The following is a 576,716-nucleotide window of genomic DNA, read 5'->3' on the forward strand; positions in this document are numbered from 1 at the left end:
GCGGATTCTTCCGCCTTTAGGGGCAATTTCCCACCCCTAGGCCAAGAGAGTGCCCTGAACCTCTATCCGCTCCTCCGCCCTCTTTGACAAGGCCGTTGGCAGAATGAGGCTGACTTCTAATGCCGGAAGTCTTCGGCCGCCAATGCTGATAATTTTCAAAATGTAGGCAGTGGCGGGGATCGAACACGGGACGTTTGTGATTATGAATCAAAGACGCTACCCCTAGACCACGGGTTCTAGATTTTGCGAAACTAATGAAGAGAAAAGGTAGTGTGACCTCACTGTACGATACAGTGGAAGTTCGCTGATTTCTAAAAAGTGCTTAAATATGGCGAAAATTCCGCCAGAGTTACTGAATAAGCAAATATCCCAGTTACTGCATCGATGGAAAGGTGTCCCAAAAATCCCAATAGACAGTTGATCTCCTCTCTGTGTCCACTGCAATCTCTTATTCTGCATTTAAAATTACTCTCTGGAAACTATTCTGAATCAGCAATTACTCTTGTATGCCTTGTATGCATATTAAAGATACATTGGTCGTCTGTTTCACCAGCGCATGCTTGTAGAAATCGTCCCCAAATAACAGCAGTGTAGTAGTTGTATTGTAGTATTTAAGCCTCTTTCGACGTAAGATGCGATGCTAGGCTCTTGAGGTTTTCAGCACTTTGGTAGTACACACGTTTGGTTCAAAAATTGGTTCAAATGGCTCTAAGCACTATGGGACGCCTTGTGAACATAGTGAATATCCTTTTCTAAAAATCCCTGAATGTGTGATGAGCCTACATAGAAAAAAAATTCTTAAATACAAGCCGGCCGGTGTGGCCGAGCGGTTCTAGGCGCTTCAGTCTGGAACCGTGCGACCGCTACGGTCGCAGGTTCCAATCCTGCCTCGAGCATGGATGTGTGTGCTGTCCTTAGGCTAGTTAGGTGTAAGTAGTTCTAAGTTCTAGGGGACTGATGACCCCAGATGTTAAGTCCCATAGTGCTCAGAGCCATTTGAACCATCTTAAATACAAATTTTATCTAACTTCATTTGTTTGAAAGTGCACATTCAAAAACCTGCAGTCAATCTGCATTCGCTTTCATCGATGCATACGGCAACGACGTTAGCGGGTTAAGTTTACACATAATGTGGCAGTAAAAGAAATAGTTTTCATTATAGGTCCTCGCACTAAAACATTCAGTGATATGAAAAAGCGTAATGAGAACAGTTTGTGCTGCAAAAATGTGGCAGTGTTTCATGATGAAGTAATTAACTGCCACACAAGGATATAACTTGTCGTCATCACAGCATTTGGCTTTGAAAAACTTAATGTGCAGAAAAATGTGCTCGTAGACGGAAACGAACTCCTTTCACGGAGGTCGCAAGGAGGAAATTCCGTTGACGGAACCTAATCGTATTGTCCATAGATTAAAGCTGATTTCGATACGCAGAGCTGTAAAAAGGCTGCAGTTCTACAAAAACTTATTAATGCGGATTTACTTTTATTTAGAAAGTTCACATACAATTAAAATTTGCGAAGCTAATGAGTATGAAGTTTGTTATATTATCACCGATTACAGTTCTCTTTGGCAGACTAATTAAAACTGCTTTTAAAGAAAAAGATTCGTATTTCTTGATTTATTCTTCCGTGGAGATTAAAATAGAGCATCCTGTTTATTAGCACTGCTCATTTGCAACATATATGCTTACATGAAGGATTTAAAGGCTCAAACATCAAGCAACAAAACGAGTGGTGTGTTTCGCATATGGCAAATAAAGTTGGTTACCTGCGCCCTTCAAAGTGTTGACTATCAGCGTCAAAGTGCGGAAAGAACTTCACGGGGAAGGAGTCTGAAAATCCGAGACCAAGGAGATTTTATCATTCCCTTTGTTCCGCCGTACCTCCCACAGACGTCAGCAAAAACGCGGTATCACCTTGCAACTCTGAAGAAGGGACACCATGAAATATGGACCACTGTGCACACAAAATTACTTTTAAATCTCTGTGGGAATAAGGACAACAGATTCTCTTAGATCAGCCCGATTCGTTACTCCCTATTCCTTTTGTCGGGAAATCTAACCATCGGACAGTGTCACCCACGCAGTTTGAAATCTTCATTTGTTACTTGGTTAATGAGAAACTCTGTGCACTGTTCCTTCGAGACGCACTGTCTGCTTCACAAGAAATGATAGCAGAAGTTTCTCACTAACTGATAAATAGCGTTCAGTATTCAGTAATGGACTCTTTACTTATTAAGGACGCACAGTTTCACAGTGTAGGGATACAGTTATGGATGTTACTCTCCTCTAAACCATTGTTTTGGCGAGCATGATAAAATACATAAGACGTTGATTCTACGGACACATGGTCCGATTACAAGCGGTGCATGTGGCGGTTTTAATGCATCTTAAATTTTGAGGAGCCTTCATCTGCACAAAAAAAAAGAAAACACAAAGAAACTCATGTAACAGAGCGCGCTAGAGGGTACTTGTCAGAATTAATGTAACTCCCTTTCTTGCACCATTTGCTAAAGGAGTACGAAAAGAGGTGACTGGCTGTAAGTCTTCGGCCACGATTTAATCTACGTCTTTTTTTATCGTTTTTCGGCGAAACAAATGGTGAAAGCATTTTGAGGAGACATACTGTATCTGGAATATTGATTCACGAACCATTCATTGGATTAGTCCAAAAGAAATGTACGTGAAACGTCGCCTTCCTTCCGTGCTTATCCGTAAGATATCCTTAAACGAATTATATGATTTGGCTGGTTGCAAATATAACGACAACAAAGAACAAAACAAAATTAATTTCAAACGAAGGTATGTGGTCCTGAAATTATTAGGAAAGAAAACAGCGATCTTAACGTAATGCATTAAAGTTAAAAAAAGGTTATGCGAACAACTTTTGTGGAAGAGACAGAAATTTACATTAGATAATTAAATAATGACTAGTTTCGGTTTTTTATTACAACCATCTTCAGAACTCTGTAACAGGAAACGTTGGTGAATGTGCACTGAATAGTATCAATAGTGAACATCACCGAAAACATACATTCATATTAAGCAGAACAATCAGATTAAGACAATATTGATGTCAAAAGCATCATCAAGAGAAAATCAGTTCGTAACTAATAATCTTGCGAGACACAATTTAAAAAATTGGGGGGGGGGGGGGGGGGGGGGGAGGGGAGGGAGGCGAAGTTGAATAAGTAATATTTCAAGAGATCAATATTCTTCGAGAAATAAATATTATCGATGCTGATACTACTCGAGAGATCGATAACACTAGAGATCGATATTATTTGATAGATCGGTGTTACTCGTGAGATCGGTATTACTCGTGGGATCGATATTACTGGAGAGATCCACATTTTCCGAGAGATCCACATTTACCGAGAGATCCTCATATTCGGAGAGATCGATATATTTCGAGAGATGGACACTATTCGAGAGATAGAAATGTTTCTAGAGATCGATATTTTTCTAGCGTTTGGTATCTTTCAGAGTACGATATTTTTCGTTAGATAGATACTTTTCGAAATATAGATACTTTTTGAGAGTTAGATACTATACGAGTGATCGATACATTTTGATAGATCGATATTTTTGACACGTTTCTCTTGACAGAACAATAATTAAAAGATCGATTATTTCGAGAGATCGATTCATTTCTGGATACAAGTATCTTTCGATAGATACGTACGTTAGGAGTGATAGATACTTTTCGAGAGATAGATATTTCGCGAGAGTTCGTAATTTTTCGAGAGATCTAATTTTCCGAGAGGTCGAAGTTTTTCTACTTGTCGGCATTTATATAGAGGTTAATGTTCTTTGCGTAGTCGATATACTTCGAGAGATCGGCAATCATCGAGAGATCGTTATTCTTCCATTACCGATATTACTCGAGATCGATTAAACGTGAGAGATTGGAATTGCTCTGTTGATCGATGTTACTCGTGATATCGATATTACTCAAGAGATTCAAATTGTCCGAGAGATCCAAATTTTCCGATAGATCCAAATTTTCCGAGAGATCCGAATTTTCCGATAGGTCCAAAAACTTCCGAGAGATCCAAATTTTCTGAATGATCAAAATGATACCACTTGTAGTTACAGATAACAAACAGCCGTTAAACTGAACTTAATATTTACATTTGCATACAGCTAATTTTGGTATTTAACGTCACTAGTAACTAGAACTCTCTTTGTTACTGTCACTTCTGTTCTAAAATTTTTAAAAATTATTTAAAAAAATGAAAATGTGGAAGCCTTATATCAAAATTTCAGCGGCATTATTATATACTAAAATTCAAAAAGAATCCACCTGTAGGTAGAGCAAATTAATACACTAACATTTGCATGTTTATACACACAAAACTAACATCAGTACTAATATTAAAAACGAATTATTCATTATGGATACAAATCGCAGGCTGATTGCACATTTCTCTCTTCAAACATGGTTTACGTTATGAAAAGTAACTTACATGGTTGTCAGGTCTGAACCAGTGTAAAGTACATAATGACTCATAAAAACGTATCCCTGTCTATTATAGAAGCATATGTAATTTGGTTTAGTGTTAATAATAATACAGATGCATGCACTGTCATTGGGTACTGGAAAACAGGCATGGTTTATGAGATACTAACGTCGTTCTCACTTCATTAGCCATCACATAGCATAACATACAGCGATACTTAAGAGGTGTCGTGAGACCTCCATCGGACCTGTGAAAGCTCATTATGTTCGTTACTCATGTGACTTGCAAAAAGCACACACATTGTCACCCGCTGATTGAGCAAGATGTCATAAGGATATAACTGGTAACTAAATATCAACATTTCATCTAGAAGACGCGAAAATCTGCCGTTATCTGCTTTATGCAGCAGCTTCAGTAGCGAGGTCAGATCAGAACGACCATACCCTGTGTCAACATGGCGGGAAGAAATATTGGATTCTTTAATTTTAACCCTCTTCTCTAGCTCCACATGCTCACGAAATCTAATCTCACACCTCCTCTGAGTTTGTGCCATGTAACAGGCATTGCAATCAGGACATTGTAATTTGGATACGCCTGATTCATGGAGGAAATTAGTTTTATGTACTTTATTAACTAACACCCAACGAAGTTTACTTTAAGCTGAAAAAGAAACAACATATTGTTTTCGAAAAATAGGTGCAACCGTTGTACTAACAGTGCCACAATAGGATAATGTAATGAACTTCTTGTTGCCATTATCAACATTATTAGATACAACATTTGTTCTTTCTTGTTCTCTTGTCTTTGCTACTTTCTCGTAAATGTTATAGGTGGCGTTTTTAAAGTAAGAACCAATTTGTTATAGAAACTTTACTGATGAACGTAAATTGTATCACAAACTACATTATGCACATTTTTTCACTTCATCATGGTCACCATGAATATTTAAACATTCGTCAGGTCGTGACACCAGCTTTTGGTTACCAGCATCAAAGAACTCCCACACCTGACCGTCAAAGCAGTTGGTAACAGTTTCTTTCAACATGTCATTATTTTCCAAGAGCTTTCCACCAAGAAATTCCTTCAGTTTAGGAAACACATGAAAGTGGTGCTAAGTCAGGGTTGTAGGGTGGATGATCCCGTAATTCACGATGAAATTTGTCCAGCTACCTCTTTGTTCTCGTCGCAAAGTGAGACCGAGCATCGTCGTGAAGCAGAATGCCGCTAGAGGGCAATAGCGCGCCACAGCTTTAACAGTGTTACGCAGTACCTCTCAGCATTTATTGTCATTCCTCTTGGCAAGAAGTCTAACAGAAGAATGCCTTTCAGGTCCCAAAAAACCGGGGCCATGATTTTCAGTGTGTAAGTTCTTGTGTGAATTTTCGTGGGGAATTTCGTTGGGGAATTTGTCACTACCAACGTGATAAACTACTGATCCTCAAACTTGTGGAAATTTCTGATGCAGTTCTTTTACAGCGAAGCACCTGTTTTGGCGAATCGCCTCATCAGCTTTTTGTGTCAAGTCTTCATTCATGACAGCAGGCCGCCCAAATCTTTCATCGTCATGAATATTGTGATTCTTCAATTTCTCCAGGCGTATTTTATGACGAAATAAATCTCAGATGAACAGCCTGGTATGAGTGTGCATAGGACACAATATTTCGGCAATCGACCACGTTGCCATCATTAGGTGCGCTGATATACCGTGTTTCGGAGGAACGGTTACAAGGAAGGGCAAATCCGGAAGGCTGTACATCCCACACCTGCAGCACCGGCGGAAACTGAGGATGAACCTCAGGAGGAGGCGGCCTTGGCTATTATTCCCTTACGTAAACAGCAAGTGAAAACCATCTTCCGTCCTCCAAGCAAAACCAAGAGCCCTCTTGTTAGTGTCAAGGACAACTTTGGTCTACGTAAATCAGGGGTTTATCAGATGCCTTGCCAATGAGGTAGTATATACATAGGGCAGACCATTCGTACCATTGAGGACCGATGCCGAGAACATCAACGGCACACTAGACTGCAACAGCCCAGTAAGTCGGCAATCGCTGAGCATTGCCTGTCGGAACTCCACAGCATGCATTATGACCAAACCGAAGTCCTGACACAAACTTATAAATACTGGAACTGTGTCATCAAAGAAGCCATAGAGATCAGAGTAAGAGAGCCACAACTAAATTGTTACAGCGGTTACATCCTTAGCAAGGCGTGGGAACCCACTATCACCCGGATTAAGAAGAAAAAGGATTTTTCCCAGAGAGTAAGGACTTCGGGGAAGGAGGGAAGAATAACGATAGCGGTGCCGGCAGACCCTCCTGAACGAGAAGACGTAGGACGCAGCGCCCAGACGGCTGGAGAACGGACGCTGTAACTGGACCGCGCGCGGGGCGCGGACCGCGTATGGTTAAGATGAGCAGCGTGGGACGTGATGTCGCGAGAGGCGGCAACTCGGCGACAGAAGAAGCAGTTTCCCCCGCTCCCGCCCTGTACATCAAGTGCAGGGAGGTCGAGTGGGTGGAACTCTTCGATGAGATGGGGCAGAGCTGCGAGAAGGAGGTCGTCGTTGAGTCCATCGACTCCGACGCCACCATCAAGCTCCAGGCCGCTGACTGGAACGACTACCGGGCCCTGAGTGCCCTTGTGGCCGCTCACACGGTGGACGCCCCGGGAAGAGGTGCGATGGGTCCTAAGACTCGTCGCAAAGACGTCACCAAGGCGCTCCTGAGGGGACTGCCTTGGATCCTCTCGGAGAGGGCGGTGAAAGAAGGACTGCGCCGCCAAGGTTTTGTTGAGGCAACCGTCAGGTTGCACAACAAAACCAATAGGAAGAAACCGCCTCTGTTTATCGTCGCCACACCAGCGGCGGACAATGGCGGGGGCATTCTTGACATCCGGAAGCTCTTGGGCTTCCACGTGCAGCCGGAGATTCTCCCCCCCCCCCCCCCCCCACCTGGACACGAAGCCACAGTGCTTCAAGTGCCAGGAGGAAGGACATGTGGCAAGGCACTGCCGCAACGCCGCCAGGTGCGTCAAGTGCGGATGTCACCATGACACCCGCACTTGTACCAGCACCAGAGATGTCAAACCGACGTGCGCCCGATGCGGCGGTGAACACGTCGCCAACTGGCGCGGATGTCAGGCCTTCAACGGCCGAAATCCCGCCACTACAAAGGAGACGGCGCCCCAGGCAAAGAAGCGGCGCCGCAGGAGGAGAAGGCGACGACAACGTCCTGCAGCCGCGGCAAGCCGCGGAGGGACTGTGGAACCAGCGAGAGGAGGAGGCAACGCCGCGGGAACAACGGCGGCGACCGGAGGTGATTCGACGGCGGCCACCGCTCACGGGCGGCCGCCTTCCCCCGCCGCCTGAGGCAAGGGCGGAGGAGGGAGGCGGCGGCGCGACGCAGCGAGTGGGAAGACGGCGACGACAGCTGGTCCCGACATCGAGTCGGCCCTCCAGGAGGCGGAAACACGATTCCGCATGGTTCTCCATGCGGAGATGGAGGCCGCCTGCCTCACTCTACGTGAATCCCTTAGCCGCAACACCAACAAGAAGGAAGCGCAGCACCAAGACGACAGGCTGGCAACAACAGCAGCACAGCCCAGTCGCGACCAGGCCACACAAACGGCCTGGCCTAAGAAGATGACAATTAGTCGAGCCGCACAGGCCTCGTTAGAAGGCAAGGGAGAAGCGGTTGAACGTCAGGACTCAAGCGTCCAAACCAAGGAGTTCGTCAACCACCAGGCGGAACTGGTGGACAGCGAACGCCTGGACGACGCCAGCCCACGAGACGAGCACCAGATGAGCTTCCTGCAAAGCAGGGAGCTCAGAAGAAGAAAGGAGGAAGCCCTGAACGAGCAGTTCAGAAGACAGAGAGAGGAGCAAGAGGCGGAGCGTGACAGAAGACGCGAAGCCGCCCTTGTCCGCCGTGAACGCCAGCGCCAACACTGGCATCACGGAAAATAAAGAGAAGGCAAGACACAAGCAGTTCTGGCCGGGTTTTGCAGGTTTTCCTTGGCCGCTAAGGTAAATACCGGAACTGTCCCCTACAAACTCCTGCAAATAAATTCCCAATTGGGAGATATCCACCCCCTTCCCCGCACCCCAGCAACAAAAATAATAAACGGTGACAAAACAGAATAACTAAAACCCATGGCTGAAAAGAGTCCAACGCATGCTCTAAAACAGCCCGCCCTTCTCCATCCGAGAAGGGAATGAAAAGTGAAAAAAAAAAAAAAAAAAAAAAAAACCACCATCGCTCAGTACATCAGCGCACCTGATGATGGCAACGTGGTCGTTTACCGAAATATTGTGTCCTATGCACACTCATACCAGGCTGTTCACCCGAGATTTATTTCGTCATCATGAACATTTTTCCTTCCGTCATTAAACAGCCTACGCCATTTACGCACATTTCCGTCACTCATTACACCTAAACCATAAACCTTAGCAAACTGCTGCTGAATTTCACTTCAAAATCGAGGGCATTGCTGATTGACATGGCGACAAACGAAGCAGTGTAACCATACGACGTCTGCTCAACAATTCCGGAACATTCGTAATTTCGCAACTATGATGTTTGCCGCGGAATGCGCTTGGCATCCCTGCACACGCCTGTGTTTAGAGTGTAACTGCCGAAAGTTTCATTGTTGTATGTCTGTTAGTTACTGTTCGGTGCTGTATTGAGAAGAACGTTGTGTCGCAGAGTTTGCGAATTTGGAGACGGCATCCAAGCCGGAGACGATATTGGATGCCTCAGACCACAGAGTTTGGCCACTATTAACTGTGAGTTCTCCCCTTTTTAAGGATTCTGATCCAGAGTGAAGTGATCTGAGGAAGATATCAGGGAAGAGGAGACTGTTAGTTTGTATATTCTGAAGGGGAATTTTGTGTTGCACGCTCGTGCAAGCCATGGTCATATAATTGTCTTACACAAGGATTTGGTGCCTCTAGTCTTCAGTTATTACCATGAAACCGCTCTAGGTGGTCATCAGGAAGTTTTTAAGGCCAGGATGTATATAGGGGAGGACTTTTCTGGAATACCATAGGAAGACAGATTAGGTATCTCGTGTTGAACTGTAAGACACGTGCGATTAGTATGCCAGCATTGAATACTGATCAGGGCGTTCTGGCATCGGAGGTGGCTAACCAGTCAATGAAGAAGATTTATGTTGATTATGTGGGTACCTTCTCACGTTAGAGAGATGGGAACCGTTACACCGGTATAGGCTTATGTGGTTGATCCTACCGCATGGCACTACTTCCTACATTACGATAAAATAACATCTACTACATGTAACATTTGCAAGACGCTAGGCATACCTACACTCGTGCTAGCTCATGTCGATAGTGGTCCATATTTCAGCTTTAGAATAACACATTATGAAGTTAATCCGCATGTTAAAGTCCAAACAACTTAGTAACGTAAATTAAAAAACTATTCCCAACTTTAAGAAAATCTCAAAGTTAATCACTATGTCCAGATCCAAAACACAGAAGTTCACAGGCCTCTGCTATAATCAGTAGCAAAGGCAGGGCCAGACACCTAGTATAATACCAGAACCACTCTTTACAACAACTGATGAAGCTTGTCAACTCAAACAGGCTCGCCAGGATAAGTGTCGACAGCCACGGTTTGCAGAACCCAGAAACGTCGGAATGAAATATTGAGATACATGCTCACCACTTTTAATCCCCCTGCTGTTGGCAACTGGTGCTTTAGATGGTATCAGAAGCAACAACTATCTCAGTCCATCCAACCTTTGCTTGCTACCATTCAGTGCTCTCACAGTCCCACATACTTCGGCATAATAGTGTCGTGACAGCACACCTGCTTCCTCTTGAGTGTCTGCACTGGTCCGACACACGACACTCGGCAGGTGCTGTTGCCCATCCGCTCTAGTCCGAACCCCAAAACATAAATCAGTACAGCCTGCACCCTGTAAAACCCTCGTAAGTGGCCAGGTCACAGTATCTCATCAAATGCGACCGAATCCATTGCTGGGTAACTCCCACAGATAATTGTGGACAACCACTATCGACATGGGCTAGCACGAGTGTAGGTATGCCTAGCCTCTTGCATATGTTACATGTAATAGCTGTTCCACAGCAATGACTGCTATATAATACGCAGTCCATTGGGCTTGGGTTCTTCAACCACAGTTAAAAGAAAATTCTGTTTGATAACTCTTGATTGAAGCATTGCAGTCTTCTTGTTCTGAGTAAGTTCCTCTTGATGAGCAAGAAAAAGGTGGCAATACCTTAATCAAGGGTCACCAGGGTACTTATAGCGTAAACTCTCGGTCTGACTTTTGTTTTCATCTGTTGTAAGGAGCTTGGGAGCTTTGCTGACAAGAAACAGAACTGGACATTGACCCAATAGGAATCTGTTACTAAACAGCTTTGAAATTTAAAAGATTTTTTATGCATAGTGACGGAAAAACTCACATTCACTGAGGTCTTATTTATTTTAAGCTTGCCCAGATAGATTGCTACCTGTCAGAATTCAAATTTTTTAATTCTAATGTTGATGCACCTATAATCGTTTGGCAGATGTTGTAGTTTAAACAAAGATTAATAATTCTGTCATATATATGGATGCGCATACAAAAACAGGGACACTGCTGAACAAATAGTTCAAATGGTTCAAATGGCTCTGCCGGCCGGAGTGGCCGAGCGGTTAAAGGCACTACAGTCTGGAACCGCACGACCGCTACGGTCGCAGGTTCGATCCTGCCTCGGGCATGGATGTGTGTGATGTCCTTAGGTTAGTTAGGTTTAAGTAGTTCTAAGTTCTAGGGGACTTATGACCACACCAGTTGAGTCCCATAGTGCTCAGAGCCATTTGAACCATTTTGAACCATCAAATGGCTCTGAGCACTATGGGACTTAACATCTGTGGTCATCAGTCCCCGAGAACTTAGAACTACTTAAACCTAACTAACCTAAGGACATCACACACATCCATGCCCGAGGCAGGATTCGAACCTGCGACCGTAGCAGAACAAATAGTCCAGAGAGACATAGTAGTGGTAAAATTTCTGAAGTGTAAGCATTTCTTGGAGCAAAATATTCAGGAGTTGTTTAAGGCAATGCTGCAAGCTTGCTGCTTACAGTCTTGCCGTCGACACTTCATCACGAAGACAATTCAACTGGGTGTTTTGAGAGGCAACAATTAGTGTCAAGGGAAATTTTGTGCTGTAAGAGACAGAGAGGAGGCCCTGGGTCACGTACCTATTGTATTGTTGGGCTATGTTAAAGGCCCTCCACTGAGCCTAGCAGAACTCTAGTCTTAGCTGGTGGACGGAACGCGCTTTTAATATCAAATCTCTTTCGAAATTTTTCATATTTTTTTGAAGATCTGCTTCCCGCGAAAGGGAAGAATGCCACAGATTTGCTTGTATCTTTTGTTGGTTCCCGCGAAGTTCCGTTGGTACGATGGATGACAACCTGATGCGTGAAGATATCGGTCCGTATACATGGGCCTACAATAAACACTGTGTCCTAATGTCCCATCGTCTCTCCTGTAGACCGAAACATCTCAAATCAGAAGTTTTCCATGCTTTTAAAATTCCATCGTGAACTTAATATTGGCATGCAGACAATTAAAATGATGTAGGAAACGATCTAGAGCATCCCTCCCATATGGCCATACCATAAACGTATCGTCGATGTATCTCAAAAAAAAAAAAGTTTGTTTTAAGAACGTTGTCTTTAGTGCCGTGTCCTCAAAATATTCCATAAACAATTCGGCATGGGGGATAAGCCAGAAAAAGAGCTGCTTTCTTAAATTATTGCCTGTAACTGGTTAGCGAAGTACAAATATTATTAGTAGCAGTAGCATGTGTTAGACTCATTTTCCAACTACACTACTGGCCATTAAAATAGCTACACCACGAAGATGACGTGTTACAGACGCGAAATTTAACCGACAGGAAGAAGATCCTGTGATATGCAAATGATTATATTTTCATTCACGCAAGTTTGGCGCCGGTGGCGACACCTACAACCTGCTGACATGAGGAAAGTTTCCAACCGATTTCTCATACACAGACAGCAGTTGATCAGCGTTGACTGGTGAAACGTTGTTGTGATGCCTCGTGTAAGGAGGAGAAATGCGTACCATCACGTTATCGACTTTGATAAAGGTCAGATTGTAGCCTATCGCGATTGCGGTTTATCGTATCGCGACATTGCTGCTCGCGTTGGTCGAGATCAAATGACTGTTAGCAGAATATGGAATCGGTGGGTTCAGGAGGGTAATAAGGAACGCCGTGCTGGATCCCAACGGCCTCGTATCACTAGCAGTCGAGATGACAGGCATCTTATCCGAATGGCTGTAACGGATCGTGCAGCCACGTCTCGATCCCTGAGTCAACAGATGGGGACGTTTGGAGGACAACAAGCATCTGCACGAAAAGTTCGACGACGTTTGCAACAGCGTGGACTATTAGCTCAGAGACCATGGCTGCGGTTACCCTTGACGCTGCATCACAGACAGGAGCGCCTGCGATGGTGTACTCAACGACGATTTTGGGTGCACGAGTAGTAAAAGTCATTTTTTCGGATGAATCCAGGTTCTGTTTACAGCATCATTGTGGTCGCATCCGTGTTTGGCGACATCGCGGTGAACGCACATTGGAAGCGTGTATTCGCCATCGCCATACTGGCGTATCACCTGGCGTGAAGTAATGGGGTGCCGTTGGTTACACGTCTCGGCCACCTCTTGCTCGCATTGACTGCACTTTGAACAGTGGACGTTACATTTCAGATGTGTTACGACCCGTGGCTCTACCGTTCATTCGAACCCTACAAAACGCTACATTTCAGCAGGATAATGCACGACCGCATGTTGCAGGTCCTGTACGGGCCTTACTGGATACAGAAAATGTTCGACTGCTGCCCTGGAAAGCACATTATCCAGATCACTCACCAATTGAAACCGTCTGGTCAATGGCGGCCGAGCAACTGGCTCGTCACAATACACCAGTCACTACTCTTGATGAACAGTGGTATCGTGTTGAAGCTGCATGGGCAGCTGTACCTGTACACGCCATCCAAGCTCTTTTCGACTCAATGCCCAAGCGTATCAAGGCCGTTATTATGGCCAGAGGTGGTTGTTCTGGGTACTGATTTCTCAGGATCTATGAACCCAATTTGCGTGAAAATATAATCACATGTCAGTTCTAGTATAATATATTTGTCCAATGAATACACGTTTATCATTTGCATTTCTTCATGGTGTAGCAATTTTAATGGCCAGTAGTATAGTTCGATGAAGCAAATACAGATGATAACAGGAATATCAATGACTTACTTCTACTTGTAGTTCTTCCGCATTTATACATACTGGGATTGTACAAACATATGTAAATTCAGGCTTGAATATAAATATAGATCCTAGCCAAGCCTGCAAATAGCGCTTTTGTATTCCGACAATTAACGGGAGCTGTGCAATGATTCAACACGTTGCAAGTGTCAGTCATGGTCAGAACACTGTTTTGTGTAGTTCATTATGTCGGAGCTAAGTGAATCAGAACGTGGCAAATTATAGTTGTCATATGATAGGTGCTCCGGAACCAAGGCAGCCGAATTGTTAGAAGTTTCAAGTGGCACTTTATCGAAGATTTGTAGCGCATAAAGGGAAAGAGGAAAAGAGGAAAAAAGAAAGCCTTTGTTGTGTACTTCGTAGAGGAAGGTGTGTGATTGCTATACACCTGAACTTCGGACTGTTTTGCAGGAAGAATGATATAAGGCTGTGCATGTCCATCTTTTCAGAGATGGTTGCGGTACTCAGCTATTGTGTACAGGTTGTCAAATCAAACACCTTTCAGCCGTCTAATTTCCAAACTGTTTCGGCAATTTACTACGCCCTCTTCAGGCCCCATGAGCGACGTATAGTAAGATCCCAACATAGGTTCCGGTAAAAATAGGGGCCAGCATTCAAATATTGTTGTCTTGCTTGATACAACGATCGCTTCAACCGTCATGATGGTTATCAGTTCATGAAGACGTTGGTGCTGGCTGGTATGAAAGGTTTCGCCCTCCCGTTGCATTCCAGACACGCTCTGAGAGTGCAAATTAAGGGACCCTAAGGCCAGTCAAGGATATGAACATCCATTAAGGCGTATTTTATGTGAACTACAATGTGGGGTCTTACATTATCCTGGTGGAATGTGCCCCCTTTAGTACCCTGGTCGTGCCACATACGACAAGCATTCAGTCTTCCTTCAAGAATTGCCAAATTCGTCCTGATGTTACGACCAATACACTCCGATGACAAGAGTCATGGGATAGCGATATGCACATATAGAGATGGCGGTGGTATCCCGTACTCATGATATAAAAGGGCAGTGCATTGGCGGACTTGGCATTTGTACTCAAGTGATCCGGTGAAAAGGTTCCGACGTGATTATGGCCGCACGAAGGGAATTAATAGACTCTGAACGTGAAATCGTAGATGGTGCTAGACGCATGGGACATTTCATTTCGGAAATTGTCATGATACTGAATATTTCGGGCTAAAATATCACGAGTGCGCCATGAATACCAAATGTCAGGCAATACCTCTCACCACGGTCAACGCAGTCGCCGTCGGCCATCACTCAACGACCGAGAGCAACGGCGTTTGCGTAGAGTTAGCAGTGCTAACAGGCAAGCAATACTGTGTGAAACAGCCGCAGAAACCCACGTGGGACGTACGTCTAACGTATCCGATAGCACAGTGCGGCGAAGACTGACAGCAGACGACAGACGCGAGTGCCTTTTCTAACAGCACGAAATCGCCTGCAGCGTCTCTCCTAGCCTCGTGACCGTATTGATTTTTCCTAGACAATTGCTAAACTGTCGCCTGGTCAGATGAGCCGATTTCAGTTGGTAGGAGCTGATGATAGGGTTAGAATGTGACGCAGTCGCCATGATGGCAGGGACCCAAGTTACCAGCAGGACACTATGCAAGCTGGTGGTAGCTCCATAATGGTCTGGGCTATAAGTTTACGGAATGGACTGAGTCGTGGCCATGTTCGGCTACTTAGTGACAATTTGCAGCCATTCATGGACTTCATGTTCACAAACAACGGTGGAATTTTTATGGATAGTAATACGCCATGTCACCGGACCACAACTGTTCGCGATTGGTTTGAAGAACATTCTATTAAATTCGGTCAAATAATTTGGCCAACCAGATCATCCAACACGAATGCCGAACACTTATTGGACATAATAGATGGGTCACTTCGAGTACAAAATCCGGATCAGCAATACCTTCCAGTTAGCGACGGCTCAATATACCGGGTGATCAAAAACTCAGTATAAATTTGAAAACTGAATAAATCACACAATAATGTTGACAGAGAGGTACAAATTGACACACATGCTTGGAATGACATGGGGTTTTATTAGAACCAAAAAAATACAAAAGTTCAAAAAATGTCCGACAGATGGAGCTTCATCTGATCAGAATATCAGTAATTAGCCTAACAAAGTAAGACAAAGCAAAGATGATGTTCTTTACAAGAAATGCTCAATATGTCCACCATCATTCCTCATCAACAGCTGTAGTCGAGGAATAATGTTGTGAACAGCACTGTAAAGCATGTCCGGAGTTATGGTGAGGTATTCGCGTCGGATGTTGTCTTTCAGCATAGCTAGAGATGTCGGTCGATACACTTGCGACTTCAGGTAACCCCAAAGCCAATAATCGCACGGACCGAGGTCTGTGGACCTGGGGGGCCAAGCATAACGAAAGTGGCGGCTGAGCACACGATCATCACCAAACGACGCGCGCAAGATAACTTTCACGCGTCTAGCAATATGGAGTGGAGCGGCATCCTGCATAAATATCGTACGTTCCAGCAGGTGTTTATCAACCAGGCTGGGGATGATGCGATTCTGGAACATATCGGCGTACCTCTCACCCGTCACGGTAGCAGTTACAAAACCAGAATCACGCACTTCCTCGAAGAAAAAAGGCCCTATAACGGTAGATGTGGTAAATCCAACCCATACCATGACTTTCTCGTCGTGCAATGGAGTTCCCACGACAGTTCTAGGGTTTTCGGTAGCCCAAATTCTGCAGTTGTGGGCTTTGACTGACCCTTGGAGCGTGAAATGAGCTTCGTCGGTCCACAACACGTTACTCAACCAATCATCATCTTCCGCCATCTTTTGAAACGCCCACACCGCAAATTGTCTCCGCTTCACTAAATCTCCAGGTAACAGCTCATGATGCCGATGGATTTTGTACGGATAGCATCGGAGGGTACGCCTCAGTGCCAACCGAACAGTAGTGTATGGAATGCCAGTGCGTCGAGCGACTGCACGAGCGCTGTCTTCCCCGTGCATAGACGAACCCGCTACAGTCTCCATTTCTTCCTGAACTTTCTCAGCAGCATTACGCCTTGTGCTCGGTCGGCCACTATGGAGTCTATCGTCTAAACAACCCGTGGCTTCGAACTTCAAAATCATTTTCGCCACAGCTGCATTTGTCAACGGACCTTTACCCGTTCGAATCCCCTTCCTATGGCGTTAGGATCGTAACGCTGAACTAGCACATTCCCCATTCTGATAATACAGCTTACTAAAAGCTCATTTTCAGGTAACGTCAATATGCTGCGACTGCTGGGGCATCTGATTCTCTCTCTCATTATACACGATTGTCATGCGCAGTCACTGACGTTTTGCTGTCTAGCGCCGTCTGTCGGACATTTTGTGAACTTTGTTTTTTTTTGTTCTAATAAAACCCCATGTCATTCCAAGCATGTGTGTCAATTTTTATCTCTCTATCTACGTTATTCCGTGGTTCATTACGTTTTCAAATTTATACTGACTTTTTGATCACCCGGTATCTCCAGTGGACTTCCAGCGACTTGTTGAGTCCATACCACGTCGAGCTGCTGCACTACCGCTGGCAAAAGGAGGTCCGACACGATATTAGGTGATATCACATGACATTTGTCACACTAGCTCTAAGCACTACGATTGCAGTAGGTGGAGAAATTTGCTCTTGAAAAATTATTCTTCATGTGACCTTTCAGCAGATCGTCTACTCGTCTACGGATATGACGTCCTGGTCGCGCACGGGAGGATGTCGGTTGAAACCTGCATCCAGCCATCCTGATTAGGTTTTCTGTGATTTGCCTGAATCGCTTGCGGCATTTGCCGGGATGGTTCCACTGAAAGGACACGGTCGATTTCCTTTCGCATCCTTCCGTAATCCGAGCTTTTGCTCCGTCCCTAATGACCTCGTTGTGGAAGGGACATTAAACACCGATCTCCTCCTCCGTATTCCTCCCTCCTCCTCCTCCTCCTCCTCCTCTCTCCCTCGTTCTATCCGCCACAAACAGCACCGTGCCTCATCGTTAAACACAACAGAGATCACCTAATGTCCCAACTGAATCTCGCTTTATACCATGGAAGTGCATGTTGCCTGTAGTATAGTATCAACGGTAAACGGAGCATGGCATTTCGAGATTATCAAACCAGCTTCTACCAATCTGCTCGAGGCAGTTCATGGTGACACTCGGGCGTAACCTTTGAACGTGTTTCAGCAGTTGTCCTTCGTCAATCTATTATAGCTAGTCGAGCAAAACTTCGGCTTTTTCGATGCGTAGACCTTCTCGAGGGATCCACGCCTACTCTTCTTGTCGGGAAATTTCCCTTCTTTCCTAGGAAATTTCATCATCACTTCTGCAATCATTATATTGCAACCCTCTTTCTATGATACTTTGATATGATATCTCACATCCTTAATGTCAATCATTTGATCTCCTATGTAAATGCTGTGTTGTCATCTCCACCCAAAAATTTCCATCGACACCCAATATTTAACAAGTAGTATGCTAATCTTCGTCCACAGGGTTATACACTACTTGGCATTAAAATTGCTACACAACGAAGATGACGTGCTACAGACACGATATTTAACCGACAGGAAGAAGATGCTGTGATATGCAAATGATTAGCTTTTCGGACCATTCACACAAGGTTGGCGCAGGTGGCGACACCTACAACGTGCTGACATGAGGAAAGTTACCAACCGATTTCTCATACACAAACAGCAGCTGACTGGCGTTGCCTCGTGAAACGTTGTTGTGATGCCTCGTGTAAGGAGGAGAAATGCGTACCATCACGTTTCCGACTTTCATAAAGGTCGGAATGTAGCCTATTGCGATTGCGGTTTATCGTCTCGCGACATTGCTCCTCCCGTTGGTCGAGATCCAATGACTGTTAGCAGAATATGGAATCGGTGGGTTCAGGAGGGCAATACGGAACGCCGTGCTGGATGGCAACGGCCTCATATCACTAGCAGGCAAGATGATAGGCATCTTATCCGCATGGCTGTAACGGATCGTGCAGCCACGTCTCGATCCCTGAGTCAACAGAGGGGGACGTTTGCAAGACAACAACCATCTGCACGAACAGTTCGACGACGTTTGTAGCAGCATGGACAATCAGCTCGGAGACCATGGCTGCGGTTCCCCTGGATGTTGCATCACTGAGAGGAGCGCCTGCGATGGTGTACTCAACGACGAAACTGGGTGCACGAATAGCAAAACGTCATTTTTTCGGATGAATCCGGGTTCTGTTTACAGCATCACGATGGTCACATCCGTGTTTGGCGACATCGCAGTGAACGCACATTGGAAGCGTGTATTCGTCATCGGCATACTGGCGTATGACCCCGCGTGATGGTATGGGGTGCCATTGGTTACACGCCTCGGTCACCTCTTGTTCGCATTGACGGCACTTTGAACAGTGGACGTTACATTTCAGATGTGTTACGACCCGTGGCTCTACCCTTCATTCGATCCCTGCGAAACCCTATATTTCAGCAGGATAATGCACGACCGCATATTGCATGTCCTGTAGGGCATTTCTGGATACAGACAATGTTCGACTGCTGTCCTGGCCAGCACATTCTCCAGATCTCTCACCAACTGAAAACGTCTGGTCAATGGTGGCGGAGCAACTGGCTCGTCACAATACGCCAGACACTACTCTTGATGAACTGTGGTATCGTGTTGAAGCTGCATGGGCAGCTGTACCTGTACACGCCATCCAAGCTCTGTTTGACTCAATGACCAGGCGTATCAAGGCGTGCGTGAAAATGTAATCACATGTCAGTATTAGTATAATATATTTGTCCAATGAATATCCGTTTATCATCTGCATTTCTTCTCGGTGTAGCAATTTTAATGGGCAGTAGTGTATTTTTCCTGCTCTGAAAATATTGAAAATGAACCTGCTTAAGGGAAAGCAGCCCTAAGGTTGTCAGGATCGATCCGAACAGGGTGCGGTGAGGAAGAACCATTGATGCTCGGGAGCGTCATCAGAACATTATTCACAACAAAACATTTGCAAATCAGAAGTACAGGATTGTCTCCCTCAGGTGCTGGCACCTATGTCGGGACAGCTGAATGCGGATTCGACCAGCAGAAGCGAGCGCGCGTCGTCGGTAGTTCTCATGCGTCTCTGAAGGTTCGTGTGGAGGCTGTTGCGTCACAGTTCGGTCGATGGACGTCTGACGCTGCCGAGTGCGGCACTCTCTGGATCGCCGTGGACAGCAGCCTCTGCGGGCCGATCTCGCTCAGCCTAAAGTACTCGTTCCCGTTCAGAGCCTTACCCGCATACTCTAGTTAGGAGGAAGAGGCACGCATCATCAGTGCCGGCTGCAACAACGGGCTCCCCCTATCGATGGCGGATGGCGTGCAGCCTCCTGTCCCTGCTGGTCAAGACACCATAGGGGCAGCAGATTGATGGCGGTCTCTGTACCCCGTGAGTAATGACTCGGAAGTTGGCACTGCCATAGCCTCCCTCGTACCACAGGACTGTTGCAACGAAAAAAAAAAAAAGTCTTGTGGCTAGGGCCTCCCGTCGGGTAGACCGTTCGCCGGGTGCAATTCTTTCGATTTGACGCCACTTCGGCGACTTGCGCGACGATGGGGATAAAATGATGATGAGAGGAGACAATCTCCGATCCAGCCGGGAATCGAACCCGGGCCGTTAGGATTCAAATTCTGTCACGCTGACCACTTTTCCACTTTTTTTTTTCATTTTGTTCGTTATGGTTCGTTGTATTTCGTCGTAGCGGACGTCACATGACATCCCTTGAAGTTCGTTGTAGATCTTTTCACTCTTTTTTTTATTTTTTTTTATTACAGAGGCCAGCCAGCTCTCTGACCGAACACGCTGAGCTACCGTACCGGCGACCACTCAGCTACCGGTGGCGGACTACTGCTGCAACTGGGAGTGAAATTATCCACGACCCAGTCCCATGCTCTAGGGGTAGAGTCTTTCATTACTAATCAAAGCGTCCTCAGTCCTAGGTTCGAATGCCGCCACTATGTGGATTTTGAATAAAAATCATCAGAAATGACAGCCACAGACTTCTGACATAAGTCACCCCCATTCTGCCAACGGCCTTGTCAAAGAGGTCGGAGGAGCGGATGGAGGTACAGGGCACTCTCTTTCCCTTGGGGTGGGGAATCACTGTTGAAAGGGGGAACAATCAGCGGTGATCAAAGGTATGAGGATGCTGAATATGTATCCACGGAACATGTGCCCTGTAATTGAAATAGTTTCATGATTATCTCTCCATTGGCAAAAGAGTCCGGACTAGCTCTCATTCGGATCGCCAGAGGCGGACTACCAAGAAGGGAAGTAACCATGAGAAAAAGATTTAATAACCAGCGATAGGATAACGTTCTATGAAATGGGGCGGGGAATATCATGAGTTTGAACGTGGCGTGGAAGCTAGAAACTCTGGAAAGGGAAATGCTAACGCTCAGTCTAGATATATCGAGAGTCAGTGAAGTGAAATGGAAAGAAGGCAAGGATTTCTAGTCAGGAGAGTATAGGGTAACATCAATAGCGGCAGACAATGGTATAACGGGAGTGTGAGCCGTTACGAATAAGAACATAGGACAGAGAGAGAATTACTGTGAACAATTAAAAAAAATGGCTCTGAGAACTATGGGACTTAACATCGGAGCCATCAGTCCGCTAGAACTTAAAACTACTTCACCCTAACTAACCTAAGTGCATCACACACATTCATGCCCGAGGCAGGATTCGAACCAGACTGAAGCGCCTAGAACCGCTCGGCCACACCGGCCGGCTGAACAGTTCAGTGATAGGGTTGTTCTCATCTGAATCGACAGCAAACCAACACCGACAACAATAGTTCAGCTATACATGCCGACGTCACAAGCCAAAGGTGAATAAATAAAGTATATGAAGATACTGAACGGGTAATTCAGTACGTAAATGGCATTCGAATGCGGTTGTAGGGGAAGGAGTAGAAGAATGTATTTGGTAGTACGAGTGACGAAGGGGAGAGATTGTTCAAGAATCACAAGACGAGAAATTGTACGTGGAAGAGGAGGGGAGATACAAGAAGATTTCGGTGAGGTTACATCACTATCAAAAATGTTCAAATGTGTGTGAATTCCTAAGGGACGAAACTGCTGAGGTCATCGGTCCCTAGACTTACACACTACTTAAACTAACTTAAACTAACCTATGCTAAGAACAACACCCACGCCCGATGGAGGACTCCAACCTCTGGCGGGAGGGACCACGAGCCGGCCGTTGTGGCCGAGCGGTTCTATGCGCTTCAGTCCGGAACCGCGCGACCGCTACGTTCGCTACGGTCGCTTCGAATCCTGCCTCGGGCTTGGATGTGTGTGATTTCCTTAGGTTAGTTAGGTTTAAGTAGTTCTAAGTCTAGGGGACTGATGACCTCAGATGTTAAGTCCCATAGTTCTCAAAGTCATTTGAACCATATTTGAGGAGCCACGCAATCCGTGACATGGCGCCCGAGACCGCGCGGACACTCCGGGCGCACATCACTGTCAGACAGAAACTCGGAAAGCAGGTATTGGATTGCAACGCTTACCCAGCGGCTGGTACGGACTCAGACCACAATTCGGTAATGTTGAAGACTAGGCTGAAATGTAAGAGACTAGTTAGGAAAAATAAATTTACAAAGAAGTGGAATACGCAAGCACTATGGAATGATGAGATACGCTCGACGTTCTCTGAAACTATGGATACTGCGATAATGAATAGCTCAACAGGTAGTTCAGTTGAAGAGGAATGGGCATATCTCAGTAGGGGCAATCACAGAAGTTGGAGAGAAAACATTCATATGAGGACGCAAATTGCAAAGATGACGTGAGTAGCACAAGAAATACTTCAGCTGATCAACGAAAGAAGAACAAAAATGTTTAGGGAAATTCAGGAATACATAAATAAAGGTCACTTAGGAATGAAATAAATAACGAGTGGAAGGAAACTAAGGCGAAACTGCTGCATTAAAAATGTGAAGAAATAGAAAAAGAAATGGCTGTCGGAAGGACTGACACAGCGTACAGAAAACTCAAAACAATCTTTGGTAAAGTTAAAAGGAAGGCTGAGAACATTAAGAGTGTAATGGGAATTCCACTGTTAAATGCAAAGGAGAGATCGATGCCGACCGCGGTGGCCGAGTGGTTCTAGGCGCTCAGTCCGGAACCGCGCGACTGCTATAGTCGCAGGTTCGAATCCTGCCTCGGGCATGGATGTGTGTGATGTCCTTAGGTTAGTTAGGTTTAGGTAGTTCTAAGTTATAGGGTACTGATGACCACAGATGTCAAGTCCCATGGTGCTCAGAGCCATTTGACCCTTCTTTTTTTTTTTTTTGTGCGATCGAATGACTAGAAAGAGTACATCGAGGGCCTCTGTAAAAGGGAAGGTTTGTCTGATGACTTGTTAGAAGAAGAAACAGGGGTGGATAAGGAAGAGATAGGTGACTCAGTATTAGAATCAGAATTTAGAAAAAATGTGGAAGACTTGCAATCAAAGAAGGAAGAAGGGATGCATAACATTGTATCGGAATTTCTAAAATCGTTGGGGGTGGGGATGGGGGGTTGGGGGGGGGGGGAGGAGGGGAGTGACTTTGGCGTGTAGAAATTATGACACTGGCGGTATACCATCTTCCTACCGGAAAGTCATCCATACAAAAATGTCTCCCCATCCCAATTAGTACCTTTCTTCCTGATAACTTTTTCCACCGGAAGCTAGGTGTCTTTCCTGCTGTAGGAGGTCCTACAACTATATATGTTGTTTCATAGTACTTCTGTCAAAGTTATCTGTTTCAGTCACACGACACGATCTCTATTTTGACTTTTTAAGTGCCACGTAACAGTGTTCCCATCTGGATTGGCAGCCTCTTTATCATTTGTGACACTATTCAGCGCCACTGTAGAGATGTCGAATGCTTTTTCCACCCTGCGAATCACTTTACTCACTGATATCAAACGTCCATCATTGTCCCTTTCCCTTTCAAAATAAACACGTAGTCTGTAAATAAATTCTCGTGCTTGAAATTTCAGAGTAGTTTCTTTTCCAAAAGTCCTCTTCTCTGCACTGCAGGAAGCCATTTTCCACACACACGGCAAGAAACTCACCTAATTAGTGGACTGCACACGTATGTACACAAATATGAACGAAACACGCATCATCGCTGACTGAAAGCAGGGCTCGCCTAGCACCAAAGCAACACTGGGGCGTTGCTGCGGTGAAAGCAAAATCTCATGATGTGATTGGGTGACACGTGAGCCAACGCAACTTCAACTGACATTCCTATTCCTACGCCGTGCAGAGTATAGTTTCCTTGTGCGGTCAGCTCTGCTAGTGGCTTCAGACTTTCATAACTTCGTCTTTCAGACCCCCTTTTCTGCTGAATCAGTAGTTGAACAATTACATTTGCATTATAACTGAGCTTTCTTGTGTCACACAGCTCTGTCACCAGTATGGCGATATCTTTCTGTCACCAAAATCAGCTTGCTGATTGGGGCGCCTGGCCAGTCCCGCGTGTCGTAATCGCTTCTGTGTTCGCTTCGGTCTGCTCAGTATTTCGTCCTAGCTGCCAGATTGCCGGTCACTCACTTAGGCGGCTTGAATTCTAGCGTCCCAATGAAGGATTTCGACAAATTTTTAATGACAGCCTGCTATGATATTCCCAGATGCAGCACAGCTAAGGAAGCTCTATGAGCAGGGCAACTCAGGAATTCAAACAAGAAATGTATTGTGTAGCGAGAAGATTGAGAAATTGATACAGAAAAAGAAGAGTGCATAAAATCCGTGGTTAATGTCAATGACCAATGATGACTATGTAAAATATACAGGGTATTTCCGTAAGAGCGTGCAAAAATTCAGCAGGTCACAGATGATTCGCCATTGAGACATTTTGAGACAGGGAACCTGGTGTCGGAGAAGCCCGTTTAAGGAGATAATAGGAATAAAATCTACTGTATACATTTTTTATTTACATTAGCCACAGTTAACTGCAAATACCATCACTGACACAATGAACGTGTCATTTGTAATGTACCTTACAAAATATGCTGAAACTGACATCCATCAACATCAACGCAAGCATGACATCGTCCACCAAGATTCTTACGCACCCTGACAGGTGTCCCTGGTGTGTTTCGAATCACATCACAGGCAGCTACAATTCTGGCAACTTATTCCAAAATAGTAGTTGTTGTGGTCTTCGGTCCTGAGACTGGTTTGATGCAGCTCTCCATGCTACTCTACCCTGTGCAAGCTTCTTCATCTCCCAGTACCTACTGCAACCTACATCCTTCTGAATCTGCTTAGTGTATTCATCTCTTGGTCTCCCTCTACGATTTTTACCCTCCACGCTGCCCTCCAATTCTAAATTGGTGATCCCATGATGCCTCAGAACATGTCCTACCAACCGATCCCTTCTTCTGGTCAAGTTGTGCCACAAACTTCTCTTCTCCCCAATCCTATTCAATACTTCCACATCAATTATGTGATCTACCCATCTAATCTTCAGCATTCTTCTGTAGCACCACATTTCGAAAGCTTCTATTCTCTTCTTGTCCAAACTATTTATCGTCCATGTTTCACTTCCATACATGGCTACACTCCATACAAATACTTTCAGAAATGACTTCCTGACACTTAAATCTATACTCGATGTTAACAAATTTCTCTTCTTCAGAAACGCTTTCCTTGCCATTGCCAGTCTACATTTTATATCCTCTCTACTTCGACCATCATCAGTTATTTTGCTCCCCAAATAGCAAAACTCCTTTACTACTTTAAGTGTCTCATTTCCTAATCTAATTCTCTCAGCATCACCCGACTTAATTAGACTACATTTCATCATCCTTGTTTTGCTTTTGTTGATGTTCATCTTATATCCTCCTTTCAAGACACTGTCCATTCCATTCAACTGCTCTTCCAAGTCCTTTGCTGTCTCTGACAGAATTACAATGTCATCGGTGAACCTCAAAGTTTTTATTTCTTCTCCATGAATTTTAATACCTACTCCAAATTTTTCTTTTGTTTCCTTTACTGCTTGCTCAATATACAGATTGAACAACATCGGGGAGAGGCTACAACCCTGTCTTACTCCCTTCCCAACCACTGCTTCCCTTTCATGTCCCTCGACTCTTATAACTGCCATCTGGTTTCTGTACAAATTATAAATAGCCTTTCGCTCCCTGTATTTTACCCCTGCCACCTTTAGAATTTGAAAGAGAGTATTCCAGTCAGCATTGTCAAAAGACTACAAATGCTAGAAACGTAGGTTTGCCTTTCCTTAATCTTTCTTCTAAGATAAGTCGTAAGGTCAGTATTGCCTCACGTGTTCCATTGTTTCTACGGAATCCAAACTGATCTTCGCCGAGGTTGGCTTCTACTAGTTTTTCCATTCGTCTGTAAAGAACTCGTGTTAGTATTTTGCAGCTATGACTTATTAAACTGATTGTTCAGTAATTTTCACATTTGTCAACACCTGCTTTCTTTGGCATTGGAATTATTATATTCTTCTTGAAGTCTGAGGGTATACATCTTGCTCACCAGATGGTAGAGTTTTGTCAGGACTGGCTCTCCCAAGGCCATCAGTAGTTCCAATGGAATGTTGTCTACTCCGGGGGCCTTGTTTCGACTCAGGTCTTTGAGTGCTCTGTCAAACTCTTCACGCAGTATCATATCGCCCATTTCATCTTCATCTACATCCTCTTCCATTTCCATAATACTGTCCTCAAGTACATCGCCCTTGTATAGACACTCTATATTCTCCTTCCATCTTTCTGCTTTCCCTTCTTTGCTTAGAACTGGGTTTCCATCTGAGCTCTTGATATTCATACAAGTCGTTCTCTTATCTCCAAAGGTCTCTTTGATTTTCCTGTAGGCAGTACCTATCTTACCCCTAGTGAGATAAGCCTCTACATCCTTACATTTGTCCTCTAGCCATCCCTGCTTAGCCATTTTGCACTTCCTGTCGATCTCATTTTTGAGACGTTTGTATTCCTTTTTGCCTGCTTCATTTACTGCATTTTTATATTTTCTCCTTTCATCAAATAAATTCAATATTTCTTCTGTTACCCAAGGATTTCTACTAGCCTTCGTCTTTTTACCTACGTGATCCTCTGCTGCTTTCGCTACTTCATCCCTCAAAGCTACCCATTCTTCTTCTATTGTATTTCTTTCCCCCATTCCTGTCAATTGTTCCCTTATGCTCTCCCTGAAACTCTGTACAACCTCTGGTTCTTTCAGTTTATCCAGGTCCCATCTCCTTAAATTCCCACCTTTTTGTAGTTTCTTCAGTTTTAATCTACAGGTCATAACCAATAGATTGTGGTCAGAGTCCACATCTGCCCCTGGAAATGTCTTACAATTTAAAACCTGGTTCCTAAATCTCTGTCTTACCATTATATAATCTATCTGATACCATTTAGTATCTCCAGGGTTCTTCCATGTATACAACCTTCTTTCATGATTCTTAAACCACGTGTTAGCTATGATTATGTTGTGCTCCGTGCAAAATTCTACCAGGCGGCTTCCTCTTTAATTTCTTAGCCCCAATCCATATTCACCTACAACGTTTCCTTCTCTCCCTTTTCCTACTGTCGAATTCCAGTCACCCATGACTATTAAATTTTCGTCTCCCTTCACAATCTGAATAATTTCTTTTATTTCATCATACATTTCTTCAATTTCTTCGTCATCTGCAGAGCTAGTCGGCATATAAACTTGTACTACTGTAGTAGGTGTGGGCTTCGTATCTATCTTGGCCACAATAATGCGTTCACTATGCTGTTTGTAGTAGCTTACCCGCATTCCTATTTTCCTATTCATTATTAAACCTACTCCTGCATTACCCCTATTTGATTTTGTGTTTATAACCCTGTAGTCACCTGACCAGAAGTCTTGTTCCTCCTGCCACCGAACTTCACTAATTCCCACTATATCTAACTTCAACCTATCCATTTCCCTTTTTAAATTTTCTAACCTACCTGTCCGATTAAGGGATCTGACATTCCACGCTCCGATCCGTAGAACACCAGTTTTCTTTCTCCTGATAACGACATCCTCTTGAGTAGTCCCCGCCCGGAGATCCGAATGGGGGACTATTTTAGCTCCGGAATATTTTACCCAAGAGGACGCCATCATCATTTAATCAAACAGTAAAGCTGCATGCCCTCGGGAAAAATTACGGCTGTAGTTTCCTCTTGCTTTCAGCCGTTCGCAGTACCAGCACAGCAAGGCCGTTTTGGTTATTGTTACAAGGCCAGATCAGTGGTATCACGTAACATTCCGCCAGTGCGGACGGTATTTGCTACGTGATACATTACCCGTGTTAAAATGGACCTTTACCAATTGCGGAAAAGGTCGATATCGTATTGATGTATGGCTATTGTGATCAAAATTCCCAACGGGCGTGTGCTATGTATGCTGCTCCGTATGCTGAACGACGTCATCCAAGTGTGCGGACCGTTCGCCGGATAGTTATGTTATTTAAGGAAATAGGAAGTGTTCAGCCACATGTGAAACGTCAACCACGACCTGCAACAAATGATGATGCCCAAGTAGGTGTTTTAGCCGCTGTCGCGGATAATCGGCGCATCAGTAGCAGTCCAATTGCGCGAGAATCTGGAATCTCAAAATCGTGGGTTGCACCCGTACCATATTTCTATGCACCAGGAATTGCATGGCTACGACTTTGAACGTCGTGTACAGTTCCGCCACTGGGCACAAGAGAAATTACGCGTTCTATTTAGCGACGAAGCGTCATTCATCAACAGCGGTAACGTAAGCCGGCATAATGTGCACTATTGGGCATACGAAAATCCACGATGGCTGCGACAAGTGGAACATCAGCGACCTTGGCGGGTTAATGTATGGTGCAGCATTATGTGTGTGTGTGTGAAATCGTATGGGACTTAACTGCTAAGGTCATCAGTCCCTAAGCTTACACACTACTTAACGTAAATTATCCTAAAGACAAACACACACACCCATGCCCGAGGGAGGACTCGAATCTCCGCCGGGATCAGCCGCACAGTCCATGACTTCAGCGCCCTGAGACCGCTCGGCAAACCCCGCGCGGCTGCGGCATTATAGGAGGAAGGATAATTGATCCCCATTTTATCGATGGCAATCTAAATGGTGCAATGTATGCTGATTTCCTACGTAATGCTTACCGAAGGTACTACAAGATGATTCACTGCAAGACAGAATGGCGATGTACTTCCACCATGATGGATGTCCGGCACATAGATCGCGTGCGATTGAAGCGGTACTGAATAGCATATTTCATGACGTGGATTTGTCGTCGAAGCACCATACCATGGCCCGCACGTTCACCAGATCTGTCGTCCACGGATTTCTTTCTGTGGGGAAAGTTGAAAGATATTTGCTATCGTGATCTTCTGACAACGCCTCACAACATGCGTCAGCGCATAGTCAATGCATGTGTGAACATTACGGAAGGCGAACTACTCGCTGTTGAGAGGAATGTCGTTACACGTATTGCCAAATGCACTGAGATTGACGGATATAATTTTGAGCATTTATTCCATTAATGTGGTATTTACATGTAATCACGCTGTAACAGCATGCGTTCTCGGAAATGATAAGTTCACAAAGGTACATGTATCACATTGGAACAAACGAAATAAAATGTTCAAACGCTCCTACGTTCTGTGTTTTAAATTAAAAAACCTACCTGTCACCAACTGTTCGTCTAAAATTGTGAGCTATATGTTTGTGATTATTACAGCGCCATCTGTCACATAGCGAAAAAAGTGGTCCAACTAAAACATTCATATATCTTTACGTACTACACGAATATGTAATTAAAAATTGGGAGTTCCTTTTTAAAAAAAAACGCAGTTGATATCCGTTTGACCTATGGCAGCGCCATGTAGCGGCCCAACCATAGCGCCATCTGGTTTCCTGCTTCGAGCTAGACAAGTTTCGTTCTTTGTAGTTTTTTCTTTTGTCGCTTATTTCGTGAGATATTTGGTTTGGTCGCGATCAGTGGACCACGCTGTATATCTAACAGCTCTCATTACAGAAAAAGGAAGCTAAAGACGTACGTATATGACCTAAGACGAACTGAAACCTCAGCCGCAAACGGTCATTGAATTAAATCCAATAACGAGAACCGAAAATCTGTGCCGGGCCAGGACTCGAATTGGATTTCCCGCTTTACTCTAGCGCTCAGCTTAACCTCTTCGGCTATCCGAGCAACAACAGAAATTCTCAACTCGTAGAACACTACACATGTAGCTTCCAATGTCCATTATCCTCATTGCTCGCAGCTGCACTTGATTGCTGCAAGAGTTAGGATGTAGTGTACAACCAAGCTGAATGTATCATTAATGGACGCTATCAACTCCATTTCTACGAACGTGGAAATTCTGTGTTGTTATAAACTGTGCAGCGGTAAAGATGAGTTTTACACTTATGTCATAATAATTAATCTGATTACTGTAATTAAAAGTAAATACTGAAAAATAATCCACAACTAATTCGTTACTAAATTCCATTATTAATCGCAGTTTCATCGTCATAAAGCGACAGCATTGTCGGTTTATAACATTTGACTCTTTCACTGTGTTATTTGTGGAGTAACAGGAAAAAAAACTATATTTAACATTAAAACTTCCTGTCACACTGAGACAAGGATAATCCTACTCTTGCGTTCATTCTCTCCTCAAACGTGTCCTCCTGACGGAATGTTCGAATCAGTACTTCTCTAGGATTTCCTATAAAAGTTACTCCCAAAGTAGATACTAAATCTTACGTTGACGTTACCCCTTTGACAGAAATTATAAGAATATGTTTGATTGTGTATTTATTATAGGTTTAATGGATGTAAGTATGAGACTACTAAATTCCTAAAGGAATTCCAATGTGGAGCAATATTACATGTAATCAGGGACTGAGCCAACAACCTTTTGGTTCCAGACCTTTTATGTGTTCAACACTATTTTTAAACGGTCGCCAGTCTAACTAGGCACGAAGTTACCTTCATTGGATTGTTCTGAAGTTTAATTTTGCTATACTATCTTATTTATACCTTACTGTACTTAGCAAAGCAGAAGTTGTTTCTCATGTAGACCGCAACAGCTAACTTTCATTCTTACTTTGTCAACTTCAGAGGAATTATACTACAGCAGCCAGATACATTAACACTTTCTCTGTTCTTTGTGTAGATAATACTATTCAAGTGTAGGTAAAGTAAAATCGGCCATTAGGTGCTTTCATAATTGAGATTTGAAGAATCTGTTAATAATGAAAGTTAGTTAAGCAAAATCAATACGTGATACAACTGATACAATATTAACATATATTCTGATATTATCATTCTTTCATTCGTGGACCATCTCAAAAACTTACAAAACGGAGGTCCTTAAACTGTACTTTGTGAGAAAATGGTAAAAACTTTCAACTCCTGTGAAATCTTCACTAAACACAGTTCAAAAACTAAGACAAGTCTAACTGAGTAACTTCTATTTTGATTACAATACTGGATTTAAGCTGTTAAATCTTTTATGAAACAGTATAATATCTTTTACTATAAACACTTCCAGTATACCACTTTATTTTATGCGATCGGAATAGGCTACACTCAAAGTTATTTGTCAAAATAGAAAGATCTTTCGTTTTTAAATAATTACTTTTCTTTCTTATTTTTGTTCATAACTAAGAGGTGGAGTTCAGATAAACTTTAATTTCCAGAATACTTTAAACTGAATTCGCCACAAACAACATTTTCTGATTGTATAAAAACACACTTTCAAAATATTTTACTAGATTCAGTTTGAAAATTGTGGTATTTTTATAAATTTAGAATACTTCGAATCATTTTCACTAGGATAAGATCTTATCTAGGTATTTGTCTTAGGAAAATCGAGAGCTTGGAACCAGTGTATGACAGTAACAAATTATTATTTTTTAAAATTCACTGGTTCAAGCTGTTATTACAGTTCTAAATAAAGTTATTAACCTTTTCTGCAGGCGACGGGGTGACGTTTGAATGTGGTGGCTACACAACGCATATATTAGCAGCCATGGCTCTTGATGTTTTGGCCTTCATAATTTCTTCTTGGGGCCGATTTATGTATATAATATAGCCCAATTGTAAATGCTATGCTACAATAAAACAGCAATCTCCATAAGTGGCTATTTAAGCAGTGATTGATAAGTAAGCCACTCTTGGGCAGAGCCTAAGATGTTGCCTCTATTACTGCTACCTACAGACTAACTTCACTCTTATGTTCTAATTAGCTGCAGCGAGCCATATCATTCCACCTCTTCGTCTTCCCGCCTTTCCGTTCCGTCTGAGATGGGAACTACTATCTCTTTTCATTTCACCTATACAACTCTAGTGCCCTCAGCATGAAGTAGTTTTTAACTTGACAATACTTCTTTTGACACATGTATATTAATAATAAATAATTTTTTTTTTAAAAAAGTTGGACAAAAATCTTTTTCAAATTCATCTTATTACAATTTAGAAAGAAATGTGCTTTATAGTAGTCTCGGTACTCTAAAATTTCGTCCTTAAATAAGCATCATCCACATTCACAGCAGGGCTTACCTTTGACGGTACCTCATGTTGAATTGTTTGAGGCCTGTCTAGGTTAAAAGCCAGTGGATGTGCCATTCTGTGTCAAAGCGTATTCTACTGAAATTGCCGGCCGGGGTGGCCGAGCGGTTCTAGGCGCTACAGTCTGGAACCACGCGACCGCTACGGTCGCAGGTTCGAATCCTGCCTCGGGCATGGATGTGTGTGATGTCCTTAGGTTAGCTAGGTTCAAGTAGTTCTAAGTTCTAGGGGACTGATGACCTCAGAAGTTAAGTCCCATAGAGCTCAGAGCCATTTGAACCATCTACTGAAATTCTTGCCAGGAAACTTACTTGTGCTGCTGCTTCTTGCGTCCCTGCAAACAGTAGCAAATATGCAAAACGGCACTTCTAGAGGAAATCGCACGGTGACTTATGTTTCGGGAAATAGACTGGGATGCTATCAGAACTGGGGGATATGTGATTAACACTGGAATCACTCTGTTCTGCAACAGTACACTTAGTCATTGATATCGATATATTCCGATGATTGTGGTGTATGATCTTACAGTTAGCGGGTTCTATGAGAAGAATCATAATTCTCTCTATGTTTTATGACGTTTCTGCAGGCAAAGTTTATTGTTTGAGTCTTGTTATGTTCCACTCTTTCCTTGCAGGCAAAAGTTTTCCTTAAATGTGTTATCTTCCAGTCTGTTCTCATAATATTACCCTTTTCCCTCGTCTGTCATGACCAGACATCTGTTGAGTGGTGTTCACTCTGCTAGTCAGAAGAAGTTCTCAGCTTTCTACGTGCCAATACATTCTTCGGTGTGTTTTTATGTAAGAATGTTTCTGTTACTGGTTTTGCGTTTTATTTCAGTTACCTTCAAATACTGGCCAAACAGCTCGTATAAACATAACTGAAGAAGAGACGTGACTGCCGCGAAATAAGTGTGTGCGAAGGGATATCAGTATATTGTATACAAATATATCTGTCTGTCTCCTGAGAATAAATCAGAACAGTTTTGACATATAACTACAGTGTAAAATGTCTGAAATATTGTTGTAAATGTCTCTGTATCTTGACATGTTCAGTATCTTCCTAAAAGGATCCAAGGGTAAATAAATTTGCAATTATTAAAATTTTGAAGCCAACACATTTTCGTTAATCCTCCATTTCGTTGTTCAGCTATAGTTACTACTGCTAGTTTTCATTTAGTCCTCCGTACTGAGCGACTTCGTTGTTATTTATTTTCGAAATATTATGATTTTTACTAACTCCCTTTGTACATGAGCGACCTTGTAATGTAGCAATTATGCATCGCAGCTTTGTTATTGATTAAAATGTATTAAACAGATTGCAACTGATTTTGTAAGAAGTATTGGCAAGAACATGGAAGAAAGGCGGGATAGATGGAAAAAATCAACTCAGACGTAACATTGTTTTGCCTGGTATTGCCTGTGGCAGAGGCAGCTGGAGCTGGCAGTGGGAATTAATGGAGGTACGGGATTCAAGGGAATGGTCACGTGGTCACACCAGCCTGGCATGTTGTGGGTTCATAAGGCTACGGCTGAGACATCTCTCTTGATGCTGTTCCACGATCCCTTGGTCTCTACTACCAGGAATATACAACAGATCTCACTCGTCTGCATACACTGATAGGGCAAATCGTTACGAACATCTGTTTATTAGAGTTATGGTCCGACTATGCACGCAATAAAGCAGCAATTTTGCATCCCGTGGGTTCGTCAAGACCGTGTTAGATATACAGAGATAGGTGGCACCAGATATCTGCGTACAGGCCACGCAGTTCCTGCAGATTATGGATCGATGGTTTGTAGGCGCGGAGCAGGCGGTCTGTAGCATCCCAAATGTGTTCTAACGGTTTCAGCTCATGAGAATACGTAGGGCTAGACATCAGCGTGAGTTTACTAACAGGCTTCTCAAACAACTGTACCACGATACTGGTCTTGTGACATGGCCTTCCTGCTGGAAGATCTAAACTATGAATAGATATACACTACTGACCATTACAATTGATACACCACGAAGATACGCAGATGATAAAAGGGTATTCATTGGACAAATATATTATACTAGAACTGACATGTGATTACACTTTCACGCAATGTGGATGCATAGATCCTGAGAAATCAGTACCCAGAACAACCACCTCTGGCCGTAATAACGGCATTGATACGCCTGGGAATTGAGTCAAAGAGAGCTTGGATGACGTGTACAGGTACAGCTGCCCATGCAGCTTCAACACGATACCACAGTTCATCAAGAATACTGACTGGCGTATTGTGACGAGCCAGTTGCTCGGCCACCATTGACCGACGTTTTCAGTTGGTGAGAGATCTGGAGAATGTGCTGGCCAGGGCAGCAGTCGAACATTTTCTGTATCCAGAAAGGCCCGTACAGGACCTGCCACATGCGGTCGTGCATTATCCTGCTGAAGTGTAGGGTTTCGCTGAGATCGAATGAAGGGTAGAGCCACGGGTTGTAACACATCTGAAATTTAATGTGCACTGTTCAAAGTGCCGTCAATGTGAACAAGAAGTGACCGAGATGTGTAACCAATAGCACCCCATACCATGACGCCAGGTGATATGCCAGTATGGCGACGAAGAATACACGCTTCCGATGTGCGTTCAACGCGATGTCGCCAAACACGGATGCGACCATCATGATGCTGTTAACAGAACCTGGATTCATCCGAAAAAATGACGTTTTGCCATTCGTGCACCCAGGTTCGTCGTTGAGTACACCATCGCAGGCGCTCGTGTATGTGATGCAGTGTCAAGGGTAACCGCAGCCATGGTCTCCGAGCTGATTGTCCATGCTGCTGCAAACGTCGTCGAACTGTTCGTACAGATGGTTGTTGTCTTGCAAACGTCCCCATCTATTGACTCAGGGATTGAAACGTGGCTGCACGATCCGTTACAGTCATACCTGTTATCTCGGCTGCTAGTGATACGAGGCCGTTGGGATCCAGCACCGCGTTCCGTATTACCCTCCTGAAGCAAACTGATTACATATTCTGCTAACAGTCATTGGATCTCGACCAACGCGAGCAGCAATGTCGCGATACGATAAACCGCAATCGCGGTAGGCTACAATCCGACCTTTATCAAAGTCGGAAACGTTATGACATGTGATTACACTTTCTCCTCCTTACACGAGGCAACGCCGGTCAACTGCTGTTTGTGTATGAGAAATCGGCTGGAAACTTTCCTCATGTCAGCACGTTGTAGGTGTCGCCACCGATGCCAACCTTGTGTGAATGCTCTGAAAAGGTAATCATTTGCATATCACAGTATCTTCTTCCTGTCGATTAAATTTCGCGACTGTAGCACGTCATCTTCGTGGTGTGGCAATTTTAATTGCCAGTAGTTTATATATATGGCCCCAAATAACGTACACGTAGTTCACAGCTGTTATGGTGAACATCATTACTACTACACATCGCCAGCCGGTGTGGCCGAGCGGTTCTAGGCGCTTCAGTCTGCAACCGCGCGACCGGACCGTCGCAGGTTCGAATCCTGCTTCGGGCATGGATGTGTGTGCTGTCCTTAGGTTAGTTAGGTTTAAGTAGTTCTACGTTCTAGGGGACTGATGACCTCAGATGTTATGTCCCATAGTGCTCAGAGCCATTTGAACCATACTACACATCCCTTGGAATGTGAGATGAATGTCAGTGTCAAGGTTTACGTTTCGAGTAGCGTTTCGCCTGTACGAGTATCAAGGGTCTACCCAGACACGGCCATCGACATCGTGTCTCAAGGAACACGAATCACTTGACCAGGTGATACGATTTCATTGATAAATGTCGGAACTCGATGTCCTTGCTCAGTGTAATCGAAACTGATGAGGTCGTCAGGTGAACATGGGAACACATAGGAGTCATGTGTTGCAGAGCCGTGTGTTCAACAACGGGCGCTGACACTGTGCCCTGGAACACTTGTGCCTGCATCTGTATTGCACTGTGTCCTCGTATCTGCGGCAGGTCTCGAGGTATCCTGGTTTAGAGAGCGTGGACGTCCTGTATCTTGTCACCTGCTCGTTGTTTCAGCACTCTACAACAATTTGCCATATATACTCACGACGGTAGCACACGTAGGCCGACCAGGTTCGCTGTTTACCGAGATCCTCGTTCTCAGGCGCCTGGCCATAGCAAGCTGTCCTTTCTCAAAGCCTTAACGTCAGTATATTTTCTTATTCGCTGCCCGTATAATTGCTAGAATGATTCTCTATTCGTCTTTCCTAGCGGCGGCACATGCCCGTAGCGCCTCCAAGCGGTATTCAGGATCGCGGTGTACAGGGTGGTCCATTGATAGTGACCGGGCCAAATATCTCACGAAATAAGTGTCACACGAAAAAACTACAAAGAACGAAACTTTTCTGGCTTGAACGGGGAAACCAGATGACACTATGGTTGTCCCGCTAGATGGCGCTGCCATAGGTCAAACGGATATCAGCTGCGTTTCTTTTAAATAAGAAGCTCCATTTTTATTACATATTCGTGTAGTACGTAAAGAAATATGAATGTTTTATTTGGACCACATTTTTTCGCTTTGTTATAGATGGCGCTGTAATAGTCACAAACATATGGCTCACAATTTTAGACGAAGTGTTGGTAACAAGTACGTTTTTTAAATTAAAATACAGAACGTAGGTCGTTTGAAAATTTCGTTTCGGTTGTTCCAATGTGATACATGTACCTTTGTGAACTTATCATTTCCGAGAACGCATGCTGTTACAGCGTGATTACCTGTAAATACCACATTAATGCAATAAATGCTCAAAATGATGTCTGTCAACCCCAATGCATTTGGCAATACGTGTAACGACATTCCTCTCAACAGCGAGTAGTTCGCCGTCGGTGATGTTCGCACATGCATTGACAATGCGCTGACGCATGTAGTCAGGCGTTGTCAGAAGATCACAATAGCAAATATCTTTCAACTTTCCCCACAGAAAGAAATCCGTGGACGACAGATCTGGTGAACGTGCGGGCCATGGTATGGTGCTTCGACGTTCAATCCACCTGTCATGAAATATGCTGTCCAATACCGCTTCAACTGCACGCGATCTGTGTGCCGGACATCCATCATGTTGGAAGTACATCGCCATTCTGTCATGCAGTGAAACATCTTGTAGTAACATCGGTAGAACATTACATAGGGAATCAGCATACATTGCACCATTTAGATTGCCATCGATAAAATGGGGGCCAATTATCCTTCCTTACATAATGCCGCACCATACATTAACCTGCCAAGGTCGCTGATGAAATTTCTGTCTAAGGTCGCTGATGTTCCAGTTGTCGCAGCCATCGTGTATTTTCCGTTGCCAAATAGTGCATATTATGCCGGTTTACGTTATCGCTGTTGGTGAATGACGCTTCGTCGCTAAATAGAACGCGTGCAAAAAATCTGTCATCGTTCTGTAATTTCTCTTGTGCCCAGTGGCAGAACTGTACACGACGTTCAAAGTCGTCGCCATGCAATTTCTAGTGCATAGAAATATGGTACGGGTGCAATCGATGTTGATGTAGCATTCTCAACACCGACGGTTTTGAGATTACCAATTCTCGAGCAGTATTTCTGCTACTGATGTGCGGATTAGCCGCGACAGCAGGTGAAACACATACTTGGGAATCATTATTTGTTGCAGGTCGTGGCTGACGTTTCACTGTAACACTCCACCCGTCACTTATCTGGTTTTGGGCGCGTGTTCACCACAGCTAATCGACTAAGAGATCAACAGAGAGTGCAAAAACTCCTGCAATATCGGGTAACCCGAAGAAAGTAATATGGCCCTGTGACTCATTATTGAACTGCTGTGGCAGTGTTGACATTAACTCATTCAGAATTGATCCCTTTTAATTAAAAGGGGTGCACATTGATGATATATTCAGCTGTTGAACAGCAGATGCAAATGTTAAACATAAAATTAATTAAGAAAGTGACTTGGGATCTCAGCTACTTGATTGAGAACAGATGCAGTCGATTAGCACACATTTATTTTTAACTCACGACCTTCAATCATCACATTACATGAGTCTCCTAACAGGCAGCGGGAATAAATTGCGTTTACATGGAGTAAAGCGCTATAAATCAAAATTAATTTTTATCGACTGACCCAGGCATAATGCGAAGTGTGAGAAGAATTCTACAATACACAGCCCATGAAACCCTCGTGGAAACCTTACCGACGTGATCCAAAAAATTAATCAGTGCCGTAACTCAAGCCGGAGCGAGCGCAATATCACCGAATTCAGCGTGGCGGGGCGGCGTCATTGTGCGGACGTCGGCCAGCATCGTGGTGCTCCAAGGCTGCGCTCATCTATTCACTCCTAGCTATCTTGCTCAGTACATAGCTGAACGAAAACTTTTTCTCTTCAAGCTCAATCGTTCCGTTTCCTAAGTCATAAACTGCAGAGATGCTCACTCTCTCTCAGGCAAGCTGAGTAAAGAATGCCACGTCCATACTCTAGGCAAGCTGGGAACGGAAGACTACAGAGACTTCTTCTAGTCCACTCTTCGTCTCGGTTTCCCCTCCAGCAAAATCACTTACGCCAATTTCAGCGCAAATTGCGTTAATTATGCGTCGCTTCCCAGCGCCGACCAATGCCTGTTCTGGGAAGTGAACAAATTCCCACAAAATATCCCTTCCTCTCAACTTCTGCTATTTAGCTCCTCCCAGGCCAGCCATATAGGTTAGCATCTGCATAAAACACCAATTTTTTCGAAATTCTGACTCCCAGGAGTCAAATTCCTTGGTCCTACGTTCCCATCAGAGGCCTGCTTGTTTCATTCTGTAGCTTTTCACCTGATTTACTTCAGACTCTGCAGACCGTGAATTCAGCGTGAAGTTGCTATAGTCATGAACACGCATATTTCAGCCTCTGTTGACCGCTCCACCATAGCTTTGCGTGGCTTTCTCGCATGTTTCACAGAAAACGGGATGACGGACATTTATCAAGAGGCATACAAGTTCTCCGTCTGCTTCCCGTTACACCAGCATGGGGTCATAGAACCGCTCAGCCACTCTGGCCGGCAGCATGGGGTCAACCACCCCCTCACTGTCACTCATCTTGAGGCAGCTGGAGGCCGCGCCCCGTTACCGCTTTCTCAGAGTTTGAGCCCTCCTAAGCTGCCTATTGTCGCTTCCCTTCGGCGCACACCAGCCGAGCGTTGCCACCCGGCCACGGTGAACTCTGAATACTTCCCTGGGATAAACTAGCCTCCAGTAAGTCGACGCGTTTCCACAAAGTTTTCATGGCGCGTGAATTACTTTAAAACCATCACCCAACATTAATTATTCCAATAAGTCCATACTATACCCTCTAAAAGATACATTGTGCCTTGTCACTCATTTTTGTTCAGCCCTACTGTTCGCTCAACGTAAGTTCGGTGACCTTTAATGACTTCATGTAAGGGGCATAGTTCTTGCCATCTTACATCACATGTGGCTGAACACTTCCTGTTTCCTTAAATAACGTAACTATCCGGCGAACGGTCTGGACGCTTGGATGATGTCGTCCAGGATACCGAGCAGCACACATAGCACACGCCCGTTGGGCATTTAGATCAGAATACATCAACACGATTTCGACCTTTTCCTCTATTGATAAACGATCCATTTTAAGACGGGTGCTGTATCACAAAGCAAATACCGTCCGCACTGACGGAATGTTACGAGATGCCACATACTTATACGTTTGTGACTATTACAGCGCCATCTATCACAAAGCGAAAAAAGTGGTCCAATTAAAACATTAAAACATTCATATTTCATTACGTACTTCACGAATATGTAATAAAAATGCGGGTTCCTATTTAAAAGAAACGTAGTTGATATCCGTGTGGCCTATGGAAGCGCCATCTAGTGGGCCAACCATAGTGCCATCTGGTTTCCCTCTTCAAGCTAGACCAATTTCCTTCTTTGTAATTTTTTCGTTTGACGCTTATTTCGTCAGATATTTGGCCTGGTCACTATCATTGGATCACCCTGTATAACGTTCATAAAGTTTTAGCTCCTCAGTTTATGTTAGAGCTGTCTTTGTCGCTCCTGCTACAGTTGACAGGCGCTTTTCGTCAGCCATAGTAGTTATCACCAAAAAACATGAGTGTTTTTGTGAGTCGAATTACCCCTAAATGTTTCATAGGCGTGTGTAATAAATATGAGTATCTCACCTGCAGTAAAAAGTTTCATTTATAATTAATTGCAAATGATGTTCCAATATTGAAGTTTTTGTTATATGTTAAAGAAAATACCCCAAAGTAAAATTTAGGATGCAAATACTTTGAGATGATAAGTTTTTTTCTTAACAAAATTCTTTAAACAACAAAAGCCAAATTTTGCTTCTTGCTGTTTTCATCATTACTCACCTGTGTATGGAGTGTTACCAAAGATTTAGAACAGGTAATAGTTTTATGACCATATTAAGTCAGACATGAGAGAAAAATTGTAAATTATTGTGCATGCACAATCCCTACCAGTGCATTGTCATGTTTGTCTGCGATCTTAATTACACCATCTGAAGCAGATATCATGTTGTGTATGCCTTTCAGAGTAATTTAACCAAGTTTTTTAATTGCTATATAGTTCAAAACTACTTTTTTCTGTGGTAGGTGTATCTACCGTAGTTACTGGACCTTAGGTAAATAGTAGCTTTGTGTTGTCAAGTTGCTACGGTCTACAAATTTCCTAATTACGCTGGTGACCATACTGTATACTAAATTACTGTTTGGCAACTTTTGACGCTGCCTGATATTATCTGTTCTAATTTTATTGCGCTTTTAATTGATTCATATCCTGCTGCTTTTTTGCCATCTACTGATGTGAACTTCGGTGAACTTCTCGAACGTGGTGTTTATAATAACAGTCTCTTATTGCCTTCACTCCCACGGTCACTTAATAACCTCACTGGTGCCATTGCATTCGTAGCTGTATGGAGGGTTCTTCAATTGAAACTAAATGAGTTTAGAAAATTCTTGTAGTATGCTATTAAGTAGAATATTGATTCGCACTGATTACAGCTCAGAGAAGTGAATTAGTTCTCTGACAAGAGAGACATCGCTATGTGCCAGGGATATAATCTATCTTGTTTCCCTGTAAATAACAATAACAAATAATTAAGGCGAAACGACCAAAGATCTCTTCGGTGCATATGCCTACCAGTCTCGACCTCTTAGGGGAATCGGCGAGATGCTGCGAGTAATGAGGATAAACGACAAGGGACACTACATTAGTAAAGGTAGTGTATGGATAAGTTGAGAATTTGGGTGTGACGGGAGGCGTACTACGGTAGTCCGCGCAGCTGTAATGACCAACATGTCTCAGAGGTAGCTCATCGTGTTCGGTCAGAGGATTAGTTGCCCTCTGTAATAAACAGCCGAGTGAATGGATCAACGACGAACTTGAACAAGCTTCATGGGACGTCCGCCCCGAACAAATACGACGACCACTAACTAACAAAATGAGATTAAAAAGAACTGTGGTCAGAGTATCTGCCTAGGATGTGGGAGACCCGGATTCGAATGCCAGTCCGGCCCAAATTTTCAACTTTCCCCTTTGATTTTAATCAATGCTCGCTCGCAGCCAATGTCTGTAATTCATTTATGTCTTTATTTACTTTTATTTTTGTACTCCTATTAAAGAGGCAGACGTCCCCTTTCTGACTCCTGTTTAAAAACAGTACATGAAAAGTGTAGCTGAGAAAAAGATATGAATTTTGATGATTTACATTAGAACAAAATTATACTACCATATTTTAGTAATACTTAATAGGACAATAATACCAATAAATGTTAAAAATGTAGTTCTCATTACAAATAGATGCGTCATCAAACAAGCAGATAAATATAGTTCATTATAGGGTTAAAACAGGTGTGATACAGTTGAAGGCAGTAAAACTATCGAAAAGGAAAACTGATGATAAATTGTACTACCCAGATAAACACTGTTCATAGCAAGGCTTATCTTATGGACATCCGTTTGATCATAGAGTGCTTCTTATATTCTAGCGTAACATCAAGTATAATATGGGGTTCTATGGAAAGCAGGGTGGTTAACACATGTATATTCTCCAACGCAGCAATAAAAGCAGCACTACTCAATGATTGTGTGATACTTGCACATATTTCTGTTCATTACGTTATTAATGCGTGGACATTATGTGAAACTTTACACTACTTAGGGAGTTGTTAAGGTACTACCCAATACAGAACATGAAGATTTAAAAGTTCTGCCTAGTGCATGGACTCTTCAAAGGACGATGCGAGTGGAAGGTGGAGGAAAGAGTGACAGTGGTGAGTGTACAGACTCGTCTTACACTCCAAGTTATCTGCAAATGCCGTGCACGTCAAGTTTCACGGTGATGGAGCCTTCTGAATTGGTGTATTTTTTGTACTAAGAAGACATTTAGATACTATGATGGAAGTGGTTCGAGTGCTTGTGAAATCAGTGAAGTTCGAGAGAAACTTTATGATTCCTCAAGAACAGTAATATTCTAATAACACTTGTATCGTATTATTTTACTGCGGGCGGTGATTACCAAACTATCGTGATGCATACTGTTGCAGTTCCTTCAGTAGTTAATGTTATAACACATGGCCATAACTTGAATTTAATGAATTTGGATTCTGTTACTTATTTGGTGTTAACACAAGGAATATAAAGCATGCTGGAGAGAGATTTTAATTTAACATATCTTCAGTTGTATCATCTTCTTGGCTAAAAGAGTAAATATGAGCGACCACGAAGTGGTTGTTTTCTGTGTTCTCTGATTGTCTTTCCTCTAAAACTTGTGGAAGGTTTTACATAGCATTAATTTCCCATATTAAGTCCTTTTTTGTGACTTTAGGAATAGATGGTTCTCAATTGATGAATTTTGTTATTCACTAACAGCTTCTGACATCTGGTGTTAACTACGTACTATGTTACATAAAGTTATGTGTCGATGTGGGTGCTGACGCCGTTCACTTGTTGCTGATCTCCCTCAGTACCGCGAAGTATGACAATGAGGCGTTCATCAGCTGAAACCAAAACACACCAGAACCAACCATCATTTACATATGTGGGGTGCACAACACAAGTCACCAGTTTGAACATAAACCAAATTTTGTCACATTACGAAATTCAGCTGCAGTACATATTTTAATTCGACCTTTAAACATCTACATCACACAATGCATTGAAAAGTTACGTTTAATAATTTACCAATTGTTTCAGGGTACGGTATAAGTAATCTGATAAACAGTGTGTCTACTAATTCAAAAAACGTCTGTAAACTAGGCACAAATTATGTTTCTTGTTTTTGTTTATAAATCCAATCCAAGCTGACAGTACTGAGAAATTTCACCTGAGAATTTTAAATTTAATTTTGCAAATTCTTGACTTAGCAGTAAAAGATAGCAATATTTATCATTTGGATTTGCGACAACGGACATGAACCATTGTCTCTTGATCAATTTTCGTAATTATCCCACCTTTGATATTCTTGTGTCGGTGTTTTCTAGTAAAATTTCTCAACTGCTTTCAAAGTGGAGATGTAAGGCTCTTTATAAGCTGGATTTTTAAAATGTGAAAATAAAATATTGAAAGTCATAAGGAAAAAATAGCCACAAAATTAATTTTTAGAGACCATAAATAGAAAAATAAATAAGACAGTGAATGAAACAACACTAGAAAAGTGATCTTTACATACTGCTGCTTGATGCTAAACTAAGAATTATGTCGCCACCTATAACACAGAGTAGAAACTGTTGGACGTGAGAGCGTATAAGGCGTAGAACAAAACTATGAGATACAGGAAAATGAATAACGAAAGAGGAACGGAAAGGAGACGTAAGCATAAGGGAAAAACAGGAATGTCTTTTGCATGTGAATGGAAAGAAGATCATTTCTGTCCTATGCGGCAAAACAGCCCCTTACTTTAGCCTTGTACTTCTCTTTAAGTCTGCTGCAAGTGTTAAGTTTATCATCGCTTGTACTATAAATGGAATGGTAAAAATGTAGTTCACGCACGAAATAACGAGAGGTTCCATAGAAAATTTTGAAGACATTAAAAGCTGACTAAAATTCTTATGGACTGTGCAGAAATAACAGTAATCACAGGAAACATTTACATACAAATAAGTTAAACGTTGTTTCGGAGAATAAAAAATGTAAGTGTTGGACTGAAGACTATAGATGTGGGGCTTACATGAATTGCAGGAGAAACTACAGGATGGCGAAATAAGTTCGTTGTTTAACGTACAGCGGAGAAGAATTGTGATTGTAGAGTAGAAAGTGGAGGAGGAGGATGGTGTTGGTTGGATGAAACAAGTGATCCAATGATCAGCTCAGATTCGGACAAAACTCAGAGTGATCTGTCCCCACACAGTTAACACAACACACCTCGTTAGAGGGAACCGTTTATAATGTTATGCCAGCTCATGGCAAAAGGCTGAAAAATAGGAAACTTACCACCAAGTCTCCATGCAAGCGGAGCAAAGCACGGCTAAATGATTGTGAAAACTATTGAACACGCAGGAGTGTAATGTATATCGCTACGGTGGCATTCGAATAACAGTACGTGCCATCTGGTCTGTGCGGGAGCGCGAGTACCACAGGAACTTAGTTCTTCGTTGGTCCTTGCCTTGCTTAAGGTTCCTCTAGCTGCTCTTGGGAACACCATAAAGTACTTTTCAGCTAAAACGTTCCACCGTGATGTACAATGTATACCTGCGAGAGCAATAACACCTACTCACATACGTGGCTTAAGTAGTTCACCGCACGTTTAGCTCAGATAACAGTGTCGCTTACAACAGGACACACAGTGTGATGATTAAGAGAGGGAGAGGAAATTGCTTTTGGAAAGATGTCATCTTTTTATATACGTAAATAATTACAATATGCAGCAAATACACTAAAAACTGTCAGGCTCTTGAGAAATATCACACTACTATTAGAAACAACTACATCAAACAGAGCTACTACAGAAAGCGAATTGTGACAGAAACACACAACGCCTATAATTCTAGCAAAGGTCCTGTACAAGCCCTAATGATTGAAGAGAGCGGGAAGACGTTGGAAAGATGGACATTAATAACATATTGAAGACAATGAACAGCGACCACGAGAAGGCCACTGCATTTGTCCTAACCTTGTGTTCTTCAGCCTCGTTTCAGCGTACAATAAATGGATTCATCCACCTGAGAGTGAGCTCATATGTCGAATGCGACGTTTCAAGTACCACAACTATGGACAGATCACTGTAGCATGAGCTGTACGTGGTACCTGAGAAAATTTTGGGCATGGTGTACACGCAGTACCCTTTATTCAACTCCTCTGCTTTGCCTGACCTACAAAGGTAACCGTGGTACTTAGAGCAGTGACTGTCATGTTTTTATAGATGAAAGTAAAACTCTGGATATTAAAATCACAAGGTGAATCTCTTCTTGGAAGCCAAATAGTTGTGTATTTTTCAGAGAGTACCTAGATTTGTAACATAATTTTCGTCAGTAGCTAACACATCGCCGAAAAAAGAAATCAGGGTTTGTCAATGCAAACTATCAACTGAAGTGCAAGGATACCTTCAATGGTGGAATTACCCTAAACGCAGTTGTCTCCACCACTCCAGATAATTTATACATCAACGTATTTCACAGGCTGCAGATACATCCCTATAGGCTGGCTGATTTAATATCAGCAGTGTGTTCCCTGCGACAAAGTCACCACTGTCTCCAAGGAAGGGAAAGGCATTCTGAGGAGGCCGAGAGCTAAACTAAACAGCCGAGAGGCATCAAAAGGTGTTGCTCTAGTCTCGTGTAGCGAATCTGATGGAAGTGTCCTACGATGCAGATGTCTGCCAGAAGTAATCAACAAGCCGCTCTAAAAGCTCCCCGTTTGTCGAAATATCTTCTCTCCGACAGAAAAATAGTAGCAAAAAAATATGTAACCCTACAGATTAAATGGTTCCTGTTCTATAGTGCTGTACAAATGTACATGCAGAGACGAGCAATGATTACAGTTTCAGAAACATTGAATAATTGATTCAAGAGAAAATTTTCGCAAACTGAACAAATCCAAAACGCGTTGGTGCACCTCTGGCAGTTGTTCGGCTTGGCATTGACTGGCAGAATTGTTGGATGTCCTCCTGAGAGATATCGTACCAAATGCTGTCTTCGACCACGAATCTCACTGAATGGAGCTATCCTGGGCTTACTTTTCAGCAAAATAATGCCGTGCGCACACGGCGAGAGTTTTTACTGCTTTTCTTCGTGCTTGCCAAAACCCTTCCTTTGGAAGCAGGGTCGCCGGATCGCTTCCCAACTGAGAAAGTCTGGAGCCTTGTGGGCTGGGCCCTCCAACAGCTCGGGATTCCAGCTAACGTGCCGACTTGGCTGAATTTTCACGATATTCCTCAGGAGGAACTCAGACAATTCCATAAATCTATATCATGCCAAAGAACTGCAAGGTCAGAAGTGGTCCATCGCATAAATGACTTCAACAATTTGTGAAGCTCTTTCTCTTGAATAAATCATCCAGTGTTTCTAAACTTGTAATCATTTGTTTGTCTGCTCATGAACATCACATTTACTGACTTCTGTCCCATTCGGATAATTCCTTCCTGGTGCGTCTTTTTTTTAGTGCACCTGAGAACCATGCACTAAGGCTGTAGTCTTCACAGAAAATACGATCGAAGAAGGGTTATCTATCTTCTAGGCGAAGCGTTTCACTCCTTGCCTCTCCCTTTCAACCTAAGGTGGCTGTTACAGTACGTGAACAGAACAGAGTTACTGTATGTTACCTACACCTTCCCAACCCCGAACTCCCTCTTCTCACTCCCCTCACCGACAGTTTGTGTCAATTTTTGGCGTAGTACGGAGTTTCTCCCGCCTTCCCTACATCTAAGCCCCGTCAACCTTCTGTTCGCGGACATCACTAAATTCCTACCTTTCGGCTCGTTGTCTGCGATCCCTCAACACCCTCCGTGTCCTGAATGGTACCTCCTGGGGAGCGGACCGAGTGGTCCTTCTCCGCCTATATCGCACCTTAGTGCGCTCGAAATAGTCTATGGAAGCATAGTTTACTCCTCTGCCCGGCCGTCTATTCTTCGGCGTCTCTGTCCACCATCGTGGATTGCGTTTAGCGTCTGGAGCTTTTTACACCAGCCCTGTGGAAAGCCTTTATGCTGAGACTGCTGAACCTCCGCTGTCCAATCGGCGAGCTGTCCTTCTGAGTCGCTATGCTAGCCATCTGTCTTCCGTGCCTGCTAATCTGACCCATGACCATTTTTGCGACGCTTCTTTGGATTTAGGGTATGCAGGCCGCCCTCCCTCCCTACTACCACCGGGAGTCTGCTTCCGTCATCTGCTACGTTCTCTTTCCTTCCACTTTCCTAAGACTTTCTTGACAACTTGGGCTACTGCACCGCCTTGGCTCCGTCCCGGACCTGCCTGCTCCGTGACCTTTGTCAGTTTCCCAAGGATGGTACCCCTTCTCTCGTTTATCATCGGGCATTTGCTAATCAATGCGCACAAATGAAGGATGCCACATTTGTTTACAATGACGGCTCAAAAACAGCATTTGATGTTCGGAGTACCTATATTGTTGGCGACACTCCTAATCGATTTCGGCTTCCCGACCAGTGTTCGGTTTTTACTGCGGAGCTGTACGCTGTTCTCCAGGCTGTCCAATACATCCGTCGCCATCAGCGGATACAGTATGTTATCTGCTGAGATTCGCTCAGCTCTCTTGTCAGTCTCCAAGCTCTCTACCTCGTCCAGCCTATGGTCCACCGGAGGCAGGACTGCCTCCACTTCCTCCACTTGCAGGGCGTCTCTGTGGCGTTCCTCTGGATCCCAGGACACGTTGGTATCCGTGGAAACGAGGCGGCCGATATAGCGGCCAAGGCTGCAGTCTCTCTTCTCTTCTTCAGCCTGCTGTTCGCATGGTTACCTTCGCCGATCTACGGAGTGTTTTATGTCGTCGTGTTGCTCTTTTATGGCACGCGCATTGGTCTACACTTGCAATAATAAATTGCGAGACGTGAAGCTCTTCCCTGTGCTTGGGCCTCTTCCTCCCTAACTCGTCGTCGGGAGGAGGTAATTTTAACTAGACTCCGGATAGGGCACTGTCTTTTTAGTCATAGACATCTTTTAAGTGGCGATCCTCCCCCGCTTTGTCCCCACTGCTCTCAACTGTGGACGGTGAGACACCTTTTACTTGAGTGCCCCTGTTTTACTCCGTTACGTGCCCGTCTACAGCTGTCGCCTTATATATCTTCCATGTTAGCAGATGACATGCGCTCAGCCGATCGCGTTCTTGAATTTATTAGTGTGCGTGAGATGACGTCAGTCATTTGAAGATGTTTTTGGGGACAAACAACCCCCCCACCCCTTCTATAGTGGTTCTTTAAGCTTTCCTTCTGTTTTTTAGTTTCCCCACTTTTTTTTGAGTTTCGCTCTCATTGCTGCTGGTTTCCAGTTTGGTTTCCTTACCTGTTCCTAAGCCACAGACTGGGCGCTAATGACCGTAATAGTTTTGCGCCCGAAAACCATAACAAAAAATATCCCCTCCCCGAGCCACCCAGTGTGTTGACAAAGAGACTCACTAATCTTATTCCGCAACTTCGTCGTCCTCTCCTCCTCTATGGTGATTTTGGTAGATTTCTGCCGATGATATAGACCTGTTTACACCCTCCAGTTGTACCTTCACAGTAGTGGCTGCATCAGACAAGTAAGAAGACTGATTTCATGTTGTTCTTACAATGGACTGGTTGCGATGGTTCTGTTGCACTGACAGCCCGGTCACCGGGCACGACGCAAAATGGCCTCGTTTTCTGGGGTCATGTGAAGAGCCTTGTTTTGTTAGACTGCGGTCGACACTCAGACGAACTTCAAATGGCTCTGAGTACTATGGGACTCAACATCTTAGGTCATATGTCCCCTAGAACTAAGAACTACTTAAACCTAACTAACCTAAGAACATCACACACACCCATGTCCGAGGCAGGATTCGAACCTGCGACCGTAGCAGTCCCGCGGTTCCGGACTGCAGCGCCAGAACCGCACGGCCACCGCGGCCGGCTCAGACGAACTTCGCTGCTGCGATTGTCGCAGCCGCGGAAGCTGTCCGCCAAATTACGGCGATTCTTCATCGTGTAAAACAGTCGATCGTCCGTTGCTGTGCACTTTACGTGACCATGATGTAGGAAATTTTGATCAATACTTACAAGGAAACTGCTCCGCATTTGTTCGTACTAAACTTCACACAGACAGAACAGATTGAACAGAATGTTACAGAACTGTATGTACACTACTGGCCATTAAAATTGCTACACCAAGAAGAAATGCAGATGATAAACGAGTATTCATTGGACAAATGTATTATACTAGAACTGGCATGTGATTACATTTTCAGGCAATTTGGGTGCATAGATCCTGAGAACTCAGTACCCTGAGGCCGCAATAACGGTCTTGATAGGCCTGGGCATTGAGTCAGAGCTTGGATGGCGTGTACAGGTACAGCTGTCCAAGCAGCTTCAACACGATAGCACAGTTCATCAAGAATACTGACTGGCGTATTGTGAGGAGCCAGTTGCTCGGCCACCATTGACCAGACGTTTTCATTTGGTGAGAGATCTGGAGAATGTGCTGACCAGGGCAATAGTCGAACGTTTTCTGTATCCAGAAAGGCCCGTACAGGACATGCAACATGCGGTCGGGCACTATCCTGCTGAAATGTAGAGTTTCGCAGGGATCGAATGAAGGGTAGAGCCACGGGTCGAAACACATCTGAAATGTAACGTCCACTGTTCAAAGTACCGCCAGTGCGAACAAGAGGTGACCGAGACGTGTAACCAATGGTACCCCATACCATCACGCCAGGTGATACGCCAGTATGGCGATGACGAATGCACGATTCCAATGTACGTTCACCAGAGTCGGATGCGATCATCATGATCAGAACCTGGATTCATCCGAAAAAATGACGTTTTGCCATTCGTGCACCATAGATCGGCGTTGAGTACACCATCGCAGGCGCTCCTGTCTGTAATGCAGCGCCAAGGGTAACCGTAGCTGTGGTCACCGAGCTGATAGTGCATGCTGCTGCAAACCTCGTCGAACTGTTCGTGAAGATGGTTGTTGTCTTCCAAACGTCCCCATCTGTTGACTCAGGCATCGAGACGTGGCTGCACGATTCGTCACAGCCATGCGGATAAGATGCCTGTCACCTCGATCGCTAGTGATACGAGGCCGTTGGGATCCAGCCCGGCGTTCCGTATTACCCTCCTGAAGCAACCGATTCCATATTCTGCTAACAGTCATTGGATCTCGACCAACGCGAGCAGCAATGTCGCGATAGGAAAAAGCGCATTCGCGATAGGCTACAATCCGACCTTTATCAAAGTCGGAAACGTGACGGTACGCATTTCTCCTCCTTACAAGAGGCATCGTAACAACGTTTCACCAGGCAGCGCCGATCAACTGCTGTTTGTGTATGAGAAATCGGTTGGAAACTTTCCTCATGTCAGCACGTTGTACGTGTCGCCACCGCCCCACCCTTGTGTGAATGCTCTGAAAAGCTAATGATTTGCACATCACAGCATCTTCTTCCTGTAGGTTAAATTTCGCGTCTGTAGCACGTCATTTTCGTGGAGTAGCACTTTTAATGGCCAGTAGTGTATTTCATTCGGTGGTTCTTGATCTACCCTCTTTATTCTGTTACTCGTTTTTGTGACTGAACAGCCTTTTACACTGTTGTGAAGGTATTTTCATAGTGTCGAATCTAATTGGTGCAACAAACTAAATAAATTGCAATTACGTTTTTACTCTGTAACCAGGCACATAAGTACCAAGGGTCCCTTTTAACATAAATACTCAGAAAATATTCGTGAACTACCTCCAAATGTAATGGAGAAGTCACGAGACATTTCATAAAATAAAGAGAACCCACTGATGATGAAACATCACCGGAACACATCATCGTGTGTGGAAAATAATCCTTGCGAAATGTATTTATTCACAGAAAGCTGTAATCCATGAGTGCCCAGTTTCGGGTGACTTACCAGAAGGAAGGTGTCCCTGGAGATGGTGTAGAACTTGCTAGCGGTGAGTCGCAGGGGGCGGTGGGCGCGGCACAGGAAGATCCGCAGCTCCCTGCCAAAGCGCGGAGTCGCCACCACCCAGTCACTGCTGTACGCAGACATCTGCAGGCGCTCGCTCTGTAGTCAGGGAGACCATGAGCTGATCAAGCCGAGTAAAAGTTTTAGAAAAAGTAGTACAAGAGAAAGGAGCAACCAGGTCTCTCCATTCAACGACTGCAGCTTGAGAACACTTAACGAATTTAATCATACACGTGAAATTGTTTCTCTTATTAGTTTCGCCGTGTTCAGAATCTGTTGTTGTTCTGCAACTGTAAATTCAGTTAATTAAAGATCGTCCCAGTTGCTAATGTACTCTACTAGGCACTAAAATTGCTACGCCAGGAAGATGACGTGCTACAGACGCGAAATTTAACCGACAGGAAGAAGATGCTGTGATATGCAAATGATTAACTTTTCAGAGCATTCACACAAGGTTGGCGCCGGTGGCGACACCTACAACGTGCTGACATGAGGAAAGTTTCCAACCGATTTCTAATACACAAACAGCAGTTGACCGGTGTTGCCTGGTGAAACGTTGTTGTGATGCCCCGTGTAAGGAGGAGAAATGCGTACCATCACGTTTCCGACTTTGATAAAGGTCGGATTGAGCACATCGATTAAGGGTTATGTTCAAGACAGCTTCGAGCCTTCACACCCAGGCCATTTTTATGAGGATCTGGTTACCGTTAATGCACAGCATAGACTCAGCAATCTTCATTTAACACGTCACATATAAACTCAACGTTCACTGTTAAATATATTAGCACATGTCATTAATGCCGGACGAGGTGACCGAACTGTTCTAGGAGCTACAGTCTGGTACCGCGCGACTGCTACGGTCGCAGATTCGAATCCTGACTCGGGCATGGATGTGTGTGATGTCCTGAGTTAGTTAGGTTTAAGTAGTTCTAAGTTCTAGGGGACTGATGACCGTAGAAGTTAAGTCCCATAGTGCTCAGAGCCATTTGAACCATTTTTTGTCATTAATGCTCCGTAATACTTGTTCCTAAACTGCGGGAAACACAAAATTTACTACTCGGACTGTAAAGCTAGCCGCTGCTGACAAATAGAAAAGGATTTCCAAACGTGATACACAGAATCAACAGAATCAAAGAAAGAAAAGGAAGTACATTCATGTTCGCAGCTCAACTCATAAAGACAGACACGCGGTGCACATTATTGAAAGTAACCACGTAATTCTCCATACAATGAAGAAGGGATAGCTTAAGGACCTACATGAAGAAGTAGAAATTTACACCCACCTAAAGATGTCCTAGGAAAATACACTCAACAAGCAGTGAACACTAATAAACGCTAGTCTCTTGATCACATGCTGCCCCTTTATTCACAGCTTCCTTTGAAAGTATTCTACAGTTCGTAACTGTGTATTGTTGTTGTTGTGGTCTTGAGTCCTGAGACTGGTTTGATGCAGCTCTCCATGCTACTCCATGCTGTGCAAGCTTTTTGATCTCCGAGTACTTACTGCTACTTACATCCTTCTGAATCTGCTTAGTGTATTCATCTCTTGGTATCCCTCTACGGTTTTTACCCTCCACGCTGCCTTCAATGCTAAATTTGTGATTCCTTGGTGCCTCAAAACATGTCCCACCAACTGGTCCCTTCTTCTTGTCAAGTTGTGCCACAAACTCCTCTACTCCCCAATTCTGTTCAATACCTCCTCATTAGTTATGTGAGCTACCTATCTAATCTTCAGCATTCTTCTGTAGCACCACATTTCGAAAGCTTCTATTCTCTTCGTGTCCAAACTATTTATCGTCATGTTTCACTTCCATACATGGCTACACTCCATACAAATACTTTCAGAAAAGACTTCCTGACACTTAAATCTATACTCGATGTTAATAAATTTCTCTTCTTCAGAAACGCTTTCCTTGCCATTGCCAGTCTACATTTTATATCCTCTCTAATTCGACCATCATCAGTTATTATGCTCCGCAAATAGCAAAACTCCTTTACTACTTTAAGTGTCTCATTTCCTAATCTAATTTCCTCAGCATCACCCGACTTAATTCGACTACATTACATTATCCTCGTTTTGCTTTTGTTGATGTGTATAGATGTTAGTAAACATTTTACCTCCATGCATTTCACGCTGCGTCCAAGACACCCAGTGACCTCCACTACAGTTCCGTACGTCTCAACTTTTGTCTGGTCGCGCTAGACGGCATAATTGTACATTCAACTTGGATAAATGGTTCAAATGGCTCTGAGCACTATGGGACTTAAGATCTGAGGTCATCAGTCTCCTAGAACATAGAGCTACTTAAACGTAACTAACCTAAGGACATCACACACAACCATACCCGAGGCAGGATTCGAACCTGCGATCGTAGCGGTCGCGCGGTTCCGGACTGAAGCGCCTAGAACCGCTCGGCCACAACGGCTGGCCAACCTAGATATCACTGTAGAGCTAGAGCTCTTTCGAAATTGGCGAGGGGCGGGGGTCGCTTATGCTGAACTACTTGAAAAGTAGCACAAAAAATGTTGCTCGCAATTCCCTATGTCTTAACGTTTGCTCAGTTACGCTAGAGAGCGTAACTATATATTCAACCTGGACTCATTGTCCATCGTAATATTCGCTTAAATCTTGTCTTGGAGTTCTCCCGTCAGATGACATACGAAATAAATACACTCGAAGTGTACCGAATGAACTCGCAAATCAAAATGCTGATCATGTGCAATACCCTCTAATACATAAATCGCTTCAGTAAACCGATGCACCGCAGAATATGAAGAGTCATACATACCGCTGAATTCTGCCTTGTGTTATCTCCATTATGACATATTATCGGAACAAAGAACGAGCGGATCGCTTCATTTTACTTACGTAAGTTATGAGGGAATGCTGCTTTTGTAAACAGTTTCACTAAAATTTTGAACCTGGGAATAAAATGTATAATAAACTCTACGTAAAGTCTATGGCACAAGCCCGTGACCAGACTATCAATCTGATTGCAGGCACAGTGCAGCCCTTCTACCTGCCGTGGCACTAGCAGGGGAGGGGTCGCGGGTCCCTCGCACCAGCCGCCTTTTACCCGTGGGAGAGAATCCCACCACACAGTGCGACAGCAAGCTGAGTCGATGTGGGACAATCCTGGATGGAACGAGCACCCATCAGGGAGTGAACCGGAGCCTGCAGATAGTGCTCTTCTTGTTGCCAGTAAAGTATCTGCTGAAAAGCATCCACTTAATAAATGGGCGTTAATACGGGATATCTCCACTTTACACCTTCACAACGTGTAACGTCTCCTAACAAAACACATATTATATGTGATAAAAAAGGAGAAAAGAATAATTGAACTGGATGCTTGTAACTGCGTGGACAACGATTGTGTGAACTTTATGTAATGAAGAGAAACCATTATGTGCCATGTTTTATCCTTGTATAGAATTATGCATCGATTTTTTTTTACAGATAATATCTGTGTCGGCGAGTACTGAAACCGCCACAGGCGATACTTATTAAATATCAAACAAAGATGAGAATATGTCACAACGAGTATAAATAGTAGTGACCGAGCATTTATTTCTCTGTCGTCTTCTTGGAGTTACGTGAGAAGGAAGAGCCCGTGACGTTATATTGGATGCTTGTGTAGCATTCTTTTGTAAAGATTGAGAAAAGGACGCCATTAGGTACTGATTTGTAAAGGTGTGTAATCATTTAATCGGTCTAAATCTTTTGAATAGAGTTACTTAGTGAAAACCTGCATTATGCTTTGTATTAAGCTTGCCTGGTATTTTATCCCTTCCTTTTAAGACATTTTCAGCTATTCAAATATTATTCGTGGTGCAGAGCTGCGCTACGAACGAACGAGCCGCTGCCGCGGCGCATTCAAACTCCATTAAATGAAACCAATCATATCGCAAAGAAGCGGACATGTAATAGTGAACTAAAATTATATCTTTCAGCTTTCGGAGTTGCAGGGCAGAGCAGCAGATTTAATGATGTGTTTTACAGGTGGGAGCGGGCTGCGGATGATATATTATTAACAGTGCAAAAAGATAATTTACCTTCATAACATAAATCTTGCTATGCGTAGTTCTGGTCTGGCAAACATTATAGTAAAAACATATTTTTCTCTGACAATAGTCTCATGTTCTCGTGTTAGTCGTGGTACTTATTGGTGTTTTACTGTTAACAAAAATCCACTGCAAAATTTTGATGCTGAACAAACATTGCGTACTCTAACATCAGTATTGATAACGAAATAATTTTCAGTAACCTTTTCAATAACTGTAAAGTAAGGAAGATATGTTGAACTTTATAGCGAGTTACAGCAACGAAACAATGTTCCTTTAATAGAAAGCCTGATCCAGAATAATAGGAACATAATATATTTTGTTTTGTGGAAAATTAATGATCCGAAGAAAGTCACAGCACTGCATCCCTAAAAAGTATTTCAGGGCTCTTTTCATGGCAACATATTTCATCTCACATATTAGTTGTTACGCGAGCAATAACAAAGCAAAGAGAGCCAGCGAAAAACGGCTTCACTATTTATACATATCTGGCTTGAATATTGCTGAGGACACTTCAGTGAGTTGTCTGGAGGAACGATAACCTATTCGTCCGCAAGAGCTGAAACCAGACAAGACGGTAGTGTTGGGTGCTAGGTCCAGAGCGAAGTCGACATTCTAACTGATCCCAAGAGTGCTCGAGTGGGTTCATGTCCGGTTAATGCGAAGGCTAGTCCTTCTTAGGAATGTTATCGTCCAAAATCCGTTGTCTAACAGGTGAAACATCATCGTCTCCAAACTATTCTGCTACTGTACACATTACACAATTCTGTAAAATGTGTTCATATTCTTCCATACTTAACATCTTCTTAAGCGTAACGAGTGGACCGCGCCGTAATCGCGAAAAACTCCCCCGCACAATACCACCTCCCACTCCTTTCTTGACTGATAGCTCTACACGCGGAAGGTAACGTTCTCCGGCGTTCACCAAGCCAACTCTTTCCATCGATTTGCCAGAGGATACAGCGCGGCAAATCAATACAAATCACTCGTTTTCAGTCTTCCCCCGTCTGGTAATGTTGTTCTTTAGACCACCTCAAGCATCGCTTAGCATTTAGTACAGATACGTGTTGCTTATGAGAAGCTTGCAAGGGATCCGTGATCCCACGAACATAAATGTTAGTACCCGACAGCCAGCTCGATAGCAGACAGGAGTCGATTGTTGAGCGTTGCAGGAGGCAGTGAGACTAGTGTTGAGTGAGAAGCCGTACTGGAGAGACGGGCAAGAATGGTGGTCGAGTGAGTAGTAAACGGCAAATTCACCGGAGTATGACAAATTAGCGCGTACCCCTGATCGTCGTGGGGTTGACTCTCACCGATACCGATTCGCGAATGATATGAAACCAAAAGTGACAAGTGCCGGATTACGTGTTTCGCCTCAACCGCGTCGGCCAGCAACAGCCATGGAATGCAGTGAGGATTGTTGTGAGTGTTAACCATCATCACTGCATATGACGAAGTACTTGAAATCGGCAACCAATAAAAAGATGTAACCGTAATTAAACGTGTAAGGCGAAGGTAGCAACTGCCTCAGAATTTGTGTGTTAGTAGAAAATACATATCAGTTTATACATTGCAACCTTTGTGGTCCTTAATAATAGACAAACTTTCAATCATTCCACTATTCAGTCTCATAACAGCCGCACTCGGTTGAAATACCCCCGAAACCATAGCAGAAAAACCGATGGCCTCTCATGCATTAAGCACACGGTCATATAATTATAATAATTAACTGTTTGGCGGCTTCGGTAAATTACACAATAACCAATGTAAGCACAACAGGGGTGTCTCAAGCTGATCGACCATTTTAACCCATTCTTTCTGACTACCTACGCACATTGTTAGCTGGACCGTTGGTAGAACTTTGGAATTCACGAGTGACGTCTGTCTGGTCTTGGTTTTTCTTTGGTTGTTCCTTCGCTTTTCCGTTTCACAGTCATTCCACCTTCGACTTGGGCAGCATGGAGACGAATACGTCTAGTTTTGATAAAACTTAAGAAATGTTGAAACAACCCTGCTGGATTTACTACTCAGCTGACATACAATGACCAGTCCACGACACAAGTCATTGTGCCTTCCTGGCCGACTCATTCTCCTGTTACTGATTCTCTACCGACAACACAATAACGGCCGGCCGGTGTGGCCAAGCGGTTCTAGGCGCGTCAGTTTGGAACCGCGAGACCGCTACGGTCGCAGGTTCGAATCCTGCCTCGGGCATGGCTGTGTGTGATGTCCTTAGGTTAGTTAGGTTTAAGTGGTTCTAAGTTCTAGGGGACTGATGACCTCAGATGTTAAGTCCCATAGTGCTCAGAGCCATTTGAACCATTTTTTACCCACAATAACGCCACCTCCTTTTACACTGGAGTGTCCGTCTCTCGTGGTTTCTAGTGGTCATTTCCGCATTATAAGTGAAGCATCCTCAACTCTCTTGTGGTTCCCTTTTTAGGTACTCCACGTCGACGTCTGCTTGTAGGTACGTATCGTCGGTAGGTTTTCCGGCTTTATTTCCCGACGTGACAGCGACGACTCTCCGATGAGGTGCGAGCATTTTGTTTTGCTATTACTGCGAGTCTTGTAAATATCGCATTTATTTAGTAATTTGCCCGGCTAAAACGCTCCCCTTTTATGATTAAGACAGCCTGCGCCACCTTTCGGAGGGAGTGGGGACGTCAAAGAGTCACAAAAGTTCATATTAAGCAGTCCGTAAAACACGTAAACGTTCACTTCAGTTCGCGTGTTAGTTAATGCCTACGCTTTCCGCTAGATGGTTCTGACTTACTGCTGAATAGTTTTGGTTCCGTAGAACCTTCACTGATTAGTACTAGGTAAATGAAATAAGTACAACACTCTTGTATTTCACTTTCACTCTATATTCAAGGATCAAGATAGTGATGGATGATGACCTGTTTAAAAGGTTCCTAGCCTGGAGGAATCTAAATAGTCCGCAAAATGCCGATATGCAGGCGCTCTACGTCCAGATTCGCAGCTAACGGCACACGACACTTTCAAAATTCCACACGTCAATATCTGAATACCGGTGCCTCTGAATTCACTCGTATCAGCAGATAAATTGAGTTTCCGTCGTCTATATGTCCGTAAAGTTCCAATCTAGCACTAAAGTCCTAAAATCCCCTTAATACTCCGTTGCTACCAACAGTCAGAGATCGTACACTACATCACTTTTAATCTCCGTAATATTCTAACAGTTTATCGTGAATCTTAACACGATAAAGTCCAATCTAATTACTGTATCGCTGACTGACACGGGTTCCCCGCCCTTTAACGAAACAACCAAGGAAAAAAGTCGGCAATAATGAAGATCAGGCCTCTTTATAGGTTTTTCATCACAAGAGTTTAACGTCACTGCCTTCTCCATGACGGAGCTTCCGTGGCTTTGCTGTACTTAGACGTTAAACTACTTGCCGATATACTATAATTTTGATCTGCAGTTACCGAACTCTGATTCCCCTCTAAAAATTCTATTCTTAATTTTAAATTATTCTTTCTATAGCTTTTATCACTGTAAACTGAACCGAGGTGTTACATAAGGTATTACGTTTTATTTTTGACATAATCACTTTTTCACGGTACAATCATAGCCTGTTTCGGCATTCAAAGGCCATCTTCAGATGCTATGGGTGGCAGTTGATGAACAAGTGTTCATGCGTTGTCAAGTCCCACTCAGCATTTAAAGAAGGCCTTTGAAGGTCGTAATTGAAACCGGTCATGACTTTAACGTAAAAGTGATTGTGCCAAAAATTAAAAATAATACCTTACGATAAGTCAGTCACTGTCTCCGCAAACGAAATGTCATTTTTCCAAAGTTCCGCGTTATGTAGGAATGTCCGGATATGTTTGGACAGGTACTGTCAGCAATGATTTATCCTGTGTCAGACTGAACTAACTGATTCACCACATCTCATGGCGTCTGGTAAGGTGAATAATTAAACTATTAACTATTTGAGTATTCTCTTTATCACCATGCACATTTGTTAATCAAATAAGAAGTCTGATTCCTTGATGTAATTAACGTGATGGTTTAATAATTACCAGCCGATATATGTTATTCTTCTACATTTAGTCAATTAATTCGAATGACAGGAAAAATGTATAGAGATACTCGTATGCTTAGTCTCTCCTGGAGTCTCCGTAGTTCGCATTTTAAAGCTGAAGGGCTGGCCTGCATGTAATTTTTGTTTCAAATCTACACCTGAATACGTGAAAGTACAAAAATGTTTCTGTGACACAGAAATGTTGTTGGAATATGTAACGTCTTCGGCAGATGACAATTAAGAGCAAGCGATGTAGATGTGTGATTAATGTTTTGCTACTGGTGCAACGATATGTAATCCCACATAAGCGGCAAGAAATGAGGAATTAATAAGCACAAAAAATGCTCCTCACAGGATTCAACCAGAGTAAACTAGCGCGATTGCGGTCGTTGGAGCGGACGTTATAATTGTACAAGCTAGATCTTCCACGTCAGAGCGATAACACTAGAGACATGAAAATATGCTCTTATCTAACTATTAAAGTTATCAATAAAAGGAGGAAATTACATATTGTAATATTTTACGAGTCATATGCGACGCGAAGTTTTTTGAACGTGTTACAGCCTACATTCATCCTAACACTGAGCTCTCGCAACTCTTGCAGCCAGCAGATCAGTCTACAAGTGTCAAAACAGAGAGTACCTGCGTTATGATGTCTGTTCCAAACCAGCAGTACAGCAGCAGCTGCTGAATTACGGAAGATAGGTAGGACATGTACTTCACCAGCCAGTTGGAGTCTGCGTTCTGTAACACGTTAACATAATATGAAAGAAAATTACATGTTACGTACATCATGGACAAATGGTGTGTAGCATTTAAGAAATAAATTACGATTTTGTGGGCGCGCCTGCCCTCTATAAGATAATGGGCTGTACATACGACTACCACCGCAACTGATTTCATTATATAAATACATACGAAACATACATTTTAAGAAAGAATCTTTCCTAAACACGGTCATTACAGAGTTGCGTTCTGCGATCCAGGTATGAGCTCTGAACAAGGAAGGAAGATTAGGATCTAACGCTCTGTCAGTAATGGGGTCATTACTGAAACAGCACAAGCCCAGATTGGCGAAGGACTGGGAGGGAAATAAGCCGTGTCCTTTCGAAGAAACCATTCCGACTTTTGTTTTAAGGAACTTGGGAATCCACGGAAGCTCTAAATCTGGACGGCTGCACAGGGATTTGAAACACCCTCCGACCGAATCCGAACCTAGTATCTTTCTCCTGGCCGTCCAGTTGGCCGTCCGGTCTAACGCACGGCTTTCCGGGCGGGGAGGAGCGCCTGGTCCCCGGCACTAATCCGCCCAACGGATTTGTGTCGAGGTCCGGTGAACAGGCCAGTCTGTGGATGATTTTTAGGCGGTTTTCCTTCTGCCTCGGCGAATGCGGGTTGGTTCCCGTTAGTCCGCCTCAGTTATACTATGTCGGCGATTGCTGCCCAAACAAGTTCTCCACTTACGCGTACACCACCATTAGTCTAACACGCAAACATAGGGGTTACACTCGTCTGGTGTGAGACGTTCCCTGGGGGGTCCACCGGGGGCCGAACCGCACAATAACCTTGGGTTTGGTCTGGGTTGGCGGAGGGGTGGACTGCGGTAGTCGCCGTGGGGTTCTGGACCACTGCGGCTGCGACGGGGACGGAGCCTCTCTGTCGTTTAAGATACAATACAATACAATCTTTCTCCTGCTCCAGCTTCCTCATTGTCCATTTTCTCTACATTTATTTATTAGCTGCCTTCAGATGTTACTGCAGAAGACGACGTACGTGATTGCGTTCTGTTGTGCTTATTTAAAATGTGGCAGTTAATCGAAAATAAAATGAAAGTACGTACAGCTATTCGTTATATTATTCAAAAGACATGGAAGTAGTCAAAATTAAAAAGAGATATTAGTGAATTTTGTAAAGGAACCTGTGTTCTCTTGGCTGTCAATCAGAACGCTGGTTTGATACAGTTTTCCACAGTAGTTTGCCATGCACAAGACTCATCATCTCTGCATAACTTCTTCTATTTACATCCATTTTAAACTTGATCTCCTTCTACAATTTTAAATCCCACCCCCGCCCCTCCCCCTACATATTTCTTATAGTCATGTTGATAAATGACCTTTTCTACCCGGTTCCACCGTTCCCACTCTTTAGTTATCCAGTCTAACCTTCTAAGTTTCAGAAATCCCCCGTAGAACGAATAAGGGATCTGCTATTCTTCGTTTTCATTTGCCTTTTTCTAAAATTTCATTGATCAGCATCGTGCAATAGCGTTCTCAGGTGCAAACATGTACGCTTTCGAGCCTCTTACGCAACCCACAAAGGATTGGTGGGAGGGAGGGGGACTTCACTCGAAAATAATAAGAAGCCTGTAACTGGCAGAGTAGCACTTGCGCCCTACGTCCTCAAATATTTGTTGGCAGTATTCCAATCTCTGTCATCCCTTACAGTTTTTACCCTCGTCAGCTTCCTCCACTAGCATGCAAGTTTCTACTTGATGTCTTAACACATGTCCCATCAACAAGTCCCTTCTCTTTGTTAGTTCTCTCCTCATTTTCCTTTCGTCGCCGATTCTATGGTCAACCATCTCATTTCTATCCGTTCACCTAATTTTCAGTACCCTTCTATAGCACCACATCTCAAACGCTTCGTTGTGATTTTTTCCGATTTTCTCACTGTGCATAATTTACTTCCATACAATATGGTGGTCAAAAAGTACATCCTCTTCCTCCTTGGTTCAACTATCATGCATCACGTAGCTGCCAAAGTATCGGAAGTCCTCTACTTCATCTAGCGTTGATGTTAAATTTTTAGTTAATGTCATTTCTCGTACTCTTCATCACATTCGTATCTTTTTTGTGTAGCTTCAGTCCACATTCTGTCCTCATTAGAATACATACACAAATGAAAACTTTTGTAATTTTTTTCACCTTTAGCTAATCTTATCAGTGATAACCCTCCACACTGAAGTTTAATTCCACAATTGAAGTTTCCTTTTCTTTCCGCCATTGCTTCTTCAGTGTTTAGATTGAACTGTGCGGCAGAACAACGGAGAGAAAATCTGGAATACATTTCACATAAATTTTCTCAGCATGTTATAGTCTTAGGTGGAGATTTCAAATTACCAGATATAGACTGGGACGCTCAGATGTTTAGACCGGGTGGTACGGACAGAGCATTGAGTGACATTATACTGAGTGCACTATCCGAAAATTACCTGGAGCAATTAAACAGAGAACCGACTCGTGAAGGTAACAACTTGGACCTAGTGATAACAAACAGGCCCGAACTATTCGACTCTGTAAGCGTAGAACAGGGAATCAGTGATCATAAGGCGGTTGCAGCATCCCTGAATATGGAAGTAAATAGGAATATAAAAAAGGGAGGAAGGTTTATCTGTTTAGAAAGAGTAATAGAAGGCAGATTTCAGACTACCTAACAAATCAAAACGAAAATTTCTGTTCCGACACTGACAATGATGAGTGTTTATGGAAAAAATTCAAGGCAATCGTAAAATGCGTTTTAGACAGGTACGTGCCGAGTAAAACTGTGAGGGACTGGACAAACCCACCGTGGTTCAACAACAAAGTTAGGAAACTACTACTGCGAAAGCAAAGAGAGCTTCACTGCAAGTTTAAACGCAGCTAAAATCTCTCAGACAAACTGAAGCTAAACGATGTCAAAGTTAGCGTTGAGGGCTATGCATGAAGCGTTCAATGAATTAGAAAGTAAAATTCTATGTACCGACTTGACAGAAAATCCTAGGAAGTTCTGGTCTTACATTAAATCAGTAAGTGGCTCAAAACAGCATATCCAGACACTCTGGGATGATGATGGCATTGAAACAGAGGATGGCACGCGTAAAGCTGAAATACCAAACACTTTTTTCCAAAGCTATTTCACAGAGGAAGACCGCATAGCAGTTCTTTCTCTAAATCCTCCCACAAACGAAAAAATAGCTGACATCGAAATAAGTGTCCAAGGAATAGAGAAGCAACTGAAATCACTCAACAGAGGAAAGTCCACTGGACCTGACGGGATACCAATTCGATTCTACACAGAGTACGCGAAAGAAGTTGCCCCCCCCCCCCCCCCCTTCTAACAGCCGTGTACCGCAAGTCTCTAGAGGAACGGAAGGTTCCAAATGATTGGAAAAGAGCACAGGTAGTCCCAGTCTTCAAGAAGGGTCGTCGAGCCGGTGCGCAAAACTGTAGACCTATATCTCTAACATCGATCTGTTGTAGAATTTTAGAACATGTTTTTTGCTCGAGTATCATGTCATTTCTGGAAATCCAGAATCTACTCTGCAGGCTCCCAGGTAGATGCCATTTTCCTTGACTTCCGGAAGGCGATCGATACAGTTCCGCACTGTCGCCTGATAAACAAAGTGAGAGCCTACGGAATATCAAACCAGCTGTGTGGCTGGATTGAAGAGTTTTTAGCAAACGGAACATAGCATGTCGTTCTCAATGGAGAGACGTCTACAGACGTTAAAGTAACCTCTGGCGTGCCACAGGGGAGTGTTATGGGACCATTGATTTTCACAAAAATATATATAAAAGACTTAGTAGATAGTGTCGGAAGTTCCTTGCGGCTTTTCGCGGATGATGCTGTAGTATACAGAGAAGTTGCAGCATTAGAAAATTGCAACGAAATGCAGGAAGATCTGCAGCGGATAGGCACTTGGTGCATGGAGTGGCAACTGACCCTTAACATAGACAAATGTAATGTATTGCGAACACATAGCAAGAAGGATCCTTTATTGTATGATTATATGATAGCGGAACAAACACTGGTAGCAGTTACTTCTGGGAGTATGCGTGCGGAACAATTTGAAGTGGAATGATCATATAAAATTAATTGTTGGTAAGGCGGGTGACAGGTTGAGATTCGTTGGAGAGTCCTTAGAAAATGTAGTCCATCAACAAAGGGGGTGGCTTACAAAACACTCGTTCGACCTATACTTGAGTATTGCTCATCAGTGTGGGATCCGTACCAGGTCGGGTTGAGAGAAGAGATAGAGAAGAACCAAAGAAGAGCGGCGCGTTTCGTCACAGGGTTATTTGGTAAGCGTGATAGCGTTACGAAGATGTTTAGCAAATTCAAGTGTCAGACTCTGCAAGAGAGGCGCTCTGCATCGCTGTGTAGCTTGCTGTCCAGGTTTCGAGAGGGTGCGTTTCTGGATGAGGTATCGAATATATTGCTTCCTCCTGCTTATGCCTCCCGAGGAGATCACGAATGTAAAATTAGAGAGATTCGAGCGCGCACGGAGGCTTTCCGGCAGTCGTTCTTCCCGTGAACCATACGCGACTGGAACAGGAAAGGGAGATAATGACAGTGGCACGTAAAGTGCCCTCCGCCACACACCGTTGGGTGGCTTGCGGAGTATAAATGTAGATGTAGATCACAGAGTGAGTTTGTTCCCGATACCCTTTCGAATCTTTTTTTTTTTTGTTCTTATTGTTCCCTCATGATTTTTGTACACATTGTATATTAATTAACCTTTTCCCGGTGCCATCACCCACATACCTATTTGACACATATATTCCACACATCTTCTCCTTACCCCTCTCTCCGTCCATCTTTTTCCAGCCCATTTTCCTACCAACCTCCTCTTTCCTCTTCTTTCCCTCTCTCTGACCATCTCCACTTTCCCTTCTCTTTGTGGATCCTTTCTCCTCCTCTCTCTACTGTTCTCTTCCTTGTCCATCTCTCTGCCAATCTCCTTCACCCCCTCTCTCCATCCACCACCTCTTCCTCCTATTTCTTCAAACCTCCTCCTCTGCCATTTGTCTGTTCACTATTACAGCACCATCTATCAGAAAGCGAAAAATGTGGTCCAACTAAAACATTCATATTTCTTTACGTACTACATGAATCTGTAATAAAAAAATGGGGGTTCCTATTTTTAAAAAACGCAGTTGATATCCGTTTGACGTATGACAGCGCCATCTAGCGGGCCAACCATAGCGCCATCTGGTTTCCCTCTTCAAGCTAGACGAGTTTCGTTCTTTGTAGTTTTTTCGTTTGATGCTTATTTCGTGAGATATTTGACCTGGTCACTATCAATGGACCACCCTGTACAAAGCATGTAGGCACTAAGCGGAAAAAAGTGTTGTTGTAATGCGGAAACGGATCGATTTATCTGTCTCAATGGACATGACCATTGGCTTCGGGCCAAGGGTAGAAGCATTTCGGAAACGGCTAATTTTGTAAACTGTTCGCGTGCCTCCGTGGTTAAAGATGCCAAGGATAGCGGAATGGCGCTATCCAAAACAGACGCCGACACAACTGTCGTGCAGCACTGGTCATAGGAATCAGGGGTGAACGAAGACTGCGGACATCTGTATGGGCGGACAGAAGTGAAACTGTTGAGCAGCTGATCACCCATATGAACAAAGCGGCTACCAACAGAACCTTCTCAACGACCGTTGAGCGAAAGTTGGTGCGTACGAGGGCCTCTGCAGCAGGTACCTTTTCATGCACCCACGCTGACTGTTGTTCATAGGCGACGGAGGGTAGAATTTTCAAGCCGACACCGCAGGTAGACGCCCACTGAGCGCCGATAGGTGGCCTTTTCCGACGCACCATGGTTTTATGCTCCACCGGACGTAAAACTTCTGAAAGCAAATATCTTGCAACAGTCGTCAGCAGGGTAAGGCCCAAAGGAGGGAGCGTTGTGGTCTAGGCACTGTTCTTGTGGCGTTCCCTTGGTGATCTCGTCATTCTGGAAGACGCAGTGGATCAACACAAGTTGCATCTATCCTTGGCGATGTTGTCACCTCTACATGCAGATTGATTCTTCTCGACAAGATGACATCAGCAAGACAACGCATCGTGAGACACAGATCGTGGTACGTGCTATCCCTAGCGCTGGATTCTGATTGCCTCCACATCCCTGTCGGCACTTTCCAGAACCTTATTGACTCTTTTCCTGCACGTCTCTCAGAGGTTCACACTTCGGAAATTGGTTATTCAGGCTTTTGACAGGTTGTCCCATTACTGTGACTGGACTCTGTAAGTAGCACCAGAATGAACAGCAACCAAAACAACGGCCAATAAGGTTGCAATATCGATTGGATAGCTGTTATTAAGAACAGTTTACCATTTTTGTTAACACATAAATTTCAAGTAATCGTATTGTAACTCATATTGTCTTAGGTATATAAAAATCTCTTCATGCAGGGGTCACTAGCAACCCAAACACAGTTGAAAGAAGGAATGACACACAATTTTTTCCAAATCTGCAGTATCACTTTAAGACTCGGTTGGTTGGTTGGTTTGGGGAAGGCGACCAGACAGCGTGGTCATCGGTCTCATCGGATTAGGGAAGCATGGGGAAGGAAGTCGGCCGTGCCCTTTCAGAGGAACCATCCCGGCATTGGCCTGGAGTGATTTAGGGAAATCACGGAAAACCTAAATCAGGATGGCCGGACGCGGGATTGAACCGTCGTCCTCCCGAATGCGAGTCCAGTGTCTAACCACTGCGCCACCTCGCTCGGTCTTTAAGACTCGTTAGACATTACTGCAGCTACTTTCTTTAGAATGAAAACCAATAAACTACTTACGTTAGCTATGGCGACGAATGCGGTGGCACTGATGGTGACCATGTCCATGAGGAACTGTCCCAGAATGATTGGCCCCAGCAGGGAGCTCAGATGCTGCACGCAGCTGCAAGAACATATGTCGGCGTTGAGAAATTTCTGTTGTGATGAGTTAGCTTTTGAATGGAAAAGGAATCAAAATGGTTCAAATGGCTCTGAGCACTATGGGACTTAACATCTGAGGTCATCAGTTCCCTATAACTTAGAACTACTTAAACCTAACTAACCTAACGACATCACACACATCCGTGCCCGAGGCAGGATTCGAACCTGTGCCCGTAGCAGTCACGCGGTTCAGGACTGAAGCGCCTAGAAAAGGAATCAAAAATGTTCATGTAATAATGGTGACATTTCATCACAAACTAAACTTTACTGGTGCACCGAAGGATCTTCGTACATGCCTTGAGATTAAAGAGGATAAGACTTTGCGACGTTTTTAATGAGGTTTTGACATTCTGCAACAGCCTGTCTAAATCAGGGATGAGCAAACGAGATATTGCCGGCGCTGATACTCGCTGTTGGCCACATCACCTGCTCACGATACCTCCGCGCCCCCCTTACCGATTCTGACAGCGAGGAGTTACCCCAAAACTGTTCCAGCACTGTTCTTTACGAATTGACACTCTCACAGCAACACGACCTGTAGACCTGCGTCGTTAGCATTGTCTATTATAACGTCTCGTTTCTAGTAATACGATAGAATTAGTGAGAATAAAATGGATGCGGAAGGTTTAACATACTCAGGAACAAAATTTATTGACTCCTTAATGCTTCAACCCACAGTTAGGAGAAGATAAATTTTTTATTGAGACACAAAGCGGCCCTCACTGTTGATTTAAAATATAAAATTATCGTTGTTTTCTACATGTTTCATGAGAAATTAGTCGTCAATTTACTTAAAATCGAAAGCCGAAATTAAAGAGCTAAGACGGAAAACAGAGAGAGAGAGAGAGAGAGAGAGAAGATGGGTGATTTTTTCCACCGTGTACAAACTCTAAGGATTGATCGGTCTAATGAACTTATGTCCGGAAATAGGTTTCCATGCTAGAGAACATTTATTCAATCATACTTTGTTACAGAGACTGCGGTCTAATACCCGCTATACCATGCAGCCACAGTTACAGTATGCATACTTTCCTCCTAGTGTGTAGTACTTTTTCTCATATGTCATGTCCTAGCGCCCTCTGCTGCCATTTTAATTGGTGATTTTTCGTGCCGTTCACTTCTCTTGCTGATTTACGTTGTAGTGGGTGTGATACAATGTTGTACACAATGGTTCCGTATTCGAATCGAGAGCTTGCGGACATAATGTTTACTTACGTAAAGGCAAATGGCAACGGGCGGAGGGCAGCAAAGTTGTATCAGGACACCTATTCCACCCTCACCCCCCCCCCCCCCCCCTCCCCGACGGCAACCGCACAGCATTCCAAGTTTGCGACAGTGTTTCGCCGTTTGTCTGAAACAGGGTCGTTTCAGGAAGCAGGAAAACATTTAGGATGAACCAGAAATCTTCGGACACCAGACTTGGAGTGAAATGTGATTAACACTGTGGAAGGCGACCGCCGTGTCAGTACCAGGCAATTGACCCGCCGGTACCGGGTAAGCCAGACGACCATGGGAACTGTTACTACCCTTCTCACTTACAGCATATGCAGGGCTTACTAGCGACAGAATTTCCATATAGGGAGCAGTTTAGTCACTGGTTTCTTCACCAGGCAACGACAATTCTGGGACCTGTGTCATCCATCCTATTCACAGATGAAGCACCCATAACGCAGAGTGGTATCTTCAACTTCCATAACAGTCATCTGTGTGATATTATGCAAAACCCTCATGTAATCGTGAAAGCGAATTATCAGCGTCGATGCAACCGGAATGCGTGGGCCGGGATAAATGGCAACCGTATTTTAGGACCAGTCTTCATTCCACGTCGCCTAACAGACGGAACTATCAGCGTTTGTTATTGGTGACTTTGCCTTCCCTGCTAAAGAAGTGCCATTAATGACTGGAAGGGTTATGTGGCAGATACATGATGGTGCTCCAGCCCAGTTCGTCGTTAACGTCCACACGCATCACAACCGTGTCTTCCCTTGTTGATGGATAGGACGAAAGGATCCGATTGCATGGCCTGATCGTTCACCGGATCGCAACCCGTGCCATTTCCCGTTATGGGGCCATCTTAGAAGTATCGTGAATGCAGAGCTCATTCTAGACATGGAGACACTCGAGCCGCGTATTCATGCTACCTTTGACGCTGTTCCGTTACAGCCTGGCCGACTGGACGTGTGAGACAAAACACCCTACACGCATGCGTTGACGCACATGGAAACCATTTTCAGCACATACTGTAACTGTGGCTGCATGGTACAGCACGTATTATGCCAAGGCAAGATGTCGACACTGTACAGCATGTTGAGTTACAACAGCTATGTGAGGCGAGCATTATCCAATTTGAAAACACCCCCGGAATGCTGCTCCTGAATGACAACACAAGTCGAATCGCCATGTTCACGTACAAATTTGCAGTCAAGGGGCGTTGGATAGCCACGAGAGTGCTCTTGTTGTCAAACAAAGTCGCACCGCATACCATAGCTCTAAGTATAGGTGCTGTGTGTCCAGCACACAGACAGGTTGTATAACATCCACGATATATATATATACATATATATCTTTATTACGAGTGGAATATGAACGTGTGGAAATTTACGTAGCTCAATGACATTCATTCAGTTATGTAATTATTTCTTAAAAAGATGATAATTATGTAAAACAGTGATAATATTTGTCTCACATTCTTTGTTAATCTATGTCATTCTTTTCTATTGTTTTGTACCCTTTTGTCGTCTTCTTCTGATGTACGTCGCCGACGCAAGACGCGAATCGATTGGAGGTCTGTTGAATGAAAAACATTTAATGTAAAATTATTGTACTTTTATGTTCATTTGCTGGTAAAAACAAATAGATCCAAATGCGTTAAAACTATTTATGATTAATTATTGAAAAATCACTTCCTCTTTTAATTATAATTTGGTGTTAATTGTTTTATCATAGCTGCAAGAAGCGCAGCCATTGTGAGTTGCGATTATATAGCAACTTCGACTGTGCTTCTAGTTGAAAATAGCATGGGTTTGTGTTAGACTAATTTGCAAAACAATTTAAATTTTTTTTATTGGTGGCATCAATTTAAATGATTAATTATTTATTGAGCGAAGGAAAATCTTAATTAAAAAAGAAATCCTCTCTCTTTTGTTGGCCGCCATCTTAACTTTTATCACAGCGGCAAATTTAAATTACTTGAAACTGCAAACAATATTCCGATGTGTAAGAAATAAACGTGCACCGGTGGTACTGAACTCTATTCATAAAAAAAAAATTTAAGCGAGTCAGACTGCATTTCCTAAGAACAGTGCTGATGGTATTTATTGTTGAACAAGATCTCATTGCTGATGTATGAGGCCAAAATTAAACTACGCATGAATCACGGAGAAAAATATTTGTGGTAGCATACGTCAGTGTTGTGTGCGGGTGGTATCCTGTGGTTCTTTTTCATGATCAATTTGCTAAGAATAATTAAATCCATCGAAGACAAAAATTATAAAAGCTCTGATGTACGATCTGTAATTTTAGTGATATGAACACAATTTACAGTCAACATTATTACACTACGTCAGGTGGAATTCTTGTGCAGTTTGAACAAAATAATTATCCGGGAGAAGTTGTAGTATGAATAATGCATTATACATGTGTATAATATTGTCAGTACCATTTACAAAAACAAATCAATGCAACTGCTATATAAAAAAAAAACAGAGTGAATTCAAACCGCAGAATACCACAGAGTATCGTATCATCCATATTCACTGCACTTGTCCATGTTGATGATACGCAAAAAGCGCCACAGTTGGTTGCAGCCGTCAACCAACCTCCTCCTAACCAACAAACGGGCACCACTGGCATAAAGGTAGGACCGGATTTCATTAGAAATCATTAGAGATCTTCACCCTTCTCTCTAGTAAGCTCTGCCTTGATACCACTGAACTCGCGACTGGCGGCCGAGTGAGATCATTGGAAGGCAGAGCGTCTGACTTGGAGATGTCTTTGAAGTAATCGACCTGTGACTGTTCGTTGCGACCCTGCGATGCCAACTGCTGCTCAGATTGCTGCTGCAGATGCAGTACGGTGCACTAGAGCCATATGCCGAACACGGTGGTCTTCCCTCAGGGTAGTGCCAAGTGGCCATCCGGAGCCCGGTCTTCTTACGACCGCACATTCTCGTGACCACCGCAGCCAGCTATTACGTAAAGGCGTTCTTGAGTAACATCAACTCAACATGTGCAAACATGTGCAACCTCAAAGCTAACTAACGTTCATGACCGTTACAGCGTGATAAGCAAACCTGATTTGCATACTCGCAGTGGTGCTATCAGCGCCACTCTTATGCTACAGGTGCGAAATTTGATTGACATCATCTTTCAGATGTAGAAACACGCCTACCAACTTTCGTTTATGTAGCGCAATTCCTTCATGGTGTTGATTTTTTTGCATCAGTGTACTTTAACTCATCATTGATGTTCCTCTTTCCACAAACAACAAAATCAGTGAATATTATGACTATAACATTAGAACCAAAACACTCTTCCAAACATTTCACTGAGGTGACAAAAGTAATGGAATAGCGACATGCACATATACGGATGGCGACAGGATCGCGAACACAAGGTATGAAAGGGCAGTGCATTAGCGGAGTTGTCATTTGTACTCAGTTGATTCATGTGGAGAGGTTTCCAAAGTTTTTATGGACGCACGAAGGAAAGTAACAGACTTTGAACACGTAATGGTAATCGGAGCTCGACGCTTGGAACATTCAATTTCGGAAATCTACATCTACATCTACATCTACATCCATACTCCGCAAGCCACCTGACGATGTGTGGCGGAGGGTACCCTGAGTACCTCTATCGGTTCTCCCATCTATTCCAGTCTCGTATTGTTCGTGGAAAGAAGGATTGTCGGCATGCTTCTGTGTGGGCTCTAATCTCTCTGATTTTATCCACATGGTCTCTTCGCGAGATATACGTAGGAGGGAGCAATATACTGCTTGACTCTTCGGTGAAGGTATGTTCTCGAAACTTTAACAAAAGCCCGTACCGAGCTACTGAGCGTCTCTCCTGCAGAGTCTTCCACTGGAGTTTATCTATCATCTCCGTAACGCTTTCGCGATTACTAAATGATCCTGTAACGAAGCGTGCTGCTCTCCGTTGGATCTTCTCTATCTTTTCTATCAACCCTATCCGGCACGGATCCCACACTGCTGAGCAGTATTCAAGCAGTGGGCGAACAAGCGTACTGTAACCTACTTCCTTTGTTTTCGGATTGCATTTTCTTAGGATTCTTCCAATGAATGTCAGTCTGGCATCTGCTTTACCGACGATCAACTTTATATGATCATTCCATTTTAAATCACTCCTATTGCGTACTCCCAGATAATTTATGGAATTAACTGCTTTCAGTTGCTGACCTGCTATTTTTTAGCTAAATGATAAGGGAACTATCTTTCTATGTATTCGCAGCATATTACACTTGTCTACATTGAGATTCAATTGCCATTCCCTGCACCATGCGTCAATTCGCTGCAGATCCTCCTGCATTTCAGTACAATTTTCCATTGTTGCAACCTCTCGACACACCACAGCATCATCCGCAGAAAGCCTCAGTGAACTTCCGATGTCATCCACAAGGTCATTTATGTATATTGTGAATAGCAACGGTCCTACGACACTCCCCTGTGCCACACCTGAAATCACTCTTACTTCGGAAGACTTCCCTCCATTGAGAATGACATGCTGCGTTCTGCTATCTAGGAACTCTTCAATCCAATCACACAATTGGTCTGATAGTCCATATGCTCTTACTTTGTTCCTTAAACGACTATGGGGAACTGTGTCGAACGCCTTGGGGAAGTCAAGAAACACGGCATCTACCTGGGAACCCGTGTCTATGGCCCTCTGAGTCTGGTGGACGAATAGCGCGAGCTGGGTTTCACACGACCGTCTTTTTCGAAACCCCTGCTGATTCCTACACAGCAGATTTCTAGTCTCCAGAAAAGTCATTATACTCGAACATAGTACGTGTTCCAAAATTCTACAACTGATCGACGTTAGAGATATAGGTCTATAGTTCTGCACATCCGTTCGACGTCCCTTCTTGAAAACGGGGGTGACCTGTGCCCTTTTCCAATCCTTTGGAACGCTACGCTCTTCTACAGAACTACGGTACACCGCTGAAAGAAGGGGGGGGGGGGGGGGGCAAGTTCCTTCGCGTACTCTGTGTAAAATCGAACTGGTATCCCATCAGGTCCAGCGGCCTTTCCTCTTTTGAGCGATTTTAATTGTTTCTCTATCCCTCTGTCGTGTATTTCGATATCTACCATTTAGTCATATGTGCGACAATCGGTGGAGAGTTCGTTATTTCGAGGGTGTCAAGAGTGTACCGAGAATACCAAACTTTCAGGCATTACCTCTCACCACGGACAACACAATGGCTGGCATCATTCACTTAACGAGTGAGAGCGGCGACATTTGCGTAGAGTTTTCGGTGCTGACGAACAAATAACATTGCGTGAATTAATCGCAGAAACCAGTGTGGAACGTTGGACGAACGTATGCGTTAGTACAGTGCGGCGATATTTGGCTTTATTGGGCGATGACAGCAGACCACTGACAGAGTGCCTTTGCTAACACCACGACATCGCCTGCAGCGCCTCTCATCGGATTGTGACAATTTTTGTTGGGTCCTAGATCACTGGTAAACCGTGGGCTGATGAACTGAGTCCCGGTTTCAGTTGGCAAGGGCCCACGAAGCCATGGGCCTAAGTGGGCAACAAGGAACGGTGCAAGCTGGTGGTGGTTCTATAATGGTGTGAGCTGTGTTTACATAGAATGTATGAGCACTCTGGTCCAACTGAAACGATCATTGACTGGAAATGATTATCTTCCGCTGCTTGGAAATTATTTTCAGCCGAACGATGACTGAATTTTTATGGATGACAATGAGCCATGTCATTTGGCCACAATTCTTCATGAGTGGTTGGAAAAACATTCTGGATAATTTGAACTAACGATTTGGCCACCCAGATCGAGCGATGTGATTCCCATACAACATTAACGGGACATAATGAGAGATCAGTTCGTGCACAAAGTCCTGAGTAGTTCAGCACTGGTGTTTCAACGACTTGTTTAGTCCACTCCAAGTCGAGTTGCTGCACTAAGCCGGGCGAAACGAGGTCTGGCACTACAGTAGGAGATACCCACGACTTTTCACACCTCAGTGCAGTTGCACGGGTTCAAATGTCTTACAGAATCTACCAGAACATATTAAATATTTGATAGGCGTTATGATAGGCTTTAAGTATGAATTAGAGAATTTCTGTTGGGCAACTCCTTTCACTCCGTTGAAGAGCATCTTGATAAAATTCTAGTGTTTTAAATTGTTTTATAATCAGTGTTGATACTGTAATACAATAATATTTCTTGATGATAAGTCATTGCATAGTATAAACGTTTTCCGTGCGTCGCATCTTGCGGCTCTCAAATATTGAAGAAAATAGTTTTTTAAGTGGCTTCTTTGCCTTCTTTCTGCAAAGGATCCGTGAAATATTAGCAAACGAATGCAACTCATGTTACCTTTGCCCATTTAAAATATTGAAATTATGAATGTGGATGAACTGCTTTCCGTAAAAACGAAAGAATCTGAAAGACGTGCATCTATCTTGCACTTCTTTCACTTATTTACGATTTGCGATATTGTAGTCATATTATTATCATTACTAATACGGCAATGGCCTGCTGTTCTGCTGATTTTTTTCAGTATGACAGCGTAATGAAACTGGAGAGAGGATTGGAGCAAGCTACTTTTATTTTATTTCATATTGAGCAGTCTCCATCAGCTAGCCTTGTTGGCTTTCCTTTTCCCGCGCTGAACTTTTGACTTGGAAGCATGTGCCGGTAGCTTGAACGACTTGGAGAAGCCAAAGTAGTCCTTCTTCTTATTCTTCTAAGTAGTAGTACCAACCTGAAACTCAGTTTCCCCTACACGTTTGGCTCTGTAGTTAGGCCTCCCTGACTAAATTCTATCCAATCACGAATCATTCCGCAAAGTCAGGAATGTCTGCTTGAACGGCAGCTAGGTCGGCGACAGATCCGTACCCCCTGATTGGCCGCCGAAAAATGCGCCAATTCCCACCCCCACAAGGTCCGGCTCCGCTGGAGCAACGGCCAGTAGGCGGTTAGCAGTCGTGAGGTGTCGGTGGCGAGATCCAGCGGAAGACGATTGCAAGCTGGTAAGCATGCGCGCTCTTCCTAGGTTTAGAAGTGCATTGAGTCGCGAATGCATATTAAAGTGTTGGGTGATCTTTAATTTCGGGAGGATTTGCGCCTCATTGCTTTTATTTCGTCCTCATTTTGCTAGTTTGTTTTTGGATTTGGCGCCAGAGGCCTGGTCGGTTGCAGTATGCAAAACATACGTGGGACTCTCAGTCACCACTATCTGTATGATTCAACCACCCTCGTACCTACTTCGCCTTCAGAGAATGTCTTTCCTTCTCCAACACTCCGTGGTATTAGTGAACATTTCATAACGCCCTTTGCGTGTTAGGTTTTCCCTTCTTTGTCGCCCACGTGTGAACAAGTGGCGAGTAGTTCTGCGCAGGATATCTAAATTGAACCAGAAGTAGCATGGCCCGCGTTTCTTGTTATTCATATTCGTAAATCAAGGTGTTGCAGAATGAGTTTTACGAATTTTATTAGTTTACGAACGGAAGGCCGCTTTAATAACGTGCATCCACAAGTAGTTCATAGTTTGCCCTTTCAATATATTTACGTATTAGCTGTTGGATCCCGACTCTTACCTTTCACTAATTATTAGAGTAAATTCTTTTCTGAATGGTCAGCTCCCACCTTTCCTTGTCCATTTCGAACGCTAGTATTGTGGGTGACTGCTGAATTTAGGCCATATCCCCCTACGACCCTCAGTCTTGTATTAACGTGCATAGATAAAGGTATGTATACTCAATAATTATACTTCGTTTGGACAAGTGTAATTTCGATTTCTAATATATTGTGGAGCTTTTAATCCGACATTCAAAAAAAAAAAAAAAAAGGTTCAAATGGCTCTGAGCACTATGGGACTTACCTTCTAGGTTATCAGTCCGCTAGAACTTAGAACTACTTAAACCTAACTAACATAAGGACGTCACACACATCCATGACCGAGGCAGGATTCGAAACTGCGACCGTAGCGGTCGCGCGGCTCCAGCCTGTAGCGCCTAGAACCGCTCGGCCACCTCGGTCGGTTCCGACATTCAATGAAAAGTGTTAACCCCATTTATAGAGAGAGCAAGGAAATGCTAACATTGCAAGGCTCCCTACTGTAAGTGCTCCTTTTAAGATGATAAAATTGATTGTAAATCCAATGAGTAGTTTTTGTTTGATTGTGGTGGGTATTTTTTTATGCAGTCAGAGAGACGATCCTTGCGCCAGTCCCTGATCCTTTCTGATGCGCCGACGACTCTTGTATGTGGTGATCCGTATGAAATTCAACACCAGTCCTCCGTTCTAGGTAGGGGAAAGTCGCACTGATAGGGCAGTTGTGAGCAAAATCCACGTTATGCGGTGAAAGGGTAAGCCCTGCCATTCCCAACCCAATGGGCAAGACACCTCTTTTAAATCTTCAGAGGTTGAAGAAATGTATCCTACTTAATGCCTAAAGTGATAAATAACTCGATGTACAGTCGTGAGAGATCGAAGCCGAGACAGAACGACTTTTTCAAGCCATCATACGAGCTCTAATCTCCTTAATTTCATCTTAGTGGTTTTCCGACAAGATATGTGTAGAAGGGTGCAACGTGCTGACTGATAAGCGAACGTCCCAGGAATTTTAGCAGTAGTTTGCCGCAGGAATTATATGAGCATTTTCGCGCCTTCGAACTTACGAAACTAACTAGTGGCAAAACATACTGTTTTTTCGGATATTCTGTGTTGCCTCTATTAACACTACCTGGTAATAACTGTACATTGGCAAGCGATAATGAAGTGTCGGGCGAAGGAGGTTTGCGTAAACTTCCTCTGTCTTAAATGGATTACGATTCCTGAGGATTTATCCAGTGAATCTCAGTACGGCACCTACCTTTCCTTCGATTAGTTTTATGTGGTCGTTTTGTTCTAAATCACCCCTAAGCATACTCCCAGCTATTTGATGGACTGACAGAGATTTTTTTTTTTTTTTTTTTTTTTTTTTTTTTTTTTTTTTTTGCAGTCGCGTAATCAAACAATAATAGCTGTTAATGCCCACTATATAATACACTCCTGGAAATGGAAAAAAGAACACATTGACACCGGTGTGTCAGACCCACCATACTTGCTCCAGACACTGCGAGAGGGCTGTACAAGCAATGATCACACGCACGGCACAGCGGACACACCAGGAACCGCGGTGTTGGCCGTCGAATGGCGTTAGCTGCGCAGCATTTGTGCACCGCCGCCGTCAGTGTCGGCCAGTTTGCCGTGGCATACGGAGCTCCATCGCAGTCTTTAACACTGGTAGCATGCCGCGACAGCGTGGACGTGAACCGTATGTGCAGTTGACGGACTTTGAGCGAGGGCGTATAGTGGGCATGCGGGAGGCCGGGTGGACGTACCGCCGAATTGCTCAACACGTGGGGCGTGAGGTCTCCACAGTACATCGATGTTGTCGCCAGTGGTCGGCGGAAGGTGCACGTGCCCGTCGACCTGGGACCGGACCGCAGCGACGCACGGATGCTCGGCAAGACCGTAGGATCCTACGCAGTGCCGTAGGGGACCGCACCGCCACTTCCCAGCAAATTAGGGACACTGTTGCTCCTGGGGTATCGGCGAGGACCATTCGCAACCGTCTCCATGAAGCTGGGCTACGGTCCCGCACACCGTTAGGCCGTCTTCCGCTCACGCCCCAACATCGTGCAGCCCGCCTCCAGTGGTGTCGCGACAGGCGTGAATGGAGGGACGAATGGAGACGTGTCGTCTTCAGCAATGAGAGTCGCTTCTGCCTTGGTGCCAATGATGGTCGTATGCGTGTTTGGCCCCGTGCAGGTGAGCGCCACAATCAGGACTGCACACGACCGAGGCACACAGGGCCAACACCCGGCATCATGGTGTGGGGAGCGATCTCCTACACTGGCCGTACACCACTGGTGATCGTCGAGGGGACACTGAATAGTGCACGGTACATCCAAACCGTCATCGAACCCATCGTTCTACCATTCCTAGACCGGCAAGGGAACTTGCTGTTCCAACAGGACAATGCACGTCCGCATGTATCCCGTGCCACCCAACGTGCTCTATAAGGTGTAAGTCAACTACCCTGGCCAGCAAGATCTCCGGATCTGTCTGCGTGAAGGTCTTCTCTATACAGGGTGTTACTAGAAGGTACGGCCAAACTTTCAGGAAAAATTCCTCACACACAAATAAAAGAAAGATGTTATGTGGACATGTGTCCGGAAACGCTAAATTTCCATGTTAGAGCTCATTTTAGTTTCATCAGTATGTACTGTACTTCCTCGATTCACCGCCAATTGGCCCAATTGAAGGAAGGTAATGTTGACTTCGGTGCTTGTGTTGACATGCGACTCATTGCTCTACAGTACTAGCACCAAGCACATCTGTACGTAGCATCAACAGGTAAGTGTTCATCACGAACGTGGTTTTGCAGTCAGTGCAATGTTTACAAATGCGGAGCTGGCAGATGCCCATTTGATGTATGGATTAACCGGGGCAATAGCCGTGGCGCGGTACGTTTGTATCGAGACAGATTTCTATAACGAAGGTGTCCCGACAGGAAGACGTTCGAAGCAATTGGTCGGTGTCTTAGGGAGCACGGAACATTCCAGCCTATGACTCGCGACTGGGGAAGACCTAGAACGACGAGGACACCTGCAATGGACGAGGCAATTCTTCGTGCAGTTGACGATAACCCTAATGTCAGCGTCAGAGAAGTTGCTGCTGTACAAGGTAACGTTGACCACGTCACTGTGTGGAGAGTGCTAAGGTAGAACCAGATGTTTCCGTATCATGTACAGCGTGTGCAGGCACTATCAGCAGCTGATTGGCCTCCACGGTTACACTTCTGCGAATGGTTCATCCAACAATGTGTCAATCCTCATTTCAGTGCAAATGTTCTCTTTACGGATGAGTCTTCATTCCAACGTGATCAAATTGTAAATTTTCACAGTCAACATGTGTGGGCTGACGAGAATCCGCACGCAATTGTGCAACCACGTCATCAATATTTTCTGTCAACGTTTGGGCAGGCATTGTTGGTGATGTCTTGATTGGGCCCCATGTGCTTCCACCTACGCTCAATGGAGCACGTTATCATGATTTCATACGGGATACTCTACCTGTGCTGCTAGAACATGTGCCTTTACAAGTACGACACAACATGTGGTTCATGCACGATGGAGCTCCTGCACATTTCAGTCGAAGTGTTCGTACGCTTCTCAACAACAGATTCGGTGACCGATGGATTGGTAGAGGCGGACCAATTCCATGGCCTCCACGCTCTCCTGACCTCAACCCTTTTGACTTTCATGTATGGGGGCATTTGAAAGCTCTTGTCTGCGCAACCCCGGTACCAAATGTAGAGACTTTTCGTGCTCGTATTGTGGATGGCTGTGATACAATACGCCATTCTCCAGGGCTGCATCAGCGCATCAGGGATTCCATGCGACGGAGGTTGGATGCATGTATCCTCGCTAACGGAGAACATTTTGAACATTTGCTGTAGCAAAGTGTTTGAAGTCACGCTGGTACGTTCTGTTGCTGTGTGTTTCCATTCCATGATTAATGTGATTTGAAGAGAAGTAATAAAATGAGCTCTAACATGGAAAGTAAGGGTTTCCGGACACATGTCCACATAACATATTTTCTTTCTTTGTGTGTGAGGAATGTTTCCTGAAAGTTTGGCCGTACCTTTTTGTAACACCCTGTATAGAATAGCATCATCCACCAACAATCTTCACAAGCTTCAAATTTAGGTACATATATGCCACCATATTTTGAAATGGTTGCTTCCGCCTATGGCTGTAACTTTATTCAAGACATTTTGTGACTATAGAACACCATGTGTTTCTGATAGCACTCTAAGGTGTCTTTAGGCCAACGAAACAATCTTTGCTCTTTGACACCAAAGCTTGGACTTCAATAGATGTAGGAATATACTGGATTGAATAATTGCACGTTAGAACCTTTATTGTAATAAAAGTATAAATCAATACTTTCAGTAACTTGTAATAGTTTTTGGTGAGAATTTTACGAATAATTCCGCGTTACGCTCCCTGATCTCGTGAGATGTCTGAATTCTGTGGCATGTTGCCGAAACTGACTGCCAGGATTGCTGTGCAATTGTATGAGACTGAGATTAGGATCCCTGTTCTGGAAAAACTGTGTTCAAAGCTACGATCCAAAACGAGTTGCGGAATAACTCTCTCAGTGGAATGAGTTTGTTGATAGAGCGGTTAAACAGCTTCAATTATTACATCAGTAGATTTGAAAATTGCAGGATAGATAAGCACGAACAGTCAGCACATGTAAATGACGATTTCGGTTACGCGGAGGTCCTCCCACAGATAAAGAGAATTATTAAAAAGCACGTGTACGGCAGTTATTATCAAGAGGCCAAGAGAAAAATACGATAATTCTCTTTCTTCCTTATAACTGTCGACTCAGTCGTTTCGAGACTAGGGTTTGCCATCTCAAAATGGTTATCTGACACCCATGAAAGTTTATAATACCATTAGTGGAATGCCTTACACTGCCTGGCAAGAAAAGTGAAGCTTCTAGAAGAAGTAGTGGGAGGCCAATGTAACTCCATACACGTTTACACATCCGCAGGTATGTAAATGATTCGAGTTGCAGTTCTCTGTGACAAGTAGAACGTCTACCAGAGTGCAATACTGTTGTTAATCTCCAGTTTTGTTCCCAAGCCTGGTAGAGTATATAATGTATGGTCACCACATAGAGATATTACATATACCTGTCAGACAGCGTTATCAACATTTTAGCGGCCTCGTTGAGGACCACCATTTGGCCGGTTAGTCAAATCGTCCAATATCCAGATTGTTTGGTATTCGGATGTGACAGTGGCCAGATGCTGGACTGCATGCGAACGTGAAGACAGGCAGTTTCCATTTGACCACGTGTGACTACCAGAAAGTAAGATCTCCGTATTGTACACTTCAGTACATGCAACTCTTTCACATTCGAATCTGCCACGAAGAGAATGTACCTTCTCACAGGAGATGTTCAATATGCCCTCCGTGAGCATTGATACACGCATCAACCCGCTGTCGAAGTGAATCTCCGACGCGTTGATGTATCCCTGGAGTATTGCATATGTTTTCATAGCCATCCGAGAACAGGTAGTGGACTCCCTGCGATGTGTTACGTCTTCCCGTACCATTGGTCGGAGACTAACAGCAGACTTATTACGGAATTACCATCCCACGCGTACACTGCTGTTAGCACAGCTCGAACGGCTGCATTTGTAGCACAGCCGTGACTGTGAAGTATGGACTGCTGATGATTAGAGACGCATTTTGTCGAGCGATGAGTCTCGGTTCTGTACTATCCCAGATGACTGTCCTCGGTGACTAGGGCACAAACCTGTCGAAAAGTACCATTCATCTAATGTTTTGTAGAGACATGGAGGTGTTATTCCTAGCGTCATTGAGTGGGGTGGCATGGGGTACATCATCAGGTCATGACTGATAGTGATTGAGGGAACTCGAATGGCACAACAGTACAGCACAAACATCCTGCGTCGTCATGTGCTACTTCTCACACAACAACTGTTCAACAAACAATGCTCATCTACACATGAAAAGTGTTCCTATGAAGTGTCTGCTTGATGCTGACACACTAACATAGGAAGCCAGGAACCTATATCTGTCTTAGACAAAGCATGTGTGGGACCAGGTCGGTCATCAACTGCGTGACAGTGCCAATATGTGGGATATCAAGGACCATTTGCAACACTTGTGGGCCAGTTTGCCTCAGGCAAGATAACAATGGCTTTATGACACCCTTCAAAACCAAATCAGTGCATGTATTCATGTTGTAGGATGGGACTCACCGTCACACAGATAAATGGTTTATATTGTCTGGTTACTTGTAAATTTAACTCAGCTTCTAATCATCGAAATAACATCACGTATTGAGAGAGGACAAGTTACTCTCTCGCCTATTTATCATATATGGGAAACCATTAAAGATTTTGTTACAACCTGATATACCTTAAGTGAGACTCTAGAAAGTTAATGACCTGAGCAGACGTTAATGGAGCCTGGTAGGGCGCCAAAAGCATGAGATTTTTTAAGGTTCTTAGCCCACAGAAACGGCATGTTGGGAGTTGGAAGCAAAAGGCGCGAACCCATCCCTCAGTAAATCCTGCCGGACAGGCCCACAGCTGTACAGGGCAGACAGGGCAGCCCCTCACCTAGACAGGTCTCCAGCAGAACAATGCCACATTACCTGCCATGGTGCCAGGCAAAGTATGGGCTGGGGGCAATCGTCTGAAGGAATGTGTCTATACAGAGGAGTCATAAACCAGGCATTGTATGCAGAGCCTGTGTAATAAAAAATCACAAGTTTTCATGTTCACTGAAACTGGAAATAGACTTGTGGACCACTTACATCGGCTGCCTCTGCATTTGAAAAACTTTAAAAATAAAATCTTTACTACACCTCATAGCTAGGATAAACAAGCTCCAAGGCACAAGTGATTTAGATAAAGATCTTTAAGTTTGTACCTGTTCGCTTGTTGCCATGGGAAGTGACACAACTTTGGGAAAATAACCTTCCCCCTCTGTGAAAACTTAAGAAAAGGACAGTAATTGGCGGTTTCTTTTTTTTTCCAGAGACACAGGTTCCTTAACTCTTGTCCTGGTTCGACATGAGTTTCTGCTGTCGTGTGGGAGGGGAGATTTAGGGTCTCTGGAGCCCTATGATTGCCTCAAGACAGGGTGAAGGTAGTGTCGTTCATGCACTTTGTGGGAAAATGGATTTTATTTCTAGAGAGGTGCATAGCACTCAGGTGTGGGACTTTGATCCGGAATCACTTCTAGTCGAGGCTCTCACATGTGTTGTTGGTACTTGGGACTCGTCTTGAGACTGACTTCACTTGCAAGTAGTTTCGACTGGGGAGCCTGTGATGAAGTTCTTACCGTACCGACAGTGTGACTTCAAACGTGTTGGACTGCTCGTTTGCCAATGGCACACTTATTCGTTTTTAGATTACAACTCTTGACGTTTGCTGTCCTTGTGTGCTCTGGCATATAAGTGAACCAAACTGGTCCTTGGTATGACCAGCGAATGGGTGTGTCACACACTGAAATCTACCATGATTTTGGGGCTCTGGTAGACAGTAAATTGCGATCCGTCTGCCCAATCGCTAGACCGTGAGATTTTTGCATTTCTTTCATGGCCACAATCAATTCACAGATGCCACCTCTGCTTCTCACCTCTGCCTCACACATCTCGTTGGCTACAATTTACATCACCGCATGAAGCAAACAGGGTAGCATACTGCCTCTCTGGCATTGTCAGGGCGTACAGATGGAAACCCAGTTCTAAGCAAAGAAGGGAAAGCAGAAAGGTGGAAGGAGTATATAGAGGGTCTATACAAGGGCGATGTACTTGAGAACAATATTATGGAAATGGAAGAGGATGTAGATGAAGATGAAATGGGAGATATGATACTGCGTGAAGAGTTTGACAGAGCACTGAAAGACTTGAGTCGAAATAAGGTCCCGGGAGTAGACAACATTCCATTAGAACTACTGACGACCTTGGCAGAGCCAGTCCTGACAAAACTCTACCATCTGCTGAGCGAGATGTACGAGACAGGCGAAATACCCTCAGACTTCAAGAAGTATATAATAATTCCAACCCCAAAGAAAGCAGGTGTTGACAGATGTGAAAATTACCGAATTATCAGTTTAATGAGTCACAGCTGCAAAATACTAACGCGAATTATTTACAGACGAATGGAAAAACTGGTAGAAGCCGACCTCGGGGAAGATCAGTTTGTATTCCGTAGAAATGTTGGAACACGTGAGGCAATACTGACCTTACGACTTATCTTAGAAGGAAGATTAAGGAAAGGCAAACCTACGTTTCTAGCATTTGTAGCTTTTGACAATGTTGACTGGAATACTCTTTTTCAAATTCTGAAGGTGGCAGGGGTAAAATACAGGGAGCGAAAGGCTATTTACAATTTGTACAGAAACCAGATAGCAGTTCTAAGAGTCGAGGGGCATGAAAGGGAAGCAGTGGTTGGGAAGGGAGTGAGACAGAGTTGTAGCCTCTCCCCGATGTTATTCAATCTGTATATTGAGCAAGCAGTAAAGGAAACAAAAGAAAAATTTGGAGTAGTTATTAAAATCCATGGAGAAGAAATAAAAACTTTGAGGTTCGCCGATGACATTGGAATTCTGTCAGAGACAGCACAGGACTTGGAAGAGCAGTTGAACGAAATGGACAGTGTCTTGAAAGCAGGATATAAGATGAACATCAACAAAAGCAAAACAAGGATAATGGAATGTAGTCGAATTAAGTCGGATGATGCTGAGTGAATTAGATTAGAAAATGAGACACTTAAAGTAGTAAAGGAGTTTTGCTATTTGGGGAGCAAAATAACTGATGATGGTCGAAATAGAGAGGACATAAAATGTAGACTGGCAATGGCAAGGAAAGCGTTTGTGAAGAAGAGAAATTTGTTAACATCGAGAATAGATTTAAGTGTCAGGAAGTCGTTTCTGAAGGTATTTGTGTGGAGTGTAGCCATGTATGGAAGTGAAACATGGACGATAACTAGTTTGGACAAGAAGAGATTAGAAGCTTTCGAAATGTGGTGCTACAGAAGAATGTTGAAGATTAGGTGGGTAGATCACATAACTAATGAGGAGGTATTGAATAGGATTGGGGAGAAGAGAAGTTTGTGGCACAACTTGACTAGAAGAAGGGATCGGTTGGTAGGACATGTCCTGAGGCATCAAGGGATCACGAATTTAGCATTGGAGGGCAGCGTGGAGGGTAAAAATCGTGGAGGGAGACCAAGAGATGAATACACTAAGCAGATTCAGAAGGATGTAGGCTGCAGTAGGTACTGGAGATGATGGAGCCTGCACAGGATAGATTAGCATGGAGAGCTGCATCAAACCAGTCTCAGGACTGAAGACCACAATAACAACAACAAATAACCTGTTTAGCATAATTTATGTCCGTTTTTTCTTTTGAAAAATAAATGTTGTTTGCACATTAAAAATATGCCAACACAATCAATCTTTAAACAGTCCTCACCAGCGTTAACTTTCATTGTGGCAACCCTGCCAGGATATCGGATTGGTGGCCTTATCTGTAGCTGTCAGATCGTATTGCCTAGCGTAGTCACTCAATTTGATGTCCCTTGTGTAGAACTTTGAGTTGATGGCACCTTGTGTGACCGTCAGAGGGTAGATAGTGATGCATAGTGAAGTTTTTGTTCTCCATGTTTAATGTGGTGCACTGGGTAGAGTATATTCGCGTTGCTGATGCCTAGATAAAGTACTAATACTTAATTATTTCATGAGTGTATTTTCGTGTTATGTTTGTGACTTAAGTGTCAAATGAGTTTTTGTTCCTGATGGCGAACGGCGTTGTGCTGGTCCGTTAGGACAGAGTGAGATTTTCGTTTGTGAACATAGACAAGCGTGCTGTTATTTGAATTCATTGTCAGGAACTAGGAATCAGTAGATCATGGGAGCGTAATTTAGAGCAGAATATGAGTGTCATAGTAATGCGTGGTGTTTAAATTCGTTTGGGTTAGAATTAGAATGTATGCTTACAAGAAGCAAGGCACATTTGCTACAGACTAGCGGAAGTAATTGTGTTTGTTTGACCATGGATCCACGTCAGATTATTAGCAGTGACCAGGCAAATATTACATGGCGTTCTCAGGTAAATGCGGTTGCATATCGGGCAGTTATGTCGAACATAGAACCTGCAGAGTGTAACGACATGTCTCAGTCGGGTGATTAAAATGAGTGGGAGACCGCAGCAGAAGGAAATGTAGGCGCTGCTGGCACAAGAAGCACCACCAGTGAGACTGGCAGGCCAGAATCACGAACTAAACGACACAGAATGATGGAATCGCGTTCATCTAGTCCTGGAGGTGTTAGCGGTGGATCCCGGTTTGAGTCTCGCATGTAATTAATGCAAGACGCAGAAAGGAAGAGACAAGAGGTAGAGAAAAAGAGACGGGAGGAATAGGAGGAAAGACACAAATTACTCATAAGAACGGTCGCAGACGGTATAAATGGACGTCGCAAGAATCCAAGAAGACTTAGACAAGGAAACGACAGCAGAAACGCGTGAGGTCACGGAGCAAGCGAAGCGCGATGCCAAAACAGCGCTATCGGTAGCACAAGTAGCACGAAAGGACGCATCAGTGCCCAAAGAACAAATTAAACTCGCAAGAACTGAGGCGTGTGAGCCAAAAAAGGCACTTGCAACTCTCCAAAAGCTAGGCAAAAAAATAGTTCAAGAAACGCAGGAAAAAATGAGTGAGGATGCGAAGCGAATCGATCAGATAGAAATCAAACAGGTCGAAATCTCTCAAATTAAAGATTAGCAGACCCGAGTCATCGCGCAACAAAACGCTTTTGCTATGACGTACGGCAGGCACAACAGAGGCTCGCGCAGTTGCAAACACAATCTCGTCCTGTCGAGCGCCGTCGAGAGCATAACAGAAGTGTAGAAATGAAACTTCCTGGCAGATTAAAACTGTGTGCCCGACCGAAACTCGAACGGTCCCGAGTTCGAGACTCGGTCGGCCACACAGTTTTAATCTGCCAGGAAGTTTCATATCAGCGCACACTCCGCTGCGGAGTGAAAATCTCATTCCTGTGTAGAAATGTTTTGTGACTTTCTGAACCACTATATGAGAGCAAACCCCCTGCACATGGGCGAATGCAGCAGGAATATGGTACTGCCGCTGAGGAACGCATAATAGAAAATGCTCCGACGGTAACACGCAGCATGGCAGAGACAGAGCCGGAAAGCAATTGTACACCTCTACCGAGGTCAGAAACGTTATTACGTGTATTTGACTAAACGAGGGGATACCGTAACAGTGGAGGAGGATCGGTGGGGCACGGACACATGGAATCACCCGCTGCAGACGAGAGGGAAAATTCATACGGCGGATACGTCGAACCTCTCGGCCACAAACTTTTCTTGAGCATCCTGAATTTTCAAGGAGGCAAACAACGCATTACATCCAAAGACCTGGATGCAAAGCACGATCCCGTGCTACCAGAATCTTGGCCACTGAAGTACAAGCTTCAGTTTATCTGCGATTTCTTAGAACGGTCGATTGCAGAACATATGCGCGGAGTTGCGGAGAGTTCTCGCTTCTACCAAGTATTTATGGACGCATTACTTAGCACATATTGGTCGCAAGACACACAGGAGAGGATAAAACAGGAGATCATATTAGGAAAGGACTTTGAAGCGTCTGGATTCCGAAGTCCTGTCAAATTCTTCGAATCCCTGGTCAAAAAGAACCGGTTCTTGGATCAACCGTACAGTCCCAAGGAAATTACAAGGCACTGGTAAATTAAGGTATCCTTACGGCAACTACTCATCGATAGATGCAGTGATTTAGTCGAAGCTTTGAAGAGTGCACTATGCGAACTCGAGTACGTAAATGAAATTCACAGCTCGCGGGAAAGAAGTAGAAATAATGACCGTAACTGGTCAGATTGGCCAGAGAGGAATGACGATGGACGAAATGGGGGAAAACATCGATCGAATCGAAACCAAAATTCAGACTTCAATGGGAATAACTAGCCATCATGGGAAAATAGAAGAAGACGAGGAAATTATAATCATAACAACAACAACTACCGACGAAACGGAAACTGAAGAGAGCAACAGAACTCGAACCAGGGCCAACAAGATTCTAGGGACCAAAGGTAAGGCCACCCAACCCATTGCAGGGATTGCGCAAAGAAAATTCAACAGGAATTAATACACAGGCGCTGCGGACTCAGCTCAAAGCAATGCCTCAGAAACTATCGGGACGAGCGATATTAACCTGTTAGTGTACTAAGATAGAAGAGAACTGCAACGGGAAGAGAAGGTGCAGTATGCAGATAGTCTCCACGAGTGAGCTGTTTAACGTAATTTAATGTTGATATTGTGTTGCTTAGCATAATTTTCCATTTGTTCTATTTCGGTGTTTTTTTTCTTTTCTTTTTTGTTGTTGTCAATTTCCATTAGTTTCCAGCATGAGTCCTTGTTGAACGTGGTCAAATGAGTTGCGTATTTGTGACATCTTCACGCCAACATTCAATGGCAGGTGACAGATTGAATTAAAATTCCGTTACAAGTTATACCTCATCAACCATTGGCACTTTTCGTGGCATGCCAAACCAGGCACGTTGCAATAGTGAGTACACCAAACAACTGAGTACTGCTATTATTTCTTTGGAACTCACAATTTTTGTCCGATTTTCACTCCTAGAAAAGTAAGGAGATCTGTCATCATTTGACCGCAATTGAGCATCGTACTCTGTCGTAGCATTCTAGTAGAAGAGCCTTCACAAGTATCACTATGACCAATGGAATTGTTTCTGTTTACTTCCCGTGGTTTCTTGTACACTGCCCAAGGGACGGATGTACGTCACTTTTGTTTTTCGTGGTGTCAAGACGTTAAATCGTGTTATAGAGCATGTGCGTCTCGATTTTGGGATGTGTTTTATATGGTGTTATAGATCCTCACTTTGGGCGCGTTTCGACGCAAAGACTCTGTGTGTTAGGAGCCATCGCCTGTCGTGCGATGTAGCCTGTCTCGTGGTGGAATTTTGCCAGCGCCATGTGGCGCGGTCGGCGAAACATCGTGCATAGGGAATTAGTATGGACAAGTGCAAGTCGCGGTTGAGTGACGAACCACAGACCCGTAAATAGGGAGCAGAAACGAAATGATGGACCATGGAAGAGACTTACTTATATATGCAGTATACTTCTGTTTAATTTCAGCAGCAGCGATCCTGACAGAGGAGACAGGGGGCATCCTTGTACTGTGTAAAATTACGTGTACACAATCATAAATGCCACTACAAAGATTTGAGGAAATCACCAGCACCTGAGTGAGTAATCGCACTTCCTGACCACTTCAGCGCCAGCAGACAACACCGCCAGACATCGAAAAATAAGAGAGGAGTATACAAGTAATAAAATGCGTGGAATTTCGCTTTGGTATCAAAGGCATAGGCTGGTAAAATAAGTTAGTAATTAGTTTTGGGAGAAATCTGCACATTTGTTGGAGGATAGAGGTAGCGCCAGCGTAAAATTAGAGTACATGGCAGGAGTAGAACTAACCAGAAACTAACGAAAACACGTGGACACACAAACAGGGACACCTCATACCACATAATTTACATCCATACAACGTAAACAGGGTCCTGCAGTCAATGACTTTATTTTTGAATTTGCATCTTTAGTAATAAAAGAAATAAAAATAAACAAATAAATATAAAAAATTTATTCATCATTATTTTCTTTTCTGTAAATTGATTACATCTATGTAATGACATTTTTGAGGGAATATGGTACATGACCAAACTTGAGGATTGTGCAGACTCTGGAAACAACATGGCAGACTGGATGTCATGGCCCATCCCAGCCAGCGAAAGTCGAGCAGAGTGGGCAGCGTTAATGACTCAGCTGTAGCAGCCCAGATGTTGGGGATCAGCCACTGCGACTGAACTGGCCTGCCAGTTGATGCGCCTATGTCGCGCAGCCCCAGTGGAGGCAATACGTCTCAAGCCAGCATAGACAGCAGGACGCCACTGCATGCTGACAGCAATCCCCCAGTGGCCAATGACCTGCCAGGCCATTAACCGAGGGACAAGTAAGTTGTGTGGCACCACTGTCAACATGCGTGCTGAGCCTAAAAGACTCAGCGGGGTGCCGAGAGTGAGTTGTCCTGTTGACAACAGGTGAGCTAATCCGATGTCACACACCAGCACGCGATTTCTGATGCAGAGGTAAACAGGAAGAGCAAGGATGTCCCACGTCCCGCTAATGCTGAATGGATTTCTACGCCAGGGGGCGGGTTGCACGTCAAATGCAACACTGTCATGCCAGTTCCTGAACAGGATGAAGCCAAGGGTCGTGCTGCGGTCCATAAGCTTCCCAAGACACCAGATGCTACAAGACGAGATGGAACACCAGAGACGTCTGCCTCCACTTCTACCACGTCATGAACTGCGTCAGAGGCCATTCCTCTCAGGTGCAAATTGCTGTTCTTCAGTCCTATCAGTCACAGTTTGTGCATGTGCATAAGTCTCAATTTGTGTGACATTTTCAACTGTAAAAATTTGTCTCCCCAGGTACCCTTGTGGAGCGACCGATAAGATACCCCTCTGTAAAATCATTATGTAATATCTTTTTGTGTTTTTGTATGTATAAATTGAACTGCCTTGATCGTGAGGGCTATGTTTGTTCTGCACATTTACTACTGCTCTCGGCACTGATTATGTGCCTGTATTTGTTTTAATGTCATAGAAAATAATACACAAATTTACACAAGTTAGGTATTAAGATAAACAGATTACTCATGTGATTTCCTTATTCACTGAGAATTTGGGAATGTATGTGTTTGATGATTGAGACCAAATGAGTGATAGAGCAGGGGTAAATCAGTGAGCACAGAACAGTTCATACTCCAGAACATAATAAATGATTGGGGACATTAGACATCTCTGGCCTCAGGATATGGGGTGAATGGGTATATTGCTTTGCTGCAAGGTCTTTCAATCGCCTATCAAATGTTTAACGGAAGTCAGTGATGTAGCAATGACCTCTGGGACAAACATAATTCATATCTCACAGCAAAGTTTTCATGTACTCTTGCTGGCTTGCAGCTTCATGTGAGTGAATGACCCTTGGAATAAATGAGGACAAGCTAAGATGTGTTTTAGCTGTGGGCAATCCCGATTGGCAAAGCTACATTTTTCACATATATATCGGTTATAAGGATGAGATTCTCCAACTATTTTCAAACATCTGCTCTGGTTCGTGTCACACTAAACATGGTTCGTGTCACACTAAACAATATTGCAGTGAGACACTATCCAAGCAGAAATCAACAACAGGTAGAGGGCAGTGAGAGAGGACAAGTTACTCTCTCAACTATTTTTCGTATACGGAAAATTATTGAAGATTTTGTTACAACCTTATGCACCTTGAGTGGGAATCTAGAAAGTTAATGGCCTGAGAAGACTTTGATGGAGCCTGGTAGGGCGCTAAAAACACGAGGTATTTTAACAATTCTTAGCTCGTAGAAACAGTATGTTGGGAGCTGATAGCAGTTGGTGGCGAGTCGATCCCTCAGTAAATCTTGCCGAACAGGCCCACATCCGTACAGGACACACATGGTAGCCCCTTATTAAGACAGGTTTCTAACAGAACAATGCCGTGTTACCTGCTATAGCGCCAGCCAAAGACTGGGCTGGGGGGCGACGGTCTGAAGGGATACATCTACATGGTGGAGCCACAAACCAGGCACTGTGTGCAGAGCCACATGTAATAAAAGTTTACAAGTTGTCGTGTTTGCCGATACTGCATAAAGGCCTGTGAACCACTTCCATCGGCTGCCTCAGTTGTATAAGAAACTCCAGCATTTGAGAAACGTTTAGGGATAGAATCCTTATTACAACTCATAGCTAGGACTAACAAGCTCCAAGGCACAGGTGATTTAGATAAAGATCTTTAAGATTGTATCTGTTCGCTTGTTGCCGTGGGAACTGACACGACTTTGGAGAAAATCATCTTCCCCCTCCGTGAAAACTTAAAAAAGCCAGTAAACGGTCGTTTCTTTTTTTCCCAGAGATGCAGGTTTCTTAACTCTTGCCCTTGTTCGACATGAATCTCTGCTGTCGTGTCGGAAGGAAGATTTAGCGTCTCTGGGGCCCTATGATCGGCTCAAGATGGGGTAAAGGCGGTGTCTTTCGTGCACTTTGGGGGAAAACGGATTTTTTTTTTCTGGAGTGGTGCGTAGCACTCGAGTGTGCGACTTTGCTCTGGAAACACTTCTAGTCGAGGCTCTCGCATGTGTGGTTGGTAGTTGGGACCTTTCCTGAGACTGACTTTACTTGCGAGTAGTTTAGAATGGGTAGCCTGTGGTGAAGTTCTTACTGTACCGACAGTGTGACTTCAAACGTCTCGGAGCACTCGTTTACCGAGGGCTCACTTATTTTTTTTTTGTTTACTAGTCTTTATATTTGGTATCCTTGTGCGCTCTGGAGTATAAGTGAGCCAAATTGGTCCTTGGTACGACCAGCGAACGGGTGTGTCACACGCTGAAATCTACCGTGATTCTGGGGCTCTGGTAGAGAGTAAATTGCGATTCATCTGCCCAATCGCTAGACCGTGAGATTTTTGCATTTCTTTCAGGGCCGCGATCGATTCACAGGTACCGCCTCCACGTCTCACCTCTGCCTCACTCATCTCGCCAGCTGCAATTTACATCGCCGCACAAAGCAAACAGGGTAACGTACTGCCGCTCCGGCATTGTCAGGGCGTACAGATCTCAGTCGCCACTTGCTCTCAGCTGCACCTATACAGAGAAAGTTCAGTAGATTTGATCAGTCAAAAGTCTGCTCAGCGTTATATCAATTCAAATTGCGTTATCCACCGTTTTAGGGCCAGAGTTAAACCGTCTTTGCCAACCCAGGATCCTTGTCCACTGTAGTCTTACAGCACCTGTTGCACCTGTTAGTTGTTTGCAGTATTCTATATATAAATTGTTTAACATAATTTATGTCTGTTTTTTCTTTTGAAAAGTAAATGTTGTTTGAACACTAAAAATATGCCAACACAATCAATCAGTTAAACAGTCCCCATTAGCTTTAACTTTCAATATCATCTCAATCTGTGACGCTTCCTCTTTGTCTTCCGTATTCTCCCTTTATTTGTGTGTCTAACAGATCCTTGAAACATTCGAATAGTGTGACCAACGTCCGTGTAAATGGGATAACTTGTTTCATGGTTCGACTTTTTAATGTTTTATGTTCCGTAAAACTTCCAAGGTTTTTATGTCTTTCTTGGTGTTGACGCTCCCTAGTTATCCTTTCCTATACCGCCATTTAATCAATTGCGTCATTTTAGCTACTCTCATCTCAGTGAAATACAGGAGTAGTCGTTTCAACAAGGTATAGAATTTCCGTTAAGTTGCCATGGTAGTATTACACACTGATGTATGCTATTTGAACCGTGGTCTAAACATATATGAATTTTCATGACTTGGTCTACGACCCAGAGAAGTTATACAGACATTTAGCCGGTTAGGGTGGCCGAGCGATTTTAGGCACTTCAGTCCGGAACCGCGCTGCTGCTACGGTCACAGGTTCGAATCCTGCCTCGGGCATGTATGTGTGTGATGTCCTAAGGTTAGTTAGGTTTAAGTAGATCTAAGTCTAGGGGACTGATGACCTCAGATGTTAAGTCCCATAGTGCTTAGAGCCATTTGAACCAGCCTCCACCGTGCATGAAACGCATATTTTGCCTCACTGCTACAGACACATTTGCTAACATTTTCTACGAAATTACTATAATGCTTGGGTGGAAGAAAGTGAGGATCTACCAAAACAGTCACCAACAAATCCTGGCCAAACATTGACAAAAAAATCTTTGGTGACCTGCTTCAACAATTGCGTGAGGATTGACTTCTGCCTGTACATCCGATTGTGAAAATTTAGAATGTGATCTCGTTGAAACGATGCTTCATCTGTGAAGAAAAGCCTTGCACTGAAATCACGGTTGACACTTTGTTGAATAAATCATTCGCAGAAGATTACCGGTGCACGTAAATCAGCTGACTTATTTATATAAATGATATGCCCTCTAGTATTACGGGTAACTCTAAAATATTTCTGTTTGCTGATGACACTAGCTTGGTAGTAAAGGATGTTGTGTGCAACATTGACTCGGTTTCAAGTAGTGCAGTACATGACCACAGTTCATGGCTTGTAGAAAATAAACTAACTTTAAATCACAGTAAGACTCAGTTTTTACAGTTTCTAACACGCAATTCAACAAAACCTGACGTTTTAATTTCACAGAACGGGCGTATGATTAGTGAAACTGAACAGTTCAAATTTCTAGGTGTTCTGATAGATAGTAAGCTGTCGTGGAAAGCCCACTTTCAGGATCTTGTTCAAAGACTTAATACTGCCATTTTTACTATTCGAACGGTATCAGAAGTGAATGATACTTCGACACGAAAATTAGTCCACTTTGCTTATTTTCATTCTCTTATGTCGTATGGTATTATATTTTCGGGTAACTCTTCCCATTCTTCAAGGATATTTTTAGCTCAGAACCGGGCGGTTCGGGCAATAAGTGGTGTGAGTTCACGAACCTGTTGTCGACCTCTGTTCACGAGTCTGGGTATGACATTGACCTCTCAATATGTATATTCCTTATTGTCGTTTCTTGTTACCAATATTAGTTTATCCCCAAGAAAAAGGAGCTTTCACTCGGTTAATACTCGGCAGAAATCAAACCTGCATTTGGATCGGACTTCCTTAAGTCTAGTGCAAAAAGGTGTGCAGTATACTGCTGCATCCACTTTCAATAAGCTGCCACTCTAATTCAAAAATCTTAGCAGTAATCCACGCGCTTTCAAATCGAAACTTAAGAGTTTCCTCATGGGTCACTCCTTCTATTTTGTCGAGGAGTTCCTTGAAAAATTAAGCTGATGCTTATTGTATTGCTGATAGCGTTTACTTAAACTTATGGACTGACTTTTTTTAGCTACATGAACATTTATTTTTATCTGTTGAGAGGCACCCACATGCCTTGCTCATACTGTGGCATCAAGCAGTCAGGCCTGCAAGATGAGTGGTCTGCCAAGCGAGTGGATTCATTCTTACTTATCGAGTAACATGAACTCTAGTACTCACACTTAAGTTACAAGTTATCCTCCTATATGATTAATACGCAACGGAAACACGCATCTGACTATCAGTAATTTACAGAACTCTGACTGTACACTACGCACTGGCAATACCACATTTTCTTTTTGTCTTTTATTTAACGGCTTTTGTCAACACGTGGCCACCGCACTGAATATCAATGGCGCACACATTATAAATTCGGGACATTATGACAACCTACAATTCGAAGGAAAAGTCCACCAATCTTTTTCTTTTCACTATCTTATTTATTCCGATAAATTCTCTAACCTAAACGCACAAATTCTACAACCTACAACAATAACATATGAGAAATTCCGCCCAGTGGGCATGGCCTTACAATGGTGAATCTCTATATTATGGTCTCGTAATTATTTTAACGCTACAGTGCACTTTCTGGATAGGATGGTGGATCTTTTATTATACCTCACACTTCGACTCTCACAATCATCATCACTAAACTTTCCTCCAGACCGAGCGGTGCCGAAGGAACAAGCATAACCCACTAATCTTTTGAAACTACCTCGCTACTCTCCCATGCAAACCACACATACCCAAATTACATGACATACACCACACTACGACATGGAATACAAAACACAAAATAGTCACAACATTATCACTTTCAGCTTTCCCACTTCAATTAATATTTATCCCAGTTTCACACGACACTGCCCCACTTCATAATTCTACTTTCCTACTATGAACTCTGGAGATATTTGCACGTCTTCCTGTGCAATGCAAGCCAAGTGGCGTTGCTGGATAGACGGCCGACTCACCTTGCTTCTCTCTCAGAGTTTGAATCTAGCGTCACACGGAATCATATCACACAAAGTAATATTAAGAACGTATTCATCACACACGCGAGTCCTCAACTGATACCATGGACGAGTACTTCTCTTTATCTGTTGTCTCATACACAGTTTGAGACTCACACAGTACTCACCACGTGGAAGTACTCATCTCTAATTTCAAGTCCTGCACACGCCATTTCTTAAATATTTCAACTTATGGTACACACGCTATTTCTTAAATATTTCAACTTATTGTACACACGCTAGTAATTCAGCTTAACTTAAGCACACGGAAGTATTTCAACTTAATGCTACACGTGGTTTCATTGTGACCGTTGGTCACTTCCGAAGATTCCTACAATCCCATTAATATTACCTGCCTGACATTTAATTCTCCCCACAAAAGTTCCTGAAATAGAGAATTAATATTTCAAACTACTCTTAAATATTCCACATGCATACCATGTCTCTACTCTTTCGTCATTACGGAGCACAACTAAAACAGGTATTAACAGCACAAGATCCAGCGGCAGAGTGCTGAAACATGGCCGTTCTTCAGGTCCTCTCACACCTCTGTCGAAGTGGGGGAGCACCTTCTTACCGTATTGGTCAGCCACATTTCAGGCGCTCAAAGCTCAGGCAAATTTCATCTCTTTGGTCCCACCAAAGGTGGCCAAAGGATCGTCTCAAAGATGATCATATATTCAGATTCACTATCTGCCGTTAGCAGACGACCATACATTCATTCATTTCACAGATCTCACCAAACTGGATGTAGGGATTTACTTTGTGGGAGTGCACATGTGATCAAGTAAATAAATAAATTGTCATTCTTTCCCACACTGGTATCCGGCTTCGCTGTATTAATTGAAATTGAGTTATTTTTACACAAAAAATGTGTTGTTCTGACAAGAATAATGAAGTAAGTTGTACCTACTTTCAATGTCGGGCGGTACTGTACCCTTTCACTGTTATTACTTTTATGTTGTAATTTCATGTACTGACACGTTCCATGACCTTGGAGATTTGCTCCTCAATTTGGTCCTACGGATTTTGACGTGTAAATAAAAATAAAATAAAAATAAAAACCAACTAGGAAATTAGAGATACGAGTATTCATTCGTTGTAGGAAGCTGTTACCCCATTACAATAGGTGAATAATGAATTCGCGCGCTGTAAATGGCATGGATACAGCTGGTCCACGTGTAACACTCGACAGACAGTCATTTGGGGAAAACGAGTTGTAACATAGAAACAAAGCGTTTTCCGGCCCACGTTCATACAACATAATTTCTTTGTCTACAGATGAGGAATGTGTCCTGCAATTTGTGCCGAACATATTTTTGTTACACTCTATATAACTCGCTGTGCGGAACCAATCACGCCTCGAAGTTTGTTAGTGAGGTCATTCTATAAAAGGAAACGGACGTTCTAAATTGTATGATTCCTTTCTCTCATTCAATATTCATACATAGAATTGCTAGTGGAAATTAGGCGTTTTAGGTTAATTTCTTCTTCTACCTTTCTTTATTGCATGAATCAAGAATTCCTTCATTGCTACGGACTATATGACAGACCAAGAAAGCGATTAAGAGATAGTTGATCTGTTATTACTTTTATGTTGTAATTTCATGTACTGACACGTTCCATGACCTTGGAGATTTGCTCCTCAATTTGGTCCTACGGATTTTGACGTGTAAATAAAAATAAAATAAAAATAAAAACCAACAAGGAAATTAGAGATACGAGTATTCATTCGTTGTAGGAAGCTGTTACCCCATTACAATAGGCCTGCAAGTGCCCCGCGGCAGCGCGCCTCACCTGTCGATGTCGCAGTGGTAGCAGACGCACTCGGCCAGCCGGCGCCTCATCTCGCCCTCCACGTCTGCAGACTCGGCCGCTTCTCTTCGCTTCTGGTCGTGGCTGGCCGCCAGCCCGGGCTCTGCTTCGCCTTGAGGGCCACACACGTTGACCAGCATGAGGTTGAGCAGCTGCAGGTGCGCCGCCTGGTAGATGATGAGCGACACGAAGAAAGCGTCCACGATGCACGAGATGAGCGCTCCACACAACAGGCCACCAGCCACCAGCGTGTACACCACCTGCACATGGACACCGCTCCGTCAGCCCTATATCCGACTGGATTTGGTACTGCTTTGAATCTGCTCATAGGTTTTAATACAAAACATAATTTTCTACCAAAGCTGCTTAACGAATCGTTTCAAATGATAGTGAATCTTTTGTTTATCATCTCGAAAAAGCAAAGTTATTAAAGATATTTTTTGTTTGTTTGCAGGTACCGTCGACAAAATAAAGCTGTTGGCACGGAAAATGGGTAGGTCTAAAACCAGGCATTCTCGGCATGTACAGTGAAACACCCCCGTTATGTCATTTTTGGGTTTTGCGTGATTTACCGAAGCCACCAAACACTTAATTATTATGATTGTATGACCGTGTGCTTAATGGATGAAAGGCTATCGATTTTTTGCTGTGGTTTCGGGGGTATTTCAACCGAGTGCGGCTGTTCTGAGACGGAATAGTTAATGATTGAAAGTTTATCTATTATTAAGAACCATAAAGGTTGCGATATACAAACTGATATGTATTTTCTACTAACACACAAATTCTGAGGAAGTTGCTGCCTTCGCCTTCCACGTTTAATTACGGTTATTTCTTTTATTGGTTGCTGATTTTTAAGTACTTCGTCACAGGCAAAGATGATGGTTAACATTCAAAACAATCCTCACTGCAATCCATGGTTGTTGCTGGCCGACGCGGTTGACGCGAAACACTTAACTCGGCACTTGTCACTTTTGATTTCATAACACTCGCGAATCGGATTCAATGAGTGTCAACCCCACAACGTTTAGGGGGACGCGCTCATTTGTCTTACTCCGGTGAATTTACCGTTTACTACTCACTCGACCACCATTCTTCCCGTCTCTCCTGTAGTACAGCTCACTCAACACTAGTATTACTGCCTCCTGCAGTGCTCGACAATCGACTCCTGTTTGCTATCGACATGGGTGTCGCATACTAGCATCTATGTTTATGGGATCACGGATCCCTTACAACAGGCATCCCACAAGTTGTGGCAAGATTTTCGCTCAGTAAATACCCACATTGGGTTATAGCGGCAACATATTACCTTACCAACGAGATGAACTACGCACAATAGTCGAAATTAATACCAAACATTACACAGAGAAGTATAGGATGTCCAAAGCGATCGGGAAAGACGGTATGTAGTGATTTGAACGGCAGCGCTAGATGCCCTTCGAAGGAGCTGTTAGTGTTGCTGTGTAAATTGCTCAAGGTCTGGTCGTCATTTGTCAGAGCTCGGTTCCGACATATGGTCAATATCTTTTATGCCCCATCGTCGTACTGCCAACGCCCTTTTCCTGATAGCTTTTCTTGTGTTGATGAATACACGGAGGCACATTATTTTTAATCTTTAAAGAGGGCTATTCTAGTACGAGCTAACAAACTCGAACATTTTAAACAAAATATATCCTAGTTATTTTAAAGGGATTCGTCTTATAGGAGTAGGAGACTCTTCATAGAACGTAGAGTTCGGAGGTTCGTCTACTCTGTGAAGTGGAACAGATGGCGATCTGTGGCTTAAGACCGCAGTGCTGGAGCACGCACAAGTATTACGGAGCAGACCGTACATCGAACATTGTTGAACATGGAGCTCTACAGCAGACGACCCCCATGTGTTCATATGTCGGTTCAACGACATCGTCAGTTACGATTGCGGTGGACACGGGAATGTCTTGTTTCGAGGTCGATCAACGGAAACGTGTCGGCTCTTTGAGTGAATCACTTTCTTGCTGCGGTAGTTCTATGGTCGTCTCCACAAACGTCTAAATCCAGGTGAATGGCGAGTCGAAACGTGCAGCGGGCCAAGGACGCAGGTTGGTGGGAGCAGTATTATGCTATGGGAGACATTCTGCTACGCTTGCATGGAACCTGTAGTATTAATCAAAGACACGCTAACAGCTGCGAAACACCAGCATCTCTTCATGCCTGATGTTCTCCACGACAGCGAAGCAGTTTTCAGCAGTCTAATTGTTCACGTCCCGAAGCCACAGTGGTTTGAGGAACATTATAGTGAACTCATGTTAATGTCTAGAAGACGAAATTTGCCTAAAATATATCCTATCGAAACCATCTGGGTCGCTATCGGGCCGCATAATAGGGTTCGCGAATCAGCAGCAAGTCATTTACGCGAATTACACGAACTGTGGGTAGAATGTCCCACACCTCCACTAACCTACCAACAAACTGTGTGATCCCTGGTACGCAGAATCAGTTATGTATTTCGTTGCAAAGAAGGAAAAACAAGCTATCAAACAGGTCGTCATAATGTTTTGGAGCATCAGTGTATTATCATCATAAAGACGACACGATAGTCGAAGACAATCACTTACCACCATGTAAACAGTCCGTGACAGGGTTATTCTCACCAAACCAACGACAGTCATGGTATACGTGCTGACGTCACAAGCAGAAGATGAAGAGGTAGAAAAGTATATGAGGATATTGAACGGGTAATTCATTACGTAAACCGAGATGAAAATCTGTTAGTCACTGAGGATTGGAATGCTATTGTAGGGAAAGGAGAAGAAGAAAGGTAAACGTGAGAGTATGGGGTTGGTACTAGGAAAGAGAGAAAAGAGGGACTAACTGCGTTATGCAATAAATTACAGCTGGTAATATCAAATATACACAAGAAGAGGAGGTGTACTTGGAAATGACTGGGAAGTACGGAAAGATTTCAGTAAGATTACATCATGGTCAGGCAGATATTTCGAAATCAGTTACTGGATTAGGGCGCACCCAGAAGCAAATATAGACTCATATCACAATTTAGTAGTAATGAAGAGTAGACGGAAGCTTAACGGAGTAGTCAGGTAGAATCAATGCGTAAAGAAGTGAGATGGAGAAGTATTACGTAATGAAGAGATACGCTTGAAGTTCTCTGGTGCTGCGATACGCAATAGTTCACTAGGAAGCTCGGTTGAGGAGAAACTGAAATGCCTAAAAATGGCAATCACACATGTTAGAAAGTATTACATAATTACAAAGAAGGCAACTGTGAAGAAACCATGGGTAAGGAAGAAATACACTGCTCGCCATTAAAATTGCTACACCACGAAGATGACGTGCTACAGACGCGAAATTTAACCGACAGGAAGAAGATGCTGAGATATGCAAATGATTAACTTTTCAGAGCATTCACACAAGGCTGGTGCCGGTGGCGACAGCTACAACGTGCTGACATGAGGAAAGTTCCCAACCGATTTCTCATGCACAAACAGCAGTTGACCGGCGTTGCCTGGTGAAACGTTGTTGTGATGCCTCGTGTAAGGAGGAGAAATGCGTACCATCACGTTTCCGACTTTAATAAAGGTCGGCTGTTAGCCTATCGCGATTGCGGTTTATCGTATCGCGACACTGCTGCTCGCGTTGGTCGAGATCCAATGACTGTTAGCAGAATATGGATTCGGTGGGTTCAGGAGGGTAATACGGAACGCCGTGCTGGATCCCAACGGCCTCGTATCACTAGCAGTCGAGATGACAGGCATCTTATCCGCATGGCTGTAACGGATCGTGCAGCAACGTCTCGATGCCTGAGTAACAGATGGGGACGTTTGCAAGACAACAACCATCTGGACGAACAGTTCGACGACGTTTGCAGCAGCATTGACTGTCAGCTCCGAGACCACAGCTACGGTTACCCTTGACGCTGCATCACAGACAGGAGCGCATGCGATGGTGTACTCAACGACGAACCTGACTGCACGAATGGCAAAACGTCATTTTTTCGGATGAATCCAGGTTCTGTTTACAGCATCATGATGGTCGCATCCGTGTTTGGCGACATCGCGGTGAACGCACATTGGAAGCGTGTATTCGTCATCGCCACACTGGTGTATCACCCGGCGTGATGGTATGGGGTGCCATTGGTTAGACGTCTCGGTCACCTCTTGTTCGCATTGACGGCACTTTGAACAGTGGACGTTACATTTCAGATGTGTTACGACCGTGGCTCTACCCTTCATTCGAGCTCTGCGAAACCCTACATTTCAGCAGGATAATACATGACCGCATGTTGCAGGTCCTGTACGGGCCTTTCTCGATACAGAAAATGTTTGACTGGTGCCCTGGCCAGCACATTCTCCAGATCTCCCACCAATTGAAAACGTCTGGTCAATGGTGGCCGAGCAACTGGCTCGTCACAATACGCCAATCACTACTCTTGATGAAATATGGTATCGTGTTGAAGCTGCATGGGCAGGCCATCCAAGCTCTGTTTGACTCAATACCCAGGCGTATCAAGGCCGTTATGTCGGTCAGAGGTGGTTGTTCTGGGTACTGATTTCTCAGGATCTATGCACCCAAATTGCGTGAAAATGTAATCAAATGTCAGTTGTAGTATAACGTATTTGTCCAAAGAATACCCGTTTATCATCTGCATTTCTTCTTGGTGCAACACTTTTAATGGTCAGTAGTGCACATAGCTGATCCTACTCACAGCAGTCTGTAACTGAGTCATGTACCGAGTGATGTTTTTAACCCCATAATAAGTTGCCAAGAGACCAGTGTTTCGTGAGATAACGCTTCCGTCTGATGAGCGAAACCTGCAATAGTGAATTAAATTCTGTACCACCTGTAGCTTTTTCATCTCAGTATTATCACGGTGAGTGTACGAATGCTGGAAGCTACCTCGTATACGGGGGTCTGCGTGAAGGAGAAGGGGTACCAGACGTGCGCGGGCAGCCCCACGCTGTCGCGGCACTGCACAGTGCCCCCGCAGGCGTGCGTGCGCGCGGCAGGCACGACCGCCCAGTAGAGGCAGCCGCTCAGCGCCACCAGGATCCGTGCCACCGACACGATGCGGCTCTTCAGCGCCGTCCACTGGAACACGGCCGCCTTATCCGCCCCCAGAGCCCGACCGTACTCCTGTGGACAACACGTTTTGTACTGCGGGCTGTGCTTCGACTTCGAGTCTCGACTACTGCTACACGATTGTACAGATGATGGACAGCAATATGTAAACATCAGAAACACCATACATTACCGTGCCTGATATGGTGTAGGAAAAACATTTGCATCCAAAATTGTTTCCAGTCTTCTCGGATAGGATAAATACATGTCCTGGTACTCTTATACCATTCTCCCTACAAAATTGCGAAGTAGTTCAGATAACGACGACGGAGGTAGGTAGCGAACCCGCACTCTTCTCTCCACAGTATAGGGTGATTATAATTAAAGTTAAACTTTCAAAACGCTGTAGAAATAACACCATTGGTCATAATGACGTAAAACTTCAACGGAATATTGTCGGAGAAGGGGGGAAAGGTATGGCAGAAGAAAAAAATAAACTGAAAATTGATCAATGGCGCTTTATGTGTCAGAATACGTAAAAGAAAGTCGGCCGGGGTGGCCGAGCGGTTCTAGGCGCTACAGTCTGGAACGGTTGGAATCCTGCCTCGGGCATGGATTTGTGTGATGTTCTTAGGTTTGGTATGTTTAAGTAGTTCTAAGTTCTAGGGTACTGATGACCTCTGAAGTTAAGTCCCATAGTGCTCAGAGCCATTTTTGAACGTAAAAGAAAACACCTGCCATGGGCATGACCCATTGAAGATGGTGTAAAAATGCCGGGTACACGGCTTTTCCTCGTTTCGCGTCTGCGACGTTCGCCATGACTGTCTCAATGCAGGATCGCGCTCTGCTTGTAAAGCTGTATTACAAATGGTTCAAATGGCTCTGAGCACTATGGGACTTAACTTCCGAGGTCATCAGACTCCTAGATCTTAGAACTACTTAAACCTGACTAAGCTAAGGACATCACACACACACCCATGCCCGAGGCAGAATTGGAACCTGTGACCGTAGCGGTCGCGCGGTTCCAGACTGGAGCTGTATTTCAAGAATGATGACTGTGCACACGTCGCTCTGCAGAAGTTCCGGACACTGAAGGGTTTGAAAAAAGGCGTTTGTCCGATGACTGCCGTGGGTCTTGAGAAAATAATTCGGAAATTCAAAAAGACGGGCTCTTTTGGTGTGCCACCTGGTAGAGGGAGGAAACGAATTGATTCGGGGTCAGACGAAGCAGTGACCCCAGCAGTGCAGGAGGAGACGAGTGGTGGTGTGCAGACGTGTAGTGAACGGAGAATTGCCCGAACACTGGACACACCCGTGAGCACGATGCGTAAAATCCTACGGTATATCCTTCTTTGCCATCCATTCAAAAATACCCATGTGCACGAGTTGCTTCCTGTTGACCTGCCAGCAAGAGAAACCTTTGCTTTAGAATTTCTTGCTCACGTGGAAGTGGACAATGATTAGCCGTGGAAGATTTTGTGCGCAGACGAAGCCCACTTCCATCTGGCAGGATATGTCAATAAACAGAATTGTCGAATATGGGAAACGGAAAATTCCCACGCAAATCAATTAGCACCACTTCATCCTGAAAAGGTCACTGTGTGGTCCGGTTTTACGGTGTCACTTCTCATGGGACCATATTTTTCCGAAAAGACAGGTGCTTCCGGTCCTGTTACCTGCAACGTCACTGGTAAGCCCTATGAGTGTCCGTTGCGCTACCACGTCATTCCAGCTCTCCAACAGCGTGGGTGTGTGGACGGCATGATTTTTATGCAAGATGGCGCGCCTCCGTACATTGCAAGTCCAGTTAAGCAGCTGCTGAAGCGCCGTTTTGGACATGCTAGACTTATCAGCCGCCATTTCCCTACAGCCTGGCCGTACCGGTCACCTGATCTTAATCCATGTGACTTCTGGCTGTGGGGCCATCTGGAAGATGTTGTGTTCAGTGTCCCGATTGCAAACGTAGTTGCACTGAAGGCACGCATTGCGCAACACATTCTGAACATGACCCTGGAAACACTTCTATCAGTTACGGAGCATGCTGTTTCTCGATCTCAACTTGTTGCAGAAAACGATGGACAGCATATTGAACATGTATTGCGCCAGTCACACGGAAATAAATAATCCGATTTGATTTTGAATGATGCCTTTTATGCGGTTTTTGGCCTCAGGACAATTAAAAACAGATTTTTTCCATCCGATGTGATATGACCTTGCCACGGTGGATGGACTTACGTAACTAGCAGTATCACAGCTGTACGCCCACGCATACTGAGTAGTACAGTTTGTTTAACGTCAAACCTACACTTTAGGCATTGTTGTACGATTCATTTGTAATTTGCAGTCGACCACCATTAAATTATGATGCTTACAGTGCCATCTAATGCTACATTTTTAACTATTTATTTTTCTTCTGTCACACGTTTTTCCCCTTCTCTGATAATATTCCGTTGCAATTTGACGTCATTATGACCAATGGTGTTATTTCTACAGCGGTTTGAACGTTTAACTTAATTACAATCACTCTGTAGATCACAGAACCACCACAACACTGAGATCTGGCGACTAAGGTGACCAAGGGGGCTGTGACAATTCCTCCTGTTACTCACCAAACCACTCTTAGACGATACGAGTTGTGTGGGCAGGGGCTTGTCTTCTTGAAGCACAGCGTCTACATTAGGGAACAAATATTTTACAATGGGTAAGGCATCCTCGTCCTGAGGAGTGATCGAAGACACTTTTAACAAAACAATTCTCAACTAAAATGTCCTTAGATGAACATCCACCAACTACACTACTGGGCATTAAAATTGCTACAGCACGAATATGACGTGCTACAGACACGAAATTTAACTGACAGAAAGAAGATGATGTGATATGCAAATGATTAGCATTTCAGAGACTCACACAAGGTTGACGCCGGTGGCGACAGCTACAACGTGCTGACATGAGGAAAGTTTCCAACCGATTTCTCATACACAAACAGCAGTTGACCGGCGTTGCCTGATGAAACGTTGTTCTGATGCCTCGTGTAAGGAGGGGAAATGCGTACCATCACGTTTCCGACTTTGATAAAGGTCGGCTCGTAGCCTATCGCGATTGCGGTTTATCGTATAGCGACACTGCTGCTCGCATTGGTCGAGAGCCAATGACTGTTAGCAGAATATGGAATCGGTTGCTTCAGGAGGGTAATACGGAACGCCGGGCTGGATCCCAACGGCCTCGTATCACTAACAGTCCAGATGACAGGCATCTTATCCGCATGGCTGCAACGGATCGTGCAGCCACGTCTCGATCCCTGAGTCAACAGATGGGGACGTTTGCAAGACAACAAACATCTGCACGAACAGTTCGATGACCTTTGCAGCAGCATGGAGTATCAGCTCGGAGACCACAGCTACGGTTACCCTTGACGCTGCATCACAGACAGGAGCGCCTGCGATGGTGTACTCAACGACGAACCTGGGTGCACGAATGACAAAACGTCATTTTTTCGGATGAATCCAGGTTCTGTTTTCAGCATCATGATGGTCGCATCCGTGTTTGGCGACATCGCGGTGAACGCACATTGGAAGCGTGTATTCGTCATCGCCATACTGGCGTATCACCGGGCGTGATGGTACGGGGTGTCATTGGTTACACGTCTCGATCACCTCTTGTTCGCATTGACGGCACTTTGAACAGTGGACGTTACATTTCAGATGTGTTTTGACCCGTGGCTCCACCCTTCATTCGATCCCTGCGAAACCCTACATTTCAGCAGGATAATACACGACCGCATGTTGCAGGTCCTGTACGGGCCTTTCTGGATACAGAAAATGTTCGACTGCTGCCCTGGCCAGCACATTCTCCAGATCTCTCACCAACTGAAAACATCTGATCAATGGTGGCCGAGCAACTGGCTCGTTACAATACGCCAGTCACTATTCTTGAAAATGTAGTCTCATGTCAGTTCTAGTATAATATATTTGTCCAATGAATTCCCTTTTATCATCTGCATTTCTTCTTAGTGTAGCAATTTTAATGGCCAGTAGTGTATATACAATAGAAATCTCTCCCCTGTGGCGTTGTCTGTGATGTGCATACACCATGAACCCTAGAGTCATGGTAGGCGGGGACGTAGAGACCTGGGACGTTACTGGGCCAGCGTGTGGCGGCGGAGTACAGCTGGTGAAAAGTACACTGAACTGGGCCAGGTAAGCCAGCATGGAGCGCGGTGACAAAATGTCTGGTACTGCCAACTTACAGCACTGGAACTGCGGATGTTGGCGACGTAAGGCCTATGGTGTAAGTCCGTTCAGTCTGGCGGTGACCTAAATAGTCGGCAGCTAGTGGATATACATGTGGCTCTGCGAGTGTACGTGACCTGGTATAGCAAAATATTGCCTTGCCGACATCGTTGTTTTGCTGCGACAGGCACACTGCCTATCGGCGAGGATGGCGTCCCCAGACGCTGTGGAAGTGACGAGTACCTCCGTGGTAAAGAGGCCAGGTCATACGAGGCAGGGATCTGTTTTGTAGATCACGTCCTCCTGGAGGGGCAGCTGCCTGCACAGTATGCCTGGTGTGCAGAGGAAACGACTACCAGGCGGATCCAATCAGCAAAAATGGTCAAAAATGGTAATATAATTTTTGGTAGTGACGTTGCCCTGTAGAGTAATCGTGGTGCCAATGGAATACCACAACGTGGCTGTCCAAATCATTACCGAAACCCTGCCACGTTTTACATTTGGGACGTTAACTCGGTCAGACATTGCGAACAGCGTGCAACATGACTCATTCGACCGCATGATATTCTTCCACTGCTCCATACTCCAGGTTTATGACCGCCTCTTGAAACACCAAACACTATGGCTACATTGGTTACGGAAGCATCCACAACATGAGCACCAACAATCTGCCTGTATTCGAAATCACTTGGCTCCACCATAACGCACTCTGTTCTCACCACGACTGACAACTGCAACTTATTGAGGACAATACACAGACGCCGTTCGTGGTCAAATACAACCAGCACAACTTGATGGCTTGCATAACACCTGTATTTATATTCAATCATACATTTCTTACAGTGTTTCCGTATTATGTCAAACCCCTGCACTATGTTCATAATGATCATTGGCCACCATAAGACTCAGTGTCGGGATCGGGTGGTGTCGTACGTGATAAGTGAGAGTATATGAGCGCAACAGAGACGAATTCTGGTAACCATACCGGTCACAAAAAAAAAACAAAAAAAAACGACATACGTAAGCGAGTCCTTGCCTGAAACAGCGAAGCTGGTCGGCTGCTCCCGTGCTACTGTCGTAATCATCTATGAAAAGTGGTTGAAGGACTGTGAAAACACAGGTGGGCACAAAGATGTCGGACGTCACGCCTCAGAACGCGTACGTAGGAGGCTTGCTTGCTGAGTGAGGCAGGATATGCGGCGATCTGGCGACAGTGCTTGCTCAGATACAAATGTCTCGGAGCAGTTTGTTGAATATAGGATAAATGTCTACAGCTGCAAAGTTTTCTAAAATGATACAAACACAGCTTCAGTTTTGAGCAACGCATTGCCAGTTCTTAATTCATTTTCTCAATTATCAAATCTTTGTAAGCACTAAACAGTGACGTCAGATTTTTGTGATAATTTGACTTCACTGAGACGGAGTACTCCAAAAGCATACCATTTCTGTTTCTTTTTCATTGCTGCGATCTCTCAGCTTATGGAGTAGCGAACAATCATGGAATTTTATTGTCTGACGTGAAGTACAGGGATTTTAATAATCCATATTTCTTGACTGAAAAGATACTTGGGGTTTTCAATAAGTAGCGCAACACATTTTATTTTCTCAGCCAATTTAAGACAAAAAAAAGTGGGATATCGTGGGACGTTATCGTTTCACCTGCTACAGCTTAATAAGGTTCCGAAGGGTGGCGCTGCCTCACGTAACCTTCAGAATGGCTTCTGTAATGGAGTTGCGTTCCAAGCAGAGAGCTGTCATTGAGTTTCTTCTGGCAGAAAACCAGAGCATTGCAGATATTCATGGGCGCTTGCAGAATGTCTACGAAGACTAGCAGCGAACAAAATCATGGAGCCTGTCATCATTGCAACAAAAGGTCGTGCATAGCCGTCTGATCTTCCGCGTGCAGACCGACCGCACACAGCTGTAACTCCTGCAGTGTTGGAACCTGCGGACTCTTTTATTCGAGGTGATCGACGGACACCAACAGAAGCTTGGCTGCTCAACTGGACGTCTCTGTAGCAATGCTGACACATTCGTCCACTAGTTGGACTCTTAAAAGCTATGTGACCAATGGGTTCTTCATCCACCCTACTGCCCGAAACTCGCAACTTCGGACTTCCTTCTGTTTGGCCCAATGAAGGATGCGGGTAGCAGCACGTGGGTGGGGATGTTATTTATGTAGCAAGACGTTGCCTCCAACGTCGACCAGTAGAGTGGTACCACGTGTGCATACAGGCCCTCCTAGTAAGCCATTGCATCGAATGGAGATTATGTTCAGAAGTACGGTTTTGTAGCTAAAGGAGTGGGTAATTGGAATCCTAAATAAAACCTACCTGCTTTCAGAAAAAATGTGTTTCTTTACTGGTTGAACGTCCCTCGCGTGTGGAGGTGGTACTAAAGAACTAAAGAGGAGACTTAGTGCAAGAGAAACACAATCTACACATAGAGGCTGAGTTTACAGATTTGAATTTCTTTACGGATGTGTAGACATATTTCCTCCTATTCGCACACCTGGTGAACTAACGCTAAAGAGAAAATTAAACACCGTTAAGGTATCTGTAGAGCATTGAATGGATGTAGATGTAGATGTAGATGCAGATGTAGATGTGGTGAAAGCATGAAATCCACGGCTAGCTCCAATACGATGGGGATCTCTACAGCCCCATGAGTGGCACAGAACAACACCATCAACAATCTCACATTCTTCCGCTACGTGGGAGACCGTGGAGGTTGCCTTCGATTTCAAATCAGAAAATAAGAACAACACGGCACTACTTTTGCTCTGGTTATCAACGAAATACTGGTGAAAATGTGCTCCACAATGCACGTTACATTCGGCTACCTTGTTTGGGTGTGGAGACGGGTGATTCATAATGAAGCAGATAAATGAAGAGTTGCCCACAGCTTGAATAAGATCATGTCAGACTCAATTTTCTTTTGTCATAGGTAGTCAGATGCTGAAAGATAGCATTCTGGCAAAAGTCTATTGGCACATCAGACAAAGACACCCATACTGTATAAAGTACATGTATAAGGACCGATCAAAAAGTTTCCGTTTGAGGGCGTTGTCGCAGTTTATATGCAAACCAGCGCGCCTCCGTTGCGAGTGTATTAGCACTGACATACAAGCAAGGAACATATATGGAACGCAAGTTTTTGATCGTCCCTTACAAAACTGCCATGAACTCTTCAGATTGGGTTGAATACCATAGTGCTTTACTACACAAAATCCGATTGGATTTGATGTGCCCTTGCCTTCCTCTGAATTTTGAACGGACTTACTCGGTCAGTCGTATAAAAACATAATGTTTAACTTGGAGTTCGAATGACAAAATTGGGAATTATCGCATTAAGAACTCATTGCAAGTTAAAAGCAACAGAAAAAAATGGTATGACCATGTGGGCACTTTGTTGTGTTGGCAGAATAGCTAACACCGTGTTACTAGAGGAAGCCGAAATGCACGCGTTTTAGCTAACGCAGGCTGGTGTGAGGAGGGAAGAACTATATTGACGTGAGGTCTTGAACATGACAAGGAATTAGAATTCAGAAAGCGGACGTAATTAGTTGATACTTAATTTTAATCCATTAATGATGAACGCCGCTCTTGACGGTACATGATTCACAATATTGTCTCTACAGTATTCATTCTAATTACTGAATATGGCGCCTTGCTAGGTCGTAGCAAATGACGTAGCTGAAGGTTATGCTAAACTATCGTCTCTGCAAATGAGAGCGTATGTAGTCAGTGAACCATCGCTAGCAAAGTCGGCAGTACAACTGGGGCGAGTGCTAGGGAGTCTCTCTAGACTAGACCTGCCGTGTGGCGGCGCTCGGTCTGCAATCACTGATAGTGGCGACACGCGGGTCCGACGTATACTAAGGGACCGCGGCCGATTTAAAGGCTACCACCTAGCAAGTGGGGTGTCTGGCCGTGACACCACACACTTATTTTTGAGTGACTCGATTTACAGTCATTCACTAAGCGATTTAACCCCTGAGCAGTAAGGTGTTAGTTATTTACACTTCATGTACCATAGGCCAACTGAACGACTATTTTTCATCGAAATGATGTGGATCGAGTCGGTTTACAGAATATATACAGATATTTACTTTTGTCAGTAATGAACATATGATTTTATTATTTTTTAGTCCTGCTTACACAACTATGAGTAACAACAGGCATTTTGCTGGTTACTCGTATTCATATAAAATTTTTAGCAGCATGACTGTAGTTAGTTGTTGTTGTTGTTGTTGTTGTTGTAGTCTTCAGTCCTGAGACTGGTTTGATGCAGCTCTCTATGCTACTCTATCCTGTGCAAGCTTCTTCATCTCCCAGTACCCACTGCAGCCTACATCCTTCTGAATCTGTTTAGTGTATTCATCTCTTGGTCTCCCTCTGCGATTTTTACCCTGCACCCTGCCCTCCAGTACTAAATTGGTGATCCCTTGATGCCTCAGAACATGTCCAGCCATCCGATCCCTTCTTCTAATCAAGTTGTGCCACAAACTCCTCGCCGGCCGCGGTGGTCTCGCGGTTCTAGGCGCGCAGTCCGGAACCGCGCGATTGCTATGGTCGCAGGTTCGAATCCTGCTTCGGGCATGGATGTGTGTGGTGTCCTTAGGTTAGTTAGGTTTAAGTAGTTCTAAGTTCTAGGGGACTGATGACCACAGCTGTTAAGTCCCATAGTGCTCAGAGCCATTTTAACCACAAACTCCTCTTATCCCCAATTCTATTCAATACCTCTCATTAGTTATGTGATCTACTCATCTAATCTTCAGCATTCTTCTGTAGCACCACATTTCGATAGCTTCTATTCTCTCCTTGTCTAAACTATTTATCGCCCATGTCTCAGTTCCATACATGGCTACACTCGATACAAATACTTTCAGAAACGACTTCCTGACACTTAAATCAATACTCGATGTTAACAAATTTCTTCACAAACGCTTTTCTTGCCATTGCCAGTCTACATTTTATATCCTCTCTACTTCGACCATCATCAGTTATTTTGCTCCCCAAATAGCAAAACTCCTTTACTACTTTAAGTGTCTCATTTCCTAATCTAATTCGCTCAGCATCACCCGACTTAATTCGACTACATACTATTATCCTCGTTTTGCTTTTGTTGATGTTCATCTTATATCCTCCTTTCAGGACACTGTCCATTCCGTTCAACTGCTCTTCGAAGTACTTTGCTGTCTCTGACAGAATAACAATATCATCGGCGAACCTCAAAGTTTTTATTTCTTCTCCATGGATTTTAATACCTACTCCGAACTTTCCTTTTGTTTCCTTTACTGCTTGCTCAATACACAGATTCAATAGCATTGGGGAGAGGCTACAACCCTGTCTCAGTCCCTTCCTAACCACTGCTTCCCATTCATGTCCCTCGACTCTTATAAATGCCATCTGTTTCTGTACAAATTGTAAATAGCCTTTCGCTGCATGTATTTTCCCCTGGTACCTTCAGAATTTGAAAGCGAGTATTCCAGTGAACATTGTCAAAAGCATTCTCTAAGTCTACAAATGCTAGAAACGTAGGTTTGCCTTTCCTTAATCTTTCTTCTAAGATACGTCGTAGGGTCAGTATAGCCTCACGTGTTCCAACATTTCAGCGGAATCCAAACTGATCTTCCCCGAGATCGGCTTCTACCAGTTTTTTCATTCGTCTGTAAAGAATTCGCGTCAGTCTTTTGCAGCTGTGACTTATTAAACTGATAGTTCGGTAATTTTCTCATCTGTCAACACCCGGTTTCTTTGGGATTGGAATTATTATATTCTTCTTGAAGTCTGAGGGAATTTCGTCTGTCTCATACATCATGCTCAACAGATGGTAGAGTTTTGTCAGGACTGGCTCTCAAGGCCCTGTTTTAGCGTTGGTGAAAAGCTCTGGCAATATGTTCGCAGCGTCTGTGAGGTACGTACTGACGTGGACTAGTGCCACTGTAACGTCGAATGATACGGCTCATGTTAGTAGCGGTCAGATTTGACAGATCGCCTACCTGCATGCATCTGTCGAGCTCTGTGATGAGCTTCTCAGCAGAGGGCTGCATCTTTAGGAGTGCGATGATCTTGACGACGTTCATGAGGTAGACGAACATGAGGCAGGCGTTCATGGTGACGCCCAGCATGTGCCCCCAGTAGTGGACCATGGCGAGCAGCAGGCTGGCCACGAACAGCAGCAGGATCACCACGACGCAGCCGGAGTAGGCGCTGTACAGCTGCGACGACGCCGACGTCGACGATGCCCCTCGGCGCGGCGCCCACGCGCCGGCCAGACACAGCAGCCACAGTTGCAAGCGCAGGTCCGTGCGCAGCCGAGCGGCAAACTTACCTGCGCAAATACGAGGCACTGTCCAAATGAGCTCGAAATTTGACTTGTATGTGCAGATGGTTACGAGTGCGCTGAAATACCGCTGAGTGCCTCCGCACACATCCTTCTTGCATCAGTGTGGCAAGTGACTCGAGTTGAGTGGTTTGGGTAGTTGTTGGTGAGTACATTTCCATGTTCGTGTGTCTGTGAGTTTGCAGTTTGCGATGTCTGAAGTAAAGGAGCAGCACGTCTGAATGCAGTTTTGTGTTAAACTGGGGAAACCGCTTAATAAACGTAGCAAATGCTGCACCAAGCTCTTGGAAACTGCGTTTCAGGTCACATAGTGGCATAAGCATATCAGAAACAGACGAACATCTACTGAAGAAAACGACCGTTCCGGACGCCCAGCAACTGGCAGCACGCCAGGAAATGCACAGATACTAATCAATTTGACTCCGTAATCTCGTATACAGATCATTCAAAACGTCTGCAAAACCTAGGGATTGCGTTACCTGTTTAGTGTTATACACTACTTGCCATTAAAATTGGTACACCACGAAGATGACGTGCTACAGACGCGCAATTTAACCGACAGCAAGAAGATTATGTGATATGCAAATGATTAGCTTTTCAGAGCATTCACACAAGGTTAGCGCCGGTGGCGACACCTACAACGTGCTGACATGAGGAAAGTTTCCAACCGATTTCTCACACACAAACAGCAGTTGACCGGCGTTGCCTGGTGAAACGTTGTTGTGATGCCTCGTATAAGAAGGAGAATTTCGTACCATCACATTTCCGACTTTGATAAAGATCGGATTGTAGCCTATCGCGATTGCGGGTTGTCGTATCGCGACATTGCTGCTCGCGTTGTTCGAGATCCAATGACTGTTAGCAGAATATGGAATCGGTGGGTTCCGGAGGGTAATACGGAACACCGTACTGGATCCCAACGGCATCGTATCACTAGCAGTCGAGATGATAGGCATCTTATCCGTATGGCTGTAACGGATCGTGCAGCCACGTCTCGAACTCTGGGTCAACAGATGGGGACGTTTGCAACACAACAACCATCAGCACGAACAATTCGACGACGTTTGCAGCAGCATGGACTATCAGCTCGGAGACAATGACTGCGGTTGCCCTTGGCGCTGCATCGCAGACAGGAGCCCCTGCGATGGGGTACTCAACGACTAACCTGGCTGCACGAATGGCAAAACGTCATTTTTCGGATGAATCCAGGTTCTGTTTACAGCATCGTGATGGTCGCATCCGTGTTTGGCAACATCGCGGTGAACGCACATTGGAAGCGAGTATTCGTCATCGCCATACTGGTGTATCACCCGGCGTCATGGTATTGGGGTTCCCATTGGTTACACGTCTTCGTCTTGTTTACATTGGCGGCACTTTGAACAGTGGACGTTACATTTCAGATGTGTTACGACCCGTGGCTCTACCCTTCATTCGATCCCTGCGAAACCCTACATTTCAGCAGGATAATGCACGACCGCATGTTGCAGGTCCTTTACGGGGCTTTCTGGATACAGAAAATGTTCGGCTGGTGCCCTGACCAGCACATTCTCCAGATTTCTCATCACCTGAAAATGTCTGGTCAATGGTGGCCGAGCAACTGGCTCACAATATGCTAGTCACTACTCGTGATGAACTGTGGTATCGTGTTGAAGCTGCATGGGCCGCTGTACGTGTACACGGCATCCAATCTCTGTCTGACTCAATGCACAGGGTTATCAAGGCCGTTATTACGGCCAGAGGTGGTTGTTCTGGGTACTGATTTCTCAGGATCTAAGGACCCAAATTGCGTGAAAATGTAATCAAATGTCAGATGTAGTATAATATATTTGTTCAAAGAATACCCGTTTATCACCTGCATTTCTTCTTGGTGTAGCAGTTATAATGGCCAGTGGCAAATTTTGTGCCACTACTGCTCCAAGATGATCATAAGCAACATTACAAAGAATTCTGTAGTGAACGTAAACAACGTTCTCTCAAAGCTTGTCATTTGTGCTAGAATTGTGCTTTCTAGTTGTGATACTGAAATTAAAAAGCAGTCATTGCAATCGTAAAGTGCACCAAAATTGACATTAAGTACATATGGTGTTTATGAAGATTTCTTCCCTCCCGGCAAGACGACCACTGAAGAGATCTATACCGAATCATTCAGGCGAAGAGAAGAAAACTTGGGAAGTGGCATACCAACAACAGGTTATAGCACTTTGATGGAGCGCAATCAAATATGGTGTACATGATTCAGGATTTTTTAATTTTTGACAGTTGTTCGCCATCCGGCGTACTTATCTCTGAGTGACCTCTTTGAAGAAAATAAAGTTGAAGGGGTGAAGATTCAAGTGGAATCGTTAAGGCTACTAAACAGCCTATCGAAGATATCCATGAGATGTATTCGCAGCTGCGGTTATGGATAACCATCAGCTGCATAGTGGAACGACGACAGTGAAAATTACTGCCGGATCGGGAGTTGTACCCGGTTTCCCACTTACCGCGAGCGGTCGTATTACCATTGGGCTACCTGAGCATGCTGCATGCAGAATACGGGCACTGCAGTATCGTACATATCAACAATGACCCAAACGTTGACAACTGTGTGTTCGGTCCCAAAGGCATACTTCGAAAATGATGGACCAGAAAAGGATCTAGGTGTATTTCGGGAACCTGGAGCTGCCACCTCTTGCTTATACCTCTGTTTACTTTCCTATCGGTAGTAGTGGCTGCTGAGCTGAACTACTCAGTCAGGAATTGAATTTAATACCGCCCTCGTATCTACACAGCCAACGTATGGGCAGTTAGTTTTTACACCTCATAAGAGACAACTTGCAATCGTTAACTGCAAGGTCTTAATGAGGTTACTTGATGCCACATTTCACCGCGGCCTAGTGACCGGGAAAATGATAAAATAAATTTTAAATAAAATTAAATGTTGTGTACTTATTGTTTCAGAAATACTTTTACATACTTTGGGGACCAAACAGCATGAAAAATCTCATGTATCGTAAAGTCCATTATTTTCGAGCCACTAATGGAAATTAGGGTTATTAGAGCTTATTAACATACGAACTCATAATAAATGCTGTATTGTCCTCCTGTTACTTTTAACACGCATGTTGTGCGCCCTAAAACACTAATAATCAAATAAACACGCATGCACTTGTCGAATCATGGACTGTCGCATGCTTTCAAGTACTCACTAACTGTTTCGAATGGTTTCGTAGGCTTCCATGTGACGTCGATAGTTTTCGCACCCAGGGTCCAGACAACTGAGGTCGGGAGAACGTGCAGGCCATGGAACTATACCTGTTCTACCTGTCCATCTGTCATGGTAGCGCATCGCGAACACTGAGACCTACTTGGTCTCCATCTCGCGTAAATCACGAGTTTCTTCTTACTTGCAGGGCACGTTTTCCGGGATGTCTTGGAGGTTATTCTGAAAAAATTCCCTGTAGACAGCACCAATAAGACGTGATGGGATAACGTATGACCCTACCAGACAGTATCTACACATAAATCTTAAACTGATGCTGATGTCTAGCTTGTACTGTAACATGAAGATTGTGATCGGTCTTTAAGTGTTGGTTGTCTAAATTGTTATACCATTTCTTTCAGAGGTTCGGTATACAAAACCGAAGTGATAAACAACGGTTTAGCAATTTGTGCAACAAACCATCGATAAATGTTCTCCCGTTGTGAGTGATTGAAGATGATACCGATGCATGAGTGGCCCCTGAAGTAACCTCCATGTTGAACTTGGAAAGTATCGCATGTCAGGGCCACTTGTCTTGCGCAAATACTTGGATAAGTACCGCACTTATCATCCAAGCACTGACCACTGTGTAACTGAATTGTACACTTTCATATAAAGATCATACTTATTAGTGAACATCAACGGAAGAGTTGATGCAACAAGCTACTAAATGATTCAGTTACAAAACACGTGAAACAGGGTAAACCATATGTCACATTAGGTGCATTATGTGATATGTCTCATATGAAAATCCCGAAGCGTTAACACGTGCCATATGCGGGTAATTATGATCATGAAATGCAAGCTCAGGATGTCTTGCCCTGAAGGGAAGCAAAACGGAACTTAGAATATCGCCGACGTACCGCTTTTGGTGTAAGAGTGACACGGGTAACAGCCAAAGGAGTCCAGCCATGAAATAAAACGGCACCCCAAGACCGTCAGTCCTGGCTGTCGGACTGCGTGATGGTCGATATTCAGAATCCTATACCACCGCTGTCCGAGGCATCATTGACTCCTGTCAATGAGATTCCAGGCCGAAGACGTGTCTGGAGGATTATTAAAAGAAATATGAAAATGCGAGCGTTGTAAACAAATGCTGAACCGGGTATTTATTTAACATAATAATCTAGACGTTCACCTTCTGTAACGTGTATGGAAACGCCCAAACGAATCATGAGTTACAAATAAGTAGATGGCATAAACGGTGATTTGTTGTGAAACGGATATTTTTGTTACATACTTATCTGTTCTGTTTGAATGTTATTGTCTGTCTCTGCTTATTTTCTTTCTGGTGTATATTAATTTTGTTTGTTGGGCTATTTCTTTTCACACGTATATGAATTGTTCTTTTATGTAAATTGTGTATGATGTAAGAGATTGTACTCGTAAATCAACTCTCGTGCTATGTCCAGTTAGGAATAAATGAAAGCCGTGCTTTTAAGTGAAGTGAGCAATGATAGTTGGCAGTGGGTGACTGGAATTGAGGTATGCTGATGTGAACGGGTATAAAATTCAGTAAAGAAAGTGTTGTGTAGTCATATTTGGACTGCGACTTGTGAAAAATAGAGTCAACAGAAGTACTTTAACTATACCGAGTAAAGTGAAGTCGTATCTGAGAGACACAGTAGAGTGACGAACGTTGTTCAAAGACTGGTTCAAATGCCACTATGAGATTTAACGTCTGAGGTCATCAATCCCCTAGAATTTAGAACTACTTAAACCTAACTAACCTAAGGACGTCACACAATCCATACCCAAGGCAGGATTCGAACCTGCGACCGTAGCGGTCGCGACGAACGTTATTCTTACACCGTGGTATAACAGCGATGCATAGAAGCTTTTTAATGAATATGTTGAACAATCTGTTATTTAAAGCATACAGGGACTGTAGCTATATAAAAGGAAGGGAGAGAAGAGGACTGAAGTTATGAACAGTGGGCCGAAATGATTACTGGTGAAAAAAATCCACGAATAAGTTGAAGCTACGAGGGCTATTCGGAAAGTAGGGTCCGATACGACGCTAAATGGAAACCACAAATGTTACTATCACATCAGTGGCATCCTAATGAGTTAATGGAAGGAAATAAACAGTTTCCGAATATACTCGCTAATGAAGAGTGATAATATCCTTAAAGGGGATTTTTAGTACTTCGTTGTTAGCGAAATGGGAAAACAGACGAAAAAAAGTGCGGTAGTAAAGGAGTTTTACTATTTGGGGAGCAAAATAACTGATGATGGTCGAAGTAGAGAGGATATAAAATGTATACTGGCAATGGCAAGGAAAGTATTTCTGAAGAAGAGAAATTTGTTAACATCTAGTATAGATTTAAGTGTCAGGAAGTCGTTTCTGAAAGTATTTGTATGGAGTTTAGCCATAAATGGAAGTGAAACATGGACGATAAATAGTTTGCACAAGAAGAGAATAGAAGCTTTCGAAATGTGGTGCTACAGAAGAATGCTGAAGAATAGATGGGTAGATCACATAACTAATGAGGAGGTGTTGAATAGAATTGGGGAGAAGAGGAGTTTGTGGCACAACTTGACTAGAAGAAGGGATCGGTTGGTGAGACATGTTCTGAGGCATCAAGGGATCACCAATTTCGTAGTGGATGGCAGCGTGCAGAGTAAAAATCGTAGAGGGAGACCAAGAGATGAATACACTAAGCAGATTCAGAAGGATGTAGGTTGCAGTAAGTACTGGGAGATGAAGAAGCTTGCACAGGATAGAGTAGCATGGAGAGCTGCATCAAACCAGTCTCAGGACTGAAGACCACAACAACAACAACATGCATAAAATCTCTTCCCCAGAAAAGTATGTTAGCCAGCGGCCCTGCCGCAGTGGTAACACCAGTTCCCGTCAGACCACCTAAGTTAAGCGCTGTCGCACTTGGCTAGCACTTGGATCGGTGACGTTCGGATCTGCTGAGTGTTGTGGCCAAGCGGAGTGCACTCAACCCTTGTGAGAACAATTAAGGAGCTACCTGACACAAAAGTAGCGGCTTCGGTCACGAAAACTGATAAAGGTCGGGAGAGTGGTGTGCTGATCACATGCCCCTCCATATCCGCATCCAATGACGCCTATTGGACGAGGATGACACGGCGGTGAGTCGGTTCAGTTGGGCCTTCCGAGGTTGTTCGGAAGTAAAGAGAGAGAGAGAAAACAAGTGTGTTACATATATTATTGACGCCCATTTTAGAGATAAACTACGGAAAAACTCATCACCAGATGACGTGGATACAGAAGAAAGTTATCAAACCGACACTGAATAACGCTAATGTGCTACAAACAGCAGTATCGGAGCCTTGCAAAACAAGGTAATCTCAAGAAAGAGGGGAAAAATCGAATATAACAAATGGAGAGGGAGGAACAGTGGAATATACACTGACGGAAAAAAGGCCGCATGACCAAGAAGAACTTGAGCGTCATAAACGGAAGTTGGTAGGTGCGTTGCTGGATCTAAAAGATTACGTCTATCGAAATTTCGCTCCAGTCTCATAATAGTAGCGCTAGTAGCGCCAATATCAGGATGCAAATCAGCTTTGCTTTAAATACATGCCTCTGTGACCAAGGTCACTAACGCACGCTTGTGCGGTGGCGCTCGCCCTAGGGGTAAGCCGGTTAGAATCATTGGGGTGCAAAACATTTTCACTGCCAGTATTTGGCCGGCAAGGAGAGGAGAGGTGGTGACGTAAGACTTCTGATCACCAGATTTTGCGCCGGTGTCCTTGTTTAAATACCAAACCTCTCCACAGAGTATGATGAAGAGAGGGTATTTAACAGTGTTAATGATAATTCGTCCGTCGGATAGTGATGTTAGGTTTGGTGGTCCCGTTGGTGCTATTCATAAGGAGTAGGCAATGTGCCGGAACCGGGTTTCACCCTCTTCGTTCTCTCATGATCACCATCATAGAACGCAAACATTACAGCACACTACACACACACGCGCGCTCGCGCTCTCTCTCTCTCTCTCTCTCTCACACACACACACACACACACACACACACACACAATGCATGCATGTATTATTACAGATATTGTAATGGAGCATTTTGAAATAATTTTTAAAAAAAGTAGGCAGTAACGGTCGTGAACGTTAAGTACCTTTGCGATTGGACCTGGTGAGTTGACCTTAGTCAAGAATGTCTTTAGGGCGACAAAAACGTTATTCTCAACCCATCACTGAGTTTGAACGGGGTCATGTAATAGCGCAACGAGAAGCTATATGTGCCTTCTGTGACAATGCAGAAAGACTTTGCAGGAATCTAGCCACTGTATATGATTTCTGGCAGCGGTGGTCACGAGAATGTACGGTCTCACGAAACCGGGTTCTGGACGCCAAGTAGCCCTACCAAGAGAGAAGGTCATCTTGACCGGAGTATGGCTCTGGCGCATCGTACTGCATCTGCAGCAGCAATCTGAGGAGCAGTTTGCACCACAGTGACACAACGAACTGTTACACACCTGTTATTTAAAGGATAGCACCGAGCCAGAAGCCCTGTAGTGTCCATTCCGCTGGCCACAAAACACTCCCATTTACGACTTTAATGGTGTGCATCAAGAGCCAATTGGAGAGCAGGGTGGAGGGCAGATTACCATATATGTCTTCAATCGAGCACATATGGGACATCATTTAACGGCAACTTCAGTGTCATGAGCAGACAGCATTAACTGTCCCAGTATTGAGCAAAATAGTGCAACACATATGGAACTCCATCTCACAAACTGACAGCCCGCGTCTGTACTGCACAATACACGTTTATATGCTACCATTCAACGTTCTCGTGGTTACACCGGTTATTAATTGCATTTCACAATTGCAATGGCTTATCTCACTCTTAAATTCACCTGTGATCTTGCAGTGTTAATCGCTAACATAAGATACCTACAAAAATCTATTCCAGAAATTTCATTACTCTATAACAATTAGTTTTTGGTGTTGCGATTTCTTCCCTCAGTGTAGCACAGAAACAAACCATAACACCACCGCAGGCCGCTATGTCCGAGCGGTTCTAGGCGCTTCAGTCTGCAAAAGTCCCATAGTGCTTAGAGCCATTTGGACCATTTAGTGTTGGCACTACACACGCTGGCAGATGACGTTCACCGGGCATTCGTCATACACACAACCTGCTATCGGATCGTTACACTGTGTACCGTGATTCGTCACCTCACACAACGTTTCTCCACTGTTCAATCGTCCAATGTTTACGCTCCTTACACCAAGCAAGGCGTCGTTTGGCATTTACTGGCGTGATGTGTGGCTTATGAGCAGCCCTCGACCATGAAATCCAAGTTTTCTCACCTCCCGCTTAACTGTCATAGTACTTGCAGTGGATCTTGATGCAGTTTGGAATTCCTGTGTGATGGTCTGGATAGGTGTCTGCCTATTCCATATTACGACCCTCTTCAGCTGTCGGCGGTCTCTGTTGGTCAACGGACGAGATCGGTCTGTACGCTTTTGTGCTGTACGTGTCCCTTCACGTTTCCACTTCACTATCACATCGGAAACAGTGGAACAACAGATGTTTAGGAGTGCAGAAATCTCGCGTACAGACCTATACACAAGTGACACCCAATCACCTGACCGCGTTCAAAGTCCGTGACTTCCGCGGAGCGCCCCATTTTGCTCTCTCACGAGGTCTAATGACTACTAAGGTCGCTCATATGGAGTACCTGGCAGTAGGTGGCAGCACAATGCTCCTAATATGTTTTTGATGGTTTCCGGATACTTTTTATCACTTAGTGTCCTTTTAGGGACTATTTAAAACCCTATATGCAAGAGAGTGCCCCAACCTGTATTCTCATTGACCATTGGTAGAACCGCAAGCCACTCGCCGTCATTGCTGCAGACTTAATTAAATTTTAAGCATTGGTTGGGATCGGATCCGAGACCTAGGGCATTTCGCTTACTAGTTAGAGATTCTACTGTCACAAGTGCGTGTGTTTTTCAGGGAGGAGGCTTGCGCCCCTTGCTGTTTTGCGTGGGACTATCACAGCACAGGCCTACATTGATGTTTTAAGCAACTTCTTGCTTCCCACTGTTGAAGAGAATTTCGGGGATGTCGATTGCATCTTTCAACACGATCGAGCACCTGTTCAGAATGCACGGCCTGTGGTAGAGTGGTTACACGACAATAACATCCCTGTAATGGACTGGCCTGCACAGAGTTCTGACCTGAATCCTACAGAATGCCTTTGGTATGTTTAGGAACGCCGACTTCGGGCCAGGTCTCACCGAGTGACATCGATATCTCCCCTCAGTGCAGCAGTCCGCGAAGGATGAACTGCCATTCCCCAAGAAACCTTCCAGCACCTGATTGAACTTATGCCTGCGATAGCGGAAGCTGTCGTCAAGGCTAAGGGTGGGCCAACACCATAGTGAATTCCAGCATTACCGATGGAGGGTGCCACGAACTTATTTTCAGCTGGGTGTCCGGATACTTTCGATCACATAGTGTAGAATAATGAACAATTCTGAACGACATGTGAATACAGAAGACAATGGAAACCACTGCATTAAAGACACATAATGTGTATCCACTGGATATGAGGCCTTTAACAGTAAAAAGGTTTACGATGATTTCTTCATTGGCCCTGGGAAGGCAATGACAAGAGGTGGTTCATCATAAGAAAAAGGTCTTCGGCTGTCACCTTTGTTTCCCGAACAGTATATTTCTTCTTCTATTTCTTCTTCTTCTTCTTCTTCTTCTTGTTATTATTATTATTTCAAAATGTTTAATCTCGCGTTTTGTGACTGTCATTGTAAATTGTAAATTCAGTGCGCAGGACTCACTTGCTTTGTTTTGAGGGCAGTCAGCCAGACACTCTGTTGATACCTAATCACCTCTCCGGACCGGCAAGTTACGTATTTAGCTTTCCCTGTGTTTTACTAGTAGTATATTTCGTAAGTTTCGTGGGTGTTTCTCTGTTTTAAGAGGTTTGATATCGCGTTTTTAAGTGTAAGTTTGATTTCAGACAATCTGTAGCGCAGTTTTCATTTCTTCTGAACAGGTCAGGAAGGCATCAGCGTCCATTGGTGATACGTCAGGAGGGCAGTCACTTGCATCACTAGGCTTATGTCTGTTTCGATAGTTTACTTCTTCAGTTAATATTGCTAGTATGGCCAGGATGTGTGAATGCTGTGCGCGGACAAAGGAGATGCTGGGCGCAGGTCGTGGACAGCTGAATGCTCTTTTGGCTACGGTAGGCCGTCTTCAGGCTGCTGCATCTGGATGTAGCGGTGGGTGCCACGCAGGCGCGTCGCCTGGGAAACCTCAGGTGTCGTTTTGTCCCGCCGGGGGTGCCTCATCCGAGATGTGGAGACAGCCTTGCCTGCAGCTATCGAGCGTGCAGGATGCTTTCGTTTGCAAGTTGTGGGTCACGTCGGCACCAACGACGCCCGTAGCATGGGTTCTGAAGTCATCCTTCAGGCGGCTAGTGGAGGAAGTGAAGGCTTCTGACCTTGCGTGAGCGCTGCAAGCAGGTCTCGCGGTTGTGACCATTGTCGCACCGTTGCTCGTGGTCCTTTGGTTTTGAGCCCAGTGGAGCGTCTCAGCCACAGGCTTCATCGACTCTGTGACCGTCTTGGCTGCAATTTGTCGGGTGGGGAATTTCGGACTCCCACTGATAGGTCAGGGCTGCACTACACTAAGAAGTACTTGTGGAGTGCACAAGGGTGTTTTTTTAGGCTAGGCAGTAGCCTGCGGTTCTGTTTTGAATACTCGCCAGTTGATAGAAGGTAGCGAAAGCACAAAACATTCAGAGTAAAGTTTCTTCGACTGCCACAATTTTATCAGTAAATTTTCGAAGCGCTCGTAGCAAATATCACGAATTTACTACCCTCGGGATCGAGATCTGGCTGAAATCCGAAGTAGAAAGCTCTGAAATACACTAATGGCCATTAAAATTGCTACACCAAGAAGAAATGCAAATGATAAACGGGTACTCATTGGACAAATATATTATACTAGAACTGACATGTGACTACATTTTCACGCAATTTGGGTGCATAGATCCTGAGAAATCAGTACCCAGAACAACCACCTCAGGCCGTAATAACGGCCTTGATACGCCTGGGCATTGAGTCAAACAGAGCTTGGATGGCCTGTACAGGTACAGCTGCCCATGCAGTTTCAACACGGTACCACAGTTCATCAAGAGTACTGACTGGCGTATTGTGATGAGCCAGTTGCTCGGCTACCATTGACCAGACGTTTTCAATTGGTGATAGATCTGGAGCACGTGCTGGCCAGTGCAGCAGTCGAACATTTTCTGTATCCAGAAAGGCCTGTACAGAACCTGCAACATGCGGTCGTGAATTATCCTGCTCAAATGTAGGGTTTCGCAGGGAGCGAATGAAGGGTAGAGCCACTGGTCGTAACACATCTGAAGTGCCGTCAATGCGAACAAGAGGTGATCGAGACGTATAACCTATGGCACCCTGTACCATCACGCCCGGTGATACGCCAGTATGGCGATGACGAATACACGCTTCCAATGTGCGTTCACCGCGATGTCGCCAAACATGAATGTGACCATCATGATGCTGTAAACAGAACCTGGATTCATCCGAAAAAACGACGTTTTGTCATTCGTGTACCCAGGTTGAGAACACCATTGCAGACCCTCCTGTCTGTGATGCAGCGTCAAGGGTAACCGCAGCCATGGTCTCCGAGCTGATAGTCCATGCTGCTGCAAACGTCGTCGAACTATTCGTGCAGATGGTTGTTGTCTTGCAAACGTCCCCATCTGCTGACTAGGGATCGAGACGTGTCTGCACGATCCGGTACAACCATGCGGATAAGATGCCTGTCATGTCGACTGCTAGTGATACTAGGCCGTTGGGATCCAGCACGGCCTTCTGTATTACCCTCCTGAACCCACTGATTCCATAGTCTGCTAACAGTCATTGGATCTCGACCAACGCGAGCAGCAATGTCGCGATACGATAAACCGCAATCGCGATAGGCTACAATCCGACATTTATCAAAGTCGGAAACGTGATGGTACGCATTTCTCCTCCTTACACGAGGCATCACAACAACGTTTCACTAGGCAATGGCGGTCAACTGCTGTTTGTGTATGAGAAATCGGTTAGACGCTTTCCTCACGAAAGCACGTTGTAGGTGTCGCCACCGGCGTCAGCCTTGTGTGACTCCTCTGAAAAGCTAATCCTTTGCCTATCACAGCATCGTCTTCCTGTCGGTTAAATTTCGCGTCTGTAGGACGTCATCTTCGTGGTGTAGCAGTTTTAATGGCCAGTGGTGTACATAAATGATCTGGCAGCCACAGTGGACGGCAATCTGTGGTTGATTGCTGATGTTCCTTTGATGTACGAGAAGATGTCGTAATTGAGTGACTGTTCGAGGATACAAGAAGACTTAGACAAGATTTGTGGTTGATATGATGAATGGCAACTAGCTCTAAATGTAAGTTAATGCGGATGCACAGGAAAACCAATGTTCGGATGCAGCGTTTCTAGTGTCCTGCTTGACACAGTAACGTTGTTCAAGTATGTGGGCGTGATGTTTAAAGTGGAACGAGCATTTGAGGAAAGTGGTACGGAAGGCGATTGGTTTTTCGATTTATTGGCAGAATTTTGGGAAGGTGTGGGTCATCGGTAAAGAAAACCGTGAAAGTTGGACGTTAATAGACCTACTTCTTTGCGAAGTGGTGTGCGTACACAAACTCTGAGTATGAGATATAATTATAGCTAGTAGTACCAAGCGAACAGTTGTTGAGAGGAGTCGGAAGTGGTCGGACGCAGCCTGTGGTGGAGAGAAGCCGCTCGACATGAGAGGTCCCAGCTTTCCGTGGTCGTGCTAGTAGCGCCTGAGGAGACTCGCTTAATTAACTGAGGATTTTTTTCAATCTGCCTTTTTGTTGAACGTAGTTGTTGCTTGCTTGCGTACTCGAGGGATTTTGTCAGGTTTGTGTCTGCACGCACTAAGAATAATATTCGTGTCTTTGTTGTGGCAAGAGATGTATTTATTGAGTGTAGACATTGCGGAGTAATTAAAATCTGTGGAAAGTTTGTCAGTGTTTAAATAAACTATTTTGTGACTATAGTAAATGAAAGTCTTTATTGATTTCGTTCATTTTTACACCTTTTAAGGCTAGTTGACCAAACCCCTTCTGATCATTCAATTTCCCTATAAACATGGCAGTAGTTGTTGCAATTATTATGCCCATGCGTTGCACTCTGCATGGATCGCAATATTGCTGTTGAAATATTTTTAGCATGTTGCTGATTACGCACTAGCAGCGGCAAGACGAGGTAAGTTGTCTGTTGCGTTCAGGAGCATTACAGATCAGTTGTTAGGATTTGTTAGAGAATATTTTAAAACTAGCAGTCAGTTATGATTTGTATAAAGACTTATTAATTTCTGTTTCTTTTTGTTGTCAGTCAGAATTATGTTATTGTCAGAGATGCAACGTCACATATTTCCGAACGCCTTTCAGCAGAACAGACACTAATTACGAATGTACACCAGTCTTAAAAATAATAGCGATCCAATTTCGACCACATATACGACGCTAAAACGACCTTATTTTGACTACTACTTCAATGTCTGGGAAGGAAGATATTACGTGAGGTGCTTCGAGGATCCCTGGAGGTAAGGCGACGCTCGTTTCGAGGAACACTATTGAGAAATTTAGAGAACTGGCATTTGGAGCTGATTGCAGAAAAATTCTACTGCCGCCAGTGTACATCACAAAGGCTAGATACTAGTATTGGGGCTCAAGCGGAGGCATACAGATAGTGGTTTTTCCCAAGCTCTATTTGCAAGTGGAACAGGAAAGTAAATGACTACTACTGATACAGGGTATCTTCCGCTACACACCTTACTGTGCGTTGAAGAGTATATACGTAGATGTAGATGTAAAGATTGAACAACCAGCGAAATTGTAATATTCTACGAATCGGAGAGTGGACTGTTGAAAGTCTGAGACTCTAAAGGAAGCTAAAAAACCGGAAAAGGGAAATGTAATGTCTGAGCCTAGATGTAGCGAGAGACAGTGAAGTGAAATTGAAAGACGACAAGCACTTCTGGTCAGACAAATATAGGGTAATACCAAAAACAATAGAAGATGATATAGTGGAAATAGAATTAGTTATGGATGGGGAGGTAGGAAGTGAGTGAGCCACATTCAGAATTGTTCTGATCTGAGGCGGCAGCAAATCAACACCAGCAACAATATTTCATGTACACAAACCGACGTCACAAGCAGAAGATGAAAACAGAGAGAAAGTATATGAGGATATTGAACGGCTAATGCATTGTGCATAGGGAGATGATTAGCTGTTAATCAAAGGGAAACTGGAAATCTGAAAGCTGCAGTAGAGGAAGAAATAAAAGAGAGAGTTACAGTGGAGTATGGACTCCGCAGTAGCACTGAGAGGGGAGAAAGGATAGCCGAGTTCTACAATAAATTTCAGCTAGTAATTGTGAATACACTGTTCAGAAATCACTAGAGGAGAAGGTAATTTGGAAAACGACTGGAGAATCGGAAAACTTACAGCTGAATAAAAGTATGCTCAGAGAGAGGTTCAGAAATCAGATATTGATTTCTAAGGGTACCGAGGAACAGGTGCGGACTTATATTATAATTTGGTAATGCTGGAGAGTAGACTGCAGTTTAAGAGGGTCGACCAGAGGGATGACTGTGGGTATAAGTGTAACACCGAATAAGATGCCTTTGACATTCTCTAATGCTGTAGATATTGCGATAATGTTTACGACAGATGACAGCTCAGTTGAAGAGAGTAGACCTTTTTAAAAGACAATCACAGAAGTAGAACACAAGAATGTAGGTACAAGGAAAGTACCTTGAAGATGGGGTGGATAGAAGAAGGACAACGTTAGCAAAATATTACACTCAAGAGTGCTTTTCCTGCATGTAGTGTTTGTTTTCTTCGTTTATTCCCTTTATATTTAAAGTTTAACTTTAAAATTTTCAGTGATGTGACAACTTCACGGTCACAAATATTTACCGTGTATTTTTACTACACTCTCGATGTGTACCGTCTCTTTCAGAGCTGTTCTCAAGCGTTGTACCATCTTTGACCTCAATAGTTTGTTAAAGTCTGATGATGGTTTGTTAGCCGAAAAATCGGTTAGCGAACTAAATTGATAATGTAGAACAACTTTCGGATTGTGAGAGTGTGACTCTTCACGCTTTCCCGGTGGATGTGTTGTAAATAGTCTTCACGGGTTTGCCGCCGGATCACGTTGTGCAAATGCCACAATTGTTGTGAAGTTGCACGACGAAGAAGCAACAGAAGAATCAATTGCTTATAATATTAACGTGGGAAGTGTAAAAACACAAGCTTATATTAAACAGCAAGTAGGACAGCGCTGCAGTCATAGTCATTGTGTTATTTCCCTGCGGAAGAAGCAGTAAAAGCGAATGAAGGAGTAGTGACGGAAATGAACATACAGTGACAACAGATAAAAGAGCATCATGTCCACAACTTATGTTCAACTACTAGCAGAAAATTAGAAGAATGTAGGACAAATGTTAGATAGATCTAGCAGACTACAGTTTGCAGCCCAGTAAATCAGTTTCTTTATTTGTTTAACGAATAGATACTATGGAACATGCAGCCAAATGTAACACTTCTCACCGTACCTATGTTGAGAAACATCGAATGCTTTTCGGAAGAATGTGCAAGGTGTAACGATTTGATACCGAAAGTCTTCTAGGGGTAACAGAAAGTATGTAGAGGAACACCTGAGGATGGAAACTTACGTACAGAAACATAATCCAGGATCGCCACATAGCGACGAAGTTTGAGGGGTCAACGCCTGCCGCTAGGCTACCCCTCTGGCAGTGTACAAGAGCTTGTGCGCTGCCGTCCTACGTTAGTCGGTCTGTTTGCACTGTTGTAATACCATCTAACGCCCTGAAAGCTATAAAGCCCAATGCGAGGAACTGAGATTCAGATTGTTCAGCGCCATAATTTATGTTTGCTGCCGATGAAAAGCCTAGCAGCAGGTGCTGGAATCCCACAATTTCTACGCCATGTAGTGTCGTCGGATGACGTATCCAAAGATGATACCCTGTCCACAATTTCTTCTTCAAGACAGCCTCTACAACTCCTCGAAGGCCGTCAGTATCGTTTTCTTACAATTTGTTTATCTGATCAGTACGCAACGATTTCTCTACGCTACTACTGTAGAAACCTAGAGTGAACACAAAGTTTGGTATTTCTTTTTTCTGTGTTGATGGAATTGTATGTTACATGTAATGTTAAATCAGAAACACAAAAATAACGTATATGCTCTCCATAATCTGCTATTACAGTCCAAACAAAATATTGGCTTAGGTAGCGCACAGGATTCAATTATGGAAAGCATTGCTACATCACATCTAATTGTTAAATAATACCGCACTTCTCAGAAATTGTCAGCAACGTTCAAAAAACTTGAGCAGAATTACGTTTATCTTATTATAATTAACAAGTCCAAAGGCTTTGAAATATATTTTACGTTGTCATTGAAACCCAAAGCGACAATTTTCTGACCCACAAAATTTAGTGGCTTACAACCAACCTCTTTTTGAATTTCTCTTTAGTCTTTAGTTACCGATAGAAAATCAGTTGCTCTACATTAAGAAAAACCTAAAGAAAATATGCAAAGTAATTAGATCAAGCAATTACTGGTGTACTAGAATGCAACAGCCGTACTCTGCTGTTACTCACCGACTCTCTGAATCTTCTCCATGATCCAGCACAGCGTTCTAACAGCAGCGTCGTCTTAAGAACGTCTGAGACGAGTCTGGCAAGAATCCAGTCAGCTCTGATATTCTCTCTCTTCTGCGCCCCGCTACCAATGCATGAATTATTGCGCGAGACGAATCTCCACTTCCCACCGTCGAAAAAGATATGAAACATTGACTCCAATAAGCACGAAATCTGTCACTGGAAATGTGTCCGTGGTGCAAATAAATTGTTTGAACCAGCCATTCGTCGTTACTTTAAATTCGCTTTGTCGGAAAATTCGACGAATAGAGATCTCTAAGAGAGATTTTTAAATGTTTTAGGTGCTGCTTGGGTAATTAGAAACTCCGCACATCCCATCTTCAGAGCTAAATTACAGCCGATACTGAAAGAGGAAAGTAGAGTTCCTTAACAAATGTTTCAGAATAAATAAGCGCTTGCAATTTCACAGAACTGGAACGGGAGGTGTTAATCTGTAAAAGAACTTTCTTATCAGTTAATAGTGAAGATAATTTATATCACTGTAGTATAAGTAGCTGAAACGAGTTTACACGAGTCACAGCATGAATTGTAAAAATGGAAATAAAGGCCCGAATGTAGGGGCTACTTTTGGAGGGTGGAGGGGGAGGTACAGTAGGGAGATCCGTTACTGTCTCACTCCTCCCCCTCTTCCTCCCCTCCCCCCTTCCCCACCAAATACAACTTGTGGGAACCTTAACTTCAACGTACAACAGATGCCTAGGATTTTATTAGTGATAAAATGTCTTGATGTAACCATTGCTTGGAACAGTGCTTTAACGTAGCTTTTAAGAAACTGCAATTCAGTAAAATAGACATCATTATCATTATGGAGAAGTGCATTAAATCGAAGTGCGGACTCATCGTAATCAGTATTTCACATAATGATACGATTGTTAACACAGATCTGCAGATTATAGCCTGCAAATGGAGATTTTAGGGCGGAGAGAATGGTCTGTTGTCTTTCAGTCATTTCTGCCTAATTTAGTGAAAGTCGGTCTTTCAATTAGTGGGAAATTTTTCTGTATTGCCTTATTCAACTTCATGGAATTTTCTGGTTCTATCCGTGGACTCACGAAGCGTGTATGTTTCCTTAATGACGGCAGATAACGCGCGTCTTCTGGCTGAGGAGTTTTCTGTCATCTGTCTGGCCACAATACTAGCCACGTAGGCAAGCCCTCAGACAAGAAAATGACAATTCTACTTTCTGTCTTATGCTAAGAAATTTGGAAATCGATGTACATGAAAATATAAATACTGTTAGTAAAATGTTCTCTTGGGAGTTGGCCGAGAGGGTAGGGGTGTTGTACCCTATGTAGTCCCTACTACACAGCACGAGGGAAACTTTCTATTGTTAATTAAAGTAATGAGGGCAACTACACAGCAAATGCTGATAATACACCTTCGAAGTCATTAAAATCGGTGCACGGTATTAAGTCATGAAGCTATGCAAAATGTAGATGTACATTTAAATTAGGTAGATCGTTGCGTGATAATATTTGCATTGCTGAAAAGTGAAAGTACACCATCAGTGCTTCCTATGTGTCCGAAGAAATCAGAACGAGGACAAAATCCAAATCGCGAAAATAATTTTACAACATAACACCAAAACACAGACCTGATTGGTCCCACTTGGTTCCACTTCTTAAGTAACATATCATGTAATGCTAATATAACACTTTGCCGATAAAAATAGGCTGCAAGGGTTCAGATGACAGAATGCATAATGAAATGAAGATCCTATATGTTAGCGGAAAGCCATTACCAACAGCACGAGGAAACAAAAGGATCCCAGCAGAGGAGCCGAAAAGTCGATCGTATACGAGAAGTATGACGCGGCCCAAGAACACAGAATATTTTACTTTCAGTGACAACGAAAGATTGAGAGGTTCCATGCCCTCTTTTGCATGTCTCCTCTCATTTTCATCAATTTTATTATTGTTCTATGTCATTGCACGGTAGTAACAGACCGAATAAGATTAGTGAAATGAGAGTATTTGTACTGAGAGCTCAAAAAAATACTTTTCACTTGATTCCTAAACATGTTGTTTTACTTCCCTGGGTGGCCTGTTCGAGGCGAGCATTGGAGGACGCGGCACACTGCGTTTCCGGTTGGGAGCTGCACTTCGGCGAACACTGAGAGGGTCGTACAATATGCTTAAGCACCTGGCGGAACGACTGACGTCGGTCGAGTTTCGCCTGTTGTATGCAGGGCGAAACGACCTGCGAGACGTCTGAGTGTCACCGCAGTTTGTGTGTTTACCGTTCCGGCGCGTCCGGAACGAAGATTCCTGGCATCGACTGGCTGCATTGTCCTCTTGTTTCTGAGAATACTTGAGGACCGTGCCCTGCTGGGTTGCGACTGTCTGGCGCCGGATGGCCGGTGGTCTAGGCAGGTTGTTTTCGTAGCTAGTCAAACTACAAGTTCAGTGCCCTCAGCTGAATAGCAGAGGCATGATTGGTCAACTTAAACTGAGGCTAGTTGACGTCATAAAGCCCTGCTCGAAATTGGAGGGAACGGTCGCTATTGGCACGAATTACGCTCTGAGACAGTGTGGGGGAATTTTGGAATCAGAACTGAATGCTGATTCGCAGTTTTGGAGGAGAGTAGGGAGTAGAGCAATGTTGGCTTCACTCTTACGTTGCGCGGGCAGGGGATTGGGGATCTGATCTTCCTCGGAGTCAGATGGTCTTGCGACTTGGTCGCTCGTTTTCGGAAGAACTTGGAATTCTCGGACAGCCTTCGCTGCCAGGGATTGATACAGAGTTGCTGCATGGCAGAAGTCGGCGACTACATCATTAGGACGCTGCCTACCTACGACGTGCTGCAGATTTCAGTACTGGTACAGTATTTTGCGGCTCTGGCGCTTTGCTAAAAGTCCACCTTGCTTGTTTCTCCATGTGATCCCATTTGAGCTCTCACTTCTAATTGCGATACTGCTATATAATCGGGAGATTAATACTTGATTCATTATGACCGCCAGTCATTATCGTCAATCTATTGCATCCCAGAGAGTAGGAGCCCCTTGTTCTCGAGCCAACTTTTATTCTCATAATAGTTCAGTATACCCTATCCTTTAACCTACTCTTTGTGTCGACAATCATGTACATTTATGTTCTGATATATAACAAATCTCATAGTGATATTTAATCCACAAATCATTTCGCAGATATTGGCAGAATCCCATTTCCTGTTCTTTATCATGAAAAAGTTTTCTTTTTTTTAGTAGATCACGATTTTTATTAAATTATTTTGAATGTGCACTCCTTATTTTACCAACTAGCAGGGTCCACCATCATCTCCTTCCATTACCGTTGTGCGCTTAATTAATTAGCTGGTAGATAAGGAGGGGGTCGAGTGCATGTCTCGTTGTCATGCAAGATTCGTCTGAATTAAAGGGGTACAAACTCTTCTCCACCCTGGCACCTCGCAAGCCTCCAGGCTTACTTGAAAAGAAAACAGCGTGGAGTATTTCAGCATATTGTTATGAATCAGCTACGTCATCAATTACTGTATATTCTTCATTTAGTATGTTTTTAGAAATAAAGATCCATTGACGATGGCAAAATTTGGTCTAAATGTCTCTGTGTAAACACGTAATGTCAGGACCTTTCCTACAGGTAATAGGGTAAACGACACAAGAAATCACGATGAAACTAATTAATTGTTGAGGGAAACACTTATGACTGTTACATTTTTAGAGGTCCGTAGTCTTATCATCGTAAATGACACCGTTGCATAATACTTGCAGATGCGCTTATAACAATGTTTTGAAATATAAGGTGATCCAAGGAACATTGTGGCAATGGATAGGAAACGAGGTAGGTACTCTCTTTGCCTATGAAAGCAGCTCCGTTTTTAGCTCTCATTAAAAATGGCTGATGGGCAATTAAAGTATTATGCAAGGATTTATTTTCAGCATATGAACTTTTCCTCTAATATTCCTTGTAGTTGTAACAAAGTTGACTGTAGGGCAGTCACTCGAACAAGATCGAGATATTGCTACTTTAACGTATATGAATGGTATGGTAGTGTGGGAATGTTCAACCTGTAAGCAAAAGTTTTTATCAATTAATTTCTAATATTCCATCATATAGTGTGTGCAGTGACATTCTTTAAACAGACTGATGTGTGAGTAACCCCTATACGTACAATAACGCATGGATGACGTCATTTCCTTTAGTAATCCACTGACCATACTGGCGCCATAACAGAAGAGGAAGACTCCTGCGTATCAGGTGGCTCGATGGCGACTGTAACACATAATACACCATGCTACACAATCTCCCAAAACAGATGATTAATAAATATTTTGCCTTTAATGTAAAAATTGTTCGATTACATATAAAACTATTATCATTTTTATGTTTGTTGTAAACACAATTTGTCGAGTACGTATTATCATTTCGAGAAGAGAGTGTACTTCTATGATCACTTAGTTTAAACAATAAACTTATAGTATAACATTTCAAAATAATACACGATATTACAAACGGTTGCTATGGGAAACACCTTGCCTAGGGACACTTGCAAGACGTGACTAGTGAGGTAAATGCAAATAACAGAAAAAGTCTGTTACGAGTTGTCTAACGGAGCGGCCGTGGAAGGTAAAACCTTGGTCGCCACAACTTTACGCAGACATTTACTAAAATCTACTAAAGGATTGGCGCCGCCCATAAGTGGGATACAATTAACTGATTGTATTCTCTAGCAACATTCGACCACCGGTAATATGGAGCGACATAATATCATGTGTGAACGTTGTGTCATATGACAGTTCACAGCTGAGTGCAGCCTTTCTTGGTCGTATTAGGACATTGCCTATGCTTCCATTAGAACTGCACTGGGACGTGGACCTGTGACAGTATTAATTGTGTTACTATATGTTTAAAAGTGGATTCAGTGACTCTCATTTATCCAGAATTACTTTGTTAGGTTTCTGCACCTGGTCCGAAAGTAAAAAATAATGCTTCATGAAATTAACTAACATGTAAACATTTTCTACAGTTTTCATTAAAATCATTTGAGAATTATAATTGCATTTCGTAATCTTAAAATAGTTTATTGAGTTTCATTTTGCTGAACACTTGCTTTTCAATTGTGATACATTTCTATATTTGCTATTATGCGTGTACTATCAAGTTGAGTCCTCGATGTGACTTTTTCGAACTTTGTCGATGTGTCTGGATGACAACAGTGTCAGTGTTTGGCTCTGAAATACTGTCCATCACAGTTAAATACTTCTAGGCTTCATTACTGATTGATGGCTACTAGCTCGAAACAGGACTGTCTGTTACATTCCAAAGGCAAAGAATCTATCTGGCATTAGCATCAGTGGTTGTCATGTGTGCATTCCGTTGGGCGAACAGGACCAACATCCTGAGCTTATCAATATACAGTATTATGATAGTATTCGTGCGGTTACCTCCTAAAATCGTGTCGGACTTCCTTTTGTCAGGGATAGAGCAGCAACTCGACGTTGCATGGACTCAAGTCACTGGAAGTCCCCCATAGAAATATTCAGCCATGCTGCCTCAGTACCCATCCACAATTGCGAAAGTGATGCCGGTGCAGGGTTTTGTACACGAACTGACCTCTCGATTATGCCCCATAAAAGTTGTATGGGGTTCATGCTGAAATCATTCGCTCAAATGGTCCAGAATGTTCTTCAAACCTATCACGAACAATTTTGGCCCAGTGATATGGCGTATTGTCATCCTCAAAAATTATTTGGGAACATGAAATACATGAATGGCTGCATGTGGTTTCAGAGTAGTCAAACATAACCGTTTCCAGTCAATGATCGGTGAAGTGGGACCAGAGGATCAGTCCATTCCGCGTAAACGCAGCCCATATCATTATGGAGCCACCATCAACTAGCACAGTGCCTTGTTGATAACTTGGGTCCATGGTTCGTGGGGTCTGCGCTACTCTCGAACCATACTATCAGCTCTTCAGTTCTTACCAGTAGTGGGACAAGGGTGGCATGAGCACGTTTTTTTTTTTAGAGTGGGTAGCCTTCATCAGGGGCAGATATGCACTCAGGGGCAAACCTACTGATCTCCTTTGCTTGACAGATCATTCACCTATGGTTCTCCTTTAATTGACAGGTCCTTAACCTAATGTTCCGCTAAAAGGATCCTTCTTTTTGATTGGCTGGTTCTTAACCTGCTGTTCCCCCACCCCCTCCCTATCCCCTCCCCCATCAGGAAACCTCCAACCCACCACCTCTCATCTTTTCTTCGGGTACAGTTTCAGGTCTGAGTTACTGGAATAGCCCCTCCCACTCTTATCAGTTTGATTGACTACTTTGATCAATTAATTAACCTCTCTCCCTCTGGTAAGCCCCCCTACCCTCCCACCCTTTCTCCCAGAAATTGGCGGAAAAATACACTCAGTCGATTGGTCATTTAGAGGGAATTCGATTGCAGTGCATGGAATATTGTTTAAACAATTAAGACAATGTGTAGAATATTGTATAGTTATTTATGGCAGTGTATGGAATATAATTTATCTGGAAATCGATTGCAGTGTATGGAATATTGGTTACACAATTTAGACCATGTGTGGAATATTGTTTATTTAAATAATTTATGGGATTCAAGGCAGCGTATGGAATATAGATTATTTATTTATTTAAAGAAATTTCTGGAAATCGATCCCGCCCCCCTCCCCTCTCCCCTCCTCTACCTGTAAATTGACAGCTCCACAGTGGAGAGGAAGGATCTCATAACACAAAGAAATTCAAGGGCATAATGTTTAATTATTCAAAAAAAAGAAACAGTTTGCAGGATTGGATTTCTCTTGCTCATCATTCTCTGCTGTTTGGAAAGATGCAGGTCTTGTAAGACGTAATTAAATCGATCGCCTTTCTTTTTATTCCATCACGCAAGGAATACTGTCATGAAGTACACATCACATGTACACTATGTGATCAAAAGTGTCTGGACACCTAGCTGAAAATGACTTACAAGTTCGTGGGGCTCTCCATCAGTAATGCTTGAATTCAGTACGGTGTTGGCCCACCCTTAGCCTTGATGACAGCTTCCACTCTCGCAGCATATGTTCAGTCAGGTGCCGTAACGTTTCTTAGGGAATAGGGGTGGCAGCTCATTCTTCGCAGAGTGCTGCAATGAGGAGAGGTACCAACGTCGGTCAGTGAGGCCTGGCATGAAGTCAGCATTCCAAAACATCCCGAAGGTGCTCTATAGGATTCAGATCAGGACTCTCTGCAGGCCAATCCACTACAGGGATGTTAATGACATGGCTGGTCCCGGCGGAGGTTCGAGTCCTCCCTCGGGCATGGGTGTGTATGTTTGTCCTTAGGATAATTTCGGTTAAGTAGTGCGTAAGCTTAGGGACTGATGACCTTAGCAGTTAAGTCCCATAAGATCTCACACACAGTTGAACATTTTTTGATTTTAACGTCATGTAACCACTCTGCCACAGACCATGCATTATAAACAGGTGCTCAATCATGTTGAAAGATGCAATCACCAACCCGAAATTGCTCTTCAACAGTGGGAAGCAAGTAGGCGCTGTGCTGTGGTAGTGCCACGCAAGACAACAAGGGGTGCAAGGCTCCTCCATGAAAAACGTGACCACACCATAACACCACCGCCTCCGAATTTTACTGTTAGCACTACACACTCTGGCAGATGACATTCACTGGGCATTTACCACAGTAACAACCTGCCATCGGATCGCCACATTGTATTCTGTTATTCGTCACCCCACACAACGTTTTTCCACTGTTCAATCGTTCAGTGTTTACGTTCCTTACACCAAGTGAGACGTCGTTTGGCGTTTACTGGCGTGATGTGTGGCTTATGAGCAGCCAATCGACCATGAAATCCAAGTTGTCTCACCTCCTGCCTAACTTTCATAGTACTTGCAGTGGATCCTGATGCAGCTTGGAATTCCTGTGTGATGATCTGGATAGATGTCTGCCTATTACACATTACAACCCTGTCCAACTGTCGGCTGTCTCTGTCAGTCAACAGATGAGTTCAGCCTGTATGCTTTATGTGTCTCCTCACTTTTCCACTTCACTGTCACATCGGAAAAAGTGGATCTAGAGATGTTTAGGAGTGTGGATATCTCACATACAGACGTACACCCAGCCACCTCACCACATTCTAAGACCGTGAGTTCCGCAGAGCGCCCCTTTCTGCTGTCTCACGATGTCTAATGACTACTTAGGTCGCTGTTATGGAGTACCTGGCAGTAGGTGGCATCACAATGCTCCTAATACGAAAAACGTATGTTTTTGGAGGTGTTCGGATACTTTTGATCACATAGTGGAATTGCACAGTTAAAAATCTCTCCACTGGAAGGCACAGAACGCCAATGTACACACTCCAAGGAGTCAGGATGCATTGGCGGCCCCTGCAGAGCGACGACGCAGCCATCAGCTGCCGAACCACACTCAGCATGAGACGGTGGCATCCCATTCATACTTGACACACCTGAGAAATATCTATTAATACATGTGGATACCTAGGCACCGTTCCTGGCGCGATGATGCATGTCCTTTGTACTTGCAGTCCAGAGAGATTTTCACATAGCGGATCACCCTCAGCGAGATGTTTGCATAGCAGCTCACGCTTGCAGGTGCATCTAAAAGTTTGTCAGTGTTCTACTGTCCAAGTCCCCCTCTGGATACGCTATAGAAATCTTTTGGAATGCCCCCCAGAATAACATAGGGTGCATTCCTCCTAGCGATCCTAACGGGAAAGCCCATCCATTGCATATCAGCCCCTTCCCAGAAATCTTAAAGTGTCACAGAAATAATAAAAGGTCGCCTTTGTTGTTCTAGGAGTTTTCGTGATGTCTCAGTTTGTCTTCATGGAAATTCTTGTTCTTTCAGGACCTGTTTACGGAAATAGCCCAGAATAACATTTCCCTTCCTGGAAATCGTGACGTCCTGCTTTCAACATACTTCTCAGAAATGGTAAACGTTCTCACCACTAAAAGCCATCATCATGACTGTGCACACTCGCGAAAACACCGTTAATCATAAAAGCATTCTTGTTGCTTGGAAAGAGTCTAGGCACAGATGGGGTAAAGCAGAACAATTTGCAAACAGAATTCGAAGCACTGTCCTACAGCATAGAAAAATGGTGGGAAATTTCGATGTCCTAAGCTGGAGATGTCCTAATGCCACAGTGGCATATAAGTGACAGCATCCCTGCCAGAGATGCATGGTCTGCTTCAAATTGTCTTTGAGCACTTGCTTTCTCAGAACTTTCTGTAGATAGTTTGCCCCCATCCTGTTCAAAAGGGTCTGTAGAGGCTTCTGTGTCCCAGCACAAAGGATGAATAGAGCATTCTGATTGGCCCTTATTAACTTTACCCTCCAGATTACTGATGCTGCCAGTGTGGGAGCACTGTCTGCCACTTTTTTCAGCAGACGAGCTTTCAGCGACAAAACTATCTTGTGTAGATCCCCATATTGTACTGACAGCTAAACCTCGCAAAAGTGGTCTATAGACCGCCAAATATATCCCACATACTAGCCTTGCCGTTGTGCAACGCCGATTGAGGAAACTGCCGCTGTAAACACGGCCCGTGAGCGTAGCTGTGGAAAGGCTTGTCAGCCAGAAAGAGGCCAACCAGTGGTGGAAGACCCTATACCCCAGGAGGACCTGAGTGGTAAGTTTAGTGGCAGCTTCTGCCACTGAATGTATCAGGATGACCAAATTTAGCGGGAAGAGGTCAGCCTTGTACGCCAGCGGAGTTGTGGCATCGTCAGGATACCGGCACTCGACTCAGCAGTCTGCGTCCCTGCCGACTCAGTGCCGCTCAGTGTGAGCCGCAGGTGGCCAGCTATGTGCTTCTTGCCAGCGTGGCTGAGATCACAGTGACAACAAGCGGCTTCGATCCGGCGTCCAAAACTGTGTTCCTCGCCTCAGGATGCCTCCAGTGTGCGCTGGAAGCCAGGACGACTGCTCGCGCTAGTGAGCCATGGAGTGGCCTGCTGCTGGCTGGCTACAGACCCCGCGTCGGCCACAGGGGGTCGAACCAGCGACCACCGTGGACTGAAATGCTGTCGCACCATCTTGGTAGTGTGACACGCCCCGCCATCTAGTAGAGCTGCCACACTTGAATGAATCTCGTTAGAAACCAGTACCTACTTATATGCGGCTGTGTGCCTCTGTTTTGCCATATGCGCCACTTCGCGTCATGTACTCATAACACACTAGGTTGGCCAGTGAACCATCCTGGCATTTGCCTGAAGCGAATTAGGGAAATCATAGAAAACCTAAATCAGGATGGCCAGATGGGGATTTGAACAGTTGTCCTCCCAAATGCAAGTTCTGTGTGATAACCACTGCGCCACCTCGCTTGCTGTCTGTGTGATGTTGAGGTGTAGGCTGAGTAGGAAATGTGCTTATCAGATGCTGTACATGTGATACAAGCTGTGACCGTGTAATCTCAGAAGATCGGACGAAGTGTACATGAAACTGTATAGCATATTGCTTGTGTCAGTGGACTAATTCGAAGCACAGAACTTCTATCATCTGACAGCGCACGCATCTATAGCAGGTAGGCTTCATCGTCTACAAAGTTCAGCAAAAAATTGTAACTAGAGATTGGCGAGCGTGCAGCCAACGAATCATCTTGGCATGCGTGGCTTCAATTTCGCGGTAAAGTAGATGTGGTGAGATACAGAAAATAGAGGTGATGTCACCAGTGCACAGATTTAAATAGAGATTTGTAAGTAATCAAGTGCAATATTATTTAAAGGAATTTCCTTATTTCGTGAAATTTGTTTTATTTCAGTAACTGAACTTTTCTTGTATTTGTTTTTCTTCAGTATTTGAACATTTTTATATTTTTTGTGAATGACTGTATTATAGCACACTTAAAAATGGATAGCAATAATCAAACTAATGTTGATAATATGTCTTTCAGGGAATGTCTTACGGGGAACAGTTGAAGTGTTGAGTACAATGCTTAACATTTACTTAATAATAAGTGAGATACCTTTCCCCAGTTGAATGAATCCAATAATTTAAATTATGATGACACAGATGAGATATTTCGGAAATAGGATGTAAATATTAGTTTCAGTCAAACTGAATCATTAAGTAGTGAGGAGGAGATTGAATGTTGTGATTCCCAGAAGATATGCTTATGAAGAATTATTACATGCTATAGCACAGTTGTCAGGAGATTTCTACAGTAATATGGACCAAAACAGTGAATAAATAAATATTAAAGTGGAACAAACCATAAAAGTAGCTACAAAACAACTTAACAATATAATTGATGAAACTAATACAGCAAACTGATCAGCTCACCAAGTCCTTTGAAGAATTTAATAACGAAACAGAAACTGAATTAATCAAAACTGTACTTGAAACGACTGCTATTATCTCATCAGTCCTTATGTAGCATAATTATATCATTCATCTAAGTCTCACTTTTTCTTAACTCTGTCTATGATAACTGTACCATATACATTACACCATGCGCTTTCAGTACATCACTTGCTTTCTGCATGTTTACCAGTTGACTACAACATATGCTTAAAGAAAGTTGTTCATTGCAGTGTCAACATGTCTTAGAGAGATAGGGGTAATTTCTGTTTATTTTTAGTAATTTTCAACTAGCATGTGTTTAGAACATGCTGCAGTACCGTACTAGATCCCAAAACATCGAATAAGTGCTGGTGATACATTTTTTAGATGTAGCATTGGGATTACATTCAACAATAACCTACAGTTTCACATTCCTGTGGCACTGTTTTCTTATTTTAAAGTGTTTAATATTGAGTTTCCTAAGTACTTAACATATTTCCGCTGTTTTCCAACGTAAATAGTGTTCACGTCGAAACTATTCTAAAATCTTAGTTAATTATACAATTTTTTTAATTTAATATTGTAATCTTATTTTTGGCCAGAACAGTGTAATGGTTACCAACATAAACTTGTCACCCACAGAATCTAAGCTCAGGACTGATGAAGATAAAGAACATGATAATGAAAGATAATGAAAATTCAAATATCGGAAATGATTAGCTAAATAAGTTGATTGAAAACACAAAAGGCCAAATGTTAGCGAGGATTGATAGTAATAAAATAAAAATCCGGAATCATGATACTACACTGGGGGAATTTGATGTACAAATATTAAATTAACACTGTAGAAACTGCAGAAAAATCTGAATGAACTGCTGAATTTTGTTATGAGAAAATTGCCCATTGCGAATTAGAAATTGCTAAAGTATACAGGAAAGTAACTGAAACTGCACATGTCTAAGGCAGTGTTAGTTCTCTGTATAATAACAAGACTGTGGATCATTTTGTAACATAAATGAAATTTTAAAATATTTAGATGAGAACTGTACTGTTAGTAAATAAGGACTAAATAAATATGGTACACAAGTTGAAAACAACATTAAGGTAAGTTTAAAGCCATGGTTTTTAGAGGAAAGAAACCACATGGAAGTAAGTTATTGTGAAGCTATTACTGCTCAAGTGGGTGTACCGATTTTCAAAACATGAGAGGGTGTGCAGCTCATTTTGTACACATTTAGAAAATAGCTGTCTTTGTGTTACCAAGGTACATGTGTGCAAGCAAAATAATAGTTTGATCCTAGTTTAATTAAACAACGATAAAGTAAACATAGATGATACCAAAGACACTTTTAATAATACACTATTGAAATAAATTTTCATTATGTCACTCTGATGCTACAGACAGATGTTATCCCGCCCCCCTCCCCCCCTCCCTGCCCCAATAACCCAGTCAAAGCTTTAAACAGCGCAGTTGCATCTGATCCCAGCCATCAGCTTATTTGATTACTCATTATTTCGTAGCTAAATGCCTCATTGTGGGATTGTGCTGCTAGCTCATAATCTGGGTCACTTCCTTTCAGTGATGGTAATTTTTTTCTGACTTAGCTCGCTGTTTATTTTATATACTGCTGTTCACTTCGACATATGACAACACAATTTATCACTATGTTAACTTAAGCAATAATTAAGGAATCGGTATGGCCGCACAATTGTCAAACAACAACGGAGCAGTGAAAACAACTTTATTTGTGTTTGACGCAGCTTATACATAGGCGCACCTACTTTGGGTTTAACGATGGTTATTCGTGGGTGTGCAAACAGGTTTGACAATATATATGACATATATTGATAAATAATCAGCATTGGTGGCCGAAGACTTCCGGCATAAGAAGTCAGCCTCATGCTGTCAAAGAGGGCGGAGGAGCGGATAGAGTTTCAGGGCACTCTCTTGTCCTAGGGGTGGGAAATTGCCACTAAAGGCGGAAGAATCAGCAATGATCAACGACATGAGGATGCAGAAGGCAATGGAAACCACTGCATTAAAGACACGTAACGTGTATCCACAGGACATGTGGCCTGTATTTGAAGAAGTGTCATGATGATCTCTCCATTGGCAAAAGATTCCGGAATAGTCCCCTATTCGGATCTCCGGGAGGGGACTGCCAAGGGGGAGGTTACCATGAGAAAAAGATTGAATAATCAATGAAAGGATAACGTTCTACGAGTCGGGACGTGGAATGTCAGAAGCTTGAACGTGGTAGGGAAACTAGAAAATCTGAAAAGGGTAATGCAAAGGCTCAGTCTTGATATAGTAGGGGTCAGTGAAGTGAGGTGGAAGGAAGTCAAGGATTTCTGGTCAGATGAGTATCGGGTAATATCAACAGCAGCAGAAAATGGTATAACAGGTGTAGGATTCGTTATGAATAGGAAGGTAGGGCAGAGGGTGTGTTACTGTGAACAGTTCAGTGACCAGGTTGTTCTAATCAGAATCGACAGCAGGCCAACACCGACAACGATAGTTCAGGTATAGTGAAAGGGTAATGCAGTATGTAAAGGGGGACGAAAATCTAATAGTCATGGGCGACTGGAATGCAGTTGTAGGGGAAGGAGTAGAAGAAAAGGTAACAGGAGAATATCGGCTTGGGACAAGGAATGAAAGAGGAGAAAGACTAATTGAGTTCTGTAACAAGTTTCAGCTAGTAATAGCGAATACCCTGTTCAAGAATCACAAGAGGAGAAGGTATACTTGGAAAAGGCCGGGAGATACGGGAAGATTTAAATTAGATTACATCATGGTCAGACAGAGATTCCGAAATCAGATACTGGATTGTAAGGCGTACCCAGGAGCAGATATAGACTCAGATCACAATATAGTAGTGATGAAGAGTAAGCTGAAGTTCAAGACATTAGTCAGGAAGAATCAATACGCAAAGAAGTGGGGTACGGAAGTACTAAGGAATGACGAGATACGTTTGAAGTTCTCTAACGCTATAGATACAGCAATAAGGAATAGCGCAGTAGGCAGTACAGTTGAAGAGGAATGGACATCTCTAAAAAGGGCCATCACAGAAGTTGGGAAGGAAAACATAGGTACAAAGAAGGTAGCTGCGAGGAAACCATGGGTAACAGAAGAAAGACTTCAGTTGACTGATGAAAGGAGGAAGTACAAACATGTTCCGAGAAAATCAGGAATACAGAAATACAAGTCGCTGAGGAATGAAATAAATAGGAAGTGCAGGGAAGCTAAGACGAAATGGCTGCAGGAAAAATGTGAAGAGACCGAAAAAGATATGATTGTCGGAAGGACAGACTCAGCATACAGGAAAGTCAAAACAACCTTTGGTGACATTAAAAAAAGTAACGGTGTTAACATTAAGAGTGCAACGGGAATTCCACTGTTAATGCAGAGGAGAGAGCAGATAGGTGGAAAGAATACATTGAAAGCCTCTATGAGGGTGAAGATTTGTCTGATGTGATAGAAGAAGAAACAGGAGTCGATTTAGAAGAGATAGGGGATTCAGTATTAGAATCGGAATTTAAAAGAGCTTTGGAGGACTTACGGTGAAATAAGGCAGAAGGGATAGATAACATTCCATCAGAATTTCTAAAATCATTGGGGGAAGTGGCAACAAAACGACTATTCACGTTGGTGTGTAGAATATATGAGTCTGGCGATATACCATCTGACTTTCGGAAAAGCATCATCCACACAATTCCGAAGACGGCAAGAGCTGACAAGTGCGAGAATTATCGCACAATCAGCTTAACAGCTCATGCATCGAAGCTGCTTACAAGAATAATATACAGAAGAATAGAAAAGAAAATTGAGAATGCGCTAAGTGACGATCAGTTTGGCTTTAGGAAAAGTAAAGGGACGAGAGAGGCAATTCTGACGTTACGGCTAATAATGGAAGCAAGGCTAAAGAAAAATCAAGACACTTTCATAGGATTTGTCGACCTGGAAAAAGCGTTCGACAATATAAAATGGTACAAGCTGTTCGAGATTCTGAAATAAGTAGGGGTAAGCTATAGGGAGAGACGAGTCATATACAATATGTACAACAACCAAGAGGGAATAATAAGAGTGGACGATCAAGAACGAAGTGCTCGTATTAAGAAGGGTGTAAGACAAGGCTGTAGCCTTTCGCCCCTACTCTTCAATCTGTACATCGAGGAAGCAATGATGGAAATAAAAGAAAGGTTCAGGAGTGGAATTAAAATACAAGGTGAAAGGATATCAATGATACGATTCGCTGATGACATTGCTATCCTGAGTGAAAGTGAAGAAGAATTAAATGATCTGCTGAACGGAATGAACAGTCTAATGAGTACACAGTATGGTTTGAGAGTAAATCGGAGAAAGACGAAGGTAATGAGAAGTAGTAGAAATGAGAACAGCGAGAAACTTAACATCAGGATTGATGGTCACGAAGTCAATGAAGTTAAGGAATTCTGCTACCTAGGCAATAAAATAACCAATGACGGACGGAGCAAGGAGGACATCAAAGACAGACTCGCTATGGCAAAAGAGGCATTTCTGGGCAAGAGAAGTCTACTAATATTTTTTTTTTTTTTTTTTTTTTTTTAGCACTTTTCATTCCTTCTCCTAAGGGGAGAAGGCGGGCTGTTTTAGGGCTTGTCTGTTTGCCCTTTATCAGCCATAGGGTACATTTTTATTTTATTTATTTCCATTTTTCTTGTATATCTGATTACATGCTATTATCTTATATTGAGAATCCTTAATTTTACGTTTTTTTTTTTTTGGTGTATATAAAATGAGAGAATATAGATTGATTTTGTTATGTATTAACTGAACATGTTTAGCAATATGCCTAACTTAATTAAACTAATTGTTTACTTAATTTAATTTAGTTTATAATTGGATTAGTTTATAACTGGAAGTGACAGATTATTCTAATGGGGGATTTATTTTTAACAGCGTTTACATTGTTTTTCCCTGTGTGATACTTCTTTGTGATGGAGTATGTTGTTTTAGATGATATATTCTAGCTTAGTCTATTCTTAATACTAATGTTTACATGTTCTCCTTTCCTGTTTTGTAGTACTTGGAGCTGGTTGCTACAATGTTTTTTGCCTTATTCTAGTTTTACATATTCTCCTTTCCCTTTGGTGGTACTTGGAGCTGGTTTTTTTTTTTTGTTAACAATAATTCTTATCTTGTCTATGGTTTCCTTAATGTTATTGTGTTTTATTCTATGGGGTGTGTTGTGTGTTGAGTGTGAGGGGCTGTCGTGGTGCACTGGGTCATTGTCGCTGTGCTATTGTCTTTTGTCTAGGTGGAGTGGGGTTGTTTCGCCTTCTGTCAGTTGTGTCATTGTGGGTGCTAAGTCGGGGAACTCAGTTGTTGTATTTTGTGCTACTGTACGCGCCGGGTAAATGTATTTCTTTTTTGGGCGTCTTGCTGTGCGTGGCTTGGTCGTCAGAATGTCTTCCATGTCGGGTCGTTTGTGTAGGATGTGTGAGCCGTATCTTGCTCTGAGTTTTGTCAGTCTTGTTTGTAGAGGGGTTATTTCTGTCGCCTCGTATACTTCGTCGCTAGGGGTGCGGCATGGTAGCTTTGCTATGCTGCGTAGTAGTCGGCGTTCTGTCGAGTACAGTCTGTTTGCTACTGTCTTTGGTATTCCGCCTAGTGGTGCAGCGGCGTATTCGTATATTGGTCGTATGTATGTCTTGTACGTGTGTATAGCTGTCCTGGTGGAGCAGCCATACAGTCGTCCTTGTACTTGTCGGATTAACTGTTGTCGTTTCCTCGTTTTGTTGAGCAGGTATTGCAGGTGGGCTTGGTAGTTGAGGTGTTTGTCTAGGTAGACACCGAGGTATCTCGCCTTGTCAGTCAGTTGTAGGGGTTCGTTCCATAGTCGGAGTGTTATGTCTTCTTGTTTTTGCTGTCGTTTTTTTGTCAGGTTGCGGTGTTGGAATAGGACTAGTTGTGTTTTAGTCGGGTTGGGTCGGATTCGCCATTTAGTCATCCATGTCTCTAGTTTGGTCAGGTATTTTGCTGCTTTTTTTTGTATTATGTCTGTTCTGAGTCCTGTGCACCAATATGCAGTGTCATCTGCATATAGGGCGATCTTTTCGTGTTGGTCTGTTGGGGTCGGTATGTCGTGTGTGTATAGCGCGTACAGTAGTGGGGACGATATTGCACCTTGTGGGACTCCCGCCTCTGGGGTGAATGGTTCAGAGGTGGCGTCTTGCACATGTACTCTGCTGTGTCGTCCGGTTATTTGAGTTTTTACTAGGCGTACGAATTTCGGTGGGATGCCGAGTTTGAGCAGTTTGAACAGGAGCCCATTGTGGCATAGACGGTCGAAGGCGCGCTCGATGTCGAGAAATATGGCTAGCGTACAGTGCGATCTGTTGAAGCCCTGGGTGATGTCGCATGTCAGTTTCAGAAGTGGGTCTGTGGTGGAGTGGTTGGGGCGGAAGCCGGCTTGGAGTAGGGGGAGTAGTTGTTTGTTGTCCACATATTTTCTTAGTCTGTCGGTCAGTATACGTTCATAAGTTTTTCCTATAACGTCCAGTAGTGAGATAGGTCGGTAGGAGAGGGGGTCCGTTCGTGGCTTGTCGGGTTTGGGGATCATTATGGTCTTACTTGTCTTCCATGCAGTCGGCATTGTTTCTGTCGTTAGGCAGTAGTTGAACATCAGTGAGAGGATTGGGATTAAGGCAGGGAGGGGGGCGTTCTGCAGGTGGATACGTTTGATGTTGTTTTGTCCTGGGGCTGAGTTTCGTCCGGTCCGTATTGCGTTGGTGATTTCAGCGTCTGTTATAGGTTTGGTCAGTTCGGAGGTGTCTTCTGTTTCTGCTGTAGGACTTGTTAGTAGGTCGGGGAGTTGGTTCTCTACGTGTCGGTAGAAGTCGTTGTCGAACTTGGCGTCTGTTGGGAAGGAGTGGATGGTTCGGAGGGCGTTCTGGAATGTGTCTGCTTGTGTTTTAGGGTCTGTGATTGGTTCGTCGTCTACTATTAGTGTCTGGTTGGGGGGTTTCTTTTGTCCAGTCAGCGTCTTGAATTTGTTCCAGAATTTTCTGCCTTCTTTGTAGTTGAGTTGGCGGCAGGTGTCGTCCCACTCTTTTTGTTTGTGCTGGGAGATTATGCGTTTCGCTTGCGCGTTTAGTCGGTTCCACTGTCGTCTTAGGTCTGGGTTATTCGTGCGTCTAATTTCGCGCTGTAGTTGCCTTTTCCGCCTTAGGATCGCTAGCGCCTCCGCCGGAATGGTGGGCCTCCAGTTCTCTATTGTCTTTTGTGGGATTGCCTCGTCTATTGCTGTTGCGAAGGTGGTTTCTAGTCGTTCGTTTAGGTGTTCCAGGTCGGCGTTGTCTGTCAGGGTAGTTGGCAGTGCTAGTTCGTCTTGTATAATGGTTTGGAATTTCCTCCAGTCGGCTTTTGCGTATAGGCGGATGTTGCGTTGTGTGGGGTGAGGCGGTGGTGGGTTTATAGCAGTTGTGGCGAATATGATGGGGAGATGGTCGCTGGTTATGGGGTCACCTAGGAAGGGATTAGATAGGTTATTGGTTAGGATCGGGCTATGGAGGATATGGTCTGGGGTGGAGGAGCCGCGATGTCCGATGAAGGTTGGTTGGTCGAGTGCAAGTCTGGATATCGGGTCGGTTGTTAGTATGTCAAAGAGTGCTCGTCCATTGTCGTTCGTTGCTGTGCAGCCTAGCTGTGTGTGGCGTGCATTCAGGTCGGTCAGCAGGATGAATTTGTTGTAGGTCGTCATCAAGTACTGCAAGAAGTCTAGTGGGATGGGGTGTCCGGGTGGGTTGTACAAACATGCGACTGTCAGCTTGCATCTTTGTTGTGTCCTGATTTGCACCACGACAGCTTCTGTATCCTGTAATTGTTGCGGGAGGGGCATCTCTTTAACTGGGATGTTGCTATCTGTGTATATTGCTACGCCCCCCCTGCCGTCGGGTCTGTTTTTGGAATGGCAGGTGTATCTGCTTAGTTTGCAGTGTTGTTGTGGGCGTAGCCATGTTTCGGCCACGCCAAGGATGTGTATCTTATGTTGATGCATGCTGTGCATAAGTGCATGTTTCCTATTGCGCAGCCCTTGGACATTCACAAACATGATGTTTGCGCTGTCATTCTCTGTCAGTCCCGCCATCGCGCTTTTGCCGTTGTAGCTGGGGGGGGGGGGGGGGGCGGAGTTGTTTACGTCGTGTCTGTAATATCTGTAATTGTGACGTGGACCCTGTTGTTGCTTTGTGTCACTTCCAGATCTTTGTTTAGAAGTTGTCTGATGGTCTGTCGCAAGACAGTCTTAATCTCGTGTTTTCTGTCTTGGAAGACGTTGAGCAGGACGGTAGTGAGTGTGCGGATGAAGTCTTCCTTCATGACCGCCTCTTCTTTCAGTTCTGCTGTTGTTTGGGGGCGTGGGGCAGGTTCGTCAATCGTTTTTATGACGGCTTGTGCATAAGTGTTGACTGCTCAACAGAAGACACCTCCGAACTGACCAAACCTATATATCAAATACCGGCCTTATTTTGAGGAAGAAATTTCTGAGGATGTACGTCTGGAGTACAGCATTGTATGGTAGTGAAACATGGATTGTGGGAAAACCGGAACAGAAGAGAATGGAACCATCTGAGATGTGGTGCTATAGACGAATGTTGAAAATTAGGTGGACTGATAAGGTAAGGAATGAGGAGGTTCTATGCAGAATCGGAGAGGAAAGGCTAAATGGCTCTGAGCACTATGGGACTTAACATGTGTGGTCATCAGTCCCCTAGAACTTAGAACTACTTAAACCTAACTAACCTTAGGACATCACACACATCTATGCCTGAGGCAGGATTCGAACCTGCGACCGTAGCAGGAGAGGAAAGGAATATGTGGAAAACACTGATAAGGAGAAGGGACAGGATGATAGGGCATCTGCTAAGTCATAAGGGAATGACTTCCATGGTACTAGAGGGAGCTGTAGGGGGTAAAAACTGTAGAGGAAGACAGAGATTGGAATACGTCAAGCAAATAATTGAGGACGTAGGTTGCAAGTGCTACTCTGAGATGAAGTGGTTAGCACAGGAAAGGAATTCGTGGCAGGCCGCATCAAACCAGTCAGTAGACTGATGACCAAAAAAAAATTGACATAAAAACTACTTCAACTCTTGTTCTTTACAAAACGATTAAATTGCTAAAGACTTATTTTCTTTCTCAAGAAACAGCATTACTGAACTGAACCATGATTCAACTACCATATTCTAGGAAAAACTAAAGAACATGCTTAAGCAATGTATCTTCCTTCTATCTGATAAACAAATAAAAAGTGGCACATTAGTGAACTCCACTGCTCCCCCCCCCCCCCTCTAAAACTCAGATCACAACAACAAAAATCGACAAAAGGAACTTTCCAGTTATCCCAATTATTAACTCCAAGAATACATCTGTATACAAACATTCCCAAATATTGAATAATACCCTTCGACAATTTTATACTTTAGAAACCATATATTCGATTAAAAAACACATGAACTAACTACATTCTCTCATTAAAAATGTATTAATCCGTAGAGGATTTAGATTTGCTTCCTCTGACACTGTCAACATTTTCACAAATGTACCCATAAAAGAGACAATTGACATTATTAGTAAAAGCCTTATCAAACAGAAAAGAAACAACACACGAGATTTCAGAGTTGGGCAGACTATTTGAACTAGTTCTGTCCCACAACTATTCCTCATTTAACGTTAGGACCTATCAGTAGAAAGAAGGCTAGGCTGTGGGTAACAAAATGTCTAGCATCCAATCTGATATATTCATCAACTACATAGAAAATAAATTTTTAAAAAGAAAAATAAACTTGCAGGATGTTTTTTGGATGGTGTTTGGATGACACGCTGCTCCTATTTAACGGCACAAAAACTGATCTTGGTGATTTTCATTCAGTGTTCAGTTTACTCCAATAAAATAACATAATAGAACATGAAACAAGCCAGTCCACGAATGTCATTGAACTCACAATTGTTAATTAATAGCAACAATATACTTTTACTTTTACAGGAAACCAATCTATACTGACATCATAATGCAAACATCACCCAAACACATGTAAGTATGCAGCATTTATACCCATGTTGAATAGGACACATGATTTGCCATAAAAACATAAAGCTCTATGACAAGAAACAATGATTATTCAGTATAATCCATTGACAAACTATCCAAATAAAATACAGGCCAACATCAGGAATAAAAAATTGCAGGAGAAACGACTGATATGGCAAACATTCCTTATACAGGCACAGTATCACAAAAAATGGCAAACATATTCAGTTTTAATACAAAAAAATCTTTGTCCTCAATCAACAAACATTGACACCACTTGCCTCATACTATAAACACGCCAATAACGGAGCACAATATAATATGTTAATTATAGTGGAAGAGTTGCCCTGCATTTTACAAATGAAAAATGGGAAAAACTTTCCATGTACATTTGAAATAATACACTGATGTTTTCAGACTCAGCCACTTCGACATATCTGAACTACGTAATAACATCTCTCTTAATAGACACAGTCTAAGTAACATCCACAAGTGGCTAACTGTAGTCTGCAAAGAAAATCCAGAACAATTAGAAATAATATTACACAAAGAAAAATCTTCTGAAAATATGTTGAATGAACAGAGTCTAACAGCCACAGTTTGTTCTGGAATTTCGAAAGGCTATTTCTTTCTAAAGAAACAAGTATTTACTAGTGCAACCATTTGATAACATACAGTGACATCTGATGTTTACACAAATAATTGTTGTACAGATACCATTTACGTACAGTTCATTATGTAACATCTTAACATCTTCTTTGAAATAATACCTGTGCATATGTAGAACGGTAGCATCTTTACGTTTTGATATTCTGCGAATGGTTTTGTATTGTGTTCAGAAATGTGCTAGGACAGGAAGGGTATTTATATACATAAATATGACTACTCATACTGTATTTCGAAACCATCTAAACACTGCTGGAAGGAATAAGTAATTTTTTGATGTCTTATTTTTGTAAAAGCGTGTGGAGTCACTCTGTATTTATTTTATAGTACTGGTACAATGACACATTATCAGTGCGACAAACGACGGATTGTGAAGTCACACGAACATGAAGTGTAGGAAAGTTTTGCTATAAGGCTATGTTGCTTGACTGCCGACAGATCGAATGAATTCCTGTACAAGATTTGGTGTCAAAAAGCATAACATGTAGTATTAATAATTTGTTTCTGACTGATTGAATTCTGTCCATCAATGACGAAACCTTTGCCCAAGCTGATGTCTATGTAACTGCAATTTCTTATATCAAAAATTGGAATATTTTTTTTAAATTTCCATCTATGATCTCAAAATTGATTTGTCCCTAGACTAATGGTTTGAGTCAGTGATGACCATCTTCAGGCGTCTTTTAAAACACGTCGTAATCTAATGAATTAAAAATTAAGCAACAAAACTTCACAAAAATTTAGATCACTATAAAACATACAGGGAGATGACCGCACTATCCCGGAAGTTCACTCTGTACAAGCAGGCGGGAAATACTTGTCAGTCTTCGAATAGCCTTGGAAGAATCACCAATTAGCTTCCAAGACAAGAACACTCATCAATTGTGAGCGGATGTTTTCATTTAAGAATGATTTGAAGCATAATTTTGCCTCAGGAAGCATTATTTTAAAGTTGAGAGTCATGGAAGTAAATAGGGTGAACTATTATTTAATATTTGTGCGCTCGAAATACTCTGATGAGGTCCTGCCGGTTCAGACATGTCGCCATACTGTGCCCGTTGGACACTATGGACCGGTGGTACACCCGTGAACTGTTCTATTCTGATCAGTGTCTGTTACAGTGATTTATGAGTTTAGACTGGCCCTCGCATAGCCCTGACTTTGTTATGTTGAGATAGTTTTCTTTATTTAACTTGGGGCAAAAAATAATATGGTTTTCCTAGAGATCATTAAGGACTTCAAACATCATTGTGGCATCGTAGCAGCAATCCCAAAAGCACATAGAATTTCGCTGATTAAAAAGCATGCTATAAGCCGCGACCAACGGAGAAGAATCCCATGGGGAACGAGATAACTGTAGAAGACAGAGGTAAGCAGGCCTCTGCTTAAACAACTAGGGAAATACCGAGGGTGCACTGCTAGTATTTACTCCCACAGATTATCCAGCGATGCCTTCCACATGTAGCCTTATATAGGGGACATCCTATAGTGTCAACACACTTAGATGCAGCAATGTATCAAAGCAGAAAGATTCCCTATACCGACCTTTTCCAGCAAGACAGATCGATAAATTTCATTTATGTATGAATAGAAACCGGTACAGTGGCACAGAGTTGATGCGTTTGTTTGGGTCGTCAGTCTTCTGACTGGTTTGGTACGGCCCGCCACAACCACCACCTCTGTACAACATCTTTATCCCAGAGCTGCACTTGCGCTCTACATTCTCACTCATTTGTTAATGTATTCTAGTCTCTGTCGCTCCCCACAGTTCTTGTCCTCTGTGGCTCTCACTCTCTACCATTGGTTTCGTGGTGTCGTAACACATGTCCTATCGTTCGCCTGTTCTTCTAGCCAGTTCTTTCCGTGTATTCTGTTTCTCGGGGATTCTGCAGAGAATATTATTTCTTATCTTGCTATTCCACTTTATTTTCTGTAAACTTCTAGATCAACACATCTGAAAGTCTTCTACTTTTCCAGTATTTCCACAGTACGTGGTCCACTTCCATATAATACTATCATGCTGACGTATATACACAGAATTTTTTTTCACAAAGACCGATATTCGGTACTAGTAGCGAGGTATGCAGTCCTTGTCTGTCCTAGGCTGTTTCGTACGTCCTCCTGGCACTGTGAGCGCGTTTTCTGGCCTATTCAGTTTCACTCTGAAGATTTATTACGTAACCTATCATTTGATGATGGCTTGCCAAGCAATCATACGGTTTTTGTGACCTAAGGCTGAAATACGCATTGTCCCCCCCTCCCATACAGCTGTGGTAGACTACGCTAGCTTAAAAATTACTTTCATGAGTTAGAAATGTGTCTCCAAAAAAGGTGGGCAAGCATGTGGATACCTCTAATGAATTTCTGTCACTCAATAACTATAAGACACAAAACCATCACTTCACTGACACAACTCTAAAAGTTAAATGCAACGGATTTTGAAACAAATGACTGTAAAATATGGTCCTGTATAGTGAAACTGAAGACGACACATTGTATTTCTTATTGGAAGCCTACTCCTATTATCCCCTACATAAATAAATAAAATAGTTAAAGTTGCTGACAGAATATTGTGAACTTGAATTACAGATATAATTAAATATCACAACAACTTTATTCATATAAAGTTATGAGTTAAACGGAATATGGATCAACATAATACATTGATTAAACGCTATCTTGTATTCATAAAGTGAACGGATCTGATTGGCAGATGACGGAGTTGAACCTAGGTTAATGACTCGACTTTATTTGTGACTCTAACTGGATACTGTGATCGAAATATGATTAATACTACTAATAGTGATTGTGTATTGAACCCAGAAACAAGCTGTTTCAGTGCACTTGAAGTGGACAACAGATGCTACTGCTTTGGGCTCATATTAGAGTAAAGAATTCATTCTGAAGATACCTAGTGTTGGTGAAGCGAAATGCTCAACGTACATGCATAGAAAACTCCTCGGTGTCGAGTCGGACGTCGGACCTTTTTCACCTCCTCTTGTTCGGATGCACCTTTTTGCTCAGACTCCAAGCCCAAAAAACTGAATCTCCTCGTAAGACGTGACCGAATCTCATCCACACTCGTTCACAGTTGCACCGAATCTCCTGCTTTTCATACTATCCCCGAGGTAAGGTGGAATTTTCCCCAAGAAAACCAAAAACGTCGAATTAAAAACCTGGATAAGGCTGCTGCACAAATTTCGCATCACTTCGTATACGATACAGCCTCCCTGCATGAGACAGAATAAACTATTCCTACAATCCCAATACGTCGACAGGCGTCCACTGTGACAATTTCTGTAGTCACAAGCCGCGGGACACTCAACACACTGTCATTCTGCGTTCGCAGAAGACCAAAGAGTCCGATATGATTACGTGACGCGGAAAAAAATGACACACCACTCTCGAACACCCAGCGCCTGGCCACTAGCAGTGCTCGCGTGAAATGTTTTCATTCGTCAAGGTGATACTGATCTTAGCGGAAGCAGGAAACACTATGAGGCCCGCAGCCGAAACAGTGGACTGCGCTTTGCCTCATCCTGGAAAAACTGCTGTTTTTAAATTCCTACACAACTCTGCGAAAGAAGTTGTGAGAACGGTTTTTTTTCTCCTTTTATGGCTATACGGACGATACGTAGAGGCACCCTGCTCCTGGCTCCTGGCTCTTCGCTCCCTGAGGAGCGTCCTCTGCGGCGGCTTGTGACGTGCAAAAGCGCCGGCCCAGCTGCTCTTCATATCATTAAGCCTCATCAACAGCGGCCGTCGCTGTCAGACTAAAGCAAGCGCTCGTTTCCTCCACCTCAAGTAGCTGCGAGCATCTAGCTGCAGTTGAATCCACCATTACAATCACTGTCAACCCTCCCTAATTATCCCATTGACCATAAAGAACGTGTTTACCAGTTCGACCGAGAAAATGAAGAAAAGTGGGCCCAGAGGACCTACCGTCTTTCAAGTTCTCTACCCTTTCTATCTTATAAAGAAATATTCCTCTCACTCGAGAATTGTCCTTAGCGATATCAGCTGAAGTAACTTTTGAGATACTGGGGCAAAGAAATACTAAGTTCACCAGTACAGGCCATAGTCATAATTGATTGTTTAGAGCACTATCCATGCCATACTGAGAGCAGGATGCTACGATAGTATGTAGTTTGTAGAATGTACGCTACTGGCCATTAAAATTGCTACACTACCAAGATGACGTGCAACAAACGCGAAATTTAACCGACAGGAAGAAGATGCTATGATATGCAAATGATTAGCTTTTCAGACTATTCACATAAGGCTGGCGCCGGTGGCGACACCTACAACGTGCTGACATGAGGAAAGTTTCCAATCGATTTCTCATACACAAACAGCAGTTGACCGGCGTTGCCTGGTGAAACGTTGTTGTGATGCCCCGTTTAAGGAGGAGAAATGCGTACCATCACGTTTCCGACTTTGATAAAGGTCGGATTGAAGCCTATCGCGATTGCGGTTTATCATATCGTGACATTGCTGCTCGCGTTGGTCGAGATCCAATGACTGTTAACAGATTATGGAATCGGTGGGTTCAGGAGGGTAATACGGAACGCCGTGCTGGATCCCAACGGCCTCGTATCACTAGCAGTCGAGATGACAGGCATCTTGTCAGCATGGCTGTAACGGATCGTGCAGCCACGTCTCGACCCCTGAGTCAACAGATGGTGACGTTTGCAAGACAACAACCATCTGCAGGAACAGTCACTACTCTTGATGAATTGTGGTATCGTGTTGAAGCTGCATGGGCAGCTGTACCTGTACACGCCATCCAAGCTCTGTTTGACTCAATGCCCAGGCGTATCATGGCCGTTATTACGGCCAGAGGTGGTCGTTCTGGGTACTGATTTCTCAGGATCTATGCACCCAAATTGCGTGAAAACATAATCACATGTCAGTTCTAGATTAATATATTTGTGCAATGAATACCCGCTTATCATCTGCATTTCTTCTTGGTGTAGCAATTTTAATGGCCTGTAGTGTAATAATTTTTTCTCAGTTCTGAGTAGGTTCATTTTACGATTGTTCCCATCTAGTTCGAATGAAATTCCTGCAGCTTGGTATTAGCAACATCTATACAAAATTTTGTTACTTGCGGAAATACTGCAAACAGAGTAGTGGCTCTATGTCAGTTTCCTTTTTGGATATTATTTCTGCCAGCGTCATAAAGTAAATCTCCAATAGCAAATAGCATCTTCGTCTACATTATAGATCCTATATTCTTCTATGAAAAACAGAAACCAAGTAATATGTGAATACATCTGTTTAAAATTGTACATGGATAATTGTTTTGCAAACGCAAATGTTTCAGTCTTTCAAAGGCTGAAGGGTTCAAACATGAATTATTTATTGTAAATCAACAACAATATTAAATCATTTGTGTGAATAGTAGAGTTGCGAATTAACACATGAACATTGCTCTAACTTAGTGTTCCTTTGCTAGGCACCAGAAGCTTCGCGGTGCAGAACAACGCACTGATCTGCTTGAAGCCCTGGAACGACGAATTTGTGATGCGTCTGATGACTGGTATCTTTCGTATGCAGACAGTGGATGACAGTTGACATTTGTAATATTCTCAACCATGCATGTAATACTGCAACAGTGTCTCTGCTGAAATAGATTGGTCCATGTTACACCTTTATTTTCCAAACCCCTCAGATAAACTGGCTGTATGGAAAATAGATATCGATGCTCTTATACTTGTTTATAATTACAGCTTTAGTGTACCTGTTTCTCTGACAATGGATAAATTTCTTGTTCAGTGTTATTTGGTAACAGTTTTTCTACGTTTAAGACACCATCATGCATCAGCTAATAACTTATTCTGCACCAAAGCAGATTTTGTAATATAATGCAACTGTTTCATTTCTCCACTCTGTATGAAGTAATCACATCAGTTGCTTGTACTGAAAGTGTTGTTCACTTTATTCCCGTTGACGTAGAGCTATAGAAATTACTTGAGGAAGCTGGAAATAAATACTGATACGAATGTGTGACTGAACGATGCTGATCTGTACTTCTTGTGACTGCTGATGGTCTTCTTTGTTCAAGGTAAAATCTGTTGTTTGGGTAACTGGTCTGGTTGCTTCCTGGTGGCGGTCGGTGGATAAGGATGAAGTGAAACAGTTCGTTGTCGCCAGAGGACGTTATTTACATCCCAACACTGGTGACAGCCGTCAAAGCTGGTTCACCTGAGTTGCAGGTGAACTCATGTGAGGCAGTGGAGTCATCCGGGTGTGAACCCGGGAACTGCATCTGGCCAGAGGCTCCTGGCACGGGTGGACAACCAGCTACTCAGTGGCTAGGAGGGTTACAGTTCGACCTTCGGTTCACCAGTGCTGCAGCTGGAATACTGGGCGGGTGGTCCTGTCAGGATGACAGTGGAGCAGTGGAGGCTACACGTAGGAAATCAACACTGTAGCAGTCATCGACTCGATGACTCACTGATCCGATGAGTAGTGTGGCTGGTCGGCCATCATTTACACATACCATAGCGGGTTTACTGCATTTGCCTCGTCTACCATGTGGCAAATTGTCCCAGATTTTGATAACTCGCTGGTCACTGACTGACAGGTAGGCAGTGGCGCCTAGGTGAGTCGTATGGTGTAATGCCCAGACAGCATGTTAAGTCTTAAATTCAGCGCCGAGTTTTCTTGTCTTAGGCTTTCGCTGTTACACTGGATACTGCGACCTTTTGGTAAGTCTGTATACTATTTTATTTAGTAGTATTGTAGGCAATATTATTGTTTTCGTTAAGTGATGAAAGTTACCTACCTTCATTGTTACAGTGATGAGTGTAATCACAAAGTTACCATATTAAGCGGACAGTTACAGCAGGTCACGAGCAATTAAATGCCTCTGCACGTCCAGCAAGATTAAAACTGACATTCAGCATAACAGGCAAATGCCCCGTAAATATGAAGCGCTTACATGGTCAAAAAATGGAGTCCGTCATCACACAATATAGTAACAAAAAAACCTAAGAGTACAGGACTGATTTTGATATAGCTAGGGCATGTTGATTTTGTGTGTCTCCTTTATAATTTCAAATCTGTAAATGTATATGATATTTTGACCTGCAATAGTGTAGCAAGTGATTTTATTTCAGACGTAATAAACATTTCTTAAGATTGGAATCAGTGCAAAAAGTTGAAGAAAATTTATGCCTAGTGTAAGACACAGTTAATTTATTTTTCTTTCACCCACGTATGTTTCAACACTTTATACCTTACTTTCAGAGCTAATTTTCGCTATTTGTCTATCCCACACAGTACTATCAAATTTTTATGCTATGGTAGAGTCGTATGAAACAAGTTTTACGCAGCATTTAATCTGAAAACAACAAAACTATTTAGTTTCTGTTGCCGTCATCTTATTTACCATTGTATGAAATGTTGCATGTTTGGACAGTTTTCAGTATCGCTAATTTCACGGTTAGAACAGGGGTATCCAACCTTGTAGCTTATCTGGCCCGCATTGGAAGAAGAGGTTCTTGGTCAGCACGTAATTTACTTCAAACTAACAACCACTACTGGAAAAAAGGAACGGGATTGACCAAAGACAGAACGGCATCATGTGACTGGAGTTTCAAAGTGCAAATATTCAGTTTATCACAACTTCACAGAAACGGAATGTTTGAATTTTTTGCCGATCGTGTAATAGATGCTCATTGCTTGGGGCGAAATGAAACTAGCTTTGGACTGCATGCAGCCAATGAGCTGTGGGTTGGAAACCTCTGAACTACACACACATTTTATTTTTGATATTTCATGGGTATGGTGTTGACAGCTTTAATGAATATTAAGAATAATATTAGGCAATTCACAGGTGTAACAGTATATTTTATTGCAGACGTTCAATTTCGGTCCAGGATCAGACCACCATCGGGTCCACTGTACCAAAGAAGAACTGAAACACATATAACAAACTGTGTGACATAAAAATGCAAGAAGAACTGAAACACATATAACAAACTGTGTGACATAAAAATACACAGGTTATAGTACCAGTTGTCAGGTGTACAATGTTCCCATCATTACCACTAGCTGTATACGTGTAACGTAATGTCCATTTACCCTCATAGCATTAATCGTGTGATAAACTCCTGGACTGAAAAGAGTAGGTCAAAGATTATCCAGTGAAACATTTAAGACATCGCAAAAATGTACCGACTAGAAACATTGATTATCAAGCCCACACTGGCATTAATATAACACATAATAACAAATTCAAGGTGTATCATTATGAAACGACATTAACACTTCAATTACAAATTTCTCAAAATGCATCTGTTATGTTACAACATCAATAATTCAATTGTAAACTATTTGCATGTTATGGCTACTATGTAACTGTAGTAGAAACGCAGGTAGACACACTTCAGTCTAAAGAACACTGAAAGTAAAACGGGTGCTAGTCATACAGATCACATCGTCAACTTAAATTTAAGAGGATTTCTTTTGGGTACATATCGAGACATGATACATTGTTTAATAGTCATTATAAGTGGTTAACATCATTGGATGTGACAGTCTTGTCTGTTTAACATACGACTAACTTATAATTACAAGGAAAAGTGCAACCGTACCAAATGTATACACGGTATTCACAATCATCACTTTCAACAATACAGCTAGAGAGTATAAATGTCACAATAATATTTTCTTAACAGTTCTGGTCTACGTACTGTCTTGATTTATAAAGTTCTGTTATATGCCAATGCTTAACATGTTCTGTTACCTTTTAACAGAGAAACATGAATGGTTATGAATCATATATCATCAAAAACGCGTTTAAGAGCACCTAATTGGTTACTATTACATCATTGTGGTTCCCAGATAATAGCATGTCAGTCTGGATAAAACTGCTATGACTGTAAAAGAAAGAAATAGTCATGGCACCTGTTGCGCACAAGATCTCACGATTCTTGAAACGCAGTTACTTATCATAACTGGTTACCTACAACTGGCTTATAATTATGGTATACCACCTGAATTATTTACTACTTAACAATAAATACATAACTTTTCATCACAAAGCCAGTAGACAACAAGAAAGCGTCAATTAGTAAAATGTTTTGGGTTATTATGTCGAATGGGTTTCACACTTAAACACAACGTTGTGTCACCCTCTGTGAACGACGTTTTCAAGCGGGGTCGTAGCTTCCTCGAATGTTCGATTCACACCCTGGCGAGCCCAATGTGAATCGGTTATTCATAGAAGCTACGATCCCCCTTGAATATGTCCTCTGCAGAGGGGGACGAAACGTTGTGTTTAAATGTGAAATCCATTCGACCACGGCATAATATCACGGAAGATTTTATTAATTGTCATTTCTTGCCGTGAAAGTTTATATTTTACAATAAAATGACTGCTGACAACGTAAATACAATAAAAAACTTTTCATTAGGAGTGGGATCACTCTATATTTCTCTGTAGTGTTAAAATGGCAATAAGGTGAAACAACATCCGTATACATTAACAATCGTAAACCAAAAAGAAAATAAATTTCAACAGTTGTTGTCAACTGTAACAATCATTACCATAAGCTGTATTACAAAAAGTTATCTCAGTCTCATAAATGTGTGCATATAAAATAATAGGTCAGTGGATTGGTAGACTGTCTTTTTTTTTTTTTTTTTTTTGATTAATCAACCTTCTAGATCGTCAATTATTTGCAGGAGGTATTCCACTCTGTCCTCCTCTACAGTTTTTGCCCTCTACAGCTCCCTCTAGTACCACGGAAGTCGTTCCCTGATGTCTTAACAGATGTCCTATTCCTGTCCCTTCTCCTTGCCAATGTTTTTCACATGTCCCTTTCCCCTCAGAATCTGTGCAGAACCTCCTCATTCCATATCTTATCAGTCGAACTACGTTTCAACATTTGCCTGTAGCACCACATCTTCAATGCTTCGATTCTCTTCTCTTCTGGTTTTCCGACGCCCACGTTTCGCTATCATACAGTATCATACAATGCTGTGCTCCAAACGTACATTGTCAGAAATTGCTTCTTCAAATTAAGACCTATGTTTGATGTTAGTAGACTTCTCTTGGTTAGGAATGCCTTTTTTCTCAGTGCTAGTCTTCTTTTGATGTCCTCCTTGCTCTGTCCGTCGTTGGTTATTTTCCTGACTAGGTAGCAGAATTCCTTAACTTTATCTACTTCGTGACAATCAATCCTGATGTTAAGCTTCTCGCATACTCATTTCTGCTACTTCTCATTACTCTCCTCTTTCTTCGATTTACTCTCAATACATATTCTGTACTCATTAATCTGTTCATTACTTAAGGGAGATGGTGTAATTCTTTTTCACTTTCACTCGGGATAGCAATATCAGCAGTGAATCGTATCATTGATACCCTTTCACCTTGAATTATAATTCCTCTCCTGAACCTTTCTTTTATTTCCGTCATTGCTTCTTCGATGTACAGACTGAATAGTAGGGACGTAAGACTGCGTTCCTATCTTACACCCTTCTTAATCCGAACATTTCGGTCTTGTTCTTCCCTCTTGGCTCTTGTACATATTGTATAATACCCGCCTTTCCGCGTAGCTTAGCCCTACTTCTCTCAAAATTTCGAACACCTTGCGCCATTTTACGTTGTCTAATGCTTTTCCAGGCCGACAAATCCTTTGAAAGGGTCTTAATTTTTCTTTAGTCTTGCTTCTATTACCAATCGCAACGTCAGAATTGCTTCACTGTTGTCTTTATCTTTCCTAAAGTCAAACTAATAATCATCTGACACATCCTCAACTTTCTTTTCCATTTGCCTGGATATTATTCCTGCAAGCAATTTGGATGCAGAGCTGTTAAGCTGATTCCGCGATAATTCTCGCACTCCTCAGGTCCTGCAGTCTTCGGAAATGTGTGGATGATACTGTTCCGAAAATCAGACAATTAATCATCCGACTCATGCATTCTACACACCAACATCAATTGTTGCTTTGTTGCCACTTCCCCCAAGGATTTTAGAAATTTTGATGGAATGTAATCTACCTCTTATTTGATCTTAAGTCCTTCAAAGCTCTTTTAAATTTTAATTCTAATCTGGGTTTCCTATCTCTTCTAAATCGACTCCTGATTCTTCTTCTATCACATCAACCAAATCCTCCCCCTCATAGAGGTCTTCAATGTACTCTTTCCACCTATCTACCCTCTTCTCTGTATTTAACAGCAGAATTCCCTTTGCGCTCTTAATGTTACCATTCTTGCTTTTACTTTCACCGAAGACTGTTTTGACTTTCCTATATGGAGAGTCAGTCCTTCCGACTGTCATTTCTTTTTCACTTTCTTCAGATTTTCCAAGCAGCCATTTCGTCTTCCTATTTATGTCATCCTCAGCGACTTTTACTTCCGTATTTCCGAATTTCCCTGAAAATTTTCGCACGTTCTTTTTTCATCGATCTTCTGAAGTATTTCTTCTGTTGCCCATGGTTTCTTCGTAGTTACCTTCTTTGTATCTATGTTTTTCTTTCCAACTTCGGTGACAGCGCTTTTCAGAGATGCGCATTCCTCTTCAGTTGTCTTGCCCAATGAGCTATTCCTTATTACAGTATCTATAGCCTTAGAGAACTTCAAGCGTATCTCGTAATTCCTTAGTACTTCCGTATCCCAGTTCTTTGCGTATTAATTCTTGGTGACTGATCTCTTCAGCTCCAGCCCACTCTTTGTCACCATTTCATTGTGATCTGAGTCTTTATCTGCTCCTGGGTAAGCCATACAATCCAGTATCTGGTTTCGGAATCTCTGACTGTGATGTAATCTAACCGAAATCTTCCCGTATCACCCGGCCTCCTCTTGTGATTCTTGAACAGAGTATCTGCTATTACTAGCTGAAATTTGTTAGAGAACTCAGTTGCGCTTTCTCCTCTCTCATTCCTTGTCCCAAGACCATATTCTCCTGTAACCTTTTCTTCCACTCCTTCCCCTACAACTGCATTCCTGTCCCCCATGACAATCAGATTTTCATCTCCATTTACGTACTGTATCACCCTTTCAATTTCCTCATATACTTTCTCTGTCTTTTCATTTTCAGCTTGCGACGTCGGCTTGTATACCTCAACTATCGTTGTCGTTGTTGGTTTGCTATCGATTCTGATGAGAACAACGCTATCACTGAACTGTTCACAGTAACACACTCTCTGTGCTACCTTCCTATTCACAACGAATCCTTCTTCCGTTTTACCGTTTTCTGCTGCTATTGGTGTTACCTCATACTCGTCTGACCAGAAATCCTTGTCTTGTGTCAATTCACTGACAACTACTACATCCAGATTGAGCATTTGCTTTTCCCTTTCCAAATTTTCAAAAATTCCTACGATATTCAAGCTTCTAATATTCCACACCACGACTCGTATTACCTTATCCTTTCTTTGGTTACTCAGTGTTTTTCTCATTATCACCTCATCCTTGGCAACCACCTCCCAGAGATCCAAATGGGCGTCTATTCCGGAATCTTTTGCCAAGGGAGAAATCATCATAACACTTCTTCTATTACAGGCCACATGTCCTGTGTCCTACGTGTCTTTAATGCAGTGGTTTCCATCGTCCTCTGCTTCCTGATGCCGTTGATCATTGTTCGTTTTACCTGCGGACAAGGGTAACGCCACCGTTTTGTTGAACAAGCGCGATTACATTCAAAAGATGCAGTGTCTACTTTCTGATTCGGCGTATCGCAAAATCGGTGCTGACCCTACTAAGAGTGTTGAGAGAAAGACAAATAGCCTCCTGAAGAAAAGTTCTTTGTCACAGGAGACTATCAAGAGTCTTAATTCTTACTGTGCTGTACCACCCAGATTATATGGCCTCCCTAAGATCCATAAAGAGGCTGTCCTGTTGAGGCCTATTGTTTCTAATATGGGTGCTCCGACATACCGTGTAGCTAAACATCTTGCTAGTTTGTTGATCCCACTGGTAGGTAGGTGTGAGCACCACATTAAGAACTCTGCAGATTTCTTACGTCGATTGCAGGGATTGCGTTTGAATGACTCTGATATTTTAGTCAGTTTTGATCTGGCTTCTCTTTTCACTCGCGTTCCTCTCTCTCTGATTCGTTGCAGCTAATTGAGGTTAAGTTTGGTGTTGAATTAACAAATTTGTTTCGACATGTGCTGACTTCCACTTACTTTTTATTCAATGGACAGTACTACGAACAGACTGATGGAGTTGCAATGGGAAGCCCGTTGTCACCTATTGTGGTCAATTTGTTTATGGAGGACTTTGAGGAACGTGCATTGGAGTCAGCGACCTTGAAACCTGCGTGTTTTTTCAGATATGTAGATGATACTTTTGTTGTGTGGTCTCATGGTAGTGAGAATTTAAACCGGTTTTTGGAACATCTGAATTCAATCCACCCGAATATTCAGTTCACTGTGGAGGTGGAAAAGAATGGATGCCTTCACTTCCTTGATGTGTTGGTCAAAAGGAAGACTGATGGTACGTTGGGACATACTGTTTATAGGAAGCCCACCCACACTGACGTGTATCTGCGAGCTGATAGTTGTCACCATCCAGCTCAGCGTGAATGAGTACTTCGCACCTTGGTTCACAGGTCCCACGTTATCTCAGACCCTGAAAGTTTGGCAGCTGAGCTATCACATCTCGAAGTCACCTTTCGTCAGAATGGTTATAGTGAGAGGCAGATCAAACGTGCGTTGCGTCATCAGCCTTCTGTGCAACGGGTGAGTGACGATAGCAACGAAGTGGCACCTAAGTCTATGGCCTTTTTGCCTTACGCAGGAAGCATTTCCAACAGGGTTGCCCGTATTTTACGGAAATATGATGTGAAATGTGTTTTTCGACCTCCTTCCAAGATTAAGGCCCTGTTGGCGTCCGTAAAAGATGATCTTGGTTTGCGTAAGGCTGGGGTCTATCGTATTCCTTGCAGTTGTGGCATGTCGTATATTGGTCAGACAATCAGGATTGTGGAAGACCGGTGTACTGAACAACAGCCGAGCAAATCCGCTATTGCAGAAGACTGCCTTGATACCGGCCATCCAATGGAATACAACAACACGGAGATTCTGGCTTGCACGTCAAACTATTGGGATAGTGTTATTAAGGAAGCTGTTGAAATTAGACTATCAAGCAACCTTATTAACAGAGATGGCGGATTTTGTTTAAATTCTGCTTGGAATCCGGCTCTGTCTCTCCTCAAAAAACAGAGGGACAAAATTAGTGCTACCTCACCTGTTGATTAATAGTAACCATCGATATTTCTGATGTTGCTTATCTTTGGTTGTGTTGACACTTGTTCTGTGTGTGGTATCTTCTCTGTTTCTCCTCTATGAACCGAGGTATTAAATTTGCTTGCACATTTTTTCTTCCTTGTATTTGTGCCTTGGAAATGGCAGGGTGTGCTCCTGTCGAAATATCGGCGGTATCCGACGACGTCACCCGGCAGCAAACCCGTAAGTTATTTGAACATTCGAGTCTGGATGATTGATTGATCTAGCCTTGTAACACTAACCAAAACAGCCTTGCTGTGCTGGTACTGCGAACGGCTGAAAGCAAGGGGAAACTGCAGCCGTAATTTTTTCCAAGGGCATGCATCTTTACTGTATAGTTAAATATTGATGGCGTCCTCTTGGGTAAAATATTCCGGAGGTAAATTAGTCCCCCATTCGGAGGACGTTGTTATCAGGAGAAAGAAAACTGACGTTCTACGGATCTGAGCGTGGAATGTCAGATCCCTTAATCGGGCAGGTAGGTTAGAAAATTTAAAAAGGGAAATGGATAGGTTAAAGTTAAATATAGTGGGAATTAGTGAAGTTCGGTGGCAGGAGGAGCAAGACTTCTGGTCAGATGAATACAGGGTTATAAACACAAAATCAAATAGGGGTAATGCAGGAGTAGGTTTAATAATGAATAGGAAAATACGAATGCGGGTAAACTACTACAAACAACATAGTGAATGTATTATTGTGGCCAAGATAGATTAGAAACCCACGCTTACCACAGTAGTACAAGTTTATATGCCAACTACCTCCGCAGATGACGAAGAGATTGATGAAATGTATGATGAGATAAAATAAAATATTCAGATAGTGTAGGGAGACCTCGACCGTAGGAAAAGGAACAGAAGGAAACGTAGTAGGTGAATATGGAAAGGGATTAAGTAATGAAAGAGGAAGAGGCCTGATAGAATTTTGCACAGAGCATAACTGAATCATAGTTAACACTTGGTTCAAGAATCATAAAAGAAGGTTTTATACATGGAAGAAGCCTGGAGATACTGGAAGGTCTCCGATAGATTATATAATGGTAAGATTAAGGAACGAGGTTTTAAACTGTAAGACACTTCCAGGGGCAGATTAAAACTGAAGAAACTGAAAAAAGGTGGAAATTTGACGAGATGAGACCTGGATAAACTGAAAGAACCAGAGGTTGTAGAGAGCTTCAGGGAGAGCATTAGGGAACGATTGACAAGAATGGGGGAAAGAAATACAGTAGAAGAAGAATGGGTGGCTTTGAGGGATGAAATAGTGAAGGTAGCAGAGGATCAAGTAGGTAAAAAGAAGAGGGATGGTAGAAATCCCTGGGTAACAGAAGAAATATTGAATTTAATTGATGAAAGGAGAAAATATAAAAATGCAGTAAATGAAGCAGCAAAAAGGAATACGAACGTCTCAAAAATGAGATCGACAGGAAGTGCAAAATGTCTAAGCAGAGATGGCTAGTGGACACATGTAAGGATGTAGAGGCGCATATCACTAGGGGTAAGATAGATACTGCTTACACGAAAATTAAAGAGACCTTTGGAGAAAAGACAACCACTTGCATGAATATCAAGAGCTCAGATCGAAACCCAGTTCTAAGCAAAGAAGGAAAAGCAGAAAGGTGGAAGGAGTATATAGAGGGTCTATACAAGTTCGATGTTATTGAGGACAATATTATAGAAATGGAAGAGAATGTAGATGAAGATGAAATAGGAGACATAATAAAGCGTGAAGAGTTTGACAGAGCACTGCAAGACCTGAGTCCAAACAAGGCTCCGGGAGATCACAACATTCCTTGGGAGAGCCAGGCCTAACAAAACTGTACCATCCAGTGAGCAAGATTTATGAGACAGGCGAAATACCCTCAGATTTCAAGAAGAATATAATAATTCCAATCGCAGAGAAAGCAGGTGTTGACAGATGTGAGAATAACCGAACTGTCAGCTTAATAAACCACGGATGCAAAATACTATCACGAATTCTTTACAGACGAATGGTAAAACTGGTAGAAGCCGACCTCGGAGAAGATCAGTTTGGATTCCGTAGAAATGTTGGAACACGTGAGGCAATATTGACCCTATGGCTTATCTTAGAAAATAGATTTAGGAATGGCAAACCTACGTTTCTAGCATTAGTAGACTTAGAGAAAGCTTTTGACAATGTTGACTGGAATACTCTCTTTCAAATTCTAAAGGTGGCAGGGGTAAAATACAGGGAGGGAAAGGCAATTTACAATTTGTACAGAAACCAGATGGCAGTTATAAGAGTCGAGGGGCATGAAAGGGAAGCAGTGGTTGGGAAGGGAGTGAGACAGGGTTGTAGCCTATCCCCGATGTTATTCAATCTGTATATCGAGCAAGCAGTAAAGGAAACAAAAGAAAAATTCGGAGTAGGAATTAAAATCCATGGAGAAGAAGAAATAAAAACTTTGAGGTTCGCTGTCCGCAGCTCGTGGTCGTGCGGTAGCGTTTTCGCTTCCCGCGCCCGGGTTCCCGGGTTCGATTCCCGGCGTGGTCAGGGATTTTCTCTGCCTCGTGATGACTGGGTGTTGTGTGATGTCGTTAGGTTAGTTAGGTTTAAGTAGTTCTAAGTTCTAGGGGACTGATGACCATAGATGTTGAGTCCCATAGTGCTCAGAGCCATATGAACCATTTGAGGTTCGTCGATGACATTGTAATTCTGTCAGAGACTGCAAAGGACCTGGAAGAGCAGCTGAACGCAATGGACAGTCTCTTGAAAGGAGGATATAAGATGAACATCAACAGAAGCAAAACGAGGATAATGGAATGTAGTCGAGTTAAATCGGGTGATGCTGCGGGAATTAGATTAGGAAATGAGACGCTTAAAGTAGTAAATGAGTTTTGCTATTTGGTGAGCAAAATGACTGATGGTTCAAATGGCTCTGAGCACTATGGAACTTAACTGCTGAGGTCATTAGTCCCCTAGAACTTAGAACTAATTAAACCTAACTAACCTAAGGACATCACACACATCCATGCCCGAGGTAGGATTCGAACCTGCGACCGTAGCGGTCGCGCGGTTCCAGACTGTAGTGTCTAGAACCAATCGGCCACTCTGGCCCAAAATGACTGATGATGGTCGAAGTAGAGAGGATATAAAATGTAGAATGTCAATGGCAAGGAATGCGTTTCTGAAGAAGAGAAATTTATTAACATCGAGTATAGATTTAAGTGTCAGAAAGTCGTTTCTGAGAGTATTTGTATGGAGTGTAGCCATGTATGGAAGTGAAACGTGGACGATAAATAGTTAAGACAAGAAGAGAATAGAAGCTTTCGAAATGTGGCGCTACAGAAGAATACTGAAGATATGGGTAGATCACATAACTAGTGAGGAGGTATTGAATAGAATTCGGGAGAAGAGAAATTTGTGGCACAACCTGACTAGGAGAAGGAATCGGTTGGTGGGGCATATTCTGAGGCATCAAGTGATCACAAATTTAGTATTGGAGGGCAGTGTGGAGGGTAAAAATCGTAGAGGGAGACCAAAAGATGAATACACTAAACAGATTCAGAAGGATGTAGGTTGCAGTAGGTACTGGGAGATGAAGAAGCTTGCACAGGATAGAGTAGCATGGAGAGCTGTATCAAACCAGTCTCAGGACTGTAGATCACAAGAAACAAACAAACAACGGAGTCATATAGATAGTCGAATTTCCCTCGCTCTATTTGCAAATGGATCAGGAAAAGAAATGGCAGGAAGTGTTACAGGATACCCTGCGCCACGCACCTCCATTGTACTAGTCAACGAATCAACTATTACGACTGATTTGTAGTCATGGCCTACGCCTTGGGCTAGAGACGTCTGTCTGTGAATCAGGGCGTAAGAGGAGACCGGTAACTGCCAAAGAGCGTCAGGGAGAGGTATACCAACACATTTGGATACGGTGGACTCTGGTCCTGTCTGCATGGCCTGCCACAGCCGGTGGATGTGGAACATTATTTGCCAACATGACCGATGTTACTTCTACGGATGCCTCTATGTACGATAGCAGGACTGCACTGAAGCATCAGGAGCATATGCGTTATCTGCAAATTATTTTTAACAATATTCTGTCGGTAGATGCTTGAGCCTGCAAGTTTCTAGAAAAATTACGATATACGACCAAAGTTCCATTGCTGCGGGATCACACCAATTTGTTACTTGGACTGATGGCACGCCGCGTTGATTGTTTAAATCTGAGCACAGTGATATTATGAGTCACACCAATAGAACGTCTAAAATAAAATTACTCAGAATATCCATTTTTATTTTTCACTTAAATTATTTAATTTCACTGTCAATTCTTCCAATCTATAATGTTTCGTGTTATATTAGCAATGCCTGGTTAAAAGAAAAATAGGTACTCCGGCATTCTTCGGACCACATTTAATAGAGTTTTAAGAAATTCATTATATCTGGTGCAGATCTTGTGTGTAAGAATATTCTACGTTGGTCTTAGTTGAGAAGTTGCGTCGCAATTATGCGAGAAATGTATACCAATGCACTTCTTGATTGTTATCTGCCCATACGAAACTGTTGTATACCTTCATCACCTGTTGCATAGCGTCTTTAGTGCCCAAGTGTCGTCCACGCGGGTAACAGTGACTCAACTGTCGTTTTGGTTCCAGTCTTTTCCTATCCGTCGTTCTGGAAATCCATAGTGGTAAACAATTATGTCATAGAAGGAAATTTATTTAAAAGTTTTATTCAAATTATTTTGTTCGAGAATATAGAATGAGGTTTATTTAAAAGTCACATTCAAATTAATTCGTGCAAGAATCAAACAGAAATGGCGACTTGTAATTTTTTGACGTGATTCATCAAATACATGTTAATGGTGAACCGTGCAATAAATGTTCAGTGCTACACAGCTCCATAAGTCGACGTTGGTAGAAGGTGCCGTCGTTCACTTGGCGTTGATCTCTCTCAGCACCGCGAAGTAAGACACAGATGCGTTCATCAGCTGCAACGAGACAACACTGTTACTTAAATCTGATATTCGTATGACGTCTGACACAGTATGGACACTTCTAATATTTCATAAACGACTAAAAAGTAAAAAAAAAATGTTCTACGGGAAATATTGTGTAAATGAAATCTTTTTTGGAGTACTGTTAATAGTCACTAAAATACTGATTTATGTAATTTACTCATCGTAGTTTGAGAGTCGTTTGGAAAAAATATGTAACAAATCTTAGTATGAGCAAAATTATTTTAACGAAAATAGCGGCAAAAAGCTCATTTCCACATAAATTATGCGTGAGGGGCTCAGCTTTATGCCTTTCATAGTGTATATTCCTACTAAAGTACATAGCATATAGTGTATATATCCGTACACGAGAGCATCCGGCCGCGGTGGTCTTGCGGTTCTAGGCGCTGCAGTCCGGCACCGCGGGACTGCTACGATCGCAGGTTCGAATCCTGCCTCGGGCATGGATGTGTGTGATGTCCTTAGGTTAGTTAGGTTTAAGTAGTTCTAAGTTCTAGGGGACTGATGACCTAAGATGTTAAGTCCCATAGTGCTCAGAGCCATTTGAACCAACCGTACACGAGAGCGCACACTACCAATATGTTCCAAAATGCCGCCCGAGAAAACGATGTATTTCATGAGATAAGGAGTTAAACGTTTTGCGTAGCCCTTGGACCAGCAACCATTTCTATACTTAAGAAGAACGGGCGGCCTCTAGCTGTCCTACAGTACAGAATCAAAATATAAAAGTTACACACTTTCCCCAGCCCAGGAAAATTGAGAAAATCGGATGCTTCATTTACATTAGATGTGGTATAGATTGGACCTTAAGCGACTTATGAAAGCCCCTTTCACTCATGGCCGGTTCCTCATGAAACTCCGACAGACCACGAATTTTGGTTACGAAAGTACCAGTTGTGGGGATGGTCGCTTCCATAATTTTTAGTCATGGTAGATCGCCGAAAAGTTTATGATATGCTCTTAAGAAGATATTTTCTGAGAATATCGAAATCTTTTACGATATCATTGCCCGTTATCGAGATCCAGAGGTTACGCTGAAAAGTGGAAAAAACGTTTTCGGACTGTTGTTGTTGTTGTGGTCTTCAGTCCTGAGACTGGTTTGATGCAGCTCTCCAAGCTACTCTATCCTGTGCAAGCTTCTTCATCTCCCAGTACCTACTGCAACCTACATCCTTCTGAATCTGCTTAGTGTATTCGTCCCTTGGTCTCCCTCCACGATTTTTACCCTCCACGCTGCCCTCCAATACTAAATTGGTGATCCCTTGATGCCTCAGAACATGTCCTACCAACCGATCCCTTCTTCTAGTCAAGTTGTGCCACAAACTTCTCTTCTCCCCAATCCTATTCAATACTTCCTCATTAGTTATGTGATCTACCCATCTAATCTTCAGCATTCTTCTATAGCACCACATTTCGAAAGCTTCTATTCTCTTCTTGTCCAAACTATTTATCGTCCATGTTTCACTTCCATACATGGCTACACTCCATACAAACACTTTCAGAAATGACTTCTCGACACTTAAATCTATACTCGATGTTAACAAATTTCTCTTCTTCAGAAACGCTTTCCTTGCCATTGCCAGTCTACATTTTATATCCTCTCTACTTCTACCATCATCAGTTATTTTGCTCCCCAAATAGCAAAACTCCTTTACTACTTTAAGTGTCTCATTTCCTAATCTAATTCCCTCAGCATCACCCGACTTAATTCGACTACATTCCATTATCCTCGTTTTGCTTTTGTTGATGTTCATCTTACATCCTCCTTTCAAGACGCTATCCATTCCGTTCAACTGCTGTTCCAAGTCCTTTGCTGTCTCTGACAGAATTACAATGTCATCGGCGAACCTCAAAGTTTTCATTTCTTCTCCATGGATTTTAATACCTACTCCGAGTATTTCTTTTGTTTCCTTTACTGCTTGCTCAATATACAGATCGAATAACATCGGGGAGAGGCTACAACCCTGTCTTACTCCCTTCCCAACAACTGCTTCCCTTTCATGCCCCTCGACTCTTATAACTGCCATCTGGTTTCTGTACAAATTGTAAATAGCCTATCGCTCCCTGTATTTTACCCCTGCCACCTTCAGAATTTGAAAGAGAGTAGTCCAGTCAACATTGTCAAAAGCTTTATCTAAGTCTATAAATGCTAGAAACGTAGTTTAGCCTTTTCTTAATCTTTCTTCTAAGATAAGTCGTAAGGTCAGTATTGCCTCACGTGTTCTAGTATTTCTACGGAATCCAAATTGATCTTCTCCGAGGTCGGCTTCTACTAGCTTTTCCATTCGTCTGTAAAGAATTCGTGTTAGTATTTTGCAGCAGTGACTTATTAAACTGATAGTTCGGTAATTTTCACATCTGTCGACACCTGCTTTCTTTGGGATTAGAATTATTATATTCCTCTTGAAGTCTGAGGGTATTTCGCCTCTTTCATACATCTTGCTCACCAGATGGTAGAGTTTTGTCAGGAGTAGCACTCCCACGGCGGTCAGTAGTTTCAGTGGAATGTTGTCTACTCCGGGGGCCTTGTTTCGACTCAGGTCTTTCAGTGCTCTGTTAAACTCTTCACGCAGTATCGTATCTCCCATTTCATCTTCATCTACATCCTCTTCCATTTCCATAATATTGTCCTCAAGTACATCGCCCTTGTATATACCCTTCCACCTTTCTGTTTTCCCTTCTTTGCTTAGAACTGGGTTTCCATCTGAGCTCTTGATGTTCATACAAGTGGTTGTCTTTTCTCCAAAGGTCTCTTTAATTTTCCTGTAGGCAGTATCTATCTTACCCCTAGTGAGATAAGCCTCTACATCCTTACATTTGTCCTCTATCCATCCCTGCTTAGCCATTTTGCACTTCCTGTCGATCTCATTTTTGAGACGTTTGTATTCCTTTTTGCCTGCTTCATTTACTGCATTTTTATATTTTCTCCTTTCATCAATTAAATTCAATATTTCTTCCTTTACCCAAGGATTTCTACTAGTCCACGTCTTTTTACCTACTTGATCCTCTGCTGCTTTCACTACTTCATCCCTCAAAGCTACCCATTCTTCCTCTACTGTATTTCTTTCCCCCATTCCTGTCAATTGTTCCCTCATGCTCTCCCTGAAACTCTGAACAACCTCTGGTTCTTTCAGTTTATCCAGGTCCCATCTCTTTAAGTTCCCACCTTTTTGCAGTTTCTTCAGTTTTAATCTACAGGTCATAACCAATAGATTGTGGTCAGAGTCCACATCTGCCCCTGGAAATGTCTTACAATTTAAAACCTGGGACCTAAATCTCTGTCTTACCGTTATATAATCTATCTGATACCTTTTAGTATCGCCAGGGTTCTTCCATGTATACAACCTTCTTTCATGATTCTTAAACCAAGTATTAGCTATGATTAAGTTATGCTCTGTGCAGAATTCTAGCAGTCGGCTTCCTCTTTCATTTCTCTCCCCCAATCCATATTCACCTACTACGTTTGCTTCTCTCCCTTTTCCTACTCTCGAATTCCAGTCACCCATGACTATTAAATTTTCATCACCCTTCACTATCTGAATAATTTCTTTTATCTCATCATACATTTCTTCAATTTCTTCGTCATCTGCAGAGCTAGTTCGCACATAAACTTGTACTACTGTAGTAGGTGTGGGCTTCGTATCTATCGTGGCCACAATAATGCGTTCACTATGCTGTTTGTAGTAGCTTACCTGCATTCCTATTTTCCTATTCATTATTAAACCTACTCCTGCACTACCCCTATTTGATTTTGTGTTTATAATCCTGTAGTCACCTGACCAGAAGTCTTGTTCCTCCTGCCACCGAACTTCACTAATTCCCACTATATCTAACTTTAACCTATCCATTTCCCTTTTTACATTTTCTAACCTACCTGCCCGATTAAGTGATCTGACATTCCACGCTCCGATCCGTAGAACGCACGTTTTCTTTCTCCTGATAACGACGTCCACTTGAGTAGTCCCCGCCCGGAGATCCGAATGGGGGACTATTTTACCTCCGGAATGCCCTTGGGAAAAATTACGGCCGTAGTTTCCCCTTGCTTTCAGCCGTTCGCAGTACCAGCACAGCAAGGCCGTTTTGGTTATTGTTACAAGGCCAGATCAGTCAATCATCCAGACTGTTGCCCTTGCAACTACTGAAAAGGATGCTGCCCCTCTTCAGGAACCACACGTTTGTCTGGCCTCTCAACAGATACCCCTCCGTCGAGGTTGCACCTACGATACGTCTATCTGTCTTTTCGGACTGTCGACTGCAATTATTTGTATTAATAGCCATAGTAAATGGCTCAAATTTTAACTGTACATTCTTTTAGCATTCAGCTGTAAAAGGCATTTTTCCGTTTTTGAAAATCTGTATACGTTACCAAGATACACTGGAAAAATCGTATTTGGGTACCAAAACAAGAAGTGGGGGATGACCACTCCTGTTATTTCTGTCCATGGCAAATCGTCGAAATTTTTGTCATATATTCCTAAGATGGTGTTCCCGGGTACCTTGAAACATTTTTGGATATCATCATCCGTTACCGAGATCGACATGTTCAAAGTTGTCGTACTTACGCATGTAAAATATGCACGTTCAATCAGGTATGAGGTGTAACTTTAGTTTCTTCAACACGCGGCAAGGATTCTAGGGCCGTCGCAAGGGGTCTGAGGTCCTTAAACTATGTTTTTGGTCGGTATTTTTCTCCAACAAAACACTTTAACGTGCTGTCACTGTATAATGGGAACTTCACACCAATACAAATATTCCCAAACTGGTACTGCAGTGACAAAAAAATGGGCCAATAAGGGCCTCAACATGCCTAAAAAGAACTTCAAATGACTGCCAAAAATAATGTTCAACTGGAAAGATTGCAAATACAGTAAAATATTTCTAATAACGTTTTTACTCTTTTACGATACACATTATAAACAGGACGTTTTTGATGAATTGCGTTCTGTGAACAAAGTATCCAGAAAAAGAATCAGAAGCAAACGATTTTGTATTAACCTTAGTAACCTTAGATTATGCACATTTATCTGTTGTTTACATGTGTCAAAGCATATATATATATATATATATATATATATATATATATATATATACACTCCTGGAAATTGAAATAAGAACACCGTGAATTCATTGTCCCAGGAAGGGGAAACTTTATTGGCACATTCCTGGGGTCAGATACATCACATGATCACACTGACAGAACCACAGGCACATAGACACAGGCAACAGACCATGCACAATGTCGGCACTAGTACAGTGTATATCCATCTTTCGCAGCAATGCAGGCTGCTATTCTCCCATGGAGACGATCGTAGAGATGCTGGATGTAGTCCTGTGGAACGGCTTGCCATGCCATTTCCATCTGGCGCCTCAGTTGGACCAGCGTTCGTGCTGGACGTGCAGACCGCTTGAGACGACGCTTCATCCAGTCCCAAACATGCTCAATGTGGGACAGATCCGGAGATCTTGCTGGCCATGGTAGTTGACTTACACCTTCTAGAGCACGTTGGGTGGCACGGGATACATGCGGACGTGCATTGTCCTGATGGAACAGCAAGTTCCCTTGCCGGTCTAGGAAGGGTAGAACGATGGGTTCGATGACGGTTTGGATGTACCGTGCACTATTCAGCGTCCCCTCGACGATCACCAGTGGTGTACGGCCAGTGTAGGAGATCGCTCCCCACACCATGATGCCGGGTGTTGGCCCTGTGTGCCTCGGTCGTATGCAGTCCTGATTGTGGCGCTCACCTGCACGGCGCCAAACACGCATACGACCATCATTGGCACCAAGGCAGAAGCGACTCTCATCGCTGAAGACGACACGTCTCCATTCGTCCCTCCATTCACGCCTGTCGCGACACCACTGGAGGCGGGCTGCACGATGTTGGGGCGTGAGCGGATGACGGCCTAACGGTGTGCGGGACCGTAGCCCAGCTTCATGGAGACGGTTGCGAATGGTCCTCGCCGATACCCCAGGAGCAACAGAGTCCCTAATTTGCTGGGAAGTGGCGGTGCGGTCCCCTACGGCACTGCGTAGGATCCTACGGTCTTGGAGTGCATCCGTGCGTCGCTGCGGTCCGGTCCCAAGTCGACGGGCACGTGCACCTTCCGCCGACCACTGGCGACAACATCGATGTACTGTGGAGACCTCACGCCCCACGTGTTGAGCAATTCGGCGGTACGTCCACCCGGCCTCCCGCATGCCCACTATACGCCCTCGCTCAAAGTCCGTCAACTGCACATACGGTTCACGTCCACGCTGTCGCGGCATGCTACCAGTGTTAAAGACTGCGATGGAGCTCCGTATGCCACGGCAAACTGGCTGACACTGACGGCGGCGATGCACAAATGCTGGTGTGTCCGCTGTGCCGTGCGTGTGATCATTGCTTGTACAGCCCTCTCGCAGTGTCCGTAGCAAGTATGGTGGGTCAATGTGTTCTTTTTTCCATTTCCAGGAGTGTATATATATATATATATATATATATATATATATATGTGTGTGTGTGTGTGTGTGTGTGTGTGTGTGTGTGTGTGTGTGCGTGTGTGTCGAAGTATATAATTAACTGTCAAATCTTTGCAGACCTATAAAATTTGTTTTATACAATATGCAGAACAACCTGCTGTAACAGGGAAAAGATGGATAGGAGCGGTAAAATGCTCATGTCGGAGCACAAAAAAGAGGAATATGTTCCTCTTTAAAAGACTCTGAGGGGAACCGGCTGCCTCAGTCCTCATTTCGTCTTACTCATCAAAAATTTTGGGCATGCGAACACATTCACATCTTTTTGTGCTCAAAGAGAGTAGCAGAGAGACAGTGACAGTGGAAGATAGAGGAGGCTGTGGCAGTGGGAGAAAAAGAGGAGAATGTGATGGTCGGAGACAGAAAGTGGCAAAGAAAGAGAGATGTACGAAGAAAATAGCGTTGGGAGCTAAAGAGAGAGGTTGTGATGGTCAGTGAGAGTCAGCGGCAGTAAAAGACAAAGATGGATGGAAGGATACAGACGCAGTGATAGCAATAGATAGAGGAGACAGTGGTAATGAAAAATATGGACGAGTGGAGACCACACATAGGCTTGGGGTCTCTATGACCTCCCAGACAAGGGGACTTTAACACGTAGGTATAGAGTAGGGTGCAGTTTGGATCGAAATTTTAAACATGTGGATGTAGGAGAAAAATATTTCTGTACTTTGGAGACAATAGCAGTGGAAAAGAAAGACAAAGGGAGACATGGTAAATGAGAGAGGAGTTAGTGGCAGTGGGATATGTTGTAAATCAAAGGGAGAAAGGGGAGACAGTGGGATAGAGACACACGTAGAGGGTGGCAGTGTGAGGGGGATGCTGAGTACAAAGGCTTAACTACAAAGATTGAGTGCATAAAAGGATTTAGAATGTTCTGTATTAAAGAGCGCGAATACGTTTGCAAGCCAAAATTTTTGGTGAGGAAGGCGGAATGAGGGGTGAGGCAGCTGGTTCCCCACTTTTGCCCTCTTTTTTATTCTCCGACATGAGCATTTTTCCATTTTAGTTATTCGTGCGTGTGCGCGCATGCACACACACATACACACACACACACACACACACACACACACACACACACACAAACTTAGCTCTCCCAATAATAACCCAATATTTTAGTTCCGTAAAAAATGAAACAACCAAGCAGTCGAACCCGAGAGCAGCCATCTTGTTCTAAATACTTTTCTGGCCACAGAAAATGAAACAGCCAATGAATACACATACTCTGGAAACGGTTATCTTGATCTCCGTGTCCTCCATTTAGAGACCAAACAGAACTGTAATTCCATCTTTGCTCCCACGCTGGTGCAAGGGACAGTAGACTTTCAAAGTAACCACCACTATATTATTTCTACAACTAAATAGGCTGTGTTATTGTTCTACGGCAGTAAAAAACATATGGCTCACTTCATCGCCACATTTTTTCTGAGTCATCACTCTTCTGACTGGTCTGATGCGGCGCGCCACGAATTCTTCTTCTGTGTCAATCTTTTCACCTCAGAGTACCCCTACATCCGCCCACCCGATTGGCCATGAGGTCTAACGTACGGCTTTCCGGGCGGGAAGGAGCGCCTGGTCCCCGGCACGAATCCGCCCGACAGATTTGTGTCGAGGTCCGGTGAGCCGACCAGTCTGTGGATGGCTTTTAGGCGATTTTCCATCTGCCTCGGCAAATGTGGGCTGGTTCCCCTTATTCCGCCTCAGGTACACTATGTCGGCTATTGCTGCTCAAACAACTTCTCCACATACGCGTACACCACCATTACTCTACCACGCAAACATAAGGGTTACACTCGTCTGGTGTGAGACGTTCCCTGTGGGGGTCCACTGGGGACCTAACCGCACAATAACCCTGGGTTCGGTGTGGGGCGGCGGAGGGGTGAAGTGGACTGCGGTAGTCGTCATGGGGTTGCGGACCACTGCGGCTGCAGAGGGGATGGAGTCTCTCCGTCGTTTCTATGCCCCCGGTTACTATAACATAACATAAGATAACCTCTACATCCTCAGTTATTTCCTGTATCTATTCAAATCTTCCTACACAGTTTGTACCCTTACAGCTCCCTCCAGTACCACGTAATTCAATCCCTGACGTTTTGACAGGTGTCTAATCATCCTGTCTCTTCCTCTTGTCAGTTTTTCTTTTCCTCACAGATTCTGCGGAGAAACCCCTCATTCCTTACATTAACAGTCCACCTAATTTTCAACATTCTTGTGTACTACCACATGTCAAAGGCTCCACTATCATACAGAGCTGTGCTGCAATGTAGATTCTCAGAATTTTATTCCTCAAATGACGATCTATGTTTGAGATTAGCAGACTTCTCTTGCCCACGAATGCCCTTTTTTCCAGTGTTAGTCCACATTTTATGTCCTCCATCCGCCATAGGTTATTTTACTGCCTAGATATCACAATCCCTTAACTTCATCTACTTTGTAACACCAAATTCTGATGTTAAGTTTCTCTCCATTCTCAGTTCTGCTACTGCTCATTACCTACATCTTTCTTCGATTTACTATCAATCCATATTCCATTCAACTCTTCTTCATCTTAGCTGACGACAGCAAAGACATCGGCAAATTTTATCATTTATATCCTTTCATCCTGAATTTTAATCCCAAAGCGTTTCTTTTATTTCCTCGTTGCTTCTTTGAAGTACCGATTGAGCAGTAGGGGTGAAAGACTGCATCCCTTTTTAATCCAAGTTCTTGTCTTATTGTTTCGTCTCAGTTCTGGCACATATCTTATATTATTCGGCTTCCTCTAAAGCTTACCCATATTTCTCTCAGATTTTCGAACATCTTGCAACATTTTACATTGCGAACGTACAATTTTACATACTCGAACGCTTTTTCCAGGTCAACAGATTCAATGAACGTGTCGAGATTTTTATTCAGACTTGCCTCTTTTATCAACCGGGAAATCAGAACTGCCTCTCTGGTGCCATTACCTTTCCTAAAGCCAAACTAATCATTATCTAACACATCCTCAATTTTCTTTTCTATTGCTCCGTATATTATTCCTCTAAGCAACTTGGATGCATGAACTGTGCGATAGTTCTCGCACTGGTCAGATCAAGATGTCTTCGAAATGGTGTCGATGATGTTTTTCAGAAAGTCTGATTGCCCAGTCTCACACATTCTAAACACCAAAGTGAGTAGTTGCTTTGTTGCCACGTCCCCTCATTTTAAAAATTCTAATGGAATGTTATCAATCCCTACTGCCATATTTGATCTTAAGTCCTCCAAAGCTCTTTTAAATTCTCGTTCTAATACTTGATCCCCTATCTCTTCTCTGTCGACTCCTGTTTCTTCTTCTGTCACATCATCAGACAGGTCTTCTCAGTCATAGAGGTCTTTAGTTTCTTCTTTCCACCAATCTTCTCTCTCTTCTTCATTTAACAGTAGAATTACAATTGCCATCTTAGTGTTATGTACTTGCTTTTAATTCCACCGAAAGCTTTTTGACTTTTCTATATGTTAAATCAGTGTTTCCGACAATAATCTATTTTTCTATTTTTTCACATTTGTCATGCAGGCATTTTACGTTAACTTTCCTGCACTTCCTATTCATTTCTTTCCTAAGTGACTTGTATTTTTGTATTGCTGAATTTTCCTGAACATTTTTGTATTTCCTTCTTTCATAGAAGAGCTGAAGTATTTCATCTGTTATCCATGGATTCTTCGTAGTTGCCTTCCTTGCACTTACAGTTTCCTTTCCAACTTCCCTGATTGCCATTTTTAGAAATGTCCATTCGTCTTCATCTGAACTACCTGCTCAGCTATTCATTATCACAGTATCTATAAACTCAGAGAACGTTAAAATTGTCCCTTCATTTCTTAGTACTTCTGATTCTTCCTGAGTAGTCTCTTGGACTTCAGCCTATTCTACACTACTATTACATTGTGATCTGAGTCTATATATAGCCCTCGGCGCCCCTTGCAATCCAATATCTCATTTGGAAATCTCTGCCATGATGTAATCTAACTGAAATCTTCCCTTATCTTCCGGCTTTTCCAAAATATATCTTTCCCTCTTGTTATTCTTGAACAGAGTATTTTCTCTTAGTACGTGATATTTACTGTTGAACTCAATTGGTCTTTCTCTTATCTCGTTCCTTCTAAGTGCACATTTCTCGTAACCTTTTCCTCTACACTCTACCTTACAGCATCGGCCGCTGTGGCCGAGCGGTTCTAGGCGCTTCAGTCCGGAACCGCGCTGCTACTACGGTCGCAGGTTCGACTCCTGCCTCGGGCACGGATGCGTGTGATGTCCTTAGGTTAGTTAGGTTTAAATAGTTTTAAGTCTAGGGGACTGATGGCCTCAGATGTTGAACCTTTACAGCTGCGTACCAGCCCGCCATGACTAAAAGATTTTCATCTCCCTTTAAGTGCTATATCACCCCTCATACACTTTCTCTATCTCTTCATCTTCAGCTTGCGACGTCGGCATGTATACCCGAAATACTATTGTCGGTTTTGGTTTGCTGTCGATTCTGATAAGAACAACCTTATTACTGAACTTTTCTCAGTAGCTCACGCCTATCTTTCTGTTCAGAACGAATCCTACTTCCGTTGTACCCCGTTGTGCTGTAAATTACAGGACTAAGCTACTCTTAGCATAGACTGTACTTCGATATTTGTACCCCAATTGCACCAAGCCTCAGTTGGTCTTCAAATCAGGTTTCACTATTTCATTTTAAAGTCTAAACTGTCTCTGTTATTGTTATAAAACAGTAGAAAACACAGGTAGCCGGCTTTGTTGGCACCACTGATGTATTTTGTAGTTAAAGGTATACATCAAGTCTAACAGTGTTAATTCCACGTCTCATACACAAAAACATTTCATCACCCATAATCTTCAAAACTGGACAGATCATAAATGCAGTGCACCACCTATACTGGATATTTTCATCATTCAGCACATTGGCAGTAAACTGTGGTAAGAGGCAAGTTATTTGTTTTGGGAAATTACGTAAAAGATATTTTAAGTACAAGCAATTTACCCAGATAAGTCATTATTTTCAAATATATGTACAGTAACGACATATTTTTAAAATGGTAAATTTCTCTCAAAATTTCATTCTTAAAATTTTGCCAGTAGGTACTGAACGGCTTTTACTAGCGAATTGAGTGCACTTATGCATCTGCTTATGACGAATTGACGAAACACTATTGCGAGACATCTCAAACACACAAATTTTGCATGTACGAATTGCTTCAGTTTTTGTTGTTATTAAGATTTGCATTAACAATTTTTGACATATAGTATAAGAACCTCAAAAATTAACTTAAGATTCAGCAGACAGTAAAATTAGTGTTAGGAAACACCTTAAACGTTATTAGGGATGGCCCTTAACATTTCTGTCACATCAACTTAACATTGTTTCTCTGATTATAATGACTACTGAAGCGCATTTCCATTCTGTAACGTATTCAGGATCTTTATCTGAGTCGTAGTTATCCATATCATCCTCAGACTGATATAAGTCCTCTCGGAAAATCATTTTCCTGTCACTAAAGCCATGTTAGTTACTATAAAGCGACCCACGAACGATGGCGGTTCACGCCGGTGGAGACAAGGACTGCATCGTTGCCGGTTCCAAGCGACAGTTGCGTTACGCCTATACACGTGTTTTGCGGCTGGTGAAAGCGTTTATCCCGCAAATTATGTCTCTGGCTTGCTTTAGAATTTACGGCTCACCACCACCATCAGCCATGATAACTCGCAACAAATGGAATAAAAATTCACTAAATAATTCGCTACGATCGCTTTGCATACAACATTCTCAGCGGACTACAATGAACGCTACTGAACGCTCATTGGCTGTCGGAGAATGCGTGACGTAGACGTGTATAACGAGCCTAAACTCGACAATTATAGCGCTGGATCCATGTTTCTGGCAAGTACGGCTGTTTACATGCATATGAAGGGCTTATTTCAATAGTGGTACAAGTCCATTTTTGTTCATTCTGAGATACAGAGTCCTAAAGTTAAAATATACTTGAATATTTCTGATATCTCAACTGCAGATTTTTCAGTGCTCTTTTAACTTTAGGACTCTGTATCTCAGAATGAACAAAAATGGACTTGTATCACTATTGAAATAAGCCCTTCAGATTTCATTAGCGAGAATCTTAAATTAGAGATCGAGCTGCCATCTCTCGGATTATCGTGGAACTCTCAATTAATATTAATAAAGCACATCACTTACCATGTTTCACGTGCAATAACTACGTTTCTCATCGACTGTCCTACCAGTATTTACAGGTGAGTACTCAGGTTCGCAAAGGTAATTACGAAAACACCTCACCAAACACCTTTGGGTAGGTAGGGGGAAAGATATTGCTTCATGGTCGCCTTTAAAAAAATATATAGTTGACATCAGTGAGTGGCTTATATGTATCTTTCTCTGTTTTCTATCTTAGGCCTACCTGAAGCCATGATCCACTGCCGGTTCAATCTGTCACCATTCGACGTTTTTAGATGTTTGAAGCATATGTTTGTTGCAGGCAACGTTCAGGCAATGGCCTATTTGTCGGGAGGACAATACCTTCACCCTGTTTAAAGACAAGCTGTGAAAACAGCTGAAGTAAACTGTATGCCCTAAATCATTAACACAGCACAAAGTATGATGAAGTTACACAGCTCACAGGTGACGAGCAAAATGCTTCTCAAACGTGCATTAAGGCCGACTCGGTAAGTTATGACACGTTTTAAGATAGCGTCAGCAATTTTTTGAATGCAGACATCAACTAGCGTCGCCTTGTCCGAGGTCGTACTGACTAAACGCGAAGGTGAGCTGACGAAGCAAACGCTTCTCATACGTGTAGTTAAGTCGACTTGGTGAAATACTACGCCCTTTGCTACTGCCTCAACAATTCCTTGCATGTGCAAGTTAGGGGTCGAACAAGTCATGACGTGCTGAGAATGCAGCAAGATAGACATAAAAATCAAGCAGCCACTAGTAGTAGCAAGTCACTGATGTTGTTGCTCGCATAATTCTCCGTACTGTGTGCATGCGTCATTGAGAGATTTCTAATTACGCTATGTATTGTATGTCTGCTGTGAATCACATAACAATACTACTAATGTATTTCGTAGTTTGTCTATCAGTTACTCATTGTAATTCAAGACAACAGGGATTCTTCTGTTTCCATTTTGCACAATTTGGAGCAGATGAAAGAAGATGCAAGCGGAAGCGCAAAACGCGTTGAAAGTGTATCAGCATTGTGGGGAGAGAGGAAAGCTTATCTTTATGCGTATAAGGCGCACCAACACGAAATATGGAGAAGCGCTGCTTGTTTATTTGAAGAGCTCCATAGTATAGCTATCTACATGGTTGACAGTTATCTATGATGACTAACTAAAGCTTCTTGCCATTAGCAGATAATGTATGATTTACGGGGGTAGAGTACAGATCATGGGCACAGTCAGGTTCGACAATAGTTGTAAGAACTGACATTGTGGACGTAGTATTTCTCTCTGTGCATGAGTCTAGTAATAACGGTGTACACGTTAGCGCATATTATTAGAATATAAAATAAGACCAACAATTTCAAGCCCTGTTCATAGGTTTTACGTAGTGAAACTAAAAGAGAAATTAATGTTCGCTCCCTAATGGAAGACTGTTATGGTACTGAGTGTAATTTGCAAGGAAGTTCACACACAGATTCATCTAAACACCTTTTTAAGAGAAAACTTGAAAACAACACAGTTTCTGAAGGAAAACTGCCTTACAGAACCTGAACACTTTAAAGGGTATCATAGATATGAATTTATTTATTACATTGAACCGTGGTGATAGGTTATGGAAACATTATTCATCTTGTACATTGTTTTTCTGCAAAATTCAGTTCACTGTAAGTTAGATTTAAGTAATGGAGATACATCTGTTAATACGTGCTAAGCTCGTGGAGATACTGTTTGGAACAGATAGATTGTAAAAGCTGCTGAAACAGAAAAATGAGTGAATAACGAGTGGGTTTCTGATGATTACGCTTTTAACACTCGAATATATACAAGTCTGATAGATGATCGGATATAGTACAAGGAACCTAGAAACTTCTCGAATTGCTGCTCCCCGATTTTTGAGAAAGAATTGCGAGAAATTGGTAAATTGCTTAAAATATGTATTTTACTTGTTTGCAAAACCCTCCTGCTCAAGTAAGGTGAAGCAAAACAAATGTTCATCATTCCAACGTACATAAATTTATTGCAGTCACAAATTAGTTTGAGCGGTGTTCCATAAAGGTGACAGACAGCCCTAAAAAAGGTTCCTACTGAGTTGAAGCATGTGCAAACTTCCGAAAAACAAAATAAATGTTTTTGTTCAAAATGGTTCAAATGGCTCTGAGTACTATGCGACTTAACTTCTGAGGCCATCAGTCCCCTAGAACTTAGAACTACTTAAACCTGACTAACCTAAGGACATCACACACATCCATGCCCGAGGCAAGATTCGAACCTGCGACCGTAGCGGTCACGCGGTTCCAAACTGAAGCGCTTAGAACCGCACGGACACACCGGCCGGCTAATATTTTTGTACTAACGTGCATGGTATCCAGCTTTCCGATTAAGAGTGCCCGGTTGTCGAGGAAATCGAGGAACAGAAGAGGAGGTGGAGGAGGAGGAAGAGGAGTGGGTGTTCAGAAGAGAACGAACAATAGTCTTTATGGTTGTTCCATTATGTACCGCGAAAAAAACATGTAAATCTCGTAATGCTGCAGACTGCTGATACAGACATCTACCATTTCTCTTAGATAACAAACCTTCCGATGGTAGCATCACTGCCCATCAACAGTCTGTCGTACTACGTGAGTGCTGTTTTTGTTACTTTCATTCAAAAGGAATTTAGCTGAACACCTAACTGACTGTTGACAGTCCAAACCAGTTAACAGTAAACCGCCTAGAATGAATATTTCAAATATTAAAATATTATTTGTATATTTAAAGTTCATCAACTTTAGACACAATTAGTAAAAGAGTGTATGTAAACATTACTTGCGTTATAGCTACAATCATGAATATTCAGATTTTAAATGTAAATAGATAATGACTGTATGAAATGGGTCACAGAACGGTTATACTTAATTGCTAAGACTGTGAATGAACTCTTACACTAAAACAAAAACATGGACGTAACATGCGAAGACGAACTAGAATTTCAGGCAGCAAAGCTTTGTGATGTTTGCCATGAAGAGTGAAATTAACTTTCATTTTATGGGGCATTTAGAGGAGCTGCAAATGCTAGTTACATCTTCAACTACAGACTTAGCTTTAAAGTACCCATCGTAATTCACAACTTGAGTAATTATGATCCACATTTTTATCACAAACATATGTAAAGATATGATGATAGATTACGATAAGGAAGTGAAAATAGATCCTAGATAAGTTTCACTGACACCATCGAACATGAAGTATTAATCATTTTGATAGAAAAGAATTGCCGTGATCGTCCAAAAGATATAGTGTGACATAAGATTTCAATTTCTAGACTCGTTTTCTCTTGAAAAGGATAGATCACATTTTAAAAAGAAAAAATTTTCAAAAGGAAAGAGAGTGTAATATAATTAATCAGTAGGGTATATCTCCAAACAACTACATAAGTAATGAGTTTGTTTTATGAGTTCATTTACCTCCAATTGAGAATTTTGAAAGTTTACCCACAGGTGAAACTATCACCGAAGGTCAATACCAACGTGTATGCAGTATATGCCATTTATTCAATTGTGAGATACTCTTTAGCAGTATGTGCGCTAATATTCTGGAAACATCCTCCAGGCTATGATTAAGCCATGTCTCCGCAATATCGTTTCTTCCAGGAGTGCTAATCTTGCAAGATTCGCGGGAGAGATTCTGTGAAGTTTCGAAGATAGGAGAAGAGGCGCTGCCAGAAGTATGGCTGTGAGTACGGGTCGGGAGTTGTGTTTGGATAGCTCAGTCGGGCCGGCACGGTAGCTCAGTGTGTTCGGTCAGAGGGTTAGCTACCTTCTGAAATATAAAACTGAGCGAACGGATCAACGAGGCACCTGAAAGGGTGTCGTGGGACATCCACCCCGAACAAATACAACGAACAACATAGAACAAACTGAGATCAACCGAAAAAAAGTTGATAAAGAACTGGCCTGCAAAAGTCGAAGGTCCCGAGTTCGTGTCTCGGTCCGGCAAACAATTTTAATCTGCTAGAAACTCTCATTTCTCTACACTGTTTGCATCCCATCTCATCCATAGGAGAAGAGGATTATTGCTTCAGAGATTTCATCCCTCCTGACCTTGTTCTCAAGCAGCGTTTCCTCCCCACAGGCAGACTACAAGCAGTCCTTTTTGGTGATTACAGAAGATTATTTGACATTGTGTATGTGATCTTTTCAATGCACTAACCGTTCTAGTAGAAATTTCTTAACATTGAGTATAGATTTAAGTGTCAGGATGTCGTTTCTGAAAGTATTTGTATGGAGTGTGGCCATGTATGGAAGTGAAACGTGGACGATAAATACATTGGACAAGAAGAGAATAGAAGCTTTCGAAATGTGGTGCTACAGAAGAATGATGAAGATTAGATGGGTAGATCACATAACTAATGACGAGGTATTGAAGAGAATTAGGGAGAAGAGAAAATTGTGGCACATCTTGACTAGAAGAAGGGATAGGTTGGTAGGACATGTTCTGAGGCATCAAAGGATCACCTATTTAGTACTGGAGGGCAGCGTGGAGGATAAAAGTCGTAGACGGAGACCGGGAGATGAATACACTAAGTAGATTCGAAAGGACGTAGGTTGCAGTAGGTACTGGGAGATGAAGAAGCTTGTACAGGATAGAGTACCATGAAGAGCTGCATCAAACCAGTCTCTAGACTGAAGACCACAACAACAACAACAACCGTTCTAGGGATTTGCGCATACTGTTTATTTTAACTGACTGTCTGGTTCTTGAGTTGCTAATAGTCATAGCATATCTCTTGCTTTCAAATTCTTTATTAACGCATTTTCTGTGGGAGACAATGCTTTGTGTGGGTTGCAAATTACTTCTTTCTTGCTATCAAGGTCAGTATGATATTTGTGTGCACGATTCTTGCTATAAAAAGTACAGTGATTACACATCAAATTATTTTCTTTTTTAATTTTTTCTGCCTTATGTACGGTGAAAATTACCATCTTCTGTAAGGAGGTTTTGAAATCTTATATGCCTGTGCTATTAACAGTGAAAATTCAGAGTGTATTCCTTTAACTTGTGACTCATTGGTAACTGTTTAAACTACATGGAGCCTAGACACTTTTTAAGTCTTCTGCTTTTTTTGTGAAGTGAATAAATAAGGGCTCACGTGTGGTTGCGGTCGCCAATCCTCCAGACTCATCCAACGTTGCACCTGTTACGAACTCAGCTTTTGCAGTTTGGGGCCACCAAATACAAAAGTTGCCCCAATGCATTACTCAATCGCTTCAAGTAAAATTTAGAGCGACAGAGGGACTACAAGTAACCAACATGTCTGCACAGCCCCTGCGTCACGTGTGGCTCTTACAGTGCACCTCCAAGCTTCTTCGATGCCAGCCGACTTTTCTTGACAGGGCCCCAACCCAAGCATGATGATGCAGCCTCCATCTCCTCATAGTTTGATGCAGCCGTAGATTCGGAGACCACCTTCCCTGCGACCACTGTGTTCCATGATTGATTCTTTGTCTTTGCTGTCCCCACCACCTCCAGCAGCTACATACCCTCCACTGACTCCTCAGGATCCAACGCCCTACCAGCTCCAGCATCACTGGCTGTAGCACCACCAGCTGCAACATCACTAGTTCCAGTGACACCAGCACCAATGTCAGTAGCACCAGGTCCCACGCTACAGGCTCCAGGTCCACTAGCACCCCACCACCGACCTCCATACGACCAGTCCACACCATGACCCCCTCACTGGACCGACGTCTTTGCTTCCTTTGTCCTCAGCACTCGACCATTCTCGACTCTCCGTCTGATGGTAGCGTTCCTGCGCTCTCTTCCGACTACATGCGGCATGGCTTGTCCCTCGCTGACGAATTACCTTTGGCTACGCCTTTTTTTCTTCCTATCGCTGTCACTCTCCCACATCCTCTGTTTCCTTTCAGAGTGTGGGTCATGCTCGCTTCATGCTCTTCCTTTCTTCACTGACACGTAACTTCACAGTACATATCGCGCCTGCTGCAGGACAATGCCATGTGCCACCCCAGCCTGGTTGTCTCCTGTGGCCTCAGAGGACTTCCGCTTTTCTCGTCTGGGCACAGTGGACAGGGTGCCTGCTGGGCTTCCTCAGAATTTCTCTGATCTTGGAAATTTCACCGCATTCGCTGGCCGTGTGTAGTCAGTCCGCCTTTGGCTGCCTGGTCACCTCTTCTCTACCACAATCCTGCATGTTTCTTGTTCTCCAAGACCACACAGACAGAACTCTCTATCTTCGGGTCCCACTTCTTCTTCTGGGTCTCTGCCGCTGCTGGCGCCCATCCCTGAATCTGACACCTCGCTGGGACGCCTCTCCCCAAGTGGACACTTCTTCTCTGACTGGTGCTGGTATCTCTTCCCTGTGAGTGAAGAGTATGTGGTAACCTCAGCTATCAACTACATCACAGCCACTGACCTTACAGAGAGATGGTTCTGCCATCTCCTCCACGGGAAAGAGGGATGCCGTAATGAAGCTAATGTACTATCACATGCGGCCCGTCCTGTATGCCAGCAACACAACCGAGGAGGTGATCGGCACTGTCTCGCATCCAAGAGTCAAGTGCAACTGCCACGTTTCCCTATTATTCCTCTCTCAGACAACTTTAAGTAATGCCGCCTACCCAGCAGTAGCCATCGAGACTTCACGGCTCTGTACTTACGAATGCACAATCCCTGAGCACGTAGTGCACTCCAGACTTAACGCCATCCATGTCCTGGGCCCACCATAAAGAGCCAATGGTAAGTGTAGACCGCTGAGTCATCGCGGGAGCATCTACCATAGACTCTGTAAGTGATACGCTACTATAAATAGCCAGTATGGTTAGTCACAGCGGCTAGCGTAAGCGATGTAGCTCATATCTGCTAAGAAATTGTTTGTATTGTGACGAATTGGAAGATCTTTTAGTTGTGTTTTCTGAAGGTGCTTCATGTTGAACCTGCTGGGCACATCCATTCATTAGTAGCATCAAACATCCACAGCGGGACTAACAAAAAGGCTACATTTTACAAGTAGATCTTGAAGATCCTGAGAGTATTCACGATCTTAATTCTGATTTGCCCATATGTCCTGAAAAAATAGCACAACCGTACACTTGTAACAAGAAATAAATGCCTACTACGTGTAACAAAAAAATGTACCTTATTGACCAGAAAAATCTAAATCGTTTGTTTTCATCATAAATTATTATTCAAGAAATACATATAATTTGAACGTTTAGACCAGTTTGTCGGATGGAATCATACACTGAGATAAACGCACAGAAATACGTAAATGTAAATAACGATTCTGAGAAGAAGTTGTTCATAGTCACTAATAACAGTGTGCTTGTTAAAACCATGCAGAATGTACAAACAACGGTAGACATAAGACACGCAATATAATGGAAGCGTATATATGGTGCTACTACATCAATAATTAAACCAACCTTTCAAAGTTTTGTAGTTTAATTTATCATGTTTATGAGGATATTAAGACTGAGATACAGACGTTGCTTAATCTTTCAGGTTTCCCATAAAGCGAAAAATACAATATTCCAGTTGTAAGTAAAAAGAACCTAGAGTTAACGAAAGATGTGTTAAGAGAAAAACCAATAGTGAAATTTATTGGCCTAAGACCTGAAAAGTATGTACAGGAGGCTGAATCAGCGTAATTCAGAGGGCGATAGGTTTAAAGCATTATTGTGATAAGAAGGTATCCGTTAATGATTACCATGAAAGTATACTAAATTCAGATATCAAATCTACTGATCAGTACGTTATTTCACCACAGTGTCTTGTGTTTTCCACTGTGTGATGTCATAGATTAGCGTTGTCAGTAGGAGATGACAATCGTTTTGAACTGGTAGAGAGACTTAATACCCAAGCACAGGGTGAAATGCATATGACTTATAGTTTTACTGTTTTATAATAAATAAACTCGTAATAATTATTGTTAATCTTTTATTTTCACCGTAATATTTTGGAAGTTAGGAACGCTATATCTGAATTTGGTAGATTTGTTTCAGTACTGCTAAAAATTCTCCGCAAATTTCTGCAATTTCTGCAAGAAATTTTCGTGAGCAGTGTGAAAACTGATAGTAAGCAAGTAATTCATGTTTCATTCTTCACAACTTGCTGCATCACGAGCAAATAAACGGACGTCACTAAATGAAGTGTGCCCTGCTAACAGCCCAGCTCACCGAGTGTTTGCTAACCTTCAAAGCACATGCTCCTTACATTTACATCGCGCGCAAGACAGTAGAATAGAATACTCGGCGCGTATGCTGATGCCTTTTACGAGACAGTCACACGGTCTTTGAGGGCATTGGGAGATTGTAAGGGACTGACACATTCGAGGACAGCTGGTAATGGAGAAACCAACAAGGAAATTAGAGATACGAGTATTAATTCGTTATAGGACGCTGTTGCCCAGTTACAATAGGTGAATAATGAATCTCTGTCTGTTACATTTTCCGGTATTGATGACCTCGTCGTTTAGACCCACACTAGTCAATTAATCAATCAGTCTGTTACATCTTCTACCGATCTGTAATTTATTCTCCTCTTTCCATATTAACTTTGATCCTCAAAGGAAATCAGGGAAACTAGCGACACTTACACGACTATTTGAAGTAAATTAATGGCAAATATTTGGAATAAGTGTGTAATGATACACGGAATCTTTATCCAGCGTTCGTGTCATATGCAAGCATTAACAAGTATATTTGAGGAAAAAGTTGGGAAATAAAAGTAGTGATATTAATTTTTTCACAGCGTGGAAAACTGAGGGAGAGTCTTTTTCGTTTCTTCAGCACCATTAACTTCTTATAGCGGCGTATGTTTCTGTGGTATAGAGCTATGGCTATTATTTCCGTAGTGACTATTGAAATGATGGCAATGGAGACATTATCTCTACTGCAACAGCAGCATTGTTGACGAATCGTCATAATCAGAGCAATTCCATGAAACATTTTGCATAAATATAGGCCTCAATACAGGAATAGGAATACTCTGGTGATTATAATCCACGACAATATCAGGTTCTCCGATTGGGTTCAAAATTAGTGTGAACCCTGGTTCAGAAGTTGAAAGTACGTCAGGTATAGACAGGCGAAACAAAGATTTGGGGGCCAAAGTCATTCTTTGTAAGAGACTCGGAGGACGAAATGTGCAAGGTGGTCGCAAACTCGCTGGCTCCAGAAAGAATCGTTGCTCGCCTGTGGGAAGGATAACACTGTCCAACAGCCACCGAGCACCTAAAATACCTTTACGCCGAAAACGTTGTCCACGGTTCACAGCCCTTTGTTTAATTCGTCTATTTACTGGAAACATGTTACTTTGAGGTACGTAGGAAAATAGAATCTGCCGTCCTCCATCTAATCTGGGACCATCGTTTTTCAGGGTTCGCAGTACAATACACATTTAATTGGAAGCAAGTTTAGCATGTAAGGAGATACTGGCCCCTGATGAACTGTCATAATATCCGTTGTACTGGACGACTGGAAGGCGACACAGTCCCCAAAGGAATCTTACTCATGGGTTGTCGTGGCCTATGGCCGCAGTGTAAATTAGATTAGACTAGATTAGATATGCTTTTTGTTCCAATTGATCTATAGTGACGAAACTCACAGGGTACAAAAAATTTCACAAAAATAAGTAGCACAACGTTTACTGAATTGTTTTATTTCGTATGCTTTGTTCCTGTTGCACTCTTTTTCGCAACTAGTTAACAGTTCTTTGTCTAGTCGTTCTAGGTCATGTAATAGAAGCATTACTCCGCTAGTGAACGTATTTCAGGATGAGTGAGACAGGTTTAATAAAATTGGTATTCACTTGACTCGGCATTGTTTATTCTGGCTTGGAACCCAGGTGGCGAAATTGGCGTTCTTCTTATCCGTGCCGGTGTCGTATTACATGCTGTATGCGATGTTGTTGTGCGACAGGGCACAGATGTGAAGCTAGAGATGGTTGTTCATTGTGTTTGTGCAGTATAGAACATACTCCCGTCCGCTAGTTTCAACAAGTCACGGAATCCACACGCACAATCTCGATAAAACACGCTACCGCTACCATCACAACTTTCAATAACGTCTTTCTCAGTTCCATCTCAATATCTGATTTCAATAACGAAAGTTTTCTTCGCTTGCGCTAATCTACTTCTGATGTTACACATTACTATTATCTAGTCTGATACCCAGAAGTTAAGAGATCTCCAAGCTCCACTAACAATATACATGGATTTATCAACTCGTTGTGCCGCCTAAAGTGTGTCATGACGATATGGACACATGTGACATAAACGACACAACTGATACTATTTAGCGTTCTTCCAAGAACTGGTGTGGGCAGAGGTCTTGTATATAGTATTTCTGACTGGATGTTCATTGTTCGTTCGTGAATTTGATTCCAAAATAGGAGAATTCTTTCATTCACTCTCATTTTTACTACACCTCATCATCTTAGACTGTTTTATTTATGTTGAAGCCATATCAGTGCACTCGTTTAAACAGTTCTACGTCTTTCTTACCTCCGACCAAACGGTAGAGAGGTTATATCGCCGCAGTGCATCCTCGCCTCGTATGAGCTTGTTTCTGGGAGGTGTTTACTGATTCCTGGCTGTAGAATGGTTGCAGATTCATCGACACGTTATCAAAGAACACACAGGGAGTTACACATTACTATTATCTAGTCTGATACCCAGAAGTTAAGAGATCTCCAAGCTCCACTAACAATATACATAGATTTATCAACTCGTTGTGCCGCCTAAAGTGTGTCATGACGATATGGACACATGTGACATAAACGACACAACTGATACTATTTAGCGTTCTTCCAAGAACTGGTGTGGGCAGAGGTCTTGTATATAGTATTTCTGACTGGATGTTGCGGTTATTTGGCTTACAGTATTCGAGTCTTTGTAATGTACAATGACAAATTCGAATGACATTACACATTGTTATCTCAATACTCCTAAGGCTAAGGTGTGAAAGGACTTCATTATCACCCTTAAATGATGTTACGGTGTTGTTGAGTAGTAACGGAGAGAGAGAGAGAGAGAGAGAGAGAGGAATCGTTCAAAAGCAATACGGGTAAGTTCAATCACAAGATGCAAGCCAGCGTCAGGATCGTTATTTTTGGTGTGGACGAGAAGTCGACTCTGCGAGTCAGCTGCTCTGTCTAGAGACGTCAGAAGAATTTACTTCACATAAACAAACCGCTTGACAGAGTGAATGTTAAGTCGTATCCTCAATGGACTGATCAAGGAAAGGTGAGTCGTTTTTATGTCGGGAAGGCAATGTCTCACTCTTGATCATCTAGCATGCCCCTGGAATATATTCATTTCTCTCAGTTGTGTAGAAAGTTATCAACACCGTGACATTACTGCTTCCAAACTTCGCCTTATGTACAGGTCCATTTCATAGTGACAGAATAGGAGGCCCATAAGGGGAGAAGAAGGTGGCTGCACGCAATGGCGTGGTCATATTTTTTTTATTTGGAGGGTGTAGGTGGGAGGGATTTTTACAATAGCTCAAACCGAATACTAATTTTATTGATCTGTACTAATTTTATGTCCAACATCATAAAAATAAAGTTTGTCATTGGTTTACATTTGTTTAATTGGAACACTGATACATTAAGAAAACGATTTATTGACGTTAATTTTATAAGATTTTGACGTTTAAATAATTTTAATACGACATTTGCTAAGAGAATTTTCTACACCGATGCTATTAATTGTCTATTTTTATAGTCTAGGCCCGTGTTAATTTACTGTGAAGCTTATAAAATCTGCTTTTGTCTGATATGTTAATACCCATGAGTAAAACAAATGATTAAATCGTTTAATAGAAATTTAAAGTACCAAAAGAAGTTGACGGTCTATTAGTTTTGCCATATCACATATCACAGCTTGGACATTTCTTCTCGATGAATCGTCATCATAGCGAGCCCATTCAGACGTGCCTCGCTAGTTGTCTTCTTTAAGCGTGTCTTGATTCTCTTAAGGGTGGAGCAACTGCACTCATTGGAGGACGTTGTCACTGATAGAGCTGCCAAGAGCTGAACACACGAGGACAGATCTGGCAGTCGCAGACACACAAAGACTCCGTTGTGATTTGAGGCAACTGCTCCGGTCGATTCAGACGTTGATGGAAAAGTTTCACCTCAGCCGTTGTCGTTGTTAAATCGGCGAGTGATGGATCATCAGGTTTTCATGGTAGAAGACAAAGTTGTTAAAGAGCTACAACGTGTCAAGAACCGATCCTGCAGTGAAATAAGAAAGATATCTCGAAAGCGCGTGAACAGAGAGACTTTGTAGTAATGCTCAACTTCATCACCGGTATCCTGATTTGCACGATGTGTGTGCTTGGTAGCAATGCGCCGTTGCTTGATTTCAACTCCAGTGGCCAAAGCTATGTCTTTGGCCTGTGCAAAATCCGGTTGAAAGTATTAACGTTTTCTCTCCTTGCCAGCAGGTGCCTTGTGAGATCCCTGGCAATCCTGATTAACTCTGCATAATCTGCATCTGTATCTACATCTGAAGTTGACGACAAATGGACTCACCCAGCTCAAACAAATCAGAAAGTATAACCGAGCTGATGACAAAATCTCTCTTGGTAGTGGCTGCTAACAGTCATAGCATCGTTGAATGTGATTTTGTTGTCAAATTCTTGAATCTTCTCCAGATCTGAAACAACACAGCTGTATATTTCCTTGAAGTCTTGTAAGCTGCGAAGATGCTCAGTCCATCTAGCGAGTGTAGTACGTTTCAAACTCCTGACGCGAACATCGGTTCATTATTCAAGGGTGTCATTTAATACTTGCCCGCGCTTCGGTGGACCACAGAAATTACGTACAATTTCCTGTATTCCAAGCGAATTCCTGATAAGTGGAATGTTGCACCAAATTGAAATTATGAACTGCACAATGCGTATATAGCTAAAGGATAGTCCTTTTATATGAATGTATGAGCCCACGGGGTTTTCCTGACATGGATGCAGCACCAACATAGCCATTTCCCAGTCAAAATGACACAACGGGACCAAAATTTACCGAATTTTCAATTACAGTTCCAGCTAATCGTTTGCCAGTCATATCAAAAACTGGAATTAATTGCAAGAAATCTTCACGAATCTTGAACTCCGTGGAAATATAACGTACACAAAGAGATAGTTGCTCTCTTCCAGCAACATCAACAGTTTCATCCGCAAGAACCGTGAAATCTTTGGCATCATTAGTGCTCTGAAAAAGCTTTCCCAGGAGATGGTTATTTATGTAATTGCCGATCTGATTTTGTACTGGGGCTGGAACGTATTTATTACGAGTTCCTTCTAAACTTACTCGTACGTTTTCATCACCTTTCGCGCGATGTTTTAGAATGCCACGAATGTTACCAATGTTCTTGTCACCTTGTTTGCGAACTATAATATCCCCGAAGGCCCCTTAATGCTCTCTGCCGACATCAACTGAGAAAAACCGCCTCGATGATAAAGATTATGCGTTTTCTTTGTTTAACCACCTGCTCCACTAAACTTTGGTGCAAACATTATTTTATATCTTTTGTCTTGTTCATTATCATATGAACAAAATTGTCGCTTTCGATTGCAACAGCCTTATGGTAAGAGTTGCTCGCATGGATGATGAAACATTCAAGAGCATTCTTCCACTTCGAAAACCTGGAGGTTATCAGGGCTCCAACATTTTGATGACTACCTTTACTGGAACTTGTCTTAGCGAAAAGCTCGCAATACTTACAGAAGGCACCGTCTTCTTTGGGAGAGTATACCAACCAAAAATATTTCCCCATCCAACTTAGGTTGTACTACGATATTGGCCACTTTGCAAAGTGAGTGGAAATTTGAATCTTGCTTCTGGCACAAAAAGGTTTTGGAAGTGTTGTAGCTTCATGTGGTCATCAACTTTGATAGCAAATAATCACTTCTGCCACACTTACAGCCTGATGTTGAACTGTCAGAGGTTGATGTGTCAATAAAAGATGTTGACTTTGCTTCAGAACGCTAGTTTTGGATTAGCAATTACGCTTCTATTGTTTGAAATCAACAGCGGCTGCAACTGTGGTGGGTCTTCCATTTCCCGGCCTGAGAGGACGGAGTTGAAAAGTCGTGGTATTTTGGAGAAGTAGTTCAAAATGTTTCAACGTGTTGTTTTGCGATGCATTGTCTTAGCTCTCAAAATCAAGGGTTCACAGTACTGGCTTAAACAACACTGGTTTTCGTAACACAGTCGTATCAACAATTTAATAATTGGTAACGCAATACGGCATCCAATACGATGAGAAATGAGAAGGCGTATGCGGCGGGGGAAGGGGGGGAGGAGCTAAAAGTTAGGAACAGGTGCTTTGTACTTTATACAGATTCTGCTACATCAGTGGTCTTGCATTGGTATACATACACTTTTGTGGTGCACAAGAAGTTGGGATTCTTTGTTTAATGATGATTCTCTTATTTATGGGGCTTGTCAGCTGGGCGAATGACAGAATTATGAGAACATAAAGCCTCGAAAATCTTCGTGTGTGGCCAGTTCGTTCTCCAGAACGTAAATGAATGGGCATGGGATGCTCTAAGTCAAACGGCTTCTTGCTTGAGAGTGCCACCAACAAGCTCTGCTGGTCTCAAGAGGGCATTTGTCACACACTTTAACTGAAAAACACCAACAACGCATCTGCGGTGTTGATTGGATTATACATCCTTGTCTTTCATTACAGTCATCTGTTTTTGTCGTTGTAAGTCGCATCATACACTGTAACCGCTCACTAGGCCGTGTTCTTTGATCAGCTGTGGACACGGACAATACCCACTTGATGCCTCTCCTGCTGACCTCGCGTAACGTGAACTGTTTTGTCCACGCTAGCAGTGCGAGAGCTCAGCTACTGACCGAGCAATGGTTACGTCTGTCATCTATAACATCTAGCTATTTCATCTAGAAAACAGCAAATCTCACTCTTTTGCCATTCATTTGTATTTTAAGAACGTTGTCGTATATGTTTTCATTAATGGCTATTGCTGCAAGATTTACTCATGGTTTAAATGTGTTGAATGGTACCAATTTTAATTGGTCTTTGATCTGTGTTTCATAAGCAACCAGTACAAGAGAAAGATACAGAATGTCGAATGAATCAGGACCAGAGGGCCATCCAGCAGGTAAAGGATAGATGTTGGAGCAGTTCTATAAGAAGTAACAAGGAATCACAGTAACTCACAAGTATGTGATATTAGCAACAAAATAATACACAATTACATGTCTGCAGATGAATGCAGTGAGAAGAAACGCAGCGTTGTTGTGTTACAGTTTATTAGAGTTGGAGTGTGTATCAAATACGACATAAAACAAAGACTGGAGCTGACGAATATATTATAGACGCTATACAACTAGACAGGCAGCAGTGCTATGATGTTAGAGGGATTGGACAAGAAACAGTGTCTATAAAAATGTGTAATTAGGTCCTTCTGAAAGAGTAATATGAGAAAGGCGGAGGTAATCAATTATAGCAACCAAGTGCAGCAGTCAGTCGATTAGAAGAAGCAGTTTTAATTGTCACCTTCGATAAAAAATAAAGTTACGGAATAATTTTTGTGTTTCTTCGCAAACAAATGTTTGTAATCGTGGCACATACTGAAACACTGGTGCCACGAGACCATAGCATGCTGCTATAAGAGGAAAAACGGGCCAGCCCATTCACAAAGTGAAGTATCGTACTGTAACTCTATTTCTAAATTTGAAGAGGAGCAGCGCTGCAACATCCACGCACAGTTGGTAGAAGTGTCCGGCTGCACTGTGCCCTCATATGATACAGTGATTAGGTGGCACAGAGCTCCCAGTGTGGTCACAAATGTCCGAACGAAGAAAACGAGTGGCAGACCAATCTATGTGTAAAGAACCGGGAATCGCTAGAGAAGTAGAAATCTATGGCTCGGAAACCAGAGTATCCCAATAGAAGTGATGGTGAAAAAAAAATTAAAATCTATCATGGGTCAACTTGCAATATCTTGCACGAATTTCTGGAAAAAAAACGTTGCAGCCATCTGGATTCCGCCACTGTTCGCATCCACTCAGAAATACCGGCGTACGGGAGCAATAGCAGCAATGCTGCAGCTGCCTCAGGCCAGTTCAGATGAATTCTTATCCACTCACTCGTGATGCACGGGCGCTGGGTGTATCACTGAGACCCCGAGCCAAACAGCAAAGCAAGGAATGGAGAAGGAGAAAGACCTAACTACCACAGTGTAAGGCCATGATCTTTTTCGGGATTTCTATGCTGTGACACTAATCAATTATGCTCGTAAAGGGTAAACCTAAACCGTATTCTCCTGTCTTCTTCCCCTTTGATCGGGCGAACAACACTGTGTGGCAGTTACTTCCTGAGTGACGATGACGTAATTTTCGAGGGGCAATGTTTCCTGAACGCAGAGTACTGACTTCTACAACCAAGGTGGGAGCCAAGTCACCCGCTCGTTGGAAAAATGTGTCACATTTGTCACATTGAAGGGTGAATAAGTAGCGAGGGACTGACACCAGGTTTCACGGTCACACTTTTTTTAGGCGATAATTAGAACATTACGACGACTACCAACCAAATATAATTAGAGCCCTTTGATTTATTAGGTGCAGGAAACGATAACTACAGTAATTCTTCTGCAAAAACTTATCGCTCCACTTCTTGTTCTTTAGAGGTCCCACGAATAACGATTAAATTATGGACATTAGTCTATTCCTCACTGGATATTCTAGCATAAGATACCGACAAATATTCCTTTTAAGGGGGAATGCAGAGAGCCAAACTGACCGTCAGGAAAGTCTCTTTCGAGATGGTGTAGAACTTGCTGGCGGTGAGACGCATCGGTCGGTGCGTGCGACACAGGAATATGCGTAGCTCCATGCGAAACCGCGGGGAAGCATCCATCCAGTTGCAGCTGTATGCAGACATCTGCAGGCGTTCACTCTGCAAAACAAGAAGACAAATGGAAGCAGAAACAATAGAGTGGGAAGGCGAATCAGGCAGCGTACACCTTTGTATTTCATTTTGTTTCTTTACTGCTCGAGTAAATGCAGCATTCAAATGTGAGTGCTAGTGCTATATCTATTCTTATACGTCGTTAAGTTTTTCGTCTGTTGGTAACATATTTACAACGTTCATCAGCAAACGTATTATAATGGTACGTGACGAGCCAGCCAGCAAGCTATTGACGAAGTGTGTGTGTGTTAGGCAGTTACCAATGAGTGTGCTAAATAGTGAAGAAATTATTATCTTCCCCTTTACGAATAGCTATTGCACATTCTTTACTTGTGTGCTTCATTTGTCAGACATTTCTACAACAATTGGTTATTAAATAATAGCAAATGCCAATAAAAACTTGTATTTTTAATTAGATTTCTATATTTCCTAACGTTTCATGATCCCTACTTGATTTCAAACTGCAGTAGGATAAGAATTCGACAAAATTTTTAACATTTTGAAGAAGTATCTACAAGATGATATTTGTTATTACACGATTTTGTGAAGTGCTAATTCTGTTCCTTCAGCTGTAATTACTCTACAATCTAATGATTACATTTAATATTGGTATTACGTCCGTTAACTGGCTTTACACAAAATTCAGTGTGTCTTCGAAGCTTAAGAGAAGACAGATGCAAATGCGACTGTTTCCTGTTATCGTTTGTTACGTGTAATATCAACCGTATGTATGAGGAGTAGCAGTTACTCTAACGCCGACCACTGCAGAACTCTATGAATGATTCCTCACTTGTTCCTTACCTTTTCAGAAAATGGTAGTATATAGTAGTATAGGAAACTCATCAAGGTGCTCTTCGAAAGGAAGATTAAGGTTTAACATCCAGTCGACTTGGAGGTGATTAGAAACTGAGTACAAGTTCGGATTTTTTTAAGGATGGCGAAGGAAATCGGCCGTACTCTTTGGAAGGAACCATCTGGGCATTTGCCTGGAGGGATTTAGAGGAATCACGGAAAAGCCAAATCAGGATGGCCGGACGAGGATTTTAACCTTCAGCCTCTCGAATGCCAGTCCACCTAGTTCGGTTTGTGTTCTTCGAAGCACACACGTATACTGAGAGCTGTTTATTGTCCTGCTGATAGGTACCATCGTGCCGTGGGCAAACAAACTGCATGTAGGTTTGGACATGATTCCCAAAAACACGAGGGGCGTTCAGAAAGTAAGCTCCGATCGGTCGCGAAATGGAAACGACTATGAAAATCCGATAAAGCTTTGCACAGATGTGTTGGGTAGTGTCTCTAGTATAACCCCAGTTAGCATCACGTCGCTCTTCTCATTTCTGAGCTCGCAGTGAGTGCGTAAAGATGGCTAGAAAATAGTGTCTGCCGCCAAGTACGAGGGCCTGGTGAGAAATTTCGCCTGAAGCTATGCAGCTAACATTACATAACTGTCGTGCTGTTTCTTCTTCAAGACAATTCTCAGCCGCATTCTGCAGGGGCAATGACGATGCTCCTGCATCGTTTTCAAATGGAAATGTGAGATTACCCACAATACAGTCCGCAATTGTCTCCCCCTGAGTTTCATCTCTGGTCACATGAACCGCTGTCTTTGAAGACAACATTTTGACGCAGACAACGAGGTGTAGGCCAGCGTGGAGAATTGGCGGAAAGCACTGGCGGCTGCCTTCTATGATGAGGCTATTGAAAAGTTGGTACAACGCTATGACAAAAGTCTAAGTCAGAACGGCGACTGCGTAGAGAAGTAGCTGAAAGGTGTAGCTAATTGTTACAAGTAAAACATTTCTGATGTTCACTGTGGTTTCAATTTGGCAATCAATCGGAGCTTACTTTTTGAACAGGCCTCGCAGATGCATATATGTGTTGATCCACTGTGTCTTTTAGTATGACGAGATCATCCAGGGAATGCCACGAGAACATTCTCCAGACGATAACGCTTCCTCCTCCAGCCTGGACCCTTCCAAAGACCGCTGCAAGCTGTTTGATTTCTGTCCATGGAGAAAAAACGTGATTCATCTGAAAAGGCTACCTGTCGTCATGCAAAATCCAGCCTAGTCACCGATGAACAGCTTGCAACATAGGTGCATGAACCAGGCGCCTGTTATGAAGGCCCACACGCAGCAACGTTCGCTGAACAGTGCTTGAGGAGACACTTAGATGTCACCTTGGTTTATCTGGACGGTCAGTTGCTCAACAGTTGCACGTCTATTCTCCCGCACACATCTCCGCAGCCGTCGTTCACACCTGTCACTTACGGCGCGTGTTGCACCACATTTGCCTCGCTACCGGCTTTTGATAGCGCCATTTTGCCTTGCACGGTATACTTTAACCACGTTTCGGAAATGTTTCCATCCTTGGCCCAAAAGCCAGTAACCATGCCCATTTGGAGACCAGATAAATCGCTGCGTTTCTTAATTACGACAACGACTTCACTGTTTTCCTCTTTGCCCCCAACACGCTTTGTACTGTCTGTCGTCCACTGCTAGTGCTGAAAACGGTCGCCTCTAAGTCGATATTACGCGTTTGTCAGACATAGACGGTGATCACAGTAAAGTGACTGGACCGTGTATATTCCGTGTAAATTCTTGGATTTGATGAATCACTGCATTTATCATGCCCATGAAATGCGAGCGCAAAAGCACCACAAAATTTAATACAGGCCACAATTTTAGAGAGTACCTAACGATTTTCGCAAATCCGCCAATTCAGTATTTCAACTGATTGCCTATAAGCACTCTCCAGTTGTTTTCAAATACCGTTTCCCTAAAAGATGTCATTTGTGATTTAGACCACTCATGTTTCTGTATCTTCTATGATAAATGTGCGAGATCGTCAAGCCTCTTAGTGTACAATCGTTTCATACCCAGTATTTCTTTCGCAAACCACAAACACGGAAAGATGGTTCAAATGGCTCTGAGCACTATGGGACTTAACATCTGAGGTCATCAGTCCCCTAGACGTATAGCTACTTAAACCTAGCTAATCTAAGGACGTCACACACATCCATAAACGAGGCAGGATTCGAATCTGCGACCGTAGCAGCAGCGCGGTTCCGGACTGAAGTGCCTAGAACCGCTCGGCCACAGCGGCCAGAAAACAAGGAAAACAGTACATTTTGTTTGTAGCATCACAACCACATACCAGTCTATTCTCCTGTAAATGTCCGGTCTGAAAATTACTACAATTTGTTTACCTGTATTATTAGTTTCGTGACTAACTTAATACCCGGCGTCGGTCTTGCTAGGTCTCGATACGGAGCTTGTCTTCAAGTGTCAGGAAAGAGAAACTAATTTTACTAATATTCTGCGCTCAGTTATCACACCCATTAATTTCAAATTGTACGCCAGTGCGGTCCAACTTTCTTGTGAGCTCGGCCACATTTAAATTATACTTAAGGTGGTGTAGGTGCGCCGCCACCATAATGAGTATTTTAATATTACTACTTCTACTACTACTACTACTACTACTACTACTACTACAGACGTGTAACGATTTTGAAGTATTTCAAAGACTTGTAATTAAAATTGCTTACAGTTACAACTTGCATAATTAGAAGAAGTTTAGCATTCCTTGTTCGCTGTAAGTTCATAAAAATCTGGTATGTAGTTGGAACACGCAATTCTTAATGCGTCATCTAAATGTGAGTGTATCAGGAAACTACTTCAAGTCAAAATAAATAAGAAAAACTTTTCAAAGCAACACTAATGATTCTGGGATATTTACACCTGTCCGCCAGAGTTCAGAAATTGCTTGAAGTTGCCGAACATGTTTTCAGAGACATAGCTTCTTAATGTTTTAAAATCTCCATTTCTAATTCTTTAAGATTACGATTTCCAAAAATCTCAAATGTCTTACCTCAATGTTCAGTAACGTCAAATGAAACCAGTGGATTACTGAAAAACATAATCACTGTTCACTTGTTAACACATTCTGTGACTAGAATTTCAGGATCCTTGTCAAAAGATAGATAATCACTTCACCAATATTTACGTTTCCTACAACTGAATTCAAAGCTGGAAAGTGTGATAGGCAATTCCTTTTTAAATGTGCAATACATAACTTTAATTTTCGCTGTACTTACCATGTCAGATATGTTGCAATTTTTCCCTTGCAGTTGGAGGTTTAGCTCGTTTAATTTTCAGATGGTATCTGCCAAGAAACCTAAATCTAGATGCACCGTATCTCGTCAATTTCTTAACAATACTGTCCATCTCTTATCCAGAAGGATGTTTGAACAGTTCCACAGTTTTCCGCCTGTTAAGCCACTTAACGTCTGCACGAAAAATTTTGTTCCCACGCTCAAAATCTGATATATACAAAATATTTCTGACCCATCGATAACGTGTGGAAGAAGATCGGATGCAATTTATTACATTAAATATAATTTACATGATATGGTCAAACTTCAGAACCTATGCACATAAAGCTTCCTGGTGGCTAATACAGTGACAAGAAAGAGATTTTGCAAGTGAACTATCTTCAGCAGGAAGTGCAAGAAATCCATAATTCTTTCCAGTAATTGAAGGCATCCCATCGATTGTTACAGTAACAAGTTTACAGAGTCGCAAGTTGCTCCGTATGCAAATTTCAAGAATGTTTTAAATATGTCTTCTTTCTTAGTGTGTTCATTAAATGGTAGCACTTTTGCAAACTCCTCCACAACCGTAAACTCATGAAAAACTGTCCTCGCAAAAAAACACAACCCTCTAATGACGGAAATACCAGTGCTCTCATGAAACTGAAGTAAAAAATATTCACACGATTGCAGGTCCTGAAATAGTTGCCATTCTAAGTTTTTAGAAATCTGTTCAACAAGTCTGGCAACAATTTAGTGAGACGTCTGAAGATCTCTTATAGAAGACATGAGTTCAGATTTATCTTTGTGACCATCAGACATTGGTTCTGTAGCATGCTCATTATTTCTGTAACTAATTCCCCATCGTGAAAGGTTTCTTCTTCCTTTTCGCTAAAACATAACAGCTACTGTAACCGGTCACTTTAGCATTGCTACATTCTAAGCTGGCCTCGTAAACACACTTTGCTGTAATGATAGCTTAGATTTTAAGTCACTAACGTTATGTTTCCATAATTCAGACTTAACAGGAAAGTCACTATTAAAATTTATTTGATTTACCGAAAAATGACATACTGCTTTACTTTTCTTGGTAACAGACACACTACTGTACGCAGTAAACACATATACTTTCCTCAGAATTAGAGAAAACAACACTGCTCCTCCAATCAGTGTTAAAACTAAAAGTTCTATGTCTTTTAGCCTCGTTTTATAAGAATATTTGGTCACACACATGACACGTCACTGATCTACAGTCACGAGCTTTCTTGCCGCAATGGGTAGCATCAAAGATATTGCACAGGAATAAGCTTTCGGTGCAACCAAGAACAGACGAGTGTGTGTGTGTGTGTGTGTGTGTGTGTGTGTGTGTGTGTGTGTGTGTGTGTGGGTTTGTTTTAAAACGATTGTATATGAAAGGATTTTAATTTTTTTATGTACTTTCTCTTTTCTTTAATAAGTTGAGCACAAATTCTTCTAAACTCCATAAAAGAAATGAAAAATTAAATAAAAAAATTAAAATCGTTTCATGTATACAACTATGTCGGGGACTGATGACCTCAGATGTTGAGTACCATAGTGCTCAGAGCCATTTGAACCATTTGTATACAACTACGTCAAAACAAAAAGGAAAAGTTTCCATAATCACCTAAGCAGATTGTAAAACACACACACTCGCATGCATTACACACCACTGATTTCTCAAATACACATTCAGCAGTTGGTAATAAAATTCAACAGTTGGTAACACCATCCAAAACATAAGATCAAGTAAACAAATGTTCATTTCCTACTACTGTGAAAACGAGGTTTCGTATGGTAGAAAGCAGAAGAAGAACAGCTGTAAAACGGGTAAACGAGCACTTTCAGACCAGCATCTACGAAATTGCAAGTTTAAATCTGTACTATCACCACATGATAGATAATCAGAAAGTGCCAGAACTATTTGTAGCCACAGTACTCGTACACAATGTCTCAAACGAAAATAGAAATTATTTAAACACAATTACGTACATACTCCAAGCCACTGAAGAAGCCTTATAAATGATAAAAGCAACGCTTATGGCAAGAAAAAATTGTTTTCTTCATTTGTAAATAGATTATTCTACACTAATATAGTATTACACGTAGCTGAGGACGACAGACGAAGAAATAGTTCACGATGTAATTGTTGATCTTCTTAACAGCATATTTGGAGATCATTGTACTGGTCGTTCGGAAAACACAAAATGTCCCGCACGCTTAGCAGACTTAACGTGGCTGGATATTTATCAGGGGAAAAATTAAACAAGAAGATTTAGAAGGAAACACTGACAACTCCGGAAGCCGTGAAATGCCGTTTAAAGCATACGTGTGCTGCGATACGTTCACATAAAATTCAAGATGTTGTATTGCCTTCTGAAATCGTTCTATACATGTAGCAATAATCAGGTTGAACATTTGATCATTTGATATTGCAATAATAACATTAAACACACGATACGTAGCTGATTTATGCGTTTTCCTATATTTGGTACAGTAAGGCAGAAGTTTGAGTGGCCTATTCCTCCGACTATGGGGCAGTGGTATGCGGCGTTATCATCGTGTTGCTGTTGTAGCAAGCTACATGCGTGCTACACCACTGAAGTCCTCTTTCCACTCTCAAAAAACTGCTACATAATTATGATTAAATAAATTGTGTCATATGTTTACTCGTTCACGATGTATTTTGAATGTACTGTCGTAATTGTCCCACCCTGTACCTTAACTTCATTTTCCGGTGTTTACTGAACAACATAACAGGTTAACATAAAGGATGGTGACTGAGCACAATCGCATACGCAAGAAGAACACAACTGCAAATTCAACCACAGAAAGCAATTAGTATGTCTGGTACAATGAATCTGCATGACATACAGCATTTCGAATTTCGTGTCGTGAACTGTGAATAAGAATGTAATTTTTACCCACGTTACGCTATTTTCTTCTGCTAAAGTACCAGAATTGTCTCAGAAACAAATGACATCCTGAATTTTCTAAGCTTCTTGGTTCTTCTTTAATTGGTTTTCTGCTAAACAACATTTTTTAAACAGACGGCTTTCTAGCTACCCGCTACCTATCTGCAGAGAGAATGTCAGAGTACGGATGCAGAGAAGGAAGTTACACCGGGCGTAACACCAACCGAATATTAGATATGACTGTCCAGAGAAGTTCACTTTACTGAGCATCCACGTAACAATACCAGAAAACAAAAAGCGCGGTCTTGGATAGAATCTGGCCGTTCATAGAAATAACTGTTGTTAGAACACTTTGCTAATCCAGTACAGGCGTGGTCTGATGAAGGTACGGATGGACCTCGTCACATTCCATTGCAGACACAGTAGCATTATTGATCATAAATGTAAAACGACAGTATCTTGCGTAACCCGTTCTGCCACCGTCGCTTACTCTGTTCTGTATTCATTGCACTAAAATTTGCGGCTATACAGGAGATTAAGGTAGTAAAAGAAAGACGTAATCATCTTTTTGGCTGTAAAATTTTGTGGGTTTCCTTTGCCGTCTAACTGCGCAGACTTCCTTCCGTCTCGCTCATTTGCATATTTCCTTGTGTATGACTGTTGTGTCTTAAGTGTATCTGTTTAATTTTATCTAGCAGACCCCCGAATTTTTTAAAGAATCAACACTTTCGAACGTCCGATTACTTTGCAAATGAGTTAATGTGTTAAATATATACAGCTCCCTACAGTCGTTTAATGAACAAAGTAAGAGCATATGGACTATCAGACCAATTTTGTGATTGGATTGAAGAGTTCCCAGATAACAGAACGCAGCATGGCATTCTCAATGGAGAGAAGTCTTCCGAAGTAAGAGTGATTTCAGGTACGCCGCAAGGCAGTGTCGTAGGATCGTTTCTATTCACAAAATACATAAATGACCTTGTGGATAACATCGGAAGTTCACTGAGGCTTTTTGCGGGTTATGCTGTGTTATATCAAGAGGTTGTAACAATGGAAAATTGTACTGAAATGCAGGAGGATCTGCAACGACTTGACGCATGGTGCAGGGCATGGCAATTGAATCTCAATGCAGACAAGTGTAATGTGCTGCGAATACATAGAAAGACAGATCATTTAGCTACATTATAGCAGGTCAGCAACTGGAAGCAGTTAATTCCATAAATTATCTGGGAGTAGGAATTAGGAGTGATTTACAATGGAATGATCATATAAAGTTGATCGTCGGTAAAGCAGATGCCAGACTGAGATTCGTTGGAAGAATCCTAAGGAAATGCAATCCGAAAACAAAGGAAGTAGGTTACAGTACGCTTGTTCGCTCACTGCTTGAATACTGCTCAGCAGTGTTGGATCCGTGCCAGCTAGGGTTGATAGAAGAGATAGAGAAGATCCAACGGAGAGCAGCGCGCTTCGTTACAGGATCATTTAGTAATCGCGAAAGCTTTACAGAGATGATAGACAAGCTCCAGTGGAAGACTTTGCAGGAGAGACCCTCAGTAGCTCAGTACGGGCTTTTGTTGAAGTTTCGAGAACATACCTTCACCGAGGAGTCAAGCAGTATATTGCTCCGTCCTACGTATATCTCGCGAAGAGACCATGAGGATAAAATCAGAGAGATTAGAGCGCACACAGAGGCATACCGACAATCTTTCTTTCCACGAACAATACGTGACTGGAATAGAAGGGAGAACCGATAGAGGTACTCAAAGTACTCTCCGCCACACACCGTCAGGTGGCTCGCGGAGTATGGATGTAGATGTAGATGTAGGTGTAGAATATTTAACGTTACGCATGTAAGGGAGAAAAAATTTGGAAAAAGCTCGAAATTATTTTTTAAATTTGTTGTAAGTAGCAAATGGGTCTCATTATGAAACACTGCATTAGTAATGCCTTAGAAATTTGCGGTCTGTTTAAGGCAAAAGCTGCTTTTTTACTCATCTCATTGTTTACGACGTGGAAGCTCTTGATGTATGAGTCGTACAGTGATATAATTTCGCAGGTACATTCTGTGGTATTTGTGGGTACTATTTGTAAAATGTGTTCCGAATCTAATGTAGCAAAGAACTAATAAATTAAAAGGGCATACCTAATTCGGAAGTTTTAATGTATGAATAGCAAAAATGTAGTAAACGATGAACTTTTCCGTTTCCATCATCTTGTAGAGTGTGTCAACGAGCAAAAGTTTCATAAAACTTTAAAATTATGTGAAAACTTAGTTACAATAACTAAGTGTTCTCGTTTTCAAATACTGGATGACTAAGCTCTGGGTAAATTGAGTGTCATGACGTAGGCTGCCTCAAGACGCAACAGTGTGTCCCATTACCGTTAGGACTGTGGCTATGAGAAATTAAAGCCATGGATCATGTTCACAAAATCAGTATGTTTATTCAAAGTAGTCTCCTCTGAATCAAAACATAGTTGAAATCGTTTTAAAACTGTGAAGCTCAAGTAGCTGAATATGAGTTTGTACAGTATATAGCGTATCAAAACGGTTACGATCCAGAATTTGTTAACGCTGTTAATAGAAGTATATGGAAAAAGAAAAATCTTCCTGCCCATAGCGTATCACATGCAGATTTTATAACGCTTAGATCAGTCTTTCAGACAAAGGAAGGCTCTATTTTTTGTTGGATACTATATCTGGCCGCAATAACCGAAAAAATTGGCAGATGTGTGAGATCTAAAAACATTATGCCAGCTTATTTTAAATTTTCGGATCTCGGCAGAAAACTCAGGCAAAGGAAAAAAGCTGTGGTAAGTAAATGTAATGAATCGGATGTGTACTCTATTACATGCAATGATTGCCCTAAGAAATATATAGGTCAAACAGACGGATCATTTCAAATAAGATTTCAGGAACACCTTAAAAAATCCACGGTCTTCATTAACACCGCATTTACCGCATTGACCTGTGATCGTGGCACAGTTTCGTGGTCAGGAACTGCGCGCCACCACCTCGCCCCGTCCACCGAGAGAGAATACTTTTTCCCCATCGTCAAGATTTGAATATATTACCTATAGTGATATTCGCTACGATTGCAGGTCGTTGAGGATGGTGTTAATGACGGTCGTTTTGATATTAACTTGCGGATAGATAGCTCTCTCAGTTAGCAATACCTGCTTATCGCTGTTAAGTGGTTTCTCACTCAAGGAGTGAGCGAAATTACGCATTAAATTTAGAACTGGTGTTACTTACAACAGTTTGTGTTGCAGAGGAGGAAAGCACAGTTTAACAAGTAGCAGTAGGCCTATCGAAATGTGTGTTCATTTGAAAATAAAATGTACAGAATGACAATGCTGAGTTAGTTTCCTCAGGTAGAGTATATACTGCGTAATTACATAGACCTCTGCGTAATAACTGATGGTACTCACGGGTATGCAGCAGGACAATGCAGTCACATTGACACAATATTTCAATGGAGCAGTAGTTCACCTTCTTAAAGTGAGTATGCCGGTGCACGGTCTCACTGGAACGGAGCTTCTAGTGGAAACGGCGTCTCCTTAACACACCGCGGCGAACCCATCGCACTAGCGCGATCAGCAGCATTGATATCCTCAAGCGCAAGTGAACTGATGGCTCACCGATGGAAGAAATAGGCAAAACAATATACCGCAAGGAGGTGCTAATTGACGCTTGTCGAAAGAAAGACTGTTGTTATTTAATATAAGATGAATCGAATTGCACTTGTCACTTAAAGAGAAACCCTTATCTCTGATAATAATATTATCAAATAAGCGAATTTCAATAGATTCCTTTAGAATACATTCCCAGTGGCGGGAAGCAGGAGTGATCATTTGCGTTTCATTAAACAATAGCTTATTTCCCTCATTAAGATAGTACACTCCTGGAAATGGAAAAAAGAACGCATTGACACCGGTGTGTCAGACCCACCATACTTGCTCCGGACACTGCGAGAGGGCTGTACAAGCAATGATCACACGCACGGCACAGCGGACACACCAGGAACCGCGGTGTTGGCCGTCGAATGGCGCTAGCTGCGCAGCATTTGTGCACCGCCGCCGTCAGTGTCAGCCAGTTTGCCGTGGCATACGGAGCTCCATCGCAGTCTTTAACACTGGTAGCATGCCGCGACAGCGTGGACGTGAACCGTATGTGCAGTTGACGGACTTTGAGCGAGGGCGTATAGTGGGCATGCGGGAGGCCGGGTGGACGTACCGCCGAATTGCTCAACACGTGGGGCGTGAGGTCTCCACAGTACATCGATGTTGTCGCCAGTGGTCGGCGGAAGGTGCACGTGCCCGTCGACCTGGGACCGGACCGCAGCGACGCACGGATGCACGCCAAGACCGTAGGATCCTACGCAGTGCCGTAGGGGACCGCACCGCCACTTCCCAGCAAATTAGGGACACTGTTGCTCCTGGGGTATCGGCGAGGACCATTCGCAACCGTCTCCATGAAACTGGGCTACGGTCCCGCACACCGTTAGGCCGTCTTCCGCTCACGCCCCAACATCGTGCAGCCCGCCTCCAGTGGTGTCGCGACAGGCGTGAATGGAGGGACGAATGGAGACGTGTCGTCTTCAGCGATGAGAGTCGCTTCTGCCTTGGTGCCAATGATGGTCGTATGCGTGTTTGGCGCCGTGCAGGTGAGCGCCACAATCAGGACTGCATACGACCGAGGCACACAGGGCCAACACCCGGCATCGTGGTGTGGGGAGCGATCTCCTACACTGGCCGTACACCACTGGTGATCGTCGAGGGGACACTGAATAGTGCACGGTACATCCAAACCGTCATCGAACCCATCGTTCTACCATTCCTAGACCGGCAAGGGAACTTGCTGTTCCAACAGGACAATGCACGTCCGCATGTATCCCGTGCCACCCAACGTGCTCTAGTAGGTGTACGTCAACTACCCTGGCCAGCAAGATCTCCGGATCTGTCCCCCATTGAGTATGTTTGGGACTGGATGAAGCGTCGTCTCACGCGGTCTGCACGTCCAGCACGAACGCTGGTCCAGCTGAGGCGCCAGGTGGAAATGGCATGGCAAGCCGTTCCACAGGACTACATCCAGCATCTCTACGATCGTCTCCATGGGACAATAGCAGCCTGCATTGCTGCGAAAGGTGGATATACACTGTACTAGTGCCGACATTGTGCATGCTCTGTTGCCTGTGTCTATGTGCCTGTGGTTCTGTCAGTGTGATCATGTGATGTATCTGACCCCAGGAATGTGTCAATAAAGTTTCCCCTTCCTGGGACAATGAATTCACGGTGTTCTTATTTCAATTTCCAGGAGTGTATTTTGTCCCTGCAGATATCTCTCGGATTTTTTTGGGACTGAGGGAACCCAAAGTACATAAAAGTTCATGTTATGTGGGATGGCTTATAGTTGCCCGACTATTCAGGACCGGTGCATAGAACATCATGGTCACACTCGTTTGCTCCACCCGGAAAGCTCCGCAGTGATAGAATATTGTCTCAATGAGGAACACAAGATGTACAACGAGACTAAAACGATCGCTCCTGCTTCCCGCTGCTCTGAATATGTGCTTTATCCAACTGCATACTCGAGAAGAGTATCATTATCTGCCGCGTTGGTTACATATGGCAAGCATTTTATTCATTATTATTGTAGTATATCGTGGATATCGCTTCTGTTTATGAAGTTGTTAGGAATTATTCGTCCAGCAGCCACCAGACATAACCATCTCTTAAGAAATTGAAGGTTCCAAGAAATAAACTCTGATTACCAGGTTATTACTTAATACGACACTTAAGTTGGTCCACAAGTATGCACTGAAAGACACTACATCATAGCACCCCTCCTCGCCCTCTCCCCTTCAAGGAGACATGATGCTAATGCTATGTGACATTAGCTACGAGTATAGTAACCCTAACGGCCTCAGTTCAGCGAGGAAGAAAGTCTACAAGTTTCTTCAGCTACGACATCTAACTGAAGGCTCACTTTGATTAGATTCCAAACTGTGGGGATGGTGATTGTTACTTTTCACCCGCTCTTTCAAATAATGCCATACATTTCTGCAGCATTCGGATGAGGTGATTTAGCAGGCCAGTCGAGGCGTGACAGACTGCCTCAGTGTTTGTAAATCCAAGAAGGTATGATTTCTGTCCTTTGAAGGCTGCTGTTGTGTTGAAAGTTTCTATACTTGTATTCATATTGAAGATGTGGAAAGAAATGCAGTTGACTGTATGGGCTGTAGATCAAAAGAAGAAAAGCGTTGGAGAGAAACATTGATCACCGATAACGCTGAAATTAATATGCCGGTTCACGTTCGCAGCAACCTGCACGAACGGGTCCAGTTCACGGTATGAGAACCATCCTCAAAACAACACAGATCCACTTCCGGCCTGGGTTACGTCCTCCACAGACTGTGAATGAAGCACCTCATTGGGATGTCAGTGAACTGGCGCCTTGTATCACGTCAAAAAGATAAAATAGCGAGTAACTGGACCACATTACACCACAGTGAGCTAATGCCCAGTTCCTGTGTCGTTTGTCCCAACGAAGACCTGCATTTGTGAGAAACGAATCCAATGGCCATATCATGCAATTCCTTTCGTAGTCTTCGCTCTAAAACTAGTTGAGATGGAACTGAATTCATTGAAAACAATTATTGTCTTGTTTGACACGAACTGTACTCGATAAGATGTGACACTAGTCTCTGGTCCCTGTCGGTTACTCTTTCTACGGCCACCGTTCTCACACCGTGTTAGACTATTTCCCAAATGTACACCACTGCTTTTGGACACGGCGGACAGTCTGCGTTGAAACACCAACAATCGTAGCATGCCAATGACGATATGGACATGGCCATGTCAAAATGCAATAGCTCCATTTGGCCATTCTGTCACGTATCCATGTCCACTTCTACTTCTCTCACTGTGTTCACTCCACACAAGCAGTGACTGGCACTACTTCACTGCCATGACTTACGTCTGCTGTGGAGGGCCACCTGGACTAGTTCTATACCATGTGCGGTATTCCAAAGTGTCAAGTGTGCTTTTCTTCAAGGGACTGACAGCTTTTCCAGTGAGCTTATATTTCATCACTCTGACTACCACATAAAAAAATTATTGTTTGACAACGACGGCTGCTATTTGCTAATTGTTTGATAAGTCGAAACATTGGAGATCCAATACATTGTTAAATACTAATTTCCTGTAAGTGAGAAGTTTAAATGATTTGCTCCATGGGATCTCGAATTATTGTTTCCAATCCGCGATATCCGAGCCTAATGCCTAACACCTCAAACCATCAGAGGATTCACCTCTTTCTTTCCAAACTCTGTAGAGCCTCGTCAACTATGCTATGGCACCATTACTTCAATGAGAATAAACATAAGACTTTAATGCAGACTGAAAAATGGTGCCGACTTTGGAAAACTCAAAAATTGCAGACACGTAAATGGCTGCAAATGTGACACATACCTCTGTAAGAACGTCAGTTCCAAACCAGCAGTAGAAGAGCAGCTGCTGGATCACGGCAGAAAGATAGGACGTATACTTCACCAGCCAAGTGGAATCAGCGTTCTGAAAATATGTCGGAGTCCAAGTAACAAACATAACCTCACCCTACTCATGAGGTGCTTGCCCACTATAGCACAAGCCATTGAAAAATAATGTGAACTGTATTTGGAATATATTTGTTGATTTAAAGTTTATCCTACCTAAAAACTGAAAGACGACTGATTGGAAATATTAAATTTCACACATCGCAGGATTGCTCCAAGCTTGACGCATGTCACTTTTTTTTTATCACAGGCATTCAGTCTCTCACCGCCTCTTCCTTCTAGTATCAGGTGTGATTGTCTATTGCGAAACACTCTTTAGCGCGACCTAAGGACTTTGACTGGCTTCAAGCAATGAAAACAGTGCGCGGCGGCACTCGTCCTGTTTCCGCCACATTCCGCAAGATAGGAATTTACGTCCTTGTCTTTCGTCGCCCGGAGCAGTACATATGGTACAGCAGTTAGTCTTCGGACACATTGTCCAGTGCGAATCTGACGGATTTTGACTACCAAACATTGGAACTTTGGTACGATCGCAGCCTTGAGTCACGTTCAGTTACTTGGAAACTATGTTAAAAGTCAAGTCAAATAAATTCGTGCTGTTTTGTTTATCTTTCGCGTGCAAATCTCACATGCAGAATATTATGTCCTGGTTAACACTTGCATTGTTTCAGAAAACATGGTGATCTGAATCCGTTTTCAAATTAGGCAGCTGAGAACTTAAGTGACTTCCAAATAGTAATTTAAACTCATATCCAAGTTTTCAGAGGACCTGTAATATTTCCTTTGTGAATCTGATATATAGCTTCTAAAGGAGTGTACGTTTATTCGTCGCCACCCTGGCGAAAACTGCATAGATTGGCCACTGATAAATTATATGATTTACCTATTGCCATTATATCTAGTGGATTCATTAACTTATAGCTTTTCGTGGTATAACCAATTTCAGCCACTAGAAGCCATACTGGAATTTTCACGTACTTTCACCGGTAGGACTCTTCTAACTTACGGTTGAACTTGTATTCAAGATTACACAGAACATGTGTGTCCTGTTAAGCCTTTATTCGATAAACAATTTTCAGCTAATAAAGTAAGTTGTAGCTCATGTTGTTACTCCGAGAGCTTCGAGTGCTGGAACTACATGAATGCGGATTACTGCCATCATGACTAAGGTAAACGTTATACGTTATAAGGCAAAGTAGGTAACAGTTGCACGAGGCGGACCTATGAAGTGTGATTCCAACACTCGCAGATTGTCTCGTAGATGTTTTATAATTACATGCACGTGCTCAGTTTCCTATTGTTATGTATCCAAGCACCCTTCCCACGTATTATTGCGCTTTAAGTGAGTTCGCTTCCTCCTTTCAAAAACAGGTAACATCGTTTTATCCTTGGATCAGATCTACTTTCTCCAGGTAAATTTCAGAGCATAAAATGTATTCATTATTTGCATGAACACGTAGTTTCTTAAGTTAGGTAGGCGGCTTACACAATATACGAAACATATTACTATTATTGTTGTCATTTACTTTACTTTCTTATAGTTTAACGTCTTGATATTTCCAGACATTCAAAGAAAATTCTGAATATGTGTTGACATGTTCTATCATTATGTGTCTTAAACACCGAGAGGTAATGGGAACAAAATTAATAATTTAAAATAACACAGTTTACAATAGTTATAAATTAAAATATGACCTTTAAGGTAATTTAAGGACACTATCATGATCAAAACAATTCTTTCATTTCTTCAGAATGAGATTTTCACTCTGCAGCGGAGTGTGCGCTGATATGAAACTTCCTGGCAGATTAAAACTGTGTGCCCGACCGAGACTCGAACTCGGGACCTTTGCCTTTCGCGGGCAAGTGCTCTACCAACTTTTTTTTTTTTTTTTTTCATTTTGTTCGTTATTGATCGTTGTGTTTGGTCGTTGCGGACGTCGCAAGACAGCCTGTTCAAGTTCGGTGGTTGATCGTTCCACTCAGTTTTTTTATTACAGAGGCCAACCGGCTCTCTGACCGAACACGCTGAGCTACCGTGCCGGCGTCCAACTGAGCTACCGAAGCACGACTCACGTCCGGTACTCACAGCTTTACTTCTGCCAGTACCTCGTCTCCTACCTTCCAAACTTTACAGAAGCTCTCAATCTAGATATAGTAGGGGTCAATGAAGTGAAATGGAAAGAAGATCAAAATTTCTGGTCAGAAGAGTATAGGGTAATACCAACAGCAGTAGAAAACGATATAACGGGAATACTATTCTTTATGAATAGGAAGATAGAGCAGACATTACTGGAACAGTTCAGTGACAGAGTTGCTCTTATCAAAATCGAAAGCAAACGAACACCGATAACAATAGTTCAAGTATACATCCCGACATAGCAAGCTGAAAACGGAGAGATAGAGAATGTATGTGAGGATATTGCAAGGGTAATACAGTGCGGAAAGGGAGGGGGACTATAATGCAGTCGTAGGGGAAGGAGCAGAAGAAAAGTTTACTGGAGAATTTGGGTCTGGGAAAAGGAATGGGAGAGGAGAAAGACTAATTGAGTTATGAAATAAATTTCAGCTAGTAATAAAGAATACCTTCCTCAAGAATAAGAAGAGGAAGGGATATACCTGGAAAAGGTCGAGTGATACGGGAAGACTTCAGTTAGATTACATCATGCTGAGACAGAGATTCCGAAATCAGATACTAGATTGTAAGGCGTATCCAGGAGCAGATATAGACTCAGATCACAATGTAGTAGTGTTGAAGAGTAGGCTCAAGTTTAATCAGGAAGAATCAATAGGCAAAGAAGTGGAATACGGAAGAACTAAGGAATGACGACACATGCTTGAAGTTCTCTAACGCCATAGATAAAGCAATAACCAATAGCTCAATAGGCACTATAGTTGAAGAGGAATGCACATTCCGGAAAGGACAATAACGGACGTTGGAAAGAAAAACACAGGTACCAGAAAGCTAACTGCGAAGAATCCATGGGTAACAGAGGAATTACTTCAGTTGTTCGATGAAAGAAGGAAGTACAAAAATGATGAGGGAAATTCAGGAATATAGAAATACAGGTTGCTGAGGTAAGAAATAAATAGGAAGCGCATGGAAGCTAAGACGAAATGTCTGCATGAAGAAATGTGAAAAAAATCGAAAAAGAAATGTTTGTCGGAAGGACTGACTTAGCATACAAGTGAAATTAAAAGCAAGGGTGGTAACATTAAGACTGCAACGGGAATTCCACCGGTAAATGCAGAGGAGAGAGCTGATAGGTCGAAAGGATACAGTGTAAGCTTTTATGAGGCGGAAAATTTGTCTGAAGTGATAGGAGAAGAAACAGGAGTTGATTTTGAAGAGGCAGGGGTCCAGGATTAGAATCAGAATTTAAGAGACCTTTGGAGGACTTAAGATCAAACAAGGAACCAAGACTAAAGACACATCAAGACACATTCATAGGATTCTTTGACATAGGAAAAGCGTTTGACAGCGTAAAAGCGTGCAAGATGTTCGAAATTCTGAGAAAAATAGAGGTTAGCTACAGGGAGAGACGGGCATATACAACAAGCGGTAGAGCCAAGAGGAAATAATAATAATGGACGACCAAGAACGAAGTAATCGGATTATAAAGTTGTAATTCAGGAATGTAGTCTTTCGCCCCTTCTGTTCAATCTGTACATCGGAGAAACAGTGGTGAAAATAAAAGAAAACTTGGAGTGGAATTATAATTCAAGGCAAAACAATATCAATGATACGATTCGCTGATGACATTTCATCCTGAATGAAAGTAATGAGAAGTAAGGGGTATGAGAACAGCGACAAACTTACCACGGTTCATGGTCACGAAGTGGATGAAGTTAATGAATTGCCATTTAGGCAGCAAAATAAGCAATGACCTCGGAGCAAGGATGACATGAAAAGCAGACTAGCACTGGAAAAAAGCGCATTCCTGGCCAAGAGAAGTCTACTAGTATCAAACATAGTCTTTAATTTGAGGAGCACGGCATTTTATAGTAGTGAAACATGCACTTTGGGAAACCGGAACGGAAGAGAATCGAAGTATTTGAGATGTGGTGCTACAGACGAATGTTGAAAATTAGGTGGACTGATAAGATAGGTAACGAGGAGGTTCTGTGCAGAATCGGAGATGAAAGGGATATGTGGAAAACACACAAGGAAAAGTGACAGTACGATAGGGCATCTGTTAAGATATCAGGGAATGACTTCCTTGGTATGACAGTTGAGATATACAGCCCGAGATCGCGAGCTAAAACAAAGAGATAAAGAATGCATGTGAGTATATTGAAAGGGTAATACAGTACGTAAGGGAATACATCCAACAAATAATTGAGGACGTAGGTTGCAAGTGCTGCTCTGATATGAAGAGGTCTGCGCAGGAGAGGAATTAGTGGCGGGCCACATCATACCAGTCAAAAGACGGATGACTCAAAAAAAAAAAATCGTTGGAAAGGATCTCCTAAATCTGTTGTATGGTCTCGTGAGGCAACATGGTCCCAGTCTGATCCTTGATATTCTCGTTACTGAGACTCTGACGCAGTTGGCGTCCGATGAGGCCCTGCAGATATTCTGTTCTATTGGGGATCGATTTTGGAATTATGCTGGCCACAGGAGGACATCAACATCACGGAGACAGTTCGTGTGTGGACGAGCATGATCCTGTTGCAAAATAGCATCATGATACTGTAACATGAGAGCCGACGCATGAGGACGGAGGATGCGCGTGAAGCACCGTTCTGCCATCAGAATCCCTCGATCACAACCAGCCGTGACCGGAAGGCATAAGCGAAGAATGCCCAGGGGTAACACTGATGTGCCCCTTCAGAACTTTGGAAGAATGGGACCTCTCCCCAGGTCGCCACGATATTCATCAACTATGATCATGCTAGTGCAGAACTGCGATTCGTGCTATGCTGTACATCAGCAGTCCATACTTCCCGATTTCGGCAGCTCTCCAAAAGAAGCTGTTTGTGTTGTGTCAACGGCAGCCTACGCATGGCATAGTAAGTCCATAATCCGGCTGCTGGAGTCTCCTACCAATGGTGCAGGATGACACAGAATGTTTCAGTGAGTCCATTACTTGTTCTCGGACGGCTGGCGTCGATACCAAAAGGTTATGGTGTGCTTGGTACACAGTACGAAGATCCAGCCTTGGGGTGCTCAGACACGATCGGCTGGCGCGATGACGACGAGAATTCCCTGCTTGCAATTCAACACCAGGCCACTGTTAGAACAGAATTCCCAAAAAGTATGAATGTTGCACGATTCTACCAGCCTGCCAAATGGAGACCCACAATGAGGCCCCCTTAGAAATATGACAGGTATTCACAACGTTCACGCACACGAGTACGTGGCATCTTCGTGTCTGTCTCAGTGAGCACTCAACATCGGTCGCTGCTCACAGGATTACACCTATCAATCAGAACATTATTAACACGTACCTAGTAGCCGGTATATCCACCTTTGGCACGGATAACAGCGGCGATCCGTGGTGGCATTGAAGCAATGCGGACTTGGTAGGTCGCTGGAGGGAGTTGGCACAACATCTGCCTCCCCTCTGGAGAGGGGGGCGATGAGCTCCGATGCCACGTTCAGTCACATCCCAGATGCGTTCGATCGGGCACAGATCAGTCAAGCTGGGACGGAGGGGAGCATCAGATCAATTGTACCTTGCCACCGTTTTCTTCAAACCACTTCATCACACGGCGCGTCATTTTGTTGAAAAATGCCACTACCATTGAGAGACATGTTCATCATGAAGGGGATTACGTGGTCTGCAACCAATGTACGAAACTGCTTGGCCGCCATGGTGCGTTTCAGGAAGCTCCAGCAGACACGTGGATGCCCACGTCAATATTCCACCGAGCGAGGTGGCGCAGTGGTTAGCACACTGGACTCGCATTCGGGAGGACGACGGTTCAATCCCGTCTCCAGCCATCCTGATTTAGGTTTTCCGTGATTTCCCTAAATCGTTTCAGGCAAATGCCGGGATGGTTCCTTTGAAAGGGCACGGCCGATTTCCTTCCCAATCCTTCCCTAACCCGAGCTTGCGCTCCGTCTCTAATGGCCTCGTTGTCGACGGGACGTTAAACACTAACCACCACCATCAATATTCCAGAACATAATGGAGCCGCCACTTGTCTATCACCGTGCTTCTTCACAGATGTCAAGGAGCTGTTCCTCTGGAAGAAGACGGATTCGCGGCCTCCCATCGGCATGATGAATAAGGTACCGGGATTCATCAGGTCATGTAACCCTCTGCCACAGCGTCAACGTCCAGTGCAGTTGGCCACGTGCCCATTTCAATCGTAGTTGCCGACGTCGTAGTATTAACATTGGCACATGCATAGGTCGTCTGCAGCGGCGGCCCATCGTTAGGAGTGATCGCAGCACCACGTGTTCAGACACAGTTGACTTTGCCCAGCAATATCGTTTGAGGTTAGTTCCGCCACAGTTCGCTGCCTGTCCTGTTTTACCAGTCTGCCCAGCCTACAACGTCTGACATCTGTAATGAGGTGTGGCTGCCCAGTCCCATGACGTCTGGACATGGTTTCACGACGTGTGGAAGGCACCACAGCGCTCCTCGAACATCCGAAAAGCAGTGCAGTTTCCGAAATGCTCGTGCCGAGCCTCTGCCTAATCACAATCTGCCCTCGGTCAAACGCCGATAGATCGCGCAGTTTCCCCATTCTACATACGGACAGCACACTCCTTGCTAATACATGCACCGTGCGTGAGTCTGACTAGGAATCATTCCTCACCAGGACACGCACCTGTTGTCTGGACGGGCTTATATCGATAGTAGGTTGGTGGTCATAATGTTCTGATCGGTCAGTGTGGATACCATAAGAGGACTGGTGACAGCACTAACCACGAACAACGCTAATGCACTCTGGTGGAGGTTCTACGTGTCACAGAAAATTGTAAACACTAATTATTAACATGTCCACCAATTATACGTGCGAGCACGCAGTTTCATTGACATGCTACTATGGCATCTGCGTGTTGCACATTTTTAGTCAGGTAATATATTTACTGAGGAATTTTTGTTGAGGGCAACTTCAGGAAGTCAATTCCAGAAGACACATCAGGAAATTTTGGATGACGGTCATACATGAAATTTTTTACAACATTTTTCCCTTTCTTCTAGATCTGAGTGTGGTGAAGTAGTAAGGATAAAATCTGTAGTCGGAAATAGATCTTATTATCACCTAAACGAAATAAATTGCAAGTGGATTATCAATGCTAAGCAGTTAATCCTACATGACGATTTAAGTAACGTATTATGTAGATAAGCTAACTGCTAACTGCAGCGTCGTTTTATCGGTGCAATGAATTACGTATCACCATTGCTAAAACTTATCTTCAGATGAAAACACCCCCTAATAACCTACTCTTTAGAATTGATATCAGAGCTGTGAGTACGGTGGTCCACGTTGAAAGACAATGTTTGTTTCGTCCCTCACGAGAAAAGGTTTTATCTTACGTATGATGTCATGGGTATTCTTAGAACAAAGTTTACTTCTAGGTAATCACCTTAACTGTATTAATTTTGTACAACGTGGCTGTTGTAATAACTCTTCTAATCTCTGTGTCTTTCTAACTAACACTCAAGTATGTAATACTCGTTACGTGTTAGTCCCCATATAAACTCTAAAATGTGTAAGACTTACCTTAGCGATGGCGACGAAGGCTGTGGCGCTGATTGCTATGATGTCCATCATGAATTGCCCCAGCAGGATTGGTCCAAATAACGTACTCAGACGCTGTACACCCCTGAAATGAAAAACATCTTGTTTAATAAGTAATTTTTGTTCACGTGGCCATTCAAAAATATGCGATAAAAGTGGACACAATGATGAAAGTTTCAAGTGACTCCATCAAAGTCATTATGCATTTCAATATTGGAACACAATGTTGAAATCATGCAAAAAATATATTTTTTCGTGTTTTTGTCTTTCACGCTCATTGCTTTCTACTTTTGTGCCATTTTTCACCCTGCTTCTGGTTGTTGTTTCTTTCACCATAACTCTGATTAGGAAACTATCCAATCCGACATGTCGAAACCTGTCCTGAATTTTTTTATACAGGAAGAATACAGTGAAACAACGATAATGTCAAAATTTTAGCTTTCCTAGACACACTGCAAGTATTTTTAAAAAACGTTGAAATTTTACATTTTCCTAGCTTTGCAATGTTACCACTGCCGCAGCTGCAGCAGACAGCGCATTAGCAACATGGCGGGCATATATCCTTGATTGACGGCACAGCGGTAAACAGATAACACGGCACAACGCGGTCAAAATTTGTAAAGCAAATTTAATTTTCCATTGATCGTTTCTGTGACCCAATTGTTCACACTTGCTATTCGCTCGAATTAGCAACTCATTTGATATTCATAATAATTAGTAGTTTCCGTCGCGATATCACTGATGGAGATGAAACTGAAACAATTTCGTTGTGATTTCGTGGCTGATGCTTGCTAATAGCATCTCTCTTTGTGCAGACACCATAGTTTCACAATAATGTGGAATCTATGACGTTTTCAAAGTTGCAAAGATGAAGCATGGAGATCATGGTATGCTGCTGAAATCACTTCTCCTGAAGACCTAAGTATGTGTTATTTATTAGTTAATTTCTTGGTCGTTCACTCCAGTGATGTCGACGTATCGTTAGAAGTTGTAGTAACATTAGAAGAAACAGGAGAAAACACAGACAATTCCGCGAATTTTGATTCGAATGATGAATGTTGTGCTAAATCCTGAATAAAAAGAGAGTACATTCCAAGCCCAAATAAAAAATGTACAATAATAGCTTTCAGTGACAAAGAAAAGGCTATAAAGTGATTCCTTTAAACGAAGGAAGGAGAAGACGTTTAAACTTAAGCAGTGTGCAAAGCCGGTTTCGTTTCTTAAAATTTGAATAAGAATTACGTAAGAGCAAGAAAGATTTACACGAAGTACGAAACATGCACCTAACTGAAAATCGAAAAAGTGTGAGTGAAAATCGATTCAAAACATCTAGAACTGCTCATGAGAGTCAGTGCTCCATTACCGAGACAAATCTACAAGACTGGATGCTCTCAACTGCGATGAACGTTACTGATTTACAGGCTTTTAAAACTGGTTGCACAAGTTCAGGAAATTACGGGAAAAAGGACGTCACAAAACTATGAAGTTTACCTCAGGTAAGCGGGTAGAGAAGATGTATTTAATAGGTAATAGTACAGACAAATTCGTAGCTGATGTGAAGGCGAAGTTTCTTGTTAGCCCCTAAAAGATGTGTAGATAGACAATCAACCAGGTTTCATTCAAACAGCACTTTCCATTGTCGAGAGAAAATAGAAGAATCGCTTGTGCAGTCGATGAACGCTGTGATACATTCGCATACAACAATGCCTGTGATAAGTATCAGTCGATTACTGCTTCCGCAACTTAGTCTCTGTTTGAGAGACATCAAGATACATTACGACCAAAAATTAAAAAAAAAGGGACTGTTTACTCACAAAAGTCTTGTAATCGATGTAGCAAAATCTGAAAAAGGAGAGAATAATCTTCAGTGTTACATCCGAAACATCTTGTCAGCATGTATACAGAATAGTTGATTGTTTTTATTGGACTCTTGGTCTGGACATAAGGAGGACGACGAAAAGACTGTTAATAAAAATCGGATTCCCCTGGAACTATAGTCTCATTCACCATCTCGATAAAACGAATTTTCAACGGCGTAAAGCTTTCTTTACAGTAGGACCCGATGTCCAGAGGTAGCGTCTTTGACTAGTAATGGAAACGTCTTCAGTCCAGGTTTCGAAACCCTCCACTATCTGAAATTTGAACAAAAACTACCAGCAATGGCCGCCGAAGATTTGTGGCATAAAAGTCACCCTGAGTGACAATGGCCATGCCGCAGAGGACGGAGAAGCGGACAAAGGTTCGAATCGCTCTCTTGCCCTTGGGGTGAGAAACACACCCTAAAAGGCGGTAGAATCAGCAATGATCAACGGCATAAGTGCAGAAAGCAACGGAAGCCATTGCATTAAAGACACATGATGTGTGTTCACGGTCTGTAATTGATACATTTGAAACAGTGTCATGATGATCTCTTCACCGTCAAAATATTCCGGACTAGTCTCCCACTCGGGCCGTGGAATGTCAGAAGTTTGTATGTGGTAGGGAAGATATAAAATCTGAAAAGGGAAATGATAAGGCTCAGTGCACATGCAGTGGGGGTCAGTGAAGTGAAATGGAAACAAGACAAGCAAATCTGGTCAGATGAGTATAACGTAATATGAACAACAGTAGAAAATGATATAAAGGAAGCAGGATTTCTTATGAATAGTAAGGTAGAACAGTGAGTGAGCAATGTGAATAGTTCAGTAATAGAGTTGTTCACATCAGAATCGACTGCAAACCAATATCGAAACCGATGGTTCAGATGTACATGCAGACGTCGCAAGCTGAAAATGAAGACGTAGAGTATATCAGGATACTGAAAGCTAATTCATTACGCAAAGGAAGATCAAAATCTAAGCCGTGGAGGATTAGAATCTGGTTGTAGGGGAAGGAGTGGAAGAAAGGGTCGTGTGAAAATACGGGCTTGGTAGAAGGAATCAGAGAGGAGAACGTCTATTTCAGTTCTGTAATAAATTTTAACCAGTAATAGCGAATACTGTGTTCAAGAATCACGGGAGGAGAAGCTGTACTTGGAAAAGGCCGGCAGACACGGGAATATTTCAGATTATATTATGGTCAGGCAGAGATTTAGAAATCAGATATTGGATTGTAAGATTATAAAGGAGCAGATACAGACTGAGACCACAATTCAGTAATGACGAAGAGTAGGCTGAAGCTTATGAGACTGGTCAGGAAGAATCAATGTACAAATTAGTGGGATACCTGTATAATGATTAGCTCTGTATACAGTTCAGTTGGACGCTTTAAAAGGGACTGCCACACAAGTTGAAAAGAATAACCTATGTACGAGGAAGGTAACTGCGAAGAAACCATGGTTAATAGAAGAAACACTTAAACTGATCTTCGAAAGAAGGAAGTACAAAAATGTTCATAGGAATTTAGGAATACGGAAATACAAGTCACTTAGTAATGAAGTAAATACTAAGTTCACAGAAGTTAAGTAAAATGGCTACATAAAAAAGTGAGGAAAACGAAAAAGAAATAACTGTCGAAGAGACTGACTCAGCAAATATAAATGTCAAAACAACCTTCGGTTAAATTAAGATCGCAACGGGAATTCCACTGCCAAATACAGAGGAGAGAGCGGATAAGTGTAAAGAGTACATTGAAGGCCTCAGCGACGGGAAGGACTTGTATAATGAATTTATGGAATAGGCAGGGAATTCAGTATTAGAATCAGAATTTAAAAGAGCTTTGGAAGACTTAAGATCAAATAATGCAGAAGGGGTAGATGACATTCAATCGGAATTTCTAAACTCATTGGAGGAGTAACACCAAAACAACTAGTCAGGTTGCTGTATAGAATGTATGAGACGGACGATATGCCATCATACTTTCGAAAACACGTTATCCACAAGTCCCAAGACAGCAAGAACCGACAAGTGCGAGAATTATCGCACCATCAGCTTCACAGCTCATGCATCCAAGTTGCTGACAGGAATGATATGCAGAAGAATGGAAAAGAAAACTGAGGATTAGTTGCGTGACAATCAGAACAGTTACGTGACGATGAGTTTGCTTTAGGTAAGGTAACGGCACCAGCGAGACAGTCCTGACGCTGTGGCTGATAATGGAAACAAGACAAGAAAAATCATGTTCATAGGATTTGTGGACGTGAAATAAGCTTTCGACAATGTAAAATGGTACAAGGAGTTCGATATTCTGAGCAAAATAGGCATAAGCTGCAGGGAAAGAAGCGTTATATACAATACGTACAAGAAGCGAGTGGGAACTGTAAAAGTGGAAAACAAAGAATTTCTCGAAATAAAAGTGTGTAAGACAGGGAAGCAGTCTTTCGCTCCTTCTGTTCAGTCTGTTCATCGAAGAAGCAATGTTGGAAATAAAGAAAGATTCAAGGGTAGATTCAAAATCCAAGGTGAAAGGATATCAATGATAAAATTCACTGACAACGTTGCTATCGTCAGTGAATGTGAGGAATAATTACAGGATCTGCTGAATGGAATGATCACTCTAATGAGTACGGAATATGGATTGAGAGTATATCGAAGTAAGGCGAAAGTAATGAGAAGTAGCAGAAATGAGGACAGCGAGAAACTTGACATCACTATTAGTGATTACGAAGTAGTTGAAGTTAAGAAATTCTGTTACTTAGGCAGCAAAATAACCAATAACGAATGGGGCAAGGAGGACACGAAAAGCGAACTAGCACTGGAAAAAAGGGGCATTCCTGGCCAAGAGACGTCTACTAACATCCAACATAGGTCTCAATTTGAGGAAGAAATTTCTGGGAATATATGTCTGAAGCACAGCATTCTATGATAGTGAGACATGGACTGTGAGTAAACAGTAACAGAATAGCTTCGAAGCACTGGAGATGTGATTCTACAGAAGAATAATGAAAATTAGGTGGACTAATCAGGTAAGGAAAATGTAAGTTCTCCTCAGAATCGGCGTGGAAAGTAATATACGGAAATCGCTGACAATAAGATTGTACAGTATATAGGATATTTGTTAAGACCTCATCGAATAACTTCCATGGTTCTGGAAGAAGCTGTAAAGATAAAAACTGTAGAGGAAGACACAGATTGGAATACATCCAGCCAATAGTTGAAGACGTAGGTTGCAAGTGTTGCTCTGGGATGAAAAGGTTCGGAAATTGTTATATAGTATGTAATGTCAACAACTTGAAGTCCCGATTGATGGAAATCGTCTGCAATGTAGCTCCTTATACTGTCTTGATTTTCTTTCCTCTGGTACTCACTTGTGTCGCAAATACATCTGCAATAGTTTACCTGTCGGTGTGAACTGCAAGTTAATGAAAAATATGAAGTGAGAAATTTATTTTTATGTAGCGCTCATTCTTTTCCAAAGGTGAAAGTACCTACTTATCACGGGACTGTGACCACGTCGTCAGTGTACGCATCCGTCAGTGTGATTTCTGTCTTATCACAGAGGAAACAGGTCCACTTCTTCTGTATGCTTCCTCATTGTCGCTACATTCCCTGCCAGACAGTTGGTGAAAACGTAGAAAGTAGGTTTCCCTGGGATGATATTTACCGTCAAGCGTCTGCCAATTCACTTTTCGCACGCTTGCCCATGATTAAAACAAACCAGTGACCATTCTTAGTGTCGTTCTTTACGTACGTTTAATATCCCCTACCAGTCCTATTTGGCAAATATCACAGAAATTTCAGCTATATTCTAAGCTATTACACACAAGTGATGTTTATAAGCACTTTTCTTAGCAGGTTGTATTTTCCCAGTATCCTAACAACGTCTACCAGGTCCCGTCTCAGATACATTCTACACAAATATTCTGATGCAGACAGATTCTGTCCTGGAGGTAAATAAGATGCTGATGATATTATATGTTTAGTGTCCTTAAACTCATAATCAACAGTAGCAGTCTGTGTACTATCTCCGTGATGTTAAGGTACTCCAGGGTCTTGGATTTTCCCTGCCCCGAGATGACTGGGTGTTGTTGCGTCGTCTTCATCATCATCATTCATCCCCATTACGTTCGGAGGAAGGCAATGGCAAACCACCTCCAGTAGGACCTTGCCTAGTACGGCGGTGCAGGTCTCCTGCATCGTTCCCCTATGCTCTGTCAAGAAGCATGGGACTTCATTTCCATTTTTTCCATGGCCAGCATGATCCCCAGATCTGTCACCAATAGAACCAGTTCTGACGACATACATATTCAGTATGTAAAGTGTATAAGCGTAGATATTTTTTATGTGGTACCTTAATACACACATCAGAGTGCTGGTTGATTTTTCTCTGCATTGAACAATCTTCCCACGAACACATCGCAGTCTTCATGAACTGATGTTTTCTACATGGTAGTAGCTGCACCACTGAACGGACTATGCCTGCCAGTATAGACTAACAGTTCTCTGTTCACACATCCACATTTCAACGCCTGACCTCCTTCCAGGGGAAAATAGGCATTAATGTCTTGCTCTTGTCACATGACTTGGAACTACTAACCAATCTAAAAACATATGAACTTGTAACAACTACAATTATTAGTTTGCAAATGACGTAAATACTGATATAATGTTGTTCGGTACACCATCCTCTATCACCAGGATAAGTACCAGAACGTTACATCCTGTACATGTGGTTTTGTGTGTGTGTGTGTGTGTGTGTGTGTGTGTGTGTGTGTGTGTGTGTGTTTCATCAGTCTGAGTGTTTGACGTGTATCAACACAACTGCCCCTGCACCAACCTCCTCATCTCAGTCTAGCATTTACCGTCGACTAACTCCAATACTTGTCGAATGTATTACAATTTCTGCCCTCCTTTACACTTTTTGCCATGTGTCTTTCTCTAGTACGAGTGCAAAGCAAGCTTCTCCCTAATGTAATATATAAACAATCATCCTTAGCTTATTCTTTTTCCTGGCCTTATCTCGTGTCTCCACGGGGTCAGCGTATTACTCTACATTTGGCAATGTATGTGGTGGAGCATTTCCAGACGCACTTCCTTCCCACCTCCCTAACTCCCCCCCCCCCCCCCCTCACCCACCATCCGCTCATCACTCCGTTTCAAGGAAGTGGCGTTATAATGCACGCAGCTATCTGAGTGTGCCCTTCTTCTAATCAGTGTCTGCCACATGCTCTCTTCCTCACCGATGCTGCAGAGAATATCATGTTTTATCTCATATTCACTTGTTTTTCAGCATCAATCTGTGACACCTTACCTATAACGGTTCTATTACCTTCTTTTCCAAATAAAATTTCGTTAATGAACCTTTGCTTCTGATCCTTCATTTCCATTTTCAACTAATTACTTGTTTTCTCCAGAAGTAAACAACTAATACTTGAAAAATTATATAGTATAGGAGCCATCGAACTTGCTGCAGTGGTAACACCGGCTCCCGTCAGATCACCGAAGTTAAGCACTGTCAGGCTTGGCTAGCACTTGGGTGGGTGACCGTCCAGTCTACCGAGCGCTGTTGCACTCAGCCCTTGTGTGGCAGAATGAGGAGCTACTTGATTGAAAAGCAGCAGCTTCAGCCTCGTAAACTGACAACTGCCGGAAGAGTGGTCTGCTGACCACTTGCCCTCCATATCTGATTCGGTGATGCCTGTAGGAGCCGGCCGGTGTGGCCGAGCGGTTCTAGGAGCTTCAGTCTGGAACCGCGCAACCGCTACGGTCGCAGGTTCGAATCCTGCCTTGGGCATGGGTGTGTGTGATGTCCTTAGGTTAGTTAGGTTTCAGTAGTTCTAAGTTCTAGAGGACTGATGACCTCAGATGTTAAGTCCCATAGTGCTCAGAGCCATTTGAACCATTTGATGCATATAGGCTGAGGGTGACACGGTAGTCGGCCAGTAGCTTTGGGGCTTTCAAGGCTGTCCAGAAGGAGTATAGTTTGTTTTTATATGGTACTGGAAGAGATGTTGTTGTTGTTCTTGTTGTTGTCTTCAGTCCTGAGACTGGTTTGATGCAGCTCTCCATGCTACTCTATCCTGTGCAAGCTTCTTCATCTCCCAGTACTTACTGCAACCTACATCCTTCTGAATCTGCTTAGTGTATTCATCTCTTGGTCTCCCTCTACGATTTTTACCCTCCACGCTGCCCTCCAATACTAAGTTGGTGATCCCCTGATGCCTCAGAATATGTCCTACCAACCGGTCCCTTCTTCTAGTCAAGTTGTGCCACAAGCTCCTCTTCTCCCCAATTATATTCAATACCTCCTCATTAGTTATGTGATCTACCCATATAATCTTCAGCATTCTTCTGTAGCACTGGAAGAGATACAACGAGGATATCGTTTGGAAGGATCTGATGCCCATAGCTATGTTGTCGTAATGGGAGTGATTGTGAAATAAATAAAATTGAGTCATACGCCACTGTTAGTGGCGTAGTTCAAAATCAGGAAACGAATTAGCAGCAAAGAAGTAAAATTGTAGCAATACGTGGTTCCTTACATGTCGATACGGCAATGGTAGGTGACGCACTGGGCAAGCCGCCATCTCATGAGCTGCTCCTGACGAAAGTGGCTAGCAGCTGCCACGTCACGACGCTTCTCGCCGTGGTAGTCCTCATCTTCGTCATCCTCCGCCTGACTCCCGCTGATGCTGCGCAGCATGAGATTGAGCAGCTGCAGGTGGCCTGCCATGTAGATGAAGAGCGACACCAGGAAGCCGTCCATGATGGAGGACAACAGGGCGCCGTACATCAAGCCAGCCGCCAAACCCGCGTAAATCACCTGTGGGCAAGCCAGAAACTCCCATCAGCCAGCCACAGTCATCAGGTCCTGTCCTGGCAACCACTCTCAGTTCATGACATAGCCAAAGGAAACTGTCAGAAAGGAATTACGACGGCTTTGCTAATTATCATAGCTTCTAAATCTCCTTTCGGCAATTTTATGTTTTTATTTGACAGTGTTGTCTACTTGCGAATAAGAGATTTGTAGCATACTGAGCCGTGCTTGGCTCGTTTTCGCGCCATCTCTTATTTGACATCCTGTCTGTTTTTTTGTTTTTTTACCATATTGCCCCCTCAAGTGTTGTGTTAGTTTCAATTTCTGTTGTCAATGAGTTGCTGCTTTGCCTCCCCGTGAGCGGCAGCAGCACCTTTGTTGACTGCTGTTACTTGCCGGTTGTCGAGTGTTGGGAGTGGAGTTCGGATCTGCAGTGAGTTGGAACGCGCCTACAGTGCGGTTCGGACCTGGCGATCATGCTGTTCGGACGCGGTGGAAGTCAGTCGCGTTGTAGCAGAAGTGAGGCTTGGATAGCCATGACTCGCCCGACCGTCGCCAGCATACATGACTTGAACCGGGGACAGTCTTGGTTGATAGTCGGTTGGTCGTCTTACCGGACGACGTGTATTTTCTCGCCAGTCTCTTATGGGTTGGCGGTGTGTGTCTCAACTCGTGGTTCGGCCGTGTCATTGCTCAGTCACTGCTTTTAGCACTTGTTGCGTTCTTCATCCTAGTGTTTTTGAAATTGTGTGTAGCTTTTGATGTCGACTGCTCAGTTATTTTAGAGCTGTTTCTGTACTGGTGTGTGTGCAGTCGGTCGGTTGGTGTGGAGCAGCGAGGGAATCTTCGCGGGGTGTTGTTTGGCCGGGCCCGCTGGCGGTCTCTACGCAATGTCGGAGTATGTGGGGCTGTTTCCATTCCTACGAGGTCCGTGCCTCACAGACCCTGGACACGAAAGTTGAGTTTAGATTTAACTTACCAGCAAGTCAAGACTGTTCACGTTGTGGCACTTGGTTCTTGTTGTTGGCTGTTGGGACATTCCCGCGAGCAACAACGTATGTGTTCGATTTGGCGAAGGTTTAGCCACTGTCCGGTGGAGTCTAACTGTATTTGGTTATTTGCAATTGAAGCGCACCAGCAGAATTTTCTGCCTTGTGGCCGTTTACTTTCAGGTTACCTGCCCTGGCTGTTGACGTAAATTTAGGCAGTGTCCTTACCTCACCGTGGTGTCGCTGTCCAGCAAGGTCTGTAGTTCGACAGCTTAATGTATACTTGGTTGTGGGCGTCCATGCCTTTTACGTTTGCATTGAACTCCCGGTTGTGTGCTGGTCGAGTGGAGCGCAAGTTACCTTGTCGGTCTGTCCGTTGACTGTCTGTCGGTTGGGTTGTCGTCGGATCGTGAATGGTTGGGCCGACTGCCTGTCTCACCTAAGTGAACGTTAGTATTTCAAGTGCTGGCCGACCCCCTAAACTTCTGAGCGCCGTTAGCTGCACTGCCTGTTCTTACTTTCTGCTGTGTGTATTTGTATGGCTCACAGCCGATGCTTTTGAATTACAGTTCAATTGTTTTTAGTGGTGTTTTAAGTCATGGGCCTTCAGCCGTTTTAAAATTAAAGTTCCTTACTTGTCAAGTGTTAGATTTTTTGGGGCCTTCAGCCTAATTTAAGATAAGGTCTTCTGCCTTGTGTTTTTATTTTATTTAATTTTACCTTGAGTCTTAAATCATCGGCCTTCAACTGTCTTTAAATTAAGGTTGTTGCTTTTCAAGTGTTAGATTTTTGGGCCTTCAGCCACTTAACGTGAGGTCTTCTGCCTGCTAAATATTCTTTTGTCCTCTGAATTTTGAGTTAATGGCTTTCAGCCGTTTTTGTTTTTCAATTAAAGTGGTTGTGCCCTTAAGGCATAAGACAGTGTGGCGTATTCAGCCGGTAACTAAGTTCAAGAATTTGTACTGTAATGTTTGGTCAAATAAATAAAGTTATATGTGTTCGAGTGTAACTGACAGCCGCTCATTTTGGCCCCTTTCCACAATTCCAACTACCTGACCTGTCCTGCAGGTTTAGCAGGGCGTATCACATACATTTGCATCTGGTCCAATATGCTAAATATTGCTTCTGTAAGCAACGTCAAACGTGATGGCCTATTTACATTCCGTATTTTAATGCCATCCTTCAAGGCTCGTACCCCCTGTGGGTTCGGGGGTAAGAATAGGCCCGTGGTATTCCTGCCTGTCGTAAGAGGCGACTAAAAGGAGTCTCAACTGTTTTGGCCTTTAATGTGATGGTCACCTAAGGGGTTTGATCACTCCATTTCAAAATTTTTCCGTTAGTGCGTACCATTTGGGGAAGGACGCCTTACGTGGTGTATTCTATATCCATCTTGCCCTAATATCTGGCATATTCGTTAATGTCATGGAGTTGGACTTACACTGAGCTTCCGGCCACATCCTCTGCAGTGTGTTCTGGGTAGCCTATATTCCCTCCATTGTGCCCTTCCAGCTTTGCTCCTTTTATTAATGGATATTCGACACCCGACAACCAGCACGGTAGCCAGTCCATTGTGGTGGGGTCGTCATGTACCCTCTTGGTCGTAGCCCGTTGATTACACAGGGATCACACTGCTGATGCCTGAGCTGCTAACTCCCCACGTATGCCGAGGAGTAGATGCCTATCCCTCTGGGGCATCGGGACTCCCGGCAAAAGCCATCCTGCCAGGTGGTCTTTGCTGTGGCTGGGTGGCGCCCGTGGGGAGAGCCCCTGGCCAGAGTGAGTGGCATAGGGCGGATGACCCGCAATGAAGCGTGGTACATCATCTCCTGCTTGTGGGCCTCCACCAGCAGTCTCTAAGCGATCGAGGTCTAACCTCAACGGCAAGAAATACGAACCAAGATCATTTCCCTCCCTGGCCACTCCATGGGAGGAACATATGGCTAAAGAAGGCAGTGGAGATTATTCACCCCGCTACCTCGTGTGTACGCGCGTTGATGGTGAATCATTTATGTCGACCAAGCCCCAGTTTTTTGTGGAGCATTTAGAGGACAAGTTTGGGGAGGTGGAGGGCTTGTCCTAAATGCGCTCTGGTTCAGTGCTCATCAAAACAGCATCCTCTGCCCAGTCACGGAGGTTTCTCGCTTGTGACAAGTTGGGGGATGTTTCAGTTAGCATCACGCCCCATAAGAGTCTCAACATGGTCCAGGGATCTCCTTCTACAGTCCCACAATTAACTAAACTCCAACCTAGAATGACGAGGTGTTCACTTCATCCAGCGTGTCCATCGGGGTCCAAGGGATAATCAGGTAGCCACTGGTGCCTTCATCTTGGGCTTCGAGGGTGATGTCTTACCCTAAAAGGTCAAGGTGGTGGTTTACCGCTTTGATGTGAAGCCATATGTCCCTCCTCCAATGTGGTGTTTTAAATGCTGGTAGTTCGGGCACATGCCATCCCGCTGTACTTCCAGCATCACGTGTCGAGATTGTGGACGTCCTTCTCATCCCAATACTCCATGTGCCCCCCCTCCTATCTGTGTTGACTGCAGAGAACACCATTCCCCCTGCTCACCGGACTGTAGGATCTTCCAGAAAGAAAGGAAGATAATGGAATATAAGACCCTGGACTGCCTGACCTACACCGAGGCAAGGCAGAAATATGAGTGGCTACATCCTGTGCCAATAACATCAACCTATGCTGCAGCTGCAACACCGGTTCGATTCTCTACTGTGTCCTCACATACAGATGGCTCTCAGCTATGTCAGAATTCACCAGCCCCCTTGATTGTGGGGGGCACTTCACTTCCTGTTGCTCCTGCTCCATCTACTTCAGGAGCAACACCACCCCAACCATCGGGGACATTAGTTCCCACTTCCCAGCCAGAGACACGTGCGACTTCTTTGGCTACTGTCGCCAGGAAGGGGTCCCTTGAGGCCCTTCCATCCCAGGCATTGCCCAGTGCCAAAGCAGACACCTGCAAATTTCTGAAGCAATCACCGGTCGCTGGTCATAGGACCTCACGGTCGTCGTCCGTCCCTGGGACTGACCCAGTGAGGCCCTCCTTGCCAGACCCACCAAAGGCACAGCGTGCAAAGCAGTCAAAGAAAAAGGCTCCCAAGCATCCTGACATTGCGGTGGCACCTGTCTCACCGCAAACTTCCAACTCTGCATCTGAGGATGAGGTGGAGATTCTGGTGTCTGCTGAGGACCTGTATCTCGCCAGTCCCTCAGATGCAATGGATAGCTGTTGCATGGGTAGTGAATCGGTGGCAGTAGGGGCCCAGGAGGCGTAATCTGCCTCCCCAGTACGTTCACGCCTTCCTGAGCCATGGACAATATCATCCTCCAGTAGAACTGCAGCAGTTTCTTCCACCATCTAGCTGAGCTCCGACAACTTAACAGCCTTCACCCTTTCCTCTGTATTGCTCTACAAGAAACTTGGTTTCTGGCAATGCAAACCCCTGCCCTCCGTGGCTATCGGGGTTATTATAGGAACAGGGCCGCTTATGAAAGGGTATCTGGTCGCGTCTGCATCTATATTCTTCACTCCCTTCACAGTGAGTCTGTCCCTCTGCAAACACCTTTAGAGGCAGTCGCTGTTCGGGTGTGGACGCCACAGGCTGTTACCATCTGCAGTCTTTATCTTCAACCGGATGGTGATGTCCCGCAGCATGTCCTAGCTGCGCTGATAGCGCAACTACCGCCGCCTTTCCTGTTACTGGGCGACTTCAACGCCCATAACCCTCTGTGGGGTGGGTCAGTGGCAACAGGTCGAGGCACCACCGTTGAGAATGTATTGACACACCTAGACCTTTCGATTTTAAATGATGGTGCCTTCACACATTTCAGTGTGGCACACAGCACGTACTCGGCCATCGACCTTTCGATCTGCAGCCCTAGCCTCTTACCTTCTGTCCAATGGAGTGTACAAGACGACCTGTGTGGTAGTGACCACTTTCCGATCTTTCTGTCCCTGCCACAGCGTCAGTCTTCTGGGCGCCCTTGCAGGTGGGCTATGAATAAGGCCGAATGGGACTTGTTTTCCTCCACTGCCGCTATTGTTCCTGTTTTTCATGAAGCCATTGATACGGTGGTTCACTCAGTCACCACCAGCATCGTTACTGCTGCAGAATCTGATATTCCCCGTTCTTCCGGGTCCCCTCAGAGGAGGACTGTGCCTTGGTAGTCGCCTGAGATCGCTGAAGCTATTAAAGATCGCCAGCGGGCGCTCCAGCGTCACAAGCGACATCCCTCCATAGAACACCTCATCGCCTTCAAATGGCTGCGTGCACAGGCCCACCGCCTTATCCGCCAACGCAAGCAGGAGTGCTGGGAGCGGTATGTCCCCACCATTGGCCTCTATGCGTCTCCATCGCAGGTCTGGGCCAAGATTAGACGCCTCTATGGCTATCGGACACCTGTCAGCGTCCCTGCGCTCTCGCTGAATGGAGCAGTTTGTACTGACACCGACGTAATTGCAAACCGCTTGGCAGAGCATTTTGCTCTGACTTCCGCTTCTGCGAATTACCCACTGGCCTTCCGCTCCATTAAAGAGCGGACGGATCGTCGGAGGCTTTCATTTTGCACTCACCATGCTGAATCCTACAATGTTCCATTCAGTGAGTGGGAATTTCACAGTGCCCTAGCTGCTTGCCCTGATACAGCTCCGAGGCCAGATCGCATCAGGGGATGCTGAAACACCTTTCAGTGGACTGCCAGCGACGCCTGCTCGACCTTTACAACCGTATTTGGGTTGAGGGTGAGTTTGTGTTGCAATGGTGGGAAAGCATTGTTATCCCCGTTTTGAAACCTGGGAAGAACCATTTGGAGGTGGACAGCTACCGCCCCATTAGCCTCACCAACGTTCTTTGCAAGTTGCTTGAATGGATGGTGAGCCGGTGGTTGAGTTGGGTACTCGAGTCTCGGGGCCTCCTGGCTCCATCTCAGGGTGGATTCCGTAAAGGCCGCTCTGCCGCCGACAATCTTGTGGGCCTGGAGTCAGCCATCCGTACAGCCTTTGCCCGCCGTCAGCGCCTGGTCCCTGTCTTTTTCGACATGCGGAAGGCGTACGATACGAAATGGCGTCATCACATCCTCTCTACGCTTCATGGTTGGGGTCTTCGGGATCCTCTACCGATTTTCATCCGAAATTTTCTGTCGCATCGTACCTTCCGCGTGCAAGTCGCGGACTCCCTTAGTTCCTCCCGAATTCAGGAAAATGGGGTGCCATGGGGATCTGTTTTAAGTGTCTGCCTGTTTTTAATAGCAATTAACGGGCTCGCTGCGGCGGTGGGAACGTCTGTCTCAGCGTCCTTGTATGCTGTCGTCTTCTGCCTTTACTATAGCTCTATTGGCATTGCAGCTGCTGAACGTCAGCTACAGGGCGCTATCCACAAGGCGCAGTCTTGGGCTGTAGCGCATGGCTTCCAGTTTTCGGCAGCCAAGACCTGCGTTATGCATTTCTGCCGGCGACGCACTGTTCACCTGGAGCTGCGGCTTTATCTTGCCGGCGAACTTCTTGATGTGGTGGACACACATAGGTTTTTGGGAGTGGTTTTTGATACCCGGTAGACTTGGCTGCCTCATATACGGCAACTTAAACAGATGTGTTCGTGGCATCTTAATGCTCTGCAATGCGTGAGCCACACCAGCTGGGGCGCCGATCGATCTACCCTCTTACGGCTCTACCAGGCGTTAATCCAGTCCTGTCTGGATTATGAGAACCTGGCTTATGGTTCAGCCACCCCTTCAGCATTGCGGGTGCTGGACCCAATCCTTCAGAGCAGGATACGCCTTACCACTGGTGCTTCCCGGACCAGCCCTGTGGACAGCATACTTGTGGAGGCTGGTCTCCTTCCACTGCAGTTACGGCACCAACTTTTGCTGGCCACTTATGCTGCGCATGTTTGTAGCTTGCCCGGGCATCCTAATTATCGTCTTCTGTTCCCGCTGTCGGTCGTCAGTCTCCCAGATCGTCGGCCCCAGTCGGCCTGTACGATTGCGGTCCGCATCAGAGAGCTCCTCTCTGGGCTTGGGGTTTTCCCTAATCCGACTCCTTTCTGGGACCCTCTGCGTACACCCCCGTGGTGTATGCCCCACCCTTGCCTTTGGCTCGAATTAGCACAGGGCCCGAAGGACTCAGTCCCTCCGGAGGCCTTCCGCCGCCCCTTTTATTCCATCCTAGCCACGTATCAAGGCTCTGGCGCTGTTTACACTGACGTTTCAATGGTTGCTGATCGTGTTGGTTATGGTCTAACTCTAGGAGACCACTACGAACAACGTTTCTTGCCGGCTGGCTGCAATGTTTCCACTGCTGAGCTGGTCGCCATCTTTCGTGCCCTAGAGTATATCCGCTCTTGCTCTGGTGAGTCCTTCATTATCTGTAGTGATTCCCTGAGCGGTTTACAAGCTCTCGACCAGTGTTTCCCTCATTCTCGTCTGGTGATGGCCATCCAGGAGTCCCTGCATACTCTTGCCCGTTGTGGCCGCTCTGTGGCCTTTGTGTGGACCCCCGGCCATTTTGGGATACCCGGCAATGAAAATGTTGACCGCCTGGTGAAAGAGGCCACCAGTAAACCATCTCTGGACGTTGGCCTCCCGGAGACTGATTTCCGAGCCTTCTTGCGCTGCAAAGTTTTGCGCGATGGGACGCTGAATGGCGCAATCTGACCGCACCCAATAAACTCCATGCTGTCAAGGAGACGACCACTGTGTGGCGGTCATCTGTGCAAGCCAATCGCAGAGACTCAGTTGTCCTTTGTTGGCTCCGCATTGGCCATTCCTGGCTGACGCACAGTTATTTAATGCGTCGGGAGGACCCTCCTCTATGTCGCTGCGGGGCGGGTTTGACAGTGGCCCACATTTTGTTGGCCTGCCCCCTTTTAGCTGTGGTCAGGAAGATATTTGCGCTGCCTGATACGCTCCCTGCCCTATTAACTGATGAAACTGCCATGGCAGGCTTAGTTTTGCGTTGATTCTTGCCTTTGGCCTACAGTTTTAGACTGAGTTTTTAATACGTGTCTCGGTGGTTGGCTTTTCCTTTTTTTTCTCTATGGTTGGCCAACCACCGTCACACTCTGTGTGATTTTAATTTGATTTGTCTGATCTCTGAGTCTCTCTTGTCCTGTGTCATCTGCCGTCTTTTCTGTTGTTCGTTTTTTATTCTCTGTGGGTGATTTTAGTTTTTTGGAAAAAGGGACCAATGACCATTGCAGTCTGGTCCCTTTAACCCCCACAAACCAACCAACCAACCAAGGCTTGTACAGTATCTGATCTAAAAGGATCCGGACACCGCTGTGCATCACGGAATTGACCATTATACCTCACGAGGTGCGGACCCTATAGTATAATTACAGGTGTGAGGTATTGTATTCTCAGTACAAAACAGTAACAGACTAACTGGTTAGTCACGAGAGCTCAGTGACTTCGAACATGGACTAGTCATTGTTGGTCACCATAGCAACAGGTTCACTAGGGACATTTTAGATCTTGTAAAGCTGCCCAACACGGCTGTTGATGATGTGATTGCGAAGTGGAAACGCAAAGGAACAACCACATCTAAACCAAGAAGAGGCAGACTTCATGCACTGAAACACAGTGGTTGTCGAGTATTGGAGGAGAGTGTAAAAATAATATCATGAATCAGTGGAAGGAACCAGCACTACCTAGCACAATGACTGTGCATATGGAGTTAAGAAATTAGGTACAACGGTCGAACAGTTTCAAAGCCACCCTTTTCTGTTGTCAATGTTAAGTGACGCTTGAAATAGTGTAAAGAGCAACGCCACAGGATAGTGAATCACTGGTGATAGTGATGATAGTCATTTAAAGTCATGAACTACGATGTACACTTTGGCAATCCGTTGCAAGAGTCTAAATTGAGCGAATGCTTGGACAGTATTACCAATCAGCGCATGTCGTAAGAGTTGTGGAGAACAGAGGAAGTAGCGTCATAGTATGGGAATATTATTCATGCCCAAGTGTGATGCCTTTATTGCGCATAAGGAAACGCTAAATACAGAGGAATATGAACGCATTTTACAGAATTGTATACTGTGCACAGTAGAGGAAAACCTCTAAGACGATCACTGTTTGCATAAAAGTGGCGTTGCACCCAGTCATAAAGCAATATCTTTGAGGCAACGATTTGTCTACAGTAAAATTCATGAAATGGACTGCAGCAGAAAGTTTCCACTTTTGGCATACAAAACGTACATTAACAAACATGAGGTTGGTACTGGCCTAGAGCAGTGCCATATCGATCATTTAGCCTCTTCACGACAAGTGCATTATAGGATCAACTCTGTTCGAGTGGATGACTAACATTTTGGACAACGTCATTCGTGGACCGGACTGAATGGAGTCTCGACCTAAACCCATTGGAATACCTCTGAGTGAGAACGCCCCTGAAACTGTCTGTTGTTGTCACCTGGTTCAGACTGGGTGCTCTGCCAGTGGCCCATGACTTCAAAGCACGATATTTCGACGCTGCAACTCGACTTCTTCATCAAGTACTCATTGAAACTGGCTGCATGGCTGACTGGGTTCCATATTGATGCCTGGTTGGTGCCTGGAGATCCACCTACCATCCGCTACTGATCGGGTTTGCCCTCTTTGGTCTGCTCCCTCGAGGCACACTTGCTCACGTGCCCTCTGTCAGTCTCCTGTGGGGGTGGCCGCATCCTGGTGTTCCATATCCCGTCCACACCTGCATTCTCTGCAGTCTCACACCGCTGTGGGCGTTCAATATGTCGCCCGTGCCCACTGTGACAGTCTCTCGCGACAGTACCAGTCTCGTGGTGTTCCAGTATTCTATCCGAACCCGCAGACGTCCTCCGTGCAATATCACGCTGCTGCTAGAGTTCCATATTACGTCGTATTTGATCTACTTCCATGAGGTACGATTCTTGAGGTCTCAGGTTGCTAACATTGTTCCATATCTCGTCCGCACCCACTGTAGCAGTCTCTCTCAGCAGTGACCGCAGTCTGGTGCTCCATTTTTTAAATTTATTTGCACGTCTAATTCCGTAGAACCAAAGTGAGGAGCAAACCTCCAAAGACATGTAACCGGCCAGTAGATGAAATTACAATATAAAAGTAATAAAAAATAAAATAAAATTTGTATGAACCTAAAAAAGTCAAGCCATAAGTTTAAGCAAACGCAATCAGCAGTATAACACAGGAATCAGCCTAATTTTTCAAGGAACTCCTCGACAGAATAGAAGGAGTGACCCATGAGGAAACTCTTCAGTTTAGATTTGAAAGCGCTTGGATTACTGCCTATATTTCTGAATTCTTTTTGAAAATGGATGCAGCAGTATACTGTACACCAATCCGCACGAGAGTTAAGGAAGTGCGATCCTAATGCAGATTGGATTTCTGCCTAATATTAACTGAGTGAACTGAGTGAAAGCTGCTAATTCTTGGGAAGAAACTGATATTGTTAACAAGGAACGACAATAAAGAATACTGCATCAAATCCGGCGTTTGACCTCCTCTGGTCAGTAATGAACCCCGGACTGCTGCAGGCGCAAATGACAGGATCAGTCCACATATGGGGCACCAGGCGGCAGCCTCCATCGTGGAAGACGGCCACAGTGGGCGCGGGCGGAATAAGGAACACCTGCAGCGGTGTAGAAGTGCGAGTCATTGGCGTGGACTAAAGAGGAGCTGGAGCAGAGGCAGGTGGAACTCCAGCGACTGCCCGGGCATAAATATGGATCTTGGTCAGCTGTGCAGCTAGTGTCAGAGAACATCAGATGAAGACATCGACTTACGGCGTCGAAATATCGTGCTGAGAAGACAAAAACCTTCGGCAGAACATCCGATCTCAACGCGATAACAACGAATCAGTGGGAAAGACTAAGATATTGCTGTCTGTTCTTACTAAAACTGGCTTATCACTAAAATTGGTACCCAGCCTTACAGTTCCCTGTCCAGACAGTGAACCATGCAACAACTACACCTCATGCCTAGAGGTATGACTTAACTTGCCCTTTAAATTAATTGCTGTGTTTATCATGTGCTAACAGAACTTTAGGAAAGGTTAGAAATTTGCAGCACTACATAGACAAGAATTGCAGACAGATTTAAATAAACAAATATATCGAATACACCCCTCACCTGCCGATTCTTTAAGCTCACTTAACGACTTAATGTGATAATCAAATAAGTGTGAAAATATGCTTAAACTGTTCGTCTTTTACAGGTTACTAGGCTGGCAATAAATGGTTGGTCAACACGTGAATATCACCCACAATAAATATTGAAATACACAAGAAAATCAAGTCAAGTGACAGATCCTGCCAAATGATCATTTAACGTCAGAAGATCATTTAACGTTACCTGAGTGACATCATGGATGGCTTTTTCGTTCGTTTGCGGTCGTCCTTTCTATCTGTCATCGTAATATCTATTAATCGAACTGTTGCGACTAATGAGCAGTTTTTAGCACACTGGACTCGCATTCGGGTGAACGACGGTTCAATGTCGCGTCCGGCAGTCCTGATTTAGGTATTCCGTGATTTCCCTAAGTCGCTTAAGACAAATTCCGGGATGGTTCCTTCGAAAGGGCACGGCTGCTTTCCTTCTCCATCCTTCCCTATACCAAGTTTGTGCTCCGTACTCCTCGACTAGTTATCAGCAAGATAAATGGTCTGCTCATCGAAAAGCGGTGGCTTTCACAAAACTGTGGGATCCTGCGTACTCGACACTTATAGGGTGAATAGGAAGCTGTTTTCTCGGATAACTAGACAACATACAAGCAAATCATATTAATGAAGTTGAATACAGTAATTGAATAGACAATACTTAACTTCTGTTTCTACATGATGGGTCACAAGCAATTGGAGACATGCAAATATTCAAAGTCCTTCGCTACATACAATGTCCATGCAAGTAATTACACACAAGTTCATATGGTTCACAAGTCACGGTTCGTCTTCTAATGCGACTCTTCTAGTGCGTTTCTTTTGCCTCTCTTCTAGTGCTAGGCGGCGCGTCGCTTTTATTCTCCTCGTGTATTCTCCAGTCGTGGTGTCCTCCTAGTCAGCGTACTACTGGCTGACCTCGTCTCACAGCCCTCTCTGCTCTTGCGTTCTTCATCTTCATGCTGGCGCTTGTCGTTACACCGGAACAAAAGCTCCTGAGGCTTAAGCACTTACGAACATCGCTTCAAGAAAGAACCTAAGGTGTAAGTCCATGTAGCCTGGATGAAAACCCTGAATCATATGCACGTGATGTATTTTCGACAGCTTATCTCGGATGCTTCTTCAAGCTTCTGATCCAAAATAAAACATTTGATAGACAAAAGTGACTGGCCGGACATGGGGACTGCGTCCTTCCACCATCAAATCCTTGATCAGCCCCATCCTTTATTATGCCAGCATTGCTTGGATTTCCACCCCTCCCAGGTTCTATACCACTCTCAAGATCCTAGAACGCCATGCACTCCGCCTCGCCTTCCATATCCGCCTTCCATGCCCCATGCACATCCTCTATGACCTCATCCCCTTCCCCCCACCTTCTTCTTTTCCTTGAACACATCTGCACCTTGTACATTGGCTGCCGACTCGATCCCCCCCCCCCCCCCCCCGTGGTGTCCTCCTTCCTCTCCACTGCCAGCTCATTGCCGTGCCTTTACTGCTGTGTCATGCTCTCCATCTCCACACCCTCCACCTCCCTTCCCAAGGCAACTTCCAGATGATGAGCTTTGCCCTGACATCTACCCCTCCTACTAACTCTAACCCCACTTTCCTCCTATCTCCTCCTCAGGGCTCCCTCAACTCCCCCTCCCTTCTCCTGAGTGGCTTTCCCCTCCTACACCCCCTCCCTCTCCCATGCTCCCCATCAGTGTCTCTGCACTTCCTCCTGCCTTGTCATCCCTCTTCATCTCCCACCTCACCTGTCTCCTGCCTCTTGGTGCGCCCCTGATGCCCGTATTTTCATCCCACCCCCTCCCCTACTGCACTTTGCTCTCCCCTCCTTTTCCATCCTCTCAGGCCTCTCCCTCGGCAGGTCCCTCCTGACAGTTTTAGTCTTCGTCATGTGTGCTTCATCTCTTCAAGTAGTTTTATGGTGTCTTGTTCTGGCTTGTTTTTAATAATGGGGCCAACTTTTAACCTGTGTGTGTGTGACTTCAGTGCCCTTTTGTGCTCTACAAATCGCCAACTGTGTTTTTTTAACTCTATGTCGACCTCTTTAATTATCCCCCCATGAACTTCTCCATGTCAGTGTATTTTTATCTCCATTATCTCCCCTTACTCTGCTTTATGTCCCCCTTTTTATCGCCTTTATATGTATAATTTTCTTCTTTATTAGCTGTCATGTCATTCGGCTGAAGAGTGGCGTATTGTGCCACTAACAGCCCTCCCCTACCCATATGGGCCAGGGAAATGAAATCACAATTAAGAAAAAAAAAAACGAAAGTGACACTGCTTCTTACTGCCAACATAACTATGTTTTCCAGTAGTGCTGGAAACTCTACTGTTAAACGTTAAGTTGGCAGGAACTAGCATCTACCAAATGCCAACTTCACCTGCAACTGCACACATATGATGGTGTCCAAACTAGTGGAAAGACTTGGTTTTAACAAAAACCGCCATCTTGATATAATTAGCTACTCGGTATCGACTGGATACGTCATAGAAAAATACCTCTATAACAGTATAACGTAATTATCTATATATCATCTCTCGGTCACCCTCACAGCACCCACAGAACTGATGGGCAACTTTCGTCACTCATTAACTGCTGACGATTCTGAGTTAATTTTTAACTACTAGTTGTTCACTTTAATTATGCAAGTAATTATAAATTTTTATTGTTTTTTGCCATCCTTTGCGGGTGGAGAATCGCAAACTTCTTTTTGTCACAAAGCAGCCATACCTTTGGCACCTGCCAAGAGGATCATCATCCCTCCCTCACCAGCTGCCTAGTCTCAGCACTTCCATTCACGGCATCAGCAGCAATTCTTTCTTACAACAGGTTTTTTCTCAGTGAGTTGGTGTGACGCCAGCAGATGCACGATGTTGGGTGGAGGCCACATTTCCTGTACTATACTGATAGAAATCTCTTAGGCTGGTGTTTTTGACGCAAACTGTGAGAGAAGAAGCGAATCAACGACAAACCAGGAGCAACTAGGAAATTTTGCAAGTAATAGAAGCGATGAGAACAAAGTTGCCTAATGCTCCACCCCAGAAGTTACAGAAGAAAGAAGATTGCCCATCTGAGTATTCCAGCCACTGCTTAAGGTGTTCACAACCTAATAAGCCTCCATTCAAATGATTGTAAATGTTCATAAAAGCTTTCGAATATGTCTGATGTACATATGAGATTTAGTCTGTTGTGACTGGTCTGTGGGCCAGAATTGAGTGCACATATTTCTAGTGTTACAAGACCAGAAATACGTTTTTTCGACAATGACATATCATGCAGACAGGTCGGCTACATTGTAACATTTAACATGCACCTGAGAATGGCTACAAAGCCAAATTCATGATTATCTGAAATAAATGACCAATTTACAGTCAAATGGCGGAAATTTCTTTCAAGTAACTCTGTATGACTGTGGTCCCACACGATGGAAAACTCATTGACAATTGTAATGTATTTGTGATTCTATTTCAACCAGCAGCAATACTAGGTGGGGGGGGGGGGGGGGCTGGATTTACCTAAAGAGGGAGGAAGTGTAACACCGCAGACCACGCAAGCACTTTGTGTCGTAGACAGAGTGCCAAATCTTGAGCGCTTACCGTTACCAGAAAACACCGAACACCCATGAGTCAATGGCTGAGACACTGATCAACCTTCAGCGAGGTTCTGCAGTTTGACCCACAACCGTGTAACAACAGCCACACTTCGGTCACTGGCCTATATCGAGAAGCTACCAGGTGTCAACGGAACGCAGCTCCCGCCACATAGTCAGCTCTGTAAAGCTGCATTTAAACCTGCTGTGCAGCCGAGTAGTTCATCGGCAGTCAGGACCATGCACGGTGCCTGCTGTGTGTCAGGCGTCACAACCACCACTAGGACTGTGCCAGATACAACGTTAGACTCCTTCAGTGCCTTGCTGCTGGTCACTTGCTCTTAACCGAGGACTGTGTCTGAGCCCACCACGCCAAAAAATGGCGACCTCAGCGCAAGACCTCGCGGACAGTGTATATATGTCTCAGGTCCTTTGCTGCACTTACCTCACCTGCTGTGCAGAGAGGAAATATTAAGAGAAAATACCAAGCTGTACCTGGTATGAGGGTACACCTACATAATTGTCCAAATCTGGATGGTAAATATTTTGCCTATCCTCATGTCATTCTGAACCCTGTCTCCGTCGGTAAGCCATAAGACCCTGGAAGGCCTCTATATTCGGGAATCACCCCCTATTTCTCGCTACCACACTAACACTGGACACTTCAGGTGGATGTCAAGGGCATGCTGACTAACACCATAACGGCCTCCACCACCCAGTAGCAGTCACTCTACTCCCATCTACTACACGACGTAGAAGTGCCATATGTGAACGAGAAATCCAGCGCATAGCCTTTTCTTACATACGGAGTGTCCATGGCGTTTCTTCTAATTACTACGTACGTAGCACTGATACGCATATAATAGACCTCTTGTCAATCGTACGTTTATTAGTTTCTCCATACCTGGATGACGCTGCTGATTCTGCAACTGATATTCAATTAATGAAAAGCCGGTCCAGTTGCATTTTTAGGACTATATTAAGTTCACGCAACCGATTTCGGCCTTGATATTAAGCCATTATCAAGTGCATCTGGAACTGCCACATGTTAATACATAATGTGATGGACATATAGACATTTTTTGTTTTTGTTTTATATAATAGGAGATGAGAGACAATGCTTATATATGTAAAGTATAACGACATAAATAATATGTGACCTACGTTGTGCTGTAGAGAAGCAAAGTCAGATGATAAAAACAATAGAAGTCACGTGGATTTAAAAATGTAGCCGGCCGTTGTGACTGAGCGGTTCTAGGCGCTTCAGTCCGGAACCGCGCTGCTGCTACCGTCGCAGGTTCGAATCCTGCCTCGGGCATGGATGTGTGTGATGTCCTTGGGTTAGTTAGGTTTAAATAGTTTTAAGTCTAGGGGACTGATGACCTCAGATGTTAAGTACCATAGTGCTTACAAGGGAACCTCCCCATCGCAACCTTCTCAGATTTAGTTATAAGTTGGCACAGTGGATAGGCCTTGAAAAACTGAACACAGATCAATCGAGAAAACAGGAAGAAGTTGTGTGGAACTATGAAAAAAATGAGCAAAATATACAAACTGAGTACTCCATGCGCAAGATATGCAACATCAAGGATAATATGAGCGCAGGGGCGCCGTGCTCCCGTGGTTAGCGTGAGCAGCTGCGCAACGAGAGGTCCTAGGTTCAGGTCTTCCCTCGAGTGAAAAGTTTACTTTCTTTATTTTCGCAAAGCTATGATCTGTCCGTTCGTTCACTGACGTCTCTGTTCACTGTAATAAGTTTAGTGTCTGTGTTTTGCGACCGCTATATTTGCTGGATTCATATTGCCCACGGAATACATCTCACGTATTTAACGCACTCTCGTTCAAAGTAGCGAACAGTCAGCTGCCAGCCAGGGAGCCTCGTTAGCAGGAATACTCTCTCCTCCGTGCGCTGTAGTCGCCTGACGTCGTGTGTTTCGATGATTGTTTAGGTGTAGCGTCCCCATACTACGAAGCAGTTACCTCGCATTTGACGGACGGACGGACAGATAATAATTGTCTGAAAATAAAAAATTAAACTTTTCACTCGAGGGAAGACTTGAACCAAGGACCTCTCGTTCCGCAATTGCGTTCTTTTTTTTTTTTAAATCTCATTTTGTTCGCTTTTGTTCGTTGCATCTGCTCGGGGCGGACGTCGCAAGACACCCGTTTCAGTTCGTCGTTGATCCATTAACTTAATTTTTTTTTATTACAGAGAGCAGTTAACCCTCTGACCGAACACGCTGAGTTACCGCTGCTCACGCTAACCACGGGGCCACGGAGCTCCTGCGCTCACATTATCCTTGATGTTGCCTATCCCCCACATGGACTACTCAGTTTGTATATTTTGCTCACTTTTTTCATAGTTCCACACAACTTCTTCCTGTTTTCTCGATTGATCTGTGTTCAGTTTTTCAAGGCCTATCCACTGTGCCAACTTATAACTAAATCTGAGGGGGGTGCGATGGGGAGGTTCCCTTGTTAGAACCATTTGAAACATTTCTAAAAACGTTCCGCGCCAAATGACCTCATAAGGAATATGGCCGTGTCGTAATTATAAAAACTGCACAACCCGATACTTTAAAAACGTTAACGAAGTTTTGCTTAAACTCTTTTTAAGTAAAACTACGTTAACTGTTTTAAACATCGGATTGTACAGTTTTCATTATTACGACACGCGCATTTTTCTCATGACGTCAATGGGCGTGAAACTTTTTTTAAAAACACTTGACTTGTACTGTTTTTATCATTTGACGTCACTTCTCTGCAGCCTAACGGAAGTTACACAATATTTAAGCACTTATACTGTACACATATAGGGTGAAGAAAAATTCGCACACTCGGACTTCGCAGCGCGATTCCTCAAATACTTGCAATACAAAAACGTCTGTCATAAAATTTCGTACTACGCATAATTCGGGCAGTAAACGGACGTTAAGGACTGGCAGTCTGGGAACACTGTAATCGCATGTACGGTAACTACGTCTGTCAACAGGCGCACAGCATTTCTGTGCGATTGGAGCAGAGGATAGTGTTATGGGTTGGCATGCAAGAGGGCGAGGGTTCGATTCAGTGGTGAGGCATATTTGTTCTTACTTGCTGAAAGTAGACTGCGTGGTTCGATATCTGGCGTCTTGATCGTCATACAGTGATTACAGTGTGCCTTTTACAAAATATTTACAATTACGTACTACGAACACAGAAATGGAAGTATAATCGTTTTCATTGTTCAGTTTTTAAAGAAACCTTTTACAAGTCGTAGACGCGAATTGTTTTGCGCCACTACATCTACTAGGTCCCGAACGTGTTTTCGGTGTTCCCTCTCCCAATGGTCCCATCGAAATTATTTTTAAAGCTCGTTGCCTGCTCTGCTGGAGACGTAAAGCCATAACGGATCGTAATGGACCTGGACGAGGAATGGGACCATTGGGGGAGGGTAGACAGAAAACATTTTTAGAACCCAATAGATGCAGTGGTGCGAAACGATTCGCGTTCACGACGCGCAAAAGGCTTCCTTAAAAGGTGACCAATGAATACGATTGTACTTTCATTTCTGTGTTCGTAGTACGTAATTGCAACTGTAATCGCTGTATGACGATTAAGACGCCAGATACCGTACCACGCAGACCACTTTTAGCAAATAAAAGCAAATAATCCAACACTCAGAATCGAACCCTCGGCCTCCTACACGCTAACCAGCAACGCTATCCACTGCACTAACTACACAGCTCTGCTGCTATCACATGACAGGGGAGCTACCGTACACGTGATTACAGTGTTCCCAGATTGCCGATATTTAACGTCCATTTTCTGCCAGAAATTTGTGCATGACGAAATCTTGTGACAGATATTTTTGTATTGCAAGTATGCGAGGAATTGCGCAGCGAAGTCCGAGTGCGCAAATTTGTCTTCACCCTGTATAAGTATTGTCTCTCATCTTCCGTTATAAAAAACGAAAGTATCAATAAGCCCATCTTTATTCACTAAAATGTGCAGTTTCATATACTTTTGATTACGGCCTAATATTAAGACCTAAACCAGTCGTGTGGACAGTTCTAAATAGTGGACTGGCTTTTCATTAATCTTACATTTGTTGCATGGTGTCTTGATAGCATTACAACTTCAACAGACAGCAGGATACTTTTGAAACATCGTCGCTGATTGTGTTTTAATTTCCAAGGACAGCTAGTTCGTTTTAAGCTATGACTTACAGTGCCGAAGAAAGTGATTTGTTTTATAACGAGAGAATAACCTGGGATAGAAGTCTTCTATACGCTAAAACTAACGAACTCGAAAATGGCGGCAGTTTATGACTGTATATGTTGCTGTTGAAGTGGGAAACTAAATGGAATATGATAGTACACCATTGCAGTATATTTAAGTGACGATCATAAAAGTGGAACTACTATTTTAATTACGTAAATACTTTCACTGCAATTAAGAGGAAACGACTTCTCAAATAAGTCATTGCTGCCAAAAGTTTTGGAATACACAACTGTAGTTCAAAATCTTTGATTTACTATGAAATACGTTTAACACAACACTTGTAGGTTTCAGAAAATTTTCTAAATATGTACCTTAAATCATGTAGACATGCTATGAAGTTATAGGGAACTATCGTCTGAACGAAGCAACTACAATCATAATTTGTAGAAGTAAGACAGTTATGGTGTATTAGCTACATTTTTACTACTTGTGATGATCTATAGTAGACAATATTTCGTGATACACCCACAATTTATGATACTATCAGCTAAATATAATAGCTAAACTACTTACATTGCATTTTTATATTGTCTGTAAAATATTACAATGTAGATTTTGGAAGACATGTTTTGTAGACCCACTGCATTTTTGATTAGTTACAAAGGTTTTATTTGGGTAGCTAACTGCGGTAGGTCCTTTGATATTATTTCAATCCTTCCTCAAAGAATAGACAGTTTACCATATTCCATCTAACTCTTCTCCTGGAACGATATTTTAATTTTATAATCCACAAGTTCTGCATTATAGATTCTTAAACTTTGAAAACAAAGTTAAAATAATGATAATAAGCCAACCTCCTCCCTTGAGAGAATTTTTATTTCTAAAGCTAAATACATTCATTTATTTTTGTTACAGTCTTTAACCTATGACAGGGAGGGGGATTTCAGTGGTATATAATTTGATTATGTACTGTGTGACTGTCATTACAATGAGTTTCTGAGGGAGGAATATCGCAAAACTCTTTCACCTTTGGGTCTGAAACCAAAACACATTTAATATGCGGGAGTTGACATGAATGTTATTATTAGTTTATTAGTATTTTATAATAGCACTATGGCAAGGTCATGAATGCACGATCCAGCAATGTAGAACGTTGTTTTCTTAAAGCGTGAAGGGAAAATTTCGTAACAGTTTTCTCAGACAGTAGTGGACAATAGTTGCGTTTGGTGTACTGATGTGATACGTATTCGACCATCTAGGTCATTCCAAAGATCTTTCGGTTCAGAATATCAACAAACAAGTACAGTAAATATACATTATTCCTTTCAAACTAGTGATTAATACTTGGTAGTCACTAGAATTATAATGGTGGTACAGCAAAGGTCCGATTCGAAAACGGTCTTCGTTTGAGAAGTATGACATTGCCTAAAATATTTCCATTAGTACTTACATGTATTTACACACAAAATTACGGGAGTGAGCCCTAACTAGGAAAACTCAGTCGCAGACAGTATCATCCACTTGAGTGAATTTCATCACAACACTCACCTCTAAACACATGTCACCAAAGTTATATGACATAAATGTCACAATTCATTCGTCATTCTGTACACCATAATACATTCGTTCACAGATCCAGAGACATGTGGTGAGGAATAGTCACTTTATGCAAGGAATCAGTGCACTCAGTTTATGTCTTAGCACTGCTGAGGAAGTTGTTAGACGGCTAATTTAGTTGAGATCATGGTGAAGAAAGCGATAAGCGATAACTTTTCCTTCCGATTACACTTCATAAAGACACCAAAGTATATGTGACTCCTGTGAAATTTGCCTGATGAAAGGTCCAGTCCTGTGAGTTGGTAGAACCATACATCGTTGGGATTAACTTCTTTTTGTTTATGCTTTAAGATAAGTAATGACGCGTCTAAGATGATGATGCACCAATATACCAATGTAGCTGAGGTGATAAAAATCATGGGATAGCGATATGCACGCATAAAGATGGCGGCAGTACAGATGGCAGGTGATTCAAGTGAAAAAGTTTCCGACGAGATTATGATTACCATTCGTTGAACGTAGAATGGTGGGTGGAGCTAGATGCATGGGACATTGCATTTCTGAAATCGTTGGGGAATTCAGTATCCGAGATCCACCGTGTCAAGAATCGGACGAGAATATAAAGTTTCAGGCAACCGCGGGCAACGCAGTGACCGACGGCCTTCACTTAACTACCGACAGCTGCGGCGTTTGCATAGTTATCAGTGCTAACAGATAAGCAACTCTGAGTGATATAACCGCAGAAATCAATGTGGGACGTATGACGAACGTATCAGATGGGACAGTGTGGCGAAATTTGGCCTTAATGGACTATGGCATCAAACGACCGACGCGAGTGCCTCTGTTAACACCGCGTCGTCGCCTGCTGCGCTTCTCCTGGCCTCGTGACCATATCGGTTGGACCGATACTACTGGAAAACCGTATCTTGGTCAGATGAGTTCCGATTTCATTTGGTACGGCCAGGACCCCGCGAAGACACGGTCCCAGGTTATCAACAAAGCTCTGTGCAAGCTGGTGGTGGCTCTGTAATTGTGCAGGCTATTTTTACTTGGAATGGACCGAGTGCTCTACTCCAACTGAACCGGTCATTGACTGGAAATTGTTATCTTTAGCTACTTTGAGACTATTTGCATCATAGACTTCATGTTCCCAAACAACCGGGCCACAACGGTTCGTGACTGGTGAACATTCTGAGCAGTTCGAACGAATGATTTGGCCACTCAGATGGCCCGACATGAAACCCATCGAATACTTATAGGGCGTAATCGAGACGTCAGAAAAATTTGGAAATTTGTGGTAAGGTCTTATGGGACCAAACTGCTGAGGTCATCGGTCCCTAAACTTACGCACTAATTAATCTTACGACACACATACCCATGCCCGAGGGAGGACTCGAACCTCCGACGGGGAATTGAGACGTCGGTTCATGGACAAAATCCTGCACCGGCAACACTTCCGACGTTGAAACTTCCTGGCAGATTAAAACTATGTGCCGGTCCGAGACTCGAACTCGGGACCTTTGTCTTTCGCGGGCAAGTGCTCTACCAACTGAGGTAAGGCCAGGAGAGCTTCAGTGAAGTTTGGAAGGTAGGAGACGTGGTACTGGCGGAATTAAAGCTGTGAGGACGGAGCGTGAGTCGTGCTTGGGTAGCTCAGTTGGTAGAGCATTTGCCCGCCAAAGGCAAAGGTCCCGAGTTCGAGTCTCGGTCCGGCACATAGTTTTAAACTACCAGGAAGTTTCATATCAGCGCACACCTAGAGTGAAAATTTCATTCTAGTAACTTCCGACGTTATAGAGACAGTAGGGCTCAATAACTCAACAAGGGCTTCCAACGACTTGTGGAGTCAGTGCCACGTCAAGTTGTTGCACTACGCCGAGAAAAAGGAGGTCTGACATGATATTGGGAGGTATCCGATGACTTACCTCAGTGTATGTCATCAAAGGAACAGCCTGACAGAGTGCAGACTTGGGAGGAGACTTTTGTTTGCATAGTGAAATATCCGAGGCAGATACAACGATCACAGATAAGTTGTTAGTTCTTGTACCTCGTAGACCGGCGACACGGTGTAGGAGAAGGGGTACCACACGTGGGCAGGCAGTCCCACGCTGGCCCGGCACTCCACGGTGTGGCCGCAGGCGCTGGCCCGTACTGCGGGCATCACCGCCCAGTAGACGCAGCCCATGGCGGTCACCGACAGCCGCGCCACAGACACTATCCGGCTCTTCAGAGCTGTCCACCGGAACACGGCCGCCTTCTGGCTCCGCAGCTCCTGCCCGTACTCCTGTGGAAGTGGTCCAGGCTGTACTTCACAGAAGTTGCAATCTGTCTGTTAAGAAACATCTTCCACATTAAATATCACTATGCGAGTTGACACTGCTGTCTTCAGTGAAAGTGAAGAAGAATTACACGATCTGTTGAATGCAATGAACAGTCTAGTGAATTGAGAATGTGGGCTGGGAGTAAATCGAAGAGAGACAAAAATAATTAGAGTAGCAGAAGTGAAAATAGAGAGAAACTTAACATCAGCATTGGTGATGACGAAGTAGATGAAGTTAAGGAATTGTGTTACTTAGGCAACAAATTAACACATGTCGGAAGGAGCAAAGAAGACATGAGATGCAGACTAGCGCTGCAGGAAGGGCATTCCTGGCCAAGAGAAGTCTACTAGTATCGAACGTAGGCCTTAATTTGAGGAAGAAATTTCGCAGAATGTACATTTGGAGCACAACATTATATGGCAGTGAAACGTGGACTGTGGAAAACCAGAAAAGAAGAGAATCGATCCATTTGAGATATGGTGCTACAGATGAATGTTGAAAATTAGGTGGACTGATAAGGTAAGGAATGAGGAGGCTCTTCGAAGGATTGATGAGGAGCGGTGGACTGATAAGGTAAGGAATGAGGAGGCTCTTCGGAGGATTGGTGAGGAGAGGAATATATGGAAGACACTGACAAGTAGAACGGACATTATGGTAGGACATCTGTTAAGAGATCATGTAATAATTTCCATAATACTAGAGGGAGTTGTAGAAGGTAAAAGCTTCAGAGGCAGACTTCGAGCAAGTAACTAAGGACGTAGCTTATAACTGCTACTCTGAGATGAAGAGATTGGCACAGAAGAGGAATTCGTGGCGGGTCGCATCAAACCAAGACTGATGACTCAAAAATAGATAAATAAATAAATGCGAGTTGTAAAACATTAACAAGGTGCCAAAAGTCTATTTGAACTGTCCTCGTCTTCTAGGTGAATCACATCTTTGGCTTTGTAGTGGAAGCATATCCGCACGGTGTACTTTGAAGGTAAAACCTAGTCGGCCTATAAGGCAACTGGGTGGCTAAGGTCCACTTGGTCACGTGGATGAACACAGAGGAAATCCTTTCCACGGACTTTGGGCGTGGCAGCACTTTGCTTCTTTACGTACACGATACCTGTTACTGATATGACTCTATTCGTTAAGTTCAGACGCTTCTGTCTTGTGTTTTGCCGAGACGACCACTTCTAATCTGCAGCATTCGTGAATTTATGGTGAAACTCTTGCTTGTAAGCATGCGTTGTCGTAATATTCTGTTATAGGATTTTTTGGCTCTGTAGACCAAGCTCTGTGACCAAGGTTCGATCTATTGTTCCGATCGAGGCATTGTTCAATGTAAGAGGATCATTATCGGTCTATCGCTAAGTCAGCAGTGGCTATAGGTCATGGCATATGCTATTTTCCCAATCATTTGACAATCTGACGGGCATTTAAGAATGTATGAGGTTAATTTGTTCTTTTGTTTTGTTAATACTTGTAACTATACTCCACGTGATCCCTAGTAGAACATGTGCTGCTACTTTAGTAAATTTTCTGGTCATTTGCTTAATAATAACAGGAATAAATTTCAAAGCTCTCCTTAATTATTTATGAAATTTTACTAATTTCATGCTCACTTATCCGCTGTCTCAGTTCCTAGCTGCTGCAGGCACAATTCACTGAATACGTTCTGCTTTAGCAGAACTGCTAATACGATCAGTTGCCATTGGGGGACAACATTTTTCTATCTTTGGATATATATTACAGCCGACATAAGAACAGTTAGAGCTGTTGATAACTTCCAGACACGTGCTGCGGTTCTGAAGACACCGAAATCAGTTACTTTGTAATTCATGTTCTTCATTATCAGGTGTCAGGCTATACAAGATGTGGTTTACATTCGCTTAGCACGCATTTTCTCTGTAAGAGAAGATTTAACCACACTTACACGTTGCACTGATATAACTGTACGTCTTCGTTATAGGTTACCGTTACGTTAATACATGTTAGAGACCCTTCACATAATTCGTTGCAGTATGAAAGACTGCTGGCTACCTAATATTTCATCAGTCGACGTGCGGTCGAGTTGGTATTTATTCATGGATCAAAATTTCGTATAATAAATGGAATATCTGAGGGCAGCAACGCCCAGAACATGTTAGATCAGTCGGGTCAAACAGGTAGCAGACGGCTCCCAAAGTTTACATCTAGAATAAACACTCATGCACTGTCCAAATCCTACATTATCTGATTAACAAACTGTGTTCCTTATTCTTCAGTTCGTACACAGTGTTATGAGATCAGCGTGAGATCTTTACTGTGGTATCTTTGCCTCGCTTCGTCACACACGTTTGAGTGAAAATATTGCGAGTCATTGGAATGGAGATTGCTAGTTCACATTCTTGGTCGTTACTTGCTATGAAAAATATAGCACTCTTGTGTGTTGTTGCCTTAGGTTCTCTCCGCAATGGAATTCTCGCGCCTACAAATGATTGAAACATCTCTACCATTGGCGACCTACACCTAGAGATTGCCATAAAACGAAGAATCGTGTTGTAATTTTACTTCACTTCGATGCAGATAATTAAACGAATTATTCTTATCGGGATGATACTAGAATGCATCGTAGCTTGGATACTGTAGATGATTTATTCTTAAAAATTATGTGTAGTACAAAAAAATTGTATGTGTGTATGAAGTACACAATGTCAGATTCTGCCCAAAATGTAATTTCGAGATTGGTAAGAACATATTCTTGACTTACTTTAGTCCGCTCCCCCTTTTATTATATGTACATGAAGCTGGTTGATACTGATTAGAGGTGAGAATAGAACACCCACACCCTAACTGGAACTTTGAGAAAAAGTTCGGTGGACAGGGTAAAGGGACTCAACACATTGACTTTCAATGTATCCCTGCCAGCCGAACAGAAGGGTGCATGTCAACTAGTGACGTATGGACAGCAATTATTCTGCACCGATGATCTGCTCATTGGGCCATTGGCCACTGTGGAGATAATTTACGTGCGTACTTACAATTCTCTGCGTACACAGTGGACACAATATTGCATCCACAAATTTACAGGGCTAAAATTACCTCAGTACAAGACAGATCACGAGATAAGTTTCCTGTTGGCTCACTAGTCAAGAACAGAAATTGCACTTAAGTATTCTTCAGTAAAGAATCTCTTCAGTGTGTGTCAGACTCCACGTAGAGATAAAGAATCGTCACTTGAGTAAACTGAACAGCAACTCTGTTCACAGAGAAACAACCTCACGTACTCCTTGCGGCGAAATCAGTACTTCTCAGATTTAACTGCCAGATTCTCCGGTATGGGCCTCGCTAGCGAAACCTCTAGGCGGGCCCGGGAGGGAATAGTCTTTGTTCAGTCCCCGCAGGGAAGTGTGTCTCGACACTATATACCAGCTCCCTTCCGGACACACGGCATCTACGTTTGAACTCAGGCGACATATCCCGGAGACTGTTAGACTGTTACAAAAATAATGCCTCGCACTACATGTCAGCCGACCGCCTGAAGCTCATGCTCCTTTCAGAAGATTTTCTAGAAGTTTCCATTTCCTCTCGTACATCCTTAGCACTCTGCCAATCAAATACGTATCTCTGCATTTTGATGGGAAGTGTGCTCCTCGTCTTCCCTTGAGAATATTCCTCGGAGGTCAACTCGCAACCATCATTTGTGACCCCACGCATTCCTTCACACTAATAAGTATGTTTTTCCGCCTTCTTACACCCCCGAACGCTCTTCCGCCAGGTACGCTACTCTGAAACTTTTTTTTTACTCACCAGAGTACAACCTCCCACCTGCACTGTTTTCGCTATCGGGGTTCTGCGGCCTCCAGCATTGTAAACCACCGGCTCCTTCCTCTGTTCTGTGTCAGGGGAGTAATCGTCCCGCCCCTGCAGAACCTGACAACTATCTTTCCAGCCCCTCTTCAGCCAACAGCCCCTTCTGAGGAACACGTTGCCAACGTCACCCTTTCTGTCATTGCTCAGCTTTAATTAACTCCAAGACAAGCTGTACTACAGATATTGCTACTACATGGTGCTAGCCAGGATCACTCAATGAAATGATTAATAATGCTATTGTGCCTCGTAAAAAGTGATCTAATACAATTACGAGGGTTGGAACTTAAATAGTGGCAACTATTTATTGGAAACCATTTATTCACAACCGATACAAAAGAGTTACATGTTTCCACCTGTCACTGTGCTTCAAAGTAGTCACCAGCGTTGTGTAGAACCCGTTTCCAGTGTTGTGGAAAGCCGAGTATACCGTTAGCAGAGCCTGTTCTGTTGATGGTGCGAATGGAGCGGTCTACTGCCTGTCGAATCTCTGGAACAATTCTGAAGCGAATGCCACGAAGTGGTTCGTTCTTCTTCGAAATCATATCAAAGTCACAAGGACTTAAGTCCGGTGAGTATGGCGGATGGTACAATAGTACTTCCCAGTCCCATCAACCGAATAGAGCAGCCACAGCTTACGCTGTACGCACCCACGCATTGTCGTACAAAATGATGGGTGGGTTGAGCAGAAAGTGTCGCCGCTTCTTTCGCAAAGCTGGTCGCAGGTGATAATTCAATACCGAAGAGTAATACTGTGCATCGACGGTCTGCCGTGGAGGAACGTAATGTGTTAGGATAACACCATCACTGTCGTACACGAGAATTACCATAACTTTAGACAGCTCCATTCGCACCATCAACAGAACAGGCTCTGCTAACGGTATGCTACGCCTTCCACATCGCTGGAAACGGGTTCTACTCGACGCTGGTGACTACTTTGAAGGACAGTAACAGGTACAAACATGTAACTCTTTTGTATCGGTTCTGAATAAACAGCTGGCACTATTTAAGTTACAACCCTCGTATAAATCGAACAGAATTTACAGACTGTTAAATGTATGGTGGCAAAATCTTGCTGCTTACAATGGACATGGATTGGATGCGATTGCCTAGTACGCATCTCAACTGTTTCGTGCACACTGAAGGTCAATGTGCTGTTGCAAACAGTATTAGTAAATGTGGCTCTCTAGTATCTTATTCTGACTGTCAGAAACTTTGATGTCTGATTCTGAAATAGGTTGTGTACTTTTGGATCAGTGGTCAGACAAGCTTTTAATATTCACTCTTCTTATGAAATGATAATAATTCATAAAATTCAGTGTGACACGGTTTCTGATACGCACATGTTGCACGTAATGTTAGTCGCACCAGGTAAGAGTAGCAGCGTCAGATTAGTAAAATGTAAATGTCGTGTGACTGGGACCTCCCGTCAGATGATGATGATTAGGGCAACACAAAACCCAGTGCCTGAGCGGAGAAAATTTCCGACCCAGCCGGGAATCGAACCCGAGCACTTTCAATCTAAGCATGTCATGAGGAACAGCATTGTTTTAGAAGTTGAATGTTATTTGTGGGTTCGTAAATGACAAAGTATTTTTTGGGAACAGCAAGTCCTGAAATGGATTTAACTTTTTTTATTTATATTTGTATTTTTCATTTACATTAAGTTCTGTGCTGGCATAATTGTGAGAAGTGAAGATGATGGGAAGTCGTAGTTTGGCTACTTATCCGATTTAAACGAAAATTAGCGTTTGAGGACGGAATTGCGAGCCCTAAACTAGTAGCATTCCTATCATGGTGTCGTCATGATACTTACCTGCATACAGCTGTCGAGTTCATCGATGAACTGGTCGATAGCGGGTCTCATTCTGAGGAAGGCGACGATCTTGATGATGTTCATGACGTAGGTGAACATGAGACAGGCGTTCATGGTGACGCCCAGCATGTGGCCCCAGTAGTGCACCATGGCGAACAGCAGGCTGGCCACGAACAGCAGCAGAATCACCACGACGCAGCCGGAGTACGTGCCGTACAGTGACGACCACACAGACGTCGACGCCCCGCTGCGTGGTGCCCACGCCCCCACGAACCGCAGCAGCCATTGCTGTAGGCGGAGGTCTGTGCGCAGCCGCCTGCCAACCTCACCTGCATCAACGCAAGACACACCGGTTATGTCACACATGCCTGCGGGAAACACTGATGAGTTGTTCAAATGGTTCAAATGGTTCTAAGCACTATGGAACTTATCTAAGGTCATCAGTCCCATAGACTTAGAACTACTTAAACCTAACCAATCTAAGGACATCCCGTACATCCATTCCCGAGCCAGGATTAGAACCTGCGACCGTAGCAGCAGCGCGGTTCCGGATTGAAGCGCCTAGAACCGCTCGGATGAATTGTTAACAGAGTAAAAACAATTTCCTAAATGAGTCTCCGATCACCGAGAACATTTTGCGAATAACATCTTCTAAATCGTTTAATATATGTCTTCATTTATAACGTCAATTAGACAATTGCCATCACCCGGATCAAAACAAAGGACTTGTAAAACGACGTTCAGTGTGAGAATAAATAAAATGTGAAACTGACGCTGAACGTTGTTTTACGAATTCTATGTTTTGACCTGATGATGGCAGTAGTCGAAACGACGTTATAAATAAAGATATGTATTAAGTGATGTAGACGGTTTTATTCACAAACTACTGAATGAAGTGACCCACCTATTTACGTTTGCTGTCTGATCAACTCTTACTGCCCAGAGTATCCGGTGGGTTTGGCTAACGTGAGGCGCTAATTTTCAGTACTTCGTGTATCATGTCGTGAAGTTGTTCTGTAATTGTTCCAGCTGAAAATACAACAGGTTTCAAAACTAATCATGCGGTCGTGGCAATTCGAAATCAGACAATTAGTGGACTTCGCCATTGTCTTACATCTGTCAGCCCCAAACAAAATGACTCTCTTGTAAACGCCTTCCGTGCGGTGCTAGGCGCTACAGTACGGAACCGCGGGACTGCTACGGTCGCAGGTTCGAATCCTGCCTCGGGCATGGATGTGTGTGATGTCCTTAGGTTAGTTAGGTTTAAGTAGTTCTAAGTTCTAGGGGACTGATGACCAAAGATGTTAAGTCCCATAGTGCTAGCCGGCCGAATTGGGCGTGCGGTTAAAGGCGCTGCAGTCTGGAACCGCAAGACAGCTACGGTCGCAGGTTCGAATCCTGCCTCGGGCATGGATGTTTGTGATGTCCTTAGGTTAGTTAGGTTTAACTAGTTCTAAGTTCTAGGGAACTAATGACCTCAGCAGTTGAGTCCCATAGTGCTCAGAGCCGTTTGAACCAACCCATAGTGCTCAGAACCATTTTTTAAACGCCTTCGATACTTAGTTAGTTTTCCATACATGTAGACGACATTTGCCGAAAGATAGTGAAGCGAGTCGATTTACATTCAATTAACAGAATTAATTTTCGTGTACGGTCACATGATGTCAAATTGTGTTGTCTACTGCCTCGTGAGACAGATTTCTTCTGTCTGGACCCGGCTGCAATCAGTACTTGTCCATCAACAGCTCCTGTACTCCAGGCTGCCACCAACAGTGGATTGATTTTGAGAGGTGAATATAAGTCTATCAAGAAACCGATGGAAAGCTTCTATGTTTGAATACCTAGAGCTATTTGCATGCGCCGGCCGGAGTGGCCGTGCACTTCTAGGCGCTACAGTCTGGAGCCGAGCGACCTCTACTGTCACAGGTTCGAATCCTGCCTCGGGCATGGATGTGTGTGATGTCCTTAGGTTAGTTATGTTTAATTAGTTCTAAGTTCTAGGCGACTCATGACCTCAGAAGTTAAGTCGCATAGTGCTCAGAGCCATTTGAACCATTTTATTTACATGCACAGATTTTCACGGTGTAACATTTGCGACTGAGCAATAAAGATGGTATTACAGAGAACGATATGAAATAGCACAACACCTACTAAAATTACCTTTCTACGTAAATGCGGCTACTTAACGCTGCACAGAGTAATTATAAACACATATTTCTTTCATTGCGAGCTTGTTTTCTTTCAAGTTCACGTTTTTCGTTTTTGACCGGCAGCCAATCTCTCGTTAATGTAATTTGCATCGAAATATTTTGTTATTCTCGATATCTTCTTCTGTGACTCCTTTCAATTTCAAATAAATTTTTACTGACCCAATCGATTTTACTGTCTCCATTTCTGTCTTCATTAAAAAACAATAACTTTCTTGTATTTTGAGTAAATTTGTTTTTTTTTTCCTCTTGATATTAATCCGTGTTTTATAACGTCAATGTGAAGTTTAGATCCTTATTAGCCTCATGCTTTTACGTTCCAAGATTTTCTCTTTCTTCAGTATTATACTATTTACTTTCCTATTCAGTATTAGTTTTTCTGAAGCACAGAAGAAAACTGCTTCAAGGAAGGAACAGTAATAGCTCTGTTCTGTGTATTTCCAGGTGTATTTCTTATTGTACCTGTTTTGAGTTTGAAAATACACTGTTTTCACATCTTCAGGTCACTATTAGCACTTAGGTAAATTTATACCATAACAGTTAACAAAACCGATCTGGAAGTACAAAGGATATAAAACAGAAGCATGTAATGGTCGCCTAGTCGTTGATATTGCTAATTGCTGTAATCACACTATTTCACTCCCATTTACGGAGCTTGTTAGCACTTGATGTTTGGTTGGCGCCATTAAAATGCGTTGTAGTAATCGCTGCTGCTTGCTGGATCGCTGCTGTGTCTCGATGCTGATGCTGGCTCTAAATCTGGTTGTCTAGGGTTAAAAACATGAGGTCCCGTGTTTTTTATGTGCTTTTGATGATAAAGAACGAGCAAAACCAACAAATATGTAACCTTCAAATATTTATTACTCTGGTGGCCATCTTAATTCCACTGTCCACCAAAGACCATGACACAAGACAAAGTAGTATTTCCGTTGCATGTTCTTTGCATTGTTTATCCACCTCAAACAATAACACACAAACACACTCTACCAAAGTGACATTCCGACTGCCTCCCGACCATTCTTGCTGCTTGTATTTATAACATTGTCAAAGAACTACTAAAAAGAGATATAGTTTACAAGTCACATGTACATCTGTTATCATAATTTGTGCAGAAAAGTTATTAATTTGCATCGAGTGACATAATTTAACATGTTATTAAAATGACGGACAGATTTGTAGACTTGACAGAATAATTCTTTGTTACCAAAAGGCCGTTTTTTAGAAGTTTGTCAATTGACTTCTCTAATTTGCATAAATAAGTAATTAACATGAATTATTAAGAATTACATTGGTTTTCGTCTAAAATAGGATTGATTACGTGAATACTGAGTGAAAACGCTCCTAGTGAGCGAATAGGTTTCACTGGGTGATTTTTATTTAAGGAGATCCAAAATACCTAAGTTGGCTACTATTTTTCGTACTTCATATTAATTATTTAAGATAAACTTAGTGTTTTTACATGATGACATTTGCTGTATCAGTAATCAAGTGATATTAACTTTTGTGTGGGTCAGTTATTCAGTATAATTTATTGGGTTGACTGTTTATGGAGACATGTTGTGCAATCATTGTTAACATACACAATAACTCTTCTATAATCTTAAATACTCGTTAAACTGGTTGAATTTGGAGGGTATCACATACTTCATTAAAGTAAAGCCTTTAATATGTTCCGTTACAATACCCCCCTCGGGTAATATCATTTACAGAATGTTAATGATATTAGCCGACTAGGACAAATGTTTCAAATGGTTAAAATGTGGAAAAGTACTATTTTAATAATTTTTTTTGTTTTACTATGCATAATGTGTATGTATACAATGACTGTTTCCTGCAAATATTTTAGTTGTGTTGTTTCAAATGCACTTTGTGTTATGGCCCTCAGTATGACAGCATAATAAAAATATTTAGTAATATATGAAAGTAAAAAAAAAACTGTTAATCTTTGTTCCCAGTGAGCCACATGGAAAACGATCAAAAACAGACACAAATATATCACATGCGATCTTAAGATATAAAAAAAAATATATGTAAATTATTTCAAAGTCAGCTCTCATTGAGTCACAGAATAATCAAGATAATAGAAGGAACATAAATATATTACATAGATGGACAGTTCAGATGTCCATAGGAAAAATATTGCAGCTGTCTGCTCATTTTGAGCCACATAAAGGAAATGAAAACAAAGAACATAATTATAAGTACGGACATGATATATAAACACAAACACTAGAGAAGTCACATGTATGAATATAATATGCATTAAAAAAAAAGAAAATATTAAAAAAACTTGTCTCCCATTGAGACACAGTCAAGATAGTACAAGAACAAATTAATACTAAAATTGGACACTTAAATTGGTCACAACATAGCACAAACATCAAACTTGGTGAACATCTGATTAGCTGTAGAAAATTGTACACAAATCTTATGCCTAAGAAAACAATAGTAACAAAATGATGGGTCTTGCACAACAATTTTTACACTGTCTTTTATATTTGGTGCAAGTATGTCCCATATTCAACAATACAAACAGAAAGTAATAAATGTTTGTCACCTCTTTGGGTGCATGGTTAAACTTGCTCCTTGCAAGTAAAGAAGATGTCTCCAAATTTAATATTCAATAGTGACAATAAAAATATAAAAACATTGTCTCAGAGATCTGGAAGTTTTCCAGGGTCTGTAGGATGAGTGGTAGTTGCTATTTGACACACCCAGTAAAAATCTTTGCTGATAACACGCTTTACAGAAAATGGGTAAGTAACTGTATTCAAACAGGGAAATGTGCTTAATTATGTTTATATGGTTTCAATTCAGTGATGTTTCTTAATCCAAATAACCTTCTTGATCTGGGAAAGATAAGTCTATACGCATTAGGATGTGGGCTTTCTTTTATTTCAAATGGACCAATGTAAATGTTTACTTTAACATATGGACAACCTAGCTCAACATCATTGTCTATTTCAGTATTTACAAACAATAGATCATTTTCAATTTCTTTAGTTCCTAAGTGTATTTCCTCTTTCCTACACTTAGACACAACCCTCTCTGTTTGCAAAGCATTGACATTTAAATATAAACTTTGTTTTTATCTGTCCCTCTTAACACTGTGTTGCCACTTAACAAACTACTGTTTTCACCCCATTTTTTATGAAATCCACTACGGATTCTTGTCCACCATGTAGGATACAAGGTTGCACTTACCTTTGCTAATTCTTTCCAAAAGGCATCTTTGTTTATACAGTTTCCATAGTTGTTCCACAAAACTTCTAAAAACTTTTCCCCTTTTTCTTGAAAACACACATTTACATTCCATCCCTGTATATTTTCTTTATTATTATTACCATTCTCATAGATTAGTGTTTCATAGTTCCCAATAGGCAGTAGCTTGTCCTCAGATACACATTCCCTAGTCTGCATTTCACTTAAATTAACCTCATTATTACTCATGTTTGTCACACCACTTACCTTTACTACATCATCACTTTTCAATTCTACAAATACTTTTATTTCTTCCTCCACACTCTCATCAATAACATCACTTGATTTAGGATCATTATTTAAATGTCCCTCTATTACTTCTTCCTCCTCCTCCACAACAACCCCATCTTCAGTTTCCCCCCTATGTATCTGAATCTCAGCAATTGAGTCTTTGGCTCCATTAAACACTTCGGCATCCCCCTTCTTATCAAATAAACCCCGCAAAATTGATTCTATTTGTGGTGTGTCTGACTTTTTATTAACACCAGTATCTTTTTCAGCCCAACTATGGAACTCTGCAATACCTTCAACTTCTGCACTTTCAGTAACTACCTGTGCTTGAACCCTGTTTTTATTAACTGTATCACTTTTACTCATAGTATCCCAAAACCTTTTATTAAATTCTAATTTGTTCATTCTAACAACATCAGTATTTTCATGGTATTTACTCTTTACATTGTATCCTCTCCTTTTCCAGTTTCGGTTATATGTTGTCCTATCATAATATTGTCTAGCCCCAAAACTACGGACATCTAGTGGGACTGTCCACCGTTTCCCGGCTGGTTCCCTCGGTCTGTCCATTTGTAGTTGTCGTTTTGTTCACTAGTTTCAACAAACCCCGTTCTATCTTGTTCTCTTCCCCAATACCTATTTCTATCATTCCTGTTATCTCTCCTCCATCCTCCCTCCTGTGTATTGTTTCTGAAATCGTTTTCATATCTCCTATCTTCCCTATTTGGAGCATTATTTCCAGAATTTTCAAAGTCTCTCCTCCCATAATAATCTCTATTTACATTCCTGTTCCACCCCCCATACTGATTGTTGCCAGAGCCAAAACTTTGGTTATTCTCTCTTTCCAAGGCCCTATCTAATCTATCTACAAATTTCAGGAACTCTTCCATTGAATCATCTGGTCCATGGACCAATTCCCACTGCAGTCTCTCTGGTAACCTTATTTTTAAAACATCAATTTGTGTCATAATATCAAAAGAGTTATTCAAGTGAGCAAGTTTTTTCAACTGATCTCTGCAAAATTTTTGCATTCCCCCTACTTTCCCTCTATACACTGGTCCATTTAGAAATTCTGACTTTAATCTGGCTTGTATGGATTGTGACCAAAATTTGCAAATAAATTTAGCTTCAAACTCTTCAAAAGTATTCCAAGAATCATTATTCTCATTTGCCCAGGATAGGGCCTCCCATTCTAGGAACCGTTTTACTAACTTAATTTTTATGTTATCTGACATTCCTACAACAAACATATCCTTACATTGGTGAATAAAGTCAATAGGGTGCAGATTTTCACCAGGAAAGCATTTTGCTTGGATGTGCCCATACATTGTATTTTGATTGTAAATCGTTTGTTTGGACATCAATGCGTCCTCCAATTGTGTACATTTAGTGTGTATCTTTTCTACTTTTGTATCTACATTAGTGGTATACAGGTTGTATTCTTGTTTAAGGTTTTCTGATGTTTTATCTATTCTCTGATCTAATCTTTCAACTTCAGTATCTACTCTGTTGTAGATGACAGCAATGCTGTCTGTGTTAGCTTGTATATTTTCATTTGAACTTTCAACTTTAATTTGAAATTTTTTTCTGAAGTGTATCAGCTCTTTGCTAGTGTCCTTACTGAGGGTAGTTTTAATTTCCTCACACTTCTCATTGAGATGAGTAGTTAATAGATCAAAATCCAAACTTAACTTATCCAGTCTATCTGTGTTTTCTTTAAGTTTCAAACTTACTTGTTCACTTGATTGTTTAACATCCAAACGTACTTGTTCACTTGATTGTTTAAAATCCAAACTTACTTGTTCAATTGACTGTTTAAGTTGCGAGCTTATTTGAGTTGCAAACCCTGCTAGCCACTCTGTTAAGTTTAATTGTTCACCATCCCCTGGTTCAATTTTTACATTTCCTACTATGTCATCACTCTCAGGTAGAGACATGTTAACAACAAAATACCTTGCTTTATGTAGCTATGCTATGATGTCATGATCGGTGTTCTTGTTGGCTTTCTTCACATCTATACGGTTTTATCTTGATTCATGAATTCCATTGACAATCCAGACGTTAATCTTCCGAGCGGTGTGATGATAGTTTTTCGTAATCGCACATACACACGTTTTTTTGTTTTTCACTTTGACATATCTTCACTGTTGCCACACTGCACAAATAAACTTTTTTGGAATGATAAGCACTTACGAAATTTATCGCTGCACTATTATCATCGATGCACTTAAAGATCCCGTCTGAGCCCCCACTTTTGTAATGGTCGCCTAGCCGTTGATATTGCTAATTGCTGTAATTGCACTATTTCACTCCCATTTACGGAGCTTGTTAGCACTTGATGTTTGGTTGGCGCCATTAAAATGCGTTGTAGTAATCGCTGCTGCTTGCTGGATCGCTGCTGTGTCTCGATGCTGATGCTGGCTCTAAATCTGGTTGTCTAGGGTTAAAAACATGAGGTCCCGTGTTTTTTATGTGCTTTTGATGATAAAGAACGAGCAAAACCAACAAATATGTAACCTTCAAATATTTATTACTCTGGTGGCCATCTTAATTCCACTGTCCACCAAAGACCATGACACAAGACAAAGTAGTATTTCCGTTGCATGTTCTTTGCATTGTTTATCCACCTCAAACAATAACACACAAACACACTCTACCAAAGTGACATTCTGACTGCCTCCCGACCGTTCTTACTGCTTGTATTTATAACATTGTCAAAGAACTACTAAAAAGAGATATAGTTTACAAGTCACATGTACATCTGTTATCATAATTTGTGCAGAAAAGTTATTAATTTGCATCGAGTGACATAATTTAACATGTTATTAAAATGACAGACAGATTTGTAGACTTGACAGAATAATTCTTTGTTACCAAAAGGCCGTTTTTTAGAAGTTTGTCAATTGACTTCTCTAATTTGCATAAATAAGTAATTAACATGAATTATTAAGAATTACATTGGTTTTCGTCTAAAATAGGATTGATTACCTGAATACTGAGTGAAAACGCTCCTAGTGAACGAATAGGTTTCACTGGGTGATTTTTATTTAAGGAGATCCAAAATACCTAAGTTGGCTACTATTTTTCGTACTTCATATTAATTATTTAAGATAAACTTAGTGTTTTTACATGATGACATTTGCTGTATCAGTGATCAAGTGATATTAACTTTTGTGTGGGTCAGTTATTCAGTATAATTTATTGGGTTGACTGTTTATGGAGACATGTTGCGCAATCATTGTTAACATACACAATAACTCTTCTATAATCTTAAATACTCGTTAAACTGGTTGAATTTGGAGGTTATCACATACTTCATTAAAGTGAAGCCTTTAATATGTTCCGTTACAAGCACCAAATCAACATCTATGTTTAGCAGAAAGAATTCGTGTTTGATATGCCGATTTCACACGTATGCAGACAAGGTAATACTGATATGTGAGTCACACACTAGTTGCAGGAGTTATCGTCAGCGTACCTATTCCTGATTGGATTCTCACGCGTACCATAGTTTGTATTTTAAACAATGTCCGTTGTTCAGTCCTAAAAGAGCTAGAACAGATTGGGATCGAAGATAATTGATGAAAAAGGAAAACACACAATGACACATTTACTGAAGTTCTGTACGTGACTCTCAAGTTTAAAAAATGCTTTCAGGCATTTACGCTGTAGTGCCCACTTTCTTAGCTGAAGCTCAGAAAGAAAGTGGTCAGAGCATCTGACTGCAAAACAGCGTGCCCGTGTTCGGTTCTCGGGCTGGTCGGAAATTTTCACCTCTGGGGAACTGGATGTCATGTTGTCCTCGCCATCAATTCATCATCATCGACCCGCAAGTCGCTCAGTGTGGCGTCAACTGAGAAGATTTGCAACTTGGCGGCTGCACTTCCCCGGGTGAGGATTGCTGGCCATCAATGCCATACGATCATTTCATTTCACTTTATGCTGTAGTCTGGCTGCTGTCGTATCTCGCCTCGTGCAGGCGTTTCAGTTCTCACGCAGGTGTCTTTTGAGAAGTTGTCGCCCCAATATGTGCTTCTTAGATTTTTTAAAATTAGTATTATACATGTTTCACGCCGCTCTCCATTTACATTTAATTCTCTTCCTTTCATTTCTGCCATCTACTACAACAAATATTCTCGATAACCTTTGTCAAGCACTACAGCTTTTCTTCCCTAGTCAGCATTTCATTCCGAAGTTAATTATTCGTTAACAGCGTAACAGGTGGGTCACATATCTGCCTGTACTTCTGGTAAGGATTTGTCCACAAACTTATAAGCTACTTCATTTATCACAACTAGAGTGGTATCAATTCAAGTTCGTCTTGATTACTTTCTTGCTTATATTTCTCAAGGACTACATTTCACTTCTCCACAGTGGTATGTTTTATAAGAATGTTCTTACAGACTTCTTCCACAATTTTATATCAGTATTAGACATAAAAAATCTTCCTTCCTAAGAAAGTTCCCTTCTTCCGTTTGAACCTGCTCTCTGTGTGTCCATTTTACCCATCTTACCAGAATGCCAGTATGCTTCCATCTTCCCTTTTCGAAATTTTGGTATTCAGTAAGTCGTTATCACCTATCGCTTTCCTCTTTCTGTGTTCATTCTCAGTTAAAATTTTGTGCTATCTATGCTAAACATTCCTTGAATAATCATTATGTCTTCTTTTAACGTAGCGAGAATACTGATGTCGTCGGAACTTTTCATTGTAGCCAGGCATGATGGTACCAGCGAACCAGGAGGAGGAGTTGGGTATGGTTTTATCTGCCTCCCTTGCATTTTAATTTCTAAGATTAACAACCACTTATTTCTAGTTCGAATTAAAAAATAACCCACCAGTAGCGATACGTTTTACCCTGTTATTCAACTCGTACTTCTTGATTTTTAACACGTCAATATGGTTTCTTGTTGAGAAATGAATATTATCCTACCATGAAATTTGAAGAGTAACAGTAGTCAATTAGTGTGTGCGATTTCGTCTCAACACGAGTCCATACCATAGTGAATAATTCTAAAGTTTATCGCTTTGAATACACACCACGTTGCAGAATAAACATTCTAGTTCGGGGTAAGCAAGAATAACATTTTATTTTTTGTAATGCTACTTTTTCAATAAATGTATGTGGTTGGTAATGAAAGATTCTTTCCAATGTAAATCTCTCTCTCTCTCTCTCTCTCTCTCTCTCTCTCTTTCTCTCTCTCTCCCTCTCTCTCCCCCTCTACCTCTCTCTTATTGTCATTCTTCTCCTGCACTGTGCTCTTCATCTCAAAGTAGAGCGACCTCAATTTTTTGTTGGATGTATTCCACTCTCTGTCATCCCCTTTTTCAGCTCCCTCTAGTAACATAGAAATTATTCCCTGACGTATTAAGACGTCCTATCATCCTCTCCCTCCTCCTTGTCGGTGATTTCCATATGCTCCGTTCTTCACCGATTCTGCAGACAAGTCCTCGTTCCTTGTTTTACCCGTCCATCTAATTTTCAACATCCATCTTTAGCACTTAATTTCAAGTGCTTAGATCGGGTCCGGCCATGGCATGCCAAATTTAACGCGAATGTGTATGGGCCGCGTGCAGGTCAAGGACTGGCCTGTCACTCGACTTTGTTCGGTCCATCTCGGAAGTACTTGGAAAAGCGCGGTATTTCATTTACCATTGCGGTGAGGTATTTTGTGGTTGGGAAAACTCTATGAGTTCGGCAGGATCGTGGTTTCAGCGCTGTTTTTCCCTTCACTATTTTGTGCATGATATGAAAGGCATTCACAGATCCACTAGCTGTTTGCACACACAGATGCAGTCTAACAATCTATCGTCACAATCATTTAAAATGAATAGGAATGACAGAAAAAACGGGATGAGAATACTCAGTTCACACAAGCGACGGCTACTGCTTATTTGCTACGAAACTGCATTATACACACATAAAAAAAGTTTTGCATCACCCCGGTTGCCAGAACTCGTGAATATAGACGTTCACTGTGGACATTGTATCACAGATTCAGTCCCTTTGATTGTTCAGAGATATCACTAAACCCGCCCAAAGATGTAAATAACCATGCAAGAGCAGCGCCTATTAGACGGAGGAAGTTCGACAGCCGACCAGTTCCAGTCATTCCACCGGGAGGAGGTACACGGCTCGTGTTGTCTGTAGTTCAACCATGTCTAGACGGTCAATACGGCGGTTCGATCGCTTCCGCATTGTTACTTTGTGCGAGGAAGGGCTCTCAACAAGGGAAGTGTACAGGCGTCTCGGAGTGAACCAAAGCGATGTTGTTCGGACATGGAGGAGATACAGAGAGACAGGAACTGTCGATGACATGCCCCTTTCAGGCCGCCCAAGGCTAGTACTGCAGTGGATGACCGCTACCTACGGATTGTGGCTCGGAGCAACCCTGAAAACGTCACCATGTTGAATAATGTCTTTCGTGCAGTCGCAGGCCGTCGTGCTACGACTCAAACTGTGCGCAATAGGCAGCATGATACGCAGCTTCACTCCCGACATCCATGGTGAGGTCCATCTTTGCAACCAAGACACCATGCACCGAGGTACACATTGGCCCAACAACATGCCGAATGGACCGTTCAGGATTGGCATCACGTACTCTTCGCCGAACAGTGTCACATGTGCCTTCAACCAGACAGTCGCCGGAGACGTGTTTGGAGGTAACACGCTCTGGCTCAATGCCTTAGACACACTGTCCAGCGAGTACAGCAAGGTGGAGGTTCCCTGCTGTTTTGGGGCGGCATTATGTAGGGCCGACGTAGGCCGCTGGTGGTTATGGAAGGCGCCGTAACGGCTGTACGAAACGTGATTGCCATCCCCCGAACGATAGTGCAACCATATCAGCAAAATATTGTTGAGGCATTCGTCCTCATGGACGACAATTCGCGCCCCCATCGTCCACATCTTGTGAATGACTTCCTGCAGGATAACGACATCGCCTAATTAGAGTGGCCAGCATGTTCTCCAGACATGAACCCTATCAAACATGCCTGGGATAGATTGAAAAGGACTGTCAATGGGCGACGAGACCCACCAACCACTCTAAGGGATCTACGCCGAATAGCCGTTCAGGAGTGGGACAATCTGGACCAAAAGTGCCTTGATGAAATTGTGGAGACTATGCCACGACGAATACAGATATGCATCAATGCAAGAGGCTTGCTACTGGGTATTAGAGGTACCGGTCTGTACAGCAATCTGGACCACCACCTCTCGTTCTCGTTGTATGATGGTACAACATGCAATTTGTGGTTTTGATGAGCAATGAAAAGGATGGGAACGATGTTTATGTTGATCTCTATTCCAATTTTCTGTATAGGTTCCTGAATTCTCCAAACCAAGGTGATGCAAAACTTTTTTTGATATGTGTAGTACTATGCAGAAAGAATTTAAACTTTTAGATGACAATAAAAGAGCAAAAAATTTCAACAATCTACAGATGGGATTCATTGTTCTGTATATCAAGAAACACTTTCAAATAAATTAGCAGGCATGGAGCACTTGAAGAAATTTGTCGTATGAGTAGCAAAATTTTTGAAGTTGCATCCATTATTACATTTTCAGTTGCAGCAATTTTCAATGGAAATGAACGAAATGTATGGAGCCTTCATATACTCGTTTTACTGAAGAGAGCGTTGTTTAAGTGTAGGGGCATGTCTGGAACGAGTTTTCGTTTTAAATCTCTCTGTTGTTAAATTTATGAAGGAAAACGGAGCCCAGGAACGAAAATTAGAACATTCAGAATGGACTGCAGACTTCACATTTTAAGTGGACTTGACTGGCCACTTCCCATAGTAAGACATTGCAAGGTTACTTCTTTCTGATTTGATGGGGATCCAATTATAAAGCAAATCGCCTTGTAGAAGGAACACATTTTGACAAAGACAATCCAGTTCCTTATATTCACTCTCGTTAAAGAAAGCGCAGGCTCTGAAGAATTCATTGTGGCCTCGCAAGAATTACAAAGATGGTTTTATAAAGGTTTTGACGACAATGTCAACCTGTTTTCGAGCTGCTTTCGAGACCGTTTGCCGTTTCAACTGAAAGCGCTCTGTGCATGTACCGCTGTAACTAACTGACCTGCAAACCTAATTCCAGTTTCAATTACAAATATTTTTACGTTAAAACTGTCCAGTAGGTCTATATATTTTTCTCAGGTAGATTTCCCAAGTCTCTATAATGAGGTTGCAAAAGTATTACAGTATTTCGATTGACATGTTTGTGTGAAATACCTTTTTTCGATTATGAAAATAAATAAGCCACAGTTATGTCGCAATTTGAGTGCGAAACTCTGTGAAATTGTTTGCATCTATCCGTATGCCGACAGTTCGTTCCAGATAAAAATTATGTCTTCAGCACGCCAAAAATAATTAATTGATACTGGAAACTTGTTTTGTTTGTAATCTGTTGTTGAGAAATGTACAACCAAGTCATATGCTGTACTACTGTACTGACATTTAAATGCGGCGCAATTGTTGTTTTACTCCCTCCCCTTCCTCGCTCTCAGACAGCAGGGCGTGGTGGTGGAAGCAATGTGAAGAGAGGCTGAGGGCTTTGTCATAAAGGCCCGGGCGTGGCCCGCGAGCGGAAATCTTGGCCGCCTCTGGCTTCGTTTCTCTTCCTATTCAAGTTTTCCAACTGTCCACAATTCACTACAATTCATTGATCTGTTACAGACGAACTTCGTCAGAAATTTCTTCCTCAGATTAAGGCTGAAGTTCGATACCGGTTTTTGTGTCCTCCTTACTTCGACTGTGGTGCATTATGTTGCTTCCAAGGTAGCAGAATTCCTTAGCTTCCAAAAGTTATCTTTCTATTTAATGCTACAAGCTGAACTTCTGTCCACTGGCCCCATCGCGGTAATCCACTCCCTTCTGGCCACCGTGTCATCCCTCGCCAATGGCGTCATTTGTATCAAATGGATGCGGTATGGATGCAATCCAGCTTGGTGTCGGCTTCCCAGGCCTTGGAGCAGCGTTCTCTCGCTCAAGTTGCTCCTCTATTGACAGTACACGGCTAAGGGCACCCCGTTCCAGTCTTCATACCTAGGAAAAATATCTGACAGTCCTGGCAATCGAACCTGGTCCTCCTCGCAGCGGTCAGGCATGCTGACTACTTAGTTACGGAGGATACAGGCGCAGTTACTCCGGCGTTTCGGCAGATATTTGGAATTCCTTTTTTGCTACGTGAAGCTGGAGTCAGCCCAAACGAATCAAACAAATACTGCGCATCACGTCTTTAGTGTGACGTCCAGCGTGGATGGAAACCGTCGGTTTGTTTCCTATTACAGGCAAAATGATTTTTAAAGTTGAATTTTAAGTGACCAGTGGTCCAAAATTACTTTGGACGCATTGAACAGTATTTGCTTCTGTAGACTCTAACCACACCTTGCAAAACAGCAATTGCAAAGATCTGTCGAAACACCAGGGAAAGTGCGCCTGACGACCTATAGGAGAGACAACACTCGAATAACTTCAGCCCATCATTGCGCACATATACCTCACCGAAAGACAAATACCTTGGTTGTATGACATCCATAGCGCTCATATATTTGTAGGATTCGGAAGTGATGGTACGTAAGCGTAACCAGAACACTTCAAGAAGACTTGTCTTATCTAAAGTTCACTTTTCAGAAAAAAAATATTTTTCGTGTAAGACAGCCCTATCAGTTTAGGAGATGAAGTACTCTTTTGGAAGCTATGACGTGCAAAAGTATTAGGACACTAATTCACTGTTTCTGGGATCGCTAAGCATCTTCGTGATAGTCAACATGGAATTTATCCCCCAAGAGTGGGGGTGGCGATAAGACAGAATGACATGCGGATCAAAAACTAAAACATTTGAAGCAATTTCTCTCAATAATGGTAAACTCAACGGGTAAGATATTGGTCATCCTCTGAAAACAGCGTATCGGCGCTGAAAATGGGGTAGTAGTTGTTGAATTTTGGTGAGACATGTCTCGGCAATGAACTGGTATATATGTGCCAGTCCACCGTATGAAATCTATCAAAAGAAATGGTTCGTCGCAGAGACGTCAGAGAACGGTAGAAATAAACTATTGTTTTTGGACATGTCTATGACTACAGCTGAATGAAGTTTCACGATTTGTTGGTGTTTCAACTCGTACTGTACAACGTGTTTACAAAGAAAAGGTGTATCACTCACGAACATGTGTAAAAGCATAAGAATAGTGGTCGTAGAAAAATGGTAACCGACAGGAAGCAGAGGTGATAGTCCTGATTTGCCAATCACAGTCGGTATCAATTCCAACAGGAATGCATGTCCATCTCAAGCATTTACGAGCGAACATTGCGAAGGGAACTTACTCTAATGCACATTTGGATTTAGTGTCTGAGTAAAAGTCGTTTTTCACAGCGGCACATAGAGCTGTTTTCAGTGGGACAAAAATAAATTGGACAGTAGCTGACTGTAAGTGCGCACTGTGGTCCGACAATCGCTGTTTTGCCTAAAAGTTGCGTCGAGTGCACCGACAGCACAGTAAAGTCTTCAAGTTGCAGCGTGTTGAGGGTGCAGTTAACTCCGATGGTGGTTCTGTGATGTTTTGGATGGGTTGTCGTACCATGGCTCGGATTCATTCATACAGTTTATCAAAAGCGTGAACCAGAGTGTCTGATGCAACATTCGCAACAACCCATTGTTGCCTTTTCTTCATCTTTATGATTAGTATGCTGTGGTCCAGGACTGATTTTGACCGTGAACATTCACGCCCCTTCAGGCATTTGGTCGCGAGCAGTTGCGGCTTGCTGAGGACTGCCAGAAATGGTCGCGACAATATAGCAAAAGATAAATAGGGCGTGGTCAGTTTTGACAGTGCTGCCACGTAAATGGACTAGGGACGAGTGTTCCTTTTATAACACTGACAGTGTCTTCGCTTTTCAATCCGCAGTCAGAGGAAGGATAGGTCTGCAAAATTTTTGATTTATCACAATACAATAAATAGTTTTAGGAAGTTTAGTAATTCATTACAAGTCATACCACGCCAAAGAACATTAAATGGAAATTTGAAAGAACTGAACATATTGGATGTCCCAGGAGCTTAATATTCAGGAATATGAATGGAACGATAACTCGAAGCAAAGAAGATTCTGGAAAACAAGGGCACTAGAATGCCAACCTCGTGAACCACCAGAAATTCTTATCGATATTGCAAGACAAATCTTTCCCAATTTTTCGAGAATGTGGTATGGACCCAGATAAGAAAAAAATGTCTAGTAAACATAATCTCTAAAATCATGAAGATATACGAGCACTTGTTCAGTAGAAGTGTTTCACAATAGCAGCTCTTCAGGTATGTACTTCAGCGCCCATGTTTGCGGGAGGTTTTTTCCTTCTTTCGGTCCACACTACCACCTCTCAGAATATTGAAACCAGAGATCTTGCGGTAGAAGAGATCTGTTTCACAGTATCGAAGACGAAGAAGTGCTTGTAGCTCTTAGAGTACGAAATGTAGTGTCCATATTTACTACATTTTCTGCTTCTAATGATCGGTCATGCAATGTCACTCGGTATTGACCATTCCTCCAGGGATATCCTGTATGGACTACATTTTAAAATTTAAAAGGAAGCTCTCAGAAGATGTGGCGGAAGGAGAAGAGAACTCAAACGAGTTTACCGATCGGATAAATTACCAAACGGAAGTGGTTTTAGCGACATCCGTTACACAGATGGTCATTTGAAAAGCAAATGCTTGATAACTGCAGCTGAACATCGTCCTCTTCAGGTAGAAGAGTTTCAGATGGTGTCGTTATCAAACATGACAGTCGTGTGTCGCACACAGAATATAGTACACGCAGCTGAGAGTCGGCTTGTAAATCCTTGTAAAGAGTTCGTTGCATATTCTTTAATAAAAGTGTAGATATCATGCACAGAGTCCAGCAAGTTCTTTTTTACTGGAGGACCGCAGTGAACTTGAGGTCAGAGAAGAAAAAAAATGGCTCTGAGCACTATGGGACTTAACATCTGAGGTCATCAGTCCCCTAGAACTTCTAACTACTTATAAACCTAACTAACCTAAGGACATCACACACATCCATGCTCGAGGCAGGATTCGAACCTGCGACCGTAGCTGTCGCACGGTTCCAGACTGTAGCGCCTAGAACCGCTCGACGACCCGGGCAGGCGTCAGAGAAGAGCTCATGGCCCTAATAACAGTGAAGAATACGATAAATGCATCAGCAGCGTAGAAGAAAGTAGAGAAAATATAGGTTTATGATAGAATTTGGCAGTTTCTTTGTCTACAGATGGAGCGCCAAACGTGTTGGGAATCAAAAGAGGTTTTGTAGTGCAGCTGAATAGCAAAAAAAATCATTGTAGTATGGAGTGATATCAGAGGTGTTCATCACATGATTCGCCAGTAGAATTTATGTGCAAATTAGTCATAATGTCATTTTCTAAAATGTAATGAGTTCTGTTGTGGCTGCGATTAATCATATTTGGAAGAGCGGAGTTTAACACGGATAACTGAATCTTGATCATTAGCCAGTGCGGTAGTTTGCTTTATTACAGCGAGGCGTGCTAGCTAGGTTTGAGTCACCTCTCCATATTACGTGAATCTACATCTACATCTACATGGTTACTCTTCAGTTCACACTTAATTACCTGGCAGAGGGTTCATCGAACCATTTTCATACTACTTCTCTACCATTCCACTCTCAAATGGCGCGTGGGAAAAAGGAACACCTAAATTTTTCCGTTCGAGCTCTGATTTCTCTTAATTTATTACAATGATCATTTCTCCCTACGTAGGTGGGTGTCAACAAAATATTTTCGCTTTCGGAAAAGAAAGTTGGTGAATGAAATTTCGTAAATATATCTCGCCACAAAGAAAACCGCCTTTGTTTCAGTGACTGCCCCCCCAAGTCGCGTATCATATCAGTGACACTCTCACCCCCATTACGCGATAACAAGAAACGAGCTGCCCTTCTTTGCACTTTTTCGATGTCCGCGTCAATCCTACCTGGTAAGGATCCCACACCGCACAGCAATATTCCATCAGAGGACGGACAAGTGTAATGTAGGCTGTCTCTTTAGTGGGTTTGTCGCATCTTCTACGTGTTCTGCCAACAAAGCGCAGTCTCTGTTTCGCCTTCCCCACAATATTATCTATGCGGTCTTTCCAATTTAAGTTGCTCGTAATTGTAATTCCTAGGTATTCAGTCGAACTGACAGCCCTTAGATTTGTGCGATTTATCGTATACCCAAAATTTATCGGATTTCTTTTAGTACATATGTGGATGACCTCGCACTTTTATTTGTTTAGTGCCAATTGGCACTTTTCGCACCATACAGAAATTCTCTCTATATCATGTTGTCATTGGAATTGATCGTCTGATGATTTTACTAGACGGTAAATTACAGCGTCATCTGCAAACAATCTAAGGGGGCTGCTCAGATGATCACCTAGATCATTTATGTAGATCAGGAACAGCAGAGGGCCTATGACACAGCCTTGCGGAACGCAAGATATCACTTCTGTTCTACTTGATGATTTACCGTCTATCTGATGAAAACAGCGCCGATCTACTGCTTGAAGTAGTTGGACTACAATGCTACTGGGACTATAAAGCCTAATTTAAGAACAACAGATGGTTAATGACAAGAATTTGGATCCACATACGTGTCTGAAAGCCGTGTTCGACAATGAGAAACAGTGCACGCTGCCCGCGCACGTGCCCTCGCTACCTCGTCGCGGAGCGTGTTGCTTGTATAATCCTGCTGTGAACACTCTCATCTTCTAAGATAACAACACCCATATTCGCAGGACTGTCCCTATTCGTTCCTGATTTGACGAACTCTGTCGCATATCGACTGGCCCCCAAAATCACCCGATTTTAACCGAATGGCAAAATTCAGGGATTGCCGTCCGCAGTGACCGAGCGGTTCTAAGTTCTTCAATCCGGAACCGCGCGACTGCTACGATCGCAGGTTCGAATCCTGCCTCGGGCATGGATGTGTGTGATGTCCTTAGGTTAGTTAGGTTTAAGTAGTTCTAAGTTCTAGGGGACCGATGACCTCAGATGTTAAGTCCCATAGTGCTCAGAACCGAAAGTCGGGGATCATTTGGAGAAGCGAGTGAAACGTAGCAGTCAGTATCCCAGCACTTGGTAGCTCCCTGCACCAACTGTTGATCCTCTGCAGTTCCTCCTTCATTTTGCTACAATTTTTTAGCGGCTCGATTTTTCTCTGTATACAGAAGTATCATCCGCGGAAAGCCTCATGGAACTTCCGGCGTTATCTACTAGCTCACTTATATATATTGTGAACAGTAACGATCACATAACACTCCTCTGGGATGCACTTGAAGTTACTTTTACATCTGAAGATTTCTCTCCTTTCAGAACGACACACTGTATTCTGTTTACCATTGACTCTTCAATACAATCACACAGTTGGCCAGATATTCCGTAGTCCCGTATTTTGTTCATTAGGCGGCAGTGCGGATCTGTATCGACTTCTGAAAGGCATTCGATACATCTCTGCACATTAGATTGATCACAGAGATCATCAACCGACTCCAGTGGCGTACGCAGCGAGAGAGGCTCTCTGCATCATTGTGTGGTTTATTGTTGATGTTACGATAGCGTACGTTCCTAACAGAGTCAACAAATATATTGCTTCCTCCAACATATATCTCGCGAAAAGACCATGAAGATAAAATAGAGAGATTAAATCTACACTGAGGCTTTACCAGCAATGTTCTTCCCTCGAACTATTCGCAACCGGAATAGGAAAGGGAGAGTGAAAATGTTGCACAAAATACCTTCCGCCACACACTGCAAGGTGGCGTGCAGAATATAGATGTAGATGTATAGACCTATATGATTATCAACAAGTGGCCTCAGCTAGATGTAACTACCTAAAGAAACTTGTTAACTCACTTCCTCGGCGAATAGGGGCCATTGTCAAGGCTTTGACGGTGTTACACCATATTAGCGCGATGATTAATTTTACGTTCGGTGTGCTTAATATTATCATTTACTATCTGGGAAAATGCTGTTGGGGTGCTACACAGTTTTATACTTTGCATATTGGATTCCTTCTTTCAAAAACATGTTAATTATATAATTTTGTTTTTATATTGTAGACAGATTTCATTGTTTGTGCTACGTAATATAGCTCGGGAATGAAAAAACAACTTGACAACGCCCAGTAAGCAGCGATATTCCGTAACATGTTCCAGATAGTGCTTTTCTAGCTTTACATTCCGATCTATCAGTATACCTCCAAAGCTATGATTCTGCATTACTTAGGGGAGACGATATGAAATAAAATCTGAATGTTTTCTTCTTTTATATGAATATAACATGATGCAACAGGGAGATCGTGGTCTTACTGGAATTTATCATAAGATAGTTGTCTATCCTGAGCACAAAAGAATTTATTCATAATCTGACTCTCACTGTGTCATCCACAGAGCAGAATGCTCATTGCAAAATGAAGTTCCTTCGAGTACCAATTAGTGTTTGACAGAATTACATGTTCAGATGGAGTACGAAATATGAAAAAAAAATATTTGTTGTTATAACTTTTCGCGAAAAAATAGCTAAATTCAAATTAATTTTCTGTTTGAAGAAACCTCTACCTAGTTTTTTTCATCGTTGACATATTTTTATTTTCCTCTTGCAACCGATTATTAAGCGTGGTTGCGTCGTTGGCTATGAATTGTTGGTCATGGCGTTCTATTTTTTGACAATGCTTCCGTTTTATCAGTAGCCATCGAATCGAAACAGAGTGTTACGTCAACACTTTAATGAATCGTGTGGCATTGTCTTCGCTGCTTAACGTGTTTGTACAGCTCACACAACTCATCAGTCTTGAAGAGACCCAGTCGTGAAATGGGAAAGGCTTCTTGAACTAGCAACAGACTTTTGGTCAGGCAGTGGACACGTGACAGAAAAATGATAATGGATGTCGCTACCATTGAAAACGGTTATTAACGGACAAACACAAATGAACTTTTTGCTGTCGTGTTAGTCATATGTAATCGCAACACTGGAGACATTCTCAAAGATTTGTAGTAAAATTAGTAAAACTAAAATTTATTACGATTATGACAGAGTTTCAGAATCAGAGAAGTTCGTCAGGATAAAACTCTTTTGAATTTCAATATAGTTGCTTCCCAAGTAAAAGTCTCAGAACCACCTAGCGAGGTGGCGCAGTGGTTAGCACACTAGACTCGCATTTGGGAGGACGACAGTTCAATCCCGCGTCCGCCCATTCTGATTTAGGTTTTCCGTGAGTTCCCCAAATCGCTTGAGGCAAATGCCGGGATGGTTCCTTTGAAAGGGCACGGCAGACTTCCTTCCCCATCCTTACCTAATCCGATGAGACCGATGACCTCGCTGTTTGGTCTGCTCCCCCCAAATCAACCTCCTCCCCTCCCCCCTCTCTAGAACCCTAAAGGATTAAATATTTTGGGTCTGTGAGCTGTATGTAGTCACATGCAACACTTCATTTTGCAGATTTCCTACGAATTCGTCTTTGAAAGCCAAAACTCAATACACAGGAATAAACTAGTACAATATCTGAATGTACTGTGTAGCATTAATATCAAAGTATTGTTTCGTTAATACCCGCTATTGTAGAACTATTGCAGGAAAAGCATTTTGTTTCTCGTAATGTTCTAAGTGTCTCAAAATACTTATTCTGCCTGTAAGGCTTTAACTTGTGAAGGACTACTTAAAGGATGTGAAATGAAGATGTTTGGTTTTTAGTTGCCTCAGAATTATGAGTAATACACTGCTGCCGGAAATTTGCCAATATTCGGTCAAGTTCGTTTAATGTACGCTTATCAACAACACGATGACTGCTGTAACGGCAAAAATGTGACTTTCAAGCACAGAAATAATTATTTTAATATCAAATGCAGACATGTGTATAGCGGTACTTGTTTGTAACAAGTCGTTCAAATTACCCATCTCACGTAGTCGATTATAGATCTTGACTATTAACAACACCAGCTGGAGTAATAGTTTTAGTATGAAGAATAACTAAGTACTTACTTAAAATTAACCTATTTACAACTGGATTCGGAATTACATTACTTGTAGAAAAAAATCTACGTAAATGAATTCGAAGTTCAACAGCTTAATACGTCAAAAAAGTAATTAATAAATTTTAATCAACAACATAAAAGCGTTTCTCCCGTACAGTCCTTGAACATTGGGGAGTGGTTCCTAATTAATGCCATATTCTGCTACTCACCCATGGGAAATTCAGTTAAAACTGCTTGCTTTGTTTACAATGTAAGCGAAAGGAATCTTCGTCTCTCTCTCCTATTGTTCACTATGAACTTATTGGAAAAATAAAATGAGAAATGATTAATGCGACTCATACTTTTAAAATAACTACATGTTGGCAGCACTAGTAAAAAAAATTAAAAAGTGTTTTCAGATGTTGCGGTCCTATCCGAATTTCGAATTTCGTAGTCCTAAATTAAAAGGTATGGCTCTAACTTGAAGTTGAAAGACACAAGACTAAAAACAATACTGTAGTTCTGAACAGAAGACGGTTTACGCAACTTACCGGCGCTCTGAGCCTTCGCCATGATGAAGTGCTGCGCTCTCTGGTCACCGTACGAATGTCCGCAGACAAAAGTTCTCGAGAATGCAGAGGACTCCGCGACTTCTCAATTCTCTTTATCCCTCGAGCTGCTGCAAATATATCAATATTAACGTGACGTGAAGCTCTCCTTGGAAAGGCCGTGTAAATGAAATGAAACATTGACCTCAATAAGCATGAAATCTTGCCGAATTATTCTGGCGCACCTTTCGTCATGATTGGAAATTCACTTTGTTGGAAAATCTGACACTGACCTGGGAGGGAGAAGAAAGCAATTTTTAATTCTTTAAGCGCTTCTTGGCTGATTAGAAACTCCGCAATACAAACTCAAGACTTAATTTCAGCCGTCTGTAAAAGAAGAAAGCAGAGTTTCTTGGCAATACCACCTTGCGAGCAGGCCTTTAAAATCTCAAGGTACCGCCATTGAAAGAATCTGTAACAATATACATTTGGTGCACCGACAGGAAAAAGAAATCTAACAACACAAATTTAAGTAAAGTTTTTTAACTGACCAGTCAGTAACGAAGCATAATATTTGATATGATGTACTTAGAGGAAAACTGTTATTTACTAAAGCCGAACTGGTTCATTCGTAGTATTAGCTTTCAAATAATGTTGACTAAGGGCGGTTATGGCACAAGATCCTGTTGGTGCTATCTGAGAGGAGTAGGATATGTGCCGGCAACGCAAGTCACCCTCTCCCATCTTCTTCACCATCAACAACACGAAGAAAACACTGCAGTACACTCGCACATATCATTTATACGACTCCATTACAGCTATGACACTTGGTACTCAGGATGCACGTGTGTTGGCAGCTACCAAGGCTTCAACAGTTACGTGAGACACATAAGTAAATAACCATTGTTAAGAAGTTAAGCTCTACCATTAGGATGCCACAGTCTTTAAATCGCTGGACTTGTAATGCGGAGAAAATGCCTTCCCATTCACTTTTCGATTTCTGACGATTTATGTTGCCTCAAGTGAATGCCATTACGTTGCCACAAAGAGTGATACTCTCGACGGACTACGTTCTTTAATTTTATTAGGCGATCTCCGACACTGTAATAAATCTTCTAAAGTTAGATCAGAACAATATGTGGTATATGATGAACTATTAATGTAAATTTTTGTGTACATGCTGGTGGTCAAAATGTAAGAATCCAGATAAAACAGAGTTCACTACACTGTTGAGTGATTGTACGTTACAAGATACAGAAGACTACATTCCAGTGCCAACAAAAATGAATCAGAATATGTTAACATTGGTTATAAACTAGTGTCACTTTTCTGAAAGTATTTATTTAGTGTGCAGCCTTTTATGGAATTTAAAAGTGGACGAGAAATATTGCACATAAGACGAGAATGTTGTTCTATAGAAACATGCAGAAGAAGGATCGAGTAACTAATAAAGAGATACTCAACAAATCTCAGGATAAAATAGCTCTATGGCACAACTTGACTAAAGGAAGGCATAGGATTTGTGACATAATGGAGATATCAAAGAGTAGCTCATTTTGTAATGGGTGGAAGTTTCGGGAGGGGGTCGTAGAGAGCTTGTAGGGTTTGAATACAGTAAGTAGGTTCAGATGAATGTAGGGACCAGTAGTAGTTATTTTCAGAAAATATACTGTTGAGGAGAGCTACATGACACCAGTATTATTGCTGATCACAACAATAACAACAATATATTCCCGTGACAAAAATAATGATTCCTCAGTCTAAGTGTTGTTTCATTTACCTAAACTATTCCCCGGCGGTTTATTCCATACCATGTAAAACTCAGGTTTGATCTCCCTTATGCGAATTCGTGTCGTGTAAGGACCTACCACCACGTAAAAACTGAACCACTTGTAGAAGTCAGTAACCTCCAAACTCAAGCACTGGCAGAAGTTGTTTCAAGAAAACCTAGAAAGCTCTGGTTTTATATAAACAAATAGTAACCTTTTATCCACGTCATGGAACAGCATAACAATGGTGTTGAAAAACAAAACAAATCTAAGTATTCGCAGAGTCGTATTAGCCTGTTTCCTACATTTTCTCGATCTGTATGCAAGGCTTTACGTGTTAATGGGATAAATTTGAGGCATTGAATTCCACTGATGTCTTGTGATGCACATAATTTCACAATTGATTATCGACTCACAGTCGATCGCGTTCTTTAACCATACCCCAAATTTGTATCAAGTGACTTAATTTTGTTCCCCATACATAACACAATTTAAAACAACAGCAAGACATTGCTGATTGCCTGTTGATTCAGTGGATGTCGTACCATACAATTCTTCTGAAGCTGTATTACAGGATTCCTGCAAGAAATCCAAATTTCAAATGTTGAAGTCAGTTTAATCCTCCACCGTGCATTTTGCTACCATTGATTGAAGATCATAACTAACGACTATAATAGGTTTCATTGTCCGCCCCGGTAGCTGAGTGGTCAGCGTGACAGACTGTCAATCCTAAGGGCCCGGGTTCGATTCCCGGCTGGGTCGGAAATTTTCTCCGCTCAGGGACTGGGTGTTCTGTTGTCCTAATCATCATCATTTCATCCCCATCGACACGCAGGTCGCCGAAGTGGCGTCAAATCGAAAGACCTGCACCAGGCGAACGGTCTACCCGACGGGAGGCCCTAGCCACACGACATTTCCATTTATAGGTTTCATTGGGTACCTACTAATTTGGCTAATGCCAAAATGACATGTATAAATAAAGGAAGCTATTGTGCAATACTGAAATTCAATGAAACGATCGTTTGCAAAAGTAACATTTGTTCAGCAGCTCGTAGAGTACGAAAGATCATGTTTTACACATTCAATTGAAACCCAAACACATCAGCTTAATTAATACTGCAAGAAGGAAACTATATTACATTTTCCGTTACTTCAAAAATATACATATTTGAAAAATCTATGACGAGTTTTGGAATCTACACAAAATTTGTTTCCAACTTTATACCAGGTGTCTCTGTTATGGGTTCTCAAGCCCATTTGCTCTGGTGTTTCGGCAGATATTTGCAATTCCGTTTCTGCAAACGTGTAGCTGGAGTAAACCCAAGCAAGTTCTGCTGATCAAGTCTTGCGTACGACGCCCAACGTCGACGGAAAGCTTTGACTTCTAAAGCTGAATTTTACGTGCCCATTCGACAAAGCTGTCCAAAATTAGTCTAGTGCGTTATTCGTTTTATCGATATGAATTAACGGCAACAGTAAAATAATAGAATAATCAGTACACAAGAAGCGCTCCTGTATGGCGGTAGCAGTCAGCAAGGGCCAGGGTGCTCTGTCGCTGCCGGAATATTGGTTATTCCTCGTGTTTCACTGTCCCTGTTGTCCGCTCCCGGTAGTGGAGCGGTCAGCGCGACAGAATGTCAATCCTAACGGCTCGGGTTCGATTCACGGCTGGGTCGGAGATTTTCTCCGCTCAGGGACTGGGTGTTGTGTTGTCCTAATCATCATGATTTCATCCCCATCGACGCGCAAGTCGCCGAAGTGCCATCAAATCGAAAGACTCTACACGACGGGAGGCCCTAGTCACACGACTGTCCCTGTTAATACAGCCGATAAAAAAAATTCGAACTAGACTAATTTGGGACTACTCTGTCTAATGGGCACGTAAAATTCTGCTTGTAGTTTGTAATGGGAAACAAACCGACGCTTTCCTTCGATGCTGAGCGTTGTATGAAAGACGTGATAAACAGAACTCTAGCTACATTTGCGAAAACGAACTGCATATATCTACTGAAACACTGGAGGGAATGCGCCCGACGACTCTCAGGAGAGACAACCTGCATATCGATTCTCAGTCGTTTTAAATTTCGTAAATACTACTTTTATTTTATTTTGCTAAGATGGGAGACAGAGTTTTGGGAATAACAGTGGACTCCAGTAATTTTCCTACAACATTGAAATACATTAAAAACTTAATATACTACACAAAATCTCTTTTAAGTTGTGTTGAGGATATCCAACCCACTTGTCAATCGTGTGGCTATTGCCACAGCATGTTTCAGGACAACATTATCCAATTTTCAGGAGGGGGCAGACGGGACTGGGTTTTAATATTTGATATATGGAGCACAACAGTAGAGAGAACGGCTCGTCACTTGTAGCAAAGCATCTCAAGAATAAGCAGCATTCGTTGGGGGATATACGAGGGCAGTTCAATAAGTAATGCAACACATTTTTTTCTGAAACAGGGGTTGTTTTATTCAGCATTGAAATACACCAGGTTATTCCCCAATCTTTTAGCTACACAACACTATTTTTCAACGTAATCTCCATTCAATGCTACGGCCTTACGCCATCTCGAAATGAGGGCCTGTATGCCTGCACGGTACCATTCCACTGGTCGATGTCGGAGCCAACATCGTACCGCATCAATAACTTCTTCATCATCCGCGTAGTGCCTCCCACGGATTGCGTCCTTCATTGGGCCAAACGTATGGAAATCCGACGGTGCGAGATCGGGGCTGTAGGGTGCATGAGGAAGAACAGTCCACTGAAGTTTTGTGAGCTCCTCTCGGGTGCGAAGACTTGTGTGAGGTCTTGTGTTGTCATGAAGAAAGAGAAGTTCGTTCAGATTTTTGTGCCTACGAACACGCTGAAGTCGTTTATTCAATTTCTGAAGAGTAGCACAATACACTTCAGAGTTGATCGTTTCACCATGGGGAAGGACATCGAACAGGATAACCCCTTCAGCGTCCCAGAAGACTGTAACCATGACTTTACCGGCTGAGGGTATGGCTTTAAACTTTTTCTTGGTAGGGGAGTGGGTGTGGCGCCACTCCATTGATTGCCGTTTTGTTTCAGGTTCGATGTGATGAACCCATGTTTCATCGCCTGTAACAATCTTTGACAAGAAATTGTCACTCTCAGCCACATGACGAGCAAGCAATTCCGCACAGATGGTTCTCCTTTGCTCTTTATGGTGTTCGGTTAGACAACGAGGGACCCAGCGGGAACAAACCTTTGAATATCCCAACTGGTGAACAATTGTGACAGCACTACCAACAGAGATGTCAAGTTGAGCACTGAGTTGTTTGATGGTGATCCGTCGATCATCTCGAACGAGTGTGTTCGCACGCTCCGCCATTGCAGGAGTCACAGCTGTGCACGGCCGGCCCGCACGCGGGAGATCAGACAGTCTTGCTTGACCTTGCGGCGATGATGACACACGCTTTGCCCAACGACTCACCGTGCTTTTGTCCACTGCCAGATCACCGTAGACATTCTGCAAGCGCCTATGAATATCTGAGATGCCCTGGTTTTCCGCCAAAAGAAACTCGATCACTGCCCGTTGTTTGCAACGCAGATCCGTTACAGACGCCATTTTAACAGCTCCGTACAGCGCTGCTACCTGTCGGAAGTCAATGAAACTATACGAGACGAAGCGGGAATGTTTGAAAATATTCCACAAGAAATTTCCGGTTTTTTCAACCAAAATTGGCCGAGAAAAAAAATGTGTTGCATTACTTATTGAACTGCCCTCGTAAATGAAAGCATGAGGGTGGTTGCTATCATATTTAGAATAGGTAGAGATTTATTGTGCCTTGAAAGAGGAGTGCGTCGGCGTTTTAAATGAGAGGACGAATGTGTCTAAAGAGCATTTTTGGGCACAATTTAGCGATATCCTCTTTAAGAAGCAGCCACCAACGTATTTTACCTAGTGACGTAGGATTTACCCATGCTAATTCCGTTCAGATTGCTGCTTAGATGTAGTTTTAAGTTAGAATGGGCTAGGACCAGACAATAGTCATTTCTCAAACATTTTATGACAGACAGTAGTATCGTTGGTGCTGAGCATGAGGCTTCAAGTAAATATCGTAGTTGGTAGGTGATGTCAGCGGCTCTCAGTTTGCAACTGTACCTCGAGGACGGTGGATGCACAGGCTTTTGATGTTTTATGGTTTTAGTTGACAATTCACGTGTGCAGCTTCTTTATTGTGACGAGGCCTAATGCCATAAAAAATTTTAAGGTAGTTTGTAACTAAGGACATCTGTAATCCTTACATTTCTATCGGTATAAGGAGGATCGCTTTCTCTGGTTTTCTTGTTTTTGACACTTGAAAATAGGATGATGTTGGCCCGAAACATGCTGTGTCAATAATCACATGATTTAAAATTGGGCTGAATATCCTCAATATTGATTGAATAAAAGTTGTATGATGGCTTCACATAAATTATCTTTTAAGTTAATATTAATGTAAATTAAAATTGAACTAGCCTTCAGGCAGCCTAAATCTGGTGTTAAATAAACGTTTATACTTTGTTTCGTGACCTCACATCCGTTAAACATGTTGAGAGACATACGTCCTTAAATAATGCAGAGAGTCGTCAACGCCACTTCAGAGTGAATTGATTTGTGGTAGGTTGTGTAAACCTGCCATACTTTTAATTTCCAAGAATACTATCCAAGAAAATATTGGCAACAGTCTACACACAAACGTCCGATATTCGCTGTTACTGTCCGTACCTGTTGCAAGTTTGTATAAAATGACGAAATGTTTTGGCTTACAATTATTTAGTCTTGAAACCCGAGGTTCTTAACATGGCACTGAAGACTTCCACAGGTTGAATTTGTAGCGTGTTTGAACAGAGGCTCAGGTTTTATTTTCATCGAACCGAAGCAAAGTTAACGCCACACTCTCTAATGTGGCAAAAGTAAAAGAAATAAATAGAATAAAAGTGATATATAGGAGTTTGGCATGCTATGTAGTGTTATCAATACTAAGTAATTAGTATGCCTGAAATGATTTTACAAGTTTAAAATCAGTTTGTAACGCCAAGTATGGCTTACGGCAGTGCAACATGGACATTTAAAATGGAAACTATTCGAAAACAGTTTTGATCAAAGACCAGTGTACAGATGTATGCTGATAACATCTACGGGAGAGAGGAAAATATACAGATGGACCGCGGACCAGACAGAGTGTGACTGTAATGAAGGTCTGCAAGACGTATAGCGAGGCGAATCGATGACAGATACATCGAGGAAGTCCTTCGTTGGATTGTAAACGCTAAGGGGACACCAAACCACGACTGCTGGAAGTCGCGTTGATGAAATAAGGAAACAAGCAGGAGCAATATGGATTTATTCCGAAAACCGTAAGGTGGGGAAAGGCCTTGGAGATACCTTCATTTGGAAGTGTGTGTCAAGTCCCTGATAATGGTCATCATGGTTTTACGGAAGGCATAGCCCGAGAGTGTTGAATAATAGTCCCTCCACCAAGTACAGTACGACGGCTTGCAATGAATGTACATAGATTTAACATTAAAACTGCTCCGATTTTAGGTTTTTAATACTAAAAGAAGTATAATTGTGATTTTTACTGAGTATTTTGTCCTGAAAGTCTAACAGAACTTTTGCATCACACACAGTGAATAATCGTACGTTTCTGTAGATGTGTGCTCCCTGCCGCCGTTGGATAAGCAGCTGCAGCAGCAAGTCGTATACTCCTAGCTCACTCATTTGTTACATAGTTTAATTCTTAATTTCTTTGCGTGTTTTTGATACTTGCATTGTTTAATTCATAAATTTCGGGCGTATTATAGTATTTGAGAGTTGTAGCATCGCGTTTTAGTACCTGAATAGTGTAAATTCGCGTAGTCGTTTGTCTTCTGTTTTTGTTTTGTACGGCCAGTGTCGGTTGGTCACAGTCAGTGTGCTCCCTGCCGCCGTTGGATAAGCAGCTGCAGCAGCAAGTCGTATACTCCTAGCTCACTCATTTGTTACATAGTTTAATTCTAAATTTCTTTGCGTGTTTTTGGTACTTGCATTGTTTAATTCATAAATTTCGGGCGTATTATAGTATTTGAGAGTGTAGCATCGCGTTTTAGTACCTGAATAGTGTAAATTCGCGTAGTCTCCTTCCGCCGCCGAGCAGTGTCAGCAGTGCGCAAGTAGCAGCATTACTGCATTTACTAGGCAATCTTGTATTTTAATAACCGTTTAAATTTTGTCGATTTGTTTGCGTTCTCTGTAGATTAGTTCAGACGTTCTTTTCAAAACAGTTTTTAGCATGGATAGGGACTGCAACTGCTGTGTTCGGATGCAGGCTGAGTTGGCATCCCTTCGCTCCCAGCTTCAGGCAGTGTTGGCTTCAGTCACACAGCTTGAGGCTGTTGCCAATGGGCATCACTGTGGGGGTCCGGATGGGGGTTTGTCGGGGACGGCCAGCTCGTCCCACGCATCCACTGATCGGACTACGACTCTGGTTGCCCGGGATACTGCCCGCATTGAGGCTGATCCCTCACCTGTGGTAGAGTGGGAGGTCGTCTCAAGGTGTGGCAGGGGGCGAAAGACATTCCGGAGGGCTGAACGGAAAGCCTCTCCAGTTTGTCTGACGAACCGGTTTCAGGCTCTGTCTCAGGCTGATACTGATCTTCGGCCTGACATGGCTGCTTGTCCTGTTCCAGAGGTTGCCCCTCAGTCTGCAAGATCCGGGCAGTCGCAGAGGGTGGGCTTACTGGTAGTTGGAAGCTCCAACGTCAGGCGCGTAATGGGGCCCCTTAGGGAAATGCATACCGGGGTGAGTCATTCCAGATGTGGAATGGGTCCTTCCGGATGCCATGAAGGGTACAGGGTGCACCCATCTGCAGGTGGTCGCTCATGTCGGCACCAATGATGTGTGTCGCTATGGATCGGAGGAAATCCTCTCTGGCTTCCGGTGGCTATCTGATTTGGTGAAGACTGCCAGTCTCGCTAGCGGGATGAAAGCAGAGCTCACCATCTGCAGCATCGTCGACAGGACTGACTGCGGACCTTTGGTACAGAGCCGAGTGGAGGGTCTGAATCAGAGGCTGAGACGGTTCTGCGACGGTGTGGGCTGCAGATTCCTCGACTTGCGCCATAGGGTGGTGGGGTTTCGGGTTCCGCTAGATAGGTCAGGAGTCCACTACACACAACAAGCGGCTACACGGCTAGCAGGGGTTGTGTGGCGTGGGCTGGGCGGTTTTTTAGGTTAGATGGCCTTGGGCAAGTACAGAAAGGGCAACAGCCTCAACGGGTGCGGGGCAAAAACAGGACATGCGGGAACCAAGCAGCAATCGGTATTGTAATTGTAAACTGTCGAAGCTGCGTTGGTAAAGTACCAGAACTTCAAGCGCTGATTGAAAGCACCGAAGCTGAAATCGTTATAGGTACAGAAAGCTGGCTTAAGCCAGAGATAAATTCTACCGAAATTTTTACAAAGGTACAGACGGTGTTTAGAAAGGATAGATTGCATGCAACCGGCGGTGGAGTGTTCGTCGCTGTTAGTAGTAGTTTATCCTGTAGTGAAGTAGAAGTGGATAGTTCCTGTGAATTACACTCCTGGAAATTGAAATAAGAACACCGTGAATTCATTGTCCCAGGAAGGGGAAACTTTATTGACACATTCCTGGGGTCAGATACAGCACATGATCACACTGACAGAACCACAGGCACATAGACACAGGCAACAGAGCATGCACAATGTCGGCACTAGTACAGTGTATATCCACCTTTCGCAGCAATGCAGGCTGCTATTCTCCCATGGAGACGATCGTAGAGATGCTGGATGTAGTCCTGTGGAACGGCTTGCCATGCCATTTCCACCTGGCGCCTCAGTTGGGCCAGCGTTCGTGCTGGACGTGCAGACCGCGTGAGACGACGCTTCATCCAGTCCCAAACATGCTCAATGGGGGACAGATCCGGAGATCTTGCTGGCCAGGGTAGTTGACTTACACCTTCTAGAGCACGTTGGGTGGCACGGGATACATGCGGACGTGCATTGTCCTGTTGGAACAGCAAGTTCCCTTGCCGGTCTAGGAATGGTAGAACGATGGGTTCGATGACGGTTTGGATGTACCGTGCACTATTCAGTGTCCCCTCGACGATCACCAGTGGTGTACGGCCAGTGTAGGAGATCGCTCCCCACACCATGATGCCGGGTGTTGGCCCTGTGTGCCTCGGTCGTATGCAGTCCTGATTGTGGCGCTCACCTGTACGGCGCCAAACACGCATACGACCATCATTGGCACCAAGGCAGAAGCGACTCTCATCGCTGAAGACGACACGTCTCCATTCGTCCCTCCATTCACGCCTGTCCCGACACCACTGGAGGCGGGCTGCACGATGTTGAGGCGTGAGCGGAAGACGGCCTAACGGTGTGCGGGACCGTAGCCCAGATTCATGGAGACGGTTGCGAATGGTCCTCGCCGATACCCCAGGAGCAGCAGTGTCCCTAATTTGCTGGGAAGTGGCGGTGCGGTCCCCTACGGCACTGCGTAGGATCCTACGGTCTTGGCGTGCAACCGTGCGTCGCTGCGGTCCGGTCCCAGGTCGACGGGCACGTGCACCTTCCGCCGACCACTGGCGACAACATCGATGTACTGTGGAGACCTCACGCCCCACGTGTTGAGCAATTCGGCGGTACGTCCACCCGGCCTCCCGCATGCCCACTATACGCCCTCGCTCAAAGTCCGTCAACTGCACATACGGTTCACGTCCACGCTACCAGTGTTAAAGACTGCGATGGAGCTCCGTATGCCACGGCAAACTGGCTGACACTGACGGCGGCGGTGCACAAATGCTGCGCAGCTAGCGCCATTCGACGGCCAACACCGCGGTTCCTGGTGTGTCCGCTGTGCCGTGCGTGTGATCATTGCTTGTACAGCCCTCTCGCAGTGTCCGGAGCAAGTATGGTGGGTCTGACACACCGGTGTCAATGTGTTCTTTTTTCCATTTCCAGGAGTGTATTATGGGTGGAGGTTACAGTCAACAACCGAACTAGGTTAATAATTGGCTCCTTTTACCGACCTCCCGACTCAGCAGCATTAGTGGCGGAACAACTGAGAGAAAATTTGGAATACATTTCACATAAATTTTCTCAGCATGTTATAGTCTTAGGTGGAGATTTCAATTTACCAGATATAGACTGGGACACTCAGATGTTTAGGACGGGTGGTAGGGACAGAGCATCGAGTGACATTATACTGAGTGCACTATCCGAAAATTACCTCGAGCAATTAAACAGAGAACCGACTCGTGGAGATAACATCTTGGACCTACTGATAACAAACAGATCCGAACTTTTCGACTCTGTATGTGCAGAACAGGGAATCAGTGATCATAAGGCCGTTGCAGCATCCCTGAATATGGAAGTTAGTAGGAATATAAAAAAAGGGAGGAAGGTTTATCTGTTTAGCAAGAGTAAAAGAAGGCAGATTTCGGACTACCTAACAGATCAAAACGAAAATTTCTGTTCCGGCACTGACAATGTTGAGTGTTTATGGAAAAAGTTCAAGGCAATCGTAAAATGCGTTTTAGACAGGTACGTGCCGAGTAAAACTGTGAGGGACGGGAAAAACCCACCGTGGTACAACAACAAAGTTAGGAAACTACTGCGAAAGCAAAGAGAGCTTCACTCCAAGTTTAAACGCAGCCAAAACCTCTCAGACAAACAGAAGCTAAACGATGTCAAAGTTAGCATAAGGAGGGCTATACGTGAAGCGTTCAGTGAATTCGAAAGTAAAATTCTATGTACCGACTTGACAGAAAATCCTAGGAAGTTCTGGTCTTACGTTAAATCAGTAAGTGGCTCGAAACAGCATATCCAGACACTCCGGGATGATGATGGCATTGAAACAGAGGATGACACGCGTAAAGCTGAAATACTAAACACCTTTTTCCAAAGCTGTTTCACAGAGGAAGACCGCAGTGCAGTTCCTTCTCTAAATCCTCGCACAAACGAAAAAATGGCTGACATCGAAATAAGTGTCCAAGGAATAGAAAAGCAACTGGAATCACTCAGTAGAGGAAAGTCCACTGGACCTGACGGGATACCAATTCGATTCTACACAGAGTACGCTAAAGAACTTGCCCCCGTTCTAACAGCCGTGTACCGCAAGTCTCTAGAGGAACGGAGGGTTCCAAATGATTGGAAAAGAGCACAGATAGTCCCAGTCTTCAAGAAGGGTCGTCGAGCAGATGTGCAAAACTATAGACCTATATCTCTGACGTCGGTCTGTTGTAGAATTTTAGAACATGTTTTTTGCTCGAGTATCATGTCGTTTTTGGAAACCCAGAATCTACTATGTAGGAATCAACATGGATTCCGGAAAGAGCGATCGTGTGAGACCCAACTCGCTTTATTTGTTCATGAGACCCAGAAAATATTAGATACGGGCTCCCAGGTAGATGCTATTTTTCTTGACTTCCGGAAGGCGTTCGATACACTTCCGCACTGTCGCCTGATAAACAAAGTAAGAGCCTACGGAATATCAGACCAGCTGTGTGGCTGGATTGAAGAGTTTTTAGCAAACAGAACACAGCATGTTGTTATCAATGGAGAGACGTCTACAGACGTTAAAGTAACCTCTGGCGTGCCACAGGGGAGTGTTATGGGACCATTGCTTTTCACAATATATATAAATGACCTAGTATATAGTGTCGGAAGTTCCATGCGGCTTTTTGCGGATGATGCTGTAGTATACAGAGAAGTTGCAGCATTAGAAAATTGTAGCGAAATGCAGGAAGATCTGCAGCGGATAGGCACTTGGTGCAGGGAGTGGCAACTGACCCTTAACATAGACAAATGTAATGTATTGTGAATACATAGAAAGAAGGATCCTTTATTGTATGATTATATGATAGCGGAACAAACACTGGTAGCAGTTACTTCTGTAAAATATCTGGGAGTATGCGTGCGGAACGATTTGAAGTGGAATGATCATATAAAATTAATTGTTGGTAAGGCGGGTACCAGGTTGAGATTCATTGGGAGAGTGCTTAGAAAATGTAGTCCATCAACAAAGGAGGTGGCTTACAAAACACTCGTTCGACCTATACTTGAGTATTGCTCATCAGTGTGGGATCCGTACCAGATCGGTTTGAAGGAGGAGATAGAGAAGATCCAAAGAAGAGCGGCGCGTTTCGTCACAGGGTTATTTGGTAACCGTGATAGCGTTACGGAGATGTTTAATAAACTCAAGTGGCAGACTCTGCAAGTGAGGCGCTCTGCATCGCGTTGTAGCTTGCTCGCCAGGTTTCGAGAGGGTGCGTTTCTGGATGAGGTATCGAATATATTGCTTCCCCCTACTTATACCTCCCGAGGAGATCACGAATGTAAAATTAGAGAGATTAGAGCGCGCACGGAGGCTTTCAGACAGTCGTTCTTCCCGCGAACCATACGCGACTGGAACAGGAAAGGGAGGTAATGACAGTGGCACGTAAAGTGCCCTCCGCCACACACCGTTCGGTGGCTTGCGGAGTATAAATGTAGATGTAGATGTAGATGTAGAAACTCTTAGAGTAATTTTTACCTACCTAAAATGTACAATATATGAAATGTAGTTTCGACTGTCTTTTGGTTAAGGAACAGCTCTCTTGAGTATCCAGCAGCAGTCTGCCAACTTACTTGGAGTCTATTTTCCCTGGTAGCGTTTTTCCATTTCAGCGATGTTGTTGTGGAAGAGTTCGCCATGTTCGTCGCTGACAGCACGGAGGACCTCACGGAAGAAATGAATGTTCGAGGTCTACATGCGTATTTTCAACGACATTTTAAAGCCCATGACCTTGTAGTTCTCAGTCCATTCACTGAGTCGTTCTCTTTAATGCTCAGATCTGTAGTTTCCTAGAAAGTTTATGACAACTTTTTGAAAGGGAACCATATTTAACATATATTAACATATTTAACAGGCTTTCAGATTGTGAATCTTTTATAATTTTCCTAATTTGTTGTTCAACAAATACTCCCTCTTTTAGTTTCGCTTAGCTAAATTTTGGGAACGTGAATTTTAGGAAGAGAAATACACTCCTGTTACGATCTATTAATTTCACAACAACTTTAGTCAAACATAGACATATACAATGCACGCAGTAAGACTTTTTCAGGACTTACAAATGATCGATGAACAATATTTGTCTTTCTGGATTGAACGAGTCCCTCTTTGGCCAGCTTTTCGTACTTGCTTCTATCTCTGCTATCCCACATGCACAAGAGGCAGCAAAATTTTGTATAGTCATGCTGTAATCGAAGCAGAAGAGCTATCACTTTAAAATCCGCACATATCTACCATGAATAGCCTATACATCGAATAGTGGATAGCAAGAGATGCGTGTTCGTGTAGCTCTCCTTCGTGTCGTTACATCGTGAGCTACAGGAATGAATAAAACTTATTTCCATCATGTTGCAATACACCTTTCAAGCTGTTTTTCAAGGAGTCAATGAACAAACGCCGATCTTCAGGTTTATATTCAACACCCAATGACTCCATCAAAGATTCAACATTACTCCAGAAAATAGGTCCTATTTAGAAAATAAACGCTTGAATTCCTTTTGGCTTTGATGAGACGAACTTAGTTTGATCCCATCCTATGAATGTGCCAGCCTTTCAATGTTGAAGCAAGTAATCCTGCTTTACTTTTAATTAAACCAAGATCACGAACCAAGTCGTTTAGATCCTTCTATGTTGCAAATTGAGGTTTCGTTTGCGGTAACTCATTGCAAAAAACTGGGGCCACTCTGCTGCGGTAATTCACTAATGTCATCAACTGTTTAAAAATCTGCAGTCATATTTTTGCCGTCTGGTGGAGATGGTAGGGGAAGACCTCATCCATGAGGAAACGGTCGAATTGATAATTCTAAACACGGATATTTAACAGAATAAATGAGCTTAAAACGAATTCCAGATTTATTTGTCAAGCAGAAGCAGCATTCAGATTTTCGTCAGGCTCCCGCCATATTATAGGAACTGTAAAAGACACATGACAGACTCATTTTAAGCAGCCAGTTAATTATGTTACACGTTACAAATATATTTTTAGACGACAATCAACGGCACAAATATACTGCAGGCCATACATGACGGAAGTCAAATTTTGCCTTTTCTCTTTTAAAGTGAATTCGTCACAAACGTAAGTAAAATTATTTTTATCGTTTGAACGTTTGCAAGACACGTTCCTCTCCTAAAAAAAAAACGCCTGAGAAAATATACTATTAGCCGACATTATACTTGTCAGTTCACAGTTGAAGAATACACAGGATTAGCTTCTTTCATTAAACAAAGCTTCTACTCCTCTGGCAGCTATGCAGGACACTAACTGCAACAGATCTTTCACTTTATCCGTTATTGGAGCAAACCTTTGTAATAGGGAGAAAGCCATTACCAAGACGAAAAGTTCATTGTTCAACAGTGTTGTGATTCCTGAAGTCATAAACAACAAACGTTTGAAGCAAATATATCAACTGTTGACCCAGTCAAATAAAATTATATTCTTTTAATCACATTAAGAAATATGAAAGTAGATTTTTTTTATATTACAAAAAAAATTGTGGTTATTGGAACACGTGTGACTTCATTTTTGGATTTGGCCGATACAAACGCATGGGAAACAGCTGAAATTATTTATTTAACATTGTAATTGTTGACCAGTGTTGTCAGCTGTGTACGAGATAATCTTCTTGATATTTAGTGACACATGTTTCATTTATATTCCGAGTCTATTCTCTGATGCCAGGGATTGTCAAGGGGTCGACAAAATAAGCAGTCCTCAGGTTTCGTTAAGAGATTTCCGACGTTCTAAGGAACTGAAAATGCTGCGATGAGCATCTGTATTGCCAACTTTGAACTTATTTTTTCCATTGCTTTACATCAAGCGAATGATATTACACCAATTTCCCCTTTGCCATTCGACTTCCCTCCTTTAGGCTGTAGCTTTGGTTTAAGCCTATACTATAATTAAATGATAAAGCATAGTGATACTTTTACTATAACGATGTTGTTGTTAACGCAAAGGTGGCAGCGGACTACCTTTGGACTCTGTCAGGACTCACCTTCTACCATGACGTACTCCTAAAATATTCGTTTGCACAGAGCGATTTTCGGCGCAGGTAGTTTCAAATGATATAAGATATTTTTGCTTAAGTTCCAAGTTAAAATATTATTCAGAATACAACACTGCTCCACATTATTAGCATACAAAATATTACGTTGACGTCATGTTAGCCAGCTACCAGTACATTCAGTGTGGTTAATTGCAATAAATCAAGAAATTACTAAGACTCGTTTACCGATTTTGTTTCCATAATGATGCTCAGTTAAATAATTTTTTAGGAGACCAACCATGATATCTCTTGAATGACACGAAATTTTTAAGGAAGTACTGGTTAGGAGTACGTCATTACTGTAAGATGAAATGTTTTACCTTGTTTTCATGATGCTGCTGAACGAAAATCGCAGAAGTGGAGCAAATAACTGCAAATAAAGGTGCAAAAAGTTACATAACGAATGAATTACATGAACAGGATAACCAGGAGTAGCATTCTCAGATCCCCTCTAACATTACTCAGGTCACGAACGCACTTCAGGAAGATGGCTACACAATACAAATGCTCTTACCCTGATCGTGAAGTTATACATCATAGCAAACTCATGGCGATTAGGATTACTGGACTCCCGGGAAAGGTTCCAACACAGACTATTTGAAGCGTTACTCCCCCTAGACAGAAGTCGACATTGTGCCTTTTACTATTCAATCCCGATGCAATTTCTGTGTTTAATCGTCAATGTGAAGGTCCAAGGGTTACAGTAAACCTGCGGTGCAACGGAATCTACTACTGATATCCCAGGAAAGGTTCAAAGCACAGACTGTTTGAAGCGTTACTCCACCTGGACAGAAGTCGGCATTGTGCCTTTTGTATTCATTCCCGATGCAATATCTGTGTTTCATCGTCAATGTGAAGGTCCAAGTGTTGCAGTAAACCTGCAGTGGTGCATCGGAATCTACTACTGGACTCCCAGGAAAGGTTGGTTGGCCTTTGTACGCAACAGCCAAGATGTAATCAGATTAAACTGGTTGAAAATACGAAGATCACATCAGTATTCATATAAATAACAACTGGGTCGAAATAATTGTAAATACCCCAATAAAAACATGCGATTAGTCAAATCTTTGTTCATTTATTGACTCCTTGCTCATCTGCTCACATCATCTTATTATAACATCAGAGAAGCACTATTAATTTCATCGAGTTTAACATGTTTCTGATAACAGCTCATTGTGTTCTTTGTCAGAATGCACACTAATATTTACAACTGGAATTGCAAAGAAACTAGGTTAATCTTTGCGGGCTGAATCGACTTTCAGTACCACAGTGACCATGACAGCATACTAATCTGTCTTTCGTTTCCAACTGTTGCCCATCAAGCCTTCAAGTGGACTGAAAGCCACTGGGTCTTCATGAGCGACGAATCCTCCAAGTGTCTGCGGGAAATGAACACTGCTACACGTCCACAAAAAATGGGATCATCGTAGGGAGAGGATAACTTACCTGGTAGATAAGCACTTGGTGAGAAACGCCGACCCATGACCGTGTGGCAATGTCCGTTAACATTTGATATTACATTCCATTTGTTTCTCACAGTTAATTCCTATTATATCAGTCAGTCTGGTTAAGACCTTAGCTGCTACATCTCTCTTACAAAACATAAATTCTAATGGTCTATGTATAAGTAATCATTCCCGTTTCCTGCCTTTGTGGGACAGTATGTACGTAGCGAACAGTGTCAGCAAGTTGCCTTCTGGCGCACCTTTAGATGACTTTGGCCGGTAATTTCCCGCTGGCTTCAAGGGGTGGGTTCTGTAAGACCATATGAGGATGAGTACTATTAAATTCCCTCTTGGGCTGATCTGCTCATGTCTCGAGCCTCACCCAACCCACAGAAAATACAGACTACATAAGACATAAGTACCACTTATTTTAATCAAAGGCGTCAGCGGATGGAAGTGCTAACTCATGAGAACATACTTTTGAATTAATGCATGTTATTTGTTTGGTTAAATCTGTAAATCGTAAATCATAATGTAGTTATGAGTAAATTTTTTCTACGAACTGTCACACTATTTTTTTTTTTTTTGCTACGTAATCTGTCGTATTGGTAAAACTATTATTAGTAATTATTAGTAACAAAAACTGCGACATAGCCGCGAATCTAACAGTGATCCGGAGAGTTCGGAATAAACTTCTTTATTCCTGTCTATGCCAAGTTTCACAGCTAAACGTTTGGTCGAGAACGACATATGTAAAGAATTCACCATTTTAAAGCAAACTGCCATAGATATTGCTTTTTCTGTAAATGTCGTAACGCACCCTTACAATAGGCTAAAGAAAGTATAATAAACAGCAGACAGACGAACCTTACACAGAGAACAGAACCAATAAAGAAAGAAATAAAATCATTCCAATGAAATTTCACGGCAAAATGGCCCAGAAAATAGAGAAATGTTGCAGAAAATCTAATGTTAGATGCGGTTTTCAAGTTAACAACAACCTAAAATTGCGAGCAAAGCGTAAACTGGAAAGGGTGTAAGACAAATTTGATGGCTCTGGAGTATAAGGATTGATTGTAATAACTGTGATAAATATTATATCGTCTTCCCTGGGATTGCATTTATCAAAAAATGGTCATTGTATAGGGAGCATTGTTAGTATTCATCCATATTCTCCGCAGGATGGAAAAAGGTCATGCGGTCACCTTGTTTGAAGAGTTTGAAATTTATGATGCGGAAAAACGAGGTTCAGCAAAAGAGCTGAGTGGCAAAACGATTTTGTACCCAAGTCTCCTTTGCTTTGTTTGCCAATGTTCTGCTATAATCACTGAACGCCTCTGTTATGTGTACATCTTGTCTTTGTCTTTACCTATCATAGAGTGCTTTACATATTTATTTCGTTTACTTACTTTGACCGTATTACTCTCTTGTTTTGTTGTTCTTTCTCTGCTTATATATTTCATTAACTAGACAATCTTGTTAATCAACTGGTACTGTGTTTTATCTTTCTTTTTTTAGGAACGACAGTCGCAGGGTAGGAGGGGTCCTCTGCCTTTTACGTCCCTCTGACCACTTCTCGTATATGCGGCATTCTGGCGCTCACGCCAACAGAGGGTACTGAGTATCTGCAACTGTCTGTTTTCATTTATTTGGCTTCTCTCCCTACTTGTTTTACCATTTCCATATTATTCTGTGAACTACGTAGGATTGTTCTTATGTATTTAATTGTACTTTATATAAGATTCGCCACAGGTGCGTATCAGAGTTATTGTCGTTTATCTATTTTTTTAACCAACTAACTTCGGTAGCGTTTTAAGTTATTGCATTTTATTACTGATATGACTTATTCACCTCCTAAGCTTACTACAGACTTTATCGATTGAAATTTTCTTTTTATTCTATACCATCTGAGCTGATTTCATTTTTATCCTTTGACGATTATTTTTGGACATTCTTTTAATATATGCTCCGCCATATTTAAACCTCATAATTGTCACATGTATGTCAGTAATATTTTTCTTTGTGGCCTATTTTATTGTTTTAAATTGTAGACAATCCATTAGTTGTACTTGCGTTTTTCCCATGTCTTGCTGCAGAGCTGAAGATGGTCATGGATGACCGAAACCTGAAGTCTGAGGACCTAACAAGTTAGTGATCTTAGACGGAAATAAATAAATGTATTCTATTATTAGTAAGTCCTATAAAATTGTTTAAAAATATGATTAGTAAGACCTAGAAAACTGTTTACTTGTAAGAACGCCCCTGCTACGTTGAGTTAGTACAGTCTTCATTAAAGAATACCTGGTAACGTTTTCGGAGCAATTATATGAGTTTTACTGTCTTACATCGGAGAGTAGTTTACCAGAGGTGCTAAACATTAGAAAGAAAGAAACTGTTATAATAGCATTCACAGAGTAATATTAGGGAAATAAAAAGAAGGTCCACAAGAAGGTTTTGGTGTGAGTAACGTTTGATGCTGGTCGATAAAACTGTGTGTATGTTTTTGGGATTTTCCATAGCTGTAGTAGTCAATTTTTGAAATTCCGTCCTCTGTGTATAAGCGCATCTCAAGTACAGCCCTTTTGCTTCAAGGGCCTTGTTACTCTCGTCACCAATACTTATTGAATTGCTGAACATAACATACAGCGTATCACAAGTTCTGTAAGTATTTAATTCTGGTAGTTGAAATCTAATATTATACAACTGACCAAATATCCACCTTTATTTACCTTCCCTACCGTGCTGAATGTTCCTTACTTAGCAGCAGTATAGAAACAGTTATATTCAAATTATTATTAAATATACTAGGTGGGTTTGTCGTTCAGCTATAATGTACTCGTATCTCATATATGAATATTCTTTCGATACGTTCATGGACTCTTTCTTCAGGTACACAATTTGGATGGTTTTCGTGTCTTCGGTCATTTCTGGGAGCTGTTACCATCGACTACCACGAAGGACATTCTGCACATACACTGGAATTGCCCATCTAAATTGATTATAGACTGATAGGACTTACGCTTGGAAGAAGACTGTGGTGACTGACCTTTCCTCCTTTTATTAAAACGTGTTCCTATAAGACCAAACAAATACATACGAATTTTAGTTGTCTGATTCCAGAGGCCATCAAAATATCGTTCTACAAATATGAAACTCTTCCGACTACAATGCATTACCCTTTTTCTTGACTGTGTCTCTATGACCCACATTTCCATTATAACATTCATATGGTATGTCTCCATATCTACTATGCTTGTTTACTACCTTCTTAGAGATATTTATTTTCCTGTTTCAGAAGTTTTGTGGTCTTACTAGTGTAGTAGATACTTATCCGCATCCTGCTTTTATTTCATAGTGTGTACATTCTGCTTCTTCCTAAAAGTAATTATATACAAATGTTTCCAGATAAATAAAACGGGACACGAAATAGTGCTAAAACGCAGTGTTTAACATTAGGTTCAAAACAACCAGAACCCTCAAACACGTTCACTGTAGAATTTTCTGTTGCTACAAGGTAAAACGAAAGAATTACTGTAACAACAACTCAGGTCTTAATTGACTATATTATATGAAATCTATATACTGCCAACAACAAAGAATTCCTCGAAACATTAACAAATCCTATGTCTAAACATTTTAACGTTAGACTCTTTCAGTATAATATTAAACCCCACTTGTATTTCCTGGTGCGTTACCAGGAGCTGCATAACTGCTAGCAACCAATCGATCGCTGTCGCCAGTAACATCTTCGCCAAATATATACCTCTTTACACGATTAAAAGATTTCGACATCAGTCTCATGTTGATACTGTAGCATAGTACTGTTTTAATCCAAAGAAAGACACGTACTAATACGCCGAAGAGCCAAAGAAACTGGTACACCTGCTTAATATCGTGTAGGACCCCCGCGAGCACGCTGAAGCGCCGTTACAAGACGTGTCATGGATTCGAATAATGTCTAACGTAGTGCTGGAGGGAAGTGTCACCGTGAATACTGCAGGGCTGTCATAAATCCTTAAGATCATGAGGGGGTGGAAATCTCTTTTAAACAGCACATTGCAAGGCATCCCAGATATGCTCAATATTGTTCATGACTGGGGAGTTTGTTGGCCAGGAGACGTGTTTAAACTTATAATCGTATTCCTGGAACCATTCTGTAGCAATTCTGGACGTATTAGGTGTCACATTGTCCTTCTGGAATTGTCCAAGTCTGTCGGAATTCACAATGGACATCAATGGATGCAAGTGATCCAGACAGGATGCTTACGTACGTGTCATCTGTCAAACTTGTATCTTGACTTATCATGGGTCCCATATCATTCCAATTTCACACGCTCCGCACCATTACAGAGCTTCCACCAGGTTGAACAGTCCCCTGCTGACATGCAGGGTCCATAGATTCATGATGTTGTCCCTTTACCCGTACACGTCCACCCGCTCGATGCAATTTGAAACGAGACTGGTCTGAGCAAGCAATATGTTTCCAGTCATCAACAGTCAAATGTTTACAGGTTCAGGTGAGGCGTAAAGCTTTGTGTCGTGTAGTCATCAAGCGTATAAGAGTGGGTCTTCGGCTCCGAAAGCTCATATCTGTGTTGCTCGGTTGAATGGTTCGCGTTCTGACACTTGTTGATGGCCCAGCATTGAAATCTGCAGCAATTTTCGGAAGGTTTACGCTTTTGTTACGGTGAACGATTCTTTTCAGTCGTCGTTGGTCCCGCTCTTGCAGGATCTTCTTCGGGCCGCAGCGATGTCGCAGATTTGATGTTTTACAGAATTCCTGATATTCATGGTACACTCATGAAATGGACGTACGGGAAAATCCCCACTTCATCGCTGCCTCGGGGATGCCGATCTAACAAATGCCCCAGAGATCTGCTGCCTTAGATAGCCATTGCCGACCGCAGCGCCTGATTCTGCCTGTTTACAAATCTCTGTATTTGAAACCCATGCCTACACCAGCTTCTTTGACCCTTCATTGTATGTTAAGGCGAAGATATATAGCCATCTTGCCAGCATGTAGTCCAGATGAAACCACAGACAAATTCCCACTGCGCTGGGGGTTACGAATTTTTCTGCCCACCCCTTCAGTCATACATATTACGTAATACGAGGGAAAGAGACTTCTACCATTACAGTATGTATACCTTCTGTACGGCGGATGTCGCCAAGCTACTAAATTGCTGGTTATACTGTAGGGCTATTCATGAGAGCATTATTTGCGAAATTTTCCCCACCTCAGGTTTCTTTTTTGTAAAATGAAGAAATCGCACAACAGTTGCTTCATCTACAATTTCTTATTCTGTACACGACCTGTTTCGGAATACTTAAAGTTTCATCATCTTGTGTAAAATACAATAGTCAAAATATTGTGTGATACGACAATGAGAGGTCATCTTAAAGTCTGAAACGTCAGATAAGAAACTATGCGTCTAAAATTTCTAGAATGGATTAAATAAAATAAAAGAGAGAACGGGACGTTACTTATAAATAAAATCACTTAACCACCTGAGGCTATCCTCAGTCCATGGTTGTCATGGAACCAAAGGTTCCGTGCCGAGTAGAAAAATCCGAAGAAACGGACATCATGACCAGACACCAAAACTCACCAAACTCTAAAAACATATCAAATTTAATAAAAATGGGGGCAGGGGGCCGAAGAGAAATCACATATTGCGTGGAATTGCTAATATAAATTCCATAAAAACCGTTCCCCCTAGCTGCACGACCAGGTGTACAAACATGAGAACTGTGTAACGTATCTGTTCCCGGTCGCTACGGTCGAAATCACTGTGTGTCGATCAGTGTGTCAGTCCGTGATATTCTGTAATTAGTGTAAACCTAACGTTATTGTGCTCAACATTAATTTGTACCAAAACATTTACAATGCATATGATAAGCGACATGCCGATAAGTTGAAACTCAAGTGCGAGCAAGAAGTTAATCGTTTGTGAAAGTAAACTAAAGTGAAGTTAACAGACAAGAATTCTCTTAGTTACCATATCAAGCGAGAGATTGATAAGCAATATAATCATGTGGTTCAAAGGAGAGTACGAATATTGTAGTCTTTCATCTGCAAACTAAGTAGAGATTCAATGAATTTAAAGTATATAATGTAATAACGGAAGGCTCACTTTTTGGGGATCCGTCAAAACGGTTAATACTCTCTCCGTGCAGCCTTTAGGTCCATCTACCTCAGTGTGTCTGTTCGTCCGCAAACTATTAAGTTTTGGCATGATTTAAGTGTTTTTAATCATGTATTAAGAATACTGTTAAATTGTTAAATATGTTTTATAAATAAAACATGGTTTAAGCAATGTTTAAAACTAACAAAAAGAATTCGTTTTTAACCGACTACGGACTAAGCCTTATGAGAGGCGGACATGGGAGCGGGGGCGGGGAGGGGGTGGAAGGTCTCACCACATCTCTCCAAATTTCAAAATGTCATCAAGGTTAGGGGGGGGGGTGGATATAAATTTTGAAGATAATCCCTTACGTAATGAATAGACGTACTGTAACTGTCTCTCGCAGCCCGCACAGGGCGCAATTTCGTGACTGGTCGGTTAAGTCCACCGATCTTTCGTAACAGTACACTAGTTCTTCTGGTAATCTCTCCATGTCAGTTTCTAATACGTGAAACTGTAATTATATAGAATGAGAATGGGCAGAGTCCTCAGCATTTTGAGACTGAAATTGTAACCAGTCAAATATTAAATATTAATACTAGAAATTGTGCATCTTGGCGCCAAATCTTATACGGTATGTACCGCTATCTGTGATCGCTCAAGGCCTTTGCTTTCCCATGTTCTCGATCCACATGACGTGACGATCTATCACTTGTGGAGTGGGTAACAAATATTTCCTGCCAGTACGCAGAGGCACTCCAGCGTATACTGCTAGACACGATATAATAAACCACGCCCTATAACGTGCCACAAGCGCCAAACATGACATTAGCCAACTATATCAAATTTCCGTTCACATGAGCTGGGATGTTTGTTTTAACATTCTCAGAGACTAAGGGACTTCCACATCTTTTGATGAGTATGCTGTGGTCACTGCCGTCTTTCATGATAAGAACAGCCACGTTTACACGGCTGCACACAAAGAAAGTCAATTTGAAATACCGGTAGAAATGTAATAATCAACTCTTGGGGGAAATGTAGTAATCAAGTGTCCTTCATTTCGAAGCTCTATGGGATCTATTCAACAATTAGTGGCTTCAGCTGAATATGGTATATCTAAAGTAACTTGTGGACTCTCTTGCTCGCAGAAATGAAGCTGTTATCAGAGCTAGAGGTGATTTCACACAGTATTAGTGTGACATCTTGGGTACATAATTTTTTTGTGCCAAATTAAGGAAGTTGTGGAGTATCAAAAAACCTGTCTCGCAAAGAAAAAGAATGGTTCCCAATATCTTTTGTCAAATATGTATGGTATGCCGAATTCAAGACTAAATTATCGGTCACGCTCTGGGATATCGTAGTGAAGTAAAAAATGTGGACATTCGGCAAGTATTCGACAAAATTCCTGTACTATCGATGGTGATGTATACCGAAAATTTGGCGGTCTTGGCTTCATATCAGGACGGAAATATGAACAAGACACTAAGATGTACCAACTTTCTGACATATTTTCCTTTGCAAGTGCAAAGAATCATCGGTCGTGAAATAACAAGTGGAGTTTATTGAGACTCTCCATTCTCTTGATGTAATTGAATGCATGAGGAAGTTACTTACATGCGATGTAGACGCGCTTCGTAATCGAGTTGACAGACCAACGTGATTTATGACGGGAGTCGCGAGAGAACAGGATGTTCGAAGTGGCGCAATAATCAGCCGCGAAGATGATTGCAAGATTCAGCAACGTCAAATTGGTACTGAAGCAGTAAGCATTCCTCTCACTTTAGCCGGGGCAGTGTGTATTCCACAATTGCTTCTCTCTGAACTGCACCATAGCTAGTCAGAAAGATGTTCATTGTCTGAGTTAATAGAGTGGATTATGCGAGTGTGGAGCCTGAGGCCAGGATATGTACACGATGAGTGTAGTCACGTTAAAGGCTTTAAAGTGGATATCATACAGTTAGTTAACACGAGAGCGAGAAAATTCTGTCACGAGTTATTAATGTACAACATATTTTACAACGAATATTACAGATAAATGGAGAAATTATTACTGATAATGGACATCCGCGTATGAAAGGTAAAACTGTGATTACAACAGTGAATGCGTAAGAGATATAAATCATAATAACTGATATTTGTTAACATATTCCGAGAGTGTTGATGAACTTCATTTGAACTGTTATTAGTCATTGTATGAATATATTATTAACATGTTCATATTGGTCAGGGTGCTGGTTCCCAGCCTGGGGCTAATTACCCAATGAGGGGTAAAATGAAATTTTCTGATGGTAAAAACCAAAAGGATTCGATTGTGTTCAGTCATAAATTTGAATTACTTTCAAAATATCATTACTATTATCACAATTTTGTAAGGGCCTACGGTCATCTACCGACGTCCGCTGCCTTATTGCCGCCTGCTGTACCCGACGCAAGCCATATCGAACGCCCAATTAAAAGTTAAGTGAGATTGTACTTAGGGCATGTATGTGAAGGTGTTGAGGGCTGCTACCTCAATTCCGGTAACTGTAAGAGCATGGGTGTTACCACGGAAGTAAAGCTGTGCCTATGAAGAGTTCATGGTGTTTAAGACAGGTGTTAAATATTAATATAATGCACGAGCGTGCCTCTTCCAGCTCGTGGAAAATTGTTTTTTTATGTAATACGTAACCATCTGCAAGGCCGTAATCTGTTTATCAAATATACTGCATTCGAGTGTTGGTAGCCTTAGCGCAGTGATCCCCAGTAAAGCTAATAATGGAATTTTCAGAATAGTGCTCGTTACGCTTTTCACTGAACAGTGGGGCATAATAGTTCACGTAATTTAACTGTGACTAAGATTGGAGTGCCCGCTGGCCTTGCTAGTAATTGTAAGTTTTTTTATATCTTAATATCAGGCAATTTTCCTTAAAGTTAAGATTTGCGCTGTTGGCTTACCTTGTCTGTGTAGTTCAGTCGTGGTGGGGCAAAGGCAGTGTGCCGTTTTATTAGTGAATAATTTAACCTGTTATTTAATATCTTTTGGTGGTTGTTTACATTGTCCCTGCGGAACTGTTCTGTGCGCTTGTTAAATGTTACAGCTGGCTGGTTGGTGTTTCGGGGTAAGCGCTACTTTTCCACCTATGGGTACCGGGGCTGTGAAATCCCGGGTAGCGGGAGGTGACTCCGGGTCGAAGCTCTAGAAGTGGTTTTTGTACCAACTGCTGCCTTCCGCCTTTCGCCTTGGCTTCTTCAAGTTAAGTTTTCGTTCTGCCTTCGAGCGACCTGGTGTCACACCTCGCTAATCAATTCTGGAGCTAATTATATTCACTTGGGTAGACTTTGTTTCATAAAAAAGACATTGGTAGCAGATTCACCTAATTCTTGTGACTTACTATTTTTATTACCTAAAGTAATTATGATTAAGATATTGTTGTTTTAAAGGAATTTGTTGATATGATTGTTAAATAAAACAAGTGATAATAAATAAAACAAGTGATAATAAAAGGGGTCCAGTCCTTTCTATTGTTTTCCTATTCCCTATTAGAAGAACGTTTCAGGTTCCTCACATAGTCCAACCACTAATAGTGTATGTTGTGATTTGTTCCACACATCACCGATGATAAAAATGACACATACACATAACAAATGATAAATGTCGCAAGAAAATGTCTTCTCCTAGTTGTACATAGTACCTGCAGTCATCTAGAAATTGTTTTCTCGCGAAGTGTAGGTTACGGAGTAAAGAAGGTGTGTTGTCACTTAATAAAATTACAAGAGCGGATGCTTCCTCAAACCAACAAATTTTAAATGCCATGAAGTCAGACAAAACAGTGAAGCGGACGTCATAAGATAAAGAAAGCAGCGAACGCCGCAAGCAGTAGCAAGCCCAGAACAAGGGATGAAATCCTGTGGAATAAGAAAGACAAAAGGAGAAGGCCAGTGCCTTTTCAGGGACGTCAAAAAAGTTGCCACAAAAGAAGTAACACGTACTGTACTTTACGGACTGAAAATAAATGGTAGGTAGAGAGAAAAGGAAGACCAATTAACAAATCCAGCACCACTGTTGAACAATTAAAGTAGAGCATGTGAAGGAAATATGAGGACGCTGAGTTTCCAATGTTGATTTCCAATGTTGACAAATTAGGCATGCAGCAATGTCAATTTAGTTTTGCAAAAATAGACAAATATCGAAAGTTGCCTCTGTGAAGTGAAATAGAAAGTGTTGTGCTACACAATATATTTATATGATTGGCGAGTGGAGTGCTAGGTTTTTGTGACAGAGTTTGCTGTGACGAAACAGTATTTTTTTATTCAGTTCTTTAATTTCAAATTTCATAAGCATGAAAGCTGATGGGATTTTCGACTATTCATCTCTTCAGATGACGTTGTCGGTGCCTGCAGCAAGAATCAAACATTAAACTACAGCTGGCAGAGTATGGCCAATGCTAGATGGTGCTTTCGTAGTTCGTATGTGAGTTACCAAGCCGTCGGAAAGCTGAGAGAAATGACTGAAAAACACTTCCACTTCCAGGAGAATACTGAGCAGTCTGGAACATCGCTCTCCTGCATATGACGGCCCGAAGGGAATCTATCAGATCAACATCTACATATGACACTTCTCAGGCCGGCCGGTGTGGCGGAGCGGTTCTACGCGCTTCACTCCGGAACCACGCTGCTGCTACGGTCACATGTTCGGCTCCTGCCTCGGGCATGGATGTGTGTGGTGTCCTTAGGTTAGTTAGGTTTAAGTAGTTCTAAGTCTATGGGACTGATGATCTCAGATGTTAAGTCCCACAGTGTTTAGAGCCATTTAAACACTTCTCACAACAGTGTTTCAAGCAGGACAACATGTGTCAAGTTTCGCGCTACTGCATGCTACGAGAGGGAAGACCACATCTCCGGCCGCTGCAAGTATCTTGTAGCGGAAGCGGCCGCCAGTCAGTGACACTTCGAAAGAGTGAGCTGCGCACTGTAGGCGGCAGAATTGTGAATCCTCAAATCTAGGACCAACTGGTTCAGTACTAAGAGCCAAGATTAACTTGATGAAACGCTACTGTGAGGAGGACACAAAATATCAACGAAACTTGTAAAATAACTGTAATTTGTGTAAAATATAAAGCACATTAACAAAACGGAACTCCATGTGACAGTCTGTAAAGCGCTTTTTCCTGCATGGAAGGTAAAATTAAAACATCACTGAAATTTCAATTAACTTTCTGCTCAGTCCCTACCATGGAAGGTATTGACTTCTTTCGGGTTCATGACCGAGTAGGAACTACATGCTACTATGTATGAGCCCAGGTAGGGAGAGCAATAGAACTTAAGTCAATGAACAGAACAACAACAGTCTTTAGGAACGCAACATAGAGCAAATTCAGAGTCCTTCACAATACACTTGAAAGTCCTAGTAATGGTTGTAGGTGGCTAGAGGGTGGCCAGCTTGGAGACACTGATTGAGGGGATGTCCCACGAAGCAACGCGAATGAAACACCCTCTGTGGTCCATAATTTGACGTCACGGCCTGCGACATGTCCTCAGTCTTACGTTGTGGGTGAAGTCCGTACCTGGTGGTGTGTCACGAGATGACAGCTCGCAGATGATGTTGGAGGTGACGTCCCGCGAAGCGATGTACAATAGGCAGTCGAAGTGATCCTCGATCTTCAGCGGAGGACTCCAGCTGGAGGGACAGCGAATTGTCAGCGTTGATCCCGTGAGACTGGTTCGCTTAGTGAGCGGAGCTCAATATTGAGCGACAGCGGAAGGTTGGCGTTAAACCACGAAGTGATTGCTGGACGGCCGTAGATCGGACGAGTGGCAGCCTATATAACCGTGTTGCAGATGGTTACAGGGACCAGCACTTGGAGGCACATGACTGATGACATAGTACCAGCATCAGCAGCACCACTTGTGGCGAGGCTTGCACACCAGGAACCGTGGCGACTGCCTGAGACTCAAAGGGAAAACAATCCCGGCTGTTTATGTGTAGAGCGGATTGTTTCCCTGTGGTTGCCCGAGTCCATATAGCGAGGGGGCGAAGAAAGCGGCCACCCGCGGTACACCGCGGAATGAATGGTGGTTGGAGCGCAGGCGCTAGTCGTACGATTGAGTAACTTCATTGTTAGCTATAGATGGTTAGTAATAGATGGTCCCTGATTAATTATGAGACATAGGAAGGTTGACCGACGTTCCAACTCTAATTTAAAAAGCTTAAAGAACCTAGAAGAGATATATTTTCATAAAAGAAAGCCACAATCCTGAGCACGCTGGTAACATCCTATACTGGCGACTTCACAATAGAATGAAGCAGAGGTTAAATGTTGAAAGATATGTTAACCAGTAGTTAATAGAGCGACATAAATGGCTGCAAAATGTTTAAACATGACCACTAGTGTGCTAGGAAAGAATGCATGAGGAAATCCTTTCGTCTTAGAGAGAGAGAGTACTGAACGCATGAAATAGCGGTAGAGGTAACAAACAGAGTGGTTGCGGTGATTGCTGGCGATCAATTTTCGGCCGAAGCATGACGTAGTCAGGCACACAGAGCAAAAACGGTGGGATACGTACATGAACAATATTACGAAGTTGTGCTGAAAGTAATGAATAAGCAAACTGGGGCTAGCATTCAGGCAGCAAGTGACTAAAGCACAGTGCATTGGCGTCGTCATCTGTTGGGAGTCGTTTGTTCGTATAAAGCGAACAGACTAGGGCTGTGGTGAGTGACCTCCGAACTTCTTGTGCCTCAGATTGACCTCTCTCTAGTGAGCTTCTGATTGCAAGACATAGACACGTTGACGACTATGGGGAGGTGTAGTTGCCAAGGGCTATCTGCTGTGACTTAAGGAACTGATTGTACCTTTTTGAGACAGAGGATTCACTTCTTGCCTCAGTTCCAACCATTGGAAGACGGTCGTCACTTTATCCCTGTGCCTCCACGTGGAAGAGAAGGGAACCATTTTCATGTTCGACAATTTTTTGCGGTTACCACAATCTTGGTTATTAATTCTTCTAGAAAGGCCCTCAACCAAAATCGGATTTCGAATTTCTGTTCCTAAATACTTCAGGAATTCTTATACAAAGTGCGTCTGAAAAGTTCGGTTAACAGATCTGTACGTCAAAAACCGCTCTGGTTAGGATGAGCTAACCACGCATATGGATTTGGTGGCATGTCAAAAAGCACCCCTTATCGTGAAATCGCGAAGTTTCCGTTCTGTCTCACTTTTCCGACAACTTTCTGCACCAAATTGTCAGTAATGACGGAAGATTGCCCAGTTCGTTCCTCATCATCCTCTCAGCAATTTCCGAACCACCCCGTCAAGTGTCAAGATGTGTGCTTCATGGAAGTTTTACAAAACGTCTGTTGTTGTTGTTGTTGTTGTTGCTGTTGTGGTCTTCAGTCCTGAGACTGGTTTGACGCAGCTCTCCACGCTCCTCTCTCCTGTGCAAGCTTCTTCATCTCCCAGTACCTATGCAACCTACATCCTTCTGAATCTACTTAGTGCATTCATCTCTTGGTCTCCCTCTACGATTTTTACCCTCCACGCTGACCTCTAATACTAAATTGGTGATCCATTGATGCCTCAGAACACGTCCTACCAACCGATCCTTTTTTCTAGTCAAGTTGTGCCACAAACTCCCCAATTCTATTCAATACCTCCTCATTAGTTATGTGATCTACCCATCGAATCTTCAGCATTCTTCTGTAGCACCACATTTCGAAAGCTTCTATTCTCTTCTTGTCCAAACTGTTTATCGTCCATGTTTCACTTCCATACATGGCTACACTCCATACAAATACTTTCAGAAACGACTTCCTGACACTTAAATTTATACTCGATGTTAACAAATTTCTCTTCTTCAGAAACGCATGTTAACAAATTTCTCTTCTTCAGAAACGCTTTCCTTGCCATTGCCAGTCTACATTTTACATCCTCTCTACTTCGATCATCATCAGTTATTTTGCTCCACAAATAGCAAAACTCCTTTACTACTTTAAGGGTCACATTTCCTAATCTAATTCCCTCAGCATCACCCGATTTAATTCGACTACATTCCACTATCCTAGTTTTGCGTCTGTTGATGTTCATCTTATATCCTCATTTCAAGACGCTTTACATTCCGTTCAACTGCTCTTCCAAGTCCTTTGCTGTCTCTGACTATTACAATGTCATCGGCTAACCTGAAGGTTTTTATTTCTTCTCCGTGGATTTCAATACCTACTCCGAATTTTTCTTTTGTTTCCTTTACTGCTTGCTCAATATAGAGATTGAATATCACCGGGGAGAGGCTACAAACCTGTCTAACTCCCTTCCCAACCACTGCTTCCCTTTCATGCCGCTCGACTCTTGTAACTGCCATCTGGTTTCTGTACAAATTGTAAATAGCCTTTCGCTCCCTGTATTTTACACCTTCCACCTTCAGAATTTGAAAGAGTGTATTCCAGTCAACACTGTCAAAAGCTTTCTCTAAGTCTACAAATGCTAGAAACGTAGGTTTGCCTTTCCTTAATCTATCTTCTAAGGTAAGTCGTAGGGTCAGTATTGCCTCACGTGTTCCAATATTTCTACGGAATCCAAACCGAATTTCCCCGAGGTCGGCTTCTACCAGATTTTCCATTCGTCTGTACAGAATTCTTTTGCAGCCGTGACTTATTATACTGATATTTATTACACTGGTAGTTCGGTAATTTTCACATCTGGCAACACCTGCTTTCTTTGGGATTGGAATTATGATATTCTTCTTGGAGTTTGAGGGTATTTCGCTTGTCTCATACATCTTACTCACCAGATGGTAGAGTTTTGTCAGGACTGGCTCTCCCAAGGCTGTCAGTAATTCTAATGGAATGTTGTCTACTCCCGGGGCCTTGTTTCGACTTAGGTCTTTCAGTGCTCTGTCAAACTCTTTACGCAGTACCATATCTCCTATTTCATCTTCATCTACATTTTCTTCCATTTCTATAGTTCTGTACTCAAGAACATCGCCCTTTGTATAGACCCTCTATATACTCCTTCCACCTTTCTGATTTCCCTTCTTTGCTTAGAACTGGGTTTCTATCTGAGCTCTTGATATTCATACAAGTGGTTCTCTTTTCTCCAAAGGTCTCTTTAATTTTCCTATAGGCAGTACCTATCTTACCTCTAGTGAGATAAGCCTCTACATCCTTACATTTGTCCTCTAGCCATTCGTACTTAGCCATTTTGCACTTTCTGTCGATCTCATTTTTGAGACGTTTGTATTCCTTTTTGCCAGCTTTACTGGTTTACTGTATTTTTATATTTTCTCCTTTCATCAATTAAATTCAATATTTCTTCTGTTACCCAAGGATTTCTACTAGCCCTCGTCTTTTTACCTACTTGATCCTCTGCTGCCTTCACTACTTCGTCCCTCAAAGCTACCCATTCTTCTTCCTCTTCTGTATTTATTTCCCCCATTCCTGTCAATTGTTCCCTTATGCTCTCCCTGAAACTCTGTACAACCTCTGGTTTAGTCAGTTTATCCGGGTCCCATCTCCTTAAATTCCCACCATTTTGCAGAACGTCTAAGTTATCAAAAGCTATGCTCAGGCGGCAGATTACTATGAGGATGGCATTCAAAGCTGCAGACTGTTAAGGAAGGTACAAAAACACGCACCACGTTTCCAGATACGTCAGTGGCTCGAGGACTTCTTAAGTTACAAAGTCCTGAATGTTGTCCTCGACGGAGAGAGTTCATCAGAGACAAGGGTATCGTCAGGAGCGCGCCAGGGAAATGTGATAGGGCCGCTATTATTTTCTATATACGTAAATGATCTGGGGGATAGGGTGGACAGCAATCTTCAGTTGTTTGCTGATGATGCGGGAAGATGTCGAAGATTAGTGACTGTATAATGGTACAAGATAAAAATGGTTCAAATGGCACTGAGCACTATGGGACTTAACATCGGTGGTCATCAGTCCCCTAGGACTTAGAACTACTTAAACCTAAGTAACCTAAGGACAGCACACACATCCATGCCCGAGGCAGGATTCGAACCTGCGGCCGTAGCGGTCACGCGGTTCCAGACTGAAGCGCCTACAATCGCACGGCCACACCGGCCGGCGGTACAAGATAATTTAGACAAAATTTGTAGTTATTGTGGTGAATGGTATCTGGCTCTAAATGTAGAGAAATGTAAGTTAATATGGATGAATAGGAAAACCCAACCCGTAACGTTCGGATACAGCATCGGTGGTGTCCTGCTTCACACAGTCACGTCGTTTAAATATCTGGGCGTAACGTTGCAAAATGACATGAAATAGAATGAACATGTGACTATTGTGGCTTCGATTTCTTGGGAAAATTTTAAGAAAGCTTGGTTCACCTGCAAAGAAGACCGCGTATACGACACTAGTGCGAACTGTTCTTGAGTATCGCTCTAGTGTTTGGGATTCGCACCCGGTCGGACTGAAGGAAGACTTCGAAGAGATTCAGAGGTGGGCTGCTGGATTTGTTGTCGGTATCGATCAACATGCAAGTGATGCGGAAATGCTTCGGGAACTCAAATGGGAATTCCCAGAGGGAAAACGACTTCTTTTCTGAGGAACGCAACTAAGAAAATTTAGAGAACCGGCATTTGAAGCTGATTGCAGAACGATCCCTCTCCCAGCAACATAAATTTCGCGTAAGGACCACGAAGATAACATACGAGAGATCAGCGCTCACACGGAGGCATGTAAAAAGTAATTTTTCCCTCGCTTTATCTGCGAGTGGAACAGGAAATAAATGACGAATAGTGGTACAATGTATCCTCTGCCACGCACCATACGGTAGCTTGAAGAGTATGAATGTAGATGAGGACATAGATGTAGAACAGAAAACTTGTTTTCTCTTACATACTAGCATTAGAAGTACATACACATCACAAGCACTTAATCAAAACATTCAGCGTGGCGCAGTTAAAAGTACCCACCTCGCCTTTAAATGTGAATTCAATATTTAGACTTCTGAAATAATGTAAACAACTACAAAAAGGGACAGTTTTATGCAGTAATCGATTATTAGCATTTTTCTGTCACCATTTCAATTTATTTTACCTGTGAAGTTAGTTGTGGTCTGCAAAATGACTTTCTCGATAGGAGAAAGAATTGAAATTATGGAAGCATATGTGAAAACAGGTTTTAGGAAACTCGCAATATTTTCTGGGTCAGGTATCCCCATAGATGACTACCAGCAAAGAGAGCAATGCAGAGTCTGTATAAATATTGGCGCTCCTACGGATCTGTGCAAAATGTAAAGTGACAAAGAATTCCTTCAGTTCGCAAACAAGTAGTTATTGCAGACATTCGCCGAAGAATTATTCAGAGCCCAAACAAGGCTACACGTTAAATGGCTCAGCAGGCGCTTGTAAGGTGGAGGAGTTGCCACCGCGTATTGAAAAGTCTTAATCTGAAGCCATATAGTGTGACGATTATGCAGCAATTACGGGAGCATGACAGTCAGAAAAGTGTAGATTACTGCATGTGACTTTTTAATAATATCAACCCGGTTTGTTAGACGTTTTCCATTACATCATGATTGATGAAACATGGTTTCATCTTTCCAGTCATGCGAATTTACAGAACACAAGGTAATGGGCAACGGAAAACCCTTACAGTGTGTGTGTCAGCAACCTTCCATCGGCGTTTGGTTCTGTGTAACACGAACGCGCTTCACTGGACCGATATTTTTTGACACTACCCTCAACACGGTTGCTTGTATGAAAATGTTTGGTACATTTTGTGGTCAACTCACTGAACATGAAAGACAATATTCCTTCTTCCAGCAAGATGGAGCAACATGCCACTGTCTAAGGTATCCCTGGAGCGGGTCCATGATGTCTTCACTGGGGAACGAACTGTCCGCAAACATTTTTACCCACCTCATTCGCCGTATCTAACAACATGTGATTTTTTCCTGTGTAGATACTTGAAGAGTAAGGTCTATGAAACAAATCCACACAACCGAACTTTACGCTGGGTGTATCTGAATGTGCTTATACGTGCAGAGTTGTGGACTGATGTAGCAGAGGGCCAGTTTCATTGTGTGCTGCAAATATATTTTTCACTGTTTTTTTCATAGTAAATAAATGATAATTCCAGTTCAGCTCTTCGTTCCTGTAATTTCAGCGCTTTTCCTTAACGCTTACATGGCCTAATTTTATCTGCGTCAACCTGTACATATGGTCTTTGCATATCTTCCTGCACTAGCGACAGCCTCCACTAGGTGCCTTCCTCTTCCTGCAATGATCGTTTTACGTCTCCGTTCCATTAATAAGCTGGTCTCATCCGTATATAAAACTTTCCAAACCTGAAAACCATGTTTGTCCGTTAAATCACTTTCGTTGAACCCAAATACTTAAGCTGTCGTTGTAGCTTCTGGTTGGCGCAGAGATAATTCAGTATGGCGAGACATGAAGCTATAATACCGTTGTTTATTTGCCATTCCATTTTAAATCTATTTGTTATTCCATTTACATCTGCCAAATCAAAGGTCAGGTCATTAAAACTTGTGGGATTCAAGTAGCAGAGTGTGACCAACCAGTTCGTAAGCTACACAGGTAGCTCTGTACCATGTCCAAATTCCCTCAACACATACAGAAGTTCAATTATTAGACCAATTTTTAGATCAGTCTCACTGTTAAAATGTGTACAGTTAACAATATTTTAAAATTAACAGGTGTAATACACAAAAAAAACAGCAGGTACAACTTACAGGAAGACGCCATACTTTTGAACTTACATTTTACTGCACACAGGCTACAGCGATTTTAAATGTTTCTACGTTACGTTATCACTGAATAAGTTTGGTTATATGATGTACAAATTATAAATAGATTTATCATACCTGTACCAGCACTGATGCTGAGCTTCACAAATATTTACTTCCTCAGAACACAAAATAAATTTGAATCACTCCATGCGAGAATTCTCCAGGGCTGTCGAACTGGTCAAGTACAACAGTTAGATGCTAAGTAATACACATTCCTCCAACAAGTGGCTTCATCAAGCAAATGATTTTCTAAACATGTTATTGGCACAATTTAAAAGGACGTACAATTTGTAAAACTTTTTCCTGCACCATAGGGATCCGTTCTCTTTAATTTTATCATCATGACGGTGACTAAATTTTTCTTACACTGCGTCATGTTTCTTCCAGATTATTCTGTTTCCTTCACAGTAGACTTTGAATAATTTCGATTCAGTGTGTCGTACCATACTAATCGATTATTTTCTCATATGACACACGTGCCTTCATGTAAGGAATATCTTTCAGACAGCCATATATGAGTTATTACAATCCTTTTGGCGTTATTGACAAACATGTACTAACGATAGGCACATTAGTGTTACAAAAAAGTGATTTGCCATTCTGGGTGGCTTGTTCACTTGACTTATCAAAACTTGTTTTAGTACTTCCTCTTTTCTTAATTCAGACTGGAACATAAATGGTATTTCTCTATTATATAAGTATTATCAATTAATATTTGTTTCTGTTATGTTTTTTAAGCGTAATTACTTTTGTACTCTGTTCTTATGAGATTGATTATGTTATCATGCTACATTCAAATTTTCTGCTGATATATTTCTTATTCTGCTGTTCCATGTTACCTTGTTTGTCAAAATGTGTTTATGCCTTCTTAGAAAAACAACTTTATGTTGTTGTAAACGAGGCTCTGTTAATTTAGCACTGCGGAAGGATCGATACGAAATAAACTGTCTCTTTCATTTCATTAGTTGCCAGCTAAATTAGTGCGACGGGTTGTCCATTACCAGAGGTTTTAGCTTTTGGGCGTTATTTTTGGTTCAGAGTATTTCTTTGTATTTTAGAAATTTTCTCTGAATTATTTCGAAAACAAGTAGTGTGCGTGTCTAAACTTATGATTCGCTTCAGCCAGGGTGGTTTTCTCCGTCCCTCCGCCACTGGTTCCATTTCAACCGCAGCACGGCTAGTGCGGACGACAGGCACTGATTTAATCGTGTGGAGTCTGTAGAATGTGGTGTCAGAGTATGTACGAGAGGCACGTGGTCGCCTTAAATCCATGAAAGTGGATATAACAATGTTACTTGACAGGGGAGATACGAAACGATTTCGCGAGTTATTTACTCACAGTGCATGTTACGTTAGTTGTTATAAATAACTCGATGAATTATCACTAGTAATGCACTTAGGTGTATGAAAGGTAAAATTGGAATTTGCACAGTTTGCTTGTAAGAGCTATGAATCAAAGCTACTGATTTGTTAATAAATTCCGGTAGTGTAGTGAAAGTTTATTCAATTTTTTCCCAGTTTCAACACTACGTAATTAAAATACAGACTTTAACTGTGCTTGTATTGGTCAGGATGCGTGGTAATTTTTAAAATCGAATACTGTCAAAGGATACGAGGTCTGTTAATAATTAGTCTGCCAAGTATTAAGTAAATTATTATAATAAATTATTGGCAAAGAGCTTAAAAGGCGAAGACATGTGTTGATACCGTGTCTCAACTGATGGCGCTATACTATACTACGCATTTTATAATAAACTGACTCCTGGCAAGCAAAGTGAAAGCAATTCCAGTTGAGGGAATAGGTCCCTACAATTGGCGCAAACAGAAAAAATATAGACAGACTGGATCTCTTTCAAGTGATTAATAGAAGAAAAAACACTTCTCGTCAATTTGTTGAGTATGGTTTCCATAATGCCACTTTAATTTGTGTATCACGCTTTCATTATCCACCGCAACATTTTGGGATAGCCGAAACGGAGGGAAGTCGAGTCACTTTGGAACAAACTAAATATATTCAACACCACGAAATTCGTAGTTCACAATGAGTTCAACTTAATGTAAAATGTTGGTACATAATATTGAATCACCAGGCGGGACGCCCCATGGCAGATTCAATACTACTATCACAGAGCCTGAGGATCTTTCAATATTTCACGGTCGAATAATTCTCGACTCCGTTGGACACAACACCACACATCTTATTAACATCCCTAATTTCTTCCAGTCTTCAGACAGGATGGGATGCCATGTACTGTGGGCTGCTCAATCCCGCATGAAGTGCAGTTCTCTGGTTTTCGCTTTGTAAAAGCTTTATTGTGAGAAAAGAAGACCCAAAAGCTGCTGATAAAGCGGGAACATGAACGTGCTGCAATGAAGTTAGCTGTCAGAAAGCTCGCCAAACGAATGTCCATCGGTGGTGTTGTGCCGAAAAGTAACAGATCTCGTGTTTTAAAACTGCCTCATATTTTATTAATAAACTCTGTGCTGTGCCTTCGTTTTTTGCATCACCTACATAATCCTTGATTCTTTCCTCAATATATCGGGCTTAAAAGTAATTTTTATTCTGTCCCGTATGACTGTAATTGATACGACAGAGTTGTATTTCAGTTTCAAAAAGCATATTTTTTCGGAGATTAATATTCTGCCCTGTGCACCTTTTTGCTGTCAGGAGATGCAGGAAAGACACTTGATGCCGTCATATCTGACAGGATTTATGATTATCATATTTCTGGGTTTCGTTCGAAAGCTCTTATCATAGTAATAGGGCAGGTTAGGAAAGACAGATGTTGTTCATTGTAGTTGTTCTGATTCATATTTTTATTGCGTAACTACAACAGCTAACAGTGGATTATAGTGCATTATAGGCACGGATGGCACCGTAGATTCTGCGTCAGCTGCGACTGGTCAGTCGGAGTTCAGTTGCCTCAGCACTGCATAATAGGAGAAAGAGGCATTCATCAGCTGAAACAGACAACCATAGTGTTAATCAACATACGCTGGAGACGATGTAATACGCAACAGGCAGCATTAACTTCTCAAATAGTTTACGACGCTACAGGAGTAACGTTAAATGGTTAGGCTGTAAAAACAACATGACGAAATTAAGATGACGATGATGATATGGTAGTGTGGGCACAAAAAAGTTATGAAATTAGGAAACAACATAAAGCTAAATTTCGTCGATTAACCGTCGGGACCTGTCGTCTTGCATCTTCCTCTGATGGAGAACTTCAGAGGGATTCGTACGAATCTGCAGAAGGAAAGACCTAAACAATATATACGGCCCGTTCATATTAACGTGACGACCGCCTACGCTACACATCAATGTGCAGACGGCAGGCAGCACTAGCAATGGCGGGTATATAAAGCATGTCGAGGCTCAAGTAGAAAACAGTGCAGTCATTGTCGTAATGCGGGAAGTGAGCGATTTATCTGAAGTCTAAAAGGGCGTTATCATTGGTTTTGAAGCCAAAGGTGGAAGCATTTCGTTTGCCGCCATAGTTAAACTACACTATGCAAGGTAAAATGGTTCTATCCAAAACCGGTGGCGAAGCAACTGCAATGCACCACAGGCCATGGACGACAGAAGTGAACAACGGTTGCGGGGCTATGTTCGGGCGAATAGACGTGCAAATGTTGAACAGCTAATCGCCCGGATGAACCGAGGGCCTACCAACTGTATTTCCTGAAAGAACGATCAGTGAATGTTCCAGCGTGTGGGTCTCCACATCAGGCACCTGATACATGCTCCCGCGTTGACTGCTGTTCATCCCATCTGGACGTCCACTGCGGCAGGTGGTCTTTCCAGACGAATCATTTTTTATGCTCTGTGGAACAGACGGTGGTTGCTTTATACGGCGTGAAACGTTTGAAAGCAAACACCTTGCAACAATCGTCGGGAGAGCTGAGGCCGGAAGAGGGAGCTTTATGGTCCGCGGAATGTTTTCGTGGCATTTTCCGGGTGATATTTTCATTCTGGAGGGCGCAGTAGATCAAAACAAGTATGTATCCATCGTTGGGGAGCATTTCAACCCATACATAGTGCTTGTTTTCGTCGCCATTATGGTACCTACCAACGGGACTTTGCAACGTGTCATCCATCTCGCAGTGTGCGTGCTTGGTTCGAAAAGCACCACACTTCCTTGGCTGCCAGGTCCCCCGAATTTAAAATCAGTCGAGAGTCTGTGGGACTATCTCGATGAGGCTGTTCGGACCACGGATCCTGATCCGAGAAACTTCGCGCAGCTGACCACGGCACTGGTGTAAGCATGGAGCTACATCCCTGTCCGTGCTTTCCAACATCCCACTGATTGTCTTCCTTCTCGTCCAGGTTTTTGACAAGTGGTTACAGTAACGTGACTGACAGTGTAATATTACTATTAGTGGTAGTAGAAGTAGTAGTAGTAGTAGTAGTAGTAATTCAGACACAGATTAGTTATACAATAATGCCAGTGTTATATACAAGTGTAACAATATTCAAGTAATTGATTTATGGATCTACACGTATTACACAGTTCTACACTGCTGATCATCGCAACACTATGTTGGGAGCATGCCGCAAACATTAAACGGGCATTTCAGTGCGATCGCACGGGGTAAGTAGGAGTAATGCCGTCTATGTTCTGTACACAAGGAAAACTTACTCAATATGTTTATCATTCAAAAATGGCATTTGAGTGTTGTTTGTTTCGTTTTGGAATTCGTCAGCATGCAGGATCGTAGCCCACCGAATTTGCGGTTTCTCGTACCTTGAATCTGCTGATCACATTTTGGTTGCGAATATAGGATTATTGGGTCGAGGGTGGCCACACAGTATCTCAGCAACCACGCACGACTAGGCCTGTGAAGTCGGACATACTGCTAGCTCTGCAGGCAGGATCGCACAGCCACGTCACGTACGTTATGTCGTAAAGTGGTTTCGTTTATAACAAGGTAATTATCACTGATTAGACTTCCTCGACGAGAGTCTGTAGACATGGAAGTTTTCTGTGTATCGTACCACGTCATAATGTAAAAATCTATGCTGGAGAAACCAAAGTTTCACCCACGGTTACCGTACGCCAGAAGACCCAGAAGAAGGCCACTTTAAACGTGAACGAGGTGTTCATTTTTCCCAGTATAGTCTTTTACCTTGTGACGCGGTACGATTCTCAGAAAACTCTTATGTCACGTATCCACGCGAGGAGCATCACAGACTGTCAAGACGGTGACCATTCTTTTGGCATCCCATGGTTCGCCAGCAGTGAGAGGAGCGCCCGAGTGTGGTGTGCCAGCGACAGCTGACACCTGAATACCACGACGGCGTCCTTCTGAACGAGCCCAAGCATTCACACGGGAGTGCCCTTGTGCGGAGGGTGCGAGGTGAACAGTCGTTGACAGACTGCATTCGCCATCGTCCTACGGAGCCAGCACCTTGCGTGATGGTATGAGTTGCCATCGGGGTCACAACACCACCACCTCTGGCTCGCATATTCTGTAATTTGGACAACAGCCGTTTGATTTCTTTACATTTCAAAACTACGGTAGCCACAGAAAATTATAAATAACAGATTGACATTTCATACAGTATAACACGGATGTTTGCATAACTGCTAAAATATAAAACTGAATGCAAAGTGAAACTGTCCGCAACAGCTGTTATTTATTTCGATTTCCTAAACCGTACCCGGACTGCAGCCACTGCAAGTCCTCTGGCAACACGCAGGACACTTTGTACCTTCTATTGTCAGCCCCTACGTCCTCTGGCAACACGCAGGACACTTTGTACCTTCTATTGTCAGCCCCTACGATTACCATTACGGTGATACAAACACACATAAGCGTGTCAGCTACCGGAACCAAGATACTCCTGGATAGCATTTATGAGGGGCGTGCTTGACACACGTCCACAGGAAAAATATTTTAATCGGTCAAGTGACGAACAGTTCATCGTGATCCTTGCGCACACTGGACATTCATCACAGATGATGGTTTCACCAGTTGAAGAAGGCTGCGGACTTCGCCTAGCCACGCCAACTGTTCTGTACAACTTTCTTTTATAGCTGCCTATACCACACGACATAGCATTATATACACCAGAAGAAGCAACTTAAAAGTTGCGAAAACCAGTTTTGTGAGTCTCTAACCGACTTAAACAAATACAGAAATAGTAGACTGTTGGACTTTTCATTCAATTTTCTGTTCAAAAAGTGTTAACACCTACATGTAAACAACTGCACTATACTGTATGAATGGTCAATCAGTTATGTTTGATTTCTAACATGTTAAGTCAGGCAGCTGTGCCCTATATTTGTTACCTCCTTGAAGTTATGTTACAACGAGACAACACATTTTGGCTGGTGCTGGCCTGACGTACTCAATATAGTGTGTGCTCGACGTTAGTCCTGGTCGGCCCGTTTCCCTAGAGCTCGAACTCATCGAAACGTCTCGTAATGTGTTGGCGAGAGACTGGCATGACACCGCTCACCAGCCAGTCTTACAGGTGGTCTCTGTAATGCAACTGAAGCAACACGGGGTGACGTATCCGCACCTGCCGTCCAGGCTCAGTTTGATTCAATGGCCAGAGCTAGAGCAATGGGTTAGAGTTATACACTACTGGCCATTAAAACTGCTACACCATGAAAATGACGTGCTACAACGGGAAATTTAACCGACAGGATGAAGATGCTGTGACATGCAAATGATTAGCTTTTCAGAGCATTCACACAAGGTTGGTAACGGTGGCGACACCTACAACGTGCTGACATGAGGAAAGTTTCCAACCGATTTCTCATACACAAACAGCAGTTGACCGGCGTTGCCTGGTGAAACGTTGCTCTGATGCCTCGTGTAAGGAGGAGAAATGGCACCATCACGTTTCCGACTTTGATAAAGGTCGGATTGTAGCCTATCGCGATCGTGGTTTATCGTATCACGACATTGCTGCTCGCGTTGGTCGAAATCCAATGACTCTTAGCAGAATATGGAATCGGTAGGTTCAGGAGAGCAATATGGAACGCCGTGCTGGATACCAACGACCTCGTATCACTAGCAGTCGAGTTGACAGGCATCTTATGCGCATGGCTGTAACGGATCGTGCTGCCACGTCGCGATCCCTGAGTCAACAGATGGGGACGTTTGAAAGACAATAACCATCTGCACGAACAGCTCGACGACGTTTGCAGCAGCATGGACTATCAGCTCGGAGACCACGGCTGCGGTTACCCTTGACGCTTCATCACAGACAGTAGCGGCTGCGATAGTGTACTGAACGACGAACCTGGGTGCACGAATGGCAAAACAAAATTTTTCGGATGAATCCAGGTTCTGTTTACAGCATCATGATGGTCGCATCCGTGTCTGGCGACATCGCGGTGAACGCACACTGGAAGCGTGTATTCGTCATCGCCACACTGGCGTATCATGCGGCGTGATGGTATGGGGTGCCGCCATTGGTTACACGTCTTAGTCACTTCTTGTTCGCATTAACGGCACTTTGAACAGTGGACGCTACATTTCACATGTGTTACGACCCGTGGCTCTGCCCTTCATTCGATCGCTGCGAAACCCTACATTTAAGCAGGATAATGCACGACTGCATGTTGCATGTCCTGTACGGGCCTTTCTGGGTACAGAAAATGTTCGACTGCTGCCCTGGCCAGCACATTCTCCAGATCTCTCACCAACAGAAAACGTCTGGTCAATGGTGGCCGAGCAACTGGCTCGTCACTATACGCCAGTCACTACTCTTGATGAACTGTGGTATCGTGTTGAAGCTGCATGGGCAGCTGTACCAGTACACGCCATCCAAGCTCTGTTTGACTCAATCCCCAGGCACATCAAGGCCGTTATTACGGCCAGGGGTGGTTGTTCTGGGTACTGATTTCCGAGGATCTATGCAACTAAATTGCGTGAAAATGTAATCACATGTCAGTTCTAGTATAATATATTTGTCCAATCAATACCCGCTTATCATTTGCATTTCTTCTTGGTGCAGCAATTTTAATGGCTAGTAGTGTATTTAATGTCGGAGTTGGAAACTTCTTGTAGTAAAATTCGCACTCTCTATATTCCCAAATCCCAAAAAAATAACAATGTTTTCCTTCTACTATACTGAAAATGCGCTATCCTTCCAAGCTGCGCTTGTCGACGGTATTTACGTCAAGCGCTGCCGACGTCTTAACAGAAGAGACAGCTGACACCAACGCGAGTCACGCTAGCTTCACCATACGAAAACATCTAGGTCACCAAAACGATCATGCTCAACAGTGTTTTAGGTGCAATACGTGGTCCCACCTCTCGACACATGAAGGCACTAGCTAACTCGCCTTATTCCTAGGGGTAAGGCTACGGATACCTTCGGTTCCACTCGCTGCGTTTCAGTGTATTCGTCCGGGTGTCTTCTGAAGACGCCGCTCCCCGGGTTCGGCCACTCAGATCTCAGTAGACTCACAATGAAACACAGCAAACAGTTCGCGACGCTACTGATCTTCAGACTATATTCAAATCCACCACCCAGTGATGTACGACTGATGGACATTACTGGAACTGACTCAGAATTTATATATTTTATTTTCTGCGCATATTGTAAATAAAAGTGATAATGTTTTATTCATTTGTGTAATAAACATTCGGAGTGTTCATAGGTAGCCAGGACATCCTGTACCGACTAATGGCCAGAAGTATACGTAGTACGAAATGCCACTTATATACAGGATGTCCATAATTAAAGTTCCGGTTTAAAAACGCTGTAGAAAGAGAACCGCTGCTCAGAGCGACGTCAAATTTGAACAGAATATTATTAACACAGGGGGTAAAAGACATGAAAAAAATAACGGACATTTTACCAGCAGACAGCAATATAATGGTCTTAACGTAAATGAATTTGGCTGCAAATGACAGACGAATTGCAATACGACGGCTATGGTTTAAGTTAAACATTACACCGTACATACCGTTAAATGTACTTCTCTGCAAAAGTTCGACAGTCAATAGTTGTGGCACCGTTACTTAGGTAAAAAAAATGGCTCTGAGCACTATGGGACTTAACTTCTGAGGTCATCAGCCCCCTAGAACTTAGAACTACTTAAACCTAACTAACCTAAGGACATCACACACATCCATGCCCGAGGCAGGATTCGAACCTGCGACCGTAGCGGTCGCGCGGTTCCAGACTGTAGCGCCTAGAACCGCTCGGTCATTACGGCCGGCACTTAGGTCATTACCCACGGCAATGTCGTACCACAACGAATGGGAGAAATCGGTTTTTAATTTCCCTGAAGCCAAAAACAACACAAAAAGCAAAACGAGATTGGTCTCTAATTGTCGCGAAACCAGCGCAAGACATTTTCAATATCGAAGACATGTTTAAATCCAGAAACAGCGTGTTCAACAACAGGTCGGAGTGTCTCGGTGATCATGTTCAGAATGCGACGTGGAATGCTTGCCTTCAGGTCAGCTACGTTCATAATTGGAGCACTTAACACTACATCTTCCAGCTAAGCCCTTTGCCACAAACCGAGCGAGGTGGCGCAGTGGTTAGCACGCTGGACTCGCATTCGGGAGGACGACGGTTCAACCCTAAATCACTTCAGGTAAATGTCGCGGTGCTTCCTTTGAAAAGAGCACAGCCGATTTCCTTCCCCATCCTTGACACTATCCGAGCTTGCGCTCCGTCTCTAATGACCTCGTTGTCGATGGGACGCTAAACCCTGTTCTCCTTCCTTCCTTCCACAGCAAGTCACTCGTTTTAAGATCAGATGATCTGGACGGTCAGGCTGTGGTAACATCTCGCATAAAAATGATCGCACCCTCATATCCACACTGCTGAAGGCTTGAAGTGAGCTTTGGGTGCAAAAGACATACATAGCGTCTGCTAGTGACGGTACAGGTAACAGGGCCCGCAGAATTCATCTCCACGAAAAAATGCAGCCGTCAAGCAGTGCCAGAGAGTCACGTTTGCAGAACTAAGTGGTACCAGTTGATGTGCGTGCAGATTTTCGGTTGCCCGTATTCAGTTCTCCGTATGGCATGTCCTTGGTGATGGAAATAGTTTCGTCTGTCCATAGAATGTTCTATGGTCATTTATTGTCCACTTCCATGCGACGAAGAAATTCCAGAGCGAACGTTTACCTTTCTAATAGGTCGCCGGAAGAAACTCCTGAACGCGGGTGACTCTAAAAGGATAACAATGCAGGACGTTTCGCTGGATTTTATGCACTGTGCTCGCAGGCATGTTCAACGTTCAAGCAATTCACTGTGAGTGCATGTTTGCACACTACTGCTCGACATCTTCGCCAGATGTCCGATCAACTGCTTTCCTCCCTCTGCCACACTGCACTCCTAAGGAACCTGTCTTTTCGAATTTTGTAATCATTTGCTCCAGGGCCTTAGCAGGCATCTGACCGACCACTTTTTTCCATACACCTGAGTGTCCAGAACTGCATGGCTACTGGCCCACAGTCGCCGTTCCTATGAAAGAGCCTTACCAGCAGCTCGTGGCCCTTGATGGAGGCAGTTATGTTGGGCGTCTCAAACGCAAACTCAGGCACAACCGTGTGCCCCGCGTGTTCATTTACATACTCTGGCGCTTAAAGTGCCATCTATTTTCGTTAACTTCTTTTGTTCCATAACGTTTCCACTTACGTCTGAGCCGTAGTAAAGTTAGCTTTGAAAAGCGCGCCGCAGCGCGTAGCGTGAAGCAGTTGCCCTCCGTTTTCTGGCGGTGGCGCCGTTGTCGCAATTGAAGGCTTCGGTGTCTCCCTCTAGCGGGAAAGGGGAAAAGTGGACTGTTCGCGTGGGTTGAAGAAGTGGCTGTATGGGCTCTCGAGGAGAGCTGGCAGTCGGGGCATCAAGAAGCGACTTTTCTGCCGGTGCTAGAGGGACAGCACGCAGACCGCGGCATCAGCGCAAGCGACGCGAGCAGCGGCGCCGTGGTATGGGGAGTTAACTGCTCGTCGCGAAAGGAATCTTCCTGATTGTAGGTCCGCAAGGGGCCTAATCTGCAGTTCGGCCGTATGCTGTTGTGCGGCGAGGAGGTTCTGAAAATCGGCGCGCCTTCCTGCGTCCGTTGAAACGGCTGGCATCGGGGGGCTCGGCAGAGAATTTGGAGGTGCTGCGTTGGTTCTGTCCTGGGAGTCGTAACGCACCAGAAATTGATTATTGATTGTTAACAGATTTTATGAAGTTTAATTGAATTTATTGTTAATTATACCAGCCGTATTTTTTGGGGGGTTTCACACCATTCATTCTCGTCTGTCCACCCGCAGGAAGGTGGTAATATTAGAAATGGTGGTCCATTTGTCCCCTTTTGAGGACGAAAGGGGGGGGGGGGGGTCAGAGTAAATCTGTGGTTCGGATTGCTTCTTTCTCCTCCCAGCTTATTATTCGACTGTTAGCCTCTGCCATGTCTGTGAAAGTCTAAGGCACCAATGACTGTACTGTTTAAAATGCAAGGGCCTAAGACCTGATCCATTCTCTCGCCTGCCATAACTAGTATTACTAGACTCACGTGTAAAAGGTACTCTAAGAAAGAAGAAAAATTCCTTTTGCCTAGTGGTAAGAACTAGTCAATTGCATAACGAATTCCTACTCATCTGGAAGCTGTAACTTACGTAAATTTGTGTTTATGTATATTTGGCTATAATCAAGCAAGGTTATGCATGCCGTAGTGGATTTTTTTTGTATTGTTTCTAGTCAGCAAAAACTGTTGTGTGTTTTTCCAGTTCCATACCTTTTAAGGCTTTTACTCAACGTGCTTATGTGTTTTATGCAGGTAGTTGGTTATTAGTGTGTTTTCTTGGCATGCAAAAGTTTACCATTTCATTATGGGTAGAAATTGTTGCCTTGAAAGAAGAACGTTGTAAAAGTTTGCAAATCTTACCTGACGAGCGTGTGTGTTTGCCGTAAGTTAACTGGCAGAAATTTGTAAAATTTGTTTTTTTTATATATATTTTGGATATGTTAATGTTATTATGTGTGAATGTCCCCCCGTATGCATGACTCATGCGTTTTGGTTTTTCTATTTTGAGAACTTTTGTAAACAGCATTGTCTTCATATGTTGCAGACAAGTTAGATTCTGCGCCATTTAATGAATGGAGTGAAATTCACCTGTAATTTAGCTGAGCTTGAAATATTATACAGCGTCGCGTTTATACGTTAAATTGCTTGCCTGTCCTTGCCTTTTACTGACGTGAATTTTTTTTATGATACTTAATAATTTAAAAGTCCTTTCCCATCGTAAATTGTGATTCATTTGTTAATGATTGTTGGTTTTTTTTAAATATCGTAAAGTCGTGCACGAAATTTGAATAGTGTTACTCCAAGTTGTGTGTAATTTCACCAGTTACTCCTTGGCACCTACTTCCACTTGACATTTTGTGTACTGATTGAGATTAATAACCTTTGGTGAACCAGTAGTAATTGTACGGTTCAACGTCAATAAAACGTTGTTCAAATTTGACGTCATTGTGAGTAGCGACTCTCTTTCTACAGCATTTTGAAACTGGAACCTTAATTATGGACACTCCACATATCAGGAGCTCAGTAATGTGGACCCAACTGTTTTGTTTAACGTGCGAAGCGCAATGTCGACAGAATTAATACTCGTAGAAAATTAATAGAAGTCTGAAGGTAATGACAGCATGCTTCGAGGGTGTTTTGCCAGTTCAGCAATGTGGGTGACGGAGGGGATGGGATGTGAGGATCTGGTGGTGCAACAATCCAAGCAGTACATCCCGACCTACCAGCAGGAAGGTCTCCCTGGAGATGGTGTAGAACTTGCTGGCCGTCAGTCGCAGCGGGCGGTGGGCGCGGCACAGGAAGAGGCGCAGCTCCCTGCGGAAGCGAGGCGAGGCCCCCACCCACTGGCTGCTGTAGGCCGACAGCTGCAGGCGCTCGCTCTGCGCAGCGAGTTAGCAGCCAATGTGAACGGCGAGAAAAGCCACAAGGGCGAGTGGACAGCTTGAAATATTTGTAAGACATGTAGCCTAAATTCCATAATCGCAATATAGCATAGAACAGTGTATTCATTTTCATCAATAAGGACGGAGGTAACCGCTGCTGTGTCAAAGAAGGTGTAAAAGCATGGCCACAGATGCTGGGCACCATCGTCACTTCTGTTCGAATTCTTTCGCGTGATCTGATTGCCTGGCACGATCTTCCTTTAACGTTATAGTATTCTTTGTAACGTGCTCCTTGTAGATATTCCTAAAAATGTTGCTTTCCTCATTAGCCGTTTGTTTATTGGCACCTAATATGAAATTATGGGACGAAAGAATAGTAATTAAAATACACTACTGGCCATTAAAATTGCTACACCAAGAAGAAATGTAGATGATAAACGGGTATTCATTGGACAAATATATTATACTAGAACTGACACGTGACTACATTTTCACGCAATTTGGCTGCAGAGATCCTGAGAAATCAGTACCCAGAACAACCACCTCAGGCCGTAATAACGGCCTTGATATGCCTGGGGATTGAGTCAAACAGAGCTTGGATGGCGTGTACTGGTACAGCTGCCCATGCAACTTCAACACGATACCACAGTTCATCAAGAGTAGTGACTGGCGTATTGTGACGAGCCAGTTGCTCGGCCACCATTGACCAGACGTTTTCGATTGCTGAGAGATCTGGAGAATGTGCTGGCCAGGGCAGCAGTCGAACATTTTCTGTATCCAGAAAGTCCCGCACAGGACCTGCACCATGCGCTCCTGCATTATCCTGCTGAAATGTAGGGTTTCGCAGTGATCGAATGAAGGGTAGAGCCACCGGTCGTAACACGTCTGAAGTGTAACGTCCACTGTTCAAAGTGCCGTCAATGCGTACAAGAGGTGACCGAGACGTGTAACCAGTGGCACCCCATACCGTCACGCCGGGTGATACGCTAGTATGGCGATGACGAATACACGCTTCCAATGTGCGTTCACCGCGATGTCGCCAAACGTGGATGCGATATAGCGTCAATGCAGCGTCAAGGGAAACCGCAGCCATGGTCTTCGAGCAGATAGTCCATGCAGCTGCAAACGTCGTCGAACTGCTCGTGCAGATGGTTGTTGTCTTACAAACGTCCCCATCTCTTGACTCAGCTATCGAGACGTGGCAGAACGATCCGTTACAGCCGTGCAGATAAGATGCCTGTCATCTCAACTGCTAGTGATACGAGGCCGTTGGGATCCAGCACGGCGTTCCGTATTACCCTCCTGATCCCACCGATTCCATATTCTGCCAACGGTCATTGGATCTCGACCAACGTGAGCAGCAATGTCGCGATACGATAAACCGCAATCGCGATATGCTACAATCCGACCTTTATCAAAGTCGGAAACGTGATGGTACGCATTTCTCCTCCTTACACGAGGCATCACAACAACGTTTCACCAGGCAACGCCGGTCAACTGCTGTTTGTGTATGAGAAATCGTTTGGAAACTTTCCTCATGTCAGCACGTTGTAGGTGTCGCCACCGGCGTCAACCTTGTGTGAATGCTCTGAAAAGCTAATCATTTGCATATCACAGCATCTTCATCCTGTCGGTTAAATTTCGCGTCTGTAGCACGTCGTCTTCGTGGTGTAGCAATTTTAATGGCCAGTAGTGTACTTGACTCACAGTGCTTCTGTTGTTAATCAGCCGACGGGTGCGCAGAATTCAAGTGATACTATAAATTATCGTGCAGTCGCACCTTCTGAATATGGTTTACGTATTCTGAAGGGCGGGGGTGGGGGAATGGTGTTACATACGCTAGATAGTTGTTATCATTAAGAAAATGTTGTAAACATTGCAATGGTAATTTATGTTTAAAAAAGTGTCTGTACTGCAGAAAGGCGACTGTAGATGACGATGCAAACTGTGAGGGAAACTGGATTTCTAACCTAGGCGCCTATTGTTCGTGACAATGTACTGCCAATTGAACTGTATGAATTATCTTCGATTCTGATGCAAAGATTCTCTTCCATTCCACCTATACTTCAAGTCCTTGCAACGGTATTGTTGTGACATAAGTGTGTTTAAGTGGCATGATTGGTAAAACAGTCACCACGGACAGTAGATGTCCCATTTGGAGTTACTCTGTCTGTTGCAACTTCTAGCTTACAAAATAAGTGAAAACAGTTCCAATAACCATAAACTGTATTTAATATAAACTGTACCTCGATGAGAGTATATCATAAAACAAAAGTTTATAACTGGTCTATGATACCTCGTGACAGACGGTAGAGTCTTTAACGGCCCGAAGAACTATTAATTTTAACTATCTGTGGAATATACAGGCACGAGATGGAAAACATCTTATGGTCCTGATACTACTTCTAAATTCTATAAGAATATTTTGCACGCTCTCTTTATCAGCTTATATGAGAAACCAACATGTTTACAGCTCAGTGTGAGTCAGTGACCAGCATGTACACAGACAAAAAGTAGGGGAGAAAATGATACCGGTACACCATGTACCTTCACCCATAAATCGTAGGGTGCAGGTGACACATCTAGAAGCAGTGAGACGGATATTAGTTATAGTCTACGTGTAATAACATTTCTTAAGTGACGTAACGTCTTGAATTGTACAGATATCTGTTTTCTCAGGCTGTTAGGGAAGTAACGCCAGTAACTTGTCCTCGATACTGGAAATACGTTGGAGAACTTACCTCTGTCAGGACATCGTTCCCAAACCAACAGTAGAGCAGTAGCTGCTCTGCTATGGCAGCCAGGTATGAGCCGTACTTGAAGACCCAGCCAGAGTCTGTCTTCTGTATGTACATGGAACGTCACAAGTAACACACGCTTGTGTTAATTCTGATTCAATATGCACATGCAGTTACTATAAATTGATCTTAAAGATGCTATCGTAGTTCTACAGATACATATAAATGAGTTATAAATGTACAAGTAATGACCATCGAAATTTATTTTTAAATATATAAGTATATGGTATGAAAATGATAAAAGTGCATTCGTAGCCAGTTTGCGGTAAACAGCTTCACTGGCATACACTGAATACGAGACTTCATATTGCTATCTAGCATCATGTAACGATTATTACTTTAAATTTATTGATTATGCGACGTTGTAGTCTATAAATTAGCCTGTGTTAGTGAAACCGTTCAGAAGCAAATGGGCATGCATAATTTACGTCAAATTAAAATTAATTTTCTTAGCGAGATGGTGCGTTTAAATACACTTTTGTTGAAACAAACTGACTGCATTGGTATGAAATTATCTTAATTAATATCTATTTATTGTCGTATACTTTCCCGGATATGAATTTCGATGATAAAAAGCATTCTATAATGACAACTATTGAGTCTTCTGATACAGTACAAACTCAAAGATGTAGCCTGAGTGCCGCGCGGGATTAGCCGAGCGGTCTGAGGCGCTGCAGTCATGGACTGTGCGGATGGTCCCGGCGGAGGTTCGAGTCCCCCTTCGGGCATGGGTGTTTGTGTGTTCGTCCTCGGGATAATTTAGGTTAAGTAGAGTGTAAGCTTAGGGACTGATGACCTTAGCAGTTAAGTCCCATAGGATTTCACACACATTTTTTGTAGCCTGAGTGAAAAGGACGAACTGTTTTAAATTAATAGAATCATAAACTAAAATGACAGATTAAATTAGAGCTATGGAACTTGCTGTATTAGACTCTTTCCATTCTTTCCATCCATAATACACAAAAATTTGTTTCAATTCCCGTTTGGAATCCATTCACGTTACATCGGCCGAACATTTTGTAGCTCATATTTGTTCGCATATTGTTTACTTATGCGCAAATGAAACAAGTCTATATTTCATTTTTTCCTTAATCGTTTTCGAGAGTGTCTTTTTGTATTCCTGCGAATTAACATGCCTTTGACCATTTTGAGGTCTGTTTCTTCTGAAATGTGAAAATTGCCTTAATCTTTGGTAATGGAATGTTCATCCATAAAATCGGTGGAAGTTTAATTGTAGACATGACTGGAATTCGAATCAAATGCGCGGCTTCTATGAATTATGTTATTAATGTTGAACTACCTGCTAAGTAAGTAAAAATTTAATATTAGCAGTGGTTCCTCTCATCTCAACAGCTTCTACTGTTCGATGTTCTTGCAGTAATATAACTTGCATCAGAACTGGTGGTAAGTTTAAAGATATCTGCTACACGTGAAACTTACGCAGCAGCTGTTATCTGTTGAGTAAGGAACAGGAATCAGGCTGACATAGCGTCCACGTCGAGGTCACTAGGGCCGTGTGCTGATCACGACTGCCGTGGAGAGAGGCGGTAATGGACACACGTCTTAATGCGGAACGAAGAACTGCTCTCGCTCGCTGTTAAAATTTTGCTTGTGCAACTGTTTGTTCTAGCTGAGAGCGCTCTCACGGTAGCCTTCAAGTGAGCTGAGCAGTTCTTATATTCTGGAAAATGACGTCATTTGAGTGGTAAAGTTGCCTTCACACTAGCCGAGGATTCGAAATGTGTCTAATTCTTCGTTCACCGTCATATCACACGTATATGCCTTGGCACTATTTTCTTGTGATTTCTTGGGATACACGCCACTAATACAGTAAGTTTCGAGTATTAATAAAGCAAACTACCTCAATTATTTGAAATAGTCATCTTTCTTGATAGATGCTACACTGCTAAAACAACTATTAAACTTTATCTTCAGTCCGTTAATTACTAAATGAGGTCTTTATCATTTCATAACAAACGTGGTTTCAGCCAGAAGAGCAAACGATAATAGATAGTCTAATATCACTGGTAAGGCTTTAGATTCGAAGATCGTCACTTCACCAGTTCCTCACTATTTCGTTCAATCTGTTCCACATGCAGGCAAGGCTTGACTCCAGACTCATCAATCCTTGTTATTTCCTTTAAAAAATGAAGCACTTGATCCTGATAAATTAGGAAGTAATTTAAAGATATTAAATTCCTAGGCAGAGTAGGAACCGTATTGTTTTGCGACGCACTGAGGTAAATGTTATTGATTTATAACTCAATTAAAATCATTGAAATGAGATGATTGACACCGATGACTATGAATTTAGTCTAATGCAAAGTCCATTTCCCAGTATCGTAAAACATATCTCACGAACATAGACATTCTTGGCAACGCAATTTACATAGACTTGTTCAGTAGCATGGTTTTTTTTCCTGTGAGGAAAAGTAATGTACCTTGGAAAACTTTTTAGACTTCCGCCTCTATCCAGCACTTCAGAAGAAGTTTATAACATTTTCTTATTCCATTTTGAAATGATAGCATTCAATTCATGTGTGCTGCAGCCACTTTATGAAATTAAGAAAAAGTATGCTCTGGTAAAGTAAGGTTTCCCAATTCCTAGGATAAAATGTTCACTTCAAATTTAAAAGTGTTTCAGTCGAGGCAATCTTGTCAATACTGCATTTAATAGTCTATGTGTTACACTATAGCTCTAGTACAAATATATAAGTATTGTTGGTGGTGCCTTTAACTGACACCCCATATTTTGGCGAAAATACATGTTTAAATTAGGTGGTATGCATAAAACATGGTCCGAAATTGTGCTGAACGTATTCTCCGAAAATTATTTCGAGCAGTTAGTTCAAGAGCCCACACTTGACCTCTTAGGAACAAATAATTCTGAGCTTATAACGAGTATCACACAGGTGTGTTGGTCCTGCTTAAACAAAGGAAGTAGCAAGACGGACATTGGGACACCTGAGCGCTGGAGCACAATAGTGGCGACTGGGCGGTATTGTAGCCGGACAGGTAGGATTATACTTTGGAAACTACGAAAATCTTGGACGCAGCTCAGCTTGGAAATCATGCAGACTGGGTTATTTCCACGGAGTTTTACTCAGATGCGTACCATTGTACGAGTAAAGGATTTTCCTCTCAAAGTTTCCGCGCTGAACGACAAAAGACTAAAATATGGTTGGTCGGCGTTCGGAAGAATCTGTACAGAGGGAGAATATTTCGTGGTTTCGGGAATATGATTCATTCTCGGAATTACGAGGGTGGGGAGCCGAGCCTTGCTGGGAAGCCAGCAGTGGAGAGAAGAGATCTTCCATTGTGAGCGCCTGTGTGTGGCGGTCGCTCGCTATCAGCTTTGTTGGTACAGACGGACTTGCTGTCTTCGCTCTCAGGAGAGTTTATAGTTAGAACAGTTAGGCACTGTACTGTTGCGAACATATACGGGTTGGAAGTCGTCGTTGAGTACGCAGCGTTCAGTAATTGAGAGCAATTCTTCTGCCTATACTTACGTTGAGACGTTATCGGAACTCCGTCCTTGTGGCTGGGAATTTGCGTTTCTCGTCTGTAGAACACAGAGAGGATAAGACAGTATTAGAGTATATTAGTCAGAGGGCTACTTTCTGCCATCCCAGTGTTTGAAAGAGTTTTTTTGTGGCTGGAGTTCTTCCATCGTCGCAGACAAGTACGAGAACCATCACTTCGACGCAGAGGATGCAGTACATACGGTGATATTGCTTCGGCTTAATAGGGCTATAAAGCTAAACAGTTGTGATCACGTTAGCTTATTTCCACTGAGGTTCCACACCACCGTAGATTATCTTTGAAAATATTGTCTTCTAATGTTTGGTACATAGATGATGTCAGTCATTTCGCCTTATTGATATTAGATCGCGCGGTCATAATAAGGGGCAGAGCTAGGCACTTGATTATTAGTTTTAGTTAGGAAATATAGACAATTGTACTTCAAGGGTTGATTTTAATCTGTAATAAATATATTAAACAACAACTTTTATCAGATAGTAGTATTAGTTGCCTTAAACATTCATTTATGTTGATGTTGTAATTTGTATGTTAAAGAGCATTAGTAGATCCTAAGATCTGCTTCAGGGGTAGTCAGACAGAGCCAAATCATCATTTTAGCATTCAATATTTTCCGTTGTGCACATGCATTTTACACAGGCCTGGAATAGTAGCACCATGGAATATTATAAAAGTATGTATGTATCATTGTATGTATGCATGTTCCACATATCCTCCTAAATCACTAAGTCGATTTCAAACAAACTTGGTACACACATCGCTTACTGTCTGGAAACTACTGTGGTGTAGGAATCACCTCCCTCTCATGGGGTGGGAATGGGGGTGAAAAAGTATTGCAATTCATTATGCACAAACAGCTACACTGCAGTCATTCAGTTGTAAGATGGCAAGAACTATGCCCCTGACATGAAGTCATTAAAGATCACCTAACTCACATTGAGCCAATAGCAGGGCTGAACAAAAATGACTGGCAAGGCACAATGCATCTTATAGAGGGTATAGTATGGACATATTGGAATAATTAATGTTGGGTGATGGTTTTAAAGTAATTCACACAACATGAAAAACTTTGTGGAAACACGTCGATTTACTGGAGGCTAGTTTATCCCAGGGAAGTATACAGAGTGACCGTGGTCGGTCGGCGGGGGAGTGGCGAAGGGAAGCGACAATAGGCAGCTTAGGGCGGCGCAAGCTCTGAGAAAGTGGTAACGAGGCATGGCCTCCAGTTGCCTTAAGATGAGTGACAGTGAGTCGGTGGTTGACCCCATGCTGGTGTACCGGGAAGCAGACGGAGAACTTGTACGCCGGTTGATAAATGTCCGTCGTCCCGTTTTCAGTGATCCTGCGAGAAAGCCACGCAAAGCTACGGTGGAGCTGTCAACAGAGGCCAAAATATGCATGTTCGTGACTATAGCAACTTCACGCTGAATTCACGATCCGCAGAGCCTGAAGTAAATCAGGTGAAGAGCGACAGAATGAAATACGTAGGACCAAGGAATTTGAAGTACTCTCCTGGGAGTCAGAATTCCGGAAAAATTGGTGTTTGTGCAGACGCTAACCTTGATGGGTGGCATGGGAGGAGCTAAATAGCAGAAGTTGAGAGGAAGGGAAATTTTGTGGGAATTTGTTCACTTCCCAGAGCAGGCATTGGTCAGTGCTGGGAAGCAACGCATAATTAATGCGACTTGCGCTGCAATTGGCATAAGTGATTTTGCTGGAGGGGAAACCGAGGCAAAGAGCGGACTGTGAGAAGTCTCCGTAGAGGTCTTTCATTCCCAGCTTGCCTAGAGTGCGGACGTGACGTTCTTTACTCAGCTTGCCTGAGAAAGAGTGAGCATCTCTGCAGTTCAGGACTTAGCAAATGGAACGATTGCGCTTGGAGATAGGAAGTTTTGGTTCAGCTATGTACTGAGCAAGATGGCTAGGAGTGAATAGACGAGCGCAGCCTTGCAGCACCACAAGGTCAGCTGACATCCGCACAACGACACCACTCTGCCACGCTGAATTCAGTGATTTGCGCCCGCTCCAGCCAGTGATTAATTTGTTGGATCACGTCAGCAAAGTTTCCATGAGGGTTTCATGGGCCGTGTATTGTAGAATTCTTCTCGCACTTCGCATTACGCCTGGGCCAGTCGCTAGTAATTACTTTTGATTTATCGCGCATTACTCCACGCAAACGCAATTTATTACCACTGCCTGTTAGGAGAGTCATGTAATGTGATAATTGAAGGTCGTAAGTTAAAATAAATCTGTGCTAATCGACTGCATCTGTTTTCAATCAAGTAGTTGAAATCCCAAGTCACTTTCTTAATTAATTTTATGTTCAATATTTGCATCTGGTGTTCAATAGCTGAATATAACATCAATGTGCACCCCTTTTTAATTAAAAGGGATCAATTCTGAACCAATTAATGTCAACACTGCCACCGCAGTTCAATCAGGAGTCACAGGGCCTTATTACTTTCTTAGCGTTATCCGACATTGCGGCAGTTTTGCAGTCTCTATTGATCTGTTAGTGATTAGCTGGGGTGAACACGCGCCAAAACCAAGTAAGTGACAGGTGGGGTGTTACACAGTATCTGATGTGAGCACTTAGTGAAGCGACCTGCCACAAACTTTGCACATAACTTCAAACATTTACCAGACTTTTTCTCTCTGACACTCCATACAAAATGATGAAAGGAAAAATGTTTATCGCTTGCTAAATTTCGCTGTGCCTGCAGTAGAACTGTCGCATCAGGCATGACGTTTCAGTTGTTAATTTCTTTGCTTCTAACCCTATTCGCATCATAGTTTGTAGACAGTATTCACATGTGCCCCTGAATGTACTTGATCGGTTTCAGCCAATCTTGGTACACATATTTCTTACTATCTGTGGTGATAAGAGCCAACAAACTCATATTGGGGTGTGGTTGATAATATGAAAAAAATTCAAATAGCTCTAAGCACGATGGGACTTAACATCTGAGGTCATCAGTCCCCTAGAATTAGAACTACTTAAACCTAAGGATATCACACACATCCATTACCGAGGCTGGATTCGAACTTGCGACCGTAGCAGCAGCACAGTTCCGGACTGAAGCGCCTAGAACCACTCGGCCACAACGGCCGGCGATAATATGGAGATAGAAGGGGAAGGAAGAGATGGACAGACAGAGGAGAGGAAAAAGGAGATGTATACACATAGGGGAGGGGGAGATAAATGGCGAGAGAGAAATGGTGAGAAAATAGTAGAGGAAAATGGACTGAGAGAAGTGGAGTGGATGATAGATAGGGAGAGGGGAGTAGAAAATGAACAGGAGGAGGGAGAGAGAAGAAGGAGGAGATGGATAGGCAGAGAGGGAAAGAAGAAATGGACAGAGAGGTGGAGGAGAAGCAGATGGGATTAGAGGGATTGACGAGGTCATGAGGATGGAGGAGATGGAGAAGTGGAGGATGAGGTGGACAGAGGGGGAAGGAGAAGATGGATGGGGGGGGGGGGAGAACTGATGGAATGACAGAGGGAAAGAAGCAGATGAACAGATAGGCAGGAGGGAGCGGGTGTGGAGGTTTTGCACTGAGAGAGGGGCAGTGAGAGATGGGCAGAGAGAGGGGAGGAGGAAATATACAGAGAGAGGGAGAAGGAGGAGATGGACTGACAGAAGAGTGGCACAACTACACATCTGTACAGCGTGGGTACTCAGCTAGTAGTACAATAAAGCTTCCTGGGACGAGCACAGTTTTTAATACTTTCGACGCAAAGAGATTGTCCTTTGTATGTTAAATCAGTCGGAATACATACAACTGTGGTAGCAACAATGTATGAGTCAGTTATTTTCCGTGACTAGCTCTGCCATCTTAGGAAAATAAAACACGTTTAGTTTTTGCGGCCTCTGGAGTGACCGAAATTATGAGCAAATTATCTTATCTTATAGGAACTCTTGAGCTGATTCAAAAAGTGTTCTTGGATTTTGTGAGTCAGACAGAGTTATGGCAAATTTAATATTGTGATTGATATTTATTAATATTAATTCACTTGACGCATTTGGGATTCAGTTGTATATCCAAAACATCTTTTGTCCTCCAAGACTAGCTGAATATAATTTACTTTACAAAAGATTTAATTGAATTTCGATATTTCACAACATATTGCTTTGCCAATAAGAGATAGAGATTTGTAACTTGCCAATAGATTAGGTGTCATAATTCCTCAATCATTTGTTGCAGAATGTGGAGTAATGAATTCATCTGGTTTGAATATTTGAAATAGGAATTTTCTTACAGGGTTACTAAACAATTTCAGAAGGACTGTATTGTATTTGCGAAATCGGCACGCTCTCAGTAATGTCGTGCTGTTGCTAAAAGCAATCTTATGAATAACAAAAATAGAATTCACGAAAATCAGTTTACTTTAGGATCAAAGAGTTCGTTGCAAGGTGTCGCGATCGAGTTTTCTTCGGTAATCGGTAATCAATTAGTTGTATTATATCTCGCGGTCTCTTGTCTTGTTTGCGTACAAAAATGTTTCCAACCTGTTGCCTATTCTTTACTCTTGTCCCTGAACGTGCATGTAGTACAGTTTGTGTTTATTTTTTTAATGTAATGGAGCGTAGTGTGATGCATGGATATTTTTAATTTAAGACATTCGGAAACCGAAGTTTTGGTTGTTGGAGGAGCGGTATTGGAAAAATGTTGAATGTGGCTAGTACACTTGTCATGGAGTGTGTAAAGCGTGGGTGCCTAGGTGTTCAGATTAGATTCTTGGAGGGGATGAGCACAAAGTAAGAGGGAAGAGGACTGCATGGCGTTATTCTGAAGATCTTCTGGTGGACTCTTGCTCTACTATTTCCTCTATCAGTGTAAGCAGTAAATTATTTCGTATGTTTACTTGTAAATTTATGATTTACTTTTATAATTTGTTTTTTGTGAATATTATAATTTTCTTATAATGTTGCTATTGTTTTAATTGTTTATTCAGATTATCTTAGTGTTCTTCTCCAGAGATTGCCTTGTCATTATATCCTATTAGCCCAACACATGGAGACTTTCATGCGTTCTTTGTTTTGGATATCGAACGTTCTACTAGGCAACACCAGCAATTCTATTAAACTGTTTCAGTATACACACAGACTCTTCAAGTTACAGTGCTGTCTCAGCAGATTTCTTGTGAGCGTTGTTTGCTACGTGCTTACACCAGTGGTGGTGACGAATGCGGTGGCGCTGATGGTGACCACGTCAGCCAGCACCTGTCCCAGCAGTATGGGTCCCAGCAACGTGCTCAGCTGCCGTACGCATCTGGAACAGCACGCGAAACGTTTCGGTCCCCTGACAGGAATCACTTACAAAGTTTAAAAGACTAGTGTTACAATATTTACAAGAAACATGAAATCGTACCTAGTGTAATTCGCACGTTCGAATATTGTAACTAACAAGTATCATGATCTAGGAAAGTATAATTTTAGGATGCACTGCTCCATGAACTTAAGCTCGTAGAGAATTCTTTGATATGTCAAGCATGGAATTAGTTTTCTCGTCCCCGAAAGAGAAGGAAATCCTACAAGTTATAAGACATCGCAAAGCATAATCTGAGAATGAGTGCTTAATTGAAGTAAGTTTTTTAAATAAATACCCCTAAACACATCTGATGCCTTTCGAGCTATTTGTAGTGATCAGTGTTAGCAGTACCTTCCGTTTGTTGAAGTTTTCACTTGTGTATCAAATACACGCAGTGTTCCCAGTAGATCATATTTTTTTTCATGTTTGTCATTCCCTGTGCGCTTTCCTTTCCTTTTGAGTGACCGAAATTGGTGCAGAATTTCTGCCATTAATCTTTAGCGTTCTCTAATATGAAAATGCCACCGATTTTAATAGCTTTAATCGGTCATATGCCACGTTTTATATGCTGAAATTTTGAAGACAAATTTGGAGAGTACAGCAAAAAATGGACTTCACCTTCTTCTAGAAGAAATATGATCCAATCGTCAGCAAAAAGTTGAGACATCTGCAATGCTTACAGTGAAAAGTATTAGACGCCCTACCCAGTCTGTTTTTATAATGTTGCGAATAACAACTGCCATGCGCTTCATAGTGGTTCCCAGAGTGTAGATGTAGATGTAGGTGCAGATAGTAGCTCTCTCTCTCTCTCTCTCTCTCTCTCTCTCTCTCTCTCTCCCTCTCTCTCCCTCTGTAAGTACCTGTTATACATTGTGTAACAGGTGTAAGTGCATATATTTTTATATGTGGTACCTTAATATGTATACACAGCTGTGTGTTGGTTGTCTTTTTCTCTATGTCAGGCAGTCTTTCCGAAAAAATCACATAAATTACTACCCGATACTTTGTGCATGATCGTAACTGGAGCACTAAGTGGACTGCGCCTGCTTTATAGCCTAGCCGTTTTGAGTTCACGCATAAATACACTCCTGGAAATGGGAAAAAGAACACATTGACACCGGTGTGTCAGACCCACCATACTTGCTCCGGACACTGCGAGAGGGCTGTACAAGCAATGATCACACGCACGGCACAGCGGACACACCAGGAACCACGGTGTTGGCCGTCGAATGGCGCTAGCTGCGCAGCATTTGTGCACCGCCGCCGTCAGTGTCAGCCAGTTTGCCGTGGCATACGGAGCTCCATCGCAGTCTTTAACACTGGTAGCATGCCGCGACAGCGTGGACGTGACCCGTATGTGCAGTTGACGGACTTTGAGCGAGGGCGTATAGTGGGCATGCGGGAGGCCGGGTGGACGTACCGCCGAATTGCTCAACACGTGGGGCGTAAGGTCTCCACAGTACATCGATGTTGTCGCCAGTGATCGGCGGAAGGTGCACGTGCCCGTCGACCTGGGACCGGACCGCAGCGACGCACGGATGCACGCCAAGACCGTAGGATCCTACGCAGTGCCGTAGGGGACCGCACCGCCACTTCCCAGCAAATTAGGGACACTGTTGTTCCTGGGGTATCGGCGAGGACCATTCGCAGCCGTCTCCATGAAGCTGGGCTACGGTCCCGCACACCGTTAGGCCGTCTTTCGCTCACGCCCCAACATCGTGCAGCCCGCCTCCAGTGGTGTCGCGACAGGCGTGAATGGAGGGACGAATGGAGACGTGTCGTCTTCAGCGATGAGAGTCGCTTCTGCCTTGGTGCCAATAATGGTCGTATGCGTGTTTGGCGCCGTGCAGGTGAGCGCCACAATCAGGACTGCACACGACCGAGGCACACAGGGCCAACACCCGGCATCATGGTGTGGGGAGCGATCTCCTACACTGGCCGTACACCACTGGTGATCGTCGAGGGGACACTGAATAGTGCGCGGTACATCCAAACCGTCATCGAACCCATCGTTCTACCATTCCTAGACCGGCAAGGGAAATTGCTGTTCCAACAGGACAATGCACGTCCGCATGTATCCCGTGCCACCCAACGTGCTCTAGAAGGTGTAAGTCAACTACCCTGGCCAGCAAGATCTCCGGATCTGTCCCCCATTGAGCATGTTTGGGACTGGATGAAGCGTCGTCTCACGCGGTCTGCACGTCCAGCACGAACGCTGGTCCATCTGAGGCGCCAGGTGGAAATGGCATGGCAAGCCGTTCCACAGGACTACATCCAGCATCTCTACGATCGTCTCCATGGGAGAATAGCAGCCTGCATTGCTGCGAAAGGTGGATATACACTGTACCAGTGCCGACATTGTGCATGCTCTGTTGCCTGTGTCTATGTGCCTGTGGTTCTGTCAGTGTGATCATGTGATGTATCTGACCCCAGGAATGTGTCAATAAAGTTTCCCCTTCCTGGAACAATGAATTCACGGTGTTCTTATTTCAATTTCCAGGAGTGTATTTCAACACCTGACATGTTGCCCAAAGAAAATTAAGCAAAAATAGTTTGTACTTGCCACGTATACGTGGAGGTACTGACCAACCTCTAAACTAGTTACTCCTAATAGCTGTAATTGTTAATCCGCAAATGAAGTAAACACTGATATAATGTTGTTCTGTACTCTATCCTCAGTCACCAATAAATACATCTTTACTTATACCCATTACAACACGTATACGAGAGCCAAAATTGGTTTATGTGTGTTTTGCCATCCTTGGCTTCCCTTCTGTGTTTCATGTGTGGACTACTCTATTAACAGATTGAGGGATCAACGGAGACGTAGTAGATCTAACATTACGACTTCTTGTGTGTTATTTACTATATGTAATAATGTGAAATTTGAAGCCAAAGTTTCATATTTGTTGTGCTTATTTTGTGCAACAAATTCTGGACTTTACGTTCATCCCAACCGAAGATCATCAAATTTTCGGCAAAGAATAAATCATTTCAGTTTGGGTTACCTACGCCACAATATTGTCAACATAATTACAAAGTTCATCCAGAAAGTAAATTCCGATCGCGTCCAAAGATGGCGTGAGTAATCTGATAGGGTTTGACATGCGCAGGAGTAGAGAGGAGGTACGTGGGAATAATGTAGTGCAGTTTCAGTCTTGAAAGAGCAGTGGTTATACCACATTGTTAGGATAAAATGGCTGCTCTGACACTGTTTCTTGCCAATTGGAGGTTGCTGTACTTATCCGATTTTTGTACGCTCAGAAGCAATGTCCACTAGAGGTCCATCAGCAGTTGTGCCAAGTGCATGGACATGACATTATGAGCGACAGTATTGTCAGACGATTGTCAGGGTAATTCGCTGAAGTTGTTAAACTTCAGCTGTCATTTACTTTGCACAATTCGCTACAAGTTTCGGGTAATGACAATTATCAAGCTCAGCCGGCATAAACGGCAGGTAAGTTAAACCACAATTTGAACAAAAGTAAACTGCTCTTTTAAGCCCACGACAGCACTCAAAAAATTTCTGACAATAATAACTGTATACGATAATTTTCTTCAAGAAGTAAGTCCGCGTCGACAGCTGGTAACTACAGGAACCTCGCAATTGGCAGCAGACAGTATCAGAGCAGCCACATCGACAGCTAGTAACACAGTGTGTTCTTGACGAAAATTATCGTATTCGGTTATTATTGGGAGATGGACTTAAAAGAGCAAATTACTCGTACTTTTGTTCAAATTACGGTTTCACTTTTTGCCGATTGTGTCAGCTAAGCTTGATAGCGGTCGTTGACCGAAACTAGTGGCGAACTGTGAAAAATAAATGACAGTTGAAGGTTGCACCATGAATTTTAACAATTATTTGGAGGCTTAATATCCCCACCTACAAACATACAAAAATTCGCTGAAGGATGAATCAAAATTCAGGACGAAGACCGTAGTGGCTGACTGTCCCTGGTGAAACCGGAAGTGGTGGAAACTGTGCAGCAAACAATTTTTCAAAATCAGAATAAGAGATGTGGGATGATGACAAGAGGTATTACGCTTGTGCATGACAATGCAAAACCCCATACAGCCAACGCCACGCGAAACGTGTTGTATCAGTTTGGATGGGAGTTTTTCAACCATCCACCCTACAGATTCGGCCTCGTCCCAAGTGACTTTCATCTCGTCCGTCTCATAAAGCGTTTTCTGGCAGGTAAATCTTTCCCTAACGACGCTGAGGTGCAGACTGAAGTGACTTGGTGGCTCCGGACGTTGGCAGAAGACTCTTATGACATGGGCATACAACTACACTACTGGCCATTAAAATTGCTACACCACGAAGAAGACGTTCTACAGACGCGAAATTTAACTTACAGGAAGAAGATGCTGCGATATACAAATGATTAGCTTTTCAGTGCATTAACGCAAGTTGGCGCCGGTGGCGACACCTACAACGGACTGACATGAGAAAAGTCTCCAACCGGTTTCTCATACACAAACAGCAGTTCACCGGCGTTGCCTGGTGAAACTTTGTTGTGATACCTCGTGTAAGGAAGAGAAATGCGTACCATCACGTTTCCAACTTTGATAAAGGTCGAATTGTAGCTTATCGCGATTGCGGTTTATCGTATCGCGACATTGCTGCTCGCGTTGGTCGAGATCCAGTGACTGTTAGCAGAATATGGAGTCGGTAGGTTCAGGAGGGTAATACGGAACGCCTTGCTGGATCCCAACGGCCTCGTATCATTAGCAGTCGAGATGACAGGCATCTTATCCGCATGGCTGTAACGGACCGTGCAGCCACGTCTCGATTCCTGAGTCAACAGATGGGGCGTTTGCAAGACAACGACCATCTGCACGAACAGTTCGACGACGTTTGAAGCAGCATGGACTATCAGCTCGGAGACCATGGCTGCGGTTACCCTTGACGCTGCATCACAGACAGGAGTGCCTGCGATCGTGTACTTAACGACGAACCTCGGTGCACGAATGGCAAAACGTCATTTTTCGGATGAATCCAGGTTCTGTTTACAGCATCATGATGGTCCCATCCGTGTTTGGCGACATCGTGGTGAACGCACATTGGAAGCGTGTATTCGTCATCGCCATACTGGCGTATCACCCGGCGTAATGGTATGGGGTGCCATTGGTTACACGTCTCTATCACCTCTTGTTCGCATTGACGGCACTCTGAACAGATGAGTTACGACCCGTGGTTCTACCCTTGATTCGATCCCTGTGAAACCCTACATTTCAGCAGGATAGTGCACGACCGCATGTTGCAGGTCCTGTACGGGACTTTCTGGATACAGAAAATGTTCGACTGCTGTCCTGGCCAGCACATTCTCCAGACCTCTCACCAATTGAAAACGCCTGGTCAATGGTGGCCGTGCAACTGGCTCGTCACAATACGCCAGTCACTACTCTTGATGAACTCTGGTATCGTTTTGAAGCTGCATGGGCAACTGTACCTGTACACGCCATCCAAGCTCTGTTTGACTCAATGCCCAGGTATATCAAGGCCGTTATTACGGCCTGTGGTGGTTGTTCTGAGTACTGATTTCTCAGGATCTATGCACCCAAATTGCATTTCTTCTTGGTGTAGCAAATTTAATGGCCAGTAGTGTAATTGTGTACCATGATGAGATGTGACTATGTTGAGATGTATCCAGTGAATTTATGTAAATAAATAAATATTTCTTATTTAATGACTTTTTTATCGGTCATCGGAACTTACTTTTTTGATGCATCTGAATATGTTACAATTAGCACCCAAAACACTTGTTCTGCTCTTCACGTCCCCTCCTGAAAATGATGTTATTCAGTGCCTCATGCCACTAGCCCCCTCCTCCATCTCCTCGGTTTCCCTCTTTCCTAATGATTGCCGCGCCATGCGGGGACCCAGATTTTTAATGATTTGTCAAATTTATTTCATTTTAGCTTTGTGTCTTGAAGTTCGATTCCGGTCTGTCTCTCATCCCTGTCTTGCAAGCTAATGCGCTGCGCATTAAGTGTTAATTTCACGGGTATGTACTTACCAACAAGGCATTAAATACCTTAGAAAGCGGCGGCCGCTAGTCAGCGTACCATACCACCTCCCTGACCAGTGACCTGCTGTCTACGAGCCACCTACAAACTCTTATGGAAGCGGCCGCACCTGTCGACGTCGGTGTGGTAGCGCACGCACTGCGCCAGCCTGCGTCGCACGCACTCCTCTGAGGTGTCTGCTGGAGCGGCCACGTCCCTGCGGCTGTGAGCAGGCTGCGCAGAGCACATGCTCTCTGCCATCAGGTTGAGCAGCCGCAGCTGGCCAGACAGGTAGATGATGAGCGTCACGAAGAAGCCGTCCAGCGTCGTGGACAGGATGTAGCCGTAGAAGAAGCCCAGGGACACCCCGGCGAATATTAGCTGCACGACACAAAATGGTAGAGAGAACAAATGCAAAGACTAATAAGAGAAATTGGTACAGGCTTGTGACTGGAACGTCGCGTGGTAAAAGGACCGCTTCGTGTGCGTGGGGAGCCATTCTTCACGTTGTGTCACAATGGTGTTGCTCTCTCTCCCAAGCATTGTGGCTTCGGGGTTCGATGGGATAGCGTCTTGACAGTGACCCAGTGTTTATTTGTGTGTGTGTGTGTGTGAGAGAGAGAGAGAGACGGAGAGTGAGTGAGTGAATGTGTGTCTGTTTTCAAATGGTTCAAATGGCTCTGAGCAGTACGGGACATATGAGGTCATCAGTCCCCTAGAACTTAGAACTGCTTAAACCTAACTAACCTAAGGGCAACACACACATTCATGCCCGAGGCAGGATTCGAGCCTGCGACCGTAGCTGTCTGTTTTCATAAATATCTAATTTATGATATATAATCCAATGTTTTACAATGCCTCGTGAAATTGACCGGTGCCACGCTGCTAGCTGAAAGAAAGAAAAATACTCCTGAACAACTTGTCCTGCAGTCCTTAAACATTAAGCTCACTGTTACACTAAGAGCGTTTTTCTGTTATTAACTAGTTGCGCCTCCCATATGTTTTCCTTGCTCAGTTTATATCTTTGCTTAATAGGAACGAACAGCTTTGCGTTGTGGATGCTCTTTAGAGATACGATTACATCATAAACAAAATCACCAGGTGTGAAGCATATGTGTCAAGCTAGAAGTGACTGAAGAATATCGCCGCGCGGGATTAGCCGAGCGGTCTTGGGCGCTGCAGTCACGGACTGTGCGGCTGGTCCCGGCGGAGGTTCGAGTCCTCCCTCGGGCATGGGTGTGTGTGTTTGTCCTTAGGATAATTTAGGTCAAATAGTGTATAAGCTTAGGGACTGATGACCTTAGTAGTTAAGTCCCATGAGATTTCACAAACGTTTTTGAACGTGAAGAATATTATGAAGTGTTTCTCTGGCACGGTGATTTATTTACAATATGTGTGTTGCTTGCACTGCAACAGGTTATACACTGTCCTGGAAAATCGTTAAAAACCATATCACAGTACAGTGCCGTCTACTGGAACGAATAGAAGTGTATGTAACTTTCATCTCTTATTTGAATGAAATACAATGTTTTAATATCGAAAAAAATATAAAGTGGCACTATATATACCGATATTCTTGTCAAGTGTAGGAGAGGACGACAAGATGCTGATGCAAACATTAACGTAATCGAAAACGTTAGCCATCTGAAGGTGGGCAAGATAGCACGAAACCGATTATAGCACTGAAGTAAGACAGTTCAAAACTATTTGTGGCTGGTAGCGTTTTTCAACAACAGTCATGAATGGCCACGCAGTTCATGACATCCAGCATGGATAAAAGAGCAAAGTTTGCACAGATGACATACAGGTGAGGTACACAACTTAGCTAACCACAACAGCGACAGGAAGGGTTACCCGCTGCAAAGTTAAAGAAAATAAATCTGCCAAATCCTGGTTATAGCAGACCCGTGCAAGACGGGACTGAGGGTAAGTAAAAGAAGAAGACGGTGTTCAGACTGCCATGTAATAAATATTGTTTTAGGTAAGTTCCTGAGCTCCTATCGATTTCTTTGTGTGTGTGTGAATGGAGGAGGGGAGGGGGGGCACATCAAGGGTTTCGTTTATGTAATACCGACGGAAAATATTCAAGATTTAGTCGCCTGTTCGGCTGAAGGCTGGATCTGGAGCCATTTGGTTGTTTTCAGCTTGACAGATAATCATTACCATGCAGATTCCTGTTGAACATTAATGTAAATGGACAACCTTTTCAGCAACTTGGCAGTTTGAACACCGTCTCTAAACACGGCCAGCGTCAAAACCTCCATGGACCCATAGCGGGGAAACTGTGCACCAGTGACGTGTTTGTCACATGGAAAAACTCTTTTATCGCCTCTGACCACTTTAAGTTGTTTATATGTAGTTTTTTCACTCGAAGACTGAGAAATCTAGTGAAGCACATCACTGAAGGCATTGATCTATTTCACCCATTCATATATGCATGTGCTTTTGAGTGAGACTGCATCTGCTAACACTATGCAAATATTTGTAATTAGAAAAGAAACGATCTACATCAATATAAACGAGAGGTCCATCTCTTGTTTTTAAATGGTAATCAGAATTCTTATTCTTTGTACATCCACCACAACAGGGTTTTTGTCTAAGCTATAAACTGTCTTTTGTTTTTCAATAATTTAAATCGCAACGTTCACTTCTGTCAAAATGGTCCAATGTCCTTCTTCCTCTTAATCAAGCTCCGTAGTGCTGTTGTCAGCATGGAGTGTCCGTGTACAACACAGAGTACATCTTGCTGTTCCTGATATCTGACGGTTCTTCAGTCTTTCATTCAAATGAAGAATCATCTGGTAAAAATCCATAAATCTGTATAGAGCCTGAAAATCATAACATGTGAACATTACATCTTCCAACCAAGTACCCTATCTAGTGCTGACAGGGGAACGTAGTAAGGAAAGCCCTGTACTTTGTATTTACTTTTTTCTTCTGGCAGTAGCATTTTCCTACATTTTCTTCATGAAAGACACAAATTCGTTTATGATTGTTCCTTTTAATGGTCATACTTAGTCCTTAAGGTCACAATAGCAAACAAACGCTGTTGAAACGTTGCGTCACGGTTGCATCGTCTGCCTCCATCTATAATACATTACACTACGTCTAATTTTTTTCATATAGGGCATGAAAGGAAAATTTCTTGTAAGCATTCTCATCGGGAACCGACTTTCTAGTACAGTTCTCGACATATGATTACATAACGGCTTTATCGAGTTTGGAAAGGGGAATGTCAAATGCTAACAACACTGCCACTGAGTAATAAAAAGTATACTATATTTACGAGTATAAAAAATATTTCTTATTCTTGCAGTTCTTTGTGCTTTCACCATGCTGCTGAAGACTACTTAGTTAACGCTTTTCATCAGCTGTGATTGAGACTTTAAAATGCTGCACCTTACCGCAAATTCGTTACCCTGAATACGGCACCACTGAAATGTTTAACGATCTGAAATATTCTCCCAGAGCTCACTATAGATTTTAAGATCCGGGATGCAGATATCATAAAGGTGGAAGAACACGACAAATCGCACGAGCTATACTCGCTAATATGTGTGACGAACTGAGTCCAAACTGCTTTGTTCGTGGAGTGCTCCCAAGATAGTCAACCAGCAAATAGCGTGGTAGCCGTTGCCAGGACTCACGTACTTAGTCTGCCTTGTCACAAATTTTCGTAATTTTGGATATGTATTTCTCTGAATATCAGAGTTGGTCACTCTTAGTTGTTTCTCTTGATTGTTTTGTGTGTGTGTGTGTGTGTGTGTGTGTGTGTGTATGTGCGTGTGTGTGTGTGTGTGTGTGTGATTTCACACTTTTTTCTAGTGCTTCGTCCATTTTATCTCGCATATCTCATTGCGATTTTATTTTTTGTGACGATGTGACAATAGGGTGTTCCATTACCACATGACGTTCCTTTCTTTAATTTACGTCACATGTCAAAACATTTCTACAGAATTACATGATGTGTAAACAGTTATCCAACAGAAATAAATCGCCAGAAAACTACTATTCCCGAATATATTTCCTCTCTTTCTGGGAATGAGAGTGAGTTAGCAGGAGAGGGTGACGAGAGAGCAGCAGACGTGATTCAGCATTGACCAGTACCAAATAGGGCATACAATACGGCTAAAGATCCGCTACGGGTATGTGAGCATTTCAGAGCAAAAAGGTAAAAGTTAGTTCTAACCTCAATAGTATAAGAAACCAATGCAGCATGGAGACATGGTGTCACCTCGAGAGTATAATCAAGACTGAAAGTACTTCATATTCCAGTACCCAACGCGAATTTTCAGAAGAGATTGAGATCCAGCGGGATGTATCTGTAGGCACAACGATCGTGTGAAACCCAGCTTGCTCCGTTCGTCCGCGAGACCCAGAAAGGAATAGATACCGGCGCCCGCGCACTGTCGCCCAATGAGCAAAATACGAACGTACGGAGCATCAAAAGAGCTGTGTGACTGGACTGAAGAGTTTCTAATGAACACTACACAGCATGTAATTCTCAACTGAGAGAAATCTTCCAATGGTGAAGTGACTTCTGAAGTACCCCATGAGCCATGGCGGCTTCCCTCTTTGAATTTCCATCCAGCGCTTAGCGTTTGTCACGTCCCACAGCTCGGAGCTCGTGGCGCCAGGTGGCGTGGTGGAGCCGCCGCTGGGCGGAACGACAGCGGATCGCACGCGCTGTCTGTGTTTTGAAGCCGGTACAGGGGGTGAGCCGCGCAGAGCCTATGGGCAGTATGTGCCATTTGGCCGAACTTGACGTGCCATGAAGTGATTGGTAGCCTCTTAAACGTTTTGTTTTATTTAATACACTACTGGCCATTAAAATTGCTACACCAAGAAGAAATGCAGACGATAAACGGGTATTCATTGGACAAATATATTATACTAGAACTGACATGTGATTACACTTTCACGCAATTTAGTTGCATAGATCCTCAGAAATCAGTACCCAGAACAACCACCCCTGGCCGTAATAACGGCCTTTATACGCCTGGGCATTGAGTCAAACAGAGCTTGGATGGCGTGTAAAGGTACAGCCGTCCATGCAGCTTCAACACGATACCATAGTTTATCAAGAGTACTCACTGGCGTATTGTGACGAGCCAGTTGCTCGGCCACCATTGACCAGACGTTTTCAGTTGGTGAGACATCTGGAGAATGTGCTGGCCAGGGCAGCAGTGAAACATTTTCTGTATCCAGAAAGGCCCGTACACGATCTGCAACAAGCGGCCGTGCATTATCCTGTTGAAATGTAGGGTTTCGCAGGCATAGAATGAAGGGTAGAGCCACGGGTCGTAACACATCTGAAATGTAACGTCCACTGTTCAAAGTACCGTCAATGCGAATAAGAGGTGACCGAGACGCGTAACCAATGGCACCCCATACCATCACGCCGGGTGATACGCCAGTATGGCGATGACGAATACACGCTTCCAATGTGCGTTCACCGCCATGTCGCCAAACACGGATGCGACCATCATGATGCTGTAAACAGAACCTCGATTCATCCGAAAAAATGACGTTGTGCCATTCGTGCACCGAGGTTCGTCGTTAAGTACACCATCGCAGGCACTCCTGTGATGCAGCGTCAAGGGTAACCGCAGCCGTGGTCTCCGAGCTGATAGCCTATGCTGCTGCAAACGTCGTCGAACTGTTCGTGCAGATGGTTGTTGTCTTGCAAACGTCCCCATCTGTTGACTCAGGGATCGTGACGTGACTGCACGATCCGTTACAGCCATGTGGATAAGATGCCTGTCATCTCTACTGCTAGTGATACGAGGCCGTTTGGATCCAGCACGGCGTTCCTTATTACCCTCCCGAACCTACCGATTCCATATTCTGCTAACAGTCATTGGATCTCGACCAACGCGAGCTGCAATGTCGCGATATGATACACTGTAATCGCGATAGGCTACAATCCGACCTTTATCAAAGTCGGAAACGTGATGGTACGCATTTCTCCTCCTTACACGAGGCATCACAACAACGCTTCACCAGGCAACGCCGGTCAACTGCTGTTTGTGTATGAGAAATCGGTTGGAAACTTTCCTCATGTGAGCACGTTGTAGGTGTCGCCACCGGCGCCAACCTTCTGTGAATGCTTTGAAAAGCTAATCATTTGCATACCACAGCAACCTGTCGGTTAAATTTCGCGTTTGTAGCACGTCATCTTCGTGGTGTAGCAATTTTAATGGCCAGTAGTGTAGCTGTGAGCACGGCTGTTATCAAAAGCCGGGACGTTAATGTCGTTTTGGCTATTTGAATTTCCTATTTGTTCTTCTCGGTGGAAGTCATTTCTGCAAGGGGCTGTATGATACGTGTCGCGAGACTTAATACCTTCTGGCGTTGCCCTGGAAGGGGTTAGAGTCGCGTGAGCAACCGGAGTTAATTGTTCTCCCAATTCAATTTCTCACTTTTAGCAGTGGTTTCGATGATTTGGTAATCCTGGACATTGTTTCAAGTGCGACCATGTCTAGCCGTAGACCAAGTTTTTGAAGAGGATCATGTGAAGCGTCCGTTAAACCGCACAAGCACTGTGGTCGTCGAGATGTATTAAATGTGAATTCCCACCCGATGTGGGCGAGCGGTTCTAGGCGCTTCAGTCCGGAGCTATATGGCTGCTATGGCCGCAGGTTCGAATCCTACCTCGGACATGGATGTGTGTGATGTCCTTAGATTAGTTAGGTTTACGTACTTCTATGTCTAGGGGACTGATGACCTCAGCTGTTAAGTCTCATAGTGCTTAGAGCCATTCGAACCATTTTTTGAAGCGAGAATTACAGTGGAATTTAGACATTTTCTTGGTCTGTTGCAGTTTTCTACTGTTGTGGTATGCTTTGACTATATTGGACCTGGACGTAGTATGTACTCATCTTATTGTGACTGTTAAAGTCGCTTCTGTATGTCTACTTCATGGAGAGCACCTGCCAGCTACCCTTGAGCTGCCTTCACTCGCGTTATGTATATTACTGTTTGTAATTTGTATTAAAATTTTGTACATTTTAATGTTCGTGACTTTATGAGTCAAGTGCTGTTGTTGGATAGTGTCGAGTTCAGTTAGGATGGCCACATGTTGGTGGGTTGTAGATGAATCGCACGTATCATATTGAGATGTCGAATTTGTGATAATACAGCCCATTGATAGTAACTGGCGCATTTGAGGTTCACGGGGTATAAAAGGCAAAGGGTGTAAAGCTATTAGTGGTACTAAGCTCTGAAGGTTTCTTATGCGTTCGTTCACTAGCCATTTGTGAAATGAAGAGTAAAAGAAATTTATTGCCTGTGTCAAGGCTACTTATAGCTTACTAGGTTTAAGTGTTCAACTATTTGCTATTGTTTTCATGGGGTGATCTTTTGCGATGATTTATTTATTTATTTATGTATTTACCTTTTGCTACAAGTTGGTTCTGAGTAGTTATTATTGGTTCTCCTCCTTTCTAAATGGCGTTCTTGAGCCGCTATGCATTCAAGTTCACTTACTGAATCACTTAAGTGTTTTCTAGGGTATATCTTAAGATAATTTTCACTGTCTGTCTAAAGGTAGTTATATCATTCTGTGCGCACTCGTTCTCTTATTAATTACTTAACTACTCACTGGGACGAGATTTAAGGTAACTTGCTCAGTCTTTCTGAAGGCAGTTGTATAAATTTGTGCACCTTTGTGCTTTATTAGATTGTCTAGACGCACTTGGAGGCGTCTTTTAAGTATTTCCTTATCCCAGTTATCTCGAGGCAACTGTAAATTTCTCTTTCTTCCGGTGTAGCTATTAAGTTTCTAACCTCTGAGATGAGTTATGCTTCTATGTTGTCTTAAAGAGCCATCAGTTTCTAAATATTAATTATTTGCTCATTTGTTGAAGCGTTTTCTGAGTTGTGGTTTGTAAAAGGGAAACTTTTGAGTCTGAAATCTAACAACTTCTGTCAGACAGGGCTTTTGTTTTTAAATGTTGCACTATTTAAATTGTCACTAAACTAAAGTATTTAATTTCTTACATTTGTAAAGTTCAGACTATTGTTTGTATTCCTGTTAATCTATCTGACTTCAGTCATGTTTTTAAATAAATATGTTTTAATAAATAATGGTGAACAAAGTTAATCCCAAGCCCTCCAGTTGTTCCACTTGATTTCCTGTTTGCCTGCTGGTGGTTTGACTCCCTGGAAGAGTGACAGGATTATTACTTTCTGCAGTATATACGAAAGACATCGCGCATAATGTCGGGTATCCCGTGAGGCTTTTGGTTTATGTTCTTGGCTAGATAGAAGCCGCAACACTAAAAAACCTGCACTGAAATAGCCTACATGAAGACTCGAAGAAGATCGTTGCTTGATTCAGAGATTGGCAATTGACCCTCAACATAAACAAATGTAACGTACTGCGCATAAATACGCAGAAAGCCCCTTAATGTATGATTACATGATTGATAAGCGTTCACAGGAAGCAGTCACATCCACAAAATACCCTGCCGGAAACAAACGATACACGCACAATGGCAAAGTTAGGTCATTAACAAGTGATGTGACAGGTAGTTCATCATTGTTGGAGTATGATAACAGATTCAGACCAATTGAAACACACTTGTCACAGTAAAGGATGATCAAACAGTGGCGGAAGAGCACGTTGCGTGTCAGCAGCCTTACGTAGACGTGCAGCGTTCTGCTGAAAATGAACCTCAGCTTCCTGTCACAGAAAGGGGAGTAGCGTGGGAATGGCAACATGAGCAATGAGCGAGCACTAGTTACTTTAGAAATGCCAAACGTGATCTCCAATTGTAACTGATGGCTGCCCACACCATGATGACTGGGGCGGGGGCTGTACATCGTAGCTGCATGCAACTGTCCACCAGTGGTCTACAGAAAGAACTTATCATCACTGAAGGCGAGCGCCATTAAACTCTCGAGTCAGCTCCTTCACAACACCAGAGGAAACGAGCTTGGTGGCATCGTGGTGTCAATGGCTGTCTTGCCACAGGCGTATGTGATCTTAGTGCTGCTGCAAGGAGGTGGTTCCCAGTGGTCCTCAATGACACAGGAGGTGCAGCACGTGCCTCAGTTTGCTACCTGGATGATGATCGGATGGCCACTGTTGCTCGCAATGTGCGTCGGTCTTGAAGATCGCCTGTATTACACAGTCGTCCAGGACGTGGCCTACAAGTGTGGGAATGTTCCACAGACTAGTAATTAAGGTAGCGACTCATCACCGATACAGTGTGTCCAACACGTGCAGCGATCGTCGATGCGTCCGTGCGTCCGCTCAACTTCCTACAGCCCCATAGTGGACCACGTTGAACCACTATAGTCATTCAACATGAGTATCCCCTCGTTGGTCGGGCGTGGGCCTCAGGATGAATGTTAGAATCACAGTTCATCTATAAACTCAATACAGTTCCAGCCTGCAGGAGGAAAATCAGAGCGCACAGAAACAAGCCTCCTGAGTGCTATCTAATGGCTGATAACCGTAACAGATGAATCACTATCCCTACAACCGCACAGTATGCAGTTATTATGTCCTGGTTCCACTGAACGCAGTCCCTGAGGATCATACATTTTCCAGCCGGCCGCGGTGGTCTTGCGGTTCTAGGCGCTGCAGTCCGGAACGGCGGAACTGCTACGGTCGCAGTTTCGAATCCTGCCTCGGGCATGGATGCGTGTGATGTCTTTAGGTTAGTTAGGTTTAAGTAGTTCTAAGTTCTAGGGGACTGATGACCTAATATGTTAAGTCCCATAGTGCTCAGACCCATTTGAACCATTTTCTTTCTTACATTTTCCATGGGAGTGTTTTTAGGAGTATATCTAGTGGAATGACGACTTAAAACAAATTGCACGTAAGGTTGACGTTAGAGTGAGATTAATTGGAAGTCGACCCAAAAAAGAGGTCGCTTACAAAGAGCTCGTTTGATCAGTACTTAATATTGTACATCAGTCTGCAATCCAAACAATATTTGGTTGAAAGGAAGTATTGAGAATATCCAAAGAAGAGCAGTGCGTTTCGTTACAGGTTCACTTAGTTAGCGCGAAAGCGTCACAGAGATCTTCAGCCAACTCCAGTGGTAGACGACGCAAGAGGGACTTCTGCATCAAGGTGTGATTTACCGTTAAAATTCCGAGAGCGTACATTCCTAGAGGAGTCAACCAATACATTGCATCTTCCTACCTATGTCTCCAGAAAAGATCGTGAACGTAAAATTAGAAAATCTGTTCAAATGTGTGTGAATTCCTAAGGGACCAAACTGATGAGGTCATCGGTCCCTAAACTTACACACTACTTAAACGAACTTATGCTAAGAACAATACACACACACCCATGCCCGATGGAGGACCCGAATCGCCAACAGGAGTAAAATCGGAGTGAGTCGAGCTCTCAGAGAGACTTCCTAACAATCTTTCTTCCTGCGAACCATTTGTGACAGGTGCAGCAAAGGGGGCAGTAACAGTGGTACTGAGGTGACAAACGGAATACCTTCTCATACCGTGGCAGACTTCCTTTTGCACGGGGTATGGCGGCATGGGCTCAAGAAGGCATTGGAAGTTCCTCGCAGACATAATGAAGCGTGCTCCATCTACAGCCACTCGTAACTGCAGAAATGTTGCTGGTGCACAATTTTGTGCATGAACTGACCTCTCCATTATGTCCACCAACGTTCGATGGGCTGCGTGTCGGGCCGTCTGGATGACCTAATCATTCGCACGAACTGTCCAGAATGTTCTTCAAACCAATCACGAACAACTATGGCCCAGTGACATGGCGCTTTGCCAGCCACAAAAATTTCATCGTTGTCTGGAAACGTGGAGGCCATGAATAGCTGAAAATGGCCTCCACGTAGCCGAACATGACCAGTTCCAGTTAATGAGCAGAGGATCCAGTTCGGTCCTTGTAAACACAGCCCACACCATTATGAAGCCATCAGAATCTTGCGCAGTGCCTTGTTGATAACTTGGGTCCATTGCTTCGTGCGTCTGCGCCACTCGGCCGGCCGGAGTGGCCGTGCGGTTCTGGGTGCTGCAGTCTGGAGCCGGGCGACGGCTACGGTCGCAGGTTCGAATCCTGCCCCGGGCATGGATGTGTGTGATGTCCTTAGGTTGGTTAGGTTTAATTAGTTCTAAGTTCTAGGCGACTGATGACCTGAGAAGTTAAGTCGCATAGTGCTCAGAGCCATTTTTTCTGCGCCACTCGAACCCTACCATCAGCCCTTATCAACTGAAACCGGGACTCAGTCAGTTTTCCAGTCGTCTAGCGTCCAACCGATATGATCGTGATTCCAGGAGAGCAAAGGCACTCGCCTCGGTCTTCTGCTACCATAGCCATTTGACTGCAAATTTCGTCCCACTGTGCTAACGGATACATTCGTCGTGAGTCCCACATTGATTTTTGCTATTGTTTCACTCAGTGTTTCTTGTGTGTTAGCGCTGACAAATCTACGTAAAAGCTTCTGCTGTCGGTCGTTAAGTGAAGGCCGTCGGCAACTGTGTTGTCCATGGTGAGAGGTAATGCCTGAATTTTGGTGTTCTCGGCACACTCTCAGAATATTGAATTCCCTAACAGTTTCCGAAATCGTATGTCCTATGACTCCAGCTCGAATTACCATTGCAGAATGCCGACAACATCTAAAATAGTCGTCAGTAGAAATAACGTGACAAACACTTGAACGAATAAAAATGGCTCTGAGTACTATGCGACTTAACTTCTGGGGTCATCAGTCGCCTAGAACTTAGAACTAATTAAACCTAACTAACCTAAGGACATCACACACATCCATGCCCGAGGCAGGATTCGAACCTGCGACCGTAGCGGTCGCTCGGCTCCAGACTGTAGCGCCTAGAACCGCACGGCCACTGCGGCCGGCTTTGCACGAAGACCTGAACGATACTCAACAGTAACTAAATACACACCAAAACAAATCGGGAGTCGATGCACACACACACAGCCGACTCATGAACAATCGGCGATCCCAAACGCGTCGTCCAGTAGGACGACCGACCGACGATCCAACAAGGCCATGGCCGGCTCAAGTAATGCATGGCGGCGATGGTCGGGCGAGCCACGTCGATGCAGACCTCACTGCTGCTCCAACCCGACTGCCCTAGTACCACATCGCCACTCCCACTGGCAGGTTCGGACTGCACTCCAGACGCGCTCCAACTAATTGGCAGACCCGAACTCGCCACGAACTCCCGACACGAACTGCCAATCCGAACTGCTTACGACAGACAACGAACCGGAAGTCATAGCAGTCTAGCAAAGATACTACAAGAGCGGATACATCGATACGCGCTGCTACCGCCGCTCACGATCAAGCAAAGCAGCAACTCAGTGACAGTAGCAATTTAAATTAACGTAGTGAGGTGAAAGTACGTTAAAAACAGGGTGTAAAATACACGATGGCGGGAAGATGAGCCTCGCACGGCTCAACCAAGTTGCTGTGCAAACTCATTCACACATAACTCTCTGGTCAAAAACTAAATTTCAATAGTAGGTCTCAAAAATACGGTAAAGAGTATTTGCCGTGAAAGGGCTGGATGTGAGGAAGAGCCAATGTTACAAATAGCGCTGGCCGGCCGCAGTGGCCGAGCGGTTCTAGGTGCTTCAGTCTAGAGCCGCGCGACCGCTACCGTCGCAGGTTCGAATCCTGCCTAGGGCATGGATGTGTGTGGTGCCAAATGTTCAAATGTGTGTCATCAGTCCCTAAGCTTACACACTACTTAACCTAAATTATCGTAAGGACGAACACACACACCCATGCCCGAGGAAGGACTCGAACCTCAGCCGGGACCAGCCACACAGTCCATGACTGCAGCGTCTTACACCGCTCGGCTAATCCCGCGCGGCTGATTGGTGTCCTTAGGTTAGTTAGGTTTCAGTATTTCTAAGTTCTAGGGGACTGATGACCTCACATATTAAGTCCCATAGTACTCGCAGCCATTTGGACCATTTTACAAAGGGCGCTGGTTAAAAAAGGTCCAAAAAGTGATGAAGCTGAAAAAAAGACTCAAAAGTGGCAACTAAACGACAGGAGTGTTCATCTCATTTCTTTTTATTAGCGACCATACGAGGTTTGTCCGGAAAATACGTATAAAAGTTGAATAATATCTTTATGTTACGGGTTGCAGTCACCGCCAGGTGGGACTACTGCTGTAATCAATCCCATCAACGCTCAGTTCGAGTCAGAGCACTGTGCGTGAAGGTGGGAGTGTGCGGCAGCTTGTTGACACTTACCCTTTTTCACCTGCCGTCGGCATGGAGCTCTCTCTGATTGAGCAACAGCGCGTCAACGTCAAGTTTCTTGCAAAGCTAGGCAAGAATGGCAGTGAGATTTTTGAGTGTTTTAAACAGGTTTACGGAGACAATTATCTGAAGGAACCAACCGTGAACAAGTGGTTAAAAAGGTTCCGGGATGCCGAGAAGAAGTGAACGATGACCCTCGCCCAGGACGCCCGTCGACATCCAGTTGCGATGGAAATGTTGAACGAATTCGGGCTTGTGTTCTTAAAGATCGTAGATTGACAGTCAGAATGATGACGAGCTGTCAACCCCCAAAACAATCATTCACGAAATCCTGACACAAAAACTTGAAATGAAGAAATTGTGTACGAAAATCGTACCGAAGCTCTTGACGCCAGAACAGAAAGCAAAGATGGTCGAGTGCTGTGACGATTGGTTGGAAGCAGAGGAACGAGGGGACTTTCTCAACCGAGTCATCACTCGAGACGAGTCCTGGTTTTACGAATTCGATGTGGAGCTCAAATCTCAAAGCAAGGAATGGAAACTAGCAGGAGAACCGAGAACAAAAAAGTCGCGAAAATCGAGGTCCAATGTGAAGACAATGTTGATTGTTTTCTTTGATTCTAGGGGCATTGTTCAAAAGCAATTTGTCCCTCCCGGCCAGAGAGTGAACGGAAATTTTTACGTTGAAGTTCTGACACGTCTCAGAGCTCGTATGGCCCGAGTTCGACCGGAGTTGGCAAAAGGGAACAGGTGGATCCTTCGTCACGACAATGCGCCCGCTCACACGTCGCTCGTTGTGCGGGAGTTTTTGGCCCGAAGCTCAATCACCGTGACAGACCACCCGCCTTATTCACCCGATTTAGCCCCGCGTGACTTCTTCATGTTCCCGAAATGCAAAATGGTGGTTCGGGGGCGGCACTTGTGAGATGTTGAAGCCATCAAGGCGAAAATGACTCGGCAACTGAACAACATCACAACTGAAGACTTTCAGCAGTGTTATCGACAGTGGAAACGGCGCTGGCAGAAGTGTATCGCGTCTCAGGGCGAGTACTTTGAAGGAGGCCATATTGTAATACCTGAATAATTGTCAAATATAGTTACTATTCAACTTTTATACGTATTTTCCGGACAAACCGCGTATAAGTAGCGGGAAAATGTACGCTGCAGCAGATGAGAAACCTCGGTGCGGCGATTACCTCGTACGCGGGCGACACGGTGAAGGGGAAGGGGTACCAGACGAGCACGGGGAAGCCGTCCTTGGCCCTGCAGCTGGCCGCGGGACAGACGCGGCCGCGCACGGCGGGCAGCGCTACGCCGCACACGTACGCCACGGCGCCGATGGCTACGTGGCCCACCACGACGCGGCGCGCCTGCCGGCAGCAGCCCGCGAACACCGACGCCTTCTCGCCGGCCAGCTCCCGGCCGTACTCCTGCGGGAACAGCGCCGCCACCCTCCGTTACGGTCACTTCACTCTGCGCATCATCGGAACGTCACGGAAGGGTGGACAATGTCACCGTAGTACTACCAATGCTTACCTCCAATAGTCGGTTACCGCGACATACAAACATACACTATTAGCCATTAAAATTGCTACACCAAGAAGAAATGCAGATGATAAACGGGAATTCATTGGACAAATATATTATACTAGAACTGACATGTGATTACATTTTCACGCAATTTGCGTGCATAGATCCTGAGAAATCAGTACGCAGAACAACCACCTCTGGCCGTAATAACGGCCTTGATACGCCTGGCCATTGAGTCAAACAGAGCTTGGATGGCGTGTACAGGTACAGCTGCCCATGCAGCTTCAACACGATACCACAGTTCATCAAGAGTAGTGACTGACGTATTGTGACGAGCCAGTTGCGCGACCACCATTCACCAGACGTTTTCAATTGGTGAGAGATCCGGAGAACGTGCTGGCGAGGGAAGCAGTCGAACGTTTTCTGTATCCAGAAAGGCCCGTACAGGACCTGCAACATGCGGTCGTGCATTATCCTGCTGAAATGTACGGTTTCGCACGGATCGAATGTAGGGTAGAGCCACGGGTCGTAACACATCTGAAATGTAACGTACACTGTTCAAAGTGCCGTCAATGCCAACAATAGATGACCCAGACGTGTAACTAATGGCACCCCATACCATCACGCCGGGTGTTACGCCAGTAGGGCGATGACGAATACACGCTTCCAATATGCGTTCTCCGTGATGTCGCCAAACACGGATCCGACCATCATGATGCTGTAAACAGAACCTAGATTCATCCGAAAAAATTACGTTTTGGATTCGTGCACCCAGGTTCGTCGTTAAGTACACCATCGCAGGCGCTCCTGTCTGTGATGCAGCGTCAAGGGTAATCGCAACCATGGTCTCCGAGCTGATAGTCCATGTTGCTGCGAACGTAGTCGAACTGTTCGTTCAGATGGTTGTTGTCTTGCAAACGTCCCCATCTGTTGACTCAGGGATAGAGACGAGGCTGCACGACCCCTTACAGCCATGCGGATAAGATGCCTGTCATCTCGACTGCTAGTGATACGAGGCCGTTGGGATCCAGCACGGAGTCCCGTATTACCCTCCTGAACCTACCGATTCCATATTCTGCTAACAGTCACTGGATCTCGACCAACGCGAGCAGAAATGTCGCGATACGATAAACCGCAATCGCGACGGGCTACAATCCGACGTTTATCAAAGTCGGAAACGTGATGGTACGCATTTCTCCTCCTTACACGAGGCATCACAACAACGATTCACCAGCCAACGTCGGTCAACTGCTGTTCGTGTATGAGAAATCGGTTGGAAACTTTCCTCATGTCAGCACATTGTAGTCGTCGCCCCCGGCGCCAACATTGTGTGAATGCTCTGAAAAGCTAATCATTTGCATATCACAGCATCTACTTCCTGTCAGTTAAATTTCACGTCTGTAGCACGTCATCTTCATGGTGTAGCAATTTTAATGGCCAGTAGTGTATTTAATGTGCCCACGAAAGAGAAGAGAAACACATCGAAAAACTTCTGATAACTGTAAATTCATGACATTTACACACATTCAAGATAAAAAAATATCAAACATTGTTACACAACATGATTTTCTTTCTTTCATTTTTAATTTTTTAAACAACTCGTTTCGAAGCATCTCAATATATACACCAGAATAAATAGCAAACAGTACCACCTGTTAGTGCTTTCGGGGACTATTTGTGTAAATGGAGTTATTCGCTTCTGGAAAGTTGTAATTTCATTTTTTATTATTTCAGGATACATTTCATTATAAGCTTAAATACACTCCAAGACAAAAAGAAGACGACGCACCGCTAAGGAATAGTCCGAATGGGATGGAAATCGAAAGATTTATGTACATCTACAGTCAAACGAATGATTACAGTTTCAGAAAAATTCGATAATTTATTCAAGAAGAATACTTCCGCAGATTCAGCAAATCAATAACGCTTTAGTCCACCTCTGGCCCTTACCCAAGCATTTACTCGGCTTGTTGTTTATAGAGCTGCTGGACATCCTTCTCAGAGATATCATGCAAAATTCTGTCCAGCTTGCGTATTAGATCGTCAAAATCCCGAGTGTCGGTTCCACTCCACTCCCTGTAAAGGAAACGTTATCGCTAACAGAAGTTAGTAACTACATATTAGCATGAATGAAAATCTTAGATTTTCGTTATTAAGGTTTATTTTTACCCTAAGCATGACTTCATGGCATAGCAATGTTAGCAAAATTACTTACAGGATGGTAAAATATTGATACTCGGTATTCACAGCTGTGAAGCGAAATTCCTAACTATTGTAAGATTCTTTAATGGTAAGACGGTTGATGACCATGCCAGGGGGTCGGTAGAAATACAAACAAATTAAATACAATTGGGGCCAGAGATATTAATTACGCTAAAATGCAGAATGAAAATACCCTAAATTTAATGGAGGTCAGTAAAGAGCAAACACAAAGAAGCACACATTTAAAGCAGTTTATAGCTCTACAGTGGCTGATCATTCATATTTGTCAGATCGGACATCTCGCGTTTCTGCTTCGGTTAGAACTGCCAATCGTGAATATGTTTAACTACAGGTCATGGTTGAATGTACTAAAAAATTAGGAGAGACTGAGACGACCGCAGTTCTGAGTTTCAACTGAATATCACTTGTTGGCGTGGCGCGGACGTGCATATGTTTATCTTAATTCGGCGGCGGCAGTGGCGGCTGTCGGCGAGAGCTGTGAACCTGAGAATCCATTGTAAATCTCTCTCGACAGTTAAACGCGTGTCAGATCCATTTCCTACGTCTTCAGTGAATGCGAGACTCCTAGTTATTCCCTAGCTGAGTTAACTGGCATGGTACACGCTATTTGGCTGGAATAGCGCCTACGTTGTTGCCGTTAAGTAGCTCACAGTTGTTAACTGTCAGTGCTCGGTGCAATTCCCTGTACTAGGAGACTTTGCAGTTCAACTTCTTACGAGTTAAGACGAGCCTATGAACAAGTGTTCACATAATGACCCTCGCAATCGTCTCAGCGTGGCGCTAGTCACCTTGCTCAAACACTCGACGATTTCTGCAAGACAAGAGCCAATTACTCTGCCCGCAATTTGCCTTTATCAGAGCTGGTGGCCACGCGTTTTCTTTCTGGCCAATCAGAGCGTTCGTACTTCGTTACTACTCCATGCAATACAGTTTTGGAGCCTATCACAGGCGTCGTTTCTTTTGTGGGGCAGAGTTTAAACTTTTGCTAGGTAATACCGAGACAAACAGCTTTTTCTCTCATGCGAGTTTTTAATGCAGGTGTCTACAACGAGTCACCAATGTTTTGATTTGGGTTTCTCAGGACGTTTTATCTCCGGACGTTTTACCAGGCATCTCCCGCCGTGTTCCTGTAGAGATGCTTTCCGAAGGGTCATCCTTAAAAGCAGGGACAAGGGGCGGCTTTTGCCGGCAGCCTATGCAGTGGCGGCGGGCGTCTCATTGTGTCCGGTAGATGCCCGTGGCGAAAGGTGTCGGCATACATGGAACGGGCATTGCCGTCACAAAATTCGAAAGGTGTCGGCATACATGGAACGGGCATTGCCGTCACAAAATTCTCTTCCCCTCAGAACTGGGTCTCGTAGCTCGGTTCGGGGAAATTACTTGCGTGCAAGTACTAGTGTGAGTGTTAGTGGTTTATATTCATGAAATGCTGATCCCATACCGCATCGCATCCGTTGACAACAGTTGTAGAGCAGTGAACATATAGTGCGTAGTGGGGCGATCACTCTGTTGTAGAACTAATTCACAAAACCAAGATCGCTTCGATCCTGTTTACTAGATAACCGGTTTAGTGTGTTGAAACCGGTTATCCAGTAAACAGGATCGAAGCGATCTTGGTTTTGTGAATTAGTTCTATAATTGCAGAAGATGACATGGCGATCGGTCTGTCTCGATTGGTCGATTGGTCCACCAGGGCCAGAACGCTGAGCTTTGGTTTATGACTCGAAAAGCTGTCTGGAGGAATGTTGTGATAAAGAAACGTTGCATTCGATTAATCATAGCAATATATGTCCTCACCATTTTCCGGAAGACGACACAGACCGAATATCAGTTTCGTCAGTCAATGTGGAGGAAAACCTTAGATTTCGAAAACAGCTTTTCCACATCACTTAGTTCTCTCCTTGGTTATTTGAAATGTACAACGAATATTTGTTACATTAGCGAAGCAAAATGTGTCGCATACATTTAAGGCCATAAAAACCTCTGATAGTGACTTCCTGACGTTTTGTTATTCAGTTATTCAGTAAAGCACTGTAACATTTTCTGTTTAAAACAACTATTACGCATACGCTAGAGAAATTAAGAAAAAGAACCACTTGTAAACAGGAGTCTGCTATTCTTTTGTTGCATCTAACTGTGCGGCGTCGCCTTCGAAGCAACATACAGTGTACATTTGTAGAGTCAGCTCTCCTTTTTATACCTCCATGTGAAAGAGTCGAGTGTTGACAGTCTACTGCTGGTAGTGTGAATATCAGTGTAGGCCTGCTTTGAACACAGATGCGTGCTCTTGTGGTGCACACATCGCTTCCTTCTATGCTCCGTGTTGCGGTGCCCTGAGAACAAGCTGTGGCTTGGTATATGTAAGGTGGTGATGTACTGAGATGACGGAGGAAGATGTATGCCATGGATTATTTAACATAAAATCGTCATGGACATGCTGAGAGAAAGATAACAGTCTGCCACCACAGTCATGACACCCACGTCAACAATGCGTCTACAAAGATAAGTTGACCAACAGAGTTTGCAAAGTGCAGCTCTCAAGACATTCTCTTTGAACTATTATGACTGTCAGTTGCCTTAATCATTTTTGCTACCCATCATAATAAAAATACATTATTTGCTCTATCGAAACATAAAGACAAACTTACTTCAGTCATATTATTTGGCTCTAAAGTTTATTTCATTCCGCTTCACCAATTCTTCCTGACATTACATAACATTTCAAGCCATTTCAGCCAAGTTACAGAATTTTGCTGTCTGTGCAATATCTTCGAGATTGCTTACTGTGTCACTTTTCTGTGTAGTTAATAAACTGAATAATGAAAAGTGTGAAATCATCCACATGAGTACTAAATGGAATCCGCTAAACCTCGGTTACACGATAAATAATACAAATATAAAGGCTGTAAATACTAAAACTAAAGCTAAATACTAAGGGTCTACATTTACCAATAACTGAAGTTGGAACGATCACATAGATAACGTTGTAGGGAAAGCAAACTAAAGACAATCCAATAGACCTATTAATGAGATTGTTTACATCACGCTTGTCCGCCCTCTTCTGCGGTATTAATATGTGGTGTTGATCCGCATCAGGCGGGATTGACGGAGGACGTCGAATAAGTTCAGAGAAGGGGAGCTCGTTTGTGTATTACCGCGAAATAGGGGAGAGAGCCATTATAGTTACGGCAGCATCTTTTCATGAAACTTCAGTCACCAACTTTCTCCTCAGAGTACGAAAATACTGTGCTGGTGCCCACTTACGTAGAGATAAATAAACTTCATAATAAAATAAGAAAAATTTGAGGTCACACGTAAATATGTAAGTGTTCGTATTTCACGCGGACTGTTCGAGAGTGGGACGGAAGAGAAATAGCTAGGAGGTTGTTACATGAAACCTCAGAAACGCACTTAAGTGAACTGCTGAATAATCCTATAGATGAATAACACAATTCGTATGAATATATATATATATATGTGTGTGTGTGTGTGTGTGTGTGTGTGTGTGTGCACGCGTGCGTGAACATTTTCCCATAGATATTAAAACTGTTCTTACCTAAATACAGTGTTAGACGATACTAAACTATTGACCATACCTACGTCAACCTTTCAGTTATCGTACGAACAAAATTGTTTTTTTTCCAAAAATTTCGATTTCAAAAGTGTGTACAGAAAAGTAAAGCAGTCTCACTACGTGAGCTTATAAAATTTTGTTTGTAACACGACACTGGAAGCCCAGCATGCTTACTGTCGTAGCCCCTAGTCGGACACGGTGTTTAAGTAGTAAATCCCGACGGCTGCATTACAGACTATCTGCAGGGATCAGTGTGTGGTCAAGAGTTTTTGTATGTAGTGCTGGAGCCCATGGAAGAACTAACGGGAGCGAACTGGTAGCGTGTAGGTACTGTGTTGTTCGTCGTAACTGGTGATTCGAGAAGCGTTGTACAAGGCAAGTGCAATACTTGGCCTCATGAACTTTGGTGTCGAAATATCATATTTTCACTAGCACCAAAAAAACTACATATCTGGTGCTGCAATGGAGTCTAGCAAGAAAAATAAAATTAAACGATGTAACAATTACAAGGGTAGTAACGAGATATCTAGAGATGCCCCCTAAGAAAGAAGTAATTGCATGCATCATACAGTGGAAGCAGGCCGGAAACCTGCTGCACAAAACTATTAACAAAGCATATAGGCAGTATTGATTTTGCATGAAAACAACTGGAGCATACCAAAACTTCATATCAGTTGTATGTTTGGTGCGAGAATTTGTGCCCATAGCTTACAGCTCGTAAAGGTAGCTTCATTATAAAGTGCTGTGCGGAGTGCTACTGAGACTAACGGCCTACTGTACAACCCCAAATGATGCGTAGTTCATAATTCTACAAATACGCACGTTGGAAATTAGGAAAATAAGGGCTCTCTATCGCTTAAGGAAAACGTATTTTGCATGAAAACAACTGGAGCATACCAAAACTTCATATCAGTTGTATGTTTGGTGCGAGAATTTGTGCCCATAGCTTACAGCTCGTAAAGGTAGCTTCATTATAAAGTGCTGTGCGGAGTGCTACTGAGACTAACGGCCTACTGTACAACCCCAAATGATGCGTAGTTCATAATTCTACAAATACGCACGTTGGAAATTAGGAAAATAAGGGCTCTCTATCGCTTAAGGAAAACGTATGAGGTGGATGTATGACATTTGAAGATGAGGCTAATACAAAAATATTAAAACATAATTGTAGTTTACAGCTACAGCAAGATGAATGGGACACTTCAGGCACAGGCATGAGAAAATTTGAATTTCGCCATTACATCAAAGTGAGGGTAACTTTTTTTTTTTTTTTTTTTTTTTTTTTTTTTTTTTTTTTTTTTTTTTTTTTTCGTCAGTTTACTGACTGGTTTGATGCGGCCCGCCACGAATTCCTTTCCTGTGCTAACCTCTTCATCTCAGAGTTGCTTGACGTATTTCAATCTCTGTCTTCCTCTACAGTTTTTGCCCTCTACAGCTCCCTCTAGTACCATGGAAGTCATTCCCTCATGTCTTAGCAGATGTCCTATCATCCTGTCCCTTCTCCTTATCAGTGTTTTCCACATATTCCTTTCCTCTCCGATTCTGCATAGAACCTTCTCATTCCTTACCTTATCAGTCCACCTAATTTTCAACATTCGTCTACAGCACCACATCTCAAATGCTACGATTCTCTTCTGTTCCGGTTTTCTCACAGTCCATGTTTCACTACCATACAATGCTGTATGGCCGGCCGCGGTGGTCTAGCGGTTCTAGGCGCTCAGTCCGGAGCCGCGCGACTGCTACGGTCGCAAGTTCGAATCCTGCCTCGGGCAGGACATCACACACATCCATGCCCGAGGCAGGATTCGAGCCTGCGACCGTAGCGGTCACGCGGTTCCAGACTGTAGCGCCTTTAGCCGCTTGGCCACCCTGACCGGCTTTGTTTCTTTTGTTCACCTTTTCTTTCTCTTTTGTTGTTTAAAAAAAGAGGGTTGGACCACCCATTTTAATTTTTATGCGTCCAGTTAAGTTTCATCGAAAACTTTACGACGATGAATCCGGCGCAGGCACACGCAATAGAAAATGTTACCTTTCAGGTGATCATCCCACTGATACACGAACTAAGCATCACTGAAGCCATTGGTGTTAATTTCTTTTAGAACCACTCTCACTAGAGTTATAAACCTAAGGAATGCTAAGGCCGCAGAAACAGACGTCAATGGAGCTATAAATCTAAGAATTTGGAAGACCCTCGGAACCGCGGGGTTAAGCAATTGACCTCTGCACTCGTATCAGACTGCTTCTAATTATCTATGATGGCAGAACGCCGAAACCGTTAACATTTTGAATTACGTAACAAAATGTGAGCAGGGTAGACAATTATTTAAATGCCAAATTTGTCTTCAGTTGATGACCCTACATGCAACTGTCAGATGAGACAAGAAGGAGATGTAAACACTTCCCATTTTCAGAATGAGGTTTTCACTGTGCAGCGGAGTGTGCGCTGATTTGAAACTTCCTGGTTTATTAAAACTGTGTGCCGGACCGAGACTCGAACTCGGGACCATTGCCTTTCGCGGACAAGTGCTCTACCAGCTGAGCTACCCAAGCACGACTCACGACCTCCCCTCAGAGCTTCAATTCTGCCAGTACCTCTCCTAGTACCTTCCAAAATTTACAGAAGCTCTTCGTATTTTACTGCAGTTTAATCGTTACAAATCCGCTAGCTCCAGTACTTTGTGAAATCCAGGCTACTCCTTCCAACAAGTGCTACAGTTTGACGTAACACGAGACAGTAACGTTTTTTTATGAAATTTGACGTACTATCAGTGGTCCCCTAAAACTTTTATTTTCAGGCCTACGCTCTCTACTCTCTACCAAGTATTTTTTTCATATTCTACTAGTAGAGAAATCTGGGACTGCCGGTTATTCATTTAGCAATTTTCTATTAGAGTGAAGACAAAAAAAATCAACATTGTTCATAGTGTTAAATCGAAAAATTTTTATTTCCAGCTTTGAAATTGTGAAACAGTCGTACAAAGAAGTAGACATCTTGTACAAATGTGTAAGTATAGTACTCAAATTAAGAGACATAGTATGCAACATACAAATTTTCTTGTATGTTTATTTAACTCAGAACTTAATTATAAACAATATTTCTAGTTTTATGTACAGGAGCCAGAACGCGATTTTGTAGACATCTCTTTGAAATGCCTCTTTATAGCTATAGAGGCGGCTATTGTTTCCGCCTTCAGCCGTTTGTGCTTCGCAGTTGAAACGAGTCAAAAGTGCTTTTAGGCGATAGGGATTTCCTTGACTCGACTGTACGAGCGTTTTAGCAGTAACGAATAAATGTATTGAAACTTTATTCATGGATGCTGAATTTTTTCACGCATCTCAGTGTTTATTACGTCATATCTCTTTAACTATGTGTCATACAATGATATAAATTTTGTAGATGCATTTAGTGGCGTATGTGGATACCACCCGCGAAATTTATTGTGAAGAGGTTTAGTATCGCAGAAGTAATAAATTTAAAAGTAATGCATAACGTGACGTATTTCGCGCATCTCTTTGGTTATGGAGTTGTATCGCCCAAACTATGAGGGGCAAGGGTTTTATGCACTCATAGCGACTGTCTCCTGACAGCAAGGGATATGTGTACCACGTTTGATTGAAATCAGCTCATTAGGTTAGGAGCAGAGATGGAACATACAAATATACATACATAGATATTTGTACTAGGTATGGATTTTATCTACAGTTGGTATCATGTCAAGAGCCTTTACTTATAAGTATTGTACATACGTGGATACTGTAAAATAATGTTAAATCATTCTTCAAACACTGTAGAGATATTTTTCATTAACACGAAGCTATTGGTAGTGTGCTTCAATAAACCAAAGACAAACACGTAAGAGCTAGAAGAAAGAATAGTCACAGTCAAACACCGGCATGGCCATATAAGATGGGACTTGACAAAACTGTATCACATACAGCCCAGTACTGTACAGTGACAATGAGGTTACGAAATACCGTCCATCATAAAAAGTGAGAATATTCGGAACCACAGAGATGATGACTGTAAATAAATCATCGAGGAGGTTAGTAAAGGAATTAGCAATGATGCCTCACTTTATAAAAAGCGAAAGCAAAATTGATAATGGATAGTCTCGACAAAGTCTGCTAAATTTTCCACACCGGTGAGATGAATAGGAAAAAGCGTCGTTCAAACATTACAAAACACCTACATTTCTTTTTTCGGGAAAGAATATTCGTACAAACACAGGAAATAATATTTAGAGGGCAACACGTAGTGCTTGTGCGCTGCATCCTTTGTGTTTTAATTGCTTTCTCTGATATACCTCAGATAATTTTTTCTCCTTTAATAAATCTTTTTCACTGTTAAAATAGATTCTTTAAAGAAAATTGTTTCATTTATTTATCTAGAAACTCGCACACTGTAGGCTTTCTATTTTCTATTTGATGTGATCTTACTTTTTGATTCAAGATATCTGGTCTGTTTTGTGGAAGAATACTCGTAGAAAAAATATCCAGGTCCTCATGTAATCTTCTCAATATGCCACGAAAATAATGCAAGCAATTAACTTCCTGTATATTGAAACTGTCCGCCGGAACAGGACTCGAACTCCAGCACACAACTTTAGTCTTCCAGAAAGTTTCAGAGAGGCATACACGTCACTTCAGATTGAAAGATTAACTCTGTAATTAAAATACAAATTAACAAGACACGAAAGCTCAAAATCCAGTACCATAACATATGTGAGGTAACTTCGCAAAGATGCCGCTCCGCCGCAGCGGATGTCAACGTCAGCACTTTCCTCCAGAGAAACCTTGACATTTGCATTCTGTTGAGCCACCCCACGTTCCGTGCTGTCTGCTGACGGGATCTGCTTGAATGGCTCCATTCGATATGCACTGTGCGATGGTATGACATTCCGTTCCGAGACGTCCATTGTAAACGGTCTCTACTGACAAGTGGACTGTGTCGCGTATGTCTGTTGTGGTTGTTATTGGAATGAAAATTGTTGCCTCACGCAGCTCTCTCTTTCCCTCCTGAATGATTAAATGCTGAAACATAATTTTCGATTTAGACTCTTCTGAAATCTGACTATATTTAGAAGTCTTCCGTAACTTTCAGGGATTCTTCCGAGTATTCTAGAAATTATAGAAACATTTCTTAATATTGTGGATTCAAGAAAGCAATGTTTTGTAGTGCCGAACGTTCGTGAATTATGTCCTACTTTCTAAAACGTGTAAACTCGTTACTGTGTTCTAGAATAATAGATCTGTGGGAAAATATAAGACAAAAGTCGGCCCGATTATGTCATCAGCCCGATTATGTCATCAGCCCGATAATGTCATTTTTAAACAAGACAGAAATTCCAAGTCAGAAGATGATAAAAAGAAAAATGCTATTTTCTATGCTTTGCAGTCTATGATACTATTTAAAGTGAGGTTTGGCTCGATTTCGTTAGTAAAAAAGGAAAAAATGAAAGTGAAACCTGTAAACATGATATTTTGTGATTCGGTGATTTTCAGCTTTCACTGCCTGAACGTATGAGTGAAAGCGATCTTTAACGAAAGCACAGAAAGATATGGTGGCACGAAGAAGTGGAACAGATGTAAGAGATAGATGACTCACTTCTGGCCTGGAACATAGTCACAGAATCACAGCTTTTCTGTTATTAAGCGTAAAATTGTTAACATATCTTTTCCAGTATTGAAGGATAGTATACTAGAATTAAAAAATTCTTTCTATCTGTACATGAAACAAACTAATTTAGAATGGCACCAGTCTCTTGCTTCTCACAAAATCCAGAGTAGACACTTGACAAAATTTTCTGAATCAGTTATACAGGGTGGTGAACGAAAAAACAGCCCTGGCGACAGACGTTTCGTCAATTACGCACGAATTGTTGTCCACCACGAGCAGATACAACAATAAATAGATAAACATGTAGTAATTAGATAATAAAAAATACTGACAAAAAATACTGACAATACAAAACTTCGTCGCAATAGCTTCGAAACAATAGATGACAATTGGCGGTTATTCGTGCTCCACCCTGTACTAAGAACATACAGTTACCGCTTCGTCTCGGATACATAGATTACGCGGGGTCAGGGATTTTCTCTGCCTCGTGATGGCTGGGTGTTGTGTGATGTCCTTAGGTTAGTTAGGTTTAAGTAGTTCTAAGTTCTAGGGGACTGATGACCATAGCTGTTAAGTCCCATAGTGCTCAGAGCCATTTGAACATAGATTACGAGAAAGCTTGTGAATCCGTTTCAAACTAATCGAACAGTCTTTCACAAACGGCCCTTTGGTTGGGTTTAGTGTACTGACCAATAAATTCGACACTGATAGAGCTTCGGCTGGACCTCGAGGAAAGTAAGAATTTCCAAACTGAAAGAGGAGTCTGGTAAGATTTATAGCTGCTTTTTTTTTCTTTTTTGCGTTACAGTTTTCAAAACATCTGACGACGACAAATTTAGCTTAATGTGTTGAAGCACATGTAAAATTTTGATACCCATTTGCTTAAATTATTAGCTATGCCATTTTTTTCTCCAGCTCTACGCAGTAAATGTTGAAATGGTTGATGCTTTCGTGGCCGCTTTTTCATCTGTTGTATGTTGGCTTTCTTCTTGAGTACTTCGACCTACGGTTGTTTTTTTCTGTTTTTTTAATGCCTACAATTGCAGCGGTGAATGAATGTTGTACATGTTAAGCCATCGTGAAGGCAAAACGTGAGATAATAATCAAAAACTTTGGCCAACAAGCTGCACGTCGAAATGAGACATGTCAGGCTAACTTCCATCACAAGCTTAACAAGTGATAACATGATTTAGCCTTCAATCCTTTTTGCCGCCAAGTTATATTTTACACGTGCGTCTTCATTTGGTGTTCAAGTATTGTATTAATACCATTCTGATTAGAGTAGCTCATATTTATTTGACTGAAACTGCATAATGTGTGTACTAGGGGATATTTCTTTCAGTTAGTTTGGGCTGTTTCTGTGGGTAGTATTTTGGCTCTCAGAGCTAATCTACTTGTATCAATAATATTTTTAATCTTTTAAAAGCTTTTTTTATATAGATCAAGAGCAACAGTGGATCCAGCTTTGGACCCTAAGAAACAGCACGAATTTCCTTAAGCATTTTCCCTAAGACGAACTTAATTTGTGGAGGTGGAGAGGGGATATAGGAGAACAAAGTATATATTTTGCCTGTACCTGCATGCATCTGTTCAGCTCGTTGATGAGGTGTTCCGCAGACCGTCGCATCGTGAGGACGACAAGCAGCTTGAAGATGGCCATGGTGTAGGTGAAGGTGACGCAGGCGTTGGTGGTGACGCTGAGGATGTCCCCCCAGAAGTGCAGCATGGCGGACACCTGGCTGCCCACGAACGCCAGCAGCAGCAGGATGACGCCGGCCGAGTAGGCGTCGTACAGCAGCGACGACGCAGACGTGGACGGCCCACGATGCGGCGCCCAGGCGCCAGCTGCGCGCAGCAGGCCCAGCTGAAGACGCAGGTCCGTGCGTGGAGCACCGCCAGGGCCGGAATTGTCCGCACCTAGGCACGTTACGTCACTCACTGGTAGCTTCAGACGCTGAATGTACGAAGCGTATCCTAATGTGACATATCGCTTAATTGTCTTTTTTCGTGGATCCTGTAACTAACGTAGCAATTTCTTTTTCTTGTTTTATGTTGCTCGTAGGTCGACTACTATCAGTGATTAATTTATAAGTCGCCGGACAAAATACACTATGTGATCAAAAGTATTCGGGGATCCCAAAAAGACATACATTTTTCATATTTGGTGCATTGTGTTGCCACCTGCTGCCAGGTACTTCATATCAACGACCTGAGTAGTCATCAGACATCGTGAGGGAGCAGAATGGGGCGCTCCGCGGAACTCACGTACTTCGAACGTGATCAGGTGGGTGGGTGCCACTTGTGTCATACGTCTGTACGCGAGATTTCCACACTCCTAAGCATTCTTAGGTCCTCTGTTTCCGATGTGATAGTGAAGTGTAAACGCGAAGGAACACGTACAGCACAAAAGCGTACAAGCCAATCTTGTCTGTTGACTGAGAGAGACCGCCGAAAGTTGAAGAGGGTCGTAATGTGTATAGGGTAGACATTTATCCGACCACCATACAGGAATTCCAAACTGCATCAGAATGCACTGCAAGTACTATGACACCTTGGCGGGAGGTGAGAAAACTTGGATTTCATGGTCGAGCTGCTGCTCATAAGCCACACATCACGCCAGTAAATGCCAAACGACGTCTCGCTTGGTGTAAGGAGCGTAAACTTTGGACGATTGAAGAGTGAAAAAACATTGTGTGGAGTGACGGATCACGGTACATAACGTGGCGATCCGATGGCAGCGTGTGGGTACGGCGAATGCCCCTTGAACGTCATCTGCAAACGTAAAATTCGGAGGCAGTGATGTTATGCTGTGGTCGTGTTTTTCATGGAGGGGGCTGTCCACCCACAGCACAGGCCTACATTGATGTTTTAAGCACCTTCTTGCTCCCCAGTGTTGAAGAGCAATTCGGCAATGGCGATTGCATCTTTCAACATGAACGAACATCTGTTCATAATGCACGGCCTGTGACGGAGTGGTTACACGACAATATCACCCCTTGTAACACCTCGGTTCAGTTTACAGTGATAGAAGCTATAGAAAGAATAATTTAAAATTAAGAATAGAATTTTTAGAGGGGAAAGTAGTGTAGAATCAGCAAGTAGTTTAACGTCTAAGTACAGCAAAGCCACGGAAGCTCCGTCATGGAGAAGGCAGTGACGTTAAACTCTTGTGATGAAAAACCTATAAAAAGGCCTGATCGTCATTATCGCCGCCTTTTTTTCCTTGATTGTTTCGTTAAAGGGCGGGGAACCCGTGTCACTCAGCGAGACAATAATTAGATTGGACTTTATCGTGTTAAGATTCACGATAAACTATTAGAATATTACGGAGATTAAAAGTGATGTAGTGTACGATTTCTGACTGTTGGTAGGAACGGAGTATTAAGGGGATTTTAGGACTTTAGTGCTAGATTGGAACTTTACGGACACATAGACGACAGAAACTCAAATTATCTGCTGATACGAGTGAATTCAGAGGTACCGATATTTAGATATTAACGTGTGGAATTTTGAAAGTGTCGTGTGCCGTTAGTCCCGAAGCTGAACGTAGAGCGCGTGCATATCGGCATTTGCGGACTATTTAGATTCCTCCAGGCTAGGAACCTTTTAATTAGACCATCATCCATCACCATCTTAATCTTTGAATATAGAGTGAAGGTGAAATACAAGAGTGTTGTGCTTATTTCATTTACCTAGTATTAATCAGTGAAGGTTTTACGGAACCAAAGCTATTCAGCAGGAAGTCAGCACCATCTAGCGGAAAGCGTAGGCATTAACTAACATGCTAACTGAAGTGAACGTTTACGTGTTTTACGGACTGCTTAATATGAACTTTTGTGACTCTTTGACGTCCCCACTCCCTCCGAAAGGTGGCGCAGGCTGTCTTAATCATAAAAGAGGAGCGTTTTAGCCGGGCAAATTTCTAAATAAAAGCGATATTTACAAGACTCGCAGTAATAGCAAAACACAAGGCCCGCACCTCATCGGAGAGTCGTCGCTGTCACGTCGTGAAGTAAACCCGGAAAACATGCCGACGATATGTATCTACGAGCAGACGTCGACGTGGAGTACCTAAAAAGGGAACCACAAGAGAGTTGGGGATGCTTCACCCTGTAATGGACTGGCCTGCACAGAGTCCTAATCTGAATCCTTCAGAACACCTTTGGGATGTTTTCGAACGCCGACCCCGTGCCAGGCCTCACCAACCGACATCGATCCCTCTCCTCAGTACAGCACTCCGTGAAGAATGGGCTGCCATTCCCCAAGAATCCTTCCAGCACCTGACTGAATGTATGCCTGCGAGAGTGGAAGCTGTCATCAAGGCTATGGGCGGGCCAACATCATACTGGATTCCGCCATTACTGAGGAAGGGCGCCACGAACTTGCAAGTCATTTTCAGACAGGTGTCCGGATACTTTTGATCACATAGTGTAATATCACCTCCTTAGAAGAGCACACTGGTAATTTCGGAACTGATTCCAGACGATCCTGTGACACTCCGCCGGTGAGTCACGAACTTGAAGTAGTGTATATGTGTCCGCCGGTGTTATGGAATCAGCGCAGATGACTTGGCAGAAAGTAGACATCACGTTAGGACGTTCCCATGACCACACCACGAATGAACCTGGCAGATTTATTGGTGTAGCAATATTACTGGCAGTCATGTGAAATGCAATAATAACAGTGATAGTTAACATCATCTAATCCACGGGGACCGATACCAGTTTCACGCGTAGTCAATGATGATTGGTTTCTACGTCGACAGGAATCGCTGTCAATCAGTTTTCGAGTGGACATCGCAAAAATGGCTGCGTGCAATGCACATCTGGAGGCGGGTACCGCGCAGAATGCCAATCCTCACGGTGACACATAAAGCTGCACGTCTTTAACGGGGCAAACCGCGGGGAAACTAGAGAACAGCTGCCTGCAGTTAGCTTGAAGGAGTCGCAATTTTACCTCTTTTCAAATGATGCAAAATGTCGGGTGCAGCGACGGCCTATTGTAGATTCGACGTTCGTCCTGCAGTCTGTGGAAGCTTGAGTTCAGGCTGATGTGGTTCTGTGATATTTTTACCACATCATAAACATGAATCAGGAATTTATTCAAAACGACCGTTAACGAAGTGTTACTCGTTCACTTCTTCGTGATGAGTTACTGTGAGCCAGCCGCTGTGGCCGAGCGGTTCTAGGCGCTTCAGTTCGGAACCGCGCTACTGCTACAGTCGCAGTTTCGAATCCTGCCTCGGGCATGGATGTTTGTGATGTCCTTAGGTTAGTTAGGTTTAAGTAGTTCAAAGTCTATGGGACTGATGACCTCAGATATTAAGTCCCATAGGGCTCAGAGCCATCTGAATTTTTAGTTACCGTGATATTCGCGTTTTGCAAGATGAGAACAGCCATGTTAACAGAGAGCTATACATTCCCAGGCAATCACTCCTTTACCTCCCCGTAAAATCATCCGATCTCAATCCCACAGAAAAGGTGTGGGAATGTGTACAGCAGCGGGGCAACGTAACACAAAACCGCCATGCAAACTGGTAACTCAGCTAGGTGTGACGTGCCTACAGACACTTTCTTAATAACAGATTGAGGCTATTATAAAGGTTGTAGGCGACGTTTTACGGATTAGTGTGATGTCTTCTGCCGTTAATTACGTTTATCTGTGTTCTTAGAATTCTGGTTTCAAACTTAATCAACAGTTATCCAGTGCTGCAACATAGGAAGCCTTGTAAAACTGAGACGTATGCGTTGTTACAACAGCCTGTGTGTATGTGTGTGTGTGTGTGTGTGTGTGAAGTGTTTCCTTCATATCTTCTCATCGATATACAAGACATTCGATCCATTGGGTTAGGTCGGCACTCTTTCGGATGGTTTTATGCTGCTGTATATCTTTCCCTTTCTTCCTCCCCGCTACTACACCCAACACCATCAGTAAGCTCCCTTGTACATACTAGTTTCTCTGTAGTGATTTCTCCAGCGCCATGTAAACTATATCTCAAGCCGCATAAAAAATACAATGAACATAAACATAAAACGAAAACGGAAAGGCCGACATCAACCTGATACGGAGTTTGTGAAATTTTATACTTGCGGATCACTGAAGTGGAAAGTACGTGCTCTTTCGACACAAATTGTTTTACAAGAAGAACGCCATCTTGGAAGCTGAATTTAGAAAATACAATTCTTTTACAATATGAACGTAACAGTCGGTTCACCTTCAAGTACTTGATAAAAAAAAAAAAACAGGAAAGACTGACGAGAGTAAATCAGTTCTGAGAACAAGGTGGCTGCACTGTAATAAATAAAATTTCGCTGAGATGAAGAGTAGATGCGTGAAAAGGTGACTGATTGAAAACGACATTGAGGCACACTGCACGATTTGAGCGTATAGCTGAACTTTCCTGGAGGGAACTTCTGACAATCGAGTCACAAAACTTAGAGAAAAAGATATTCATAATTATTTAACAGACGTGAAATACTCTTCAGAAGGTGCAGTAATTCGACATAATTTCTTGAGAAGCTCGAATGTTGTTCCAGAGAAACAAAGTTATCACCAGAGAACACCATAAGCTTCTTCAGAGAGGCCAGAATGTTTGCACAGACGTTTCCGAGAATCAGACGCACACGTTGGACTTTTTGTGAATACGAATACAGGATTATTTTTCAGAGATAGTGATACATTGTCCTGAGTAATTGATCTACCATAGAAACCCCAACTAAGATAACAACATTGCGAAATAGAGACGGAACAATCATAGGCAAAGTTTCGACAAAACGAGCAAGATATCAGTGCTACGCAACAGAAGCGACAAAAGTTGCAGTCCTGTGTGTTAGCAGTGGATACTTTGTTTCTTTTTATAACGAAACTCTCGCTTTGCAAACAAAACATTTATTTTATTTCCTCCTTACAAGTTTCGGCATTTCGCAGTTGTCAAAGAAACAGAACACTAATAATGCTCAGTATCACATTTAACTTACTCTAAGAGTAAGTGCAAACTGTATTTTGCTTGAAATCTCATGGCGAAATGCCGAAACGCATAAGGAATAAATGAGTATTTTGTGGCCAAGTTAAGAGTTCTATTGTAAGTGCAGAACGTGACCACCTGGTCTCATACAGCTCTTATGCAGTATGTGTCCATTATTTTTCTTCGTTTTCATCGTAGTCAGAGCATTACTTCTTTTATTTTCTAACAACAACAAATCCCATTTAATGGAACTGATGTTTCGTCAGAAAATATTAGTTACTCTCATGTCAGGGAACTCCTTCCCTTCCTACTATATACCGCGAGGACGTTAATCTGAAAACTATTTCAGTGTCATTCTTGTTACGCTATCCATACTGTTTAAGTGGACATGTTTTGGCCGATTTAAACAAATGGAGGAAGTGCGACTGCCTATGGATTACGGTTGGTGCTAAGCTGCAGCACTGAGGAGACGATATGCTGGAAATCTTTACGTTACAAATGTGCACACTGCGAATGTTGTCATCGTACTACGATGTTCAATGAAATTTGGAAGTTGTGGGAGTGGCTTTCGGTTTCGAACAGTACTCAGCACAGTACTTCTTACCTTGTGTGTACTTTCTGTCATGTAGGTATCTAGCGGAGTCAGGTGTACAACTGATCACCACGTGGGTGCTTAGGAGCTTATATGCCAACGATTCAGTTTCCAAGAGATGTGATATCAATTTGTATTCTTTTGCTTCATTTCATGTCTTATCCAATATGCAATTGCAACCACACCCTTATCATTACACCAGATAAAACTAAAAAGAAAGAAATTCCTGTTATGTCTGGAGCAAAGCAATGTATCACAAAGACGTGTCCACTAAAGATACGCATTAGACATGGGCCAATGAAAGGAAGATCATGTGTAATAAAGTGTCGATATCTAATGCGGTGGACGGACGTTGACTACATTGTCGGTGACACGCGGAGTGTATGGTCCCACAAGTACAGATGAAATTCACTCTGGTACGAAAGCAATGTTTTCTAACGACTGTTCTGCCTGTCATAAGCATCGGACAATATTTAAGAAGAAACGTGTCGCTTCTCTGCGATAATTTGCAGGGAAGTACGTAGAGCATGCTTGAAACTAGTTTTAAAACTTGCTTAAGCTAACTCTCAAAGCTAATAATACAATTCGTTTCATAAGGCTAGCTGATCTCTGAAAATATAAATCTCTTACTTTACATGTTTTTGTAGGCCAATTCTTATTACTACAAATGTTAGTGTACATGCCACAAGAAATTGATACGTACGTGTCTCGTTACATTGTGTCAATACTGCTTCAACAAATTCATGTAAGTGTGTGCACATTATCTCGAGGATTTTCAGTCAGTCTTGGATCAAAAATATTATTGGCTGAATAAACTTAATTTATTAAGAAGGAAAGTAGAAGATGTGACTTAAGTTGTGCGCGATCAGAATAAATGTGCGAGGGAAGAGGTGCAATACGTAACGTTTCAATCATAGTTGAATACATACAACTTAACTAGGTACTTAACATAGAATTTGTAAATCAGGCAGGGTAGAAAGATTTCATTTTGTCACCGGCGAACGTAGGAGAAGATAAGTTGCTGGAGTAAAGGAAAAGGGGGAAAGAATCAAACGTGACTTTCAAAGTAGCCAGCCAAGCTTTCCTTCCAGTTATTTGGAGGACTCAGCGTCAACGTGGAGAACACATATCAGAAGATGCAAATTAATTATTTTATATAAAGGGCAATACGATGTATGGTGGCTGAAGCGTGGACGACTTGAGAACAGAGGGTCAGAGACATAAATACTTCTAACGAATCAAAAACCCCAAAATTGGAGAAGTTTTACAGGAGCTCGAAACTGAGTACGAACTTCAATGCGAGATGCTTTTAGCAGGTTCCACACAACGAAACTCCGTCTCGAAATCTGGCAGAAAAAACAAAGAGATTCTAACCATACGTAAAGTTCATCAGTGGCATGACGCAGTCAATACCCTTCTGTGCACAATAACAATGCAGATTTCACTGATCTTAGTACCACTAAAGCAGAGTTACTAAACATGGTTTTCGGAACTCTTCGTCTAAGACGACGAAGTATATGGTCCAGAATTCGAATCAAGAACAACAGCCAACATGAGTAACTTGGACGTAGAAATCCTCCGTGTAGCGAAGTAGCTTAAATCACAGAATGAAGGCAACGGCTCCGGCGCAGTTTTAATATCTTTCAGGCTTCTTTCAGAGTGTGCTGATATAATAGCTCCATACACAAGCGCTCGCTCGTTGAAATAAACATAACTAAAGACTAGAAATTAGCAGATGATACTGCAACACGCAAGAAAGATAATGGGAGTAATCCGCTGAGTTACAGACCCACATCCCTAACGTCGATTTGCAGCAGGATTTTGAAACATATACTGTGTCCGAGCATCATGAATTACCTGAAAAAATGATTTATTGACAAATAGTCACCACGGATTCAAAAATTTCTTTCCTTTGGAACACAATTAGCTCTTTATTCATACGAAGTAATGAGTACTAACGACACCGTATGTCAAATTTATTCCATATTTCAAATTGACTCCATATTTTCAGATTTCCAGAAGACTTTTGACACCGTTTCTCATGAATCACTTCTAATCGTATTGCGTTTCTATGGAGCTTCGCCTCAGTTGTTTGACTGGATTTGGAATTCCTATCAGAAAGATCACAGTTCGCAGTAACTGAAGGAAAGTTATCGAGTAAAATAGAAGTAATATCTCACGTTTCCCAAGAAAGTGTTACAGGCTCTCTGCTCTTCCTGACCTACATAAACGACAAAGGAGACGATATGAGAAGTTCTATTAGATTTTTTGCAGATGAAGCTGTCATTCACCGTCTCTTAAAGTCATCAGATGATCAAAACCATTAGCAGAATGATTTAGACAAGATGTCTGCATGGTCCGAAAAGTGGCAATTGTTTCTAAATAATGAGAAGCGTGAGATCATCCACATGAGTACTAAAAGAAATCCACTAAATTTCGGCTACATGATTAACCGTACAAATCTAAAGGCTGTATATTCAACTGAATACTTAGGGATTACAATTACCTAAACTGCAACTATCACATAGATAATGTTGTGGGGAAAGCAAACCAATGACTGCGGTTTATTGGTAGAACGTTCAGAAAGTGCAACGTCTTTACTAAAGGGACTGGTTACCACCCTCTTCTGGAGTATTTCTGTGCGGTGTGGGATCCGTATCGGATGAGACTGAAGCAGAACATCGAAAAAGTTCAAAGACGGGCACCAAGTTATGTACTAAACCGAAATAGGATAGAGAGTACCATGGACATGAGACACGAATTAGGGTGTCAATCACTAAAACAAAGGAGATTTTCGTTCCGGCAGGATCTTGTCATGAAATTTCAATCATAACATTTCTCCTCCGATAGTGCAAATACATAGAAAAAAATTACCATCATTATAAAATAGGAGAAATGAGAGCTCGCCTGGAAAGATTTAAATGCTCGTTTTTCCCGCGTGCCGTTCGAGAATGGAACGGCAGAGAAATAGCTTGAACGTGGCTCGATAAAGCCTCGGCCAGGCCCTTAATGTGAACTGCAAAGTAATTATATAGATTTAGATAAGATGAAATAGGCACAAGTGTGAAGCATTTGTCTAGTTATGGATAAGAAAATTCTACAGAATTATTATTTTTAAGCGCATGATGTATGAAAAAGATAGAGCGTGTTTCTAGGCTGCCGAAATGTACTTTCCGTCTAGACAGTAAAATAAATGAATTAATGTTCATTACAAGTTTCGGTTCATATCTTGCTGCAGTCCTTTCAGATCAAACATATGGAATTCATAAACAATGCCAATGCACAATTCAGAATGTATAAGGTGAATCATAAACTTTAGAATAAGGAAAGAACATGAATAACACAACCCATGGAGATGGCTCAGAAATTAAGAAACTGGATATGCATTCAGGAAAATGGGATTAAAATCCTAACAACAAAACCTAAATTTAGTTTTTCATTAGATTCCTAAATATCGATAGCGGCCTTAGAAAAGGGACACGACCAATTTGCTTGTCTACTCTCCATCCCTCTAAATTTAAGCTTCCACTGCTTCTCTCGTGACTTTGTTGTCGACAGAACTTTTAACCGAATTTTCCTCTCTTCTGTTGAAAGAAGTTGAAAAATGCCTTTACAGCAGAATGCTAAAACCAGGGAACAAAGGAAGAACAAGGTGCTTTAGAACGCAGCAAAGAAGTAAGTTATCTGTGGAGGATACGCTAGAATCAGGGACAGCTTATGGTGCAAGTCACAGGTTACATGCTTACACGCAGCAAAAAATATATGACAGAGACAATGTAAATAAGTTGATTCGAGAGACTGATGATTACCATGAAATGCTGGAAGACTTCCGCTCGCAAAGATTTGTCCTGAGTCGTCATAATTGGTCATCTGAAAGAACAGTTTATTTTATCTGCTTCAAATTGAGTTACGTTAATTCAAGAGAATGTGATATCCGTAACTGTATAAGGAGGTAGCTAACGCAACTCCATTTCGTCGAAACTACATTCTGCGGCGCTGGAATTTACCGTATGTTCACATCTCCAGTCTGTAACGAAGAAGAGATGACAGAGTACAAATATTAGCTGAAGTAGCTACTAATTGCAGAAAATTTTATTTCGATTATAGAAGAATACTTCACCGAGCAGATTCAGCGTAGCAAGTATGGTAGTTGCCCTGTAAGCCAAACACGAAATGTCCAAAATGATGCGGGAACCAAACAGTGAAGACACGCAATAACTCTGTTGCCTTACCAGACAAATTTATATGCTCTGAAAAACTGGAAACGATAAATGGATACACAGTGGTTTTGTTCTAATAAATATTGAAATTAATTTGAGAATATAATGCCATACTAGAAGTTAATTCCAAAACTAACAGAGCTGAGAAGTCTATAATCATTGAATGCTTCCAGTTCTGCCTTACGACAACGATATACGGACCTTACATTCGCATACATTGATAAAATGAGAGCTGTAAAATAGGCACTAAAAGAAAAATCGTGACATTGACATCGAGAGTGGACTAGAGAACAAATTAATGTGGAAGGGAAAAGAAAACGTCACAGTGACTGCTGTGAAATTGGAACTGAAGTAGGCTGACAATATGGTCGTCTCATTCAGCATGAAATAAAGCAGATAACTTCCTTGCGGGATATCACATAATAAGAGGAACTCCATATACATGACGATCGGTAGGCAATATCCGCAAATAGGTTCGGAGAATCACGAATGCGTGGAACTTAAAACAGTTTATAGACAAGTCTCTAAGAGGATATACCGTAGATGATATTCTTGCAGAACTGTCTACTTTAGTCTCAACTTTACTCATTATCAACACAATTCTTTCTCTTTTATCTGTTACATTTTTATCATCACATCTCATTTTTCTATGGGGTTACCAAGCATTTTATCATCTGGCTAACACCTATGCCTCCAGAATATATGCGTTGCAGTGTATGCATGTCGCAAGTGTACAATTATAGTATACAGGTAATTCTCACTAATTCAATGTATGAACGCAATAAATGCTCACTAAAATACTTGCTACCTCACCTCTAACTGAATACTTGACCATATTGGACAGAAACTCTCAGAGCAGAAAGACGACAGAGGATGTACTGCGGGAGATTTAAGAAGAATCCACTCAACTCCGGAAATATATGAGTCTCTTTGCCCCTCTGTATTCTGCCGAACTGTCAATAGAATCATAAAAATTGAGACGCCGTTAACCTCCGCCGGATTGTTTTGTCGTGGTGCGGATAAGATATTGACACCTGTGTGCACGAAATCCACCATGTAAATAATCTGTTCCTCGCCGTGAAGATCGCCTTGTCGACACTTTGCTTTCCTTACTTTGCATTCACTTTGACGGAGAAAAGGAGAACAAGAAGAGATGTTTTTAATTTTCTAAGTCTCGGGAGACTAATTAGAAACTGTAGGTTGGTAACTTTCAGGAAACTGCTCCAGCTGGTTTACCCCGGAAAGGAAATTCTACACTCTGCTTTTTCTTATTGGAAGTGATGATAGAACAATTCCTCTCATTTCAGCCACAAGGAATTCATTAGCTTATATTGTGCAAGTAAAGAAACATACACTGGTTGAAAGATATTATTTAATTAACCGACAATAAGAGAACGTACTACTTTCATCAGCTGGTGGCGGAAGACGTTACATTACTTTCGCTGATGCTCAAGTACATATTTAAAGCATGAAAATCGATGCTATACCTTTAAATGTTCACCGAAACACATTTAATGGAGGAGAAGGAGGAGATTAGTGTTTAACATCCCGTCGACAACGTGGTCACTAGAGACAGAGAACAAGATCGGATTAGGGAAGGATTGGGAAGGAAATCGCACGTGCCCTTTCAAAGGAACCATCCCGATATTTGCCTGAAACGATTTAGGGAAATGGAAAACCTAAATTAGGGTGGCCGGAGACGTGTTTGAACCGTCGTCCTCCCAAATACGAGTCCAGTGAGCTAACCACTGGGCCACGTCGCTCGGTCACATTTAATGTGAGGATTTGAGAGCAAGGAATGACCTCTCCTTGTTTTGTAATAAACTACATTGCACCTAGAAAATAGCCTCTTTTCCAGAAATGTTTTGTCTGACATGCCATTCCGTTGAAAGCTTGACGGCGTTGTTGAAACCAACGCCAACTAGAAAAAAATTAGATCTCGTACATAATTTTAATACGATTTCTGTCTGTTCACACTTCGTAACTTGGAATGCGGTTGATCAGAATGTTCCTCGCATTCACAAAAGGAAAGAATGTAGCACCAATATCATGGCTGCAAAGCGTATAAGTCAATAACCTGAATTGTGAGAGAAGAGCTACCTTTGTTTTAACAATGACAAGTGAGAAATTTTAAAACAATAGTATCGTCACCTCGTAATGGTGCCAGAAAGGAGCGTTTGTGAAAACTTAACAGGCGAGCTTCGTCTCAAGAATTTACTTGAGTTAGTCTGGTGAAGCAACAGACAACGCCATTGCTGGTACTAGTGATGGTGGTGGTAGAGAGGGTTGTATGGGCTCACGACGGCAAGGTCTTCAGCGCCCGCTCAGTAACACATAGAGACGGGTGTCAAGAAAATACTCAGAACAGTAAGATAAAACAGAGCGTAAAACACAGGTAACAAGGTTGGAAAAATATGTGCCTACCCACACCGAAGCGTGGGACGAAGCATGCCGTTAGCAGTAAAACACGGACAACACAGGAAGGAAGTGATCGAGAGACCTAAAACAATATAGCAGATTGAAGTGGCCGGCTGACAGCAAGGAAGCGAGGGAGGAGTCAGCCACTGTGCAACGCGCTAAAATCTCCAGCCTAAAAGTTTAGGCCAGAGTCCAGACACATCACAAAACTTTAAAACCCTAGACACACAAGTCTCATCATTAGCTCAAACACAGGGCAGATCCCCAGCAACTTGTGCTTCTGCCCTTGCTTCACGGTATAAAATGCAGTCCGTTAAAATGTGCCGGACAGAGATGTGCACACTACAAGCATCACAAAACGAGGGATCCTCCCGCCGTAATAGAAAGCTGTGTGTGAGAGGACATTGCCCGATCCGAGGACGCGTGAGACGCGTGAGGGTCACTTCTTCCCGCCTGAGCAACCGGCAGGAGGAACGCCACGGCCGAGTTGTTGACTTCACCAACCGCAGTTTATTGGCCGTCACCGCCAGCCATTCTTCCTCCCACAACTCCGTGCACTTCTTGTGGAGTGCAGAAATGACAGATTGCAAGGGAATAGGACACTGGACCACATTCTGCTCTCTGCAGGCCTCCTTGGCAGCCCGATCGGCCTGTTCATTGCCCCATATTCCTACATGACCAGGCACCCAGCAGAAGGACACATCTTTACCCCGCCGTTGGAGCAAGTACAGTTGGTCATATATCAGCTGGACGATCTCCTCAGTTGGGTACAGATCCTGCTATGATTGTAAGGCTCTAAGAGAATCGGAGCAGAGGAGAAATCGATTGCCCCGAACACGATTCATCCGCTCCAGTGCCTTCAGGATCGCGTGGAGCTCCGCAGCGAAAACGGTATATTCTATATTCATCATGGAGGCGAATCCGGGTAACATGATCAGGGAACTCTACAGTACAGCCAAGGAAATTCTCTTGTTGGGAGCCGTCAGTGTAAACGACGGTAAAACCGCGATGCACATCTAAAATGTTAAAAAACAGAGATTGGAATGTAAATTCTGGTATACTATCATAACCGGCAACGAGCGACGCGGCCCTATGGGATTCGCGCACAGGATTGCCTCTCTGCGATGGATGTAGCTGGTCTTCATGTTTTCCGTCGCGGTTGGAGCAGATTTCCACCTTGGCTCCTCTGGAGACCCGGACTTATTTTAGATTTGACTAATCTTAAGAAAGATAGTTGGGATTAGTTGTGCCGCCTTTTCAAATACCAGCACAGTCATTTTACAGCTGTACAACCTCGCTGGCTACATCAATGTGGTACACTCACGTCCGTCAGTACCACCAAACAACATGAGGCACGACAACATCATGCACATTAAAACGTGCCCTTTCTGCATCGAGACACGTGATACAATAACATGAACAGAAAGTACGGCGGATAAGGGTTTCTGGTGAAGACCTCGACGACAGTAACGACGATCAACCGTGGAACAGTAGACTTGACGGAGGGTCGTCCTAAGCCCTGCCTTATCGAGAACAGGGATCTTCAAAGGCTACCGGAATAAATCGTGACAGAAGAATCACGCCAGCCTGAAGCCATAGAGACGGCGGCCGCACCACAGAGCTTAATCGCGCAGAGATCGTAGCGCTGCCATGGAATGTTTCACCCACTGGCAGTCCTCACGCTGAAACCTCGGAATAAAGGACCGTGAAAACGATGACTGCCGGAAACAGAAGAAAGACAAGAGTATTAATATAAAATATCGACTAAAAATTGTGACGTGGAATCTAAGAACTATAACAAATATGACTGAAATTTACTAAGAATACTAAATTAGAGGACGATTTTGTGTTGATGAGAGAGACAAAAAAGAAACTGAAGTAATCTAAAGACCGAAAAAAATATTCGGTCTTATACAGTGGTGTCCCACGAGAAGTTACAGGGTGTTTCAAAAATGACCGGTATATTTGAAACGGCAATAAAAACTAAACGAGGAGCGATAGAAATACACCGTTTGTTGCAATATGCTTGGGACAACAGTACATTTTCAGGCGGACAAACTTTCGAAATTACAGTAGTTACAATTTTCAACAACAGATGGCGCTGCAAGTGATGTGAAAGATATGGAAGACAACGCAGTCTGTGGGTGCGCCATTCTGTACGTCATCTTTCTGCTGTAAGCGTGTGCTGTTCACAACGTGCAAGTGTGCTGTAGACAACATGGTTTATTCCTTAGAACAGAGGATTTTTCTGGTGTTGGAATTCCACCGCCTAGAACACAGTGTTGTTGCAACAAGACGAAGTTTTCAACGGAGGTTTAATGTAACCAAAGGACCGAAAAGCGATACAATAAAGGATCTGTTTGAAAAATTTCAACGGACTGGGAACAAGACAGATGAACGTGCTGGAAAGGTAGGGCGACCGCGTACGGCAACCACAGAGGGCAACGCGCAGCTAGTGCAGCAGGTGATCCAACAGCGGCCTCGGGTTTCCGTTCGCCGTGTTGCAGCTGCGGTCCAAATGACGCCAACGTCCACGCATCGTCTCATGCTCCAGAGTTTACACCTCTATCCATACAAAATTCAAACGCGGCAACCCCTCAGCGCCGCTACCATTGCTGCACGAGAGACATTCGCTAACGATATAGTGCACAGGATTGATGACGGCGATATGCATGTGGGCAGCATTTGGTTTACTGACAAAGCTTATTTTTACCTGGCCGGCTTCGTCAATAAACAGAATTGGCGCATATGGGGAACCGAAAAGCCCCATGTTGCAGTCCCATCGTCCCTGCATCCTCAAAAAGTACTGGTCTGGGCCGCCATTTCTTCCAAAGGAATCATTGGCCCATTTTTCAGATCCGAAACGATTACTGCATCACGCTATCTGGACATTCTTCGTGAATTTGTGGCGGACAAACTGCCTTAGACGACACTGCGAACACCTCGTGGTTTATGCAAGATGGTGCCCGACCACATCGCACAGCCGACGTCTTTAATTTCCTGAATGAATATTTCGATGATCGTGTGATTGCTTTGGGCTATCCGAAATATACAGCAGGCGGCGTGGATTGGCCTCCCTGTTCGCCAGACATGAACCCTTTGACTTCTTTCTGTGGGGACACTTGAAAGACCAGGTGTACCGCCAGAATCCAGAAACAATTGAACAGCTGAAGCAGTACATCTCATCTGCATGTGAAGCCATTCCGCCAGACACGTTGTCAAAGGTTTCGGGTAATTTCATTCAGAGACTACCCCATATTATTGCTACGCATGTTGGATATGTGGAAAATATCGTACTATAGAGTTTCCCAGACCGCAGCGCCATCTGTTGTTGAAAATTGTAACTACTGTAATTTCGAAAGTTTGTCTGCCTGAAAATGTACTGTTATCCCAAGCATATTGCAACAAACGGTGTATTTCTATCGCTGCTCGTTTAGTTTTTATTGCCGTTTCAAATATACCGGTCATTTTTGAAACACCCTGTACATTCTCAGAATAGTACGTATTCTTGATAAATTTGAAAAGTATGATGCATTTTGACACATGGACGAATGAATTATCCACAAGAGTCAAAATAGGAAGAGGATATCGAAGGTGATATGCACCTGTTACAAGTAATAAGGAAGGAAAAAGATAAAGAAATGCTTATGATATGTTGCAAGAAACATAAAACGGTATAAACTAAAACGATGATAACATCATCTGTGGTGACATGAATGGATGAGTGGGAAATTTCCCAACAGATAACATTATGGAAAATAATGGAGAAGAGTTATAAATAACAATGGTATACTTCTGAGTGATTTTGCATAACTTACTAACTTCCGAATTATAATGACATATTTCAGGCTTAAAGAGACACACAAAGTAACCTGGGCAGAAACAGGATGACATTCAATAATAGACTACTTTCTAATTTGAAAACAGCTTTGACATTTACAAATGTAAGAGTATACAGAGGCGCAGAAATAAATATAGATCACTATATACTAATGGAAATTGTGAACATTAAAGCCAGATTCGCTAAAATAAGCCTGATAAAAGTAGTCAAAAACAGCACTGAAAAAGACACCAACTCAAGGAAATCCTATCAGAAAATTATACCAGGAGCCATTGAGTCAGTATAATGACGAAATTAAGTAGAGAAAAGATTTCCAACAAGAAGCGGAGAACATCAAAACCATAACAGGAAATTCCACCACAGAAGCTACTTGATACAGAAGTCAAGGAAAGAAATCAGGCAAACTAAAATACTGGAATAATGATGTAGAGACAGAAAGAGGCACAAGACAGAAAAGTTGCATATAATAAATGGCTACAAAATAAGACAACAGAAAGCAAAAATGAATACAAGAGAGTAAACAAGTGCATGAAGCCACTCCGTGGATAATTTAAACAGGAGAGCCATGATAGGTTCATTTCAGAAGCAGGAAGCGATGTTCATAGAAGACAAGAATTCGCATGTAAAATAATGTAGTATTTGAATAACAGTGCAAAGATAATATGAAGATCGAAGTGCTAAGTAAGTTACATCGGTTACATTACTATAAGAAGCTTTGAGCAAAACACTATGATGCAAATGGAAACGCAGATGAACAAGTTGTAACTTCTGAAGGAAAGAAAGAAGTAGGAGTGGACAAAATATAACTGGTAGAATTTGAGGAAGTACATACAGGAGTACATAGAGGGTCTATACAAGGGCGATGTACCTGAGGGGAATGTTATGGAAATCTAAGAGGACGTAGACGAAAATGAAATGGGAGATATGATACTGCTTGAAGAATTTGATAGAGCACTGGAAGACTTAAGTCGAAACAAGACCCCGGGAGTAGACAACATTCCTTTAGACCAACTGATAGCCTTAGGAGAGCCAGCCATGACAAAACTCTTCCACCTGGTGAGCAAGATGTATGAGAGAGGCGAAATACCCTCAGACTTCAAGAATAATATAATAATTCCAACCCTAAAGAAAGCAGGCATTGATAGGTGTGAAAATTACCGAACTATCAGTTTAATAAGTCATGGCTGCAAAATACTAAAACGACTTCCTTACAAACGAGTGGAAAAACTGGTAGAAGCCGACCTTGGGGAAGAGCAATTTGGATTCCGTAGAAATGTTGGAACACGTGAGGCAATACTGACTCTACGACGTATCTTAGCAGACAGATTAAGGAAAAGCAAACCTACGTTTATAGCATTTGTTGACTTAAAGAAAGCTTTTGACAATGACTGGAATACTCTCTTTCAAATTCTGAAGGTGGCAGGCATCAAATACAGGGAGCGAAAGGCTATTTACAATTTGTACAGATACCAGGCGGCAGTTATAAGAGTCCAGGGGCATGAAAGGGAAGCAGTGGTTGGGAAGAGAGTGAACAGAGTTGTAGCCTATGTGGCGTCACCGCCAGACACCACACTAGCTAGGTGGTAGCCTTTAAATCGGCCACGGTCCGTTAGTATACGTCAGACCCGCGTGTCGCGACTATCAGTGATTGCAGACCGAGCGCCGCCACACGGCGGATCTAGTCTAGAGAGACTCACTAGCACTCGCCCCAGTTGTACAGCCGACTTTGCTAGCTATGGTTTACTGACTACATCCGCTCTCATTTGCAGAGACGACAGTTTAGCATAGCCTTCAGCTACGTCATTTGGTACGACCTAGCAAGGCGCCATATTCAGTTACTATGTCTTCTGAACCGATAATATTGTGACTCATGTACCGTCAAGAGCGACGTTCATCATTAATGGATTAAAGTTAAGTATCAAACTAGCTACGTCCGCTTTCTGAATTCTAATTCCTTCCCTCCTCACGCCAGCCCGCGTGAGCTAAACGCGTGCATTTCGGCCTCCTCTAGTAACACGGTGTTGGCTCTTCTGCCAACACAACAGCCTATCCCCGATGTTACTCAATCTCTAAATTGAGCCATCAGTAAAGAAAAAAACAAGAGACAAATTCGGAGAAGGAATTAAAATCCATGGAGAAGAAATAAAAATTTTGAGGTTCACCGATGACATTGTAATTCTGGTAGAGACAGCAAATGACCTGGAAGAGCAGTTGAACGGAATGGACAGTGTCTTGAGAGGAGGATATAAATGAACCTAAAAAAAAGCAAAATAAGGATAATGGAATGCACTCGAATTCAGTCAGGTGATGCTGAGGGATCTAGATTAGGAAATGAGACACTTAAGGTAGTAGATGAGTTTTGCTACTTGGGGAGCAAAATAACTGATGATGGTAGAAGTAGAGAGGATATAAAATGCTGACTGGTAATGGCAAGGAAAGAGTTTCTCAAGAAGAGAAATCTGTTGACATGGAATACAGATTTTTCTGTCAGGAAGTCTTTTCTGAAAGTATTTGTATGGAGTGTAGCCATGTAAGGAAGTGAAATATGGACGATAAATATTTTAGTCAAGAAGAGAATAGAAGCTTTCTAAATGTGGTGCTATAGAAGAATGCTGAAGGTTAGGTGGGTAGAATTTGTCTAGGTAACATGTTGAAATGATTAACATCGCTAGATCACAGGTTAATGCAAGCGCCAGATAAGCCATTGCAACTGGGAAATGCTGGTATATTAATAACCGGAGTAACGGCCAGAATGTTGAATGCAAGCATGCAAATGTGCCTGCATTGTGTTGCCCAGGTGTCGGGTTTCAGTTTGTGGAGTTCCTTGCCTGTTGCATTTGGTCGCTCAATGCCAGGCCGGTTATTGCTTTTTGTGGATGACGTCCCATATGTGGTCGACTGGAGACAAATCTGGTGATCAAGCAGGCCGGAGCAACATGTCGACACTCTGGAGACAACGCTGGGTTACAACAGCGGTTTGTGGGCGAGTGTTAATCTGCTGGAAAACACTTTCGTGAAAAGCTATTCATAAGTGGTAGCACAACAGATCGAATCACCAGACTGACGTAGAAATTTTCATGCAGGGTGCATGGGGTAAATGGGGTAACCACGAGAGTGCTCTTGCTGTCATACTAAATCTCAGCCCAGACCATAGCTCTAGGTGCAAGTCCCGCGTGTCTTTAAGTCTTTCCCCCCGGCAGGACCACATGGCGTCCCGGAGCCCAGCCTTCTGGCGACCGTACATTCTAGTGACCAACGCTGCCAGCATTCGTGCACAGTGGCTGCATTCCTGACAAGGTTTTCTGCAGTATCGCAGAAGAAATATACAGTTTCTCGTAGCGCTATTACACGACATCTTGTTGATTATGGTGTCTTTTTCACGTTGAAGCCATTCTTGACTAACATCAACTCACCACGTCCAGTCTCAAAGGTAACTAACGGCTCACGACCACTACATCGATCATTTAAACCAAAGTTGATTTGTATCCTCATATTTGAGCTTCTAGTGCCCTTCTTACACGATTGGCGCGAAATTTGAATAGACATATCCTTCAGATATGGTAACACCCCTACCAACTTCAGTTTATGTTGCACAACTCCTTTTGTCGTTGGGATTTTTTTTCGTCAGTGTAACTGAAAAAGATGCTGACTCTAATTGAGTAACACGTTATTTACTGACTACATGAAAGCCTGCACTCTTCAGATGGTGTCCAAGTGATCGGCACTACCGGGCACACTTGAATACATTGTCAAATGAAGAGTGCAGTTGTACTCATGGGCTGGACGGGGGGAGGGGGCAGGGGGGGGGATCAATGATGGTGGCGACGGACTGGAGAAACACTGTCGGCAGCAGGCCCGTGATAATCCGGCAGCTTCTGGGACCAGCATTGTTGACTTCAGTGGTATCCTATTTCCTCGGCGGCCCCTCAACAGCTCGCGCAACTTCTGTGGCTATGCATGGAAACGGCTGTGCAGGATTTGACTCGCTACATTCTGACAGGGGTTGGATTACGACTACTAACCCAGTGAAGGTGGTAACAGGCATGGACGGCAGGTCAGCAGTGTTGTGGCACCAAGACCGATGAAGAAATTAGTGCTGATGGCGGTTGCACAGCCCAGTTGCGAACCTATGGTTCCGCTGGCAGTGCCCTATCGTCTCGCTGTCCAGCGTAGCCCTGGCGTTGTGGTGATGCTGCTGGACTCCAGCTGCCTCGAGATACAGACTTATACACGTGCATCTGGGTCGCTTTTGTTTCACTGAAACACACCACCTAGTCACCTGTAACAAGAGACTTGCCTCGGTCTGATGACATCCACCTACGTTCTTTACCGCTGTGCACTGCGGTTTTCGATTGAGAGTGGCTAGCCTCCTCTCGCAATAGCCTTACGTGTACGTTATTCTGATTCATATGTCGCCACACTGTGACTGCCTGCCTGTGGCTGGTAATGCAATACTTCACGGCTTCATGGTGGCCTCTCACTACTTCTTATTACTTTTGCTAAAGATTCATGACTTTCGCTCAAGGACTGGGTAGCGACATTACAGTTTGTTGAAGAACATTGTGGGAAGTATTAGAGAGAAGAGGCACAGCACACCGCGTACTAAAAGTATGCAACAAACGTACCAAAATTCCAAAACTTCCATTGTCGGAAAAGAGAATAAAATAACCAAAAGTTTATGCTAACGACAAGGGTTGAGGCAATGGTGCAATGATTGAAACGATTTGTTTTACACCCATAACTTTAACCAACGAAACTATCTGATGACAGCATCCGTTTCTGAAGACCAACTTTTTATAGCTGAGAGTGAGAACACCCTTCAAAATGCAATGTATAAATTAAATATTGCGGTATTAATTTCACAGTCTCGATCGAGAAAGTTTCGTTTGCAGATCAAAATGGTATCAAAATGGTATTAATCGAGAGAGAAATGGGAAGAGCGAACGAATTTTTCTTCGATCGTACCATCCCCTTCACAAACGAAAAAGAATTGGAAGACTGGGTTACACTGATGGGACGATATGTGGAACACTAAATAAAAACCTGAGTAAAGACTTAAGAAGAATAAAGACTTAAGAACACAAATGAATTGATCAGTAAGTACAGAAATTAATCGAAAGATCATCACACATGAATGAATGAAACTAGAACGCTCACAATGCTAATGAAATATCGACCAACTGGAAAAAGATTGTTGGGTAGACCAAGAACTTCTACAGACAACACCGTCACCGAACAAGGGGACGTAACAGGAAAAAGCGTAACACTTGAAGAAAGACAAAAAGAAGAAGAAGTCATGAGCAAAGCGCCAAGGGCTGTGGGTGAACTGCCAGTTACGGACAGTTCTGTAGTAGCAATTGTATTATTAGGAAATGAACATAACGGCATACACGCCACCCGAGACGAGAACAATGGTGCCGCTGTATTACTCTGAACAAGGTGACCCGTTGGTTTGGTTGAGTCATCAGATCTGTACATAACACTGCAAAGAATCCAAAAATTTTCAGCAATTTTTTACTCAAACCAATGTTTACAGATATTTCGCTACTTTTTTGCAGATCTCAAACAATTGGAAGAGCATAAAACTAACATTGTTGTTGTTGTTGTGGTCTTCAGTCCAGAGACTGGTTTGATGCAGCTCTCCATGCTATTCTATCCTGTCCAAGCTTCTTCATCTCCCAGTACCTGCAACCTACATCTTTCTGAATTTGCTCAGTGTGTTCATCTCTTGGTCTCCCTCTACGAGTGTGTTCGGCACAACGTGGCATACTTCTCTTTGTACGTAACTGCCATGTGTCAACAAGTTTCCCGCATGACTGCTTGCTCTGACATCTCCGTGTTGCTCCATGTTAAGATCACATGCAGTGTTTGAAATTCGTTCTTATAAAGATCTTTGACGTTAATTAATGTCTGAACTGTAGATCAAAGAAAACATTTGAAAAACGGAATTTTTATCTGTAAATTATCTGTACTGTATGCAGTCGACGTTTCTGTGTGCGTTGAAAAGATTGAAAAGACGCTCTGTACACTAATGACAAGGTTGCAATGTGTCCCATGAGTGCGCCTAACAAGCATGGCAAGAACCGTTAACCAGTGAAGAAATCTCTTCCTCTGTAGCCCTCTACGACCTTTTTTTTTTTTTTTTTTTTTTTTGTAGATGATGCTGTCGTTTACCATCTAGTAAAGTCATCAGAGGATCAAAATAATTGCAAAATGATTCAGACAAGCTATCTGGTGCGAAAAGTGTCACGTGACCAACCAATAAAAAGTGTGAGGTAATCAACATGATTACGAAAACGAATCCGTTAAATTTCGAGTAAACAATAAATCGTTCAAATTTAAATGCTGTCAGTCTAATGACGATCAACCTAATTAGGAACAATGACATAGATAACATTGTCGACAAGGGAGACCAAAGAATACGTTTTACTGGCAGATCACTTAGAAGACGCAACAGGTCTGCTAAAAAGACTGCCTATATTACGCCTGTCCTTACCTTGTCTGTCGTTACCAGTTAGGACTGACAGAGAACGTCGTAAAAATTAAAAATAGGGCTGCTCCTTTTGCATTATCGTGAAATAGGTTAGCGGTTGTCTCGGTTATGAGAAGAGATTTGGTGAGGTTCTCATTAAAAATGGCATTTTTCATTGTGACTAGATCATTCCACGAAATTTCAATCGACAGCTTTCTCCTCCGATTCCCAAAATATTCTGTTGAAGCCCATCTTCACAGGGAGAAATGATCGTTATGATAAAATAAAAGAAACCAGAGCTGGCACTGAAAGATTTACGTTTGCGTTTTTCTAGCGTGCTATTCGAGAGTGGAAAGGTAGAAGGAAGATTGGGATTTTAACGTCCCGTCGACATCTAGGTCATTAGAGACTGAGCACAACTCGTCTTGTTTCAGTGAGGAAATCGGCAGTGCCTTCTCAAAGGAACCATCCCGACATTTTATCTGGAGTGACTTAGGGAAATCACAGAATCTCTAAATCTGGACAGCCGGGCGCGGATTTGAACCCTCGTCCTCCTAAATGCGAGTCCAGTGAGTTAAACATTGAGTCACCTTGTTCGTAGTGGAACGGTAGAGAAATAGTCTGAAGGTGGTTGGATGAGCCCTCTGCCAAGCACTTACATGTGAATTTCAGGGTCGTTTAGATGTAGATGCAGATCTTGAAGCTCAAGAGAGATGTACAAATCTAAGGTTGCCACAAACTTTCCAGCCAGGGCACGTTCAGACACTTACGACAAGATGACGCTGGGTTGGAGAAAGTTCTTCACATCACATTGAGTGAAGAGAATATCTTCTTCACAATCACGACATGGAGCTACTGGTTAGGTACAGCTCCTGGCCCACCTAACTAAGTCTGGGCGCTGATTTCTCAATTATCCGGCCACATGTAATGTGTAATGTGAGTCAAATACATCTTCCACGCAGACTGTTCCGACACTGATTTTGTTCCTGGCATATAGGAGGCGTCAGCGCAGTAGCTACGATGGCAGCTTGAATCAACAGTTGTCAATAACTGTCGTGTATTCGACTAGACAGTTGTGAACAGACAGTGTTAAGTAGAGGACCAACGGCCACTGTGTGTCAGTGTTGTTGTGTCACAAATCGCAATGGAGCAACGAACTGAAAAATCTCTAATTCAGATGTTCGAAACAATGTTCATCATTTTTTGAAGAAGAGAAAATTGTGTGTGATGTTTGTCCAGCACGCCTTGCCTCGCGACCAAACTCAACGTTGTGTGGACCTGCTCCACGACTTGATTGAATGAAAAACGGACAGTCTTTTTGCTTATCATCAGAGGTGGCGAGACTAGGTGTTATCAATACGAACTTACCACAAAACGACAAAGCGTAGAACGGGTCGGTCTCCAGTGGTTCGCCAAGATCGAAGAAATTACGATTGTGACGCGCTGAGTTGAGCGCTATCTTAAAAGAACCACATTTCCGACAGAACGTTCTATGCGTTTTACTCAAATGGAGACTATGTAGAACACCTGAAGCATTGAAACCACCATATTAACTTCTCTCTTTATTTCTTTGCGGCTAGTCCCGGCGGAGGTTCGAGTCCTCCCTCGGGCATGGGTGTGTGTGTTTGTCCTTAGGATAATTTAGGTTAATTAGTGTGTAAGCTTAGGGACTGACGACCTGAGCAGTTAACTCCCATAAGATTTCACACATATTTGAACATTTTTGAACTTTTTATTTATTCAGTTACGAAACTTTTTCAACGGCGTGGTTATTCATGATTTTTGCTTTCTCACTAACACAAATACCCCAGTAATTTAACTATGTGCCATACGTGGAGTCAATAAGTGGAAACTCCTCTCCGCTAGCTAGTAGGTTCACCAAATTACTTACACAATTACAAAATTCTACTCAATGTTCTGTAGCCACTTATCAATAGTAAGAACACACACCTCCTACATTTTACTCATGGCCTTCACCACAATCCTTTTCCTTAGGTTGGGTGACTCCAAATAAAACTACAGACATCTGGATTGCATTAAAATTCGATTTTCAGATTCGTGTAGTAATCTGTCTGTAATGTGTCGATGGCGCACGTTTTATCTGTAATTTTCTACGCCTTGCTCTTACACGGATCTGTTGTCTATAGTGCTGTACCGGAAGAAAAATAGCTGCAGATCTTTATAAACCATAGAGCGCAGCAATCAGTCGCCCTGTTTTTTTCCAAAAACAGGGCGTTTGATTGCTGCACTCTGTAATTTATAAATAATATCACAGTCGCTGAGTGCACCAAATTTCCTAATGGAAGGTAACCTGATAGCTACAGATCTATCACGAAAATACACTGATTACAGATGATAGCTACAGGGTCCCTACTACGTTTTCCGCATTAGCACAGAGGAGACGAATTCCTGCGACTGCGGCGAAAGTATACAGAGCGTAGACAGTATGTAGATTAAATGTGATGTTGGAGGATTACATATATGAGCAGGATGTGGGACGTATGACGTACGTAGAGATGAAGAGAGTGCTATATGGCCAAGAGATGTAGGGGATACAGTCCTAAAGAAATTAACACGAGCTTATTCAGCGCCTTTAAATTGCGACATAAGGACGAGTATCCGGTATACTGGTTATCAGAGCATCAAATAAAAGAACTTAATACAAATTATTGCCTCAAATGACATCTTTCGTAACATTTGCGCAAAAGGAGTGAAAACAAGCTCTCTGTAGAAGGTCGTACGATTACACGTACATTCTTTCTTCAGCAATCTAGTGATTAAAACATTTTCTTCTGGTGATGATATCGCTCGTTTCATTAACCTCGAATTACAACCTTGTATCATATGCCTTTGTTGTCAATAAACCGAAACAGTTGTAGAAAATACCAGAAAAACTTGTCAGTTGTAATGCTTCGATGATTAAATAGATCGAAAGAATACATCAAAATCCATCCAGAAAGACAACTATCCAGTAGTACGAAAAGGAATTGAAGATGATGTGTAAGGAACGTGTATTACAGCGTTGTAATCAGAATTTTAACGAATAACGTAAGGAATGGCCTCAAGATGGCAGTGAGTGTGATACCTTCGGATTTACCATCATAAGAGATTTAGGTAGCCTACAAATGCGTGTACAGGGAAAATATGTGGGACTGGTACTGTTATTTACCACTTCTCTGAAACCTCTGTGTTGAAAAAATTGCGAAATAAGTGTAATGCATAAGGAACAGACACCACTGACAAGACTGACATATCTTCTTGCCCTTGTGGGTGAACTGCAATCACGTGAAATTGCTAGGAAGATTAGGAAAGAGGTACTGGGATCACAGTATATAGCAATTATAATACAGGCATAAAGGTACCTTACATCTGAGGTAAACGCTGACCTAAGTTGCTATAGTGGTCTCAAGATGTAAAGCTGGATTCAGTACATGGCTCAAGGATTCTTATTACGTGAATTCTCAGTACTTTGTGTATTGACGCCGAAACCACTCCATCACACGAAGAGTATTTTTCAAAACAGACATAATTCTGATAGGATAGCCGCAATCAATGATTTTACAATGTTGCTTATAATCCGCCTTGATTGCAAAATATTTATTCATATGACCGGTTTCGGTTCCTCTAGAACCATCTTCAGCTCTGATATTTCGGTTACAGGAGTAACCCGTCCAAATATTTGGACGGGTTACTCCTGTAACCGAAATATCAGATCTGAAGATGGTTCTAGAGGAACCGAAACCGGTCATATGAATAAACATTTTGCAATCAAGACGGATAAGTAACACACGAAGAGTACGTAACAGCCTCTACAACATCTCTCGTGTACAAGTACCTGAGGCTGTAAAATATACGGATTCTTCAAAGAAAAAGAGACCCCGAGTAAAACCTGGATGACATAACTTTTCTATTAAATCGTGCCATCAATACTTTGTGGTCACTATCTCTTGATATTACAACTTGTTGAGATTTATATATTTAATACTGTTTCAACACCTAACGAGCAGCGTTTATCGTGTTCCTATGATTTCATTATCACATCTTTCTATCGTCACTCCTGAAAGGTGGTTCAGGACGTTTTTTTCTCGTTCATCTCCAGCACTGAATAAACGGAAATCGGCCAATACAGAAATTATGCGTACTGGTAAGATATAATTGTTTGCTGAGCCTTCCATCTAATGATTTCTTCAATATAGCTGTAAATAATGTCATTTTTTAAAATGTAACAAATTGCTTCAGTTTATAAACGAAGATGAAAATAAGGTGGACAAATATACTGGACACTCAACCTTGAATTGAACAAAACTTTCAACACTGCCTCTGACAAAAAATTGCAGGAATAGTTTGCATCTGAAGTGGTAACTAAATCACAATTGCAGGAATAGTTTGCATCTGAAGTGGTAACTAAATCACAATTGCGACTCTCGAATATGATAGTGGTTCTACCCCGCAGCTCGGTATGGATGCAGTTATCTTTCAAGCAAATCTTACATTTAGTATGTTCTTTAGTAGTTGATGTTGACAATCGTCTGCTGCTTAATAAATAGGGCACAAGAAGAATTGATGAGAGTAGAAGATGGAACATTACATACCACGTATCTTTTTGATGACATGACTTGTTCTCCTGAAGATAGGACGGGGGGGGGGGGGGCGCTTAGTATGTAACGCAACACATTTCTTAAGGCAGGATTCTCCGCTATTTTGCTCGAAAATCCTATTTTCAACATAATCTCCATTCAATGCGACGGCCTTATGCGATCTTAGTGAGAGAGCCTGTATCCCCGCATCGTACACTCTCCTGGTCGTCGTGAGAGCCAGCGTCTTGCTGCATGAATGACCACCCCATCATCCATATATTGCCTCCCACTGACTGCATCTTTCACTGGGCCAAACAGATGGAAGTCGGAAGATGCAAGATCCGGGCTGTAGGGTGGATGAGGAAGAAATAAGTATCAAGCATAAGGACCAGATACTAATGATAAGGCTGAAACATCTTCTTGTCCTTGTGGGTGAACTGAAACAAAGTTTTGTGAGCTCTTCTCAGGCACACGGACTTGTGTGAGGCTTTGCTTCGTCACGGAGAAGGAACAGTACGTTTGAATTTTTGTAGCAACGAAAACATGGAAGTCGTTTCTTCAATTCCCTCAGAGTAGTAAAATACATTTCGGAATTGCTAGTTGCACCATGAGGGAAGATCTCACGCAGAATAACCCCTTCAGAGACCCGAAGACCGTCGCCAAGGTTTTACCGGCTGAGGGTGTGGCCTTGAACTTTTTCTTCGGAGGATATGTGGTGTGACGTCACTCTATGGACTGCCATTTCGTTTCCGGTTGGAAGTTTCATCACCGGTGACGATCGACAAAAATTTTTGCGATCAGTCTCGTAACGCGCAAGCAGTTTCGCTTAGATGGTCTTTCGTTGCCATTGATGGTGTCCTGTTAGGTGGTGAGGAACCCGGAGGGTAGACACCATTGAGTACCCAAAGAAGAAATGGTTCGTTTGACTGTTTGCTTTTGATGCCTGCTTCGTTTCGTCACTCACCTCATGCGTAATTTTGATTCCAAAGTAATGTTATAGCTAGTCTTTTTTATGCTGTTTCTCGGTACATTAATCTTTCTGTGGTTTGTTCTCAATCTATATTTTGTACTCAGCAATGGTTCAATCAGTTCAGGCAAAAGCTGGAGAGCATGTTCTCAGTTTACTCTTATCGTTCACCTTCACAAAATCGTAAGGGCGGACTCGTCTCCCAGTTCTTCATTTTGGCCGAAGGAGATTGTACTAGAAGGGAAGGTACATTATACAAGTTGTTACTCTATGTAAACATTTATGTATTTAACGCAGCTCAACAGAGCTATAAAATAATAAAGCTGTGACATAAATTCAGATAGGAGGTGAGCGGATAGTTGTAGTAAGATCTGCAGTTAAGCCGGCTAGGTCGTATAAAAAGTCGTACAGCAGGTGAAGCATTACTTTATTGATCACATAGTGTGCATGACGCGTTTCGGAATTGTTTTCATCTTCAGAAATCCAAATGCACAGATAGCACAAGACCTTTTAGTAGTTTTGTGCTTAACATGAGTTTTCCTAGAAGTAAAATTATAATCTATTTGGAATTTTAAACATGCAACCCGAGCCGAGACCAACAGTCACAATGCACTGTGGACTACTAGATACTGGTACATAAATTATTGAAGACTACCTGCACAGTCGTGATGCTGAAAAGTGTGTTCTTACAACTTCTTTATCGTATTCTTTCATTGGGCTGTTGCCATGTGCTTTTAAATGTCAGTGTAAATGCAACCATGTAAGAAATGTTAGCTTCTGCTGGAGTACACCCACTTCCATTCGTGATTCAGAGTATCTTTGTCTGCCTACTAGGCTTTCAAGCTACTATCGAACCTTGAAATGTAAAGAACACAAGTGATGAAGGAGTTTGACAAGCATTAGGAGTGAAGTCCGAAACTAAGTCTCCATGTTTAGCTGTCACTCCGTCCGAAGGTGGAGGCCTACGGCGGCAACAGCAGAAGGGACGGCCGTGACGCGGGAAACGTCCTTCATCGACACTGTAGTGTTTTCATTTTCATAAGTGAAAAACCATCGACCTTTTTCCGCATGAGCGACATCAGATAAGCTGAAGTATTTATTTTTAAGTATTCTATGGTATCGTGAATGTAGTATTGCAATATTGTGTCTCTTTCTGTCTGTGATGTGTACAGAGAATGAATTCCTGATAAGATTGTCCATAGATGATGCCGACGTGGCAAGAGGCAGAGCATGTCACTACACGAAGTTCGCCAACAGCCAGTACCCAGAAGAGATACTGGAAGACATCGTCATGAGTCTCTCAAGACTTTGGAAAGGACACTGTAAAATAAAACGAAAGAATTTTCATTTTGTAGCACTTCCGTATTGTATTTCCTTGAGTGAATATTAAAAATATGCTAAGAAGAAAATAATTTTAATCATTGATGGCACTAATATTCGGAAGTCAAATTATTATTCACGTCGATTTGTTGGGTGAGAATAAAGTGAGGGACAGAAGTGAGGACTATCTTCCGAGCTAATATCAAGCAATGACTGTTATTGACAGCATTCAGATACAGGTAACGAAAATATTGTGAAGAATCGTGAATAGTATTGTCTCTGAAAATTTACTCAAAATACAGAACGAATTTTTGCTGTTGGAGTCAGATGGTTATCTTGTTTTGTGAGGTTAACTGAATTTGCTTCGGATTATTAGGAAATTAGCTTCTACTCGCGTAAATAGTGAATCAAGAGATAAATGAAGACCTTGGCTGTAAAAAAAAAATAGCAAGCGATCCTGGGTAGGAAACTGAGATATTGCCTGCAAAATATTGTAAATGATGTGCTATAGTCCTGTTGATTGAAAGTTCCACCATAATCCGTGGGATAGCAGCTATGTCTCGAAATTTAGTGGCGAATTAGGCAAGATGTGTGCTTGAAGACAGAGGAAAGTGCCCTTAGTCATGGAATATGCAATGATCATGCAAGAAAATGCTTTCCAGGAACGAGCTGTACGAATCAGAGGGTGACGTGGATACCTACGACTCCGATAAAGATTATGCCTACGTCTCCAAACGTAAATGCACATCAAAATGTGTTATTAATCAGATAAACGTGCGTATTTCGTTAAACAAGTAAACAACTTTAACTTGTGACGCTAACTGTAGTTTCCGTGAATTTGACAGTCCTTGTCAGGCATGTTTAGCGCCATCCTCAACATTGCTGACTTGCTGCAGTAAGGTGCTTGCATTGGTTTCCTATCAAGAATAACCTACGGCAATATCCAGACCTTAAAAACAATGCGAACAAACGTCAAATATGTATTTACCTGCTTATGCACATTATTACCACATTTATATACATCCTAAATGCCTGTGTTTCGTCTGTACACACATTTGGCATATCTATGAGGGTTTTAACAGGTATATACTACAAACTATCGATGCATGTATTTTACTTTTGTGGTATGAAATTATTCTGAGATTTGCGTAGGATGTTAAGCACATAGCTCTGAATTTTTATAGGTTCACAGGAACATCAAAGAAATGCATCCCTCCGAAGATGTTACAGGTCTTGACATTCTCTAAGCAAATACACTTGATGTAAACGATCAGCAGAGCCGACAGAGAGATCGGAAGAGGGCGTAACATGGAGGTATCCAAGGACAGATGAGGAAAAAGAGCGAGATGTAAAAGCATATAGAACATACAGGACGAAATGGAGTATTGTGCGTAAACATCTACGCCCGTCATGTAAACGCTCAAGCGTATGAGTGAAGAAGACAAACATTGCATATTCAGGATTGTGTGGAACCTAAATTGCTATGACACGCAAAATGCGCAGCTACAAGGTTGTTTAGGTCAAAAAGTGTTATCCATAAAACGACCCTTTAAATATGTTTTTTGGAGAAGTTTCACAGTAACGTTTCTCTAGCTAGCCCAGCGAGTAAACAGTGATAAACCAATGGTAATTGTTGTTAAGTGCAGTCGCTTTGCAAGTTATTGTTGTGGCCTTCAGTCCTGAGACTGGTTTGATGCAGCTCTCCATGCTACTCTATCCTGTGCAAACTTCTTCATCTCCCAGTACCTACTGCAACCTACAACCTTCAGGATCTGCTTAGTGTATTCATCCCTTGTTCTCCCTCTACGATTTTTACCCTCCACATTGCCATTCAATACTAAATTGGTGATCCCTTGATGCCTCAGAGCATCTCCTACCATCCGATCCCTTCTTCTAGTCAAGTTGTGCCACAAACCCCTCTTCTCCCCAGTTCTATTCAATACCTACTCATTAATTATGTGATCTACCCATCTAATCTTCAGCATTCTTTTGTAGCACCACATTTCGAAAGCTTCTATTCTCTTCTTGTCCAAACTGTTTATCGTCCACGTTTCACTTCCATACGTGGCCACACTCCATACAAATACTTTCACCAACGACTTCCTGATACTTAAATCTATACTTGATGTTAACAAATTTCTCTTCTTCAGAAAAGCTTTCCTTGCCATTGCCAGTCTACATTTTATATCCTCTCCACTTCGACCATCATCAGTTATTTTGCTCCCCAAATAGCAGAACTAATTTACTACTTCAAGTGTCTCATTTCCTAATCTAATTCCCTCAGCATCACCCGACTTAATTCGACTACATTCCATTATCCTCGTTTTGCTTTTGTTAATATTCATCTTATATCCTCCTTTCAAGACACTGTTCAATCCGTACACTTGCTCTTCCAAGTCCTTTGCTGTCTCTGACAGAATTACAATGTCATCGGCGAACCTCAAAGTTTTTATTTCTTCTCCATGGATTTTAATACTTACTCCGAATTTTTCTTCTGTTTCCTTTACTGCTTGCTCAATATACAGATTGATTTGTAAGTAAACGATGTTAAGTAGTCAATGACGAAATTTTAAGAATAGCATGTTGGGTAGAATTTACGGTTTTAACAATATGCCATTACGGTTGACATATGCAAAAACAATGACGTACCTCGATAAAAATATCACACTGGATGTATGTACAGAAACGTATTTATGAGAATCCATTGGTAATTTACTGTACAATTTCTCGAAACAACGAAAATATATCATACAATTGTTTACAGCTGAGGTTTTTAGTTACTGAACCTTATGCAAAAGAGAAAGTTAGGAAGCTATCGATATAGATGCCGATCTTTATTGTTTCACCATTAGTTTTTAAAAAAACACGGAATGGTCTGCTGGTCTCTTTTCAATTGGTAAAACGAATATGATACTGAGCTATAATTTGTTTGAAGTATAATAACCGAATTCTGATGCACTTTGATACACAGAAAGAGATTCACGAAGCTAAGAAACAGCTAGTGCATGCGATTTTGCGACGTTACGACACTCGGTCACCGAGCTAACAAAATCACCTCAATCCATAGTATTATCCAACAGATTTGAAGGCTTCAATTTCGTCGTGAACACCGCAACACTCAGCATCGCTTTTTTCTTGTTCGTTTTTGGCTTCTTCCATAGTCTATTTCAGCCGACAATGAGTTCGTAATCATTTTCACGTCGTATTTTTCTACATTTAATAACGTGTCGAAAATCAGTTCCTAGTTGCAAGGATCTTCTGCAGTTGAAGCGGTATTTAATTTTCCATAGGGCATTAGAAATAGTTGTAGCCGTGTGGTCTGAAGTTGTCCGTGCTGTTTCCCCCGTCGGAGGTTCGAGTCCTCCCTCGGGCATGGGGGTGTGTGTTGTCCTTAGCGTAAGTTTGTTTAAGGTAGATTAAGTAGTGTGTAGGCTTAGGGACCGATGAGCTCAGCAGTTTGGTCCCATACGGCCTTACCACAAATTTAAAAAAAAATAAAAATAAGCTCAACAGACAGAAAATAAGTCATACTTAGGAAATCATAACAAGCATCGTTCAGTACTGTGTAATTCCGCCCCTGGGCTTGATAACCACCTTCATTCGGTTAGGAAGTGAGTACATAAGGTTATAAAGGCACGCCGCATCCAGGTTAAGCCGCTCGCTGATCATTTTATCGCATTATTCCGCCAAATTGCGGTGTTGCTGATTTCTGTATTTTACTCCCTGTTCCATCCCACACAAGTTTCCTATGATATTCAAGTAAGGTGATTTTGCAGGCCGATCGATGTAATAGGGTGGGCTGTTCAGGAAAGGATCCAGGAAGCCAAACTGTTTTGAAATCACCTTCTTTGCCATTTGTTTACTTGGCCTACCCCACCTTATTGGGCAATGAAAGCTACTAATTTTGATCTCTGTGTTGTTCTTTTCACGATGATACCAATCAAGATTTACAATTGGCCCCTTACCTTATATATCGAATATGGGTTTTAGATGACGGAGTAACTAGGCAAACGCTTCTTTGTAAGTTGGCCAGCTGTTACATTGTTGTTTCAGTAGCGACATTAACAGCTCTGAAGCAGTTTAGCACCGCAGCTACTGTAAAAATTGAACCACTGTCTGAATTTTGCTGTCACAAAAGGTTCTACAGCATGGTTCAAATACATTCATCTGGCTCCTCAACAAGAAGAAACTTGAGGTGTTTTCTACTGACGCATGACCACTTCATGTGGTTACCGGTACAGGGTTCCGTATTACAGCTTGTTCGGTCATTCATTACCCAATGTGCGTCGAGTAAGGACGATGATAACACAACAAGATGAGGAGTTTTCAGCAGGTGCCATTCAGTTACTAATTTTCCGCGTGATTTTTCGTCTAGATTATGTCACTGCACTTCCAACAGCGTGAAGGACGCGCTGATCTTGCACAGTTCCATTGGCATGCAAAGTCGTCCCATCTCATGGCATGTGATTTTATTTGTAGGAGATTGTGACGGCCTCTGGATGCGAATATGGAAATGTATGTGTTCACCACACTGCTCTCCCGGTAGCCGTCATTTTTCGTGATCGGAGCCGCTACTTCTTAGTGAAGTAGCTCCTGAATTGGCCTCGTAAGTGCAGAGTACATCCCATCTACCAACAGCGCTCGGCAGACCCGCACGGTCACACCACAGCGGCAAGGCCGTTGGCTTGCAGAAGAAATAGTTTTGTGAAACGAGATCAATCTTTCAGTCCGTACACTGGAACTTTTGGAAATTTCCAGTATTTTTCAAGTTCACGATATAAAAGGGCGCCATAAATTATAAACAAATTAAGCAACGCAAGTTGGTGGCTAAGTAAGCGAGTAACGAGCTGCTCAAAATACGGACTGCTCTACGACTATTGTGACGCTTACATTCCCTAAAAATCAGCACCCAAAATTGGGGACAGACCCTCACGGCAGGCAGCGATCGAATTTCACGCAGCAAAGAACTCCCTCCACAACATGGATACGCTGCAGGAACTTCCCACTCTTGGCGTACAAAACGCACCTTGACAGCTAAGTAACTGGTACTGGAACTGAGCACTGTCCCACCGGTTGGTGGCTTCTTCACGTCAAGCAATGTGTTGGAACCACTGAATTTGATTTACTACACCAAATTTTGCAGCTAAAGCAGCGGACCTTAGCATACTGATTGGGTGACATCTCGGTGTTTCGTCCTTTGACATCCAAACAATATAGGCAAAAATATCGTGCCCAATTACTGTCTGGGCGTGACAGTGGCGGCTCGGCACCTTCTGCTAGGGGGTTGGAGAGATGCGGGCTCCAGCGACAAAAGCAAGAAGCTGACCACTGCCTGTGTAATTCCCGAATGACGAGATGGAATTACGCAGTGGAGACGGTATGGGCGCGTTTGTGTTTGCACAAAGCTGCGGAGAGCGGCGTGACGCTGCGGATTTGCTCCGACGTCACCCGTCTCTGAGTGCGGTGGCCGCGAGCCGCATCAGCAGCCTGCATCAAAGCTGGCGCTGACCACTGGAGAGCTGGGGATTTCTGGCTGTGCCAAGGACCGACGGACTGGCGCCTCGTGTCCACTCGTATTTTGAGAAACGTCTAGAGCCGCGAGTGTGATTCGCCCAAAGTACAGCGTTGGAAAATCCATCATCACCTCACAAACAGTCTTCAAGGCTAGTTTTAAACCCTTTCAAAGTGCTAAAACAGCAAAATAGCAGATGAGGCAATATTACTAACCGAATGTTTAATATAGTAGGAAAAATTCATGATTAATTTTTAGATCATTTTTAAATGTTGTTTTTTGTTGTTGTGGTCCTCAGTTCGAAGACTGTTTTGATGCAGCTCTGCATGCTATTCTGTCCTCTGCAAGCCTCTTCAACACCGAATAAATAATGCAACCTACATCTTTCAAAAGCTGCTTACTGTACTCATCTCTTGGTATCCCTCTACGATTACCTCCCCCCCTCCCCCCTTCCCACCTCCCCCGCACACACAAACGTCCCTCCAAGAATAAATTGGTGATCCGTATGTTGTCTCATAATGCATCCTATCAACCAACCCCTTCTCCTAGTCAGGTTGTGTGATAAATTTCTTTTCTTCCTAGTTCCATTCAGTGTCTCCTCATTAGTTACATGATGTACCCATCCAATCTTCAGCATTCTTCTGCAGCGCCACATTTCAAAAGCTTCTATTCTATTCTTGTCTAAACTAAGTATCATCCGTATTCACTTCCATACATGTTTATATTCCAGACAAATACGCCGGCCGGTGTGGCCGTGCGGTTCTAGGCGCATCAGTCTGGAACCGCGAGACCGCTACGGTCGCAGGTTCGAATCCTGCCTCGGGCATGGATGTGAGTGATGTCCTTAGGTTAGTTAGGTTTAAGTAGTTCTACGTTCTAGGGGACTGATGACCTCAGCTGTTAAGTCCCATAGTGCTCAGAGCCATTTGAACCATTTGAACCAAATACCTTCAGAAGAAACTTCATAACACTTAAATTTGTATTCGATGTTAACAAAATTTCTCTTCTTCACGAATGCTTTTCTTGTTATTACCAGTCTATGTTTTACATCCTCTCCACTTCGGCCATCATCGGTTATTTGCTGCCCAAATAACAAAAGTTATTTACTGCTTTCAGAGTCTCGTTTTCAAATCCAATTCCCTCAGCATCACCTAATTTCATTCGACTACATTCGATTGTACTCTTTCTTCTTTTGTTGATGTTCATCTTATATCCTCCTTACAACACATTCCATTCAACCGCTCTTCCAAGTCCATTGCTACCTCCCGCAGAAATGCAATGTGATCGCCAAACCTTATAGTTTTTAATTCTTCTCCCTGAACTTTAATTTCTTTACTTCTCACTCAGTGTACAGATTGAACAAAGAGGGTATAAGTTACAACCTTACCCCATTCCCTTCTCAACCACTGCTTTTCTTACATGCCCCGCGACACTTACAACTGCCGTCTGGTTTCTCTACAAATTGTAAATAGCCTTTCGCACCCTGTATTTTACCCTCCCATCCTTAGAATTTCAAAGAGAGTATTCCAGTCAACATTGTCAAAAGTTTCATTTATGTCTATAAATGTTATAAACGTAGGTTTGCCTTTCCTTAAGCTATCTTCTATGAGAAGTCGTAGGGTCAGTATCTCCTCGCATGTTCCAACATTTTTCTGGAATCCCAAAAGTCCTTCTACCACTCGGCTTCTACTACTTTTTCCATCCTTCTGTAAGGAATTCGTTTTAATATTTTTCAACCCTGATTCATTAAACTGATATTTCGATAATATTCACATCTGTCGGCATCTGTTTTCCCTGGAATTGGAATTATTATACTATCCCTGATGTCTTGCTCACCAGATGAGAGGACTTTGTCGTGGCTGGCTCTGCCACCGCTATCAGCAGTTTTAACGTAATGTTGTCTACTCCCAGGGCCTTGTTTCTTCCAGTGCTTTGTCAAATTCTTCTCACAGTATCGTATCTCCCATCTCATCTTCATCTAGGTCCTCTTCCTTTTCTATAATATTGCCCTCAAATACATATCCCTTGTGCAGGTCCTCCAAATACTCCTTCCATCTTTCAGCATTTCCTTCTTTATTTAAGACTGGTTTCCCACCTGAGCTCTTGGTATTCATACAGCTGCTTCAATTTTTTCCCAAAGGCCTTTTTATTTTTCCTGTAGGAAGTACCTATCTTTCCCCTAGCAGAACATGCTCCTAAATCCGTACGTTTGTCCTACAGCCATTCCTGCTTAGCCGTTTTGCGCGTCCTGTCAATCACATTTTTAGACGTTTGAGTTCTCATTCGCCTGCTTCATTTTCTGCATTATTATATTTTCGCCTTTCATCTATTAAATTACGTCTTATGCCACCCAAGGGTTTCTACTAGGACTCGTCTTTTATCTATTTTGTCCTGCGTTGCCTTCACTATTTCATCTCTCAAAAGTTACCCATTCTTCTTCTACTATATTCCTTTCCCCTGCTTTTGTCCATCGTTCCCTAATGCTCCCTCTGAAACTCACAACAACGTCTGGTTCTTTCAGTTTATCCATGTCTCATCTTTTTAATTTCCATCTTTTTACAATTTCTTCAGTTTTAATCTACAGTTCATAACTGGTAAAATGTGGGCAGAGTCAACATCTGTCGATGGAAATTTCTTACAATTAAAAATGTGGTTCTAAATCTCTGTCTTGCCATTATATACTCACTCTGAAACCTTCCAGTGTCTCCCGGTCTATTCCACTTGTACAACTTTCTTTCATAATTCTTAAACCAAATATTAGTGATGTTTAAATCACGTTCCGTGTGAAATTTTAACACGTGGCTTCCTCTTACATTCCTTTCCCCTGTCCATATTCACCTACCATTTTCCTTCTCTTGTTTTTCCTGCTATCGAATTCCTGTCCCCCTGACTACTATATTTTGGTCTCCTTTATGTATCTGAATAATATCTTTTATCTCATCATACATTTCTTCAATCTTTTCAGCGTATTCGGAGTTAGTGGGCATATTAACTTGTACTACTGTGACGGATGTGGGCTTCGTGTCTATCTTGGCCACAATAATGCGTTCATTAGGCTGTTCATAGTAGCTTACCCCCATTCTTATAATTTTCTTTTCTATTAAAACTACTCCTTCTATTTGAATTTTTGTTTATAAACCTGTACTCACCTGATCAGAACTCCTGTTCATATCTACATATACATGTATGTGATTGCTCTGCTATTCACAATAAATTGCCTGGTAGAGGGCTCAATGAACCACCTTGAAGCTGTCTCTCTACCATTCCACTCTCGAAAGGCGCACGGGAAAAACAAGCACTTAAATTTTTCTGTGCGTGCCCTGATTTCTCTTATTTTATCGTAACAATCATTTCTCCCTATGTAGGTGTGTGCCAACAGAATGTTTTCGCAATCGGAGGAGAAACTGGTGATTGAAATTTCATGAGAAGATTCCGTCGCAACGAAAAACGCCTTTGTTTCAATGATTGTCACTCCAATTCACGTATCATGATTGTGACACTATCTCCCCTATTTCGCGATAATACAAAACGAGTTTGTACATTTTTGATGTCAGTCCCACCTGATGCGGATCCCACACCTCACAGCAATAATCCAGAATAGGGCGGACAAGCGTGGTGCAAGCAGTCTTTTTAGTAGACCTTTTGCACCTTCTAAGTGTTCTGCCAATGAATCGCAGTCTTTGGTTTGCTCTACCCACAATATTATCTATGTGATCGTTCCAATTTAGGTTATTTGTAGCCGTAATCCCTAAGTATTTAGGGCTTTGTGTGACTTATATCGTAATTTAGCGGATTTCGTTTAGTACTCATGTGAATAACTTCTCACTTTTCTTTATTCAGTGTCAATTGCCACCTTTCGCACTATACAGATATCTTACCCAAATCATTTTGCAATTCGTTTTGGTCATCTGGTAAATGACAGCATCGTCTGCAAAACAATCTAAGACGGCTTTTCAGATTGTCTCTTATGTCGTTAATATAGATCAGGAACAATACAGGGCCTTGGGTAACACCGGATATTGCTTCTGTTTTACTCGATGACTTTCCGTCTATTACTACGAACTACGGCCTTTCTGACAGTAAATGACGAATCCAGTCGCACAACTGAGACGATATTCCATAGGCACGCAGTTTGGTTAGAAGACGCTTGTGAGGAACGGTGTCGAAAGCCTTCTGGAAATCTAAAAATATGGAATCATTTTTACATTCCTTGTCGATAGCACTCATTACTTCATGAGTATAAAGAGCTAGTTGTGTTTCGCAAGAACGATATTTTCTGAATCCGTTTCCTTCGTGGTACTTTACAATGTTCGAATACCGTATATGTTACAAAATCCAGCTGTAAATCGACGTTAGTAATGTGGACCTGTAATTCAGCGGATTACTTCTATTTTCCTTTATGGGTATTGGTGTGGCTTGAGCAATTTTCCAGGCTTTCTGTGAGCGAGCGGTTGTATATAATTGCTAAATATGGAGCTATTGTATCAGCATACTCTGAAAGGAACGTGACCGGTATCCAATCTGGACCGGAGGCCTTGGCGTTATTAAGTGACTTAGGCTGCTTTGTTGCACCGAGGATTTCTCCTTCTACGTTTCTCATCTTGGAAGTTGTTCTTGATTGGATTTCAGGAAGATTTAGTTCGTCTGCTTTGGTGAAGAACTTCGCTAACTCCCACTATATTTAACTTCAACCTCTCCATTTCCCTTTTTAGATTTTCTAATCTACCTGCCCTATTAAGGGATCTGATATTCCACAATCCGATCTGTAGACGTCAGTTTTGTTCCTCCTGATAACGACATCCTCCTGAGACGTCCCCGCCCGGAGATCCGAATGGGGACTATTTCGCCTCCGGAATATTTTACCCAACGGGATGCCGCCATCATTCAACCATACAGTAGAGCTGCACGCCTTCGGGAAAAGTTACGGCTGTAGTTTCCCTTTGCTTTCAATCGTTCGCAGTGCTAGCACAGCAAGGGCGTTTTTATTGATGTTACAATTGTAAGTAGGCTATTTAGGTTTTCTTATTGGTAACGCCACGTAGCGCTCTGTATGAAAAATCACTGGCTGTGCTGTGTGCAGTCTGTGGCTAGTTTGCATTGTTGTGTGCCATTGTAGTGTTGGGCAGATGGATGTGAACAGCGCGTAGCGTTGAGCAGTTGGAGGTGAGCCGCCAGCAGTGGTGGATGTGGGTAGAGAGATGGCGGAGTTTTGAAATTTGTAAGACTGGATAGCATGAACTGCTATATTATGACTATTAAGGTAAATATATTGTTTGTTCTCTATCAAAATCTTTCATTTGCTAACTATGCCTATCAGTAGTTAGTGCCTTCAGTAGTTTGAATCTTTTATGTAGCTGGCAGTAGTGGCGCTCGCTGTATTGCAGTAGTTCGAGTAACGAAGATTTTTGTGAGGTAAGTGATTTGTGAAAGGTATAGGTTAATGTTAGTCAGAGCCATTCTTTGTAGCGATTACTGAAAGTCAGATTGCGTTGCGCTGAAAGTATTGTGTGTCACATTAGTGAATGTTTGAGTACGTTCAGTTTTGGTCAGCTGTTTGAAAAGCAAATAATGTAAGAGGTTTATCAGCACAGTAATTCATAAATTTTTCAAAGGGGACGTTTCAGATGTCGACCCTTAGCCGAGGATACCTCACTGGAATCTTCTGATTTTTTCTTGTAGTTTGTGCAATTAGTGTAGCTTTTGTTTATTGCTAGCGCGTAGCTGTAGAGAGAATCTCCTTTGTAGTTGCAGTCTTTCATTGTTGTACAGTAAAACAGTTGTGGCATGCATGTAGATTTGCACCAAGTATTTCGCAGCTGCGCTTGCGATTAACTAGATATTATTTTCAGTGCTATGTCAATGTGTTTTCTTATTTTTGCACTTCAAATTGTGCTTTTCTGTGTTATCGTGTGAAATATTGTGACAATTATGGCGTGTGAAAAACGTAATACTAGGCTCCAAAGTAAACTGAGAAATGACAGTGAAGACGAAAGCAGTGTGTTAGCGCCACCGTGTAATGAATTAACTAATGTTCAACATAGTAATTTGGTAATTGTGCATAGGGAAATGGAGCGGGCTGCAAATAATGGTGTAGGCAGTGAAACAATTAGTGAACAGGGAAGCATTATCGATCGATCGATCGGTCGGAAACAGCTCGCCCCAGGAATCCGAAATGACAGGACACAATCTTGCAAATACTGTAGATTCAGGTTTTGGGTCCTCACAGTTTTCTCAAATAAGTCAAGACACAATTTCTGCTTGTCAAAATGTGAATGTTGCCGGTGCAACTTCACTGCCGAAAAGCAATGAGGAACATGTTTCAGACATCAGTGCATTGTTATTACAGTTAATGCAACAAATGGGACAAAGGCTACAAAAGTTAGACACAACGCTTGAACAAAATCAGAAACAAATGGGACAAAATCTTCGAAAGTTAAACACAATGGAAAAAAATCTTCAAAAGTTAGACACAATGGAACAAAATCTTCAAAAGTTAGACACAATGGAAGAAAATCTTCAAAAGTTAGACACAATGGAACAAAATCAGAGCAAACACAGCAACAGTTAGACGCAATGGAACAAAAGCTTCAAAAGTTGGCCTCAGTGGAACATAAGCTTGAACAAACACGTGAAGATTTAACTACTGAGTTACATAACATTGAATCGAAATGTCAAAAATTCGGTAATGACGTAAAAACAAATTTGTGAGCATTTTCAACCTATTTTTTCGCGGCATGAAAATGCATTACAGAATCACGAAGCAGCCATAAGAGAACTGCAAACTATTGTTCATGAAAATCATGAGACCTTGCAAGCTAAAATTGACTCAGTTGCATCTACCGATTCGGTTACACAACTTGCAAAAACTCAGGAAAACTTAAAAGGACACAGTAGATACTCTGAAAATTGGTTTAGAAAGACACATGGAGGAAATCAGTTCATTATCAGAGAAAGTAGTTGAACTTTCGAATCAGCTAAATAATTTATCTACGAAGGTAGATGATAATCTGAATGACACAAAACCGGTAGTCTTTAATGACATAGAAGAGTGCGAACAAATTAGGAAATTTAAACAAAATCAGAATCAAATTAATACGCAACACCAAAGAGAAATCCGGAAAGTACAAGATCAGCTGACACAGGTAATAGAAGAATTACGTCTTTCAGAGGACACTCGCGCTCCAACACGGGAAGAGGGACATAGAAATACGGAACAGCCACAAAATAATAACACAGCGCATTTCGGAAATTATGAAAGAAATTGGCAAGGTGCAACGAATTTTGAAATGGAACCGCCAAAACGACGTAACAGTGACCGATATGCGACTCGCCGACATGATGATTTTGACTATAACCTGTTCATTACTAAACTTAAACTTAAAACATTTAAGAATTCTGGCAACGACATTCACCCACAAGCGTGGCTCCATCAATTCTCTCATTGTTTGCCTCCCAACTGGTCATCAGAGCACAGATTAAAATTTATGTGTGGCTATTTAGAGAATGAACCAGCTGTAAGAATGCGATCGGTCATTCACGATTGCCACAGTGATGGATAATTTTATCATGCCTTTCTCTCAGCATATTGGTCTCAAGCTACACAAGACCGAGTAAAACATAGCATCATAATGATGAAACATTTCGAACAATCTGAATTTTCCAGTCTTGTGAAATATTTTGAAGACATGTGCACAAGAATCAGTACCTGTCAAACCCATACAGCCCCTCAGGACTCATCCGCATTTCCTTAATCAAACTACCTAAACATTTACGACATATTATTTTGGCAGGACGTTGCAAAGATGACATTGAAGCTTTTCAGGGACTGTTACAAGGAATGGAAATTGACACTGACAATCGCGGAACGCGGAAGCAGGAACACAACAATTACAGGTCACATCCGTCACAATTCCGCGATGTAAGAAATAATAACTGGACACGGCAAGGCTATTCACACAACACAAATCGTGACCAAAACAGACACCACCCGTATGACAACCACTGGCAGAGTAATAGTTACAGAGAAAGATCGCATTTCCGTAGTAATGAATATGACAGAGACAATCATAGAAACAGACAATTTGGCAACCAGAACTATTATTATCACGGAAGACAGAATAACTTCAGACGCAACGGTCCACCGTGCAGTGATAATTCAGGGAGAAATTCTCCACCACTTAACCGACAAGAAAGAATCTACAGGAACTACCGACAAAACGACAGACCTGAATTCCATCAGAACTGGCAAGCTTCAAACAGGGCAGGGCCTTCTTGGCAAGGCGAATTTGTAGAAGTTAGGTCTCTTAATCCCAGTAACGACGCGCGCCAACAAAGAAACAGACAATGACTCGCACCGCAGGCAGCCACGTGCGCCTGCTGGCTCAGGGAAAAATAACATAGACGCTAACCTTGAGAAAAATTCCAGTATTCTTTACCGACGTATACCACATGATAATTGCGTCGAAGTTGAAACACTGCGTACTAGGAAGAGTAAAGGTTTACACCACATGTAAAACCATTTATTGAGAGATAATCTGCTTTTTAACTTAGTCTTTGCTATAAAATATTTCACTTCACGTTACTAGTACTCTTTTTCAATCTTAGAAACTGTTAACATGCAACTATGTTTTAAAGTTAACTATCCAGTCAAGAACCAAGAGAACTTATTTAAACAGAAATTACGAATGCATTGTTATTGTGAACAGACGTCACAGTGTTATTGTGTGTGTACACTCTTGCTTGTTAGTTGCACAATTACGTAACGACTATAAGGTTTACATACTTAGAACATATACTGGTACTGCTAATGAGATTTTAATGCAACATTTTGGTTTACTTGAAAATACATTCTTTATTTGAAGTACTTTCTGTGGGATTATACATGACTTAGCACTTGGTTTCTTTGACAGCTACACGATTATATCACGACGCTACTAATGTGTGACACAATTTACATTGTTGCTTTTGCAGTGTATCTGTTTTTCTGAATTCTGCTGGAAAGTAAAACATGTTTTAGTAGTAACATTTGTGGTATAGCTACAATGTGACAGCCTTTTTCGTAGCACAACAATACGTTACAGTATAGTACTTTCTTGATCACAGTGATGTACGTAATAACTAAGATATCTATACGCAAAGCATTTCACTTTTGTTTATCATGAGGTAAGTACATTGGCTTCTGCAGAACTTAGCTTTCGGAGGACGATAACCACGACACTTCCACAGAGATTATCTTACAACAAGACGCACAGTTTAGCGCTACAGTACACGTATTTGAGTGATTAATTTTGTACTTAAATTATTTATTTTCAAAGATATTTGAAGTACAATGATACAAAGGCTTCCTGTGATACATTTCATTCCATTGCTGTAATCTGTAACACCTGAGGGTATAAGTACGTGAATCCTCAAGGGGGTACACACCTACTTTATGTACCATGTGTTTGGCAAGCACAAGGAGCCCTAGCTAATATGGTATTTCCTTATACAACCTTACACATCGGTACCATATTCCTCTAACATAGAATTACACAGCTATCTGATTATTTAACAGAGAAAGAAACATTTTTTTTTACTACGTCAGTGACAGATGTTTACGTAATTACACAGTTGGATAACTTCACACTTACGAAATTGTATTTTGTCTGTACTTTGTGAACTGTTCATATTTTTTTGGAACCATTATGATACTATGAGAGCTTTGAATGATGTATTTGGTAAGGGAGCATGATTTTAAAGTACATTTGAGGTAGATGACACTATTGAAATGAGCAGATAATTTTTTTAGGTTTTGACATTATTGCAGAAAGCTACGACGTTTTCCAGATTTGACTGAGGTGTTACGATGTTATTTTTACGACGACGATGTGTATTATGCTGTTGAGGTATGTTTATGATCAATAAGATGATGCTGCCATATATGAGGAATTTGATTATGCTACGTATTTATTATGATGAAATATTGAAGAAGTGTCGACGAATACGTATATGAATAATGAGTAGTGGTTAGGGACTCTGATTTGTGGAAAAGGATGTTGGAAACCAAGAATCGTACTTTAAGAGTTATGAAAGGTGTGTAAATGTGTGAATGTATCGCAATGCTGACGAAAACTTTTTGAACACTCTTATATTCATAGGATTTTGTTTCTACACATTTTCAATGCAAATTCTCGACCTGTGAAATTTTTTATATGATACTATCACTGTAATGCAAACTGGTGTCGTAAATATTTCAGTAAGAAAGTTAAGTGGCCACCTTCACGTAATGAGTCGTGGGCACCCAGCTGCACGACAGTCACCTGGAAAAAAGCCATTAGTGTGTGCCTTTCAGAGGCACAGGTGGAAAAAAAAGGCCATTATCCTCGCTATTGACATTTCTTTGTAGAAAGCATCGCAAATGTGACACGCTCAAACTTGAAAACATATGGTTACACTGTGGAGCTCTTAATTTATGATATTTGCTAAAATGCCTAATGAAATGATGAGAAACATTTTACATCTATTGTCTTTCTACTTGAGAGATTGCTCATTTTGTTTAATATCTGGTTTCCAGCTGTGTTGCAGCATTGGTTTTATAAAATAAACTTCAATGCATTTGCTAATGTGAACACCTTCTGTCAACAGATCTATTAAATAATTATTTTATGATCCACATTCTTCGAAAAAGGAGCTCTTGGAATGGAAAGAACAATAAGAAGGGACTAATAACAGTAACTGCATATATAATTTTCTTTTCAAGTACTTGGTAATTTTTTGTAGAGTTGTTTTTGTGGTGCTCCACTTTAATTACATAGACATTAAGATGTGAATATACATTTCCCTTAGCTGCATTGTTGTCTTTAGTGTAATATTTTTTTCTGCTTGAGCTTTGTCATGTTTGGGTATAAGTTATAGCATTTGCTGCTGCTGTTTGCCAGGCATTGTTACTGAATTTGACTTTGTATTACTCTGCTAAGCCAGTTTACTACTGATTTATTTTTCTCGTTTGCTGCACATTGCCTTATATTAGTTGTAATATTGCAATTGCTTTGCTAATTTCTATAATGCTGCTTGCTTTGCAAATTTCCTTTTTTTGTCATTGCTGTTTGTGTTAATTGTTTTGTGCTGCTGCATTGTCTCATCCCTTAGTTTAGCATCTGAGCTCAGTAGATTTAAGTTAGCTTAAGATGGGGTAGGCCATATAAGAGAACAAGTTGTGATGAATTGGAAGAAATGCATTGAGAAGCTATAAGAAAATGGTTTGGCCAAAAAAGTATTTAGAAAGAGGATATGAACCCAAAAAATAGGGTTTAGGGACAACAGGTTTAGGTAGGATTTTCTTGGAAATAAATGATGAGGTAAGATAATGGAAAATAAATAATGAGGTAAGAAATGTGTGAACATATAAATGCAGAAAGCATGCTTGGATAGAATTTTTTTGGTAGAAACAAATGTTGAAATAAGAGGAAAGATATATGGAATGAAGTTTTGGGGTGGACTGCAGTACCAAATGTGACACTGAAAACAAACCCTGTCTTGTATTTTTTGTGTTATTACACTATGTGAATTTGTGTTTCTCCTGTCTTAATGTGTTTAGCTAATAAGATTTATGTTGTAGAATTTTTCTGATAATATGTTATTTACCTTGTAAAGACATTATTTATTCTGTTTTGTTTTAATTATCATATGTGAAATTAATGTTTCAAGAACTATTCTTATTATTTTATTTATTTACTTATGTCATAATTCCTATAACACTGATGTATATGTCTATTTCTATTCTTTTGTAAAGCCTGTATTACTACAAATGTTATCTGTACTATTATGTTCTTTAATGATGTTTTTTGTACCTTTGTAATTGTATTCTTATGTTGTAAATTTATAATAATATAGACACCAGTTCTTCAAATTAAGTTACATTTCACTGTACACGTTTCTGTTGGTCATAGTAATGCAAAGTATGTGAGATGTTGGGACCATTAGTGTTTGCAAGTGTGGTAATAATTCAGCAAGGGACTGGATAACAGCATTGCTGGTTCTAAGGACATTTCAAAAAAAACTTTTGTGAGTGCCAAATGGTGGTTTATGGACTTGTTATATTGTCCGCAAGACTCTTCGATGGTGATTGGTTGCAACAGATGGCTGCTGGCCATCTCTACAAGGACTGCAGTGGGTCTGCACCTCTGGTGGCCCACCAACACCATAATCCCTACATGGACTACAGTGGGTCTGCATATTTGATGGCCCACCAGTACCATTATTTCTACAAGGACTGCAGTGGGTCTGCACCTCTGGTGGCCCACCAATACCGTAATCTCTACAAGGACTACAGTGGGTCTGCTCTTTGATGACCAACCTACCAATATTCTTCAAAACTTCGACTGACTCTGCAGTGGGTTTGCTCTGTTGTGGCGCATTACCTGTCTGCATGTCGAGAGTCAGAACTGTCTTTCCGTTGGAAGGACAACACTACTTCTTCAAGACTGCATGGAAATCCACTACTTCCGTGTGCGTTTTCTTTTACTGCTCATACTTTGAGAAAAACACTGCTATTTTACTGTGATGAATGATCAGGACTGTCTTTATGGACTGTGAGAAAATTTTAGCTTTTGACCTACATTGTATCAATAAGTGTGTGCATATGATTTCTTTATTATTGTAATTGTGAAAAAATATTTAACAAATATGTATTGGCCAGTGCCCAAAACAATTTGTAAAATTTTTTGTGGTGAGCATGGGGGCTATGTAAGTAGGCTGTTTAGGTTTTCTTATTGGTAACGCCACGTAGTGCTCCGTATGAAAAATCACTGGCTGTGCTGTGTGCAGTCTGTGGCTAGTTTGCATTGTTGTCTGCCATTGTAGTGTTGGACAGATGGATGTGAACAGCGCGTAGCGTTGAGCAGTTGGAGGTGAGCCGCCAGCAGTGGTGGATGTGGGCAGAGAGATGGCGGAGTTTTGAAATTTGTAAGACTGGATAGCATGAACTGCTATATTATGACTATTAAGGTAAATATATTGTTTGTTCTCTATCAAAATCTTTCATTTGCTAACTATGCCTATCAGTAGTTAGTGCCTTCAGTAGTTTGAATCTTTTATGTAGCTGGCAGTAGTGGCGCTCGCTGTATTGCAGTAGTTCGAGTAACGAAGATTTTTGTGAGGTAAGTGATTTGTGAAAGGTATAGGTTAATGTTAGTCAGGGCTATTCTTTGTAGCGATTGCTGAAAGTCAGATTGCGTTGCGCTGAAAGTATTGTGTGTCACTTTAGTGAATGTTTGAGTACGTTCAGTTTTGCTCAGCTGTTTGAAAAGCAAATAATGTAAGAGGTTTATCAGCACAGTAATTCATAAATTTTTCAAAGGGGACGTTTCACAATACCAGATCAGTCAATCATGCAGACCGTTGCTCCTGCAACTATTGAAAAGGCTGCTGTCCCTGTTCAGGAACCACATGTTTGTCTGGCCTCTCAACAGATATCCCTCTGTTGTGTCTGCATCTACCGTATGGCTATCTGTATTGCTGAGGCATGCAAACCACTCCACGGACAGCTAGGTCCATGGTTTATTGGGAACGGGGAGGGGGGGAAGGGGGAGGGAGGGGCAGGAGACTGGAACACACCCAGCAAATACGTGAGGATGTAGGATGCAAGTGCTACTCTAAGATGAATAGGTTGGCACAAGAGGAGAGTTCGCAGCAGGCCGCATCAAACCAGACTTAAACGGATGATTTAATTTGTGAAGGTACGCCGTAAGGATACCTCTGACGGAAAAGTATCAGAACCGCAGATTTTGAGACATTACACGATAGAACTTCTGCGGCTTGCATGTACGTAAAACAATCGTTGCAGTGTCGTTTCTAAATTGCTCAGAAAAGCGTTAAAAAACGTTTTAAAAAATCTAAATCTCAAAAACACCCCATGGAAGGGCACGGTACTGGTCTGAAGTGGCTCGTTACAGTGTATTAAAGTAGTTATGATTTATTCACTTTGTTACCGCAGTTACGTTTGTTTGTTGCAACCTTCACAACGGCCTGTAATATGTAATCGTTAAAACATATAACACAAAGCGAAGTATTTGGTTCCTCGTAGGCGGGTATGCTCATGGGACGTGGTTAGCGTCGGTGCAGGGTCAGCTCAACTTCGCGTCGTTGAATCGCTCTTGCATTGCGTTCAGGGAACCCATACACGAAGAGCTCATCGGCCAACTCTTCACCAGGAAACGATGTACGGCACAGTTGTGTATACCTGTCAACGCCATCTAACCCTGCAACCAAACAGTTCTCAATGCTAACCTTAGGGCAACGCATTACCGTCGCCAACGGAAGAAAGCGTGAGATAATGGAAACAATACACACCGCGCATTCCTACGGCATTTGCACTGTTGTGCGTTATTTTCAGTGCAATACAGATAAAAAGCTAATTGGGGAAGAAACCAAGCAAAATCTGATAGCTCAGCAACGAGTCACCTGGAGACCTTGGGTCCCTTACAACAAAATACCTAGAATGTCTCACTGAACAGTCTTTGAAAATTTTTCTGTGTAGTTCTGGTTCACCCTATGCGGTATATACAAGGGGAAAGAGAACTTCACCGTCAAACTTTCAGAGGTGGAAATATGGACCAAAACAAGAAGAAAGAGGAGTCTAATAAACATGGGCTCTAAAATGCATACCTTAAGAGTTATGAGCACTTGTTCAGTAGAACAGACATGTTTCAAAGTAACAAAGATGAAAAATTCTCATTGCTCTTAAGTTATGCACTTTAGAGCCCATGTTTGCCAACTATGTTTTTTTCTTGTTTGAGTCCACCCTACTACCTCTCAAAATATGGAAAGCAAAGAGCTTTCAACAGAAGAGATGTGTCTTCACAGTAGAGAAAACGAAAAAGTGCTCGTAGGTCGTAAGGTATGCATTTTAGAGTCCATATTTACTAGAAATTTTTTGTTGTTTTCGACCATACTATCATCACTGAAAGTTTGTCGGTTGAGTTCTATTTAACCTCGTATATGGTGCTAGGTTGTCAATTGATCAGCTGTCTTGCGCAGCCAGTGAGCCATGTTCCTATTGTAATGTCAGTCCGTCGCAGCGCAACTTGCTCTTGCTGTTCTTTGGCATATATCACACATCATCCACACACGTAGTTTCCGCTGTGAAATACTGCGCAATACGAGTCATCGTCAGGTGAAAACTTCACAATCACATGCCTTACGCTCACTCGCGACGGCCAGCACATTCTGTCACGATTCTAAGAACAGTCGTTGGCGGTCAACATTTGCCGTCAGATATGTTGGCAATTTGCCTGAGCAAACTGTTGAACGTTCTCGTATTAGCTAGTCAAACGTTTGCCCCAAATAACGTTCTCTATTTCTTATTATTGAGATAAGACACTTACGAAATAAAAGACGATTTTTCTTTCACCGTTTCATTTTATTCTACAAATTAAGACACGCTATCCTGGGTCTGAACAAACATATTGAGTTCTAATCGCAAGTACAAATATTGCATAGAGGTACAGGTACAAAACATTTCTTTTATTCTCCTAGGTTCACACGCCTCATGTATACAAAGCCTACTTGCCCCTACTTTCACGCATCACATACGTACGGTGCGGTCACGTGCACTTCTCAACACTGGCAGAAGTTAGGGCTTTAAGTTCTTCATTCTCACTGTAACTCAGTATCACATGAAATCGTTAAGTGTTTATTAGTGGCCTCACTCGTGCCATACGCACCCTTACTTTTAATACACATCAACACCTTCAGATCACAGGCAGACTTGCAGTTGGTGGTTGTTGTTTCGTGGAACTCTGTGTAACGCTACCACAGAGCCGTTGAATTTTCTCACATCCTTCATGGCAGTCTAATCTACGACATAATAGGATGTAGACTTTGAAGAACGCTAGGATACTGTTACTACGAATTAAGCACAGTACCCAGTGTGAACATGAAGTAGTGCGGTATTTCACACTTCTTTCACTCGGTACAAAGTAACAACTCCCGTTACAGACACAGGGCGTCCTATACTACGCGACTAATGGGGCTGTGTCACTCCACAGGCAATAACGGAGATCAGTACAAAGTTAACATTGAAGTACACAGCTAGTATAAACGTTAACGAATATAAATCTGAACGGCAATGAAAAACCGGAAGAAATATTTGCTTTACAAGAAATAAGGTGGGGAGAAATAGGGTTCATTTCATCTACTCATCACAGTTTTTCCGTTTAACGTTTAGCTAATACGTCAATCAGAATATGTCTTTAGCTTTCAAATTACATTTCCGTGGCAATATTCGATTGGTTCAAATGGCTCTGAGCACTATGGGACTCAACATCTTAGGTCATAAGTCCCCTAGAACTTAGAACTAAAACCTAACTAACCTAAGGACATCACACACACCCATGCCCGAGGCAGGATTCGAACCTGCGACCGTAGCAGTCCCGCGGTTCCGGACTGCAGCGCCAGAACCGCACGGCCACCGCGGCCGGCGCAATATTCGATTCCTGGTTCACACTGATCGTATAAAATTCTGTCATATTGTATCTATAACATGACACTGTGTTCACTTCTTTTTTTTAGTAAATTTTTTGTGTTTTTATCTTTCTGTCATAATGTCAATCAGGATCACTCCACATGGGCATATTATAAATCAGATTCCCACGCAGACAGAACTAGTACACTGTGAGTGTCAGTCCTATTATTTTGATGACTGGCTTTCAGCTCTACTTAAAAATATAAAATGTAAACTTGACATGTTACTATAACGCATGGCTCGGTTGAAGTCGTAATAATGACGTCACAAGCACTGTTTCAAACTAGCTACTTCTGCTGAAGGCACTATATTGCTGACGGCCTCAAGAGGAAGTTGACACACAATGTGTGTCAATAGACATGGAATTTTTTTATGGTGGTATCATTAATGTTAGACAACTTGGAATTCGTACCATTGGTATATCTCACACACTTATTTATTTGAGCAACAAGTGAAATTTAACGCTTGTTAACGCTTTCAACAAAAAGAATCCATGAACCTGTTCCTCTGGACAAAAACAACTGCGTCAAAGAGATGAATATGTCTGCTGGAATTGTCAATTAGGACTCTATGTACATACATTCGTTGAGAGCCATTCACTTGTAAAAAATCTCAAAGTAATTAATAAAAGAAATGTTTCATTCGTGAAAGTTGCGTACAGTTATTTGATGGCTTGTACTAGAAGATTATAAAACAGTATGATAGCCGCGCGAGATTAGGCGAGCGATCTAAGGCGCTGCAGTCATGGACTGTGCGGCTGGTCCCGGCGGAGGTTCGAGTCCTCCCTCGGGCATGGGTGTGTGTGTTTGTCCTTAGGATAATTTAGGTTAAGTAGTGTGTAAGCTTAGGGACTAATGACCTTAGCAGTTAAGTCCCATAAGATTTCACACACATTTGAACATTTTTTGAACAGTATGATAGAAGATTAGAGTTTAATAATTCAATCAGGGGACTGGTTCATCTTTAAACAGCGGTAATCACGGTATCAGACTACTGAATGCATGCTGACTGAAATAAACAAAAGAATACAAATGGAGTTTAACTGATTAAGAAGCAGAAAGTTTTATTCAGAAGTACATTCCATGCAAGTCTGTAACGAAAAATCACCGACATGGATAGTAATAAATTTTGCATTGTCTTTATTTTTGAAACATGGTACAGTGAAGAACTGCTAGTTCCTTATCACTTCAGTTCGTATTCAGCATCCTTTTGTAACACAAATCTCAAACGTCTCTATTCTTCCCCTTTCCAGTCCATTATTAACTTCCATATAATGCTGCAGTTCAAATATTCTGAAAAAATTTTCTCTCCACTTAAGGCCTATGTCTGATGTTCTTCCCTTAGAGGAATGCTCCCCTTGTCTGACCTGGTTTCCTTTTTACTCCCTCCATGCTTCCTCCGTTATAATGTATTCTGCTTCGTCTACCACATAGATCCCAATTTTTGTCTTACGTTTTTCGATAATCTCATTTCTGCCGCTCCCCAAGACTCTCGCGGTTCTTGGCTTTGCACTCACTGAAGTATGTGAGTTCACTAAGTTCCTCATTCCATTAAATATGCCCTGTGATTATTACTGACTTTCACAAAGGACAGCATTCATCAATAAGTGCTTACATCCTGAATTTTACTCCCACTTGAGAAGATTTATTTTATTTCCTTAATTGCTTTTCCGATATGCACATCAAGCAGTAGAGGAGAAAGACTATTCTTGAGTACTGCTCGAGTGTTTGGGATCCGTATCAGGTCGGACTGAAGGGAGAGATCGAAGCGATTCAGAAACTGGCTACTAGATTTGTTACGTAGATTCGAAAGACACGTAACTGCTACGGAGATGCTACGGGAAATCAGCTGGGAATCCCTGGAGGGAAGGCGACGTTCTTTTCGGGAAATACTACTGAGGAAATTTGGAGAACCGGCATTTGAAGCTTACTGCCTAACGATTGTACTTCCGCCAACATACATTGCGCGTAAGGACCACGAAGATAAGATACGAGAAATTAGGGCTCATAAGGAGGAATACAGACAGTCGGTTTTCCCTCGCTCTGTTTCCGAGTTGAACAGGAGAGGAAATGATTAGTAGCGGTACAGGGTAGCCTCTGCCACGCACCATACGGTGGCTTGCGGAGTATCTATGTAGATGTAGATGTAGGTGTACCTCCTTTCTAATCCAAACGGTTCTTAGTTCATTCTTCCCTCCTTGTCGCTGTACATATACTATCCTTTTTCCCCTATAACTTTTACATTTTGATAGTGGCGTAGTTCCCACATCTGTGGATTATGTTGTGTGTAGTCTCTCATTGATTCAACTCTCCAAGACATTCAGTTCTGTGCCAGCCTGTTCATCGCCGAGTAGCTGCTGAAACCAACGTCCATTTCAATCACCTTACAGTATTCACCCCTTGGTCACCCTCCACAATTTCTACTCCCCACATTTACCTTGATTTCCAGACAGATTCATTCATCAGTCTGCGTTGTAATGACACAAGTAAGATAAGTCTGTGACACAATCTAAGATACACACTTTCAAAACATAAAGGCAGAGTAAAATTTTCATTCGTATTTTTGTTAATTTCATTTATTAATTCAGTTTGAGGCAATTTCATGTTTGCAGCAATGTTTTACAAATGTAACATGCCAGACCATTTGTTTCTATAAACATTTTCACTTTGTAATTACAAATATCACTATTTACGTGATACACTTTATACAACATTAAACAATACAAAAAAATAAAATGTGTAGTGAAAAAATAATATAATCTTTTTAATATGTCTGTGAGAGAACTGCGCTGGTTAAGCAGAGACTATTTATTGTAACTGTATCCTTCCTGACCACCATTGAGTGTTGTGTGTCTGCGGTCGCCCAGCAATGTGGCGACGTATGCAGCATGAAGTGCAGTTCACAGTCTAACATACGTCTTAAATTGCGGTGTAATGGCATCAAAACGTTCTCTCTGAAAGAAAAGAGTCTCTTGTCATAATCTCAGAAAGAAATTAATTGTCCTGTATGATAAGATGTGAAACGGCCATGATGTCGACAGTAACAATCCAGCTATGTTCGACATTTTTTTTGTAACGTGCAGTTTTTCTACGACTCTTTTCGTACTTAGTTTCACTATGAGTAAGTAAAAGGTCAATGTAATGAACTCGCTTTCTTTTATTCTACAACCTATCACGATAAATCAATAGTGTGTTTGGTACTTTAAGGCGAATAAGGTCATTTCACGGCAACCCTTTAGCCACTGCAGACTTCATTACCTGCACATTATCTTTCACTGTAGTAGCAGAGTTGTCTATGCGTTATTATTAACATTATTATTACCATTAGTATTTGACATGTGATTATATTTTGTCATGCTTTCAGACAGGAACGTGTATCAGAGATATTTCTTTCGTAGACCTTGTGTTCGTCATGTAAAAAATAAAAAATAAATAAAAATAAAACTTTAAAAAAACTTCCTGACTATCGTGTCATCGTGTCATTGTTTTCTACCAACCGATTCTTACTTTTAGTCAAATTGAGCAATAAATTTATATTTTCCTGGGTCCGATTCAGTACCTGTTTATTTGCTACTAGTAGAGTAACCGATCCAGTCTTCAACATTCTTCAAAATCTCTTGTTCTCTTCTTGGCTGAACTGCTTGTTGTCCACTTTTCACTTCCGTACAAGGTTACAGCCCAGGCAAATGCCTCCAGAAAAACTTCCTTACACTTAAATTTGTATTAGATGTTAATAAAGCCCTCTTTTTAAAAATTCTTTTTGTATTATATCCGGAGTACTTCGACGAGCGTCAGTTATTTTGCTGCACAAATAGCAAAATTCATCTATTACTTCTAATGTCTCGTTTCCTTGTGTAATTCCCTCAGCATCATCTGATTTAACTCGACGACATTCCATTACCATTTTTATTTTCAATCATATCCATCTTATAAACTCTTTTCGAGATACTATCCATTCCATTCAACTGTACTTCCAAAACCTTTGCTGTCTCTGGCAGTGATATAATGTCATCGGAAAACCTCAAAGAGTTTACTTCTTCTCCCTCGGCTTTCAATAATACTGCAAATATGTCCTTGGTTTCCTTAACTGCTTACTCAATGCGCAGATTGATTAAAATAGAGGATAGGCCACAACGCTGTCTCACTCGTTTCTCAATCATTGGTTCCTTTTTATGTCTTTCGACTCTCACACTGCAATATGCTTTCTGTACAAGTGGTAAATAACTTATCGAACACAGCGTTTCATCGGTGATATCTTCAGAATCTCCATAATTGCATTCCAATCAACATTGTCCAAAGCTTTCTCTACATCTACAAAAGCTATAATCGTAGGTTTGCTTTCTTCAGTCTGTCTTCTAAGATAAGTCGAATGGTCTTTGTTCTGTAAATAATTCCTGTCAGTACTTTCGACTTATTAAACTGGGGACTTCATAATGTTCACGCCTGTCACACCTATCTCATACATCAGGTGGAATAGTTCTGTCATGGCTAGTTCTAGGAAGGACCTCAATGGTTCTGAGGGAATGTCTTCTATTCCAGGATGCTTGTTTCGACTTAGGTCTTTCAGTGCTCTGTCATATTCTTTTCGCAGTATCATATTTCCCTACACAACTTCATCTACTAACTCTTCTCTTTCTGCAGTATTGTTTCAAGTTCGTATATCTTGTACAGCATTCCTACACATTCCTTTAATCTTTCAGATCTCCCTTCTTTGCTTAGTACTGGTTTGCCACTTGTGTTCTCGATATTCATACATCTGCTGCTGTTTTCTCAAATGGTTTCTTCGATTTTCCTACCGGTGGAATTTTTTCCCTAGACGTGCATGCCTCCTGGCATTTTTCGGCTACAAACACCGGCTGTTCCATTTTGCACTTCCTGTCAATCTCATTTTTTAGAGGTCTATATTTCCTCCGCTTCATTTGTTGTTTTTTTATATTTACTGATTTAGTCATTTAAATTCAATATATCGTGCGTTATACAAGGATTTCTCCTGGGCCTTGTGTTTGTATCTGTTTGATTCTTTGCTGCCTTCACTATTTAATTTTTAAGAAGCAACCCGTTTATCTTCTGTAGTTGTCTAATGCTCCTTAGAAACTATCAAGTGTGGTTCTTTCAATTTGTCCAGGTTCGATCTCCTCAATTTCCTACTTTTTTGCAGTCTCTTCAGTTTTAACCTGCAGCTCGTAATCAATCAACTGTGGTCAGAGTTCACATCTGCCCCTAGAAATGTATTGTAGTTTAAAACCTGGTTTAGAACTTTCTGTCATATCATTGTGTAATCAATCTGAAACCTTCCTTCCTCCAGGTCTCCTCTACGTGAACAACTTTCTCGTCACTTCTGAATCAAGCACTAACGATGCGGATAATGTTGTTCCCAAAATAAGGTGTGTCTCCATGCTCATACACTATCATTAACTCGAATAACGCAGTCAAACTACTTCGTGCAGTGACTTCAGAAATTTCGAAGGAACTAATCAAACCCTTCTGCGATATTTATCTCTTCTGCCTTACAGCAAATCCTCTCAAGGTCAATGATATTCTGAAGCTAATACTGGATCCCCTACGTCCTCCAAATCCATATCCACATCCCTTTCCTTCATATTAGCAGTGAGTTCCTCCCCCTCGTAGAGGTATCCAACGTGTTCCTCTCTCTTTTCTGTTCAAGACTGGAACTGCCGCATATCGTTTTCCGTTCTATTTCTTCATATTCTTCTGCAGCTATTTCGCTTTAGGTACTTTGCATTTTCTGTTGATTTCAATTCTACGTCACATTTATATCACTATGTTCCTCTCTTTTCCGGATTAATTTCTACGTACGTCCATTCGTCGATCAAGTATTTCATCTGTCATTCGTCATTATGTCCAATATTTGTTCATATTTTGACAACTCTCTTCAACTCAACTATCTAGTGTGGTACCCATTATCAGAGTATGTACACCCTCACAGAAATTCGAAGACACATCATCGTATTCAACATATGTTTGAAGGGAGACGAGTTTTAAGGTCTGGTCTCACTGAAAAAGTGTTAGGTTCACTCTTACAGCCGACGAGGGCAAAAAGAAGCAAACAGTGGAAAACATAGAAGGCAATGTCGTTGGTCTCTTTTTTAGGATTGTGAAGTAGCAGTCCTCGCACACTATGCAAAAAAGGGACATGTAACAACGGCATAGACTTACTGAACCCTTATGACCAATCTGCGACCGGAGTTCAAACTGAAGAAGCAAGTAACGATTTGCAAATGGTATGCGACTGTTGTATGACAGTGCACTCGCACAGACTACTAAAGAATAATGTTACAGGCTTTTTGTTCACGTCAAGACTACAAAATCGTGCTGCATCCGCGTCATTCACTGGAACTCGCACTCGGTGACGTGAGCCTCTCTTGAAAAATTTTACAAACCACTGCTTGAACCAACTTCACCATGATGACGACATGACTGCTGTGGAACCATCCATCTGTAGAGACCAAGTCCTTCGCCATATGTTAGACTGCAACAACTAGCAACACCTCGAACGAGTCACTAGATTCGCCTACGGCAGGTGTGTACCCCCAGGGTTTCCAGTCCACGCCCGTTCCTGCCACATATCTACATACGCAGAACGACTGTAACGACATAAGACACACTCTCTTCAGTTTTGGAAAACCAGAATCTACATCTACATCTACATCTACATTTATACTCCGCAAGCCACCCAAAGGTGTGTGGCGGAGGGCATTTTACGTGCCACTGTCATTACCTCCCTTTCCTGTTCCAGTCGCGTATGGTTCGCGGGAAGAACGACTGTCTGAAAGCCTCCGTGCGCGCTCTAATCTCTCTAATTTTACATTCGTGATCTCCTCGGGAGGTATAAGTAGGGGGAAGCAATATATTCGATACCTCATCCAGAAACGCACCCTCTCGAAACCTGGCGAGCAATCTACACCGCGATGCAGAGCGCCTCTCTTGCAGAGTCTGCCACTTGAGTTTATTAAACATCTCCGTAACGCTATCACAGTTACCAAATAACCCTGTGACGAAACGAGCCGCTCTTCTTTGGATCTTCTCTATCTCCTCCGTCAGACCTATCTGGTACGGATCCCACACTGATGAGCAATACTCAAGTATAGGTCGAACGAGTGTTTTGTAAGCCACCTCCTTTGTTGATGGACTACATTTTCTAAGCACTCTCCCAATGAATCTCAACCTGGTACCCGCCTTACCAACAATTAATTTTATATGATCATTCCACTTCAAATCGTTCCGCACGCATACTCCCAGATATTTTACAGAAGTAACTGCTACCAGTGTTTGTTCCGCTATCATATAATCATACAATAAAGGATCCTTCTTTCTATATATTCGCAATACATTACATTTGTTTATGTTAAGGGTCAGTTGCCACTCCCTGCACCAAGTGCCTATCCGCTGCAGATCTTCCTGCATTTCGCTACAATTTTCTAATGCTGCAACTTCTCTGTATACTAGAGCATCATCCGCGAAAAGTCGCATGGAACTTCCGACACTATCTACTAGGTCAATTTAATTACTGTCTTCTTCTTCCAGTTTTATGTTCATGTTAATACAGGAATGTTCTGGTTTAACCAAATTTTCCTCGGTCTTGAAGCTGATCTTCTCTCCTAAGGCTTGTAATGTAAGGCTTCCTTTGGGATTTCAGCCTCCTTTCATTTTTATTCCGTCCTATTATTTTTGTTGTGTGCAACTTTCTCTCTTTAAAATGTTCATCTGATTTTACAGTTGTGAAGATAGTTCCGATTTTTCTACAAACCTTTTAGAAATCTAAATATCTTTGTGATGTATCCAGGTACCTAAGATCTTTCTTTCTTGGAGTCTAATGTTCTGCTCTTTACAATAAAGTTGGAACTGTCATTATGACATCTATCTCCTAGCTTATGCCAGTTAAAGTCTTTTAATGTTTCAGTAACTTTCTTCTGCGAGTCATACGTACTTAAGACCATTCGTGTTACCCTTTGTACACTGACTGAAGTTTCCAGGTATCCTACCCATAAACCGATGTCTGTGATGTGCTTCACCTGCGACTGAGGCTGTGTGATCTTTACATTTCAAGTCTCTACAAAGTGTTACGTTCGAATATTTCTAGGAGTTGATGATTCCATATGGGATCCATTGCTATTGTAGGTATACAGAGATTGGTCAAACATGTAGAAATAGCGCAAGAATTGCCTGCTTTAGCGTAAACGCAGTTGCTAACCAAGACTGCAAGTTGCGATTTGTATTTGACTACGAAAAGCATCTGTACGATTTCCTCAAAGCGTTGAAAACGTCAGTCATGGTCAGAACAGTGTCGTATGTAGATGTGAGTACATCATGTCGGAGATAAGTGAATTCGAAAGTGGGCAAATTGTTGGTGTTCGTATGGTGAGTGCTGCCGTAACCTAGGTAGCCGAACTGTTCGGTGTTCCAAGAGACAACATATCGAAAAGAGACACCATATCGAAAATTCCTACCGCATACGGAAAAAGCGGAGAGACAACATCCTCTAAGTCACAACGCGGACGAAAGCGTGTGCTAAATGATAGTGTCGGGCGGTCATTGAAGAGGATTTTGACGAAAAATAAGAGGACGACAGAAGCAAAAGTCATTGCAGAACCTAACGTCGCACTCAAAAACCCTGTCAGCACCAAAATATACGAAAGTGGCATCATAAGCAGGGGATTGCAGTGTGAGTTTGAAGTCCAGAACCAATCACCAGTGATGCAAATGCCCGTAACAGTAAAACGTGGTGTCGAAGCCATAAAACCTCCACTATGTAACAATGGAAGAAAGTCGTTTTGTCGGATGGGTCTTGTTTCACACTCTTTGCAACTTCTGGCTGGGTGGTGATTCGGTGATGATTTGTACAGCCATACCGTGGTAGTATTATGTGCCCCACAGGCACTCTGAGAGGTCACATTACTGACAACGATTATGTGACCATTTTGGATTATGAGGAACGTCGTCTGTTACAGTGTTGGTTCCTCAGTGCAGTACTGCAAAACCGCAAGGCCGCTGTCCACACAACACGCAACACCCAGGACTAGTTATGTAAACTCGAGAAAATTGTCGCACGTCCTCTAGCCACAACAGTCACCAGATCTCAATGTTACTGAGCCTTTGTGGTCTGCTTTGGACAGAAGATCGCGTGATCGCTATCCACCTCCATCACCGTTATTTAAGGTAGTCACTATTTTGCACCGAGCGAGGTGGCGCAGTGGTTAGCACACTGGACTCGCATTCGGGAGGACGACGGTTCAATCCCGTCTCCGGCCATCCTGATTTAGGTTTTCCGTGATTTCCCTAAATCGTTTCAGGCAAATGCCGGGATGGTTCCTTTGAAAGGGCACGGCCGATTTCCTTCCCAATCCTTCCCTAACCAGAGCTTGCGCTCCGTCTCTAATGACCTCGTTGTCGACGGGACGTTAAACACTAACCACCACCACCACCACTATTTTGCAGCAAGAATGGTATAAGATTCCCTAGAAAATCATACAGGTTCCCATTCTGTGACGACTGGAAGCTGTTTTCAGTGCCAACGTTTTCCTACAACATATTAGGCATGGTAATGGGTTGTGTTTGTGCTATTTCCATACTTTTGTCCAACCTCCACCCCTCACCTCACTGTATGACATGTTTATGTTTTTGCATTTTGTGAAGTGTGAAATCTTGTCGTTATGCGTTGGCATATTTGTGCAGATTTGTTTAGGTAGTACTTTGTTATAGACATCCTTTCCATCTGCAAATTGTATCAGATTACTATTAATTTTTAATGTATGATTAAAGTAAAAGATAAATGGAAATGTTCCCAACACAAATCCATGGGTCAAGCTTAGTTTCATTTCTATAGCTATTCCGTATTACCCTCCTGAACCCACCGATTCCATGTTCTGCTAACAGTCATTGGATCTCGACCAACGCGAGCAGCAATGTCGCGATACGATAAACCGCAATCGCGACAGGCTACAATCCCACCTTTATCAAAGTCGGAAACGTGATGGTACGCATTTCTGCTCCTTACACAAGGCATCACAACGTTTCACCAGCCAACGCTGGTCAACTGCTGTTTGTGTATGAGAAATCAGTTGGAAACTTTCCTCATGTCAGCACGTTGTAGGTGTCGCCACCGACGCCAACCTGGTGTGAATGCTCTGAAAAGCTAATCATTTGCATATCACAGCATCTTCTTCCTGTCAGTTAAATTTCGCGTTTGTAACACGTCATCTTCGTGGTGCAGCAATTTTAATGGCCAGTAGTGTACATTGAGCTGTCAAACTGCACACCATGCTGGACAGCGACAACACGATGAGGAAAATACACTGCCTGAATTTACATCAACGACTAGGGCAGGTAACCGGGGCGTTAACGGCCAAAAGGCAGAAGATTCTGCTGGTGCCCTGCAATTCAAATAATCAAGTACAGTTAAACTCCTCTGGAGGCTGGCTAAAATTTTCCAACTTGAAAACACACGTTGTTGCTCGCAGGAATATCCCAACAGCCGACAACGAACTCCAAACGACACAATGTGAAGAGTCGTGACTTGCTGTTAGATTAAGTTAAAACTCAACTTTCATGTCCAGGATCGGTGAGCCACGAACCTCGTAGCAATGGGAACAGCACCACACACTCCGGCACAGCATAGAGGCCGCCAGCGGGCCTGGCCAAACTACGTGCTGTGGAGATTTCCTCGCTGCTCCACGCCAACCGACCAACTGCCCACACACACAGCCCAGCCGGTAACTATAAGCTCCAGGCCAAAGATAGTACAAGGTGCGAATATCGATACACACCGCTGCTGCCACCTGCAGAAATAGAGGATAACACCATAATCGTGATAACCGAGGGAAACTAAACACAGAATAGCAACCAAGGTTTAATCCAATGCATAGCATGAGCCAGCCACAGCTCAGATATGTTTATATCGCGATCGTAAGATTTTGCATACTTTCTTAGCTCAATTAGTCAATGAGTGACAAAATGGCAATATTGCACTAATTATGCAAGTACCTAAGCTGGAATTAAGGGGAACACTTTTCTGAACTAGATTTTATTGTCAAAGTTTGTAGAATGCACAACTTAACTCACAACAGCAGCCTTACCAATGAATGCTTGATTCACATCATCATCATTCTTGGACCTTTGTCCCACTTCAACACGTGGTCGGTCCTGTTACAATGGATTTGGCAACATTAGTGTCAGAGGGTGGCTGGATGCCCTTCCTGTCGCTACCCCGTACCCCCCAGGACGGAATTAGTGTACCCCAATTCTCTGCATCTTGTGTAAGCCATAAAACAGTGCAAACGTTTTCCAATGTCTGCGAGGGGTGTAACTGAGGCGAGAAATGGGGACTAGCCTGGTGTTCACCTAGTGGGATGTGGAAAACCGCCTTAAAACTACATCCAAGCTGGCCGGCACACTGGCCCTCGTCGTTAATCCACCGGGCGGATTCGATCTGCGGCCGGCGCGCCTACCCGAGTCCAGGAGCATCGCATTAGCGCTCTCGGCTTACCGGGCTGGTGAATGCTTGATGCACAACATCCTCAATTTTACGAAAATTCTAAAAAATATATTTTTTTCACTTAAACATGCACCGAAATCGTAAAAACTGCAGGGATGTTTCACTTAGGTTATTTAGTGACACTTTCTAGATTACTGTGCCAAGGATGAACAGTAGCTCAGTAGCTAACACAGTAGCTTAATTTATCCCACAGAAAAGGAACTACAACGTATACTTTGTTTCTATTAAGATTCTTATTTAACTCCCATTCTAACTAATGTTTATAGACTATGTGTATTGCGGATGTAGTATAACTGTTGAGCGTAACTGTATGGTTACGGCCAAATTCTAATAAAATTTAGTGAAAAAACCTCATGTTTCTGAAAGAACTGCGGAAAAACCACATATTTTCAAGCCTATATGTTCTATATATTTGTACCAGAATCACAATTTGTATTAGCATTTTTACGCTTTTCTCTACTGCGCTACGACACTTTTATATCTCAGTGATAAGAAGACTGCATATTATGGTGTGACTGAAGGCTCACTGCGTTGTAAAAGGAAGTGAAGTTGCTGGCACTCGAAACGTTCTGTTTGGCGCAACAGCAGCCTTTTATTCACCTATCTTTGTTGGATTCAGTGTTTCATTGTATGCCTTCTAATGCGCTGACACGCATTTTCATTAGAAAGTCTTTTCTGATAGTAGGTCACTAAGCGAATACGAATTACATAAAATCCAGCTCGAAGAGAAATTCGCTGCCGGTATATGTTACAGTGTCAGGAAACGCATGACAACTCTCCTCATTACAAATTGATTGCAATCTACTGAAGGTGTAAATTGTTCACACTAAAAAAGACGCAGCAGGATGAACTATTCAGACTTTCTGCAGAACTTGCAGCCGTACTAGAAGGAAAGAAATTCGATGAAAACACAGATGACGACATAATTCCATTCATGTCAGATTCGCGTTATGTGTTGATGACATTAAAGTACCATGTAGTCAATGACTCCAACAAATTACTGGTGTTTCAAACAGGAGAATGAATGGCAGAATTATATAGTCGTTACAAAAAGAAATATCGCGTGGTTGAAGAATCACTTTGGAGTAAGAGGAAGCTAAGTTGCCTAAGCTCTTGCGAAGGAGGAAGTGCAGAATGCAACAAAGGAAAACTACCAAGTTCTGTTCATAGGCCCACTCCACCGTTTGCCATTGAAAATTACGAGTAGAGCCAGCTGCCATAACAGCATATTCATAACAATATAAGAGACGGCACTATACTAAAATAATCGCGAACATTTCTTAACGTCAGTGAATGTATTACCTGTTGTTTCCCATGACGATTTATCGCCCCTGCTTTAATAAAAAAAGGATTAGACAGCACCTTCAAACGCTAAAATGATCAGAGTCACCACTGTGTCAGTGTGGACAGAGAAATCCAACCATATCATCATCGGCTGTTATCTACGATCTCAAGAAACGAATGTTTATGGCAGAGGTTGTGAAACATCGATAATAAATATCCAATAGCGTGAGAGTTCGTTAGCAACAAATGTCATGTTGATATTTAGAAAAAACTAACATACATAATTTCTCTTTCAGCCACTGGGAAAATAATGATGTCATGTTTAGTTGTGTGTGTGTGTGTGTGTGTGTGTGTGTGTGTGTGTGTATGTGTGTGTGTATGGTTGCCCATGCACTTGTGATAAGGTGCAGGACTCACATTATAATTCGTATCAGATACTGTTTTCGACATTCATTTATGAGAAGTACAAAATAGATGATGATTTTGAGACGGCCAAAACTAAAAATAAAGTTACGTATTGTTTGCTAATACTCCCTCCGACACTATTAATTCACTAGAACACCTGTGCTTTACAAACATATTACAATGTTTATATTTTCGTCCCCTGGAATAACGATAATCTCGGAAGTTTGTTCCTTAACGTGAAATCATCGAAGACAACTTTACTTCGTAAGTGCAAATGACGTATTATTATTTATAAATAATTAGTTAAACCAAGCTCTACATATCCTTTCTGGTGTTATGTACCGTGACTAAACAAAACAAAAGTGCACGTATCCTCAGGAGGCTTGAGCAATGATGGAAGGGAGAACAGGTTTTAAAACACGTCAAAGATGACATATGGCCGAAAGAATAAGGAACTTTGAGCTCGCCAAGTAAGAATATAGTACAGCAGTCAGTGAGATTGTTGGAAGGATTGCTGTCTCTTATTGGCGAAACACTAATAGATTTAGTGCAATTTACATCTTCTCTGTTTCTTTTCTGTTCGTTTAAAGTAATTACTGCAGAATTCAGACATTCGACGTCAGCTTCTTAAGTTGCCGGCAATTTTTCTGTAATAATATATCAACTTTGAGCGTTGAGCAATTACGTAAAATTTCGACTGTACATAGACTGTACTTAATTATTGTGCAAATAATGTTCACTACCGAATGAGAGTAGTCAGTACTAACAGAATTAAACCCTTCCGGTTGAATAACGATTTCTCAGCTCCGAGAGCAGACAAAGTGTTGCGTGACGCGTCAGCCCTCCTTATCTCAGGAGTTGAAAGCTGTGGACTGGAGTGGTCTCCATTTGCTCCCACTGTGATATTAACTGTACGTCGTTTCCTAATGCCTTGTATGCTGCAGGACAGTCCTCTATTGTCTCGACACCTTCATCAAATCGAAAGAAGAAAACTGCTTACACAGCCAGCCTGTACGCACTACGTTGACAGAAAAAGATTGCACAACAATATACTGTCCCAAATGCATTATTTGCCAGGATTTTCATGTGCGGACGCTGAAATTCGCGATGAACGCCATCCATCAAACGTCAGTGAAGCTTACTAATGTAACAGCAGGGACAGTTGGAAATTCACCAGACAAACTCTTAATCACTCCCTTTAAATAGCAGACTGGTCACTTTGAAGGGCCGCAGAAGATGCAGAACGGGTGTGTACGTGCTAGTCGGTTGAACGAAATCGGCACAATAAGATGATTCGACATGTGGCCGTAACAGAATGGCAGAATGGGACCACAGGGTTTCGACGTGCCCATAACCACACAGTGAACGCAGTTGTCCAATTTGTTGGTGTGTCAAAGCATCTATATGTATGTTGCATCATTCTCATCCATGAACCGTGGCTACGAAGTTTCACACCTTGTCAGTGAGAATCGGTTTCAAATCCGGCAGGAATTACTGCAGTCAGTGAATGTAGATATATTTCAAAGAGTTTACCGACGAATATTGCGAGGGAGACTGTAAGACACAACTTCAGCAATTTATTAGACCAAACAACACAGAAACTGGACAGTAACTAGGTGAAAACATACACAGGTCGGATGAGTAGTGTTCTTTTTTTGCCCCAAATGTCACAAGACGTAAAGTGTTAGGCGCCTAACACGCAATGTGCAGAGGGTGTAGTTCGTGTTGTAGGTCGTTGTCCCGTGTTTTGGGGATATTTCTTGTACCATGACTAGGGCCCACTCATTAAGAGTATCGTGAACAAGAATCAGGCTGTTATTTCAACATTACCCTTCCTTGAACCCCTTCATGACGAACACGCTGCGGGCACTTCCGCCTTCCAAGATGACAACAACTCTTCACAGGGCTGCACGTGTACGTTCATGATTTGACGAACACTAATGCACCCTACCGCACCACGACTGGTCCGTTAAATCACACCGCAATTTGGTCTAGGATTGACACGTAGGGATCTTGGTGACAGGTACCTTGTGAACACGCCAACTTCCAAGGTGGCAACAGCCGTGTGCAAAGAGCTGCACGCGTTACAGTCCTGGACAGACACTCAGGCACCCTGCTGCACTTCGATTGGCCCGCTAAATCACCTGATATTAATCCCATACAATATATATATAGGATGGTCCATTGACAGTGACCGGGCCAAATATCTCACGAAATAAGCATCAAACGAAAAAACTACAAAGAACGAAACTCGCCTAGCTTGAAGTGGGAAACAAGATGGCGCTATGGTTGGCCCGCTAGATGGCGCTGCCATAGGTCAAACGGATATCAACTGCGTTTTTTTAAATACGAACCCCCATTTTTTATTACATATTCGTGTAGTACGCAAAAAAATATGAATGTTTTAGTTGGACCACATTTTTCGCTTTGTGATAGATGGCGCTGTAATAGTCACAAACGTATAAATATGTGGTATCACGTAACATTCCGCCGGACGGTATTTGCTTCGTGATACATTACCCGTGTTAAAATGGACCGTTTACCAATTGCGGAAAAGGTCGATATCGTGTTGATGTATGGCTATTGTGATCAAAACGCCCAGTGGCCGTGTGCTATGTATGCTGCTCGGTATCCTAGACGACATCATCCAAGTGTCCTGACCGTTAGCCGGCTAGTTATGTTATTTAAGGAAACAGGAAGTGTTCAGTCACATGTGAAACGTCAACCACGACCTGAAACAAATGATGATGCCCAAGTAGGTGTTTTAGCTGCTGTCGCGGCTAATCCGCACATCCGTAGCAGACAAACTGTGCGAGAATCGGGAATCTCAAAAACGTCGGTGTTGAGAATGCTACATCAACATCGAATGCACCCGTACCGTATTTCTATGTGCCAGCAATTGCATGGCAACGACTTTGAACGTCGTGTACTTTTCTGCCACTGGGCCCAACAGAAATTACGGGACGTTGATAGATTTTTTTGCACGCGTTCTAATTAGCGACGAAGCGTCATCAACCAACAGCGGTAACGTAAACCGGCATAATATGCACTATTGGGCAACGGAAAATCCACGATGGCAGCGACAAGTGGAACATCAGAAACCTTGGAGGTTGGATAATTGGCCCCCATTTTATCGATGGCAATCTAAATGATGCAATGTATGCTGATTTCCTACGTAATGTTCTACCGATGTTACTACAAGATGTTTCTCTGCATGACAGAATGGCGATGTACTTCCAACATGATGGATGTCCGGCTCATAGTTCGCGTGCTTTTGAAGCGGTATTGAATAGCATATTTCATGACAGGTGGATTGGTCGTCGAAGCACCATACCATGGCCCGCACGTTCAACGGGTCTGACGTTCCCGGATTTCTTTCTGTGGAGAAAGTTGAAGGATATTTGCTATCGTCATCCACCGACAACGCCTGACAACATGCGTCAGTGCATTGTCAATGCATGTGTGAACATTACAGAAGTCGAACTACTCGCTGTTGAAAGGAATATCGTTTGACGTATTGCCAAATGCAATGAGGTTGACGGACATCATTTTGAGCATTTATTACATTAATTTGGTATTTACAGGTAATCGCGCTGTAACAGAATGCGTTCTCAAAAATGATAAGTTCACAAAAGAACATGTATCACATTGGAAGAACCGAAATAAAATGTTCAAACGTACCTACGTCCTGTATTTTAATTTAAAAAACCTACCTATTACCAACCGTTCGTCTAAAATTGTGAGCCATATGTTTGCGACTATTAGAGCGCCATCTATCACAAAGCGAAAACAGTGGTCCAACCAAAACATTCATATTTCCTTACGTACTACACGAATATGTAATAAAAAATGGGTGTTCCTATTTAAAAAAACGCAGTTGATATCCGTTTGACCTATGGCAGCTCCATCTAGCGGGCCAACCATAGCGCCATCTGGTTTCCCTCTTCAAGCTACGCAAGTTTCTTCCTTTGTAGTTTTTTCGTTTGATACTTATTTCGTGAGGTATTTGGCCCGGTCACGATCAATGAACTTACGCAATAATATCATATATGCTGTTTTTCAAATAGGATGTACTTTCGTATTGTTATTTTTGTACATGGACGTTATACTATATCGACCTATACGTCAAATTTTCATCAAAGATACAAAATTATACCCAAACCTATCTATACACATAGCTTGATAACATAACGGTATGTACACACATAACAAAACAGAAGTACATCCTTTTTCAAAAATAACATTTACGACATTATTAATTAAGTAAAAAATTGCAATACAACCAAGTATTACACACACACACACAATTTCAGAAGCCAAGACGAAAACTCAGAACATGGAAAACGACGAAAAACATATGGGGGAATTCCAAATGGACGACGTAACCATAACAAGTAAAAATACAAGTGAAATTCTAAATGTGAGAACTCGCAAAGGATACTTCGAGTTCGGCCATCACTTGCTACTAGTAAAGATTACGCCAATTACAAGGAATAGAAAGACAACACAGAACAAAATTATAAGACCAGATACAGAATACATAAACATTAACAAAGATAAATTCATTAAAGAAATTAATCAGAATACAACAGAGCACTGGACAGACCTGGCGAAGACAATTCAAAAGGCAATACGTTGGGGTCATCCTCCCAAGAAACGCAAACATAGATGGTGGGATGCAACTTGTGATCAGGCAGTTGACCTACGAGTTAAGGCATGGAGGAATTTTTGCAGTAACAGAACAACAGAAACATGGCAGGATTTCCACGAAATCCAAACACAGTCCTCGAAAGATATTAGAGCAGTGGAAAGGGCATACGACAAAAATTGACTAAATAAAATCGAGGAAGAAACATTTCTACAATATATTCAGGGAAAATATAATGGGTCATTAGCCTCCAAATATCTACTTCAAAAGAACAAATGGGTTTCTAGAAACAAACACTAAAGAAAATTTAAATATTCTTAAAGGATACTTTGATACATCCCTCAACTGTGAGACCCCAAAGAAAAATTATACTTGACGAAAACACTACCAAAGCCTGACTCGAAGCCACCTACAATGACAGCGGTAGATGATGTTATAGAACTACTAAAGAACAACAGAGTCCCAGGGGAAGATGGCATTATCGCCGAGATATGGAAATACACAGACCAAAATTTTACAATGAAAATTCATAAAATTCTCTCGGAAATACGGAGTACAAAGAAAATTCCACGGGAATGGAAATGCGCACTGATTCACCCACTCTACAAAAAGGGGAGACAGGTCATACTTTAATAATTACAGAAAGATCTCATTATTAGCGGTCACTTACAAAATTCTGTCCAAGGTGTTACTGAATAGACCCAAACCACAAGTGGATACAAAGACAGGTGAATACCAGGCAGGGTTCAGGAAGGGAAGATCCTGCATTGAACAAATTTGGAATCTCTTGAAGGTTAAAGACGCGAACAACACTGTAGTTACATTTGTGGACTTTAAGAAGGCCCATGACTCCACTGACAGGCGGACTCTCTTTCACACACTAGGAGAACATGGAATAGACGGAAAAACTAGGGCACTGATAGAACAGATGCTCACAGACACCATATCCAAATTAAAATTTATGGGAGAAATCTCAGAGCCATTTGAGATACATACAGGAATCAGACAAGGAGATGGTCTCTTACCACTGCTATTCAACATAGTCCTGGACAATATTATCAAGCATTGGAAAGAAAAAGTAAAAGGAATTCAAGTAGGAAGAACACGTTAAACAAGACCATCATAAAATGCCTATCATTTGCAGATGACTTGGAGGTACCGCGGGACTGCTACGGTCGCAGGTTCGAATCCTGCCTCGGACATGGATGTGTGTGATGTCCTTAGGGTAGTTAGGTTTCAGTAGTTCTAAGTTCTAGGGGACCGATGACCTAAGATGTTAAGTCCCATAGTGCTCAGAGCCATTTGAACCATTTGACTTGGAGGTATTCAGTAACAACAGAGCAGAAGGGTAAGAAGCCGTGGAGTATTTACATGAGGTCTCTGCTAAAACGTTGTTACAGATATCATACGAGAAGACACAATATATGGAAATAAATAACAACAATACATAAGTCATATACACAAAATACGGATTGGTTAACAGAGTGAAAAAATGCAAGTATTTTGGAGAATACATACAAATAGGAGGATCAAACAAGAAATCCAATAGAGAACGGACAGAAAAACTTCAGAAAGCGTACAAACTCACATCGACGCACTACAATAAAAGAAGCATCTCAAGACAGGCGAAATTCAGGCACTACAATAGAGTTGTACCACATCAGAAACGACCACAATCGGGGCATCAGGCATCACAGATACAGAAAGAATAGAACTTAAAATCCTTCGAAAAAATTTTGGAGCAGTACATGGAGATGGTACATGGATGTAGAGGCCAACCAAAGAACTATACGAACGTATACACAGACTCACAGATATAACCAGAAAAAGTTGATTAACATTCTTTGGGCACATACACCAGACTCACAATGAGTTGATGTAGTTAACAGCTCAATCAAAAAAACCAACTGGTTTCATGAAGTACAAGAATACCTAAAACAAGCAGGAATCAATAAAGAAATGATGGACGAAAGAAACAAATTCAGAAACAAAATTATGAACACGAAATTTGAAGTAAAAGAAAGGAAGATACCAGGGAAAATATGGACAGAACGAAGGAAACACGGACACAGTCAAATAATAAACAGTTTTTGGGAAGAGAAAAAGAAGAAGAAAACATGAAAAAAGGAGAAAATTGAATAATCATGTAACATTCACGTTCAATCACTGTCTTATATGGCAGCTCCACAGGTTGTAATATTAACAAGTTGCTTCAGCTGAATGTTGCATACCGGAAGAAACTTGTGGGTTATCTTTCTTGCTGGATTCAAGCTATTATCAAGGATAGCGGCGGTGTCACATAACAGAGGGTGAGGTCTCGTGGTGTCCTAGCCGTTGCAGTACTATGGTCGTTGCAAAACTAATGCTTTCCATTATTCCCATGACAACGTAAACAATAGAATGAAATATACTGACGCTTTTACTTCATAAAATCACGTTTCAGTGTAGTCACGAAAACGCATTGGGTTCTTCCGTTCTCGTATGACTCTGTTCTGACAGCTGCAGCGACATACCGAGCGAGGTAGTGCAGTGGTCGGCAAACTGCTCTCCGTTCGGGAGGACGCAGTCCAAATCCGCGTCCGGCCATGTAGATTAGGTCTTCCGTGATTTCCCTAAATCGCTCCAGGCAAATGCCGGGACGGTTCCTTCGAAAGGGCTTGGTCGATTTCCTTCCCCACCATTCAAACATTCCGAGCTTGTGCTCTGACTCACTGGAAATGTCAACGGGACGTTAAACCGTAATCTGCCTTCAGCTACTACGACAGCGTTATCTTCTGTGAAGGATCGCACACGTAATTCACGTCTCAAAGCGCCTTACTAATGGCAATCCTGATTCCGAACTGTACGGTTAAAATGATAGGAGCGTCATGTCACATTTTGAGGTACGATAAAACTTTTGTATGACGTTGTTTTGTCTTTCTCCAAAGCCAAAATTTTCCAATTCAATGCCCTTGCTCTAGAAATTTTGCTTTTCAGTTATTTGGTGGTTTTATTATATTATTCCGAAATGGTAATGTATCCAGGGTGCATAATGTTACACCTCAATGGCGCATTTTCGACCTGTAGTTACGTAGCTAACATTCCTGCTCCCCTCTCGTGCTCTGACCTTAATGTCAAGTATTTTCGGTACCCTACAGGGAATGGACAAAAACGTGGAAACACAAAAAACGCGACACTCTACAATGGTAAACGTGGTGCAGGAAGCGCTTCTAGTCGTGTCATAATGGATAAATACTCGTACTGGTCCTGTGTGGCTTTCAAGGGATCTCTTACCAATACACCTTCAAAATAGCGGCTCGTTAGGTAACGATAATGGATGAGGTTAGCGATCACACAGTCTTCTCTCAAAAGCACACCAAACAGGCTCAATAATATTCATATCTGGTGAGTGTGATGGAGAGGGAGAAGTGACAATTCGTCCTAGTGCTCACAAATGCAGTCCTGGACGATTCCAACTGTGTGTGAACGGGAGCCCTGTCCTCTCGTGACAGATTCACCATTGGGGAACAGTCATTGCACCATGTGATGGGCCTGATCAGCCAAAATGGTCAAATAAATCTTGACAGTAATGCATCCTTGCAGAATGTAATACCACGACATGGCTGTCCAATTCATCACCGAACCACCGCCATGCTTCACTCTTGGGAAGTAAACACGGCCAGAAGTTGGAAACAGTGTGCAACAAGCCTCATCCGACCAAATTACTTGCTTTCGTTGTTCCATAGACTAGGTTATATGGCTTCGGCAATACGTTTTTTCTGTTACGGACATTCGCACCACTGATAAGTTGTTTTCGAATTCCAGCTTGCCCTGTAATTCTCTGTTTGTGGAGCACTCTTCGTGATTTTGTGCTGATAATACGATTCGCAAATGTAAAATTTGGTTCTGCAGTGACTTTTGCAGCAGTCGTCCTCTTATTTCTAGTCACAAATCTCTTCAATGAACTTCCGTCAAGATCAGTCAACACACGATTTCGTCCACGTTGTGACTCAGCGGTTGATGTTTTTCCGCTTTCCTTGTACGCGGTTTAAATCTTCGACACGGTGCGTCTTGTAACACCAAATACGCTACTGGCCATTAAAATTGCTACATCAAGAAGAAATGCAGATGATAAACAGGTATTCATTGGACAAACATATTATACTAGAACTGACATGTGATTACATTTTCACGCAATTTGGGTGCATAGATCCTGAGAAATCAGTATCCAGGACAATCACCTCTGGCCGTAATAATGGCCTTGATACGCCTGGGCATTGAGTCAAACAGAGCTTGGATGCCGTGCACAGGTACAGCCGCCCATGTAGCTTCAACACGATACCACAGTTTATCAAGAGTAATGATTGGCGTATTGTGACGAGCCAGATGCTCGGCAACCGCTGACCAGACGTTTTCAATTGGTGAGAGATCTATAGAATGTGCTGGCCAGGGCAGCAGTCAAACATTTTCTGTATCCAGAAAAGCCCGTACAGGACCTGCAACATGCGGTCATGCATTATCCTGCTGAAATGTATGGTTTCCCAATGTAACGTCCACTGTTCAAAGTGCCGTCAATGCGAACAAGAGGTGACCGAGACGTACAACCAATGGCACCCCATACCATCACGCCGGGTGATATGCCAGTATGGCGATGACGAATACACGCTTCCAATGTGCGTTCACCGCGATGTCGCCAAACACGGATGCGACCATCATGATGCTGTAAACAGAACCTGGATTCATCCGAAAAAATGACGTTTTGCCATTCGTACATCCTGGTTCGTCGTTGAGTTCACCATCACAGGCGCTCCTGTCTGTGATGCAGCGTCAAGGGTAACCGCAGCCATGGTCTCCGAGCTGATAGTCCTTGCTGCTGCAAACCTTCCTCATGTCAGCACGTTGTACGTGTCGCCACCGGCGCCAACCTCGTGTGAATGCTCTGAAAAGCTAATCATTTGCATATCACAGCATCTTCTTCCTGTCGGTTAAATTTCGTGTCCGTAGCACGTCATCTTCGTGGTGTAGCAATTTTAATGGCCAGTAGTGTATTTCCGCTCCCGTGATTATGGAACACCCACCATACGACCATCAACAATTTTCCCGCGTTTGAATTCACTTAGCCCCGACATAATGCACTCTCAACTACACGGAACGTTGTTCTGACCACGACTCAAACTTGTAACGTATTGATAACATTGAACAGGTGCCGGACGTGGTCAATTACAACAGCGCAACCTGCAGGATTGGCTATCATCTGTTTTTCAAGCATGCATCTCTCACGGTGTTTCTATATTTTTATATACCTCTGGTGTATGGGGCAGTAGGTTTCACGTAATGGAATCAATTTAACGTCACATAATATTAGTACTCGAGACAGATTCTATTCCATTGGGGGCAGTTGTTGATTACTTTTGAGCCACATGCAAGATGGCTGACAACTCTGATTTCTACTAGAGCTTTTGGCTTCTCTGGGAAAAGTTAAGAAGAAAAGCAGTCTATAGTAAACTCTGTAAAACATGACTCATGTGAATGAGGTACCGGTGTGGATGGCAGTCCCAGTGGTCAGAGCGGTAAGTGCCTGGCGGGCGACGGGGGAGCGCTGCACCGGCTGTAGAAGGGGGGGTCTGCACGTGTCAAGGACCCGGATGCCTGGCGGGGGTTCCCCGCGAACGGCGGACAGCGGTCATCGACTGCAGCGCTCCCAGAGGGCAGCAGCAGCGGCAGCGGCATCGGCGGTCTAATCTACTCTACGCCCATCGTCCACCATCAGTCCCTGACCCCTCGGTATTTCGTGTGGCGTACACTTTTTCTGCGCTCTGTGATCGTCTTCCTCGGCCAGGAGAACCAGTTTATCGTCTCCACTCTTCTTGTTACAGCTTAACTTTGCAGTAACTTCGGTTTTGCGTCATTATAGCTGACAGCCGAGCGAAATCACTTTCCGAATATCGTTCCATTTGACCCCATGAGTTCTCATAGCAGTGATACAAGTAGACACACTCTGTAAACGAACCAGCTGCAAACAAAACGAAATTAACATTAAGAAGAAATACGTGAAATCGTTAGCTTTCATATAATCTTGGAATTTTTCCTTTATAATTAGAGTTTCTAGCCTACGTTTACCAGCACACACAAGACAATACACGAAAGTCGCGTAACACTTCAACGTGTAATTCGTCATTCTCAGCCATAGCTAAACACGGGACATTCCAAGGATTATTCTGGTAAGTAAATCTTGGCTATCGCGGGACTGTTCTTGGATTCTATTATATGGGAATCTGTAGAAGTAAGAGCATATTAATGGGGATTGCTTCTTGCAATTGTAATGTGCAGCTCTCGGTCATTTGATCAACCGAATCAAGGCTCTCCTTAGAACAGACATCCTCGTAAACGCTTTCCGTAGTTTCTATGAGACAATGTAAATGAATATCATCACTTTTAATGAGACAACGGCGGAATTCTTCTGCTGCCATCGTGCTACACAGCCACTGTTTCATATCCAATGATGCTGGATAGGACGGAAGTTCGAGAAGAACTTCCTTTTACAACTGCTACCAATAGTACAAGTGATGCTAGTTCTATTCATCAATCGATAATTTTTGCAAGAATATTGGATATGTCACAGTATTACAGATTATAAGAAACATTTTTATAAATACAAGCATTTACATACTTGGCCAACGGCCTTGCCGCAGTGAAAACAACGGTTCCTGTCAGATCGCCGAACCGCGTCGGGCTGAGCTAGCACTTGGATGGGTGACCATCCGGCCTGCTGAGTGTTATTGGCCAGCGGGGTGCAGTCAGTCCTTGTGAGGCAAACTGAGGAGCTGCTTGATTGAGAAGTAGCGGCTCCGGTCTCGGAAACTGACATACGGCCGGGAAAGGAAAGCGGTGTGCTGTCCACATGCCCCTCCATACCCGTATCCAGTGACGTCTGTGGGCTGAGGATGACACGGCGGCCGGTCGGTACCATTGGGCCTTCGTGGCCTGTTCGGACCCAGTTTAGTTTAGTTTTATTTACATACTTACAGGTCTAGTTTTACACGTATGGCATAGGTAATCGGCCGTGACGTCATAACAGGGAATATCCGAGTTTGTTTGATTTAGCGACACCATAGAACTTCCAAATCAGAATGACCAGATTGGGAATAAGCGTCCATTCTTCCTTATACTAGTCCAACAGCGCAATCTCTTTCAGTTTGTTCCCAGTTAACAATGCTATTTTGTTTATACATTCTTGAAAGGAAGTTATTTTATAAAACAAAACTTAGTGTTGCAATATGCACTCATTTGTCAGCAACAACCATTGGACACCTTTACACACATTATAAACGTACCATCAGCTGCCATCATGACAACGACGAAGATGTATGATTTCCATTTTTTGTACCACAACTTCCTTTTGTTTAAGTGAAAATTTGATTCAGCATCCCTCCAAGTGAATTATTCGTTGAGAACTTTGGTGTAAGGATTCCCAGAAAAAAAATTATAGTCGAAATGTGTGTTGCGAATGTGTGCTTTCAAATGATCGGTAGTGATTAATTTCATTCAATTTACCGTAATGCAGAGTTAACTGTTCATCCTTCAGTTGTCAATTGTTTAGACTAATTTAATCTAGTTTTCAAATCCTCTCTATCCTTTGCTAAAATCTTCCTACTTTCTTGACGCTACTTTGCCTATAAAATTGTCAACCCCTTCGGCGTCTTCTCTTCCACAACGTGAATTCCATAACTCGTTTGTTAATATTTCCCATGCAAGACAAGCAAGTAAGCTAAACAACGTATTGGTCCAAGGATCAGTTGTCTCGTTATTACTGTTCAAGAAGTGTCCGATCTACCTGAAACTTCGTCCAGAAAATTCTGCTATGCTGACGACCTGGCTGTAGCCGTACAGCACCAGAAAATAGAGACAACAGAAGAGATGTTGACCAAGACTTGTCAATGCTGGACAATAACTTCAAAATATGAGGCCTTCAACCCGTTGTGAGTAAAATGGAGGTGTCTTGCTTCCATTTAAATAACCGTCTGGCGAACATGAATTTGAATGTAAGTTTCAGAGGCAGGAACTGTTACGACGTAAAGCAAGCGCCGGAACGCCAGTCAGGAACGTCAGAAAAGAGAGGGCTGTGAAGAAGACATCAGCCAATTGCACCTCTCCGACCCCTCTCCAGGAGGACAACGCGACGGCAGCGCCCTCTACGCGAAAAGAACATAAGCCTTGCACCGGACTGGCCGCAACCAGTTCTCCCAGTTCAGTAGAAGCGTCAAGACCAGCGGCCTGGACAGAAGCATCTACTGTATTACTTCACTTGTACTGGAATCGTTATACTGAAGGACACTGATTATATTGCATGTGCCCTTTCCTTGCGACACATCTATGTATTTCTCGAAGTTAAATATTGTTAAGATTCATTTCGTAATAAAACTATTTAATTCGATTTGCTTGTATTGTCCAACGATCCGAGGAGCAGGTTTCCTAGACACCCCATCTTTGCCGCTTCTGAACCTGGCTCAAAAGTTGAATGCTCGAAACAGCATCCTCTATAAGCTAAGCGAAACTACTTTAGCAACCACCCTGCGATCTATATCTACATGGATACTCTGAAAATCACATTTAAGGGCCTGGCAGAGAGTTCATCGAACCACGTTCACAATTCTTTATTACTCCAAACTCGTAGAGCGCGCGGAAAGAGCGAACACCTATATCTTTCCATACGAGCTATAATTTCCTTTTTTTATCGTGGTGATCGTTTCTCCCTATGTAGGTCGGTGTCAACAAAATATTCTCGCATTCGGAGGAGAAAGTTGGTGATCGGAATTTCGTGAAAAGATTCCGTCTCAACGAAAAACGCCTTTCTTTTAACGATGCCCAGCCCAAATCTTGCATCATTTCAGTGACACTCTCTCCCATATTTCGAGATAACGCAAAACGTGCAGCCCTTCTTTGAACTTTTTCGATGTACTCCGTCAATCCTATCTGATAAGGATCCCACACCGCGCAACAGTATTCTAAAAGAGGATGGACAAGTGTAGTGTAGGCAGTCTCCTTAGTAGATCTGTTACATTTTTAAGTGTCCTGCCAATAAAACGCAGTCTTTGGTTGCCCTTCCCCACAACATTTTCTGTGTGTTCCTTCCATTTTAAGTTGTTCGTAATTGTAATTCCTAGGTATTTAGCTGCATTTACGGCCTTTAGGTTTGACTGATTTATCCTTTAACCGACGTTTAACGAATTCCTTTTAGCACTCATGTGGTTGACCTCACACTTTTCTTTATTTAGATTCAATTGCCAATTTTCACACCATTCAGATAAATTTTTTAAATCGTTTTGCAATTTGTTTTAATCTTCTAATGACTTTATTAGTCGATAAACGACAGCGTCATCTGCGAAAAACCTAAGACGGCTGCTCAGATTGTTTCCAAAATCGTTTATATAGATAAGTAACAGCAAAGGGCCTACAGCACTACCTTGGGGGACGCCAGCAATCACTTCTGTTTTACTCGATGATTTTCCGTCAATTACTACGAACTGTGACCTATCTGACAGGAAATCACAAATCCGATCACATAGCTGAGACGATATTCCATAAGGATGCAATTTCACTATAAGCCGCTTGTGTGGTACAGTGTCAAAAGCCTTCCGGAAATCCAGAAATACGGAATCGATCTGAAATACTTTGTCAATAGCGCTCAACACTTCACGCGAATAAAGAGCTAGTTGTGTTTCACAAGAACGATATTTTCTAAACCGATGTTGAATGTGTGTCAATAGATCATTTTCTTCGAGGTAATTCATGATGTTCGAATACAATATATGTTCCAAAATCCTGCTGCATATCGACGTTAATGATATGGGCCTGTATTTAAGTGGATTACTCCTACTACCTTTCTTGAATATCGGTACAACTTTCCAGTGTTTGGGTACGCATCTTCCGTCAAACGAACGGTTGTATATGATTGTTATGTATGGAGCTAATGCATCAGCATACTCTGAAGGGAACCTAATTGGTATACAGTCTGCACCAGAAGACTTACCATTATTAAGTAACTTAAGTTACTTCACCACTCCGAGGATACTTACTTCTACGTTACTCATATTGACAGCTGTTGTTGATTCGAATTCTGGGATATTTGCTTCGTCTTCTTTTGTGAAGGCATTTCGGAAGTCTGTGTTTAGTAACTACGCTTTAGCAGCACTATCTTCCATAGTATCTCCATCACGCAGAGAATGCATTGACTGTTTCTTGCCGCTAACATACTTCACATACGATCGGAATCTCTTTGGACTTTCTGCCAGGTACCGAGACAAAGTTTCGTTGTGGAAACTGTTATAAGCATCTCACATTGAAGTCCGCGCTAAATTTCGACCTTCTGTAAAAGAATTTTGCGTCTGTTTAAATTTGGCATGTTTGTTTCTTTGTTTCTGCAACAGTGTTCTGACCCGTTTTACGTACCAAGGAGGATTAGCTCCGTCGTTTGTTAATTTATTTGGTATATATCTCTCAATTGCTGCCGATATTATTTCTTTGGATTGAAGCTACATCTGGTTTACATGTATATTATTAATTTGGAAGGAGTGGAGATTGTCTCTCAGGAAGGCATCAAGTGAATTTTTATCTGCTTTTTGAATAGGTATATTTTTCGTTTATTTTTGGAGGATTTGAGGGTTACAATATTCAGTCTAGCTACGACAACCCTGTGTTCACTAAGTCCTGTATCCGTTTTGATGCTCGTTATTAACTCAGGATTATTTGTTGCTAAAAGGTCAAGTGTGTTTTCACAACCGTTTACTATTCGCGTGGGCTCATGAACTAACTGCTCTAGATAATTTTCGGAGAATGCGTTTATCACAATTTCGGATGATGTTTTATGCGTACCTCCGCAATTAAACATGTATTTTCGCCAACTTATCGAGGGCAAATTAAAGTCGTCACCAATTATAATCATATGAGTCGGGTACGTGTTTGAAATCAAACTCAAGTTTTCTTTCAACCTTTCAGCAGCTGTATCATCTGAAATGGAAAGTCGGTAAAAGGATCCAATTATTATTTTTATTATGACCTCTACCCATAATAACTCACAGGAACTATCTACTTCAGTTTCGTGAAAAGATAAATTACTTCCAACAGCAACAAACAACCCTCCGGCAACCGTATGTAGCCTATCCTTTCGGAACACCGTTAAGTTCTTCGCAAAAATTTCGGCTGAGCCAGCTTTCAGTGCCTATAACCATTTGAGCATCAGTGTTTTTCTATTAGCGCTTGGAGCTCTGGTACTTTCCCAACACAGCTACGACAATTTACAACTGTTATATCGATGGTTCCTGGATCTATATTCTTCCTTTGTTCGGTCTGTACCCTCTGTGACTGAAACCCTTCTTATGTTTTCCCGAGACCCTCTAACCTAAAAAAAAAACGCCCAGTCCACGCCACACAGCCCCTGCTACCCGCGTAGCCTCCTCCTGCGTGCAGTGGACACCTGACCTGTTCAGCGGAACCCGAAACCCAACTACCCTTTGGCGCAAGTCGAGGAATCTGCAGCCTACACGGTCGCAGAACCGTCTGAGCCTCTGATTCAGACCCTCCACTCGGGTCTGTACCATAGGTCCGCAATCGGTCCTGTCGACTATGCTGCAAATGGTCAGCTGTGCTTTCATCTTGAAAGCAACACTGGCAGCCTTTACCATTTCTGTTACCCGTTCGAAACCAGAGAGAATCTCTTCTGATCCAAAGTGGCACACATCATTGGTACGGACGTGAGCAATCACCTGCAGTTGGCTGCACCCTGTGCTCTTCATGGCATCTGGGAGGACCCTTTCCACATCTGGAAGGACTCCATCCGGTATGCTCACGGAGTGCACATTGGTTTTCATTCCCTTCTTGACAGCCATGTCCCTAAGAGGCCCCATAACGCGCTTAACTTTGGAGCTCCCAACTATCAATAATCCCACCCTCTGTGATTATCCGCATCTTGCAGGCTGAAAGGTTTTCTCTGAAACAGGACAGGCGACAGTATCTGGCTCAGCGAAAGTGTCAGCCACAAACAGTACCTGGAACCTGTTGTCAGACAGACCGGGAAAGACTGTGCGGCTGGTCCCGGCGGAGGTTCGAGGCCTCCCTCGGGCATGGGTGTACGTGTTTGTCCTTAGGATAATTTAGGTAGTAGTGTGTAAACTTAGGGACTGATGGCCTTAGCAGTTAAGTCCCATAAGATTTCACACACATTTGAACAAACCGGCAAGCCCTTACGTGCGGCCGCCTGGAAAGTCTTTTGCCGCCTGCTACGCCGCAGGGCGACCACCCACTCGACCACAGGTGAGGGGTCAGCCTCGGTGCGAGCAGTAACTGGGCTGTCCACTGGTGAGGACCGATCGGAGGACTCGGACGTGCTGGACGTCGTTGGATCACCACGGCCGGTCCACAACAGTGGTACCCATGCACTGTAGTCTCAAGCTGTGCAACCGAAGCCAAGACCTCATCAACCTACGCTTTTCGATGCTGTTGCGCATGGTCATACATAAAAATGTCAGGGCATCACAGCCTGAAGCTGAGAGCGAAGTGTCACCAACTAGGCAGGAAAACGCAGGAACTGTGTCTAATAAATTAGATTAATGCGCAGAGATTCAAAAACCTAACTACCGAAGCACTCAGGTGAAACTAAATAGTTCGCCCCTGGTAAGGAACTTGTAATATGTCACAAAATCGGTTTACTTTCCGACGAAGACGATAACGCGAGAACTGTGGCTATAAGATATTAAATTAACACCCAGAAACATCAAGAAACTAAGCTATTAAAGCACACAGATAATATTACAAAATTCGCTCCTGGTTTGGAACTCGTAAAAGTCATACTATCGCCTTGGGTTTGGTGTAGTCAAGTGCTGAGTCTTGTGCATCTGGGCGCTACAGTCTGGAACCGCGCGACTGCTACTGTCGCAGGTTCGAATCCGGCTTCGGGCATGGATGTGTGTGATGTCCTTAGGTTAGTTAGGTTTAAGTAGTTCTAAGTTCTAGGGGACTGATGACCTCAGCAGTTAAGTCCCATAGTGCTCAGAACCATTTGAACCATTTTTGTGCACCTGTTTGGATGAATGGTCGTCATACAAGCTTGTTGACACACAGCTAAATACTACAATGAGCGTAATGTCTGGCGCAATCGGATCTACTCCGATTCACTGGCTTCCACTGTTAGCCGGTATAATGCGTCCTGATCTACGCTGATCTACTGCCCTTATAAAGAAATACACAACATCTCCAATAATCCTAGTCTACCGGTGCATAGCCACCTGCCACTTTTGAATCTCAAAAGACTACAGTCGCGCCGCCGATCTTTGCGTGATACTGCTGACATGGATGCCAAGGATTTTAAACCCTTTGATTAATGGACTGCCCTGAACAGAATCAGAACCCGTCATGTTCTCAACAAGTGGAAAAAGCTGCCTAATTCATACTGTAACAGCGGAGCTCAACACCTGACTATTCATCACATTGTCGGTGATAGCAAGATTCGAGCCAGTCACGGTGATGAAGAGGAGTTCTTGCTGGCAACTCCAGATGCTGCGCGCTGGATTGAAGGACTCGATATCTAGCTGCGAAGCGCAGACATTACTAAGTTTCTCATCTGTAAATAGGTATATGTATACATTTATACGTAATCATTGATATGTCTGCACTAGCCATGCGCTTAATAATAAATAAATTTGTCATTTTTTTTAGCAGAGAACAACAATGTTCAAGGAAAGGGTTAATTACTGTACAGATTTTGGCTGACTAGCTATTATCAACAGCCCATAAATGCTTGTTAGCATATGTTTGTGTCGGAGTGTGCTAGGAATCAACGTATCCGTGAGGCTTCTAGTAGGACTTCTCCACTAGGAGTAGGACTCCTATTTTAGCAGCCTCATGGAAATGACTCCTAGAGCGCTCTGACACAGACATCGGCTGCCAAGTGTTTGTGAGCTTCTTATAATGACTAGCCATTAAGAATTTACATCACAACTAATTGAAATAAAGAAACGTTTTAGTCCACAGTTAGCACAGCGTTGGATGTAATACAGGGTGACACAGAAAAACGGGAACATTTCCACAATCCAATAAGACTAGAAGTGACGAAGGAAAGAAATTACTTTCATAGTAATTGAAATCTTACAACTTTGCCATTTACAACACACTGGTGGCATTTGTCATTTTTTAAAAATTACGTCCTTTAGATGGCGTCCTCCTGTACGAATACATTCGTGAAATCTGCTGTTGAGGTTCCTCATTGACCACTGCAACATCTCAGCTGGGATACTGTGAACTGAATCCCGATTTTCTATTTTAACTCATCCAGGGTTCGTGGTCGAGTCGTGTAGACTTTGCTCTTGAGGTAGCCCTACAAGAAAAAAATCACATATGGATAAATCTGGCGATCTAGGAGGCAGGGAATGTTACCGAATCGTGAGCTCACACGGTTGCCAAACATTTCTCGCACATATGCCAATCATTGCCTTTCAGTGTGTGATGTTGCTCCGTCCTGCTGAAACCTGGCTTCTTGAACGTTTGGAGAGTTGCTCAGTGCAGGTGTAACGAAAGTTCGTAACATCTCCACGTAACGATCGGCATTGACAGGTATTGTGTTTCCCTGTTCACTTGCGAAAAATGCGGTCCGATAATCCCATGTCATGAAACACTTCACCACTCTGTCACTTGTAAAGGGCGCTCGTGAACGTCATTAGGACTTGTGTTCGCCCAGTAATGGTAGATCTATTTATTCACTTAGCCTGTGAGATGAAAATGTGCCTCATCAGACATTCATAACTTGTTTAGAAATTCTTTGTCATTGTTTATTTTTGTTATCATTTGTTGACAGAATCCTAACCGTAGCCCCTAATCTTTGTGCTTCAGTTGCTTTACCATCTATTGTTTGTACGGAGGAAATTTTAAGCCAAGATGAAGAATTCTGCGAACACTCTCCCGTGACATTCCAACCAATGCTAGCTGCTTATGAACTGAACGCCGTGGGCTACGTAAGACAGACTCGCCTACAACATTGATGTTTGTAGGAGAACGCAAACTTCTTGGTGGTCCTGTTGGTTTCTTCCTGAGGACAGATCCAGTCTCTTCAAAGCTATTAATCCAGCATTTTATCGCGTGTTTCGACGGAACGGCATCATTGCGTCCTAAATTATAAAAAGACCGAAACTCCCTCTGCGCCGCTACCAAACTATCACTGTTTTTGCAAAACATTTTTATGGCTAACGCACGCTATTGTCCGTTCCACTGATGTATGGTTACTGAAATGGCGGACTGTTTACTCGTTGTCACAAACTGGCAATGCTGCCACCTGCCCATGGCTGCCACTACTCATTTCAGACATTCCCGTTATTCTGTGTCACCCTGTATTACGTCTTATATTATTAGTTGCCTGTTTATGGGTCAAAGTCCCTATTGATAGTAATAATTTGTGTAACAATAAACACAGCCTATGTTTAAGTTATAGTAAACAGGCTAGAATGTACCAAATAAATAAACAGGGAAACATATACAAATCACTGTCAGGAATAGGAATGACAACTCATTCATCTACATTATGTTTTACATGTAAGTATTAATGAATAAAAGCAATAACGTTGGTACTGATATTTACACTGAAACAATTCGTTGGTCACGTGAAATAAACTTGGATTGTTCTGAAATGATACGATTGTGTGTCCAGTTGGGCAAACTTCACTGCAAAATCGGTTGATTACAGCAGTGTTGTACATTTCCTATGAATGCGTATACGATCCGATTACGTAATTTTGTATTATGCCTAATGATGCAAATATTCCCTGCAATTAGTGAGTTTAGCATGTCTGTGCACTCTGCTAAGTAATTTTGAAGGAATATTCCAAACACAACAAGTAGTACTGTGACTACTGTTAACATAGAATGAAGAATTCATAGACGTCGCAGCAAGCTACCACTTATATTGACAGATTTATTTTTAGATGAAATAAGTCAAATAGTAAAATAAGACTTTCAAAACACTGAAAATCACTGTGAACTATCTACCGTTGGAACAATATTTTAATAATAGACGAAGCGATCAAACCACAATATTATTCAAGCAAAGGCAATTTTCTTTTAATATTTAACTAGTCTAGAGCCAAAATTCAAATTTAATTAGATAATTGCTTTCGATTAAAAAAATACGATGAAGGTCTGTTATTGTACAAACAGGCTGTTAGCTAATTTAGATTTACTCGTGAATTTTTCTAAAGAACAAAATTTGATACATGTTGTTACTAATTCTTGCCAACAGCAATCTTGGAATCAGGAAACTGTCCCACTAAAAAATGACATTAGTCAATAATATGGTCTACCACACAAATTACTTTGATATAAAACACACTACTTTGAAACAAAACACTATATAATGGAAAAACTATTGTTTTCAAAAGAGTCACGAGGATTCATCACGAGGATTCACAGTTTAAGTTACTGGTCATTCTAAACTTCAGGCTTACAGTCTCGTCATGCTGGTGTCGTCGAATGCCACGATCTTGTGGAGAGGTTGGTCGGTGCAAGAATTGACCAGAACGACTTCATTTTCAAAGTTTGCGACGACTCTTTGATGCTGCACAGTGGCATAAACTATAGTCAAAGTTCTCTCCTCCGACCGCAGCAACCATTAGTGTCGGGCTTGCGAGAAAGTCACACGCTATTAACTCGCACCTCTCAAAAAGCACGTGAACACAGACCACCGTTTATGAGCCCGCCTCGAGGCCCATCCTCTGCTGACAACGCGAGCAGCAGCGGAATTTCCCCTCTGTGAGCATCGCGCCTGCCCACGAACCCCAACTCATTAAGGCCCGCTTGACACTGGGGCGATACGATATGCCATAATGCACGCGATGCAGCCTCGTTTACGACCTGTAGCAAGACAGTACGAATCGTGTTTCCGTCTCAGTTGCAATCACAAGCTCTTCTAAAGAGGATGTTATTGTGGCTTATCAACATTTAAGGCTCAAACAACTGAAAAATAAAAGAAGTAGTGTATGAACCCGTGCAGTGCTGTGGTTTCTCGTGAGCTCTCTCAACAAGGACACTATTCCCACAAATGCTACAGAATGCGTCCCGACAGTTTACACTTTTAGACCAACTAGTATCAGCTCCTCTGAAAAATCAGGACATAAATTTTCGGCTTGCAGTTTCTCAGTAAGATACATGGTGTGACACTTTATTCAGTGAAGTAAGCATATAAATAACGAATACAATTTAAAAAGCTTCAACTGTTTAGTATGTTACGGTAGAATATGATTCAGATTCAGATGTATCACATGTATGGAGAAGCGCTGCCGGATCTGTTGAACAACTTTTTGACTATACGCTGCACAGCAAGTAATGCACAGGTCAAAGCGTCTTTCTGCTTCGAAAGCACACGTGCTAGTGAGTGCTTCGGCTTGTATCGGCAGCAACACGAGACAGCTGCGCGTAGCGCGGTGCGCTGTCGTAATGCCGAGTGTGCCGCGTCGTAGCTCATCGCGACCAAATGTCAGAATATATCGCGTATTTACTCGAGCCTAGAAAGAGGTACGGCCTTCCTTCTAGCGTTAGAAACAATTTACTATAAATAACCCTATAGGTTGGACAACCACAGCTAAAACACTTGTACATAATGTGCAGGACAATCAAACAATTTAAAATCACATATGGCAAAATAGTCTCTATTAAAAGTGAGTGAAAGTCCAAATGCACAATAGCTGTTTATCGTGTTTTCACTGTATGACGAATGTTTTGTACCCTGGAGGTATATCATTAGGTCATATCTGCATACAGAATAAAACTACATGAGTAAAACCGCTAGTAGTCAACATAGCCTACCGAACAAAGTAGACAGTAAAGCGATGTATTCACAAAACTAATAGTTGTGTTTCTTATACTGGATTGTTATTTAACACTGAGATCCATTTTTTTACTACGATTCCCAATCTGCGTGTTCCTTCAATCTGGCTTCTAACGCTGGATGACGTGATCTTCAACTCGCGAGGGGGTGGTGCGTGCTTGGCTCCACAGTATTGAGTGTGGGGGTAGCGCTGTAACGTGTAGTTGTAGTTGACGTATGCCCGCATATTTTAGTACGTTGGTTTCCAAGGATTGTGTAGCTTTTAATTCTTTGTTTGTCCCGCGCCGGCCGCGGTGGTCTCGCGGTTCTAGGCGCGCAGTCCGGAACCGTGCGACTGCTACGGTCGCAGGTTCGAATCCTGCCTCGGGCATGGATGTGTGTGATGTCCTTAGGTTCGTTAGGTTTAAGTAGTTCTACGTTCTAGGGGACTGATGACCACAGTTGTTAAGTCCCATAGTGCTTCAAGCCATTTGAACAATTTTGTTTCTCCCGCTTATTTTGATGATGATAGGTTCCTTTTCTTATACACTCTACCGACACCTCGAGCAGTGCTTTATTTTACATTACGCTCATTCTGCAATGTTTTGTGTTCACATGTCTTATCATGTCATAAGTGGAATGTCATGTGCTGTGTGGGCTCGACTTTTGACTGTGTTTTGGAGATGATCACGCATGGTTCAGATCGGATGCCCATCTGACATATCATCCTAGGTTTTCCAGTGGAGCGACATTTTTTACACGCTCTTGTACCTTGGAATCCGTGGTACATCAAGTATTAGTTTTCTGAGTACATCATTTTTCTGTCTACTTTGTTCGGTAAGTTATGTTGACTATTACTGCTTTTACTTATGTAACTTTATTCTATATGCAGATATGACCTGCAAGTATACCTCCAGCGTACGAAACCGGTCGTCATACAGTGAAAACACAATAAACAGCTATTGCGGATTTGGACTTTATTCAGTTTTAATATAGACTATTTTATAGTCTCTGATTTTAAATAAAAATCAAATTACAGTATCAAAAACAATTTAGACACGTTAGATACATTTCTTACACGAGAATATACGCCGCAGACAACACCAAACGTAAACTGGCCAGCGACTAAATGTTTCACTGCAAGCTTTTTAAAATATGTGCGGCCCTGCACTTTACTCTGAAGCATCACAATATCTACGGGCAACAACGAAAAGAAAACCACTTCATTGTCAAGCTGTGATGTGTGACTATACGATGCGGAGTTTTTTTTTTTTTTTTCGAATAGTTTCCTCAAACCGAAAGAGAAAGTCTGCGAATCAAAAAGTGTGGTTATTATATTTTTATGCGAAAAGTAAATGTTTTGCAGGCAAACTAGCTACAGTGATGGATGTAGCCGGCCGGAGTGGCCGAGCGGTTAAAGGCGCTACAGTCTGGAACCGCACGACAGCTACGGTCGCAGGTTCGAATCCTGCCTCGGGCATGGATGTGTGTGATGTCCTTAGGTTAGTTAGGTTTAAGTAGTTCTAGGTTCTAGGGGACTTATGACCACAGCAGTTGAGTCCCATAGTGCTCAGAGCCATTTGAACCATTTTTGATGGATGTAGCTTTGCTTCATCATTTTCTAGGAAAATCGGATGACTTTAAATTTCGCTACACACATACTATACGATACAAGTTAGGTGGAGAGACCATCACTCGGTGTTGCGCCGCATGATACGACTCAGACACCCGTCGGTGTAGCTAAATATCGCAAATTGTAAAAGTGAAGGGCCGAAGTTTCTTTGACAGATTGAGTTTGCGTCCAGCTACCTTATACGACTTGTACTATCGCAAAAAAACTTTTTTCGTCAACGAAATGACCGAGAAAATGATGTGCTTGCTAAAACTGCTGCCTGCCCTCTAAAACGAAAGATAAGTAGGGTGGCCTGTGTTGGATTGTAAAAAAGGAACGGATTGGCTCGGTATGCTCGCTCTCCACCCTACCGGGTCACTGAACCGTATCATCATCACGCAAACATGATCTATGAAATGCCAATCTATTCACTTAGGCAGACTGAAGTAAACAACGCACATTCAGTACATACTGAAAGAGTATGTAAATAAGATGTAATACTTTCATGTTTTCTCTGAGTTTTCAGATTTTATAGGCTTAGGGCACCTCTTCCAGATATCGTACTGAGCCCAAATTTTACATAGCTCTTTTTTTAAATAGAATTAAACCAAACCGACTGGTAGCCCAAGAAGAAATACACATAGCTTAAAAAAGAACCAAACAGGAGGTATCTACTGGATCTTGGCAGTATCCGCATTTTCAAGAAGGGTCATATGACGGACCCCCACAGAGCTATAGGACCACGTCACTAGCATCAAACTGTTGTATGGTACAAACGAAGTTTAGGGTTTATTGGCCAGTAGGCGAAGAGGTCATTAGAGGCGGATCCTTAGCACAGAGAGCACTAAAAAGAGGAAAGAAATCAATCCGACGTTTCTCGAAGGACTCATCCAGAGATTTGCCGTAATCGATTTACAGAGAGAACGGGGCACTACAAATTATAAGAGAAGTGGAGGGTTTACAAACCACTTCCGTCATGTGCGGTTTTTAAAATTTATTTCATTTCTTTATTTATTTCCTCATTTCAACTACATTAAGATTCGCTTTCATTTTATCCTACACTGTGATAGACTGGAAAGGGGGGCTGAGTGGGGGCAAAGGGTTCAAATGGCTCTAAGCACTATGGGACTTAACATCTGAGGTCATCAGTCCCCTAGACTTAGAACTATTAAACCTAACTAACCCAAGGACATCACACACAGCCATGCCCGAGGCAGGATTCGAACCTGCGACCGTAGCAGCAGAGCGGTTCCAGACTGAAGCGCCTAGAACCGCTTGGCCACAGCGGCCAGCGGAGGAAAGGGGAGGGCGGGCTGTGAGGACGCGGCTGGGGGGGGGGGGGGCGGGGAGGGTAGGGTTAGGCTTGGATAGTCAAGTGATGATGAGGTAAAGGTAGAGTGGCTTCATCACAAATGTAAACGAGTACGCCAGAATGCCCAACGTAAACTGTGCCAGACAACATTATCAATTACAATCCAATGTCTGATCCTGGAATGCCTTTTTGATGGTGGTGCAATCCAGCTGAAATCCTTCCGTCAGTCCGGGATTTTTCCGCGCGTACTCCTGACGTTGTTTTTGAATAGTATATCCGATTTTGGTAGGTGAAATTTATTGCAAAATATTTGTCTTTCAAATTTTCTACGACTGAGTCCATATTTTCCCGTAACTGTATCTTCTGGTCCTCTTACTACTACAGCGTTCCAGTTACCCATGATTATTAGAGTTTCACCGCCAACTGTATATTTAATTACACGTTTAATATCATCATATTCTTTATCTTCTTATCTTCTGCTTGTGATGTCGGCATGTATACCTGAAGTAATAATATTGGCCCGTTTTGCTGTCGATGCTGAAGAGAATAATTACGTCTCTGTATCGATCACAGTAACTCACTCTCTGCCACACCTTCCAATTCATGACGAATCCTACTCCAGCTACATCATTGTCTGCTGCTGTTCATATTACCCCAAATCTGTCCGACCAGAAATACCTCTCCTCTTCCCATTTCACTTCGCTGACCTCGCTACATCTATACGGAACCGCTGTATCTCGCTTTTCAGATTTTTTAGCTTCCTACCGCACTGAGATCAATCTTCTGACATTCCACGCTCGATATCGTAGAATGTTATCCTTTATTTAGTTTTTCGACTTTTTCTCATTGGCACTTCCTTTGGCAGTCCCTCCTGTAATTCAGAGTGAGAAAATAACCCGAAATTTTTTGTCAGTGGAGAAATCGTCGTGTCATCGTGACAGGCTACATGTCCTGACGATACACAGTATGTGTCATTAACTCACGCCTTGTGTATCCTCATGTCGCTGATCATTGCTGATTATTTTACCTTTCAGGGGAAGTTTCCCATCACATGCTCAAAATGTTGCCCCAAACGTCTGTCCGCACCTCCTCACTCTTTGACAAGGCTGTTGGTAGAATGAGGATGACACCTTATATCGAGAGTCTTCGGTCGCCAGTGCTGATGAGTTTTATCACATATTCATGCAGCTACTGGGACTGAACCTGCTCCCAGAACGCTTATATTACTAGTCACCTTACAGGGTCTTTATTTTCGTTTCCATTCTCCTCTGGTTCCAATGGTTCTGACACTATGGAACTTTACATCTGAGGTCAGCAGTCCCCTAGACTTAGAACTACTTAAACGTAACTAACCTAAGCACACCACACACATCCACGCCCGAGGCAGGATTCGAACCTGCGACCCTAGCAGCAGAGCGGATCCGGACTGAAGCGCCCAGAATCGCCCGGCCACAGCCGCCGGCCATTCTCCTCTGTATTAATCTTGTCAACAACTCGGATGGATTATCTATAAAGCTGATTGTGTAGTAATTCTCGCAGTTAAAGACGTAATTCTTCCTGTTGTGCGAATGACGTTTTTCCGCAGGCCTGATGTTATGCCTCCAATCTCATGTCATGTACATTCTACACACTCACATGAATAGTTTGGTTGGCACTTCCGTCAGTGAATGTGAAATTCCGAAACAATCAGCATACAAGCATCTATGCTCTCTCTATCTTCTACGTTTAACAGCAGAACTCCTCTTGGATTCTTAATGTCGAAGCTTTTGGCGTTAAGCACCATTCTCTATGCTGACATATGCTCCCAATGGCCATTCCTAATTCGATTTCTCCAGATTTTCGCTGAGCCAATTTCTGTTTAGTTTCACGCACTTTCCGTCTGTATAACTCCTCAGCGATTTATATTTCTGTACTCCTGTCTTTTTCTCAACATTTCTGTATTTCGTTCTCGACTGCAGTATTCTTTTTTGTTGCCCAAGTTGCTTTCGCAGCTACCTTCCTAGTGTATATATTTGCGTGTCCAATTTTTGCATTTGTGGCGATGCCCATTCGTCCTCAATTGAACTATCATACGTGATATTCATTATCTGCACGCTTAGAGAACTCAGACGTCCAACATCTTTCGCCAATACTTCAATGTCCCCTTTCTTTTCACATTCTTCCGGACGATTCTCTTAAGCTTCAACCTGCTCTTCATCAGTGCTAAATGCTTCACTTCAGAATATTACGAAGTGTTTCCCCTCTGCAGAAATTCACATGCATTCCATAGTAAGGGATCTTTTGGAATTCAAGCCTCTCCGTTTGTCCAAGAGCTTCAGGGGCTACTAGAAAACAGCAGATGCCGTATTCTTTGACTTCTGGCAGGAGTTCCTAACAGCTTGCCTTGTCCACTACCCACAGCGCTAGCAAATGTTTATCTTCTGTACGACTGGAGTGGAAGCTTCCTAGCAGGTACAGCCCAGCACATAGTTCTTAGGGTATTTTCAGGTCGCGAGATTTCAAAAAAACTTTTTTTGGGTATTTTTACTCCTTATAGTCTTAATAATACGTAATTAAAAAGTGTTTTTGTTGGGAAATTATTCTTTACACCTGAAAACCGCGTTTTAATGGACGCGCGCATACGCCCACTGTATCCGGTCTCGGAGCTTGGGCCACTTGCGACAACGGTCGATGTCTCTATCCAATTAAAGGTATTGTCAACATTCTGAACCAAGAAAATATCGATATAGGTGTTGTACTTGTCAAGCAGATGTTCAGGTATGTGCCTACGACAAAAGTCAGAGGAAAAAAGCGGTTATGATAGTACTTTGTCACAGGAGTTTAACGAATGACAATCCGCAGCACGATTGCTGGTCTGAAAGTTGATATAAACGGAACCAAGCTGAGATGAACTGGCCAATGGATACTTTTGATCATAAGCCACTACTGACGAGTGAACTATTACTGATGTGTACAGACATCTGACTCATGACAATTTGATGGAGAGATGCCTTTAAGCCTATACGCAGAACAACAATGAAGAACTGATTCATTAAACTATACGCAGAACAACAATGAAGAACTGAACTCATTAATTGAGTTACAATCCAAAAATCACACTTTTTCTTGTAAAAGTCGTTCAAATTGCCAAAAATCCGATGTGCGTCATTTCTAGTGACGGATTTAAGGTTGTCCTGCGTCATTGGACTCGTTACGGGCACCACGGCTTGTTCATTCTCTACAAAAAAGGACAAGAATCGCATCGAGCTTTCGGACCGCTGTCCGTGACAGATCAGCGTAGAAGCTACAACTGCGGCTAGAGGACACGCGCTTTAGATAATAATATCTTCGAAGAAGAGGGACGTTTACTGTATGGCTCAAGTATAGCAGAAGTTGAAATGTTTGACGTTATATACACAAAACCGAACTCAAACCTTTAAATGCGTATTTCTCGAACCAACGTTTTTTAAACCGGTTCGAATGTTCAAAAAAAAAAAAAGAGAAGATGACTCCGTTAAAACTGGATGCCGTTTTGGATTTAATAAGCTTGTAATTTTGGTGTAATTCTCAAAAAAAAAAATGAGTGTCAGTACCTATGCCGTTTTTAAATGCATTACAGGAAATTTTATTTTCGTGGTTCACGCCATATAGAATTTAATTCGATAATGCACACATGTTTAATTTTGATTACAAACCTATAAACTTCACCCTCAATCTTGCAAACCGTTTAGTTGCGTAGTCTGAATAGAGGTATTTTGGCCGCCATTTTGTGCTGCATAGGCTCGTCAATTTACCGGCTAAAATTATTTACATAGTACTTAAGATATACACTTTTGTTTATTAAGATTTGTATGAAAAATATTTTTTTGCAGAAAAAAGATTGAACGTGACCATAAAATAAGGCCCCGAGACCGGAAATCCCCGCAAAGGGAAAGCTGCCAGATAACTTTGTCTCTTTCACGACTTACAGTCATACACATACGTAACATCAAATATTGTAGGGCGAGTAAGGCAAGTAATGCGATACCATACTGAGCGCAGAGAACTGTAAGGTAATAAAAAACTGTAGACATTGCAGTAATGACTCCATAATATCGGAACCATGCACTCAACATTGCAAACAGTGGCGCAACGAGCGAGTGGGCGGCTGGTTACGAAGCAGTACTGCGTGTACCGCGTACTCGGCGGCTTTCCCAGAGCCTTACCGCTCGTCACTCACACCTTGAGCGATGCCACGTTGTGATGAGGGGGACAGGACGGCAGACAAGGCCCGCACCGCCGTGACGGCTGCCAACTCATCACCGACAATGAGGCAACCCCGTCTCTTCAGTTCGCGCCTTCTCTCAAATAGCCTGGTCACTGCCGCAACACGCTGAGTCTCCAAAGATTCACGCTGTGAGGTTCACGGTCAGCGAACGATTCCAAGGACGCGTACCTCAGGACTCATAAACGCCTTTCTCTCTGTTGAAATTTCATCTGTTCAAACGGGTAACAACAAAAGTTGCTTATTCCATCAAACAGCTGAAGTTTCAGAGATTTTCAGTGGCTAAACGTAGTCACTTTAGGTTTAAGGGGGGGTAGGACGTCAAACGGGCCGACTTGGAGCAGGAGAGTCACCTCAGGACATTTTAATTTCTACTGTCTGCACTTTTACAAATAAATTCATAAAACTTTGTCACCATGACCAGGAAGGATTGAGGACTCACAATCATCGCAGTGGAAGTTCAAAAACGTAGCAAAATACCTTTTTTACATGTGAAATTTCATCATTTTTTCACTTATTACTGGCTGCATTTGTTGCTATAGGTACACTTTTCTTCCTAAGTAATAGAGATTCTTCGATGAATTTTTCATAGCATACAAACAGTAGTTACAGGTGTATGAAACTCTAGAATTTTCCAAATCTATTAAAAAACTGTGGAAAAAATTGAGATAATTAACTATAAAACTTGAATTTTTTTCTAAACATGAAGTTTAAAATGTAACAATTCATTCTTTTTTCATAAATTAAATAACTTCTAGAGTTTCATACACCTGTAACTATGGTTTGTATGCTGTGCAAAAGTCATCGAATAATCTCTCTTACTTAGGAAGAAAAGTGTACCTATAGCAACAAATGCAGCCAGTAGTAAGTGAGAAAAATGATGAAATTTCAAACGTAAAAAAAAGTGCTTTTTTACGTTTTTGAGCTTCCACTGCTATGAGTATGAATCCTGAATTCTTCCTGGTCATGTTGTTAAAGTTTTATGAATTTATTTGTAAGAGTATAGACAGTGGAAATTAAAATGTCCTGTGGTGCCTCTCCTGCTCCAAGTCGGCCCGTTTGGCGTCCTACCCCTCTTAACATTTGTTCTGTAATCGAGGTGGGAGAAAGGTAATTTGGAGAGGTCTTTTTGTTACGCTTCTAACAGTAATAAAGAGTTTTGTAACATAATTAGCATAGCATATACGGCAAGCGAACTTTATTTATACACTCCGAGGTAAAGAAAACAACGCACCACGAAGGAATTATCCGAATGGGACAGAAATCGGTAGATGACATGTACTTGTGCAGAAAAACAAAAATTTACTGTTTCAGAAAGATTGGCTCATTTATTGAAGAAAAAGAGGTTCACAAATTGAAGAAGTCAATAACGCGTTGGTCCATCTCTGGACCTTGTGCAAAGAATTATTCGGCTTAACATTGATTGACGGAATTGTTGAATGTCCTTCTGAGGCATATCCTTCCAAATTCTGTCCAATTGGTGCGTTAGATCTTTAAAATACCGACATGGTTGAAGGACCCTGCGCATAATGCTCCAAACGTTCTTAATTGGGGAGAGATCCAGTGACCTTTCTGGCCAAGGTGAGGTTTGACAAGCATCAAGACAAGCAGTAGAAACTCTCAGCTTCCTGAAATGTAAGACCAAGATGGCTTGCCATGAAGGATAACAAAATGGGGCATAGAATATCGTTGACCCGCCGCTGTGCTGTAAGGGTGCCATGTGTGACAACTAAACAGGTCCTGATACATGACACTGCAGACCACCACTCCTGGTCGTCGTAAGCCACCATGGTCCGTGGCGTTTCTAGACACGTGTCCGGTCTGGAAGCTCACTGACTGGAGTAGAATTCTCTTCAGTGATGAGTGCCGCTTCGAATGGAGCTCTCATGACTAGCGAAGACGTGTACAGTGACGTCACGGGCAGCAGCGGAACATCAACCTGACTCTCGTCCACCACACGGGCCAACATCGAGGAGTGATCGTCTGGGGTGCTATTTCTTTTTCATAGCAGGATCTCTTTTGTTGTCATTCACGTCATCCTTAGAGCACAATAGTCTCTCTCTCTCTCTCTCTCCCATTTTTTTTCTTTTTCTTTTTCTTTCTCATCAGTCTCCTGACTGGTTTGATGCGGCACGCCACGAATTCCTCCCTGTGGCAACCTCAGAGTAGCACTTACAAACTACACTACTGGCCATTAAAATTGCTACACCAAGAAGAAATGCAGATAATAAACGGGTATTCATTGGACAAATATATTATACTATAACCGACAAGTGATTACATTTCCACGCAATTTGGGTGCATAGATCCTGAGAAATCAGTACCCAGAACAACCATCTCTGGCCGTAATAACGGCCTTGATAGGCCTGGGCATTAAGTCAAACAGAGCTTGGATGGCGTGTACAGGTACAGCTGCCCATGCAGCTGCAACACCATACCACAGTTCATCAAGAGTAGTGACTGGCGTATTGTGACGAGCCAGTTGCTCGGCCACCATTCACCAGACGTTTTCAACTGGTGAGAGATCTGGAGAATATGCTGGCCAGGGCAGCAGTCGAACATTTTCTGTATCCAGAAAGGTCCGTACAGGACCTGAAACATGCGGTCGTGCATTATCCTGCTGAAATGTAGGGTTTCGCAGGGATCGAATGAAGGGTAGAGCCACGGGTCGTAACACATCTGAAATGTAACGTCCACTGTTCAAAGTGCCGTCAATGCGAACAAGAGGTGACCGAGACTTGCCAGTATGGCGATGACGAGTACACGCTTCCAATGAGCGTTCACCGCGATGTCGCCAAACACGGATGCGACCATCGTGATGCTGTAAACAGAACCTGGATTCATCCGAAAAATTTTGTTTTGCCATTCGTGCACCCAGGTTCGTCGTTCAGTACACTATCGCAGGCGCTACTGTCTGTGATGAAGCGTCAAGGGTAACCGCAGCCGAGGTCTCCGAGCTGATAGTCCATGCTGCTGCAAACGTCGTCGAACTGTTCGTGCAGATGGTTGTTGTCTTGCAAACGTCCCCATCTGTTGACTCAGGGATCGAGACGTGGCTGCACGATCCTTACAGCCATGCTCATAAGATGCCTGTCAACTCGACTGCTAGTGATACGAGGCCGTTGGGATCCAGCACGCCGTTCCATATTGCCCTCCTGAACCCACTGATTCCATATTCTGCTAACAGTCATTGGATCTCGACCAACGCGAGCAGCAATGCAGAGATACGATATACCGCAATCGCGATAGGCTACAATCCGACCTTTATCAAAGTCGGTAACGTGATGGTACGCATTTCTTCTCCTTACACGAGGCTTCACAACAACATTTCACCAGGCAACGACGGTAAACTGTTGTATGTGTATGAGAAATCGGTTGGAAACTTTCCTCATGTCAGAGCCGGCCGCGGTGGTCTCGCGGTTCTAGGCGCGCAGTCCGGAACCGCGCGACTGCTACGGTCGCAGGTTCGAATCCTGCCTCGGGCATGGATGTGTGTGATGTCCTTAGGTTAGTTAGGTTTAAGTAGTTCTAAGTTCTAGGGGACTGATGACCACAGCTGTTAAGTCCCATAGTGCTCAGAGCCATTTGAACCATTTGAACCTCATGTCAGCACGTTGTAGGTGTCGCCACCGGCGCCAACCTTGTGTGAATGGTCTGAAAAGCTAATCATTTGCATATCACATCATCTTCTTCCTGTTGGTTAAATTTCGCTTCTGTAGCACGTCATTTTCGTGGTGTAGCAATTTTAATGGCCAGTAGTGTAGTAGAAATTTCTTGGACACGAATACTCTTTCTGCCATTGCTAGTGTGCGTTTCATCTTTTCCTTGCTCCGTCCATCATTGGTCATTTTACGGCCTAGGTAGCAGAATTCCTAAACTTCATCTACTTTGTGACCGTCTCCTGTTCTCTTTTCTGCTACTTCTCATTACTTTAGTCTTTCTTCGATTTACTCTCTGTCCACATTCTGTGCTCATTAGATTGTTCATTCCATTCAGCAGATCATGTAATTCTTCTTCACTTTCACTCAGGATAGCAATGTCATCAGCGAATCGTATCATTGATATCCTTTCACCTTGAATTTTAATTCCACTTCTGAATCTTCCTTTTATTTCCATAATTGCTTCTTCGATGTACACATTGAACAGTAGAGGCGAAAGACTACATCCCTGTCTTACACCCTTTTTAATCCGAGCACTTCGTTTTTGGTCTTCCACTCCTATTATTCAATCTTCACTCTTCTATACATTGTATATTACCCACCTCTCCCTACAGCTTACCGATATTTTTCTCAGTATTTCTAATACCTTGCACCTTTTTACTTTATCGAACAGTTTCTCCAGGTCGACAAGTCCTATGAACGTGTCTTGATTTTTCTTTAGTCTTGCTGCCATTATCAAGCACAACTGCCTCTGTGGTGCCTTTACCTTTACAAAAGCCAAGCTGACCGTCATCTAGCACATCTCCAGTTTTCTTTTCCATTCTTCTGTATATTACTCTTGTCATCAACGTGGATGCATGAGCTGTTAAGCTGATTGTGTGATAATTCTCGCACTTGTCAGCTCCTGCAGTACTCAGAGTTGTGTGGACGATATTTTTCCGAAAGTCAGATGATATGTCGCCTGACTCATACATTCTACACACCAACGTGAATAGTCATTTTGTTGCCACTTCCCTCCCAATGATTTTAGAAATTCTGATAGAATGTTTCCTACCCCTTCTGCCTTATTTGATTTTAAGTCCTCCAATGCTCTTTTAAATTCTGATTCTAATACTGGTTCCCCTATCTCTTCTAAACCGATTCCTGTTTCTTCTTCTATCACATCAGACAAATCTTCCCCCTCATAGAGGCTTTCAATGTATTCTCTCTATCTACCCGCTCTCTCCTCTGCATTTAACAGCTGAATTCCCATTGCACTCTTAATGTTGCCACCCTTGTTTTTTATGTCACCGAAAGTTGTTTTGACTGTCCTGTATGCTGAGTCTGTTTTTCCGACAATCATTTCTTTTTCGATTTCTTCACATTTTTCATGCAGCCATTTCGTCTTAGCTTCCCTGCACTTCCTATTTATTTCACTCCTCAGCGACTTGTATTTCTGTATTCCTGAGTTTACCGCAATATTTTTGTACTCCCTTCTTTCCTTGATCAACTGAAGTATTTTTTCTGCTACCCACAGTTTCTTCGCAATTACCTTCTTTGTACCTATGGTTTTTTTTATTTTTTCAACTTCTGTGGTGGTCCTTTTTAGAGATGTCCGTTCCTCTTCAACTGCAGTGCCTACTGAGCAATTCCTTATTGCTACATCTATAGCATTAGAGAACTTGAAGCGCAGCGCGCCATTCCTTAGTACATCCGTATCCAACGTCTTTGCGTATTGATTCTTCCTGGGTAACTTTTTAAACTTCAGCCTACTATGCATCACTACTGTATTGTGATCTGAGTTTATATCTTCTCCTGGGTACGCCTTACAATCCAGTATATGATTTTGGAATCTCTGCCTGACCATGATATAATCTAACAAATCTTCCGGTATCTCCCAGTCTTTTAAAGTATACCGCCTCCTCTCGTGGCTATTGATCAGAGTATTAACTATTACTAGCTGAAATTTATTAAAGAAATCAGTTAGTCTTTGTCCCCTCTCATTCCTTGTCTCAACCCCATATTCTCCTGTCACCATTTCTTTTACTTCTTCCCATAAAACTGCGTTCCAGTCCCCCATGACTATTAGGTTCTCATCTCGCTTTAAATACTGTATTACCCTTTCAATATCCTTCTCTGCCTCTTCTTCCTTAGCTTGCGACGTAAGCATGTATCCCTGAACTATCGTTATCGGTGTTGGTTTGCTTTCGATTCTGATAAGAAGTACCCTGAACTGTTCACAGTAACACACTCTCCGCCCTACCTTCTTATTCATAACGAGTCCTACTCCTGTCTTAACCTTTTCTGCTGCTTTGATATTACCCTATACTCATCTGGCCAGGAATCTTTGTTTTGTTTCCATTTCACTTTACTGACCCCTACAGTATCTAGATTGAGCCTTTGCATTTCCGTTTACAGAGTTTCTAGTTTCCCTACCACGTTCAAGCTTCTGAAATTCCACGCCTCGACTCGTAGAACGTTACCCTTTCATTGATTGTTCCATCTTTTTCTCATGTTTATCTCCCCCCTTGGCAGTCGCCTCACGGGATCCGAATGGGGAACTATTCCGGAATCTTTTCCCAATGGAGAGACCGTCATGACACTTTGTCAATTACAAGCCACAAGTCCTGAGGATACACGTTATGTCTCTTTAATGCACTGGTTTCCATTACTTTCTGCATCTTCATGCCATTGACCATTGCTGATTCTTCCGGCTTTAGGGGCAGTTTCCAAACCCCAAGGGCAAGAGAGTGCCCTGAACCTCTGTCTCTCTTTCGCCCTCTTTGACAAGGCTGTTGGTAGAATGAAGGTGACTTCTTATCCCGGATGTCTTCGGCCGCCAATGCTGATTATTGATCAAAATTTAAACATTGGCGGATTTCAAACCCGGGACCGAGGACGTTCCGATTACTATTTAAAGACGCTAGCCGATCACTGGTACCACAGTGATACGTCGACGACATTCTACGGCGCATTTTGTTGTCCTTCCTGGCAAGCCATTTTGGGCTTACATTTCAACAAGAGATTTTACTGCTTGTGCTTGTGCTTGCCGAACCCCGCCTATGTAAGCAAAGTCGACGGATCTCTTCCCAACCGAGAACACTTAGAGCATTATGGGCAGGACCCCACCAACTAACTGGGAATTTTGACCATCAAACGCGCCAATTGAACAGTATTTGACACGATATCGTCAGTAGGACACCAAAAAACTTTTTAGATTACGTTACACGTACCACCACCATCAACCCCACTACTACCATTATCGTCGTCATCATCATCATTGTAATCATCAGGTATCTGACAACCACATCTCGAAAAAGACTGACTCCAATCTTCTGCATACATTATGGACATCAGCTACACTTTTACACGTTGTTTCCGCGGATTTTCTAAGGCCACCTACACACCATCCATTAAATCGTCGTCTAAGTCTTTTCTAAGTCACTCTCAGTAATTCCCAACAATCGATCGATGAGCAGCTTTCAGATTTCCGAGGATTTACTTTAAAGTGCTATGTGCTGCTGCTATACAGTGAAACTGGATCTCCACAGTGAATGTCGATCTTCCGTTGCGGACACATCATTTTGTTTCGTAAACCTATTTTATTTACCGTCCATCCACAAACTGTTTTAATCTGTTGTAATTGCAGTGCGTTCGGAAACTCGCAATCCACTGGACTACGGACCACGGATGCAGACTGCATTGAGAAATCTGGTTTGCAACACCACATAAAGCGATTAGGCATGCTGATGCCCTTAGGTCCATGCCCGAGGCAGGATTCGAACCTGCGACCGTGGTGGTCGCGCGGTTCCAGACTGAAGCGCCTAGAACCGCTCGGCCACAACGACCGGCACGCTGCGAGAAGTGCTGGAAGACAGTCTGTGGGTTCTGGAAGGTACCGACAGGGAAGTGGAACTATGCCGACTCCAGTGCCGTCACCAGCTGAGTTAGGTTTCTCGGTTGAGGATTCGTGGCGTGAACATCCCAATCTAGGGAGTCTCACACATTCTCGATTGCGTTTTAATCCTGGGAGTTTGGTAATTACGGGAGTTCGATAAACTCAACCTGGCGCTCTTCGAACCACGCATCTACACTGAAAGCTGTGCGACACGTTTCATTCTTCCACTGGTGTATCCCATCGTGTCGAAGAAAAAAATCTGCATGCAGGGTGGTATTGGTCCCTAAGGATAGATGCACACTTGTGTTGATACACTGCGCCTCCAGGAATGACGAGATAACCCAGGAATAGCCCTCGGGCCTGGACCCTTCCTACTGTTATTGCAGGGTTTTTACTATCTAGACGTTTCACACCGTAAACGCCAACGGCCATCTGTCTGGTGGAGCATGAAACGTGATTCATCTGAAAGTCCATCTGCCGCCAAACAATGTTATTGGCGTGCAAATTGCAGCCTTCATCCCCGATGAACAGCAGTCGGCACGGTTGCGTGAAGCAGGCCGTCCCTCGTGGAGGTCCACACGTAGCAATGTTCCCGGAACGGTCGTTGAGTTCATTCTGGACGGTCAGTTGATCAACAGTTGCACGTCTGTTCGCCTGGACAAATCTCCGCAATCATGGTTCACCCCTGTCATCTATGGCCCGTGGTGCACTATAGTTGCCTCGACACCGGTTTTGGGTAGCGCCATTTTGCCATCCACGGCATACCTTAACCACGGCGGCATGCGAACAGTTTACGTTTCGTGAATGCTTCCACTCTTGGCCTGACAGCCAATGATCATGCCCTATTGGACGCCAGATAAATCGCTTCTATTCCTCGTTCCGACTATGTTTTTTTTTCTGTTTTTTACGTCCCTCCGGTCACGCTTTATATACACTCCACTGCTAGTGCTGCCACCTGCTGTATGTGAGTGGTTACTGCATACTGACGTCGGAATAGGCGGTGGTCACATTAATATGACTGGACCGTGCATAACACACTGAAGCGCCGAAGAAACTGGTATAGGTGTGGTGTCACCGCCAGACACCACACTTGCTAGGTGGTAGCTTAAATCGGCCGCGGTCCATTTAGTACATGTCGGACCCGCGTGTCGCCACTGTGTGATCGCAGACTGAGCGCCACCACAAGGCAGGTCTCGAGATACGGAATAGCACTCGCCCAGTTGTACGACGACTTTGCTAGCGACTACTCTGACGAAGCTTTTCTCTCATTTGCCGAGAGACAGTTAGAATAGCCTTCAGCTAAGTCCATGGCTACGACCTAGCAAGGCGCCATTAGCCTTACATAGTTTGATAGTTATCGTATGAAATGTCTCAACAAGAAGAACGATGTATACAACAAGGATAAATAAAAGTTAAGGTTCGAGGAGCTGCATACTTTTCTTATTAGCTTTCACTACTTATCCTGTTCCAGAATTCACGCCCGTCTGCAGTAAATAGCGTGCATTTAGGCCTCCTCTATCTACAAGGTGGTGGCACATTTACCAACACATCAATAGGTATGCATATCCAAATACAGAGATATGTAAACAGGGAGAATACGGCGCTCTGTTGTCGGCAACGCCTGTATTGGACAACAGGTGTCTGGCGCAGTTCTTAGATCGGTTAATGCCGCTGAGTTTGAACTTTGTCTTATTCTCGGCGCACAAGCGATGGGACACAGCATCTCCGAGGTAGAGCTGAAGTGAGGATTTTCCCGTACGACCATGTCAGGAATGTACCTTGGATATCGGGAATCCGGTAAAGCATCAAATCTCCGACATCGCCGCGACCGGAAAAAGATTCTGCAAGAACGGAACCAACGACGACTGAAGAGAATCGTTCAACGTGACAGAAGTCCAACCCTTCCTCAAATTGCTGCAGATTTCAGTGCTGTGCAATCAACAAATGTCAGAGTGCGAACCATTCAACGAAACACCATCAACGTGGGCTTTCGGAGCCGAATGCCCACTCGTTTACACTTGATAACTGCACAACACAAAGCTTTACGCCTCGCCTGGGCCCGTCAAACCCAACATTGGACTGTTGATGACTGGAAACAGGTTGCCCGGTCGGACGAGTCTCGTTTCAAATTGTATCGAGTGGATAGACGTGTATGGGCGAGACAACCACATGAACCCGTGAACCCTGCATGTCAGCAGGGGACTGTTCAAACTGGTGGATCCTCAGTAATGTAGTGATATGGAATCCCTGAAACGTCTAGATACGACTCTGATAGATGACACGTACATAAGCATCCTGTTTCACCACCTTCATCCATTCATGTCCATTGTGCATTCCGATGGACTTGGGCAATTCCAGCTGAGCAGTGAGACATTCCACACGTCCAGAATTGCTACAGAGCGGCTCCAGGAGCAATCTTCTGAGTTTAAACAATTCCGCTGGCCACCAAACTCCCCAGACATGAACATTATTGAGCATATCGGGGATGCCTTGCAACACGCTGTTCAGAAGAGATCTCCACCTCCTCGTAGTCTTACTGATTTACGGACACCCCTGCAGAATTCATGGTGTCATTTCCTTCCAGCAATACTTCAGACGTTAGTAGAATCCATGCAGCGTCGTGTTGCGGCACTTCTGCGTGCTCGCGAGGGCCCTACACGATATTAGGCAGATGTACCATTTTCTAGTAGATATTGTCCACGGTGCAATAAATGGAGTATCCCTATTCTAGGCGAGTAGAGTTTCAAAAGTGGGGACTTGGAAAATGTATAAAACTGATAATTTCGCCACAAAAAATTGTTGCTAGTAATACTGTACATTAATTAGTAAACATTTAGTTATCTATGCTTCTATTACGTGGAAGACTTCTTCAGGAAGTACTTTATTCATGCTGATTATTTATGCAATACACAAAGTTGATTTCCGAATACACTTTTCGTTATCGCAGTATCTGGGATATGAACCCCATCTATATTGCTTCAATTAAATACGTCCTTGCACCACCGATATCCTGCCATACTGTTGAACCTTCTAGGTAAAATCAAACTTATGCAAAACCTTCTTCTTTCTTTGTTTTTGTCACTTTTGGTTGCCACGCTTCACGGTATGTTGTAAAACGATACCCAATTCTTCGACATATTCTATGACTCAGCGAAAGAAATTAGGCCTCACTACCCGGCGGCAGTAAAATTAGTTTTTTGCCGTCAGTGTACCCTTGGTAAAGTTTCAAAAAACGCTCCCTACGGCCGTTGGATGGTTGATGATCGTCGATATTTACAATTTACAAAAATTACTTACTTTAAATCTAATACCAGTACGTCAATAAAAAAAATTGAAATTTTTCGATGATACTGCAACTCTGTCACAGACAGAAAAGAGCTTGGAAGTGCAGCTGAATGGAATGGGCAGCATCTTGACAGCAGATTATGAGAATAACAGTAAAAAAAGCGAAACACGGGTAATGGAATATAGTTGAATTACATCAGGCGATGCTGAGGAAGACACTAAAAGTAGTCATATCCGCTATCCCCGATGTTATTCAAACTGTACATTGAGTAAAGGAAACAAAAGAAAAACATGGAGTAGGAATTAAAAGCCATGGAGAAGAAATAAAAACTTTGAGATTTGCCGATGACATTGTAATTCTAACAGAGACAGCAAAGGACTTGGAAGAGCAGTTGAACGGAGTAAATAGTGTCTTGAAAGGAGTATATGAGATGAACATCAACAAAAGCAAAACGAGGCTAATGGAATCTAGCCGAATTAAATCAGGTGATCCTAAGGGAATAAGATTCGGAAATGAGACACTTAAAGTGGTACATGAGGTTTGCTATTTGGGGAGCAAAATAACTGGTAATGGTCGGTGTAGAGAGGGTATAAAATGTAGACTGGCAGTGACAGGTAAAGTGCTTCTGAAGAAAAGAAATTTGTTAGTACCAAATTAAATTCAAGTGCTAGGACGTTATCTCTGAAGGCTTTTGGAGTGTAGCCATGTAAGGAAGTGTACCATGGATGATAAACAGTTCATACCGGTAGGTAATAGAAGCTTTTGAAATATGGCGCTACAAAAGAATGCTGAAGGTTAGATAAGTAGTCGCGTAACTAACGAACAGGTACTGAAAAGAACTGGGGAAAAGGAAAATTGTGACATAACTTGTCTAAAGGGAGGATTGTTCGACGGGACACATTCTGAGACGTCAAGGAATTGTCAACACGCTATTGGAGGGAAATTTAAGGGGCAAAAATTGCAGAGAGATACCAAGATTAGGATCGAATGTGAGTAGGTTGCAGTAATTATTCGAAGTGGCTTGCAGAGTATAGAGTAGCGTGGAGAGGTTCATCAGTTCAGTCTTCGGACTGAAGACCACAACAGCAGTAACAACAGTGGATATCTAAAGACAGTATATCTACTTTGCCAGTGCTAACACAACTGGTGACATACCTTATATGATCTGATCAGATTTATCCAAACACGTACTAATGGACATCAACGTCGGGTGTGTCGCCGTCCGTCTTTATGAAGAGTTGGACGCCGTTGGAGACATTTTAAATGGAGTTTATGAATGTCTATGGAGGAATGGCTGGCCATTCTTCCTAAAGAGCCGAAGCCAGAGAAGGTAGTAACATTGCATGCTGGGACCTGGAGCGAAGCCGACGTAACACTCTGGGTGAAACTCTTATGTCTGAACTACTCAGTAATTTTCGCATATTTTGTCTATCCTTCTACTTGCACTTGCAAAGGAAGCTTCTAATTACGATTACTGTGTTATCTTTAAGCTGTGTATACTGCGACATGAACATAACGTGACTCAGTAACTTTTTGAATATGAAACGTGATTGTGTAACACTATGAATATAGAATACTACAGTGATTTCCTAAAATCAGTATTCCAAAATGCAATAGCAAGTGTAGACTAGGATCTGTGAGTGGTAACTTCTCAAGATCCTGACATTATCTGACGTGTAGAACGACCATGTGCAGTTACTGACACTCATCTCAATATATACGGAGATAGATAAACGTCTACTGTCTCTTAAAGGCACCAAATGATGTCTTATTACGGTCATAACATTAATTCTTAGCTGTATAACAAGGTAACGAAGCTCAGCTCTGCTCGGCCTCCCTAACAGTCATGTAACTTCCTACAGCAAGATTGTCTGAAAGAAATCAAGCGACTTTTACTAAAAGTGTTTAAATGGAACGTGCGATGAGCAAGGCGTGTGTGCATGTTAGTACTCACAGATTTTCAATCGACAAACAGAAGGATGTAGTTCCGAGATTAGTTAAATCAGAAACCGGTTTCAGTTTAGTTCCTGCACTGTAATTGAGAAAGCAAAGACGGTTAAAATAGTAGTATTCCAAAATGTAACTTGTCTCTTAAACACTGTTGAACTAACAACAGCCATGACAAAAGCACTGAAATATATAGCTGTTTTAGAAAATTAAACAATTTCAGTAAGATCAGTTTCTGTATTAAGCGCACTTAGAAGGTGGTGCAGCGATGAAACTTTACCCTGGGAATCTGCATGATAAACACGAGGCAGCTGCCCAGTTATGGTCTCTTCACCATGAATCGAATTACTGTGTTATACGAATAACTCGCGAATGAAAATATTCCTCGGACAAAAAGTTCAAATATTTCTAATCGCAGCAAACGCAAATGCATGGCAGATATTATCCATTCAGCTTACTCCAAGATGAACAGAGCGACATACCGAAAGTAAAATTTTCACACCATCGCTTCCAACAGCACATAACGAAGTCAAACCCACGCCCGATAAGAAGTAAGGCAGCTGCCAGTCCATCGTCATATACTCGAAACAATATTAATTCTGGCAGATCAATGAGATCTCCTCCGTATGTACTGAGGAATCAAAATCCATGTGACAAAGATTAAAAAACGACTGCCACTTCTTCTTGTACAGCCACCTTAAAACTTCCGTCCACTTCGGGAATATTGACCACAAACAACTGCCACATAGATGTCGCTTTATGACAGGGTGAATTGTAATAATTTATACAATCATCGTCTCCGAACCGTTCCTCTACGGAATGCAGGACACAATATTGTAAAATGTCCTTGAGAGTAATAAAGCGACTACGCCCTAACCACTAAAATCACCCCTCCCCCTCCCCATACCGTAACACCACAGTCCCTGTACACCACTATTGGTACTACACATGACGGCAGTTAACGTTTTTCAGGCTTTCGCCAAATTCAAACCCTTTCATCGGATTGCGACAGGGTACAGCGTGTTTCGTCAGTCCCAACCACTCGTTTCCAATCATCCACTGCCCATAGGCGTCACTCTTCACGCCACCTCAAGCATCTTTTACGATTGACTACCGAAATGTACCCTCCCCCCCCCCCCCCCCCCCCCCCTCCCCATGAACCATGGGCCTTGCCGTTGGTGGGAAGGCTTGCGTGCCTCAACGATACAGATAGCCGTACCGTAGGTGCAACCAAAACGGAGGGGTATCTGTTGAGAGGCCAGACAAACGTGTGCTTCCTGAAGAGGGGCAGCAGCATTTTCAGTAGTTGCAGGGGCAACAGTCTGGATGATTGACTGATCTGGCCCTGTAACACTAACCAAAACGGCCTTGCTGTTGTGGTACTGCGAACGGCTGAAAGCAAGGGGAAACTACAGCCGTAATTTTTGCCGCGGGCATCCAGCTTTACTGTATGATTAAATGATGATGGCGTCGTCTTGGGTAAAATATTCCGGAGGAAGCCGTAAACGATACAAAAGAAAAGTTCGGAGTAGGTATTAAAATCCATGGAGAAGAAATAAAAACTTTGAGGTTCGGCGATGACATTGTAATTCTGTCAGAGACAGTGAAGGACTTGGAAGAGCAGTTGAACGGAATGGACAGTGTCTTGAAAGGAGGGTATAAAATGAACATCAACAAAAGCAAAACGAGGATAATGGAATGAAGTCGAATTAAGTCGGGTGATGCTGAGGGAATTAGATTAGGAAATGAGACACTTAAAGTGAGTTTTGCTATTTGGGGAGCAAAATAACTGATGATGGTCGAAGTAGAGAGGATATAAAATGTAGACTGGCAATGGCAAGGAAAGCGTTTCTGAAGAAGAGAAATTTATTAACATCGAGTATTGATTTAAGTGTCAGGAAATCGTTTCTGAAAGTATTTGTGTGGAGTGTAGCCATGTATGGAGTGAAACATGGACTATAAATAGTTTAGACAAGAAGAGAATAGAAGCTTTCGAAATGTGGTGCTACAGAAGAATGCTGGAGATTAAATGGGTAGATCACATAACTAATGAGGGGGTATTGAATAGAATCAGGGAGAAGATGAGTTTGTGGCACAACTTGACAAGAAGAAGGGATCGGTTGGTAGGCATCAAGGGATCACCAATTTAGTACTGGAGGACAGTGTGGAGGGTAAAAATCGTAGAGGGAGACAAAGAGATGAATACACTAAGCAGATTCAGAAGGATGTCGGCTGCAGTAGGTACTGGGAGATGAAGAAGCTTGCACAGGATAGAGTAGTATGGAGAGCTGCATCAAACCAGTCTCAGGACTGAAGACCACAGAACAAACAACCGAAATGTGCGGCCCATGAGCAGCAACTTGACCATTATACGAATATTGTGCTATCTGAACTACCTGTAGAATTCTTCTTTTGCTAATTTCATGCGATTTTTTACAACCACCCTCCGCCATACTTGACGATCCTTGTCCATCAGTACGTGTGGTCTGGCTGATCTTGGCTTAGCTACGGTTGTCTCTTCACATCATCAATAGTCGACTTGCAACATTTGGCAAGGATGGGAGGTGTCCCAGATGGATTTGTTCCTCAGTTGACAACCAGTGAACAGTCCGCATTCGAAGTCACTGAACTCTTCTGAGCGAGCCGGCCGAAGTGGCCGTGTGGTTCTAGGCGCTGCAGTCTGGAACCGCGAGACCGCTCCGGTCGCAGGTTCGAATCCTGCCTCGGGCATGGATGTGTGTGATGTTCTTAGGTTAGTTAGGTTTAACTAGTTCTAAGTTCTAGGGGACTAATGACCTCAGAAGTTGAGTCCCATAGTGCTCAGAGCCATTTGAACCATCTTCTGAGCGACAGATTCCGCTGTTACTGCTCCTCTACTGGCGACACGGTACTCCCCACCTCCTTTTATACCGGCGGATCTGCCTCTGAGACATCTAGTGGTGAATTCCGTATAACATATGTGTGTGCGGATAATTTTGATCAGGTAGTGTAGATACTATGCTATCACCTGTATAAGTACCGCCCAGGAGGAAACTTGATCTAGACTGTGTTAAAGGCTGCATAGCGTAGTCGAGGAATGGACACAGTAAACCAGACCTATACATCTTTTCCTGGCTAGGTAAACCATTTTTGAACTTCGTTCACTAACAGGCAAGCAGTGAGCTACAAATAATCTAACGTTCGGTTCAGGAAATACTTATTTCCGTAAAAACCATCACACTTTGGCAGAATGACAGATGCGTTGAGTACAAGTCATACTGAACATACTGAACATAAGTCGAGGGTAAAGCGAGTGTGTTCAGTGGTTAGAAAGTAAAGTTCATCAACTGATGAAAAAATCTACGTTTCAGTCATGAAGAAAGTCAGTTAAATAGACGAAATCCACACATATTACCTCTCAGAGAACCTTGCTGGAAGGCAAAAGGAATCTACCGTCGCTTAAATCTTATTTTTCGCCTTTTTGGTGATGCAGAGCCTTCTAAATTTTTGTAATCTTTTCAGTTCGCCATACGTGCGTAATACTTCTTAAACCGTTTGGGCCAGTTCGTCAACATATATTTTCAACGTATCCACAGCAGTTCAGTCTTCTCGTTGTGTCTTATTACCTCTCATACACCGTACTAATCTTCTGTCTTTTTCCAATATGGGTAGTACTGGGTCCGGATGGGCGATGAATTTCTCAGAACTGAGTAGGACATTAACATTTTCTCAGGGTGGTAAGGTCTGAAAGAATAGCAGAGGGTGTTAGCAGTTTTCCTTGATTCTTGTTTCCAGTGTTTCATCTAGGCGTCTGAAATACAGGCTGGGAGCATTATAATTTTCACATTCCTTTATAAATTTGTTTTAGAGGCTCATTGTGTTATTTCTTGTGAGGACTTGGCAATTTCCTTTATCTGTTGTGTTAGGTACGTCCTCTGATGATTTCCAGGTTCTTTTATTTTGAGGGGTTCACACAAACTGATTTTTTTTTTTACTTGTAAATGTTCCATAGTAACCACACTTTTTGTGGATTGCCCATGTCTTGAAATGCATGGCGAACTCGGGTTTTGAAGTCACCTAAATCGTGTCATATCAGGGAGAGAAAACTTTGGACACTATATTAACGAAGTTTATGTAGTTAGGTGACGCTCTGTTTTATGATTTCTTTTTTCGCTTTAACATTCCTTTCCAATATGCTATTTTTACTTGATGCTAGTTCAGTGAAATTTTTATTTCTTTCTTCTCTTCTAGTAAATGTGTTGCTATAACTTTAGCTTAAAGGTATGGCCGAAGTCAAACCACATTTTGTCTTTGTGTTTGTTCTTGTATGTCTTCAACGACTGTAGAATTTCTCATGTAGCACGTTACCTGTAAACAAACGTAAATACGAATTATTGTTGAATTGCATTATTCACAACTAGTCACCAGATCACTAGTCCGTCCCTGGTAGCTCAGTGGTCAGCGCGACAGAATGTCAATCCTAAGAGCCCGGGTTCTATTCCCGGCTGGGTCGGAGATTTTCTCCGCTCAGGGACTGGGTGTTGCGTTGTCCTAATCATCATCATCATTTCATCCCCATCGACGCACAAGTCGCCCAAGTGGCGTCAAATCGAAAGACTTGCACCCGGCGAACGGTCTACCCAACGGGAGGCCCTAGTCACACGACATTTATTTATTTACCAGATCACTAGATAACTACTGATTTAAAGTGGAACTGCCATTTGAATTAGTTGAAGGAAAAAGAGATGCCAGTCAAAGACTAAAAGAGTCATAAAAATATGTGAAGGTGAACCTTACTAAACCGTTGTTCGCCTGGTTCTTGAGTATTTTTCCTTAGTCCTCGTAACCTCAGCAGGTGCAATTTATCCAAAGAAGAGCAGCGCTTATCTTTAAGAGTCCGCTGGTTGTGACGGATACGCTCATTTGACTGCAGTGCTATGCGCTACAGGTGAGAGGTTGCGCATCAGGAAGAGGTTTACTGTTAAAATTACTTGACCGTGCATTTCTAGATATCAAGTGCCGTATACCTTCCTCTCGTGTGTATCTCACTAAATGATCACTAACTGCAGCCCATTGCGGAGACTTACTGACAGAAATTCTTCCCGCGAACCCTTCGCGAATGCATTACTAAAGGAGTAAAATGATAGTTGTGCATGAAATACCATCTTCCACACGCTGTAAAGTAGCTTGTGCACTGCAGACATATATGTAGACTTTGTATTACGTCGAGTGTCAGCTGTCAGACATTGCAGCAAATGGTACTTACCCCTTCCTGCCCTAAGTGAATGGGCCTTTCAGTACACAAATGCGAAGTTCACAGATGGAATTCCTTGAGTATCATTTGATTTAATCTCGCTATAAAAACTATCGTCCGCAGGACCAACGACCTCTGACTTGTCACTGTTGCCAAATATCTAGAAACTTTCGGTTGGAAAAATGTATTGTGTTCATTGAAGCAGTAAGAACTCACAAGCAACCAATATAACAAGCTTCACTTGTCTTGGTTGTGATTTATTTTTTAACGACGATGACAAAATGAGGAAAAAGCTTCATCGATTTCAATATATGTGTCCAACGATATGGTGGACATTGAAGCGAAAAGTATAAGATGGAACTCAACTTCATGACTTTCGTCGTGCTAACACTGACGTATGGAAGCAAGACGTGGGCGAATAAAACAAACTATCGAAACGAAATACAGTCGTCTGAAATTCTATTCCTCAGTTCAGTGAAAGGGAATTCCCTAACAGACAAAACATACAATAAAGAGGTACGGCGGCAGATAAGTATATTCAAGCTGAATGACAGAATTTTCCAAAACAAGAGAAATTGGGAAAGCGACATTTTTAAAATGGAGGCCAATACAATTCCGAAGGTTGCCCTCAGATAATCTACGCAAGAAGAATTGTTGCTGATCCTATGAAGAGGTGGCAGGTAAACCGGGGCCGGAACTAGCTAATAGCCTATTCCCAGGAGAGAAGTAAGTGCAGCTGTACTGCCAGTCATAGACTGTGTAAGTAGTTTGTTTAGGTTTTTATGTTGGTAACGCCACGTAGCGCTCTGTATGCAAATCACTGACTGTGCTGTGGGCAGTCTGTGGCAGGTTGGCATTGTTGGAATATTCACTATTGTTGTGTTGGGCAGTTGGATGTGAACAGCGCGTAGCGCAGCGTTGCCAACCATACGATAAATTATCGCGATATACGATAATTACAACGTGAACACGAAATACGATAGTACATTGCTGACAATTGCGGAATCTACGATAAATTTGTGAAGATTTAAAATGAAAATAAATTGATACTTGTAGTAGTTTCATACGCTAATAATCTGTTTTCATATATTTAAGTCCATACTCCATTCAATATAAGCAATTTCCTCTTTTTCTCTCGTCCACTCCCCGCAACAAATGGCTTTGAGCACTATGGGACTTAACATCTTAGGTCATCAGTCCCCTAGAACTTAGAACTACTTAAACCTAACTAACCTAAGGACATCACACACATCCATGCCCGAGGCAGGATTCGAACCTGCGACCGTAGTAGTCCCGCGGTTCCGGACTGCAGCGCCTAGAACCGCAACACCACCGCGGCCGGCTCCCCGCAACAGTCCAACGACTCTTAACACTGTGTATTCGCTTCCGGGGAATACCCCTACCGCCTAACAAATATTGTTTCACAACAATATGGGCTATTAGGGCTAGGCCATCGTCATCAGTTGCTGGAGAAATTGGGACTTGAATGCATGGGTAGTTGTCTTTGTGCTCTTAAAAGAATATTAATTTTTTGTTCATAATGGAAATTAAAGTGTGGTGTTCTTTAAATAAATACTGTAGTAGTGTATTCAAATATAAATAATGGAAAGTGACAACAGTGATGTAGATTCTCCGCGGACCCCACAGAAGAAATTGAGGCTGCGTGGTGAGTTGAAATTAAAACGTTTGCAACAAAAGTTCAGAAAGGAATGGTTGATTGATTTAGCTTTCAAGGATTGGCTACAACCTGTTAGTGATGATGCATATAAAGCTCGGTGTAAAGTTTGTAGATGTGAATTCAGTGCTGAGTTGACTGTAGTGAAAAATCACGCTAAAGGGAAAAAACACTTAAGTGCCGTAAAATGTGTCGGGCCTCTACGAAAGAAACTTGACTTTTCATCACAATCAAAATCTTCTGATACGTTTGATAAGCAGGGCACGAGGGCTGAAATATTGCTATGTGGATTTTTGGCGGAACATAACATCTCTATTAATACAGCCAATCACTTAACAGATGTAATTAAAAGTGCCTTTCCCGATTCTAAAATAGCTGAGAACTTGCAGTCGGGTAGAACAAAAGCCACAGGGGTGATACAGAATGTCATAGGTAAATGTCTTTTGGATGAACTGAATGAAGTTTTACGGAGACAAAAGTTCAGTTTCATAATTGATGAATCTACCGACATTTCCGCTACGAAAAACTTGTGTATTTGTGTGCGGTATTTTGATGAAGATAGCTCCAAAATACATACTAAATTTTGGCAGTTGTTACAGCTGTTTGACGAGAAAAATGAAGAGGCCGCTCATGAAGGTGCCACTGATAATCGTTTGTACAATCTCGTACGTAAAGCCTTGTCAGTACATAATATTCCTCCTGAAAATTTAGTAGGATTTGCTTCGTATGGGTGCAACACAATGATGGGGAAAGATAATTCTGTTGCTAGTCGAATAGTTAGAGATTTTCCTGGTATTTTTATACAGAAATGTATATGTTATTCATTGCAGCTATGTGCAAGTGAGGCTTGCAAACAATTACCAAGACTATGTGAAGACACAGCAAGGGATACATATACATTCTTTAAGTATAGTTCAAAAATAATAGCCCAGTTTATGGAATTCCAACAGCTTTGTAATGTCGAACCTCACAAGGTACTGCATCCGTCTCAAACAAGATGGTTATCTTTGTTAACTGTTGTTACAATGGAATGCATTGTAATTATTTTTCACTTGCAAGTGGGAAGAAGGAAGACTGCATGCAGCCGAACAGTTGGCAAAGGCATTCAGGGACAACTTTGTCCGTGTATTTTTTATATTTCTCGAGTGGATTCTATCGAAATTTGTGTCTCTGAATCAATATTTTCAAAGCGAGAAATTAGTAATTTGCTCTTTGCATGATAGAATGTGCAAAACGCACAAAGAAATCCTTCTCTGCTATATGTCTCGTGATTATATCAGCAAAACTGATTTGACAGACATAGATCCAGCAAACCCAGCCCAACTTGTGCCTTATACGCAAATGTATTTAGGTGTAGGTGTGATGGATTTCATGACCCAATCTGAAAACATCTCACAGAAATCTAAAGTGACTGATTTCTACTACAGAGTGCAACAGTTTCTTATAATATCTTGTTGTGAGATAAAAAAGCGGTATGATTCCAACAATTCTTTTCTAAAAATGTTGAGTTGGTTAACACCAGAAACAGCATTTTCAAAAAGTGCTGCAAGGCCGTCAACGCTTGTTCCACTTATAAACTCGGTTCAGAGGATTTCTCCAAACGACAAAAGGCATATGCAAATGATTGATGATCAGTGGAGAGCATTGCCACATGCAGAATTTCGCGAAAATCTACGATCTAAAGAGGTGGACGAATTTTGTGTGTTCATAAAAAACGCTAGGGACCTTCATGGTAACCAAGAGTTCCTCTAAATAGGAATCTTTGTGCTAGATATATTAGTTTTACCACATTCTAGTGCTGATTGTGAGCGGGTCTTTTCAAAAATGAATCTAGTGAAGACACCATTGAGAAATAAGTTACATTCGGGTACAGTCAGCGCAGTAATGCTCACTTCCCAGCGTGTGAAGAATTGTGTACAGTTCGAACCAACCAGTGCAATGATTGCATCAATGAACACGTCGAACATTTATGCTAAGAAGAAGGAATCTCATCGGGATAGTGACGCCGATTTCACCGATGTGGAGTTCGACAACGATGCTTATTAGGGTGAGTTTAATTATATTCTTATTTTTAATTATATTACGTACACAGTGCTACTTTTCGATCGGGGTTAGCGAATTTTCCTTGCATAAAATCTGTGATGCATTGGTCACTTCCGAGTTTATCTGGTTCTGAACGTATTTTTAGTACTTAGCATCGCGATTAGAGACGTTTTGGTTCGTAATTAGGAGGTTTTATGGACAAAAATTTTAAAAGATGACAAGACTTCGGCATTCGCGATTGAAAACAAATATTCTGTACCTCATATTATCAGCGTTATTGTTTTTGTTTTTTAAGATTATCAATATACCATAATTTTAGATAAAAACTATAATTTTAAATACAAAATGCCATAATTTTATCTTCTGGGGTTGGCGTAGCGTTGCGCAGTTGGAGGTGATCCGCCAGCAGTGGTGCATGTTGGGAGAGAGATGGCGGAGTTTTGAGAGCGGACGATCAGGACGTGTGTCCGTCAGAAAAAGGAAATTTGTAAGACTGGATGTCATGAACTGATATATATATATATATATATATATATATATATATATATATATATATATATATATATATATATATAATGACTTTTGAACAATATTAAGGTAAATACATTGTTTGTTCTCTCACAAAATCTGTAATTTGCTAACTATGCCTATCAGTAGTTAGTGCCATCAGTAGTTTGAATCTTTTATTTAGCTGGCAGTAGTGGCGCTCGCTGTATTGCAGTAGTTCGAGTAACGAAGATTTTTGTGAGGTAAGTGATTCATGAAAGGTATAGGTTATTGTTAGTCAGGGCCATTCTTTTGTGGGGATTATTGAAAGTCAGATTGCGTTGCGCTAAAAATATTGTGTGTCAGTTTAGCGATGATCAGAATAAGTAAAGAGAAAACTGTTTGGGTACGTTGAGTTTTGCTCAGCTGTTTGATAATCAAATAACATAGGAGTTTACTAGCACAGTAATTTATAATTTTCCAAAGGGGATGTTTCAACTGGTGTATTGCACACCTTCCAGATCTGCTGTTTCGGAAAGGACTCTGCCCCATGGAAAAGCGATGAACGAAATTCACTGATCTAAAACGGACACTTTGGAAATATAAGTCAATTTTTAATCCTAAGAAACATGAGTATTACCGTTTCTCCTATTTTTGCCTGCGCCTTATGACTTCTGTACCTTTTTATATCGTACATATAGCTTTCACAGTCCACGTTATTACTAATATTTCTCCACAGTTTAGGGAAACTGGTATAATTCAGAATCCCTACAAGGATAAACTACGAGGGATGTCCAGAAGTAAGTTGCGATTGGTCACGAAATAGAGACCGCAGTAAAAGTCAGAAATGTGTTATATGCAACAGTTAGCTACATAAGTTTAAATCTTTTGGGTTTTTAGGCTGGTTCATATACCCTTTTCACATAAGAAAATACGACGCGGCCTAACAACCGAGAAGATTTTAACTTTAATGAGAACAGCCACGAAAGCCTTCAGACTTACACAGTTAGCTACATCCTCCAGCTACTTCTCTACATAATCGCCACTCCGACTTCGACATATGTCATAGCGTTGTACCAACTTTCCAATATCCTCGTCGTAGAAGGCAGCCGTCTGTGCTTTCGGCTCATCCCCTGTGCTAGTGTGCAGCTCGTTGTCTGTGCGAAAGCGATTCATGTGAGCAGAGACGAAAATCAAAGGGAACCTCGTACGAGCTGTATGGTGGATGATCAAACACTTCCCATCGGAAACGCTGCAGGAGCTTGTTCATTACCGCTGCAATGTGCGACCGAGAATTGTCATGAAGAAGGAAAAATGCATGACAGTTACGTCAGACAGGCGAAATATCTTGGCAGACACCCATACGTGGGGAGAGATACTACTTTCTAGGCGTCTTTACTTGCTCAGTGTGCGCTCGGCGCTGCAAATATCAATGTGACGCAATCGATAGGTATAGTAGAGACAAAGGGCCACACACCTGTGCTAAGCTTCACCGACTTTTGACTGTGGTTTCCATTTCGAAACAGACCAAAAGTTACTTTCTGGACAGCCCTCGTGATATGTGGTCTTTCTAGGTTGTCGGCGAACCGTATCAACAAGGGGCTTCGTGACCAACTGTGCCCTCCCTTCCACAGCACGTGGACGGTAGTGGCCACACATGATGGAACACACGAGCTCGCCTTCCGCCCCAAGGACGCCTACTACGCATCTTCTCTCCCCTCTCCGGGAAGGCCAGCAGGTGTGTGGAGGCGGTGTCGGTGTCGGACACCTCCAAGGTTGCTCCCGCGGGTTGCACCGGGAGGTCAGAAGCCGCCGCCGCCTTGCCCGTTGCAAGAGGACGGCCGTCCCGTAAACAGCTTGTTCATCTGCCGCCGCCGCCGCAACCGTCGTTACTCTGTAAGGCAGTTCTTCTCCGTCAGCATGCTACCATTCAACGACTTCATGGTCGCGCACCATATTCTGACGCATACACACAACATATATACATACAAACACATATACAAAATTACAATTTTTGTCTCGAGCCGTATGAACAACTTTAACCCCCAAATAAATTAAAATAATTCGAATTTCCCAGTTCCGAGCACGGTTTCCGGGAGGTTTTCCTTCGTCATCAGGTGAAATCAAGTGCTCTCCTAAATATTTGCAGCCTGGAATCCCTCTCCCCGGCTCCCAGCGTTCCGATATTTAGCTGTTTCTGCAACACTCTCCGCTAGCCACGGATGGTTACCTCACCTCTTTCAACTCGTAAATGAAACAACCTTTTCTTCCTGCAGTTCCACAGATCCGTTTCACCTTTTACATTAAAGTTTTCTTTGGTGGATTTCGTTTTATTTTAGATAACATAAAGTTTTGTTTTTTTGCGTATGTAGCTTATAAATGTGAAACTGTTCGTGCCATAATTTTAACAAAACAAATGTTACTTAGAGGTACTTGTGCCTACCCTAACAATTTCTGTGCGCTTCCATTTCATTCAAGAAAAATCGACACATACTAGCTTCGACGTATTCAGTTATATTCTTTTTCACACTGTTCAGACATCTTATGTAGATCAGTCAACTACTTTACTTCACCATACATTGCCGGATTTTTAGATGAATAGGGTTCTCGAAGGTCTTACTAAAATAATTTTAGGTTGACCTTGTGTTCTTTAAAATTCTTTATCACCGTTCAGTGTTGTGTTGTGTTGTGTTGTGTAATCAGTTAAACTTACGCTGTTGACGCTGAATACTCTGTCTATCCTAGCATCGTTCTGATGATTAATGAAATCAACAATAGCATTGTCGTCATCATCACGTAATTTTACCGAGAGCTGTCCAAGACATCCAGTAACTGGCTTAAAGTGTTCTCTTAGTCTTTGATCCCACTCCACATGTCCTAACTTTAGCAGCCATAATTACTCTTGAACAGCCTTCCGTGCCTCAATGACTTTATGCTTAGTCGACATCTTGTTATATATTAAGCAGAGCTGTATGTGGGGTACACCTTGCATACATTTTTTTTGTACTGTGGTGACATCTACATTTGAGTCGTTTACTTTCTTTTTGATTACATTAACACTATCATTTAATATAGTCATTGATCTCATAAGGGTCTGACAATATGTCAGTAGTTCCCTGCCTATACTCCCAACGTTGTGGTTGAGAGCCTGAATTTTTCCATCCCTTTACAAGCGACTGTTCTGTCTAGGTACACTCATCCTCACAGGTTGGTTAAATGGTCAACAAGCATGCAACTTGTCCATGGTGCGATGAATACTGATCTAGTTACCTCTTTATAGAACTATACGTATAGAAACTCTTCACAGTTTCGTCTATACCTATCATCATTAAGTTTTCTTGTTTCATGAATAACAGGAAACCCATACTGTGTGTGATTACAGCAATCTCAACGTATCTTTACAATCTCATTGTATGGTGTATCAGTTCCTACACGTGCTGTGTAAAAACTCTTTAAATTTAAATGTCTTGCTTGAAGGCTATAATGAGGTTTGTATTGTCCCTCACCAACTTTTTTGGGGTTTTGGAACATATCTGACACAAATAATCCACGTGAACACCCATGTGGCAACCAAAGAGAAATATCTTCGAATTTGACCCCGGTTTTCCACAGCAACATCGTCGAATATGAACAAAGTGTTTGGCTTTACATCTTCTGGTGAGGGATGTAACTCTCATGTTGAGCATGTTACATCATCAATACCTTGTAACATCTCCTTTAATAATTGATATTTGGATTGAAACAGTGTTTTTGAGGACGCATATGCATGCTCAAGGTGGACTCCATCTGGGGTTGTTAGTAGTGACATAAGAACATTTGCCTATCCACAGCTGGTTGGACCAACAATTATCGCTCATATATTATCAGAAAGGAGTATCCCATTCTTCTTTGGGAGGACGCCGGATCAATCCCGCTTCCGGCCATCCTGATTTAGGTTTTCCGTGATTTCCCTAAATCGGTCCAGGCAAATGCAGGGATTGTTCCTTTGAAATGGCATGGCCGATTTCCTTCCCCATCCTTCCCGAATCCGATGAGACCGATGGCCTCGCTGTCTGGTCTCCTTCCGCAAAAACAACCCAACCCAACCCCATTCTTCTTCTGCATCTTCTTCTGGTCTCCCATACCTTCACAGGACCAGTTGCTTACAAGAAAGTCCTTGTAATGAGTATGCTTCACCCACCCTGCAATGATACCGACTACATCAGATATTGAGATGCACTATATACTTCAGAAATGGTATATAGGATGCATTACATCAACAAAAAATCCACTCGTTCGTTTTTCACAGTGTTTTCTGAATAACCTGATACCGGTTTCGAGTCCCGATTTGGCACTCATTTTTCACTTGTCGCAACTGATTCGGCATTTATTCCTGATGCACTGCAGCTGATATCAATAGTTCCTTCCCTTTGCCTTCCTTTCTCCCCTCTCCTCCTTCAAGTTACATAATATATATCACAACCGTGGATTTCGCGTGGGATCCGTTCTTTTGCACATGTCCAAAAGAACAGACATAATGCATTCATATAACAGTAAAAATACTACGAAATAATTAATGTATAGCAAATACAATTAGCCACTTACATGATGAACAAGGCTGTAGAACTATGAACTGCCTAGGAGGTTTTTGTTTTATCCAATATTTGTATCCAATTTTCGCACTTAATGCAGCCATGCAGTAATATACACAAGGCGTTAGTTCTGTTTGGTCAACTGAATGCATATATGGTAACCATTGCTGCAAACGTTTGCTATCTTAACGTAATTAACAATCGTGGTTTTGAACTACAACATGCCATTTGGCTTAGACTACACTACAATGTGCAGCCAAGTATATTTTCCACAAAAGAATGACTCTGTGGCTACACTTAATAGCGTAACAACAAGTTACAAGTGAGATACGGACTATCAATTATTTACCCAAAAATTGTGGTGGAGGGGGGGGGGGGAGAGGAGGGAGGCAGATATTTAAGGTCCGCTTGTCTGTTCACTCGCCATTGCACAATATATTCAGCATACAAATCAGTGAGAGATTCAGTTTCTGGGATATATCTCTCTGAGGCAAATTTTGGGGAACTGTGTTTCAGGGAAAAAGACTTGGAAGCAAGATTTTTTCTAAGTAGTCACTTTTTTGCCGTATGATTCAGCACGGTGGCATGCCTCACTGTCCAGTCACATCAACGTCACCACCACCACCTTAATAACCAACTTTCGCAGGGCAGACCCAGAAAGATGTCCAAGAAGAAAGTCACTGAGGTTCTGGAAGGTGCCAACAGGGATACGGATACATGCTGACCCCAGTGACATGGCCAGATGTGCTAGGTATCTCAGTTGAGGATCCATGGCGCCTACAGCCTGACCAAATTGACCCCAAAGATTCTCAGTGGGTTTACGTCTGGGGAATCTGATGACCAGGGCACTACAGTAAACTCGTCCTGGTGCTCTCCAAACCATGAACGTACTCCGCGAGCTGTGTGACCTGTTGCATTGCTTGCTGTTAGATGTCATGACGTTGAGGAAAAAAGAAACTGCATGTAGAGGTGGACATGACCTCCAAGGATAGATGCATACTTGTGTTGATCCATTGTGCTTTACAGAGTGATAAAATCACCCATGGAGTGCTTGCTTTCACACGTTTCACGCTGTACAAGAGCATAAAACGGGATTTATCTAAAAGGCTACATGTCACCACTCAGTGGACGTCCAGTTGCGATATCGGTGTGCAAATTCCAGCCTTCGTTGCCAATGACCAGAAATCAGCTTGGATGCACGAGCCACGCAACTGTTGCAGACGCCCATATGCAGCAACATTCGCTGGACGGTCGTTGAGGAGGTACTTTTGGTATCCGCTTGGTTCATCTTGGCAGTCAGCTGCCCAGCTGCGAGCATATTTGCTTATACACATCCCCACAGCCATTGTTCATGCCTGACCTCTTTGGCCCGTGGTGCACATCAGTTTCCTCACCGCCGGTTTTGGATAGCGTCATTTTGCTGTGCATGGTATGCTTTAACCATGGCAGCACGCAAACAGTTTACAAACTTAGCCATTTCGGAAATGCTTCAACCTTTGGTCCGAAAGTCAATGATAACATTCTGTTGGACATCTGATAAATCGCTCCATTTCTGCATTGCGATAATGACTGCACTGGTCTCCACAATCTCTAACAAGCTTTATATACCCTCCATTGCTAGTGCTGCCACCTGCCGTCTGTGAGCAGTTATTGCGTTTGACATCGAATGTAGGCAGTCATCACATTGATGTGACTGGATGATGTATAAAAGCTGGAAGACTTGATGCAGTAGCTCAGTCATTGATTTTGCACTGTGAGAAATGCAACCACCATCATTATCATTGTAGTTGCTGCCTTCACGAAAATGTAAGTACAACATGCACTATTTCTGTTACTAATAGAATCTGTATAATGGTTTTCTCAGAGATGTTCCAGCAAACTTCTAGTGGAAGTGGGACACATTGCAAGAATTGAGAACTGCATAGCAACCCATGGCCACAAACGTCGTCGTATGCTGCTAAATGGTGCAATACGTGAGAATACTGGAGAGCAATATGAGGATAATCTCAGTCGAGTGCTAACTAGCATATGAGGAGCATAGGACAGTATCCAAATGGTGAATTTTTAAAATAGTTGAGTGCAATGTAGGAGTAACTGTATGCACTTATCGAGAATACTTCCCAGACAGTCATCAGCCATACCACATTTTGTTTTCATGTATGCACTGAAATTTGTGCGAGGATGGGTCATTAAGAAGTGTCAGGGATAGTGAGGGCAGACTACGATTGGTGCATTTGGTCGTTAAGGAAGAAAGTGTATTTTATGCTGTGGAGACTAATCCAAGCACCAGCATACATGCCGATACCTTGGATGTAAGAATGTCACTTAGTGGTGTCAAGTGTGCTTTGAACACTGAGTCCTTACATGCCTTTTATCTCCAAAGGGTACAGTTCCAACACCCTGATGATCATCCTGCATATGTGGGTCTCACACATTGGTTTCTACTACAAAGTGACTGAGATATGTGTATTTTTAGCTGCTGTGTTCTTTACTGATGAGATCACTTTCGCTAGGGATGGCGGGTTCAGTCGCCACAAAATGGTTCAAATGGCTCTGAGCACTATGGGACTTAACTTCTGAGGTCATCAGTCCCCTAGAACTTAGAACTACTTAAACCTAACTAACCTAAGGACATCACACACATCCATGCCCGAGGCAGGATTCGAACCTGCCACTGTAGCGGTCGCACGGTTCCAGACGGTAGCGCCTAGAACCGCTCGGCCACACCGGCCGGCCTCAGTCACCACAATGAGCGTTTGTGAGCACAAGAAAATCCCTACAGTGTGTGGCACTACATGGCACAACATCAATTTACAGTTAATGTGTGTGTGGCTTTGCTTGGCGACTGCTTAGTTGGGCTGTACCTGATACTATGTGATCCCAACTACACATAGACCCAAGGTTTTACTTTCTCTTCAAGCCACAGCTGCGTGCATGGTCAGTTTTCGAAATAGATCAACTGCATAAGGTGTTTACTTTTTGAGTCAATTGCACGTGGAGGAAGGCACAAGTTGGCACTACAACATTTTCCTCCCAATTTCCAGAGACGTAAGACTTTCTGTGAGTGCTGAGCTGGGCCTCTCGTAACAGACCCACTGAGGTTGATCCTGTTGGAGATCATTACTTGCTGTATGAACTGAATGCTAATCTGTATTACTTGATGAAACATAGTGGAAATATTCCCATAGTTGTTTGTCTGCTGCTGGCAAGAGTTGTTGTGGTGGTGCACTTGTTCTAAGCCGATCATTTTCATTTATTTAACGCACCTGCGCCTGGTAAGTTAATGAACATTTGTCACTGAATAATGTTTTTATGTATTCTTGTTTTCACATAACAAAAGAACAAAAAATAATTAACCTTATCTCTAAGTTTTAACTAAGGAGCTAAAAACAGATAGTGTTATAAAAGTTTAATTTTCTTCAGTGTATTAGATTTGTTATATGATTGCGTTTTTTGTCTTTCTTAAAGCTATAACTAAAAAATGGGACCAAAACGCGAACATGGTCATTCCCAGATTCAAAGTCTCTTTGCCGGCGGAATGTCTGACACCAAATACGCTCAAACATTGTGTGTTGATCCACAACCCGTTGGACTTTGACAGAAACAGAGTTGAAAGAGCCACAAATCTTACAAATGGTAAAGTATAAAATTGGTATCGGTACTCGGGCTGTTGCCAACAGTCTGAATTTCCCAGAATGAAAACCATTGGGAGGGCAGCTGTAAAAGATTAAGTACAACCACAAAGTCCATCCTGTCAGAGGAAAAGAACTTGTTACATATCCTGACATATTAAAACGAGTGCCGGACCAAGACTCGAACTCGGGACCTTTGCCTAATACCGTCAAGTACTCTACCGACTAAGCTGCCCAAGCATGACTCACGACGCGTCCTCACATCTTTACTCCCGCCAGCTCCTCATCTCCTACCTTCCAAACTTCACAGAAGCTCTCCTGCGAAACTTGCCAGACTAGCGCTACTGGAAGAATGGGCATAGCGGAGACATGATGTAGCCACAACCTGGAGGATGTTTCTAGAATGAAATTTTAATTCTGCAGCGGAGTGTGTATTGTTATGTAACTTCCTGGCAGATTAAAACTGTGTGCCAGACAGAGACTCGAATTAGGAATCTTTTCCTTTCGCAGGCAAGAGCTCCACCAACTGAGGTATCTAAGCGCGATTCACGATCAGCCGTCATTCTGGAAACATCCGGTAGGCTGTGGCCATATCTCCACAATATCCTCTCTTCTAGGAGCGCTAGTCCTGCAAGTTTCGCAGGAGAACTTCTGTGAAGTTTGGAAAGTAGTGTAGTGTAACGACGTAAGTTTTGTATAAATGATTTTCTTTTGACATATGACCATGTGCAGACTTCGTCACCAACGTCAGTTAGAAAACACTTCAAAATTATTTAAACTCTTTTTAAAGTTGTCTCTGAATGGTTCTTGAACGAAACTGTAATTAAATCATCATCCTTTGAGTCATATGCGTAGAATTACGTCACTCAGTCCAATTGGTTTGCGCAAACTCTTTCCAATTTAGATGTCGTTTGTTTCTTCTCAGAAATTATATTAGTGCAAGATATCTGCTTTAATAAATATTAAAGCCACATGGAATAAACTTTTAAGACTCAAACTCGCGATGAATGTTGTCAAAAATTAATAATCTTGTCAAATAAATCAGTAATCCTTCTTCCTTAACATAATTCTTCATAAATAAATTCTCAGAACATGTATTTAAACTTTGTAGTATACACTAGTTTATTATCTTCCTATATACTACATACAGACGTGAACCTGAGCCTTGACAAGATAGGACTGAACATTTACAACATGATTTAACTTTCTATGACGTCATTGTTGTAGAAACATTACAAAAACTTATTTTTTCAGTTTTTAGAAGCACGACGCAACAACTCGGTTTCAGGATCTTCTGTTGCTCTTTGGCTGTCGACCCGCGACGTATAGTGGCCAGCAATTTTCTCTCTGGTCCCGGCAGTGAAGATGCTGTCTCCGTTCGTTGCGCCGCCCTCTCCGTACATGAAACATAAAAATAAATACAAAACTTTAGATAATTCACAAACATTACAAATATTACAAAATACATAAACAAAACACTAAATTAAACTTATATTCACCCGCAAACTGGGCTGACACTGGTGGATGGGTGATGCTTCAATTTCACGTCCCACTACAGTAGGAGATGAGGTACTGCCAGAAGTAAATGTGTAAGGGCAAGGGGTGAGTCGTACTTGGGAAGTTCAATTGATAGAGCTCTAGCCTCCGAAAGGCTAAGTTCCCGAGTTCAAGTCTCAGTCTGGCACTAAATTTTAATTCGCCAGTAAGTTTCATTTAGCGCACACTCCGCTGCAAAGTGAAAATTTCTTTCTTTCTTGTTCATGATCAGGCATTTTGTGAAAGAATAATGTCAGGTGGTTCCTGTGATGCCAACCCAGAAAGAAAGAGGCCTGGAAACAGTCCAGACTCCACAAAAAACATGTGGGCCAAAATACAGGATGCAGTCTTCAAGAAACCTCCTCCACGTAACAAAGACCAAAAGACCAGCATGTGTTGAGGAAGAGTGGAACTCTGTCACCTTGAACAGAGAGCAGTGCTTGTGTAGACTTTTCGAAGACGAGTTGAGGAATGTCTTCCTAATCAGGGAACCCATACAAAATACCGAAAAACTGAACAGATGACTGTCCAAATCATTAATTGAAAATAGTCATGTGTTTTTGTAAAAAAAAATTGTTGAACTGATAAGGTAAGGAATGAGGCGGTTCTGTGCAGGATCGGAGAGGAAAGAATATGTGGAAAACACTGACAAGAAGAAGGGTCAGTATGATAGGACATCTGTTAAGACTTCAGGGAATGACTTACATGGTACTAGAGGGAGCTGTAGAGGGTAAAAACTGTGGAGGAAGACAGAGATTGGAATATATCCAGCAAATAATGGAGGACGTAGGTTGAAAGTGCTAGTCTGAGATGAAGCGGTTGGCACAGGAGGGGAATTAGTGCTGAGTGCCATCAAACCAGTCAGAATACTGATGACTCAAAAAAAAAATTTCAAATGAACGACTCTCTTGTTTCTTTTCGATCTTCGACTTCTGCTACAACTTAACGGTGATGTTTGCAACCGTGGGTAGCTATGCACTCGTCAATCCTTATGATGTGCGCCCCCCCCCCCCCTCCCTCCCCTACTGGTTTATCGCAACATTTATGGGGCATCGTGCGTCATATGTTTATCAATAACTTGTTGTACTACGTAGAATCAAGGATTCCATGGTACAGAATTGAAGAATCTGGAAAGACAATAAGCACTGGAAGACGGTCAACGTTGGAAAAGGGATGGCGCCATCGGATATTGAGTGCAAGACCCATCAATATTAAATCTGGGATAATGGTACATATTCATCTGAACGAGTATATGCTACATGTGCTATCAAGTTTCTCGAGCATCAGTTGTGACGATCTTGATTTTCTCAACAGCGGTGCACCTTGCATAGTATATTTTGGAAGCTGTACACGGTCGACTTCTAAACTATTTATAGGTCTTTTTTGTGAAAAAATTTTTCTTTCTATTCGAAAAGCATTACGCTGTGAAAGAATACGAGATATTAATATTATACCTCCAAAAGAAGACTGTTATGACTTGTTTAATTCGCAAGAGTGTTTAGACCTCACATACAAAGTCATTGGTGATCTAAACGCTTTTACAGAAGTGAATGAGATAATAACACACATCAAAAAAAGTTTTGCATCACCCCAATTTCCAAAACTCTTGAAGATACACGTTGACTGTGGACATTGTAGCACAGACATAGTCCCTTTGACTGTTCAGATATGTCACTAAACCCGCCCAAAGATATAAACAATCAAGCATGAGCAGCGCCTATTAAACAGAGGGGGTCCGACAGCCGATCATTTCCTGTCATTCCACCACGAAGGAGGTACACAGCACCTGTTGTCTGTAGTCCAACCATACCTAGACGGTCAATACCGCGGTTAGATCGCTCCGCATTGTTACTTTGTGCCAGTAAGGGCTCTCGGCAAGGAAGCGTTCAGGCGTCTCGGAGGGAACCAAAGCGATGTTGTTCTGACATGAAGGTGATACAGAGAGAAAGGAACTGTCGATTACATGACTCGCTCAGGCCGCCCAAGGGCTACTACTGCAGTGGATGACCGCTACCTACGTATTATGGCTCGGAGGAACCCTCACAGCAACGCCACCATGTTGAATAACGCTTTGCCTGCAGCCACAGGACGTCGTGTTGCGACTCAAACTGTGCGCAATAGACTGAATGATGCACAACTTCACTCACGAAGTCCATGGCGAGGTCCATTATTTGCAACCACGACATCATGCAGCGCGGTACGTACAGATGGGCCCAACAACATTCCGAATGGACCGCTCAGGACTGGCATCACGTTTTCTTCACCGATGAGTGTCGCATATGCCTTCAACCAGACAATCGTCGGAGACGTGTTTGGAGGCAATCCGGTCAGGCTTAACGCCTTAGACACATTTCCCAAAGAGCGCAGCAAGGTGGAGGTTCCCAGTTGTTTTGGGGTGGCATTATGTGGGGTGACGTACCCGCTGGTGGTGATGGAAGGCACCATAACGGCTGTAAGATACGTGAATGCCATCCTCCCACCAATAGTGCAACCATATCGCCAGCATCTAGGCGAGACATTCTGTTTATGGACGACGTTACCCACCAAACACTCTGAGGGATCTACGCCGAATCGCCATTGAGAAGTGGGATAATCTGGACCAACAGTGCCACGACGAATACAGACATGCATCAGTGCAAGAGGACGTGCTACTGGGTATTGGAGGTACCGGAGTGTACAGCAGTCTGGAAGGTCTCGCTGTATGGTGATACAGCATGTAATGTGTGGTTTTCATGAGCAATAAATAGGGCAGAAATGATGTTTATGTTGATCTCTGTTCTAATTTGCTGTACAGGTTCCGGAACTCTCAGAACCCAGGTGATGCGAAACTTTTTTGGTATGTGTACAGTTGCTTACAGATTCTAAACACTTCGTTACGTAGCGTATGATAGACATGCTTGTTTTTGTTACACAGGACTGCTTCTGTTCAGGTATGACAAACTCGTTGATTGTTTCAACAAGGAGACATTATTCACACTGTACACAGATTGCCTCCAAAATGCAGTTCAACGTCATTTTAACTTTACTAACGAAGACACATCCATCAAATCTCGGTTGTGTCATGGAGTTGTCTCAAATATTTACTCAAATTCTGACAGCTTACTATTTGCAGTATATGATATTGCAAGAAATGTGACGACGATTTAGAATCGATTTAGAATGCACATTAAATTCGAGCGTTTCCACTGCGTGTAACAGTACAAATTATTGAAGATCAAAGCGAAAGCTTTTTGTAATAAAATCATGTTTATATATTTTGTTTTCCATAATATCCTTCGCCTTTGTCTTGGATACAGCGACGACGCGTCTTGGCATGGAAGCAATGAGGTCTTGATAGGTCGCTGGAGGGAGCTGGCACCACATCTGCACACACAAATCACCCAATACCCGTAAAGTCCAGTGGCGGGGGCGGGGGGGGGGGGGGGGGGGAGATCTGACGCCACGTTCAGTGACATCCTTAATCTCATATTGTAACATTGCAGTTGTGGAAAAAAATGGTTCAAATGGCTCTGAGCACTATGGGACTTAACAGCTATGGTCATCAGTCCCCTAGAACTTAGAACTACTTTAACCTAACTAACCTAAGGACATCACACAACACCCAGTTATCACGAGGCAGAGAAAATCCCTGACCGCGCCGGGAATCGAACCTGGGAACCCGGTTGCGGGAAGCGAGAACGCTACCACACGACCACGAGCTGCGGACGCAGGTGTGGAGAAATAGAAAAAGATAGACCATCTATAAGGCATAAAAGGTGTCCATACAGGGCCCAAACAACTTCTTTTTCTGTTTGTGACCAACACTCAACCTGGTTGTCTAGCTGAGCTTCTAGGCTACCACTTTAGTTAGATTAACAAAGAGAACAACCACTTTAGAATTAATCATTTCTTTTAATCAAGGGCCATTTAGTATAACTCACAATATAAACCACGTTTGTAATCCAGCTATCCTGTAACAAATAAATTGCTACTTAAAAAATTCAGAAAAAATTACAACACCGAAAGATAATGGAGAAAATGTGGAAAAATTAAGTAGTGACCTGAAATCTTTTTATGTACTGCTTAATTTAGATAACACCAGTCAGCGCCGTCAAATCCAGGCAAGAGGTTTCCATACCGCCAGTTTAATAGTCAAAAATACACAGTAAAATGACTTGAATGAGATCACATCAAAGTTTCACAAAAACTGCTTTACAGACGGTGATGGATAACCAGGGTGGCAAATAAGAGATTACGCGTAATGTATAACGGCTGTAACTGTAATTGAATGCGCATCATAATTCCCAGGAAGTAGGAAAATAGGTTAACAACTACGCGATCAATGGCTGCAATCAGCTGAGCATATCCACCACTCACCCTCGTGTTCAGTCCTTTCGAACTGGCTGACAGGAATCCATCCCAACACCACAGTGGACATAGGTTTCTTTGGAATAATCTAAATCCAAGTACAAGTAAGTGCATAAGCAACACACCAAAGTAACTTCTGTGTTGGACAATTTCCGCTGTTCCAGCCGACGCATGACATCACCTAACCGGCTCTGATTAACATTCCAAATGCAGCAGCGAGCCAAGTATCTTAACGGCCATGACTTCATGGCCACTTGACACCCGATTACTGGGAGAGAGCAGCTGTCAGCAGGGTCACGCTTAAACCGACCTAATAGTCACTTCTCTCTGGCGGCGATGGATCGCTCTGACACTACCACTGATGCTACCAACCAAACGGATCTATCGACCCACATACACACACAAATACACACACACACACACACACACACACACACACACACACGCACACACACACATCACGCATTTGATGAATGAAATATACACTGATCAGCCAGAACATTATGACCACCTACTTAATAGCTGATATCTCCACCTTTGTCTTGGATACAGCGACGACGCATCTTGGCATGGAAGCAATGAGGTCTTGATAGGTCGCTGGAGGGAGCTGGCACCACATCTGCACACACAAATCACCCAATACCCGTAAAGTCCAGGGGCGGGGGGAGAAGAGATCTGACGCCATTTTCAGTGACCTTCATACCTGTCTGGTTGGCGGGAGGGGGGGGGGGGGAGGGGGGGTGCGGGTAGCATATAAGTTATAACTCGCCACAGTGTTCCTTGAACACGCCATCACACTCCTGATCTTTTGTCATGGCGCATTATCGTGTTGAAAAATGCCACTGCTGTCGGGTAACAAAGGGATGTACTGGTCTGCAACCAGTGTACAATGCTCCTTGGCTGCCATGGTGATATTCACGAACCCCACTGGACCCTTGGATGCCCTCGTGAATGTTCCCCGCAACATAATCGTGCCGTCGCCAGCTTGTCTCCATCCATCGTCTTCACCTGAAGACGATGGATTCGCGTCCTTCCATCAGCGTGATGAAAAAGGTATTGAGATTCATCAGACCATGCAGTGCTCCCTCTACGCCTACTTAAAGTGCCGATGGTCATTTCAGTTGTAGTTGACAATGTTGTGTTAACACTGGCACAAGCAGGCTCATCGTTAGGAGTGTCCAGTGGACTGCGGTCTCAGACATGTCTCTACTCTGCCCAGCTATAAAGTTTGAAGTTAGTTCAGCCACAGTTCGCCGCCTGACCTGTTTTACCAAATCCGCCCAGCCTACGACGTCCGTCATCTGTAATGAGGGGTGGCGGTCCAAACCCACTATGGCTTGAGGTCGTTTCACCTTGGTTTCGTCACATGTTGAAGACACTCACCATAGTACTCCTCGAACATCCGGTAAGACGTGCAGTTTCCGAAATGTGCATACCGAGCCTCTGGGCCATCACAATCTGCCTTCGGTCAGACTCAAATAGATCACTGGCCTTCTCCATTCTTCACACGGGCAGCACACTCACTGATACAACACATACCGTGTGCCTTTATGACTAGCAGTCATTCCTCGGCAGGTGAGGCTTCTGTCGCCTGGACGGGTTTATATCGATAGTAGGTCAGTGGTCATAATGTTACTGCTGATCAGTGTGTGTGTGTGTGTGTGTGTGTGTGTGTGTGTGTGTGTGTGACAGAGAGAGAGAGAGAGAGAGAGCCGGCCGGTGTGGCCGAGCGGTTCTAGGCGCTTCAGTTTGGAACCGCGCGACCGCTACGGTCGCAGGTTCGAATCCTGCCTCGGGCATGGATGTGTGTGACGTCCTTAGGTTAGTTAGTTAGTTAGTTTAAGTAGTTCTAAGTTCTAGGGGACTGCTGACCTCAGATGTTAAGTCCCATAGTGCTAGAGCCATTTGAACCAGTTTTTTGACAGAGAGAGAGAGAGAAACAGGGAGAGAGAGAGAAAGAGACAGAGAGAGTGACTGCGCGCGCGAGTGTGTGTGCCGTGTGGGTACACGGTAACACGATTAAATATCCATAGGTCTTTCTGGTTAGTTAGTGTAGTGTAGTGTGACAACGATTTTCCGCCGCCAGAGGGAAGTGCAGTGACGATTAGGTCGAATTAAGCGTCAGTAGTAGCGCTGGTAGTATTCAAAGAAATGTGACTGACGCCCGAACAACAGGGAAGTGACGTGCATTGAGACACGAAAATAGTGCATTGATAATGGCTAGGCACTAGCCGAAATCTGGATTTGCCAAATAAAACCGGCAAAAAAGGACGACTGATTTCTGTGCTCCATCATTTATAAAACTGGTTTAATGTCAAGATTTCATAATATTTTTCTTAAGATTGTTAAATTTTTTCCTTAAATGTTATTCCACAGGTTTTGTAAATTCTTCCACCAATTGCCTTACATCCAAAAGAAAAAGTCAGTAGTAAACTAAATTCTGTTTTTAGTTGCTGAGATCTTTTTCGATTATTTTGATGTGGCAATAAATTGCTTCATTAAAAAAAATCGTATCACTCAATACCATCTCCTTACCGCAGTTCAATACAATTTTACGTAAATAATGCACATCTTTCAACGTGATGCCATTTCTATGTATAATTTTAATGTTATGCCTGATGTATTTATGTGTATGTGATTACGTTTTATTTTCAAGTGAAGTAATGCAACTTGGTGCCAGTTTTATGGGTTTTTATGATATTATGCTGTAGATATATGTGTGTAAGCAATTTTACGTAGACTAATGGAATTAATGTATGTCTTTTGATCTTGATACCATTGTCTCAAAGGTATTTAAATATATCTTATTTTCAAGACAATAATGACTTCCTTTGACTTTCTCAGAAATAATGGGAATCCTTAACTCTTAAGTGGAGGTTTTATTGCTTATCTGGCACCATTTTCATGTATGATTTCGCACTATGACTGGCTGGCGAGGAGGGGATGGGAAGCGCAGGATACAAAGCACAACTTAGTTATTTGGATTACTTCAGATTTATTTTATTTATTTGTTGAAACTATATTCTGACTGGCTGTCTCTTTTTAGTAGTTTACTGTGAATGGCTGGAGTGGGGGAGGGGGTTTCATATTTCCCACTAGTACAATTTGGCTATTTCCACCATCTTGGATTTTAATTGGCTGTTCCATTTTAATACTGCATTGTGATTAGCTGGAGATAGCAGAGAGGAGAGGGAAAAGGGTATGGCTTGATGATGTCGTTGATAAGCATGATGACATCACTGATAATAATGATGACATCACTGATAAGAGTGATTATCTCACTGATAATGAGGGTAGGACTTTATGAGGCCATTGCACCTCTCGCACTTGCCTGATCCAACCGTGCAGCACGAATTTTACCGGGCCGGACGGGATCAAACAGCGGCCCCCAGTATAGACAATGGTGGTGACAGTGTGCCTGCAGAGGGCAATGCACATAGTGACAGTATTTGTCCACTTAGGTGGTGAGAGCTGGGCAGTTAGGTGGCTCAGACGCAAATCCCAGTCCACTACGGTATGCGACCAACAGCAGATAACGATGACCCAGCAGACGACCTGCTGGTGGAATAGGACCAAGTCGGCAGCATCTACAGTTAGGCAGTGGCCTGAGGTTAGCGACGCTAAAGTCTGACGTAACGTATATTCCACGAAGTTTCAGGATTCCAACGGATGACGTTGACTCCTTGCCACAATATCTGGCTGACAACCATTCAGACATCCTCAGGCAAGTGTTTTTCGTTGGAGACTGCTAGTTCACATCGCTAACTTTATACCAAAACTACGAGCAGAGACGCATGCATGAAGGCAGCCGCTGCACGAACGACTTCAGTCGAGTTTCGCACACTCTTCGAATACTGCTTCATCTATGACGGGCAAGCGCAAGCATAAGGGTGATACTATAGGGACGCTCTCTGCCGAAATGCGGACTAGTGCAGTTAAATTAACTATCGTTAGATATGTCATTAGTCATAAAATGTTTTCTTCCTGAACATATTAAAGAAACAAACGGTTATCACGCCTTATGCAGCTGAAAGCCGCCATCATGTTTAGTAAGATCTTTCGCAAAACATACACTCCTGGAAATGGAAAAAAGAACACATTGACACCGGTGTGTCAGACCCACCATACTTGCTCCGGACACTGCGAGAGGGCTGTACAAGCAATGATCACACGCACGGCACAGCGGACACACCAGGAACCGCGGTGTTGGCCGTCGAATGGCGCTAGCTGCGCAGCATTTGTGCACCGCCACCGTCAGTGTCAGCCAGTTTGCCGTGGCATACGGAGCTCCATCGCAGTCTTTAACACTGGTAGCATGCCACGACAGCGTGGACGTGAACCGTATGTGCAGTTGACGGACTTTGAGCGAGGGCGTATAGTGGGCATGCGGGAGGCCGGGTGGACGTACCGCCGAATTGCTCAACACGTGGGGCGTGAGGTCTCCACAGTACATCGATGTTGTCGCCAGTGGTCGGCGGAAGGTGCACGTGCCCGTCGACCTGGGACCGGACCGCAGCGACGCACGGATGCACGCCAAGACCGTAGGATCCTACGCAGTGCCGTAGGGGACCGCACCGCCACTTCCCAGCAAATTAGGGACACTGTTTCTCCTGGGGTATCGGCGAGGACCATTCGCAACCGTCTCCATGAAGCTGGGCTACGGTCCCGCACACCGTTAGGCCGTCTTCCGCTCACGCCCCAACATCGTGCAGCCCGCCTCCAGTGGTGTCGCGACAGGCGTGAATGGAGGGACGAATGGAGACGTGTCGTCTTCAGCGATGAGAGTCGCTTCTGCCTTGGTGCCAATGATGGTCGTATGCGTGTTTGGCGCCGTGCAGGTGAGCGCCACAATCAGGACTGCATACGACCGAGGCACACAGGGCCGACACCCGGCATTATGGTGTGGGGAGCGATCTCCTACACTGGCCGTACACCACTGGTGATCGTCGAGGGGACACTGAATAGTGCACGGTACATCCAAACCGTCATCAAACCCATCGTTCTACCATTCCTAGACCGGCAAGGGAACTTGCTGTTCCAACAGGACAATGCACGTCCGCATGTATCCCGTGCCACCCAACGTGCTCTAGAAGGTGTAAGTCAACTACCCTGGCCAGCAAGATCTCCGGATCTGTCCCCCATTGAGCATGTTTGAGACTGGATGAAGCGTCGTCTCACGCGGTCTGCACGTCCAGCACGAACGCTGGTCCAACTGAGGCGCCAGGTGGAAATGGCATGGCAAGCCGTTCCACAGGACTACATCCAGCATCTCTACGATCGTCTCCATGTGAGAATAGCAGCCTGCATTGCTGCGAAAGGTGGATATGCACTGTACTAGTGCCGACATTGTGCATGCTCTGTTGCCTGTGTCTATGTGCCTGTGGTTCTGTCAGTGTGATCATGTGATGTATCTGACCCCAGGAATGTGTCAATAAAGTTTCCCCTTCCTGGGACAATGAATTCACGGTGTTCTTATTTCAATTTCCAGGAGTGTATTTCCACTGATTCCTTAATAAGAGAATCCCACATGGGTCTGCTCTAGGGTAAGACTGCCTTACCGCAAATTCATGGACTGCCCTGTGGAGATACGATGCTCCGCTATGGTTGCTTTACTGGGTTGCGAAAGGTGAAAGTGGCTCACTGTGCGCTTCTTCTGCGCATTGGGAAAGTATTCTATGGATTCAATAGTGAATATTTTGAACAAATTGACGGCGTTGCCGTGGATAGTCCCCTCTCCCCTTTAATAGAGAACTTTTTCATTGAAGATTTTGAGGAGAGAGCACTTGATTCGGCAGAACTTAACCCAAACGTTTTCTGGCGATATGCAGATGATACTTCTGTAGTGTGGTCCCAGAGGAACTGTCGTGGTTTTTGCAGCATCTGAACTCAGTCCACGAGAATATCAAACTTGGGATGGGTGTGGGTAAAAACGGCCGCCTGACGTTTCTGTACGTCTTGGCCAGACGGAAAGTGGGTGGACCATTGGAGCATTCAGATTATCATAATCCGGTACATACACACCTGCATTTTCAGGCGTCTAGCTGTAACTACCCATCACAAACTATGGACATCCCTCGGACGTCGGTGCATTGGTCATATGTGTTCGACGAAGACAGTCAGGCAAGGAGCTGGAACACCTACAGTTTGTGGTCAGAGGCAATGGATATCTTCCACATCAGATCAGAACAACATTAAGGAAGAAGAAGCGTGACGACGCACAATGTCAAGAGGAGAAAGAACGGTTCAAGTCCAGGGCGTTCCTCCCATTTTCCGGCAATGTTTCGTCGAAGTTAGGCAGAACCTTAAGGAAATATTATGCCAAAGCAATTTCCCACCCCCATACAAACAAAGACTTGTGCTCTTCTCGGTTCGGCAAAGGACGATCTGGGTTGCGGAGGGCTGCGATCTACAGAATACCTACATTAGAAAACACGCAAATGGCGTGAAAGATGCGTCGTACGTGCAAGCCACACTCGCCTTTCGCAGCCCAGTAATTCAGTCAAAATGGAGCTTTGTATCTCCACAGGTCATTCCATGGAGTATTCTGCCACGGAAATCTTGGCTTCGGCGAGATCCTTCTGGTATTCAGTTATTAAAGAATCGGGGAAAATACGTTTGGCGGAAGATCTTATTAATGGTGACGGTGGCTTTCAACTGCATAAGGCTAGCACGTGATTTCCTTAATATCTTCAGTAAGAAAACATTTTATTAATAATGAAAGATCTAGCGACATTTAATTTTCATTAATTTTAAATCTGAAATTGAACTCTAGGTGCCCGCATTCCGGGGGCGAGGGGGGGGGGGGGGAGGAGCTCGCGCATGTAATATCACCATTACGCATCCATCCGCGCGCCATACACGGAGCAATATTCGAAGAGGGTGGGAACCTCGACCGAGCTCGCTCATGTACCAATTGCCTTTGTGCACGCGTCTCCGCTAGTATTTTTGGTAGCGCTGTGAACTAGTAATCTCCGATGCAAAAAAACTCACCTGAAGGTAGTTGAATGGTTGTCAGCCTAAATATCGTGGCAAGAGGTCGACGTCATCCGGCTGCAATCCCCAAAATTCATGGAAAACACGTTTCATGCTTCTGCAATATATTCCATTTCTCCTTTTTATAATACAACGTGAATCACATTGTCCATTGACTGCTCCTGAAATTAATTACTCTTTTCTAAGATTAACCGAGTGTAGTGGGAATGGATGCTTTGGGAGCTCAAGCGGTCAGTCAGATTTCGACCTAAAGTAGATATAGATTACACAAAGTAGAGTCAAAACCACAGCGATAACAAAAATCGTGACAGTGATTCTCATGACATTACTGCGCCGTTCCTCGCGGTATTGGTATACATGCTGGAGCATCTGTTCCACGGTAATACGTTCCTTTCGTGTTGCCAATAGTTCGTCCAGTGATCTGAGAAGGTCAGGTACCAAGGTGTCGTTTAGGTAGGCTATGTTCTGGGCTGGAGGCCCCTCCAGTGCTGGCCAGTACAACAAGAGTTGTATACCGTTAGCAGAGCCTGTTCTGTTGACGGTGCGAATGGAGCCGTCTACTGCTTATCACAGCTGGGTCCCCAGTTGACAGTAACTGCCAGAAGAAAAACTGCTCCTGCACTGCAGAAGCTGTGCCATTAATCAGTAACCCACTAATTCGTAGTTCTGTTCTCATCACCCTTATAGGCTGATCACGTTCATAGCAGTTTGTGGTAACTGTCGCTGGTTTGTGAATAGTATATTCAATGCGCGTTGGCTCTTTGGAGGTAGGGGTGCGGCGTCAGGTCATCCCGAGGCAGTTCTCGAGCTCCTGCTTTTACTAAAAACAATTCTACGTGACATACCTCAGAGTCGCTGTGGATCACTAAGGTCGGGCATGCCGTGATCTGCTCTCTCTGACAGTGACAGTGTTTGTCCACATACATTGACACATAACTCTCCCGTTCTTTAGAATGTGAATGTACGAGGTTTAGAACTTAAATAGTGGCAACTATTTATTCACAACCGATACAAAAGAGTTACATTTTTGCACCTGTTATTGTGCTTCAAAGCAGTCACCAGCGCTGTGTAGAACCCGTTGCCAGCGATGTGGAAGGAATAGTATACCGTTAGCAGAGCCTGTTCTGTTGATGGTGCGAATGGAGCGGTCTACTGCCTATCGACTCTCTGGAATAGTTCTGAAGCGAATGCCACGAAGTGGTTCCTTCATTTTCGGAATCAAATCAAAGTCACAAGGACTTACGTTCGGGGAGTATGGTGGATGGTACAGTACTTCCCAGCCCCATCGACCGAACAGAGCAGCCACAGCTTGCGCTGTTGGCGCCCGAGCATTGTCGTGCAAAATGATGGGTGGGTTGCGCAGAAAGTGTCGCCGCTTCTTTCGCAAAGCTGGTCACAGGTGATGCTCCAAAAACGAACAGTAATACTGTGCATTGACGTAATGCGTTAGGGTAACACCATCACAGTCGTACACGAGAATCACCATAACTTTCACCATACTGGGGCTCTGAGGCACTTTCGACTTTCGCGGCGACCCATAATGACGCCATTCGTTGGATTGGCGTTGCAGTTTCGGCTCGTACGATGTGGCCCATGTCGCATTCAGTGTTACGATACGGCGTAAGATTCGACAGGCAGTAGACCGCTCCATTCGCGCCATCAACTGAACAGGCTCTGCTAACGGTATATTACGCCTTCCACATCGCTCGCAACGGGTTCTACACAATGCTGGTGACTACTTTGAAGGACAGTAACAGGTGCAAACATGTAACTCATTTGTATCGGTTGTGAATAAATAGTTGCCACTATTTAAGTTCCAACCCTCGTATTTGGTGGTAATAATTAATGTGAAGCTACTCGCGGAGGTACTGAGTTGGATGCAATTATCATGTGACAGCGAAACTTATTAAATATGCTGATGTGTTAATGTGGAACCGATTTACCCTGGGAAAAATTAGCTCCAATTTAGGCCACCTGGTGGAAATCTGGCGTTGTAGACTGTTCGTGTGACGGTACGACATCCACTCTGTCATTTGGCAAGTCACAGCGCGAATGAACAGCATGGTTATCAAGAAGAGAGACCGTGTACTGTTAGTGAAACTGTTTAATGTGAGCGACAGCAATAACAGTGCTGCACTGAGAAAATACCACAGACTGAAAAGTCTGAGGAGAGGCCGGTTGTCATTAAATAGTTGAAAGAAGATGATAATGAAATTCGTAAACAAGGGGAAACGTGGTGTGGCACCTGGAAGAGGAAGGCGTCGTATCCGTCTGCTAGTTACTGACGAGATTGCTGTTGCTGTAACTGACCAGGCAGCGTGTGCTCGGGTAGAGCTAGAGCTTGTGAAGTGTCACGAGAATTGTGCATCGCCTGGTCAATAGTGCAGAAAGTTTTTCGGTCTATATTAATGTCCTCACAAGATCCTGATGGTGCAGCTGGAACCTTAGGGTCCGCAGCAACGTTTTGAATCTTCCCTTCGGTTTCTGGCACAGATCAAAGTTGATGACATGTGGCCGGGCAATATACTGTGAAACAATGAGACACATAACGAGGCAGTGACTACACAGGACTGTCGAATTTGTAGTACTGTTAAACCGCGTTTTGTGCACTAAGAGCCATTTCGCTCGCTGTATGTGGCTGTATGTTGAGGATTCACTAATACATTTATTCTCGGCCTGTTCTTCTTCGAAGAGAATACACACAGAGAGCGTGTCAGGTGAACCGTGACATTTGCATGTTACTGAGACCTCCTTGTACGGCATGTGATTCCTGATTTGGAAGAGCGCAACTTTGTGGAAACTACTGTTCACCTGTAAGTTGGGGGAACATCTCACGCCGCTCGCCCAGTGAAAGATCAAATTGATGGAAACTCCCACGAACGTTTTACCTCCAGAGCTTTTCCACCTGTATGGCCCGCAAGATCACCTGGTTTGAACCCATGTAAATTTTGGGTCTTGGGATATTCAAAAGAACTTGTTTACAGGGAACACGTTGCTCAGATCCCACCGGAGCTGCGGCGAGTAACTGTTGATCACGTCGTTTTACGGATGCAGCATATCATCTGCTTCTTCAGTCCTTACATTGAACAAACTGTCTGAACAGCAGTTATTAATGAAATTAACATTATGCTTTACTCATTTGTTTTACCTTTTCTGCCCATGCCCCTTTCCTAACCCGTTACATATGGAAACACCGCCAGATTTGCATCTGGTGGCCAAAACTGAAATTATTTTTTTCCAGCGTAAATCGATTTTGCATTAATGCATTAGGATATCTACCAAGTTTCGCCACCATGCGATAATTATAGCCCACACTGGATCTCTGTGAGTAGCTGCACTCGAATTATAGCCATACGATGCTTCCACAGACATTACCACTTTACTGCGTAAGTGTGGACAGTGAAACATTCGTGACAGAATAACTACAATCTCTGCCCATTTGCTGTAACTATGTATTTTAGTCGGTTCCTTATGGCTTGTCCATAGAACAGTCAAGAATTGTTCGGTGGTCAAAAGTGTAGGGCTCTACTGCCCATATACTGCATGCTGTGTTGCCTCCACTCCAACTTCTCCTATGCTGTCAACAAGTGACCGAAGGAGTTTTGTCACAGTTTCTCTAGTATCTAACAGATATAGTCCTAAGATCACATTTAATAGCCTACCACATGTTTCCAACCATCCTGTCTTACAACACAGCAGCATGTGTGATATCAGATCTAATGGTCGGCATAACGGCTACCGTAATCACCCATAGGAGAAGTGTAGTCCACGGTACTCTCACCGTACTTTCTCCAACATTCCCCTCTTCTCGGCCTCAAGGTGTAAGCGAATGTCTTCTCCAATGTTCGTATGTCGTTCCTCACTTACCTCTCCCTCCGGTTACTGATTCTGCAACACGCCTGTTCCTTCCGCACCCGTGAGGTGTAATGCTCCCAGAATTATGAAATGCATCATGGTCGTCCTTCACAGTAATACCATCTGGGGAAAGGAAGCCATAATCACACTCGCTCCCCCCTCTTGGAAAGACCAGATTCTCGTGATCCATCCACAAACATTATGAATGGTATAAATTCTTCCCTTATGTTAACACACCTTCATCTTAGTTCATTGCTTACAAATTAAACACCATGTCGCTTCTATTGCTACAAAGATAAACTCTATGTTATCCATATAGCTACAAAATACATTAAATAAATCCTGATAATAACAAACAATATCCCAAGAAAAATAAGGAAAATTTCACGAACAAGAAATAACATTCCACAATGTTTCCCGTGGGTCCTTTATTCGTATATAATCAAAAACCATGAACACCTTCAAGATTCGCATGGTAACCTAAATATCTATTTTTGCAACCTCACTGTGTATGGGTTCATATATGCCCTCCCCCCCCCCCCCCTCCCCGGCCTTCTTCCCAAGTGGTGGTGCTAGTATCAGTGGCAAACCATCTGGAGCACCTTTAAAAGGATGAAAGGATCCCAGGTGGACAATAGTTGTCCATGTTGGCAAATGCAATTTAACATTTGCTGGCGACACCTCTACTACATCCTGGTATGGCCCCTGATACCATGTGATAAACTTCTCCACCTTACTCTTCAGGATGTACAGGTTAGTTAACATCACCCACTGCCCAGTCCAATGCTCAGGTAATTTACCACTTCACCATCCAGTTTTCTCCTGATGATCGATTGTCATAGCGTTCATCTGCTGGACTCGCTTCCACACATCCTTCAGCGTTCTAGCAAAGTTCCATATAGCTTCCCCATTTTTCTCCATCTTTGATTTAAAAACACAGCTGGTGAAGGCATTTTCCTTCCATGCAACATGTTGAACGATGTGGGATCAATGCAGTCACGCAACTTAGAATTTCACTCTACCAAAATGTATGGTAAATAAACATCCCAATCATTATAGGTACTATTGATGTAATATCTCAGCATTTTACCAATTGTTGGGTGAATGCATTCAGTCCCATCAAAAGGCTCTGGATGCAGTGGGATAGTTCTTAGTTTACAAGTGTATAACAGGTAACGCATCTGTTTCATAATATCAAAATAAAGTCAGTGCCTTCATCCATGGTCATCCTCTCAAAGACACCAAACTTCAACAACCAGTTTTTTACCATTGCTTGCACTGCTGTGCAAGCTTGCTGATCATTGCAGCTTAACACAGGAAATCACGTACACAAACCAGAGTGTACCAGTTTCCCATGGTGTCTGGTTAAATGGACTTACGATATGCATTCCACTCATCTCGAATGGCTTGGTTGCCTCTGGTGACCTCTGAAAGGTCACACACAGTGGTCCACATCCCCATGTCCTCCTTTTAAGGCTAACTCTTGTTGTGCAGCAGGCACTACAATGTATGCCTGAAAAATCGATTTTGATACATAACAGTCTACCATGAATGGCGAACTGCAGCTATATTTGGCATAGCTTGCAGTATGCGTCAGTAATTTGAGCCCTCTGCCATTCAGTAAGGTTTCCATCAAGTGTCTGCATGACACAGAGGATCTGCTGGCGCTTACAGGTAACATATGTAGAAGCAGCCACATGGCCGCATTTCTGGATAGATCAAAAACTTTAACAAATGAACAAATTTTGCTTAACTGGTGAAGCAAAGACATAAAGGATGTATCACAAGGACTTGATAACTGCATGTACATTACAGTAGACAAAGGAATATGTGATGCATCGCGAGGACTTGAGGAATGCATGTACATTACAGTAGCTTAAGGAACGTCTCGTGCAGCACTATAAGAAACAGAATAGTGTGAGGTTCTTTCACGAGCAGCTGCGTGGTTGCAGAAGTGATATGAATCAGCGGACAAGTTTTATTGACAAGATAAAAAAGATAAATGTTAATAGTTATGAGCAGATGGGGACTGAAGGAATGAGCAGAGTTATTTTCAGGAAACAGAACATACAGCCATGGTTGCTTTCCTAAGGGGGATATGTCACATTGTGTACAAGAAATACACTAAGTGACAGGGTTTCGAAACAAAAGGGGTGTTTTCTCCAGATTTAAAGTGTTACAGATGTGGGCACACGGGCCACATTCAAGTGAAATCTCGCTAACCACATTGCAACAAATCTGGAGTAGTAGGGCACCAGGAACAGGATTATAGAAGCAAAGAGTGAAATGAGCAAGAGCGAGGGAATCAGTCGTTAAATAGCAATAGAAATGCTATATCCCAATAAGTTTAAAAAGATGAATGCAGTGTATGCAAGTGAAGAATATTGCTTAGTTGGCGTAACAGATGGTATATTATTGGACACAGGTCTGGATCTCTTGGGTAAGAGGTGGTTGAGCCTCCAAATTATAGTTAATGTGGGATAAGTTCATGATTCTAGGTTTTCACATTGGAGCAAAACAGTTCCGAGAGAGTATGTAAGTTTTTCCCCATGTAGATGAAGAGTACTGCACAATCCTCTGATTGGATTTCTTAAATAGACATCATGCAAAAATTGGTCTCTTACAGTATACAGTGGAACTCAGTTGTACATTGTTCTGGTTGGGAGAGACTGTTGCCACTGACGCCGTACTGTCGCATGGTTATCACGTGTGAAAAAACTAAAAAGTGAACAAAGTCACTGACAGGGCACAGAGCACAGGAAAATTGTTTTGAGTGAGCTTAGGCACAGAACTGCTGACCAGTGTCTTATCTGTGGTAGAGAAATGAGAGGAATATGAGAAATTAGATGCTTCACGATGTTTTGTATGCAGGAGTGTTGTACAAGTACAAGAAGTAGATGGTGAACATTTCCTTTCTATCTGCGTGGATAATTTCAAAACCAATGAAATGACTTTGGCAAAAAGATTGCTAGTTGCCAGTTTGGGTGTAATGTATGAGAATAATTTCGACAGGCCAAGCGTGGAGCTTAGCGGTAAGTGAACAGCCAGTATGGCAGCATAATGTGTGAAGGTTGATCATTTGAAAGAAAAGTATTGAAGATCCATGGAGATGGTATTAGTAGAGTTCAGGGACATTGCCAACAACACCCGTAACACAGCATAGGATTCTCACAGGGGACAAATCGTGTTTACCAGAAACTGTACAGAATGTCCTATCACTTACAGCCAATAATGGAAGATTTATTAACCAGTAACTGAACGACGGAATAACAGAAGAAAGTAATAACCCCGCGGGAGCACAAGTCGTTATTGCACCGAAAAAGTCTTCTGATGATAAAGTACAAGTTTTTTAAAAAATTATTGCTATTGGGATAAAAAATGGTAATAGGTCCTTATACGATACCAAATATTGCAGAGACCCTCGATAATTTGTGTCAGCGCAAGTACTTTTCCGCAATGGATGTAAAGAGTGGTTACCATCAGTTGGAAGTAGTGCTAGAGGACCGACCAAAGACTGTTTACACTCCCTTGGGGCCTTTACCAGTATCGGCAAATGTTGTTTGGCCCATTTTAATGGCATCTGCATGAACTGTTAAGGGGTTTAAAGATGCATGAATATGTTATGCACCTTAATTCCATTATTGTGTTTTCGAAGGGCATGAAGGAACATGCACAAAAACAGAAAGAAGATTTCAGTTTGTGATCTACATGCCTTACGCCATTATGTGTTAGGAGATGTGAAACAACTGGGACACATGATTAGCGACGAAGATCTGAGATTGGTGCATCATGGTGCATAGTTCCCTGGCATCATAGATAAGGAGCTACAGTTATTTTTGGAATTAGCTAATTACTGTAGGAAATTTGTAATGGGATTTGCAGATATTGCGTGACTACTGTAGAAGAGGTGTGTAAAGTTACAATGGATCGTTAACTGTCAAGCAGCATTTAAAAAACTGAAGAACGCACTAACAGCTAAGCCAGTGTTGGTATCCCTGAATCACGAAAAGGAATTTGTTTTGTCCTGTGACGGAAGCAACTAGGTGACATGGTGAGTTCTAAGCCAAGAAACGCAGGGTAAAGAACACCCAGTGGCTTATACATCAAAACTGAGTAAGGCTGAGAGGAGTCACTCGGCCACTGGAAAGGAAATGTTAACTTTGATATACAGTGTCACATATATTAGATGTTACGTATGCAACGAGAAATTCAAAGTGTTAACAGACCACCCATCATTAAAATGGTTGTTAGGTTTCAGGGATCCATCAAGAATGCTGACTTGGTGGACATTGACTCCAAGTGGATTTAACTTTCAAGTAATTTAAAAACCACATAAAATACATGGGAATGCAGATGGACCGAGCATGTGACATTTAACTGGTGCTAACTAGTCACATGGCATGCTGTGACTCAATAGGCTGCACTGTGTCCGCTTTCCTGGCTGCATGCAAGCAAAATCTTTCCTAGTATTTCCTCTGAACTGTGAAAGATCAGCAATTCCATAAATCTTCACAAGCTCTGCATTGAAGTTGCTATTACGGTCAGTTTTCCCAATCATTTTCTTTGCACATGACGAGGAAAGAGAAAAATAATAAGCCTACTTTCACCACAGTGTATTGTTGAAGCTGCGAACTTGAGATGGCGATGATGTTCAGGACATAGCCACCTGTATCAGCCAAAAACTTCTGACACCACCTGTAGCAGCCACAGTGAGTGACACTATGATGGGTGGTGCAGCTGGCTGCGAAATATCAGGATGTATGCAGTTCACCAACCAGGCCATGGTTGCAGTCGTTTGGAAGCAGCTGTCAAGCGGTGATCCATCATAAAATTATTTTTGAATAATCCCTTTGCTTCAAAACAGGCTCCAGCAGAAAAGACAGCATAGAGAAGGCGGCCAGTGGCCTGTGTTTGTGTCAGCAGTGATCCAACGGACAGTGAGTGCGTGGTGTCTTCCTTCAGGTGATGCCATACGCTGCGGTGTTGACTCAACAATGAAGCCAAGTGGCGTCCATGGAACATCTAGTGCTCACCACTAAGTGCATGAGGCCAAATTCAAACTGCTACCCACAGAATGGATGATGATGGAGACATCTGCAGACACAAGGCGATGAACAAGAGCAGTATTCTCCTACCAGGGCGGTGACGGCTGGGCAGCTAGGTGTCCAATGCTCAAACCCTGGTCCACCAGGTAGGCAACTAACAACAGATGCCAGTCACCCACAGGATGGCTCACCAGTGGAAAGGCACCAAGTAGGCAGCATAGTGACTTAGCACAGGCAGTGGCATGCTGCTAGAGAAGATGGTGGCAAATAGGTGACTCGTCTGGTGTCGAAGACTCGAGTGGACTTACTCTCCCCCCACCTATGTCTGAGATTTGATATCTAAATATTACAGTATATCTACACATCAAAAAAGTTTTGCATCACCCCGCTTCCCAGAACTCCATAAGATAGACATTGACTGTGAATATTGTATCACAGACACAGTCCCTTCGATTGTGCAGAGATGTCATTAAAACTGCCCAAAGATCTAAACTACCATGCATGAGCAGAGCGTATTAGACGGAGGGGGTCAGACAGCCGATCAGTCCCAGTCATTCCACCACGAAGGAGGTACTCGGCTCGTGTTGTCTGTAGTTCAACCATGCCTAGACGCTCACTACAGCGGTTCGATCGCGTCCACATTGTTACTTTGTGCCAGAAAGGGTTCTCGACAAGGCAAGTGTCCAGGCGTCTCGGAGTGAACCAAAGGAATGGTGTCCGGACATGGAGGAGATACAGAGAGACAGGAACTGTAGATGAAATGCCTCGCTCAAGTAGCCCGAGGGCTACTATGGCAGTGAATGACCGCTACATACGGATTATGGCTCGGAGAAACCCGCGCAGTAACGCCACCATGTTGAATAATACTTTTCGCGCATCCACAGAACGTCGTGTTACGACTCAAACTGTGCGAAATAGGTTGCATGATGCGCAACTTCACACCAGACGTCCATGGCGAGGTCCATCTTTGCAACCACGACACCATGCAGCGCCGTACAGATGGGCCCAACAACAAGACGAATGGACCACTAAGGACTGGCATCACGTTCTCATCACCGATGAGTATCGCATGTGCCTTCAACCAGACAATCGTCGGAGACGTGTTTGTAGGCAACCCGGTCAGGCTAAACACCTAAGACACACCAGCGAGTGCAGCAAGATGTTTTGGGGTGGCATTATGTGGGGCCGACGTACGCCGTTGGTGGTCTTGGAAGCCGCCGTAACGTCTATACGACACTTGAATGCCATCCTCCGACAGATATGGCAACCATATCAGCAGCATATTGGTGAGGCATTCGTCTTCATGGACGACAATCCGCGCCCCCATGGTGCACATCTTGTGAATGACCTCCTTCAGGATAGCGACATCACTCGACTAGAGTGGCCAGCATGTTCTCGAGACATGAAAAGGTCTGTTTATGGACGACGTGACGCACCAACCACTCTGATGGATCTAGGCCGAATCGCCGTTGAGGAGTGGGACAATCTGGACCAACAGTACCTTGGTGGACTTGTGGATAGTATGCCACAACGAATACAGGTATGCATTAATGTAAGAGGACGTACCGGTGTGAACCGCCATTTAGACCACCACCTCTGAAGGTATCGTTGTATGGTGGTACATCATGCCATGTGTGGTTTTCATAAGCAATAAAAAGGGCGGAAATGATGTTTATGTTGATCTCTATTCCAATTTTCTGTACAGGTTCCGGAACTCTCGGAACCGAGGTGATGCAAAACTTTTTTTGATGTGTGTATGTAAGCCTGGTCCGTTATCGTTTCTGAAAAGGCAGAGGTTTTGCCCTCCAAGTCGAGCCACAAAGCCCAGCTGTTAAGCAACCATGACATCAGAGAAGACTGGCTTTGTCAGGATGGAGACGGTGGTCTTAATGAAATTTATTAAATAAAAACATTTTATTGTAAAAAGCAATTTCCAGTGTACAATTACTGCACAATGATTAGTTTCGTGTGTTTTTACAAGCAACTTCAGATCGTTCAAATCATAAAAAATCTGCAAATATGCGTTGAAAAACTTCATCATTAACCGTAGTCATGCAGCGAAATGCTTTCGCATTGTGGGACAAGAAGACTATGTCAGTATGTATTTAAAAACTTCATCATGAGCGAGCCAGGTTGTAAACCATAGTCTCGCAAAATAACGGTAATAAGAAGGAAAATTGCTAGTTGCTTTAGTACAACTTGCACTGCAAGCCCGTGATTTGCGATTGTACAGCAGGTATTATACCGAGAGCAATATATGAAATGGCACAAGTTCAAATGGTTCAAATGGCTCTGAGCACTATGGGACTTAACATCTGTGGTCATCAGTCCCCTAGAACTTAGAACTACTTAAACCTAACTAACCTAAGGACATCACACACATCCATGCCCGAGGCAGGATTCGAACCTGCGACCGTAGCAGTCGCGCGGTTCCGGACTGCGCGTAGAACCGCTAGACCACCGCGGCCGGCTAGTACAAGTACTGTCAGCTGTTTTGTCTTGTACCGTTGCACAAACTGCTCCAGCTATTATACCTGCTATACAATTGCAAACCACTGGCATGTAACGCTAGTTTTGCTAATGCAACTAGCATTTTTCCTTCTTTATTACCGTCATCTTGCGAGATTGTAGTGTAGAACCTGGCTCGCTTGTGATAACGTTTATAACTACGAACTGGCATAGCGTTGTTGGCTCAAAATACGAATGCATTCTAACGTTTTACAGTACATGTTCATCGCTTTTTTACGATTTCAACGGTCCGAAGATAACTGTAGAAAGAAACCGAAACTAGTCATCGTGCTGCAATTGCGTACTGATCATTGTGGTTTAGGCATAAAAAGTTTTTTACAATAAGAGAGATTTATTCTATACACCACTCCACCAGTGTTATTGCCTTATCAGCAACTCCACAGTCCTCGCGGTACTGCCAATGGCGTCTCAACTTCTCCTTTCAGAAGCCCTGGTTTCGGCTTCCACAATGTCAGCGTACTCAATGTGTGTTCTTCGCTGCGCCTCTAGATACTGAGGTGCCTTGTGTCACCCTCCGTATGACAACGTACTGCTGAATCAGTCACAAGAGCCGTATGTATAGTCAGGCGGAACCGTGGCGCAACAAAAGATACATCTGTGCACAAACACATCTCTACTTTGAGAGTCACTACCTAGTTCGAGGCAGAGGGTAATTTTTGTTTTGCCACATGTTAAGGTCTTTCCTGTGACATTTACAGTAGAATATAGGCAGAATTACTCCATTATTTTCTATATGCAGTGTACCGTAACCGTTAATTTAAAGACGTGCTTGCACTAAGCATATTATTTCTTGAGTTTTACTTTTATTTACCGAATTTTACACGAGCGGTCAATTTCTCAAGCGCTTTATGTATCAAAGCACGACGGCATTTGTCAAACTCGTGTCATAGCTACCAATATCGCACAAGGTAGGTGGAAATCCGTACAATTTATCCTATTTTAAGTAACACACGCACGGTCGTTTCGAAACCGGATATACTGGTGAAACCGTCAAATTTAAGACGGAAAGATAGTTACTGAAATAGTGTAACGCACATAGTTAACGCTGTTACCGCTTTGTTAAAGTTTTTGTGTTCATATTCGTACTGACGAAGAAACTGTCAGTGTTCTATTTTCTAATAAAACTACGGAATTTTGTATCTTTCGCGTCAAAATTAACCACCAGGAAGGTAGTAACTACTGAATGAATCATTCATCAAAAGTTTCATGTGGTACAGTTAAAATAACATTCCCGCTAGAGGAAGCTAACGGATAGCAGGGAGGCCACACTGCTGTTGTGACTCTTTTCTTATCTAAGTCAGGCAAACATACAGAATATTTGCTCAGATGTGTTGTGCAGTCTATTCAAATGACTGCAACTCTAGTTTATTCCAGCCTTTTATACTAACAAGAGACGTTTGACAAATAACGAAAAATAAAACTCGGAAATAAAAAGTGCTACGTTTTATGTGCTGGATCTAAGTGAACAAACACAATCGGTTACTTGCTGTTTCGACCTATGCTATGCAAACTTCACAATATTCGCTTTTCAGTTGGGTTGAGCAGCAGTTATAAGTAAGAGGCGCTGACCTTCTTACGTCGTGCACTTAAAAATACTTCTGAATGTATGACTCCACTGTGGAGCACGGGACTTAACAAGGGCTTTTGCAATCATTACGTGGAACGAGTCCAGTAAGACGTTCTGTCAATAAAAGTCTTACGTCCGTCCGGCATGCTACTCCCACATATGAAAAATCCAATCACGTCATCACCTCCTACGGTAACTTCTTGTATTTCTAAGCTTCACGGTTGTCATTGCGAAATGAGGAGAATAACGATTTCCTCTTGTGAGCTGTGCCGTCCTTGTCTTAAACTTGTCTACTAAGGCACCTCGTGGCACTAGGCAAGCACATTTGACATGCCTCACTCACCTACGTTAGGTAATCCTCAGCTAGGGTTAGAATTTGCATGTCTTTCAAGTGTTAGAAATTCCTCTAGGCTTGTCCGAAATAAGTCGATAGTACTTCGCTCTTTTAACAACCGTGTGAAATAATTACACGGTGATGCTTCTTGCAGTGTCTCGATAAATAAACTTCACATTAGCACGGAATTTTTTCAAAGAGTTTAACAAACCAGTATCCATACAACGCAGTTGATGTAAAATAACATTTTGTTATACATTAATGTGTATTGCAAGCATAACAACAGCTTACAAGTTAGCAAAATTTTCGTGTATGTTCCCTATCTATCTTCATCGGTGAAATATATGTGCCTAACTTGAAGTGTTTGTATTTGTACCCTTTAAGTTTCTGAACGCAAGATCATGACGGCTGATCTTGTTATTGCTCGTTTTTCTCTGGAAAGGGAAAGTAATTCGTCTCAGACTCTATACCTCACTTACCACATTCCTCACTGACAGAAGTTTTGCTTCATGTAGATCTAGCAACTGCATCTCTCATTTACTAATGTTTAAGAAAAAGAAGAGTAAGGAATGTGCATGTACAGTAATAAGTTGCAGGAATTGTCTGAAATATTATTATGCGTAACAACACGCTGCCTTAAAGATAAGCCGGCCGGTGTGGCCGTGCGGTTCTAGGCGCTACAGTCTGGAACCGCGTGACCGCTACGGTCGCAGGTTCGAATCCTGCCTCGGGCATGGATGTGTGTGATGTCCTTAGGTTAGTTAGGTTTAAGTAGTTCTAAGTTCTAGGGGACTGATGACCACAGATGTTAAGTCCCATAGTGCTCAGAGCCATTTGAACCATTTTGAACCTTAAAGCTTCCATTGTTTTTTTCATTTTTAATTTGAATACGATCCTTGAATACTTTACCTCATAATGGACCAGTTAGAATCCGTTGAAAATTCAAGAAGTCTGTTGTCTTAGCGATCGACACTTTTCAACTGACTCGTGTAACACGATTTTCTTCTTTTTTCTGCCTGAATTACCCACTCCTACCAATGAAACTGGTAGAACGTATTTATCTGAGCTTTGAAAAACTACCTTTGAGTAGCGTTTCCTCTGATCTCAGTTTCTTCGACGTCTTTTCTAGATGTTAACATTATGCATTCTGAAGAGTACAAGCTCAGTGGTCAAAGTTTGTCAAAATTTTCTCGTTGTACTCTTTCATCAATTCCGCCCTCGTAAACTGACATAAGGGCCCGAGAGCGGTGTGCTGACCACATGTCTTCCATATCCGCATCCAGTGACACCTGTGGTCTGAGGATGATACGGCGACCGGTCGGTTCCTTTGGGCCCTCATGGCCTGTTCGGGCGGAGTTTAGTTTAGTTTGTCCTTTCATCATTAGCTGAAATGCCAACTCAGTTTTTCTTGTGACTGGTGAGTTTATCAAATTCATTTCCTTACATGATATATAATTTTTTGTTCCTGTCTTAATATGTGTTCATGTTGACACAAAATTTTACTAGTCGATGTATAACATTGGTTGAAGACTTTTCATTGATGCCGCCAGATTGCGACGAAAGAGCTTTGTTGTTGTTCGTATACATTTCGCTCACCTCACCTGATTTGGGAAGACAAATTTTCAGATACATGAGACATTTGGAACTTCCTGGCAAACTAAAACTGTGTGTCGGATCGAGACTCGAACTCAGGGCCTTTGCCTTTAGCAGTCAAGTGCTCCACCAATTGAGCTACCCAAGCTACCCGTTACGGCTTTACTTCCGCCAGCACCTCGTCTCCCACGTTCCAAACTTCACAGAAACTCTCTTGCGAAACTTACTGGACTAGTACTTCTGAAAGAAAGAATATTGCGCAGATACGGCTTAGCCTCTGCCTGGAGGATGTCTCCAGAGTGAGTGTTGATCCTGAGTCGTGCTTAAGTATCTCACTTGTTAGGGCACTTGTCCCTGAAAGGCGAAGATCCCGAGTTAGTCTCCATCCGCCATACAGTTTTAATCTGTCAGGGTGTGTCACATCAGTATACACTCCCCTGCATACTGAAAAATGTATTAAATGAGACAGTTATCTTAAGCGGTTGTCCGGCGGCCGCGTCCAGGTAGGTTCACTAGGGCCGATGATCGGCAATAAAACAGAGTATGGGCCCTTGTTAGGCAGAAAGCGGATGAAACGGCTGAGAGTTTCTGCGAATTCTGTGGGACAGGGCAGTGGCGCCCAAACATCCAGACTCTGCTACAAAACGTATTTGCGAAAGCACAAGGCTTTTAGTGAGTTTATGGCCGCTCTTTGGAAATTTCGAAATGGGCACAACAGGGGAGATAACGATCTTTTTATGGAGGGCTGTGGTTCCATCCAAGTCATGCTTTTAGCAAATACATGTAAACGCGTGGGAAAGAGGCCGGGAAGCTGAATATTTTTCCCTTTCGCCCAATCAATTTTTAAGGTCGATGGTTGGTCAACTCTGTGTATGTAGAGCAGGGGGCGGTCTCCCAGCTTCGAATGCCGAGCTCCAGCTCGTGATTGGCTTGTGCGAAAGTGGGTGTGGTCTAAACATGCAAATGTGCTATGCTACCGAGTTGTGGAAGAAAGCTGTAGACAAAGAGAAGGACACTCTTGTACTGGCGCTTCGCTAGTAACGACAGGTCTTTACCTACACGATGATACTTGTGTCCTTTGCTAGTGTGCCACTTAGAGCCTGTGCCAGTCACAATCTGAACTGTCAGAGACACTGGTTCTTGCATCACGTACACAAGTTATGCATAGGTGTACTTATTTGTTTTGAGTTGGCCGTCTAAATATTTGACATATTCCATCATGCATAGTCGTGTCATGGAGTCAAAGTGGTTTGCAGACCAGCAAATGGGTCCACCTGCACACTGGAATTCACTGGCGTTTCAGAGCCTTATAGGGAAGTATCTGCGTTCCGAACCAGCCGAATGCAAGACCGCGTACTTGGATATTTCCGGGGGCGTTCAGTTACTGACAGATTTCCGGTGTCCGTGACTGCAGTCAGTGAGCGTAGTGCTGTGCCGCCCTCACCTGCAGGAGGGTAAAATATTCGCTGCTACAGCGTAGGGCTACAATATATGCTTGTCAGCACCCTGTTATTTCGAACCATACTTTTCTTTATGGAATAGTAGAGTATACATTCCTGATAGTAGCGTAGTTTTCAGGCCATACCATGGATTCACATTTATGAAGTCAGATATAGCGATTACTTCTGGTTAGTGTGGTGTGCTGATCCACAGCTGATCGCTTTGTTAACCACAGGCTGCATATTATTGACAGCGTTTGTCAAATAAAAATGTTTGTGTGACGTTTCTTTAGCCATCTTTTGTCATGTGCTGTTAAGAATAAATAAATCAATTGTTATTTAGACCACAATCCTCCCAGTATTCTGATTAACATTACGTTTTCCATTTTATTAATGTCTTGTTTGTAAATAAAAGAGTCACAAGCTTGCAACCTATCAAGCATGTTCGAGCTCGCAAAGCAGGCATAATATTCCATCTCATTCACGCACATATCAAACTGCCTAGATTATATCACAAGGTAGCTTTCAGAGGATGTATGTGTAAGGACTTAGTTGCATGTAGACAAGTGAAGTATATGCCTGTTCCAACCTCCATGACAGATAACATCAACACTAGTTGAGAATGATGTCCGTGTTGTAAGGAACCACATGATTGGCTGTTTTATATTTATAGCAGTAAAATATTGAGCTGTTATTGGGAGAGCTAAATATGCATACAAAACTGACTTAGAAGCTTTCTGATTTTGCTATTTTCAAGAGAGGGGCGTTGCTTCAGCAGGAGTTGAGACAGAACAGACTGAGCAATGATTGGGAGAGCTCAGTGTATTTGTTGACTTACAAGCTCTCTGACTGGCCTATTTCCAAGGAAGGTGTGCCATAAGAAGAAGCTCAGAATCCTGAGCTCTTATGGAACTATTTATATGTGTTGGCTTAGTTCTCTAGTTGACCTATTCCCAAAAAAAAAGGTGTGGCTTAAATAAGGGAATGGGAGGGAATTGACGTGGATTGGGAATTGGGAGAGAAGTGATGGGTGGGAATGGTATGGAGGGTAGGGAAGGTGAAGTGTTACATGCCTTTTAGGCAAATGACATTTCACACTCATTGTGTAGTACATAGAAAGATGATCAAAACAGTATAATATTAAGTAGGGAGTAGGTCACAGAAAGTATACTGTGCATGGATGTTTGCTGTCCCATGTGAAGACATTAAATGGGAGATATGACAACAAGTAAAAGCAACCACACTGTCCAAGAACAAAAACAAAAGACAAGACGGTTTTGTGACAAATAAAATATATTGTTATCTTGAAGGTCATGTTGAGACTACGAGGTGTATGTCGTATGAAAAGTTGTGTTCTACTCTAATTCACGAGTCACTCTAATGACCTGTACACCCATTAAAGGAAATATATGTTTGCAAAAAAAAAAGTGGACGTGTTTCATCATGCTGTGAGTAGATCTTCTTTTGCTCCAATAACAGCTGCAGAACGTGAAGAAATCAAGACTGTCCTTGGCTACACATGGGATTTCAGTGACACTGATTAACAGGACCTCTACTTCAAGAAAATCAACTATAGCGACTGTATTTAAAAAAAAAGAAGGTAAATACGTCATATAGTATGTCCCATGACAGATCTCATGAAGTGTTCTGGCTCAGCTTCAACTACAAGAGCGAGTCAGCAGGTACATAAAACCCTAAACCAAAAAGAAAAACGCATCGAAGGGGAGGAGCGAAACAGAATGGGAGTGACTTAGCAAGGAGGCATGGATTAGAAGATGTACTAAGAGGGCCTTCTTAGACGTTAGTCATATGGATTTGATCCAGAGAGTACTTTGCTCTTCTACTGTAGTGAGATATGTACTTTTAATGCAAAAATCATTCGTACATTGAGAGTTCTTGAGTGAGGAAAAGGATAGACGCTTATTAATAATCACTAGGAGAAACAGAAGAAAGTAATTCAAAAAGCGAAATGGTCAGGAAAGAGGCTGTAATGCAGTAATCAATGAGTTTAATGAAAATTAATTCCCGATGATACAGACATATAGCTGAGCACATAGATCAATATATCATGGAAGTACTTCACTAGATTCAAGGCGACAAGAAAGGACTCAAACACTGTCCAAAAGGAAGGTTGCAAAAGACATTCAAGATCAACATCTCTGTGTGTTGTTGTTGATAGCAGTCAATGGAGAGGTCTACACGACGCCTTTATGAAGCAATGGACGTCAAATGTCTGATGATAATAATAATCAAATGCGTTCCTCAGTAAATGGTCGTCATAATTCCCAAATTACATCCTAAATCAGAAGCTTGTTCCAGTCTTTAAGTTTCACAGCGGTCTGAAGTAATGAAGTGACAAAGCAGTCTCTTTTGGCGCCCACCTGCTTTCCGCAGTCGTTAAATTCGTTTTCATGCAATGAATCTGCGAAGCATGACGCTCGTGTCTTCTCAGAAAATTATGCTTCTGAATGCTAGCAACCGGCAAAACTCTTTTCCCACGGGGAGAGCAGCGCCCTTGGTCATTAAGTCATTACCTTCTCGTTACAGTCGTTAACCGGTTTTCGTGAGACACCTTAATAAGAAAAGTATCGCACGCACCGGACGCTGTAGAATTTAAATGAGGCCCTGTAGTTTGATTTTGTAATTATGAAATTTATCCTTCCCTGCTTTGGTTCTTCACTGCAGGTTTTGCAAACTTGCACTTCACTTCACACCATCTTCGCTTCATACCATCTTCATTTTTCCGCGCTAGTAACAACTGGAAAGATGTTAAATCCCAAGAACACATTAGTAGATTAAGTTGCTGGTAAAAGAGGACATAGGACCAAAACTTCCTCGTTTCACGGGAGTTTTTGAGGACATACTTGAGAACGAACATCGATTTATGCATGGCTAATTCTTGCCAAATTATGAATTCTATGATGTAATTCAACACGTCTCAAATAGCGAAGAATCCACAGCGCTCTGCTAGCTATCAACGCAATCGTGTCGATAAGTGTGTAATGTTCGTATGTTTGATCACATCAGAACTTGCAATAATGAGTTAGTGTGGATGTGGCCGGAGAGGCGATGTGACCTCCACCTCATTTTTCTCCGTCGATTCCTTAGTGACTCGTGTCATCAGATGTCATTCCAGAACGGATTTGTGCAGCATCTTGGTTGTATGTCTGCATTATTGCCAAACATTTCTCTATCTCATTCTCCGTTTGAAAGATATGACTCTGAACCAAAGTATCCTATTATCTGCATCTTATTCACTAGTAGTCTCTTTCAAACGGAGATTAAAAGCTCTATTTGTCATCATCTGCGTAGTTTAGCTCTCGGCATTTCCCAGGTTTCCTTCTGTCCAACAGAGAATCAGTATGTCTGCTTCTTTGTAATATGGCCCTTCACTTCTTATTCTTTCTACTAAAAGGTAATTCCATTTTCCACTAAGATCACAGTCATTTATTTTCACATTTTCCGCTGATTTCAGCGTATGCTCTTAATTTTACAAGGACACACCATGTGACTGTGTAAAGTGTACGATTGTTATTTTCATGTATAGTTCTTTCGCAACATATATGAACGTTCTGTACTCGCCAACCATTTGGAAAACGCTACTACCGAATGACAGATCCTCGAAATCTTGACTGGGATCATAATACAGTCAAAGTGGAAAATGAAATTGCCGTTTAATAAATTTCTGGCTATGGCACCCAATATGAAAAAAGATTTTCATCTCTACCTGTTCAAGTTTTCTCTCTTACATATCTTCTCCTAATATTACCTTGCTATTTCTCACTCTCACTCTGAACAGTCCACTTGATTCCTTCTGTGCTGCTACCCCACATTTCTGTTATATGTAAAACTCACATTTGAACATCTTAGCGAGGAAACTGCCCAACAAAATGTTAATATGACACATTTCTTTAAACTCCATTTAGTCATTACTATATACATCAAAATTATTATTACTATTACAATTGGTATTATCATTATATGTGCATTCCTTTGTGAGTATATTTGAAAACAGTTTCCATACGGAAAGAGTGAAACATGATTGTAAGAAACCATCTAAAAAGCCATGGCTCACTAAAGGGATAAGAATATCCTGTAAAAACAAAAGAGAGATGTATCTTATAACTAGAAGGTGTAATGAACCACAAACAGTCAAACATTACAAAACCTACTGCACTGCATTGAGAAAAGTTTTTAAAAATTCCAGAGGCATGTGCATTATGTCTGTGATTAGCACATCTGATAATAAAACAAACTGGTGTATTGTTGAAAGGGAAACAGGGCAACAAAGAGCATAAGAAGATTGTATTTCCTTGAAACTCAATGAAACGTTTGAGAAAAACATCATAAGTAGAAAAAAAATTTGGTAATCATTTTAAGTGTTGTAGAGAAAATAGGATCCAGCTGATCATTAGAAAATGCAAGGTTGTATATGGAAGAGGCAATACGTATGCAATTTGATAAAATTGAAAATGAACCATCTCTCCTACTGGAATTTGGAAAACAATAAATTCTCTCAAAAGTAAAAGCTTGCTTGGAATTGATAGCTTTTCCAACAGAGTCCTAAAACTTATTTCCAAAAGATATGTAGGATTCTCAGCAACTTGTATAGAAGCTCACTGAAACAGGACATTTTTCCAGACAGACTGAAATATGCTGTTGGTAAACCATTGCATAAAAAGGGGGATAGCTATGATGCTAATAGCTACAGCCCAATCTCACTTCTGACAGTTTTACCCAAAATTCTGGAAAAAGTGATTTATTCATGAGTAGTTTTACTTACTTGTAAAAATGAAATACTAACAAAATTTCAGGTTGGTCTACACAAAGGCTCTTCGATAGAAAATGATATATATGCTTACACTGATCAAATACTAAATTCTCTGAATAGTTGTACATCACCCACAGTGATTTTTTGTGATCTCTAAAAGGATTTTGGCTGTGTGAATCATGAAATTCTTTTATTTAAGCTTCAGTATTGTGGCAACAATGGGACAGTGCACAAATGTTTTAATTCACATTCAACTGGAACAATGCAGAAGGTTGAAATTAACAGTATTCTGCATAAATCAGAAGAGTCCCCTAACTGGGGAGGTAACAAGAATGGTGTCCCACTGGGTTCACTCTTGGGTACCTTATTGTTCTTTATTTATATTAACGACTTGCCACTATCACTACATCTTTTTACTGATGACACAAGTATGGTAATCACACCCAACAAACAAGAGCTATCCAAGAAAATTGTAATAATGTTTTCATAAAATTATTAGGTGGTTCTCTGAAATGGACTCTTGCTGAATTTTCAGAAAACACATTACATACAGTACTGTACAGTAAATGGCATGACACCATTGATAAACATAAACTTTGAACAGAAGCCTGTTGCTAAGGCAGAATATTGAAAATTTCTGTGTGTGTACACTCCTGTCAAAGTGCATTGGAAGAAACACGCTGATGAGCTGCTGAAATGTTTGAATTCGTCTGCTTATGCTGTTAGGGTTATTGTAAATTCAGTAATAATTGTATCAATAAATTAGATACTATGCCTATTTTCATTCATTGCTTTCACATGACATCGTATTTTGTGGTAATTCACCATTAAGAGAAAAATTATTCATTGAACAAAGGCATGCCATCAGAATAACAGCTGGAGTCCACAAAAGATCATCTTAAAAACGTTGATTTAAGGAACTAGGGATATTCACAGTACGTTCACAATACATACATTCACTTATGAAAATTGTTATGAATATCCAAATTCAAAAATAATAGCTAAGTGCATAACTACAACACTAGAAGAAAGGTTGATCTTCACTGACTTCACCACAGAAATGGGCGAATTATGCTGCCACAAAAATCTTTGGTCATTTACCAAATAGCATTAAAAGTGTGACACAAAGCCATGCAGCATTTAAAATAAAAAACGAATTAAAAGAAATTCTGAATGACAATTCCTTCTACTCAATAGATGAATTTTGAGCTGTGGAGCAGTAATTAAAAAAGATTAATTACATCACGTAAAGAAACCTTATATTAAACTTACATGTTCCACATCATTACGAAATGTCGTATACATGATCTGTGGAACAAGTATTAATGTAAGGTAATGCTGATTCACTAAGGCTCTCTGTTGAGAGGTAAGAGATGGACTGAAGATGAGTGAAATAAGTGTACAAGTATATGAGTGAGGCAGCTAATACCTAAAGAATTTCTTAATCTTGCTCATGACCTCGCGGAAAAATTGAAGTTGTCGGTATAATAGGAGGATGTTATTCAAAAATTCAATTTTAAGCACAATTTTACTATGGTTGACCATTATTATATGGAACTCTCTTACATTATCTCTGTGTCTTTGAGCATTAATAATAGTCTTCTGAACACCAGCGGAGACATGAAGAACCACATGTACTCATTCCACGACGTTCCTGCTATTTTACTGGTTACAGTTTTTTTTCCAGATGAAATTACGACGATATACGGCGACAGTTCCCACAGGCGGAGTTGTTTACAATGCAATAAAGTCCAGCTATCAATTGTAAAAATCGCCTTCATGATACACTAAACTATGACGCTTAAGTTAGTAAAAATGCGAAACTGCCTGGCGGAGCTTTCCATTCAAAGCACGATGACATCACCTCTCCAACACTTCAGGGATGAGGTCCGACATTTCACACAACTTCAAACCAAATGCTATACTGAAGCCGGCATCGGCGTGGATGGTGGGCAGTAGTTGATTCACTCATGGGTCAGTTGCATACTGCTGATTCCAGAACAAACAGACACCTTTTTGGACTACTATAGTTTGTACACGCTTCTACTTCTTCATCTGCATCCCAGAAGCCGACATGATGTGCAGTGGAGGGTACGTTATACGTTAGTCTCATTCTGTCCCCTACCCGTTCCATTCGAAGTTGGTTAAGTGGAATTATGCGAAATGTATGCTGCTAGAAGGAATGCATTTCTTGAATCAATTTCGATCGTGAGTTCTCGGAATTTGGTGAATAAAATTTTCTGCAATGTAAATCGTTTTTCTTACAATATTTCTCTCTTGTTTGATACCCTTGAGCTGATTAAACAAACCTGTGACGAATCATGCAGTTCTTCTTTAAAACATTTCTATTCCTTCCTTTACTCCAACTTGTTAAGGGTCCCAGAATCGCTAACAATAGTCAAGGACTGGTTGACTTTGTGCAATGCCGACTCTCGACATATAGTCTGACGGGAAACTACAGCTACTGAGGCACCTGTGTGTTCAGTAGACTTTCATGTTACTGACTTCGTTATACTTACTCGTCGGCAAGTAGTACTTATCTCAGTATGTTTTCAACATCGTAACCTAATCTTAAGTGTGCATTCTGTATATCTGAGATCGGCTCCAAAGCCTTGAGAGATATTTAAAATTTTAATAAATGTTCTTTAAAATGTTCTTTCAATGGAGAGTCAACAGCGAGCGGTGCAAAATATTAAAATTCCGTAAAGCAGTCTCAGTCGCAACAAATGTTTATTTTGATTGGCAAAAAGTTTCATTATGTAATTTAAACCATCTTCGGCCGAAGAACTGCAGTAAAACAGTAATACATATTCAGAAGAATTTCTGTACACAGAAATAGTAACATGGCTAAAAATATTTAAAATAAAGTCTACAATAATAAGGAAATAAGATGTTATGTCCATGATGGCGGCTGGTGGTGGTGACGGAGCTACATGCATAAGAACACGGACGTCAACTGCTGAAGAAGGCAACGTTACTTGTGAATATATGCTTAAGCCGCACCCATCGTATATGACACTACATCATTGATAACCAATCATATATTCATTACGTGACGTATGTAACATTAAATGGTATGGTTGAAAATTAAAAGAAAAATAGACATACAAAATATATAAAAATTACATACATAGTGGTTGACAAGAAATCGTATCATAACCTATTCAAAACAAAGAAACACAGTAACAGACATGATTTGATCGGTTTTGTGTGTAGACTGTCATCTATGGGCATTTGTATGAACGTGTTGAAAGTAGTCGAAGCAGAGATGGCTCTGTTAGTTACCATGGCAGTGAGTTGCCAGTATCGATAGTTTCGCTCCAGCGAGGCTAACCCAGACATCGTGGCAGAGGACGGAACGCTGAAGGTTATCCGAGGAGGATGCTAAGTTCACCGAACTTGGATACGATGTGACGTCATTATGACGTATACACGCTACATCGAAAACGATAGAAACCGTATATCGACTATTCGACTTTTGTGAACTTTCGAGAGGTAGTGACAGGGTAGCGCTGTGCTCTGCGCCATTCGTTTAAATGTGTTTTGCGTTCCTTGCGTTTAAATCGTGTATTGTACTGTGTTTGTGTCCTGTGCGTTGTTTTTCGTTTGCTCTTCTCTAATTATGTGTTCAGCATTCGAGAGACTAATGAGAGAAAATCTGAAAGAGTTCAGCATCGATGACGACGGGCAATTGCGTGGTTATTGTGAATCTCAAGCAGAAATTGATGTACTTCTGACCCAGCTGAAGTGCGTCGGTTATTCGTACTCGGTGAGAAGAAGCACTCAGCAGCCAAAATCTTTAGATGCGTCAAGACACTAATCTTTGGTTAAGATTACATTGAGAAATCCACTTCCCCTAATATTTCATCGCCGGTCGACGATTTTTCTTCAACAATGCCTCATATTTTTCTTTTTAAGTTCGAAATTCAATCATTATACACACCAGTCATTACTGGACACTAAGGTACCTGTCTCTGCGGTCCGAGTGTAAAATTACTTGGAATTATGGTTGATAAAAGACTATCTTGGGATGGACATACAAATTACTTAGCTAACAAACTTGCACGAGTTCTCTTTCAGCTATATAAATTAAGAAAGAAAAGTCAGCAAGAGTATGCTGCTACAATGTAATATGTACTGACAAGACCAATTGTATGAAACCATACTAAAATATTGATTATAAATAAATATTATTTTCGGCGTAAGCGTTCAACACAACAATCACACAATCAAATCTGGTCGGGACATAAGAAGACTTCACTTTTTTACGAAACATATTGTCTGTGGTGTTTTCAACGCCACAGTCAGGAATATTTCTATCAATATCCAGCTATTTTATTTTGGCGAAATACATATACGCTGCCACACTGAGCTATTATCAGAATCGCACGTGTCAAAACAAACCACTGGCTGACAACAGTTTAGAATCTCGAACGTTCGTAAAAGTCGATAGGTGTGTTAATCGACTAAAGCGTATATACGTCATAATGACGTCACATCATATCCAGGTTGGGTGAACTTAGCATACTCCGTTATCCGATGGCCTGGAAGTCGATCGACGCGTTTCAGCTTTGATAGGCGATGGTAGCGAGGAAACTGACTGCCAAAATTCGACCTCCAGTGGTCAGAGGAACCAACTGAAGCGATCTCTCGGAAGAACTGCGCACTACTGTCAAACAACTTGGTTGTACAAGTAAAACTTTGACAGGTACTAGCTTCAAAATCTCTAAGTGCTAATAAGCACTGCATGAAATTTTTCCTGTAATATAATAGCATAATGACCTTATAATAAATTCTTAGTGAGATAATGAAAGCAAGGTCCTCCAAAAATGTAAAATCGTCAGCACATTTAATGGCGACAAAAATAGTGTAATAAAGGAAGCATACTTAGTATACCTAAAACAGGCGCGAGTTACATTAATAAAAGAATGGATGGCTGTTACAGCAAACAGTTTGTCAAACCATGTAGTACTTATATTAAAATTATCAAAAGCCTAAAATATTTACTTAAAAAAAGAGGGATAATTTAAGTGGCCATCCATGGGTATAATTATAGTACGATAATACGTACATCAGTCATATTCTGAACAGTATCGTCGATTCCAATGGTAACTGATTATGAATGGAGCTCTTGAGTTTTTTATTACAAAAGTATAAGAGGAAGGCTGCAGCAGTGTTACAGTAAATCATTAAAAATGTTGTGCCACATTAAACGATGCTGGGGCCTTAGTCTAGACGGCTTCAGGAGATACACAAATTGTGGATCTAATGCATTGATTTCCATTACTTTTGAATCACATGTGTGCTTCAAGAAGGAAACTGTGTGAGCTGGTGAAGTGGTAAGTCACTTGTCTCGCATTCGAGATACATGTTCAAAGCCCCGACCAGACATTCAGATACATATTTTTCTCAGTAGCATATCGCCAATGGGCCATTTGGAACGGCACTGGCGATATCCTTTCCCATTTATCCGCAATCCGAACTTTTTGTGCCCGCTCTCTAATGATCTCGTCGTCTATGAGACGTTAAACCTTAATCTTTCCTATCTTCCCTTCAAAGAAGTAAGCGCTTGTTCGATATTCATAGAGCAGATTTACGGTCTGAGGATAAATTACTGACATCTTCTTTTTCGAGTTGACTTTGTTGCCATTATAGTCTAGTCTCAGTTTTGTAGACGGACAATTTAACCCGACGAGCCAAACTACTGATGTTCTAAATTATTCGCTGTAAATTTAATGAGTGCTGTTAATACTTTTATTGGCTGCCATGGTACATTGGACAATCATACAGTTAATTTGACCGTGTGAATGATCCAGATGTTTAATTCTGGGATCTCAAGCAGCACGTCCTAGTTTTGCGATGCACTTGGCGTTTACCATTCGTGTGACCGCAGTAACCACATCATGCTGCGGGCGACGTTAAATGTCTTGGGAAAGCCACAGGTAGGCCATTTTGCCCGTCTCCGTCTCTCTTTATTTTCTTCTGTCGCTTTTCGCTGCCAGTCTTTGTCAACCGATGACCCGGCAGTGTTGCCGCTTCTGCATCTACATCTCTGCTCCGGAAGCCACCGCTGTGTGGCGAAAGGTATTTGTTCTAAACTCCCCCCCCCCCCCTACCTGTCTGTCCCATTTCCAAATGGTGCGTGGGGAGAATCACTGGCATTAGGCATCTATATGAGCTCTAATTTCTTTTAATTTCTCGTAGCAATCATTTCGCGAGACGTTTGTGGGAACGAGTAAAATGTTGCCAGTCTGTTCTTGGAACGCTGTAAACGTGTAGGTAATGTACATTGCCTCTCTTGTATGTCCGCCACTGGGGCTTATATAACATCTCTGTAAACCACTCGCGCGAACTGAACGTTCGCTACACCGTATGTGCAGCTCTTCATTGTAATGCAACTTGATAATGGTTCCAGAATGATGATCAGTACTCAGCAATGGGTTGGTTTTGTAATCTACATTTTTCATGGATTTACTACATTTCCTACAGATTCTCCAGATAACTCAACATTTGCTTTTTCTGCAAGTAGTGTTATGTTGTAAGGCTACTTCAGATCAGTCGCAACGGTTAATCTTACGCATTTTACCGTTGTTACTACACGATCCACTCTTATTAATGTGCCAAGCGGCTATGTTCGACATCAACGTGAAATAACCACTTACAGCCGGCAGATGGTAGCACTAGCAATGGAGGGTATATAAGGTCTGTCGGCTGGACGCAGAAACCAGTGCAGTCGCATAATGCGGAAACGAAACGATTTACCTGACGTCCAAAATGGCATGATCATTGGGGTTGGGTTGTTTGGGGAGGAGAGCAAACAGCGAGGTCATCGGTCTCATCGGATTAGGAAAGGAAGTCGTCCATACCCTTTAAAAGGAACCATGCCGGCATTTGCCAGGGGCGATTTAGGGAAATCACGGGAAACCTAAGTCAGGATGGACGGACGCGAGACTGAACCGTCGTCCTCCCGAATGCAAATCCAGTGTGCTAACCACTGCGCCAGCTCGCTCCATCCAAGATCATTGGCTTTCGGACCAAGTGTGGAAGCAATTTGGAAATAGCTAAGTTAGTAAACTGTTCGTGCCGCCGTTGTTAAAGCATACCGTTGTCGCGTAATCCCCACCGCACACCCTCTTTACTTTATATGCAGTTTATATGGCATAATATTTTAATTAATTTTATATTGCTTGTTGTTGAGAGCACGACAGATAAAATACAATTTTCACTATTAGTTTCTGCAGTTGCAAATATTTTAACTTTATGCACTTTGACCTATTACGTGGGGATACGCACAACACTGATAGATTTCCTGCTATGGACGTACGATCTTTAACTTGCAAACTATTTTTATATAACACTGATCTGGCTTGTTACATATGGAATATGGTACCATTACTGTAAATAATTATAGAAAAAAATGTCCTTCGCTACTTTCATCTCTTGAAAGCACTGAAAATTACTCCTATTACCTGTACGGAAGTTACAGTATTTTATGTTCACTAAACATAAAAGCTGCAGTGGATTTTTTTGTAATATATGAAGAATATTAACCGCCACGACTGACATGAGAGCATGAAACTAAAAAAAAATGAAATTTGATTTTTATGTTATCAGCCAGAACAGGTTTTGCACAGCAGTCTTCGATCAGACACAAGTAAAATTTTATCACTCATGAATTATTTACGTAACTGATAACATAATAGCAGCTGCCCATGTCCACCTGAAAATGACATAATAAAATCCACAATTTCCCTCTGAAGTCTCCAGGAAGCTGAAAGAGATAATTTTAATGTACCGTTACCTACCCGCTGTATTTCGGGAAAACTGCTGTCATTCAATTTAATTTGAATTTGCCGCGGCAGCGGTTCCCACGATCGCCGCACGGCTCTGCGTCATGAAAAATTCCTAATATGCTAAAAACGGCTAAGAATGTGGAATGAAATCTTGGGCAAGCTAGCAATAAATTATTACAGGGAATAATTTTAACAATTTCTATATTCAAAAAATCAACATAAATTGAAAGTACACACCTTTTACAAATATCAACCTCCAATGGCGTCTTTCTCGATCAAAGGACAAACGAAGGCTACCTAAGCTTTCAAGCGAGAGTCACAGGCTCTTACAACTTCAACGGCTACAGGAAGACAGAGAGAGTAATGTTTTAACCTCCACTATTTATAGGCAATTTAATAAGCATCTTTGTAATTATTTTTCATTATCTGCTTTGATACATACATTCGCCGACCACAGACGTTATTTGTGAAATATAGATACATAAATATTGCACAAACATAAAAATTAAAAAAAGCTATTTCCTTTTATACATAATCTACAACCATCCATACAGTAATGAAATAATAATGATAATACAGATAAATGTTTATTTTTATTTTTTTTATATATTGTAACGATTTTGTAAATGTCTTGCCAGGAGACGTCACACCGTGCATCGCGAAATGCCGCTATCCAAATCCATGGTGCACCATGGGTCATGGATGACAGGAGTGAACGACAGCTACAGTAATGTGTATGGCGAACAGACGTACAGTTGTTCCGCAGCTTAACGCGCAAATGGACGAAGGGGCTACCAACAGTGTATCCTCAACGTTCGTTCAGCTAACTTTTCTATGTGTGAACCCCTGCAACAGGTGCCTGGTTCAAGCACCCGTGCTGCCTGCTCTCCATTGGCGATGAATGAAGGAATTCGCACGGCATTACCGCAACTAGACGTCTACTGAATGACGATAGGCAGCCTTTTCAGATGAACCACGTTTTATGCTCTTTTGGACAGATGGCCGTTGATGTTTAGGGCGTGAAAGTACTGAAACAAACACCCTGCAACAATCGTCGGAAGGGTCCAAACTGTAGGAGGGAGCAATACTGTTGGGGGAATGTTTTAGTGCCATTCCTGGGCGATCTTATCATTCTGAAAGGCTCAATGGATCAACACGGACTTCAATACGAGATGCTTGTAACAGTTTCCACAACGAAACTTCGTCTCGAAACCTGGCAGAAAATCCAAGGAGAATCTGGTGAAGTATGATAGCGGCAAGAAACAGTCAATGCCTTCTCTGCGCGACAGCAATGGAGATACTATCGAAGACAGTGCTGCCCAAGCATACTAAACACAGCCTTCCGAAATGCCTTCACAAAAGAAGACGAAGTAAATATTCCAGATTTCGAATTGAGAACAGCTGCCAACATGCGTAACGTAAAAGTAAATATCCTCGGAGTAGTGAAGCAACTTAAATCACTCAATAAAAGCAAATCTTCTGGTCCAGACTGCATACCAATTAGGTTACTTTCGGAGTATGCTGATGCATTAGCTCCATACTTAACAATCATATGCAAGCGGTCGCTCGACGTACCCAAAGACTGGAAAGTTGCACGGGTCACACCAATATTCAAGAAAGGTAGTAGGAGTAATCCACTAAATTACAGGCTCATATCGTTAACGTCGATATGCAGCAGCATTTTGGAACATATATTGTTTTCGAACATCATGAATTACCTCGAAGAAGCGGTCTATTGACACACAGTCAACATGGGTTTGCCGGCCGAAGTGGCCGTGCGGTCTGGAACCGCAAGACCGCTACGGTCGCAGGTTCGAATCCTGCCTCGGGCATGGATGTTTGTGATGTCCTTAGGTTAGTTAGGTTTAACTAGTTCTAAGTTCTAGGGGACTAATGACCTCAGCAGTTGAGTCCCATAGTGCTCAGAGCCATTTGAACCATTTTTTTTTTTTTTTTTTTTTTTTGAACATGGGTTTAGAAAACATCGTTCCTGTGAAACACAACTAGCTATTTATTCATATGAAGTGTTGAGTGCTATTGACAAAGGATTTCAGATCGATTTCGTATTTCTGGATTTCCGGAAGGCTTTTGACACTGTACCACACAAGCGGCTCGTAGTGAAATTGAGTGCTTATGGAATCTCGTCTCAGTGATGTGGCAAGATTTGTGATTTCCTGTCAGAGAGGCCACACTTCGTAGTAACTGACGAAAAGTCATCGAGTAAAACAGAAGTGATTTCTGGCGTTCCCCAAGGTAGTGTTATAGGCCCTTTGCTGTTCCTTATCCATACAAACGATTTGGGAGACAATCTGAGCAGCCTTCTTCGGTTGTTTCCAGATGACGCTGTCGTTTATCGACTAATAAAGTCATCGGAAGATCAAAACAAACTGCAAAACCATTTAAAAAAGATATTTGAATGGTGCGAAAAGTGGCAGTTGATCCTAAATAACGAAAAGTGTGAGGTCATCCTCATGAGTACTAAAAGGAACTCGATAAACTTCGGTTACACGATAAATCAGTCTAATCTAAAAGTCGTAAAATCAGCTAAATACGTAGTTATTACAATTACGAACAACTTAGGAAAGAACACCTATAAAATGGTGTGGGGAAGGCTAACCAAAGGCTGCGTTTTATTGGCAAGACAGACCTACTAAGGAGACTGCCTACACTACGCTTGTACGTCCGCTTTTAGAATTCTGCTGCGTGGTGTGGGGTCCTTACCAGATAGGACTGAATGAGTACATCGAAAAAGTTCAAAGAAAGGCAGCAGGTTTTGTATTATCGCGAAATATGGGAGAGAGTGTCACAGAAATGATACAGGATTTGGGTTGGGAATTATTAAAAGACAGGCGTTTTTCGTTGCGACGGAATCTTCTCACGAAATTCCAATCACCAACTTCTCCTCCAAATGCGAAAATATTTTGTTGACACCGACCTACATAGGGAGGAACGATCACGACGATAAAATAAGGGAAATCAGAGCTCATACGGAAAGATATTGGTGTTCATTCCTGCCGCGCGCTATACGAGATTGGAATAATAGAAAATTGTGAAGGTGGTTCGATGAACCCTCTGCCAGGCAGTAAAATGTGATTTGCAGAGTATCCATGTAGATGTAGATGTAGTGGACTCTTCGCGTGTTACTGTCGTAAGCCTCCGTGACAAGTGGTATAAAGACGGCGAAGCCTCGAACAGACGACAAGAATGTTACACGTCCAAGCGTCAGCACAGAACGTGGACTTCGGAGGTATGTCAGCACCTTAAAGCGGGATAGACAGCGATCTGTGGCAAACATGACTTTACAGTACGATTATCGTGCAGGCACAAGTGTTTCAGAGGACGCCGCACGGCCCACCTTGTTGAAAACGGGGCTCCGCAGCAGACGATCCGTAAGCGTTGAACCCAATGACGTCGTCAATTACATTTATAGTGGACACGAGACCATCGAGACTGGACATTGTATCAATGGAAAAATGTCATCTGGTCGGATGAATCAAGTTACTTGCTACATGTAGTAGACAGTCGAGCCATCAAAGTGAAGAGTTTCTCGAAACATACACGACGCCATGGATTGAGGCTGGTGGGGGTATTATTATGTTATGCGAGAGATTTATAAGGGCTTCCATTGAATCTGCACTAATAATCGAAGACTACATCGTCTGTGAACTTTTTTATGTGTCATCAGTCTTCCGATTAGTTCCATGTGGCCCTCGACGCATTCCTATGCTGTGACAACCACTTCATCTCAGAGTAGCATTTACTACCCAACGTCCTCAGTTATCATCCTAGATTTATTCTTTCTAACCCGGGAACTTCGTTCTTGGTCTTACATTCTTATTGTTACCCTATTCCTCCATCCTTCTATACCGCTTACACCTAATTTCTTAAGAATTTCGAACATCTTGCACTCTTTTAGTCTATCGAACACTTTTTCTGGGCCAACAAATCCTATGAAAGTGGCTTGATTTTTCTTAAATATCACTTCCATTATAAAGCACAACGTAAGAACTACCTTTCTGGTGCCTTACCTTTCCTAAAGCCAAACTGATCGTTACCTAAGAGATCCTCATTTTTCTTTTTCTTTTTCCTTTATATTCCTCTTTTCAGCAACTAGAATGCCTCAGCTGTAATATTGGGTCTGCGATAGACCTCACACTTACCTACCCTTGCTATCTTCGGAATTGTGTGGATAGTATTTTTCCGCTAGTCTAATGATATGTCCTAAGAATCATAGATTCTGCAAGCTAACTTGGAATAGCCGGCCGCTGTGGCCGAGCGGTTCTAGGAGCTTCAGTTTGGAACCGCGCGACCACTACAGTCGCAGGTTCGAATTCTGCCTCGGGCATGGATGTGTGTGATGTCCTTAGGTTAGTTAGGTTTAAGTAGTTCTAAGTTCTAGGGAACTGATGACCCAGATGTGAAGTCCCATAGTGCTCAGAGCCATTTAAACCATAAGTTGGAATAGTCATTTGGTTGTCATTTAACGCACCGCTTTTAGAAATTCAGAAGAATGTTATCTACGCCCTCCACCTTATTTGACCGAAAGAGTTCCAAACCATTGTTAAACACTATTTCTGGATCCCATAAGTCTTCTGCATCGACTGCCACTTCTTTTTCTATCACGTGATCAAACAGGACCTTCGCAGTACGTAAACATTAATGCGGATCACCTATTGCCTATAATACTTGATGCCTTTCCCAACCGTGATGGCATCTCCAGTACGACAACTACCCATGTCATAAGATCAGAATCACGATCCTGATATCTTAGCCACCGAAACCGCATGATACGAAAGCTGTGGAACATACTTACGACGATATCGAACGCTATCTGTGAGTCTCACACAACAGGCTCGTAATTTATGAGAGCCGTGTGACACGTCAGTAGACATCTGAAACTACGGATCTCCATAAACCTACCAAGGATTTGTCGAATCCACGCCGAATGTAATCGCTGCTTATACTGCGCTTGATTGGTGGACTAACACACTGTTAAGTACGTGGTCATTATGTTTTAAGTGGACACTGTGTGTGTTATACACAATGTGAAGGCGCTACAACGCTGCCTTGGGATACCCACACAATTATCTTTATATCTATCGACATGGTCTCATCGAGAACGACATGGTAAGTTCTGATTGCAAGGAAGTTCTGAATATTATCACAAATAGTCCGGTACACGATAAGCTCTTATTATTATTCACTAAACGTGATTTCATATCTGTACCGAATACCTTTCGCGAATCAAGAAACACGGCGTCGACATGGGTGCCGTTGTCTCTATAGAATGTTGCGGTTATCTCATACAATCAAGATGCGTTTCCACTGCTATCCCATTTTTGTTTTTTGTTTATTTATTTTTTATTTTGCAGTCATTTATTACAACATCTGCCTTTTCCACGTACTTATTGTGACTGGAAACAGGAACGATACTACGATAATGCACTGTGAAACATAATACTTCGGTTATGTCATCTTGCTCGTTGTTAATATGCACACCTAACAAATGAATGGACAATGTCAGTCCGCTTACTGATTTTAGGTATGACTAAAAACTTTATAGTTTTTCGACATATCGGTTGAACACTTCTCACATAGCCTTTCTTGGGCTCATTGTGGCGTCTTGAACTTCTGAGTTCACTTAAATCAGTGATAAATCTTTCTCTTTGTTTCGTGACACTTGTCTAACGTGGCTATTCAACCATGGCGGATCTTTCTCATCCCACGCAACCTTGCTCGTCACGTACAGGTCTAAGGTGGACTGTATAATCCATTGGACTTCTATTCATTTGTGTTCCATGACTCCTTGTCCGGAGATAAAATATTCTGTGTTGACTTCTTACATATTGTCGCTCTATCCAAACTGGAGTATTTTCACATTTAAGCAATCTTTGCAACTCTTGTAATTTTGATATTATAATTGGTTTATGATCATTAACTCCTTTCGCTACATTAACTATTTCGAAAAGTTCCAGTCTGTTAGTTACTGGGAGCTCTAACACGTTGCCCTTCCTTGATGATTCTCTAAGTAAACAACTGCTACAAGTGTTTCGTAGAAAAAAGCCACAGTACCATAATCAGGAAACTCGCGTTCTTCTCGAAGTTTTCTCTGAAGCGCTCTGCCGCTATGGTTCATGAGGAAGGTGGTCTGTGAAGGTTTCGGACTATAATGTGTGGCCTACCTTCGACAATTACTCCTACCGAGGTTACTTCATTCGGAATCTGTAATGACCGTTTTTTTTCTTTTTTTTTTTTCAATCTCCGATAGACTATAAATAAAAGACAAGTTCATAGAAAACAATTATTTTATTACCAAAAGTATTGTACACTTATGGTTACTTTTGAACTTAAGCACCGAAAAGTTCGAGACATTTATCGTACCTGTGGACAAGCTTTGCAATACCCTCTTCATGAAACGTTGCCGCCAATGATTTCAAATGAGCATTGACGTTGTTTTGAAGATCTTCGTTGGTTTGAAAGTGCTGCCCTCCTAGACACGTCTTCAGTTCAGCGAAAAGGTGAAAGTCGCTGGGTGAGAGGTCAGGAATGTACGGCGGATGATCAAAAATGTCCCATTGAAATCGTTCAAGGAGCCGTTGGGTTGTGTCAGCAGTGTGTGGACGAGCGTTGACATGGATCAACACAATTTCAGAAGTCAGGGTTCCTCTTCGTTTGTTTTGAATGGCTCTCCGCAAATGTCAAGTTTCACAATAAGCAGCTGCATTGATAGTGGTTCCGGGCTGCATAAACTCTACAAGCAACACACCTTTTTGGTCCCAAAACATGGTAGCTATAAGCTTTCTGCTGTTGAATGTTTGTTTGAATTTTTTCGGTTTGTTTGTGAATTTGGATGCATCCATTGTTGTGATTGTCGTTTTGTTTCCGGTGTGTCGTATTGGATTCAAGTTTCATCTCCAGTAATAACTAATTTCAAAAAGTTCTCTCCTTCATCGTGATAACGGTCAAGGAAATTCAAAGCTGACGCCATTCGGAGACTTTTATGGGCGTCTGTTAACATTTTTAGAATCCAGCGAGCACGAAGGTTTTTGTAGCCTAAATGATCAGTAACGATAGAGCGTACGACAGATCTCGAAACTTCCGGAATTTCCATAGACAAAGCAGTTACGGTGAACCTAGGATTTACTCTAACCATTCTGTCAACTCGTTCAACAAGGTCGGCTGTACGACAGACTTGCGTCCTTGGCCCACTTCAGCATGCACGTCGTTTCGGCCATCTTTAGACTTTAGGCACCATTCACGCACAACACCACCAGTCATGAAGTTATCCTCGCACTCTAGGCTCATTCTCCAATGAATTTCTGCTGCATTATTCCCTCCTGCTTGCAGAAACCGAATTACACTTCGTAATTCACATTTGGCGGGAGCAACAATGACGACAGCCTTGTTTACGTGGCTGTAGTGCAACGCAGACTGATTGATGCCTTGAGGTCGGCAGTGGCGGAGTGTGTAGTGCGAGAGTTCCACAGAAGCCTACAGCGCATGTCGAATTTCTGTCTCTCGCGTAGCTTCTATACTAAGCTATCGGAAGTTGAAAAAAATCGGCCCTCGTATATTCTTTCTGGCGTACACAAGTAACTGTTGACGTTTATACCAGCCGAATTATGACTCCGAATTAAGAGTGTTTTGACATATGAGCGCAAAAGATTGATAACATTACTGCGAATCACTCTCTTTCTGTCACGAGAAGAGATCTTACAAACATCTACACTACAGTACCAAAGCATCTATCAACGTGCAAAATCAACATCTTGAGTATTTACAACGATACTTATAATAATCAACACACAAATCGTAGCTGAGTTACGTGTTCGTCCACATGTGGTAAGCTAGGGCTGACGTTTGTGGGACCTCTACTTGGGCCAGTCCTATTTGGTGCTGTTAACTGGTTACTGTCTGACCAGGTTCCTAACATCCCAGTGTTACACAATAAATTTTATTGATAAATTAAAAAAAAGAGAGAACAAGGTCAGTCTCATAAATCGGCAGCAATAACGAGAAAAGTTACTCATGTACGTCAGAAAGTTCCCTACATCGTTCGCCATACTGTAAGGAAAAGAATGTATTCTAATTTCTGTGTACTCATTAGTTTTCACCCTCTACAGCTCCCTTTAGTACCGTGGAAGTTACTCCCCTGTGTCTTAACAGGTGTTCTACCATCCTGTCCCTGCGTCGTATCAGTGTTTACATACACTGGTGTCCAAAATTAAAGTAACAAACAGAAATTTTGAAAAGTTGCGTTTATTTTGCCACAAAATAGTATAAACAGGTGACAGTAAAGTAGAATCATAGTAAATAATACAGAACGTTAGCTACTACAACATGGTGTAAAGGTATACAACATTTTTCTTCGTTTCTTTCCAATTTAACGGATTTAGACACGCATTCCGACAACCGGTTAACGTGCTCATTATGGGGTGTGACCACCTCTGGCAGCAGTAACGGCCTGACAACGACGGGGCATGGTGTAAATGATGTCATCAAGCTCATGTGGATGAAATAACGCCCATTCTTCCTGCAGGCCTGCTCGCAAGTCTTGGAGAGTGGCTTTTGAATGCTAACGTGATGCAACCCGTATCCCTGGTGCATCGTCGACTTGCTGTATGGGATTGAAATCGAGAGAGCTAGCAGGCTACGCTATGCGTGCAAATTCTTCCGTTTCCAAGAAAATATCAACCACTCGTGCTCTATGAGATCGAGCATTATCGTCCACCATCACGAACTCTGGGGCCACAGCACCTCGCAACAACCACACATGAGGTCCCAAGATCTCATCACGATACCTGACAACAGTTAAACCTTGCCGATCCAACTGTACAAGTTCCCGAAATAGTGTTTCACGTTCCCTCCAGATGTGAATCGGTCGATACTAACTCTCCAGACCGAATTGGGACTCATCTGTGGAAAGAACATTCGCCCCCGTTTGACTGTCCAGTTCGCATCTTGACGACTCCACTCTGAACGTTCTCTTCTGTGAAGATGTGTCAGAGGTACACATACAGTAGGTCTCCGACAATAATGGCCGCTCTGCCAAAGTCATCTGTACACCGTTTGCCTCGATACAGCACGTCCAGTGGATGCTGCGAGGTCAGATCGCAGCTGCCGTGGAATACTAAGGCAGTACCGTCATCCCCTTACAACCAAATAACGATCCTCTCTGTTGTCACGCGTACTCGGCCCTGCTCTGGTCTTCGGGATGCAGTTCCGGTCTCTATAGACTGTCGCCAATTCCGAACAACAAGAGAACGATTCACAGTAGCAATTGGGCCACATCAGTTTGCAACTCACCTCCTTTCATTCTTCCTAGGTCCCTCCATCGCAGAGAGTCTGGCAGGCGTCTTCACGATGCCATATAGCATCGTCTATGACTGAGTACGCCACGATTGTTGATTTGAACCACCCAGAAAACACTACTCCATTTCATAGGTACCATCACGTCCTCGTTGGCGTGGTTGTTCGTTGAACGGAACGCTATCTTCCGTGCACAAAGCGAACGTACGAACATCTGTTGACAGTTTGTATGATTATATCGTGAATTAGACACAGGATGCGGAGATAGTGATTTATCGCTTTAATTTTGGACACCAGTGTATATTCCTTTTCTCGCCGATTCTCCAGAGAACCTCCTTATTCCTTACCTTTATAGTCCACCTAATTTTCGACATTCTTCTGTAGCACCACATTTTAAACGCTTCGGTTCTGTTCTGTGTTGGTTTTTCCACAGTCCATTTCTCCCGACCGTACAGTAGTGTGCTCCAAACGTACATTCTCAGAAATTTCTTCCTCAAAGTAACGCCGATGTTTGATACTAGTAATCTTCTCTTGTCCAGGAATGCCCTTCCTGCCAGTGCTAGTCTGCTTTTTCTGTCCTCCTTGGTCCGTCTGACATTGGTTAATTTGCTTCTTGGGAACGAGAATTCCTTACCTTCATCTACTTCGTCATCACCAGTCCTGATGTTAAGTTTGTATCTGTTCTCATTTCGGCTACTTCTCATCACTTTCCTCTTGCTTCGATTTACTCTTAATCCATATTCTGTACTCATTAGACTGTTCATTCCATTCAGTAAATTCTTTACTTTTTCTTCACTTTCAAACATCTTTCTCCATTCAACACTGTCAGACACATTTTCGAAGTCGAGAGATCCTATGAGAGTGTCTTTATTTTTCTTCATTCTTGCTTCCATTATAAATTGCAATAGACTGTCTGGTGCCTTTGCTTTTCCTGAAGCCAAACTGATCTTCATCTAAGGCATCCTCAATTTCTTTTCCATTCTTCTGTATATTATTCCTGTCAGCAACTTGGATGCATCAGCTTGTAACCTCCCACTCACTTATCGACCTTAATGGCAGCGAAAAATTAAACCGCGTGCACCTAATCGAAATTTGGGAAAAGCAATCGTCACCGAAGTTAATTTATCGGTAAAGAGGGAGGAAAGGGTTACATCTAAATGAAAGGAAAAATGCAAATAAAATTGGTGGAAATTAATTTTGAGAAAAGGGTAAAATTAATAAAGAAAGTAAATGTGCGGTCGTTACATTAACAATTAATTGGCGTTAATTAGATATTTGAGATTTTGGGAAAATTACGGTCGCCAGTCCTATGGACAACTACTATAATAACTGAAAATGAAAGATTAATGCATGTATAATTAGCACTAAAAGTGTGGCAACTGAAGGTTGACACGTGTTGTGTGAAAACTGAATGTTTGTCAGAAGTAATAAATTTTGCTACACTCTAACTTAATTTAGCAAAAGAATTAATAAAACTGGAAAATTGAAACTTAATTTAGTGACTGAAATTAATAGTGAACTTTGTTTCTGAAGCACTACGAAATTCAATAAAATAAGGTTAGTCTTGGGCTACCTCAGCAATCATTTCAAAAGCTACTTGAATCTACGCAATTTAGAAATAAGAGATTTAACTTTGAACTTGAATTAAATGATTCTGAACAATTAACAATAGTAAAATTTTGTACGTACCAAGCTGAGCTGCAGTCACAGGTAAGCTAAAATATGGTAACAAAACTCGCACTCTTAATTTGTGCTTGCTTAATCTAAATATTGTAGCCAGCTATGAATACTTTAACTGATCTTTGAAATTAAAGCAGTGAAATGGAATGATATTACTTTAATGCTGGCGTTTGAATTTCATCGACACTCGGGTCCATTCCGGAAAAGGAAGGGACCCTGCTTGGTAATGCAATTGGGACAATGAGCAACAAAGGTTCATGCTGCGTTGCTGTAATTTTGTGAGACAGATTGAACAGTTTAAAAAGCTGAGGTCAGCCATACAGTTCTAAAACTTTACGTGCTTCCAGTCTTCCTTGTTGGTTGATTGAAGGTTTGAAGTTGTCGATCGGGGAGGTGGCGACAGTCACTCATTGTCGGCCATCGCTGTTGCAGAAGCTGGACGTTGGTGCACCCTCTTCTCGACACGGTCACCAGGCAAAACGGGCTCTTGATGTGCGCCAGCTAATGCTTCCCGTCCGCGACACCGTGTCAGAAGCCATCATAGCAATTACATGTAGCCAAACCCCGAAAGCGCGGCAACTCGCTGGAGCGTCATTCAACACACCTGCTCCACCGCCCTACTCCATCCAGACTCCCCCTGTCCGCGCTCCATGCGGCAGAGTTAACACTACCAAAGATCACTTTGGTTCTCCACACGACCAATCGATGTAATCGTTCGATAACATAGTTTTTCCTAGGCCAGACCCAGTGTAAAAATACAAATATTATTTACAAAACAAACCAATTATACATCGACATATATATATATATATATATATATATATATATATATATATATATATATATATATATAATCTCCTGGAAATGGAAAAAAGAACACATTGACACCGGTGTGTCAGACCCACCATACTTGCTCCGGACACTGCGAGAGGGCTGTACAAGCAATGATCACACGCACGGCACAGCGGACACTCCAGGAACCGCGGTGTTGGCCGTCGAATGGCGCTAGCTGCGCAGCATTTGTGCACCGCCGCCGTCAGTGTCAGCCAGTTTACCGTGGCATACGGAGCTCCATCGCAGTCTTTAACACTGGTAGCATGCCGCGACAGCGTGGACGTGAACCGTATGTGCAGTTGACGGACTTTGAGCGAGGGCGTATAGTGGGCATGCGGGAGGCCGGGTGGACGTACCGCCGAATTGCTCAACACGTGGGGCGTGAGGTCTCCACAGTACATCGATGTTGTCGCCAGTGGTCGGCGGAAGGTGCACGTGCCCGTCGACCTGGACCGGACCGCAGCGACGCACGGATGCACGCCAAGACCGTAGGATCCTACGCAGTGCCGTAGGGGACCGCACCGCCACTTCCCAGCAAATTAGGGACACTGTTGCTCCTGGGGTATCGGCGAGGACCATTCGCAACCGTCTCCATGAAGCTGGGCTACGGTCCTGCACATCGTTAGGCCGTCTTCCGCTCACGCCCCAACATCGTGCACCCCGCCTCCATTGGTGTCGCGACAGGCGTGAATGGAGGTACGAATGGAGACGTGTCGTCTTCAGCGATGAGAGTCGCTTCTGCCTTGGTGCCAATGATGGTCGTATGCGTGTTTGGCGCCGTGCAGGTGAGCGCCACAATCAGGACTGCATACGACCGAGGCACACAGGGCCAACACCCGGCATCATGGTGTGGGGAGCGATCTCCTACACTGGCCGTACACCACTGGTGATCGTCGAGGGGACACTGAATAGTGCACGGTACATCCAAACCGTCATCGAACCCATCGTTCTACCATTCCTAGACCGGTAACTGAACTTGCTGTTCCAACAGGACTACATCCAGCATCTCTACGATCGTCTCCATGGGAGAATAGCAGCCTGCATTGCTGCGAAAGGTGGATATACACTGTACTAGTGCCGACATTGTGCATGCTCTGTTGCCTGTGTCTATGTGCCTGTGGTTCTGTCAGTGTGATCATGTGATGTATCTGACCCCAGGAATGTGTCAATAAGGTTTCCCCTTCCTGGGACAATGAATTCACGGTGTTCTTATTTCAATTTCCAGGAGTGTATATATAAAGACACAGAAATGTCATATCTTCAGGTAACAAAATAAGGAACAATTTTATAGTACAATAGATGGAAATAGAAGGATATGCATTTCTGAGGTTTCAAGCTGTTAAGGCAATTATGTGATAATTATCGCACTTGTCGGCCCTTGGAGTCTTAAGAATTGTGTGGCAGAACACAGTCAGATGGTACATCTCCAGGCTCATACATTCCATATACTAACGTGAATAGTCATTTTGTTGTTTCTTCCATCAATGGCTTTAGAAATTCTGATGGAATACTATCTATCCCTTCCGCTTTATTCGATCCCTTCCTTATTTAAATTCTGATTCTAATACCGGATTCCCTGTCTATTCCCTGTCGAATTGTGTTTCTGCTTCCATCACCTCATGAGACAAGTTCTTCCCTTCACTGAGGCCTTTAATGCTCTCTTCCCACCTATCCACTCTCTCCTGTTTTTGGCAGTGGAATTTTCTTTGCACTCTTAATACTATTACCACCCTCGCTTTTAATTTCATCGAAGGTTCTTTTTGCTTTCCTATATCCTGAGTTACTCCTTCCGATAATCATTTCTTTTTTAATTTCTTCACATTATTCGTAAAGCCATTTCACCTAAGCGTCCCTGCCCTTCCAATTTATCTCACGTCTAATGGATTTGTATTTCTGTATTCCTCAATTTCCGTGGACATTTTTGTACTACCTACTTTCACCGATTAACTGAAGTATTTCTTCTGTTTTCCATGGTTTCTTCGCTGCTTCCTTCCTTGTGCCAATGTTTCTCTTCAAACTTCTGTTATTGCCATTTTTTGAAATGTCCATTGCTCTTCACCTGTACTGCCTACTGACCTATTCCTTTCGCAGTATCTGTAACCTCGAAGAACTTTAAGCGAATGTAACACCATAGCTCTAATACTCTACTGATTTATTTTGCCTTTTGCTTTGGTTTAATGTTATAACATTGATTATCTGTAAATGTGTTTGAATCGATAATACAAAATTGTATACTCCTTCCTTCGTCAAAACTTTGATGTCATGATTTGATTCTATGCATGGTAGTATATCCGTCATTTAAATTCTTTGTCCCATTTGGAGGGAACAAAACTTACTATATATAACTGTAATTTCTGTGTAAATAATTTTTTGTAGAAGTGTCAATACGTGCAAACGTTCTGTTTTATTGAAAATGTTTGTTTACTGTTATGTAAACTGCTGATCCTCACTTAGGGTTCTTAGTTCTTTAGTATATAAAAGGTGTAGTGGTTCCCGTCGGGAACGGAACTGAGTAGTGCGCGCAAATTGTGGTTGGCCTAGGTAGAAAAGGTGGAACAACAGTCAGTCGGGGACGAACTACCAAACTGTGCACTGCCATGTAAATGTTGCATGTTGTGCTGGTTCCGAGAGAGGCTTTTTCTGCAACTTTCCAACGCCTCGGATGGATGGATAAATAGCTGGAACGATTCTGGAATTGGTATTCATCATCGCCACCAAGAAGGGCCAGAGTCCAGCATTTCTGTCTGCAAATCCGCCTATCAACATGCAGTTGCCACCACATTGCGCAATCACTGTATCGGAATGCAATAATGATATACAGTGAAGGATCAGCTTATTGGATGTTTTAGTATGCACAAGTATAAGGTAACTTATAATTGAATTCATGTAACTACCTTGATTTTTTCCCTATTACAACACCTCTCAGGTTCCTCTCCATTTGAGCTATGATTACCGAGTGTCCTAGTTTGTGGAAAAAATGAAAGCCTCAAAACATTAAATGATGTGGTTTGTTCTCTGGTAATAAGAGCGTATTCAGGTTTACTGTGGATTTTCATGAAATTGTGGGAGGTAGTAAATGTAGTTTTGTGAAAGCCAGTGATGGAAATAGTCTAATTCATAGTTTTGTGGAGTTTCAGAGTCACCTATTTAATCATTTACTTGAAAGTAGAAGACTTTGGTAATAAAGACAATTTGCTGTTTATTTTATAAATTAAAGTTCTTAAAATTGAGGCTTATAAAGTTTTGCATAGTTAATGATCATAGTGCTACCTTAGTAAATTTTAAAAGGTGAGTCAGTTCTTGCAAATTTGTCAACATTGTGTTTCACTGTAGTAAATGTGGAAAACTGCAAAAGTAGAAAATTATATGTTCATGATTGCTAAGTGTTTTGTCTTTCTTGTGTATTGGAAATGCGTATTAATAGTAGAACAGGATCCACAGTATGTCTATTATGCTAATGCTAGGTAACAAGTAATGGGAAGACCACTATTTATGAAAACCATAATTTCTATAATCAAAAGATAGTGAGAAGCAACCCGTTAGTGGATTCCAATTAACTTTCATTTTAAATAGTAAAGTATTTGACTGAGAGAGACTTAACCTATGTCCAATTTATGATCCTGACGTGAATGCTAATAGTAATGTTATAAAGACCGTTCAGTTTGAACAAGCCCTGAAAGTAATAGTGTGTTTCGGTACTATTTTCTTGAACAAGGAAGTTAATCATTCTCCTGCCTAATTAGGCTGGCGACCGTTTTCTTTATCCGTTGAACAGTATAAATAGGTAAATTATAGTTTGTTACTGTTTAAAAATTTACGCAATTCTGACTTTCACTTCCGATAAGCCACCTCCGTTAGGTATAACACGGTCAACGTAACAAAATTCCTCTCAGAGGGTAACACTGCTCTGTTGCGTTATACCATAACTACTTTAACAAGACAGTTTTATTTCACAACCTGCCTCCAACTTTAAGGTTATGGTACAGCAGTAGCAGACGGTAGTGTTATACGAATCTCTTCATCCTTAGTGCTTCCATATTCTACTTATTTTCTCATTGATTCTACCTAACTAGTTTCTTAAACTTGAACATATTCTTCGTCACTACTTAATTGTGATCTGAGTATGCATCTGCTCCTGGGTATGTCTTACGATCCAATACCTGATTTCGGCATCTCTGCCTGACATCACTACGTCATTTGACGGAAATCTTCCCGCATTTCCCTTCGTTTCCCAAGTATACATCCCCCTCTTGTGATTCTTGGACAGAGTATATGTTCGCCCTTAACCCTTTCTTCTACTGCTTCCCCTACAATTGTATTCCAATTCCCAATGATTTTTAGCCCTGTACGTACTGAATTACCGGTTCAACTTCGTCGTATACTCTTCTTATCTCCTCATCTTCGGCTTGCGACGTCGGCATGTATACCAGAGCTATCGTTGTCGTTGTTGGTTTTTTTTTAGATTCTGATCAGAATAATCCGATCACTGAACTGGTCACAGTAACTCTCTCCCTCTCTGTCTGTTCTATCTTTCTATTCATAAGGGATACTACTTCCGTTTGCCGTCTTCTGCTGATGTTGATATTACCCTGTATTCATCTGACCAGAAATCTTGTCTTCTTTCCAGTTCACTTCAATGACCCCTACTATATCTAGATTGAGTTTTAGCATTTCCGTTGTCAGATTTTCTAGCTTCGCTAACAAGTTCAATCTTCTGACATTCCACTCCCCGACTCGTATAACGTTATCCTTTCGTTGATTATTCAATATTTTTCTCATGGTCATCTCCCCTTGGCAGTCCCTCCGGGAGATCCGAGTCGGGGACTATTCAGGAATATTTTGCCAATGGCGGGACTGCCATGACGCTTTTTCAGTAACAGGCCACACACATTATTTCTCTTTAATGCAGTGGTTTCCGTTGCCTTCTGCATCCTTATGCCATTGATCACTGAAATTCTTCTGCCTTTTAGGGGCAGTTCCCTATCCCAAGGCCAAGAGAGTAGCCGGAACCTCTGTTCTCTATTCCGCACACTTTGTTAAGGCCGATGGCTGAATGAGGGGGCTTCTTGAACTGGAAGCCTTCAGCCACAGTTGCTGGTGATTTTTATTCAAAGTTTAAGTGAAGGTGGGATTCAAACCTGGGATTTGATTACTAATCAATGACGCTGCCCGGCGTCCTCAGGTCGTCCTACAAGTACTACTTTCTACGTTTCGCCAAGATATTTGAACAAGATTTTAATTTGTGCTTTACGTTTCTACTACATGCTAAGACTCCAACTAAATACAGTGAGTTTTAAGCGCCCAAATATTTGTGGTCGGATTTCTATGGAAAGCCAACAGGAAGAAAACTTATAGAATAACTCAAGTTTAAGACGTAGAGTATTTGAGTTAGATACGTGTTCAGTAACTAACGCTCGCCGTGAACATTGTGACGTAAAACTTGTAATTGAAATAGAGGTGCAAACATGTTTAAATATGTATGTAAGTATCTGTATTCTGTTTATTGTCTTATAACTGATTAGTTAGATTAATTAATTAATTGTTTAGTTGTATGGAAGGAGCTGTCAAGAAAAGCAACTGCATTCAGCGTTTGGAATCAATGTTACACATCGTTTTTCCCTATTTTCTGTTCCAAAATGAAATTCACTGCAGTACCCTCTTGTGAAGATAACTTGTGAATAATAACAAATAAAATACACACATTTCATACTCTTTCGTCTGCGACCTACGGAAATAAACCGTCAAACAGCACACCTTTCCTTCTTGTATTTTATTTGTGACTCTGTTACTTCGAAACAAATGAATTGTTGACAACGAATTACGCCAGTGAAGAAAAACATTAGACATAGCAATCGGTGTGCTCAACTGATGAAATAGATGGTTGCATGAAGACTATGTGGGGACTCCATACTTCATTCTTGTTTAATATTTTTACGCTTCCAACGTTTTCCGCTTTAGAGAGAAGGACCCAAAACATTTTAAAGCGAGATAAGGCTTTATATCAGATACGTAAACTAAAACAGCAAGAAGAAAACATGAGTTATGATGCTAGATATATAATACAGAGTGTCTATTTATTGATGAGAAGATCATCTTCACTTTAAACGTTAGGAGTTGCCCAAAAACATTAAACCATAGGCCATCAGTAAATGAAAATATGCATAATATTTCTAGATCTCAAGAATGAGTAAATATTCTTCTGGTAAAAGTAAATGAAACTTAACGAGTTCCAGTTTTACTACACTGGTTTTCAGTTTAATTTTTCGTGAACAGCCACATGTGTTGTTTATTAGTTGTCGTTGGGAAATATCCTTAATCACAGGTGGTGAATTTTAGCACTACAGAATGAATAGACTGTACCTCTTATACACTCCTGGAAATGGAAAAAAGAACACATTGACACCGGTGTGTCAGACCCACCATACTTGCTCCGGACACTGCGAGAGGGCTGTACAAGCAATGATCACACGCACGGCACAGCGGACACACCAGGAACCGCGGTGTTGGCCGTCGAATGGCGCTAGCTGCGCAGCATTTGTGCACCGCCGCCGTCAGTGTCAGCCAGTTTGCCGTGGCATACGGAGCTCCATCGCAGTCTTTAACACTGGTAGCATGCCGCGACAGCGTGGACGTGAACCGTATGTGCAGTTGACGGACTTTGAGCGAGGGCGTATAGTGGGCATGCGGGAGGCCGGGTGGACGTACCGCCGAATTGCTCAACACGTGGGGCGTGAGGTCTCCACAGTACATCGATGTTGTCGCCAGTGGTCGGCGGAAGGTGCACGTGCCCGTCGATCTGGGACCGGACCGCAGCGACGCACGGATGCACGCCAAGACCGTAGGATCCTACGCAGTGCCGTAGGGGACCGCACCGCCACTTCCCAGCAAATTAGGGACACTGTTGCTCCTGGGGTATCGGCGAGGACCATTCGCAACCGTCTCCATGAAGCTGGGCTACGGTCCCGCACACCGTTAGGCCGTCTTCCGCTCACGCCCCAACATCGTGCAGCCCGCCTCGAGTGGTGTCGCGACAGGCGTGAATGGAGGGACGAATTGAGACGTGTCGTCTTCAGCGATGAGAGTCGCTTCTGCCTTGGTGCCAATGATGGTCGTATGCGTGTTTGGCGCCGTGCAGGTGAGCGCCACAATCAGGACTGCATACGACCGAGGCACACAGAGCCAACACCCGGCATCATGGTGTGGGGAGCGATCTCCTACACTGGCCGTACACCACTGGTGATCGTCGAGGGGACACTGAATAGTGCACGGTACATCCAAACCGTCATCGAACCCATCGTTCTACCATTCCTAGACCGGCAAGGGAACTTGCTGTTTCAACAGGACAATGCACGTCCGCATGTATCCCGTGCCACCCAACGTGCTCTAGAAGGTGTAAGTCAACTACCCTGGCCAGCAAGATCTCCGGATCTGTCCCCCATTGAGCATGTTTGGGACTGGATGAAGCGTCGTCTCACGCGGTCTGCACGTCCAGCACGAACGCTGGTCCAACTGAGGCGCCAGGTGGAAATGGCATGGCAAGCCGTTCCACAGGACTACATCCAGCATCTCTACGATCGTCTCCATGGGAGAATAGCAGCCTGCATTGCTGCGAAAGGTGGATATACACTGTACTAGTGCCGACATTGTGCATGCTCTGTTGCCTGTGTCTATGTGCCTGTGGTTCTGTCAGTGTGATCATGTGATGTATCTGACCCCAGGAATGTGTCAATAAAGTTTCCCCTTCCTGGGACAATGAATTCACGGTGTTCTTATTTCAGTTTCCAGGAGTGTAGATACTCACCAAGCCACCGGACTGTTGTGCGTGGCAGAGGGTATCCTGTACCACTACAAGTTATTTCCTTTTCTGTTCCACTCGAAAATATAGCGAAGGAAAAACGACTGCCTGTATGCCTCCATATGAACCCTAATTTCTCGAAACTTATCTTCGTGCCCTTACGCGCAATGTATGTTAGTGGCAGTAGAATCTTTCTTCACTCAGCTTCAGATGCCGGTTCTGTAAATGTTCTCTATAGTGTTTCTCCAAAAGAACGTCGCCTTCCATGCAGACATTTCCATCTGAGTTCCCGAAGCATCTCCGTAACACTTACATGTTGTTCGAGCCTACCAGTAACAAATCTAGCAGCCCGCCTCTGAATTGCTTCGATGTCTTCCATCAATCTGAACTGGTACGGATCCCAAACACTCGAGCAGTACTCAAAATTAGGTCTCACCAGCGCCCTATATGCGGTCTACTTTACAGGTGAACCACTCTTCCGAAAATGTTCCCAATAAATCGAAGTTGATCTTTCGTCTTCCCTACCACAGTTCTCACACGCTCGTTCCATTTCACACCACTTCGCTCTGATATTTATAGGACTTGACTGTGTCTATCTGGACACTACTAATTTATGTTTGTAAGTATATATGTATGTAGTGAACAGACGACCAAAAAACGACGGAGACGCATCGTCCCCGCCGTAGCCCTCAAAAATGGTTCAAATGGCTCTGAGCACTATGGGACTCAACAGCTATGGTCATCAGTCCCCTAGAACTTAGAACTACCTAAACCTAACTAACCTAAGGACAGCACACAACACCCAGCCATCACGAGGCAGAGAAAATCCCTGACCCCGCCGGGAATCGAACCCGGGAACCCGGGCGTGGGAAGCGAGAACGCTACCGCACGACCACGAGATGCGCCGTAGCCCTCCGTGGTACACAACAGGGTACAGCAGTCCACTCACCCCACCGCCACCCACACCGGACCCAGGGCTATTGTGCGGTTCAGCCCCATCAGATATAATATATAGGTTGATTAGGCATACCTAATTTGTAATATTTTGTGTCTTTTGTAATCCTGATACAGAAAAGTTAAATTTTGGGATCTATTTTGTCAAACGATGTCAGAATTTTTGTCATGCAACAATGCAAGTGTTTTTAATTACATCAGTAAGTGAGAATGTCAGAATTTTTGTCATGCAACAATGCAAGTGTTTTTAATTACATCAGTAAGTGAGAATTGTAGAACGGTAAAGTGTTTCATATCAGATTTTTCGAAGGAGAAACTTTATTTTGAATACAATCTTCAAACTGAAGCATTTGGTCTTAGGATATCGCCTTATCAATAGCTCATCCTCATCTATGTCGTGTTTATTTGAACCCAATGAATAATTTTTTTAAAAGAAATCATTTTTCAATCAGAGTGAGAGAAATATCGATGTGCCAGAATCAGAAAAGCGTTAAAGTTTGTAACAGCTTCAATGCTGGCAGCATTGCACATTTTACTGTTAGGTTTTCTTAAGTAATTATGTCACAATACTGCATAAACAAAGCCACTGAGAGCTAGAATCCTAATTTTCATGACATTTTATGAGGAGTTTGGCCATTGAGAGCCCGGAACTTTAAATTTACACTACAGTCTTCATATTCTATAACAACCACTTGGAGCCAGCCTATGACCTTCCATTAACAAGTATACTTTATATAATGGCCATATGCAGCCATATCATGAGTATTTCTTATTACCTTCTTAAATATTTTGTGAGAGTGTATACTATATAAACTTAACTTGTAGCCACCTCACTATCTTTCTAATATGTCTAACCACTGTTATATGCATTATTACAGGTATATAGGCCATTGTAGGTCACTATCAAGGATTATCCATTACCAATAGTTTTGTCTTGCCTTGTTTGCTTAAACCTTTGTGCTTTGTTTACATAGCATGTGTGCTAGAATTGATATACTCACAAACAGACTAATGCCACACTTTTGAGAATTATAATAGTTACAGGTGGACTATTGTCACATTTCTATAATATTGTATAGGATTGACATTTCATAATGTACAGCACTAGTCCAGTTCATGGTTTTATTAGGATACTGTATTTTACTTTTCACTGTTCCCACATCTACTAGAAGTTGTCATGTTGCAACACTCAGTACAGGCTGATTTAGAACGTACATAGACACTTTGCTACATTTCTTAGCGTACGTTCCACCGCCTTACCTGTCTTACTACTTCCCACCTTTCATCATCCATTTTCCTCCCTATGCTCATGGCGTTGGAGCTATCGGATATCAGCATTCATACTTCGATATGGCTATGCACAGCATGGATCGAAGAATCTTCAATTTCAAATGTAGTGAGAATGATGATCATCTGAATACTGATGTACTGAGAGAAACCAACTTTGGGTGTTGGTAAATATGGTGCCAGGTACCAACTGTACCTTTGTACAGACTACGGTGACTTGTTTAGCTATTCTTGGGCGCTGAACCAACCAACTAAAGCCAATGTTCAGATGTGAGAGTGTAAAGAATTGGACTTTATAATGCAGCCACCTCTACATGGTTATAAGCTTCAGCCATGCACTAACCTTTCCTTAACAATTTTCCCATTATTTTCTTGGCAACTAGGGATATACTTTACTCTTAGTTTCACTTATGTTATGCATCTTCTAGCAACATGAATTTAGGACATTTTGTATATGAAATTACCAGACATTAATTTTACTAATTATGCACCAGAGTATCAGTTTGCTCGAGAGCTCAATAATTTCTACTGTCTTTAGGATTATATTGAAATGATTATGTAAAACCAATTCTTCATATTGTAAATACTGCTGTAAATATTTACCCTATGTTTGGTGTCTAGTGCACATCCTAACGGTATGGCAAATTTAATAAACCCCACTGGAGGGTTACGTGAGGGGTCCACTTGTACGTGGAGCCCGATTTTGTAATATAATTCGTGAAAAATGACCTGAAACTATTGACATATGTAGAAGAGATTGTATTTTTGACACCACTGAACCAAAGACGTTGTCTGAGTGGCAGAATCGATTGCAAGTAGGGGCGCACAGAGCGCAGTAGCGGTTGCCGCTGCACTATGTTATAGGTAGGATGTAAGACTTACAACTACTGTCTTCCTGTGAGAACTTAGTTGTTGAGGCCTACAGTTTTTATAAAATGAGGTGATGAGTCATATAGTTTGTGCTTGAGAAGAGTAATGAATTGATACTGTAACTCAAAGGTAAAGCAACTGCATCAAATTTGCAAGGTAATGAAATTTTGTATATTTAGTTCTAAGTATGCAGTAACGCAATGTGGATTTCGCTAATTTTTACGGTTCTGACCCTTAAATGTAAGAACCAAGTATTTTCCATCAGATTTAATGTATAGGTTGATTAGGTATACCTGATTTGTAATATTTTGTGTGTTTTCTAATCCTGATACAGAAAAGTTAAATTTTGGGATCTATTTTGTCAAACGATGTCAGACTTTTTGCCATGTAACAATGCAAGTGTTTATAATTACAACAGTAAGTGAGAATTGTAGAACAGTTTAGAAATTCACTGGTTTTAAAGTTAATGTAAAATGTTTCATATCAGATTTTGTGAAGGAGAAACTTTATTTTGAATACAATTATCAAACTGAAGCATTTGGTCTTAGGATATTCCATTATCAATAGCTCGTCCTCTTCTATGTAGTGTTTATTGGAACCCAATGAATAATTTTTTAAAGAAATCATTTTTCAATCAGAGTGAGAAAAATATTAATGTGCCAGAATCAGAAAAGTGATAACGCTTGTACAGTTCAACGCTGGCAGCATTGCATAGCGCTGAGCAAATATCCACTATTTTCACTGAACATTTACAAGGTTTACTCATTTATCAACCAGTCTACTGATATTATTTGTATGAAGCTGTTTTACGGCCGGCATTACACTTCGCTGTGCCAAAACTGAATATTTTCTGTGCCTACTGTGGAGAGAACAGAATACCATGGTTACATCCGTTGCCACTCTGGAGCTAAGGAAAATTTATTTCACTGTTTATTTGCACAGGGAATTTTGTCAGTTATTGTACAGAGCCACAGAACTCGGTGCTCACGAGACCGGGTAAATTTCAGAGGGATCGATTTCATTATGTGAATTACGTTTTGGCTTTCCAGATTAAGTTGTTTAATTTTTTTGGATTATAGTAAAACTGATTAAGTTCACCATTTGCTCAACAACAAGTCACACAATAAATTTGCAATACACAAACATTACACGTTGCATATTCATTAACAAACAAAAAACACATATCTTTTTTAAAGAACGTTAAAACATGTATTTTACAGTTTCTGTGACGGTAATACGACAAAGGCTCAAGCGGGAATTAAAATTCAACGCGAAAGGAAAACAATGATAAGATTCGCTGATAGCATTGCTATCCTCAGTGAAAGTGAAGAAGAATTACTGGATCTGTTGAACGAAATGAACAGTCTAATAAGTACAGAATACGAATAGAGAGTAAATAAAAGAAAGACGAAAATAATGAGAAGTAGTAGAATAGAAACAGTGACAAACTTAACATCATAAAAGATTGGTGATCACGAAGTAAATGAAGTTACGGAATTCTGTCACCTAGATAGCAAAATAACCTACGATTCTCGGAGCAAGGAGGACACGAAAAGCAGACTAGCACTGGCAAAAATGACATTCCTCGCCAAGAAAAGTCTACTAGTATCAAACATAGACTTTAATTTCAGGAAGAAATTTCTGAGAATGTACATTGCGAGCACAGCATTGTATGGTAGTGAAACATGGATGTGGGAAAACGCCAACATAAGATAATCTAAGCATTTGTGATATGGTGCTACAGAAGAATGTGCAAAATTAGATGGACTGATAAGGTAAGGAATGAGGACGTTTTACGGAGAATCGGGTCAGAAAGGAATATATGCAAAAGACTGACAAGAAGAAGGGGCAGGAAGGTAAGACACCCGTTAGAACATCGGGGAATAACTCTATGGTACTAGAGGGAGCTATAGAGGGTAAAAAACAGTAGAAGAAAACAGAGATTGTAATACATCCAGCAAGTAATGGAAGACGTAATTTGCAAGTGCCATCCTGAGATGAAGCAGTTGGCGCAGGAGACAAATTCGTGGTGGACAGCATCAAAGCAGTCAGAAGACTGACATCTGAAAGAAAAAAAAGCTGCCTGAAGTTTCTCCTAGCGTGTTCTTCTCGAAAATTATTATTATTATTATTTTCAGCTGTGTGGTCCACATTTACTGGAAAACACTTTGAAAGAGACTGTAGAAATCATTGCTGTAAAAGAATTTTCTGTGCCTGGATGAAACTTTGAAGCTGCAAAAGAATGACGTTCAGTACGTAGTCAGACACATTTGAGTAAGAACATATAGAAATCACGAAGTTATAACTACATTAGCAGCTAATTGCACTGTACAACGCAATACAGAGACGACGTACTTAAAAAATCACTGGATATGAATAGTGAATTCAAAAAAGAGGTATAACAACCCAACGAAGTCGACGACCGTTTGACAGCGATGTCAGCTACTACGAAAGCTGCAAACAGCTATTTCGTTCGCCACAGGATACAGAAGGCATAAATCTCCGTTAGAACTAGGGTGATTTCGTGTCGAGGCGCTATTGCGGCGCGTGTATTCAGACGAGTGAACTCACAGCAGGAGCAATTGGCGTTCCTTGTCGCGTTACGTACCGAGACTTATGATCTGGCTGGCCTTGACCCAGGGTCAGCCGAGGCTAGGGGAGTCCCCGGTGAAGCGTGCAGTGCATACGGGAGCGTCGGCCGCTGATGTGAGCGCAGGTTTTTGCGCCCTAGGGCCCCTTCCTTTAGCACACCTGCACCACAGTCAGACCTAAACAGTAGTAGATGTTTGCATGTAAATCTTCTTACATTATCTAACAAATTATGTGGCATTGCCCGTTTCACTAAGTATCTCATTTTCTAAGAACATAAATGGATTTCTTGCATCTTTGTTCACTCTAGAACAGGGATGTTCAACGTTTTAATTTACATGGGCAACATTGGAAAAAAACGAATATTTTTGGGCCGCAGATAATATACTTAGCACCAACAATAACCGCTGAAAAGTTTTTTTAAATGGAAAGTCGGCGGTGTACTTACTTAACCACGAGTCAACACACTGGAGCCAATGTTGGTGGAGATAATTTGTGGATCAGTGCAATAGCATTGGAACTAACATTGATCCTAATTTTTTTGTTCGTTTGTCGTCATCATATTAATTTACAGTTTGAGTTTTTCGAAATGTCACAGAAACAGTGGAACAATTTTATTCACGGTCGAAACAGTGCAAATGCACCGGCCGCGATCTGCCCATCAGATATCTTTCCGTTGACTCTATGGAAGTTCAATCGTATGTTGGCTCCAATGTGTTGGTACTGTCTCATAAACATTGGCTAATGTTGGCGCCTTCGTTGACACCAATCTCTGGACGAAGGTAACACATATCATCGTGTGGAGAGAGTTTCAAATTTAATTTATTCAGTTTATCATAACTTTACATTAAGGAAATTTTATGGATTCTTTTTTTTTCGGTCTTGTAATGGATATTCACTTTTTGGTCCGCATTCCTGCTTGCATTAGGTCACAAGCAGCCCACGGTCCATGGGTTGGACATCCCTACTCTAGAAGCTTCTCGACAATCTACAGTGTTCTGTTTGTTCTGTCCTATTAGAGTCTATCAACAAATAACTCTGCTGACACATAAAATCATGGCCGCAGTATTACAGTCAGTTGTCTTGAATTAATCTTATAAGTCACTAACTTCTCATTTATATTCACATCCATACTGATGCTGTGTGTGTCCTGCATCCACATTTTCATCTCACAGATATAAATCACGTGTGTATCAAGTTTGGTTCTTATTGGTCCACTCACGCTAGAATCATGCTTATCTTTGCAAGCCATGCCGTCCTACCTCAGCGCGGGATGTCCCACAGCACACTATTCCAGTTATGATATCACATGTGTACTAACCGAGGCTTCAAATACTCCTGATGTTCCAAAGCTACACTCTCTTGTACACGTTATCCCCTCTCTTCCCATCCCCCTTTCTCAAAGATGATAGTGATTTCACAAGCCTTCTTTCTTTCTTTCTTTCTTTTTTTCAAACAGTGATGTTTGTAACTAGTTTCGGTGAAACTGTTGTATGAGTTCCAGAGTTCCTTTCCCAGTCTTGATCACAACATACTTCCTGTTTAAGTAGTAAATCAAATTTATGCCACATTTAGTTCAAATTAATGCGTTTTACAAGCCACACAGCACAAGATCATTAAAAGTTGAGTCAATATTCTGGCAATTTCCACAAAATTCTTCTGTGCTCACATAATATTCTAAAATCATGAGCCAACGTATCGTCAAATATTTCAGGTAGCCATCGATAGGTAATGTAGTACTGTGAGGGCAATGCTTATACGTTAGTATATACTACCACTTGTTTATTTTCCGTGTGATCCATCTTCGTGTCATCAAGTTTTTGTCCGATTTGGTGTTAATTTGTTATTACCTTTTCTCATAGTGCTACGTTGAAAATTCTCAATTATTTTGAAGGAACATCAGTTATGATCGAGATTTTGTTTTTGTTCAGCAAGCAAAAAATGAGATACAGTACTCATATGTAGTCTAAACAGAGATAGTGAGATTATGAAAGTGCAATTACGATCGTTTTGACACCTAAATTACAAATTTTTCGTCTGCACTATTATTTCTGTTTTCCAGGTTCTTACTAGTTCACTTAATTGGATCTCTTCTCCCGAGTATTTACGTGGTACCTACCAACTGTCTGATTCTTTTACTATTTTCAGGTAATTTGCTAGGACTTTCTTTAATATCAGACACTGCTTTCTTCAGGGCTCTGATGCAGTTACACTGGTTCTGCCATACCCGAGCGATGTGGCGCAGTGGTTTGCACACGGGACTCACATTCGGGAGGACGACGGTAGAATCATTCATATTACCCTTGTACCAACTAAGTGAAGAAAACGAAACGATGATGATTTTTTACTCTGGCGCTTCTCTTAATTTCTGAATATTGCGTTCAACTGATGGCCATTACTTCCTGTATTTTCCTATCTTCTGTAAAGTTTGGCACTATATTCTCACATCCAGTAATTCAGTAGCATTAATACTGTCCAACATGATGATTTTCTTCGTTTACTACAAATAATCTGGCACTCATCTAAAGCAATGTTACCTCTATGACTGCAAACTATTGAAACCTATTAAAGACAAATAATTTTATATAGAAACTTACATGATCTGATATCACAGAAATGAAGATATTGTGTAGGTTACGATTTTTCGCTCTTCTTAAAGATTTTGCAGTTTTATCAGGGGTTTCGTCTTCCGATTTATCTTTACATCTTACAGGAATCTTTATTAGATTTAACACATTTGTCGGAATTTATGGTGTTAATACTTTGTTTAGTGATCCGATAATAACTAAGAAGCTTCTGTTTCTCCGGAGGTGGAATTTTCCAATTGAAGTGTTTCGTTTCTCGGTCATTTCAGTGACTTCAAATATATTTCGTCACCTTTTTTACTTTTTCTTCGGAAAAAAAGTGAAAGGTGTCTGTTACAGTTGTCAACTTCTAATTTATCATGTTTTACGCATCTGTGTAGTCACTCCTCGCTTGACTAATGTGGTTTGTCTTAACTGTGGTTTCTGTGGCGGGCAGTGGCTCAGCCAGTGAGAATTATGCAGTTAGAGCAGACAGCATGTGGGTTTGAACAAGGACATAGCATCAGTTCGGCTCGATTCCTGTGTGTGTGAGTTACCGTGGTAATAAACGTGGCTGCTGCGAAATATATGTTGAGAGGGTGATGTGTGACTGGAGCCTGGCTTTGTATGTGTGAAATTATAATGAGAATTGTGAACAATATTCCTCTGTGGATAAGCGCAGGAGAACAAGGTGATATTTGTTCGAAAAGTGTGCTTGGCAAGGCACATTGAGACGAGGTGCTATTGTAGGTACTTGGCCATTATGAGTATTACGGTGGGACTTGCACTTTCGATTAGTGTGGCTAATTTATCGTTTTCTCCGTCCGGTATATATGATTTTTAACTGAGTTGAGTAAACACATTTTTCGTTCATCTAACATTTCTCCTAATTTTGGTTGGTTTCACGAATACTTTGCAAACGAAGTCTTTGTCTTGGCGCGTTATAACCACCACGTGATTACTGTAACACTAATTATAGTATTTCACGTCAGTTAACTGTATCTTATGGATTCCAATAATTATCAAGTGACGCCGTGGTCTCTTGCATGTATTCACACACTACCCCATCATTAAATTGAGCATGTTTATTTATACGAAATTTATTTTCAAGGAGTCATGTGGCCATGGACTTATACACTCCTGGAAATGGAAAAAAGAACACATTGACACCGGTGTGTCAGACCCACCATACTTGCTCCGGACACTGCGAGAGGGCTGTACAAGCAATGATCACACGCACGGCACAGCGGACACACCAGGAACCGCGGTGTTGGCCGTCGAATGGCGCTAGCTGCGCAGCATTTGTGCACCGCCGCCGTCAGTGTCAGCCAGTTTGCCGTGGCATACGGAGCTCCATCGCAGTCTTTAACACTGGTAGCATGCCGCGACAGCGTGGACGTGAACCGTATGTGCAGTTGACGGACTTTGAGCGAGGGCGTATAGTGGGCATGCGGGAGGCCGGGTGGACGTACCGCCGAATTGCTCAACACGTGGGGCGTGAGGTCTCCACATTACATCGATGTTGTCGCCAGTGGTCGGCGGAAGGTGCACGTGCCCGTCGACCTGGGACCGGACCGCAGCGACGCACGGATGCACGCCAAGACCGTAGGATCCTACGCAGTGCCGTAGGGGACCGCACCGCCACTTCCCAGCAAATTAGGGACACTGTTGCTCATGGGGCATCGGCGAGGACCATTCGCAACCGTCTCCATGAAGCTGGGCTACGGTCCCGCACACCGTTAGGCCGTCTTCCGCTCACGCCCCAACATCGTGCAGCCCGCCTCCAGTGGTGTCGCGACAGGCGTGAATGGAGGGACGAATGGAGACGTGTCGTCTTCAGCGATGAGAGTCGCTTCTGCCTTGGTGCCAATGATGGTCGTATGCGTGTTTGGCACCGTGCAGGTGAGCGCCACAATCAGGACTGCATACGACCGAGGCACACAGGGCCAACACCCGGCATCATGGTGTGGGGAGCGATCTCCTACACTGGCCGTACACCACTGGTGATCGTCGAGGGGACACTGAATAGTGCACGGTACATCCAAACCGTCATCGAACCCATCGTTCTACCATTCCTAGACCGGCAAGGGAACTTGCTGTTCCAACAGGACAATGCACGTCCGCATGTATCCCGTGCCACCCAACGTGCTCTAGAAGGTGTAAGTCAACTACCCTGGCCAGCAAGATCTCCGGATCTGTCCCCCATTGAGCATGTTTGGGACTGGATGAAGCGTCGTCTCACGCGGTCTGCACGTCCAGCACGAACGCTGGTCCAACTGAGGCGCCAGGTGGAAATGGCATGGCAAGCCGTTCCACAGGACTACATCCAGCATCTCTACGATCGTCTCCATGGGAGAATAGCAGCCTGCGTTGCTGCGAAAGGTGGATATACACTGTACTAGTGCCGACATTGTGCATGCTCTGTTGCCTGTGTCTATGTGCCTGTGGTTCTGTCAGTGTGATCATGTGATGTATCTGACCCCAGGAATGTGTCAATAAAGTTTCCCCTTCCTGGGACAATGAATTCACGGTGTTCTTATTTCAATTTCCAGGAGTGTACATTACTCATCAACAGGATCCAAGTGTGATCTTTTCTCCTTAGCACAGTTCTCTGTTCAATGATAATTGGCTTTCAAGTGGTGCACAAAGTCAGAGAGCGTGAGATTGTTTGAAATATCGGCTATAGATTTCTTTCCAGGTCCGTGAGGATACGTTTCCGTCAACATCTCCGGATTTTACTATTTTCCATGCAGTTTCTGTGAAAATTTAATATTATCAAGTTCTTTGTAGAAAAGTGTTCTGATTTATATCAGCGAGCCAAGCATACACAATGCACATGTTTTTCGTATAATCTGGAACATACTAAAGTTTTGCAAGATCAGATGGAAGTTATGTTGAAACGAACCTCAATTATTAACAAGGATTAAACAGTTCAGATGCCTGATTTAACCGTTCGGGGAAGTAAGTTTGTCTGTGTTAAAGTTATTCTTGAAATGAAGTAAGATTGCGTTATAACGCACTGACGGAAAAAGAAATCCCAACACCAGGAAGTAACTAATATAGGGTACTATAATTTCGCGAATACATTTATCTAAGTAACATATTTAAATGATTAACAAATCAAGTTCACAGGTTGATGTAGGCGCGAGAAAAGCTATTGCAAATATGAAAAGCTGGTACATGAATAAGAGGTATAACCGCCAGAGTGTTGAACGCAAGCATGGAAACGTGCATACATTGTACAGTACAGGTGCCGGATGTCAATTTGTGGGATGAAGTTCCAAGCATGTTGCCGTAGTCAGTTAATACAAGGACGATTAATGCTGGGTCCGATGTCCTCTACATAGTCTATTCGAGACAGATCTGCAGAAAGAGCAGGCCGACTTCAGTTCGGAATCGCGCTGCTGCTACGGTCGCAGGTTCGAATCCAGCCTCGGGCATGGATGT

General features: G+C 42.7%; 3 protein-coding genes and 1 non-coding gene across 4 annotated transcripts; 1 reads left to right on the forward strand and 3 right to left on the reverse strand.

The window, feature by feature from the left end:
• Positions 1-43,333: 43,333 nt before the first annotated feature.
• On the reverse strand, positions 43,334-190,152 carry LOC126481783 (odorant receptor 82a-like). The gene is made up of 8 exons (XM_050105739.1): positions 189,978-190,152; positions 113,147-113,478; positions 102,752-102,988; positions 97,844-98,121; positions 67,142-67,244; positions 60,222-60,323; positions 51,412-51,567; positions 43,334-43,390 (listed from the first exon to the last, which is right to left on the reverse strand). Exons 1-8 carry the CDS (start codon positions 190,150-190,152, stop codon positions 43,334-43,336), a joined length of 1,440 nt encoding a protein of 479 aa, XP_049961696.1.
• Positions 190,153-190,609: 457 nt separating this feature from the next.
• On the reverse strand, positions 190,610-284,087 carry LOC126481784 (odorant receptor 82a-like). The gene is made up of 8 exons (XM_050105740.1): positions 284,049-284,087; positions 260,804-261,132; positions 254,877-255,113; positions 232,065-232,345; positions 223,649-223,751; positions 215,886-215,987; positions 201,221-201,380; positions 190,610-190,803 (listed from the first exon to the last, which is right to left on the reverse strand). Exons 1-8 carry the CDS (start codon positions 284,068-284,070, stop codon positions 190,610-190,612), a joined length of 1,428 nt encoding a protein of 475 aa, XP_049961697.1. The 5' UTR covers positions 284,071-284,087.
• Trnaw-cca (transfer RNA tryptophan (anticodon CCA)) lies at positions 254,471-254,545 on the forward strand. Its single transcript has one exon. It is a non-coding gene; the product is annotated as a tRNA-Trp (tRNA).
• Positions 284,088-323,082: 38,995 nt separating the features above from the next.
• On the reverse strand, positions 323,083-417,009 carry LOC126481785 (odorant receptor Or2-like). The gene is made up of 8 exons (XM_050105741.1): positions 416,989-417,009; positions 378,533-378,910; positions 365,209-365,442; positions 350,915-351,165; positions 344,631-344,733; positions 335,863-335,964; positions 332,963-333,118; positions 323,083-323,200 (listed from the first exon to the last, which is right to left on the reverse strand). Exons 1-8 carry the CDS (start codon positions 417,007-417,009, stop codon positions 323,144-323,146), a joined length of 1,302 nt encoding a protein of 433 aa, XP_049961698.1. The 3' UTR covers positions 323,083-323,143.
• Positions 417,010-576,716: the final 159,707 nt, after the last annotated feature.

The sequence above is a fragment of the Schistocerca serialis genome, chromosome 5, assembly GCF_023864345.2.
Source record: "Schistocerca serialis cubense isolate TAMUIC-IGC-003099 chromosome 5, iqSchSeri2.2, whole genome shotgun sequence".
Taxonomy (NCBI): domain Eukaryota; kingdom Metazoa; phylum Arthropoda; class Insecta; order Orthoptera; family Acrididae; genus Schistocerca; species Schistocerca serialis.

Excerpts from the sequence above, each read along its gene's own strand:
- LOC126481783 (XM_050105739.1), bottom strand. The coding sequence starts at position 190,152 with ATGGTGTGGACTGGTCGTATGGAGGTCGGTGGTGGGGTGCTAGTGGAC. Across the intron at positions 113,479-189,977 it reads AGGGCGTTGGATCCTGAGGA|GTAAGTTTGCCGCTCGGCTG; the intron begins GTCAGTGGAGGG and ends GTATTTGCGCAG. Across the intron at positions 102,989-113,146 it reads AGCTCGACAGATGCATGCAG|GAGTACGGTCGGGCTCTGGG; the intron begins GTAGGCGATCTG and ends TGTTGTCCACAG.
- LOC126481784 (XM_050105740.1), bottom strand. The coding sequence starts at position 284,070 with ATGGCGAAGGCTCAGAGCGCCG. Across the intron at positions 255,114-260,803 it reads AACTCGACAGCTGTATGCAG|GAGTACGGGCAGGAGCTGCG; the intron begins GTAAGTATCATG and ends CCACTTCCACAG. Across the intron at positions 201,381-215,885 it reads GAACTGACGTTCTTACAGAG|AGTGAACGCCTGCAGATGTC; the intron begins GTATGTGTCACA and ends CTTGTTTTGCAG.
- LOC126481785 (XM_050105741.1), bottom strand. The coding sequence starts at position 417,009 with ATGAACAGGAGTTCTGATCAG. Across the intron at positions 335,965-344,630 it reads CATTCGTCACCACCACTGGT|AAGACAGACTCTGGCTGGGT; the intron begins GTAAGCACGTAG and ends ATGTACATACAG. Across the intron at positions 333,119-335,862 it reads GGAACGATGTCCTGACAGAG|AGCGAGCGCCTGCAGCTGTC; the intron begins GTAAGTTCTCCA and ends CTCGCTGCGCAG.